This window comes from Rissa tridactyla, chromosome 2 (genome assembly GCF_028500815.1).
Source record: "Rissa tridactyla isolate bRisTri1 chromosome 2, bRisTri1.patW.cur.20221130, whole genome shotgun sequence".
NCBI classification, from domain to species: domain Eukaryota; kingdom Metazoa; phylum Chordata; class Aves; order Charadriiformes; family Laridae; genus Rissa; species Rissa tridactyla.
The window spans coordinates 112,299,385-112,828,489 of NC_071467.1; the positions used below are offsets into that span (position 1 = coordinate 112,299,385).

At 39.6% G+C, this 529,105-nt stretch overlaps 2 protein-coding genes across 8 annotated transcripts; one reads left to right on the forward strand and one right to left on the reverse strand.

The window, feature by feature from the left end:
* Window positions 1-42,936: 42,936 nt before the first annotated feature.
* POU6F2 (POU class 6 homeobox 2) lies at window positions 42,937-355,862 on the reverse strand. Its single transcript, XM_054191841.1, has 10 exons — window positions 355,758-355,862; window positions 295,016-295,187; window positions 222,020-222,111; window positions 220,851-221,079; window positions 138,641-138,972; window positions 98,422-98,568; window positions 68,397-68,603; window positions 56,355-56,523; window positions 46,792-46,960; window positions 42,937-43,441 (listed from the first exon to the last, which is right to left on the reverse strand). Exons 1-10 carry the CDS (start codon window positions 355,860-355,862, stop codon window positions 42,937-42,939), a joined length of 2,127 nt encoding a protein of 708 aa, XP_054047816.1.
* Window positions 355,863-392,573: 36,711 nt separating this feature from the next.
* Window positions 392,574-504,722, forward strand: VPS41 (VPS41 subunit of HOPS complex). Of its 7 annotated transcripts, XM_054189923.1 has the most exons (31): window positions 392,606-392,622; window positions 394,228-394,299; window positions 396,398-396,436; window positions 406,427-406,504; window positions 415,249-415,356; window positions 418,082-418,159; window positions 435,910-435,984; window positions 441,564-441,626; window positions 442,788-442,853; window positions 452,384-452,503; window positions 455,668-455,814; window positions 457,018-457,084; window positions 464,699-464,796; window positions 467,200-467,329; window positions 469,057-469,172; window positions 470,761-470,817; window positions 473,108-473,169; window positions 473,922-474,003; window positions 478,200-478,292; window positions 478,796-478,923; window positions 479,836-479,980; window positions 484,348-484,389; window positions 484,516-484,566; window positions 485,829-485,966; window positions 488,891-488,945; window positions 490,530-490,670; window positions 492,196-492,332; window positions 500,307-500,406; window positions 501,219-501,263; window positions 502,690-502,769; window positions 504,365-504,722. In XM_054189923.1, the coding sequence occupies exons 5-31, from the start codon at window positions 415,339-415,341 to the stop codon at window positions 504,443-504,445; spliced, it is 2,415 nt and encodes an 804-aa protein (XP_054045898.1). In that variant the 5' UTR covers window positions 392,606-392,622; window positions 394,228-394,299; window positions 396,398-396,436; window positions 406,427-406,504; window positions 415,249-415,338; the 3' UTR covers window positions 504,446-504,722. The 7 variants fall into 7 exon arrangements, with proteins under 7 accessions (XP_054045894.1, XP_054045899.1, XP_054045895.1 ...); XM_054189924.1 differs by lacking the exon at window positions 394,228-394,299 and having other exon boundaries at window positions 392,599-392,622; XM_054189920.1 differs by lacking the exon at window positions 406,427-406,504 and having other exon boundaries at window positions 392,605-392,622.
* The last annotated feature ends 24,383 nt before the right edge of the window (window positions 504,723-529,105 follow it).

The window sequence follows — 529,105 nt, forward strand, 5'->3', positions numbered from 1 at the left end:
ACAAAGCTTCCACGGAAACAGCAGCATGCTATGGTGCTGGGGACTGGTTTGGTTCAGCCCTTCCAATCCTTCTTATTAAGGAAAAATGTCACTTCTCTCATGTTAGGAGAGCAGAAAAAAGGAAGGAAGATCATTATTAAAGGAGAAGTTTCCTGCAATAGTCTTTGATTATAGTGTGTCTCTGAGAACTCTTGGGATAGCAAAAATGTTCTAACTGAGCATGAAAGAGGTCGATCTTAGCAGTAAGTGACTGAATAATGTTTGCTATAACACTTTTTTTTTACCTGTAGGGTTATATCAGCAAAAGAGTCCCTGCTGCACCACAAAGGATGAGGAAGCACTGTGTGATAGAGAGACTCTAGGGGGCACATTTGTCCCCACCTGCGTCCCACAGTGCATCTGCTAGCGTGGTGTAACTCCACATTCAGGCAATACCTCCAGGACAAAGATTAGCTTCTCCAGATGTGGTAGAAGCACTTGCACCTCCGTTGGTATAGCAGCGACAATCAGGAGTACTGCAGATCATCTGTCTTCTTTATTACAGCTGCTCTCTCCAGCTGACCTATGCGGCTGTAATCTCCTGAATCTGTCTGTCTATATCTGACAGCTTCCTAATAAAGTTCTGTTGCTTTAGGTGCAAAAGGACACGCCTGTTTTAAGTGTGGTGGTGTAGGGCTCTGCTGTTCCTGCTGGTTTATTGAAGTTCAAAGCAACAGCGCACTAGGTGAAATTCATGAAGAGAAAAGGAGTACCGTGTGTTATTTGGATCTGGGGGTTGGGTTGGACCCATTACTGCTGAAAGGAGAGAAGATTCCTGATGTGAAAACATCGGTGAGCCACGTGTGCGTGCTGCATACATACTTGCAGAGTGGAAGAGAGCTGTATGAATGTGAAATTGCGTCCTGTACTGCTGGGGATCAGGTGCTGAATTGTATAAAGACAAATGCTGTATTAAGAATGGGGAAATGACTGACGAGTGATTCTCTGTAGAGAATGATTTTCAGTGGAGGAGGAGAATTGTGCCTCTTTTTTGTCCTCTTATGGGCACAGATGGAAGGACAGAATCAAAAGTCTTCTGCTGTCATTTAGGAAACAAAGATCATCTTAATGACTTACAAAACAACAATAGGCACATGCAAACATGCTGAGGAGCCTGTGAAGCTGCAAGAAATGAAATGTGCTTTTATGGTTCAGGTAAAATTTCATGCAAATGGACTTGGATTAATATTGAAGTAATGTCTGCCCTCTGGTTGCAGGTCATGAAAATGGCAGGAGTTTCCCCACCCCACAGGTTCTAAATGGGGCTCATCTGTGTAGCCTAGAGGGGCCTCCAACTCTGCAGCTTTACATTGCCCAGGGCACTGGCCTCAGGGGGCTATCCCTGGCCCATCAGCTATGCAGAGGAGAGTGGCCTGAATCCATGCTGCTCAAGGGGCTAATCCCATTTTGCAGCAGAACAGCCACAATATATAGTGTTTGACCTAAGCCTCAATATAGTGGCGATAAGACAATTAAAAAGAAAAAAAAAAAAAAAAAGAAGGGTTTTCCTTTTTTCCCCACCCCTTCAAAAGTACCTGAAGTAATGACAGCACTGTGTTGTAAAAACCTAATGCGAGTCCACCAAGGATAATCAAGAAACAAGAACTCTAGTCTAGTGGTCTAGTGGGTGGTGTCCCTGCTCATGGCAGGGGGGTTGGAACTAGAAGGTCTTTAAGGTCCCTTCCAACTCTAACCATTCTATGATTCTATAAAAACTCAGGACAATGACAGAGAGCTAAGCTATTTGACAATGCAAGTGTACTGTACAAGACCCTAGAGACCCAAGAGACCCAAGAAAAGATTTGCACAACTGTATTTGGGTGGTTGTGACTGAAGTATTAAGGTGATAATTTAAGGGGTCAGCAAAAAAAAAAAACAACAATAGGATCTGGTAAGCTGGCCTTGAGAAAAAGCAATATGAGGAAGCTTTTCAGGTGAATCCCCTTTGACTAAAGAAGCCATGACTAAAGAAATAGTTTTGTTCGATTCCTTCAGCGTTTAGGGAAGCAGAACACTGCTTTGGGAATACACAAGATTGACAAGGTAATGAAGATGCTTGATTCTATCATTGGTTTCTCTTCTTTCTACTAGCACCCCACAGGGGCCTGACATTTTGTTGCTTAGGTCAACTGTGCCTTGGTCCCACCTCCTCAAATCCATAATGCAGCATATTGCTCTGCCACCTTTTACCTGACCTTCGTCATGGTCGTAGCATGAAAGTATGCAGTATATTGACTGTGACCTCACAGTTTCTTTCTTACATAAAGAACTTTCCAGCAGCTTTTACTGCAGTTAAAGGTGAGACTGCTGACTTCATAAGGAAATGGATCACATCATTACTTTACTTCTGTACAAAATATTTAGTGTCCAAGGGCATTGACTCTAGAGTACTGACATCAGGTAGCACCTACAGACTGAAAACATTAAGATTTTTTAACCACTAGTTGGTGGCATAACAGCATCAGAAAATGCAAAGACTCTTATTTTCTTTATATAAAACACTGAGCAGGGGATACTAATGGGAAGATCTCATTGACGTTATGCCATGAAGAAATGGAAGATAATGAAATAGAACTGTTCATATAACATAGTGCAAAGAAAGCATTTGTAAGCAGAAAAATAACATTTCTTATTTGTCTAAATCTATCCTGCATTTCTCTTTTAAAACCAGAAAATTTGCTGGAGTACATACATGAATTCATTACATTATAAGAACCGTTGCATTTAATGTTTTTCACAGAATCTCTGTAGGGACATACAACTGTGTTCATTAGGTCAGATCTTTCTCACTCATCTTGTGGGTTTATTGTCCTTGACTGCCACTGAACATAATGAGGTCTGAATCCTTTCCTGTGTCTCAGGTATAGGGAGGGCTCTCTGCAGTGACAAAGCTGAAATGTGTCCGAATGTGTATAGATTCTTCTATCAAAGGCAGGTAGATTTCTCCAGAAACTGGCTACCTGAGCGTCTCACTCTTTTTGACATATATTCTCATATCTTCCAGAGAGTTAGTGAAGGACCAATACATAACTGCATTATTCTTAGCAAAATAGGAACATGTTGGTCATGTCTTACAGGTAGGGAAACTGGGGAACCAGGCAGTGCTCAAAATTAACCAGCTGGTGAATGACAGAGCTAGAAACCGCAAATCTTCCACGTCCTAGCCCAGTGCAACATCCATTGGGCACTGTCTCGTTTGCATTTCACAGAGGAGGGAATTAAGGCAAAAAGAAACAAAGATTTTTGTCTAGGGGGACAGTCAGCCACAGCAAGTAGAACCTGCCTCAGGACTTTCCTTAGGCTGGCGCTTGTCCCACTGAATACTTCTTTATGGACAGAAAGATCCCAGAATGAACTTACCTCGCAATAGCATGATGGAGGAGGAAGAAAGCTGAGCAGGTGCTACAGTTCCTTGAGCTCGGAGGAGAAGAATTTCTGTCTACACAGTGCTTTATCCTTCCCAAAGCGATGGCTGGAAGCCTGGCCTAGGGAACAAACGTGTGTGTTATCACAAGCATGATACTTTCTGCGCTCCAGCCACCCAGTAATGCAGGCTCCTATTCATACAGGTCTCGGGTATGGACTTTTTTCCCCCCTACCTAAGCAGAATTTATTTTTTTAATTCACATATTTTTCACTAGTTTCTGTAGATAGATTTAAAAATGAACGAAAATCACAGCAGTGAACAGCAGGTGGTGCTAGAAGACTTGGGATTAAGCACTCTTCTGACCAGCTCTCTACAGTTGCCACTGAAGAGTGAGGAAAACTGGCTGAGCTTTTCCTCTCATCCGTGTAAGAGAATTTATAATTAGAGATAATGCAGATACCATGACTAAGACGATTGCACTCAGAAACAACAGGAAATATTAAGCCCTTTTATACCGGTAATTTATGTGGCTACTTAATATCCTAGAAAAGGATGGTCGGGGTCAAGCCAATTGAGAGAAGCCCCTTTGTTCCCTGCTTTTGGGCTTCTGTTAAAACTTCATCTGGGAGATATTCTAGGGCTGGTAGAACCTCAGTTTCAGGGTGAAATTTTGCCTGCCAAAAAAAAAAAAAAAATATGGAAAAATCACTGATCCCTACTTAGGAAATGGAAATATAAATAAGTGGACAAGAAGGAAAGGATTCTCGCCTTGAACTCCAGTGGAAAATAAATGGGAATTTTGATTTCCACCTCCCTTGCCCTAAATCTTACATTCTCTTTCTGTTTATATCCATGGTAGACAGGAGAATACCAAATCCATCATAAAAAAATTTTTCAGTTTCATCACTATTAGCACAGTGCTTATTTGTTGTCTCTTCAGGCACCTGATCCCCAGTGTAATACAAAATGGAGTTTTACACTCCACTCAGTTTCACAAAGCAACGAAAAAGTTTGATTTTTTTAATTTGTGCTACCACATTAAAAATCAAGTTTTAACTAGCTCCTCAGAGGAACATCTGTCAAGCTCCTCACTAAGTTCCCATGGAATGAAGCTGACCCTCAGCCTTTACACCAGGTGGAATAATGTGTCACACTTTAAGAGGCTTGTGCCTTTTGCATAGATTGTATCTGTGATAATAAATTAAAGTCAATTTAGTTTTTCTGTGTTGGGTTATTAGTACCAAACAGATCATATAGCAAATTTGACACAGGAAGAGACAAGGAAAGGTATGAAAACTTGGGTTTAAAAGTTTAATAACTTACAAGTATTCACGCATTCATTTAGTTCAACAGTTATACTGCTTCATCTTCCATTTATTTTCCTATAGGAGCAGAACAATAACACAAAGACTCAATGTTAATAGATAACAGTTATTTTAATATCTGTGGACTTCAGGAAAAGTAATTCATAGGGATTGGGGTTTTTTTGTTGTTCTTAGACTTTTTTGGCACAGAAGTACAGTGACATTTTTGCTGGTTTGCTCAAGGACAGAACTGTTTAGAATTCTGTTCTTAAATAAAATCACTCAAGAAATTTAAACATCTATTTTAGAAAATCAGAATTAAAAATTTCTTCCAGAAGAGAATTAATTTAGAGAGGAAACAGAGCAGTTTGAACTTAATACACTTCTTTAATTTGAGAACAGATACACAGGGAAATCCCAAAAATAAAAACTACCAATATCACTCTTTCCTCACAAGTTTTATCACGTATGATGAAAGGCTGAATCAACGAATGCTTTGGAGAAATACTAACAAGCTTTATCATCAGATGGAAATTCCTGTGTCCTATTTTGATGCAACGATATTACAGGAAATCAGTCACATGCATTCCTATATTAGAAAAACTGGAAAATCTTTATGAATTTCTTTGGCATTCATTGAAGTGTTTCACATGGCTTCAGAGTAAACCTCATGTAAAAATTTCTTAGCTGGAATAGCAGCCTATCTGGCTGACTGCCTTTAATTACATGTCAGAGGAAACTTACTTGTAGGCTCCTATTAGCAGAAAATTATGTGTTTAAATACAGGATTCCACTGCTACTATGTGTGCTGTTATTTTTGGTAGCTCTGTAACGAAATGTTCAGAGGTAATATTTGAAATAAGAAGTATGATTTTCTTCCTGTCTCGGATGGCTGTTTAACTGCTTGTGACTTCTCCCTGCTGGGCAAACACCCATCCCAGCAGGAGCCTCATTTAGGACTCTATTATATGTGAAGTCTGTATACTGCAACATCATTCCCAACTACATTCAGAAAAACCTGTTGCGTATTATGTGTCTTTCCTCTCAGCTAGTCTCAGTTGTTAGTATGGCTTCTCCAGATGCTGTTACATTAAGGACAGCGGCTTGCTTTCTTCCTTTCTGCGTTTGTGGAGTGAGATTTGACAGTCTTCCCTAGGGACTGCACACTGAAGTTTTGCATTTGAGAAAGTTGTCACAGAACTTCTCCTGCCTTCCCGATTCCCTCGGCTATGCCCTCTGCTAGTTTTAATCTTGTTGTATCTCAGCTCAACACATGTCAGCTGAGAAGTGCTTGAGCTGAACACATTTAGGCCATATTCCCCTCTGATACAAGGGTGGGAAGGTACAGATCAGTCAATCTGTCTCTCGGTCATCTAACGTGGCAAGTATAAATCTTTTTGTTGAAAAGGCACAGATAAAAATTTGTATTTTATGCCCCCCTGCATAGATCCAGGGTAAGTAAAGGCCACATAACAGGAGATCAAACTCCTTGCATTACTTACCTGTACTTACGTCTGTCTTTTATCAGGGGCTGCCATGGTATAAGGTTGCTCTTCTCCACATGGAGAGAAGAGGCTATTGCTGTCAGGGAGCAGCATGAGCAGGGCTACACCAAGCCAGGAGCCACAGGTGACTCCAGAGCAGGCCAGCCCCTCACTGACGGGCCAGAATTCCACAAGGACCAAGCTGTGTGAGCAGAGCTGGAGGTTGGAAACAGGGTCCATCATCAGTCTCTGACATGGTGAGCAAATAAGCCACGTCCAGCATCTGGCCAGAGACAGGGCTGGAAAAAAAACCTACACTGTGGGTCCCAGGTCCATCCAGGAGGCAGGGCTGGAGACCAGCTACCTACAACACACACCCCATCCAGAAAACAAGGCCAGACTCAGAGGTGAGTCAGCCTAAGCAAGAAGTGGGTGTGCTGGGCTGAGCTGAAATAGGGCTCCTGGGCCAATGGGCAGAGGGTGGGGGGAGGCTCCAGGTGAAACTGGTCCGGGCTATTAGAGCACACAGGGCCCTGACAGTAGCAGCTGGATTCCTGGTTCTTTTGTGGTTGACAAGAGCACGAGCTGCAAAGCACATGTTCTTCAGCTAAGAAATGAGCTCATGTAAATGAAACAATAGGCGCCAAAGGCTGTATGCTTTATTGATTTAAGAGCATGTGTCAGAACCAGGGGCTGATCACCTACACTCTCCATCACCCCCCGGGAGCTGCCATTCCCTACTTGCTTGTTTTCAGAGCTCCCCGTGACTTTTGTCACCTCTTCCTTCATGCCAGCCATTGTGCCTTCCTTCCTGGCATATGGCAAGAGTCCTTGCTGCTTTGCTCCCTCTGACTGTGCACAAAGCAGCTGGCAAAAACAATCAAATAAAGTAGAACTCCAGTGGGAATGGTAAGCTCTGAGTGATTGCTGATCACCTCCTGGTCTTTGTAAAATGGAACGAGAAAAGAGCTGGAGTGAAAGAATGGAGCAACTAAAAGCTCCATTGGAGCCAAAACTCTCTGGAGATTTGGAAAACTCACAGGAAGTTTTAAATAGCACGTCACGCTGTGCTTACAAGCATCTGTATTAGGCTGCCAGCAACAGAGGAAATAAGTTAGAAGGTTGCCCTATTTCTATAATAGGTGTCTTTAAACAGCTTTATGTGCCTAATAATTTCCATATAACTCAGACAGAAGGAAAGTGATGTTACAACTGTTATAAAGAAATTTCAGGAGTATGGCACCACACAACTACAAACAGTGAAAAATACCAACTGAAGGTGAAACCAGAGAGCAGTCTGTGACAGAACTGAGGCTGAAGAGCAATTTTTAAGGGCTAGATATGTTCCCAGTAGGAGATGAGTCTCTGAGCAGAATCAAAAAATTCTGGGGGCTACTACAGAAAAAATCAGAATTAACCCCTCATGAAACATTTTGAGTTCACCAGGCAAAGAAAATCAACCAGTCCACAGTAATACTATGGAGGATGGTCAGCGCTCTGAACTTGAAGACATCAGAAAATCCAAACCACTATGAGCCACCTGAGGCAGAAAGTCATGCAGAGCTCAAAGTTTCAGTCTGGCAAAAACAGCAAGTGGAACTGGCATGTATTCAGCTCCCAGGGTGTTTTATGGGGAAATTCATCAATATTTTGATGGGATGGAAGGCATGAAGGTTTAATGGAACGATGTTTTGATCTGGGAAAAAACACTAGCTGAGCATGGCTGGAGGCACAGAGCAACTATGGAGAGAACCAGAACTAAACTGATGAAAACTTAAATCTGTATGATGGAAGTAACATACCTGGAAGATATATACATGTAGATCACAATAAATCTGAAGGTATCACTAACATAGCTCTGATAGATAAATAAGAAGGTACAAAGATTCCTTGAAATGCTGAATTATGGAGGGAGAATTGCCTCTAATTTGCAAGGTGCTCATAGAGCCTTAATAAGGGGTTGGAAAAATGAAGTCAGCAGCAGCTCAGAAATAGATCCTGCAAGATGAGATTATGACTTTCAGAGCAACCATGTGAGTGCATTCCCAGCCCATCTTGCTAATCAGGGAAGAGCTCTCAGTCTACTTGTGTGAGCATCTGCAGTCAACATCTAGACTCTCTAATACAGCTCTGACATCTTTTTGACAATTGTCATCATGTTGGGGGCAGACTAAAGCACATTTAAGATGTATATTGCTATCATGTAACTTTATAAACGGAAACAGTAGAGGAGAAAGGGTAGAAAAATGGCTAGGGACCAGCTCCAGGATGTTTTTTTTCAAGCTGACAAATAGTCTCTGCTTGCATGGTGGCTTGCCTGCTACGTTCATCACATAATAATTTCCTTTGCTCAGCTGGGAGAAGACTGATCTGGAAAAAACATTGGTATTATTTTAGTTTCTGATTGTCTTTGGGTCCAAATCTCTGAAGACAGTCAGTATTGCTTAAGGTACTACAACGTTCAATTGTGGGAATGGCAAGAGATCTCAAAGAATTCAGTAATAAGAGTAAATATTTTTTGAAAAGGGTTTCAATGGGCATGCTTTCAAACCCTCTTTCATCTGGCAGCCTGACAGAAAGATTGGAGAATCTGGAAAGCCATGGCACCTCTATATACATGTTTCATTCCTAGCTCAATACAGAAATTCTTCATGATCTTTCAGTAGCTCCTAACAGGCTACTAGGGAGGGAGAAATTGCCAGGGTATAGACAGTGTTCTGATATGTCTTCTCTCTTGACATGGTAAAAACTGTAAAGCCATTGAGTTGGAAAGTCTTACATGTATGGAGAAATTATCAGGCATGGCCAAGGATAAGTCAGCTTTTGTTTTCTTCATCCGTTTTCTTTGTACTAAAAGAACATTGTGTCGGAAGGAACTGGAATCTGTCAAGGCCTTTCATGGCTACCAGATGAGCAATCAGAAATCCAGCTCTGCCTTACTCGTGATAAGAACTTGGTAGGAAAATTTGCATAACACAGCTGTATGTCTTGGTAGACATGATGAGAATTTACCTGTTATGCTGTACATTCATTTCAATATCAAATTTAAAAGGAAAACAAAGGTATTCCTGTATTGTTTTACTGTTCTGAATTCTACCTTTGATTGCCATTTTTCTGCCCATGTTGCTTTATTGATGCATTTTCAAACAACTCTGCTGTATCTACAACAAATTTAGACTTCTTCATGAAGCTCCTAGAACAACCTTCTTTGCCCTCCAGCTTTGAGTTTTAGAACATTTACATGGTAGCTGAACTTGCTGATTGTCTAAAGAAATTAAAAAGTGAAAGTGCGAAGTTTTGTGATGTGGCCAGGAAACACTGCTAAGTGAGAATTCTACTAACGCTCTTCTACATTTTCGCAGACTTTGTACTGAAACAAGGTGAGACTTATCCTGGAAATATCTGTACTGATGTCATTGTAGTTACACCACAAATGGACGTAGCCCTCCAACTGCACTAGAGTTACATTATACATGAATCAATTTTTATATATATTGATCACCATTAAGTCATGATCTTTCCATGAATATACACTCAAGAACTCAAGGATAGAGTTGAAGTATAGAATCAGCCAAGAGTATAATTATGACAATTTTACCTCACATTGGCAGTGGTAGTGTTTTAGTTCAAAAGGATATCTGCAGTATAGTTTTATTTTTCTTTTTTTTTTCACAAAAAATTCAACACATCTTGTGGGAAGGGTACAAATAATGTTCATTAATAATATCTAGGTTCATGTCAGGTACATTAGTCTGTTCACCTTCTATTCCAATGAGGTGAGAGGTGAAAAGGGAAATTTTTTTGTGAGAGGTGAAAAGGGAAATTTTTAGTTGTAGCCTACTGAGATAGCCTATGTTTACATGAATGAGAAGAGGTGTAAATATCCATTTATATGCAGTGATAGCAGCCCAACTTTAACTATAGATGACAAGGCATTGAAAGTAGCAAGCATAGACCCTTCTACCCTACATCTTACACCTATAACAATGACCCTTACAAATTTCCCCATCAACGGATTCTGCAAAGAGCAAGTATTGATTGAACAGGTGCCACTTTCAAATACTCTAAAGCCTAGGCAGAAGAAACCCTACCTGATGCTATCTAGTGTATTGCTTATTGCTGCTTAATCTGCCCAAATACACGGTATGATAATTCAGTCGAGGTCATGTCGATACTCTTGTCATACTGGATATCAGTGGATGGCAAAACTGACAGTGAGACCCTCTAATTGGGACATTACCAGCCATTTTCCTTTTTTTGCATGAGCCAGTAATGCATTATTCTACACAGAGAACTGCAGAAATTCCATGGGCAGTAGGTGATTTTGAAACCAGAATTGCCTAAGTCCACTGAGGTCTTTGTGTGGACTAGAACAGCTAGGGCATTACTTAATCCTGAGTTGTTTAAATTCTCCCCTGGTAATCACAGTCCCCTCCTGTTATAATGCAGGTGTACTGCTGTGACTCTATTAGTTGCTGTCCCTGGAATTTCATTACAAGTGATTATTGGAACAAGGAGCATCGGTGGGTGTGGGGGCAAAGATTTATATTGTCACAAGATGATGTACTCTCTATGGCTTCTAAAGCTACTAGTGTCTGCTTGAAAATTAGGTGTGTTATTTCTCCTTTTTAAGGCCAAACGCAAATTAAGCTGTTATATTCATGCCAGCTCATTTGCAAAATATATGATACAGTGCATGCTCTACATATGTGTTTTACACGATCCTCAGAAGTTTTTTGTTCCCTTGCCATTTAACATCTGCCTTAACTAGTGGTTGCTATTCAGTTCCGGTCCTGCTAGCTATACTTTCACTGAGCCATAGAAGCTAGAGCAGGAAAATAAGACAGCTAGCAGCTCTGGGCTAGCAACTATCTCACAAATGCATGTTTTTACCTCCCTAAGTACATACAATGCTTTTGCGAGCCTTGTTCAGACAACCCTTCCTCTTTAGCCAGTCACTTAACTCCTTGATACTTTTCCTGCTTTCCATCTGATCTCTCTCTTTTTAATTGTGAACCCAGCACTCTATAGAAGTTTGCTCTTGCTGAAGGTCACCCAGGTCTTCCTCCTGGGCAAATCCCAGAACTTCCTGTCTAGTTTTTCCTCTTTAGTCTTCTGACTGCTTTTGGCACTACTGGTCTCTCCCCTCTCGTAATCTGTTTCCTTTCCGACCTCTCTTGATTTTCCTCTAGCTATTTTTACCATATTTGTAAGGTCTCCCTCATAGTCTGCTACCTCCCTCTCTTATTGGTCACAAGTGTCCCTAAAGGCTTTGCAACTGGTGTCATCTCTCCCTGGATCTATCCCCAAGAAGAACTTATGAGATCTTCCAGCCTTCTGTTCTGAAATAACTTCATTGCAGTTAACAGGGGACATGCTTATATTCCCAAAATGTTAGAGACTTAATTTTTCTAACTTGTTTATTTTCATTTTTGGGGGATGAGAGAATGAATGTGGTGAGGGAAACAAGGAGTGACAATATAGTCAATACAGTTGGACCCACAGCTCATGCACTGTAACAGCTGAAACCACCACTCATTCAGTTATTCAGGAAATCTTGGGACAGAGAAAGTCAGAGAAATATAAACAAAACTAGATGTGGTTATGATATTGAAAATATGTGCTAGAATCATAGAAGTGTCATTTCACAGTTACCTTAATGAAAACAGCCTTAGACTTTCCTTTTCGACTTTATTCTTTTTTTACTACTGAAGACAGGAGGATCGAGACAAAAAGAGTACGAGACTGTAATAATAAATTACAGGCAAAAAATGATTCCTCCAAATAGATGTACTTTTAAAAATTTCACCAACCATCTGCAGACTTTGCTTCTTACCGTTTGAAGCTGTCCCTGCTTTGAGGGTGTGCAGGATGGCTGAACCAGATGACATCCTTCCAAAGTTATGCTATTGTTCTAGAAAGCCAAAAAAGAAACCTATTTTTAAAGAATCATCTTTTCGCTGGCATTTTCATTTAAAGCCCTTTAAAGGGTTTTACTAGCTTCTTAAATGATTTATTTCACTGAGACAATTGTTATTTAGCACATGCTTTACTTCCTCGTACTTGCCTCCCAAGCAAGGCCTCCTCGCAGATCCACTGCTTCCCAGATTGACAGTGATCTGTCACTTGTGATTTCCACCAGTTATAAGAGAGGAAATTTACACCTCAGCTGGATCTGTCCTGTGAAAACTTCTCTAAAGCAGACATAAAAATGACTATGGTTTAATGTCTTCACTTTAACTTCCTTTAGCAAGTTTCATGCATATATGTAAAAGTCAGATCTATATGCTACCCATGTTTCTTTCCTACAGGAAACGCATCTAAGGGAATCGTTATAGTTATTTCTGTTTTTAAACTTACTGGGTTCTCAGTTGTTATAGTGAATAAGACAAATATTGCCTATGTCTTTGTCTGAGATAGGTAGTTTGGTCACAGGCAGCTGTATAATACAGCAGATACTTTTTGCAATGACTAAGACCAAGTATTTTGTTTATCTGTGATGTTTTCTTTAAGAACAGTCATACTGGAATCATTCATTCTCAGCTTTTGTCCAGCTTTTTTGTTGCTAAAGGTGGGTGCATAGCATATGTAGATGACAAGGGCAAATTTCTGTTGTTAATGTGGATGAATTTTCTCATGGATTCAACTCTAACTGCTCAAATCAGGCCATTGCCTGAGATTATTAGAAGTGTATTTTGCCTTTAAAAAGAAAGCTTATTTCTTATCTTTGGAACAAAGAAGTCTGTAAGTGTGAAAGGTAATACCTCCCCCCTCCAGGAGGATCTCATAAAACCCTACAAATTCACTACTTTGAAACTCCCATTTTCATATCTTTTCTTTTTTTCCCCTAGAACCCACATTGGCAAAACAAAGAAAACCAAACACCCCCCCAACGTCATCCGCCCCCCCCCCCCCCCCAACCCCAATTTCAAATCAAATTGGATACCCTATTGTAACCACAGGATTTTTCACAGATCTACATCACGGATGGCACTTGAACCATTACATGAAAACATGCCTTATTAATAAGGTTGAGACTTTTTTATTTTTTTAAAAAAGCATTAAAAGCAGATGAAAAATTACTTCTGACTCTGCTTATTTCTAAATCTTAGTAATACCTCTGTCTACTTTCTGAAAGTGTTTTATGATAATGAGTTGCTATTAGTCATCTACTAAAGCTGAACTCTGCTGTGACAAATGTTAGCAGTTTTATTAGCCTATTTGAAAAACACAAAGAAATACTGTCTCTGTCCTATCCCTGTGAACCTGTACAATCACTACAAATTTTCTTTCTCCAGCCTACAAGGTAGAGACTGCAATGTCTTACTGAAACACAGACACTCAGTTCCTCCAAGATACCAGCCAGGGGTGGAATGTAAGAAAGCTCTGGGAATTGCCGTCTCAGAGGCGCCCTGCCGGCTTTCAATGCCTCCACCAATCTGCTGCAAATTCTCAATTTTCATCTTAAAATAATGCTTTTATATTTTTGCAGTGGGCAATTACAGGCATCACAGATCACAGGAAAAACAGATGTGCTGCTGACCAGTTAACTTAGTCTTGCAGAAAACTGTCTACAGCCAAACAGCAGCAGATGGCAACTTACCCCTGTTCCACTTCATTACCTCAGTAAGGTGTGAATGGCAAGGCTTGTAATTTGTACCACTTAGATACTAACGTTTTTAAGCACAGGGAATTTCTTTCTTCTTAAAAAAAAACCAAAGTAACAGCTAACACACACCTTCACTTTTGTGGCAATTGGTCAGAACAGCTAAAGCCATGAACAGCAGAAATACAAGTATCCAAGCTTTCAACAACAGAGCCTCATAGGTTACATGGGTTTCATACAGCATTAGGGCAGGACTCTGATCTCTGTGGCACGGGTAGAAAAGTAATTTCATTACTGTGGAATTAAAATCAACTGCATCACACTGGAAAAAAAAAAAAAATCTGGTGAACCTGAGGGCAGGAAGGAGCTGGATTCTTGCTCTTTTCCTCTTTCTCTCATCCCCTGAGCAATTCTCTGAATTCCCTATTAGTGTCTCTGCAGAGTAGATAACCAGCTGTTTTCAGAGATTTCTTAGAAATAATTACTAGGACAAATAATGTACAAACCCAAAATCCTCAAAGGCACCTGGGTACCAAATTTTAGGGAGCAAGTTGCCTAAAGGACCTTGCTAAAGCTAAAGACTTCAAGATGTCATTAATCTGTCATCTACTGACCAGCTACTGGTAAAACAGGTTCTTTGACCAGGAAAAACAATGATTCTACATGTGTAAAACAAAGTGAAACAGAAGATATGGAACGATGAGAATGAAAATGAATAATCTGCAAGTGAATAGTTCGGTTACAGTTCATAATTATTTGTTCCAGGAGCCCATATGGTAAATACTTCATCAACCTCTGTTCCCCTAAAGAAAAATTATCGAGATCTTGGTTAACGTGCTCGTAGGATCTACTCTGGTTCTATTCCTAGAGGTCTTTGCAAAAATAAGTGAGGGCAAAATATCAAACATTCTTCCAACATAAAATCCAAGCCTCCTACTGCTGAGCAATTCTACCTAGCTCATCTACACAAGTATTTTCACTGAACTGCCTAGAAAAACCTTCGGTGCAAGTGGACAGTGGCATACAAATCTCCTGGCTCTGCTCGCTTGGAATGCATAGTCACCCAAAATAATCCTCAAGCAAAGGAGGTGATTATCCCTCAGATGCATTGGTGCAGGGAAGTATCAGAAGCAGGGACATAGCTGAATTCAGCTAAATGTTGTATTTTTCCTTCCTGAAAGAAGAATCCCACGTGTACCGCTGTCACTTCATCATCAGACATCAGTTCTCAATGGAATTCCTCCTCTGGTTTTGTGAGAATGTGTAACTTACATTTCCACATTACAGGTGTTTTTAATGCATTTTTGATATCAGCATTTCAGCTTCTTTGTCTGAGAAGGCAACTGCATGAACTATGGGCATGATTTTCTTACACAGATTTTTAAGGGTATCGTTTGCTGCATTATTTAAAACTGTCTTTTTCAAGCTGCTTGTAAAACTGTATTTCTATTTCTTTTAAATTGTTGACATTTCTCCTTGATATTCTAACTTTTGCAATATCTTTATAGAAATAGGCATGCAATCGTAATAAATTATGATATGGAGCCTGAAAGTGTATACCCCTGCCTATGTGAACTCTTCCCCTCATATATCTAACTTTTCATGAACCCTCTGCATGATTCCACCTCGATTTTTCTGAGACAAGGTGGTTAGTTATTGAAAATGAGAAGGTTGAAGTATCAAGCTGTACAGTTTCCTATGCTGGTAAGAATTGGCATGAAAATAATTTTAAAATATAATCACTACTGCAAGGAAAAGTTTTAAAAACTGTCAGCTAATAGTATGTTCCTCAAGGCATCCCTAGAATTAAGTATTTTTGTCAATTATTTAGTAAGTGCCTAATTTGCTACTAGTGGGGAAGAAAATTACATGGTTGCTTCTAAATTATTAAACAATATTTTGATGGCATTGACAGAGCAAATAGCAAGATATTGACCACAGTCATCATGCTATAGACAAATTCTCGCAGTTTTCCTTTTTATCTTTTTATGTGAAATTGAAGAGAAGAAAAATGTCATTAACTGTTATGAACTATATGTGCAAACTGTGATTGGAAGCTATGCCAAGAGTTCACCCTCCTTTAGATTTTCCTTTAGAGTCACTAATTTATAGGGATTTTTCTAAGAAAGCATTTATAACTTCACAAAGAAACTTGATTGTACCGTACAGTCAATTTTCTGGCTGTAGAGGATTTTTGCTCATCTGCTAATCACTGGCTCCAAGGTCTATTTTCAGTCTTTTGAAAGAAATGTCTGCATCTTTAATAGCATTTTAATAAAATGATACCTAGATTTCAGGCTCACTCCAAGTTTACCTCCTTATTTTAGGCACATTCATCAGGAAAGTTTAATTTTTTATTTTTTTTTCCTAAATTTCAAATGTCCAGCAGATCTTTGTAAACGTCACATATTCAGACGCAGATGCCCGTTGAGCTCAAGGGTTCATAACCAGGCACTAGTGAGATACATAGCCTGCAGTTATGGGTGGAGGAAGAAGGAAGGGCTGCTTGTGGTGCCTAGTGGAGATGAATTTGGATTCTGGACTGAATGTAAGCAGTTACTGAATCTGTGACACCGACAGGAGTTATCCTAGGGGAAGGTTATTCCTGTGTTACAGAAGAGATGAGGGATCCAGATGAGAATAGGAAGAAAAGATGTTCACATTGGAAGCACTGCAGTGTTTCTTTGAACGGTACATCACAAAATGTGGGTTGCTGACCACACTTGTGAGTATAGAGCTGTTGCAATGCATAGGAATGACAGAACGATGGGCCAGAAACCTTCACCAATATTTAGGGTGTACAGGAAAATGAGGTAGTGCAGAGTTCTTCAGAGTACGTACTTCAATATTTTAGGTCTAGGAGACCTCCGTGGTCAAGGACTTTATTTACAGAATTTGCTATATTAATTAAATAATCAATCAAGGCCATTTTAGACTCATCATTTTAACATATTTTTCAATGCTCTTGGGTGCAATTTTTTTTTTTTTTGTTTTTTGAAGGACAAGCTCCAACACTCTTAGAATAATTTGTCAATTTATCTTAGGCTCTATATCCATTAAGGTGAAGCTTGGCTAACAACTATTGAAAATGGCAGGAGCTGCTCTACTGGCATATCACCACAGGAGATGTACACAAGCGTACACAGGACTGCCTATGCCAGTCTTTTTTTCCCCTTTTATATCTATACAACCTAGTCATGGTGTCCCTCTCATAAAAAAACCCAACATATAAATCTTAGCTCATTAGTTTCAAATTTATTTTTTTTTCCACTGATAAATAGTTCAACAGAACTTGAAAATTTTTAGGCAAAGCCCTTCATTCCTGCAACCTTTTATTCACATAACAGTTCATGAAGACTAGTTGGTTATCAGCCTGTAGCAGTGGTCCTTAGAGTTGAGACTAGATGCCCAAACAGTCCAAAATACAAAATGGGAGAGAAGCTCAGAAATATAGATGAGCAAACTGAGAGATGGAAATGAGTGAGAAAGAAGAAATGGCTTTAGAGTAAAGGAAAGCAGAGTAATTGAAAGCCTGGAGTATGAATTCAATGATAAGCAGATGTCTGGAAATGTGCACCCACAATGTAGTTGCAGCCCAAAAGTTTTTATACCTTCATAACATCTGAGATCTTGTGCTACTGAAACTTGGAAACCCCTCACACACCTTCCATGCCTGCACATTTTCCACCATGGTAAATTTCTAGATTAACCCCTGCAGAAATGAAGGCGAGAACATCAAAACTGCTACAGAACGATAAAAATTAAGTTCCTGTTTCAAAACAGAGTAATATACATTTAAATAATTCCTGATTGCTTCGGTAGGCTCCTAAGCACAGCTGTCCACCTGCTTTGTGCTGAGAAAGTTTTTTTCCCTTAACATCTAGTCTGACCTGTTTTGCTGCTGGTTAAGCCTGTTGCTTCTCTTTCTAACAAAATCAAATTGCCTCCAAGGGATTTTTAACCTGCATCACATTTAGCATCTACTGAGCTCAAAATGCTTCATGGGTTGCTCCTGTTTCCACTGAAATCAGTGAGAGTTTTGCCACTGAGAACAGCACACTGGCTTTAATTAGGGAACCCTCTTGGTACTTCTGCGAGATGTTCATTTTTATATTTCTTCTGCAGATGTGTGGATGTGGGCATGAAGAATGGGATTAATTTTATCTAATGTTAGCACTTAGGCATCCAGTTCAAGTTAATCTTGTAAGATCCCTCTTGAAGTTAATAGGAAGAGGAAGGGAACTTTGGAGGACAGTTCACCCTTCCTGTCTTGGCGTGGGATGACTCCCTCTCTGTGAGGTTTCCATCTCTCCAGGACAAGGAAACTTGACATCCTGATTTTAGATGAGAAAAGGGCAGAAGAGACAAATTCTATTCACAGTGATTATTTCTTCAAATGAAGCAGTGACTGCACTGACTTTTGGATTAAAGATAAGGCTCTGCTAGTGTGGTTGGGATATGGACTCTGAGGGGAACAACTGGTCCTACTCTGTAATACTAACGCAGGACATTACTCTGTTTTGATGGTTTTACATCTCCAGGGTTCCCATCAAGTAGAAATAACTATTAATTCTGTGTAACCTGCCCGACAGGATCCTCTATGTTTGACCAAAAAGGTTACAATATTAGTCTGGTGCACATTTATAATAGAAATGCTGCAGTGGGTTGTCAGTGAGGATCATTGTAATCTGGGGAGAGAAATGTCTCCTGCTGAATTTAAGCTCAGTGTTGTAATTCTAAATGGTTTTCTTGGAAGACACTTAGTCCGTGGAACCATCAGAGAAACAAAGATTAGTTGGGCACTCCAGTGTCACCATCACAAGCCACTCCTGTGGTATTGCTAGGAAACAGTTTTTCCCCCCCCCTTAGGTATCGATGGCCATGTTGAAAAGCTTAGCTTTACCTCATGTAGAAGAATTAATCCACCAACACACTAACACTCCAACCTGGGTAATCACACATGGATCATCGCCTTCAATGCCTTACTCTTTACACAATATGTTACTTTCAAAATTTGAAAGAATCATCAGAAATGGGCATAAAAATTACAACTTTTTGTAAGTGCAGCCTTTATTGTGGGATCTTTATGAGAAAGCCAACGCATACTGTATCACAATTAAAATGGAAGATAATAACTGCAGAATTTCGAGTCCAAAATTCTCCAAAGTTACTTTAGAGCTATTTTTGGAGGAGGTTTACAGCCAAAGGAGGGTCCAATTTTTAGCGAATCAGTCCCCTGATATGTCAGTACTTAGTAATTTGATGGATTAGGCTGCTGTTGAGTATTCAGTCAGCGCCAACATACCTTTTGGTGATGTTGTTTGTTGCTTCCATTCTACTTGTCCACACATTTTTCTCTCAATAAATGTTTTTCCAGGAGTTTTCTAAGCAAAGCTCCAGATCGCTTGACTCCTAGTATAGTGTACCCGCTGGCAGTGTTCTTCAGAGAGGTTACAAAAAGAAAACTCTGGTGGTGACTTCTTTCTGAAAGAGGTACGTCTACATAGCAACTTTGCATTCATCAACATATTTGGGAGCAACCTCTCCCACCTCAGTGCACTCCAGTCAGGTCAGTGTGAGTGACGCAGAGCCTCCCCACTTTTCAGATAGAAGGTCTAATGCTGCCACCCGTAACTTCTTCCTCTACTGGAAAAGTCCATCTACCAAGAGGTTACATTCACCTTGGCAATTCCACACCAGATAAATAAATACAAACATCTCATGTCACGACCTTTCCGTTCCACATATTCAGCATGTTTCAACAGTATAAGCAGACATAGTTCAGGCACAGAATATATAAACGCAAAGATTGAAATGCCCTTTTGTCCTAGAGTTTGGCACCTTGCAAGGCAGGGAAGCACAGCGCTAGGAAGCCAGCCCAGAGGCCGCTTGCACAGCTCGTGGCTGGCCACTGTGACTGCCACAGGGACAGGGACTGTGGCCTAAACACAGACCAGCCAGAGCAGCTCAAGCCCCGGGTTTGTCTCCTGAAAGTTTTTGTGGAAGAAACTGGTGAGCAAAGAGGGTGGGGGTGGGGGGGTGGAATGTTACTTTATATACAGCAAACAAATTACATTGTCATTAATATTGCAAGCCTTTTTTGCAGAAGGGAAAAAAAAAATCCCTGCTTTATTTTAAGATTTTTAGTATGGTTTATTCTGAGATTTAGAAAACACAAGAGAGTCAGGCCTTCCAGACAAATGCATTTACCTTGACGGAATGCATTTGCAATAGCTTTACAACAATGGCCTAGAGAATACTTGCAATTCACATTGGACTTTTTTTTTCCCTTTTTTTTTTTTCCTCCTGCTTGGAAAATGGACCTGGTTCGTGGGCCTAATTCACAGCTACCACACCTACTCTCTCTGCCCAGAGAGCGAAGAGAATGAATAGGTCAATCACCTGACATATTTCCATCCAATTTCAAGGGTAGAATGTGTTCATTTTCTGACTAATGGCATGTCATTTTGCAGAAGCCTTTGGTCGCGAATTAATCCTGGAATCAAAACAGATTTTCCGGGGAGCAATCTTCCATCAAGTATTGATTTTTTTACACTCATGGAGTCTGTACTCCCTAATTTAACCTGACAATGATTCTGCACAATGGGCTGGGAGCACCTTGGCAACTCACAGAAGGAACTTTTAGTGTCTTTTCTTTCTGCAAAGTAGTGTGGGGGGGTGGCGAGTGGGGGGAAGAAAAGACTCAAACAACACAGCTAGTCACTGGGGGAGCGTTTACTGTCTGATGTTTTATTTCTGATTATTTGGAATGGAGAAATAATGCTAACTTTAGAAGTAATGTAAGCTGGAGATGTCTCTGAAAGACCCATGACTCTGTGAAATCCTGTTTATGGCAACAGTCCCCTGCTGCTCCTGCACCTTTTCCTCACCCCCCAGCACTCTTGGATGCTAATAATACAAACCCTGTAATAGCATCTCTGGTTGCAGCTGATGCTTTTATGAGATGACATTTTACACTACAATAAATAAATAAATAAATAAATGATTGCACACATAGAAGCATAAAAACGCATCCTTTCCCCAAAAGGTGGTTTTTGACTCTGGCCTCAGAAGTCTGACTACCGAGAGCTATGCTTTGGTTTTGGATTCTCCTACAAGACAAACTCCTTTTTATTGGCTTCTCTGCGTACTCTGTACTAAACATCTGTTCTAGCTGGTTCTTCTAGTTATTTGACTACTTACACCAATAAGGAGAGATGGAAAATGTATCATTATGACACAATAAAACAGAAGAGAATGAAAAGCTAGAAATCATTTAGAAGTAGAAGGAGGGATGGGACAAAGTGTATAGAAGAAGCCATCAGAAGCTGCTTTTTAATCGAAAACTAAGATGGGGCATTTTTGGTTTTGAAGGTACCACTGCAGAAGCAACATAATGCAGTGTAATCATCATTCCCAGGTTAAAACTCCTTTCTTAGAGATGAGAAGCAATATATATATTGAAGAGATAGTGGGTAAGGTGCCCTTCCTTTTGCCTTATTCTGAAACTGAAATGGAAGAGGTTTTAAGCATCTTGCACAAAGGTCTGCAGAAAAATAACAACATCTCTGCTGATGATTTCTCCATTAGAAACGCCACATTACTGGAAACATTGCTATATGACCTGAAGAATAATACATTTTTTCCTCTGCCATTTTAAAGACACTCACAATTTGAGAGGTATTTTGTTGGAAATAATTTTTTTTCCCCTCAATAAAATAGCCTTTCAGCTACTCTTGGAATACAAGAAACACAAAACCCTTTCTTGGCCTAACAGGAAAAGGTTTGGAGAAAAACACACCAGTCCTTCCTTCAGCTCAGCCACCACAAACCTAATAGTTAATGTTTTTAGGCATATCATACCAAATAGTTATGGGTTGTAGATCTGACTGTGCAAATTTCTGAGTGATGGAACTCTGTCGTTGTTAGTACTAAATTCAAGAGAGGACAAGAAGAAATGTAGAAGAGGAAAACGGCTTCAGAAAAGACTTAAACTCATCCTATGCCTGGCTGAATCAGGATCTAAATTCCTGAAAACTGCAATTCCAGAGTGTAAGACAGGAAATATTTGCTGAAAATAAATAAACTGAGATACACAGAAGTAAGAGGTCCACATACAGTTTCAATAATGATATTAAGTAATAAATCAGTAATAGTTACTCCAGAACACTAACAATACCATATTATTTTTCCATTGTACTATTTTAGGAATACCTTGGAAACCGCAAGATAAGTGTTTTCTGGCCTCATCAAAAAGGTTAGGGTGAAGAGCCCTTGTGTGAAAAGTTTTGAGTGATAGAATATGTTTAAATTGTTACAAATGTTTATAAAAGTGCTTCTAGGCATAAAGATGATGACTGAAATCATACATGGGAACAGTTGAAGACAGCTCTCTTACTGTTAAAGAACTCTTTTCTCACAAGTTTTTTTTCTACTTTCATCTCATTTTCCACAGACAGTTTGAAAGAGGACTGCTTCTTTTCTTCCTTGTTTTATGAAAGTGCCTTTGTACATTAGCAAAGTGCTTTAATAACACGCACTTTGTAAAAGTCAAAAGTGCTCTATTACCCGTAAGTATAGAAGTAAATAGCACTTGTTTTAATTGAAAACATCAAACTTTTGTAGCTCTAAACACATCAAAGACACATCCATTTGTGCATCTGTTCCAAAAGGTGAATTCCACTGCTTTTAGGCAGACTGCAAAAGAATCAAGCTTATTAGAGCTATGAGAAATTTTCAAATTGAAATGCCTTTAAACCTTCAAGTGGTTAAAATATGGAAATGGTTAATGCACTTAGCATGTGAAGCCACTTTGAAATAGTGAGTGGTTTAACTGATTATCCCCTGAGATATCAGGGGATACGTGCCAACTGACCACAGAGACTGTCTTAGGTCAGCCTGACTTCAAGGTAACACGTAGTGGCTTACATTTTAATGAAACAGATGAATCTGTAGGTTAACTAGCAAAGGGAGATTTAAGCTGTTGTGTTTTACTTTACAGGAGCATGCACTCAGCCTGTTGCTGTGGCTTGATTGAAGGACAATATGATTTTGAACCACTGTAACTTGACATTTCCTCAAGTGTACTTAAACTTTATATACACAGAAAAGTGTAGTGATTTACTTAGTGTCAGTGTAACAAAACTACTTCTAAACTCATTTATCTTCCAGCCTTCAAGGCAAAACTTAAATGGCTTAAGGAGCATCTTACATTTAGTTGGTCAGTTATTAACTTAACCTGAAATAAGATAATGTCTCACAGTAGGGGTAAAGAAGTGGCCGGAGTGATTTCTGAGCCAAATTGAGTTACAATAATAAAGCTTTTGAGAACAGATGAGGGCTACTAGCTCTGGCACGGGGTATGGGCAAACGATGAACCCAATCACACAACCACGGCTTAACAAGTTACCATCTGTCAGCAGACCGTGATTAGATTTCATTTTGATTAAAAAGCTAATGGAAAGGGGCCAAATAAAAGCAAAAATCAATCACATCCCTAACCATCAAAATACTAATAGGATTTTAAATATTTGTACAGGACTTGACCTCCTGATTTGTACAGGCTTCTTGTCCCTAAAAGGGTGAGCCTTCATTTTCAGAAGTCGCCTGTCCACTATTATTTATCTGTATTTCCATTTGCCTAGAGGCTTGTGTCAGGACCGCAGCCACGTGGTACCAGCACACACAAGTTATTGTCTTTCTCTGCCTGACAAGGGCGGCAATAGTGCTTGGAGTCCCCACAGGACAGCGTGTTGTATAGGAGCCCCTGATATAACAACTTCCACACTAGGGCTGTACTACAGCCTTAATGGTGTACGATGCTTCCATGTGGATGAAATCTCCTTCGCATACGCTCAGGAGCTTCATCAGTCTCTGGAAGCTACTGTACAAGACTATACATTCCTGAAAGAGAAGGGATGCTGCAACCACAGGCAGAGCCCATAACAGAATCGAAGTCCTCTGATTCTCAGGGTGATAATAATTCCTTGTCATACATCCTATCGATAGCTTAAAAAGTCATAACAAAATTTTCACTCACTCTTTAAAGTCAAACTTAAGAGGAAAAATATATTTCTTTTTCAACAGAATCACTAGCTCTGTAAATTCCTTAGCCTCCCTGCTGCTGCACTTCGCAGTGTGGGCAGGAGGAGGTATTACGCAAAGATTTCTTACCCATTTTTCAAATCTAAAAGTAGAAATGTATCCGTGCAGAGTATAGACATTTTGGACAAAATTCTGACACCTCAGAGTCAGTAGTAAAATTTTCCATGACTTCAAGCAGGCGCGTGTTTATTCAAGGTGTTGCCCACAGCACCTAGAATATTCAGCTGGCACCAATCTTTATGATAAGGGGAGCAAGATGTTAAAAAAAAGTTAAATCACATTTAGGACCCCTACTTTCAACTGATTTTAAAAGCATGTTGAGTCCCCACCAGCTCCTTTTGAAGAGAATAGTGAAGGAGCAAGTGTGTTCCACTTTCCGAAAGACGCCACAGTTAGAGGTCTGCCTTTTGACTTCAGATGTTCTCTTTGATAAAATATATTATTAATTTACTATCAGTCACCCCTACACATAAAGCATAAGATATACCATATGGCATATCCAGTCAGGGATAAGAATAGATCAAAAAGATAGCGTATGCTTTTTTGTACGTATCCTTTCAATTTTTTTCTTGCTTTGTATCACACCAAAGGTGATTTGTTTAATTAGAGGAATATCTGCTTAATCAGGTTAGGTCGGGACTAGCTACTTGGAACTAAGAGGCGGTCTGAACTGCACTGTGGTGTTCCAGCATTGCTGAATAAGCGTCGTAGGAGCACATACCTAGAAAGAAATAGTCTCAATGGAAGAATTGGTGACTTACTTAATATACACAAAGCAAATATGTGTGGAAAGGTGAAGTAGTCATGACCAGTCAGGTAAATGCGTGGCCTGGCAAATATCTGCAATTGCTTTGCAATTTACCCTACTCAGACAGGTGCTACTAATTCAAGGTATCTTATTAGTATCTCTGGTTGCTAGTTATCATTACTAACCTGTAAGTCCTCACATTGTAAGCAAACCAGTTTCGAAAAATGGCTGCCAAATGGTTGAAATGTTTACTTTCCCTTCCCCTTCTCCCCCCTCCCTGGGCTATTCTCTTTGTACTTCACATGTAATTCTTTTACTTACCAAGCCTCTGTTTTGAGGACTCCTGTCTGCAGAGCAAGAACTAAGTTTCTGATGACTGAATACACCACAGCCACGGCCTCAGGAACGCAGGTACCAAGTCTTGTATATCATCAGCACCGCTGACTTGGGCTGGTGTTTAGTTGGTAGCAAAGGTGGAATAAAACAGACTAGCTTCGTCCTAGCATGATCAGAAGGTCAGAGCACACCAAACTCTGGTGAAGCTAATTGGGACATTTTAATAGTTGATTGCCCCAAGCTGCCTGTTTTCCTCCTCCTATGTTGGAGGTCAACACACACGAAAAATATGAACTTACACCTCAGTTGTGTCAGTGGTAGGTCTGGCACCTTATGTGTAGTTAGACAATATACTGAAGCTCATCTAGCAGTTTGGGCCTATTCTTCCTGTGTTTTGTCTTGGCTATGATGCTTCTCTGGTAGCATGGTAAGCCAAATTCAAGTTACTAATTCAGTGGAAAACTAACTCAGGTAGCCTGTGACCCATTGTGTTTTTTCCTGGATTGAAGAGCTGGGTCAATTTACCTTGCAGTTAGATGAGCGTCAGAGCTGGTAGAATCACAGAATGGTTTGGGTTAGAAGGAATCTTAAGGATCATCTAGTTCCAAGCCCCCTGCCATGGGCAGGGACACCTCCCACTAGACCAGGCTGCTCAAAGCCTCATCCAGCCTGGCCTTGAACACTTCCAGAAGAGAGAGTGAAGGACTGAACAGCCAGGAAAAAGTACCAAAGGTAGTAGAGATGGGGGCAGGAGTGAGCCCCTTTTGAAACCTGCAGGCTCTCAGAGGTGCTCAGCTGTGTTGCCTTACCATACACTTAAACCCACAGTCATGGGCTATTTGAAACTAGCCTGGTCATTTTTTTTTTTTTTTTTTTGGTGAGGAGGGAATGCAACTCAAAAGGGAAAGCAAGTAAGAAGGTGGTATCAATCAGCTCTTGGGCAATCAAGATCTTAAGCTGCCACAGCTGTTTCTGCTGCGGGTCTGCCCATGACCTCAGCAGCAGAGGGCTGTGCTAACGAGTTTGACTTCATGTTTGCAATAGACTGGGAATATGCACTCCAAGGTTACCGCTCTGCCAGTGCGCAGTGCCTCATTAAGTGTTCTTGCTCAGTGCTGTCTCTGGGTCTAACGATACATCTATTTCTGATATAGACAGTCAAGACAAGCCTGGGGAAGCAAAGGTTTCTTGGTCTAACTGTAGAACAAGCACCTCTGAGTGTTCGGGTGGCTCCAGCCTCCAAGATGATCCAGGTGAAACATTTACTACTCCTCTCCAAGGCAGCCGTTCTCCCAAAGCTACTTTGGATAGTACCCGTCAGGGGACAGCCAGAGCAGCAGCTCCTTAAGGGACTGGAAGGAGGATGATCAAGCCACCAGGATGTGTTGGCTGGGAAACTGGTCCCACCATCCCTGAGAGAGGTGAGCAGGGCAGGCTTAGGGAGGGTGGGAAGCTGGGCTCAGCTCAGGTTGTCAGGCAAGTTCGTGGTGATGAGGCTGATTTGAGGCTATGCTAGTACATTAGCCAGCAGGTCAGGCTGGCTTGGTGGGGTGAAGTGCCAGGGCAGGGCTGTGGGGAGCTGGAGGTCAGCATTCCTGTGGCAGGGACCGATGGCCCTCGGGTGGTCTGACACAGTGTCCTGAGCTGTGGGCAGTGGTGGAGGGAGCCCTGGGGAGGGGCTGGGCAGGAACGGTAAGGTCTGTTGATGCCCTTGGTGCCCTGACAGCACCAGGCTTTGCACAAGTTCATCTTCTTGAGAAAATAAACACTAAATCAAACTGGCAAAGCCTGAAAATGCAGCCAGAATTTTTGCCCCTTGAAGAGAAAAGGGCCAGCAACTCCCAGAGTCCATCTGCCATCTCGCCAGCCCTATAGATCTTCTCCAGGATGGTCCATGCTTGCTCCACTTCTGCCTTCTGAGACAGCTACTGGTTTTCAAAACTCCCTCTTTTGCTATTCTGTGGGTCTGCCCATGTGCCTTTGAAGTTGCCTCTTCAATTTTCTGTGCACACATACACGTCACCTACCAAGACAAATGCTGAATGCTAGAAACCAGAATAATTGTCAGCAGTGTGGAACTTTATTTTCAGATATGCAGACATCTCTGTTTGTTGCTAGTATTAGAGTTGGCGTGCTTTAAATGTCAACACCATTTTAACATCCATAGAAGCCTGCAGAATTAATGATGAGGGAGATTCTTACTGTAAATGTATTGGAAATGGCAGCGTTCAGTTACCTGTAAATGTTAAAACATTGTCTACTAAGAGCTGACAAAGACAATCACTAGATGCGTGCTTTAGTTTGTCAGACGTTCAGCCCCTGAAGACCTGTTCCAGCTCACTTTGTGTTCATCTGAACGTTGCGTACATGGTGCCAAGAGAAGCGCCAAGATTATAGTGACTTCTGACCTTGGGAAAGAGAGGGGGAAACCATAAACTCCTCGAGATGATCTGAGGGAGCTGCGGTCATGGGTGCTCTGGGTGGTGGTTGCTGTGCGAGTGCTGCAGCAGTGTACCCTGTACTCGCCTGTGCAGAGAGGCACCAAGGAAGCTCCTCTAAAGGCTTTTGGAGAAAGATAACAGGGCAGTCTGCCTTGCTGGGAAGCAAAGGGGGAGCGGAGTCCATAGGGCTCTTCTCCAGGGATGCCCCACCAAAACACCAACACAAAGAGTTTTAACATTTTGGAGGCTGTGGATACATCTGTGCAACCTTCCAAGTGGTTTTCGGATGGAAAATGTCAGTGTTCCCAGAGCTAAATAAAGTGATTTATGTACTTTCGTGTAAATAGCTCTGTTACTTTAGATTGTACCGGATAGTGGAAAATAACTAACAGCCCGTATCATTCAACACCACTTCAGATTGCTGAGAGTAATTTCCAGTAGTGACAGTCTATCTTGACAGGATAATTTATGTTTGAATTTCATCCATTTCATGACACAACTTGCCGTTCACCACCAAACTGGACTCTTCCACCACATCTGAGAGGAAACCAGACCGTTCCTGAATTTGAATTCAGAGTATGCAGCTGGCTTCTTTTACACCCCGGAAAAATGCTTCCGCTAATTATCTTATTTGTGCTTTATGTAACATCCCTCAGAGTGGCTAGTGAAGACAGTGCATCTGCCTCTTGAAACTTAGTGTAAGTGGTTATTTGAGTTTTAGACTTGGACAATAAAGATGGCACTGCAGCTCAAACCCCCAAATGTCTTCAGAAAGCAAACACAGAGAGGTCACTAATCAAAGTTCACTAACGAGTTTCAACACAGGCGCAGAGAAGTACTTTTTTTCCAGTTTTCATTCAAGTCTCATTTATTGTTTATTACCATTGACACCTCTTATTATAGTCTAATCTCATGGAATCCAGATTCTCTCCCGCTTACTCCCTTCCTTGCAGCTGCTCATAAGAAGTTTTATTATTTTAAAGCTGTTCTGAATCTAGGCATGTGTATATATATCCTAGCCTCCCTCCTCTTGCAACATCTCCCACACCCTCAACAACAAACCTCTGTGAATTTTCTTCCAGGAGGATGTGTAAGAAAACACTTTGAAAAAAGTTGTTAGACTTTTATATGGTTATTTTATGTGTGCATTTCACTTTGCTGCAGGCAATGGCAGAAGAAAAAAAACTAAAAATCAATCCATATTTGTGCGGAATGAAAAGATGAAAAGAAAAAAAGCCTTCCAAAATAATTAGCTGTGTGGTGCAAGGAATGAAATCATCAAAAATACTTGACCTGTTCCCCTGCTGCTGCTGCTGCGCTCTTAAAATACACAAACACATTAAGGAAAATTGTTAGGAAGGTTTATTTCAGGGAACAGGCTGCTCTTGTTCTGGAGACTAGTGAATGCTAGCCTTTTTCTGAAACCTGGAACCTCCCCAGTTCTAGTTTAGGGGCGAGTGCTTTAAAACGCAACTGAAGCCAAAAATAATACAGCAAGGCATTTCTTTAGAAAAAGATTAAGTGGGTCAACCATTTGTTCAGCAATGGATTCAAATGTGGCTACAATGGCAACAACTGAAAAGCTTTATGTATCTATATCTGCATCCATGGCATGTTTGTGTGTGTATATATAAAAATACAGAAATACCTATATTCACATAAACATGTATATGCTCATTTGCATTTGTGTGAATATATATTCACATATACGTACACGGTAAATGTGGTTAATCTTGCATCCCTTCCGAAAGGCTGAATGCTCCGGTTAAGTCTCCAGAAGACGAAGAAAGGATATGTAGATGCAATTGGTATGGTTGAAAGGCACTTGAAAAACAGTTTATTTAAAATGGAAGGACTTCTGAATGGCTTAAACATACAGCCTTACCATGACAGTGCATTAACAGTGGCCAACTCCAGCAGGAAAGATTAATACTACTTATAAAAATTCTGGTGTAGAATGTTTGTTGTACTGCCAACAACACTGTATAGGAGGTGATTTTTTGGTCCCTGGCAATGATTTTTGCACAACGTACTGAGTAATTGTTGTCTACAATGCACTTTTTTCCACCATAAAACCTGCAGAAGGAATAATACGGCCCTCATTTTTCCTCTAGCTTCTAAGGAGAACTCTAAAATATATACCTCGTGCCAGTAGTCCATAAACTCCAGTTGTGCTCAGGCACTATGCAACCTGAGGCTACCAAGATCAATAAAATTATCGAACCCACAAATATTTCTACAGCTAGACTTTTGTGGAAAATTTAGAGAAGCATATATATCTGTATGTAAGAAAAATAGACAGAGAGGCCATTGCTGGTAGGAGGAGCAAAGTCTGCTGGATTTAGACTGCGGACAGTGAACATCAGAAGTGGGATGTTCATGGTTTGATGCCAGAGCAGTATAAATTCAAGAGAGGCAACGCATTCAGGAAATGGATTTAAGGAGGATGGATGACTGGCTCTGGCAATTGCTAATAAGACGCAGAATGTTTCCTGCCAAGGTCACTGGTTTTACTCCATTTCATTATCAATTATTAAATATCTCTTCCTCTTATTTATTAGTTTACAAGTTGTTTTCACATGAGGGACACCATTTGGTGTCCTATGTGAGGTGAATTGTTGATGACAAACCAGGCTCAAAGCAGAGCGTTATCCGTAACGGGAAAACTGTTGTTACACTGGTAGTATCTTGCAGTCTGTCAGGAGTCTCAAGTGGAAGGACAAGGTCTATGTTGGCATATAAAGCTTGATTGTGTTTTTTTTTTTTCTCTCTTGCTGTACGTGCTACACTACATCAATGAGAAAGACAGGTCTTGATTTTTCTACCTGACTGGTACTTCACGTGTGCGATAAAGTTCCTCCCAGCATGGTAGCAGGGAGTGCAGGGTGGTCAACAACTGGCTTTTTACTCAGACATGCTCACGTCTGGGACGACCTTACCCTATGAAATAAAAATAACAAATTTTAATTTTTCTTCTTCACCAGAATGGCTGCTTAAATTAGGATTCATGTGATTGAAAGGTAAAGAAAGGATTTGGTCATGTCGTAACGGTAAAATATTAATAAAGAAAAAGGGCAAACTGCTTCAATATTGATAAGAAAAAAAAGAGCACATTTCAATTACTTTTTCTCACAGAATTCCTTGTTTAAAGGAAACAGTCTCTGAGGTTCATTAACAAAAATACAGCTATTTCTGGCAAGCCAGTCCTCAAACAAATAATTCTCCTTCTTCAGAATAGATATGGCATATTCTTCACGTTGCCAAAGGAAAACAAAAAGATTAAATATTACTGAGAGGATGTAAGAAAGCAGAAAGTTCAAAGCACAATCATAGGTGGTGTGAATCTTCCTAAGGGGCGTGCTGAAACTCTGAGGCAGTGAGTAGTTACCTGCTTTTTGGGAGGGTCGAGTGGGGTGAGGTTTTGGATCCAGCTGTGCTCATGGATGACATTTCTGTGCTCAGTCTTTTCCTCTGTCCTTTCTTTTTGCACCTTTGCCGTTGGAGCGGTTTGTGTGATTGCTCTTCAACCTGTTTCAGTCATACAGAAGTGGGTTAGCTAGAAAATTGGAATACTAAGTGTTTGTTGAGGTTGTCCCAACAGAAATGAGCTGGTGAATGAGAAGAAGAGAGTATCTGCTGGAAGATCTGAAGAGTCAGTCACCTTTGGCAGCTGGGGACAGGGATGAGAAAGGCGCATGGCAGCCAATTTTACTGTTGCAGATGTTTGCAGAGCACATTTGCCCACGCCAAGAAAAAATTATGGATCATCATCTTCTGAAAGTCGTTGCCTAGTTGATCTGGATGTCAGGGTGTTGGGGAAGACTGTAAATTGCATCTGCCAGCTACATTCATAGTCTTTGACTCTGTTCAGGTTGCGCTGTAAACATCGAGGGCAAAAGAAAGCGATGGCTGAAACACTGAAAAGTCTGAAGGAAAATCACTAGGACTGACCAAGCAAAGGGGAAAAAACGCATGTTGGTTATCTGGACCATACTTAAAAATTACCTTACCGTCTCATGAAAGAAAAGTTCTCCAGGACTGTATTTTAACCCAATTAGCTGTATGCCTTAGCTAAACCCACTATTTCATCAGATTTTCCCATTTTGGAGACTGGAAGGTCAGTTCCAGAGTGCTTTCCAGCTCCTCGGTGTCTGTGCATGTGCAATGGATTTGCTTCCTTATTCACATCTCCCATTCTGGCACGCTGAAGTGTCCTTACGCTTCAGGAGCTAGGCACCATGTGCTCTGGCTGTCTGCGTTGAGGGGGTTTCTCTTCCAGCCACAGGGTTTATTACCTGACAGCTTGTGAAGATGCACCCCCGGTGCAGAGAGCTGCCTGTAAGGTTGGTGTGGGCTTCATTTAGCCTTGCAGTACATTTGTCTTGCCACAATGCTCTGTGGTAGGACGTGTGTTTTCCTCTTTGGATGCGTGGGTTCGGGAGAGAGCAATAAGGCTCTCTGCCAAACACGATCAACCTTTATTCTGATAAACTGAACTGGATTTAGACTTTGCTGGCCTCCTCTAACCCATTTTACTGCACGGGTGCTGAAGGCAGTGAGTCCCAGAGCTTCTTTGAAAGTAGATGAGCTTTAGAAGAAGAGGAAAGCATTGAAAAGAAACGTCCAAATCCCGTCCAGTTCTGGAACCAACACTCAATCAGCTAAGCAACAAAGCTACTTAAGGTAAACCTATAATCTTGTACTCTTGAACATCTCCCCCCAGTTTACATAGGCTGCTTCCAGTGTGCAAAATCTTGCTGACAGTAGCGAACAAAAATGGCCTCAAACCTGCTGCAGATTTTGTTAAATTAATGAATGAAAAGTTGTGTTTATTTCTCTCCTGTGTTCACAGGTAACCTATTTTTCCGATTTAAACCCCGAGCCAGAAAAATAGACTTTCTAATACAATACCTCATAAACAATTTCTACTGGGAGGCTATTTTCCTCTCCCCCTTCCTTTTAATCACCTTCCCAGTGCAATAGGAACGGAATGCTTTTTTTCAGCTAGAGATTTTTTTCATCCTAAATTACAATATAACTGCTGTATTGGAAATGGAAGTGACAGACTACTTTCTTTTAAAGACAGTGCCTCTCCACAGTAGGGAACAGTTTTAAAGGAAGCCAAGGCCAACCTACCTGTTGTGCTGGGAAAAGAGTTGTGCTCATTTATTGTAATTTGAATGTACCCCTGCAAGATTTACTCCTCTGAAGAAGTTAGCAGTGGGCTATGTGAGACCAGGCAGCCCACTGGTCCTTGCTGGTATGCCTGTTCTGAGGCGTCAGTGGCCAGGCTTGTAAATCACGTGAAAAATACGAAGAAGTGGGAGCACCAGGACTAATGAAATCTGGTTTCCTATGACGCGCATCTCCTGGTGGCTCGTGAACTCAGCGTGATATTTTGTCCTGCAGCTGGGGATTTTAGAAGGACTTTCTTTCTCCTTCTCCCATGTTGATTCTCTGGTGTTGAGTAAGGGCTGAGCTTACTGCAGCCTTTTTCTCACCTGGGTCTCTAATCTGCCTCTATCTTCTCTTGGCTATTTTCATTAAACCTGTGAGGTTTCTTCCCTTCTGTCAGGTGAGTTTGAAACTGGCAAGTGTTTTAAAGCATTGAGGTTAAAATTGTATGAATTCTAGGTAGATAAAGAGATCAAGCATGCAATGGGTTGTTTCTTTACAATACCAAGCTAACGTGTCTATGAAAACGTTTAAATACTCGCAGAGCAGATTGCTTACCTGAGGCGTGATTGGAATAGGCTGGAGATGCTGGCTTTGCACATAGACACATTCACTTTGAAATATTACAGAATTACAGTATGTTGATAAAACTAAAATAGAAAAAATCTAGCTGAGCAGAATAAAAAAATAACTAACCATGCCACATGACTCTGAAAATGGATATTACCTTCCTGCCCTCAAAAAATCATGAATGATTACATATCAAAGAGGATTTATATTAGTTTTAGGAAAATTATTTCTTTTACTCCACTAAAATAGTCGTAGGCTCAGGATTTATCTTTTAAAAATGTTAACTTGTTTAGAGCGGTCAGGTTTCAATTTTAGTGTGAAATTCAAGCCATTTCCAGACATAAATGTAACTTGTCATATTCTCATCTTCACTTGATGTCTGGGGCCACAGGACCTGCTTTTGATATCACACCTTTAACCACAGCAGAAGAATGTTATAAATAATACAGGCTCCTCACAAGCTTGATGTACAGTGAGTGTATGCTCAGCTGATACCAAGCGATTGATAGGCTTTTATTACCATGTACAGCTGTTCTAACACATTTTAGGAAGAGACATAATCTGTCAGTTGTGCCTTTTTCCTTTTTTTTTTTTTTCCTAACAAATGACTGCAAGTTTTTTTCTTTTTCTTTCTTACATGTGGTCTTTAGTACTTATTACCTGTTCAGTAATTTCTTTGAAGACCTGTAAAATGCATCTGCCAGTGTGGATTTTTGATCCCTGCTCTTTGTGTTCCTCCCTCTGGATGTATAGACCACCTGGTGAGTTTTCCTCCCCAGATTAGCTGATAAATCTTAGAGTCAGGTTGCTGATGGACGTGCTTGGGATTAAGTACATCACAGGCACAAAATGGCGCTGCTTTAAGATCTCCTTATTAGTGGTCAGTATGTGAATTTCTTAGCGCACCTTGAGAAGGATCTTAAATGCAGTGGAACAATAGAGAGTCATTAAAAAATATTTAATGGCTCATGCTCTTGCATTTATCCCGTTTCCCTCAATGTTTCCTCCCCCCCGATTATCTTCAGCAGCAAGTGTTTTTGGCAGCCGTCTGCCGAGCCAGAAACAATAGCTGTATTGACTTTAGAAGGAATATGCACGTACCTTTTGTTGAGATACAGTCCCCTCTGAGTTGTTTGTGTTTCAAAAATAATAAAGGACATATCAAGATTTACTGATGGATGAGCTAGAAAAAGTGATAAATATGAGTATCGATTTACAAATGCCTGAGGCAGGTCCAATCCTGTGAAGACTTACACATGTCACTAAATGTATCTATGAAGGTAGCACCAAAACATCAATAACACTAGTTGGGCAAATAAAGTTATCTACATTATGCACTTGCAAGATCAGTCCCTTTAGTTTACACAACTAGTAACTGAAAATAGCTGTTGCTGGTCAAGAAATAACTGCTTCTCTTCAGATGTCTTAACGTGGAGGAACTGAGGGGTAATTTTGGGGATAGTTTCATGTTCCTCTGTTTAAGAATACATAATTGAACTGAAAATGTCAAAAGAACAGAGGCAAGATACTAAAAACCACCAGAGTGCCTTCTTTGCAGAAAAGAAATTAAAGAATCTTCATAGCTTTGTCTTCATTTCAGTTGATAGTTAAAAGACAAGTTTATATGTTTTAGAGAAAAGGTATCAACAGTTCATAAGAATATGAGAATAGCATTAAAAACTAGCAGGAATGACTGAATGTCAGCACAAGTTCTTCAATTAATGGAAAAAAAGGGGTAGGTGTGCAGAGCTTGCACACTGCAGCCAGGGAACCCATGGCTGCTGGGGCAACCCTGGCTCCTCCGGGATCAATTGCAAATTGCCACGCAATTCAAATGTGTGCAGGGTCCCCACCTTACCTCACTGTCCTCTAAGACCTTCAGCATCCTGGGACCATTTGAGGGACTATTTTGGGACCGCCACTGAGAGAAAATGTGCAAGGTGGGAGATCTTCCTGTTGATGGTATTGATGGATCGGCTGGATGGGGCATGGATTTTTGTTAACTGAAAGCCAGGAGCTCATTAGTTGAACACGAGCAGTATATGGTGTCCAAAAAGAAGGAAGTGAGCCCAGACCGGACAAGCTTGTTGATGCTGTGCTGGTGGAGGCCATGGCACGATTTCAAGCTGCTGCAGCTCCACAAAACCAGAATCTCTCATATTCTTTTAGGACTGGCCCCCTCAGGTAGTCCCTATCACAGTTTTAGTACTGCCAAAGACATTTTTTGCTGCCCCTTGAGCTTATGTGTGTATGTTTGTGGCCTAAACCAAGACCTACCCACGCTGAGCGTGCATGTGATCACGCATGCAGGTCATGGGCTGAGAAGTCAACTGGTGTTTTGACATGAGGCCAGTGATCATGCAATGATACAAGAAGTTCAGTGTCCTTATGAACACAATAAAATGAAAGAATCATTATTGCATGAGCCCACATGCCTTCCCTGCAGCCGCTTTGGTGGATTAGACAAGGCTGCTGCTGGCATTTCAGAAGAAATCAGGGCAGTTGGGGTCTGGATTAAAAACCACATTCACTGCTGGTGACTCTCTGCTCAGTCCTGACCGCTATTGTCCATAATGTAGGAAAACGCAACAGTAAAAGACTGTGAATGAGGAAAAAAACCCAAACCTCCAGGTCTGTAGAGCAGAGGGAGAGAGAAAGAAAAAACACTTTCAAATCTTTAATTCTCAATTATTTTCAAGAACATCACGATCTCATATGGGAGTGATTCATATTAAATCTGAATTCTTAGATTAAAAAACAAACCCCAAGAGAGCCTTCCCTCATGATAAGTCTGTTTTGCTTCCTGAGTGCTTGTTTAATTGAAGTTTAAGTCAGCAGAAGAGAATCTTTGCTTACCAAAGCCCTGCTAATACTGGAGTTTTTCTCCCAGATACAGATTTCGACTGTGACTGGTTGTAAACGAGCTGCACAGGGGCCATATAGGCCATATAAAAACATGTCTTCCCTGTGTAGTTCTCTGATCTTAGTGCCAGCTTCACTTCCATCACATCTGTCCCAAGGGAAGGGCAGGGCACAGAGTTTATAATTTCTCAGGAATATTGCAAATATGTTCTTTTTTGCAAGAAGTACAAAAGAGAGGCCATGGAAAGAACTGTGCTTCTAAAGCTCTTTGTCCTTAACGTTGCACTGAGGGACCTCTGAAGTAATGCCATACCCAAGCTCTAGGGAGTTGATTTTTAAGCAGTCAGTGAGGGGTGCGAAGTCTTACGGTCAGCTTTCAGTGGCGTGAAGGTAGGATCCATTTTGAGCTTTCAGTGATCAATGGGAACATAATTGATTCAATTTGCAAAGCCACCATTGCGACAAAAGAGATCCATGTTATTTAAGTAACAGCTAGGTCAGGTCATGTGACTATGAGGCAGCTAAAAGACCCATCGTACGATCCAAACAGAAACATTTGCATTTTTGAATAGGGTAGGGGGAAAAAAGCCTCTAAGCAATGTTTGCTTGTTGCTTTATCGCTATTGACCGGCAAGATACACGTTCAGATTTTAGCAGCTGATACGAAAGCCCAAAGGGTCGTTCTCCACATCCACATCATACAAGCGGATCAGTCACGTGGGCGTGAAGTATGGCTGTTAGGCCATGCTGTGGAGAGGGGATGCCTAGAAGAGCTGGTGTAATTTTGGTACCCCCATGTGTCTGTAGTACGCTAGGTTATCCTTATCCACACCGTAAGAGGTACGCTGCAGAGCAGGTGTTCACCAGTGGGTAAAGACTACTCAGTCCCAAGGCATCCCTCTTGGGGATTAATGGCGTTGGCTCTCCCTGTGTGCAGGCGGTGTGTGGAAACCCGCAGGCACTGCTTTTGCAACGCAGCAGGCACGTGATGGTTTAGCCCAGGATGCAAAGGAATTGCAAGGGCAGGTAGTACCAAGATACAGCTTCAAATCGTCGTGGTACCCCAGCGTCCTCTTTCTCTTTGTTCTCAGATTCTGTTTACCTTTGGAGTCAGCTGCTTTTGTTTCAGACCAAAGGAGGATTTGGGCACTTAAAAGCTTATCTACTTTTTGCACATATACTAGCTGGTCTAACAAAAGGCTATAACTCTATCATCTTTACCCTGCTTATGGTGCTTGGATTGTCACATCTGCAAGAAAGTTACCTTTTTCCTTTATATTTCTTATGTATCCCATAAAATGCAGTAAAAAATGCATGGGAAAGTCCAATCGGATATAGGAATAGGAAGTTCCGTTCAAATACACGGAAAAACTTCTTTACAGTGAGGGTGACAGAGCACTGGAACAGGCTGCCCAGGGAGGTTGTGGAGTCCCCTTCTCTAGAGATTTTCAAGACCCGCCTGGATGCAGCCCTGAGGGATGTGCTTTAGGCAATCCTGCCCTAGCAGGGGAGTTGGACTAGATGATCTCTAGAGGTCCCTTCCAACTCTGAAGATTCCGTGATTCCGTAATCCGCAAAAATTCAGGATAAATAAATATGCCAGGTACTCCCTGCATATACACTCCCTATAAATATATATTCTATGCAAATAAATATTCTGGTTTCATTTTTGATTATTTAAGACATGGTATTGGAAATGTAAAACAATATTTAACAGAAACAAAGGAAAAGGATTTTGCAAAAGTTTTGTTCCCAAGTCTCAAACACAATGTTCTAATATTGTCAGAGCTTTTTTTCTAGGCTGCTTTCTTCTAAAACAGCTTCCTAATACATCTAATTCATTTCTCAAAACGTGCTGATTTTTCAGAATCATGTATTTAGACAGAATTCAATATGACTCAATGCAGGTGGCCTGAAAAAAAAGGCATTCCTGCTACCTAATATCATAATCACAGAAAGAAATGAGGAACGAAGCTCATGAGCTCTGCAAAAATGCAAGAGAAATAATCTGAAAGGTTGACAGAAGCTCGCTACCACACTCACCTTCCATCACTTACCGGGGCTTTGTTCTGGGAGCTGTGGAAGCAGCGGGACATTCACCATTTCTGGCCTTCGTGTGCATCTGTGCTTTGCTCCGCTTGGCCTGGGGGATAATACACACTCACCTGAGTGATCCCACGATATTCCTGAGGCAGATCCTCTGCTCTGCGTATCTGTAGAGAAAATAAGACATCACCAATGTAGATGCCCACTCTGGGTACAGAAACAGCGTTTCGTTCTGCAGATAAAGTGATGCTCCACAGTGCAAACGGATTTTTGTTTCTTCCTTTCTTTCGAGCATTTAACTGTTTTTGTATTGAACGGATGTGAAATTACGTGAGCTCTGATCATGTGAATAATGCATGAGGATTTAAGACAAACACATGAAAGGAGCTTATTTTTCATGTCAAACAATTCTTTATTTTTTATGGTACAAATTAAAAGTGACAGATCTGAAGCTGTTAAGAAATACACAAAGTGCAGCTTTACTGACCATACAGATATTGCTCTAGATTAAGTACAGTTTTTGTCAGTTTTTTTTATTTTTTATTTTTTTTTTCATGTTAAGCAACCTGTGCAGATAAGTCAGCTTTGGTTTCAAAGTCAGAGTAGTAAGGAGCTTTTAAATATCCAGTTTGGTTTCTTGGTCACAAGTCCACCACATCAACTCCTTTTGTAATTATTCGTATTTTTTAACAACACAATACAGTCCATTTTGTACTGCCATCTTTCCCGCTGCATGCTCCATGCATGGAAAAACAGATCTCTCTGCAGTGCTTCATAAGTGACCCTGGTGACCATTCTGTAGATTATAGCACATAGGACAAAAATAATAATAATAGTAATAATAATAATTAATAATAATAATATCACCTTTTAACAATAAATAAACAAATGTGCCCCACATAATCTCAAGTTGGAAACAAGCAAACCACATGACAAAAAGCTCATTACAAAATGTTTTCCAAACAGATTTTACAGTCAAACATTGACATGGAAATCAATTTCCTCTCTTATCTTCTTATTTGAATGTTGGTCAATAACTGGGTACAAGTAGAGTGCTGAGGTAAAACACTGATGAACAGTTTTATTTTTGTATTTCTTTTTTTTTTTTTTAAATAGTAACAGTTTAGTATTGCGAGATTGTCAGCAACATTTAGCCATATCTATACAATGTGCATATACCTACATACATTGAGCTTTGGTCCAGCATTGAGAAGACGAGCAAAGGCATTTTACATATTTCTTTTTGGTTATAGCTTGAGTTCTTTGATACGCCTCTACTTGTTCCTTCCTAGCTCCTTTTTGCTTTCTTGTTCTCTCTTGTTTCTTTTTTTTTCTTTTTTTTTTTTTTTTTTCGGTAATAACATAAAGAAACTGGAACCATTTGAATCCATTTGATTTCTTCAACTGTCCAAAATAGCTTTTTAGTGAAAAACATAAAAAGACAAAATCAGAACAGTAAGTGAACCCTTGGTTCATTATTCAAATAATAATTTTATATATATATATATTTTAAAAAATTCAATGATCAATTAATTGGAAAACCATTAAACCTTCACATATGACTGAAGAGACTTTTATTTCATTTGCTGGTAGCAATCTATCTTTTAGTCACATGCAAAATTAAAAGGTATTCAAATGTAATCAATGCATGAAAACTGTTTACAAATGGAAACCAGAAATGTTTCCAATAACAAAATAAAACAAAGTATTTATGGCCCCCCAAAGATGTATGACTCACGTGTAATTTATCTTCCTAAGAATCTGTTCAGGCACCATTTATGCCTCATAGCAAAAATTTGTTTATAAAAAAATTAATATAAGAAGCATTACAACACTTTATAAATAATTTACAAAATTAGAAAACTGTAAAAAAAATCACTGCACATGAATGGTTTTAAGACTGTGGGATGAACATCATTTTTTCTTCCAAGCTGGCGATTTTTATTTATTTTACATTTTCACTGTCCTAGTTATATCCTTCCGATATGTACTTTGGAACAGAAAAGAGCTTATATAACTGCTGCCAGCATACTTTTAAACATTTAGTATCTTTCATACACTGCTTAGTTAACTTTTCTTCTTGGGGGATTTTTCTTCACAAAATTTAGAGCAGTCCCTGGGAGAACTGGAAATTTAGTTTTTAGGCAAGGAATCGTTGATGGTTTTGTTCCCAGGCTGTTGATGATGGGGGTAGAGGAGGGGGGGGGCGCGTACGGTCTCAAGGGTAGCTGAACAGGTAATTGTGTATGCAGCACTAATGACTGGACCATTAGCAGTGTAGTGGAGACACAGGTAGGACTTCAGGAGTGTCTGCTTCCAAATATGATCTCTTCTTCCCTGTTGGCTTCTGGGTTTTCTCCTGATTGTCATGTAAATTGAATCGTGGCCACAAATTTAGGGCTGTTTGGTATAGGTAACATAGATGTATCTATGGACAGAGAGGGAAGAAGAAAACCCAGAGGGGCAGATGTTGCTGTGAGACTCTTTACTTCACGTGCTCAGCTTAGGTAAAGCATCTTTTTTGTCCCTCACAATTTGCCTGTGGTTACTGAGGTGTTTTTTCCCCTGGCAGATATTTATATATCAACAGTCGGAAAAGAGTCAATAACAATTCTCGCTCTCCTCCTCATAAAAGCAATGCTGAAAATATCCTTAAACATACCCTGCTGAAGCTTAAAGCCTAAAATGCATTTGCTGGATGTGAGCCCAGCCCGGAGTACTGGATCCTCAGTGCTCTCCAACCCTGACCTTTGAGAGTGCTCACATTTAGAGGCAGTTTCTGGCGCAGATGATGGTCTCTGAAGCCTTAAAACTCTACCATCCATGCAGCAAATACTCCGTTCTACAAGGCAAATCCCATTAATAAAATAGCGAGGGCCAGATTCAAAACCCAGTGAAATCAATGGAAGTCCCTTTCTTTCACTAAGTTTTGGGGAGTTCTTGAAAACTCTGTAAGAGAAGCGTTATTTGAAGACTCCAGCACTTGGGGAACCTCCTCCAATATCCTGGGTAGACCAGCAAAAATCCAGCGCAACCATCCTGAGGTCGGTGAATGCAATCAGGAGTTATACCAGCACGATTTTACTCTACCAGCTCTACAGTGAGCTGAACCAAATCCCCAGCATCATCTTTTGGAAAGTCCTGATCAAGATGCAGCTTCTGCCCTCACAGTGGGCTGAACCCCAAGGGCTGGAGCAGAACTCGGCAGCAGATGAAAATCGCAGGTGACCTTCACCTGCCCATACCCCATCGAGAACCTCCAATACCTTTCTCTCCCTCTGAGCCTTGGTATACTCGTAGGTCCAACGACCACAGTATTTTAGAAGATGCTTGTCCAATCAGAAAGGAAGCCACAGAGATAAGTTGTCTTTAAAGGAAAATCAATTCAGCTGAACTATATTGCAGGTGACCCACCTTACTATTCCCAAAGGATATTCAATGGGTTTCCCTATATCCTGATTGCTTAGTCTAGCCAGCGGTCACAGCAAACACCTGCAGAAACACATGCTCCTACTGAAGAGGTCAACAGGGCAAGCATCAATATCGCGATGACACAAAAAAAAAGGCAGAAGGAACAAAGCACTCTACCACTGAAACAGCCCATAGTGACGTAACGGTCAGAGCATCCTCATCACTTCTCGGCCTGTCTGTTTGTTTTCAATAGAATCTCAAGAAATTTCTTTGGCTAGCAGACTTTGGAGAGAAATTGCTTCAAACAGAACCATAATATAGATGCAGTACTGAACCAAGTGTGCAGTTTATATTTATATTACAAAATGAGTTTTGGTAACCTCTCCAGGTTCATGGCCAAAGGACAGAGAAATCCCAAGCTACACATTCGACAATAATCACAACGTTCAGTGTGGGCTGACAGTTCATCAGACATAATCCTAATCCTTCTTTGTCCTCTATGGCATTTCAGCATATCAATATAAAAGTGTTCAGAATTCACTTTTCTTTTTAAAAATCTTCAAACAGTCCTGGGTTATATGGTTTTGGGGAAGGGGTGGAGAATGAGCTGGAAGGGGGGAGGCAGCAAAAAGAACCAGAAGAAAAAAGAAAGAATGGAAAGCAAGACATACACCCTTAGAAGAGAAATACTAAACCCCGCAAATCACAATAAAAATAAATTATTTTTGGCACCCAAACACTCGGAGATTGCAAAACCATTGACTAAAAGGAAAGAAAAGGAGGTGACCACTATGGAATGGCTTTAACACCTGTTTGTACACACCTGCAGGGGGTGCGAACAAGGATGAGAGAAATAAATCCTGTTTTCCTCTTTGCAAAATACAAATGTAAAAATTAGTAACACAATTTTACACTCATAAAAGAGTAGACTAACAATCTAGTTTGCAATGCCATGTTTCTGACTTTGGTTAATAGTTTTCATAGTGAATCAGCACTTGATACCTGAAAGGCTACAATCACTCCTCCAGGTGGCAGGCTTGTATTCTCTTTTAAACAGATAAAGTTTTTTTTTTCTTTTTTTTCTTTTTTTTTTCTTTTTTGTTGTTGTTTTGTTTTTCCTTAAAATGTGTTCACATTTTCATAATATACAGAAAAAAAGTAAGCAGTTATTTGGTTTACTTTAAGTCCATTTAAAAAAACTGGCTTTTTCTTTTTTTTTTGGGAACTAATTCTACGACACACACACACACTAAGTGTTGTGTATTTTTTTGTTTTGTTTTTTAAATAGGAAAACCCACGGACATTTATAAACTGTTCTGTCCTTCTTGTAGTTTTCTCAGTCTTTTACTTACAAGGGTGATGAACAGGTATTTTCACAGAGTTCGAATGGTTACGTTACTGTTGGTGCAGGATTTTTGTGTGTGGTTTTGTTTTGTTTCGGTTTTAGGAGTTTTCTTCCAGAGAGTCTGTTAAAGGCTCCATAGGAACTGCTGTCGCAGGCTCGTGTTGTTTCAAACGTTTAATTGTGTTCTTCAGTGCTTGCCTCTTATTGCAGAACCAAACTCTAACTACTTCCCGGTCATAGTTCAGTTTCTCTGCAATCTCTGTCATTTCTTGCCCAGAGGGGTGCGTGTTCTTCTCAAAGTGGGCATTCAAGATCTCAAGGGCTTGTGGCGTGAATGAGGTACGCCTCTTGCGCTTTTTGGATGGTTCGCTTCCGATAAACTCGGTAAGGTTCTGCATACCTGCTCGATGGCGGGCCTCAGCCTCAGCCATCCACCGCTCAAGCACCGGCTTTATCTTCTGGGCACTTTTAGGGGTGATGTCCAGCTTTTCAAACCTGGCAGGATACAAAAGGCCAGGGTTCAGTTTGGCTGTCAGACTGCTAGCTATAGTGTTCTCTTGGGCTTCCTGTGGTAGGAAAAAGTGGCTTCTCAGGATGGTGTGTCTGAGGGAAAATTGAGAAAGAAGAGTCTTACACTGATGCTCTGCCAGGGTGGGACTTCCTGCCTGCCTGATTAATTGACTGGCAGAGGTAATTTACAACGGATTACGAAAACTATCAGATAGGTATATCTATAAATATATATATATATATTTAGCTAGATATTTAAGCTAACACAAAACGAGCACTACAACAAATTCTAAGTACACTAAATAATACAGGTTATGAGCCGCGTTTTCATATTTCTGACGATCTTCAAAATCCTTAAGGCTAAGTCGAATTACAGGAAATGACATCAAAGGCAATTGCTCTTTATCATCTCGTCTTTGTGATTAATCCTTTTGTTTCCCCTCCCATCCCATGTTGTCCGAACACCACAGCTTTAATAATACAAACCAATGGCAGCTACCAGCCTCTGAATATCAGGTTTCCTTTCCTTTCATTTTTCAGCAATTTTCACTGTTTGCAAGTTAACGCTATATCCCTTTTCTGGGTCGGAAAAAGACTCCCATAGCTACGGTGGTGTTCAGCTGAAACAGCTGGACACTTTGCAATTATCTTGACTGCCCCCACAATGTGCAAAGACAGACTCATGTTTTCCAGATGAAACCCAGCATAATAGTCTACTAATATGCTGTGGCACCAAGCTGGGTTTATTGTGGGATTTCTGCAAACTGTACCAGAATGATATCATTTCCTGTAAATGAGGTCTTCTATATATCATTTTGCCATCAAAAGTCTTTTGCCAAACCAGATTTTACAAGTATTATAAAACATCTGGAAAAGCAGCCACACAAAGCTTTAATCCTTTCAAAAAAAAAAAAAAGCAGAAGAGCTGAGTTCACAATTCAAGTCTTATATTATAAGTACTTGTTTCTTTCATTTACCGACTTCATCCTCTCTTGCTACGCATTAAAAAAAGTCTTAACCCATCTCCTCTGATGCCACCCGTTCGTATTTCCCCGCTTCACCTATGTCCGCCTCGCGCATTGCGGTATTTAACGTTGTGGAAAGGCAACAATTACTGCGCGGCGCTGCTGCACTCCAGCCCGCCCCGTGCTAAAGCACCGCAGCCGCCGCTAATCACGACGTGCTCTGGAGATGAGACCCACCAAATCAATGCCTTTGTGCAAAGCAACTGGGTGACTGGAGTTGGCAATCTTTAGTGTCTATTCAGCACATGGCGGCTGCAGAAAAAATATTCCAGCAAGAAACAAAGCATTTCTCACAAACAAAGAATAAGGCAAGTAATAATTTCAGATAATAACACTCCAAAGAATTTGCAACTGGTGCCTGGGATCCTAGTGTGGTATTGACTGGAAGGTGTCCTTCCTTGGTGTCCAGTGATATTTCAGGCTGAAGTGTATCTTTTAGAACGCATTGTCTCAAGCTAAGAAAACGCCATTGTTTGCACGCAGAACATATCAGCAAGGTCGCATATTGCTGATATGACCTGGACAGGCCACCAAGAGACTCTACTTGTGTCTCTGAGTTGGTCGTTCAACTTGCTTAACTTACTGCTCTTTCCATTACCTTGGAGTTCATACTGAAACTCCTTTGTTACCATTAAAAGAAAAGTTAAACCTGTGATTTCCAAGGAACGGAATACTGCCACTGAAGCAGCTTGTCTTGGTGCTTAACAAGAAATGCACAGTCATAACAGGTCATTGCACCCCAAAGTGATATCCATCTCGGGGCAGGGTCAAAGGAAATAAAAAAAAACTATAACCTTGCAAGTATTTGGGACCAGCTTCTGCACCCAGTCCTTGTGTTCTGAGCAATATGCCCCTATAAGGAGTCCTCTGTAAAAGGTCTCCACATTATGGCTTTTGTTAGCCATGTCTCTGCTCCAACTTCATCTTTATTGGGGTTTTCATGATAATCGATTAGGGGGGAACCCTTTCTCTGAGTAAAATTCAAACTGTCCCCAGTGGTTTTCTCAGGTGTGAGGTAGACGGAGGAAATGAGAAGACAGCAAACTAGACAAAACCAAAGGAAACTGCAGTTTATCACTTTAAAGTATAGTATGTTAAACAGAAACTTAAGGCTACAACAAATTGGCAATTGCTAAAAGCTCCACCCGTTTTAGGCATTCTTTACCAATCAACCAGGGGAAAGAAAAAAAAATAATAAAATTAATCCTTAGCAACAGGGAGCAATAGCATTCATATCATTGGCATTGCTTGTTAGTGTTGATACTGCAGTATGTGTTGTTTGGTATAACGATATACAAGTCTTGAAACAAATTTCCCAGCAGTAGTATCCTTGTATAGACTGAATAAAGGTTATTTTCTACAGGGAGGTATCTTATAAGAAAAAACAGTAGGGGAGACCATAGAAGTGAGAGGATCCTATGGAGCTTTTTGTATTTAACAACAATCAATGGGTTTTATGGAAAATCATTGAGCAAAATGTGAGCTGCAAGCTCACTACCCCATACTGATGTTATTTATAACCTTAGTCTTAAACTGCAGGAAAAGTACACTTCCGTTCTATGGGGAATACATTAAAAGTATAAAGAGCAGATAAAAAGACAGAGCATTTCATGGATCACCAAGAACAAAATCCACTTAAATGAGCTTAGAGTTGGTTTCTTGGCTTTCACTGATGGAGAAGGACTATAAGGCATTGCCCAAGAGGAAAAAGCTGTTACCTAAGTGTGTTTGTTACCTCATGCATAAACATGGGATTACTGTAACACACATACATGCATATACGGTATTTGCTTCTAACTACTTTAACTCTGTCAAGACTGTATTATCATTTCTTATGATTAGGGCAGATTTCTACTTTTGTTTTGCATACATGGGTTGTCTATTTGTTTCTTTAGTAAATATTTGGGTGAAAAAAGATGAATAGCTGCTGGTTTGCAAGATAGCAAGAAGGATCATTTTTTCCCTTCTGCGTTGCCTAGGTAAATCATCATTAACATCCTATATGTGAAGTGCTAACCACAGTAATACAGGTTTTAACTTAGCAGGGATGCAGCCATGAAATATTTGTTCAGTAACCCTATCTGTAGAAAATGGCACAGTATGAAGAGGGTCAGCTGGTGCTTATCCAGCATCAGCAGGGTCTCCAGCTCGTCTACTGAATTAAGTCTCAATGCCAGGCACATTGTTTCTCACTTGCTTAAAAAAGGAGGAGGGAAAAAAAAGACTGAAGTTACTTTACGGGTACACAATAAAAACATTTTAGCTGCCAGATACCAACTTTATTGGCTAATTTAAGTCCCAGATTAAATAATACATTCTAAAGACATGAGACTCAAATACAAGCATGCTCCTCACAATAAGCTAAGTAATTATTAAGAACAAAGAAAGGAGAGGAGAGTTTATGATATAACTTGTTACCTGCAGATGGCAGACTGGCTATAGGCTGGGCCTTCCGTGGCGCTTAGGGCTTGGCCAACTTGAGTCTGTGTCAGGCCAAGGGACAGGCGCCGGATTTTAAAAGCTTTGGCAAATTCGCGGATTTCTTCCAGATTGACCCCATCCACCTCTCCAGTGGCTGTTTGAGGATCTGTTGAAATATTTTTTTTAATCATGTCAGTTCTTCACGTCACACTAGCTTTCATTGTCAAGATGTCCATGTTCATTTTTTAAAAGAGTTATCCCTTTCTCGTCTTCCCCAAACAGAAACAGGTTTGCCTTGTCAGGTGTGTTACGAAGCGTGTTCAGATTGCTAAAATGCTAACTGGGCTGCAGTGTTTCCAGGGGCTTGTGAAAGATTTTCAAAGACAGACTTTGTTGCTGAACTCCAGAAAACGGCCAACTCACCTCTGAGTGAGGCTGTGCCTGGGCTCCTCACTGTCATTTGTGCCTTGCAAAATGTCCCCCAGGTTGACAAGTCCCATTCCCTGTTTCCCCTTTTTATCACATACATAAGGAAGGCTGGTGTTAATATATTTATTTGCAGTCTGTGCGGAGGGCTAAATATATGCAGGAACTGCTTGGGTTTTTGATTTGAAATCACGACTTTCTGCTTTACCTAAAACTAATGCCAAATAAGGAGATTCACAAACCTTCCTTCCCTTTTGCACAATACCCAACCCAAACCACCAGCCAAACGTCCCAAATAACCCAGCAAATGAACAGGCCTAAACAAAATGCTGCCTTTAAAAGGTCCTTAATTTAAAAATCATCTTTTCAAATATGCCCCTTCTGAGAAGCAGCCTTTCAAGCTTTTCATTCCGCCTCCCATCAGGTTGATAATCAAGAAGCAGCAACACCAGCCATTAGGTTTTGGATGGTAATGCTGCACAATTTTTTACTTTTACATTAGCCCCTCAGAAGATAATGCTTATGATGCTGTGAAAATAAATCTGTCCTTCCTCTCCATAGCAGTTTACTGACACAGAAGCCTTTGTCCCTGAAAGGGCACATAATAAAGCATGTCTACCACAGGAAGGCTCCTTTGGTGCTGGATAACTCGGTCAATTTAGGACTTATCAAGGGAAATGACACAACAGCTGGAGAATGGAACTTTTTTTTCCCCCCAAGCTACTGATCCCTGGCTAAATGAAAGCGTTTGCCAAGTCGGAGACAGCATGGGACTGGGATGGTGGAAGATTTCAAAGTGTTGTGCAATCCTGCGTGTAGTGAGGCCATTCTCTCAGTGAGACATCTCTATTGTTCTCCACCTCATTCCTCAGACTTCTTAGGTGAAAAGTTTGCAGCACAATAACCCATCAATTTCTGTAAATGCAAGCAGTTGTCCAAGGACGGTACTAGACTACATTACTATTCTGAACCCTGTATGAGAGTGGCTACTGCTATAGCTAACAGCTTGTCAGCATTACAGTATCAAAGCTTTTATTTTCAGGGGTTTATAAACCTGATGTAAAATTCCCTTATGATGGAAACGTCCTATAAAAAAATATTCTAGTCCAATAGTAGACAGAGGGAAGAGGTTTTTCTGCTATATAAATTTAACCTATATCAATTCACAACTTGAGCGTAAGAAGCACACATACCAATATTGTTTTAAAAATACTCGTCTATGCAACAAGGGACCACATGAACTATGCATACAGGCAAACATGCACATAGGCTGAATCCAGTTTTGACAATGCTCCACACTCAGAATCATCCCTCCTGCTGTCGGTGCTGTGCTTGAGCTCCCCTGTGCACACATGCACGCACTCATTCAGTTTAAAGCTAGGGCAGGTATTATTCGGCTTGAAGTAGTTGGCTCTATGACAGGGGCCACTCAGGTTTGTAAAGTAATTGCCTTTAGAGGTGTGAAATTTTCCTACTTACCCCATAGACAGTCTATCTAGCATACCAGCTCTGATTTTCAGAGACACAGAATGGAGCTGGATGCTTATCTGCCCTTTGGGTCTCTGAAGAGCAACTGATAAATGCACAAACTATCATAAATGATAATGGCCTCAGAGATTCCCTTAAGTAAAGTGCACTAAGATAGTGACCTTCCTCACCTCTTTCCTTCCGTCACTTTAAGGCTTCTGACTAAGGCTATTAGGGATGTGACAAAGGACAATTCAGGTGTTCCCAGAGAACTTTCAAAGTAGCAAATGCTATGGCAACTGGCACCTGTAAACCTCCCCAACTCCTGTTAGGAATAAAAAGGGAGGTAGGAAAGCTAAGGGGGGGGTTATTTGCTTGCACATGATTATAGAGAAATTCTACCAAGTTCTGCTGTATCCTTCTGGTATGGCACTGTTGCAACAGTGAATATCATGGAAAGTCCTTTCCTCCTCGGGGGGCTTGGACAAAGGAACAATCAGGCTCGGCTGTCCTTGAGATAAGAAAAAAACCTGTGATGCACATCAGGAATATGGGAGTAGACTGTAATATATGGCGGAGTATGTGTTGAGAAAGAGGCTTCATTCTTACATAGCGTCTTTGGGAGGAGGAAAGTACTAACAGAGGTCGACCAAAACTACTGAACTGTAGGGAAAATAGCCCTTGTATGAAATCAGAATCACTTCTGCTTCAGGTGTGATTCAAAGCCCTTTGAAATCCATAGAAGCAGCCCCTTGATTTTTGTCAGCTCCGTAAAACTCAAATAGTACTGTGAAGACCACTCTATTGACATCATCATATAACAGCACTGGTCTGTTTTACTCTATTGCCATTAAAATGCCATAAATACATAATCTTGGACTCTCTGGACTAATACATACACATACATAAATATATATTAATAGATAATGGACTTTGTTTTAATAAATTCTGAGCTCTCAGAACAGTTAAGTGTATAGCGCATGTCACATTTTAGGAAGAGTAGACTGGAGACTGGAAATAAACCAGTGCTTTTTAAATTAAGTGGATATCCTAGAGAAGGCAGCACAGTACCAACAGGAAAAAAAAAGAATACCAATCTCCTTGAGGAGCTGGTATCTACAGTAACAGCATTTAAAGATTCCAAATGTACATTATGGCCTGATAAACAATGGCTGTTGTGTCTATGAAACTACTAGGTGCTAGAGAAAGGTGGGGGTTGTCTGGGACCATTTTAGGGGATAAGTGTACATATCCCCTAATAAAAAGGAAGCTAACTAAAATTCCCCTACATGTCCTGGTGGATGGTGAAGGTGGGTGAGCAGAGTGGAAGAAACAAAATCCATAGGCTGTCCTGCATTGAACCCCCTTTTTTTCTACTGAAGAGAATACTATTCCACTTTTGAATTCTTCTGAAAATCCTGCATTAGTTTGTTGGTGAGTGCAAATTTGCTGTGATTTTAATATTTAGGGGAAAGTGTTGCTTAAAGAAAGCAGTGCACCCTGAAGGAGGAAGCAAATTTCTCTTGTGCAGAGTTCTACCATGGGAGGGATTACAGGGGATGATTTCCCCAGTCAGACAGCAGGAGAAATAGTTGGCAGAGGAAGTCCAATGGAAAGTAAATTGGATAAGAGAGGCAGGACAAAACATTGTTAATGGAAAATGGACTGGTGCTCAGGGGAAAGAAAGAAGAAAAATTTGTTTGTGGGAGGCATTTTAATTTTGTAGTAACAGATGACAGTAAAATGAATTTGGATGGAAGAAAGGATCTTCATGGAGACACAAGTCTCAGAGCATGAGGGCAAAACAGTGATTTCCTCAAAAAGAACATAGGGTGGAAAAGTTAAAGAAATGAGAAGAGGGATGCATCTGAGAAGAGGAAAATGAAATGGAAAACAGGATGAATAATACTGTAGAATTGAATGAAGAGAAAGCAAAGAACCAGAAAAAGAACAGATACAAGATGAGACAATATGAAGAAATCATACAGAAGGGACAGGAAGGGTAGATATGAGTCTTGCAGTCCTTGCTCTGGCAGAGCTTCTTTTAAAATGTCCTTTCTTTGGAAACAATGATAACTTTTTGTCTTTAGAAGAACTAGCGCTTGTTGCTGGTGAGGGATGAAGTGGTGAGGATGAGATAAAAGGTAGAAGCTATTAAGAACACAACAATCCTGGGGGGGCGGGGGAGGGAAGGACAGGAAATAAAAAAATAAATGGAAATTTTAAAAAAGGAAGAAAATGCACCTTTTGTAAAATTAGGAAACATGTTAAAGAAAAAAGGCAAAATCACAAAGAAAATTTTATTGGAATTAAAAGGAATAAAAACAAGGAACATGGAACACTAAAGTTATTAAAGCCCAATTCTGACCCCTTTCTCATAGTACTTTAGTTATTTCACTGATGTGAGGTGGCCTCTTGTAAAGACAGTTACTCTGTTTACAGTAAATGTGCAGAACCCTGCCCCAAATATTTATTTATTTACTGAAGTTCTGTTGCTCTAAGCAATTAGATTGACATTATAAGGTAGCTGAATACACCTAGTTTTGCATGAACTTTACTATATGTGGCAACAGTTTCTGGAATATGGCAAATCTCTACCGAGGTACTCGACTCTAGGACCTCTGCTGGAGGACTAGACTGCAGCTTTGGAACGAATGAGGAAAAGGAAACAACAATATTGTGCCTCAGGAGGGGTAAAGCAAAAAAGAGATGTTCAGGATGCTACGAGTTGTTTCTTGCTGCCCTCACGCCTATGGATTTGTTTCAGGACCACCCACCCATTGCAGGCCTCACCCCACTAAAAGAACTTTGAATGGGCTTTGGCAGACACTAGATTTCAATTGTAGGCCTGTTATACAAAGCTCTGCTAGCCAGTGTGGGAGCTGGGACACTAAGAAGGCTTTGTTCAATTATGGGCCATAGGCTTGAAAAAGTGGTGATCCTGCCCTTCAGGGGCCTGCACCAAGAAACTGAACAGATTCTGCAAAGGAGCAAAATAGGGGTGACTTTCTGTCTATTTATTTCCCTGTGTGTGGGCACAGTTGTATGTAAATGGGTTTTTAGTCACATGAAATAATTTTCAAATTCATAAAGATCAATTAAGACTATTTGTCTAAAAGGGTGGTATTATCAAGGACAACGAAACGATCCTGTCTGCCTTTTCATGTTTCATTACACAGGTGTTTTGATCTTTCCCCACTGAACTGACTATTTTCTTCCTTCTTGTAGGCTCTTTCTACATTACTAGAAACAGCAGGTAGCTCTCTTGTGGCCTGGAACATTGTCACTTATGTGCCAGCTCAAGCAGGCTTACGCATGCAGTGTTAGCTCCAGTTTGTGGTTGGCTAGATGCTCTCAAGAATATGCTGGACAGCCATCAAGGATCATTACGATCACTGTTATACTTCTCACTGTGTGCTAATGCTATGTAAATGGCAGATATGAGTTGATCCGTCCCTCACCCTATTCAGTCTGTTGGTCTTGAGTAGCTAGAGACTCGATGAAGACTGAAACATAAACTTAGAACAACTCAAGAACTCTTTATTCATGTTTAATTATCGTCATGCTTTTTTTATAGGAGATTCCTATAAATACCATCTCCCTTTGGAATGCTCCTAAGATCTGAGTCCCAGTGAATTAATTCCCAAGCACAACACCTTCCTCAGTCTGGTTGTATGAAAAGTACTTTCTTTACCCTGAAATCCTCACCTGTTGATTTAATCCAGTTTTCTTCTGTTTTGAGCAAGGGAGAAGCACTCCAACTGTATTCTCTGTGCCATTCATTATCATAGGTAGGGTATTGACTATGGCTAACTTTGACTGGCATTTGCCATTATAAGACAAATTTCAGGTCAATCACTTCTGAGAATGAGGCTAATAAAACATGTTGTTCTGCCCAGGATAAAAGAATTGTAATAACCTCCTTTCTCTAAGAAGCTTCAGCTTCCCTAAAACTTGAAGCATGGCCTTTATAGGTGTCAGGGAGATTGTGGTTATGTCGCAGTTATGTCAGTAACGGCCATCCCAAAAAATCCCAAGTCAAAATCTGTCTCAAACAAGCCCAAGCATGTGAGCTTCCAAAGTTGCATATCTATTCAGTAGAGATTTGCTAGACCTCTGTGTGGAGTTTTCTTTAAGATTTTCTCTGTACTGAGGATGCTTCAGCCTAAGACTGCAGTAGATTGAGAAGAACCTCCCCTCCTATGGGCCAGGACAGCAGTAAAGACAGAGATACTGACTCGCCTCTCTTCTTGGTGATCATTTTCCACACTGCTCTGATGGTTTCCAGGGAGGGTGGGAGTGGCATCTACATGATATGGAAGCAGAGGGGGCAGAAACTAACATTGAATCTGAAGAAAAAGAAATGATGGAAGGGAAAAAACATCTGAAGACTACTAAGGAGCTAGGATTTGAGTTGGAAGTGGAGGAAGAGAGGGCCTGTCTATGCAGAGTAGTAATCACTGTGGTAGAGGAAAGAAAATAGGGAAAAAGAGGCGGCACTAGTGATAAAACAGGTAGAGGAGGACAGAAACTACCTAATAAAAAGTCTGGTAAAAGGGACACAAATATAGCCTGGGGACAGAGACTGACTGGGAGCTGGAGGGGAACTGAAATGAGGACTTCACAGAATGATCACAGAATGGTAGGAGTTGGAAGGGCCCTCTGGAGATCATCTAGTCCAACCCCCCTGCCAGAGCAGGGTCACCTGGAGCAGGCTGCACAGGAACGCGTCCAGGCAGGTGTCCCTGAATGTCCCCGGAGATGGAGACTCCACCAGCTCTCTGGGCAGCCTGTTCCAGTGCTCTGCCACCCTCAAAGTTCCTCCTCATGTTGAGATGGAACTTCCTATGTTCAAGTTTGAGCCCATTCAAGTTCAAGTATGTTCAGGTTGAGGAATGATGGTCTGCGGTGAAAGGACTGCAGGGAGAAGGCAAGAGGAAGAAAAAGCATGGAGGCAAAGGGAGCGCAGATTGTGTGGAGAATGGTGTGAGGAAGTAATGGGACTAGAACGGGACAAGTGGTGGAAGAAGACAGGAACAAGTAGAAAGTCTATGTTCATTAGTGTATCTCTCCCTCTTCCCCAAATTGATATTCCTGTGCTTCATGCTCCCCTGCGCTCAGCCAAATCCATGAGCACAGCACATGCCTTACTCCTTTTAGAGCAGGACCAAGAAGATGATAACATAAGCTATCAATCTCTCCATCCATTCCACTGACAGAAGATCTCATATTTCCATCTACGAATATAAGCATTATCTTACCATATGACTGACTTACTTTACTATTCTGCTTTTGTAACAACCTTAGAATTTATCCAAGCAAAAAATAAAGCTAAAAGAACATCCTTAGAGTTGCACAAATAAACATTCAGAAGCTACAAATGCTGGAGTTATAGTAGCCCACGACACAGTGTAGCGTAGTCTTTGAGCCCCGAATTATCAGCTCTTTTTCCCCAGACCCCTGCCTCATTCAGTGCACAGGACAAATTGTGCTTCATTACAGAGGAACTGATTGATGTATTGCCTTTTTACTTGTTCAGTGTGGCCCCAGACCTCTATTAAAGCTCTTCACCAAAGACGCAGTTATTCATTTCCTCTTGAGCTGTTCTGGTTTTTTTAAATCTTAATTTATTTTCTTGTGTTTCTACAAGATATGGGTCTTCCCCTTCTCATTCACGGAGAAATGAACAGATATTAAGGGAAAAAGCATTTTTGGGTACCCAGTCTAGGTCAAGTAGGAGATGATTTTTTAGACTGTGTCTTTAAATGGTTCTTTATACAGCTCCACAGTGAAAGTGCACTTAAAATTGTGAGTACTGTGAGGTTTTTCCGTAAATTAAAGTCCAGAGTCTCAAGCTGGATATTGAGGGAACACTTGTGAAAAACCTGTTTTAAGTGACTTGCCTGCCATTGCACTGGAATTACATGGCAGACAGAAAGTTTCAGCTCCTCATCCCTCTACTGCCCGAAGCAAGACCATCCTTCACCCTTCTACAGCTCCCTACCTCAAATGTTACGCAAACTGGGGAACAGTTTAGTGAATCAGGTAGGGAACAAATCCTGGGACAACAGCCCACCTGTTGCATTAGTAATTCTGTTGCATCCCTGAACAATTCCATTGGGAACGCACTGAAGCAAGGATGAGAAAAGAATCACGATTGCGTGATTTTAATCACAACGTATATCGTTATCATAAAAGACATGTTCTAAGAGGAATCACATACTGTGGCACAAGAAACTACTTTTCTAACATCTCCTAACTTTTGACGGATTTATCGTGTAAACTTAGCAGGGCTCCCTCCATGTTGCTTTTATGGTGTAGTGCACTTAACCACGTGGGGAAATTGACTGGAATAACTATTGTGGGGTAGACTCCCCCCTCAATAGTTATTCTAGAATAATTTTTTAATAAGAATGTCCACAAGGGAGGCTATTCCGGACTAGCCATTGAAAAGTAACTTATTCTGCACTAGCTATTTTAGTCATTTTTCCCACACAGACTAGGGGTAACTTTATGTATTTTTAACATGAAGTCTCTTATTTGTCTTCTTCCTACAAGCTTGTCTACATGAGAAAATTTACTGACAGAACAATAGCAGTATATTTATATCACTATAATTATATCTATATATTTTATGTACTTACAGCTACCAATGTGGATATTTTTATTCCAGAATAAAAGTATTCACACTGGGAGTTATACGAGCATAATTTTACCACTATAGCTCTGCTATTGATTTCCCCATGTAAACAATCTCTGAAATAATCTAACCAAGATTTTTTCACATCTTCCTTTGCATGACAGTTTCTCCAAGCCTTTCATAAGCTTCTATCACTCATGTATTTTACATTACCAACATGGCGTGAGCTAAAGTGTTTGTTTACTTGAAATATGTACATGGAGTATCTTTGAACAAGGTCATCCAATACACTCGGATTTTTGCAGATGTGCAAAAACTGTTAATGCTTCTTATCTATACTTTTTAACCTGTTGTTTTTGCTATGTAAAGACCAAAGTTAATGCTGGTAAGGTAACAGTGAAGACTTTGAACTGTGTGATCTGGAAGAAAGGGCCGTTCAGGAGGTCAGCTGTTACAATCCTAACACCGAAACTCACTTATTTCACCGCAGCACACTTCTCCCTCCTCTCCCACATATTAGTTTGTTCTTGTTTAAATTGTGCAAGCTTTTCCTGGCAAGAGAGGTCTCTCGCTCTAGATCTGTGTTAGTGCTGTGGTTCGTAAAATGGTTTGCGATACTAACTAAGCAAACAAACAGTAACGAACAAGCAGCCTAACCAAAAGTAGGAGGATCTGTCTGCCCATGGAACTCTGAGCAATATAATTAATGATATTGACTGATTCAAAAGCTTCTAATTTCCAAAGAACATAGACTACATTTTAGTTAAAAGAATTGCCCTCGTAAGTCAACTAACGGCTGCTACCGTTTTTATGGTCATTTTTAGCATCGATTATAATTTTTCAAGGCATGTTTACCTTAAGCCCCATTCATGACAGCACTTAGCAGTTCTTACTGGTAAGAGTCACTCTACTTAGCAATATACAATCTACTATATGGAAAAAAAAGAGGGAAAGCAGATCAGGAAACTCAGCAGTGAGGAGGACAAACAGAGGGGAGAATTAAGGAGAGCCAGGGAGCAATACTTACTGCTGACTAACTGGCCAACACTCAAAGCTGAAGAGGAGGAGGATGAGGAGGAAGAAGAGGAAGCCTGACGCACTGGGCTTTGAGACATAGATGCTTGACTGTGAGCCAAATGCAGGAGATTGGGTTGTGAGGCTGCTTGTCCCACTTGCGTCTGGGAGGGCTGATGGAGCTATATGTTAAAATGTAAAAATAGGTATTTAGAAAATGAAGCAGTAATAGGAAACTTTCAATGCACCATCTCACCCATCTACTTCTGGGGAACCAACCCCATAGGAACATTAAATACCATGGACTTAGTTCAGGCGACAGCGTTACAGCAGGAGCAATCTGAGCTCCTTTGAATTCTGACTTTCCATTTTTTCTCAGTTTAATCAGATACTGAATCTAATTAGAAGCTAAATACTTGTTTGAAATGGGTGATAAAAGACCTATGACATTCCCAGCAGCATTCTGCTTTAATAAGCACATATCCTTACCTGTTTTCTGACTCATGAAATCAAACTTTTATTCCCTAGATGGATTCCCACATAAATCAGCATTGTTTCAGAGAGGTCCTTTCGTGCTGCAGGACCAGGGACAAGAAGAGTGGGAATGGGGAACATTAAATTCCGGGAAAATCCCTTTCCTATGGAAAGGAATAATTTGTTTCATGAAATTAGACCTAGCAAACAAATCAAAATGTTGAGACCTTATTTCTCAATGGATAAATTGTCCTGCCTAAAACGCAGTGAAACTTCTGAGCCCCATTCACATCAGGACTGTATCAAGTAAGACATACCTAAAATTTTTAGTGAGTACGGTGGATGCAAATGATACACTGTGATATGTGACTTTGGCTTTACAAATTTTTTTTTACAAATTTTAGAACAGTGTAGTCTTTGGTGGTTCTCGAGGGGAAAGGAAAGAACCATTAATCCCTTCTGCCTATAATAAGCTTTCATGTGGGACTGAAGAACAGGAACATTGTCTGGTAACTGATTTTTACATAAAACTCCCAGCAAATTCAAAGCACAGTCTCTCTACAGAATGAAGGTACACAATGGACCTTACAGTTTTGAATTGGCTTCTAGTAGTTCTGTACAGCCCCTTCAGGGCCTAAAAATACGGAGATATAGTCCTCATACGCTCAGGTGACTGCTGCTTATTATACCTTTATTTTATGTTGATTCTTGATCAAAATAAGCCTGCAAAAAATGTATTAAAAGGCTTAACTTTTAAGTGATAGCTTTTATCTGCATTCTCAGAGAGGGGGAAAGATAAAGGCCTATTTGGCCTTGCTTGAAGTCCGTAATTTAAATCTATTTCTTGAATTCTAAGGAGTATGAGTTTTTCTCTTTTGATATTTAACTGAACAAACGACTTCAGAAAAGAAGCTGAATTCATTAGTAATACTCAAATTATATATAATATGCTCCCAGAACACAAAGAAATGACTGATGCTAAGTAGTCAACAAATTGTACGGCATAGTAGATAAATGTATCTGATCACATTCAAGATGACACTTTTCTGTGGAATACATATGAACAATTTTAATGACATTATTCCTGTTATGGGTCTGTTTAAGAATAGAAAAAATTACAACTCCTTTTTCTACCTTCCACATGGAACGACATAACACAAAATGAAGCAAGAAACCGAGCTACCTTTTAATAATAATGAAAATTATTTATCTGACCAGTTTTAGCCTATTCTGACTTCCCTAGGGATCAATAAACAAAAACATTTTATTATTTCGAGGAGTTTTTTTGGATCAAGCACATTTAAAAAAAAACAAACCTGGCACCGTATCAAAGGGATAATAGTTGAGAAGCTGACTGAAAGGCTTCCAGATTTCAGACTCGTGCAAGCACTGGTCATCCTTAAAAACAACTTCACCAAGGGCTGGATTTTATCTATAGAGAGCTCCCAACCCAGAACATCTACTTTTATAATATCTTCTCCTAGGGAAGCAGTCCACCAGGAGGGCTGGCCTCCTCTGCACGCTGCAGAAATGGACTGCCCCGCCATTATGCCCACATCCCTCCAGACTGCAGCTTTTAGAAACAGGCGGGAGTTTGGGCTCTGTGTCTGTTGTCCGAGGGAATCTCTGGGAAAACTAAAGATTTCAGCCTAGGCGAAGGAAGAAAAGTATTGTATTTAGAGGAGTTAGATGCTTTCGCACTCTCTGGAACAGTCTTAAAGACATTAGTGCTTGCCTGCGAGGATGGAGGAGCAAATGTAGTAGCTATCTTTAAAAAGAAAGATCTGCAAAATTATAGCCCAGTCAACTAACCTTCAACCCATGGAAAAGTACTGAAGAAAATAATCAAACAATTTGTAAGCACCCGCAAGAAAACAAGGTAGCAACAGACAACATGGATTGTTAGGAACAAACTGTGTCAAACCAATCTGATCTCCCTCTAAGACAGGGTAATTGGCCTTGCGGACAGGGAAGAAGCAGTAGGGGGTTTGACTTTACAAGTCTCTCGACACTCCCTCGTGTGACATTCTTTATAACCTATGGAAACACAGTTTAGATGAAACTGATGCGGAATGAATGCAAAAGTAGTTAGAAAACAAAACTGAGAGGATAAATATCTATCTGTGGAAGCAGAAGTGTGGGTGGACAGTACTTCACAGAAGTCTGTCCTTGTTCTGCACTACTCAATATTTTCCTAATGACCTGGATGATGGAGAAGAGAATATACTTATTAAATTTACATGCCAATGACATGCTGGGAGGGACCTTTGATAGGTTAGAATGCAGGATTAGTATTCAAAACGATCCTGTCTGTTTGAACATGCCACCAGCAATGCTGGGGTGTTGCAAAAGTGAAGAAAAGGCAACTCCCATACCGAGCTGTGTGAGTGGGAGCGATGCCTGCAGTGCATCTTTTCTACTAAGCACTGGAAAGACCCCTGCAGGGGGGGCACTGTGTCCACAGCCAGATGCCACGCTTCAGAAAAAATCTGGACCAACTGGAGGAGAATAATTAGGGTGACTGAAGGCCTGGGAGTTACCTGAGGCTTATGAAGACACCTGGAACGGACTGGTCATGTTTAATGTAAAGAACGGAAGACTGAGTGGGATATGATGCCTGCCTCAAATACAGGCAGAGCTAATGAAAAGAGGAGAGAATGAGTCTGTCTTACATTTTATAGTGGAGAGAATGAGGCACAATAACCTGGAAGATTCAAATTAGATGCTGGGAAAAGCTGTCTAACGAGACACTGAAGCACTGGCATAAATTGCTGGGGGAAGCTGTGGAGTTCCTGTAAGAGTGCTTCGGAGCAAGTTAAACAAATACTGGAATAGCTACTCTGCCTGAGAACAGCAGAGTGGCCTGGATAACCTCTTGAACCTTGACCTTCCAGCCTTAACTTTTTACGATTCTATGCGATTTCCCATCAGTATTTCTAAGGGAGAAATACATGATCATGTAAGACGCAGATGGCAAATCCAACGTTTTCCATCCATGCTACACATACAGTCCCTGAACAGTTCAACTGCTGAGCACGTACACAATAAACGTGAAGCTTCCAGGAAGCACCAGAATGAGAGGGCATTCTGCATTCTCCAGTTGTGCATGCAAAGCGTGCACACAGCCACAGCCACCACATAGCACACACGCAGTATGCTGGTTAAGTTTAGGAAATGTTTGATTCTCTGCATATGTATTGCTCGATGCATTTGCAAATGTATTTTTGAAATAACTGGGATACACAGAAGCTTGGCAGTTTTCTTGTCAGACGTCCAGAAGTCTTGCACAAATGTAAGAAATTCTCAAAATTTGGCTGGGCAGAAAGCGATACGCCTAGTGAAGTCTGGATGCACAGTGACCTTAGGTGTAAGAGCAATATAAAAGGGCTCTTTAAAGGTTGTTGGTTTCTAACTCACTGCTTGTGAGTGAAAAGGGAGCAACGGGGTTGGAGAGGCTGAAGAGTCGCTTTAAGGCCTGACCAGGGACTGAGGGAGGATTCCATCTTTAACTCCCTACATAATTTTCAACACCCCCTGTTTTACAGAAGTGACGGTTAAGCTGTAAATGTCCTGCTTAAAGAACAATGATAGTTATCTATGTCATGAAATTACATTAAAATACTCTCTCTCTTTTCATCCACTATAATTTCCACTCCAGAAATAGCCTTAAGGAGAGGCGACGATTAGATTATGAATTCGATTCTAGATGACAGAATCAATTCTAACTTGCAATAGCTGACTTTTCCCAATTTTAGACACGTACATATGATATGAATTATATTTATGACTGTTGTGCATTTTCCATCCAAAGACAGAAGGAGGCACAGAAATTACAGAAGCAGTTGCTGTAAGTGCCATTCTGTGTAGGTGGATATAGTAGACACGCCGAGAATGATGACTGTATGCAACACCGATCAGTATCTGGCAGGAATATATGTGCGCACACTACAGCTAGAGGAATAAGACGAATATGAGAAGCATAAAGTGCAGCATAATACTTTATAATAAACTGAAAAATGCAAAGGGCCTGATTCTTATTTCTTTTACATCAGTTTTACATGCTGCTCTCAACAGTGAAGGTAGTATTGACTGATAACTGCAGAGGAAGATAATGAATTAAGTCTGTAAGACTAAATTTTGTTCTTAATTTATGTATGTAGTATATTCCTATACCTGGGATGGTTGACTGGAATCCTGTATTAAGGTCTTCTTATGACATCAGGGATGTTGTTCCCTGCATCCAAAAAGTTACATGACAGTGACAGAGTAACAAGGTATTTTGCAAAAACTAAGGAAAGAGAAAGAAACTAAGCGTAAATAAAGTACAAACTTTTCAGACAATATTGCCCTGTATCGTAACAGAACTGCTACTGGTTTTACAGAGAGTCTGGACATACGGCAAGGGCAAAATATGGCCCTAATGGAAGGGAGAAGAAAGTAATGGGTTTAAATTGCAGTAAGGGAGGCTAGGACCAGGCATCAGGAAGACTTTTTTAATGCTAAGGAGAGTGGCCTAGGCTGCCTAGGGATGTCAGGGAACCTCCATCACTGAAGGTTTTTAAGAACAGGTTAGACAAACATCTGTCAAGAATGATATAGGGACAGTTGATCCTGCCTAGGGGGAGGGGGTGGACAGCATGACCTCTTCAGGTCCTTTCCAGTCCTATTTTTCTATGATTCAGTGAAAAGGAAATCTGAGAGACGAGAAAATACTACAGATTAGAGGAGACAGAGGTGAAAAAGACAAGTATAACAAAAAGGGCAGAAGAGATGAAACTAAGAGGAGTGGCACAAAGAGTAAGAAGTACATTTTAAACAATCCCCTTTATGATAAAAATGAAGATTTTCGATTTTTTCTGATGTCAGCTATTTTTTCCTCGGAAATATGGATATTAGCTCTAGTAAAGTCCATGGAAGGTGCTGAAAAATAAATACCTTGATATAAAAAGACATTCCCAAACACTTTGAAATGCCACCATAATGCCGTGCAGAAGTTGTAGTTTAAGTGTTTCATGCTTCCATTTTTCCTTTGAAAGGAATTCTGTGCTCTGGCTACATTTCCTAAAACATGTCATACGTTTGTTTTTGAGAAAGAATGGTGGTGTGCTGTGACCACTGCATGATTTGAGAGCACCATGGCAGAGGAAGTCTGTCTTCAAACCCACTCATACTCCATGACCAGGCACGGGCTTCAAAAACATTTTCTAGCAAATGGCGAGAGTAAGTTATTCACGCGTATCCACACGCTTCACGCCAGCTCACTTTCACAGTCAGCTCTGCCAGAACATTTCCACTGTGGCCCAAATACTGTACCCCATCACTGTAATTTAGCTTACTCAACTAAATTCAAGTATGTGAATATATAAATATAAACACAAAAGCTATCTGATGCTTAACAAGTATCTTCTCTCTCAGTATAGTATAGTATACTATAGTATAGTATAGCATAGCATAGCATCGTATAGTACAGTACAAAGGGCCTGTATACACAGCGCTTAGGCTGACAGAATAGGTACATTTGTGTTCGTGCAGGCTGTGCACATACTCAGCTCAAAATGAAGACTACAGCAAAGAAGTGCTGGTGGGCTGTGGACAGAACAGGGGGTAGAACTTTTGACAGCATCTGCTGAAGTTCTTTCAAAGCCTTTCTGCGGAGTCAGAACTACGTTCAAAGTATATGCTGTAATCGAAGGTCTCTGGGCTCACTAAATGAGGTTGAGGACACAGCTGGGCTTCTGTAGAAGATATAATTTTTATACGCAAATAAGGTGCATCGTTCATCTTTCTGGCGCCCATAAGAAATTATATAAAGTCAATATTACAGTAACAGACTTACATGTGTAGGTAAGTGCATAATTCAAAGGTAACAGTAAAAGTGAACAGTGCTTTGCTCTCTCTGTGCCTCATTTCCTTAGAATGACACAGGTAGTGTAGTGATATCTTCCTATTCCCAATGGTGTGGTGCAGTTATATTGACTTTTTTGAGATATTGTATTCCTACAAGTGCAGACGCCACAAAGAAAACTGGTCAGGAAGAAACGTAAATTACAAGTCAAGCGTCCGTGCTGTGGCGAGGAAAACCTGGTATAGTCACTTGTACTAGTAAATAGTCTGGTAATCTTGACTTTCAAAAATCTAGTAATTTTATCCATGGATGAAATAGAATTATGCAATGCTGATGGTAAAGGAAAAGAGAAAGAAGTGAGAAAAATTGTCACCCTCATCACAGAAAGTCATATAAAAAGCAAAAGAAAAATAAAGTTGGATTGAGACAACACAGTTTAGTGGCTATTCAAACACAGAGAAAGAAGAGTGCATTTCTCATAAAACGAGACAGCATCAAAGCAATAAGAGCATCACAGGGAGAAAATGATTGAGAGCTGGTTAGATTTTAATGGAAGAAGAAAACAAGGGATTGCACAGAGTTGTGACAATGAGATGGTAGGGTGTATGTGGCAGACTGAGACTGCAGAAAGAAAACATCTGGCATGAAATTCGGAAAGCAGATGCACAAGAATGACCACAGACCTATCTGAGAGTTGTCTATGTCTTTTCAGCAGTTTATCTGGAGCGTGATAGCCAATGTCGATGAAGATGGGGAACTGACTACGTAAGAAAATGCTGCCTAGTAGCTCATTTTATTGTATTAGAGTTGGCAGAAGCCCAAAGCTGGTAGGGCTATAAGACACAATGAAATATGAAAAATTCTGGCAGGCAGTGTAGATAAAACAAAACTGAGGACAACTGGGACTACAGGCCTGATTTAATAAATCTAGTATGTAGAAGGAAAGAGCCAGACAACAGCAAGAGGGGAACCTAGGTACACTGGAGAACAATATAATGTGTAGAAGTTGCTTCTACGTGCTGTGGGCAAGCAAATAGTTACAAAAGGAAAGCTGTTTAAGGAATTCATAACCAAGAATGTGTTTTAAACCCCAGTGATCACTGGCAGCTGGATTCTTCTTACCTAATTGCTCTGTGACTAAGTTACGCAAGGTGAATCCTTTCCTAAATTTCATAAGACTCCAATTCACAGTTCCAGTTCTTCTGTCAGTTGTGTTGGTATTAACAAGCGTTGTTAAGATACAGAAGAACACCTTAAAACAAGGTTTTAAAATCTGATAGCAAATGACAATGTTAACAAGTTCTTACAACAAGCTCATCTATTCCTGAAAAAAAAAAAAAAGTGCATTTAGCCATACAACCTGTATTTTGACAAAATCCCACCTGAGAGGCATGGAGGAAGTGCAGAAGTTAAGGTACTCTTCTACTATGAGATACAAACAGCTTTAAAAAGCAAGAAATATAAAATAAGGGAATAAACTGCCATTTTTCAAGAAAGGAGACTGCAAGTAGGTATTAAAGGATTTATACCCAATTTTTTTGAATGGTTTTAGCAAGCAGCAAGCAAAGATGGTGAACAACGGTTGAATCAGCAGGAGGAACATGTGAATTTCTTAAGTTAGTACAGAATACCATGAACAATTTGCAGATGCTGTTTACAGCATGCCAGGGGAGCGTTATGACAGACGAAATACAGAGTAGATAGGTGCAAAATCATTCACATTAAAAGGAACCATTTTAGTGACTCACATGGTAACAATCAGGGAAGCAAAGATGTATCATGGAGGATACACCTGCTTATTGAAAAACCTGCTCCATGAGCAGAGATAGTTAGAAAAAAGCGGATGTTAGGCTGTATTGAGATAAAGACAGAAAATAGTGATGAAAATATTATAATGTTATTATGTAAAACAGTGGTGCATCCTCACTGTGATCATGGCATTCAGTTCTGATCACAAAATCTTGAAGAGATTAGTGTGGAAATTGAAATGGTTGGGAGATGGGCAGTAAAAAATTATTAAAGGCAAAGAAAAACTTGTTTATGAACAGAGATAAAGAGGACACAGACTACAAGAGGAGTGCAAACGGCTGCCTGCCTTAGAAAGCCATTACAATATCTAGGAGAATTCTCGGTGTGTGCACAGATGCTGATGCTTAGATTAGCAAAATCTTGGAAAACGGTGAAGACATTGAAGCTTTAACTACTCGGTGAAATTTAAAGAGGAACAATCCCTACTGTGGGTAGTTTAAAGAATATAAATCAGAAACATCTATTTATTCTTAAAAACAAGCGGAATAGGATTACAATGGAATTGCTCGTGTACATTAAAAAGCAACCTATTTACAACACAGAAGAAGCAGCAGTGCTTTACACTACACATAAGTAGTCTGTGAACTCATTTCCATGAGGAGACACTGAGGTTTTAGTCTGTCAAGTTTGAAAAAGTTGTATGAATTAATAACGCGTGTAGTCTACCTAAGTAAAGCTGACTAAAAACAGTATCTAAGGCATTTAAGTCTTCAGGCAAAAAGTAAGCACTAGCATGCATTACTTAGCAACTGAAACAGCCTACACAGGTTCAATTATTGTGACTCAGCTAACAAGCAGCAGCTTACTATCACCACTTGCCATCACCTCTCCTTCTCCTGCAGCACTTAGTTGCCAAGGAAGTGAGAAGCTGAAAGTTAAACTAGGATCATCTGCAACTGGACCATTTTACTACGCTTTTTTATTTCCTCATTTATTTCTCCATGACATTCTCAAAACTTTTCCCAGACTTGTCTTGTACTCTTCTTTCCCCCCTCTGAAGCTTCCTTCAGCAAGTTACAAGACACCAAATGTTGTGTGACACCATTTTCAAAAATATTTTGAATTCCTGCTGAGCTCTCTGGGTTTGAGCACTCAGTCCTTCTGAAAACAAGGTTTTAAACTTATGACTAAATATGCTATCATTAGCCGATCACTACAGGTTGGCTAAGCCTTTTCCCAAGCAATAAGATAAATTCAGGATCTCCTTATATTTTGTGTAATTCTAGTTACTTTTCAAACAATATGGCAGTTTGTATAGTACTAGCTCAATTGCTTTTGACTGTCCATCAGCATTATTCCTACGAGGAATCTGGCGCTCATACCTCTTTTCTGCTCCCACGGAAATCGATGGCAAAATTTCTTGTGATTTCCTTCAGTAGAAAGCAGAAGAGCCAGTAGAGGGAGCACAAATACATAGAAATAATTTTCTGTGGTTCCTATAAAAATGATAATCTGTACTATTTTTTCATATAGTATTTGCACTACTTTTTCCACCCCGTCAAAAATACTGTCTTGATCAGGCTCCAAGAGATGTAGGTAAGGAGGTCCTGTGTTGCTTGGTGACCCTTTCTGCAATCCCTGAGACCTCAGGAGTCTGTGGCATAGGCTGGACCCTGCAAAACCGATCTTGGTGAAATAATGTTTTCTACCTATGTAGCACTGCTGGGCAGACCAGCACAATATGGGTCACATCTTTGGCTCTTGGACCAGAGCTCTGCTGACTGATGGTCTCTACATGAGCACACAGGCTGGGTGAACGATATGGCTAAACAGTGACTTTCTAGCCTCAACCCCTGCTCATTCAGCAAGCTGCAGCCTTCAGCAGCAGTTCGTCCGTTTATGTGAGCCCAGTGCCACTGGCTGTGCAGAGGAAGATCACATCAAATAGTGTGACCAGCAGAAGTAGGGAGGTGATTGTCCCCCTCTACGCAGCGCTGGTGAGGCCACACCTTGAGTATCGTGTCCAGTTCTGGGCACCTCAAGACGAGAGAGATATCGAGGTGCTGGAGCGAGTGCAGAGGAGGGCAACGAAGCTGGTGAAGGACCTGAGAATAAATCTTATGAGGAGCGATTGAAGGAGCTGGGACTGTTTAGTTTGAGGAAGAGGAGGCTGAGGGGAGACCTTGTCAAGCTCTACAACTACTTGAAAGGACATTGTAGGGAGGTTGGTGCTGGTCTCTTCTCACAGGTAAGTAGCGCTAGAACAAGAGGGAATGGCTTCAAGCTGCAGCAGGGTAGGTTTAGACTGGACATTAGGAAAAAATTCTTCACAGAAAGAGTGGTCAGACACTGGAATAGGCTGCCCAGGGAGGTGGTGGAGTCACCATCCCTGAATGTGTTCAAGAGTCATTTAGATGTGGTGTTAGGGGATATGGTGTAGGGGAGAACTTTGTAGAGTGGAGTTGATGGTTGGACTCGATGATCCCAAGGGTCTTTTCCAACCTAAATGATTCTATGATTCTATGATCTCTGCCCCCTCTCTGCCCACTGATGCTACTGGCGGACGTTGCCTGGAAGAGGCTGCTTTGCTGCAGGACTCTGAAGGTATGTTGCTCTGCAGGTGAGGAGGTCTCAGGGAGCAATACAGGACCCCTATCCTCCTCTTTACTTCTAAATTTCATGAGTTTCAAACAGGATCTCAGGATTGCTATGCTTTCTAAGAGCTTCTCCCATAAAGGAGGGAAAGATCTAATCTCTTCAGGCGACTGACTCAAAAAGAAACACCCCACCCCACACACAAACGCAAACTGCTGATTTTTTATTCCATTGTCAGGCTTTCCTGTGCTGGAGAACACAGAGCTCGCCCTCCCATCCATCCCGCTTTGTTTGAAACCGCGTACATGCAACAATTGCAAAAGCACTTGCTGGTAGTATAAGTCTGCTTCCATTAAAGAAAATACAGTTAGATAAATGACAAGCGCTTTGGAAAACGCCTCTGCTAGACACCACAGAGGACAGGATGGAAAAAAGGGTATGTAACCACTTGGATGTGAAACATTTTCAAAACAAACAAAAGTCACCTTAGAGATCAATTGGCTCTCTACTTCTAAATTTGAATAAATGAATTAATAAAAAAATTAAAAAATCATTAATTTGGAGTTCAGGGGTCCCTCGGTTTCTCAGAAACATACAAAAGGCTGCTACCTGCAACTGGAGGTGCAGGCAGGACGAGCAAAGAAGCATTACCAGCGATAGGAATGCTAAGCTGAACATTTAAGTGAGTGACACTTTTATAAGTACCTTTTTGGTAATCACATTTGATGTCTTTTCCATCCTCAATTTCCTGTCTTTCAGAGAAAAAAGGTGGCACTACAATTCTCTGCTCCACAGCTGTAGACAAAACTAATGAATTTGACTTTAGAGTACTGTAAAAAGAACTACAGAAATCTTTTCGGACCTCAGTGGAATTGCTGCACCCATCCTGAAGTGCCTTACACTGAATGATAATTTCCCTAGAAATACTTTCTGTCTATGCAAATATGCACAATCGTATCTGATTTTCAGGGAAGAAGACTAATAAGTTTTTGTATTTTTCTGTGTTTCCTCTGCGCATTCCAAAACATTTCAAAGCCCAGTCTACTAGGTGAGCACTAACAAAGGAACTGAACTGTATAGACCAGATGGGCCTCTCCTGTTTCATATTCCTACTGTGCTTTCACTGAAGAAGATTTCTTGGTTGCCCCTATCTTGACTTTTTTTTTTTTAAAAGAACAGAATAACCCTTGAAAGTACAAATGAATTATATACTATGACATTATAACTACATATATAGTATGCACTAACATACTACATATGATGGAATTAATTTCTTATTATTAAAAATTATGAAGAAGTGGGAGTTTTTTGAAAGGCCATGAGAGAGTCCGTGAGGCGCAGAGGATTTCTGCGCATCTGTTTTGATAATCACTCAGGCTATAGATACTTTACCTGCTGGCCTGGTTTGAGCGGTGATAGTGTTATTCCCTGGGTATTGATCACTGGGAGTATCTGGTTGCCGATGACAGTAGCGATGATCTGGCCCTGGGCGTTGGTCAATAACTGTGGAGTTATCGGCTGCACCTGAAGTCCCTGAGCTCCACCTGCCGCCTGGCTGGAGGGGACTGGATTAGGCATCAGTGGGATTGTTCCAATAATCTGAAGAAAACGACACAGAAAGGGAAAATGCACACATGCTGCATATACTTGCCACACATAATTACTTGTTTTACGCCCGTTAAATCAAACTTCAGTGAAATAAGCACAGACAGATAGATATGACAGGCTGAGGGTGGGAAACAACTGTTCCTTTACTGAGTTGATGAGGACTTTCGAACTCATTTGTCACATCACATATCACCTGTACGTTTTACCACTGTCCCCTGTCTCCCCAGCAAATCTGCTGTGGCTGAGAGTGCATGAAACAAATGTTGGGTCACGTTCTAGCCCCTGGATGATGCTTTGTTCCCGCCTCTTATTTGAACGGAATGAAATAGATGCAAATATCAGTCCTGTTTGTCTTGCTTTCTACAATTCATACGAACAATGTTATTAACCCTGAACCGAGGTGCTTGTGTAATTTTCCTTGATTTACTGATACCTAGTACTCTAGATGACCACCTATTGCTCCCATGAGATCTCAGGGAGGAACAAAGAGATATCGGTGCCTTTCAGGACATGGCTTATTGAGATATGTTCATAAAAATGCAGATGCTTTTGGATGACAACTAAGTAGTACAACACAACGGAGGGCTGCTGTTAGATAAAACATTTTAGCTAACATTTCTGGGGCAAGTACTTGCAGAAGGAGACACTTGTGACATCTCAGATTTTGTAAAATGCGAACGTGCCTGTAAAACTAATATTAGGATGAGATGTCAAACAGATACTGTAAGAAAGCTTGTCAGTCAATAAGCTGCGAGGTTGAAGAAAGTTACTCTGTTAGAAGACTTTTTTTCAAAAGTATTAGAGCATCTGAAACAAACTTCTGATTAAACTTGAGAATAAAACCAACCTTTTTTCTTTCCTGCAAACGACAAATGAAGCTAGAGTCATTGGATTATTGCAAAAGGAAAAGTAAAAAAAAAAAAAGGCAAAACACATCTCTCTCCTTCACCACGTCTCCTCTGACTTTCTCTATCACAGCCCCCCAGAAAGCATCTATCCCATGATAAAGCTTCCAGTCTTCTTCCCTCTCCAGAAGCCTTGCTTCCTCCTCTTTATCCTCGATATCCACCACACTGCATGTCCCTGTGGTCCCCACCAGTATAATCCTGCTTGCCCTGTGTCCCTTATCACATACATTGACTAGTATAGACCTACTTGGGCTGCTGAGAAACAGGGCAGATTACGGCCAAGTTCTTCCTCTTTTTCCTCAGTGGGGATAGCAACAGGGTAGCTTTCCTCAGTCTATCTGCTGATTCTCATTCCATTTAGAAGCTTAATCATCTCTTTATTTCTGATAAATTTTGTTGAAATTGTTCAGCTCTTTCAAAGCCATTAGGTAGGTATGGAGAGATGGATGGATGGAAAGAGGGAGAGAAGGGTAGACTACACTAGCCACAAGACTAGTTTCCTTCATGAAAACAGGCTAAATTGTTTCTAATAAAACTTGAAGGCAAATTTGTCTCCTAACCAAACATATAAAATTCCTACTGATTTCAACAATTAATTTATATTATATCAATGGGAACTGTACAATGTAGTGTAAAATGAGCTCTAAAATAACTGTTTATCAAAAACATCAGTGGCTTTGTAGGCAGACCACTAAGTTACTTTCTGAGAGCACAAAACTAGAGGAACAACTCTGAATCTCTTGCTAAAGATAAAAAAGGATGCATGTATGAACTGTGCTGTGAAGAACCGCGGGGATCTGTGAAGACCTCTGCATATTTAAATCACCAGAGGTGATGCACAACAATCCCAGAAAATCCATCCTCAAGAAAGCATCATGCAATGATCTCCAACTAACTCAGGCATAGCTGGAGGGCCATGAGGCTCTCGTCAGAGGATCACACTCTTCCTTCCACTATTAGGCTTAGATACGAGTCAATCAAGTGACAGCGTCCTGAGTGACTACTTCTTCAGCGGTCACAGCCCAATGGTGTGCCTCTAGGTAAGTTCAACTGTGAAGTAAAATGTGACAATTTAAACCAAATCCTTGAGTGAAAGGAGTGCACTTGGTTAGCTACGGCAACTCAGCTAAAAAGCGCTAGGCGCTGAAGTCACCACCAATTTACCAAACTTGCCCAGTTAGAAGAAGTTTGGATGGGAAGATCAGAGAACCATAAAGAAAAGCAGGACAGCTCTCCTGTGGGAGGACCTGGTAAAATGGCAAGCCCACCTACTAAGCTGTATTGTAAGAGCTGCATATATCAAAACTGTTCAAAACACTGTAAAGATATCATTTAAATTCTCCTTAATGCATTCCTAAAAGGTACACAGATCAATAAAGATTACTACCCCCATTTTACTGAGCATGAAAGTGAAGCACAATGGAGCATATTCAGACAGAGGTTGTGATTTGGAGAGTTAGCCTTCTAAGCTGGAATTGCCTGCGAGTTTCTCTCTGCAGATCACAGTATTTTTATATTTTTTTAAGGTGTCCCTAGCTGAACTGCAGCTGCTTTAGATGGCTGTTCACTGAGGAGGGAGGCATTTATTTACATCATTATCAGATTTCAGAATATTTTCTACAATCTGACTTTCAGCATGAATTAAATACAACTTTCACACGGTGCAACATGTAAAATTCTCCCCGTTTTTGGTGACCTAAAATATTTATGGGTCACGAATACATTCTTTCTCTTTTAAAATATCTCACCAAACACAAGGAATAATCCTTCTTAATTTTATCAGCAGAAACTTAGCAAAGGCCTCTCCTTCCTTTGCCATGTCAGTAAAGGACGCGACCTTGGAGTGTCATTACTCCAATGTAACTTTAACTATCAAGGTCCTAATCCCAGCAAAGCAAAAAATGCTGTGCTGGTGTTATCAGTAATAGAAATGTTTGCATTCACATTTAAAATGCATTTCTTGGACTGCAGTTGGACATTTTATAGAATGACAGTGCTGAAGTGGACAGTTTGTAAGGTCAGAAGCAGAAGGCTATCTATATGTATTAATGTGTGTCACACACCATTCTGTACATGGCGTGCTGCACATGCACACAGCCAGAAACGGAGCAGGGAAAACACAGCTGGGAGAGGTGTTCCAGAAGGACAAACGAACAAATGCCCTCAGGGGTGTCACCGTAGGAGCCAAGGGTAAATCCGAATGGGAAACAGTTTTCCCACTTTCTGAAACTTATGGATATTTCAAGATTTTTTTTCCATTTCATACAAAAGTAAAGTAAAATCTTGCCTGGTTAAAAACAAATTAATAAACAATGCCACCTGTCAAACACATTCTTGAGAAAACAAACACATCCCTAAAAGTCATCATGCTACGAAAATATAATTTAAAAAGTTTTGGGTTTTTTTTTTTTTTTTTGTTTGTTTGTTTGTTTTTTACACCATGCACATGACTCTCACGATTCTCTTTTTCTATGTCATGCAACTGAAAACAAGCACTAAGTGTCTAGAGCGGATTTGCAAAACAGGTGTCGCATGCAAAACAACATGCAGTTTTGAAAGTCCAAGGGTTAATTCAAGGGACCCCTTGCCAATGCTCCATAACCTCTAAGGGAGTCTGGCACAGTAATCTGCAGAGCACTGTTGATTAAAATAAATCATACCTGTTTTTATCTGTCTGAAGTACAGGTTCCAGATATAGGCTCAAAATGCAGTGCAGATGTGACACTGGAAATTGTACGGAGATATCTAATGTAAATTCAGACATCAGCTTTTTTTTGCAGAGACAGAGCTTTGGTCCACGGCTAAATAAAACACCAGCACTGTAAATCTGGCCCTGTTCAAGTGACAGAGTGTTGCAAGAAGCCTTGGTGGAGTCAGACTTTCACTTCAAGTATTCAGTAAGATTCTTTCCTTTTTGTTTATGGATTAATAGATACATCAATTGTATCTTGAGGTGCTTAGAGAGCCGTTTTTACAGATGTTAATTTAGTTTTTTATGCTTCCCAATGTTAACTAAATTTTAAAAAGCAATGATTTGTTTCTAACTTCAAAGGAAATTCAGGGTGATTTTTAACAGCATCTGAATATTTTCCATTGATTAATCTGTTAGTGTCATTTTAGCATCCTAGGATTTCAAAACATCTCAAGTCTTAAAACTTGAATCTGCCATTGCCAAGACAACTTCCACGATTAAGTGTTACTTATATGAAATAAAGTTGTAAGACTTGGCTTGCACGTGAAGTTAATTTGTCGATCTGCTCCATCTATGGGCTCAGTGGTCTTTGCCTACATAGTCCTGCAAACTGTAGTATCTGCAGTGAAACAATAAGCACATCATTAAAGCAAAGGTAAAATCCCAAGGAATGGAGCTGACCATGGAGGGGAAAAATCCCAAACCCTCAGCATATCAACTGATGATACCAACTGGTGAGGGTTACCCCCAATGGCAGGGTAATGTCCTAGCACTGACTGACTGAAGTGCTAGTCACTACTGTACCATTAAACAGATTTTGGTCCTTTGCCTTGCTCAGTAAAGGTTTCTTCTTAGAAACGAAATAAAAACACCTGATTGCTTAAAAATGATCCCTTAAACAACTGATACTTAAGAAATAATAACATAAGAAAATAATCCATTCTTATCCTTTATTGATTCACAAAACATCTTCATATTTAATTGCCTTGTGGATTACTTCGCTGTAACTCACAGGGCAGGAGCTGAGCGACCGCTCAGAACTTTTGGGGATAAAAGTCTAATTGTAGCCCCATTTGCACTGGAGATACAAAACTAGATTTTGCATAACTGTATGAAGGACTAATTACTGATTTCCCAGCAGCGAGTCTTTTCTTGTGGCTCCTAACAAACCAGTTGTGTTTTGACATTAGGTGAAGTTACTATGATACTCTAAAATGAAGCGTACGACTATTTTTTATTAAGTTCTTCCCTCTCTTGCCCCATCAGATACAGGGATGCTGCCTTGCTTCATTGTTCTCCTAGCACAACCAAAGGATTATCACAAACTGTAGCCAAATGGATGGTTCAACAACTATCTTTGTTCCTCCTGTGAAAAGGCTAAGTAAAATCAAAGACTGACTACACTAGGTTGTTTCTACTGTCAGCCAGGGCTGACGTAAAGCAAATAGTGACATTTCATCTGAAAAAAACTCTTTTAACTATGAGAAGGAAATGTGAAGTTTTTTCAGTAGTATCATGAAAATGAAAGTCTCTCTGATTTTATCAGTGTTACAGCCCTTTAAATATTGAAGGTTAATTATTCAGTTTTGAACAGCAGAAGAACAACATAAAAATAAAATAGAAAAACAGAAAAAAATAAAGGGAGCAATAGAAAAATTGTTTGGTAAAACCAGTCAAACCACCATATACACATAAGCTAATTTAACATCTCAAACTGTAAACAGAATGTATGCAAATCTTACTTTTACATAGTGAGCCAAAAAAAAAAATCACTATTTGAGTGAATGTTTGCTGATATAAATATGCTTCACTTATGTTCATTTTCTAGTCCTCAGAATATGATCTGAAATGAAAGCTCACTTTGGCTTCTGTTGTATGATGCTGGTACATTTAAACTAATTTTTTCTGGTTTTACAGGGCCAAAAGCTAATTTAACCCCAGCAGTCATACCACCTACAGTACGTAGGACAGTGTTTATGGTTTGGTTCATTTTCTACAGTTTTGTGAATTTCCTTCAGAAGCCGCTTCTGTTCACAGATATGTTCCTCCTTGTAGGGTCACTGTATCAGCATGAGTTACTTTAAGGAGATAATCTAAGAAGAAAATGACTGAGGAAAGGACAGAGTAATGAGAATCTGCACAGGATTCTTTAGCCTCTGTGCAGCTGCCCATTTCTTAATCACACACATATATATACTACCTATATAAACTATAAACACACAGCCATATATTTTGATTTTTTTTTATATATATATATATGATTTATTATCTACGAATATCACTAAACCCAGCTATTTAGATACACTATAGTATATATGCTACCAATTGACACACTGAAAAACTGGAAGCATGAATACAAGCTCCATTTGCAGACTATTTCTGAAAGAAATGCTACTCTGTCTTGTCCTTTGGAGTAACCACAATATGATTCTTGACCCTCAAGACAGGATGAGGCTAAGGCTGCCTGTGTCTTTCGAAGTAAAAACAGTATTAAACTATGCAAAATTTGCAGATGACCTTTGCTGCATTATATTTCCCGATGAGAGCTCAAAAAAACGGCACAACAAAATGCTATTTTGAGAACAAGGCATCACACAGCGATACTAGAAACAGGTACCTATGAAACAGTACTTCTGAGTCACCATTTCATGTAAGGAAGTATAATTTTCAAGGTTAAGTATTGTTCATACATCATACAAAATACTGGATGGTATATTGTTTGTAAGCATCACAATGGAACATTGAGTCTGACATTCTGCCTTTCTCAGTGCTTTATTTTTTAGAAAATAATGTTTGTACACTAACAGCAAACTATACAGGACTTTATTTGTCATCACTGTAGGAATTATGTGGTGAAATTTTTCTCAAGCAAATACTGTTGTGTTCCGTTAGCCGGGGCACGTATACACTCATAAAAAGAATGTCTCTCTTATCAAACGTCCTAAATAACACAACATAACATTTTCTCATTACAGAAATCTAAAGATATATAATTACCAAATTAAAGATGAAAAATTACATCGAACGTCTGCCGAATTGTTCTTTGTAAGCTATCTACTTATTAGAGTTAGCTTCCTTTTAAAATCAAGAATTAAGTCAGGCATAAGAAACCTTAGAGGCCACAGTTCCCTGAATTAAGTAAAGCACCTGTTGATTTTAATTAGATTTACAGGTCCCAAGCATTTCTGAATATCAGCTAGCTAGATTCTTATGAAAGCGTTCATTATTTAAAATTGGTGGATGACTTGTAGAAAACATTTTTAGCATCATTTTTCTTTGTTATGACAAAAGATCCATGATATTATGTTATGACAAAACAACCAATACTGTCATAACAGAATTGTTATGACAAAACAGCCATAATTTCTAATAACGTTTGATGATCACAAAAAGAAGTCACAACTTACTGCTTTTAGTATTCGACTGCTTGTCTCCCAAACCAGAGCTTTGCTGATTGCTGTGCAGATCCTTGTAGCGTGTATACAAGCAAATACACTTTTGTATGTGTGGTTTTGGTATCTTATTTTTTTTTTTCCGTAAATACTCGTGAGAACAAAAAGTAATGGCATTCATTTTCTCAGGAAGTAAATATAAAGCGACTGAGTTACCAGCATGAATTTTAGATTTGATTACAATGAATATTTTGTGGTAAATATTCATTCCCCCTACTTTCTCTTCATGAAGTCTGAGTTTTTCATAGTTGCCTACAGAAGTATCACTGCTACTTTGGCTTCTCTGAAGATTTCAATCTCAACTAAGTATTAAGCATCTCAGAGACAAGAAATCTCTGGTCTGAAATAAAATGTCTCAACCTTTGAAATCTTTGTATATGAGCTGCATCTGCAAACCCTACCATTACTTCGTGTCTTTAGATTGCAAACCATTTAGAAAAAGGACTGTCTCTTTTGAGCATTAACATAATATAAATATTTACTGCTACTTCTCCCTCATACCATAGTGGACTTGCTTTCAGCCATATCAGAATGCAACATACTAGACATAAAGCAGAAGAAAATGTAGGCATCCTCACGCTTTGCAATACGTGCCATGCTGAGCCATTCAAGGCTAGCTTGGGAAACAAATTGGCGTTTCTCAGCAAGCCTAATGAGGCCAAGCACGACGCGTGCCAATGTGATTAGGTTGCTTCCATGCTATGGCAACATTATCGGCTTGTTTGGAACTAGCTTTGCTACTTGGTGTTGTATTGCAGTGTACCGGCCTACTACAGAGATGCTATCTAGAGGTCGGGAGCCAGAATGAGGCAGGGTGTAGTAATTGCTCTTTGATCCTGTGGTTTTTAAGTAAGAGCTGCTATTGAGACATAATCTTGCGTAGATATGAACAAGATAATGTTCTCTACTGCCACAACAGTTCTCACTGAAATAGTGCTGTTTTAATTTTTTAAGTTGTAACATTCCATTTCTAAAAAAGGGGTGTTTCATGCTACTGTTAATGTCTGCGTCTGGGTGAGCAGGAGAATTTTTGGTGCTCTATTTTTATTTCTTTCTCTTTGTTACTCCTTTTGACTTGTTTTGCATAGACAAGAAGTTCAGTTAAGGAGATGGCATGCTCTTAACTGCCTTCAGTAGGCAGTCATTGCTGTCACTGCTTTATTTTGTGATGCCATTCCTGAAAAAGTTATTCCACCGGAAGTATTAAGGTCTTGCAAATACATGTTAAATTTGGAATCCTCAAAGAGTTATTTTTCTTTTTAATTTTCATTGATGAATTTGCCTGAGGAAACATAATTGTATTCTGGACAAATGACTTTGAAGGCTTAATGATCTTTTATTCTAGCCTTGACTTGTCTGTTTAGAATACCAACTTATATTTTCTTGGATGCTTCTCCATGATAAAGTGGGCTGAAATCATTAACCATCAAATAATCTTCAGATGCAATCTTTAGGACCACAGTTCTTTAATTAGATTACAGGTCAAAGAATTTCTAAGCCATCAATATGTTCTTGAATAATCTACTCTGATCTTCTCACTATCAAATTACATACACTGTATCAAATATTTATCAGAGATCACCAGATTTCTCAGTCTGTAACTCTTAAAGGTGAAATTAGTTAGGCATGCTGATTCATTCAATCATTTCAGATTTAGCCAAAATTCACTACAAGGAGGCTAATAGATATTGCAATCAATATGTAGCAATAATACTCAACATTGTTGTTATACTATCGCATTTCTCCAAATATTGTTACAAGTCCTGAGCTCGATGCAATGACTATGGATGACACAGAAGTTGTCTGTCAACCATCACTTCAGCATTGCACCTGTGCAACAAGACATTCTTTTAAATACAAAGTCATGCCCTACTTCAGCCGACATCTGTATGATTTTAGGTGATCTGGACTTTAGTTAAACAAAAGACAAAACTGTTTGTCTAATTAAGTAAGAGTTGTAACTTTTAACATGACAGTCTACAAAAGCTCAAGGCAAGGCTGAGGAGAATGACTGTGCAAACCTTCGCACCTGGCCAGACAAATATACTACTGAAACACTTTTAAATTTTACAGTGCATGCATTTCTTCAACAAGTGATTTTCAGACTACTGAGAATGAACCACAACGCTAATCACCAGTATGACTATAGTGGAACAAACCATTCTGGATTACCTCTTTACTGTGTATCATCACTATGGAAACCAATATTCCAGGCTATAAAGTGGAATTTCATTGTAATGCAGCACAATTACATGAACGTTCAGGACAAGAAGGAAAAATTCATTTCACTGAAAGGAGGTGGGAAAATTCAGATGGGTCATATGCAAGTTCTTGGATGCAAAATGGCCATGACTCCAAGTTTCTCTCTCTGAATCTCTATGGAAAAAATCCTTCCTGAGATCAAATATAACATCCCTTTGTTATACAATCATCAGAAAGACAGATGATTGTTCATTTCAGTACCAATGCCTCCTTGAAAATTTGCCAACCAGATATAAGCCAGACTAAGTCTTTCTTATCTTGTGAAAGGTAAGAAAGGTCCTTCTTACCTTGTGAAATTTGGTATGGCTGCTGGTTCAACGTGCTTCTCTGTCAATCAGTTCACCTTTGGAAAGTCACTAAAATTCCAGTCCTCCATTCAATCATCTGTAATATGTTTGTATAAATACTATTTATCTCCCTGACAGTACTCCTATGAGCCTTAAATAATTTTTGTAAGGCTACCTTAGAGTTGTCAAGAAAAGATACCATATAAAGGTAGGGGGTTTTCATGTCAAAGGTGGCTATCTCACTGAAAATATCCTCAGCTGGTTCTTTTCTTGAATGTTAGTAGTAGGAGCGTATGCTTCACTGCTTGAAAGCGCAATGGCTAAAGTATCTCACATTATCAAATGCATCATTAATCCATTTCACCTCAGCTGACAGAAGGGAAAGAAAGGTGTTCTGCTCACATCTAAACAGCTTGACTTAAATTTCCACTCTAGCCACCACCTGATACAAATCATGGTTATAATAATAAGTTCTGTAATACAGATACTTAGTATATGTGATGTTATCTACCACAAGTGACTGGTCCTAACATCTCTCTCAGGACAAAACATTCTCCTGATGCAATGGCACTTAACTCAGGAGGTAGCTGTGTGTGGATTTGGAGATGAATATCCAGCATTCAGTCACTGCTTCATTTCCATTGGCCAAAATACATTTGTTTGCGGGAGTTTATATACAGATTTGAGTCCCTCCCAGGGCTATCAATTTATTTTCATACATTCAAGACGTTCCTAACTAAACAAACGCTCCAAAACTGACAGTTAAATATAACTAAATTATTCTCCAATTTGGGGAAGACATACCAAGGGACTGCATTTTATGAATGTGTGAGGAGAACGTGCAGCTGAAATACCGGTTTCATTCATAGAATCATAGAATTGTTGAGGTTGGAAGGGACCTTTAAGATCATCGAGTCCAACCTTTAGCCTACCCTGACAAGAGCCACTTCTAAACCATGTCCCTAAGTGCCCCATCTACCCTTTTTTTAAACACCTCCAGGGATGGTGAATCCACCACCTCCCTGGGCAGCCTATTCCAATGTTTAATAACCCTTTCAGTGAAAAAATGTTTCCTAATATCTAATCTAAACCTCCCCTGACGTAACTTGAACCCGTTTCCCCTCGTCCTATCACTTGTCACCAGGGAGAAGAGGTCAGCCCCCATCTCTCTACAACCTCCTTTCAGGTAGTTGTAGAGGGTGATAAGGTCTCCCCTCAGCCTCCTCTTCTCCAGGCTAAACAACCCCAGCTCCCTCAGTCATTCTTCATAAGGTTTGTCCTCCAGACCCCTCACCAGCTTTGTAGCCCTTCTCTGGACACGCTCCAACACCTCAATGTCCCTCTTGTAGCGAGGGACCCAAAACTGAACGCAGTACTCGAGGTGGGGCCTCACCAGTGCCGAGTACAGGGGGATGATCACTTCCCTAGTCCGGCTCACCACACTATTCCTGATACAGGCTAGGATGCTGTTGGCCTTCTTGGCCACCTGGGCACACTGCTGGCTCATATTCAGCCGGCTATCAACCAACACTCCCAAGTCCTTTTCTGTCGGGCTGCTTTCGAGCCACTCTGCCCCAATCCTGTAGCGCTGCATGGGGTTGTTGTGACCCAACTGCAGGACCCGGCATTTGGCCTTGTTGAACCTCATACCATTGGTCTCAGCCCATCGGTCCAGCCTGTCCAGATCCCTCTGCAGAGCCAACCTACCCTCAAGCTGATCAACACGCCCGCCCAGTTTAGTGTCATCTGCAAACTTACTGAGGGTGCATTCGATCGCTTCATCCAGATCATTGATAAAGATATTAAAGAGAACCGGCCCCAGCACCGAGCCCTGGGGGACACCACTTGTGACTGGACGCCAACTGGATTTAACTCCATTTACCACCACTCTCTGGGCACGGCCATCCAGCCAGTTTTTTACCCAGCGAAGAGTACACCTGTCCAGGCCATGAGCAGCCAGTTTCTCCAGGAGAATGCTGTGGGAAACAGTGTCAAAAGCTTTGCAAAAATCCAAGTAGATAACATCCACATAACATTTAGGGTTGGTCTGTAAGTTTGCTTAAGGAAGAGTTAAATAACTATGATTTTCTTAATTAAAGGCAGATTACCTCAGTGAGCCTGAGGTAATCCCATCTCCAGCACCTACATTGCTACTGTAGTGAAGCAACATGCTCCTGATACAGACAGGTATACCGAAATTTCTCTATGTATTTTGATATGAATTCAAACTACCTAATCTTTCTCTTCTGCTGGCAGCAGAGTCCATACCCTTGAGGCCAGTTCTGTGGAAGGTGGAGGTTCACAGACACTTTGTACATTTTCTGTCCTTGCATGTTGTCTCTGTATCAGTCCTAAAACGATCTCCTTGTCTTTTCAACTGTGATCTGCAGAGGACCAAAGGTGAGAGGCTCCTATACTTTCTTGACTCTAGAGGAGGGGGAGGACAGGGGCACAGATCAGCTGTTTCCAGGATCCCGTCTCCGTCTGTGTATTTGTCACTTGTCTTACACTTACATTTTAAGTTATTTCGGGCAGGCCATCGGGTTTTTTCTATGTAAGAACCAAGCCTTAGCACAGCATTCCAGTCATGATTATGGTGGTGCTGTAAACAATAAATAGCACCAATCCTATTTGTCATTAAAAAAAAAGCTATATTATGTAATATTCTTATACTTCCTCTTAGTTAAGATAACTGAAGACTGTGATGCACTCTATCAAGACTTGCAAGTGGGATAATACTGCTGCACTTTCTCGTAAAATGTACTGGGATTACAGGTTCCTGAAGGAAGAACTAAGGGAGTGCTACTTTACCTTTATCAGCCCTGAAACATTTCCAATAGAAAAGGAAAATACGTTAAGGTCATTTTTACACACTATGGAGAGTGTTTAAGAACATGACTACAAGCTGGGGAAAAAAAATGCAACGATAATGCTAGAAGCGACTCTTATGCTTACAATTTATTTTAAATATTTCCCTAGATCTATTGTTTTGCACAACTTACTCCTCAACTGTGGCAGCTGGGGTGTCAGTGGAGCTCAATGAATTGCACTGAATAAACAGATCCATCCCAAGCTCAGAGGACATCATTCACAGTTCCAGCTACAGCCTTTCCCTTCTCTTGTTGCCCTAGATGTTCCTCCTCAGGAACATCCAGAGCACTTCCACAACTCAGCTTTGCCAGTCCACACTCAGAATCATAGAATCATTTAGGTCAGAAAAAAACTGTAATATCATCAAGTCCAACCATGAACCTAACACTGCCAAGTCCACCAGATTCATGCCTTAATGTGGAAATGATCCACATGAAGCAAGCAGGCTCCTTATGAAGTGATGGACTATACTCACTGTCTGAAAGAACCAGAGAACCTAACCACAGATATCTTTAGTATATGTAAATTTAAAAGTATAAGCAAGAACCATCAGATGTTGGTTCCTTCATTCAGGCTTTGCCTTACTTTGAGTAGTCTCCCTGATACTAATCCGTGGAGCAAGGTATTAGTTAATAAGACAAAAAATTCTATAAGGAGAACAAAGCTGATATGAAAGGGGGAAATAGCAACTGCAAAAGGAAATTTAATTTTAAGTATTGTCAAAATGCATATTGTACTTACAAATGTCTTTGTAACACATTTTTTAAAAAACAATGAAGTCTCAATAATATGAACCTTCCGTAAAGCACTTATTAAATCTTGGGGCAGGAGTGGAAAAGATTCCCTGGTGTATGTGAACTACAGCAGAAGAGGATGAGTGAAGTGCAAATGCCACAGTATAATTCCTGTATGGAACATTTTAATTGTGGGTAATGGCAGATTTTCAATTTTATAAGTCAAGGAATTGTGCTCATTTCTGAGACAGAACTGAATATATTAACTGCCCTTGAAACAGTATCAATATTTCTTCCTGCACAGAGCACAGCACAGTAAAATGCATTAAAAGATGAAAGCTCTTTGATCCTTTTGAATGCTTAAAGATACCAGAACAGTGCCAATAAGTTTTGAGGAAGAGGATAGACAGAAAAGAAATATTATTAATTGCCAAGATAGCACAAGATCCCAAAATAGTGATACTGAGTGTACTAAAGACTATAAAAATATTTATTGTCCATAGTTCTACCCCACTGAGTCTCTCAGGCCACAATGGGTTCCTTTTTCCCCCCTCTTCATTCAGGTGAAGTCATTAGTACGCAAACATATTTGATCTTGACATACACAATAGCTCTATCTTTTTAGCCCCCAATATTAGGGAAAGAAAACTGCCTGGGTTTATATCACGGTGTAGATCTTACGAGTCAGGAGCAGACTGAATAACCGGAATCCCAGAAGTCATTTACAAGAGCCATTGAGCTTCACTCAATGGTCCGCTGGTTCTGCTGCACTCAATGGTCTGCTGTGGTTCTGCTGCCAATTGCCAGTTAATATTTTCTAGGAAGATTTCATCTCTTGGCTTCTCATTCATTGATAATAATGCCAATTATCTCCGGACTCCATTTCAGTTTGGAGTTATGCTTGCATAATATTACCAAGCTTCTCTCTGACTTGGCTTCTACTAATAAAAATCAGAATTAAATCTACTGACCTGAATGCAATGGCCCCTGTGACTTGAACATGGCACAGGCTGATGTTTGGGTCTAGCTGCAGCCCATAGTTCTTTTTAAATTACGAATGGTCTCAGGCTAAAGTGTACCCTACTCAGCCTAGGTCTGGTTTTGACTGGTTATCTCAGGCTTTGATTTCAGCTGAAGCTAGGAAAATGTAGGTATTCTCTTTTTCCCTGTTCATACAGAACCCATTCTGCCAAATGGAGTAGCCCCATGCAAACCAAGTGGATGACTCATGAGTAGTTCTGGAAAGAAAGTGAGAAATTGTGTTATTTCATTTTTGTTTTCACTTCAAAATGGAACTTAAGCTAAATTTAAAATTAAATATAAATCTGAAAAAAACTGTTTGGGATAGATTGAGCCATTCTGATCGAAACTGAAATATTTCATATCCCTTTTAACCTTTCTAAACTTCAAAAAAAACCCACTAAATTTTCAAACAGAACATGTAAAAATGAGACACTTAAATCTTATCCAGACACTGTACTTTAAATTTTTTACTGAACAAAATTTGTCAAAATGACACATCTTATATTTAGATTAAATGCCATTCTTCCATCAGAAGTCAGCAATGAAAAAAAGTCATTCAGCTCTGCTCACAATGGTGCAGGAATTTATACTAAAAGATCGATAAATGAGGTAGTAAAATGTAATTATACCTCACTCTTTAACATAGATTCAAATGCAACACTAGAATCCTGATGGATGCTTCTGGATACATAATAGATTTCTTTCTCTAGAGCCCACTGCATTCATTGCTGCTAAGGTCTCCACGAGCACTTGCACTAGGACAGGCTCCAAGAGCTCAACCAAGGACTAGAAGCTGGATGTGCTGGGTACCAGAGAAAGGAAGGGTTGAGGTAGTCCCTATTTTGAAAAGGGCGAGGAAGCCCTCGTGCTGTCAGGACAGGTAGTACGCTGGCATGCTCCAGTGGCGCAGAATAAAGTCCTTCTGCTTCCCCAGTGAATCGGCGCCTGAATCTGTGCGCTCCCCTCTTTACCTCTTTCCTCCAAAGCTATATGCATTTCTTGGGAGCCTAAAACTTCCATTTACTCTGTAGCTTTTAACAGGGAGTCTTTTTTTGACCTCTTAGGACACGGACAACCGGGCCCCTCGTTTGAGAGTTGCTGGTCAGTGGAGGAAAATGTAAAAGACGGTGCTCTGTCTGCAGTGATTCTTCCTACAGCCCCATGCTCTGAAAATACTTGCACGGATTTCCAGCCATCACCTGATCCTGAATGATGCTCAGAAAGCTCAGTGATGTCTAACATGACAGTTAAGAGAGTCTGTGCACCTACCAGCCTCTCCTCCCTTTCCTCACCTTCCCCCTCGACCCTCCCCCAAAAGAAAAGGAACCCATTCCTCAGATTAAAAAGAAAGTTCATCCAGGCTCAAGGTGCGTAAGATTTGTCACCCAGGCTGCTTCGTTCAGAAATGAAAACTAAAAGATGTGTAAACAACAAATAACCTCAAAAAAGAAATGAGCATCTCAAAAAAAAAAAAAAAAAGAAGAAAGTTATCAAATATGCATTTGTTTATCACAGTCAAGTTTTATGATTCCAACCTGATTCATATATATTTTATGAAGAGAATATCCATTGTGGTGGCAAAATTAAATGTATTTTGAAACTTGTATGTGACATTTATCTATCTGCTCTATCAGAAAAAAGTTGTCATATTCATTCAGAGATATATTACTTTTTCAATTTCCTGTCAGTAATGTTTTTTTAATGTTCTTTAGGGTGAGACCACTGGATTTCTCATTTCTCACAACAAAGACCATAACTCATTAGAATTATGTTGATGAGTTTATACCTAAAAAAGTTGTATCACTTCATTTTTGCACAATTTGCACTCTTATCCATGACAATCATGGCTTTTTTCTTTTTCTTTTCTTTTTTTTTTTTAAATGATAGGGAGTCGGGTGGAGAACCGTTGGCTCCTTTTTTTTGTTCTTTAACAGATGTTCATCATATAAAACACAAACTTATGGTGCAATTTTATGATGATTCAGGTTCTATTGTGAGCCACAAGAGATAACAAAGATAGCCCAAGTATTGAAACTCCTTATCACATATCTTCCCTTCCAAAGGGATGATTTTGGTAGATAGTTTATATAAACCCAGTGCTTAAGAATAAACAGTGCTGTGCAGCAGGTAAGGCCAAAGGGTCATAGTTAGAGAAGAAACAGAAACCAATTAAAGTGAGTTAATTGACAAGAGGCTACAGCTCCCATGCAGAAGACTGGCTGGGGAGGTGTGAAGTGGAGATGCCAACTTCTTTCTTTGAGCTGCTATTAAAGTGACAGTGCAATAAAAACCTTATCTCGTGTCCCATACGCTCAGTGCAAGTCCCGAGAAGGATGTTGAAGTGCAGTGGGTCAAGCCCTGGCTAGAAAGGCCGTTTGATTCCTAAGGTTTGGGGTTTTTTTATAGGCTAGTAATGACACCATCCACAATACAGAATAATACACGCTCTTTGTTAGTAAAAAATGAGAATTCCATAAGCAACATTTGAGTTTCATTTCTGAACAAAAGCAGAATATTTGAAATCAAATTAGAGGATGTGCCTCCCCTTCTAAGCATACATAATATTTGGGAATAAATACAAATTTAAATAATATTTGGTAAAGCTGGCAGTAATTATGATGGCCCAGTTTCAAAAGGCTGTTGATCAGTTTGGCTTAGATATGTACCCGAGATTATTTGAACATCAGCAACTTAGGCTATTTTTTAGGACCAGAATTCTGATGTGATAAGACTCTGTCATGACATTTGTGCTATCTGGTCGTTGGAGCTGTGCTGGAAATTCTTTTAAGCTGGCCTGTGGTCTGAGGATTTAGTGCATTCCTTTTCTGTCCTAACCAAACCAGCAGGGTAAATACTCAGAGAAATATAAAAAGTAATCTGTCAAAAGGAGAGATTTCTTCCTCACTACTACAGGCTTCAAGTTTGTTTTTTTTTTTAAACCACAAGAACCTCAGAGATGCAATGTCTTCATTTATGCACAACTGATTTTTAAATAACAACATCCTACAGATGGAATACTTAATCTAACTTGAAAGAAAAGATACCCAACACAAACACCCTCCCTTCACATTGCTATCCATCATTTAGTTAAAGTATGAGTAAAGTTAAGTATATTTTAAATAATTCAAACAGATACCATTACCTTGGTCCCTGGGATGCTACTTCTCTATTTATTCGGGAAACACAAAGAAGCAAGCAAGCAAAACAGGAGTACAGTTTTCACAAAAAAATTGAAGAGTGCCTCTAGACGCATCTCAAAAATACGGCAGGTCAGCCAGTGCCAAGTTCTGTGCGGCCATCATCAGCTGCTATCAGGATCTGGGTTAAAACTCCTGTAACTGCCGTGTGGAGCTCTTAAGGATAACATTATCAAAAGGACCCAAGTCCCCTTAAAAATAACTGATGTGTGGATTCTAAGGATGGAATTAATGTAATTTAATGTTAGCCACCTAACATTAAAGGTCCAGTTGTAGATGGCCACTCAGGCTCTCTCTAGTCAATGCAGAGAGTGAGATCATTCATCTCAGCCTAAAACGCATGCGTGAGATCCCTGAGATGTTTTGTTCTTCAAGAGTGCCTATTTCTTTCAGTGATGACAGAGAACACTAAAAAACTAGCTTAGATTTGGTGCAGCCTAAACTAATTTCAATGTGGTGAAAATTAGGGAAAACAAATTCAAAGCCAGAAGTCTAAAGAGATGTAGGACTCTGCTGAGGACCAGTCAATTCTAATATTGACCTACGGCCTCTCAGTCATTTGGAAAACAGTTGCCTTTTTATTGACCATCTGAATATCTCAGCTGTACAAAAAAAGAGGATAAAATAATTTTCAAAAAACCTAAAAAATAAAAAAAAAAAATCACAGAGGCTTTTTCCAGGGAAAAGGCTCAACCTTTCTTTTTTTTTTTTCCTTTGTGAGTTAGTATTGAAATAAGACAAGACTTTGAGAAAACCTCACTGGTTGAAAAGCTGTTCAACACATGCACAAAGTGAAACCTGTTTGACCATCTCTGTCTACCACAAACACAAACATGGCGACAGAGATGATGCACTTAAATGACTTCAACTTGACTGGTAATATCTTGACACATGTCACTGGGGAGGGTATAACTTACTCAGCTCTTAAAAAGCAAGTTTAAAAAAAGGACACAGCAATGACTGTGGACCGAAGATTTACTAGAAAGATTCCCTAACCATCTCTTGGAAGTCAAATTTCCATGTTCTGTGCAAACTCAGTGAGAAATTGCCTTCTTGACATGATGCTCATTTATCTCCCCTCACTCTGTGTTCTTTGAGGGCTCCTTTTGCATCATTTGCTGGGTAGTATGAGGCCGATTTAAACATTTCTACTTTTGTGCTGTTGCCAGAGACCATAGTGATTTAGTGAATCAGGCATGCATCATTCATGTTTGTTCCCTCTTTTCACTGCATATGATTTTAAGGAGGAATAAAAGGCAAGAGGGAGCCAAGGGTACAACTTGCCTCAGTAAATGCTTTTTAGGAGGGGCCCTTTCCATTGATGGATCAGGTTATGAGAATTTGAGCTCAACTCAGTAATATTTAACATATATATTTTTATCTGCATACAGAAAAAAAAGGCTTTTTTTGTAGCATACTTACTTGTGACATTTATTCTCAGCATACAGGATGTAATACCTCTTTTCCTGTTGTCAGGAAGTGAAAATGGTAGAGATAGGGGAAGCAGAACAGGAATGAGGGAATTGGATACTCTGGGATGTCTGGGGATCTGTCACCAACACTGGCACCAGGTATCTGTTCATCTATACTCTTGTTTCCACAAGGTTTTATGCTTCCACTTATGGAAGGAACCAAAAGAACAAAACCAGGAGAGGTGACAAGAAGCTAAGGCTAATAAAAAAAATTGAGAAGGAAAGAAGAGGGAAAGTTTAGCATGGCAAATGGTGTTGATTCCCCCTCACAGCTAGTGCACTGCATGAGCCTGATACAATCTTTTCACTTTGAGGCTGTCTGTCTATCTGTGCTATCAAATAAGACATATCTCAGCTTAATGCACAGCCTGCAATGAAGGGAGTGGATTAGGCCTCTGGAGATGATGACTAACAAGTTAAATTTAAACTTTTTTTCAGTTGGGCTGCAATGACCTATTTATACAATTTCTTTCTTGCTAGCTAGCTTTTTTTTTAACATTACAAGATGTACCTGGCCTCTCTCATCTCTCTCTAAACTGTCTCCCTGATGTCCTGATCACTCTCTGATCTATTTCTCTATCTGCTGGGTGGATGCTAATATGACATATCCAACCTCTAAAACAAACCATTTATTTTGAAACTTGGCTATGTCAGAGTACTTGATGCGTCAAACATTAAAATGAATGTATATTTGGATATTGGGTACATCATGTCTTGATATTAAATTATCTCCTGAAAGGTGGATTGATTTTTAAACTGGCAGGATATGTGTATTGCTTCCTTGAATCTCTAGCATGAAGCTAGATGTAAGGGTAGACTAGGAAAGGTTCTCTACGAAGCAGAGACAGAATTGCTCAAGGGCTATGAGTGTTTTCTTTATACTAATAAATTCTTTTTTTGTGCTTAAAGAAAGAGATTCTGTCATTCTCTTCCATTATTATGTGACAATAATACATTAATCTTCTATGAGAGATACTTATCCTAGAGATAATATTTAATTAATGTGCAAAGAAGGAAGTTTAAGTGAAAAAGGTACTTTAAGAATCATATATATTTAATAACATTGGCATAGATATTTCAAAGTCCTTTTTTTCTTTTTGATATCTGGGCCATTTGCATACATACACGCTGAAGCCTAACACTGTCAGCATCTGAAGAAAAATGACAAACTGAGATACAGTTTTAGAAAGATAGATTGAGTGTCCATTCATGGTTAGGACTGTGATTTTTTCTGCTTGAACTTTCCCTGCCACTGTTCACAGATGCAACACATAGGAAAAGACACCACACAATTCTTCGCAATACTCTAGATTCAAACCAGAAGACACAGAATCCTTCCTTTTACAGGACAACTCCTATTCAGTGTGCTACTTGAAAGCTTGTGGGTCTGCATGTAGCAGCCTGTGGGTCTGCATCTGGCTGGTTATGGCTATGAACGCTACATAAATACAACTCAGTTGTTGGCTTACTATCAAATGAGACAATCAAATACTTTTGCAATTTTCTCCCTTTCAGGTGAAGACTGCTTGGGGAAGACATAGTTTTTCATTTTCAAAATCTTCACAAGATATTGCTAAAACATCTGGACTTCTCATCCTTTCAATTTTTGAAATAAATCCTCACTGAATTGCAAATATGGCATCCCCAAATTTCCCCTCCTCACCTGTATCTCTGAGGCATTGACATACAGATGTCAAGGCTGCAGCCCAAGAAGAAAGCCAATGGCCTTCATTTGCGCATGAAGACTTATACGGCTTCTAAGAAATTTCAAACCTTCCCAAAACAGCAGCAGTGCTTTACCAGTGAGTCAAGGACCTTAAATATCTATCATTTTACATTAACTTCCACTTTTGACAGAGTAATCTGGCTTTTTTTCCCCTTTGCCCAAATAGCCCTTCTTGGTTTTCTTTTCTGGTATCAGGGACAGTTGAGCAGGAAGTAAAATTCTGTCATTGGAAAAAAACCCCAACATTTGATATATACAGGATAAATTAGATACGATCTAAATAAAACTAAGCACCATGTTACACAAAGAACTATAATCTGTTCTTTGCAGAAATGATGAGGCACATCTGAAAAGATAACGCAAACTCTCAGATTTGGTCCACTATCCTCTGCTTAACTACAGCCTTCCTATACCTTAACGTGCAGAGCATTCCCTCATAAGCAGCTTTGGATAGTCTCAAGGAGCAATCCCAAATTAAGAATAGTCTTGTATTCCACTCTAATGTGAATTTCTCATACAGCAGGATTTTCATCATCTCTGGTTGGATGATGAATTGGCCTCAAATTGTTCTCAGCTTTGTCAACTCCTGAAAGCATGCAGTGATGCAGTATTCCCGAGCATGACGCTTAACTGCCTGGGAAACATCAGCAATATAGAAAGCACATTTCTTGGCACCATCTACATGCATCACCTCTGTCTACCGCTTTGTTTACATCATCTTAAAGAATTTTCCATGAACTTAGAAAAACTTCTGCCTTTACCTTCAAGTTCTGTGGTCTGGTTCACAGGAGTCTAAGCAGACACCTAATGCTCCTGGAATAAAAACTAAAACTGCCAAATTCAATCTTCCAGGACAATAACGGTGAAACCTTCTCTGTGTACAGCAGAGTTTGTTTTCAGGGGAAGGTCAAGGACTTGGAGTGAATTCCAACAGTACCTGAGGAATACTCCTGGGTTTATCACCTTTGGCTTCACCACATTCTGCGGCAAAAGCTAAGTACATTTCTGTTATCTGCCTTTCTCTAATGCAAATATAAGCAACATGCACCTCTAAGAAACCCCTTCATAAAGAATTTTAAATCCAGGTGAAAAAAAAAAAGTGAAACAAACAAAAAAATTCCTGACAGACAAAACAATGCCCGTATCAAACACACGAGACTATTCTACAAGCTTCTCCTGGCAGGAAGACCAATTTGTGACAGTCACTAGTCATGTTTCTTAATGCATTACTGGAAGTGATATGATGATAAGGAGAGCAATGTAGGAACCTGCACAGAGCAGAAAGATTTCATTGACTGTGATGGGTGTCACTGGTGATAACCATGAAAATTTGCCATGCTTATACCCACGTCACGATGCTAAAATGAACAGATTATAGGAGTGGTAGGTGCTTCTTTTAGTTACTAGTTAGCTTTCATGAAAATGGTAAGTAAGCTGAACTAGTAGTTAGTTTGGTTTTCTCCTCTGTTCAAAAGTAATTAAGAAGGCAATGACAAAAGGACAGGTATGTCCTGTATTTCTGACTTGAAATAATTAATTAATCTAAATTGAAGTGAATAACATTTTCAAAAGTATGTAAATGCTTCAGGCTTTTAAGACTCTCCTCAAAGTATATTTACTCCACATAATACAGCGTGCTACCAAGACCCCAGAGCTAGTAACTAATGAGCTAGATCCTATGTCACCTTCTTGAGAAGCAGAATTAATTAGTAGAGCCCTAACACCATACTGCCAAGGTTTTTGGCTTCTGGGATCTGTGCTAGTATGGCACTGTCTGAGACATAAACGTACTGTCTCTTGGAGTTTGCTTGCAATGCTCCATTACAGTGCATAGACATGCCTTCGAGCACTAAGACTTGTAACACTGACTGAAGGAACTTCAGGCTCTTACAGGTACGTAAATTGCTTTTGAAAGTACGACTCAGGCACCTCTGAAAGAGTCTACGTCAGAGATACAGTACCTTGGCAGAGATCCAGGCAAGAGGCTACAAATCTGAAAGTGTGAAGCTCAAAGTAAGGTTCGTTGTAAGCTAGACGAAATAAATTTTGGTGGCCTTTCTGGATAGCTGCTGATCGTTTTCAATACGCAATTATCCTTTCCTTGGTATCTGATTGGAGACTTCAGTTGTGATCCAGAATGGCTCCAGTATGTGTTTTGCTGTAAAGAGAAGTTCCATGCTTCTCTTAAATAACAGTGTTCCACTTGCAGTTCCTATTTGGAACAAATATTATTTAACATATCCGCTCTTGTCTTGTTAGTTTTTTTGGGAATATTAGAGTCTCCTGTACTAGAGGTTTGACTTCAGCTCAAACCTAGTCTTGAACTACTCCTTCCTACTACTCATTTTCCTGGAGCTTTGGAGGAAAGTGGTAGCGCCTCTACTTTAAAGCCAGCCTCTTTGTCTGAGCAGGTTGTGAGTTGGTCATACTGCGTTTTTGCAGCATTTTGGCAATGATTGGTTCATTGGATAATTAATTATCTTTTTTACCCTGCCCTTTTTTTATCCTGTGGGAAAGTTAGATTCCCTCCATTAAATATGGTGGCACCAGGGTTGTTCTGACCTTCTTGTTATATCACTTTTCCATCTTGCAGATGGTAACTGTTCTAAATTTCACCACTGTTTAAAAAAATGTGGATATGGATTTCAAAATTGTTCACAATTATGGATATCCAAAATTTATCAGTGATCACTGCCTAAAACAGACAAAACAGACTAGCCAGCTCTTGTTTTGGAATAATTAGCCTCACTCTCTGCCCCCGTCCATTTCAACGAAACTACCAATTTGCATGACCTGAGTTTGGTCCATACATTTTTACATTTATGCCACTATGGCTAAAATTGAGGTTAGATAAATAGTACAGTAAAATAAAAACACAGTCAGCAAAAGTATGTTAAAGCAATTATTTGTCTTTTGATTCAAATTCACATGGGAGGTAATTAAACAAACGGCCTCCTCAATGTTTAGCTGTGGGGAGAGGAAACCGACGGAAAAAAATAATCTTCCCTTGCAACTGACCTTTTCTCATAATATGTGCCCTTTTCTTCCTGCAAACAGCAGAACTACATGTATTCAGCCCAGTGAAACTTTGAGGGGGCAAACACAGAGTCAGACTCCACCCAGAAGAAATTCAATATATTCATACGAAGGTCTGTCAAAACAGATTCTCCTGGCAAAGGGTTTTTCAAGGAATGTTCGTAAATGCTAGTATTATTTGAGCGTTACAATCCCTCTCTCTAGCCTCTCCCTTAAAATATTCCTCTTTTATTATGTCAATCTTGCAATGAAATTTCCTTAATATATACCATTCTGATACCACCAACTCAGATTTCTGTCAGTCTTAGCCCTGGGAAGACATTGTTTGCAGTCACTATTTAAACAATCATTGTTTAGATTTTTGTGAATGTTGTTAGGTGCTGTGAGGGCTAAACCACTAGTGGTTAGCACGTATTAGAGCTGCATAGCTGAAACAGATGTAGCAATGGTAACAATTGTTAAAGAGAAAAGGCTAATGGACATCACACACCTAGAGAACAGTTTGAACTGCAGATATTCAGAAGGACTTTGAGGAGTCTTACATACTACATGCCTTTGAGCCTCCTAGAACTTCTGGGAGAGTTAAACAAAAAAAAAAAGGCAACAAATGACCAACATCCTCCTTTTAAGTCTCATGAGGAGGTCCACCTTGCATTCCCATTGATAGCTGCCAATTTTATTGGTTAGTGTAAAACAAAAACTAGGCCACATGCCAGTCTCTACATAACTTCTTGGAGGTGACTACTAATTTGACAATGCAAAGACTGAATAGCTCTTTATATTGACCTGTAGCTGTCAAGGGATTCTTGCGTCTATGGTTCAAGAGAACTGAAAGTTTTATAAGCAACTTTCCTTATACATGCTCATTTGCTCATCGTAGCCAACTCTACCAGCAAGAAAAAGGAAGAACTACTATAGAGTTGAACAAGAAGGTAAAACAAAGTAATGTATTAGTCCCTTTGGTTGTATCTATACACAAAATTATACTATTGTCATCTAATATGTACTTCACTGATTTAACAGAAAAGGTGTAAATCCCTGTAAAGGTATACATTTCAGTATTAGAGGATCTTACTTCTATTTATGTGAAACCTGCTCATAATCAGCTAAAATGAAACTGAAACAAAAAGTAAAAAAAGAGAAAAATATTGGGCTCTCCACTCATTTTTTTCCTCATCTGTTTAACTAAACTGCATTAAAATCTACCTTAGATATTAAAAGTGTATTTTCTTTTTGAGGGGAGATAGCCCCAACTGAACCTCATCAGAATAGAAAGAAAATGCTAAAATCAGCTTTTTCCACACCATTTTGTAATTAGCTCACCCTCCAAAAGAAGACAATGGCCTTGTCTATGGGAACGGAGCAGTCCTAGCACTGTAGCCTATCATACATTTTCCAGATTGTGGCCTTGGCCACTTTAACTAAGACAAGACAGCTGCTAGCTTTAGAATTATAAACACAGTTTGCAAGTAATTCTTACCACTTCAGAAAAAAGTAGTTCCAGAAAATGGTGAAAATAATAGTAAATACATGTACACATGTAATAACTGGGAAGATGGAGAATTCCTTCGGAATGAAAAATACTTTAGTGCTTTCCAAGCCAGTCCACAATGAGGACAATGCTATTTTTTAAAATCCTATTCCCTGTTTTTATTGCACATGACATATTACATTGTACTTGTACACTATGTGGTGGCGAGAATTTCCCTGCTTATTTAATTGTGATCCTTCAACGAATTTGAAAGGGAGCGCTTTATTTCCATTTCTTTAATTTACTAGTTCTTTAGCTGATGATTTTATTAACCCTTGTATTTGAGAACTGATGCTTAACAAAAAGAGAAGAAGAAAAAAAAGGCCCTTGGCAGTATTGTGAAGGCCTGGAACTGAATAATGCACTTTAATAATGAGGGATAGAGCTACGGCTTTTGCTGATGGCTGTGACCGGCTCTGTGACCTGATTATGTCGCAGAGTGTCAGCAGCTGAGACACTACAGAAGGGAGCGCATCCCATCAAATCTATCTCCATTGTAATCACTCGCACTGCTGAGAGGCTTGTTAGGAGCAGGGAATCCATCAGGCCTCATTAGCACCATTTACCATCAAGAAGCTCAAAGAGTAAACGTGTACCCTCTCATCAGAATAATGAGAACCAAAGTACTCCTATTATCTAATTGGATCAACAATGCCTCTCTCTCTGTTTAGTCCCCTGAGCTACTTGTGGACTACAACTCTCAAAAATTAGTTATTTTTTGTTAATTGCCAGGGTGGAGCTGTGCTCAAGGTTTTTCATATACAGAAGGTTTTCACATCTAAAGGGCAAGGCATGGGCACAATGAAGCCCCAGTTCCTCCAAGGGCATTCTTAGATTATACTGATGCCATCCCAACTAAATTCACTGTTCAATTAGAGTAGGTACTGTACAATTACCCCATACTTACTTACGTTTTCCTATTAACCTACCAGCAAATAGAACGCATTACCCTCTTTAACCACAAGACAGTTCATAATGCCAACTCTTATCATGCTGCTTTTTTACTCTTTATGGTAAAATGCTATTTTGCAATTGCTGAATTAGGATGTATTTTTCTCCTATTGGACAACACTCATCTTTCCAAAAAAGATACTAAACGTACTCAGCACCTCCACTTATAATGTATTAGATCCTGTTGAAGTCAAGGAACTTAAATGCAACCGATGACAATTAAGCACTATGTTTTCGGCAAGCAGGAAGCTGGCCTGGAGGTAGCACTTATGGAAACCAGAAGCATGAACCTTGCTTCCATATTTCTGTGGTTCACCTCCTTACAAGATTAAGAAAACAGCCAAAATACACATTTCATGTACTTAATAGATATAGTAAAACCCACTTGAAACTCCTAAGATATTCTTTCATTTGCAACAACAAAGTGAAAAAGAGAAATGTCTGGTTGTTACATCCCTGAAGAATTCAAATGCAGCAAGAGCACTAGGATCCTACTATAAGGGCAGGCTGAAGCCAAGTGGGAAGACAGCTTCTCTTTGAAATCAGTGTATCTACTGACAGGGTGGAATCTAGCAATTCTGCTACCCTGGCCTTTACATTTAAGATATGAAAGCCCAGTCCTGCAAACGCTTTCTGGAAAGTGCTGAGGGCAAACAGAACGTAAGCACTGTTGCACGGGACAACAGCTCTTCATAATACACCTCTGAAAGTGAAAATTTGATTTAGAGTCCTCTACCTGTACTATAGCAAATTAATCAGGTGATCTAATCATATTATTCCAATGGATCGGATCTCTTTGCTACAGTGGTCTTGGGGAGCTCTGGTATTACCGTTCATATTGCCATCCAAAGCAAAAAAACCTAATAAATATTATCATGCTATAATTGCGAATGCAATAATTAATAACAAATATGTTATATAAGTGATTATTTTTATATATGTATATTATTTTTTTTTACTGTGGTTCTAAGAAATCCTGGACTACTCGGAATTAACGCCATGCCATATGTCATTTAAAAGATCATTTCCCTAAATTTGCCATAGGATCTTGGATTTGACCTACAGCTTAGTGTCTCCAGGGATTACTGATCACCATATATTTAGCTAGACAGATGGACATTTACAAGCCCTGAATTTCTATAACAGAAGCAGCGTATAATTACAAAGACAGTCTGGTACGTCACCCAGCCTTATATTTGCAGGAGTGAAATTTGGGTGTCACACTTGTGATTCTTTGAAAGGGGCAATTTTCAAAGGGCAGATTCTTAACATATAATGGGAATTTCATTCCTATAAATCCAAGCACATCATTCAGAAATGGAGCATCCCAAATTACCATTCACTTATGCTCCTAATTTTGAAGAAACATACCTTTCAGTTCTTGTTTAGTTGCTATAATTTTATTAATTTGCAGGGAATGTAATTTAATTTCTGGTACATAGTTTAATTACACTGAACAGTCCTGTTTTGTAGATGGATAGCTTCAGAAGTGTGCTCTAAGCAATATGGTTTATGCTGAATATTATAAAAATGGGTGTTACATTACACCCTTATCATTAATACTTATTTGTATTGTGGCAAGGTCTGCAGTACTGATTATAAACCAAGGAACATTTGTAAAAACAATAATAAAAAGACAGCCCTTATTTAAAAGAGCTAGGCAAACAGATAGATTCTGTAATTACACCCAACAACTGGGAAGATTCTTCCTTTCTCTTCTCTTTCTCTGCAACCTGTGGAATTATTGGACTTTATGTTATGTATGGAATAAACAAGCCTCAGCCTGAGGGAATCTATAGTTTCATTCAGTGATATCTTCACAGTAGGGTTTTTTTTTTAAAAAAAACATATGATGAATGGCCACACTTTGCTTATGTTTTCTGTGGAGAACACGTAAAGGGAAAACTATGGAAAAACTAGTCTGGGTTTTAGATCTTCAGCTCTTACAACGAACACCTTTGGTGCCAGGTGCCTCATGTGAGTGGCGATTGTGAACCATTTCTGGAGTACGGACAGAAACATGCAGGCTTCTATGTTGGAGCTGATCTGACTATGAGTTATAGGTATTATAACCAACTTTTCTTCCAAACCAATACTCCATCCCTCCAGAAATCTTAATAGGCTTTTGAGAGCCTCCATTTAAAGCTGGCTGCATAAAATGATCCTTTGATGAAAAGGGATTGAAACAAGGGTTAAAGTAGACATTGAAAGGTTATTGTAGAGGGCACATTGTTCATACAATCCTCCTTTAATATGTGTGGTGTGCACCTGCGATAAGATGATTCATTAGATAAGGCCTCACTTTGACAAGCTCCATCGTTCAACCCTCGGGGTAGTGATGGAACAATTCTGCACCCACCCAGTAAATATAACAAGGTCAGCATTTTTTTTCCCGGGACTTGGATGGCGATAGCAAAGCTCAGGATGCATCTTTGTTTATGTGTTATGTTGGCAAAAAAACCAGGGGCTCCTATAAAGCGTTGTCTTTTATTTTTTAATGGGCCAAAATAAAAAAATGTCACCCCTGTTCCAATTAAATAACATGGTGATAGAAAATTACCAGGAAACAACCTGCTCTTCATGTTTGTTTTTTTCCCTGTAGTAAACAGTAAGAGTAGAAACTAAACTTTAGATTCACGTATCATCCAAGCTGCATCATTTCAATAAATGTTTACCAGGGCCTAACATCCACGTAAGCACTGTGTATATCACCATACGCCCAATTTGTAGCATTTAGAATAATGACATTCAAATTACTCACTTACCAGGTCCAGTCTTAAGTTACATTGACAGATTTGTTGCAGTGACTTTATGTGAAACAAGTAGTTGTGTTAATTTTAGTCATACTAAATACAATAAAGAATGACGGCGTCCACAATCCAAAAGCTACTTAAGCACGCTGCATCAATGGAATTATTTATACATTTATGGATTCAGATGTATACCTTTCTGCATCATATTAAGACTGAAACTGAAATAGGTTGCAACAAATACACAGCTCCCAAATGCAGATAATGGACAATCTCTCTCTTAGACACACCATAAACATGGTTCAATTTTCTGTTTGGAAAATTTTCTTTAAAGCAAAAGTTTCTCCCAAATTTGCATTAAAGACTGGCAGATTCATTGCAAATTGCTTAACTTAGTTAATCAGCAAACGAGTAAGCCCTCCAGTTAAATCCATCCCAGATACTTCATTACAATGCAAGTTGTGTTCCTTCACTGAAAACATTTAATACCTTTTTAGAAATAAAGTAATACAGAAATGCTACAATTTGCAAAGAAGTGTAGTCTTAATAGTACAGCAGCACTTTAATATAGTTGTCAGTTGCATAGATAAGTGGAAGAAGACAGACAGTATGTTTGTTAAGAATCACAGGGTTGCTGGACTTTTAAAATACTGTATTATTGCCCTATTATGATCTTTTCAAAAGGCTGAATTGAAATAAAACAAATCCTAAGCCTTTTCTGGCTTAGAAACACTTTCTAGCAGTTCCTAACTTCCTCCCAGCTCTTAGACTTTCCATTTCTTACCTTGTCTGGCAAATCAATATTTATTTATCTTCAATATGTGCACTTTTAAATTGCTGTCATACAAGCGGAACTCATTTTTGTCCCAAGATCAGCCTGCCATCAGAATTCACTGTTTGCTCCATCTTCTACTCACCTGTCCTTGTGCATTAGTGACGAGTTGACCTGTGACCCCCTGAAGACTGGAGAGGGCATTGCCAAAAGCCTGGGAGCTTGCTATTGAGCCCATGGCTGCTGCTGCAGCAGCCGCTGCTGCTTGACTCGCTAGCGGATTATTAACCAGCTGAAAAAAAGAAAGAAAAGATCATGGTAAAACCCCCGACAAACACAGAAACACAGAGTGCGAACTGGATAACACAAAAGTGATTGTGCCAACGTGGGTAAAAAACTGGCTACTTCAAGAGCTTGCGTAGTTTTGAGAGGTTCTTATCTCTGAGGCTTTGGTGTCTTTGACAATTAATGTTTTTCAAAAATGCAGAGAAAATTCCATGTTAATATTGAAGAATAAAACTCTCTTTTTTTACCCTTTATTGTCCTTTTTTTTTTTCAGTTATGCTTGATGTGTTTCTTTAGGTTCAACATGCTAATGCTGCAGGTGTAGCAGATAATCCTGCTGTAAACAGCAATCAGTAAAAGATTAGCATTTGATTTGAATGGGAGTGGGATACTTACCTGGGGATACTCAGAACAGACACTGTTTTACTAATGAACCCAGAAATAAGAAAAACCTGCGGATCCTTTTAATTTATATCATTAAAAAATTGGTCACAACATCTAGATAAATCACAGCAGAGACTCAACCCTGTGATTAAGTTCAGTAGAAATCGACTAAAAATTCAAAATTAATTTGCAAAATATGATACTAAGCAACTTACTGCTTCTCAACTGCAAATGATTAATTGCAGGACTCATAAATTTTCAGGAAGTGAGTTGTACTGCCCACTTCAGTCAGCTCTACCTGGGTGATCCATATAAAGCATAGACCACACTCACAGCTTTCACCTGAGGAGACTATGGGAATCCCACAGAGGAATGCTCCTATCAACACTTGGGCTTATCACACATACAAAATGTGTGTTCCTCTGTCAGAATCAAATTTCCCTCTGGGAGGTGGCTTGTTCACTGGATTATTGTGAAGTTTATATTTTCTCATCCTTTTCTGAGAATGGACAAACTTTGAACCAAGCACACGGGGATAACAGTAAAAAAAAAATTACAAAAAAATGCTATGAATCATCATCACTGGGACAGCTGTTGTGAGAACAATCAAACAAACAGGTAAACAGGCTGAAAATGTATTTTAGACTGGGTTTGCCCCCTACGAATCATTGCGTTTTAGCAGAGCTTGCAAAATGTACATTAGCAGGGCAAAGTAGCCAGAAGTTTGAGGGAGAAAAAAGTCTAGGGACAGCAAAGCCATTTTTTTGTTAGGCTGAGGTGAAAATGCTGAAGCTAACTCAGAAATACTTAATGCTTTAGCTGAAATTGGTAGGAGTTCTACATCCTTAGATGACGAGTAAATTATCAATCTTATAGAAATGGAGAGTCACAGACACCTGTAAGGGATGTACTCCACAGACAGGCTCTGCTTCAAAATAGGTTATAAAAAATTAAACAGTGATTAGTAGATGTTTTAAGCATGTTACAGATATGAGTAGTGTGTATGTTATAGATGTTTAGAAGCCCATCAGTAGAAGATGTCAGATATGGTTATAATCTATGCTTATAAGAAACCTACTTGTCTCTTGGATGTTGCAAAATCTACAACCAATGATTGGTCATACATTAAAACATCTATTAATCATTCATTAGCCCTTCATGAAGTATTTATAAATGGTACCTTGATATAAAGTGTTGCCTAAAGGGCGCCTTGGGCACATCCAATCCCTCTAGAAATTGTAAAGTAAATAACTAAATAAAGATTAGTAGCGATGCTGGACAGAAAAGATGACATTGTTGGACGAAATATTTTGATTTGGAAAAAATTGTTATATGGATCTCCAAAACCAGTCTGCAGCATCCCATGTCAAGAAAATCAGGCAGGAATAAAACACGAAGGCGGAAACCGCAATGACTGCTTGATTAGCAGTCCTGATGAGCTGTGAAGAGAGCAGAGAGGGGCACAATGACCAAGGCAAAGCTCGGCCCCTGAACGCAGAGTTCAAGCAATTCCACTGACTGCACAAAGCGTGAGCCCAAATGCAGTCGCGTGCACTCCTCAGGCACTTGGGTGCTGGTGCCTGAGCACGGCAGTATAAAGCCAGATAACAGTATAGATAAACTCGTCAGTTTTCTGCTCAAAACAGTGACATTTCTTTATTGTCCAGATCAGAAGCTGGTAAAACCTGCCTTTCCTCACCGCACTTCATGGGCAGCACTGGGACTTTGAGTAATCCCCTTGTAGCTGTAAATACTTGGAGAAGGAAGAGGCAGCAGCAAGAGCATAAGACTTTCAGAAAAGCCCTTCTGTTGTCTTATTAGGCGCTGACAAATTACTGCACCTATGATCCTACAGCATCTGACTGTAGGTATAAACGATAATCTTTGCCTGGTTACCTGATACCAGCTAATAAACTACACCAGCTGCCATAGTTTACGGCTTCAGGTGTGTACAGGAACAGTTACTAGGGGAGCACGAGTTAGTTTGTGAATCTGGAAACTGCAAAGGGTTAAAACCTCCTAAAAATCAGTCTATCATCTCCTAGAATCTCCTTTCCGTTTTTCTTGCTCCAGTTTTCAGAAACTGTACATTTTCAAATACAACAATAAAATTTAATTACAACAAACCCTGGAGACACTCAGGATTGCTTTTAGTTGCACCACAGAGATAAGCCACTTATTAAAAAAGATGGCAGAGGCTATGATATGCACAGGTACCCTGGGTAGTACCACGTTCCAGGAAAAATCACACTGAGTGGGCCAACTCACAGGGTAAGAGACTTCCAAGTGCGTACAAAAATATCCCTATCTATTCATAAGTCTGATTAAAAAAGAGAAGATGCATTTTTCTTTGGGTGCTTTGGGAAACTGTTGACTGCAAGTTACACTCTGCTAAATTGACCCCTTTTACATCATGTGCAAATTGGGAATGGAGAAATACACCTCATTTCACTATATCTGGACACCAAGGTAACTTCTGACATATTATATCCTGCTTTTATTTTAAAAATAAAATCTCTGACTTGAGAGGTTTATGCCATTTCTCAGTGCAGGCGGGATCCCCGAGAACACTTATTGGAAGTATTAGAAATACATTGTAAAAGTTCCCACAAAAGGCTCTTCCCATTTTGTTTCTGTATTTAAATAATGATTTAATTTGGAAGGCTGAGGCCTTTGGAGCTGTCAATTCCAGTGCCCAAATTTCTGCTCCCACTCAAAATACCAGCCACAACAGCAGGTAATAGCGATCTTAGTTTAAAGTGACAGGCCAGCCATCGCAAGGATGCCTCCGCTAATGACGTGATTATTTGGAGAAGCAATCTTTATGAGGAAGAATCTTGTAATAACTGAGTAGCTTCAGTACCTTTTTCTGACTTTCCAAAGCTGAATTTTTAAAGGAAAAGCATACGAAATCTGTTCTGCTCTAACTCAGTGTAAAGCAGGAGCCATTCCACTGCAGCAAACAGAACTCACACAAATAAAACTAACCTGTAAAATGACGGAGGATGAAAGGGGCACTACTTTCAAGATCCTAAAATTGTGACATGTGAAGTTAGAGTTTCTAGGCTTAAGAAATAGTCTTCAAAAAGCACAATTTCAAGGAAAGTGTGGTAGAGTCAATGTTGCAAGCAGCTTTCTTTAGAGCCACAAATACTTTTTTCTTCTGGAAGAATAACCTTTTCCTCTCTTTTCCAAAGCTAACTTTGTATCTATCTAACTTGCTGGGAGAAACTGATCAGGCATTCATGTATTGTTGAAACGAGATCTGATTTGATAGCCTACACAGTAATTTTACTTTCCTCTATGAAGGGTGTATCCTACTGAATTTTCATTCCCCTAGCCTGGAAAACAAAGAACCAGTTTTACTCATTACAATATCACTCATTCAACAAATATAAAGAAAAAAAACCAACCAAACTGTTTGACTGATGATATGAAAAGCCAAGACATTTCAGGATGCCAGAGCATCGTATGAAAAAATGGGTATGTAACCTGAAAGGTAAGGTCACTCTATGTCGTGCCAGTATCAGAATAAAGTTAGATCTTGTGTGTTTTCTAAAGGACTTGTGGGAGAGGCTAAGAGTGAAGATACGCTATCTGAACGGAGCAAAGAGAATGGAGGGACGTATTGTGGCGTAAGAGCAGGCATAACCTCATTTTACAGAAAAGTATCGGTGTTTTTCAGGAAGGTTGTTAAAAAAATCAGATTTCTGGATATCTCCTAGAGATTAAATTAGTGTAGAAAAGCAGTATATTTGATTAGGGACCAACAGATCCTCAGTATTTCATGTTCTCGGACAATCCTTCCTGTAGGGAACATCACACTACTAGATCAGCTACTGATTAGCTACTGAGAGTTTTTGCCTACACCAATGTTTTTCAAGTGAAAACAGAAAAATCCTTTGATTTAATAACTCTGAAAGTTGAGAATAATTCAGCAATGTCTCTCAATCAGAAACACATGTCATTTTTCTATCCAGACTATGTGAAAAAATGAACATAGAAATTAAATTTTTGTTAGCATGGCGTTTGCTTTCGTAGGAATTTTTAACTGACAATCTACGTGAATTTTATCTTTGTTGAGATTACGAGCGAATTACACGTCAAAATCTAGTGGGTTTTACTCCCATTTTTTCACATTGGATTGTGAGACAGATTCTGGGTAGTAGTCACTTGGACTTAAGGGAAAAAAACCTGTTTCAAACTGAGCACAGGCTTCTGAGGATATTCTGGTACCACCTTCATTACTGCGACCAGCATTATCATCTGTATTGGGTGCAGATGGGAAGGTTTTGGTAGCAGGGACCTGCAGAGGAGGAGGGAGGGAAAGAAGAGTGAACGCAACAGAAGGAACACCAAGGGCAGAGAAAGGAGGAAGTGCTCCACAGCAGAGCAGGTATCTACACGGTAGCCCTCGAGAACCCCACACTGGAGCAGGGGTGAGAGCACATGAGAACTGTGATCTGTGGAGAGCCCACGCAAGAGCAGGGGCAAAGTATGAAGAGGAAGGAGCAGCAGAGAGGAACTCTTCTGGACTGACCACAGCCCTCCACGCCCCCTGCACCGCAGGGGTTGGGTAGAGGAGTGAGGAGTGAAGGAGTGAAGTTCAGTCTGGGAGAGGCGGGAGGAAAGATGTAGTTTTAATGTTTGTCTTTTTATTTCTCACTGCCTGAATCTATTTTAATTGGCAATAAATTAAAGTTAATTATCCCCAAGTTGAGTCTGTTTTGCCCGTGACAGTGGCTGGTAAGCAGTCTCTCTATCTTGATCCTTGAGCTTTCTCACCCTATTTTCTCCCCCATCCCACCGAGGCAGTGAGTGAGCAGCTGGGTGGGCACTTGGCTGTTAGCCAAAGCCAACCCACCACACCATCCCATTCCAATAACTGTAGACTATATCTAACAACAATATAAAAGTGTCTTCAAGAACCTGAAGACATAGAAGCAGAGCATTCTAACCTTGGTTTCTAAACCTGAACTGACTGATGCAGAAGTACAGTTACTCTGGAAGTCCCTAGTTGCTCTTCTGGCAATTTCTTTGCATAGTATTAATTCTTATATTCCTAATTGTCTTCAATATGCACATGTACCTTGTACCAGTTGATAGCTCCCTGGACCTACATTAAATCTCAAAATCCCTGAAGGACTTTTTAAAAAGACACTGGAAAGACTGCTTCAACTTAATCCTGGGAAAGCACCTAGATACCACAGTGATGACTGCCAAATAAATGTTTGTAATAACCAACAAGAAGAAGACCACTTAGCATTTATATAGAATTTTGCAGCCAAATTTTTCAACTATGGGTGCCTGAGCTCTGCCGGTCTAATTTATTTTCAGGTCTTAAGCAAAAATAAGTCAAATTTTCAAGAAACCTGTGTACATGCACATACGAAGAAAGCCAAGAGAGAATACATAGGTAAAATAAACCAAAAAAAATTAATTTTATCCAAAAAGATACTATGATCAAACATTTTGGGAACCCTGTATGTTTTAGATATCAGTTAGGGACTTTTTTTTAAAGTTTGACCCTCCCCTCCCTTCTTTTTAGTTTATGTAATAGGATAATTACAACATTTAACTTTTATAAATGAACAACAGGATAAAATGTCTAGTAAAATGGCTGTCATGGAGCCTAATCATGCATAACTCTGAAAACATGCCCCGGCAGGCAAACGTTTGAAGCAAATCCCAAATTATGAAAAAAATAATCTGTCAACATTTGTTACTTGTACAGTGCTGGGATATGATCAACCTATAAGCTGTACAATGTAGTTGCAATATCCAGACCTGTCCAATAATGATGCCTGGATATTTGAAAACTGCATAAGTCTATATTTGCAAATAGTTGTAGATGGTAAGAGTTCCAAATAGGCTGCCTAGACAGACATTTTAGTATATGCACATATATCAGATATTTATGTGCAGAATACAGTGTAGAGACAAGGATACTGGAATATCTGAAAGCACCAACTTGCCAGGGACACTTAAAATATCTGGTTCTCACAGATACTTAATCTGCTCATTATATACATTTATTGTGGCTGAGCTATTTGCTGTCTAAATCTATGCTGAATTTTCTATCAGGAATAAGTACTGGTAGTGGCATCACTGATGCGACATGACTTGATTCAATGCAAAGCGACGCGACCTGAGGTGATGGGAAGCACGCAGTGCTCACGTACGCCTTGATATGACATGGATAGAGGAGGATCCACAAAATTTCTCACAATCTTCGTAAACAAGGTGCTGCTGGTCAAATTGGAACCAGTCTAAAAAACTACTATAACAATTTACAAAATAAAAAAGGCGTATTTTTAATAGAGCCCTGGCAAAGCGAATGCAGAGCAGACATCATTCCCAGATCTCTAGGACCAAACTACTGGAGACATGAATAATGAAGAACACATTAGGGCACAGGCAGGACCGAGCGGGAACCACTCTAGCCATTTTCATTTCTGCTCTATTAGTGACAGATAAAAAAGAGAGGAAAGGAAAGTAGAGGAAAGGGAGGGATACTCTTTGGGTCTCATTCTACAAGATAAGCTAAATGGAAGGTGTCAGCATGTCTGAGGCTGGGTCTTATATGTTTAGCAAAAAGAAGAGCGAATATATTTAAATATATTTCATATCTTTAAATACAAATAACTACGAAGAGTAGCTGACTGGTTCCTTTAGCAGCAGGTCAGTACTTATAGACTACCCACAGACTCTAGTCCTGGGGGTTCCTGGCTGTCCACGTTTATAACTTACAAGTACGAAACGTTTCAGATCCTTATAAGCTGGCACACATTGTTCCAGATTTTAATTAAACAGAGCCATCTTGGTTTAGTCTGGTTAGTTACCTTTATGTTTATGCAGTCTTTAAAATATCTACAACTGTTTATTTTATGCATGATGTAAACATACTGTAAACAAACTACCTCATCTGACTCCATGAAATTTTGCATCGCTACTACTCGTAAATTGTATTGGTGCTCATAAAAGAGGAAAGAGTACTGGAAAAATTATCTGAATTCTCTAATTTTCTGAAGTAGTTTCCATGTGTGGCAAGAATGAAAGCAAAGAGCCTCTCCTAAACTTTCTGAAAGGGGCTGCAACTCAACTCATTTCAGGTTGATTAGTTCCTCGGTTCATGTGTTTGTCTATTTTAGAATGATTTATCTGGCTTCTGAAAGATGCTTTCCCCACAAGAAAAATGGTTACTTCAGGGCTCCCTTGCTGTTAAAAAAATGAACTCTTATCAAAAGGAAATTGCCATCTGTCTTCTCGGATAAGAGCCCAGCACTTGGGTCTCAGTGATCTAGCCTCTGCAGAAAGTGTGTCAACCGTGAGACACACCAAATTAATCTCCTTAATCTAAAACATTTATTTGCCTTTAATTTGAATGTGTGAATGGCACATGCACATGTAAATACAGCCATTTGCATATATAAATGTTAAAAATGCAATGTGAGGTCACTTCATGATAATATGACGCTTCATGTTGGGTATTCAAGAAAATATTTCTGAAACAGTCTTGTTTTACAGTACAATATGCAATCGTAGTATACATGCCTGGAACTGTTTATTCAAATATTCATATTAAAAATCAGACTTTTAGGTACAGACCTTCTCTTTTGCCCTTTGAAGAATAAATCCTACTTAATACTTAGGGACATATTGCTTACTAAAGCCATACATAAGGCTTCTTGAAAAATTCTATGCCAGCTGCTCTGCAAAGATCCTCATTTTTGAAGCTGGAAATACATCTGGATACTTTAATTTATTTGTAATGCAACAGCATCACTAAATAGGTCTGCTTCCATGTAAGCTAAGTGCTTACACTGAAGTCACGCTGACTTGAATGTGAACAAGATCAGATCTAAAACTGGAACTATGTGGAATATTTTTCTTTTCACGGCTTTCAGCTCCAAATTTGGCCTTACTAGATGCACTGATCTGATACAAAGTTGAGGAATGATACAGATGATTCCTGAGTGCAGCAGAAAGATTGCTGGCAAAGATACATGTCAGTCCAAAATCCAAATCTGGTTCTGAATCTAGGTATCTAGAAAGCTGGAAGGATTTCATTCTCTGCAGTTACATCAGTTTGCCTCAAAATCAAAATGACATAAACACCGTAATCGATACCATGTGTTTGAGAAGTTCTCTATTTTCCAGGTTTCGTAGAGAATATATGAGATATCAAATCAGTTGAGATTTTTAATTAGACATTTTGAGTTTTGCTGAAACCTCAGTATACAAAGTGAGATTTGAGAAGCATTAGCAAAGTTGAAGGAAGCATTTAGTTTGAAAAACTTGAAGTCAAAATCACATTTCTAATAAAATAAATATAAGGGGTGAGCGATAGCCACTAAAACAAGGAACCTGGGTCAAAGTTTGTGTGAAGGGAGAGGGCAACCAAAAAAGGATGCTGAAGGTCCCTAAGCAGGGTACTGTTAACATTTTCCTTGGGGCACTATTTTATTACTTTAGTACAGTTCTGAGTTCCCAGTGATGGACTGGGAATGTGACTTTGTTCAACTGTTGGCTGTCCGTGTGTCAATGGGGAGGTTCCTGCTGCTACTCCTTTTCTAAAGATAGAGCAATGAACACTTATGAGCCTGCGCTCCCCGTCCTTGCACCAGCACTGCGTGAGCATATTGCATCTCAGATGGGAGCAACCTCCTGCCACATCCACAAATGGAAGGCTTAATTTGACTGTAAACATACAAGGAGCCACTAGCTAACACAGGACTGACTCCAGCAGTTTAAGGCCACTGTTCATACATACATATGTCCACTATTCTCTTTTTCACCAGCAGTCCTGCTCTGTACATAAAGCTAGATATAAACTGGTAACAATTGCGTATTTAACATGCCAAGAATTGTGCCCTCAATGCAGCTCCTACAGAAGAGGAAAGGCAGAAGGGTTAATAGTGTAACACAGCCACACATGTAACGTTTCCACAGAGAACCCTCTCTCCTCCCAGGCACTTCCATCTCATTTGATGTCAGCAAGAAACCTCCTCCCAAAAATGAGCTGCAAGTCCTGCCCCAGAAGCAGCACTGCCGGCGCATGGTTATGCATGCTGCGTGGGGCCGGGCTGTTCAGCATCAACCAGCTGATTCCAGGTTGAATTTTGTTAACGATCTTCTGAGAGGTCTACAGAACATTTACCAGTTATTTTAAATTTACCTTGAAATTTAAATTGCCTTGAAAGCTTTTTTTTTAGTTTTTAGTTTTTATTTATTTTTTTCATAATTCAGCCATGTCCCACCTTTCCTGTGACTCCTCCCTGGGTTTTCGGGGGGGGTGTGGGGGGGTGGTGTATAATTTTTTTTGCCATGATAGACTCTCCTTCTGCTTTTACCTATTTGATTCCTATTCTCTGACCTTTTATCTCCAGTCTCAGCCACTTTGCTCATGTCACTCTGGATCTGGCCACAATAGGTTTTCCATATGGGAGTTCACACAGAGCTGCAAAAGCAGTAGTAAATCTACTGTGTCTGTAATGCTGCCATATTAATTCCTAATCAATTTCAAAGCTGTATTTGAAACTCATATATTTCACCTCAGCAAAATCAAAATAACGTCAAGTTGCCAACAGCAAATGAAACTTGGAAATATAATTAAAAACATATAGGCTAGAAATGTATTGTTTCTGAGGTCTTTGCAATTGCCACTGTGCTAGGCACTATAAATTGATGGCAAGAGGGTATATGAAACTGAGATCCTCTTATAACAAAAGCATAGCTCCATATTGCTTGAGGTAACAGAAGAACTGCTGTTAGCTGAATGTGAGTGATGACTGCAAGTATAAACTGAAGAATTTTTTTTTTGCTGCAAGGATCAATTCCAAATTGGTTAAAATCTCAGGCTGAGATCCTGCAAAAACGGCTTGAAGTTGGCCTGCATGCAAGTCCTAATGCAGTCCTGGGTAAACTCAAGAGAGTTTGTGTTAGTGTCTTCTTGTGACTGATTTTTTTACTTCACAGATAAAGATGGGGTGTGACTTATACTCCACATCATACATGTAATTACATATAATCACATGTAAATATTAATTTACCCCATGCTCATTCGTTTTACTGTATTTTAAACAAAAGACACAGCAAGGTTTAGCTTCTACCCTCTTTTTTTGTGTGTGGGGGCAGAGTGTCAGAAATAATGCCTATGTTATTACTCAGTATCTGCTACTGGCTGCATGTGTAGCCTGGGGAAAGTCTAATTATCATTTACAATAAATAATTTCCTCCATATTTATTATCAATGGAAATCTACTCACAGACATTCAGCCAAGGAATTCTGCTATATGGGCAAAAATATGTACTATCTTTTTCAACAGCAGCTCAGCTTACAACCTGAATGTCTGTAGCTTTTTCATTAAATTCATTATTGCCTTATTGTACCTAGACTCTTGTTCTTCCATAAGGCACTGTCAATAGACAGACAGATGAATTTCTTCATGTTCTAAGTATTTTCTACTTTTATCTGTTGACCAGATTCACAAAATATTTATGGGCCCTGTAGCAATTCTTGTGCTTTACAAAACAAGGGATTTTTTTTGTGCTAAAAATAATGTAAGTTCCAACTTCTTGGTCTGATTCTGATTTCTCTCCACCAGGATATAAATCTGGTTTAGTTTTAATGAGGTCAGCAGAGTCACAATTGGTTAAAACAGAGGTAACTACTTTCAGAATATGCCCTTTCAATTTCTTACAGGCTTTAAATCTGCAATAAAGGGGGAATGATGCTCTTATTTGAAATACAAGAATTAGCTAATTACACTGATATTTCATTTAAGTCAAACTGTCTCACCAAAGGCATGATTTTTTTTTTTATTGATGCCACTGTAAACTAGAGAAGCTATCCACTGAAGTCAGAAGTCAAAACATTAACACCTACAGCTGTGAAACTAATGGATTTTTCTGTTTGCAGACTGAAAAATTCCCTCGAAGCACCCTACTCACCCCCTCACCCCCCCCATCCCCCCCGCCAAACAATAACAAAACACAATTCAGGCAGACCCGGAGTGAAAAAAATGGAAAAGAAATAAATTTTAGGTCACATGAAACATTTAGTTCAGACCAAAATGATTTCTTGAAAGGGAATGTAAAATGGATCACCCTCACAGATGGGTGTTTTATAAATTGAGTGGAAATACTTCATTTCAAAGAAATCATTCTTACGTGCCTTTTCCTAATCTCACCCATTTTGGGGTGGGAGGAACATATATGTGTTCCTAACTGTTTGCAAAAATATACCTTTGGAAGGGGTACAGTCTGCAGACCTCTTTGCAGCCACTGGTACTGGTGGGTGCTACTGGTAATTCTGTCAGTAAAAAGGGTAAGCCAAGGGTCAAAAATGTTTTTGCAGGCAAATCAGTCAGACAATGCTGTTGTTCTAATCCACCTCCAACAAGGAAGAAACTGTGAAGAATCCAGCCTGAGTGCAATTAAGGCAGGACTCTTTCATAACATCTATCACATTCAAGTTACTTGTACATGCAATAAAACAAATACTCCCTATAAAATATGAGGTTATCCACTGTTTGCTTTCCAAACTTAAAGCTGATTATGTCCCCTTGAAACGAGAAATTTCACAGAGGCCACCCGTATAGTTTCCTACCATGCCGGGAGAAAACAGACAAACAGAAAAGGGACAGCCTAGTTTTAAGTACGTATTAACTGAACACAAAACGAGGGTGCAGGCATTCTTCATTGAATTGTTTCTTCATTCAACAGCGGCAATCAGCAGGCAGGTAGTTTCATCTCAAAGAGACATCTCAAGGACTCTGACTTGCAGAAGACCTGGTGAACTTCAGCCAGGTAGAAGTGTCAAAAAAGATCATCAGCCTAAACTAAACCAGAAGTTGTTACTTTTGCGTGGGTCCAGGAGACAGTTTTTTGGCTGTAGCTGCAAGAGAGCAATGGGAGCTTGCTGAGAGGGAATGGCCTTTCTCTCTCCTGAAGACCATGAGCCGGCTGAGCATTGCAGGCTGCTAAGGTATCTAAACCAAGATCTACAGGGAGCGAGGGACAAGGGTCCATTTGGCACGTTCACTAGAACTCAAGGGTTCCCTGACATTTCCACTGGTGAATCCCACACTGGGGGATATCAGAAGGCTGCTTCTCCCCACTGGTCTGACAAAGACCCAATTAAAAGTAGATTTACCTGATACACTGTTAGAACTCCAAAATATTTCCTGTGATATCAAGAAAACTACGCTGCTTATTTAAATCAATGTCAGTGAAATCAGACTTCTCTCTTTGTTCCTAACTAATATTAATCCAAAACCAGCGTGCCTCTTAAGACCCATCAATGTAACAGGTGGAGTCCCATGGAGGTCAGCATAATTGCAGCAGCTTAGAGCAAGGCAGAATTTAGCGCATTGATGCTGGCTTGTGAAAAATAAATCAGAAACTTTATGGATATTAAAAACAGTGTTAAAACAGGGTGTTTTATACAGTAATTATAAGGTTATTTCTCAGTAATTCAATCTACCGAGGGTGAAAATATCTTTTTTATTGTTGCCTATGATGGTAATAATTCTTTCTGGCATCTGTAAAAGCAACAATAGCTTTTCATTGATTTTGCTTAAAAGGAAAGTTCAGGGTTAGAAAATTAGTATTTCATGTGGAAACATGAAAAACTTTCCAAAGTATATGCGATGGAAATAGTAATAATTATGTCTGAAGAGGAAGGAAGTCTTGTGATAAGGGTCCCTGGGTAGAGATCTAGAAATCTCACTAGAGGTCCAATTCTTCCATATATTTTAATTTCTTTAATTTCCTGTCTGAAAAATGAGAATAATAAAACTCCCTTTCTTTCATCCTGTTTGTTTGTTTTCTCTTTAGATACTACTTGAAAGTCTATTAGGATTGGATTACATATGCACATGTACCAAAGGAAGGCAAGACCCAGATTAAAACCAATTTTCCTATTTCAGGGTAAATCTGTGTGTGGAATAGTTCTTCCTGTTTGCTGCAAAGTACCTAGTAATTTATGTATTTACCTGGTATTTATGTAAGTTGGGCACTTAAGCCACTGCCATAATATATACATGGGTAATATTAATAGGGGCAAAAAAAAATGCCTCTGAGGTACAGAAATTAATGAACATCTAAGTGACTAGCAAAGCTGTTCACAACATGCAGGTCTCTAACTAAGAAGCACATAAATGGCAAAAATAACTACAAGGGGATATTTCAAAGTGAAAGCTGACTTTGCATGAGGAAATGGTAGATCCAGGAGAGCACAGTACATATGTCTGAGTCTGCTGCTGTTCATAAATTAACTGGTTCAACTTCGCTGACTTACATTATCAGAATACCCTGCATAAATGAAAGCCTTGTTTTCTCTCTGAAGTTGTGATCTGACAACATATTTATCCTTTAGAAAACACTAATTTTACCATTAATGCTCTGGACACTTTTCATAAGAGAAATCAACTGCTCAACGTGCAACTGCAGTGGTTGGGAAATCCCCGATGCATCCTCCCATTCCTTCTGGCTTTTTGTTTATTCACATGTAGTCTTGTAGTAAATGTCACATATGATACCTTGTTTTTATCAAGTCCTATTTTAAAATGAATTACAGTAACTCATATAACGCTTAACTTGAGCTCTAGACCTATCACTCTATCTTATTATACAGAAAAGATGACTCACTTGTATAAATGTCTCTCATCATACAGCTGTTAAAGATAATAAAATTGGGGGAAGAATTGTATGTCAAGCCACAAGAGCTATACTATAGAGTACTACTGGCCCTTCATTTATGATTGGCACTAAGTGGCCTCCAGGATGGTGGGCAGAGATGAGTAGCCACGGATGCAAGGCCTCATCCACTCATCCGTACAAGCAGCTGTTGTGGAAAAGGAGGGTTGATGATAAGGTGGGCAGCTCTAGGGAGCTCTTGTTCTGCCCTTCATCTGTCACTGCTGGGACAGGGATTGTTTTGCCTCCAGATGGAGCTGCCCTAGTTGCAGCCAGCTCCCCACATCACTGGCAGTGTCTTGGGGACAGCTGCTGTCCCAGGAAGGACAGCTTTAATTGGCCTAATTTTTTTTCTTGTTTGGGGGGAGTTTTTGGTGTGACTGCTGAGCAGATATTTTTTCAAATGTTAGCAATCCTACCCCCCTTCAGGTTATTCTTACTACCCAAGATCTACTTTTGCTTCCTTGCCACTACCTCTTCTTTGCTTGGGGAAAGAAGTTGGAGTCAGTAGAGACCAGATGCTACTGCATGCTATCCCATGGAGCAGTCTGAGTACAGGGTGCCTTTGAATCTTCAAAACACATAATTAGCTAAAACTGAAACTCGAGGTGGTGCTTTACTCAGAAGAGATCAACAGATGACGTTGTACGAGCATCTCAGTGAAGATTTATGTCTGGTGCTTACTACTTATTCTCTATAAATATCCTTGATTCTGTATGTAGTAATAAAGGCAGTGGGAAAAAGGTGTGTAATCAAATTATTCTCGAGCTACCCTTTACCTCCAAAAGGGGTAAAAGTTTGGAAAAAATGAGTACAGCTGGAGGCCTGCTCTCTGCTTACACCAATGTAAGGTAAGAGTCAAGTCCTAACACTATAAATCCAAAAACTTAGAAATAAAAATAGATGGACAAATAATCAAATTACAGTATTAGAGAACAAACATGCAGCAATAAAAAGAAAGAAACTCCACAGCAATGTTGTACATGGAACATATTTGCCAAACCTGTATTAAAAATGTCCTTGAAGCCAAATTAGAAAAGACAAAAGGCATAAAAAGAAAACTGAGAAAAAAGAATATAAGAAAGAAACAAAAAAGCAATCACAGTTGAATTGGTTGCTTTTAGGACTGAGCCCTGGAAATCTATGACTCTGAGTGTGCGTGCATGTGTGTTTGTGTATAAGAAACATGCAAGAGAAAATAGACGAAATGCAGGATTGCTCCTTAAACTGTAATGAACAAGTAACAGCCTAATGTAGGCTACCATCTAATATAGGTGATATGCTATATCACAGAAAAACCAAGAAATATGTCATATATACATTTCAGAATGTTCCCATTACCCAAGCAGAACACAAGTAAAAAAAATTATATAGAGATTAATCTCACTAAGGGTAAAGAAAATTACAGATCTTGAATTATATTTACAGAAGCAAAGCACTGCTGAGCTAATAAAAGAAATAACTAATTCAAACATCCACACAAGAGTGCTGAAACATAAAAAAAAGTGTCTTCACAAGAATGACTATGGAAATAATTATTTTAAATCAGACACACGACATACAACACATCATAAAACCACTAAATCCTAGATTAGGAATAGAAGAGAGAAGACTATAGGTAAATCAAAAGACTTATGTATTTCTGTCAACTTTCTGCGCCTCATGAAGCCTATACACCAGTCCTGCTGTGCAGAAAATCTAGGAGAAGAGATGATAGGCATACATAAGTCATTGCATAAGAGATGAGCCTTTAATCTACATGTGATCATCTTGGAAACATGCAGTCTCTTTGACTAGTGTTCTTTTTAGTTTTACAAAATAGTGTCACAACTATTCTGATATACCTTACATTAGTACAGGAGAGAAAAACTCGCAATAATGCTCCTCTCGAACCCCTGTTCTGTCACAAAGCTATAAAAATGGCCTGTGTGGGAACACAGCCCATGCTGCAGTCACACTTTTGTCTTCTCTCTATCTGTTTGGGGAACGCCCCCAACACCTACTTTCAGACACTAAAGTTACAAAGCTGGTGACCCTTCATTGTCTCTATAGTTGGCAAAGGGAAACAGATGCTCTAGGAGGTAATTCAGAGCTTACAAGACAAGGCCTTTTTCTGAGCTGTCTTACGGAGAGGACTCTTTTTCCATTGACCATGGGGGCAACCGAGCATGTGTTTAAGTGGCTCAGTTGGATGGCATGTACCAAAGGCACATACCAAAGGTTTGCATCTCGTACCAGGACCCATTGCAAATGGAGTTCTGCAGTTTTCCCAGGTTTTGGCCACACTGCACACCAAGCCCCGCTGCCTGACTTTGGGTATGTCTATGTGTCACGTAGCAATTTAAATTTGACCAGAGAGAGGTAAGAATCCACATTAAGGGCCTGCCTCTGAGCCCTAACTACGTAGGACTCTGTAGTCTAGCTCCCAAATGACATGTTTAAGTCAAATCATCATTAAGTTAAATGACAGCGTGACTATCACTGCATCTAAAGCAGAATGACAGATTCAGGGCCTTGCAGGTCTTATCTTTGGGAACCTGTGACCAGTCTCTGAGCATATACACTGACTTCTTACAATGAAAGCAAACTGTAAAGAGCAGCAATGCAGAAATGCTTGCCCAGGCTACAAAGTGCTAAGGTGGCAGTCCCCTTCTCCCTGCTTTTCATTCAGCCTGGTTATCCCGGTTACAGCATTAATGCAGACAGACCTCTGCACCAGATTCAGCGCCTCCACACGGCTCTGTGTTGCACAGGGCAAGCCCAAGAGCCTTAGGTACAGAAAATCTGCTGTTGTGCTTAAATTATGTTTCCCTTTAACCATATGCTCATTTCCCAAAGACAATAAGGTGCGATCCCGAAAGTACTCCACGCTTTAAGGAAAACGTTAGTCATTTTGCTCTTGTTTTCAACAAATGAGTACATAAACCTCTGACAAAATAATTAAAAATTAATCCTCAGATTATTCCTTAGTGATTGTTCTTCACCAAGTGTGCCTGTTTGGTTGTGATCCTGTTTCCTGCAGCTGTTGTACGCTGCCATATTGCACGGGAAGGGAACTCACAGAAAATCCTGACACAAACACACCCCCACCCCCCATATCTTTGCTTTTAAGCTCTACTTATGCCTATAAAAAAATAAAGAAAATATTTCATGTCCTAAAAAGAACAGCTGAATTTATGCCCATTATGGTCATTATTACCAACAATAGGACTACTATTGGTATATCCTCTCATCACAAACTTTTTAAGCAGGGGTCAATAATCTCTCTGGGAGTTCATAAAATGCTCAAAAGCAAAACAACAAAATTACTCCGTATAAATCAGCCTGATGCAGATGAAATCACATTCCATTTCAGAGAGAACACAAACCAATCCTACAATCTTCTGAATGTTGCTTTAATGTAGACTTCTTTCAAGAACTTTAGAAACTAGCATTCGAACAGTAATAGCCCATAGAACATCGTAAACAGCTTATTTTAGATAGAAATCACATCACTTCTAAAATAGGGTTCATGTACTGACCGGCAATCAACTAGGGTGAACCAACTGAGTAACACTGTGGAAGTTTTCCCCTCTGGTTTCAGCTTTTCTTAGAGGATTAAGGTCTGGAAACTCAATTTGTTCTACTATTACATTATCTATAAAGGGTGGTCTCTTGCTAGTTGGCTCACCATCGTGCCAAATCCTAGCACTTTAAAATACATCTATTCGATATCTGGAAGTTATCGGCCAAAAAAAAAGAGAAAACAAAATCTACCTGAAATTAATCAGAAGTTTTTTTTCCCCATCATTACTTTCTGAAAAAAAAAATAAAAAATTCAAATACTTTATATTATAAAAGGAACTTGCTTTATTGTTGTGTTGTGAAGAATCCATTAATCAAACTGAAAGGTAAAGAAATTGCATTTTTACTTTTGTAACGTTTTAATACGAGATTCTTTTATTAAGAAACATCGCTTAGGACACTATTTCTTAGAGATTGATCCCTCCTTAGGAACTCCGAAAATCTAGGTCCTAGTTCGGTGCCTGCCAGGCTCCCTGAGTGACCTTGGACAAGCTAGTTAATCTCTTACTAACTCGTTTCTCCATCTGTAAAGTGGAGATAATCGTAATTCCTTTGTCTCGCTTGTCTGCTAAGACAGGAACGTCTTTGGGAGCAGGAAATGTTACAGACTACATGCTCGCACTTCATACAGCCCAGTGGCCTGTGATCTTAGCCTGTTCCTCTAGATCCTTTCCTAACACCCACTCCTACTCCACGTCTTCTTTATCAATAGCGTCTTTGTTTTGCAGGAGCAGATGGAGCTGTGAACTGCTCTAAGATGGCAAAAGCCAACAGCCAGTATGACTGCTGATCATGGTGACTGGGTTCTGACACTCCAGTAAGGCACAGTGTGATGGGGGGTAGGAAAAATTACTGTGCTAAAATACAGACTGACTGAGACATAAAAAAAGTCTGGATGAGTAAACATATTTGAAAAATAAGAGTTTTTTAAGCTGTCTTTTCCTTAGTTTTTGGGGTTTTTTTGCAGTAATATTTTAAATACTTAGTAGAGTTGGGGCAATAATTCATATTAAATAGAATTATTTAATGTATTTTTACTTTCAGTGTTGTCTAGATTGGCAAAAAGGAACAACCTGTATATTAAAAATGCTACTTTAATGACAGAATGGAAAAGCCAGCAAATGATAATGCCTCCTAGCCAGCTGAAAGTGAAGTATGTGCTAACAGCATCATTACAGCTTCAGAAATCTCTGAATGCTGCAACAAGAAGAACGTGGGGGTGAGAGCAAGCCCGGCTGTTGATGAACAGAAGCGGGTAATGCTACCCCATGCTTCACGCATCACTCTTTTCTGCCCAACCTAAGGATCCTATAATCCTCCATTTCACCTGACTGATAGCCTGCTGTTTTCTGGGAAGACTCTCCTGTTGCTGCCCAGGCCTGGTGGCTGCACGCTCCCAGGCTCTCTGGAAGGAATTCAACAAAGGAAAACCAAGGAGAATTATTGGTGTGGCAGCAAGGCCCAGTATGAGAGTCCAGTGGGTATGTGTTGGGGTGGAAGAAATAGGCTGAGAAGGGGAGCATCTTAACAAAAAGATGAGGAGTAGGGTTTAGCTTAAGGGCACTCTGCTTGGGAAATTATGGCAGGGTGAGGTGCAAGCTGGCGCTGTACATTTATAGCGCACATTCCTGGACATTTCTATGCAGCGCTTCCTTGTTCTGCTGCTGTGCCATTAATTCTGGCTGGCAGTAGGAGGGAGAGAAAAACCTTAAAATAATTGCTATGAACATCATTTGCATTTAGGAGATCACACACTAAAGGTTATGCTGAGGTTTCCTGTAGAGATGCCGAGCAGAGAGCAGTAGTGTCCTGGCTCTCCACAGTTTTCAGCAGCACTCCACCACTTCCTGCAGGCTAGAGCCAGGAATGAACACTGTTTCCAATATTTATACACTGCTTTTATTTCTCCTATATTTAGATACTGTTTTTATTTTTCCTGGCTGCTCCTGCAGCCTCTGAAATTTTTAGGAATTTGGGTGAATTCCTAACAGTCACAGGAAGGGTGAGGACTCAACCTGTGGGGCCCGACGGGATGCAGGATACCATACTCCTCATCCTCAGTTCAGCAGCCTGGTGAGATTCAGCTTCTGCCACTTGCCAATGGCAGACAGGACAGCCACAGCCCCTTTGTGCCATTCGTGTATTTGGGACCCTAAATACACACATCTTATGTTCCTTCTCATTACAGCAGCCCACCCATAAGCTTGTCTCAATTTGAAGAAGATGGCTCTGAGTTGGACGTGACATCGATACCTAACATGCAGCTGCAGGTGACTTCTCCACACATCTTAGACACTTTTGCCCCTTTCTTAATAAGCGTAATTAAATCTTAGCCCACTGCTTTGAGACGTTTTCACACGTTTAGCTTGTTACACACAGAAGTGACAATGTGCCTTCGTAACACAGAGCACACCAGGGAGAGAGAACAGGAGGTAGAACACCTTTCATTCCTACTTGGGTATGTTCTTAACCCAGTGATTTGTCACTGCTACCTAGGAGAGAAAAACAAACACAAAACTGCCAAGTGTATAATCCAAGTCCCAAAGCACTTGATGTGGAGACATTGCTGTTATTTTTAAAGTTGGAGTATATCTTGTCTTGCATGCCAAATTTAATACAGTGTACGCTTTCCCTCGCTAGTCAAATAAAAAATGCTTGAGGGAGTGCCTCTCTCACTAAGGGCTGCCACTACCAGACGCTGATTTACCAGTCCTGGAACCAGTGTAATGCTTTTGTGTTTCCAGGATCAGATCCTGCCTTACTGCATGGACTTCTTAACATCGCCAGGCAGGGAAGGCTCTGAACCTGGTGCTGTGCTGAGAGCTCTACCGATGTTTCTCACGTGCAGAGCTTTTAAGAGAGCCTCAAGGATGAAGACAAGTCACAGTCATAAAGTTTTAGTTGTGCTATGAAGACAAATTTCCCAAAATCCACAGTCACTAAGATCAGTCTTGCTTACACTGCTTTTGTGCTGATGTATCCCACTTGACCTTCTACAGAGTTGGTCTTGATTTACACTGGCATGAAACGAATTTAGACTTAGAGTTTGATTCAGGACTAGGCAAAAAATCTGACCAATGCTGTCAATAGAAAAAGGAAGGTCACATGTTTGCAACTGCTTTGCAATGAATATTGATCAATATTGAACATCTTTGAATTAATGTGCTGTCCTTTTACGAAGTCTTAATAAAAGTTAGCTATAGATGGAAGTATGAATCAAACATCAGGACACTGCAAATGGTGAACAAAGCAGGGCATTGCTAATTATAATAAAAAGAAAGAAGTGTTTCAGATTATCAATCTATTTTCTGTAACTAGTTTAGGCAAAGGCATTATCTGACCTCTGTTTTATCAAGCATTGTTTGTGATTGCTGCTTTTCTCTATCACAACACTATCTAACCTCATTCTCCTATATTAAAACTTTCCCAGGACCTGACAGATTTGGCCAGTCCTGTATGAAGAACAAGAATGAAAACATTAGACCCAAGTGTGAGGGCACTCTTCACTCTTCTTTGCTCCTTCCTCTTCTGTGTTCTCCTTTCCTAGAAGGGAAGATCCAGCAGATCTGTCTTGATCCACTGAGATTTTGCTTTAGTTTATTTCTGTTCATTTTAGTGGCCACACAAATCCAATCTTTCTTACTCCTGATAATCACGTATGGAGTAAAGGGAATACAAAGAGAAAGCAGCACTGGCTAAGAAATAGGCTGTTGAGGGCTTCAAGAAACATCTGCCTTAAAAGTCCAGAAGAGAAAGGCAAGGATGAGTACCAAATAGTTTAACATAAAATTAGAAAAATGGCATCTAAATTAAGTCTTCTTGTAATGCTCTGTAACAATACAAAGGAAATGTTCCCTGCAATTTCAAGCATTTTTCCCCCCTGTTGACCTTGTTCATAATCGATGAGCTGCAGACATACAGATACTTCTGAGTGAAGGAGCAGATCAGAAAAAAAGTCACCTGTTAGTATTATAGCACGTCAATAATGTTGTAGGCTTAAAAAAAATTAAAGTTAAAGCTCCAGTGGGCCCACTAATTGCAGTTAATGAGATATTGCACTCTAGGTGTTACAGCATGATCACAGAATTTAATAATCCTTGACTTTGCTCCCCATATTGTGGGCTATTAACATGGAATTAAAGCAATGTCCTAACATCATGGCTACAACACGGAAAGAATAACTAAGAAAATGTAACTCCAACTTAATGGAATATGTTCACCACTTCATGACTTTCAGATACAGTAAAAGTAGAGCAGTACAGTCAAACAGTTGAAAGTTTACACGATATTATGCAACCTTCTTCTAGAAATGGCATGAGACCTTTTATTCCTCCATGGTGAAAAAAGGTGAGAAACTGCCTCCTCCATGGTATTTTGACATTTCCATAGGCTGCCCTAGGTAAAACAAAGCAAAAATTAAAGGAAAACACTTGAAACTTATGAATTCCCTGAAACCACCACTCAGCTTTCATATTTGAGTGGTTTGCAGCCAGAGATTTGATCCAATTTGTCTTGTAATTGAAATGTTTTCACCTGTGCCCACTTCCAGGAACTTCTGGGTATTTTAGTAGAACGGATGCCAACTGACAGGCAGGTCTACACTGTAATCAGGAGCAGGTGGAGTCTCACCCGAGCCCATCTAGTTCATGACAATGCCACAATGAAGATGCATCAGTATGGACTTCAGCATAGGTGGTGTAAGTGTGCCTGGGATCCTGCATGTTTGCTTGGATGGCTTGTTGCATTAAAATGTCACAGTGCTTTCAATCTTCCTGGCACCAAATCTTGCTTCACGAAACTCAGCTTGGGTACGTCAATGCCTCTGCAATGCTACCTCTGCATTTGCAGGGCAGACCTAGCCTGGAGCACCATGGTAGAGGCCTCAGATTTCACAGGGGAAGAGGTTTACTCTGAAACGCCTGGAAAGAACAAGGAATCAACTCAAATTTCTAGCCAGATGTGCTGCTGTTAAAGACTCTTCAGAGAGAGCACTTATTTGTTTTGCACATAAATGCAGAATTTTCTTCTCCCATCCCTAAGAGATGATCAGCATTGTAGTACTATACCGCCAGGCTCACAAGGAACACTCTGCAGATGTATGTCCATCCTGAGGCTCCCCCATCTGCCCGACCTGTAATGAATCTTAAATTTTCTCAAGATCATTGCCCATCACCTGAACAAGTACTGAAGAGTAAATGAAAATAGCCATCCCATAAAAAAAATAAAATCATTTAATGGCTGAAACAAAATGCCATCATTGCTGTGATAACAAAAGGTTTCAAAGTGCATTACGGTTGCTTCTCTATACACTTGAGGGCTGGCTATTGGGTCAGATGGTGCAACAGTCCATGTAATCTCCTGAATGGAAAAAAATTAGGCTCAAAGTGCCAAATAGACGCCCACAACATAATATCAGGTAAAACAAACACATTCCTCCTAACCCTCCTCCCCAAATGTTACAGAAATAGAGAGAAATTCCAGTCATTTCTCATTACTGTGAAGGTCAGCCTAGCTGGGAAAATTGTTTCTGCTTTACAATTCCCCAAACTGTAGAAAGCAGTTAGAGTTCTGGACAAAAACTAATGTTGCATTCAAAGGGAAAAGAGGCTGATATGGCATTGCTGCAGTAATAAGAGAATTTTTTACTCTTTCCACTTCCCTGTGAACCTAATCAACTGTGACATGAGAAAATATACTGGGCTCACCCAGCCAGAATCTGACTGCCACCTGAAAATGTCCTCAATATTCCACTGTTTGGGACTTTACAATGATCCTTCCGACATCAATTTTGTACATGTACATCAAAATGCCATTAGAAATGCTTACAAACACCTCCTGCTCACAGGCCTGCACTCAGACTCCAATCGAAGCCAGGCTGTAAAGACTCCCCAGTGGTTGACTAAAGGTTTCTTTCGATTACTCATATGAAAGCATTTGGTTATGGAAAGGCATCTTGGGGGAGCCTGGGGGATCTAAAGATCTCCCCCCTGACCTCCCTTGTAAGCGCACTTGAATGTCATTAGGAGCAGTATATATTGAAGGTACTTGGAAACCTGCCTTTAACATTTAATTAATATCTGTTGACTTATTAAGTTTCCTCATTCTTTTTGAGATTCAACAAATAAGCCATACCTTTCCAGGGCTGCAAGTACGTGGCAGGGAGTGGGAAGGTGTACTGAAAGGAAAGAATGAGAACACATGGTACATATATCCTATCACACTCAGTTACATGGATGGGTATGTTCCTGCCTTGATGTACATGAACACATACACCACATATATGATGCAGTTGCGTTGTTGTAAATTAATTTAGCCATGATAAATGCTTGGCATGTTTAATGCATTTTTCACTGACACTTTTATTATTTTTCAGTGATGAGAAGTTGAATAAATCTAATGCAACTGAACACAATGATATTATCACCCTTTTCTTTTGTTCTAATATTTACAGGAAATATTACAAGTGTTTGACATATAAATTGAGCATTTGACTGACTTTAATAACCATGTGATCAATAAGAAGTGATATTTTTACAGTCTAAGTTCAATATTTAAAGGGCCAAGGGTCACGAATCTTTATCAAAGCACTAAGGCTAAAACTTTATTTTCAGAACCTGTAATTCCTCTTTTTTTTTAAGTCTGTATTGACCCAGTATCATTAAAAGTAAAATTTTGCTCATAAAGTCTCAATCCTCTTGGAGCTAGCATTTAGATATTTAGGGATTTATTTTAACTGTACTTTCTAGTAGCATTTCAACACTCCCATATATTAAAATTAGTGTTGAGTGATAGGAAGTCACTCAGTACCTACATTAAAGATTATTCTTCATCCTCCAAAGATACCAATTATTTTTTTAAAAAAATTGATCTACCCTCATCATACATATGCTTCCTATGTATCTTGCACTCATCTTTCCGTATCAATCATCTTGTAAAATTTTCCCCCTTGAAGTAGCTTAGGAAACTTCCTTTCATTTGCCTGATTGCAAAATGAAAATCAGCCAGACACAATCCAAATACCAGGCAGCCCTCCCAGGAAAAGCCGTGCTCATACTACGCTAAAGTGGCAGCTCTCCCATCCAAACAACTGATAGAGTATCATGTAACCTATACATTCAGACCCTCTTCTCCCCAGAGAGAACAAAGCCAAACCAGTCTTAGCTTACATCTGGAAGATGTACAGAGCTCCTTGTGGGCTTGTCTAGCACTTATTGAAATTGTCCATTAAAATTTCCAGCAGACCATTCTCAAACAGAAAAGACATACATACTTATACATAGGAAGTTACAGGCTCATGACCTTTCTCTGCTGTTATTTAGAATTGTTTCCTTTGTAAAAGTTATCATGTGCACTGGGACAAGCAGGAGGATAAGTTCTCTTTCTGGCCTGATGGAGAGTGAACTATTTATATTCCAAGATTGAAAAGTAAAAGCCCTCAAGCATTCATTATTCTGCCAAATTAGGGCACTCACCAGGATGTGGAGACCCTGGTTGAAGCCTCACGTCTGACTCAGGTGCAGTGAAAGGCTTCAACCTGAGGCTAAGATACTGTTTCATGAGACGATTTCACCAGATGCCATGAATAGATTTGCTTTTCAGTGAATCTACAGTTTTTGACAAAAACTAACGAAGTCTTGAGTTGTCCAGCTGTTTAAAGGAAGGTTGCTATGCATTTTGCAAAGGAACATGTTGTAGGAAAATGAGGGAGGTTATCGCCCTCATGATTACAAACCTCAGTTCTTGAGGTAAATCTCCTTTACTCACTGATGGACCCTTTCACTGGCATGGCTGCCTTTATTTCATAGGGGAAACTCTGGTCTGTCAGCTGTCAGAAGTGGTAAGTGTACTGATCTTTTCTTTCTACTTTGTGAGGAGTCTCCTTCTCAGATCATTACCCCTGTTGCCTTGATGCACTGAATCACCCCTTGGGAAATTTAAAAACAGCACCCTAATGTGAAGATTACATTCAACAGTGTGCAGCTTTGCAGTTTACTGGAAAAATGTCAGATTCAGCTTTTCTAAGCACCATGTGGTATGTCTGAAGTCCATGGTCATTTCCAGGATAAGGATTAAAGTATTTTGTAACAATTTTTTTTTTTTTGCAAATAGTTTTTAAAAATTTTGATGGAAAAAATTATTGCACTGTTATTATTTCCATTGGAATTGAAACTTTGAAAAGTGGTGGGCATTTTGATTGCGTTTAGGAAGCCTCTCCCTCCATAAGCTTCCAAAGAAAGTGTTTTGGTAGTACTGAAATTTCATTTCTGGGCTCTTCATTTTTAATCCAGTTTCTCAAATGGCATAGGGGTGCATGTGCCTATGGTAAAGTAAAACAGATGAAATCAGACCTCGCAGTTTTATTTCAGACATGTAAAACTTTGGCAACTACCCTGTTTTTCTGTTTTCTTTTTCTGGTTTGGAGTCAAATATTTGTTGAGATCACGGAATATCCTTGGGTCTGATTTTTGCCTAATCCTAGTAGTAAGACTTTCTCCTATGAAGAAATTACAAAAGCAAATACAGCACGTCCAGGAAAAATCCATAAGTTTCAATATCTGCTGCTCAGATGAGGGGCAAGTCTTATCTGAAAATAAGGAAACTTTTTTGGACAGTCCTGTAAAACAGAGCAGCATCTGCCTGAACTTCAGACTTCCGAGTGAGGCTATAGCCGGGACTGTGATCTTACTTTTTATGATTTGGAGTAAAGGGTATTGTTAACCTCGAGAATCAGATTAAGATTTTCAAAACCACACACTGAAGATGAGGCTTGCATGTCCTTATTGATTCACAAAGGTAAATGGAGATGATGTATACAAGTGTTGAGCATTTTTAAGGTCCTGTTTAGGTTGATGATTGTCAAAGGCTATAAAGCCAGAGAGCTGGGAGGCGTTTTCACATTTCACTAGGTGGTTTGAGGTTCCTTTGTAGGTTTCCATTATAAATGAATGCTATGCAAGCCATGGTTACCATGAAATAGGTACTTGGTATCTAGTGCAAAATGGCAGTAATGACTTTTTTCATAAGTAATGGCCCCACCAAAGGCATCTCAGATGTATATGCTGACACTTCTAACCGCTATCCTCATTTTTATTTTGTGAATAATTGCTCTTTCTGTATCTGACTGCTTCTTTTTCTGCTGACTCCATTCCCCTTTTGACCTGCAGACCCTCAGATAAATATCCCAGGGATATCCTCTTTGTGTTCCAAGACATAGGGTAGTTTAATGACTTGTGAAAGTCTCTGTTTCAACCTTTAAATAATTTACATGTTACCATGTTTTCCTCAGTAAACTGTGGTAATCTCCATTCTAGAACTAATAGGTAAACCCTTCTTGTAACTTACACTTTATACAATACTAGTTAGAAAACACAGAAAGGAATTATCATCTGCTTGACAGGATCAGTAATCTTTGGGAGGCACAGCCACCTCTACAGAAAAAAGAATTAGGGTCCTTTGCTAACAGGCAACCTCAAACTTATTACCATACTTCACTCAGGTATGTGTGAAAAACAAACAAACAAATATCAAAAGGCAGACTTCTCACCTGCCCACCTCTCTTAGGTAATTGGGCTGCTCTGCGGACTCACGAGCAACAGCACATCCCAGGGCAAAGCACGTGTGCAGATGCCTTCAAAAGCCTTCTCTTTTTCTTTTATTTGCTCACTTGGGGTCGGGATAGAAACTTCCTATGGGTCAGACCTAGCTCACAGTTGCATAGCTTTGATCTAAACGTGCTCTACTGGCTCTTCTGGTTTCCTTCTTCCTGGACCACTGACTTGATGGTCTACACACAAGGTTTTGTACTTTTCCTACTATTTTCCTCAGTATGTTTTACCAATGTAATCCTTAGTATCATTAAACTAGTGTAAATATAAATTGCTTAAGAGGATTTATAAAGTACTTACTATAAAGTTTCTTAATGATGGTATATTAATATGCCTATCTGTGAAGTGATACGTTTAAGAGCTCAGTAACTCAGACAAACAGAGGATATTGTGCGAACCTGGCTGGCTTGGTCTGAATTTTGGCATTTGCAAATCGTCAATTTCCTGTGATGTAACCTATAGAAAAGAGCAAGATTTTTTTAACAAAACCAGGGTCTGCAATCCGTATTTTTGCTCCTTCGAGGGCTAAGTAATAATTTCTACAGTTCATATCAATGGGAGTGACTCAACCCTTCTGAAAATTAGATCAATGCCGATTCAAGAGACTAGCATTAGACTTTTGTACAGTATTATTTAATTTTAACTTGTCTACACTCCCTTTGTCCAAAGGCTAATAGAATATAATTACTCTAGGCTAGGAAAAATTTGATAATGTTGTACGCAGCCTTACATTCAAAAATCCCTATTGTCACTTTCCCCCGATAACTCCGTCACTGACATACTATTGTATCTCTCAGTCATAATCAAGTGAGATGAAAATTATTCTGAAAAGTAAATACATGAGGAAACAACAGGAGGTATACATCAACACAAAGGATGCGATGGCCCACAGCGCATGTACTAAAGCAAAGGTCTTCATTGCCTTACATCGGGTTTAAGCCTCTTTTCACAGATGTCAAAGGACATTTTAAATTAGCTTCAACTATTGCATGACCAGGCTTGATGAAGAGATGGTTTCTGCTAGACCTCAGCATGCTGAGTAGTGCCAACTGTGGGAACAGTGTAATGGAAAGAAAATGGATGGGAATGGGAACACATTTGGTACTTCATTTCTAGCGTTTCCTCATTCTCCTCAACTCTTGATGTAGCCAAATATCTTTATATCCACTCCTGAAGAAGATTTAGGCTACTATAACATAACATAAAGGTATATGATGAACACATTTAACTGTCACAATACTTTTACACAAATATAAAAGCACTGGCCCAAGCAGATACAAACCTTTAACTAAATCAGTCCTCCACAACAAAACGGTTGTTAAAATTGGGATAATTTCTCTATATACACAAGCCTTCCATAAATGCTTTACTACACATGTGTTTCACAGCGCGGATTTAAGTTTGAGAAGGTTCCCTCTCTTTTTGAAAAATTAATGTGAACATTTTGGGAAAAAGAACAAGAAAAGAAAACACACATAAAGACCATTAAAATTCTGACTCTCCAGCCCCAGGAGTTGATCTTATGCATTTGTAGTTAAGTATGTTAGCAACTCTCAGCTATTTTCCTTTGCCTACAGATTACTGACATTGCTACAGGTTAAGACTGAGTTCTAAAGCTGTTTCTCTTACTAGTGAGTGCTTGCTTTTCAACATTTTAAAGTGAAGATGTGAACAAACCTTTGAAAAGTGACTGAATATTTCAATGCCAATATATTTTGCATGTAAAATGTAAAAATCTCTGTGTGTTGCATTTGAAATCTGATAAATATTTATTATCAATGCTGTTTGCTTTTAATCTGTTCAGGATATCATTCCTCCAGCTCTTTAGTACTTAAACAAAAATGGCATTTACATTACAATATTGCTTGCCAACAATCTCATTTTCTGGTTTAGTCAGCAGCCTTCATGCTTGATTAGTCTTTAATTATACAAATACCTACATATTAAAAAAGTTTTCTTTTTTCCATACTTTGAGCATGTAATTATTTTCTCCTGCATGCAATAACCTTTAATTTTAGGATTAAGCAACTGATTCTCTTTAGTATGGATGGATTTTTTCAAGTGTTAAAGCAAATTTGGTTATTGTATTACGAGTAGGAAAATTAACTTTAGGAAAACCTTTCATTAGTGCATTTGACAGCACACTGAACAGCTGACAGAAACTTCAAAATATTCAATATACTTGAAAACAAAATGGATACCAATTCTGTGTCCTCTGAAGTCAACAGCGATACTGAATTTAGCAAGAGAGTGAATGGGGCTATGCAATTCTTCTTTTGAGTATTTGTAGTATTAGTGTTACAACAGTACCTAGAAGCCCAATGCAAGATCAAGGCCTCACTGCATTATACCAAAAAAAACGTAAAACTTTGCAGTTTAAAGAGATCAAACAACGGTGGGAGAATCAACAAAAAAAGAGAAAGATGAAGTCACATGCCAGACAGTGACAGAGCTGGGACTACAGTCTGGTGCTCCTGACTCCAACAACCCATTTACTAGAGCACTTTGCTTCCTGATGCAAATTATTTTTCAAAAGTGATTTCAGTAAGCAAAGGCGTAAATTGATAATGAGATTAGAGCTAAATATGCAGATTGTAGGTGACGGTAAAAGAACTCCCTCTCCTCCTTTCCCTGCAGTTTTCACTCACAAGAGCATGGACTGCCAAGTTTGGGTCTACAGGACTGACGCATGTTATCTCTATACCTGCTTGTACATTTGAAGTACCAGTGATTTCCCCCTAGACATACTCTTTGAATGTCTATGGGGAAAACATCAAGGATTTTTAGAATGGCTTGGTTTTCTCAAGTTTTGTTTATTTTTATATTTGTTTTACATGAACTGAAAATTCTGTCAGACACGTTTTGATTGCGTGGAGAACATGTTTCATAGTCAGAAGACAGTTAAAAAAAATAGGAAGCTGTAATTCTATAAAGTTGGGGAGGGAGAAGAGGGGGAAACCTTCCTAATGGCATATTGAGCTCACTCCTGTCTAATTTGAGAGCTATGAGAAACCTCCTGCCAACTTCCCTACTAGTAGTGTTAGGTCTCGTTATAAAGTGAAAAGTTGCAGACAGAGGTAAGATGGAAATGCACAAAACATCTTATTCCAGAGTGGTGATCAGCAATACAATTTCAGCCTTTCACAATGCCAATCCTTCTGTTTTTTTGTGTCTCTCTCCCAGCGGAAAAGGTCAGTAGGAATAAAGGCACTGAGAATAAAAAAGACATTGTTTTTCTTCCCTCTCCTCCTCCCAACACTTTCCTTTTCTTCCCTAAAATCAGGCCCTGTCCCTGAGGAATTCTACACTAATGGAAGCTGAACCCCCAGATGAATCCTGGGAATGAGACTAACTTCTCCTTACTTGCCCCTTCCTGGACCTTGATCCCAGTACAGCCCTAGTCTTCATCATCTTCCCCATAGCCCATGGAGCACCCACTTTGGCAGCTCTGCTTGGCACTCTGCAAGGTGTCCCCCAACCCCTGGGGAAAGGTCAAGAGGAGATCAGCCCTCTACCACCTCCTGTCCTGTTCCAGCTGGAGCCACCAGTCCACAAGGATAGCACTGCCCAAACTGGGAGGAGAGCAAGAAGAGACAGAGACAGCACTCCTGCTGGGTTTGACTACCCAGCAGGTTGAAAACGGGATTATAAGGTTACTACAGTGAAAATCATAAAACCATTAGCAACTTACAATTTTTGTATCACTTGTTATCACATTCATTCAGAATCATCTTCTGGTATCAATTTATTGGCCACCACTACTACAGAGTATCGCTCTGTACTGTGACTGGGCTCATATTTTAGGGTTTTCTTTACAGCACCTCTATTTTTACTAAGAGCCTAGGATCCTCCCAGGTCTCCTAGGTCTGACTGCTTCCCTGATGCTTTTTACAAGCATGTAAGTATTTTTTAACAGGTATACAAAGACATTGCAGCAGTTATTGCTGCTTTAAAGAATCTCAGCTCCTTTAAACGCCAAAATGCACCATCATCATTGCTTTAGTAAAAAGATAATACTAGCAATATATGATGTGCTATTTTCATACGTCAGTTTTTCTCTTCTTGAAATTCAGCTTTGTCTTCCAATCTCTTTCACAAACATAACCTAGCTTGGTTCTCCAACTGGAATCCTCACAGGATATTTGGTCATGTTTCAGCTATCAGAAATAAGTCAAGTTCCTGTCCTGCAGGAAATTCTCCTAATTTAAGATGTAATTTCTAATGCAAAGGCAGATGAAAGATGGAATATTGAAATAAAAAAACCCCTTGCATTTGAAAATGATGAAGTATTTCAGAAGATTTTAAATCCTCACCATGAATTAAAATGCTTACAATTTCTTTTGTTAAATCACTATTTTTTAGGCAATTCAATGTAATAAATTGTTTATATACAACTTAAGCTGATTTTAGACAAAAGCTATCTTCAGTTCTTTCCATTTCCCAGGCCTAAAATAGAAAATCAAAATGAAATTTTGGGCAGGGAAGAAACCAACTTTGGGAAATTACATCTTCGTTGGAAAAGAAAAATCACTTAGGAAATTCCTAATCAATTTAAGATACTACAGTACCAAAATAAAAACTGGGTATATTTCAAAGGTAAGACAATTTATTTTTTTTTCTGAGACTCACAGTTCTCATCTGCTTTCTTGTTCTCTTTCCTTTAGTTCATTTCCTTGCTTAGCTGGTGGCAAATACCTTAATTTCTTGACTGTCCTGGATCAGCAGCGAAAAATACAGTGGTGCTACAAGACAGGTTGTCCTAAAAATCTTTCAAACCTTGCTGGTGGAACAAATACTAGGAAACTTGCAGAAGACTTCTCTTCCAGATGAAAATTTTATGTTGGGGCCCCTTAAGACCCACAACCTATCTCCTGAATCTCTGGATTCAACCAGTGATTTGTACTTTTTTTTTTTTTCTTTTAAAAAAAAAAAGGTTATAGTAGAATCTAACATATTACAAGTACATATTTTAAAAATAGATTTTAGGATTATCACGTCTATAAAATACCACATCTGACTGTTGATTTCGTACTTGCTAGCATATGCCTTCTCATGTGCTGCGATATATCCATTTACTTAAATGATCCTAATGTCCTCATATCCTAACCCACTAGGAGGTCTCAGAAATACACATTTTCTGACTTGTGCCTGAGGTAGCAACCTCTGACCTTTTAATTTTCCAGTTTCCACATAATTAATTGTTGGATACTTCAAACAAAAGGAGAAGGCTGGTGGAGAAAGGGGAGAAATGAAACAAGGAGGATTTGGAAAGCTCATGTTTCCAGTGCGACCCCTTGGAAAAAATTATATTCTTTTTCCTTTGCCTAATTTGTTTCTAGTTGCAGCACTAAGGTCAGAATAAGCCAAGAGAATGAATGGAATAAACGTCCTGATGGGCTGCCCGAAGCTGCCTGGTGTTACGGATCAGCGTAAAACCAGCTCTCTTTCCTCTGCCTGGGCCGATGTAACTCACTGGAGTGGCAAATTACATCAGACCTACAGCTGTAACCCGACATTATGATTAATTTGATCAGTAATTTCTCCTGTTTTTCATTTTAATCGGTGTGACTATTCTGCTGTGGCAGGTCTTTCAGATCTAATTAAGATAAATTTCAGAGTAAAAGACTTGGCAGAATTTTCGAGTCAAATCCAAGCGTCAAGTGTGAAGACCTGCAGCACCAGTCAATCAATTTCCAGTAAAGACGGCAGGCTGTAACTCAGCAATCAACCCATTAACACTTAAGCAAATTTCATAATCTCCAGGCCTGTGCTTAGTCACTCTCTCAAAACATTCTGGCTACCAATAAAAAAGAGAAAGTATTATTATTTTTTTAAACACCTGCCCTAAACTGCATCTGCTAAAACTCCCAACACAATCCACAAGTGAACACTGATACTTGATATTGCTGAAAAAGGCTTCATTTTAAACTTTAAAACACAGTCTGGAGTAGCCTTTTTTTTCTTTTTTTCTGCCCCCCCTCCCCCCTTTTATTTTATTTTATTTTATTTTATTTTTATTCTCAGGCAGTAACTAGAAGCTGCACAACCTCTTTTAGGTGCTTATTTGTATAAGGTGCCTTGAATGATATAACACCAGGGCTACACCACTTCCAGAATATTGCTCCTCAATCAGATTCAACAAGCCCACTAGGTTCCCTCTGTTCACTTGGTCCACTTGAAGAATTTTGTTTCTCACAGAAACCTGTGATGACTTGCAATTTTTTTTTCTTTATTACAAAGAGATGAGGGGTATGAAAAATAGGGGAAAATAAAGTAATGCTTTCCGATGTTCTCCACTTCCCTGAAAATTTTTGGAAATATGAGTGAAAAGAGAAATTAAGAGAAATGAATGATAACAAAACAGATCCGCTGGATTTAAAAGAGTACATGAGCTGCTGTGTCAATTTTTTTCTGTCCCTAAGATCCCCAAGGGTCCTCCTCTCTGCCTACAGAGGCTTTGGAAATAGAAGACTTTATGGGATATGGATCCTTTCCCAAATTTGTCCTGGAAAGATATTATTTATTTATTTCCCCATTTATTAAATATTTCAGTTGCTTTAGGGAGTTTATTAAATGCTCCCATTTCAGAAGCCAGAGCTTGCCCGGCAAACAGCACCACTTTCCTCTCCTTCAGAGAATTCTCCAGCAAATGGTTTCCTATATTAGCCTCAGCTTCTGCCCCTTGGGTGCTAATAATGCCAGTTGTTTTGCTCCAAGATTAATTTCCTTTGCTTTAAATGTGAGTCAGACACCAGTACTCCTTGTGCTTCTGAAAATAGCAACACCTGCAGAGTATATTTGGATGGACCAGGCAGCCAGTGCTCAACTGAGAGAAGGTTTCCTCAGGGAATGAAGAGACTTGCTTATAAAGTCTCTTTGAGAACCCTTAAACATGTCTTTGCTCTGTTTAAATGCAGTATTCAGCAGCTTTAGAGTGTGGAGTCCTAATGCCTCAAAGACCCCAAAAAGCAGTGAGCTTCTGGGAGAAGGAAGACAGTTGAGGAGATCTGAAACCCTACTCAGTCCTGTGGATGGATGCAGTCCATAACTGAAACCAGTCTTTCTGTGGAAATAATGCCCATGCATGTCCTGGTAGACACGAAGAGTAGCATCCCTCACAGAAGCTAGCTGTGTCAGGAAACCAGCTTGCATGTCTCTGCACTGTGCATCGGGGACAGAGAGCATGGGACAGCACAGTACAAAGACAACTTAGAGTCCAGCTAGGACAAACTGCCGTTTTGCCATGTGGGAGTGGCCTAGCCGGTGGCAGACCCAGAAGAGATGAGGAGGATCATGGAGGTGCCCAGAAGAGGTGAGAGGAGAAGAAGAAAGGAGGCCCTGGATGCACTGAAACTCAATTTCTCAAGTAAGGTTCAAGTTTGTGAACAGTAACGCCTGTGTGGTCCACAGAATTACTGCAGCGGCAAAAGGAAAAGCATAAAAATTAAAGGAGGGGACCTGAATCACAACTGCATTTGTGTGTGTGTAGTACATCAGTATGACCATGACTTTCTAGCTAGCGGAAATTTTTACACAACTACTTGCCTCTTCCACTCATGAAATCACCTTTATTAACCCACAAAAATCATTAAAATACTGTAAGAATACTCAGAAATCCAAAGCTATCAGTAGAAAAAGATGTTAACATCTTTCTGGACCTGTTTGAAATGAGCAGGGGATGAAATATGCAAAATAGTCTCAACAGTTCACCAAGCTCAACTCAATTTAGCCGACTGCACAGGAGTTTCCATGCTATTAGTTTAGAGCTGAGACCTGAGTCTTGCCAGCACCTCCTGGAAATCCACCTAAGGTCAGCACTTCAACACGTTCACTCTAAGCAGGTGATGGGCATGAACATCCCTGAAAAAACATCCACTGTACATGTTTATATCACCTGTTGCCTTGTGATGTGCTATATCTCACTCCCTATTGATACTAAAAATTAGGAAATTTTGGAAAATGGATTCAATGTATTCATACCATTTATAAAATATTTGTCAAACTGATTACCAAGTAACTTGGGAACAGATTCAGTCGGTCATACACTGCACAGTATCATATGCAGGAAGAAGGCTAGATAATTTTAGCAAAACAAAAAAAAACCTCAGTGGGATTACTGTTGTCATAATCTTGATCAAGTTTTCTTGATCGCAGTATTCAATAAGCATGAGAAAAATACAGCAGGTCTTGGATGTCAACAAAGACATAAAGACAGACCACGACTACAGTCCTTGCAAAAATCCCAGCTGCCTTCCTCAAACCAAGAGACTTGGTTGTTTCTTCTCTATTTTAAAAATATGTAAATTTATCAAAGCATCAGTAAACAATACAATTTCTTGAAAGTAGATTTTTCCCTAATGAGCAGCTAACCAGAGAATGAGGTTGCGGGGGGGGGAAGGGAAGGGATTGGGGGTTTTGTGTGACTGTTGGAGCCTCGGGCATCTGTGTACACATTCTCCCTCATTTACAGCTGAGTGTTTCAGCCTTTCTGCTTTTCTTTTCTCCTTTGTTATAAAAGTGTTGAGGTTCGAAATACATTATTTAAGATTAGTATGAAAATTTAATCTGAAGGAGGTTCTGGTTTTGCTATCCTAGAGTTTGCTATTACTTGGAAGATTTTTCTGCTGTTGTCATCTCCTCACTTCCCTTCTTCCCTCCTTTTATTATTATTTTTTTTCTCACTCATCATCTTCCATCGGCTCCAGTTATTGTAGGTAGGCTTCTATGACAAAAAGGTGCTTTAGGAAAGAGTTCTGAAAACAGTCAGAATAATTTTACAGTGGGGCAATCCCTGGGGGATTTCCTGTTTGTCTCTTCCTATTCACACATGAACAGAGCAGCAGAAATCATTGGGAATTCTTCTATTCCTCTAGTGCAGCTCTCCCTTTGTAGATCTGGCGGTGGGTACATTCCTCTTATCCATACTGCTAAAACATATAGTGAGTGTCACCACCAGAAGCTAACCCCCATTTGGAGCCAGTTAAATATATGTTGCTGATACAAAGTGCCTTATTCTGGTAGTCAAGCAGAATAATTGGCTACTTAGTCCTTGGCTCATCTGATTTTATACAGCATATAATCAAGATCTTATGGCTTCAGAAAATTAATTGAATGGAAACTCTGTAAAAGGTGCTAACTATGCTTTGAAGTTGCAACACGCTGACCATTCATGAACCAGTATAGTTTGCCATGTAATAACATCAAACATTCACAGGAGAAGCACATTTGGAGAAGGGTATTTTCCCAGAAGTAAAGGTTTCTAAATCCCCAGTTTATTCACTTCCAGATCCCTTTGTCTCAACTGACCCAATGAAAGTAAAAATCAGACTATGATTTATCTATATGAGGAATTTCACCATTTTAAAATGAAAGGATGAAAGTCTTCCGTCATCCACCTGACCCACCACGTCCAGAAATAGAGCTCTGCTTCAGAAAATTCTCCTCTGGTTTGTTGTCTTTTGCAAATCAGCAATGACCCTGGTTCTGCAGTGTTTTGCTTTTACCAGTGTAAATCTGGAGCATCCATCACTAATGTCAGCTCAGAATCCAGGCTCTGAAACCTAAAGTGAGGTTTTTCATCTTTCTACACAATCATTAAAAGACTTCCTAAAAATAATAGTTTTGTAACTACAATCCAGCCCACCGAACTGAGTAAAGAATGGTGATAAAATTAGAGCAGGGTATTACAGAACAATCTGACAAGAATCATTCTGAGACTTTTAGCTGGTGTATGCTGCACCGGTATTATTAATTTCTGATCAGCTAGCAAAAGTACCTCACCCAGGTATACCTAAGCAAGTCACTTTCATTTAATTTGCCTTCTGAAGGACATGACAGCATCTGTACATTTTGAGATGTAATTGCTGTTATCCTTCAGAGTTTTTTGAAACAAACACAATCATCCTCCTGAATTACTGACTTTCCATGACAATTTTTTGAGGTTACATTGTTCTAAACTAATATCTTTCAGACAGATCCTGAATAATGTAAGAGGATAAAGCCCACATGAAAAAATCAAGAATTCAGAAATGAAATTTAAGCTGTCAAACTTTAACTTAGTTGATCTTTATTCCCTTAATATTCTTCAAACAAAACCCATTTCATTCTAGTTCATAAAGAACATTACCTTAGAGGCCATAATATCTCTGAATTTTGTTCTAGGTTGATCTTTAAGTTAAAGCATTAGACATTAAAAAAATCCACATTCTAAGCAGCTATTATGAACTGGATTGCCAAATGCGTGGTCCCTCCTTTTTTTCTTGTTTTTTTTTGGCTTTTTTATGTTTCTGCAGAAGAAAACAATGTCAGATCCAGTCCTCTGGATGTACGGGGGTAAAAGCTTTTCTCTGCAGGATTTAGAATGGAAAGATAAATTTCATGGAGGAGATCTTACCACTGCTCTGCTTTAGAAAAGTAGCTGAACACACCCTCCAACCATATATAAAGTGCAACAGCAGTTTCTCTGGAAATATTTCTGAGCATCACTTAAAGTCTCACCATTCTCAGCAATATGACAGAACATGTTTCAAGCTCTTTAGTATTTCTTAGGGAAGCTTGAGAAGTATTGGGCTTGCTGTAGAAATTGCTAGAAGGCCAAACTAATGGCCCTAGCCACATCGCTATGGTGAGTCCTGAAGCACTGTGCTGAATTCTGGCTTCTCTTCTGGTTGTCAGCACACAGCATATTTGTATTTGTGAACAAACTTCAGGTTTTCATGGCTATTTAAATGGTGAGGATCAGAGAGGAAAGAACATTAAAAATACTTATCCCACAATTCATTAGTAACTCTCTCATGCTGAGCCAGAGCTGACAGCTAATGACTTCTAATTCCTTGACTGTTGTTCCGAAAGTGTCCCAGTCATGCAGCTGGCTTTGTGGTACTGGCTGAGCTCAGCCCAGTGGGAATGCCAGACCTCTCACGCTGGTGTCTTTCATTAACTCTAATCCCAGTTCCTAAACGGTTTAGGGGAAAGCGTTTGAACTAAAACCACCTCAGAGTATTTGGTTCCCTCCTTCCACTTCTGTTGAGCCTGCCAGTTGAGACTTCCCTCAGAAGGGTAGTTGTGAGGATACGCATGCTAAAGAGAGCGATGTGCCAAAGTATCTACATGAAAACATTGACGTTGGCACCTCCCATGCAAGGAATTGTTGGTTTTACTTACTTTTATTGTACATATGCAAGGGAGATGTGACCCTGGAGAGCTAACAGTAGAAAGTGCTTCTTCTGGCCTGTACCTGTAGGTCACAGATGAGACTGGAAGTACTCAGATTCAGCTGAGATTTAGATTGGGACCAGAGGCTACATGAGTGCTAAGACTTCAGATTCAGTGTCAGTACAACCCTCTTGAGGTTCACTGAGATAATCCCTCTTCCTCCCTACCCCAACTCTAATTTATGTATGCATTTGCTTTGTTTGCAAAACTGAATGCCTTTTGAAGCAAAATATTTAGCAGGCAGTTTTAGCAACATACAGCGTATACAGTTAGTGTGCACACATTACAGCTGCACCAAGACAATAAAATGTAACAGAAGCTCCTCTGGAAACATTCCTGTCTTTGTATGTCAATAATCTGCATACTAAAGAGTCCCAAAGCACTCACTAGCATGATAGACTGGGCATTAAGTGGTGCCTAAGCAGCTCTTAAGACAATACACAGAAGAAGCTCCAAAAACATTAGGCTCTACTATAAGAAAAAGCTAAGGAAGCAAGGACACATCTCTTGTGGACTTTTAAGTCTATTATCTAAACCATTAAAAAATCAGATTTGGTGCAATTTAGTTGAAGCTCAGGTTAATGCAGGTTTAACTGGCCACACTGCAAACACAGCTTCTTGTAAACCAATTCCCCTAATTGTTTGAAAAAGGATTTTTTTAATTATTAAGCTAATGCAGTTTAATTTCTGCAGGAAATGGAGCCGAATCCATCAGCGTGGATAAAACCTTTAAAGTGGGGTCTCAGAATTTACAGAATAAAGCTAATAGAGACTTTGCTGGTTTCTAAGTGCAGTCCCACTGCCCAGTGAAAGAGACTCTCCTCACTTCACAGACTATCCTGGTGTTTATTCAGAATCATACTTGTGGGTACAGCCAAAGCTGTTCTTGCAGGACGTGAATATAGCATGACACATGTAGTGTGAGAACACAAAAGTTCAAGAAATTAGGATCATTAGATCAGAGTTCTCCTGTTTCTGCCCAGGAACTCCAAGATGGGCAGAGCCCAGCATCAGTGTAGGTGCCATAGGTGTTGGTCTATCAAAAACCATCCTGATCATTGGAGTGAACATCTAGGAAAGGCATTAACTGGCATTCTTAGCTTTGGAGTCTATATGGAGACTCTTAACAGAAGTAGGACTAATGTTAGGACTGTGATTTCAAGAGGAAGGACAACCCATCCATCCCTTGCACACATCCACCAGCAGAAGCTCTATTTCTTTCAGGGACAGTTATTATCATCTGCTAATGAATAGCTAACTTTGCTGTCCTCTTAAGTTACCATAAAGGGTGACTGCTTCACAAAAGCCATTTGCGAAGGTCACATGCTGAATCCCTGGAAAAAATTAGATAGTTTTCTATGGGTTTTACGATACGGACTTTAAGAGCAAAAGATGTTTACTCTTCAGAAAGGAGCAGATTAGGACCATCATTAGTAACGTTTTTCTGGTTTATTAGGCCTCTTAGCTGTTCTGAGCTGCATACCTGTAACTAATACGAGGTGGAATTTCACAGTCTGTATGGACAGAAGGTGTAACCTTCACTTGATTTCCCCTTGCAGTGGGAGAGCATTTTCTGTTGTTAGAGCATTAGAGATTTGTATGCAGTCCTACCTGCAATGGATTTGGTGAAGTAAGAGGAGATGGAAGGCCATGCCCTGGTGACTGGCTGGGTTTCTGAGGGGAGCTGGAGGACTGTGGGGCCGGAGGTGGTTGGCTCTGGCTCTGGGACTGTGTTTGGTTCTGCTGCGGTGGCGCTGACGGCTGTGGCTGCTGGGTCTGCTGGGGTGGCTGTGGAGTCTGTGCCTGCTGACCTTGCTGCTGCTGCTGGCTTTGCTGCTGCTGTTGCTGCTGCTGACCTTGCTGCTGCTGCTGCTGCTGCTGTTGATGCTGGAGCTGCTGAAGATGCTGAAGCTGTTGAAGCTGGGAGTTCAGGGATGAGGTAGCTGTGAATTGATGAGAGGGAAGGGAGTTATGTAGGTTTCAGAAATACCTACTGCGTTAAAGATATTCTGGATTAAATTCTGGTTCTGTTACATTGTGGGGCACATTGCCCACTGTCAACTGGACTCCGACTTCAGGTTGTGGCAGGAAACATGTTTCTATAATAGCCTGTGGTTCTGCCAGTGCAGTTCTGTGGTAAGAGTCAGACTTCACTGGAGGCAATGAAAGCAAACCTTTGGAAGAGCTATAGCTCTGCCCACAGGATGGGTGTCAGAGCTGGCCGGCAGTCTTTGCTCAGACAAGCTCACCAGTGAAGCTAATGGGAATTTTGCCTGCCTAGAGAAGAGGCAAACAGGATGTCACTGTACACAGCAGAGCAAGAATTCATAACATGAACTGGTGCTGTTATATAAAGGATGCTCTGAAAAGAGCTTTGTCATGTCTTTATACAGCCGGAAAGAAAACATTCAGCTGTGAAATTTCTTGTGCAATGCATTGGTAGCAAAAATACCCAATAAAATGTGTGTCTCTGTGAAATTAGAACTGCCCCTCATCATTCACATCTAAAACCTATAAAGTTCCTCTTGTGAAATAGGGTAGGTATTCTGTGCGCTTGCACTGCTCACTTACTCCTCGTAGTAAAGGTCTGTTGTGTTTTGCTAGCGTGTGCTCCAAATGTGAGGCTTGGAAACTGGTGGCTCACACCAACCTACTGGCACAGCGGAGCAAACTTTATCTCCCAGAGACACTTACAAATTGACTAGGGCATTCATTAAATTCAGGACAGCAAGAAGTGTGCCACAGGGATGTCACTAAGGAAGAACAGCTTTAAGCAGCAGCCAGAACATCACAGGAGCCTGATGCTTTCTGCCCTGAATAAGTCACCTGGGTCTCTGGCCTTACCCACTTTAATCAACATCTTAGGGCTTGTATTAGATGCCTATAAGATTCCAAGAGGAACAGTTTACAAGGTCATTGAGCTATTTTGCACTCTGTATACTGTTTTGTCAACACTACTCTGTATTTTAATTTCCATCAGGAGAAGCCAAAGTAAACTGGGAATGAATGAGATTTGTTATTTCTAAAATGGCATTCAGATTTCATGGCCAGAAACTCTGTTCACCAAGTTATTTGTGAATTGGCAGATAAAGCCAAGTCATCTCCACTTTCTTTTCATGCCGACATCCCTATTTCAGCTTTCCAGATGTCTATGCCCTGGGGATGAACTTGAGGTCTTGGTACGACTTATGAAATCAACGAGCCATGAACTGGAATAAGCAAAAGAAAAAAGAAAAGAAAAGGGAGAAAGATTAGGCAGAATGGGTTAGCCAGAAAAGGCTGTACAAAGGAAAAGTAAAAGGCTTGGTAGGAAGAACTGTTGGTCATCCATTCCTATATTCGTTGCTGCTCTAAATTTTCTTTCATCAGAGGCGGGAATCAATCTACAGATATGCCTTTACAAGAATTAAAGTCATATGTATGTGACTTCAACGAAGAACCTGAATGATGCAGAGAAGGAGGACCGGTAACACCCACATATTACCATCAGAAAAGTTACTGTTGGAAGTTTTGTGTTTCAATATAAAACAGAGTGACCATCAGATTAAAAACGCACATGGTATCTCATGCAAAAGAAATCAGCCTGCAGAAGTAAGGGTACACTCCCATCAATTCCATGATCAGAACTCGTACCTAAATGCTCCAAAACCAAGTGGAAATATAATTTAAGGCACATGAGAACAAAGAATGGGGAACGTGTGCATACGAGAAAGCAACTGCATAGACAAATATTAACCATAGCATGAAGCACCTCAGATGGCAAGGAACACTATTCACCAATTCCATCTATAGGTACACACACAGAGGCAGTAGGACCCTTCCCATTCCCGTGAGGAAAAAACTAATCTAGACCAGCTCTTTATCTTGTGCAGGCCATTTCCTCATCTGTGATAGCTTAGCAGTCTGGACAAATCATTGATAACCAGAACCAAGTCTTCAAACACAACAGGCCCTTACTGCTTCCACAGAATCCAATATAGAAATGAATGCAATGATGCCCCACAGAAGCAAAACTCCTCACAGAGAGGAACAAGGGGACATTTTATATCCTGTGTGCACGACTGGACAGGATGAGACAAAACTTCCTCTATAGCAAACTAGGTAAGTGGGGGTTTACTGTACTTGCAATGGTCTCCAAACCCTTTTTCTCCCACAGGGTGCTCTAACAAACCATGGCCTGGAAGAACGGATTTGTCAGAATGCTCTATGTTATATGTAGGGCACCAGGTGAGGTAGCAGGTGACAGGTAAAAGCATTCGAAGTGGAGGGAAAGCCATCTACTGAAACATTTTTGGAGCACAGAACGTGTTCAGCTCCTTGAAGTACACCTTTCAGCTAGATTTTGGAAAATATGGCGAATAATTAAAAGAATGCTGGAAGTATCAATCTGAGGTAACATGAGGTAACATAGGATAGAGGGATCATTGTGATTCCAGTAACACAAAAGTGCAAAAACAGGGCAGCAGCAAATTTTTGTCAATGCTTTTATGATTGAACTTACGGTATCCAAAAAAAATCTGTTGATACAATATTAAAGATAAAAGGATCGCTGCCTGGACTTCTTAAAATGGTGACATACAGACACCAGGAGACATGAGGAGAGCAGTAAAGAAGCCCAAAGTGTAAAATAAATGAATTTTCTTGACAAATTAAAACAAATGAAGGGGTGGTTAAATTACAATTCAAGAAGTTGACTATTTTCTGTGTTTGCATGTAGCTCAGAGTAATCAGAAGACTAATACTTAATAATTATTAGTTTTAGTGTTCACCACAGAGCTTACAATGTTCTTTCAGGATGCTTTCATTGAAACGTTGCTAAACAGGGATGTAAGTAGCCTTGCAAAATTACAGTCTAAAGCACAGATAAGGATATACAGAAATAGTACTGATCTGTTTGTTTACCATTGGACAAAAATCCACACTTATTGAAACGTGGTTTTACGAAATGTATGAATCTGCTTAAGAAAGAAAGATTATATTGTTGCACATGTTGGGATTTACTTGCTAGAATAGTCATCCTAATGGTGTAGGCCTCAGTTTCATTAACAAGTCATGCCTTTGATTAGCTGTTGAATTACATTCTTAACAATTAAATCTTCATTAAACTTCAATTCTCTACAAGACCAATACTCCGCTTAATGGGACATTTTGATTTTCACATTCTTTCTTCCACCAATGCATATAGCAAGGGTCAGAACCCAGAAGGAATAAAAAGGGATAAAAATGCATTAAACACTTTTTTTCTTTTTAACCTAAAATTTTGCAGGTTCAGGTCCTGCTGAGCTGCTAATGTGACAGATGTCGAATGGCCATCACCAACATACTTCTGTGCATTGACAATGTGAGCAAGTGCAATCGCTCAGTCAACCTGATTTGCCCAATGAATGAAGAGGGTCTGAAGCTGACTTGGAAATCATCACGTTTTTAAGTTCTGTGGGCATGCCCAGCATTCTCAGATGATAGCTTGATATGGAGATTTTTTCATTCCCCATCTAGAAGTAGAAGAGCTTTGCATTCAGTAATGCTCAATACTTGAATTTTGGCCGACGCAGGAATATCAGTATCTCTACCACCCACTTATGTTCTGGAAGTGCACTCATTCTTGCTGGGGTGGAAGGTGGTCCCTTGAGGAAAACTTTGTTGATGGAGAAAAGTTATTTCATGGAAAAGTTTCCAAGTTCATTGCCAGCAACTGCACAAAATCATTCAAATAACTTCTTGTCTTTTCCTATAATTCATTTAAAAAAGCCTCTCCAAAGCCTGCTATTATGTTGAGTTATAAATTGCACTGAAGTGTGCTAAACAAACATAGGGAATTGGAAGAAGGACTGTTAGATCAGACAAGGCTTTCCCAAAGCCACACAGTGGGTGTACTGCAAAGGTGGATTTAGGGCTCCGGATCATGCCTGCAGTCCGGTGTTCATGCTGCCTGATTGCACTGCCTCTCACAATGTGTGTACTACCCACAGCAGGGGTTGTGTCACATTATTGTTTGTAATCAAATCCAATCCAACTCCCAGAGCTTGCTTGCATACCTCATCCATTATAAATCGTATACCTGTCTAGCATTTGTCACTTTCTGCAGAGCTTGGAGCCTGATGGAATTTCAGGTGGTACAACAATGCTATGTCTGCATGTATAAAAGATAACATGCACTGCCTACCTCACAGGAATCTTTTTATGACTTACTGGCTAACCGCTGGGTAAAACTTTGACATACTTAAGTGAGAAGTGCCTACTTTCTTCCAGAATTACATTCAAGAATTAAAAACACTTGCAAAAAAATTGCAAACAAGTTCTTTCTGCAGTTAAAAAAGACAACATAAGGTACATCCCTTTAAAAGGGAGATAATTAAAAATTGCATGCAAGCTATGAAAAACTGTGAGGAAAATCCACAAACTGTGTGTGACATTTCAACTTTCCTCAACAAAAATACATGTTGAATATATACCAGGTACCCAAGAAGCTGGTAAGAACAACTTATATATATATAAGGAAACAATGGCATGAGGCATTTTCAAGCTTAAGTTTTAACTATAATTTCTTGGTTGCTGCAGTGTCGTGGCAGACTTCCCGAGGGATCGCCCCATGATTTACGATCCTACTTTAAGCGGATTATGCTTAGCCACAGTATCAAAGCATTTATATTAGAATAAGAGATATGGAGTTAAGTGGTGCAAATGGATGGTCAAGAGGCAACTAGAGCAAACTTTCTGAGCTCCCAGGTCACCTGCTTCTATACTTGTCACAGACCTTAGACTACCTTAAGGTTTTAGAGAAAATTATGATCTAAGGAACACGCTCCTTGAATTTCTTTGGGAATACCTTAGGCACCGTGCTGCTATGCATCTACAATATTTACATAAAATGTTGTATTTTCATGTTTTCCTTGCGTCTTCTGTTCCTCTGCTGGTTACCTACACAGGAAACTGAAATGAAACTAAAACGCCCCTCTGTGAAGTAGAGTGGTGCAACGGGAAGAACTTCCCTCTGATGCAAGCCTGCTGAAAGCAGCAGGCTGACCCATCACAGGGAGAATGGGTGAGTCATTTTCTTAGTAGGAAAACTGAAAAGGCTCTGTCTTCAAATCCCAATCCTGGTTGTATTCACTGAAAGTAGTATCAACTGCCTGCTGCCTCTGGCTAAGATATTATTGCATGAGTACAGGAATGGCTCTGGTTGTATTTTAAATTAAAATATACATTTGAAAGTTTAATCACATTTATTTAAAAAGCAAGGAATGTGCGTACGCCCACAAATGTTTACATAATGAAAACAATGTAAATATTATAACTATTTTTTCACCTCTCATTCACAATGTAAGCTCAGATTCTTCAGACCTCTACAAAGCTTGGCAGAAGATCAAATTAATGTTCAGGGATTCAATTTGTATCTAGAATCTGCTCCTGTGGATAAGCTTCACCATGTCTGATTTATTTTATTAATGTTTTGTGCATGTTTGTTTCTGTGTAAAGAGGAAGAAGGAGCAGGAGGAATAAGACACAATTTTAGCCTACAAACTATTGTGCTGCTCTATCCTCTAGTCTCTTATTTACATAATTGCATAGATGTTCCTCAGTGACTTGATACAATGTACAACGGACTAAAAAGGAGAAAATCATACATTAAACCTTTTCCTATTTGACTGAGCGCAGAACTTGGCTCTTCTCATTCCAAGGGCCTAATGCCTTTTTCCACTTCCCCAGTAATGGAGAAGGGATTTGCATTGCCTTAAACCGAAAAGTGTAACTAACTCAAGCATCTGGGCCTGCGTTTGAACTGATGTGGCCTGCTTTTTTTTCCACCCTGTTGTTTCTCTTCTAATGAGGTATATGCCTTTCTTTCCTTTGAAACAGATTTCTAAAGATTGAATGCACACGCTGAATAGTCTAATGCAAGCCTGTGTTTACGCTCTCTCCCTCCTGGGTAATGAGGGGTAGGTTAGCCAAATACCCAACGTGTTTTTGCATACGCTTGAATTTTCTTTTTAAGAGCAAAATGTGAGTTGTTTTAAATATGTTAGCATCCTCTTTGTGGAAAAAAAAAAAAAAAAAAAGGAGGGTTGGACTTGTGGCCGAAGAGATTAGTAATGGGATACAGAGCATATTATTTCTAAATCACTGGTTCAAATCTAGTCTAGGTCAATACAGGGAACAAAAGTCATTGCACATTAATGGTGCTTTTGAGTGCTTTCTACCTTACGAAGATGTATTAGATGCATAGAAGATGTATTCACACATAGATACCCACAGAGAACCTGCAGTGGAGGCAGTCTGCCACACAGTCAAGGTAATAAATTGATGGTCTCCCAATACCTATTACGAAGATCATAAAGACTATGGCCTTGGATGGCATCAATTGACACCTTTATTTGCACTTTCAGCAGAGAGGCAAAGGATAGAAAGAGTAGGGAGACCAAGTCATCTGCTCCTTCCTAAAGGTGATCCCTCAAGGTTACAGCTGCAAAACGCAAATGGGGATACAGGGAGAAACTTGCGTTGCCAATGGTCCTCTGTACCAATTCTGCAGATAAACAGAAGGCTTCACTTTCTACTGTTGTCATATCCAGCATCTTTCATGAGCACTAAATTCAGTTTAAAGAATATAGGCAATAAAAGGGAAGTATTAAGAAGAAAACCATCATAATTTATATGGTGCCTGTGGTGTCTCCACATTTTGATGAATACTGGAACTTCCCTGAAAAATGATCCACTGCATTAAATAAATCTGACTTTTTTTTTCCTTACCAAACCTTAAAATGTACAATAATCCACTAAAATTTTAAGAAAAAAAAAAAAGAAGAAAAACTTGTTGTTCTAGGTAGAGAGCTTGACTGAGTGTCAGGGCAAGTATATTTGGAACACCTCCCATTTTGAGATAATCTAGGGCCTATTTTCCTCTAGTTTATGACAACACTCTGTGAGTAAAGTTCCCTGAGTGTATTGTAAAAATTGCATTAACCTATTTAAAATGCCCAAAGGCAAGAACAAGCCGGAGAAATTAGACTTTAATAAGCCATTTGCTTCCTCAGCTCAAATGGGACCTTAGGCCTCATATTGTACAGATGGCTGAAACATTAACTGGAGTCAGGGTATCATCAAGACACAGGGGATCAATCAGGGAGTCGTCTTGGGACTCTCATGCAAAGACAGCCAATTAAAAACCCACCATAACATAGTCTGAGGGCAATGTTACGTGTTTGAATGCCAAAGGCTGGGTGTCAGGCAAGCAATATCTAGATCTGGTAAACTCCTAATTTTACCAGCCTGATTTTTTTTGATTATTTTTTTTTTGTGAAAACATGACTCTCTCAGAGATCAGGGCGCAGGAGTTTCACATCAAGTCCTTATGCCAGATAAAAGCAGTTCTCTAGTTATAGAGAGCAGGAATGGTCCCAGATTGTCTAAGAAGAGAATAGTGTTGGAATGGAAAATCAAATTGAGTGCATGGTGTTCCTACAGAGTGGATTTCCAGACCATATTGAGCCTACAAGAACATTCCTATGGACCAGAATTTAAGACAACCTCACATTTCTTTGGAAAAATTCTGCAGGACTCCTTTGAAAAAAACTAATTGACAGAGAAAAAATGATCATCTAAAGGCCAACAGAGCCCAATATAAGATTTCACAGCCGAAGGGATGTGACAGGGAACAGATGAATGACACAAAGAAATTAAGTTTGAAACAACAGTCTGCTGACTCAGAGAACAATGACCATGACTCATAATGGACATCAGACAAAGGCTGGGCACTCTCTGCACACATAACCTTTAATAACAGGAACTGCAGTTCATTTTTTTCCCTCCTTGTCTCTTTTAAATGCTCTAATATTGATGGGAACCACAATTTCCATGGCACTTGTGCAGACTATGTGTTTGATGTACCTCAAAGTAGCAATGCTTGTAGAAAAAGCGGCGCCATGACATACGGCCCCAGGAGCTTTGGAAGAGGTTATGCAGAATCCTGACCTGCACTTCAGAGAACCATAGGTCCCCAGTCCACCAGGTGGCCTGCCACTTCTTCTGCAAGGTGGCTATGTGAGGCTTTAGGGCGAAGTCTTGTCAAGAGGAACCCTTTGAACTGCCTGATGGCTTCAAAGGGCAATTTTGCATTCTTTCAGATAATAGATCTGCAGTTGAGTTTTCTATAATTGTATATGGCAAATGGCTCTTCCGACAAAGAAATATTTATCCAGGTATAGCTTCAGCAATGGTTCTCTGAAGATCAGGAATTATCAGAAGTCTCTTCAAAGAGTCTTTGAAGCGAGTCATGTTTCCTTAACTAAAAGTGAAATTACTGTAAGTGAAATGTACCGCTTTTCTTTCCACATGTGTGTTTGGTTTTTTTTTAAACAATACAATCAAATAGTGGATCAAAGTGTTTGTGGTTTAAAAGGTTGGCCTTGATGCCAAGCTTGTGGAACTGTCCCGAGAATGACAAAGGACAATGTCACTTTCCCCCAGCCTCAGCTGAGGGAAGTACCAGAGGGTACCATGCCCACCAGGTGACTTGGTATGAGTAGTTGCTTTCATCTCTTGGACTTTCATTATATCTGTGTTTCTATCATTTTCCACTTCCAGTCATTTCTGAAAGCTGGTAGACCTGATACAACTCTCTTTTCTATTAAGAACTCCAAGATTCAAGCAGCTGCAAATTCTGTTCCCAGCGTGCACATTCCGGCGAGGGAAGTTAGCTGAACAGCACTGAGAACGGGTCATGGAATGACTTAGAAAACAGCAATGTGCATGCTAAAAGGATAAAGGTAAAAAATGCAGCCCAGCCCAGTCAATAAAATTACAACAGCAAGTATGAGAACCAGCTGCAAAAGCTGCAATTCTACCTTGCTGCAAGGCTGTGCACACAAATGCTCTGCTGGAGCAGTGACTTAGGCTTCAACCTTGTTAACTACAGGCCCTATTATTCGCAGTATCGCCTTGAACTTCTCTTGGTTTTACCAAGCCAAGAAAAATTAAAAATGGTAGCAACGGCTTGAAAAAGGTGGGGAAGAGAACAAAACAAAACATGTGGCCTGATTCTGCAAAGGCCGTAATTCTCTCAGTCCCTATGCAGCTCCCAGGGACCGAAGGCCATTCTTCATCAGCTGCAACACATGCACAGTACCATGTTGACTATGGCATTCTTCATCGGTCACTGAAGAATAAAAATGGACTGAAAAAATGTTCTCTAAGTGACACAAGATATTGCTTAGCAGCTGTGGTACAGGAGCAATCTCGAGGATAGGTCACTGGGTTGGTGAGGAGGTGCTGTGCTGGGTGCTGTAACCTCAATATACAAGCATAAGATGGAAGTGTTCTTTCTTTGGGTAAGGGATCAATGCAGAGAGATTACGCACCTCTCCCCACATGAGAAATTGTAGAAGAGCTTGGAAGTGAACTCTAATTTGGTAATCTGTCACACCACAAGCCATTCCTGAACGTATGTACCACTAGCAAGGTACATTATATTTGCCTGCTGTTGACTCACAGTAGCTTGGATTTTGCTGTATTTAAGAACCTTCCATGATTTTTATTATCTGCTGTGCATAGATAAGAATGGCTGTATTCAGTTGTGTACATTTCAAAACATACTACAGTGTCAGTAGCTGGTTTATTTTTGTAAACTTTAAGCTAGGTACAGGTCAGTTTAAGGCAATCTGCCTATATCCCTCTTTCCAGTTTGTTTGTTTTACTTGCAGAGAGATTAAAACCAAAGTTAAACAGCAGGTGAGCAGCAGCTGTGAACTCTTCAGATGGCCATCAGCGGGTGGACTGACTGCTCATTTTTAATTTCCAGTAAAATGAGGAAGGCTGAATACCAGATTTCTCTCCTGTCCCTATAGCTCATTGGCCAAACATGTTGCTGCTTCAGGTGCTAATCCTAGCTTGGCCGTGCTTGGCGTCTATCACCTTTGCACAGCAACAGTGAATTAGCTGCTCTTTGAGTGCTCACGTGCTTCCACCTACCTACGTTTCCTGCTCACCGTTGAAATAAACAACCTCGTTATCCACATAGATAAACTGTTCATCAGTAGAAAATCTGGGTGGAAGACTTGGGGAGAAGATCTTATAGGCACTCCTCATTCATGGGCTGTAAAGTCAGTGACGCTTCTGTGTTGGGATGAAGGTCCATCCACAGCTGAACAGAAGGGTTGGGGAGTCCAGAAAAGCCGATGCATTGCTTTGCCCAGTCAATGCACTATCCACTTCATGGCTTTCAAAAGCACATCATGAACCCCCATGCTGTTTGATATTCCATACAGTTTTGTACACTGCAAAATAGCAGGCCTTTGAACAAACTGCATATAGATTTTACTTTCACTATTAAGCTGTTTCTTCAAGGTTAATTATTTTTAATTTGAAAGGGATACACAGCAATTAATAAAAGAACTTCCACTTAAACTTACATGGAGCAGGAGAGACCAGCTATAGAACGGGAACAAAATCCAAAGGAAGAATTTACAATTGGCTAAAAATCTACATAAAAATCATTCACTATTTCTGTCCACATATTCAGTCAGAACAGAACATTGTTGCCTTTTTGATGCAGTAACTAGTACCTTATTACTCTTATCAATGGAAATACTTGCTTTTCCAAGTATTTTTTCCAAGAAAAGATAATGGAAGAAAAGCTGAATTTGGTTGCTAACCGGTAATTCTCCAAAAAGCTCACAGGAAACTAGTCTTTGCCTTCCTTAAGGCAGCACTGCCTTAATTTTCATATTCAGGATAATGAAATATCATTTTAAATAAGGGTTTAGATTTCATCAGCTGCACGTGTTTAGCTCTACCAACCCTGAACGAAGCTACAAAACATTCTTCTCATTGTTTGTCATCTCCAGGTTCCTCAGTCTTTTAAACAAACTCAACAATGTGTTAACGCACAAAAAAATAAGTGTTTACCAATGCACTAAGGCTGTTATAAATATTAGATACACCTGCTGTTAATGTTATCCTTTTGAGAATTATAATAGAATCCTGCAGAACTTGCTCTAAATGTACAGAAAATTCACGAGAGAATGTATCCTAATAGGTATATTTTATTCATCCTATAGAAATATACTGGCAGTGATGTAACTAGGTTGTGTGAAGTTTCCATAAAACAATTATAATTTTCTCTTAAATTTTTCTTCTCTTATACATAACCTTTTCATAAAATAATGCAAAAGGTAACTTTTAACTGTAGAGAATTAAGAAAATTTTGATGATCATGAAAACGTTGGTCATCTTGTGAAACTGACTGCTAATGTATAGCCATAGATAATGATGTTTGGCTTGGGGGGGAGGACAAGGGGAAAGAATTTAGTCTTCAGAATTTCCCTGCTTGTGAAATTAGTGGATTTCTCATCCTCCTGAGGAAGCCCACCGAGAGGTGTAGGTGAAAATACTACGTAAGAAGTGGGCAAACACCATTACTAGATTTACTGCAGTAACTCCAATGTCAATTAAATGGAGATGAGCTTGTTCCAAAATACTGTATTTAAATGAAATGCCCGGACCATTCAACAGTACAAAATAAAGAAACACATGTCAGTGCTGATACAAGATCTAGCTTTCTGCTTAAATTGACTTCTGATTAAAAAAGAGGAAAAAATGCTTCTCAAGTGGGATGAACTATCTATCATGGCAACCCTGAGAACAAAAGTTGGCACAGTCAGTGCACACGGAAATATGAAACCACTACTTTAGATTCGTTTTGCCAAGTTTTAACTAAGTAGATGCAAAAAACTGTTCCTTTCATTTTCAGTGCCAGGTATTTTGTCTTTACTCTGTTGATTTTAATAGCTCGCTCAGAAGCTTGTAAATGAATGTTTCTTCCATCATCAATTTAGAACTTTTCCATTTGCCAACTATGGATGTTTTTTCTACTGTGTGTTTTCAATGAAGCTGAAATTAATATGGTTCCCTTTGATTTTCCATCCAAGTGCTAGGGAGCATGGGACACGCTCTGCTTTCATCTCCGTCCTTGAGATAGAGCCAGGTCCAGCAGCACGGGACCACAACAACGCTCCTTTCTTTCCCTCTCTGCCACAAACTTCCAAAGTGTCAATTTTTGGATTCATGTTTGTGTAGAGACTACCTGGAAAGACCAGCTCTTCAGGGGCCCTCCAGCCTTCTACTGGGGAGGGCGATTCCTATGGTCGTCATCTCCAGCAGTCCAACTGCTGTTCTTCTCATAGAGCCCCCGCTTTGAGCAGATATGGCCCCAACAGCCTCTTTTTCCTACCAGCTGTAGACATTTACTTCTTTATAGCTTATGGAACTATGATGGCACTCCAGCAATGCTCGCCTTTGAACAGGGGACTGAAGCAAATGCAAATTTGCCTAAACATTATTGTCAGAGAGTCTTATTCATGGGATTCTGGGCAAAAGCAGTTCTGTAAATTTCTGCCTTTATTTTTTCAGGAATGTTTAGGGATCTGTTTTTGACAATAGCTACCCAATCATTAGAGCTGATGACAACTGCATCAGAAAAACATCTACAAAGCTAAGACCAGTAAGTGAAGGCAAGTATTCTTTAAGCAATCATTCAGTGCAATACATTTCCTTAAGAGGTTTGCAGCATACACTGCTGACCATTTTATGTATTTGGATTATGGATCACATGGATTTACAATTCATAAAGAAACTAATGCCAGGAAAGCATCTTACACTTTGATGTTTTGCACTGGGAAATTAAAAGGAGAAGCCAAGAACATAAGACCTCTGGTGTCTGTAAATCAACACTGGGGACTAGTACAGACAAAACCAGAAGCCATTTCCATATTTATTTTTTTTTAAGCAGCAATATTCTTAAATAGATTAATTCTAATAGCCCTTAATTATCTTGTACAGTGAAATGACGTCTGACTTCTTGCAATCATAGTGCTAGAAGCATTGTTATTTAACTGATGCTGCAATGTTTTTCAGATTTGATCAGAGTATATCCACAAAATAGATAAGCTTTAGATGCCTGCACAGTTCTGTCACTTCTTTCAGCTGCGACTGGGAGAGGCCTTTTTGTCAGGTACTGTCTGACGGGTGCCTTACAGACCTGCATCTCACTTGGCTGAGAGAGCTTGGTTTGCCCCCTTGCCGTAAGAGAACTCTAAAGAAATAGCCCCAAGAAGACCATGGGGAAAACATGCGAGCCACCGCCTGCACGTCGTGCCAGCGTAGGTATGAATACAGAGCACACGCCGCAGAGCAGCTCTTTCTGCTGAGATTCAGAAGAGTGCCTTTGGCTTACGTACTGATCTGAAACTTTAATCTCCCCATGGAACACTTTAATCAGAAACCATTTTCATAATTTGCAAACACTGCCAAATGTTTGATTTCAGGCTGTTTAAGTGATCAAACCTTCTGGTGGAAAATAAAATAAATAACAACCAAACCATCAGACAAAGAAAATTGTTATAAATAATTAAATATGCTGTACTAACAAATACTATTCCCACCCGGATGCTGTGCTTCCAAGATGCAAAGCATAGTTTTCCTAATTAGAGAAAAAAATATAAAATTATCCTGTATGACAGAAAAAGTCAGATCAGGAACAGGGAGTTAGGACTGATTGTCTTATGGATGAAGATCAGTGCCTGGGAATCCACTTCCTATTCCTGAACCTACCATACCTGCATCACCTTGGGCACAGCAGTTAATCTCCCTGCCTCACTTTCCTGTTCTATAAAAGAAAAGAAGGGATGATAAACTTCACTTCCCTCACCACAGGAAGCTAGATTAGTGAAGTACAGCAATGTGCGCTAAGATCCTCAAAACGAAGGGGGTCAAAGATACACAAAGTTTTATTTCCACGTGGAAAAGATTGTTATAGAGCTACCTCCTACATTGTGTTAATGAGAGAGAGATGGTTTAAAAGCACCCATTTATATTCTTTTTTCCTACCTTTTGATAATGACTGGGTAATGCTTTTATTCCCAGCAGCTCATAAGACTTTTTGAGATCTCCAATAATAGGGATGTCTTTTAAGAAGAACTCTCAGCTCAGGCACATTTTAAGCACTTGTCTCACACCAGGTTTAAAGGATACCTTGGAATGAAAAACAATCCCAGATTTCCTGGAAGACTAGTACTTAGAGTTCATTGCACACGACTGTGATCACCTCTGTCATCAGAGGCACACTGATGGAGCAAGCTAAAGCAAACTAGCTAATGATAATAGCAATAAAAAAATCCACAAGAAAATTTCACCAAGACGACATCACAGGTAATAAAGTGGTTCCTCCAGTGCAGTAAGGTAGGCCAAAGAAACAGCAGGATGACAAAAGAAAATGAAGAAAGGAAAACAAATTCAAGGGCGATAACTATAGGACCCCGGTGGGCTTGTTATGTGAATAGACTGCAGGTAGCCGCATCCTGCTGCTGTGATGCTTCATAAATTCTGTCATCTTGTTAAGACTGACCTCACTTCCTCTGCTAAGAAGACTGCGCTGTTTTGTGCCCAGACTTTTATTATGCTTATCAAATTCGAACCATTGTGTGAACCTTCTTCCTTCCTGCACCAATGATTACTGCCTCCCAAATTACAGAAGAACAAACGGGAAATGGAAACTCCTCTCCCTCTCTTGCTCTACAGCCCCTTCTTTCCCTCTTCCTAACCCCTTGCAAAATAATTCTCAGGCTCTCAGGACCAGTGATGCTATCGCTTGCTTGGTTTTGTTTTTGAATATATTACAAGTAGTAATAGTAATAAACCAAGAAATCTGAGATTTTACAATGTTCACATATAGGTTTGACATTTATATATGCAAGAAAGGCCTTCATGCGTTATAAAGCCTGTGCGGGCAACATTCAGACATTTTGTCCACTGAGAACACATAGCAAGAGTCAGAGAGCTGAAGAAAGAGCAGTTACATGAGGTGTTTTGGAGGTACTCTCCAAGCACAAAGACTACGCCGGCTCTATACTCAACAGCTCGCCTTACTGCAGCTCAAAATAGGAGAAAAAAGTTACTCCTTTTAGTACTTACTTCTGAAGAGCAAAATATGCAATGGCAGCCGAGACCAGGTCCAAGCCCAGCTGGCTATGGACACTTCTGGTCATGAAAATTCAAGAGAAAGGCAGGCCTGTGACTTGTCCTGTCCATGTTTTGTACCCTTTTCTTCCCAATCTAAAAACTCACACAATGAATCAAGGCAGAGTCATCCCTTCCTTACACATGATGGGAAAAAATGTGTTCACACCATAAAAACCAAAGATGGCTTGTCCATCAGCTGCTACAGTGTTGAGTGTTCACTCATGGAACTGTGTACCAAGGATGTCCCTTTACAATTTTACAATATTCAACCTAAAAAAATGACCAATCATTATTTCCTTTGTCTATGAGACAAGTAATCACTGCCACTTCAAACAACAACAACAACAAAAAAATCCCTCATAGACCCCTCCTTTTTCCCCTGACAACCTCTTGTCCTTAATAGCTAAAAACTTTCCAATGGTCACCTCTTGCAGCTAAAGATGCACTTGCTGACTAGCCTTACCTTTAGTATCCCAAAGAAAAATGCTGCAAATAAAAATATACAAATCAACATGGCTGATGAGGACAGTAGGACAAACTCTTCTCTGAGTTTCATGGAGCAATGAGGGCAACGTCAGTGAATTTACACTGCTGAAATGAAGAGGAAAATGCAGCCTTTACTTCCTTAGTGGAGCTTTCTGTCTTGTGGATCTGATTTTCTCTTCGCTCCAGTTGTGCCACTAACACTGTGCTCTGTACTTGCTTTGCCACCCTTAATAGATAACACAGGAGACATCTGCTGTCTAGACTTACTGTCCTTTCCAACAATGAGGGTATGCAAACTCTTAACAGTGTACACAGCAATAAAACTTGAAATAAAACAGTAAAAAACCAAAACAAAATACCATAAAAGGTCCAAAACCCCTAGGTTCTTGCTAGCTTTCTCATAGCTCCTGCATGGGATCATATTTCACCTTTACTGTGTTGTCACTCTTACTAAGCAAAGGTAGCTTATATTCCATTATTTTCTTTTCTACATTACATAAGACCACATTAGGAGCCCGCTGTGTGGTTTTGCGCAGATGCCATCTGTTCTACTTTGCAGAGTCCAGGCATTACCTTCCAAAATGGCCCTAACGAGCCTTAGGCACCACCAGCAGCTGCTCCGTGTGCCTCTTTGTGCCAGGGACACTGTGCTGTGCACAGGGCACTTAAGAGGAGGATGCCAAGCTGCTGTTTATTTATGTCACTCTCCAAAGCCCCAAAGATATCCCAGGCATTTATGAATTGCATGTATAAGCTGTTTTATCCCCGTATTTCTTTTAACCCCACCCTGCTCTGATTGTCCGTTTCCTCAATCCTTTTTCTCAGCTACCTTCTGTTCTGTGTGGTCTTGCATGCAACACCCCTGTTTCTTCTTCTTGGACTATGTATTTGAAAAAAGGAGGGAAGGAAAGAGGGAGGGAAGGAGAGAGGGGAAGGAGAGAGGGGAAGGAGAGAGGGGAGGGAGGGAGGGAAGGGAGGAAGGGAGGGAGGAAGGGAGGGAGGGAGGGAGGGAGGGAGGAAGGGAGGAAGGGAGGAAGGAAGGAAGGAAGGAAGGAAGGAAGGAAGGAAGGAAGGAAGGAGGGAAGGAAGGAAGGAAGGAGGGAAGGAAGGAAGGAAGGAGGGAAGGAAGGAAGGAGGGAAGGAAGGAAGGAGGGAAGGAAGGAGGGAAGGAAGGGAGGAAGGGAGGGAGGAAGAGGAAGGAAGAGGAAGGAAGGAAGGAGAGGAGAGGAAGAAAGAGAGGAATAAAGAGAGAGAGAGAGAAAGAAAGAAAGAAAGAAAGAAAGAAAGAAAGAGGAAGTATTGGAGAACAGTAAAAAACCAGAGTCAAATGTGAGTGGCACTGCTATAATTCTTTATGAAGCAGCAGGTAAGATTGATTGTCAAGGGTCAAAAGGCTAGGTCAAACTCTGCTCATTCGTCAGCTGAATGTCATTTTTGTTTTCCCTGTCACCAGATAGCTTTAAAAAAAATTGCAACTCCTTCCTCATTATCTGGGACTTGGCTCCTTTCCTGACATCCAGTATTAATGAAACTGTGCTTCAAGCCTGGCCTTCATCTTTGAGGTTCTTCTTCATGTACTTCTTCCCTTTCTTAAGTACTACAGAGCGAGGACAATTTTAAAGATCGTTTTCTCGCACAGAGAAGTTGGAAAATTGTCGCTACAGTGAGAATGATTTGAAAACATACATGCAGTATAAACGTCTGAATGAACAAAAATGTAATTAAATCATAGCAGGTCCAAAGCCCACACAGCGATGTAATTGAATCATGGTTAAATCCGTGCATCTCACATGGAATCCTTAAAAAAACAGCACGATGCAATATTTTGAAACCATTTATGAGGAAAAAAAACCCCTTTTTGTCATAATTACAAGCTGTGCACGACTGGAATAATGCTAATACTGAAATTATCCATCGATTTACTGTGAGTGTGATTTATATATGCCTGATTCAGATAAAAACATAGCCAATAATTCCCTTAAAAAGAATTAAACATCTAAATTAATTGAAGTTAAATTACACCTATGTAGTGAAGTTTCAGCTGGTCTGAAATGGGGTGCCATTTCAAGCCAGCAGTTGGTGATCGAAGGGATGCTTCCTCAAATACAACCATTTTGTGTCAAAGGTAAGTGTACGTGCAATTATCTTCTTGCGCATTTATATAAAGGCAATACTCTTGTGTTTATTGAGTGCTTTTCACAAAGGGATCTCAGGGTAAATTACACAAATAATTAAACTTCATTTAAAGCCCACTGCCTCGGTACCAGGGAAGGTCATGGAGCAGATCATCTTGAGTACCATTACAAGTCATATAATAGACAAGCAGGGGATCAGGCCTAGTCAGCATGGGTTTAGGAAAGGCAGGTCCTGGCTGACAAACCTGATCTCCTTCTATGACAAGATGACCCAATTATTGGATGAGGGAAAGGCTGTGGGTATTATCTTCCTAGACTTTCGAAATGCATTTGACACTGTCCCCCATAGAATTCTCATTGAAAAACTAGCGGCTCATGGCCTGGATGAGCATATGATCTGCTGGATCAAGCACTGGCTGGACGGGCGGTCCCAAAGAGTGGTGGTCAATGGAGTTAAATCCAGCTGGCGGCCGGTCACACGTGGTGTCCCTCAGGGCTCACTGTTGGGACCATTTCTGTTTAACATCTTTATTGATGATCTTGATAAGGACATAGAGTGTATCATCAGCAAGTTTGCAGATGACACCAAGTTAAGCGGGAGTGTTGATCTGCATGAGGATAGGGAGGCTCTACAGAGAGACTTGGATAGATTGGACTGATGGGCCAATGCTAATGGAATGAGCTTCAACAAGGCCAAGTGCTGAGTCCTGCACTTGGGCCACAACAACCCCATGCATCGCTACAGGCTTGGGGAAGTGTAGCTGGAGAGCTGTCTGGCAGAAAAGGACCTGGGGGTTCTAATTGACAAGCAGCTGAACATGAGCCAGCAGCGTGCCCAGGTGGCCAAGAGGGCCAATGGCATCCTGGCTTGTATTAGAAATAGTGTGACCAGCAGAAGGAGGGAGGTGATCGTCCCCCTCTACGCAGCACTGGTGAGGCCACACCTTGAGTATTGTGTCCTGTTTTGGGCACCTCAAGACGAGAAAGATATCGAGGTGCTGGAGCGAGTGCAGAGGAGGGCAACGAAGCTGGTGAAGGGCCTGGAGAATAAATCTTATGAGGAGCGATTGAAGGAGCTGGGACTGTTTAGTTTGAGGAAGAGGAGGCTGAGGGGAGACCTCGTCACTCTCTACAACTACATGAAAGGACATTGTAGGGAGGTTGGTGCTGGTCTCTTCTCACAGGTAAGTAGCGCTAGAACAAGAGGGAATGGCTTCAAGCTGCAGCAGGGTAGGTTTAGACTGGACATTAGGAAAAAATTCTTCACAGAAAGAGTGGTCAGACACTGGAATAGGCTGCCCAGGGAGGTGGTGGAGTCACCATCCCTGAATGTGTTCAAGAGTCATTTAGATGTGGTGTTAGGGGATATGGTGTAAGGGAGAACTTTGTAGAGTGGAGTTGATGGTTGGACTCGATGATCCCAAGGGTCTTTGCCAACCTAAATGATTCTATGATTCTGTGATTCTATCCATATGAGGACTGCCTCTGGGTTTAGAGGAACAGAATCAGGAGCCCTTCAGGAACAGAATGAGAGGATTTACTAAATTAATTTTCATTAAACACATTGCTGCACAGGGTGATTTAAGTATGTTGACTAATTGACATAATACTTCCTTTTAGCAAGAAAACTGACCTTTTAAAATATTTATAATCACTCTTGAGCAAAAATATCCTGAAATTCTGTGCTAAATCTGTATGGAACAACACTTCACACTAGTCTAAGTTCCCTGCACAAGCAAATGTGGTGACTTCAGTGAAACTATCTACATGAACAGCATCTCAGACAGGAAATTCAAAATGTTTTGCGAAAACAAATGTTTCAACTGTGAAGAGAAGATCAAAATAAACGACAAATCAGAACAAAAAGAAAACATTCTGATTTAAAAATACTTAGTGGACTATCCTCTTAGAACTTGGGAGAGCTATTTCGAGGCCTGGCTGCTGCAGGAACACAAACTAGTATCTGTTTGCTTTCAACTATAGCTGGAAGATAATACCCATTAAAAATGTACAGAATTCAGCTCACAAAATAGTGGATTGCAGAATTATTTAGAATAGAGACAAGAGGTTCAGAAGTTGACAGTAATTAGTTAATAAAAAACTTAAGAGTACTTGGCTCTCCTGTGATATTAGACAGCAATGGCAGAGTCTAGAATGGATCAATTTGGGGAACTACTGATATTTTTTGACCTGAGTGGGTTATCAGGTCTTACAAAATATGATGTGTTTCCAAAATGTTATCCAAAACAACTCAGTTTTGAGTAACTCTCAAAGAAGATAAAATTAGGGAAATTTCAAAAGAGGAAAGAAGCAAAGTGAAGGGAAGAGAAAAAACATTCTTATTGCAAAATTAAGCTTTCCTTCAGGATGCTTTTCTTTACTTCAAATCTCCAGCGGCAACAAAATTTGAATTTTCAACTTGGAGATGGGATGAGGATGGCACTGATTGAAATTTTAATAGAGAGCTTGTCATTAAAATTACTTTGCTTGTAGCCCTGTGTTTGACTGTACACCGCTTTTCTAGCCATATTACAGTGTGAAAATCCTTCTGCACATGTGCTGCAGTGACGCTACATCACTAATGTGGGAAGAAGTGCTGCAGGATCAGGCCAAGTGCATGGATAAAAGTAACTGGAAAACAGAGCTGGGCACTAAGAGAGCCTCTTTTCATTATGTAAAATGACTGATTATGAGATCCCAGCTGGGTTTTGCATGGGGCCTTGTTCACTGAAATATTAATAGATGACATTTAACTAAACAGTACGACAGAACTATGATACTGTGCTGAGAACTGCCACCATAAACACATTTTACTTCCTTGAATGAATTCATAGCAGGCTATCGCCAAACTGACACGCTTTCTCCTGACAAGCTACAGCCTTCCCTACTACCCAGAGCTCTTAGAAATTACACAGCTCATTTTGTTGGTCACATCTAGCACAGAAGTTAGCTGAGAAGGCAGTGAGTCCTTCTCTGTCACTCAGGTGGGAGCAGGGAGCACGGAAAAGCTCCTGTGGATGTAACACAGTCAGCTGCTTTCTTCGATAGTCTGGAAGTTTCTAATAGTCAAGCACTATTCCCAGGTACGATGAAACCCAAAGTTTTGGTTCCATAAGTGCCACTCAGCATTGCTCTCCTCAATCAGCTGAGGAACAGAACATTTATTAATTATGTGAAACACAATAAAGCTAAATATTTAGTGAAGGAGAGAAGACGGTACATGAGCCTTCATACCTGCTGAAAGTCAGTTACTTCACCTCTAATATACTTTCTTCTTACTCTGAACTGGGCCCTTTGCTCCCCCCTTTCTCAAAAAATTACCTTTTTCATTTCCTTTTTGTTTGTATTTTTTCCCTCTGTTTCCTTTCATTCTGTGGATTCCTGTATGGATTCACTGTATACCATTAGACAGCATCTTTACAACTCTAACTGCATGAAACTGAGCCGTGTGAATGAAAAGCAGTTGAATTCCTCTCAATTTTGGCAACAACAGTTTGAAAGCTGCTGAGATGAATTTTTGAAAAACTTCTACGCTATTTTCCATGTTATTGAGGGCTTTAGTTTTACAGGGAGACAAGAAGCTAAATTTTACTCTCATCTGCCTGAGGACTGTTCCATGTATTTTGGCCTTTCAATTGTTGTACAATTAATACAGAAGAAGAAAACCACAGTAATCTGCTCTATCCTTGAATAGGATATTAATAGCACTTTGTTCTCACCATTGCTTTAATCAGGCACTGGTTACATTTCTACCGCAGGCTCACCCTACCTGCCTGGTTCTTCCATGTTATTTTTAACACTGATGCTCATATAACTTAAAACCGCTTCTAAGCAGACTTTTTTCTCACAGAATGTTGCACTCTCACCTTCACTTTCTTTCTTTTGCTGTTTTCTGCAGTATTATGATCAGTTGCGAACAGCCTTGTTATTGCAACATGAACAATTCTCTGATTGACTTCATTCTTCTACTTAGCTGTGTGCCACCTCTACGCATCCCTTTTCCCTGTCATCAGAGCCTTATGCTGAGCCTGTTTTCCTAAGTGGTGGAGTACCTTTTCACTCCATCTGCATATGGCATCCCATCTCATCTCCAACTCCCCTCTTCCCACCTCACATCTGATGTGGTTTTCTGCTTTCAGAATTTTGGGGGGGTTTTGAACCTTAATGCACTGATATTTCTATTCTTTCCTGATGCTGTATTCAGTTCTTTAAGGTTTACATTTTCTTCATGAAATTTACATAAACCTGTCACTCCAGCATTTTTTACAGCTCTCTCCAGTCATTACTTGGGTCTGGTACTATCTTTATGTTCTGTCTCATCTCCCATGATGAACCCCAGGTTTACGGCAGAACAGCACAAAATGACATATATGTTCTGATCATGCTGATTTATCTCTTTCAATACCTCACTTCCTTCTGTGGCTGTGCTTTAGGAGTCCTCAAATCCAGAATTGAATTTTTCTAAAAAAATCATGGAACCAAGAAGCACGGACTTTACAAGACAGAAGGCCAGGCTCTAGAAAGCTATAGTAAAAGCCATTAAAATAAAACTGCGGTGTGAGCAGGTGAGGGCTACTGTTTGTTCAGCATCAAAAGAGGCCAGAAGTATGCAAACGCAACTAAATGAGCTTTGATAGAAATACTGTCCCTGAAAATGAGGGGTTCAACAGCCTCCCTTTAAGCTTGGCTTTGGCACAAGCTGTGTGCATGTAGCCAACAGCTGGCAAACTCAGAGCTCGTCCCCCAGCCTCACAGAAAAAAACAGTATACAAAAATTAACAGATCGAAAAGGCAACCAGGGATTTTTCCCACTTCAACTTATTGCTGCTCCTAAGGTTTTCCTGTCAGAAAGTGACTTCTACATAATGTTTGAGAGAAAATGAAGCTCTCTTGCAGCTGCAGGATGTGGGGAAGTGAACAATAGGGCAGAGGACTATAGATATCGCTTCATCGCATCATAACATCATTTTATGGCATTGAATTGAAAGATCTCTAAATACTCAAACCGTGAGCTAGATGATGCAATTATCACTTGAGCATAATTCCTATTCACTGAAGGAAATTTGCCTGAGTAAGAACTGTAAGAACTTATAAGCTTCCCTTGTTACAAGATTATTCTTTATGCCTCACATGTATCGTGAGTAGCTGGGGCAGACAACTACATAAAAAATCATTTAGAGAAAGATCATGGACAGAAATGATTTCTTAGAATTGGGTGTAAGGCTTTATAAGAACTTTAATGCAGAAAGCTGTGAACTGTATGAATTTGTCGCTTTCATTTTAACATTAAATGGAGATTTAATATGACTACTTTCATTTGTCACAAATGCTTATAAGCAAGGCTGAAGGACTAATACGCAGAGACCTGAAATAGGTTTCTTCAACAGGAAGCTTCGCATTTCTGCAGGCGTAGCAATACCACTATTTTAAGAAATGAGGATCAAATTAAATGTTTGCTGCTGTAACACATTGTTGCCAACAGTGTCAGTAAATTTATGAGCAGTTTATAATTTTAACTGTCTTCCAGACAGTGGGTCATATGTGCATTAAAGTAGTCATAATAACCTGTCAGTAAAAATTTCCTGTAGCACATTCATAGCAAAAAATGTTTGCAAGTTGAGCAGCTCGCTTATACACTGGCAGAACAGTTTCTCCTATGAAGCGGTACGACTAACCTCTGAAAAGTAATTTCAGTTTGATTTCATGTGCTAACTGGGATTTTGATTTTTTTTTATGTTTTGGTTTTTTTTTTAATTTCCAGAATTCCTTTTCAGAATTCACCAAATAGCACTTTTAACACACAGGCATTGACTAGAAAATTGCTTGCTCTTGCCCCTAGTTCTGGCCCCTAGAGAAATAAACAGCTGAGTTCTAATTCGACTTATGAGTTATTATTTACTATCAATACCGGGTGGTGTGAAGAAAGTGAGAAAGGCGATTCAAACACTTTGGGAGGCGGCATTCGACATCCTGAAACCTGCCAGACGGTGTGTTGTCATTGCAGCTACAACTTCCTCAGGATTCGTACGCCCTCATGTTTTCTTCCCCTGTTCGGAGATCCTTTCACTTCCCCTGCAGTAAACTCCTCTCGGTGGGATCAGGCCCACCGCGATGCTCTCGCTGTTCAATCTCAGCAAGCAGAATGCTTTCCGGGGCCTGCATCCTCCCATGATGTCACCTAGCAGAGTACTGAAATCTCAAATATTATCCATCAGTCATTCCTAGTGCCACTTGTCCCTCCTGGGGGGGTCACGGCACCAGCAAGGTCAGCAGCAATCTAAAGTGCAATGCTCACTCACTAAAACGGAGCCAGGAAAACATCTTGCTTCCCCTCTCGCTAGCTTAAGAAACACAGAAAATGGGAGTGAAAGCATTCAGCTTTGAACCTTTCTGCAGCAAGGTGTCACTTGCTGGGATATTAGGAGAGAACACTTCTCTCACACACACGCACATTGGCTAACATGTGAGATTTGTGTGTACCTTTGAGAGGAAGAATTGCCTCAGTTTACTCAGACCATTATACTAAGTGGATTAAAATAGTCACACCATGGGTCTGCACTTCAGAAGGCAGCACTCACGCTGTGGTCAAGGGGAGCCCAAAGAAGACGGCCCCAGTATCCCTGCTAACGAGCATCCCCTCTCATACTAACAAACTAAAGGTTATGTGCTTCCATTTCAACAAAAATGAGGTTTTCCTGTGCGGTGACCCTCTGCAAGAGACAGTCAACATGTAAAGCATTTAAATTGAGCACTCAGAAGTTACAGGCTGAGTGCCTTCCTTTCTATGCCTTGCTTTAAAAATCCCAAACAAATCCAACCTGAAATAGCCGCTGATAGACAGTTAGAAAACCAGCTAAATGCGCGTGGACAATTAGATGAAGTCACGTTAAGGTGAGGGCATTTCTCTCTAACTCCAAATGGAAGTTTATTATGTTGGGAAGAAATGACTGTCCTTGATTCCAGTCCTGTTGCTATGCCTCCAGGATTCAGACCGGTGTTTGCTCAGGACACCAGAAATTCCATCTACATAGCCAAGTACAAATTTGGTAACTTTGCCTCTAATTTACCAAACTTATTGGTAAGTTATTAAGCAGATATCCTGGAGATAAGAACATACAAACAAAACACATCTTCACTGAGTTTAAACAAACTATTTCTAAATTTATATACGTGTTTAAGTAACCTTCTGGATGGATGCTTGAGGACTCCAATTATAAAAAAAGGTGGCCTTTGTTTCTACTGAAGCCAAGCTTCATTCTCAACTTGTTATATATAAACTCCTACTCCTTTTGTTAAATGGCATTTCTTTCATTCCAATGTTGCTTGCACTGTGCATTAAGTACGTATTCTTTAAGCTTCCTGGAGTGATTTCTAAACATTTTCATGTTACATTTAATTTAGAATATTTTATCCTTTGTATGCAGTTTAGAGTTTTATACCTTAAGTTTATTGTCTTGTATTTAACTATATTGAATATTATTCTCTGGTGTACTGCCCAGTTATACAGTTCTGGTAGCAGGGATGGGGCAAAGAGGAGGAAAAATAACCCCTTGGAACAACGACCTGCTATGAGTGCATTCTAAATGCAATGCTCTGAAATGTAACTGTTATTATCACTTCCAGAATTATGTAAATGTAAACTTCGTAGCATATTCAGCAAGAGACAGAAGAAAAGCACTTGATTAAAAATTGCAAAAAAATGGCAAGTTTAAATACAATGGTCCACACAACTTTCAATATTCAAGTTTAGATTCAGTCTGTTCTTTGGAGAACTGAACTAATTCAATATAAAACTTTTCATTAACGGTGTTCTCCAACTGGGTATTGTTGGCACACAGATTTCTGTACAGCGTGTACCTGTTGATCAGAACGATACCCATATGCAGCAAGATAGTTATCAGAACAATAATGGACAGGCCATGGCAACAGACAGTGGAATAAAATGTTTCCATAATTAAAAAAGAAGTATCAATAGTTCCTGTATATTCAGGACAAAGTTGGGGAACAGGACCATGTTAATAATTATTCTGTGAGGCTACAGGACACTTGGTATTGATGAGCTTTCTGGTCTTTTCATGTTACACTATTCACTGTATTGCGTATCTCATGTACTATCCAAACTATAAACTCATTTACCCTGCTCCTGCTACTCTAGATAGAATGGCAGGCATCAGGCCTTCATAAAACAATTGTTTCCTATTGTTTTTTAGTATTTTGTTCTTCTTGGAGCAGCCACTGGGACAGATTAAATGGAAAGTCGACATATCAAAACTTAATGAAAAGGACTGTCCTTTCCTGTGGCAGTTGGTGCTGGGAAGAGAGTTACAGTCTACAAAACAGTTCAAACAGATGTTGCAAGTTTCTGCAAAGCAGCTGATGCTTCTATTCAAACACCAACCTAGGGCCAACCTGCAGGATCTGATATTGCTGTCTGCACATGGAAGCAACAGACTTGTGTATCTCAGCTGTTTATTTTTTGCCTCCCTTCTGTTCTCCCTATTTACAGCACTTACTAATTCCGGTGATTTTTCCTTCTTGGTCTCTTCTCTGTACCCTCGTGTGAGCAGCCAGGTCTGCTATGAAACCTATCCCTGATTCTGCCCCAGCACTGTTCCTCCCTTGTTGCATGCTTCGGGTTGTAGATGTACGTCAGAAACACTAATAAAACACTAATAAAGATACATCTTTAAGTAAAACCTGTCCACTCATGACAATGAAACATTCTTGAGCAGCTCCACTCTTCTTCTCCATTACATCCATCTGCACCACTTCATCCATTTGTACATCCTGTGTTTAGGGCCTTATCCTGCAGTCAATTCTTACATGAAAAATTTATCAGTGAGATTACTGCCAGACATCATTTTCTGAAGGAGGTCAATGCTGGAGACTGGACATTAAGGTAGATGGATTCCTGGCCCAATGCAGTATGGCAATTTCTGTATCCTTAGACTCACAAAATGACCCACTTTTCAGCTGAAATGGTGCTTTACTGCTACGGCAGTCTGCCAGGCTGAAGTTATGGAAGTTGTCTTATTGCATGTGACTGAAAATGCTATAGTACACTACATACCTAACACTCTTTGGTATGCACTTAACAGGAGAACTATGGTAGATCTGGTCCCTGCCTCATCAGCCCTTGGTTGCTGATATAGAGTACAGCCAGGAAGCTGTCCCAGATGTCCTTCTTTCTCTTTCCCACGAGAATTCACCCTATGGCTCTGACTATTCAAATAATAGCAATTATAGAGATCATATCTAGGCACAGTTGTTATGGTACATTGACTTGGTCAGCTGCATAACAATTGGATGGCTTCATGACTGCCTTTTCACGTATCGAACAACTTCAGGTTAAGGCGTAATCAGTCTAGTTATCCTCTTTCAGCTTAAAAGTAACAACAATACATTCCTAGCATATTGGAGAACAGTTATATTCCAAGAAAAGCCCAATAATGCACAGTGAGTAAATACCTGAATCCCTTCCTTACATTATTACCGAAAATTATTCCCTGGGAAAATTATTCCCAATGTGAATACTTCCCAGTGCAGTATTGTTCTCTCTGAGAACATGGATATTGTATCAACAGGAATGCTGTGAGAGGCTTCTCCAGCAAGAATAAGGGAAGAGCACAGCGATCTTGCAGCTGTGATAATTCAGAGTCACCTATGGAGCTGCACCTGCAGCATCCCCTTTGCTGGCAGAATATTAAGAACCAGTGCTTTTCATATAAATTTGTGGCTATGAAATCATTCCCTGGATATACGAAAACATTCACGGCGCCAGCTGAACACAAAGCAAATGATCCTTGCTCTTCAATCCAAGCGGGTGAATTCCCTCCGATCTGTCTGTACAGACTAGCACAAATGATACATCACCCAGCTGGTGCTGAGACACATTAGGTGCTTGGCAGGTGGAAGATGGCATGTTGTTTTGCATGGCGCATTGGAATTGACCCTTCAAAGCCTGAAACTATTTGTTCTTTCGTTTACAACCCAACCTAGGAATGAAGTAGCGACTCGTGGTAGCACTTGCTACATTAATCATATTTTTGTGGGGTAACAGCAGACACTGGATGCCTGATTGCTCCTGTATCACAGCTCAGGATGGTATTAAAGCAAAAACTCGGGGATTTTGATCTAATGCACCTGCTTGACATAGCCGATCATTTTCTCTTTTTCCACACAACATTCCTTGGCTTTCCATCACTTTCTGTTTCCAGTTTCCTTCCTAGGGCAGAAATCAGTGTGGTGGTTGGGGATTGATGTTAATTACCCAGATGGAAAAGACTGCCAACATATTCTTGCATTGTGGCACAGATGTATCACCTTAATTACTTGCTGCTTTCCATACATGCTCATTGTTTTTCTTTCTTGGTCCTAACAATTTTTCATGTTTTTTACCCAGACCTTTTGGGTTGTTTGCATTCACTGTTACACCTTCAGCTATAGTTGATAAGCTTGTGATTCCCGAAGGGAGTTCTGCCCCCGCCCCCCGCCACTGTCACTTTCCATTCAATCTGTCCTATCTTCCCTCTTTTTGGGAGCCTGTTTGCTATTACAGGCTTATTATCTGCAGAACATATGATTGATTCAGAGTCATAAACATGCATGATGTTGTGCAGAGAAATAAAAAAGACAGATTCCTGCCATGAGGAATTTACATTGTAAAAATGACTTTATTCTCTTCCCTAATTCTCCTCTTTTTCTATCAAGACTGACAACATCACCACAACTCCTTCTCCTCGGGCCTCCAACGTAATCCCAAATTGTTCTTTTGCCCTGGCAAGAAGATTTTGTTTATGACTGACCTTCATAATTTGCTTTTATCCTCATTGGGCAAAAGCACCTTTCTCATTTCTTTGCCTTTCCAACTACTCATAACTATTTGCTGGTCTGCTTCATCCTGTTTCTTTTCCCTGAATTTGAGAAAGATGCTCCAAAATCACCTAACTCCTGCTCTCCCCTGTCATGAATCATCTCACTTCACTTCCCTACTTCCACACCAAGTTCATGCCTCTCCTCATTACTTTCAAATCTCTCCTTGTGCTTGACTATAATGTTAAACTTATTTTTCTCCAATATCCTCCATTCAGCTCTTGCCATCTAGCAATCTTTTCTTTTTAGCCTTTTCCCCCTCCTAATTCTGGCTTCTCACCTTCTAGTCACCTACCCTGGTATTGGATCCGTTACCTAGTGATTGTTGTCCACTAAGTTTCCTGCTCTCAATCTGGAAACTCCTAAATACTCCCCACTCCGTGAAGCTACAAATGAGATGGTCCATAACTCAGTCCAAGTCCTTCCTTCTTTAATCCTCCACAAAGGTCAACCACTTACTGTAACTACCATATGAACTGTACTGTACACATCTGTGGGTTTTTTCTGGAGCTGCTAAAGTTACTATGGTTTCAAAACAGTTAGGATGCCTCTTCCTTTAAATTTATGGAATTTCAATCCCTGCTCTTTGTTTGGTGCAGTGCAAAGGTTATAAAGTGCTTTACAAAACAATGCAGTGTAACACAAATAACTAATAATGACAAGCAAAAAAAAAAAGCAATAGAGAGTATACTTGCACTTGGGCAAAACACACTGTGGAAGCTTTGTATTTAACTAGTATTCATAGTCGTGATGTCATTAGAGAAACACATAATTAAATACACAGTTAAGTGATGCTGGAGCCTGAATCGCAATCAAACATCAGCACATGCTGAATTACTTCAAATGATGTAACATAAACAGTAAAATGCTTCAGAAAGTGCTTAACTTCAGCTACAATTTCCTTGTACCTTTAATTTCCATGCAATGTCGATCATTTGCTCATTACGAAAGCCCTGGTAGGAGTCTATTATAAACTACCCAGTTATGTCAGGATGCTTGTCAGATGTATTTGCATTTAATATAAGAAGGGAGGGAGGGAGGGGACAGACGGAAGAAGTGACAAGTTATGGGATAAATTTCTACAGTTACTCAGTGGGGAAAAAAAAATCCCAAACCAATAAACAATCACAGTTTCTAAAACATGCAGACAACTCTTTGAAACAAAATATATTTCACCTAAAAAGCAGTAACCTCAATTTGGACCTCTTAATGACTGGTGAAGATGAATTAACATCTGGACATCATGCTGGTGAGTGATGAGGGACCAGAGATCATAACCAGATTAGGTTCATCAGGTTCCTAATGTCATATAGCGGACTGAACACTTACTAACATTTCCAGCTGAGGATTCAAAAGAGAAATTACTGAAAGCTGAAAGAATTTCAACAAAACCTGAGTAAAAGATAAAAGCATATAGTAAAAATATGATGAAAATCACCATTTGATAGCAAACAGGCACAATTAAGAACAGAGGATAGTTTTGACTAAAATTGTGTCCCTGTTTAGTAGAAAATCAGAGAGAGGAATAATTAAAAACCCAAACATCTATCAAATAGGAAAAAATAAAAGGAAGCAATTGATCTAAAATAAAAGCTTATTTTGTAAAGAGTTAGTGTGTGACAAGTGGAAAAAAAAAAAAAACAAACCAAAAAAAACCCAAGAAAAAATAAGACTGGGCTAAAGGCAGCAACAATAACATGATTTCAAAGGTATAGTAGGAGTAAAAAAAAGTCCAGTAATGTGCCAGGCCCATTATTATACAAAGGTAGTTAAAATTGTTAAAATTAAGCAGAGAAACCAGAACTGTTCTGTAAATCAGAACTGTTCCATAAATAAGACCTCTTCTGTAAATAAGTCTGCTAATCTGATTTCAGTCCCAAGAAAAATAATGAAAAAGATGGTACTGCATTCTCTTAATTAAGAAACAGGAATATAAATAGTGCCAATCAATGTGGCTTTATGAAAAACAGGCTTAGTTGGACAAGTCTGACTACACTCTTCAAGAGAACTACAAGTCTGTTGGACAAAGAAATCGCGATGACATGAACTCCTTAGAATTCCTTTTTAGAAAATCAGGCGTATACCATAACAATATAGTACATGTCAAACGGATTAAGAACTAGCTAACTGACAGTTTGACACTCGGGCACAATTCTCTGAAAGGGGTATTTTTAACAGTCTCTGCAGGGATCAAAAGTAGATACAGAAGAATACGACTGCTGCAACGCCCAAATGTCTCATAACACTTAATATTTTCATCCAACAGGTAAATGTATAATCACTATAACAAAATGGCAAATATTGAGAGGAACTGGGCAGTCATAAAAATTAACCTGACGCACCTGCTAAGCTGGGTCCAAATCCATTTTAACACAGTACAAAACGTATAATGATATACCAACGGACAAGGTAAGAGGACATATCTCCAAATGGACAACTGCCTCTTGCAGGCTAAAGCTTCTTTAATGCATTTCAGAGCTTCCAGCGTACAGCTGCATGCCCAAGAACCTCTGGAATCAGAAACATCATGTTCAAGAGGTCAAGAGTAACATTATTGCTGTTTTGAAGCCACTGGTGAGAAAGGTATTGGAGCACTATATTAAGTTCCAGTAACCAATGAAAAAAGTTCTTTAAAAGTTCTTGAAAAATAGAAGAGGTGTGGAAAAGACCTGCTAAAATTGTTAGAGAAAGTTCACTACCGTGACAGACTGAAAAAGCTTGACTTTAATTCACCTGAAACAAAACCAAGCAACTAGTGAGCAAGGTCATTTGATTTCACTAAAAGATTCTTCGAGGTAGGCATAAAGAAGCTGAATTCTAGGTATATACAAACAAGAAATAAAGAAGCTTGTAAGTCATGAAGGCCACTGCAAAAAGGATCTCTCGAAAACAGTAGATTTTTTCATTGTTCTGAATTCAAATTCATGATTTGATGCCTTTCTGGCAGAAATATGATAGCTTAACTCCAGTGTCTGCTGGACGAAAAATAAGAATATTTTGGACAAACAAATGACTCTTTTAGTTCTAAACACCTGAAATTATAAAAGAAACTGGAATGTAAAGTATATTTTCTGGATAGACAGTAGATGTTATGTGCGCTCAATGACAAAATGCAATACAAGCAACATTTTAGAGCAAAAAAACAAGTCTCAAAAATCTAATATTGGCGATTTTCTATTTGCTATATAGATTTTGTGGAAGAACTCAAATACAGAGGGAAGAATACTGACATCAGTCTTTGGAAATCAGGGTGTTGAGGCTGTTTTGCAGTTCTTGCTGAATCACTGTATTCACTTCACAGGAACGAAGTTTTTCCATTGACTTCAGAGTAACCATCATGCTATCATGTGCCTAATTCGCCAAGCTTATAAAGTGCTTTGAAAATTGCTGAAACCTCGCACATCACTTCTTTTTCTCTAAACTCCTTCTGGAGCTTCAGTTATGGGATGAGGCAGACAGGACTGGGTGACTTGCCAGATCCTGAATGTGAAGATATATCATCTACTTAATTGCGTGTATTGCTGCTTCTTATTCCTACTACAAATGCTGTTTAACAGTTCAGGAGCTGATTAGCACCTTCTTTTCTTAGTGAATGTATCCTCTTCACTATAGGTCCCTGCTAATTATCTGTTGCCTAGCCCTCCTTGCTCTCCTGCTTGACAGCCCCCCCATTACTCTCCTAATGTACTGTAAAGTTGAATGCATGGCAGGATTTTACTCTTACAGTTTTATAGGGAAAAAACAGGAACTGAATATAAAAGCAAGCAGCATACTCTTTAAAGCATGGAGACAGAATGAATTAATCTGCAGCAGCCAGTTGCCATTACAGGCTGCTAACGTGGTTTGTAGGCTGACGGCATACCTTTATGCTGCCTGGTGCAAATATTTGTGTATTTCTGCAAAGAAAGATGTCTCTTTCCAGTTTTTACATGTCTGCTCAGCCTCTGTAGAGAAACCTAAGAGAAGTTTGCCATGGGGTTGGATTCCAGGGGATATCCCGTATTAGCGTGCCCTGGCCAACCCTGGTGATACTTTGGGTTGGTCTGCTTCTCACAAAGGATGCTGAATTTACAGCACTACAAAATGACGTGTTTGCTGCACTGAGGGGGGGAGATAAGAAGAGAAAGTTCAAGAAGGAGTTTGTCTCTGAGAAGATGGAAGTTTAGATCAATGCCCATATACACTTCTTCTGAGGTGGCCAATTACAATCAGTTATGACTTCAATTTTTTGTTATCCTGGATATCTCTTTTCTCAGAACTGGATCCATTCATTTCAAATAGACCAGTGTGCCTTCCTGGCCTCATAACTGCATCAGCCTTGCTTTAAGCCAATGGTTGTATCTTCTTATTTTGCTAATTAATTCAGCAATCACACCTTCTTTGACACTGTAAGATCAAATAAAATTGTCTAGAGAATAACAGTAGTAGTAGTAGTAATAACAATAATAACAACAACAACAATAATAATAATATGTACAAAAATTCAGAGGGACCCTAGTGGTTGAATCTTCTATGTTTATCCAAAATGGGAACCTATCACCCCCGTGGTTTCTATATTAGCATGTAGAGAAAATGCCATATAGTGAGTTTGTTATAATTTTAGCATGATATTAGTATTAACATTTTATATAAATTCCTCAATTAAACGAAGAGCTGAAAGCAATAAAAAATTACTTAGCCCTGTTTTCTTAATTGAAAATTGAAATTTGCAGTAAAATTCAGCACCATCACTTCTCATAGTGGTTGCATGACACCTGAGAAATACGAGGCTGCCTCACTCTATTGTCTTACCAGCAATTATTTAAAAATGACTTGTAGAAAATCTCTATTTGGTACCTGAAGAGTTAATCAAACCTTAGCTGATCTGGGGGAGTTCTTCCCTGCAGGTCCTCAGAGACAGTTGTAATTAATTTGATCTTCTCCAGTCATTAACTCAGATTCATAGTGAGCTCTCCACACACTGTTCTATTAATTCACTGGAGATCAGTTCTCAGGATTCATTTAGTTAAGCGGCACTGCTGGATTACATTTTAAAACCCTTTAAACTGGTTGTAATTGATGTCTGTTTATAGAAGCTTACTTTAATGGAGTCAACGTGAGATGAAAATCTACCATACTAGTCTAAGATAGTGCCTTGCTGTTTAAAGCATGTCTCCAGAGGCATCCAGTTAAATAAGAGACAGTGCAAAATAAAATAAATTCCTCATTAATCACCAACCTACTCTTGGCATTTTTAAAATAGTTTTTCGTCCTTCTGACTGCTGGTACCTTGGAAACGAATCTAAAGTAGATCTTCACTGTGCAATAACATACACATTTGTGTGGTATTAAGACTTGATCCTGAACCCAGCCAACAGAGCTCCTGTTGGTTTCAATGTAAAGTCAACAAGGGTGAATGTAAAGAGCAACACTGTCTTCCATTAAAATCTCAATGCAGCCAGCACAATGGCTGTACTTCTCATTCTCAGATAGCCACGTACTTGCAAGAAGCTCTTCCCAAAGTCCTGGAGCAACAAGACAGGGACACCAGCACCCTGAAGACTGCATTCTGCTGTTGCTATTCAGCAATTAAAGCATGGGTCGGATAATAGTGTTACTGCTGCCTAAATAGCCTGACTTTAATTTCTGTCTTCCGTGTAGCAGCAGATAGTTACGGTAATGGCATTTAAAACAGAAAGTCTGAATATAGAGTCTGGTCAAAAATATACAGCTTGGAGACACCTTTGAAGCAATATAAGAGGAAGAGTGCTATTTATTATATTTCAGGCAGAAGACTGGAAATTCAACCGATCCTCTGCGGGCCATTAGCTTTATGCATTCTGCTTCCACACTTGGACTATCTCATACCTGGCCATCTCAAAGCAGATAGAGGAGCTTGGGTCTATCTGTATCTATGTGACTAGACATAACCTGTGTAACACGAGACAAAATACCTCAGGTAACGTTTTCTGAAGTAGCTCATTGACCACAGAGTCCCTGTTTACGGGAAACTAATTTGAGATCACATACCCTTGATTTTCTTTCTAAGCACTCAGAATCTTTAGCTGAAATGAAGAACAATTTCAGGTGTTCATTTTCTCTGAAAAGAAACCCAAGCTCTCTTAGTTTGCCATCCAAAAACCGCAAGCATCACGAACTAATATTCATCCAGAAAATAAAACAGGGCTTTGTGTTGGTCTCTGTGACCACAGATGAAAGATAAACCTATTATTAAGTTATCTACTATTACATCTACTGTTATCTACTGTTCATTTGTAACTTGTTTACAGGGCTGTTGTGAAGCTAAATTAATAGCTTTAAAAACTTGCAAGATCTGGGGTGGAAGATGTTATTTAAATGCAAAATCAAACCGTTGCATGACATGGAGAAGAGATTCCTATCTTGCAGCACCCTTTTCTAGAATAATGTGTTTCAGACATCCCTGCTTTGTGCACAAAATGCAAAGAAAAGTGAGAGTTTTAGTAGGTTAGTTTAGTAATGACAGCCTTAATATTCCCAGGGCCAGATTCTCTTTTGTTTTACAGGCAGAAGTTTTGTGCTGCTCTGCAGGTAAACCAGTACAGAGAACGGCCCTCAATATGATAAATTTTTCCAGGCTATTTTATCTGCTAAGTTTTGTGTGTACAGGGGAAAGATCACGTATACCTTTTATACAGGAATGGTAAAGGGATGGAAAATACTGAATACACTTTTTTCCTCAAGCCCTAATTGCAGCAACATATTTACTCAGCATTCTTTAGGTCCACTCAATCACTCATACTTAGAAGTATGGCTTGAGTGCATAGGGACAGTATGTGCTTTCACAACAAGATGAGACAAATTGCAACAATCTTCTTTAATGTGATCTCATACCAGATGAGCTGAACAATACTAGAGGAAGCCAATGGCAAACTTGACTGTTTTCTGCCAAATAAAAGTGAGGTGGAAATGGAGGTCGGTGATTTTCTTGGTGATAGTGTTCTTCTTGTCAGAAGTGAAAAGGAACTGGGGTGCTGTTCACAGCAAATGCAGTGGGTAATTTTGATAAGTGTATGTTATTCACTGCAGCTTATAATATACAAAAAACCCCCAACAATGTTGTTTGATCCTCCAAGCCAGGAAAGAATCTACAAATAAGGCACAAGCAAGAAGCTGTAAAATATATGAAGGAGGTGGCTTGCACTTTTCTGTATATTTTTGCTTTTTATTTTGGAGGAGAACAAGAGGAGTTATGGACTGCAAGAGAGTTTCCCTTTTCAGAAGATGTAATGCAGTGTTATACTGAAGTGAATATATCTTTCAAGTTTCGAATGCGCAAAGCAGTGCCATTTACTGCCCACAAGCCGTAGAGCTCAATGCGTAATAACAAATAGTTCTGTCTTCATCAATCCATACTGTTCTCAACAATCCTGCCCAAAGCTGCTTCTGGGTGATCATCAGAGTTTGATAAAGTGATTACTAGATAATGCTATCAAATAACTATCATGATTAAACAAGTTACATGAGTCTTGGAGCACTTTACTTGAGGAATGAGTTTCTCCTTCAAACTGCATAATAAAAATATCTTAAACAAAATGGGTTTTGAACAGCATGTTGGAATCAGGTCAAGAAAAATTAAGTTAGCATTTTCTCAATAGCTACAAAGACTACAAACTACTGTCCTACGAATAATGCAATTACTTTAAGTAGCAGAATTGTTTTCAAGTTCCCTTTCTTTCGTATGTTGTTTCACTCTGCATGTGAAATCTGTGGCAAGGTTGTTACACCTGTCACTGTGGCTTTCTGCACACCTGGGCTATTTTATGACATTACAGATTTCCTCTTCTCTGCCCAAAGTACAGACACACAAATCAGCCAGAAAACAATTTGCAGGTATTCGTGATTTTTACATCCAAAATGTCAAAAGCTGTTAAACATAATTTGAGCTCAGAGCCCCCATGTAATCCTGAGGCTGAGATGAAAGAATTAACAATCAGTCAGACTGTTACTGATTCAGATTACATGGGAAATCAGATCTACCTGTGATATGAAATATTTCCGGCAGCTGAAATGACCACCAAATAAATTGATGGTGGTGTTTATTATGTACAATGCATAAATAGAAGGCAAAAGATTTACTACAGTACAAGCATGATTATCCTGAAGACAGGAAGGACTTGGAATAAAGTCAGGCAACAGAGATTCTAGAGATTCAATGAAATCATTAATATAAACATTTGATGGATATCCCCCCCTGCAACTGTCCTCTTGATGCCATTCATATACAGGCTGTTTAAGATCTTTTGGCTACAACTTCCTCTGTGAAACAGACTAAAGATTGTTAATCTTCTAGCAGGAGGAGAGAGGCTTGCTCTTGCCTCCTCCTCTCTGCTGAATTTAGTAATTTGTGGTTCTCACGCTTGTCTCAAGTTTAAGCAACACCTCCTTCACTCCCATGATCTGTATAACTGTGCCCCAGACCGCAATTCACATCTTAACTTCTTATCAAGCGTGCCTATCACCCTGTGGCACTCTGTGTCCCTTCTGTGCCCTCTTCTGACTTCTGCTCCCTAGCTTCCCACGTCTTGTCCCTGACATGTCAACTGTTGTTCAAGCCCTGGTTACCTCCTCTGCATCCCAGCCCGTTCCCCAGACCCATGCTCTTGGACTCAAGCATCAACCTATTCCTGAAACAATAATGCATTATTTCTGAAAAAACAACCAGTACTGTACACCCAAGCTATTACTCCTCTCTGCCTTCCACGCAGTAAGTCCTACAGGGCACGGACTCCCTTTATATTTATGTCTTGTACAGCCCCAAGCACACTGTAAGCATTTAATGCATAAAATAAATAACAAGAGACATGCAGCTCTGCTGGAGACAAGAGGGAGCATTGAAGAAGCCAGATTCAGCCAATCAAACTTGTATAGTGTGAGGTGGGGCTTCCACTTACAAAATAGTCAGAAAAGATAACTGGGGCAGGGAGGAGGAGACAGACAACTCTTAATATTGACCCAGCAAAGATTCTGGCATGTCTTTAATTTGAAGACCTTAAAAAACCCTTCTGAACACAAAGGCACTACCCACACGTACACGACACGTATTCTGATACTCATCTGAGCAGCACAACTTCCACTTGCATGAGATAATCTTTTGGGTATCAGAGTATCGTTTTAAAGACTTCAAGGACAGAAATTTACCACAATCCTGATTATTCAATAGTTAATTACCACAGCTTTTATCAAAATGCATCTTTTCACCACATAACTTCAGCTTCCTGTCATTCAAAGCTATAGCTCTGTTTGATTTATTGTTAGTCTTTTACTGTAAGCACAAAAGCTTCCCTCATTCAGGCACCTGTAGGCTGTGATTAATTTTCTCTTTTTACGGCTAGAGACATCAGACTTTTTAAGTTCTCAGATGTAAAGCAAACTTTCCAGCCCTCCATCCATTTTTCAACCTCTTCCCTAGTTCTTTGCCAATGCAACTATTTCCGACGGTTGTCTATCAAAGTGTGCAACTGTTTTCGTGAGGATTCTAGTAGTGTTATAAACAGTGATACAAACTCCCTTCTCTTGTCTGCGCATCGAAATAGCTCCACTCACCAGTTTCAAGGCAGTTAAAATAATTTACATTGATTTAGTACTTCCCAATAAGCTTTTACTTCCCATTTCACCATTCAGTGTGACGTATGTTCAGCCCTGATCTTGGGTAGTATTAATCACTTAATAATATTGCATGATGCAAAATTAAATGCCTCAACACAGATGTGAGACTGTGGTTTTATTTTTGCTCTTTGTGTGTGTACTTTTTGTTTGTTTGCTTGTTTTACTGTTAGAGCATTAATATGCATTAGCTACTGCATCTTTGTGCAGACATGGGAAGACAGCCTTTACTGTGCTGATGGCAAGTCAAACCAGTACTCCACAATCAGGTATGACCTGGTTTATGAAGGTGACATGACGTACAGAGTCTGGTGTCCACCAGGACTTTACAGAGCCACAGCCACTGCATCTTTGTGGTGTTACTGAAGAAAACACACCTTTTTCAGCAGGGCATCAAAACCACACTTATCCTATTGACAAATTCTTTCTGTTAACTAAAGTTCATCAAAATACCAGAGATACATCTTCTACAAAAACCGGCACCAGTTAGGAAAAGTTTAATTCCCATACTTCAGTAGTTTACAGTATTAGCTTTCTATTATTTTATCCAAGATTCCAAGTACAGTAAGCAGCCCCAGGCTCTGAAGTTGTTCCAAACACATAGATTATTATGTCTTAAAATCCAAACATATAAAAAACCCAAAACAAACAAAACAAACCTCCAACCAAATGCTTCTGTTTATTCAGGTGTGCATCTTATTTTCCACAAAGTTACCATGAACGCAAATAAGAGGTATGGGGGTTATTAATCAAAAAGTCCCTGCTTGGATCCATTTCGACACCTTCACCCATTTGAGTGATGTGGCTCAGCATTTTTTAATTATTACTATTTATACATCACCACAGGTGAACCTGATGCTTTACAGAGAAACAGAACGACAAGACCCTGCCCTGAGGTGCTTACAGTCTAAATTAGATGTACACAGTGAAAGATGACAACAAACAGCAAACAGAGGTGTGGATTAAGAGTGTTACAACAGGAAAAGAACAATATCTGCTGCCTCACATTTCTAATACATATTAGTGTGCCTGTTTTCTTCAGTTCTTTGATTTATATTTCAGATTATTATATAAAGCAAATACACTTAATGACCAGGAATCACAGGAGATATGGGGGTCAGTCTCTTTTCCCAAGTAACAGGCGACAGGACAAGAGGAAATGGCCTCAAGTTGCCCCAGGGGAGGTTTAGACTGGATATTAGGAAAAATTTTTACACTGAAAGGGTTATTAAGCACTGGAACAGGCTGCCCAGGGAAGTGGTTGAGGCACCATCCCTGGAGGTATTTAAAAGACAGGCAGACATAGTGCTTAGAGAGATAGTTTAGTGATGGTTTTTGTCAGTGTTGGGTTGATGGTTGGACTCGATGATCTGAAAGGTCCCTTCCAACCTAGGCGATTCTATGATTCTATGTCTGAAACAGGATAGGGAAAAAAATATGACTTATGAAGGCCTAACACAATAAGGGAAGTCTTCTTGCCCATCCTGTGTTCTGTGCCAGGTCCTACTAACTGAATTATGATGGAAAGAGAGTTAAAGGAGGGAAAACACAGTAACTTGTCCACAGAAAGGTGGACTGACAACACTACAGCACATGTAAGGCCTGTTTAGTTTGTACCCTCTAACAGACAGATGGAACCATTTGGGGAACCATTTACACTTTGGGAGAAATACCGTCATTTCAGAACCAGAAACAAACTATTTTTTCCTATGAAATTTAAACTAGAAGAAAAATAAAAAAAAAAAACCAACACATGAAAAAGATGGGGTCCTCAAAACATTGCACTTGAATAGATTTGTAATTTCTTTTCAGGGCAAGGAACATCTCTTACTAAGTGTTTTCACAATGTCCTTATTCTTGAGTGGGATCTCTGGATGCTATAGTAAATCGTAACAGCAGGGAGGAAAATCACATAGCTATATCTTAGAAATCCACCTGAGACATAATGTGCAAAGGCACATATTTATATCACTATTGCTGATACAAATTACGCTACGGTGTGACACAGGATCTGGGTCCCTTGGGATATTCCTATAAGGAATAAACCACGTGTGGATGGCTGTCAGGGAAAAGGAGTCAGGGTCTTTGTTTCACAAAAGACTGAGTTTTACTGTATGACGTCAGATCTATTTAATGTGGTACACAGTGTCCGACTATGGCCGTTGGGCCATGTTTGAGGGCACTGTTAAGAGTGATCCTTCCCTTGGCGCTTTATCCCAGGATCCAGAAATGAGCAGTCAAGGGACTTCCTCAGCCTGAGGTCACATCTAAACCATTGAATTTAATTACTATGAAAAACCACCAAGCCAATACTTCATTAATGTATCTAGTCCCGTTCTGAACTCATTTATACTTTTTGCTTCCACAGCTCCCTGTGGCTACAAGTTCCACAATTAGATTACACACTGTGAGAAAAAGTATGTCCTTTCGCTTGCTTTGAAGCTATTCTCTGACAATTTCAAGGGGCAGCCCATGCTTAATAACTATTTCCTATTTAGTCACTCCATGCAATTCATGACCTGCAAACTTCTATACCCTACTCTCTATTTTCTCTTTTAAGAGTGAAGATGACTAGTCTATTTAGTTTACTCTTGCCTAAAGCCTGGCATTCACTTCTGAACATCTTGGTCACCCTAGTCTGAGTCTTCCTAGTTCTATTATGTCCTGTGTTTGGGGTCAGTAACCCAAACTGGGTGAGATACCCAGTATGCGGGCAAACTTTGTATCTGAAAAGTAGCATCATGATGTTTTTTGCTTTTGCTCTCTCCATTTCTTTCTAATAATTGCTAGCATTTTAACAGTCCTGCCTAATAATCTGATTCTGATATCCCACCTCACTGCAAAACTCATCACAGCCCTCACAAATCTTTTCTACTTATTTAATTTCCACATAGTGTGGGATAAGTGAGATGGAGGACTAGTTGAGCCATCAAGGTAATTTGGGGTGTCTCTGCTATTACGTTTAGAGGCATCTCCACAAATGTTAGTATCAGTCAAACAGGGCTCTTACTCAAGGCTGAAAATTACAAATCCCTTTTCCAAGATTTCTTCTTGCTCCTCACGTGATAGTGGCTTCATGTCAGAGAACTAAAGTTGCAAAGCAGGGAAACAATAAACTGAGGATTGTGTTTGCAGCTGGTTTGCTCTTGTTTATCTGTTAGTCCTACAGCAGCATAATATGATTTCCTTTTTTTTTTATCAACAAAGGTGAGTCACATCATGACACCAGATCCAGATTTAGAACCAAACACGAAGTGTTCTTCAGTTCTAAATGCCGTCCTAATCTGATGAGCTGAATCTTTATTGTCACACACATAGATGGGGAATTCAGAGTTGTATTCAAGTAGTAAATTTCTCCAAAGCTTACTTTCAATAGATTAAATTTTGTCATGATTACTAAGGTTATGTAGTTGTTTATCCTGAAAATACTCCATTGATTGCAATGAGAATATTTCAGGAAGGAATTTTGCGAAATAGGTAGCTAGAAACAAACTTTGAGTCTTTAAATTGAAGTGTTTCCACTTTACAACTGGATCATTCTCCCTGAGAATTTTCTCAATTTTAAAACTTGAATTAAAAAGAATTAAACACCCACTTTTTTGAGAACGAAGGTGTAAGAACTGTTTAGCAAGCCCACACACATTCAATTATTTTAATCTTCAGTCATAAGTCAATACTTGCAGCACTTTAATCATTTTTGATTCTCTTCCTTGAACTCCCTTCAATTTATCAATGCCTTTTTAAATACAGATTCTGTAAGATGCAGTGGAGTCATTTTTTATGAAGAAATGAGTGGTCATTAGCAACCTGCTCAAGTGAAAATAAATGTTAAAGATGAAATATACTTTTGAATAAAGAGTAACTATTATTTCATGTTGTTGAAAATCAGCTTTCCCCCTTTCCTGAAAACAAAATAAATCTTTCATTAGAATTGCATTCACTGGACTTTTTGAGGCATTCATACGGATGTGAGATCGGGCTTTTGTTCATATGTATGTGATGGGTGTATTTTAATCTCAGAGAGCTGGTTAGCGTTAACATGAAACTCATGGAGTCCTCACAATACTCAGTGTCAATGACAAGTCAGAGGGAACAGGCCAAAATACTCATGATCAGCGGATATCTAAGCTTGGTCAGATCTAAATTACACTCCAACTCTGCCGAAGAGTCAAACAAATCCTAGTTGCAACAGGCTTTAGGATTCTGTACCATTTTCTGCACTATCTACAGGCTGGCTAGTGATCAAATCGAGTTTGGGAAATTAAAAAAGTGGAAGCAGTCAAGGAAATCAGTATGTCCTACTTGTGCACGCTGGTCTACGCACATTAAGGCAGTTCTTTATCGTTCATTCCCTGCTTAGGGATATCTTGTTTCTGCAGGGTGTGAAACTATTAACTTGTTCCTCTCAAACAAGACACATTGGACAAAGTTAACTCATGGAAACTGCTGTGAAGCAGCAGGTGGATGAGGTAAGCAGGAGACAAAAGTCAGTATCAACAAACACAACCAAACAACTCTGCATCATCTTCCAACGTGACACTGATGGAAACCAAGCCTTACTTAAGATCTGTGAAGGCAGCTCACTGCCTTTGCTAACTACACATGGGTTCAGCATATGTGGTGGTAGAGGACCAAATACAACAACCTCTGATTCCTTTAAAAATCAGACCACAGCGGTGAAATTTCTCCAACCACATTACTGCTTATGGGATGACTATTCTATAGGACTTTGAAGCACTCAGAATGATATATCTGGAAATACACACATACTTTACTTGCATACTCCTCCCTGCTGCTTACTTAAAACAACAGAAAAATAACCCACTGGAAGAAGCACCAGCGATTCCAGATTAGAGCACAGAATTTGGATGCAAAGTTATACTCTCAACTTAGTTACAAGTACATCTATGACCACAGGTATTTCAGACATACTTGTAACTTCAGGCATATCTCAGGCTGGTCACCTAAAAACTGAGGCATTTGGAGCCTGTGGCTTTCACTTCACCGTCCTTATTTTCCTATACCCAAAGAGCTCTGAGAGTTTTGGGAGGAAAACCTTTGCTTGAAAGGAATGGCTACCTTTGTACGCAGTAAAAATATTTCTAAAAGATAAGTTGACACTTGAGGCCAAATTCACGCATCTAAAATCTGTGCACCTCACTTTATCTTAGATGCTGCTGGTAGCCAGTGGAAAATTAGAAGCACTTCTTGCAAGTGACTCACACCTCGGTCATCTTATTCGGTTTCTGCGGGTGCCTCTCTGTGTGCATTAACTCCAGATGGCACTTAGGGGGTTCACATTCCCAAAATACATGCCCCAGGTAAAGTTAGGTGGAAAGAACCGAGGCATCTGTACCCTGTAAACTGACTTGGAAATTTCAGCTCTCTTTAAACACACAATTCAAGGTTGCTAGACTTTTCAACCCAGGAAATGGCTGCAGCGACACCACCTTTGGGATGACGAGCCTTTCTGGAGGAGCCATCTCCAGACATCCTGAGTCGAGGTTTTACTAGAGGCTACATGTGACGCTCACCTCCCATTTCAGTTCTGGCACTCCCCTGTCCTTCTCAGCGCTCCTAACGAAAAACACCTCGAGAATTCACTCCTGCACCTCAGTCAGGTATTCCCTCTAATGTGAGGTGGGAAGATGAATTTTAAACCTGGCACAATGGAAAGAGATTCTGTCTAAGCATATATCTGCTCACCCAGATATTGCTAAAGCCACTCAGGCTTCCTGGAAAAGACTTATTTCTTTGAAGGTGGACTATGCTGATCTTAAATTGGACACGTCTATATTACTTCCTGCAAAACTGCGTATCCTTTCTGAGGGACATAAATTTCTTTTTTATGACTATGACGATGCAAAGCAATTTTAAATGCCCGGAGGAGAGAACTAGGAAAGACGAATGAAAAGGAATTGAATGATTCATTAGACTCTGAAGAAGATTTGATGAGGAATTCTGTAATTCTGGACTTTTAATTTAATTGTGTCTCTCTTTATTACTTTTCCCCCTTCTTTACCTTCATGGAGCTTCATAAAAATATAATTTTTAAGACCTCCTTATCTTGCAGCACATAGTAAGAAATATAACACTGTTTATTCTGTTTGGACAGTACATTTGGGTTTTGAGGTTGGTGATTTATCAGTCTTCTCAGGTACTAACTATACCTGTATACCTGGAATGTCCTGATTCCTGTTTCAGTAAAATTATGCCTTTGACATAAATTTCTTACTATTTTTGAACTTTATAGCATTTTCTATAGGTAGGAGATGAGTGCTATGACCTCTCTGCTTATTTGCTCAGGTATTGGCTAAAACCTCTCCTTGCTCACATCGCTCCAAGGCACAGGAGTGCTGCTGCTGAAATCAATGGAGCTGTTTTGGATTTACACTGACTTGTGAGCACAATATCGCCAGTGTCTCTATCTAACTATTCTTGAGGATATTGTTACAGTTTGAATCAAACTATGAGCTTCATCATATAATAATTAATCTATATTTTGGAGGACTGAGATTTTTCTTGCTACTGCAACTCTGCATACCAGGCTCTCAGTTGTTACAAAGAAAATTCTACTAATTTATACAAGATGAGTTTCTAGCCTCCTAATTACAAAACTCATTTAATTCCTCTTCATTTTAATAGGCTTTGGTTCAGTCTTACAGCATTCCTTTAACCTATTTTCTGAAACCTGTTCCCTTTACTCTTGCTTCAAAGATTTGGTGGTTTTCTGTGTTCACCACTATTCTAGGCTAAGGATCACCTGCAAACCAGCTACTCAAACAGAAGTAGCCAAATGCTAAACGAGACTTTCTTAACATTGGACAAAAGTAACAGAACATAAATTAAGTATCTTAATTTCGTGTTTATAAACTGTGAACGAACAGTTGAGCAGAAGTATGAATTATTCCCATGTGCAGACATTATATGCATAAATTACCCCAAAGGACTCTGCCAGATCTGCCAGCACCTCAGAGGAGCAAGATGGGAAAGAACTTTCTTTCCCAAGAGAAATACAGAACAAGAAAAAGGTATATAGGTGCACTTCCCCTTGAATTACCTTCTTTAAAGTACTTTTGCTATGCCATGCTGAGTTTCTACAACAGGTAACAACCATCTTTTCTCTTCTCCTCATTGCTTTCTCACCCTTGTAAAATTTTCCTGCATTTTCCAAGCAGCTTTTCATTTCATACAGAAATTCATACACTTGTCCTTCCTTCTCAGCCGAACAATTTTACACTTTTTTTTTTCCATTTTACAAGTAGTATGACCAACATTTGATTTCAAAGAATCATCTTCGTTGACGGCTGCATTATACTTCCACTACACCAAAACGCAAAGTTTATGGAAATGAATAGTAGCAACACACTGCACAGCTAAAGTTCACATAAATTCATTAATAATTTCAAATCAGCTAGGAGAAAACAAGGAACAAATAGTTACAATACTTTAACAGTGACTCTTTGTTTCTGAAACAGTTCAACAATAGGCTTGTTTTATCTTGACTATTTTAACGTCAAACACTGAAATTTAACTCTCCACCCCCCATTACTACTTAACTGTACTTGGGTAATTCAGAAAACCACTAACTTGGCAATTTAATCCCAGACTCTATAAATATGTTTTCTCAGCATGACTCAATAGAACTGCCTCTCTCCTTAATATTAGATACTTAGATAAGTGTTTGCATGATTAGGAGTGAGTATATCTATATAGAGAGATACACCTCTCTAGGTACAGGTATAGGAACAGGTATGGCTAGAGATATTGTTAAATCAATCAAATATTTGTGCAAAAGGAACCCAGGATGTAGCTCTGGGACTTATCTCTTTTAACCAGTGATTAACGTCACAAATTTAAAAATGTGTATGCAGTTGTTTCCTATTTTGCAACAGATAAACTACTGCTCCTATATGCTTCCCAAACACCAATAAATCTGAGAGAAACCTCTACTGGTATAAAGAATAACACCAGATTCCTGAAAGTCACCTTTCACTCAGTCAACCAAGAGGCAATTTAATAATTAGACTACTTAAAGTTCACTTAAATCATTGAAAAGTTCCTCTCTGCCAGCAATCACCATTATTCTGCAACACAGTGAAAAAGCTCATCTCTGTCTAAATAGGGGCAGAGAAAGGGAAATGCCACAACATACAGAGGCAAAATATATGGTTATCTAAACAGGATCATAGGAAGTAGCCACCTGGATCCTAGGATTTCAGCTGGATTCGGAGAGGATGCAAATCTCATCTTGTATTTGATAATGTATCCATATTTCCTCTGTTTTCACCTGAACCGTGGTCGCTGGTACAAGGGCCACAGCGTGCAAGCGATTCACCTGGTGTCATGGTTTTGGCCGGATTAGCCAATCAGAACGACAGATGGCACTCCCCCCCCTCAGAGAGGAGAGGAAGAGATAAGGAGATTTACAAGTTTAGAAAAAGAACTAAACTACTTTAATGAAAATAATAATAAATAATAAAATAGTAAATAATAATAGAATAATAAAAATTAAAGAAAAAAAGTATACAATATATACAAAACCGTATCCAGCTCCCAGGATGACGATCGTGTCACCAGCAGACACAGGGGAAGTCCCAGACTGGAGTCAGCGATGGACAGGAGCTGAATTCCGGAACTAGAGTCAAGAGTGCTCGGATCGGGATCAAAGGCAGACGAACAGACCGGGTCCTCAGACGTCGGCCATTGAAGAAAAAACGAGCCAGAGCACCCTTGCCCCTTTGATCCCTCAGCTTTTATACTGAGCGTGATGCATATGGGATGGAATACCCCGTTGGTCAGTTTTGGGTCACCTGTCCCGTCTGCTCCTCCCTGCGGGTGGGACCCCTCTACGCTTCTCTGCTTCTGACCCTCCAATGGGACAAATAACGAAGTTTGCTGACCTTGGTTGTTATAGCAATAAGTATAAGCAAGAGCCTCTGGGCATACCATTCCTTGGTATAATCAGGTCTTATCACTCCGAGAGTGAACAGATTCTGAACAATATGCTGTTAATTTCAGACTTCAGTTAGTTAGAAGAGGCCCAGCTAAAAAGTAAAATTACAGATCAGAAAATTGGTTCTGTTTTACCGCAAACCAGGACACCTGGTCATACACCTTAATGATTTAAAAACAACAACAGCGTCCCCACACACCTCCTCTGCTTCTGCCTCTACCAGTCTCACAAAGAGCCAGCCTATGGACATTCATAACCCAGAGCCCTTTCTCCCTCCAGGAGCAGCAGTGAACTGCAACATGCAGGAAGGCTGCATTTTGCTCTTGTAAATCCAGTGTTCGTGAAAGGACACAGATTTCCACTCTTCAGAACTGAAGCTGGATAGACTTATGACATTATGGAGGGTCACAGTGTTCAGACAGTAACCTGCTGGGGTAGTATAACTAAAGTGCATTTTAAAGGATAGTTAACCTTTCTGAACATGCCACCAAAAGCTTCTCCAATAATGGGACCTGTTGCCTACACTGAATTTAGGCTGGTAGTTTATGTGGGAGAAGATACAAAACTCAGCCCACACCTGCAGAGCTAGGCAGATAGTCTTTATCTTCAAATTTTCTCTTTTATGCTACTTAGTTTTTTACACAGCAAACTCAGGGACAGAACCTAACTCTTTTTACCTTTTTGCTTAGCCAATCAGCCAAGATTCTTAAAAAATGCCCCCTCCTCTTTCTCTTTTATATATATACATACACATATATACATACATATGTATGTATATATATATATATATATAAAAAAAAAATCTGTATATTTGTGTTTAAAAGCCAGCCTTCAAAAATGCTCAGAGCCATGGCTTCCACCACGGAAATACAAATATCTTTCTTTAGGGCCCTTTTAAAAACTGCCCATGAATCCAGATGCCTAAAATTTATTTAAAAGCCAAACATTAGTCACATTTGAGAACTATTTCTATCTCTATTGTTATCCTGCAATTCTCTGTTAAAACTGGCAGGCTGTGTTCTTTCAGTACAACTTTAATGCTTTTCTCATCTACCCAGATTTTTGCAGGGTGAACTATAGTGTATAGATATATTTGTATCTGAGGGGACTTGTGAACCTGCCTCTGACTCCTAGGACTACTCAAAACTCCAAACACACTCTTGTCCTAGACCTGTATTTCTTGTATTCCGAGTCTCACAAGCATCTGTAGTGAGGCTCATGTATGCAAAGTGTCATTATGCTCCTTGTCCTTCTGGAAAAAAAGCTCATTTCAGAGAAAACAATTCACTGTAATGGTGTAATTCCTTTGGTTAAAAATGAAAACAGCACAAAAGCGACACCCACTCTCATCTTCTGAGATATGCTCAACTTGAAATAAATGCAATAATCATTTCACAACTCTACCTATTAGGGAAAGGTAATGTACACAGTCACTGTATTAAGATCAGGATGTTATTGTAACCTCAAGAGAAGAAACAGGGGGAGCTGGGTGAGGAGGAATAAAACAAATCTAAAATACCCCGCCTAACCAAAGAGGTCAAAGCTTTTTTTCCCCCTGCAGAGCATTTTCAAATGAAAAAAATACGACTCCCTTTTTTTAATGCACTGAAGACCAATCTGCCTCTACTACAGACTAACTCCTACTATTTAAACATTAAACATTTATCTGGATTCTGCATAAATAGAAACAGAAGCAGTGCTTCTAACATCTGTCATTGCTGGAATAATCATGTTGCTGTGCAATGATTATGTTGGGATCCTTTTACAAAATGAAAACAGCGTTCATTCGCAATTATTCATTGCAGTAGGGCCCGCTCTCCTCCTGTGATTGTTATTTAAGATGAAACAACTCTCTCTCTCATTTTCACTGACTAAAACTGGCTTATCAGTGAGCTTTTTGCTTACAGATACATTTTCCTCTGGGTCAATTCAACTTAATTTTAAGAGGTTGTGTTGCATTATATTATAAATTAATTACATCAACTGCCTGCAGTTTAATGCACTTTAACAAATAGATAATGCACTGCTGCAGTTCTTAGTGAGAAATTACTCCTCATACTGTTGTATCAGACTCATGCTGGTTAGGATTACTCCTCTGTCTCATTCCATTGACATGATCCCATAACAGGATGAACGTATTTTGCACTAAACATTTAAACAATAAAGGGGGGGTGGGGGGGTGGAGGGAGGGAGAGAGAGGGAGAGAGAGGGAGAAAGAGTTACTGTGGGAATATTAATGAGCAGGGGAACTTCAACAGGGCAGCAATGAGATGAAAGCAACGTTGCTATTAAGGAATGTTTTCACTCCTGCCTGTCTATCAGAAGGCCGAATCTTTAGATAAGGGTTTTTCAGCATGATACAAGATGTTATCAAACACTGTTGTACAATATTTAGTCTCAAGGGCTGACTTAAAAGAAATGGCTTCAACTATAAAACAAAACAACACACCACCACCAAAGAAAAGTGGAAGGCAAGTACAGCAAAGGGTTCAAGTTTGATGCACAGTTATTATCACAGCTTTGCTTTTCCATAGAGCTGATTTTTATCTGGACTGGATATCAGCGATAAGTATACTTTATGTCTGTACGTGTTTGTGTGTGCGCGCGTGTGCATTTCCTCTCTAAAAGGGGAACGTGAAAGTGTGTGGGGGGAGAGAGAGAGTATAAAATTGAATGCAGGCTGCCAAGATGGAAATGATATTTGTTTTCTATCACACCAGAGATGCACCATTCCAGCTTTTGTCCTTCAAAGCTGTGAGAGACCACGCTTTAATGCCTGCAGGTTGACCATGCATTGTTATTATACAGTCTTCATGTTCACATCATGTGTCATCTGACCAAAGGAGAGTCTACAAAGTGAAAGCCTCATGCAAAATTTATGCTTATATGGCTGTTTCAGTCAGTGGAAAAATCAATACTGCAGGCTTGATGCACAGAAATGACTGAGTGCTCTCTGACTGACACTAAAAGCACTGGGAGATTGAGGGGCTGCATTTGCTGTTCAAGGAATTGAGTGTATTAGAGCTCTTATAATAGTCTGCTCACCTTATATTAGCCTTTCCTTGGGATTATTTTTTGATAACAATTATGATTGTGGGGTTTAAGGCAATTACACTATTACAAAGAAAAAGCTGCTTTTTATGTCCTGTAAAGCTGTCATATATTTCACACCACAACTGCCTTCCAATTATTTTGCTACAATGCACTTTGGAAGCAAAATGTCCTAACTGATATATATTAGTCCTTTATGTTTTATAAATAAAAATCAAAGCTGTAATGTAATCCTTCAAAAGAAGCTTCTCGGTTTCCCAGATGTTATTTTAAAAAGAGTAAACTGCAGTGTGTGTTGTAAGTCTTAAAAAAGACATACACAGTATCTGTTTTTCTATGGGAGGACAACACAAACCAGGGATGTTGCACAGATCGTGCAGGCTGTTGTAGCTCAAAACACTAATACCGATCATTAAACATGGACAGATGTGGTCCAAAAGATGGAGTTCAACACACAAAAAAGAGGGAGAGCGAGAAATAGAACACCAACTAGACAAAACTTAACTCCTATAAGGCTTTTTAGAAAACAGGTTTCAAGATGTAGTTTAATGTTGGGGTGAACATCCTGCAAGAATTTTGAAACACTCAATGAGTACTTTGTTAGACATAGAGGAGGGTGCCAGAAAATGGACATGGAAAATTAATGTCTGAAATAAGAAACAAACTCTGGTAATCTACTTTAGGAAAATTACATATATTCCCTCCATCAGAAAATACCTCTGGTCAGAACAGGCATGCATTTGCACTGCATTTTTGTCACTGTAAATACACAAAAATATTTTATTAGATGGTATTACAAGCTTTTCATCCATGTCTTCTAGTAATGAGTAAAATGACTAATACAGATTTTAAGAAAGGATTAATAAATGCATTGCTAGTTGGTTTAGAAATTCCTGAATTCCATAGCAACTGTCATTGTATTATTACAAAATATACTTCACTGCCATATTCAGGTTTTTGACATCTATCCACATACTTAGCTGCGGCTCGCTCTTTTAAAACATTCAGTAATGCTGATTAATTACAACAGGTCAAGTGGGTGGCTTTATTTCAAATCCAAACCATCAAACGTGAGGCAGGTAAAAAGTATGTCCCTTTCTAGCCATAAACCAAATAAAAATTGATGAAAATGAAACACACAAATTACCTTACAAAACACTAGTGTTTGGATGCTATAGAAATACAATGAATACTACCTAGCTGAATTCTCACAAATTAAAAGTGACTACCCTCTGGAGCTCCTGCACCGGAGCCACAGCCAACTGCAAGCAGCCGAGCACAGTGTTTTTCCCCCAAAAAGTTGCACAAAGGATTTGTGTCTAATCGTTGCGTCTAACCATCTAATAAAGGAGCTGTGTCTAAGAGAACATGCATTCAAGTATCCTGATTACACTATTTTAACTCTTCTCTAAAACAAAAACTTCTGTGAATAGGTTTTGTGGATTTAGACTAAATCTACAATCAAGTTTCTGTATTTTTGTGTGTATGTAGTGGGGAGTGTATGAGCATTTTGAACCCAGAACCATCAAGACGCAGCTGCCATCCACAGAAGCTGGACTGGCACAGCTATAAACCAGCTCTGAAGCCTGATTCGATACACTTCATTCAGGTGCCACTTCCAAGAGATAAGAGCATCTGCTTGCAACGGCTTCATTAAAAATGCTGGAGTGGCCAACCTTCCTCAGATCAAGGTTCTGCATTCTGTTTTCTTGTTATATTAATCCTCTGGCATAAAAGTTTGTCTGTGGAATGACTGCACCCGTTCAGGCCCTCCTGGGGCACAGAAGGGATCACCACAGGGACCGCGACGATCATGTAACTGCATGAAGCCTACACGGGTGGTGGGAAGGAGATTCAATGAATTCTTTTTGGAGACAGGCTGAATTTTTATCTGCTTGTTGTGAGGAAGGAAGAGGGAAGGCACCTGCTGACTCAGAGGGTAGATAGCTGATTGATGCCTGATAGGAACTAGTCAATGTACAGTCACATTGTAGCTCTATGGGAGGTGTCTGTCAAGCCTTGACTACAGTGTCTCTGAACGAATGCTGAAACCGACTTTCTCCTGCTGATTGGAAAAAAAACCCAACAACAGGGAACACAGACACTGGCAATACGCCTTAGACTATGGGTGCTGCCACATAAATCCCTAGCTTGTCTGTTTTTTCCACCACCACGGGGAGAGGTTATACAGACATCTGGCAGGGCAGAGGAGTATGTGGGACAATGCACATTTCTACCTATGGAAGTTGTAACCAACAGCACAGAAAGAGGCCTCAAAGAGTTTGAGAGTCTCTTTTGGTAAACTAGGTTTCTGTGTTTTAAAACTCTTCCCTCTCCGCCCCGCCCCCCCCCCCCCCCGTGTAGTGATGCACCTCTCTAGTAGACTATTGAAAAGAAGAAAAAAGAAGAAGGATCACAGACAGTTTACATGATAAAATATACCGATTCTTTTGGTATCTCTTTTCTCTTAGCCTAAATGATTAACAGGGTGAATAGGTAATCTTCATTTGAAATAAAACAGCACAACAGCGGTGAAAACAGCCAGTTTCTAGTGCTGAGTGGAGGCACATGAGGACTAAGAAAGACAACTGACTTCAGGGTCACAGATGACTGTTGCTGGAAGGAATCAACACCAACCTATTTACAAACCGGTGTATTCATCTTTGTTAGCTTTCATGCCTCATCAGGCATGCCAAATTAAAGAACAAAGTCTGTGTAACAGAACATTCCCATAAGTTGAAAGTGTCCCACCATCAGATAAATGACCTGAAGACCAACAGCTCTGTTCTCAACCCCTTCCTACAGCAACTACTCCTCTAACTGCAGTGGGTTCCTCACCAACTTGTAAGATTTGGCTTAAGGAAGATGACAAAACCGGACTGGCAAAAAGTCCCCCTGATGCAAGTCCAGATTTCTGGGTGCATGGTAACTGAGGAGAAGACACAGCTGGCTGTTTCTACAGTGTGGTCATTTTTCCCTTTGTCCCATATCGAAAACCCATTCGCTATGACCATGAAAGAAATAGCTATGATTTTCTCCACTCAAAACGAGAACCTCTCTCTCTGTTAGTCCTTCTGTCCCCCCCAAAAAAATGGACTAATAAAAATGTCACATTAGACCCTCATTAGAAGCAATGTTTTAACACTTAAACACTGAAAAGTAACAGCAACCAAGGTGAAGGTTACTTGCTGAGCACTAATGTATTCAATACTATACAAGATACACAGGTTTTGCTTCAAGGACGTTATAGTTTAGTGAGAAAGTATCTTCTCACCCACAGACATGGAAGAACTGCATTGAAGTACCCACAAAACTACTCCATTGTCCCCACATTTATAAAGCTTTACTAGCAAACTTTGGCCAGGTAGATGGTGAGCTGAGAACGTGGCTTAATACGCAGCAGCTCGCTTTTCTTCCATTGTGTGCTGCTCTCATGCAGCGTTACCTGATCATAGCTGAAACTGGGAGCTGCCCAAGACAAGAATAATTGCGTTAATGTGCATCCGTGAAGTTTCTAGCACATGAGGTCTTTTATCAGTGTTTCTAAGTACTATTGGAGTACAAATAAACCCTAATGCTACCAGCTCTACTCAAACAGCTAAATGTTACCTAATGTGAAAGGTACTACAAAAATAGAAAGAAAAAAATAAAGCGTTTAAATTGTGAAAGGGCAGAACTATTGCAGGAAGAAAGGATAGAAGGAAAACAGGAAATTGCAAATATGGTGTACGTCAGCCTGTTACATGAAAATCCTGAAAACTTTTTGAAAATATATAAACGCATGCATATACACACAGTGAAATTTAAAGGTAGCTGAGGTTAATCTGCGTCCCTGCCACTATGAATAATCATTGCTAATACGTCCCTAGAATGGAAATGAGTAAGTAGCTGCCCTGAGAATAAAGGCAAGAATAACACATCCACGCACATGTGACAGCTAATTTGGCAAAAGATGCTCAATACTTCTTACAAAGGTATTTTTAGTCTACATGAACAGATTGACCAAAAGAAGGGAGGAAATGTGAGTAACATTATTGGGAATGAGCAGAACATTAATGACACAGACCACAAATATTGACAACAAACTGGTAGCAGTGCAAGGCTTCCCAAGAAATCAGACTGAAAAATTCAGATCCTAGTGTCTAAGCTTGGAAAGGACATGGCTTAACAGGGTTTATTAGGAAAGGGAGAGGGGAAAAGATCAAAATAAGAAAGAAAATGAAAAAAAGTTTTGATAATGGTAGAGAGCAACTATTAGAACTATTTGGAAACATCAGAATAGCAAGTTGTGGGGAAGGCTTGGATATGCAAGGGAGGAAATAGGGAAGTCAAAGACAGATCAAATGACAGACTAATGGAGGGGATGTTGTCACAAATGACAGACAGTCATGAAAGTTGAGGCATCTCTGGAAAAACAAAATATCAGAGAGACAAACCAAGGCAGGTTTAGGGAAGTCAGGAGCAGATGGATACACCCATATGTCACCACTGAGAAGATTCTAGGTGAAGACACGTTGAGGGATGACAAATCAGCATAGCTTTCAATTAAATCCAATAAAAATCTGTAATTTAATAATTAAGAAGTATTTTGTGTTATCTGTGCAAGAACAATAGTTTCACTACCTCAAAGCAGCATAATTTGTGTGTTGACTTCTTTCCATTAACAATGTAGTATATTTATTATTTAAAACATTAGGTTTGAAGGAAATTCGATGAGAAACAGTTAAACAGGTTTTATCACTACTAGTACAAATATATTTTGCACAGTTACAAATAGCACGGTGACTAGTCAGAGATGTGAAAGAGGGCTCCTCTAACTTTCTCGGCTAGTTACCTTCTTCCTGTCCTACAATTCTGTTTTTAGTGAGTGAATGTAACCCCTTCATTATTCTGCATGAGCTTAATCATTGGTTTACTTTGTCTTGTTCTCCTGCTTAAGAACTTAATTGAAAAAATGTTTACTTGCCAATAACCACTGACAAAGTACTCAGCTGGAAAACACATCTTTCAGTTTGGTTCCCTCATGAAAATTTGTTTTCTGGAGTCCTATTAGACTATTGTTTAGCTTTTTCAGCTTTTTCATGGTAACATCTTAAATTAAATGTATTTTCTTTCAAACAAAGAAAGTACACATTGGAGAACAAACGACGTGAAACTGCCAACCTTAATTATGCTGACCAGCACCACATAGGAATCAGCATAATAATAATATTGTACATTAAAGTACAATTCAACATAGTAAAGGCAATGTATTCTAGAACAGCAACACTCAACAGATGGCATAAAACACCTCCCCCACCTCCTTAACACCCATGAAATTAACATATACTTTACAATATAATCTGTTACAAGATTAACCAAGAAAGAATGGGAAAAGCATACTGTTGTAAAAGCAAGAATCTTGCAGCTGGAGGACAAGCTGGATTACACCCCTAGTCTTCGGTCATCATTTTCTCAATGATGCACCCGTGCTTCTGAACTCATAGCTGGATGTACGCCAAACTGACAGCATTTTTTATATCAAATACGTAACTCTAAAACGTAATACACCTATCCACAGGGGTGTATGTTTGTTGATCTAATGGACTGAACAAGTTGAAAAAAGGTTGTATGGATAGGTGGCTATACAATAAAATGCACAGATAATTAGTTGACTCAAGAAGTCAACAGATGTAGAAAGTCATTATCCACTTCACTTCCACTGCTCTTCTAGTTGGAAAGGGACAGTGACAGCAGAGATGAGCTGCTATGACACTCCTGAAAAGCCATTTGCTTCTGAAAATCAATATATTTCAAAAAGTTTGAAAGTGGTTGCTCCCAAAGATAAGTTACAAATAAAAGGAAGGCAGCAAAAAACTGAAGCTATTAATTGTTTTTTTCCGATTTGCATTCAACAGTTGAGAAATTTGTTAATTTAATGCTGAGCATTTCTTCAGAGGCAGAATTTTAAGTACTAATTTTCAGGGAGAAAATGAAAGTGATTACATTACTCTCTTTGCCTTCCTGTCCTTAACCATTTCTGGAATATACGGTGCATTTCTGAGGTGATGAGAAGAATTTGTGATTTGTTGGCAGTTGGGTGCTACTGCTCTATTGCTGCTTTAAGAACTATCCTGTGTGGAAGCAGCCTCTCCTATCCCAGCACTGCCTGACCCAAATTAGCTTGTAAGCAGAATAAGATGCGTCTCCCATTCTGTGGTTTCTACCTGTAATCACAGCATTGTTCTTTTCCTTGCGCTTTTCCTTTCAATGACCCTGCAGCTAATTCTTCTCTCCTTTCTACTGTATCGTTGATGTCTCACACTGACCCAAATGCTTCTTCATGAGAAAACCAGCAGCTTCCTCTTCATATTCTGCTTTCTTCACTCCTCTTTCTGCATAGTACTGCTCTGATGTCTTCCAAAGGGAAGCTAACAAAATACAATGCATTTACAACTTTTTTTTTTTCTCTCTCTCTCCAACCATCAGTTTCTGACTGGTAGTGCCACTAGTACCACTAACTGGGTCCTCTCTCTTCACTGGAGATACCCTCATTGCCTTTTGTTCATCACACTTCATGCCCTGACAGCTCTCCCTTTTCAAAATACTAATTTGCTTTAGTTTTAGAAAAATAAATAGAAATATAAAAATATCACACTTAACCTCATCTTTGACCTCATCTGACACTACAACTACTGCTCCAGGTGCTTTCTTCAGTTAATTCATAATTAAACATACTCACAGTCACAGCCTGAAGTTGTTTATTAACTTCACCATATACCTCTGCAACCTGTCTCCCATCATTTGCACTCAACTAAACCTTTTGAGATTCAGTGCTCCATCCCAGAGCACTTCACATCTCACATTTCTAATTGCTTCATTGGCATGCCTTACAGAAGATCCTTCTAATCCTTCATTCCAGCTTTCTTAACAGTTTCTTTAGATCCTGGTCCTGGTCTTCCTACTACTTTATCCAAGTAATCTCAAAGACACAAATTCAATTCCATCTATATGCTGACAGCAAACAAATCTGCCTGTCAACTCCTAAATCGTACAGATTCTTTACACATAGCCTATTTTAAGGTTCTCCCTATCTACTTGCACAACCAAAACTCTTGTCCAAACTCTTATGACAACATCCTTTTTTTTCCTCACAAGAAAATAAATTGTTCTCCTTTTACCCATTCAGAGTGCTATTGGTTCTCCAAGGCTACTATTTGAGATATCTCTTCACATCATTTAGTTAGCTTACCCTTCTTTTCATCACATTAAATACAATCTGCTTGCCTTCATTTTCAAGGATCTGTATTGCACACCTCTGCCCTTCCTCCTCCCCTATTATCTCTCATTTACTCTTCAAGGACAGAGAGTGTATATTAAGACCGTACTGACTGCTACTGCTTTACTGTTTCTTTGTATTCCCCATCTGACCATATTAACCTGTGGTCTCCTGTCTTACATGCAGCTTTGTGAGCCCTTCTAGTTCTGCATTTAAGTGCACGGCATGATGGGATCCCAGTCTGTTCCTTAGGCACCAATATAAAACAAATTATAAACAAGCCACCAAACAAAAATTGTCATAATTTTTTGCAGAGATACCTGTACCTGGGAAATCTACTTAGAGCAAGTAGAACTTGAAGGCAAGCTCTGCCCCAGTGCTCTATGGAAACAGACTAATAAAGAGATGTTGCCATCCGTTGGGTATTTAATAGCTACCTTCAGGATTCAAAGGAAAATCTTGTACCCTAAACCAAAACCAACAACCTTGAGAAAAACTGCCATCAAGTGTACTGAACCATATGAAGTTAGGACTCTTGTTGGACCATGTTTCTCTCCCTCTGTCTCCTCAGCCCCCCAGGAAAGCAGAAGGGAGGGTAAGTGGAGGTAAGTAACCACCTCTAATTGAGGGTAGTTCTCCCCCTGAATACTTCTGTTAGGACTGCATCCTATTGCCCAGCTTTTGCCAAGGAGCTCTGCAGTAAGAGCCTAACAGAACCCTTTCTGCCCTCTTCCTTGTTCAGAACTCTTTTCTGAACTTGAAGTACGGCAAATCTAGGCCATCAACACAGAAAGTTGTCTACAGAAACAGAATTCAAGGGGACAGCAACTAAAATCAAGGTGTTGCTGTGAAACGCATAGCAGGGAATGAGAGATCTAAGTCTTCTTCAACGGAGGCTTCTTTTTCTAAAAGAAACAACTCTTGATCATGGAGTCTCCGTTCCTTCCAGGGATACTTCCTTTCTGTAGGTGTTTATTAGACTCTGAGCATGGAAAGGAAGAAAATACTATGTAGACAGGAACAGGATTACTACGTAGGAAAAGGTTTGGAGGCACATCTTGGGTTCTATTGCTCCCTGACTTCTCAGCATCTTAATTCCCTCAGCAATAAAATAGATATAACATTACTTAACAGAGATCTTAATTAATGGTTGTACGGCACGTTTAGATGGCAAAATGATACAAATCATGGTCATGTAAACCATGATTTCTACACAATAAAGCTGTAGTTGCCAGCCTTTTTTTTTTTTTTTTCCTTTTTAATGTAGCTATGCACAGGTTTTCTTCAAAGGCTATCTTTAAATCTACAAACCCACCACAATAAAATCAACTGTTCTACTAACCAGCCTTGGATATCTTTCAGGAAAACAAGTGAGAACATCATTGACTAAAGTATCTCAACAATCTTTCCTCCATAACACATAGGAGTTTTTTCCTGTCTTCTATACTCATATTAAATACACCGTGTTTTATCAGCAGCTTGAAAAAAGAAAAGTGAATGAGCATCTTTTACCACTTTAACAGCATATGAAAGCAGCTGGTAAGGCAAGGAAGGGGAGGCATGTTCAACATCAGAAGGAATTACTGTATAAAATAGATTCCACCTCCAAATGCCATAATTAAAGCAGTAGAGAAGTACATCAAATATAGAATGACCCATATATTCAGTAATTTTTTCATCCATGAGCTGAAGGAACAAAGTGTGATCATAAACACCAGCTACCGTAGTAGATGTAATCTCCTGCTTATAGAGATAAGCATAAACTACTCAAACCTAAAAGGAGCCCTTGATTTCAGCAACTCTGTTGAAGCTCAACAAGTCATCCAGTTCTATACCAGAAACTTCTGAGTGTCCGCCCCTTCAGTCTCCTGGCAACTGTAAATGAATCTACATTTAAAATTCAGAGAGGAATGTGCAAGTCCTGAACCTGACTTGAGTTTCAACCTCTTTATCACCAAGCTTTAAATGGGAAAAAATACTGTTATGTTTTTAAATAAACCTTGCAAATGTCTTTCTCTAATAAGCCAATCACAGCTATTAGTTTCAAATTTAGAGCTGACAGGTCATACTGAAATTGTGACCTCTTTGTTCCTGTGAAGAGATACAGGTGTGAATGATGGTACAAATCTCTTTGACGTGAAGTTTTAAACTAGATACCCTGGTTTTGTACAACCCCAATCCTACTTCCTTTCCCATCCATTGGTTATGATATGCGGTGACTGCATGAGGAAGTTACCTTCATATCTTTTCATGCTCTTCATCTAGGCAAATTTTGACTGCAACTCAATAACAGTTTTCATAGTCACATAACTTACATATCAGCATTTTGTATTTCATGATCAGTTCTGATGGGGACTCTGGTGGAAAACCTCTCAGCTGAAGCAAACCTGTTTTGGAGATTCTGTTCTGCCAACCTTGGCTGGCATCTTTTCTAAGGCCAATGTTTTCAAAAAGTACAAAAAAACCCCACCCTGTATGCAGGTTCCTTCCTCCTCCCCGATAAGATGCATGACACCTGGGCTAGTTTTGCTTTTTCATTTCTCTTCTGTCCCTCTTTCCCCTATTCTACCCAGACATATCTCTATCAGTTCTGATAACCTAGTCAAATTACAGCTCAGGTAATTAAACTCTGTTTAACAAATCCTTCTTCAATTCTAGTTTGAAGCTAGAATGCAATGTCACTGCGAGCCATTAAAAGCTTCTGCTCCTCCCTAGAAATGGATATATATGAGAGGCAGTTGAAGTGACTCTTTTATGTGCAGTTTTTAAAGGATGCAGGATGAAGGGTGCTATATAAATGTAAGAGATACTTTTTCACCGTCCAATATTTTAGTGAAAGGTTGCAATTAGTGTAAGCACTGCTTAACATAAACCAGAGCTTTGCATTCAACGTTTCAAATTAACATCTTGACAAGATGTAGATTATTTTATGTTGGACATAAAAAGCAGCCTGTAGTAAAATATCGTAATGATGGTCTGAAGAAGCTTTGAAATCGATAGATGACAAGTTACTGAAATTAGGGAGGCCTGACCTGCTCTGCTAGGAACAGCTAGTATGTCAGACAGACTTGTTTTTATTTGACCTTAAATTTCTTGCAATGGTTTTCTTTCTGGTGAGTTCTAAATTCCTTAAACGTTAAAACATTTTGTTGGTGTTGCTGTTCTGGTTGCTTTTTGAATCTAATTTTGTTTTGTACAAGATACGGTGAATGTTTAAACCAGAGAGAAATGCTAGGAGAGCAGAATGTTCTTAGCACTGCTGGATATTTCAAGCCTGTGATTTATTTGCGATGTAATTCAATTATTAAAAATAGACAGTATTTTTATATCTTTCAATTCAACTATACACCAAATCACAAAAGCCAGATATTTTCTATTAGTGTTTGATAGCATATGGTTACTGAGGCCATAAAAAAAAATAAAGGGCACTTACAGTTTCAGTATAAACTATGATTAATTTTTATTAGGATGATGCATTTATATATTATAAACTGACAATTTATTTGTAGATCTTTTTTCCTGTAAGTTTAGTAGTTTCCCTTGGTGCAGAATGCAGAATTGTATATGAGATATTTGAGTGTCTAAAACGATGTATGATAAATGAAGTAGCATGCTACTTATACGCTTATCATGTTTCCTGACTAGCAACAGGTTCAGCAAAGGGCACAGCCAGTAAATGAAATTTTCCACCAGGACAATATATCATCACAAGAAATGTATGCGTTGGAAACTTACAAGCTTGCTCGAGATGCGGACAAGGTGTGAAATGGTAAAAAATGAAAAGCAGAAACAGCATATAGTAAATTTCAAATTCAGCTGTATTTCCATATTGGCTGAGCCTGGTGCTTTAACTGTTTGAAGTCATGTAGTTTAGAAAATAACAAACACATACACACAAATGTAACTCGGTTTTAATGCTAAGATAAACTTCCTTCATTAGATATCCTTTAACTTCTTTTGAGAAAAGAAACTGTAAAGCATCCACTAAGAATATTTTTTTTAAATCCCCTTCAGAGTCAAAATATAAAGCAACATCTTTAAATGCATATTTCTTCCTTGGAGTTGCACATTGAAAATCTGCTCCAGGAAACGTTTATCATAACTTTCAACACTCTGTGGAGAGCACTAATTAAAAATAATAATAAAAAACCCAGAAAAAAAAAAAGGAATGGTATCTGTATATTTCCCAGTGGAACTTAGTTTGTTTACAAAAACATTTCATAATAAAAATTTCTGACATATAACCATGGAATCCTAACACACTATAAATACTCCTGTTTTCTTGCAAAAAGGTACAACAAATGCCAAGGAGAAACTTCTTGGCATTTTGGCGTTAGGTGGAATCATGGCTAAAAATACATTGAGAGTGTCTGTTTTTATGGCTACCAGCTGTACAGCCTCACTGAAAAGAGATGAGCATTGGAAAAGCTGGTCAAATTCTGGAATTCTGTCTGAAAGACGCTTCTGAAACTTCTTGAAATTTAACTGCTACACTGCAAGAAATCTAGCATAATGACATTGGCTCGTATCTATGTATTATGGTACTGACTGTATTTAAATGCTTGAACAATTTTATAAACTGAATAGCAAATCCTACTCTTTTCTTACATTGTTACTGGATAAAATATATCTCTGGAAAGATTTGGCTGATTTCATTTTACTGTGCACAGTAATTTTAAAACCAGCAGAACACACTTTGGGCCATAATGTCTTTCTATTGCTCTTTTTTTTTTTTTTTTCCAGAAAAGTCTCCCTCTGGTATTTTTCTCCATCTTCTAACTAGCAACCCTTCTCCTACATCCCACTCAAAGCAGAAGTAAAATACGTTTACAGTCACACTCAAATTTTTATTTCATAAATGTTCTATTCCCTGCCAACATATGTTGTGATGGACATCTGGTTTCCATGGGCTGAATTATTGTCACCCAGTTCTAAAGATGTTAGTGACAAAGAGCCATGTGCGAAGGAGTAAAATTTCTTTAACGAACCAGAAGTAGCCCTCTTCTGGGTGTAGACTTGCCCTGATTTGTCTCTAAGCTGTATGGCCTTTCCTAATGGTGGTGCTCATGCAATTTAGCCAAGCATTTTGACTGAAGAACAAGAAAGACCCTCTGATACACCAAGCCTCCAGAGAGAATTTGTCTCACATTCTCAGGCTGGTTCTCCCAAGTGCTTCTTTTTTCATCGTATGTTTTTAGGCTTCCTGTTTTCACCCCACAATGGCAAAATCTTGACCTGACTGAAATGCAGGGAAATTCTGCTGTTGCATCGAATGGGGACAGGACTTTTCATGTTTTTGCTTAATTCCAGGCTTTCCTGATTTATGTTCTTTGGCTTTATGCTTAACATTTTTGTTCCTCACCGTCTATTTGGATTTACTGTTTCTCTGTCCATCTCAAATCCAGATTTAATTTTTGTTTTGTGATTTTCTCTAACCTTTTACCCTTAGAATACTGATTCAGAACCACACTTTTCCTGCTTAGGCAGACTGTTATCTTTTGAAGCTCAGTAAATCAAAGTCAAAAAACAAACAAAAAAAGATAATGAGAGCTCTTTGGGGTTTAAATGGGCAGAATTCTATAAAGACCGTGTTCTCTCTAGAACAGGAGGCTAGACCCTGTCTAGTCATATTCCTCTGGAAATTTATCTCCGAATTCCCAGTTTCAGCAACAGCAGTCTAAGAACTAACTCTCTAAGGGAAATTAATTATTTTTGTGAGCTGCAAGCCTCCAATTTGTGTCCTTTGCTCTCTCACACAAGTCTCATGATCTTTGCTATGTCTGGAACAAAAGACCTAATCTGCTTGGTTGATGTCCAATGTCGTGGGTTTATGCACTGTCTGGTTAACTTTGTCACTGAGCAATGACTGTTGTCTTCCAGGGGCGGGCTCACTCTCAGCACCGACGTGAGGAGACCCCTTGGGCTCTGCTAACATTTTCAGAGTGTTGGTATCTCCTACACCAGCCCTTTGTGCCGTTGTCTGAGTCCAAATACTCAGGCACTTCTCTGTAGTTCTAAAAGCCAAGTCCTCTTATTCATTCACAAAGCAGTTCCTGTAGTACTATTTCTCTATTCCTTTCTTGCTGTATATCATATCCACCTTTTTGGACAATTGGTATATTTTCAGTTTCATCCTGCCTTGTTGGATGGCTTGTAACTTCCACGAACACTATCTTCCACTCAGTTTCTGTTCTTTCCCCCAAAGTCTTCTGTTACTCAGGATTGTTTTCTTGTTCCATAATATTTTGAAATTCTTTTGTTTAACTTACCAAACTGATATTAGCATCCTTGAAACAGTCTGTACAACTACAACAAAATATAGATCTTATTCAGTTTCTTCTTCTTTTACAAAGGATAAACAGACCTGCAGTTAACTCTGATATAATCTTTTTATTTGCCACCCTTCTCAAGGGTGTGAATGAATATAAAGACAATTGAGCTTCATCACTACTGCCATGGCATAATGCAACATGCAACGTTTACAATTTTTTAACATATCGTGTGAGAGAAAATCTTTTGGAAGGACTGTAAGAACTAATGATTTTAATTGGCAAAGGAACGTGTTTCTTTAAATGTTTTGTACCTTTTTGCTCTGCTACTTCAATACCTTTCTAATAGCTTGTTCCTTCTGAGACAAATAATATACTTACCATTACAAAACATACTATTCCATAAATTGTCATGCGGGGAATCACAGAATCTTAATTAAGGGAGATAGCAAAGATTTAACTTTCATATCTGGTTTGAAAAGCCTGGGGACATTTTCCTCTCAGCCTACGTGACACTGTGGTCTCCAAAGGAGCCATTTAGTACCTACGTGGCTCCTAAAATTCATTCTGCTTTCTTCCTTAAAAACTTCAGCATTCTTATCTTACTTTAGCACTAATAACACTTGCCTTTATGCACATAATTAGTAAACAAAACAAATCAAAGAAAAAAATACCACAAGCCTATGAGAAATAAGTGACGTAAAAAGAAAAAGTTTACAAAATAAATTCTCTATTGCAGACTGTAGAAAACAAATGAGCTGCCCATACAAGTGCCATGTTTATTCTTGCTTTAAAGTGCTGTACAGACACTAGGTTTATACTCTAGGTTCTAAGTTCAAAGCTACAGATTTTTTTTCAATTCTTTGAAACTTCCATAGATTTTTCTACAAGGAGTTCTCCTTTTTCTAACTAAAGATGGCTAGGACCTTTGTGAACCAGCAGCTTTACAGCTCAGACCAGGACAACTCACACTGGCCTTAAGGAGTTCTCTTGTCCATTTGGAGGGCCATGGGAAACCATCAGATGCAGTAAATGCAGTTAAGAGAAGATCTGTCTTTATGATCTCTTCTAACTCTCTGAAGACAATATGAGGAATCACCAACTAGTAGTGTAGTAGTGTAAGTAACCTGTACTTACGATTTTACAATATTACTTTGTTGTTTGTTTATACAAAAAAGGCTCCAACATGGGCCAGCACTCATTTTTTTATCGTTCCATCTGATCAAAGTTTATGGACTAATATTCCAAAGTATATTAATAATCCTTTCCCTCACAGATTGCAAGACCAAGAGAAATACACTTCTCCTTACATTTTCCTTTGTGCTTGATGAACATAAGCTTAATTTTACTGGAATTATTCTTTTGCTATTTTGACACCAGTAAACTATTGATTTTAATGATACAAGATTATCCCTGATATTCACCCTTAGAAGACAATTAGATTATATGCCCTGAATTTATGGATACTACAGATTCATATACTTGTTTATTGGGGGGTAGAGGAATGAAAGAGAGACAGAACAGAACAATCAAAAGAATCAGACCCACTCTGCTATGTAAAATAAACTTCCCAGTTTTTAAAAGCCTACAAAAATGAAATGATGTCAATAAAGATTTGGTAGCGTTTTAAATTAACTCCAGTAGAAATAGAGTCCACTTAACTAGGGTCAGAAGGAAAGACAATAGAAAAAATTGGCTTTTGTGGTTCATTTAAAGCACAGCCTCAAAAGTAAAACCTGCTGATTGCAAGTGCTATGTGTCTGAGGTTACATGAACTTAATATTAACTTTACAAACCAGGAACTTTATGATGAAATGGATCTCTTCATTATAAAATCCCTAAATACTTTGTGGTCTGTGGAGACGTTATCTGATCGTTCAGTGATGTACTTGTGGTTTGTAAAAATGGGGACCCTAAAGATCATCAGAGACAAAGTCTCTTCCCTGGGGCCTTTTTACTCTGCTGACACTTAGTGAAAATCTACCAGCAATACACTCTCCAGAGCAGCAATCATTAACTCATTCAAAGTCACAGGCGCAAGGGTCTGGGGTTAGCAACTATTAATTAGTGTAATTATTCCCAGGATGACAATTACCAGCTGCAGGATCCACTTAACATCTATTCTCAAATCTTGTCTTTCTGCAATGCTAATGTTTCTAATAGGTTCATTTACCACCATTTACTGATTACATTCACTATGGTATATTGTTTCAGATGGACAGGACGGAAAGCCAATACCTAATATTGACCTTTACAGTATCCTGTGATTAGAAAGGCTGCTCCTACCATCATTAGCCACATCATTCTATTGAAAAACATATATACTCTTTGTGATAGATCTGTGATATTTCTCCTCTTTCAAGTATGCTTACAAAACTAATTTCCTGGAGAAATAACATGGTGCGTTTCAAACTATATTCTTCAATAACGCACCCATTCAAACTAATACATGGCATACATCAGTTATACAATTTGAGGTTTAAGACTATTTTAGCTAACGATGATATGCACATGGTATAATTTCAAACCTGATTCTCCAGCCTTCATTAGGAAAAGATAACAATGAGAAAAGGTACAAGTCTACAGCCTGTGTTTGCTCGACAGTGTCCGAACCCTTCATGGTGCTGAGCCATGTTGAAACCCTGCACAGTTCAAATAAACTAGAATGCTTGGCATACATTTAGATCAGACCTATATATTCCTAAAGGAACACAGGAGAAGAAACAGCGTAAATGTAGTTTCACCCACTTATGGAATCTAAGGCACCTCTCCTGTGAACAGGGAGATAAGACGTCCACAACAAACAAGACTTCGATAGGATGTAGAGCTAATTCATTTAATAACAGAAGGAAGCAAGCCTTTGATGGGAAGACTCTTCTCTAGATTTTGAAAATTGGAGGTATTTTAAATCCACAATGGGACTAATTTCGCCAAATGCTTTAATAGATCCTACTGATTCCAAGAATATTCATCTTCTGCCAAATCAGAGCCCCACATTTCAAAGTGCGTAAACTATGACAAATCAGAAGTTGCCATACATGGAGACTACAGAAGGAGGAAGATTATCTGTTAGAAGACAGTACAGGAGTTCCTCTTTCCAATACCAGTAAAGCCTAGCTTATTGCAACAGGAGAAAGATTTTTTAGTACAAAAGCAGAAGAGTGCAGGGAGTGGGGCATCGTGTTATTCTGACACGTTTCTCTTTCCTCATTCTCCAAGAAGCTGACAGCAAGAGCAATCAGGGATGTCATACACTGAATATCAGAGTTCAAAAGGGACTGAGGAATACAAGCATGGCGGTATGTTTTCTGTAGAAGCTTTAATTCTTCAGTCGTACTATGCTGATGAGTCACAAATCAAAACAGAACATATTTTTTAAACTGTGTTAATGAACTGTGTTTCAGAGTGGTAACATGCTATTTTAGCATATATTTTAAAGGGTCTCCTGGACAGTGCCTCAACTATGCAGCAGTAAGTGGAAGCAGCAGTGTTGCTTTTAAATGTGCTGCTAGATTGTATTTGTGAGCATTTGATGTTCTTCTTTAATAACCTCAAGTAAAAGGCTGAATGAATTCAACAACAGTAGCTGAAAAAAGTGCAATGAGTCATATTATAGGAAAATGGAGAAAAGGATACAGGACTCTCCACTGAACACAATCCTATATTGTAGGCAATCTGTGATAACACCCTTTTCATTTCAGTTCAGTCCCATAAAATTACCACTAACATTACAACTCATGCAGAACACAGATAAATGTAAAAATGTCACAGAATTCTTCCAGATGGGACTTTTAGTTCCACTAGATCACCATCTACTTTTTTACTTGTCTAATATTTCATTACAACCTTCCATAAGTTAATTTTCTTTCCACTGACCATGTAAATCACAAATCAATTTTCATTTAAAATGCCTGACTACAGATTGCTCCTGAAAGCTCAAAGCATATGCTTCAGTGAGCTCTCCAACATTCTTAATGCACATTAGAAAAATGTTGTGGTTTTTTAAAAATCTTTTTAAAGGAATTAATTTTACATTAAAGTCTGGCATGAGACCCAAGTAGTAGTACTCTTCCCTTTCCTCTCCTCCCCCCACCTCTAAAAAGCAGGTACATTTTTGAAATGTAACCATATGTAGAGCTAAAAGTCTTTCATGACAATGACATTTGTTCCTAACCCAAAAATTCAGGCAGAAATATAAACTGCTTTAGATTTGCAGAAAGCAGACATGATTACTTAATCCCAAACCCCTTCTGCAATCATGTACCTCTCTAGGGGAAAGAAGACAGAAAAGGAAGAAAAGGAGGAAAACCATTCACAGTTCAGCCATTGGCTGTGCTTTATTTGAACCATTCTTTTTCTCATAGTGTAGCAGAACCTTTGTTTGGGCTAAAATATATGACTGAATATTGCTATCTGTACTTAGGGAAGCAACCACCCTAAAACCAATGGGATATGCCTGTGAGCCAAGCAGGATTCAGCCTTTAAAATCATCTATGAAAAATGTTTTATAGGAATGCCCAGAAAATATCCTGAAATAGTATTCTCTGCAATGTTCTTTTCTTACGTTAATTTAAACATAACACTCTCCCCCTACAAATTTGTAAACATGTATTTGGCAGACTGTACTTGGGAAACATGGTTTCTATGTCTGGTCTTGCTATTGTCCTGCTGAGAAACACAGGGCAGTCATTTCACTACTCTGTGCCTTAGTTTCCCCACTAGTAAACACTGGATCATTAAAATGACCCTTTTTCATATAAACAGGACCACTTAAATACCACTAAATAAGCATTTGCTGAAGCAGTAAGGGGCAGGAGTGATCATGTTGTCATTTAACTCTTTTTATAGGCAGACTACATTTCCTCAAACCAGGAATTTCCTTGCTATTTAATGTCAGATTGGTTTCATGTGTTTTTGGTAATTGAGAACCTCAGCACCAAACCTCGAAGGACAAATACTCCCACAGAGCAACCTGGTGTGGTGGGAGAAGGAAGAGTTGTATCTTCTTTTGGAACACAAAGGAATTGTTACCCTTTCTAATGGCATGACCCCAGATCACCGAAGTATAATGAACTGATTAAGTGCAAGGGAAGAGAGACGCGTGGGTCCTCCAAGCCTCTTTCCTGATCTGAATCCACATGCAGGCCTTGCCTTCGCTCTGTTTTCCTCTGCTTACCCGGCATATCCATATTCACCGTGTCTCCCTCCACCTTTGGGATTGTCCTTCCATCTCTGAAGTTCACTTCCGTGCTGTTTTGCACCACACTATCACAGCTCTTAGCAAGACAGTACAGCTTTGAATCCCAAGTTCTTGAAGCACTCTGACATTGGGATTCTAGCTTGGGGGTGATGGAGAGGGTGTCAGTTTAAATAAGGCTGAGTGCTCATGACAATTGAAAGGAGTTCTGCGTTAAGTGGGGCTCTTTCTCATAATGCAATGTGTCAGTGCTGACCACTGAAATGGGGGAAGGGAAAGGCTCTTGAACAGTCTCTGTAAATAGGGTCTTGCCAAACCATTTGCAGGTTATAGTCAGCCAAACCTTGAGGGTCTTCACATAGGATTTTTTAAAACCCAAACTCCCAAATGTCAACAGGGCCTCAAGCATCACATCTAACGTGAATCTGCCTCACTAAAACTGAGAGTTGAGGGCCTCCAGATTTGGCTCTGTGCTGGCATATCACAATCACCACTTAGAGCTAACCACTTATAACAGTGATGGAGAATGACTTCAGATATGAAGAGGTGTGGGGAAAAATGTTTTCTTTGCTTCCTCATTTAGAGAAAACCCATCATCTAAGAAGAAAGCTATTCACAACAGTGAAGTCTCCAAAAACACGTCTATTAATAGTCACCAGAATCTTTATTGTAGGGATTGCTGTGAAGACAACCTGTCTGGTCCTCTAACAAGATTTTAAAGCTAACTACTTTGTCTTTAGCTAAATAAAGAAGTAATTGGTTGAGTTATCTGACCAATCTGTAAAGGCCCACAAAAATACTCAATGTGGAAGATCCCTATGAGTTGGTTCAACTGGATAACTAGCTTACTTTTTGTCTCTTTTCCATTTGCTTAGCCATCTAAGGGCCAGAAGGCTGTGCTTTTTGGGTTTTACCTCACTTGTCTTTCCATTTTTCCTTTCATATTTTGTTCAGTCAGCAACACGTTGGCAAATGCCTCTAACAATCAAGAGGTGAGGAACCAAAGAGGAATCCCAATTATGGTGGCCAGAAAGCACAGTAGGCACTTGAGTGTCCCTCCATTAACTGGATCCTCTATCTCTTTATATTGACTTTGTGAAATTCTTCTCAGGAGGAGTTTCTATTCCACAGCCTACTGGCTAAAGGCTCCTGGATGAGGGTCTAGCTGAAGCTCAAAAGAGGCAGTAAAAGTACATGTAAATGCTCATAGGTACTAGTAGGGATGTAAAAAAGAAAATATCTGAAGGCATATTGGAAAGAAAAGAAAAGCAAAAACTTCTCATGAAAACTATGCACTCCCCTGAGAGTCTTTTCAACCACCCATGTTTTCACGAATTCTGAGTACTTCTTGATAAGGAGACTGTACTTCTTGTACAGAAAACATAATGCTTGGAAAGCCTGTGTTTCCACTCTGAATTAGACACTAGCAAATACATATCAGAACTTCAGATTTAGATGTCTACATGCCCATTTCAGTGCCTATCAATAGATTTATATAGACACAACATTCACGCATTTCATTTTCAGCATTTTGACGACAATTACTAAACAGATCATTATAGCTGCTGGTGGCTAAAAGCAAAGCTGCCAAGTTAAATTTAATTCTGCAGGTACTGATGGCAAAGACTTATTTATTACATAAGCCGCACAACCCTGCAACCTGGGCACTTGGTGCTCTAACAGAAACATCTACCTCAATAACATTGCTTTGAATTAACAAGCAACGTAGGATCTGTTTTCATTGCATGTACACCAGTCACCAGACACATCTTCCTGAAGCAGAAAATACAGGTTTAAGGCCATATTAACATTAGCAATGATCTGCTGCAGTATGAGAGGATCATAGTTGGCTCCGAGTCCTTTTCTTTTCCTCTACTTGCTGTTCAGGGGTTTTACTTTGGACTGTAATTACTCTGGTTTCTTGCACTGAACGTATGGGTCTTGAAGCTGTCCAAAGGGCCAACCATTGGTTTGGGCCTTTGTGTCTCCACTTGGCTCTGGAATGTTTGCACCTGGAGTGGAGCTTCTAGTTTAGTTTCCTCCAAAAGAAACCTGGTCTACTCACATCAAACTAACATGAGACAAATGGTGAAACCAGAGGGATTCATTTCAAGTTTGCTCTACTTCTCTGAACCAAAATACTTCAGTAGATGCAGCCTGCTACACAGTAAGATTTATTTCATGAACAATGGCTCACCTCCTGGCCTTCCTACACCACTCCAACGAAAACTTTTCCTTAAATAACACAAGTAAGTTTAGGTTTCTCAGCCCTGGTTTCTAATCACCACACCATTTATGAAATGATCCGATCAGGAGACAAAGAGAATGCAAGTGCAATGTTACTGTATATGTTGCGCTGTATTGGAAATCTCATCCCATTCTGTTATTTATTTTTCTCCAAGATAGATAATTATATTTGTATAGGTATAGGTATAGATATAGATTACATGTTACACTACAAAGCCACAAGGGTTCCTGATCTTGTTAACATGATGGTTGTCATAGTTTGTTTTGTTTTGCATGAGCAAGAGCTCATTACTGAGAACCCTTGTCATGTACATCGACTTGTGTCTTCTTAATGGAGCATTTCTGAAATGAATGGAGGGACATATACATTTCAATTCAAACCATACCGTGGAGTCTTGCTCCACTAAGTCAATGGGGCTGCAGGACAAAGGAAGCTTTATAGCTTGTGTTTTCACAGGCACGCCCCTCTTCTCTTGGTTTTTTTTGTGCTTTTAAGAAAGACCAATAGTGATTTTCAAATCCTTTTGCTTTTAGGCATTATTTCAGCTGGTCTATTTGGGCGCCTTCTGTACTAGGTTACTTGCGCATTTACACTCTCCTAGGCTCAAAAGATGCTATAGTTCTTTGTATTCCTTGCAGTGCAGTAGGATGCCATGATGCAAACACACAAGCCTTACCCTGTGTCTCAGTTAGCCAGAATGGGTATAGTTTGCTGTGCAGAAGAGGTGAACTAAAACCAAGTCTCACTGCTGGGGAGGGTAATAGCAGCACTGCTTTTGCATCAATCCCCTGCCAGGCAATCCATAGACTGACACTGATGGTTGCTCTGGAGGGAGTCACTTACCCTCCAAGCTAGAGGTAAGATGCCAGATAAGCAGTAGCCTGTAAAAAGGGATTAAAAGAAGAGAGAAAACCAGGGGGAAAGATTAAGATAATTTACCCTTGTATATTGTATCCATCATAAATCCCATTGTCAGTATCTATTGTTCAAGTACCTGACAAACTTCTGTTTCTAACCCCTCCATAAAAAGCCTCCATCATATGGAAAGTTGCGTACCTTTCACGATTTTATAATAAACTGGAAGTGAGTAACAGTGCGATATCAAAGGAAATAAAACTCCAGTTGCTATTGCTGCTGGGGTTGCCTTCTGAATGTGGCTTATACAATATTTCATCTGTGCTGACACCTTTCACTCTCAATTATTTGGCTGCTGTCAAAACAAATCAATCATATTATAGCACTGTGTCTTCATGTTACCATTCCACTGCAAGTTAGCTGCATTAGCTTTGAAATATATGGAAGTATAAAATTTATCTCTATTATTTATTTAATACAACTTTCTCCCTTGTGAGTTATCTCACAAACATAGCAAACTCAAATTATCTGATGTCAAACGTTGAATATATATAAACACCACTAAGAAATTTTAAAATAATGGCACTCATGGGAACATAAATGCATAAAGATACACTTGATAAGTCTTACACTTACAACCAATGATATTCTTCTGACAAATGGAAGAAATAGTATATGTTTTTAATTTTGGTTGCAACTGGCCGAGGTGCTTGTATTAGATAAATGTCATTTCCTAAGATGTAACTTTGAACAACCACTTCTGCTAAAGCAGAGAAAACCAAAGATTTAAAGAACTGATTTTGTTACTAGTAAAATGAATGGGGGGAAAAAAAGCTGGGATAGAATATTTTTTTAAAGATGCTACAGTGCTGGGAAGGGAACAGGGTCTTCCTTTACAGTTCACAAGCACTAATTTGGGAAAGGAAAAGCTAAAATCTCAAAGAGAGAATCTGAAAGTGATTGCTCTGTTCAGATTGCTAGACTTACTGTTTTCAGAGAACATGAACAAAATTTGTTCTCGAGAGGTTTTATCCTTTTACAAAGAAACAAAATAAAAGAAACAACTTTCAGGTTGCCAATAAGTGAATTTCCTGAAAATGTACTACTATAATTTCCTTGCTTTTTAGACAGGATTCATGTCCTGTTCCAACTGCATCTTCTAAATTACAGAGGCCCAATGTACTTGGAAAATTACAACAGGTTTATCACCTCCAGACGTTTACCTCTGCTTCATTTATTATTGCTGATGTAATGGGAAATCAGCTTCACAGTACAAAATACATTCAGGAATATTTGGATTGTTAATAACTTTTAAAAAAACAAGCTGAAATTAAAGGATGGGCAGAAAAAACAGTACTGGATGAGTAAAGGGACAAGAGACTGAAATGGGATCTGAGAAACAGAAAGCGAGAGATACCCAAGGACCAGATTACGTGAATCCAAAGCATCAGAATTGACTTGAATAGAATTAATCATGGAAATTAGATGAGAAACTTGTCTCTATGCTGAAGATTTCTTTTTAACATTGCATAGTTTATCATAACAAAACATAACCAGGTCAGAGAATAGTCTGTAAGATACGTCAAATCTACAGTTGATTAAGTTTAAAAGCAATATTCATGTTAAAATAAATAAGCAAAAAATCCTATAGTAGGCTATAGTCTAAGAATCCATATTGGGATGGATCTTCCTAACCTTGGTGGAAACTTCCAATCATTCTATGGGCTGGAAAAGGTCACCGTAGGTCCCAAATAACGAAAATACACCTTATTATTTCAGCTACCGAAAAAGAGACTAGCCTCTTTTAGGTCTATGAGCCAGGAGAAAACTTAAGAATTTAGGACATTTAGCAAAGATCTAGCTGTGTCTGAGGAGCTCAAGGCATCTAACAGTGGTGATTTAAGCCACTTTGGAGAGAATCATAGCACCAACAATCTGCACATTCATTCACAGGTGGGAAGAGATCCCATGGGCCATCTGGGGTGGAGCGCAGAGCACAACAAAGGTCCCACAACTGTGCTGTCTGTAACATCTGTCAGAGCAACAGCCTTGTGAAGACAAAACGTTCAAGAAATGAAAGCAGCTTCAGGGATTGGTAGCAAAATGAGACCGAAGCTCGAAGATCTCCATGAGTGCAGAATTCTACCCAAAGGACACAAAATCGCATAAAGGTCTGGGAATGAGAAAACTCAAGGAGTTTCACTTTCATCCTTGCTGATATCACCAGACAGGTCCTGTTCCCATTTCTAGAGCAATCTCAGTGGCAGACTGATCTTTTTTCTCATAAAAAGGGAAAAAAAATGCTGTAAAATGTTTCAAGATGCGTAAACCTCAACATTTTAGTAAGAAAGTCATAAGATATCTTCAGAACTTTCCATGACATCAAAAAAAGAATAAAAAGTCTACAAAAAAAGAGGATGTGTGTGCTTCTGTGGTACAGAACCACAAAGACTTTAAAGAAATTCATCACAAAAAATTGGCTCCCAGATGGTTAACTTGTATGTTCCATACATTCCAAATTCACACTAGTAAAAATGCCCATAAACCCAGTTGGTCAATAAAGACTTTGTTGTTTTTATGAGTCCCTAAATATATATGTGCTTGATTAGAATCTCACTGGTCTATCAGGAACACAAGTTTGTGTCCAGGGAGTTTTTAAAATATGAATCATTGGGATTTTATTAATACAAACACCATGGAAAAACAAAGGAAATTAAACCACAAAGACTATAAACGTCTGACTTAAATCCACTAAGGCAAGGAAATTAAGAGTGAAGACTGCAAATCCATCCTGGTAAACCCTCTATAGCTCACTCTATTGCAGTAAGGAGTCTTGGATCAGCATATGAGTCATATATGCATATACCATATAGATGTACCTATCTATTTGCATGTGATCTACCAGTGCATGTAGCATGTATGCTACAATGCAGAGGTGAGGAACAGAGTGACAAACACTAGCTAGGATTTTCACTTGCATTTGAAATTTCTTGGCTTTTGTAAGATTACAGTAAGTTAAGTGCTTAACATTATTGGAATGAGTTTTCTCTACATTAATTTAAATTGTCACGGTCTAAATTCAAGAAGAAGATTAAAGGCTCCTGGAAACAGGTACAAAGATATACTTTAAAAGCAGCATTAAAATGCATCCATGTTCTGGTTGACAGAAATTTCATTTATAATCCTGCCACAGAATATTCCTGCCAGGAGCAGTATCAGTCTGAGTCAGGGCTGAATAAAGGGGTACATTCTCAGAAATGCCCAGGTCTTGCATACCAGTCACGCCACAGCTCCTAGCCTAGTCGTCATGTCTGCTAGAGAGTAGTTAACCAATATGGTTTTGGAGGAAACTTTTGAGAGGAGCAGACTACTTCTGTCTTTTCCATCTGCTCCTTGGTATACGAGTCTGGAAACTTAGACTCCGCCAAAATTTGGCCCACAAAGTTTAAGTAGGTGTGAACACTTTGATTTCAGAATTAATTTGATCTACATCACATCATTACTCCTCACTGATGTCGTTCCATAACCATCAGTAGTGAAAAAATAGGCATGTCTGGGGTCTATTTTGGGTGGAAGTCAACAGCAGAGCACACAAGCATTAAGACTATTGCATTTTAATGTCTCTGACAGTAGGCCTTTAACTTATGGGGCAGAAAATCCAAACAACAAATAGCTAACACACTGGGAGTGATCAATAAACAACTAGTAACTAATAAAGCCCTGAACCTTTCACATTCTCTCTGTGAAGGTGGCAATTTGCCACTGAACAAGATGAGCAATTAACACGGGGCCGCAGCATTCCCACAGGAGAAGGCATGCATAGTGGGGAAAAAGCAAACAAAAACAAACAAGCAAACAAAAAAACAGCCTAAAAAGAACCTTCTACCTTCAGAAAAGCAGTTTTTGCCCTTTCTTCCAAACGCAAATGTTAGGCCTCCCAAACAGTACGCTTCCTGGGAGACCAGATGGAGACACGAAACCTTCTACCTACTCTATCTTTAGGGATCTCTGCCTATTACTTCAGTTCCCCTACAACACTGTTTGGATGGGATACAGCTGTTAGCCTGAGGAGACCTGCTCTAGTGGCTGCTAATCCATAGACACTCCATGCACAGCACAGTGTGCTTAAGGATGCACAAATTTCTCCTATTTCTTTCCATGTACTAAGGTAGGGAGGTAAATCTTAGGGGGTGGCAACCCCCTTCTTCATGTAAGTGAGCCCTTCACGACGACTGCATTATGTGCACCATTTATACAGTGACAGAGGAGGTATATTTGGTTTGAGGGCTTCACAGAAATTGCTAGCGAGTGCAGCTCCTTTTCTTGGTTCTTGTCATTCTTGTTCTGGTTATGTTAGTACACTGCAGAAGTACCTGGGAATAAACTATTCCTCTAAGTGAAACATCATTTTGATTATTACTGACATTGGTGCTCATTAAAATACATAAGTGAAACACTGCCTTTCTGTAGACTCTGAAAGCTATTTCATGTTACTTGAAGGGGAATACAAATGAATAGGGACTGCATCACTTTAGTTAAAAGGGGAAAATGTTCTAAAAAACTGGAATTTGGACTCTAGATCAGTAAGCAATCGAGGTTTGTAGTTTACTTCTTTTCTGTCTCTTTTTTGTTTTTCATCTCGCTCTGATTTCTGATTTTTAAGGTGTGTGTACATGGGGGAATGCAGACAGAGCATGTTTACTTTATCTGTTGCCCAATTAATGATACAAATCTATGTTCAGATGAAACAAGATCTAATAAATGTAAACAATACTTTTTTCCTTTTTTGCTACCATTGTCTTTACCCAACATTCATTTTGACTGATCTACACATCAAAAAAAAACCTTTTTAAATTTTTTTTACCCTCATCTATGTCTATTGTTAACCATATCAGTGCATTTTAATGGCTGTCTCCTAGCTCAAGGTGTTTAATACATTTCCCCTTCCATTGTATTGCAGCTAAAATACGACCTGCTGCTGTTTAAATAATGTAATTTAATGATTTCACATTTTCAGCCATGCAAGGATTCCTTTCAGCACTGAAGCCTTTCACTAATGATTTGGGGAGATGGTTTGTTCTCATTTCTTTCAGAACTCAGGACCGCGAAACTCTGGCTTGGAAATAAATTATTGACATCCACTTTAGGAACAGTGCGATGTGTAGTGGAAATATAATGCATAAAGTTTCAGTGCCATGAGGCTAGAATCTCCAACTTGTTGATTTTTTTCAAGGTTCAAGTGTCATTCAAGCTCCATATTGGTGGAGATATGTAAAACACTGTTGTGCCATTGCTATGTGATGTTATATATTTGGGCCAACCCTTTGCAGAGAGACTACCAAATTGTTATCCATGGTGCGCGAGTGGCCAGCAGTGAGATGTCTCGCAGTGAGACACCGCGATAGTTTCTTCTCATTTTGAACATGTGTACTACACTAAACAGATAGCTAAAGTGCATTAAATTTTATCTAAAACTGCTTTGGCTGTCATGGAAAAGTGAACAAAATGAGAGAACAGCCCTTAGTGACACTCTAGCATTGGAATACTTTCCCATTTCTCAGTGACTTTAACATGAAATCAACATGGCTAAAAATATATATTAAGAAAACAAGAAAGAACAAACTCAGCCCCCCAAAAAGTTCTCTTTCTGGTCAGATATACAAAAATATTACATTGAGACATAAAAATCAGATGGGCTTAAGAAGAAAATGTCTTTCCATGCGTATCAGCTCCCAGGCATTGCTGAATACTCTGAGATTAAGCAATACTAGTCCCTTGGAGAGTCTCTTGAGAAGAATAACTAATATTAAAAAAAAAAAGCACACACACCCCAAAACGTAGAGAAATCTGACCTGGCAAAGGAGATGCAGAAACTGAATCTGTTCAGCCAGAGAAAAGTTTCCCAAAGACGGAAAGCGGAATATTGATGAACACCAGTTTGGATGATAACAGGAAAGCTGGCAGAGTGTTTTCTGCATTAAGTGAATAAGGACAGGCCAAGAAGCAATGGACTAGAAGTAACAGACAGGCAACACGTTGCCTTGTAGGGTACCTGCCTCACTTTTTGCCTTCTCACAACCTCCACCTTGCAATCGTGACACCTGTAAAATTTTTGTTGGTTAGGAAAACACAGCTGTGTTCCAGCTGTAATTCTAAGAAAATGTGAGGGGAAAACAGGTGCGTAAATTTCTTGAGACAACAGCTTTTTTGAACGGTTTTTAAACTCATCTTCAGTGCTTTTAGTAGATTACAGTAAAAACCTATGGTTGATTTTATTGTTTTCTTCAAAGAACTGTTGGTGGAAAGCCAAAGTTCCATAGGTGAATCTGTGTTATGCTCAGGGATTTCTGTCTACTCTGAAGCAGATGGCTCTATTCTGCCACCAGCCCTCTGGCATCTCAGTAAATTGTATTCTTTGCATATTACTTGCGCATATGACATTTGCTTAACAGGAGCCAGGGAAAATATATTTCTGTAAGTTTCACAGCAAGAATTTACACATTCACCTTCCTTCCTTCTGTTCACACACATTGGACTTATTTGCTGAGGGAACAGATATGGTATAGCGGTGTGTATGGCAAATGACAGTGTAACGAACAGAAAGTAATCAAGTATGTACCAGGAAAAGTAGTTTTGAAAGTGGCTTAGTCTAAACCTCTTTTCTCTTACAGCAACAAAATTCCTATTGACTTAGTGGTGGATCAGGACCGTATAGCAACTGAACAATTTAACACAAATACATTTGAAAAAAAAACCAACTTATTTATAAGTAACTGACAACTGAAGAACAGGCAATTTCACTGAATAAGGTATACTGCATGAGTAATTTCCATATCATTAATCGCTCCATTTTACCAACGTCTTGAATTTTTAAAGAAACTCTTGTTTCTCATTTTAAATACTTAACATATGTCCTCTATGATTCCTATCACTGAATGCTCTTTTCTCTTTCCACAAGCAAGGGTTTTCATTATTTTATCCAGTCATGCTGAGGTCTCATCGCCCTGACTCAGCCCTGAAAGTCCCTGAGAAGAAAATCAGTTAAATGTATATGTGGATCACATAAAACATGGGGGGATTACTCCCTTGATCAGCATTTAGTATGAATTCAAGTACTCGGTTAAATCAGAACTTTTCTGAATTCATACATTATTCAAAAAGTCTTCAGGGTGTCTTCTGATTTACCTAGCTGGGTAGTTTGTCATGAAGAGGTTTTGAAGTTTACTAATAAGAAAAGAAAAAGAAGACAGGAAAAGACCCAGCTCAGAGGAGCTGTGGACATCTGTGCTTGACTGCACTGGAAATTCAAGGACAGCAGACATGACAACAACAGAGGTAATAAGACAGGTTAGAAAAATAGCATCAAAACATGTCTCCTGGTCATCTAGGTTGACCATGCCATAGTGAGGTTTTAAGAGAGATGGAAGTTGATGAATATGGTCTGATTTCACCCAAAGGGCAGAAATTACCAAAACTGCATTGAGGCATGGGCTTCTATGAGTATACCTATAGAAGTGCTGGATACAAAACAAAACACACATTCTATGATTATCTTTCAAATAACCACAAAAAACAGGAACCAGAAGTTGACAAGGTTCAATGGAACTGATGATACCACACAGCTAAAGATGTTCTCCAGAAACACAGCACTCTTACCTGACTTCTACCTCCATTCACGCGTGCATTGGGGAGTGGGCTATATAGGAAGGAACAGAAGCATACAACTGTGATTCAGGGCTTTTAAGAGCTATCTTGACCAAGTCACTTAATTTCCTTGTGTATCAGTTCCACTTCCAAATAATGAGGGCAGTGGCACTTGCCTAGGGGATCGGGAGGGAAGGCTAAAGGAAACGAGAAACAGTACTGCAACTAAGTGAACTCGTGGGTTCTGCTCCTTTCAGTTATTTTATGGAAGGTGTGACTGCGTCCATAGACAGGGAACTGCACCTGATGCTCCAGCAAGTCCCTATTTGATCCCATGCTTCTGTCTACCAGTAAAGATTATTGAGGAAACCTTTTCATCTGGTAAGGTCATTGCTTGCAAAATTTATTTGGCAGCAGAGTTACACCTTTTAGCTAGCAATTAGACACCCATGGCTACACTAAAGAGCAAAGGTTGTCTGGCTTAATCTCTACCTTCCAGCTTTGCAACACGGGGTGAATAAATGACGTAAGAACTGCATGAGTTTATGTTTATTTATAATACTACATACCCAACAACTATAACCTAGAGCACCTGGAGGTGCATTTTTATAATGCCTGTTTCTTCATTAAGATTTCATCATCCACCTACGCTAAAAAGCCACTTCCCCTTCACTTTGTTTTATCTGCTTTTACCCACTCCTGTTCCTGCATTATTTTTTTAATCTCCAGTTCCCTACTTTACATGCACTCTCAAATTTTAAACAAGCAAAATTTGTGCATTAGTGTGTCCTTTTCATCTATGATTTATGAATGACAGGTTCTTCGGTGCAGCTTAATGGTATGAGAGAGACATTATTTTAAACATTAAAGTGAAAACCATTTACAACTATGATAAGAGAGGTCTGTTGACATTAAACTTTAAAACATGCACAAGGTAAAGGCAAGTAGCTGCTCCAACAGGTGAGAGTACTATGCATGTGGTTTGTAAGGGAGTTTGTTCAACACATGCGCTGTCTCTTCCTTTTCTCTGTTTCCCAACCTGTAGGATTTGGTGCTTCAAACTATTCATCTGGTAATCAGCAACCACCAGAGTTTAGTAACTAAAAAATACTTAGGGTGCAGTGCAGAGCATTCATTTAAAAAAAATACCAGTCTGTTTGAGGAAAACTTTTCCTACGATTTACATCAGAAATAAATAAATGAACAAACAAACAAATAGAAAGAGCTAAAGCTTTACTTTGCTCACACCTTTATCACTTCCACAGTGGACAACCACTTCCATACCATTCTCTTCCATTAAAGCTGTACAATTCTGTTGTAAGATACTGACTAATACTTCTCTTGCTATACTTGCTTCAGTTCTGTTCAGCAGCAACTGCTTTCTGAGAAGCAATCAACATAACTAGGAGTAGTAAATAAATACATCTGTATTTTATATCTTAAGTGTTTAGATTGAGCACTGTTTCTAACAGCCTTAGACACATTGATTGAACAGCAGAGAATACTAAGGAAGAAGGGGGTCTTATAGAACTACTTTTCAGTCTGATTTTAGACGACAGGGAGAACGCAGCAGATATCTTAGGGTAGATGTTGCAGTTGTGGTACTACTCAGACAATGGGGAGGATGCACACAGAGGTGAACTTTTTGCTTGTGACTTTGGAGTCATGTAACTCCCTCAACAGCTTGGATGAGGATGGCTGAGGATGGCAAACTTTATTGATAAAGCAGACCTCGCACAGCAAGAACAAGAACACATATCTGGGACACTGACGGCAGCTGAGAAAACTCTGATTTATAGTAAGAGGGGTTTTTTAAGTGATTTTCATGCAATACTGTGCATTTAGTTGCCCCTATTTGTTCGGCTACCCTAATCAGCAGTGGTGAAACAGAATACTTGTCTTCATGCTGCCATTTGAAATTTTGAAGTGAAGGGTTAGTCGGGAACATTGATCACTGATGACAGAAAAGCCTAATGACTCATTCAAGTACTTTACATTACTGACCCACAGAATCTAAGACCCAACCTCCAATCTGTTTTATAAAAATGCAAATATCCCTTAAGTATCTCTCAAGTATTCAAAAGCAATCCAAGTATTAACTTTCAATACACATCAACATTTCACTGGAAAAAGAGACCACTTGGTTTAAAAGAGAGAGATAAAAGTGAAACAAACAGGCAAAAGAACGTATTAGAAAAACGCTAAACATGACTCACCTTGTAGATTTTGCAATGGCAAAGTCATGATGCCTCCTGCTGCAGCTGCTGCTACCAGTCCTTGGATGTTGGTGAGATTCGCTGTAGGTAGAGTTAGGACGAGTCCTTGTTGGCCCCCCAGCTGCCCAGCCATGTTGAAAGGAATAAGGATCGGCTGATTCAGAGCTGGAGTGCCTCCTGGCATTACCCCCGCTACTGCCGAGGCTAACTGTTGGGCTGTCAGTAATGGCTGTAACAAAACACAGGCAGCGAGCCTATTTTACTGTGCATAGCTCAGTATTACACACTTAAAACTCCTTTCGTCTTCCATTATAGACATGCACTGCTTCCAATCTCTTAAAGCATACGTTTTCACCAACACAGAAACTTTTGACAAACTTGACAGGCTGAAGCTGTAAGCCTTACAGTCATGTAGCATGGTAGCAATCCCAGTTGAATCTAGACTGGAAAATTCATTACACATGCATCGAAGATAATTTATAAACACAAGAAGGCCTAACTCAAGTCAGCCTACAAGTACCTAAATGCCAACCTTTTCCAAATTTTCACAGTTGTATACTGATTGGTGAAAGCAAAAAACACTACAGTAAGAATTACCAGAAGCTATGTGGACCAAGACTGTCCTGGGAAGTGGAAGAACATTGAATGTCTTCTAAGAGTATTGCTGGACTTGGATAAAATTGTGAAGTGATACGGGAAATCTTTTAAAATGTTATACAGTGCCATATTATTATGCCTACGTTTTGCTCTAAAGAAAATAAATACCTGGCATAAAAGATAATGAAATGCCTTTACTAATGCAGGAGCTGCGTGTGACAGGCAGAACTGTCAGAGCCAGTAAGGTTGCATTAAAATTGCACAAGCTTTTTAATATTAAATTATGACATGTATTTAAAAAATAATTTATATAAGAAATTCAAATAATTTAACCTCCTAAATATGCAAAACTGTTCAGATTTTATTTTAGAAAAACATACAAAAAGGTAATCCCTTCCAAACAAATAACTTTTAAAACATACGCATCATATATACATGCTCCCTTTTTGTAACACTAAATGCAGTCAAAAGAATCACATTTTCTACATTACACAGATCAAAGATGATCAATTGCAGTTATTTACTTTTCATCAAATTGCACGTCTCGATTAGTTGAAAGGAAAGATACTGACCTGAGGCCCAACAGGGAATGCAGGATGCGACTGACTGGGTTGGTGCGGGTCTGGTGGGCTTGCGTCAGGCAGCACTGTGTTTCCTCTGGCCTCTGAAATCCAAAGAGCAGATTGACTTTACTATCAAGCCTGGGGACCGCCACATTACCTTCTACTCTGATGTCACATAACATCAAGCTGAAAATGATATGTTAAAGTGCTTTATCAATAACTCAAGCACTCAAATCACTTATCAGCTGCATAAATTATGCTAACATTCATTCAGACCAGCCAGCTCATTCAAAGAGCTACAAAAATCTGACAGCAGTGAAACTGAAGCTATCATCAACCCAGCTAATGTGGGTTGCATTATACATCAATTTACATACAGTACATGAGCACTCTGCGTGTGTGGGAACTGCATTTTTTACGCTTAGGTGAGCATCAGCCATTCTAATTTCTGAAAGCAAAAATTATCTGAAAAACAATCAAGTCACATGTACTTTGCATCTTAATAAAGTATTTTCTTTTGTCAGTTACTGAGGCAGCAAAGGCTGTACTGTGTGCAATAAAAAGGCACTATGAAAACTGGAAACAGGTATGCTTCCAAATGACAGCTTGTTTTCTAAATTGCATGTGGGGGGCAAGCAAAATTCTGTGAAACCAAGGATTTCCAGCATTTATTGAGATGATCAATATCCAACAATCGAACTATAAGCTGGGCACTAATGACTTGCTAAGTACAGAACACAGTCCAGCCCTACTGAATTTCGCTGAAGTCGCAATACCAATTTGAAAAGGAAGAAGAGAAAGAAAAATGTCCTATCAGTTGTAAGAAAGTACCAAGATGTTTTCAAAACCCCGTCCCAATCCTCCATTTCCTCTGGGTGAAGGACTCACGTTGATTCACAAAGTTTTTCAGCGCTGATGGCATGATCAGGCCCACATTTATCTTTGAAGCTGAAAGAATGACAGCAAATATCAAAAGTAGCTGCAAGAGTACTGTGGTATCTTAAAAAGAAAACCCTGGCAACGGCGTCACGTTTCCTGGTTGTTACGATAGCTCCTGTTCTGTTGTTTTTTTCTGATGAGTGGTTGAAATTCTGTTCTAAGTAAACCTTAACGAGATGCTCTTTTCCAATGTTTGTCCTATGAATAGCAAGTGCAAGATAATTCAGAACCGGTTTACTGGCACACCCCGGCGCAGTAAGGAAAAAAAGTACGATTCTGTCATACTTATAAATTTTAAAGAGGGTATTATCAGCTCATTTAAAACAAATTCTTCTATATATTCTCCAAGGGGACAGACTTATAAATAATGGAAATGTGGAAAAAAAAATACTTCAGCACATTAAGGTACAAATAAAATTGACTGCTACATATTATTCAATTGACTTCTATCTCTACAGCAAGGTGTCAATCATAACAGCATTTTAGAATAGGATTAAACAATAAATGTGCAGAGTTATTATGCAGAAATCTGAAAATCTGATTAATTTGCAGTATTTTTGTGTGGTCTCAAAAAGTCAGAAATTGACATTGATTTGGGAATACTTACAAATGGTCTATTGAAAAATCTGATTTGGAACTAATAAAAACATACAGACTTGCTGACATTTAATGAAGTGAGTTCTATAAAAATATGTGTGGCATTTTAATGACCACTGTCATGTAATAATGAGAATAAGCTGACCCAATATAATCAGTGAGGACTCCAACAACTGCCTAATAACATGCAAAAAGAGACCCAGTCACTGAATTTTTTATGTGCAATTTACTCATCTGAGTTACTTGAAAAGAAAGAAATGTAACTAGATACGCGAGACAGTGAAAACTGTTTCTTTCAGATTCATTACAATCCTAATGTTGCTGCCATCCCTAAAACCAAAGATAGGTTTTCTTCAGTATGGGTTCCTCCGATACAAAACAAAGTGTGATGTCACTAAACACAATTTTACCTTTGGTAATTTCCACATATTGTTATGGGTGGGTTTTTTTTAATCTTCTCATCACAGATGTATGTATAAAGTGATATTAGATCAAAGGCTCAACACCAATGAATATATCACTCCCCGTTAAGATCAAATCTTATAAATCAATTTTGTTTATGTAATTTTAAGGGCTGAGAATTTTGTCTTTGTGTGTGATTTAATTAATATTAAAACAAGTTCCTAATAATCTGTCATGCCATTAAATTTTCCTATGAAAGCTTTGGGAGAAAAATAAAACTGAAGTCAGATATTCACTAGAATTAGATTTTATTGCAATTACTACAGCTTGAGCTCTCAGAGAATAAATAAGAAGTTCGGAGAAATACGCCTGTGCATTAGTATTTTTTTCCATGGTGCAGCTATCCTAAGAACCATTTTTTTCTGTTATCTGTACCCTAAGGATTTTGCAGTATTTCATCTCACAAGCTGTATGTAGTACAAGTGGGTTATACAGGACCATAAAGGCAAAATTAATTACCCTCCTTTCCTTTTGCATTGTACTAATTGGAACCACTTAGGATTACATTCCTTTCATACGGTCACTCATCGCAGGTGATGTATGTTTTTATTTTAGTGCTCGAATGCTCTGCCTGCTGCTTCTAGCTCACTTTCGATATGATGCAGGCATGTCAGCAAAACAGAACACACTTTCACATGCATGAACATGGTTTTCCATGGCACTGTATATGAAATTATGCATGCCATATTCTCAGACCGAAATTCTCACATTTTCTCTCGTGCCCCTTCTAATCTACCTGCTATAACAGCCACTCAAGAGCCAAGATTTTTTCTAAAGGCACAGGAAAATCTGCCTGCTGGGCTGGCAGTAAATACAGTAAAGCAAGGATTTCAGGGTTAAGTTCTGTTGCCTCACACACAGTGACAGCATTTGTTCCTTGCTGTACACTATCTTCAGTGAGACGCATAGGTCAAAGCTCCCAGGAAGGTGAAGTAGAGCACAAAACACTGGTAGAAGGCTACTTTTCCTTTTCTGCCTTATGATGTTGACCGGGTGGATTCCTCTGATTTCAGAGGATCTGAGGAGTTGGGAGAGCTCTGTGTCACAGCTACTATTTCCGATTCACAGACTCATTTCTACTGATTTGGAAAAATACCTTCAATAAGACTATTGCCCTAAAATGGCAGTGCACAATCCCCTTCACTGTTTTCCCCCTCTGTTTTACCACCTTTATTTGGGAGATCATTAGTTCCAGATGCTGGAATGACCTCTGCAGGTAGATTATTCCCCTGTCCAAATTCCAGTCCTCACTAATAAAAATGGCCTGTCAAAATCTAGCCTAGATTTTCCACTTGTCCAGATCCAGGCCATTACCTCCTGTTAGGCTATCCTCCAGCGCTGCTCAGCTTTCTGTCAGCAAGGGGTATGGCAGCAAGGAATCAGGACTCATAGCAGTCCCCGTGGAGCTGGGGAACTACCAGCAGCATCTTCTCTGTTCTCAGCTATGCTTTGCAGAGATTGTACTTTCATTACACCTCTGATTGCTGGTGCACATGGGGCAGGGAGAAGGCAGTAACAGGGCACCTACTCTGGAAAGAAAAGTAATTCTCCTTAACACCATTTGTTTAGGCAGGGAGCTAAGACTTCTCTTATAACTGAACGCTGCCATCCCAGGATAAGTCCATGAGTTTGCTCAGTAGAACCTTATGAACAGATAGGAGTGCTACTGCCATGGTACAGCCATGACTGTAGACAAGGCTTTAATATTTAATAAGCAGTATTCATCATATGTGATTCATCATAAATTAATTATAAATTATATAATACACACACTCACCTCTCATCCCACCAAGGGGCTGGAAGGGCATGACACAATAAAAAATTGAAGTGCACTGTAAACATTGTAAAATAACCCTCTTAAAATAAAATATTATTTAAAATAAAGCTAAGTAAAGCAAAGGCAACCCTCTTCTTCCCTTATCAAAAAGGAAAAAAAAATAAAATCCCCAAAACCAAGCAAAAAACCTTGTTGAACAATACCTGGTTTTAAAATGAGAAAACCACAAGAGAAACATCATAAGGAAAAAAAATTCCACATCCCAAGGCCTCCGAGCCTCATACAAAATTATAACTGTAAACACACCAGTTATAAACAGGCTTTCCACAGTTTGCTTCCTTTTTGTTTCTTACACATCTTCAGCAACACAACAGGTAATTCAGTTCTAAATGTCATTATGTCCCAGTGGCCCACGAAGGAGGGAATGTTCTAATCCCCCACTTTACAAATGAGCAACTGATGGACAGAGGGACTCGGATCCGCATTCTCAAATCAGCACCATTTAGGTACCTAGATCTCCTCAGCTGTAGTTACACGGTTTAAGAAAGCATAGGTAAAACTGCTCTGTGACTCCTTGGCAGCTCCAGGGCTACCAGCAGCTCTGGCAAAGTGAGCCTGCCCGTGCTCCCCAGCACCCTGCACAAGGACCCACTGCCTGTCCCAGCAGCCCTTGTCTCACATCATGTCTGATGCTCGCAGAGAACCTGCAGCTGACTGGCACACTTGACTATACCAAAGAGCATTACAGGACATATGATGGAGTACATTAAACATGTACATCCAGCTCTGTCCTGGACCTCCTGGTTCATCTGCAGATGTGTGCTTGTGCCTGCTCAAAGGCATGATGCACACCAGTGTCTCCTCTCCACACCGAAGCTCACCAAAAGCCAATGCTCAAACCGCAGCAGAGGACTAGCCTCAGCAGATGATCTGGACATAAATAACTTCCTCACGGTTCTCAAGAACAAATTCAATGTGCCCCACATTTGTATTTGAGATGCTGGGCCTCCTCTCTTTAGTACTCAATGCTTTGAAAATCAAGCGGGATCAAATTTAATAATACTAGTTTTTCAGTAATCAAAAGAACACATACATCCTTCTGAGATACCCATTTAAGCAAATATTTTAAATGAATCAACATTAATAAAAGAATACAGCATTTCAAGCAAGAGTTCATATTAAAATCCTTAGATAGTTCCACAATGTGACATTAAATTACTTGTATTTATCTCTCAGTAACTGTAACAATAAGAAATCAAAAGTAGACTTTTTTCTTACTCATTGTGCCAACTCACATTAAAGATACAGCTTTAAGAATGAAATCATTAAATTGAAAATACTGCCTGTGAGAAAAAAACAGTCTTACATTTTTAAAACTAATAAACTCACAGTCTGAGCATGTAATATAGCTGCATTTAGATCATAAGCCATATTATCAGGAGAAAAAAATATAACTTTTTAAAAGAAATTAAACAGACCGACTGATAATATTAAAATTATTGGGTATGGCGTGTGAAAGTCCATCATCTCTGATTAAAGTAACTCAGCTCTTCATTAAATGAACCCTTAATTGTCAGCAATTATAAAAGAAGCAATCTTGCTGAACAAAATTTCATAGCTGAAAGAAAAAGATGTAGCTAATAATGAAAAAACATAACATTTCCTTCAAACAATCCTCATTGTGCCACGAAGCACCGTATTGTGGCTCTTAATTTCACTATTTTCATTTTCCTGCTGCCTCAGAGGTTGGACGTGTAGCTGGAAAGCCTTTCCAAATCACCTCATCGTAAAACCTTAGTAATCAGATTGCTACACGGAATTTCACAAACATATCTAAATTTTACAATACTTGCAGGAGAGAAAATTGAGATTTTATGCTGAATCCATTTAACATCAGTATTATCCTATGGTTATCAGGGGAGATACTCCTATTACCTCAGCAAAGAAAATCAAGCTCAGAAAGTAAGTAAGAATAATGACACACCCACTGAAAGGTATGAATTTAAGCTTGGACTTCTCATATTTAATTCAAGCAGTTAGAGAGTTGTCTTCTTCCAGTCTATGACCAAGATGCAGCATACAATTCACTCATCTGGACTGCATAGAATTTCTCTAAGTATCAGGTTATTCCACAGATTATTAATTCTCCTTTTCCTGATGACCTCTGCTTCAGATTCTAAGCTTTTATTATTAGGCAGCGATTTCAGCCTCACAAAGAATGCCAAACAAGTAGAGATCTGGGTGCATGCAGAATTACCACCAGTCCCTGTTAACCCTGAAACCTAACAATGACAATATAACTATTTTACTGTTCAATCATTTTAGCACACTACACAAGTATTGTGCTTATCTTCCACAATGTCAGACTGTCTCAATTTACATAACTTAACTCTCACTCTTAATTTTCCCCTACCTATGTGCAAAAGCCTTCTAGTTTACCTTTGAAAATGTTTGCAGTGTGATAAGGAAATGCCATATTGATCTACTGTATTGACACATATGTCAATGCAATATCCTGTACAGAAAAGCTAAAAATCCTGCATACAAAATGGACGGAATTAGACAGCGGAATGAATAGAGCAGATTTGCTTTACTGACTGTATCATTCAGTACTTAAGTAAGTAAAACCCCACAGTCTTATACTTATCTGAAACTGCCACGCAGTTGCTACTGCAAAGCTACCAATATCACCGCGGAGCTCAAAATCACTCTGCCAGCAGAGCACAAAATCTCGCCTCTGCCTGGTCCCTGGGGATATTTTCTCCTAAAGGATCTTCTCCCACAAGACATATAAGGTAGCCGAAATCACTGTGCGCATTGCCCATATGCATAGAACTTGGCTTGTATTTACACACCTGAATCTTTCTAGATTGGGATTGGTAACATTAAAACTCCATGCCTGTTTATAATGAAAATCAAGCTATTAAAGTGATTCATGTTACAGAGAACTTCTCCTGGGCAACCACCAGCAATATTTACCACGAAATAAAAAACCTACTGTACCAAGGCACAAAAATCACAGATAACGCAAAAAACCAGCTCTCCCAACTGCCTTAAATTTTTTTCTTTCCCATCCTTACTTTTGCTCCTCCTTCATTGTCTTACCTTTTTTCTTTCTCTTTTTCCCAAGTGAATTTTTTTTCTTATTGGTGCCTATATGAATATGCTTCCACTTCAGATATTTCATGTGAGAAAAGAAGTGTCGCTACCACAGAAAAGGTGAAGGGATATAATTGCAAAAGTATGTTCTTTATTCAAAATAGACTCATTCTACTTTTCTTCACCCCCTAAGTACGGTGCATAAAAATCCCTTGTTAACGGTACATGCATTTTTAATGAATTGGACCCTTCATAGTGAGAGTTCTAGTTTCTTTTATACTGTATGCATTAGCACAAATATAATCACATTAAGGTCACAAAGACCCTATCAGTTTTCCCTGAATTCATACAACATTTCCTACTCACTGTTTGCTGTTAGTGCTGGTGAATGCAATGATGATAAAGGTTACTTACCAGAAGATGGACAGTTGAATGCATTATTATTTCATGTTGGGCAACTGATCCCTAGCTAAGAAGGGCATGAGGCTTCTCTAAATTAAACTTTCCTTTCTTTCCACCCCTGGAAACTTACTAAATGCCAAAGAGTGAGCACATTAAAGAACATCTATTTTGGAACAACTGCTACAGTTTGCCATCTTTACAGCTAACTAAGATTACTGTATGATTTTCACAGCATTTATCTACGCATGTGTTTTTATTCCTAACAGGGCAGAAGGCAAGCTTTCCACCAAAAGCCCAACTTCCTGAAACTCACCCTCCCCATCTGACTCCTGTGCCCTCCCCGAAATAAGGTAGACTATGATGATATCTTATAATGATATACATTGCTGTTTCCCTGTGGAACCTTGCACAATTTATGTATTATGGGCTCGGCTGCTGGCACTACAGGCTACTGAAAGCCTGGTACTACACGTGGACAGCCTCTGGTGCGCAGTAATTCAGGCTTCTGGATGGAAAAAAAAGGAGAGCATGACTGACATCTTTTGCTTTTTACAAGTTATGTTGATAGACTTATTTACAAAGGATAGGGCACAGGTAGGTGGCTGATGACAGAAATTTAACTCACAGCTTCGACACCTTCCAGGGACTGGGAAGTAAAAACTTCCCAGGGGAGGGGATGAACCTAGTGTCCTACCAGTCCTATGAAAGCCTGTTTAGAAATTCAAATCATCTGGTTCAGTGAGTGGGGAATACGCAGTTAAGGGAGGAAGCGTTCAATTAAACCCAGTAAAAGCACCTGACACTTAGATCTTCAGCAGAGCAAGCATTCAGCAAAACGCACCCCACAATATATGTAAACTCCTACCAAAGCATCCTGACCAGCAAGTATGGTCAAGCAACAGCGCTTTATCACTCTTGCTACTGAGTTCACCGTCTGGTTTCATCCCTGTGGTGTCTTTAACAATTTCACACTCTCTGCTGTGGTCTTTACACAGCCCTGTGGGGCAGCTCCATCAAGTGTCTCATTACAGGTTGTTCAGCTGTTCAGGCTTTATTGAGAATCTTGAAAGAGCCGTCCCACAGAGCAGCGTACTGTAGGAGTCCAGTTGAGATCCAGGAGGAAACCTTAACAGTGGCAGCAACTCTGTATGCAGGAGACCACGCTCCTAGATCAGACTAAATCACAGAACTGGTAAGTCTACATTATAAACCTATTTAGCTACACATGTACCTTCAGAAATTCCTAGCTACAAAAATTCAACAGCCCTCCCCCTTCAAAAGCAGCCTGTGCTGTTTGATATGTGCTGCAAGTTCTCATGATGTGGCTCAGCAGGGTGAGCCATTATTTCAAATGAAAGTATTTGGCTGGGAGCTGCAGAAACTCATGGTATGCATGCATGCCTCCAAATCTTGTAAATCCTGAACTGAATTAACTTCTGTCTCTTTATTATTGCCTGAAATCACTTGTAGTGACTATTTACAAGGAGCTTTTGCCAAGAGTTCCCAAACACTTTATATTTATCTGTTTTTAAAGAGCATTCAGTCTGCCGGCCAGGTCTTGAAAGCTATGTCAAGCTTGACCATCACTAAACCAAGTTTAAAACACACAGCAAGGGCTTTTGGTTCACGCACACACACACGTCTATTCCCTTCCTCCTCTGTAGACCAAAAGCTAAAAATACAAAAAAGATCTAAAAACCTAGTAGTCCGCATTATCATCCTGTCTGCCTCCTGAATTTAAGCAGCTATTTACGAGACAATGATACTGAAACACTAAGATGTTCTTTCACACACTAAAAATACCCTAAAATAGATCTGCAGGAAAATAAAGAACCAAGTGGTTTACAAACATTTGGATGCTGTTCCTGTAATATGTTGATCTTGCCTTTATGTCAGTCGAACTCCCACCGAATTTCACATGTGTTGGATTAGTTCTCTAGGAAGGGTTTAAGAATACAGTACAGGTTAAAAAAGCTTTACACGTAATAGGCATATATCCCAGGACAGTCATATTACATGAAAGATCTCCTGGTTAGTAATACCTTGTCATGGCAAGACCTCTTTGTAACAACATGCTGTGCAGGAAGGAAAAAAAGCAAAAAGAAGCCACGTGACCTAGCTTTGCCAAAATACCAAGTGGCAGGCAACTTGCTTCAAAGAGTGAGAAAGGGCACTGCAATACATCCTAACAGGATTAAATTATACGGAATATACAAACTCTTCCTACTCCATGAGAACGCCTGTGTTCATATATATATGTACGCCTCTCTATATATAGACACATATTTTTAAACAAATTAGTTTCCTACATCCCTTTCATTTTTATATTATTACTGTGTTTATTTTTTCAGCATTACAGTAATTGAAAAATATATACTGGTAAAAGATGCTATTAATTTAAGTGCATTCATAGTGTGTTATGTCACTAATAGACTTAGGTAACATTATTCTTTTATCCTTTTTACAAAGCATTATTTTATTGTCCTCTCATTTCTAAGATTTTACTTCCACTTAAAGTCAAGTAGAGTGAGGGCTTTGCAGAATTCTATTATATTATTGTCCTGTCATTATTCTAACTCCATTACACAACAACACAAAACCAGCATCAGCTTCCATTTGTTATATTATTTATTTTGAGGATTATGTCAGATCTCAGACTATGTGTACGTGCCTACTAAACATAATTTGGAGTTGGGCAAAAAGTAATCACTGATTCCTTCTAAAAATGCTTTTAAAGAAAAGATTTTTTTAACTATCCTATATTTCTGCAAGAGCTGTGTCATCTGATTTTGACCTGTACAATCCGTTAGAAGAATCTACCTATATTTGCAAAAAATAAGTCAATGTCTAGAGGTACACACAGACAAACACACATCTGAACTTCTTTGTCCATACTCTCAGCTGAGCTGACATAAGCCAGCCCTGATGTGGAAGCCACACAGCTGTGTTCACGTGGTGCTCTGTAAATACAAGCCGTGCATCACTAACACAGCCATGTTGCTTCTAGGCAGAAGCTAGCTTGTGTCTGGCCACAGTGGACCTGGAGCAAAGAGGACCTTGGGCCCACCTTTCCTATAAGCCAGATCCCACAGCAGCCAACAAATGGCTCAGCACACCTGATGTGCTTTCCAGAAGTGGATCACTGTTGCCTTCTCAATAGCTTCTTTTAGCATCCCTGGCTTTGAGGATATGCAGAAGACAGTCAGGGTTGGTTTGAAATAGCCAACACTTCCACTGGCCGTTCCTTATGGCTAACATAAAGGAAAGAAAGACCGGGAGCTAATCCAGCAAAAGCAAGATTTAGGCTCAATGCCCAACCATCACAGAATTCCCACGAGACCTTCACTAGCTCCTTTCATCTTACACGTGGAGAATGTTGTTAGGCCCTCAGAGCTTAGAGAAGTCTTGGACCAAAGGAGCATGTCAATTAGAGTGGTCGTATCGGCAGGTATTGCCAGTATGCAGCTTCCTCCAGCCACAGCCTTCTTATCATCTGACGCTACCCAGGGCAAACACCTATGTTAGACATGGTGCAACATCTGCACAATTGGGCTCTAGAGTTACGTTTCCTTCACATTGAAGGAATCTGCACTCAGGTCTCCAGGATAACTTGACGTTGGCTTTGAGACAAAGCCACTGCATGCCTGCCTTGGATCCTCATATGAGCACAGAAAGCTCCTACTCTCTTCACCTTCCCTCTCCTTAACCCACTCCACGTGCTGGCTACTGAAGGATTGCTGGAGGAAATATGATTTGCTCACTACCAACTATATAGTCCCAGCTGAGATTCTAGTCACAATCAGTCATTCCATTAACCACCACCCAGATCGCTCCCCTTGTTATTCTGTAGGACCTGTTGATTAAATAGACAACAACGCACTAAGATTTAACTCAGCAAGGGATGTCTGGGTTCAAAACTCAATCTAGATTAAAACCACACTAAAATAAAACAAAACCTCCTCATATCCATACTTACTGTCCTCTCAGTTAAAAACGTATTTAAAGATCTTCCAGGGAAAATACATCTCTCTACAATAATATGTACGACTGACATTCATGACAGTAGTATACAAAAAACAGGATGCAGCAGGATTTGTATCAGTCATTGTGAAGCACACCACTTTTATGTGTTAGTGTACTCACATGTGCATTGTTATTATAGCATTATTTTCACTTAATATTATTCTAATGAATTTCCTCTGAAGAGCATTTGTGGACACCACAACTCCCTAAATGGTAACAATGGATAAACATCAGCTTGAGAAATGCAGGTCTGTATTATTTATGAAGCTGCAATTCTCCTGTAAATAAGCCAGTTGTTAAAATGATATGTATCTATGTAATTGAGTCTTCTGTATACAAATAAATAAGGCTTTATTGCAATGTCAGAAGTTAACAGACCAGTCAATAAAATCAATAACTCACTTTTTCTTGCTTATATATCTAACTTTTCTCCACCTTTCCTATGTCCTCTGTTTGTTCTGGTTACGTATTAACACTACGAAGGATATATAGCTCTTATGATAGCGTTTAGTAAATGGTGGTCTGAAGAAAAGTCTCAAGAAACACCGCCTCAGCAATTTAATACTCTACCTATTTATTGTGTACTTTAACATATATCTGTTTGGTATAAAACAGGGAGAAAGAAACTGTCTTGATCTATACATCAGAGCACTAGAAATTTTTAATGTGAATGGCTCATGAAGGTCTAAGTAAATTAGGTTCATAATGATACATTTAGCTAAAAGTGCTCCAGGCCTGGACTGCATTATCATATAACCACTATCAAAACAGCACTGCCAGATTATAACACTGTGCTGCTTATGCCTCTATGGTTAAGGTTGTGTCAGCATTTCCATTATGCTCCCCGTTTTTCAAATATTTATAACTTGGCTGTAAAATTTGCTTTGGCCTGAAACTTGGTGAACCAGAAGCCAGATCCTACAAATCTCTACTCAAGAAACTTGACCATTTTATTTCAGTGGGAGTGTTTCCATTAGCTGGGTTCTGCCAGTTTACAATCCAAGGTCAAAGTTTATGAGCCTAGCTGTTTTATTTTCTTAATGAAAAGAGAATTGGGTCCCTTTAAAAATGTTCTTTAACAAAAAAAAAAAAAAGATATGGAAGCACTGGAAAATAATACTTGATTTTGTGATGTGATTAGGTTCCTAACTTGATAATCTCTTGTTTTCAGTACTTCGACAAAGAAGAAGAAAAATTAACAGCAAAGTTGCTGCAATGTAAAAACTAGCCGTGGGGCATATGCACTAAATTTTGTTCCACTAATTACATTTTCTTGTGGGTTTTCATCTGGGATCTAGCACACCTCCTAAACAGCGTAAAATTGGTATGGCTCCAAATGAGCCATTCTCATCTATCAGGAATACAAACATGCTCACAAAAGCTATCTTATTATGTATGCTCCATACAGGCTCTTCATTCAAAAATATTTTAACAGATGTCATGCTGGATAAATATAATGGCTCATCTGAGGCTTAGAAACACTTTACTTACAGTAGAAACAAATTTGGGCAGCATTTTTCAAATTGAGTTAAGTCTTTAATACACACCCACAGGCTTACTTAGACTTATAGATACAATATCTTTTCCTTTTGTCCTCCTTAGCTAGCTGAACTCGTGATCTGTTATCGATGAAAATTTTCCTGTTCTGATGCTGCTTTCTTGGTTCACTGCTGAAATATGCTTCAACTCTGTATTTGGCTTTTGGATAAGATTACTGTGGAGCACTGGTCAGGGGACAAATGCAAGCCCCTTCTGCACAGCTCCAGCAGCCTATGGGTTATCCGCAGAGAAGCACAGGAGGTGCATGCTGTACAACAGCATCCTCTGAATCCTTTCTTTTCAAAAACTGACCACAGACAGGGTTGCCCAAAACAGTGGAGGGTAGTGATACATTCCTACACTTTGTTAACCAAAGCCAAAAAAAACCCAACAGGAAATGTTTTTAAAATAGATACAGAGTATAAATCCAGTTGATGAAGTCCATCCTGGACTTGTGCAAAGCATTTTACACTGTCCCATGCATCCCACATGTCCAACAACATCCTGGTCTCTAAACTGGAGAGACACGGATTTGACGGATGGACCACTCAGTGAATAAGGAATTGGCTGGATGGCTGCACTCAAAGAGTTGGGGCCAATAGCTCAACATCTAAATGGAAACCAGTGACGAGTGGTGCTCCTCAGGGGTCAATACTGGGACCGGTGCTGTTTAACATCTTTGTCAGTGACATGGACAGTGAGATTGAGTGCACTCTCTGCAAGTTTGCTGATGACACCAAGCTTTGTGGTGCAGCCAACACGCTGGAGGGAAGGGCTGCCATCCAGAGGGACCTGGACAGGCTTGAGAGGTGGGCCCATGCAAACCTCATGAAGTTCAACCAGGCCAAGTGCAAGGTCGGGGAAAGCCCAAGCACAAATACAGGCTGGGCAGAGAATGGCTTGAGAGCAGCCCTGAGGAGAAGGACTTGGGGGTGTTGATGGATGAGAAGCTCAACATGACCCAGCAATGTGCGCTCGCAGCCCAGAAAGCCAACCACATCCTGGGCTGCATCAAAAGAAGCGTGGCCAGCAGGTTGAGGGAGGTTGTTCTGCCCCTCTACTCTGCTCTGCTGAGACCCCACCTGGAGTACTGCGTCCAGCTCTGGGGCCCCCAACATAAGAAGGACAGGGACCTGCTGGAGTGAGTCCAGAGGAGGGCCATGAAGATGATCAGAAGGCTGCAGCACCTTTCCTATCAAGACAGGCTGAGAGAGTTGGGGTTATTCAGCCTGGAGAAGAGAAGGCTCCAGGGAGACCTTATAGTGTCCTTCCAGTACCTAAAGGGGGCCTACAGGAAAGATGGGGAGGGACTCTTTATCAGGGAGTGTAGCGATAGGACGAGGGATAACAGTTTCAAACGGAAAGAGGGTAGATTTAGATTAGACATCAAGAAGAAATTCTTTATTGTGAGGGTGGTGAGACACTGGAACAGGTTGCCCAGAGAAGCTGTGGATGCCCCATCCCTGGAAGTGTTCAAGCCCTGGTTGGATGGGGCTTTGAGTAACCTGGTCTAGTGGAAGGTGTCCTTGCCTATGGCATGGGGGTTGGAAATAAATGATCTTTAAGGTCCTTTCCAACTCTAACCATTCTATGATTCTATGAGAACAGAAGACTGCAGTTCGGGATTCCTTTTTGGAGTTTAATTTGAAGGAGACTTGCACTTCTACTTTCACCATCCCTGGTGCAGTAGAGTGTGTTGCAGTAAGCAAAGGTCTCAGCGCACAAATTCACTATTGTGAGCAAACTCACTGAAATAACACAAGTATGAGGCACCAGTGATGCTTCTTTATGCCCCTGGGGTAAGACCCCCCTGTGCACAGAGTGAGTGTGTGGCACTACCCTCAGGTCTTAAAGAGGCTGCAAGGCTTTGCAAGGCTTCTTAAGAATTTAAATATTTTCTTTTCATTCACACAATTTTGTTTGGCATTGAAGAACCAGGCTCTGGCAGCTGAGCAGATGCAAGTACAGAATTAATACAGAGTGATATCTATTGTGAACAGCATGAAAATTCCTTGCACAGAAGTTACTTTCTTCCCCATAAGTTTCATTTCATGTAACGTAGTAACACCGAGACAAATTGTGGCAGTAAGCTACAGGCTTGCTGGTTTCTTTAAAGTACCTCTGACTTTTGCAAAGTTTGAGATCTTAAACATAGAGTTATATGACAGTGCATGCACCTGACGTAACAACTTACAGGATGGCGTGATGGCTGTTTTGTGTCATGTGGTGGGGCTGGAAGTTATCACAGCAAGCAGGGATGCCGTGCTTTCTCAGGGGAGCCTGCACTGTAGTTGGGGTCTCTAAGTACAGTCCTTACCTGCAGCGTTTCCATGCTGGGATCTCTCAGCAGCAGTCTTGGCAGCCCATCTGCTCTGAAATACCAGTGGGCTACTTGATACTAAGCACGAGTATCAGTTCTCCTAAGCCACGGGTGGCAGATTTAGGCACTGATGTGGAGCAACACAGTGGAAGGGAGTTCATCTAGCAGTGTTTCTGCCAGTGCTTGCTGGTTTTAGTAGGGGTTGATTTTTCTGCAACAGCCTTTCTAGGGATAGCTCCCCGAAATATTAGGCCAGCATTCATCAAGTAAGGCAGAGCCAATGCAAAGACTTGCTCAGCGGTTTGAGCATCGTGTACCTCAGGAGCAGAGCCTGTCCTTCAGGGAGTGAAGGCATGGCAGCATCTGTCTACATACAGCATGGGGCAGTATGCTGAGCATGCCTTGCGCTTGAGCTCTGGGCATTGAAATAATTTCATACCAGAACTTCAGGCTGACCCGTTACAGGCAACACAGTTCATGGAATAGAAAAAAAGTGGTTTAGTCACTGCAAAGAATAGTGACAACATTTATGTCTCATATCTAGGTAAAATGGGTGCTGGTAGGGTAAGGTAAAACCTTCTTTCATTTCCCTTTGAAGCACACGGTTCTAAAAGGGGTAGCAAGAACACGCACCCTTTATTTATTTACAATAAAATGTCCACAGGACTATAAAAATAAGGTTAAGGTGTGCAAATCTATAATTCTGAGCTCTTTTTTTCCCCACTCTGATGATCTGTGACAAACGTCACAGCAAATCACACCACCCCTTCTTATACAGGAAAACCTTGGTAGTCAATGGTTTCTTAATCATCTAATCTCACAGATACCCTGCAATCCTTACAAAAATCCTGCAGATATCGGGGGACAAAGGCACTCCTACAGTCATCCCTACAGTTTTCTCCAGGGCTCTTCACTGGGGCTGCACTCTTGTAACATAAATGCACTTAAAGTCTGACACCTGACATACCTCTTCTAAGAAAGAATCGGTTTCAGACTATAGTTGCTTTCCTTGGCTCCCCTTTCCTGCTCAGCTTCCCCTTTTTCCATACCATCTTCCTCTTCTTTTATGAGGGTTCTTTAACAAAAACCCTGAAACAGTGACTTCGAGAATATTAAAAATATGTGGTGTTAATTGTTTATGTTTTTAAAGGTGGGGTGGCTCTTTTAAAAAAACCAGCAAACTCAAATGCAGTATATAAGGCAACTTTTAAACCCACTACTTTCTGAGAATAATTTTGTATTTGGGATGAAAAAATATTTTGCATTAAAATGGGAACAGTGGAGGAAGTCAAAGTAGATGGGTGACAGATCTTGCCACTAACACAAGGGTTTAAAACATATCAGGGCATCCTTGAGGCTGGAGGCCCCACACACTTCACTCTCTCATGATGGAACAGAAAACAGAATTTCCCCGTTAGGAGCAGCTCATCTTCCAAGGATACTTTCCTCCTCCACAAAGACAAACATTTTCAAACACTGTATCATATTCACACTCTTCTTCCGTACTTACCAAAGACATAAATATCTTAATATTTCAAAACTATAATATAATGCAATAAGGTTCAGCATAATAACATCCATCAGAAAGGACAACTTAAAAGAAAAGCATTGCATTTTCTGTATGAAACGATACATAATGACCATTGCCTAGAAATGGATCAATCTGGCTCCAGTGGAGCAGCTGCATAAGCATTCAAAACAGCAATAACTACATGCTCTGGTGCGGTACTTTTTTTCCCAATGTCATCTCATTTTATCCCCCCTGAGCCAGGCTGAAAGTCATGCTGAAAAAAAACCCAAAGACAGCTTTCTCTCCCTGCCCTCCTTCCTGAAATTCTAGATTTTATTAATAATTCTCAATTGTCTAGCATTTGTCAGTTGTAACACATTGTACTGAGTCCAATTACAACCACCACAAATCCTATTTTTTATAGGTTTATGGTGTTTGGGGGGTAAAAAACACTCGAGGATAGTCTAACACATACAGAATTTGTACTTTTAAAAAAAAGGTTTTGTTTTAAAATGTTTTTGACATTTAAATTTTATTACAATTGGTGGCAATAATGCAGGTAATTAAAAGTGACATCATTATCATTCTTCTCTTTTAGTACACTTTTAAATAATTTCAATAGAACAGAAGAACCAAGACTGAGTTTTCATATTTGTAGGCCAGATCTCACTGAATTGTGCTCCACAGAGAAACAAAATACAGTTTTCCACTGCGCTTCTACCCTACACTTTGACAGACAATTTGATTCCAAACGAACATTTGAATTTAAATAACCCTTAGCGTTTCTAATATGCATCACCTTGTTGTTATTCTCAAGGGGTATGCTTGAAAGTTGCAAATGGTCCAAGACAAATGCCAGAGCCATGCTTAGTCATCTCTCAGTCCCCTTGTACCACGGAGTTTCAGTTTCCGAAGCCTCAAACCTTTTCCAGAGCAGTTATGGAGCCATTCATACAATCTCAATCTAAATACAATAGCTTCCTACCTGCTCTAAGAAATGCACAGGTTCTGGGTCCATTCATTTTCCAGAACTCATTTGATAGCTTTTACAGCACAAAACTAGAGGGCATTCCTACTGTAATGGCAGTCAATATAATGTAATTATCACTTGCTTTTAATAAATGACAAGAAACATTAATGATGCGGTAATGGCAGTTGACAGCATTATTAACATGAAATTTCTTCTGCTCAGTTTACCTTGAGGGACAATTTCCTGGAGCTAACAGAGGCCAGGAGGAGTAAATTCACATTCCAAACTAAGCAGTCAAATGCAACCCACAGTCAGGAGTTTTGAAACGGACTCACTGATCCAATAGACGTGTATAGTCTTCTCTTCTCCATTTGCTATGAAGCAAACACCTGGGAACACATTGGAAGTGACAGCCCTCATCTTTCCAATTAACAAGGACTGTTTTAAACAGCTGAACTCCAGAGTCAATTTTGTATCAAACTCCCATTCCCTATGGATCAGATGACAACAGCGAACACTGAACAGGAGGATGCACCAAAGCAACCCTTCTGGTGAGGATTTTCCATAGTCTGCTGCCTCATGCAGAAGGATTGCACCAACGCTCCGGAAATGCTTAGGCACCACTACCATCCTCTAGGCTCAAAAGTTTTCACAACTACTTTGCATCCAAATTCCCCCAAGTCTATTTCTTTGGCGTTCCCTACTATTTATATAGACTCACAATTATTCCACCTAGTCCCACTGTGTCACCAGGTAACCATCTGCTTTCACATGAAAGATCATCGCTCTGTCAAATTGTTAGGGCCCATTCACACAAAAGACACAAGACGATCTGCGTGAGAAAAAGCCAAGTCCAGGAGTGGTACAGTTTTTCCCTAATTTACATCCAGATGGCCAAATTCTGCTCTCTGACATTCACGCAGTTCAGCTGAATATATGAGAGATCCAATGGATCACTCAAACAGATGAACCCTGTGAAGGTCTGACTGTCCTCCAGCTCTGCTGGGAGTTTATAGATCCGGTCCTGACATGTGTAAGATTAGGCAGGCATACGTCATCATCTTTTACTGTTCAATTTTAAGCCTACACATTTATGTTTAATTTCAGTATAACTAGTCACATGCCGACACGTACGGCCATGGTGATTAAGTGACAGCTAAACAAAACCCCTTCTGCATGCATATTTTTATGCTTAAACATCATGTCCTCTGCAAAGAACCCCAAGGTGCAACGGAATACATTTCTGCACCTAATCCATGTGTTTATGCATCCACTACAACATGATGTGCTGGCATCCCTTTTCATGCACCTGTGTCGTGACCCAGCTGGGGGAAATGATATATTGGCTGGATTGGGGAGAACACAAGAAAAATATTCTTTTCAGCAGGATGGGCTCCCTGATGTGGTTCAACACATGGGTTCAGCGCAGAGGGCAGAGCAGGGTCAAAGTTGAGTGAGGAAGCTTAAACAGCAGAACAACTGAAGGTGTTAATGGCTACTTCTGCAGAAAGGATTCATCTTTGGGCATCTACTGATGTGAATGGTTCAAACACATACAGGGACTTACACTGACAGTATATTGGACTGGTCATTTATATGATCCTGACTACAAAACACAATCCTGTGAGATTCTGCTCTGGCAGACAGAACTGGGAATGCCTTCAAGCAACAAACCAGACTGAAGACCTTTGCTTTCAAAATTTCAGACAGGCACATTGTAATACAGTTGAAATACCTTTGTACAATACTCTATCTGCTTTTGATTCTCATATGTTCACTCCAGAGGGTAGGAAAGCTTGACAAGTTTTATTCAAAAATTCCTCTCCTCATGGGACCCCAAATAGCACAGCAGAGGGGTGCAGAGGGGTTGTCTGCCTTCTCACAAAGAGGACAGCATGCATTTCACCAACAGCAAGCAGAGTCGCTATGTCCAGACTCACAAAGGCATAGATTGCTCAGGCTGGCAGCGTGAAACATTGAACTTGGAAATGAACCTGGCAGCAGGCCAGAAGATAAGATCCAGAGTAGCTCTTTGTATTCTAATACCCATGTCTGAATCAATGTTCAAACAAGTAGACTCCCAATGGGTTTACAGTCTTCCCTGACACTCTGTTTATTGACGTGTTGCTCAACTCCATGTTGGCCAACACATACACTGCTCTCATGGTGCGTTCCCAGAGAACTTGTCCTGGTTCTGAATGCTCAACAGTTTTTAGACTTTTCAAGCTCTCATCTGCTGATTTAAAAAAACTCAACCAACCAGCCAAAAAAACCCCAACAACAAAAAACAAGACGATCTAGTTGATTTAAACACATGCCTGCTTGGTCAAATTGCAGTTTTGACCCTGAATTAAATGCATCTGCTCTGCAAAGGAAACTTCTGCTAAGATATTTGCTGCATCCTGGTGGCAGGGATGCTCTGCATGGGCAGTGAACTTACTTTTGCAGGGCATGACGCAAACTTAACTCATTTCAACACAAAAGACATTTATTGACTTTCATAAATTTGAGTCAGCATGTTAACATCAAGCCATCTTCTGATAAAGACCAGGAGGAGCACATGCTAACAGTGCTCTTTGCCAAGGTCCCAGCAAGTGCTGAACCACTTCCTTTGTGCCCCACATTCCACCCACTTCTGACATAAACATTTCTTTAGACATACTCTCATCAGCCCCAGAATCTGGCAATTCCCTCTTATCATAAATTTATCATGTACTTAAAAGTGCTTTGGTTTTCAGATCTACAGCAGACACCAGCAGACAATTCAAATGAGACTGAGAAACTACCACTGTTTAAAATCCGCCTAACATGAAGACACCGTCATATTTCCCCCACCACTGTTAGCACTCAGCAAAGCAACTCATGTGACTGGCATTACCAAGCTGTGTACAGATTCCTTTGGCACCCTGCTGTATCTACAACACCATTGTGCACCATTCTGTTTGGAAATTTTGTTGTTATTTCTGTTCCATGGCTGAGCTGGTAGGAATTAGTCTCCATGTCCTCTGAAGGTGACAATCCATGGCTGACTTTTTACCCCTCTGTGTCTTCTTCTCCAAGTCTCCCTCAATTATCTCCCTGTTTTGCTAACAGGAGGATGAATTAATTGTTTGTGAAGTTTTCAGGGACGCTTCATCATGCAAACCTAGTTAATCACTGAAAACCCATTTCCTGAATGTTAAAATTCCTGTTGGATAGTATTGGCCCAAATTCTAACCATGCTCAGGGATAGAAAAGGACACAAAAGCTTATTTCTCTTTGGCTAGACAAGATCTGTGGAAATTCTCCATAGATCTCCATTGGCCCTCAGATTAAGACTCATCCATTTGTCTCATTCCCAAGAACAGCCAGGCAAAGCTTGAACGGGAAAAAAATAAGCACGTATAGTATAACTATTTCCTCTCTTTATTATGTTTCTCCCCCCTGTAATCTGCATAGAAAAAAAACCAAACAACAACAAAAAAAAAAAAAAAAGAAGAGTTCGTTTTGGAAGTCTAGAAGCTCTGCAGTCAGCCACAGTAAGATACGGTTCACATCCACCCTATTCTCTGAGGGCTTAGCTCTAGCAACCCGAAAAAACAGAATAGTTTAGCTCTCTCCTGCACCCATTTGTTTAGACCAGTAAAAAAGAGAAGAAATTAGATGTCCCCCACCTATTTCATTGATGGGGAAACTTAGGCACAGGGAGTAGATTGACCGTGATCTTGCCCAAGATTGACCTGTCCGAGATAATGCAACAAATCCATGTCAGAATTGGAACTGACCTTTCCTCTGGAGCTGTTTTGTGCCTAGACCTAAGCTCAAATAAGAGCAAAAATAAACCACAAAACAACGATAAATGTTATTGGCAGCTGTAAAAGTAGAAAACTTACTCATGGGGACAAAAAGTTGCACATGAGATAAATGCAAGCATTCTTCCCAAGAAACCTAAAGAAAGTCGAGCCATAGAAGCTCAAAACATTCCATACAAATTGATGAGAAACAGCAAACCAGATATTTTTTGGTTTTTCACAATAGGTGATAATAGACGCTGTCTCCCAAAAGGGCCAAGTGTAGCCTGTAAGAAGATACAGCAATCTTTTTTAAGTTTTTGGATTCTCTGTGTTTTGCCCCTGCTTTTCCCTTCAGAAGATGTGAGATGCCTCTCTTCTTGCCACATGAGATGCCATAGAGCATTGACAGGATTCAAACTCTTTCCAGTTCATCCTCTCTCTCTTATGCGGTGAAGTGCACGCAGCACTCTGATCAGTGGACAAGATCACTCTGTAGTCATCCAAGGTATTTGTCAAGGGGCTGTATTTAAATATGCATTGTTTGCAACAAAGGAATAAAGCTATGAAAGGTTATTAGAAAATTAAATGCAGCTATAAATTAATTTCTGTAATCACTATTCATTAATATTTAATATATTTATATAAAGGATAAATCTCCTCAATTCCCTAGGCATGCTGCATTTAATAATGTGGAAACAGCTTATCTCCTTCCTGTTGCTGAGACTGGATTTGTAATAACTAGCAATGTTAAATGTATTTTTTTAAAATCAATAATAAATAAATACATAAACACTTCCCCCCAGAACGCTCCTGATGTTATTTACAAAATTAAAAAAAACAACTACAGAATGCCAGGGGACTTCATAACCATTTCATTACTACCTTCCTAATTGTATGTGGTGGAACTGCATAATCAGTTTATTGAAATTGAAATCTTTGGAACTGATTCTCCCTACAGACATTAACAATAAGCATCCTGTGCAATAACACAGTACTTAATGTAATATAAACATTATATGCACCAAGCTTTAAACATCCCTTGGCTTTGCCTGCTGGAATTGGACATTTTTAACACTCTTGTGTTCTGCCACTGCATTGAATCAAATATCTAATTTACAGACTGCAAAATACAATATTCCCATATTACAATAAATAAAGGAAGATACATTCAGAAAAAACACACACACACAATCGGTATGAGGATAAGCAAGACTATATTTAATAAAGTGGAAATAAAGCAGACTCTTCTAGGAAATCTGAATGGATTTTGATGCACAATATGAAAGAAATTGCTTCTGCTTCCCACTGTGTCCCTGCAAATAACTAGGCTGATACTACAGTCTGGATCAAACTTACTTCTACTTAGGAAGGGGACTTTACTCTTGTGAGTAGCTCCATTCATACAAGCCAAAGTATTTTTACCCAAGTGTATACCCAGATATCAATAGGGTTGCTCTCTAAAGAGGTTCATATTTCAGTTTGCAGGATTTAACATGGTAGCAAGCAACGATAAGACTAAGAAACATTCACCTGCACATTCTCAAGTCAACACAAAGAACACAAACCCCCTCAAAATGTTGTGCCTTTATCTGCTTTCATTTTCACAAGCAAATAAAGAAAAGCTGAGATTTTTTAATAATTTTATTACTATTGCAAAGTTTTTTGCCATTTTTTAACATCTGGAAAAGTTTTTTTGGGGGGAAAACTGATTGATGGATTTTGATAACATTTTTTTCAGGTGATTCAAACAGTATAGTTAGAAAAGTTGTTACCAAACAAGAGTTCAATACTTCAATTAAAAAGGACTAGCTGGTTCCACTAATATTTCCAACAATTCAAAAAAAAAAAAAGTAGAAACAGAAAAAAGTCCTAAAATAACTTTTAACATCACAAAAGCAATGGAGAAAATTGTTTCTTCTTCTCTATAGCTCTGTCGTCGTGTGCCAGCAATGACATGTGCACCTCCTAAAATGTAGGTCTGAGTCTCTTGTAGCCTTCCCCTAGATTCAACACTGGCGGTGTATGATAATGTGTGTCACAACCAGTATGTGACTTCACAACCAGAACCAGCCAGCAGAAGTACCAGCTCTGCTTCTGGACACGGGACTTCAGAGTTGAGCACAGCATTTTGCAACATTATTTTACATTTTTTAAGAATATAAGGGTTTTGCAAAGCTGTGCAAGGCACCAAACAGAGCATTTGGAGCCAGCTCCATGTTCGAGCAAAGCCTTCACAACAGATTGGCTCCTACCACAAGGCTGGACATCACATCGTGGGCAAAGACGAAGGCTGGTTAGTACCCTAAGAACTACAATGACAAAATAATTGAAGATAATTTTAAACACAGAGGGTCCAATCCAGTATCACTCAGTGCTTTCTGCTGCCAACACAAGCCGTGAGACACAGCACTGTCCTTTTGGGAGGAATGGGAGGAAGCATTCTTCCACAGACTTGACAAGAGTGTAAATGACTGCAGGGGGGGTGAAATGACACAACGCCTTGCCCTTAGTGTGCTACTTTGATTACTTAAACCTCAGTCTGGCAAAGCACTTGGAACACATAAGCCTCCCCACAACAGAAGGGCTTGGCAAGGCCAGTGGAAAGACTCCCATTGATTTGAAAGGTGACTGTTGGATAAGGACCATTTGGCTATATGCGAAGTACTGGTTTATAACAGAAAGATTTGCCTGCCGCCTTTAAAACACTAGCATGCTAAAAAAGAATTAGAAATGGAAAGAGATGGGGAAATGCAGCTAACCAAATTTAACTACACTTCCTCCTTAATTGGTCAGTTAAAACATCAAACAGTGGGGAAGCACTGTACACTCGCGCCAGCTAAAAGCTCACTGGAAACAATCTAAGAAAGAAGCAGACCAAAATGGATGTGACAATCAAAACATTACAAGCAAAACAACAACATTAATGCAAGCTTAATGCAAAAGGGATGCATTTTATTTTGTTGCTCATACCGGCTTTTCTGAATATGGCACAAACCATTGGAAGTAGGCTGGGTGCTTTTAACAAGTTTTATTTATTCACTAAGTTTTGGAAATAACCTGTTTGTCATAATACACATGTGTGTATATATATCTTCCCCCTCCCTCTCCCTTTTTTGAGTAAAGGGGATCTGTCCTCAGATCAACTCATACACAGAAATGTAAGCAGGCTGACTCCTATACAAGTACAAATACAATTTCCCTCCTTCCTCCCTTAGTGTTATTCTATCCTTCAGCATCATTCTGAAGGATAAAGAATTACAGTAGAAACATTCCTTTAAAAGTCAGTCCCCTCCACTGCATCATCTTTAAGCAAAATCTTTCATCTGCTGTTTGCCATAGTTACATGTACCTAGTTGTAAAGGTGAATTAAAGTACTCAAACTACACCAGTAGTTTGTTTTTAAACACCTATTTACATTCTGTAAATCATTCACCTCAAGAACCTGAAGCATTTGCAGGGGTCAAAGCAGATTCAAGAAATTAACTGAATGGGGAGTTACAGTTTTATGACTTGAATTTTTTTTCTGCCATCTAAGAAATAAGGAAAAGGCACAAGTTGCAACACTCTCTCCTTTTATTCTGGTATATCCAGCATTTTCCACCCCATCTCTTAAAACCTAATGCTAAAATAGATCTGTAGCTGGGATGGGAAGAGAAAAGATTTTCAGAATTGCACCACAAATCAATGCATTTTCAATATACGTGTTCTGGATGGATGAGATGCAGGGGAAGAGTAGGATCAGGAGGATCACATCTATCACTGGCATAAAAAGGTGAAATGCACGTGGGTTAATTTTGCCATGGCGTGGAAAGCCTGTAAAGAAACTAAATTCCTATCAAAGAGCACTACGTTCTTCACTGAACTGTTGTCATTGAAAAATTAGCATTTAGTATTACACACGGCTTTTGGGAGAGCATCTGCAATGTCTTTCTGCACGTAACCAATCCACCCTGCTAGCGAACATCGACTAACTGAGCTGGGTGAGGGGGCTAACAAGAGACAGCTAGCCCTGGATTAGGGGCATGATGAATCACGCATTCAGCTGCAGACTGGAAATGCACAAACCTGAGCCTGAAAAGGCAGGCCTTTGGCCTATTTGCTACGAAACCAAAGGGAAACTGGTCCAAGACTGTAAGACAGCTCCCGTTGAGGAGCGCCCGCTTGTCATGAAGGCAGCCACTGGGGTAAGTCACCCCCAAAGGAGTATCTGATCTCCTGATGGGAGCAAATCAGATCAGTACCTGATACAGAAAGGCAAAAGTGCTTCTCCTCTTTGGCTCCTCTACCAGGAGCACACTGAGGCAGGCAGAAATACTTCCTGACTCACAACAAATTCAGGAAAGGGGACTCCCAAGGGAATCTTGAACTAGATTGGGGCTTGGCAGCACATCTGCTAAACAGAAACAGCAGCGTGCTTTAAATAAAAGCAGTGGTGTGTTAAAAATCCCTGTGCAAAGCCTGTTTACCTGTCTGATTTCTTCATGTTTGTTTCTCTCTCACTTCCCCCTCATCTCCAAATAAAAAAAATAAAAGTAGATTTGAAGGTAGAAGACAAACCTGAGATTCTGCCAGACTCCAAAAGCTCATAAAATATGCAAGAGTTCAGCAGATACTAGTTTGGACTGTGATACGGTAACTTTCTAACAGGGCTTGGCCAAACGACCTGCTAGCACAGAGCTGGGTTTTTAGTAATGGATTTGTACCTGAAAATGGTAACTAGGGAGGAAAGCAGGTTGTTTTTAGAGTATTCATAAGACCCTAAGAAGATTTTTAAGTGCGAATATAAAAGCGAGCAGGTCCTTCCCATTACTCCTATGCTTGAACTCATTGCCAGTAAGGCCAATGAGAAGCTCCAAGGAACATCAATAGGAACCATATCAAACCCCATGTCTTATAAACTTGTAAGCATGCTTTACTTCAGAAGCACTTTCTTGACACAAACGTAGTCAGGAGATGACATGGAAAACTATGACTTTTTAAAGCTGTAAAGCAAAAATTTCTTTAGGTACGGTACACTCCCTATTTCCTTCGTACCAGCTCAGTTCTCCTTTCTATCCGTCTTAGTCAGCATGCCCAAATTGTCAGGGAGAATGGCAGCACTTCCAACAGGAAAGGCCACTAAAGCTGCTTACTATTATCTGTTGTCATGATATGCAGCTACGTGACCTGTTTTTCCTACTTTCCCTCTCTCCTACAAAAAACACAGGGGAGGAGGGAGGAAACTCAGACCAGGACTTGATACTTGGGAAAACTCTATTTTCCTAAGGAACTTATTCCTTTTATTATTATTAACATTACTGTCTTCAATAAGATAGCTCACTATTGGACACTCTCACATCCCCGAGATGCAGATACACACTGCAAGCTCTGGAGGGGAAGGCACACTCTCTGGCAGAGAGATGGAGGACACGAGGCTGCCTCTGCCAGGAGGAGTCATAAGGCCTCCAGCGATGGTGGTGGGGATGGTGGAGGGAGCTACGTGCAAGCAGTGGCACCTAGCCCCGATCTGCAGAGCAGGCAATGGTTCCAGAAACACGGGCACTGTCTCTTACAACACGCTTACGCAGTGTGTGACACAACTCTTAGCTTGGGCCTCTGGCTGACAGAACAATACAAATACTACAAAGCAAAAAAAAAAAATGCAAACAGTGTAAAATGGACACTTAGGGACCAGAATAACAGGCAGCAACTTTTCTGCACATACATTTTAAAATCACTTAAATTGTCCAGTAGATACTTAACATCAGATGTGTAAGACAGACAAGTATGAAGTACCTCTCTGGTCACAATAACCAGTAGGGAAAGCAAGAAAAGAAAGTCAGGAGTGTTTTGTCCAACAAAGGAGTCGGGATTTCTTGACTACCAGTCCCCATGCTCCAATCACTAATCCTTGCATCCAATAGCTAAGGAAGCTCCATGCATGTAACACTAATCTTATCTTGATGCTGGAAGAAAAATAGATCAATACAGTATTCATAAGCTGATGTATGACTAAAGTATTGATGCAATTTTTCTCATGTGTATCAAGACCTTTCTATTTCCACTTTGTTTGCTTTTCTATGTATGCAAAATACATGCTGCGTATCTAGCTGTTGTATGCCCCGCTCTTTTCCATTCTGTAAGAACAAATATAATGAAGAAAAGGCTTTAACAAAACTCCTGCTCATCAGTATCATGGTTGCTTCGGCATTATAGGGTTCAGTCCCACCAGACACTGAGCCATACCATGGTTTATGAAAACTGGGAACATTTTAGCACATCTTGGAATTAATTACTGCCTAGCAGAAACAGAGCCCAAAATTCTTTACCTTTCATTTCCACTGTCTAATGCAATATTCCCAGCATCATTACGTTTTCCTTATTTTTCAAAAATGTTGTAACTTCTGGGGATAGCTCCATCTTTTTGTCCTGTATTTATACAGCACCTAGTGCCACGAAATCCCTTGTACAAAGAGTGGGATTACAAAGAGCTAATACAATAGTCAACCTTCCTGAATTTGACCAAAAGGAGTGGGCTAAAAATATACAAACATTTTCATATTAAAAACAAAAAAGTATAATTCTCTTATGTCATTTAATTCCCAATGCTCTATAAATTATTTAAAAACACATTTCCAAATTAATTGTTTTTTAAGACACCAAAATTTTGCAAATTTGATTTTCCCTGCTTGGTGATAAGGACTGCTATAAAGCCTATGTCTCTGACATGGGATTAATTTGACCTGTAGACCCAGGTAGAAGACTTCTGATTCTATGTTATTTTATTTCTATTGGAAAATGCCAAAGCAGCTAAAACCAGTTAACTGAATTTCACCAAAGCTCTATTTTCAGAAGAGGAAGGGTACACTCAATGTATAGCAGAACATTCATTTCTGACATCCAGAATGAAATTTCAGACCGAAACCAGAACCAAAGGGGGAAAGAGACAGACCAGTCTTCCTAAGAACAGCCAGCGCCCCAGCAGTTTCTGCACGTGGCTGAGTCTGGGAGCACGAAGATCTGATTCAGGGCAAAACTGAGTCTCTGCCTTCCCAAGCTAATACCTCACGACACCATACCCTCACATTCTCTAAGATGCACATTCCCCTCCATCTTCTTTTACTGAAATAGCTACATTTCTTTTCCACAACAGCAAGAAATCTGGGCACAAACTCTTGGTGTTTTTGTGAAGCGGGACTCGTGTCTGGGTCAGCCCCAGCAGTCTTTGGCCCTCCTGGAGCCCAGCTCTGGCACCTACAGAATTACCCTACGTGTGCTTTGGCATCTTGAACACAGCATCAGTGCACAACTCGCGCAGTGCAGAACTCAAGAGATTCAGGCCCAGCTACCACCTACTGTGGAAAGAAGCTGCTTGCAATAGTCCTGGTCTCACATGAGGCTAGACATGGTTCACATGCAAACGAAACAAAAGGACCAGGATCACCCCTGCTGTATTGTTCCTATTAAAAAAACTCCACCCGAGTCAACCAAAAAATCGCACCTAATTGTGAAAATTAACTGGTGTTAATTTTACTCAGAATTGCAAGAATTTGAGAAGCGTTCAAGTTTTCATGCTGGTAATACCATCAAATAACTACATGCTAGTCCTTCAAAAACTACCAATCTCACACCATGCGCAAAAATAAAAAAAAAATATGAGTAGGTATAGATGTATTTTTAAGAAATATTAATTTTACATAATAAAATTTCTTTCATCATCAGTTACCTATTCCTGTGTGTCATGGTTTCAGCTGGGATGGAGTTAACTTTTTTTGCTAGCAGCTGATGTAATGCTGTGTTTTGGATTTGGGATTTGATAGCGCACTGGTGTTTTTAATTGCTAAGCTCTCAAGCCCTTTTCTGCTCCTCACACCACCCCACTAATGGGCAAGCTGGGGGGCGGCACAAGAAGTTGGGAGGAAACACAGCTGGGACAGCTGACCCCAACTGACCAAAGGAATGTTCCATGCCATATCACGTCATGCTCAGTACATAAAGCTGGGGGAAGAAGAAGGGGAGGATGTTTGGAGTAATGGCATTTGTCTTTCCAAGTTACCATTACGCGTGATGGAGCCCTGCTTTCCTGCAGATGGCTGAACACCTGCCCATCAATGGGAAGCAGTGAATGAATTCCTTGTTTTGCTTCGTTTGTATGCGCGGCTTTTGGTCTACCTATTACCTGTCTTTATCTGAACCCACAACTTTTTCCTCACTTTTACTCTTCCCCACTGCAACTGGGGGAGAGTGAGCGAGCAGCTGCATGGTTCTAGCTGCTGCCTGAGGTTAAACCATGACACTCTGAAATGTTTATTCCAATAAAGAGATCTTTTCCAAACCCTAGATTTTTTTTCCACTGCCTCCCAAGCTCTGCAGAGATGACCGCGCAGGGTACCTGCAGGGATAACTCATCATGTGAGATGCTGCATGCCCTCTTGGACTGATCCAGTTCATTATCCCTGTTCTTAAAACTGTACTTCAATGCCTCACTGGGTCACAGCCAGGGGACACCGTATTATGCAGGGTTGTGAACATCTTTCTGGAGGAACAGCATACTGTGGTTACCCATTTGGTTAAACCTTGCAACTTTAGCAACAGTTCCTCTGTATGTCAGCAACATCAATAATCTGACGCTGAAGCTACTGATTGCCTTCCCCTCCAGAGGGGTTTCAAACAAAGGGGAAGAATAGCACTAATATTAATCATTGGGCAGACTGGCTCCTGGGCATACACCAAAATATCTTTATGCAGGACATGAATTCTGTCTCTAATGCTGGATGTACAGACATAGCTGCTGCCGTTCCTATATGAATGTCACGCATGTCCTATGGATATATCATACAATACACAACATACCATTTGCCAACAGACATTTCTCTAAGTTTGCTTCCATTGTTCTTTACTTGTATTTATTATCATCATGATACGTATTTTCTTCACTTTACTGACCAGCTTTCCCATGTTTATAAACACACTGTAAAATAATATGAAATCCTTCCCACGTTTTTGGAAACACTGCAATACAAATAATATAGAACTATAAAATCAGGTGGATGCTTTATCCATGATATTGCAAGGCATGACATACATCTGTCATTCAGATCTTGCCGTGTCACATACCAACATTTCATTAGTGCATCTCACATGGATTTTTTTCTTTTAACCTTTAATCCACTCATTAGCTGACTGACTCAATGGGTAATTATTTGATCCCAGTCTACCTGCCACAGCAACATGTTCTCCTTTGTCACTCTCCAAAAACATTAAACTTCTATCAGAAGTTAAATTAGCTCAGGATATAGGAATAGAGTATCTTGCTCTAACGGTTGATTTAAGGTAGAAGCCTTTCACAACACTCTTACAGAAAAAATTAAGAAAGTTGCTCTAAAAGGGAGAGTCTTGGCTTCCCGAAGCAACACATTTTCTACACTGGAAAGTCTCCACTGAAAACACTTCAATGTCATTACAATTTTATGTAGAGAAAAGATATTTTAAGCTTTTTTTTTCCCAGAAGATTTTATGGATCCCTCTGAGCCTTGTTCAGTTCAGCTCGATCCAAATACACTAGAGAATCAAAAAACAACTGCAGTAAAATGAACGCTGAGTAGCAACCAGCTCTGATCCTGCAGGCACGTTTGCATGTGTTTTCTTTTACCCTAGAACTGATACAATGGATAGAGACATTGCAGGGTGGTGAAGGGGCGGGAGCCCCCATTAAGTATTGCTCCCACCTCTCATGACACAAGTGGCAGCAAATACTGTCTTTTCCCTGCTCGCTCTGCACCTGCGTTATCATGAACCGGGGCGGGGGGGGCGGATTTCTGCTCCCATTGGTGGAATTACTCACATCAGTAAGGTTATGGACAGACGGCAATATTTATGAAACCAAGAACCTACAGTATTCACTGCAAGAGAAGTGTGGCACACAGACAATTAAAAGTTCACTTATCCTATTGGCCCATCCATATTTCACCATGTCAATAGACTTAAAGATCCATTGGAGGAAGAACAATACCAGTGAGAAATATAGCTGAGGCCATTAAGCACAAAATTTCTAAAACAGTCTTGGCAGATCATCATGGCTTTATCTTATACACTCTGTCATGCCAAGTTTCTCAGGCTTTCACTTGAAGGATTAAGACTTTCTCCTGAGACGTGTCAAGCCAGGCTCCCATGAATTCCAATTGCAATGCTAGGGACTGCATGGGACTTGGGATAATTTATTATGAAGCTGGCTTCACAGGTCTTTGATAATTTATTACAGATCTCTCAACCCTGCTTAAAGAGCTGCCCTTGATCAGCCAATTGTCTAAGTTAAGGGAAAAAAAAATTCAATCCTAGGCTGCATAAGTAAGCGGTAATAAGAACTAAACACTTCATGGACACAAAGAGATTAAGACAGCACAGAAACCTCACTCAGCCGGCTGCACTGTTTAAAATGTCTCCAGTGACCACAATGCATCACTGCAAGTCTATCGAGGATATTTAATTTTAATTCTCTGATAGAGCGTCACACAATAATGAAAGTGATGAAATAACGTTAATGTGAAGGTTACATGTAGTTATTTAGCTAGCTTCTCATCTAAATTAAGTACCAGTATTCTAGCAAACAGAAACAAATTCAGGGCAGAGTTTGTCACTGCTGCTGCATCCCATGAAGTCTAGAAAAAGTTAATTGACAAATTTTTAGCAGCTGTTAGACAGAACTGCTATTTGCCAATGATTAAAAAATTCAACAGGAAGCACTGCAAACATCCGATGATTAAAAAATTCAAAGAGAAGCACTGCAAACATAGACTTGCAGTTCTAAGTGCTAGATTTGGGGATTTTTGTCAAAAATCTCTGGTGCTTTGGAACTTAGAAGCTAAAAGGTAATGAAGTCCTTAACCTTTATCTTCTAAAAGATAAAGGTGCATCAAGTAAACATGAAGAGCTTTTTAATTTTTAATCCATTTTATTTGCAATGAGTGATGAAATAAGATAGCATTTCTGAGTTTTCTCTAATAACGCGTCATGAAAATGATACTGACATATATCCGTGTAGTCTGGTCACCTTAAATTGAGCTGTCTTTTAATTTCTTTTGGTGAGAAAATGCCATTACATCTAAGGCCTCTTACTGAAAAAAATGCAACTTTATGTCTTATAAAAACACCTTGAATTCTCCACTGCAAGTGAAAGCAGACTCTCTAAAACTACAGGCACTATTCAGATGTGGATCCGGTCTGAAACGTCTGAAATTCATTTCACATCATTTATTCTTGCTTCAACAGGTTTCGCAGGTGCTATAAGCATCCAAACCACCCCAGCACAATTGCTGAAGAAGTTTTATGAAAGTTACTCCAACTGCTGCATAGAAAGATGAGAAGAAGAAAGTCTTGTGTGCGCATTCTCTTTCTGTTGCCATCATACTGCAGTATGATGTTTGGCACCCATGTGCTGTTTACACTCTTCATCAGGGCATTTCATGAAACCATCAGCAAGTTGTAGGACTTTTAGATCACTTTAGGAAAAGAGAAGGGGTACAACTGAAAGAGGAGGGGTAAAGACAACATTTGTGTGAAAGAAGGCCACATCACATTGCTGCCTTCTCGGTGGGGTGATCTTTCCTGATAGAGTTCAAAGGCCTGGCCTTAGCTATTTCTTTGAAGATGCAGGAGCTGTGTCCTATTCTTTTCCCAAGCTGTACAGGTTACCACTTCTGTTGTGCAATTATGTCTCCCTCCTGACATCCCATCTGTCAGTAGGGTTCTTTAACCCCTGGAATGAGCTTTTAGTGTTCACACTGAGACTTCAGATGTACGAGTCTACCGGGAGTTGTCATGATGGGCAATTAGCTTTCGACTTCGGCATACAGTAATATTTTCCAAGCGTTTCACATTTCCAGTTCAGATGCCTATACCATCGATGAACTGGTGCTTCCTGACAAAGATGTGGAGAAGGTGGATTAACACCATCACCGTGTCCCACAGAGCTTCAGCCTGCGAGAATGCAATTACTGTGCACAGGTATCTTTGCTCCTTTCCTACTGGGGGACTGTCTTTCTACTAATAATCTTGGAAAAACTCATATTCCACTCAGAAGAAACCTGTCTGCTTCTGTAATGTTGCCAGAAGTGCAAGTAAGCAGCATAAGTCTTTTCTGACTCTCTCCCCCCTGCGACTAGGTTACTGTGTACATTAAAGTTTTTTCTCTCTCCCTCCCTACTCTTCGCAAGGCTTGTGAATTAAAGGAAGGAGCCGTGGAGGTGTGATAACTTGCCTCAGAGTCCCTAGGCTGCATACAGCACAGCAAATCTTGCCACTGTGGCTGCCACAGGCAACAACAATCCACCAGCAATATCTACACTGAACTTGGGCAGAAAGCTTTTATTATACAACTGTAACATCGGAAAAAAAGTAAACAAAAACCCTGCAAACACAGCTCCTCCTTGCGCTCCCCCCAAACTGAGCTGTGCGGCAGCCTTTTGCTGCTGATCACCCTGGGGTGCTCAGGCTGCCCGGAGCACCACATGCCGTGTCGGCACGTGCAGAAGCACGGCTGCTGGCACCATCGCCAGCGATGCCTGCGCTCGGCAGCCAGCGGATAAACAAAGCAGCAACACCCACTAGCAAAGTGTCAAATATCTATAACCTCTAACACAACATAAAGATTACAGCAAACAAAATAGACGTCTAAGAGGCAAAGAGCTGTAGGAGCGGAGAAGTGATTGTGAGCGCAGAGCAGGTGAGAATGCCTTCCCTGACACTGCGAATGGTGCAGAAACGCAGGGCTGACATGTTGTGACTACAAGTTACCAGTAAGATATGCTTTTTACAAACCCAGGCTCCTTCCTCTTATGGTACTTTAGAAAACATTATCAGGTTTGCAATCAGCCTAAAAGCAAAGCGTGACTCGTAGGTCAGATTGGAGAACTCAGCGGCATTAAGAACAAGTCTCCCCTGCAAATGCTCTGGAGCAATTTGCTCAGATATTTCAGGCGCTCATTAGGTGTTTGTTTTCCAGCATGTATGGCAATTATTCCAGTTAGATGAAGATTTCATAATGTAAAATCTTTTGGATTCTGACACACCAACAAAAGGCCAACAGCTAAACTACAGATGCAAAGCTGGAGCTCAATAAAAGCGATTCCTGAAATGCAGACTATTTTCAAGTGATATTAGCAGAGAACCTCTTAATTGCTGTCTTTATCGGTATTTTTACCCTCTGAACCATAGCCGCAACATGACAACAGGCTACACCCTGCACGAGCCAGATATGGTGCGCACCAGAGGGTATGGGCCTAATTCTGCTTTCCTGATATATTCCCCATTTCAAAGTCAGTAACTCCCTGTACGCCACCGTTTGGGTTTGCCTGCTGGCAAAACTGCCTGCAGCTGCTCCGGATGACCACATCCCTGTGCTGACCAGCCTCCCTCCGCTCCCAGCCCAGCGGAGCTTCCCAGTACTTTTGTAAGCCTTCCACCGTGCACGCACGGGGAGAGACACAATACCCTGAACCAAGAGAGAATTTGCACGGCGGGGGAGCTGCTGCGCACTCGCAGGTATCTGACAATGAAGAGGTTAAAGTTCTGCAAGTGTTTTCCAGAGTGAGGAGTATTGTCAGCAAAAATAAAAAAAATTATGTTAGAAGCAGATGAAGCGAATAATTTCCCAAGCTTTGCTACATAAACACAGAGTCTAAAGGCTTCGGGCGACTTTTACCCTGGACTCTGTTTTTGTCAGATCAATGACAAGTCACGTTAACAGCGGTGTTTAATTCTATCAATATGTGACCAATTGTGTTAGATTGTTTGGCCATTGATTTCACTTAGTGCTACAGTTGAGCTCTGAAAGGAACTGCTTTCGCCTGCATTACCACACATGGTGACAAATGCCCAGCGCTGACTTTCCGTCCGGCATGCACAGATGCTCCACTTTAAAAAAAGCCAGACCGCTTACAGGCTGGGGGAATACAGCATGACACTCATATACGTGTTTTTCTTTATTTATTTTCTGAATCGCCAGGCCATCCCATGCAATCCTATTGAGGTTTGAAAGAGGACGTTCACAGAAACAGCTGAGCAGATAATAAGACAGACAACAATTTGGCTGCTTGAAAATGATAAGGCAGACCTGGGAAAATTCACAGCAGAGGAAAACAAAACTGAAAGGGCTAATTCCTTTCATATTTACTGTGAATGGGCCACATCCTGAAGCCGCCTCAGTTTCTAGCACCACTTGCTAAGGCAAACTCACCTTTGTGCACAAGACTTTTAACCAGCAGTGACTTAACGGCAGTAGTCTTTAGTGTATCATATTTGCCATGGAAACCCCCTGCACCAAATTCCTCATAGGGATTTATACAGGGCTCATGCATCTGCCACGATATATACAGCTCTCAGCCTGAGGCTTAAATATGAAATTCAGGCTTTGGTTATCCTTTCTCCTGTACAATGAAGAAGTTTTTTTATAAAGTACTTACTAATCTGAGTTTATTTGCAGAAAATAGTAAAGCCACTGAAAATCATGTAAATACCATTTTTTTAAGCAATATTCTTCCTCTTGGAATTCTCTGAAACTAGAGAGAGTCTAAATGATGCAAAATAGCCCAGAAATCCTCAGGTTCTCAATCTCTATGCACATGATAAGGCAAATTTTAACTTAAGCTACTTTTGACAAACCCCTATTATTTAAATCAAATGACATAATAGAAAGATAATTTTTCACATGATTAAGGGTTTATGCTTCTTAAAAAAATACTGCACCTTTTAAGAAAAAGGACTTTGCCTCCAGGCACCAGGCTTATAATTTCATGGCAACCTAGCCAAACCTGCTCCCACAGTCAGCATACTTCTTAGGGGGAGCTGTGTTACAGAAAGCCTGGCTCTTCATAGGACCTTAGTGACAATGTCTAATTTTAAATAATACCATATGCATCTCTGTCCTGAGTCATCTTAGTGAACAATAAAACTGCCTTGATCTCTTAAACCCTAACGCATGCATTTTTATTTAACCACCTTCTGATAGTTTTTCTTTTTCATGTAGAGATTAAAAAACTTAAACAGCTCTTGGAGCTTCCATGTGCCCAGTCACCATCTCCAGAGATGTTCCTGGGGCACAAGTGATGGGACAATGCCAAGGCTCCGTGGAGAGCTCACAGGGCTTTGCATCCTTGGCCAGCGACTGTTTCCCCCTGGCTGGATGTGCAGCTGCTACGTAACTCCACTGCTAACACTGTCTTGATGGGCGTTCCGCATGCCACCGGCTTGGTGCAAGTGACCAGTTCTTTTCTTTTTTGGATCAGTTAGACACTGGTTTTTGGCATATCTCCCCAGAAGCAGAAATATATTTTAATGTTCCTTATGAGATTTTTCCATGAATCTAAGAAGTGTTCCTACGTAGCAAAACCCAAAAGAAAGCAAATCCCAGATAAGATTTGCAATAATACGACTCTTATTTAACTTTAATTCTTTCCTCTTGCTCTGCCCAAAACCATGCTTCGGAAGATTTCTATGGCATTTACTCGCCACCTTGAAGAAGTAGTATTTGCCTGGATGACAGTAACATTGGACCAGAAAAACAAACATGACAGAGATTCTCTGGACCTCTCATCCACAGCCTTTATGTTGCCTCAATCAATACCTGACTTTTTGAGTCGGAAAACCATTATAGGAAACAACTAAGATGATGAAATACAATGAGTTTTACCTGTCTTCCTAAAGGAAGGAGGCTTATTTATTCTCTCTTGCTGAATTGTCAAGGAAGGATCTGCCGAAGAACCCATGTTGGAAGGAACTAAGTATAAGTATCAGCCTTGGCAGCAAGGAAAGCTTCGGTGGAACCTGTCATTTGAACGGTCTTATATTTTGGCAAATAAGTTATTCTGGTTTACTTTATACAGTATCCTTACAAGGGCATTATAAAATTTTTGTTGATTCACCTGTGATAAGCTTATTCTTTAAATTATTTAGCTATACTTACCAAAAGTAGAACAAAAAAAGAGGAAAATAAACATGTACTGCTAGCTGATTTAAAAATAAAGAACAAACTGAAAATATTTAAAAAAAACAACCAAACAAAAAAAACCCAACCACAACCCAAAGAAACCCTGATGAAAGCTACAAATCACTATTTGGTGCAATCCTGCTCCAAATAAGATAGATGCCAAACACTCTAAAAGCTTAAGTCAAAGAAAGAGGGGATTTATAAACCACAAAAGTCTCCTAGGGAGGTTTTCCACTTATCTCAGAAGTCCAGGATCAACCCCAAAGCAAAGGCATGCATTTGAAACACAGTGCAGCTGCCTTAATTGAAAAAAATATACAAATATATACATTCCCAAAAGGACTCAACTCTGCTCTCTCATTGACCTGCATGCCATTATTAAAGGTAGGGAAAACGGCTCTCCAACCTGCATCCAGCTCCACTGAGTTGGCAGGGAAAATTTCCATTGATTTCAACCTTGTCTAACAAGTTTCCGATCTAACAGTGTTCGTTTCTAAATCTAAAAGGGAAAGCGCACTTATTCACATCCGTTGTACCACTGCCGTGAGACAGATAGAGCAGAGAGTTTAATTTGAGTGTATTTCCCATCCTCTCCCTCCTCCTGAGCCATGCTCTGTTTAAGGAGGCTGGAGGACAGAACCCACAGGCCACTCTTAATTAAGATGGTCAGAAGGTGTGCACGTATTAAAACAGCACAGTCAGTGGGCTGTTGTGTGCAGCTTCCTAAAGCCTTTAGCCCTTGTGCGCCTTTACAGCACTCAGCTTATCAATTTACTTGCAAATGGCTCCCTGAAGTATTAACCCAGGTTAATTATTCGTCAAATATGATTATGCAGTGGTAATGTAAAAAATCGGAAATGCGGGATGGAATTTTTCACTCCAGCGGTTTGGCAATTGTGGCAGCTGGTGGAGAAGCTGGAGTAATTACCAGCCCATTCCAGCTGGTGGATCAGCACTCTGGTTCAGGGCGGGTGGGGGGAAGAAAAAGCAATAAAGAACCAGAGGAGCGGGAATATGAGCCGTGCCAATCGACGTGGGGAAAATTTCACAGCTGCTGGTGGTGATAAATGAGAGACGGTGGCCCTACTTCTAATCAATACATGTAAATGCTACTCATTACAGCTTTTATACACACTTCTCAATTAGCCTTTCCTCCCACTGGTAACAAGGAATGTCATGCTTTCTGGACTGTGAAAGTGGTTCGGCAGTAAGTTCACCTGCATCGGTGAGACGCGGGAACAACCCTCGCAGCTCAGCCTGGCAGCAGGTGGTAGCAGTGGAAGTCTAAATTCCTCTTGTAATGTGAACTAAATGAAATCCCAAGTGTTGTCATTTAATTAAATGTTTTTTTAAATACCATTTCCTCTTTCTCGCAGCTAGAATAACCCAGTCCCAGACACACTCCTTCGCCTGCTCCCAAGTCCTTCAAATGGCGGGGGGTGGGGGGGGAAGTGGGAACAACCAGCTAAGTTCACCCTGTGAAAAACAGACGCATAAAAAGAGACTAAACCTTAGTCCTGCACCCGAATAAAGAAATTATCTTTTTTTCAGAGTTAAAAGTTTCCTCATTTCATTTCCTCTTTGTCATAAAGGTTATTTGCCCCCGTTTTCCCCCCTCCCCTGGCACATGGTATTTGAAAGGGGAAAGCAAGTGGGATAACCCCTTGCATCGGGACTTCCTTTCTTTGCAGAGGGAAAAATCGTCACCAACCGCTCTTTTCTGAGAGTTCAGCCCATCAGACGCACAGGCACTGCACAGGCTCACCATGGCCATCCTCCTGCAGTTCCTGGTGCCAGGGTAAGCAGCTCCCCAAAGCTCACCTTGCATCTGTAGTAGCTGTCTCTTCACACAGGCCAGCAGAGAACTGAACTCTAAACGGAAATACATCACTATGTCCCATCCCAGGATACATCTTTCATCACAAGACTTACAGTTTTGGAACAGACATAAAGTCTGTTTACTTCTTTATTAATCATAGAAGCTATAGCCCCAATAAAAAAAAAAAAGGAATCAACACATCTGCTAATTTTCACATGGTCCTCAATCTAGTGACCACATGTAGCCTTTACAGTCACCCTGCTTCACTGAGACTTACGGTATTTAGTGCTTTTCTAAAGGTCCGGTTGTAGAAATCAAATGAATACAGAAGATGAATTTTCTCTCTTCCCCCTCCCTCCCACTACCAAAAAAAGAAAAAATAATTTCAGCTTTGCATGCTTTTAGAGAATAGAAACGTGAATATAAGAACCGTGGAACCTCAAAACCCAAGAAGCAAGAAATTACTATTTAAAAACCCCCCAAACCCTATGATTTTTATATTAATGATTCTGGGCACATCCTGCTCACGTGAACCAATACAGAGTACTTAGTTTAGCAACTTTTTCTTAAGGGTACACAGTCACTATATATTTCTGAAAATGTGGCCCACGTGTTCTCCTTTCACTTAAAGAGTAAAATACCCCAATTTCACCACCTAAGGCCTGATTCATCTATCATCATTCAAATGGACTCTTCATGCACATCCAAGAGCAGCATGTGACCCTGCAGTTTAACTCACACTTGCAACCTTTCCACTTGAAAAACTACCATTGCACTTTGGGGGAACAACGTGCAAAAAAGGCCACAGGACAGGATCTTCAATAGCTCCTTAGTAGTTAGCAAATTTTTTCATCTTACAGAGAAGTCAGAGGTGAAAATAAAATTTTCTAAGCACCGCCGAGTACTATTAATCCATAATTTTATTAAATTTTGAGACATCTGCTCTGTAGACTTCTTACAAGTGTCACAGACAACATAACATGCTGTTTAGAGCTTCACTACTCAGGCTGCTTACGCTTTCAGCCAGAGATGTAAGACACATGGCTGGGTGCTTTCTTGCCTTACTCTAGAGCACACTGTATTGTAGAAACACCGTGCAGTTGTGTAAAACTAAATTTTTTCCAAACAAACAGAGAAAAATTATGATTGGGAGGTATATCATCAGGCACAGTGCTCGTCTCCTACTACTAGAGATTGAACCAACATGTGATACTTTGGGACTATAGATGTTACTAACCGTATTTAAAAAGTCTGTCTGCTTACAAATGTAATTCCAATTTCTTTAATAATAACTTAACCAGCTTATTTAAATTTAGTTTAAATTTTGCTCTTTAGCTGATAGTTGAATATGGCCAAATAAGGATGAATAATCACCACACAAAGGGTTAATTTGCCCCTTTGCAGTAGTTTAGCTACAGAGACTTTTGAAAGCCGCGCCAGAAGTCAGACATGCACAATCCCACACTCAGACAAGCCCTGAGGCACCCTGTGATTAGGAGGCAGCAGGTCCTTGGCAAGAGGTTAGAGCCTGCAATAAGGAACTTCCTCAAAGCAGGGAGTCCCACCAAGCCATCGGTGACAAGTTGTCATCTAGAGAAGATGCTGGCTACTCCAGAGCTCCGTAAATCAGCTGCCTCAGCTAATGCTGATCCACTTTCCTATTCCTCTTGTCACTGTTGTCGGAGAGATCTTTATGATTGGTACAATCATTTTTGTAAGCCCAAAATATTAATTCTTTGTGACAAAACAATCTATGTGCTTGCACTAGCAGCACCTGTAGGAACACAAGCTTTTACTAGGATTCAGCCCCTCAAAGTGTTTGGACTAATGAGGATCCACTATACCTTCTGTCCATTGCATGCATCAATATTTACTTACTACTTTTATGTCTTAACCCAACATATTTCTGATACGCACATTTAATGCAGTTTTAAAAACTCTCTGCTACTGATACTTTATATACAGCCAACAACCAGCTTTTCTGTGCACATTGTGAACATATTCATAATTATACATAATCTTATTTGTTTCCCTAAGCATATTATCATGGACCTATATCTAATCTTGTTTCAGAAACTGAGCTGTGCTTCCACTATTTATAAAATGTGTTTGTGTGTATTCTTTTTACATGTTGACATGTTTCACACTGATAGAAAAAATGACTGAGGAACGAGAAGTGTCAAAGGAACGCTGCAGATAGAAGCAACAGATTATGAGCTATAGCAAGGCATTTTACATATTTTTCAATGTGGTTTTACTTGTAAAAATACATTGTTGATATTGACAATATACCTGTTCTTTTTATTGGACACTAAACTGTACATTTGCCACCTGAATAGGTGACTCCTCACACTCTAGTACTTCCTCAGTGACCCCATTCTGTACTGCCCTAAAAACACAAGATTCTGGGTTTGTCTCTCTCCCTGCTACAAGTCCTGTAGGATATTAGAGAGCATCACTATGCCTTGTCACTACAAGTCACCTTGCTCCATGCTGCTAACTTGTCAATGGCATTGTTTCAACTCATCTACTTTACAGGCCTAGGATTTGCATTTTTCTCATCTTCTGCGTTAAAAAGAGAAAAAAAGAACTAAAAAATTCTTCAAAATGGAAGTTTAGCCTTAAAATAATCATGCCACATCTTACAGCTTTTCATTAACTTACGCATATAGACTAAAAAATCTAAATGTAACTACATCACAGCTTTTCTCATTATGTTACCCATATCTGATGCTATTTATTTAATGCACTAATCCAAACTTCTCATGGCAATTAGGCTCAACCCCTCTCCTCACGAACAGTCAGAAACAAGACTAGGGCAAGAACTTAAATGAAACTACTTGCAACTTGTCTGCCTTTACTCAGCGCGGCACATCCCAAGCTTCATCTCTCATGTTTTTTATCTTTCAGAATCAGAACTTTACGCTTAAGGGTGACTTGTTTCCTATTGGACTTTCCAAACATCTCATTCTGCGACTGTAAATGCCACCTTCAGCGAACGCCCACAGAATATTTTTTACTCTCAGTTCTGAATCCAGCTCTTCATTATAACCACCGAAGATGCTTAATACCTTCAGTTTCACTGAGCTGAAGAAGGGTTGATAAAAACCTGTACCATTAAAAACTACTCAGCAATGCCTTCTGAATCTACTGTAACTGTATACTTTTGCTCCAGACTTTGAACCTACTCTAATATGCTCCAATGCTGCTTTGGAAACATTAAGATATGTTCCCACAAACTCATAAGAGGGCAAACATCAACATTGCTTCTGATTTGGGACACTCTTCCAGAGTTCCTCAATTCTGTTAGAATTACCAGACCACACGCTGGACAGTTCTTGCCCCTCTCTCAAGGGGCTGAAGGACGAGAAACACCAGGATGCTCTGGACCTATTCTACTATTTTCCTATTCAACACAAATGGTCCTAGTGAAAATGGAAAATCCAGGCTTTGCTTTTCTTGCTTTCATTGGATTTGCTTTTCTAACAAAAATTATTTATAAAATAAACAAAAGAAAGTTCCCTCCAGGACTGCTAACCCAGCCACAATTTCCCCTATATACACATATGCTAGAAAAATACACACTCCTGTATATATTAAAGCAAGAGTTTTCCACTGATTTTGAAGATACCTGAGCTGGCTACAATTTCCTAGTGCTTACAAAAATACACAAAACCAACCTAACACAACAAAAGTTATTCTACTTTTGTTGCCCATACTTGACAGACATAACTATGTCCTGTTATTCCATGTGCCTTAGAGAATTTTAGAACTTTCCCTTAATTTTCCAATTATTTTCTTGAATTCTCTCCTTTTCCCTCTTCCCCTGTCAACTATCCTGACATTTCCTAAATTTCCTGGAAAGCTTTCTTTGTTATGTGCTCCCTGCTCTTCGATACGTTACTGCTGGTCTTTCACCAAGCAAATAAATCCCTGAGTTTTCTCAAGTTATTCTGAAGTAGGGGCATGAATCGTTCTGCCCCAAGATAAGTTTAAATACACTGTCTGTTTTCCCCAGGTATCTAAGACACTGCATTTATTATGCCTGCAACTATGTTATTTTATAACTTATCCAAAGGCTGAATTCTAGCTTGCATGAACACAGATCACGGGAATATAGCATATGTGAAGACATGGTGCATGCCGGCTTTTGCAAAAGCTGTTAATGAGCTGGACTGAAATGGTAGCTGTCACTTTGCATTGGATCAGAGCAATCTGTACAATGTAAGGAAATTAAAAGCTCCCAGTGGCAATGGATCCTGTTTCAGTCATTAGCTGCTAGGGAGTGACAGAGACCATTCAGAGGACCAGCCCCCTGTGAGGTTCTTTGGTCCTCGGGGGATTCACTGCTAATGCTGTTTTATGCCCCACTTCTTTGTGATGCAGAGTGAGCACAAATGAATTGCTATTTAATTTATTTATTTAGGTGCAGCTAACATTGCAGGGGAAACAAAAAAACATTGGTGGGAGGAAAAAACACCACAAAACACAGATGCATTAATCTAACAATCAAGATGGCCACACAAGCCCTTTGGTGAATACCTATAAAATACCTACGTGGATTCGTGTGCGGTAGATACATTATAATGCAACGAATACCAAATATATATTTCCCAGCCCTTTACTATTTTCCTTTGAAGTAGGTCCACTGAGACTGAATTAGAAAAGCAAAACCTCCATTAAGTCTTATTTCAGTGTAAGACATATGGGAGAAATATCTATCTATCTATATTTTAACAGAGAGTCTGAGAATATTTGCTTCAATCTTTGTGTTTCAAAAGAGAACGAATCAGGCAGAAGGACAGAAGGTTACAGATTAGTCCTGGTCATTGCTCAAAGAGTGTGGGTTATAAATAATAAAGGAGAAAAGGGTGAAGGACACTAAAATATAACTTGGGGCCCACAATGGAATAATCAAAGCAATGAATCTAATTTCAGCTTAAAAATACCAAGCAACTTTGGATTGCATGTCTCTGTGCTGCTCTCTTCTGAAATACAGGAACTGATGCACTAACACACATTTTTAACAAGTTCCAGAAGGAGAACAAACTAAAATGTCTTGCTTTTTAATGCACTGTAGGTGACAGGAATATATGTGTGCGTGCATGTGTATGTATGTATACGTGTATATTTATAGTACATATACATTCTTTAAAAGGTCCATACTAAGCAGAAAACAGTAAATTGTTTGCTAACGTACAATAGATGACAATAAATCTATACATACCTTGTGTGTGTATGCTTATATGCAGATATTACATATACACGCTTACACGTGCAATTTTTTTTGTCATTGTTAAGAGAACTGTTTTTAAAGGGCAATAGGTGGGGCTAATCCTGCAAACCTGCTGTCTGACAATTACAGATCTGACATACTTGCAAGACGAGGCACATTAGGTGCAATGCTGCAAGGTGCTGAGAGGCAAATATCTTCAATACACAACCCCTCTCCCTTGTGGTGAGAGGGCTCTGCGCTGCTAAAGAAGCAGTCGCCCTCTGGCAGGATCAGCTTCGAAAGGATCTTTTGCAAGATTGGTTTTTAGCCAGATAACTCAGTGTCAAAATGAGGTAAGGAAGAAGTGAATCACTCAGTAAGCACCCTTTAAAATTATGAAAGGGTCTGAAAGATAATTTTCTCCAGCCTCTTGGTTCAGAAGCTTCTAGGCCTGACCCCTGTATCTATTGCTGTAATGGAAAATACCACTATTCCAGCAGGATCAGGCCATCTGTTTACCCAAAAGTATAAGCTTTCCTAAAGATGACCACTGACTACAGGAGATGAAATTTACAGACAATCCTGGGACTATGACTATTTTCCTCCTTCGTACATCTCATGAAAGTATCCTTAGTGTTTCATTTGCTCAAGGAAAAGTGAAGAGCCACATCCTTACTCAGGTCACTAGGTCAAAAGAAAAATGAGAAGTACTAATATATTAAGTTTATCTGGGCCTTATGAGTGCCATCTCATAACCTTGAAGTGATCAACGGTGGGATTTTAATGTCCTAACACATAAATGCAAATGAGGCAGTGGAGGTGGGATCACACAGCACAGCCCCTGGCTCCGTAAAGGGCCCACAGTGGGACTGGGACTTCTTGCCTCCACATGCAGGTAAAGTGAGAAGGCAGCAGGGATGCTCTGGGCAGCCCAGTCACTACCATGTGCGTAAGGTGCATTTTTCTAGAGGATTTTGAAATTATCTATTCCCCAGAGTAGTTTCTGAACTGTAGGAAGAAGTAATTTTCTTCAGTTGCTATTGGCTGGCCTCTTCTGTTCCCATTTTCCCTGTTTTTATCTCCTGCAACCTATCCCTCACCAAATCTGCTCTCTAGACAGCGCTAGAGAGCTAGCCAGAGCCACCACAGAATCACGGACGAGCAATGGCAGTCATTCTGCTCAGTTTCTGTACACCTGAGATGACTCTCGCTGGTGGATGCAAGCTAGACTCCTCCAGTAATTTAGCTGCCAGTGACTAACAAGGCTGAGTGTGAAAAAGGTGATTTCTCAATAATGATAGAAGAGCCAAATTTGGGGAGATTCTAAAGGAAGAGCTGACAGGACATCACCCTGCCAAATTTTGTTCCAGTATATGAAAGACGAACCATATATAAATTAATAATACTAGGCAATACATACTTCTCTGCTGTTAGTTCAGGAAATGGCTGAATCATCACTGTTGCAGGCAAAAGGTACCCTCAGGGAATCATATGATATAGAAAATTTTAGTTTGAAGTTTAAAAACTTAAGACTATGGCTTAATAAAGTCATAAATTTCTGAAACCATGCTCTTATAGTGGAAAATACATTAGGCAAGCATTGCTATATGAGTTTCTTCCAGTTCTTATGGCATAAAAAAAGTTTCAGAACCATTCTTAGCTAAATTTGCTACTCAGATCAAACACGTGTGTACCCGTACACCCATTACTATTACAAGAGTGATTCTTGTACCCTTGCTGCAAGTTCTAATTGCATGCCATAGGAGTTAACAGAAGCCTAATCTCATACAGGCACACACACAATTTAAAACAAAGTCTGAAAGAGGAAATTGCCAGATTTCTGTCTTTGACAAACGTGAAATTGTACAAATGTCAGTACATGTAACTGTAAATAAAATAGAGAAGAAAAAAACTCAAAACAAAGGTCAGTGAAAGCTGAAATTCTTCCTCCTAGACATAATACAGTATATGAAGTTATTACCAGGCCTTCCAGGCCTTGCGCAACTTTGCCCCTTTCTACATCTCATCTCTAGTTGCTCATGACCTCTGCTTTGCCAGTTCAACTTACCTTTCCACTATCTAAGGTGTTTATATAGCCCCCATTAGTGTAGTACTGGAAAAAAATCTCACAATCTTTTAATGTTTTTATCACTGTGAGACAGGGACAAGCTACTTTACACAGAGCAAGGATAAGGCACATTTTTTAAGTGCTCAGACTCTAGCATTAAGCTAAAGCACTTGGAAACTCCTATGAGAAAGTCCACATAGACACATCAAACTGCCTTAATTTATGTCCCTTCACTTCCTTCTTTTATTTGATCCTCCTAACTATTTTTTGAGAGTCCCCCATTCCATAGTTACATTTAAAAGTGACTACTACAGACACTGCCTAAAACTCAATGAAAATGAATGGAAGTTAACCTCTTAAAATCTCATGGACCAGCTTTTTAAAGTTGTTTAAATACCCATCTCTCACACTTGAATAATCTGGACCTAAGTCACTCCTAAAAAAAAAGAGATGAGATTTTGCCATGTCGACAAGGAATACCTGTAAAATTTGGGCTGTGCCCACTGGTATCATAAGAAGTGTGGAAATCGTGAAGAAGCTGTGACTTGAACCCTGGATTCTTGAATCCTTCAGGAAGACCTTCTTTGAGGCACCATCTTTGTTATCTGTCACCGAAGCAACTGCCCAAATCTGGGAGCTCGCTCATTTGTTCCTCTGCCAAAGCCCCTCTTTATGTTGATTTCCAGCTAGCCAACTGCTACTGACTACCTCTGAAACTCTACTTCTAATTCAAGTGAAATAATGTCATTTTACACATTTTAAAATTAGAGGATGCATGCTAAATACTAGATTGTATCTTGTCTATATAAAGAGCTTCCAGTTTTGCCATAGATAACACAGCTTCCTCCCTGGCTGAGCCTGCCTGGTCCAAGCTCTGTAGCAGGCGTCTGAACTCTGCTGTACTTCCAGAGTGTGAGTAGTGCCAGAAGTGCCAGAAATCTTCAAGCAGTTCAGCTCAATTTTAAAAATAGCTGAATGAAATATGAACATAAATAATAAATCCCCCCCCCTTTAATTCATTTTAAGCTTCCTCTAAATTTTTACCAGTGTACAACATATTATTTTTTCTTCCTCTGACATGGATCAGTGCCACAAGTTTTGACTGAGCAACACTGTGGCTTTATCTACAGGGCACAGAACAAGAGGAACATATTTGGTGAGCAAGAAGGTATCTTCAGAGTGTGACAAAAAACCCCCAAAAATATATTTGCTTCCTCTGTTGAAAGAATTGGTAATAGAAAAAAAAAAAAAAGGTCATTTCCAGTATCATCATTAAGATTCAAAGATTCATCTTCATCTCGAAGTGAGCCAATTCCACATCCCCTAGCTGAGGCTAGGCAGATTCACAGACCTCAGGTAGATGTCAGTGCATTGCTTCACACTGTTCAGATTAGAGGTTTGCTTTATGGCTAGGAAAGGTTAAGAGTTTTAACTTTTTAGCATTTTATAGAAACTGAGACCTGGTATTCTCTATGAGAAAAACAGTAATAAGAGGCCAAAGCCTCCTAAAGACATGGCAGTTCTACTAGTAAGTGTTAACAGGCAACAAAACACCCTAAGCTCTTCCTCAGTGCTTACCACAATATTTTCAAATGCAAAAACTCAGAATTTTACCATGAAGTATTTCCATTAGTTTCTTAACATAGGGAAGAAAAGATACTTTTCTTTCTAATGACAGAGCAAGGAAATGTGATAAGCAAAGGTCACCCCGCTATGTACACTGTCAACTAAGATCCCCTTCCACTTTTAACTAAATACGATGTTCTTCAGTCCCTGTCCTGAACTACTTTCTAAAATTATAACTTACTGAGCATAGTGAGTGTTGCAGATGCAAATCAGGCAAGACGAGCGTACAGCCTACACGAAAATTTATAACAATTGTACTCTGTATTAAAAAACATTCAATGGCTGTAAAATACAACTGACACATTTTCCTTGGAAATGCTAAATTAAGATCTCACTTTATGCTTGCACAGCTTGCAAGTTTCAAGGTAAACCATTCTGTACGCAAATCATGAATTAATGAAAATTAGGATTAAATGAGAAGGCAACAACAAAAAGAATAAAAAACTGGTTGCCTTTAAGATGAACACTCCTAGAACACCGTCTCAAAACAATAATCAAAGTGCCTTCCTGTTAGCCTGTTATGGATATCTCCTTCCCCCCAAAAGGGTTTAAATTAAATATTTCCATTAATCTACTCTCTACAAAAGTCCACATCATCCCCAGCTTGTGGGGATGTTATGTCTGAAACACAGCTTATTAGGAAATGTAGCCTGCTATTCAGTTTATTTTTTCAAAAAGAAACATGAAATACTAGTACAGTATGTTGTGTGTAAAGAGGCTTTATTAGAATAATCTCTCCCTAAAGATGCTTTAAGGCTAACCCATCCACTGACCCATGAAGGGTAAATGCTAAATTCTTACAGTCAAATATTCATTGTAACTCTTTGAAAAAGATGGATGAGCTGTGGCTCCTCTTTAAATTACTGTGAGATGGATAAGTAGGTACTATCATCTGGAAGGTGATCACCATCACTAGAAGCATCACCTCCCAGCTGTTAAAGATGACTGAATTCTGACAAAGGAGGTTTGTTTACATAGCCATAAAACTGCTGTAGTATCTCACTCTCTCTCTCTCTCACTGTACGTATTTATAACACCGCTCTCATGAGAAGGTAAATTTCAGATGTTGTGAAGGCAGCTAGAGAGTAGACTTTTATTAAACCATCTGTTGTTTTATAAAGCAACATAAGCTAATAATTAATTTACAAACTGCCAAACCTTTAATCTTAAATCAGGAAAGAATTTATTAAAACAGTAACCATGCATGCTTTGCAGGATGAGGCATTTTGAAGACTGCTGAAGGCTAAACACAGTGAGTCTCCTTAAGCTGAGCCAGTGACAACAGTTTTGTAGCGTACAGTGTCAGGGCTTGGCCCCAGGAGCACATGGCTGAATAAGTAGGTATCAGGGAAGACCGGTGGGAATTTTGGTCTCTGGATACAGTCCAGGGACTTGAACTCCATAAACTGAGAGTCCTCAAAACACTGGGAGTTTCATTTGAACCTGATGGAGCTCAGAGACTAACCCTTAGCATATTGTAACTTTGCCGTAGGGGTCATCAGTGTATAGGGTACAGAACCCACCAGAACAGGGAACCACAGGGTCCAGTTTTACTGCATTCATGCTGAGTGGGGAGCTGGGAGCCAAAAGCTACTACCTCTCAGAGGCACAGGATCTTGGGCAAAATTAAATGTTAGCTTTTGGCTCCCTCTACCAGCTGAGCTCTGGGCAGAGGCCAGATGCTGCCACTGAATTTGCCTAGAACCAAGGACCACGTATCAGTATGGTCTCCCCTACTCTGAAAAAATAAAAATACAAAGAAACTCACCACCTCCCCACCACCGCCACTGTCTTGTACGAAGCTCAGAATAGCGCAGAGCTACTTGATGGATTTTTACCAAGTTTGTGGGTTACAGCTCATGAGCTGTGCTGGTGTGGCCGATCGCTGCATTCAGTTTTTGAGGCGGAGAACTGCAGATGCTACCCAGACAGATGACAACACTAGCACAAAGGACTCTTCCATAGACACGGGAGAAGTATCCCCCACAAAGCACATCTAAACAAAACCTACGCTCAGTCCTGAAGCTGGTCTAAGTCTGTCATTTCAGTAGGACTGGCACTGTGGAGTGCACTATTCATACAATTCTCCCCCTCTTGCTGCCTTGAATACTAGGTAGCTTTCAGAGGTCAACAACCCCAGATTCCTAACTCCTATTACCACTGCTTCAACAGGCTGTCCTGATGCCATTGACCACATTTGCCTAGTGAGGTATCTTGCATACTGGAAAACCTGAAAACAACGCTGGTTTTGATTTGGAGGGGAGTGTGGGGTGTGTTTTTTATTTTGTTTTGGGGTTTTTGTTTGGTTGGGTTTTTTAATGTTTTGAGACAGATTTAAACCATACAACTACAGTACTTAAGCCTCAGAATTCCAAGTTGATACCTTATTCGAAATACAGGTCAAATCATGTTTCTACTGCAGTACACAAAGCACTATCAACTACCTTAATGATAGAGAATCGCCTTTAAATGATGAGCGCATGTGGTCATGAGTGCTAGCACCAGAATGAAAGCCATGGCTGTTTGATAAAACCACGACTGTTCCTGGTACATATCCCCAAAGCACCAAGTTCATTAACAGCATCAAAAAATAAGTAATGATAATCTACTGAGTCTGAGCAGACAACTCCCAGACACATCATTCTCAACCCCTGCCAGCTCTCTGGGATGCTTGCAGTATCTCCCAGAGTCACCCAAAGTGGTTTAACTCTAGTTTAATTAGAGAGCCCTCATGTAATGCACTAGGGGAATTGTTTGTAAAGTATCATATGGATAATAAGGGTAATGAAATCTGATGTTAATTTAACATACACAAGCAACAGGTGAAAACTGTTTCCTGATTTTCTTGGTCTTCAAGGCCTATGTATCTAACTATATAAAATAAAATGATACTCAATGGTGTTCTGAAGATTTTTTTTTTTAAGAAATCTTCAAGATTTAGAAAAAGAATGTGCTATAAATGGGAAAAGGATCAGATTATCAAAATCTAAAATACTGGTGTAAGTCCAGAGTGACTTGGAATGAGCCTAGTACCAACTAAGCGCAGACAAAATTCAAGAAGAATAAATTAACTGTTTTAAAATTGTGAACACTTGTATTTCATAGCATAACTTCAGCTAGGAAGTTTACAGCTGCATTTTCAACCATAAGTCTGCTTTCCCTGTTATTATCTTCTGAGTACCTGGATTTGACCTCCAAGATGTGTAACGCGCTTTTTTTTTTTTTTTTTTTAAAAACATAAGAAACCTAGAGTACACTAAGTGCTTTACCCTTACCATCTCATTTTGTTCTCTCTTCCATATGACCCTTGGGTGTATAGGTTATAATAACTCTGTTTCAACTCCTATTACAGTTAGTGCAGCTGTGGGAATCCAACAGTCAACATCTGCAATATCAATAACTACTGCATTCTTAATCAGGAGGAACAAGCCAAACGAGATAAGTAGCTGAAGAGATTAGAAGACTTAACTGTCTCCATCTTAATAAATAAAGGCAACTTTTCTCTCTCATCAGAAAGTCTGAGGAGCAATGTAAACGCATGCAGTCTTCTTTAAAACAGAAGCATTTGAGTTTAAAGCTGGCTTTTGGGCATGTCCTTTGAGATTAAATTTAACTTCACACCAGGAAAATGTAAAGATTTCCCTTACTCTTCTGTAAATATTGCATGATAGTTACAGTTTAATAAGTTTCACTCATCAGTTTATACTACAGATCTTACTCATTCACAATTGATTAAAATGAGAGGTTTTTCACAAATAGTAAAAGAGAAACAACTCCTAAAGATATATCATTGCTTTAGTTTACATTTCCCACAGCACAGCTCACCAGGTCTATAATGTATTTTTCACTCTCTAGTGTTTGCTCAAAGACTCTCAAACACAATATAAATTCCTCTGTCAAACTACACAATTATTTTTACTAATCCATTGAGAATGGCAGAAGCTGAAGTGTTTGAACTGAGGCAGCCCGCTACAATAATCTAACAGTTCATTCAAGCAGGTGCAGGAAGCGTTATGTAAATTTCAACTAACTTCTTTTTTTATGCATGAGCACCTCACATTAGTATTCCTCAGGCATAAAATTCATTCCTTTGACAGTCACCACTAACTCGCCATAGCCAGTTATCACCACAGTGGTATCAACCCGTATGTGCTACAAATGGAACATGTTTTCTTAACTACTTTAGTTAAAAGGACAGTACCCATAAAAGATGTCCTGGGTTTAACACGCAGAAGAAAAAATCAGAAGTAGCAGCGCAGTGTTCCACAGCTTCTACCAGCAGAGATCCTTGTAGAGTTGGTCATGCATTTGAAAGCTGGATATTAAAAAAATTCTTCTGAGATAAGCCTGAAGGGTCTTCCACAACAACTCCAAAGGCCAGGAGAACTCAAAGAATATGAAGACCATCATTAAATTTTGGGAGTGAAAGCGTTTTTCCTATCCACAGTTCATTCTAATTTTAACTGAAAAAAAAAAGCATTAGAAAGTTTTGCCAGGGTAAAAACCTGTTAATTACAGAGGCTAGGAAGTCTTCACTTACACCTGTAAGACCTATTTGTTATACAAGGTCCTAACACAGACAGTGCAATTAGTTTTCACAGGCTCATAAGGCTGAGAAGGGAGGATTTGAGAAGGTGACTTTTGCAACTGCTTGAGGTTTTTGGGGAAAAAATCCCTTTCATACATCAAACTCCACAGAATCAACCAGCATGGAGAAATCCCCAGAGCACCTTCCCTTAAAGCTGAGCCACTCAGGTTGTGAAAGTAGCATCTTCTCCTGGCTGGAATAACCTTCCTATCCACCCCTGCTGAGCACCACTGGTCTGAGTAGAGCAACAGAACCTGCCCCACTGGTGTCTTACCTGCCTGTACCAGATCAGTTTCATTACAGTATGGGCTCTTGTGAAGTTACTTATTGCAGAGTTACAAAGACACTTCAAAATTCAGCTCTAGCTGCCAGTGAGAAAACAGTGGTGTGAGGGCCATGGGTGCACCAACAGGCCTCAACGTCCCAACTGGCACGACCTGCCCCTGCTCACGGGCTGAGCATTCAACCCTTGCTTAAGTTGCATTTTAGTTATACCAGCCTACAGCCCTGTCTCTGGCCCCACCTCCTGAATGAGCTTTGGGTCTACACTGTAGTATCTTGTCTCCTAAGCCAAACTCTTGTACACATTGTTGTAGCTTGTCTTTAGTCCTGTCTTTGGCCCCATTTCCATTTGTTCCTATCTGAACTCCCTGGGTAGGCCTTGGACCTAGTTTCAGACTCCACTGGACCTCCCCATCAGTGGGTGTCACCCTCCACTTCTGGGTCACCTTCTCTTAGGGGAGAGACAGCCTCACTGCTCCCTGACAGGAGAAGAGACACTGAGGACAGTCACAAGTCCTCCCAAATCATTCTTACTACCCTGTCTGCAGCAGACAACTCCAACGGGAAGCCTAAAACTCATCTCAATACTGTATTATCAGCTGTACCCCACCGTTGTACTCCAGCCCACCTTCCCACCACCATAGCCATCCCATGCCATTAGTCCTTTACAAACGCTTCCCTTCACCAACGCAGCACCAAGCAGGAGACCATTCATCCACAGTAGAGGCTCTTCTCATCCAACAGACAACCAACAAGTTGGTGGAGAGAACCTTTCATTGATACCTGCACTGGACTGACCATCATCAGCAGAGTCACACCACTGTCTGGGCTAACCAAAGGACTCACAATGCCCACGAAGTCTAACATCTAGGGCCTAAATTGCCACCTTACTCTCCAAAGACAACAAACAAGTACAATAACTGCCATCTACTGCACTCAGTACTTCCCCAAGAAGCCTCCACCACCCTAGACTCCAATGCAGCTCCTAAAGGCCAAGCTACTGTTGCAACGTATGCTTTTTAGCTCTTTGTTATGGGGAAGTGCAACTGGCACTGCCTGAAGCACACAAGTTAAATCCAAAGTCAGAAATATGTGCTTTAAAAGGGGACATTGAAGATGAATAAGAGAAAGTGCCCTGTGTTGAGTAGGATGTAACATAAAAGTATATTTGTGAACAAATATCAAAGTGTTTATTGTTAAGACATTTTAAACATATTTTAATTATCTAAACCACAATTTTTATTTCAGCTGTGAATGTAATGTACTGTATTAAACTTAACAGTAGCAAGAGCAAAGGTTTATTAGCTAGTTTACAAAATCTCACAAAACGGGTCAATAAAGAGTGGGGAATGTCAGCTAAAACTGTGACTTACAGCAATACATGATTATAAAAAATAAATGGGTTTATGGGTTTTATATTGCTGTGCTGCATTTGAGATAAAAACATAATCCCAAAGTAGAAAAGTCTTTCCTGCATTGCACCATGGGTAGATCTGTGTTAAGTAGGCATAACACATTCCCATCCTGCCGAGATAGCATTTTACACGCACTGAGTTTGAGTGTAAATGACCCTAATGAGGTTAGGTAGAAATTAGCTCTTGTGTCATAGGAATACAGGCCAGATACACACAATCTTTATTAAATTAATATAAATAAATATTCCTTCTAGCAATAGGAGCTAATTCTATCCTATACAGGTAGATAAGTGAACAAGGGAGAGGAGTATCACCCCACAGGTTTTCAACTGGAATCCTCCCCTGCCCCAATCCTCCCCAAAGAGAAAAGAATAGCATCCCAAAGAACAGGATGGCTTTAAAGATTGTAAATACTTCTTCGGCTGTAGAGGCACTGTGCTTTACTTGACACACAGTCTCCAAATATGCCAAATTCTTGTGTGGGTTTCATTCAGCTACCTTGCACCTCTTGCTCTCTCATCCCAGCATATGAAAGTGCTGCTTGGTGCCCAGATCAGGGCCTGGTAGGATGATCACAGCACTTCTCCTGCAGTTATTACTTATTGCCACTGCCCTAGGCAAGCCTCCCTTAACTTCCCTTGACGGTTCATCATATCCTTACAGCAAAACTCCTCTCTATAAACCTACAGGCCACGTGTCCCTGTCACACATCCTGGAGTAGGAGTTTCTATGAATTCCAGCTAAGCAAACTGAGAGGTGAGTGTTTCAGCATTTCATGTTATTGAGTTTTATTTTATTGCTTAACATCTTATGTAAAATTTTTAAGCAATGCAGCATAGTATTGCTGTGACAATTACGTTAAGATTTTTTGATGGTATTTTTTGGTCTCTGCTTTGTCTAAAATGCATGAATATTATTTCAACTACAATTACATTATAGAAAAATAAAGCATAGTAAACAAGCACAGTTCATGTAAACCACCATGCTTCCTGCAGCTAAAACATGCAACACTGGCAGCAGCTAGTGTGCATCAGAGAAGTCGCCTCTGTGGGCAGCAGCAGTCCAGCAAAATGACCTACAAAAAATCATTCCTAAATGACTATTGATTGTTTTAGAAGCACTACATTTATAAGTTGCATTTTCCATCAGGAAGACACATTTATATACATTCTATCTGAGTCCACTGTCATTTGTCACCACTCATTAAACAAGCAGATTTGTCTCTTATCTGCACTTACATGACAATTCTCTCTAAGAAAAGGCAGGTTGGACTGGAAAGATTGGAGAGTTGTTTCAGAACCAGTATCACAGCATGTGAATAAGAAAGGCCACTGAGCATGTTCCCAGTGTCCCAACAGATCTCCCCATATGTATTTTATGACATGCTAAGTAGTTAAACCAAATTGTCTTTCTGGAAGACTGACAAATAGCCAGTCTTTGCTGCTCCTGCCTCTATACACAGTCCTTTGCAATTAAAGGAATAAAACAGAACAGTACTAAAAACCCCTCCTCCTACAGCTGACTTGAGAAATACCTACATTCAAAATGCTACAAATTCGATTATCCCACTATTTTACACCAGCGCCTGAGCTTCACTGAAGGTCAGACGTAGCCAGTAGTCCCTAGGCATTCACGTGTCTCCCTCTAATTCACAACGGAAGCAAAACGACCCTCTAATCAAAAAAGCAATCAAAGAAATAGTTGTTAACTATATCGAAGAGGTTTCGTTTTGTCTGACCAATTCTAGCTGCTACCTCTTAAGCCTTTACTTCCTATAGACTGACTTTTTAAAGCTGCACCCAGCGTCACTTGTTTTTACTGAATCTTAACTGAATTTAATTGTACCATATTTTGAATCATTTAAGGGGAGGGTACTTTCTGAAGTCACTCCTGTGTTGGATGACACACTTGAAACTTGGAGACTCCACCACATCAAACACATTCAACGTGGGCAGGCCACCTCCAAAAAAGCACCTTTCCCATGTACTAGAAATTGTGGTATGTCTTCCCACACGCGCACAAAAAACCCCTATAGCAGAAATGTAATATTGTCAAGTAATTCCAGAATTCACTGAAATTATTCACAATTTGCGAAGTACAAATGAGAGAATAACCTTCAGTGCCTGCTACTGTACCTGACTAATATCAGCACATGGTTTTTCCTGCGTTCAGAGCTGTTAAGCTTCCTCAGCAAAACTGAACAGTTCTGTACCTGTGTTTTTCAGGGATGTATGGCTTAAATTCTGGTGTCGGAGGCTGGCTTTTAGGCACCAAAGGAGGCACTCACAGAGCGATTTGCAAAAAAAATTGCTTTTTTACAGTTTGCTACTGTGTGTTCTTCCTGCCTCTGAGGGAAGAGCTGGTGAAAATCTTTTCAGGGGAGAGAGCGAGATATACTTAAAAAATATGGTAATGACTTTAAAAATGCAAAAAAATTTATTTCGCAGACACAGGTTTCATTATTTATTTAGTGGCTAGTTCAATAATTCTACTAGGCCTGAACAACAGCTCCACTTCAAAAGAAAACCCACAAAAGCATTCACAAAACTGGGTAAGTGCAACTTCTTGTGTATGTGCATGTGCTTGTCAGGGACTAATACCTTGTGTTATTCAGTGTTTGCTTAGCAGAATCTTACCAATGATTTAATGAGCTCTTTGTTGGGCAAGAATTTTCTAAGAGGAGATGCCACAGTCAGAGACAGAGTTTAAAAAGAAAAATAGCTGAATGGTAACACAAAAAGGTTGAATTGTATCTTCAGAAACACATGTATGCATGCTTATTCACTTCCACTTATCCATGAAAACAACGCACAGTCAACTCATGTAAACACTAACCCAGAAACATGCAGAATTACTGGAAGTGTCATTGTGCAAGAGCTTAAATAGGCACTTCCTTTACATAAGTGCATGCTCCTCCCAGCCTCTTTGCATATTAGTGCAGGCTTCCGGGGAAAGATGCCTTTGTGTATATTGAAAATGCACAACTAATGTCAAATTTGCCACTCCAGCTTTTTCAGGTTGATTTTTAAAGTAACATAACTGTTTAGTTTTTAATATTTATGCTTTACAAACACTATACTTGTGCACACCAAGTGCAGTTCTCCTCCTCACAAGTTTACATGTGAACTGTCTGTCACATGATGCTCTCTCTAAAGCACCAGGTAATTCTTGCCAGAACGGTTTAGAGAGTGGTTCAGAAAGCAGCTGGGTGCGCAGCACAGAGTAAATCAATATAATTACTTTAGCAAAAGCTACTACCTTTCCCTGTTACTTGAGGGAGGATAGGTAGAAAGATAAAATACATCCATAATGCCTTAAACATAGTGGCTCCTCTATCTTAATTTATGGGAATTCATTTTCATTTCCTGGATCCTACTGTGAATGCTTCCAATGGACTGCACAATAGCTACAGTTTAAATATTTTTTAAACCGAGACTTATTGCTTAATGTGGGGATGCTTGGTTTGCTTGCTGGCACTGAGCATCTGCATTAGCCTCCCTGCATGTATCCCCACAACTTCCACAGTTTAGGGTCTGAAAGCAGATGGAAAACAATTTACAGACCTTTAACAGTACTTGTTACTAGTGTTTGTTTTTTGCACATGCATGCTTGAGAAGAGGGCTGCCAGGGCAACATCCCCAGGCACAGGGGATGCTCCTAGAGCACCAAGGAAGGGACTGAGTAAGGAAGATATACAAATAAGCTAGGACAGATTCAAGCATAGCTAAATTAATACTGAGGGCCCTGTAACTTTGCAGTCACTCTTTTCTCTCCTCCCCATGTGCTACAGCATTTCAGGATCTGATCTTTAATGAATATAAATACCAGGGAGCAACATCACCAAGATAGTGATCCGCATGTAACAGCCAGAGTCAATATGAGTCCATATGCTTCTACTGGAAGAGATGATAACGAAACAGGCCTGAGACAGTCCACAAACTTTGTCAAAGCTTAACAAGTAAATCCTGTCTATTAGAAAACAAATTCTGTTCAGAATACAAGCCTTTTCCAGAGACCACTTGCAGTCTCTGGTGGTACTATGGATCCTGCACAACTACATTCATGCTGCCTTTTGGTCATATTTGCCCTTCAACCTTTGCCACTCCTTAATGTTTTGACAAGAGCATCCCGCAAAGGAAGCATCTCCCTGTCTCAGTTTCAGAGGATGCTGGTCTTCCAGTGGACAGCGTGGAGCAGAGCAGAAGTGGATGCACAGAGAATCACACTGAGGTGGAAACAGCCATAATTTCTCCACCAGAATAATTCACCAGAAAGGAGCCAAATTTCTGAATATAGACAGGCCTTATGAATAAAGCAGGCAAGCCTTTTCAGTGAGAGAAAAAAAATGCTGTTTATTCTGGACATAACAGTCTGGCAGCTTAAACATCTGCAGCTGTTTAAATGCACACTCACTTCTCTCTATAAGTTCCCTAGAAATACTGCACACTACATTGATATATTATATACACAAAGGCATTTACATGTGTAGGAGAGCAAATTCCTTTGAGAAGTCACTCTGCACTGCAGCATAAATACCGTACCACTGAGGTGGAAGTTGTTAGCGTATCTTACCAGTAGGTCAGTCAGCAATTCCATCTGTCTTTTTGACAATTTGTTCACAGCTTCCCAGTTCCCTTGCGGTTTCTTGTCTGGTGAAAACCCTTGGAACGCACCATGATTGCAGGTTACCTTTCTTCAGTGTTGTGCAAAGGCAAGCCATAGAGCAGAGGTGTTTTTTTTTTTTTCCACAAGGCCAAATACACGTTCCTTCACAGTTCCTTCCTATCAGAGCTGATAAATTCCTGATTCAAAATTCAGAGCAGCTCCAGCCGAGTCCCTCAACAGTGGCTCCTTTCTAAGAGGGGTTAAACAGCTTCACATCCTATTGGTTTCAATGGGAGATGAAGACGCCTGGCCCCCCCGTGTTACGTGGTCCATGTGCAGTTTGTGTACTGGAGCCTCTTTCAGGCACAAGATACATCGATAGCACAATCCAGTCTTTTTATTTTTGTTGCTTAAATCAAAGAAGTCAGAAATAAGGAAAACAGTTTTTCCTCCATCCCAGCTTTCTATGCCTCTCCCTGTCAGCTCCTCATGTCCCTTGTTAGCAAAAAGAGCTATGTAATGCCAAGACAAGAGGTGGCAAGATCCAGATGACATGAAAATAATATGTACCACAAAAGAAATCCTCAGAAAAGTTTCGCTCATGACATCCAATAGAGATGCCAAAAAAAAGCTTGCTAAAGCACCAGTCTTATTTTCTTTCCTGAAAAGCTAGGAGCCTGTACAAGCAAAGCGACTGCACATTTTAAACAGGCTCAATATCCTTCTCAGGACTCCACTTAACTTAGGCAGTTGAAATTACAAAGAGCTACGTTCTGCCCTCACTCATCTTTGGGGGACCCACAGTGAATTCAGTAAGACAGCAGATACGAAAATAAATACAGCTTTTGGCCCACCCATTTCAGTGAGGATTTTGAGCACAGCACGCCTAGACAGACAGGCAGTTTACTTATTTTCATTGCAGTTCTTAGTCCTCTACAGCAGTGCTCTCCAACGTGGGGTGTGCACACCCCAAAAGGCTGTGCAAGACAGTCCATTGGGGTACAGGAAGGTATTTTTTTTGTATCCCAGTAAAATTTGAAGATATTTTTTAAATCGTGTTTATTTCATCTTTATCTCATCCTTTTTTAAAATCTATTTTTGTGTACACTTTATGATGTACATATTACTACAATAGTATGTATATGTAATTTATAAATAAACATACATACATTGGGTGTGCATACTCAAAAGCTTGTTACTGGTAGGAATTTACAATCAAAAAAGTTTGGTGACCGCTGCTCTACAGGTGTTATAGTATACTTGAGAAGACTGACACACCAAATTTTTTTGCTAGGATTAATAAAATTGCTCTTCAAATGCTGTCTCTAGAAACAAGTACTTTCATCATTAACCAAAGCCCTATAAAAACAACAAACAAAATAACTGCTTCTGTGGAAACGTCCTCTTCCTTCCTTTATGAATCTCCAAAACACAGAACAACTGCCCCTCAATTCACTGAAAAAGTTATCATGAATAGCATATATAATGCCAGATTACAAGTCTGCAGAATGAAAAGGGGAAGGAAGAGACTGGAAATACATCCTCAGACAGCACACATTACCACAACTCTGGTTTCCAGAAGAGTGTGGTCCATATCAGCTGCCCACATAAAATTGAACAGGATACAAAATAGGGCACAAAAGACCCATGTGTCAAATGAAAGACATCATGTGATATAATTTAAATATCATCTCTAGGTAACCCTACTGGTGTTGTACTGTTTTAGTCTATACTTAGGTATGCCTGCATAAGCTGTTAAAATGATTCCCTTTATATTGATATTATGCTGAATTCAGCCTTCTAAATCCTTACCCAAACAAAACTTCCAAGGATGAAATCACCAGTGAGAGAAATCCTAACGAGTCCGACTGGGCCAAGATTTCGCCCCTGGAGCTCTTGAACATTCCACTCTCAAAGGAGAAAGGGGAAGTGAATGCATTTTAAGGTTATATTAAAACAATGCCATTTAGCATAGCTCACTGTTCAAAATATTTGCTAAATAGCAGCATGTGTTGTTTTAAGCAAACTTCCTTTTTTCTTTAAAAAAATGATTTTTAATGCTTTAGCAGTGTATTACTAAATAAAGTGACAAAACATCTCAGAACTAACATAAACGTGCAATTTTAATGCCTTCTAATCACACAAATCATCACAAGATTTTTGTACTTGTGCATGACCTTCTTCAAATTATCCCTCCATTTTGGCTGAATCAGAATGAGTGTGGGCTATTTGATAAAAAACACTAAGTGTGTGAAATGAGGGGCCCTCATCGCTTCTGCCAGACTCCTCTTGACAGAATGATGATAGAAGCATCACATCCCTGGGAGAGTAAATGCAAACTGACAAGAGATGAGCCTTTAGATGTTGAATATAATCTTGAATTGTGCTTGAAGTGTCTTATTATCTTGTCTTTTGATGTCTGAAGGGGTGGCTCATTGTTAGAAAAAGGAAAGCCCTTGCACATCTTTGCCATCTTTAAAAATTGTTTGGCCTTTAACAACTGCTTTTCCAACTAATGTCCATTTCTCCTGACAATAAATATGGCAGGTCGTCAGCAAGTGACAAACAATTTACTTTACATGCCAAGCTTTTATGGTTTTTGAGAGCTCATGTGGAAGCATATTTTAAAAAGCAGTAGGAAATTAGCACCATTACAAATATTAAGATGGCTGCGCATGTGTAGTTCACTGTGTAGTTATTCATTACTGCTACGTTTCTGTTTTAAAGTCCTGTCTTTCCTGTATTCAGACTGCTGTTGAAGTTCTTTATTTATCATTGACTAAAAATAGTCAATGAAAAATAAAGAGCAAGAAGCAATTTTCTTCTGCTCTAAAAAAAGCACTATTATAGATACAGTACATGGGTAATGCATAAAATCATATTTATTAATCATAAAAAAATCAATATCAGTAGTGGTATGGTACAGTTTACCTGTACTGCAGACCCTCACAATCACATCACTGTTTCTTCCACCTTCAACCAGCTCTTTTTTTTTTCCAAACTTAAAAGTTTAATGACGAATCAGATCAATATGATTCCTTAGCAACTAAATCACAGGCGCACTAGTTTTTCCTGTCACAGCACCAGTTTTGCGAAAGCAGTCAAGTTCTTTTTTCAGGTCTCCGTCACTCTGAGAATCCATAAGAATTCTCAAATGGATCATAAACTGTTACAGGGTTCAGGTTATTGTATCATTATAAAAACGTATTGATACAGTACAGATGACAAGACATGCAGCTCTTGTGCTAGTCTACTGCAACCATCTGAATACCATAAGAAATATCAGATATAAACAAAATAAAACAGTCAGCAGTAAGCTGTCTTATAGGGAACGCTTTTTTTTTTTTATTAACTGTTTTTAACCTGGTTTGAAATACGGCAGTTATATGAACCCACAGTAAAGAGAATACAAAACCAGAAGAATGGATTATTAAAAATAAATAACCAAAAACATGACGAGAGCCTATAGATTTATTTTTTTTTTAAATCACTGCAAGAAGGGTCCTGAATCTGCTCCTTCTGATAAGCATGAATGTTTTGTTTCTGAGTTTTCACACAGGATATAAAACAAAACCCTCCCTCTTCCCCTCCATCTCCCTTCCACTACAGCCCCAGGGAGCCCCACTGCCACTGCTAGGAGGATGCACGCCAAAAGCACACCAGCCTTTACACCAGACGGGGGTCTGCCGCCACATGCAAGCTTGAAATATGTAAAGTGGTATTCAAAGTACACCAGCCATCATTTTACACAAATGAGATAACAGCGATGTCAGAAAGGCTCAGCCCCCAAAACTCAATCCCTTTGAGGTCCAGGGTCACAAGCTGGAGTCCTGCAAATCCAAAGTTGCTCATTGACTAGGACATCTCATCTGAGTAAACCTTTGCATCATCTGGTCCCTCTTTTATTCATTGCCTCATAAAAGCAAAGAGGTGTGGGGGTTGGGGGAGAGTGAGCAGGACCAGCTGATTGAAAGATTTTTTTTTTTTTTTTTTTGGTCAGCAACTGTTACGAGAAGGTTCACTGTGCTGTATCCATGCAGTTAAAATAAGCAGACTCTGAAAGCAATGCATCAAATCCCAGCAACAGAGCTACACAAGAGTTTCCTTCACACTCTTCATGCCAGGGAAAAAAACCATAACAATTTAAATGACTTATGCAGATGCTTTTCTTGTTGGATATTATAATTTAATTTACTATGCTTATGAGAGTATATTCAATTAGTAGAAAAAATATTTTAAAAATTTTTTCATTTTCTGTTTTCTTCCAGTTGCAATTTTCATTTTCCCTTCAGAGAGATTTGTGACTTGCAGTCCCAAATATTTATGATTTCGGGCAAGGAAGCATAAGAAAGGAGGAGAAATATCAAGCCTGTACATTTACAATCACCTTTGAGCTCATATATATCTGTCCAATTCCCCATCTTAATCACTGCTGATTTTTCTAGTCGTGTTTTTGTTTCAGTAATAACTACCATTTTGGGTCCTTAATTATTTTTGAATGCCTAATTATGGTAATCCGCCTTACCTGTCCCATAAACATCCCCTAAAACTTCACCTTTATGGAAGCTTTACATAGGTTCTGACACTGACACACCACCTCTGCCCTGCAGCAGGTTAGATGCCGTTCCTGCCACAGCTCCTGCCTGTTTCCCCACGGCAAAACAGCAGAGGTGGAGTCGCGGAGCCTTTGCAATACATACGCATACCTGCACAGCGTAACAGAAACCCACGGTAACCCTGGGACTGGTTCAATAATTCATATTTTGTTAAATATGAACGCAGCATAATTATAGAGCGGTTGCTCCTTCCTGTCAGCATGTTTGCTTAGCTGATTTTAGCTCCAGAACATGGGAAGCTGTAAGAGCAGTGACCACATTAGAGAGGTGGAGGCCACGGACTGGCATACAAGTATTGATAGGATGAATACCCTGTTGAAATCTATGGTCTTCCTGCCTACGGGATGGATGGTCACCTGAGATCTGTCAGAATTTGGCCTCATGTTTGTTCAAATCACTGAGCAAACATGACACCTCTACACCATGTGGATAAATCCTAATTGTATGCAAAAGAAAATACAAAAACTGCCCCATATTTTATTTGCTCAAGAGATTAGACCGAATTCAAATGATCTTTCTTCTTTTCCAGTTAATACTGTGCTATCTCAAGAAGTAATTACACATACTTAATAGTACAGTATATTAAAGTAAGCCTTAAGGTATATTTACTGAAAAGCAATTCTGGCTTCTTGATTAAACACAGGTTTTAGATCATCCTCTTCAAGGAACAAACCCCTCCAAACGTTAAGCTTCAAACAAAGCACGGAAAACTAAAGCAGACCTCGACGGCACGGAGGCAAAATACACTCAAGTAGATCTGAGCAACAACTGCCCATGCACAGCTGTATACGCTTCCAGCTGTGCACACACACCAAACGAGCAGAAGAGAGGGGAATGCCTCCAAACCTGGCTGTACTGAAGGGGAGGGGCAGAAAGGAGAGGTGGCACTGATGTTCTTACTGACCCTCTACTTTTCAAGCCTTGACATCTGTGGTGAGAATAACAGCCTAGGCTGCGTGTCCAGTGCAGTCTGGGAGAGGACTTCCTTTATCTTCTGCTGGAAGGCAACTGACTGCTAATAATTCTGTATTCAACAACTATGACTACGTCAGGTAGGAGACTGAGCTAGAAAATGAAAAGGACTTACTAGAATCTCTAACGGTCACCAAACCATACACCACCATCTGAACTGAAAAGCACAAAGATGTTTTTAAAAGCTAGTATTAATGTGTTTCTATAAACTCCATGCTAGCTTTCAAAAAAGTAACCTAATGATAGTTTGCTATAGTGAATACTGTTCTTAATGTAGGAAAAATCTTTATTTCTTATTTTGTGAAACATTCAAACCTTCAGAGTAACATGGAATTGTTTTAGGACTCTGATTTTTTTAATTGCATTAGAATAATTTATATTACATTCCAGTCACACTGGCTGATAATTTTTTTACACATATATTAAAAATATATATATTTAACTTCTGTGATCACTTTCAAGTGGCATGATTGCTCTGTTTTCTGAAACATAGTAATTTCCTTAAGACAACTTCAAGCTGTTCATGATCACCTTTCTAAAAAGAAAGGACATCCAATAAGAAAAACAAAACTGCCACTCTCCCAACAACTTTTCTTGTATATTCTGAAATAAAAACAGACATTCAAACTACTTTTACGAATAGACAAGCAGTATTTTAGTGTTAAACAAACACATTTTAGAGTGGTAGAGGCGTGGGCTGGGCATTGATTTGGCAAATGTAGATATCCCTGGAATATCTAGAGAACAAACCCAATTTCAGACTCTCTGAAAACAGCAGGTTTTATTTAGCCAGGCGGGATGAGGTACTGTTCTTCTCTAGATGACCTCTGCTTTCAAAGTAAAAGGGCTTAGTCCTGCTTCCGAGAGCATCAAAGCAGTATCACAACGTAAAGCAGAACATGTCACAATACAAATCTTCCTTTGTTTCATATTGATTTTGATTTTTATATGGTGGAAAAAGATAAAAATGAGACTTTAACAAATATCAAACCATTTCCATAAGAAAATAATATTCCTGTTGAAAATCACGAATTAGGACACATTTAATTTTATTCTGCTCTTGCCCCTGGTCAGCATTAATTTTTTCATTTAGTTGTCATTTAATGTAACTTCTACCACTGGACTCATCAGAAATTATTTTGTAACTATCAAAATAATGTTATTGTGATAGTACTAGTGTCAGTCATATAAAAAGTCAGAAAATAAACCATTAATCGAAGAAACATTAAGATACTCAATATGCAGTTAAATCAAAGTATAAAAGGCACAAAGCTGATCCTCCCATCCTCTGACCATCTCTCCCCAAAGAAAGGGACCACAGGTGATGGATGCAACAGAAGAAACAGCTTAGCAAGAAATAAGAATTAAAACAAAGAAGAACCCACAAATGTCAGAAAGAACAAAACCTAGGAAGACAACACAACAAGGAAAACCAAGCACTACATAGGATATTAAAGAGAAAAATGATCCACAGGAGAATGGCAACTGTTACTATGAGCTTCCTACAACTACCTCTGCCTTTGGATATTTTTAAAAAATTTATTAACCTGACAGCAGGAAACTTTATACAGATTGCCCCCTGACAGGGTGCCAGCTTGGTATAAGCACTTGCTATCTCTTTGTTTAGCATAAGGAAATCAAGAGAGGTGTTAAGTGGTGCCATGTGCACATTTGGGCAAATCTAACTTCGCCTCTGTCTGCCTCACCTGCACATTTCCATGGAGAACTTGCTTAATCATGTAAAGTCCAATAGAAACATCCAGTTCTCCTTCCTTCTCTTTTCTACGTTTGTTTCCTTTTTAATGTGCAAGTGTCTGATCTATTATTAATCTCAAAACACAAACCGGCAAGGATCTCAATCAAAGAAAGTAACAGTTCTTTCACAAATTACCTGTTTACTGTCTAGTAGCCAGCAACTCCTCTTTGAAAACAGCCAGCCATTTATGTTGCTTTTAAACAAGTTTGTTTGTTGTTATTTTTATAACTTCAAAGACAGGGAGAAGAAAGATTAACTAATTAAAAATGAACTATTTGTCATTCAGTCATACCAATTACATACTAGGATTTCATTTTTTTTTCCTTCCATCTCTAAGGTTAGTTATTTTGTATATAAATACAGAAAATCAGACTGCAAGCCTCATTTAAGAAACACATAACATACACTTAGCTCAAAAAAATTTAGCAAAGAAGTAATTAGAAATTCATGAGAACAAACAGAATTGTCTTTAAAAAAAAACCACAATTATCTTCCACCATACTCAGAATAGCTTTTGTTGTTTGTTTGATTTTTTTAAATAAGCTCTCTCTGTCAGAATGCAGGCACAACAATAAGAGACTGATTTATTTCCATATAACCAAGGGAATTTATAAGCGGGGCTGCATCACCCCAATATTGCTTTCTTTGAAGGTTAAAGGAGTACGATTTCAGTCTCCTTAGAGTTGGAATATATGTGCTAGCATCAGTACCACCACTGCCCAAGCTACCTGCGATACCTAGGCATAGCAGGAACACTGAGCTGAGGATGGATTTTCTATCTTACCATTGCATCGTGCTTTGTGTTTAAATAGTCATAACATCTTTTTAGGCTTTAATGGGCATTTACTCCCTATTCACAAGTGCATCCCCCACTGACTTCAGTAAGAACTCTGCCAAGGAATCAGACAATAACATTATTCAGAGTAGTTATTCAAGTCCCTAACTGTTTGCAAACACCTATTTTAAAGTGCTCATGTCAAATGTATCCTTCAGAAAAAAAACAATCACATAGCCGGATCTTCAGATTCTTTGAAAACTTATTCGTTAATTGAGCAAGACTACATTTTAGAAAATGGATTTACAAGCCTGTATAATGACCCAGTTCTGTAAACCTCCCACCCATTAACGTTCCTCATTGACACAGTCTTTGTAATGAAACTGTGCTCCTAATCCACAGATTACTTGCTTTAATAAAAGTATCACACATTCAAGCACTAGCAGGATCGGTCCTCTGGCCCTTACGGATGGCATGGAAAAACGACAGTGTCTCAGAACAAAGCAATCCACAACGTGGAAATTACTGAATAAAATTACATGAAGAGACAAGAATCTTTATGTGCAGATTAAACATATTTCAAATGTTTGCTGCATCTAAAAGGTGGCTCTGATTTTAATATTGAGACCATTTGGGCCATGTACTTCCCTATCAGAGCAGAAACATTCACTAGAACTTTAAAATGCAGCAAGAGTGACAAACACACACTGCTTTCTTTCACTGAAATTACCAAACCTTATCAAAGTGTTCCTGACGGGCAGATCTTACAGGCCTTTAAAATTTGAAGATATAACCAAAACACTGAGAATCATCCTTAAATACACTGATAAAAGAAAAGCTCTTAGTCTGAGGGCCTTTTTTCCCCCCACAGGCTAGATACGCTGTTAATGACGATAATGTGAGCTTCCTCACAGCAACCTGGCAATGACCTCTGCTCTGACCTGCAGAGACCACCGTCTCAAGAGGTAAAAGACAATTTAGTCCTTTATCCTTTGTAACTGAAATGACACCAGTGCCATAAATTCTAATCAAGACAACTCTGATTTTAAAAAAAATAAAAATAAAATTGGATAATGTATGTTTCCTTAAAGAGCAATACAAGGGATCTACTATCAAAACACAATCAGTTAGAAACAACTCTACCCCGTTCTGCTACAGCATATACGCGTATGCTTATATAGAAAGATGCGTGCAGTTCTGAAACATGGGGAACAATACGGGAAAAGAAAACAAAATCCCAAAACCAATGCAGGGGTTTGAAAATAAACCCTTGTTTATGGAAATGCGTGCAGATTCATTTAATACGCATATCCCTGCTCTATATTTCAAGCATACACAGCATTATGAAAAAAGCAAAAAATGGTAGTGAACCAAATGAAACCACAGTCTTTAGATCCAGTACAGGAAAACTAAGATTTAATTTCACTGGAACAAAACCTTGCCAGCAAAAAAAAAAAAACCAAGTTAGCAGTCAATTTTTTGCTGTCCTGCAATTATTAAATAGGAAACACTTGTGCTCCACAATTACAGGCTCAGTCTTGCACTCACTATATACTTACAGCTTTATTTATTTCAATAAGTTTGATGCTTAGAACTGCAGGCTCGATCTCAAAAAGCAACTTTTTATAATACAGCAAAATTACCTCAACATGCAAGTGCATTCCCAGCTTTCTTTTTACCATCATCTAATTATGTCACAAATTACCTTCAATTAAGGATGAATTATGGACTGAATCTAACTCCAGGAAAGCCAGCCTCAGTCCACTGGGGGTTTTGGTGCTTGGACTAGCCATTTCTTTCCTCAGATTTTTACTGTACAAAGAATTTTATGCACAGTATATCCCTGATGTCTATACCAACTTTTGAATCTCAACAGTTATAACACTACACAGCTAAACATGAAGCAGTTTTTTTCTTACTAATTTTTTTTTCAGACCAATACTTCATAACTTATTCTAAATTGGCTTAAAGATACTGTATAAAATGGCAACTAGGATTAATTAATTTAGGATCAAATCCTGATGTGTTTATTCAAGTGAAGCTACTACTTAGCATTAACGAAAGCTTTCTCTAGTAAGAGCCGTGGCATTTGGCCTGAATTACTATTTTCAAGCATATTGCGTGGGTAAGACAAGTTGATCTGAAAATGACACTGCGAGGAACGTCAGCCGACAGACTCTGTTTCTTAACGATATCATATGATTAAAGTAGGAGGTACTGCTTCACAAATATTTTAAAGAGTAAATAATACACCACAGGATCTCTTGCAAAGCAACTTCGTCTCACACTGCTCCGCAAAACTGCGATTTCTGTAACTGAAGCACTGTACCTGTGCTAACTCTACACTTCAAAACTGTACTTCTGAGCTAATATGTTTCAGGACAGAGTCCTTTACCAACATTTTGTGCTTCAGAAAGTAGTTTTCACCGTGTTTTTTACTTCCTTCTTATTTCACATGATTTCAGTATCAAAAGTCTTTTGCACACAGGTATGCAGATTCCCAAGAGTCCACTGGTATAGGCACACAAACGGAGGATTGCAGATGCAAACTCCCCAGCCTACAGGATAGCCTTTTCTTTAAAACCAAAACAAAACAAAACCAAACCACAAACAAAAAAACCCAAACAGAAAGCCGCAACAAAAACACACCAAAAAACAACTACCACCACCAAGAGAAAGCAAGCAGGCAAACAAGAATCAAGCACAACCCCTCTAATCACAGCTGCTCCTGCCATCACTCACAGGTAACAACGGCACCACAGTGACAAAGTGCATCTTCCCAGACACCTGTGCACCAGTTTCAGGTGGGAGCTATTTCACATCGTCAGAAACTTATCCCAGCTCCTGCTGGTATTTCTGAGACTCAAAGACCTGCAGCATTCACCTGCTTTGTCACTGATAGCAAAGCACCCATAAGAGAAACAAAAGTTTACTGCATATCTTCCTAAGTCAAAAATTAGCATAATTAATTGTACTCCTGCACTTTCCTCACCTGCAGCAGGCACTGTTGTTGAAGAAGTGCTGTTTTTATAATTAATTGTGCTATCTGCTACCAAACCAAAAAGCAAATACACACTGTTTCTATGGTATGCAGTGAAATACCGAAACAAGGAAGTTTGAGAAAAAGGAGGTGGATTTTAGGAAAAGGTACAGGTGAGCAATGCAAGTCCTTGCAGAAATAAACCCATCCATCACAAGAAACTAAGCAGAATGCATCCGGTGAGAAAGAAGAAAGCTCTCCCATCTAATCATTCAACTCTGTTCATCTATATGAAAATAAGACTTGTGAAACATTGCTAAAGTCAACAAGACACTCAAATGCTGGTCATTCATTCCAGCTAAATCGGTATGTCGTTTTCACAAATTTTTCAAAACAACGTGAAAGCAGCAGCGTGGAAAAACTTTGTTCTTTATGGACCTGTCTCCTCCCCTTGACTTTCTAAAATGCTCCTCCCTCTCCTGCTTAACAGATTTGGGGCAAATTTTCACACAGCGTGTATTAAATGTAATATTGTAAAAAGAAAATTATTATCTCTGATCACATGAAAGAAAGTTGGAGGAGAAAATTGTCAATTTCTGTGCCATCACATATCAGTAAGTCCAACAATAATTTAATTGCAGAGACTGTAAAGAAAGGCCCAAACATACATTCTTAACATGCTATTCATAACATTAAACAAAGAGAAACAGCAAGAGAATAATGCTCCGCATTTATGTATAAAAGCTTTAAGCAAAACTACACTTAATTATTTTAAATGTTTACTGTAAATCTGTCTTAAGGGATGCATCTGTGACATAAAGGCTAATCATCTTTATTTAAAATTTGCTCAGTTTGATCCTCATATGTATCAAAATAGCCCCATTGTCCTTCCTTTTATGTTCCCAAAGTTACTAAAATTAACTGACAAGGGCTGCTGCTAAAAAATCTGTAGCATCTGTCACAATTGTAACAGAACTCGATAAACGGTACGTAAGTTCCTACTGAGGCAGTTGAACTATTTCACCTACTTTTGTTTACTTGGGAACATCTTCTTAGCACTATAAGAATCAGGCTAGCAAACATCTTACACTCACCAACAGAAACAGCACAATATATTAATTTGTAGCTTTTTCATTAGTGTTTTTAGGGACATAAATTATATTTGCAGTTCAGAAGACAACAAGATATTGTTGCACATCATTTCTATATCCCACACGGCAACTCTAATGAAAGTGTGTGTGTATTTCACTATCACCGTAGAGCATCCAAGTGACAATGGCTCAAAAAATATCCTGCCTTTTATTACAAGACTTGCCTGATCTAAAACCAAACAGACAGAGGTTTCACTAACCTCAAAAGTCTGTTTTTTGTTTTGTATATGCCTTGCTATATTTAATAGATGCACCCTAAACATTTCAGCAAAAAAAATACATAGACACAGATGAAGATATTTATACTTCTCTAGACAACTAATAGCCCTCTGAATTTTAGACATTACAATTCTTTCCTGGATGAAATGGACTAAAACAATTATTATATGCTTTTTGAACATTCAAACTACTAATGGAAAATATGCTTTCCATGGAAACAAAGATTACTAAGAGGGTGCTTAAAAATGGATGTGATATTCAGTCATGGTCATTACTGTAATCCAGAAATTAAATTTTAGGATTTTTAAATTATTATTATTTTCCCATCTCTGTATGAAGTTCTTTAGTAAAACATTTTGTCCTATATCTTTTAGTAAGAGGTAAAGATTTTTTAAAAAGAAAATTGCATGTATTCTTTTGTTTTAAAAAATCTTGCAGCTCTTACTATAGCTGGAATACTGAAATCTGAACACTGCTACAGATTTCCTTACAGATTATGAAATCAAAACTTGAATCTTAGAAAATGGGCTCTCACTCTCTCTCCCTTAAAGCTGCATTGCCTTTAAACAAGATATTTTTCTCTTCAACTTCCACCTATAGGATCATGTAAAATAAGGAAATGCTCCATTTCTATTAAGGTTTGTCTAACGTCACAAATGGAAATAATTAAAAGGAACTCCCAGTCCCTCTAAACCCAAAATGTCGCTATGTACCATATAGTGCTGCTCCAGCTCAGACATCTATCAACATCTATCACTCAAGCACGCGCCTCAACAACTCTGCTCCCTTTTCTGATTAGAGATCAGAGTTGCTTGAGTTGGCTTACAGGGTGTCATCCATTTGAATGACAGATGTCTGTGCTGGAGTGCCACTCTTGCTGCTATTGTTTTGATTGTGAAAGGTTACACTTATCTGGCATAATTTAGACTACTTAAAAATAAATAAAAATTCAAAAGGTAATTTCTCTTTGCACAGGCTTTAGAAGAGATATTTCATTTCTAATTTAAATTCCAAAACATCAGCTCCATGTGCAGTACTCTTGGTAGCCTTTGTTTATTCACTACAGAGTGTTTTCTATGGGAATGTTTCAGCTCTCTTCAGCCAGCTTTACCTTTACCATATAAAATGATAACTTTTCAGTTTAATCCATCCTTAGAAAAAACTGGTAGCATATGAGACACATCAGCACCTAACGCAATAAATGTTAACGAACTACTTCAAGAAAATGATCCCCCCTCTATTTTTATTTATTTTTTTTTTACATTTGAGACCATGGCTCAAAAGAAAACATAAAATATCTGCAACTTGCATAAAATAAGTTCATTGTTGACAAAAGTTTTCAGGACTGACGCTGTCATTCTGGTAACCAGTTGCAATGGGAGCAGAAGCCTGTATGCCTGCACGCTCCAAGCTACTCCTTCATACTTACAAGAAAATTGAGCGAACAAAAAAAAAAAAGAAAAAAGAAAAAAAAAAAAAGAACGGAGGGAGATTGCTCTTCCGGACAACATGGTAGCAGTGAAATGAAATACCTAGACAGACTTACCGAAGAGCTTGCTGGGAGTGTCCTCGCTGTCATTTGATTCCACAGGCGCAAGCAGGGGCTCATTCAGCTCGTTGTCTGAAGTAGCTGCCTTGTCCTCACCTCTCAACTCTGCATTCATTTCACTCCGCAGTGACAGCAAGGGCTTACTGACTTGTCCAGCTATCATTGGATCCTAGGATGGGGGGGGGGGGGGAGAAAAAAAAAAAAAAAAAAAAAGAGTGAGGGGGGAAAAAAAGTGGCAGCTTTGGTGTGCGTATACTCTCTCTTCCACTCCCTCTCTCTCTCACACACACACATACACACTCTCTCTCTCTCTCTCTCTTATCTCTGGCTGCTCCTGCTGTTATTGCTGGCTGCAGTCAAGTGAAGAGCTATTACAGATCCAATGAGTTTTCCATTACTCCCCACCCTATTAAAGCTCAACTAGCATGTGAGAGATTCAGGATGCTTTGGAGAAAAACTTCTATGAAAGCAACATAACCAACACAGCTTTAATTGTGGGATGTGCTTTTGTGTGTGTGTGTATGTTTTTACACCTCACCCTGTCCTTAACGTAGTAAGAAAAGAAATTCCTGTATGCTCTAACGCCACGGAAGAAGAGCACCCTGTGAGCGCTCCGTAGTGATTTAAAGAGGCATCCCCAGCTGTACAACATTAACAAAATCACAGTTTCTATCATTCCAGCATTTCTATGAAAATGCACAGCAGCAAATAGCTTTTTCATTACATACATTCAAAAGAGATACAGATTTCTTCTAACTATCCCTGTCTTTGGGATACTATGCTCCAAAAGTCCATAAACACACATCAAAGCACACATTTTTCTTTTGAAAATAAAAAACATAGGAACCATTTTTTTAAAAGATAAAATTAGGGAAGATACTTACACAAACAGTTTGCAATTATTCTTGTGTTTGCAACATTATATCCCCCGTAAAACATTACGCATATATACACATTTAGATTTTTCTCTTGATGATTTGGATCTGTTTTATCTTCTGCTCACTGAGGACATTTGGGGGTCAGGCATTATTTCCAAGCACACTCTGTTATTCCGTTTGCAAACTAATAGGCATAATATCACGACAGCACGGAAACCAGAGGGGGGAAAAAAAAAAAAAACTAAAAAAAGGAAAGGAACAAGTGACCTTGTTGCGCTCTCTGGCCGCTATTTATTGCAAAGTTCATGCCTAAATGGTTCTTATGCAGAGAACAGGTGACCAGCGAGCAAGTAGGTTGGTTAGCATGTTCCCTCTGTCCCGTCCTCACATTGGTCGATGTTTGCCTATGGGTTTTTTAATGTATTCATGTCTGAAAAGTGAATTTGATATGACACATGATAATCTATGAAAATGTTAATCAATACAAATAGTTTAAGCTGTCATCAAATGCACTTCTTTAGTCAATACTCATATCGCTGAAAACAATGTCACTGTCACCAGGGCTTAATTTGCACAGCACTTAAATATTGGACTCTGTGCATCAATGCACTCCTCTTCAAATACTGTAGGTAAACACATTTTCTCCCTATTTAAGGCTGAAGCACTCAGCACGCATTTAGCTGAGCTGAATCCTCCCTTTTGAATACCTTGATAGGTCCACTGGAGGGCAAAATTAATACTTAATTGAATCTCACAGTCATCAAAATAATCAATACTTTTTTATTATTTATTCTTTACAGTCTGTTGACTGTTTCAAACCTCTGAGGGAACGGTGGAAAGGATTCATGGCTTTGAAACACTGTCATTTAACAAGGTAATTTTCAGTGGGGCATTAGGGGTTGTGAAACATATAATAAAACAAAAATGGTGGCTTATAATAGGAAGAAAGAAAAGAATTATATTTCTGCCATCTAACAAAACAGGATAAATAAAAAAGCAAGTGCGAAAGGGAGAGGGAGAAAGGAGGGGGGAGAGGGATAGAAAGACTGGCTTTTGAAGGGTTTTATCATATCAAGAGCAGAGCTGAGCTTTCATAATGCTGACATTTCTCATCCTGACAATCCTAAACAAGTGGAAAGGATGAGATCGCAGATATCATCTTTCATCACATTCCCCAGCTTAAGAACCAACATGACAGCTTCTCTCCCCTTTACACTGTTAATTACTAAATAAAATACTGCTCTCTGTCAGCATTAGATTATTGCAGATAGCAACCACAAACATTACTCCATTGTTTTGGTTTGCCTTTTTTTTTTTTTTTTTTAAACCAGTGATACCTACCTTGAACTCTTCAGAAAATAAATTAGGCTTGTGTCTACATATTGTAAATATATGAAACATAATCAATTTAATCAATGTGGTCAATTCATGTTATTGTCAGGCTAAATTGCTGGTGATTTATTAACATTTCATTTACTGTATTTATTAGCCAGCAACAATCTGAACATTTCTTAGGTGTTTCTGTGGAGGAAACGGAAGTTAGCAGATTTCTTTTGCAGATGCTGTAAAAAACTCTGATTTGATTTGCCTCATATTCATATTACATTATGGACAGTCATTTATTAAAGCAAAAATTTTGTTTGTTTGCTTTCGTATAGTAAATAATGTATTTTAGCAGATTTTGCAGCTAAAGGTCACTGTGAACACAAACAGCATTGTTTCAAAGTCTGGGCTGCTGCCCTCAGTTTCAGCTGTTCAAAACTAACATCAAGGTTTGTTCCATAACGAATTTAAATCAGGACAAATTTGACCCTTTTCATCAAAGTATTTTGGGGAGGAAACTAATCCTGCCCACAGAGTTACACTGCTAATCTGAGGACTAACAGCAATTTAATGGAGGATGCTGAATCAGTAGGATTCTAGATTAAAGTCTCAGCTGCCAAATTTTGAAGTTGAATATATGAAAAATGGGAGGAAGAATAATGCAGGAAATGTGACAGCACTAGGAGAAACCTCAGTCCTTAGATGTTAGTGAATTCCCAGCAACTTCAACAGGGCCAGGCTTTCACCTGTTATGTACATCAATAATTCGGCCTCATCTGGAGTACTTTGTTCATTTCTGGTTAGCCCATCTAAGAAAGATACATCAGAGAGATGTGTGGTAAGAATAATAAAGAGATTGAAAGGATTGGGAATGTTTATAGGAAAAGTGAATAAGAACAAGCATGATCAAAGTATACAAAATAATAAATGGCATGGAGAAAAAGTAGATCAGGAACTATTCACCCTATCTCAGCTGAGGAGAAAAGGGGCCTCCACTGAAATGGAAGATTCATAAATCTAATAATAATAAAACACATTTTTCCAAACAGCAATTGGCGAAAACCTGTGGAACTCATTGCTGCAAGATATCACTGAGAGCTGCACCACAGTAAGCATCAACATAGTTGCTCACGTGTCTGGGCAGACTCCTAGCAGCGACTTTAAAACAGCTTTGCAAAGACAGAGCCAATGACTATAAAAATTGAAATAATACAAACTGCTGCCCCTTCCCTCAGACGGTACCAGAACCTGTAGTTAACCCCCAGGGTAGCGCTCTCTGTCAGGCTGTGAATGAATGACAACTTTCTCTACAAGCAGATGGATTACATACTGTCTAAAATTCTGGTCTAGATGAAGACTAAATAAATCACTCAAATGATGGGTTGAGGGAAGGTTTATTTCCTTCAAAAACATACTTTTAAAAAATGGACATTTTTTAACTTCAGATTGTCTCTAGACTTTCAATTGCTTTCCATACTTTAGAATATGTCTCTTCTGCAGTGTATTATGTGTGATTAAAAACTATTATTTTTACAAAAAACATAATAAATTCTAATTCCAGTGTGCAGCAAGTGGCCTAGTCTGCAAAATCCCTTGGGGACCGGAGGGGTTGTTCCTGTATTTCCTAGTGGTCTCCCTAAAAAGACCTCTGGAGTAGTTGCCATGCCAGCTGCAGGACCAGCAGCCTTCTCCTCCTCCTCTGCCCACCTACAAAGTCCAGCCCAGAGAGGACCCATGGCATTGGAGAGGATGCATCGAGGCAAGGAATTGAGTGCACATCTTTTGCGGATAGTCCCATCAGGATCTGTTCTCCTCTCTGCTCTAGGTGTCTGTGGGCTTGACACTCAGCATTTGCTTTTTGGGAAGGTGTTAAAGTTCAGGTTACACTTCGCAGGGTAACACAGGATCTTCCACTGACCGACAGCCACACAGAAGTTTTAGCTTTTCATATACAAAATTGACAAGTCTAAGAATGCATAAAAAAAGGCAAGATGAACTTTGTAAAAAGGGTTTATGTGCTTTACCTAAGAGGCAAGGGGTACATACAAGGGATATAATGCTTCAGAATTTCACATGGCATTATAACCATTAGTTATGTGAGAACTAAGGAATTACAATCCCCTTATTCAAAATATAACCGTACATACCACACATGTAGTGACAAATTTTACACACATCTCTTGCAGATACTCATAGAACTTGTCATCTATTTCTTGTCCAACTAGCGCTAGTATTTCCAGACTTGCCTGTTTTCTATGAGATTTCACTGACGGTTTTGTGCAGCGAGTGGTCCTCCCTGCTGTGTGTCTCCCTTAAGGGTGGCTTATAGCTCCTGTAATTCAGCTGCAATACTTGCTACACCTCTGTTCAGCTGTACCACTCCCTGATGACTTAAACAAACTGTTGGGCTTAATTTAACAGTAAAAATCATGTGGATTTGCAAATGCAAATTACAGTTCTGGTTACACACCCTCTTTTAAAAGCCAAGACCTTTACCTTCTTAACTGCAGCACTGCACGAAGTACAGGAGAACATTTATCAATGTGTTAAAAGCTTTGCCTCTGCACTTTAAGGGAAAAGGTGCAGTTTCTAAGCAAAACTATTTAGTAATCAAAGACAGCTTTTAAAGGAAACTATGTGGGTTTTGTGTGAAACATGCCCTAGGCAGAAGTCTAAAAATGGGAGAACAAACTCCTTTTATCCTTAATGCAGGACTTGGATGATGATAGGGCTTCATAAAGGCTTCATGCACTGGTTTAGCCACTGGTCTAGATTTTGTACTTACCGCACCATAAACATTGTTTGTCTGAATTTAACTACTTTAATTAAGAGAAAGAGTAAGATCCTTTGCTTTGCTTTTTATTTTGTCCTTAGTTTGAAATTACTTTGTACAGACTTTATTTCTCTGGTTTAGAAGCACTTTAAATTAGTTTTCTGATTTTTTTTTTTTTAAATACGAAATAAATCGTGCCTTCCCTCTAGGATTCTGATCTTGCAAAGACTTCTGTTTGGGAAATACACAGTGCATATGTTCGAGCAAACAGTCCAATTATACTACATTACTCTACATTCATATATACAATATACACATTACTCTAATGACTACACCAGCTTTTTGAAATTTTTAATCAAGATGGAGCACCATCATAAACTTGGATAAAGCTATTCTAAGATGTAACTTAGCTTATACTTTTGGAGTGAGGAATACATTAGAAAGATTCTACTGCAGGAAAAGGATTTGATTCATTTTGTGTCAAGTACAGTGAAATTTAGGATTACCTTCCTCTTAGGAACTAGTCCTTCTTCCTTCATCTTATTGCTTCTAGAGGTATTCAGTTTTTTTCCCCATAAATAACAATTTCTCATGGACAACCTTCTTTGATTCTTTCTTCTTTAAACATTGTTTCATCTCCTGTCACTAATGTGCTGATATTTCCACCCTAATCTATCTATAATCTAGTTAATGCAAACTACCTTGAATCAACCTTTTTCCCAACAGACTCTGACCATTGCTACCTGCTGGCTGCCACTTTTCCAAAAAAAGTTACAGAGAAAAATCTTCTCATTTTCTTCACAGATGCCTGTACCACCATCCTTAGATGGATGTTTCTATAAGCAAAATAAACAAGACTGCTGATACCTGATCATTAATCTCCCTTCACTACTTTGATCTTTTACTTCTATTTACTGCATTACATACTTAAATATGAGTAATATAGGTAATATAAGTAACTTACTAAAATCTTCAGTATTGCCTCTCCTTCCTCTTACAGCAAAAAGCAGATATATCCCCCAGCTCTTCTCACTCAATATGAATATTATCACCCAAAACAGTCTCCACTTTTCTTCAGCTAGAATGGTATTTATTCTCCTCATGAAAAACTCAGTAGCAGAAAAGATAGATATTTTCTTCTCCCTTTTCTCAATACTAGTGTGACTTTGGACATTGCAGTTTTCCAGCCATATTCACATTCACATCTAATGTCCACGTTGCAGTTAAAAAGGAGCATCTTCTAGTTAAAAATAACATAGATAACTAACCAGTGCCTAATTATACTTATGTTATTAATAGTAATGAACTTTAATTAACAATTTAATTTGGAAAATTAGAGAGACTGTCACTGCCCATGGTGCTTTCTTTCATTTAAATATTCTTCTCAGGTTAGGCAGTAATGCTAGGATGGTGTCCTTCATTTATTTACCTAATTTTAAGTGCTCTGGAAATTGAAATGGTTAGTGCTGGTTAGTATAACTTAGCTTCTGACAGAAAAAGGGGTTTTCAGAAACTCATGGAGATTTTCATTATAGCTTTAGGAATCTTAAAGTTGAGTGAAAGTTTTTTTAAACTAAGTTTTTATGTGGCAATGTCCCTTGAGTTGCTGCATCTTGAGACTGAGATATTACAACATGTTTCCAAATCATACCAAAAAAACCAAACCCTCACTAAACATATTACCCCCCCTACGGAACTATTTTTGCTAATGAAAGTGTTTCACGTATTTCTTACGCCTATTGAGAGCAAGCTGAAAGGTTCACAAGAGAAGTTCCAATCAATTTGCTAGTCAGGTTTGTTCTGCAACATGCTGACTAGAGGCTGCAGGATGGGAATACACACACAGAAGCCGCACAGTAGTAAGTAGCTAGATCACTATTCATCTTATAATCAACTTGTCTGTATTGCTCTAAACGTACCTCAGCAGTCATGCTGCATACTTCAAATAGGAAAGAAAAGCAAAGGATGTTGGTTTCACCATAGAAAAAGGGAGGAACAACTATATCATTGTAGGACACTGCCTCATCTCTGGTCCAGAAAAGCCATTTCTGGAACTGGCTGGGAAAGGCAGACTCACATGCATGAATCCAGACTTTGTGTTTTTCCTGACCCACATGGCACTTAGGAATCCCTAATGCCAGAGTACACACAGCACAGAAGCTTTACTCTAAATGTTGCTTTCAACTCCTGGAGTTGACCTTAATGCTTCTGATCCAATTATTAATCTGATTTAAGAATTATTCTGCTCTTCTTGTTGTAAACCATTTAATCTCTAGAGTTGAAGCTATATAAAACTTTCCTCTGTTGTAATTTGGGATTTGGCCCAATTATAATGATTACCCATATAATTGACATTTTGGCTTACTGCAAAGGAGCTTGTTCATCCGTGGACACATAGCAGAAGTTTGTATGCATACAGAGGTCAAGAGTCAGAGAAGCTACTATTCTGGGAAGCTACCATGCTCCTCAAAACACCTAACAGATAACAGCAGGCAGCCACCAGGAGAAATAACAAGTCTTGAGAGTGGCAAGAGAAAGCAGACTTCTCTTAGTTAAAGTTTCTTGCAGCCACACACAACAGCAAACCCCATTTTTGAGAAACTAGAAGATTGGGCCCTACAGATTGCGACAGGACAAAGGCGGAGCAGGCAGGAATAGTTTTGACTGCTGCCAACATGGTGAAATAAGCCTTCAAGAGCCTTTCCCACTTATTTCATAGAATCATTTAGGTTGGAAAAGATCTTTAAGATCATTGAATCAAGAGATTCCCTACTCTTCTGCCATCTGGTCACCTGAAAGAAGGAGATGACATAGGAGAGCAATTAAATATGAAATTAGAAGATGGTTCTATCAGGAGTAAGACTTTGACACATTTTCTTCATAGGAGTAGTGGATGATTCCCACTGCTCTGTCAGTTTTATTCTGCAGGGAGCCACATCAAACGTAAGAAACCATCCAACAAAATTATAAGCCTGGAAGAGTAACTAGGATTTTCTAACTCTTGTATACTGTGGGGCCAATTTATGAGAAGACTTGAAAAAAATTTCCATTATGAAAAGGAAGACATTGTCCTCAATTAAAAAAAAAAATAAATTAAACATCATTGCTCTTCAGGGAAAAAAACCCAAAACATTCTACCCTAATGTAATAAACACATATTGTAGCTGTCTTCGCTCTCAAAACAAAAAATTTTCATTCACCCTGAAAATGATTTCACATGGGGTTGTTTTAGTCTCCACATTGACCACCTAAAGGAGACATGATCCTATTTACCAAATCATTGCACTATCTTCACAAGAGTGCTCTTTCATGAGCCTCCCAGTTCCCTAACTTGCCCTTTTATATATATACATACACACATATATTTGCTCAATTTCTATTTTGAAGGGGCCTTAAGCACAAAGCTTCTCTTTCCAGATGATCTTGCTACATATGTTAAAAGATCCTTCTAAAACATATAGCATCCCCTTATCAACATAATCCTGCTCTCCATGAGGAAGACCAGGCCATAAATGGCCTCTTTGAACTAAGAAATGCAACAAAAGGCTCCATAGGATACTCTGAATTAGTCTTTCTTAGGTGAAAGATTGCTAATCAGGATTTCCACCACAAAGCGTTCAAATGATATTAATTTGGCCTAATCAGAATTTAGATATGATATTATATACAGTTTCTATATGTTTCCATTTGTCAGGCTTTGTCTACCATATACACACTGGAAACAACTTTGGGGGTAGAAATGTCAAAGCCAGAATGCAGTTAAAATTCCTTTCTTTTGGAAATCAGCTCATCTAGAACCACACCAAAACCAAACTTACTATAACTTTTGAGCGTTGATCATGTATGAGAGAGAAACTTCACGAGGCAGCATAGAAGGGACTCACAGCAATTGAAAGAGACTTCTTCCCTTGGTTAAACAAAAACTCGATTTTACATAACATGTCAGGATTTGCAAGTTGTAAAAGAAAGAAACCATTAACTTGAATTTCTGAAAATCAGAGCATGGGTTAAACAGTAACCTAGCTTGGCAGTTAATTCAATTACTTGCATTTGATCTAGGAAAACCCAAATCAAGATCTGTCTGTAGCTGGCCATAGACTTGGCCATATCAGGAAAGTCACTTTCTGTTTCAGGATGGATCTTCCCTGGCTTTCACCACAAATTTCAAAGACACACAAAGTAACCCTTCAAAAGAAAATTTGCTGAAATGGGGACATATGAGTTTTAGTGCAATGAAGCAACCTTTTCAAGTAAAATCTTTCTTTGCTGAAGATTTTTAAAGTAGTTCTAATCTAATTCCAGTTTCATCCAGCTCTTGGTTTGAACGCCACTTTTAAAAACAGTTACAATCTATAATAAAATATACAGTCACAACCTAGACCAGGTTTGGAAATTGGGTATATATTTTTTGTGAACCTTTCAAAATCCTTTATCAATAAGACTTTAATACTTAAACAAAATCATACCAAGCAAGTCAGGACTTCACCAGAATATCACAATCCAAAATTGCTTGAAAATCTTCATTTCGATATCAAATTGTTCTTTGTCAACTTGAAGCAAGTGAGAAGGTCTGCCTTGAGTTCTTCTTCAGCCTTCTGAATGCTTCCAAATCTGAATCTAAACTTAGAATAGCTCAGCCTTGATTTTATATATTATGTGATTAACAACGTAGTCAACTCTCATGGGTCCTTTTCATGGCACTTGCCTTAATACAGCATACTTGAATTCTAGTGACAAGTATGGGAAATTACTTATCTCACAGCATTTTTACTGATACCATACCTTCTGGGGTGGACCCTCAGGTTTCATTTTATCTACTCCGTACATAGAATAAAATCGCAGTAATGCCTTTCTATTGAAGAAACTGAAAGCTTCACCTGCGCTGAGCCTCACAGACTAAAATGTTCTTTTCTTTTTACAGATACTAGAAGATGCAATACCATAAAATATGCAACTCCCAGGTTAAGAGTAAGAATCTCAAATAATTTTGAGCTCATCTGACAACAAAACCTGCTGTTATATTATAACTGCTAAACATACTTAATAATGCCACAAATACTGCTGATCAATAATGTTATGCTTTTTCATTTTCCAAGGCTTTCCCATTGATAAATGAGTGCAAATTTTTTTTTTATCATTAAAGAGGCTCTTCAGGGTTACTTTTCTTCATAGCAGGTCTTCATCAACACCTGGGTACCACATCTTTCTTTTCACATTGTAGATCACAACATCCTAATTTCTAATTAAATGTATTCCAAATTCAACATGCCTTTAACTGTCACACAGCTCACACTTCTAATACAATTAGCATAAGGACTTGGTTTTCTTTAAGAACTTGAAGCCCAAATGATGCTTTGCCTTTTTGCCGATGGCCTTAATTTGCTGGAAGCGGCAGGTATACTTACAAACTCCCAGTGTTTCATTCATAATGGGTAGGATATGTCACACAGCACAAACAGTAACAGTATTACATGTTGGACACATAGGAGGATCACTTCAATTCTGAGCAGCGTAACAGCAGCTTTTCTGTTTAATGCCTTACAATAGGAAAACAGCATAACACTTACTGATCATTTTAGCAGCAATTACAGTAACTGGATTATCAATAAACAATGAATGAAGCATTTCTCAGATGTGCTAGCATTTTCCTACAAGGACAATTCTATTCTTTATTAGATACTGTTTGGTTTGGGTTTGTGTTTTGACTTGTGGGGTTTTTTGGTTTTGTTTGTTGTTTTTTTTTCTTTTTTTTTAACAAAAAAGTTGCCATGCAATGATTTGCCATCAGCTCCCTATTGTTTTTTAAGGAAACTCTTTCTAAACAAACCACATTTTAAGGCAGAAAACCTGATCAGAGAGTAAAAAACACCCACGCAACTACAGCAACGCTTTGTTGCTTGTACCTGTTATTTGCAAACTGGCCAAGAGCACTGGGCTGCTCAGCTTCACCCTTAAAGAGTAACTATCACCGCTCTGGTTAGAGAGCACAGTCACAAGTCACAGTCAGAAGTGCCATTGATTCCCTTTTGCTTCAACAGCAGAAAGTCTTTCCTAAAATCCTGCTATTGTTTATCACATACGTATATAATGCCTGTACATATATACGTGTATATATTACATATATAAAAAAATTTTTAGGAGTCCTGATTCTCTTCCCAATGAAACTGTTGGATTGCTGCCATCTACTTCAACAGGGACAAACACATATTCAATTCTCTGCACGAAAAATCACTGAGATCTATTCATGGGCCCTGATCTTCTTGTCACTGAAATCGATAACAAAACTTCAATAGGAAACACTAAACATGGTTTACTTGTTTCAAAAAAGCGTAGGTCAACCTAAACAATCTCTTAATATTATTGGTCTCAAATTACTTTTCAACTACAAACTTTATATTATTTAAAAAAAAAAACAAATAATAAATGTAGGTTTTGAACATAAGAGTTTCTTTCAAATTATTAGTATTATTTAGAGATACCGCATAATTTGCAGGGGTTTTTTTTTGCAATAGGTAGGATTACACAAAGCATGCACAACCCCCACACAAACATGCATACCATTACAAAATCTGTTTTTGGAAACATTAGCATAACAAAAATGAATATAAAAATAGCCATTAATAACTTGGGTGATAAAAAAATTTACAAAAATAAAGCAATAAAATGCCGAATATAAGAGATTTGATCACAATCTCACATTATTTGCTCATTATAAGTTCTTTTCATGTGTCATTCTAAATGGAAATTAATATTGCATGTTTGGCATATATGTATTTGAAAATACCATCTTCACATTTTACTTTTAAGAAAAAGCTAATTCCTAGGTCCATATTTATAATTAGTTTTCTGAACCTAGAAGCTACATATATTTACAGTTTATATATACGAAGGCAAAGAGCCTCTTGGGTTTCCTGCAGCAAGCTTGAGTATACTAGTACAGCTGCGAGAGCATAACAGTATTCAAACCACCTTTGCCCTCCCTGTTAGTCCTCTTTTAATGAAAAATAGCCTTTTCTTTGTAGGAGAGGAAGCTTGCCACCAGGTGGTTAGAATAGGAGGGTTGGCACCTTGGAAGCTCAATTTTCCCACCGAACCTCTATGCATTGCTGGCCAAATCACCTATACTCTATAGTCTGTTTAACCAATTTACAAAAGAGAGAGCAGGGCAAAAGCGTCTATTTTGACTTCTAAGCATTCCTGTGAAAATGTGCAAAGTAATCTACCCTATTCCCACCGAGCCTCTACTGAACTCTTTCTTGCTTTCCTAGGATTTAATAGTATCTAACTTAAAGTTTCATAAAAACCCACTTTCCTCAAACAATACTTACCAAATTGTAATGATATTTACTGTTAGGACACTTTACACTCTATTTAAATGTCCCATTCTTAATTTTATCCCGTTACTTCCATTTATTCCTTTTCTTAACCTATTCCTTTGACCACTTACCTGCCTCCAATATCCACAGATATCCGTTCATGTGTTGAGCAAATAATCAAGCTATGCATACTTAACCAATTTAATCCTTACCTAACAAAAATCCATCTCTCCCATTTCTTAACCTGGTGGCACTTCTGATCCATTTCACTACTCTTAAAAAAAATAAATAAAAAATAGAGTAGGATGGATCAAGCAGCATAAAAAAACCCCCAGAACACAGAGCTGCCGCAGGTCTTGGTCTTGCCCGGGCAACCCAACCGTGGGGCAACTTTAAAGGGGCTTCTAGGAGCAAAAGATGCTTTTTCATTGCTTTCTTGCTACTCACTGGCACAACGTGTACCCTCCATCCTCCCAGCCTGAAGATCCCAAGAAGAATTAGGAAAGCAGATCTTCATTACAGAGAAGGAAAACGGGAAAGTAAAGGCCTGTAAACCAGTTTATTTGCAAACTGGCAAATAAATTAAACCTGTGAACTCATCTCTGCTGCTATCAGGCTCTATTCTTGTTCCTTTTCCTTTTCTTCCATAGCTGGAGATAGCACTGCTGTTTCCTCAGTAATATTCCCTTTCCAAGCAGTTATTAATGTGACATTCAAAACAACTCTCCTTAAAATCCAAGTAGATGGTTCTTAGTCCTTAACCTACTGAGATTTTCTTCCAGCACATTTATTCCTAGTTTAAGTGGTTACAGCAGTTGCTCCCTCCTGAAGATTTGCACTGTTGTGGTGAGTTGACCCCAGCCAGCAGTCAAGCACCCACACAGCTGCTTGCTTACTCCCCCCTCTCCCACAGGACAGGGAGAAAACAGAAGGAAGGAGACAAGACTTCTGGATCAATATAAAAACAGTTTGATAGGGAAAGAATAAGATGCATGTGCAAGCAAAAGAAAATAAGGAATTTTTTCTACTACTTCACATTGGCAGGCAGATGTCCAGCCAATTCCAGTGCAGGAGGGCCTCAGTACGCATAACAGCAACATGGGAAGACAAACACCACAACCTTCTTTCCCCCAGCTTTTAATGCTGAACACTACATCATGGTATGGAATATCCCTTTGGTCAGCTGTCCCAGCTGCATCCTCTCCCAACTTCTTACCCACCTCTAGCACAGACACTGTGCAAGAACTGCTCTACCATAGCCAAAACACTGGTGTGTAATCAGCACAATTTTAGTCACAAATCCAAGACGCAGCATCATATGGGCTGCTATGAAGCAAGTTACCTCCAGCCAGCCAGCCCAGTACAATGATTCAGATCTACAATTTAGGAAATTGAGTGGAGCACCAACACATCTGTGACATTCCTTGAGCTCCCTTTTTGCACAGCCAGGCATCTCTGCTCAGCTCGCAGGCCTGACAGCGCCAGCTCGTGTGCTTCCTCTGGACCCAAACATGGGCTCCTTTCTATCACCTGACTCCAATCTAACACACCAGCCTGTAGAGAGCTGAACAGAAATCTTGGCATAATAAAGCACAAGCAAAGAGATTTAGACACATACCAAATACGTAAAACTGGCTACATTTGGGGTGAGTAAAACCGGTGACTTAATCATGCCCTTTTTTGCTTGTTTGCATTTTAGACCAAATTATTATTCATAGATTTAAATCAACTTTCTCATTTACTCTTACCTACATTTACTTCATCCATTTATTTCTTGGGTTATTTAAGTATTTCTCAGCACTATAGTATCTGAATGCTTAATTGCATCCTTTGATCTCTGTGTTTCCATGTAGGCTACAGAGTCCTCAGAATTTGTATGGATATTAAAATGTTCTCTTTGGCCATGAAATCAAGTTGGTGGGCAATTACTTCGATGTGACACCTTATATAAGCTCACCATCATGCCTTCACTTTAAACATTGTAAGTCAATGAAATTATATTGTAGCCATTGACAACACATACAATTTTGCCTGTTTGATATCCCATTACTGCAATAGCAGCCACAATGGTTTTGGAAAAAGCTCTTTTTCCATAAGAACGTGCTACCATTTTTTCTGCTCACAAGTAGGGCATATTTCTAGGGAGCACAATAACGCCACTTAAGTGACTATCACAAAGTATTTGCTTGTTTCCAAGAGAATGTAAAGTAATACACCCACATGCCTATATATAGTATTAGTAAAAGATGACCAACAGCTCCTACACAGAATCAAATCACTCGCACAAACAATTGATTCACCTGTACAGTCAAAATAGCAAAAGCATTAAATATTCTTGGAGCAGATACTAAGCTAGGACACGGTATCAGTTCTGTAGCACCAGTATATGCCCAGAGATCTTCCCTATAAAGTATGCAAAACAGTAGTAGGAAAGAGAAACTGTAACCTCTACATAAGTAATACTATTTGTACAGTTCTACAAGCAGTTCCCGAACTTTCCTCTTCTGCTTATCCTTCCAATCCAATCCTAACATACACAACAAAATTTCTGTTGGGCTCAAAACTACCTCTTCACTTGGTAAGCCTAGAAACTGACAAGCCTTGAACTCTGAAGGGAATATACTTCAAGGAAAAAAAAATAAAAATAAAAGAGTAATGCCAGTTTTAGAGGACTACGAGGATTAAGCACAGACTATCACTTTCATTATAGTCTAAGGCCAAGTGTTGTATGGAACGAAAGTTAATAAAATAAGGAGAAAATCTAAATCCACAATGATCAAAAAAAAAAGCTGGACTGCTTTTCAGTTTTCTAGGATCATATATTAAATGAGAAGAAACACTGAATTCTGATCCATGTATCAGTTAAAGAAAAACTACCGAGGGGCTATGCTATAACCCACTTAGATTAATCAGCAGCTCACCAGGGATCGGGGTGCATTAACATGAATTGCATGCTTAAATACCAATTCCCTGGACTTTATCACATAAAAATCTGCCTTATCTAGTAGTTTAAAGCCTTTGTGATCTTAGAAGTCTTACATGGTCACATGCACAGTCCTTTACTCAGACAACCGTTCCCCAACTCTACAGCCAGATTGCAGCACAGCAACTTAGAATAAGTAGTAATAGGAGGAGAGGGACAGACAATCTAACAGTACAGTTGATCATATTACTGGGCTTGTTTTCTGAAGAAGACTTCTAGCTTCCAGACTTCTGCTGTTTTTTATTCTGTTTTTACAGACATCAGGAAAGAAGAAAAAGTGAAGGAACGTGCACTATTGATGAGAAATTGTTAAATGAAAATTCTTTAATTTCCACCTCTATCCTTCACAACAACTAACACAGGTAAGGTAATGCTTTCAAAAGTACCTAGACACACATGATATCAAAGTGATTTGGAAGACCACAAACAAAGAAGATGCATGACACTGAGAAGTGACAACACAAATGAACGCTTATATTGTGTTTCAAAAACCAGTTTTTAGGGGTCTTGTCATGTTACATCCCTGTGCAGCCACTCCACCTACAATATTTCTTTCTCGTTGATGACCTAGTGTCTCTACACAGCTTTAAGGGTCTTTAACGAAAAGATGACAACATACCGAAAAGCAGTACGAGAAGCCCAACCAGTTATGTTAAATTTATTGTGACAGAGGAACTGAACTCCTATGCTGAAAACAAAGCCATGTTTATGCTGTGGTGAAATTACGGCTTTAACATATGATAGCCATTTATCTGTATCTGAAGGGTATAAACTGGTCCTTCAAGCATGTGACCCTGCACTAAGTATACATACTGGAATCAATGGGACCACTTATATGATCAGATTTTGTGAGGCTTGGGCACAGCAGTGGGGGAAATCGCTCAAAGGTAACCACAGAGCTAAGTAGGAGGAAAAGGATGAAAATGACATCAAAATGCATATAATGGGCATTATGACTTTGGGGGGGTGGGTGGGGGGGTGTGTTTTCAAACCAAAAAACCAATGACCAAAAAAAAAAAACAACCTAGAAAAGCAAGTGCTTAGACTACAACCTTCACCTGAAAAGACAAGTAGAAAAAGCTATTCTGTTTGTGATATTTGAAGTTCTACAGGATAGAGAAATGCATAACACAGGAATGCACAATCATGCACAGTTACGGTGTCTTCTAAGCTAGATCACCAAAGGTCTTTCACCTCAAACTTGCTGAAAGTCAAATAAATACTTTTTGCAGTATTATACAGTGAAAAAAATTAAAACACTGCACTGACAATGAAAGTGAAAATGAGAAAATGTATCATTTTGTGTTTATTTTCTCTCCAGAAGTCTTTCCCAAGTTTACTGGGTTTCCCTGTAAATGCTGTCTCTACAGACTCAGCCTAGGGCCGCACTATCAAAGTGGGTTCCCCCCGCCTTGTATACCATATTAACATCATTAATAAGTTATGACCTTGGTGACACCTATTCTAATCCTATTGCCTTCACTAGGGTTCTGTGAGTGTAATTTAGCACTTCATTTAAGGCAATGAGATTGCAAAGGCAGTCTAGAAAGTAAACTACAGTTTATAACATTGCTGATGACATTACACAGCAGAGTCCCTTTTCATCTCCCAGTTAGTGTCACAGATACAACAGTAGTAAAATCTGACTTTGCTTAGCATGCCTGCTCTGCATACATGGTACTTTTGTACTGATATGATACTTTTAACAAAGAACTGTAATGTGCATAGATATTATTTAGAAAACAATCTCATTTTAACTACAAACATAACTACAAACATGACAATTCCATAATTTCACAGCAAAGTCCTATTTTTGCCTCCCTGTACTGCTTCAAATCCCATTGCTTTAGCTTGCAACATTTATTTGCAAGAAAAAAAAAAAGCCAGATACATTCTGAAGATGAAAGCGGAAAAACTTGCACTAAACTTGGGGAACATTTGTCAGACAATTCCTGTTTGCAACTCATAGAGGGAGGGGGGAAAAGTATATGCTCTGAAATTTTTCACTTATGACTAGTGTGCCTCCTCATAGTAATGTTTCCTTGTAGCTCAAAAAAAACTTACTACCAACCCTAAATATCTTTATATAGTGTGAAAACATTTAAAATGTTAGAGCTTAAGTCTACTGAAATAATTAAGCTGTGAGCAAATCACATTATAACTGAGTACAGCTACTCTGTGTGACAGAAGTTCCTACTTCTCAAAAACTTTTGGAGAGCATTCAGATCAGGTACTCAAGAGCAAGCAAAGTCTTCTTGCATTGGCACAGAGCAAAGACCTCCCTTCAGCCCATAAAGCAGACTCGAGTTTTCAGTGAGCCATACAACTGATGGGGCAGTTTACACAGAATCACAGAATGGTTCGGGTTGGAAGGGACCTTAAAGATCATCTAGTTCCAACCCCCCTGCCATGGGCAGGGACACCTCCCACTAGACCAGGCTGTTCAAAGCCTCATCCAGCCTGGCCTTGAACACTTCCAGGGATGGGGCATCCACAACTTCCCTGGGCAACCTGTTCCAGTGCCTCGCTACCCTTACAGTAAAGAATTTCTTCCTGATATCCAGTCTAAATCTGCCCTCTCTCAACTTGAGGCCGTTACCCTGTGTCCTATCATAACACTCCTTAGTAAGAGTCCCTCCCCATCCTTCCTGTAGGCCCCCTTTAGGTACTGGAAGGCTGCTATAAGGTCTCCCCGGAGCCTTCTCTTCTCCAGGCTGAACAACCTCAACTCTCTCAGCCTGTCTGCCAGGGCATAAGGTTTATCTGCTGTTCTGCTTGAAGGCTATTCTGCAGCAGATCCATGCTTGGCAATGGCTGTTTTTTTCTAGTTTAGCTTGTCAGAAGAGGTGATTAAGTCTGTACCAGCAGTCTCATTTTTCAGGACAGGTAAATGCATGCACACAAAGCTTTGTGGAAGCAAAGTATTTTTGGTCTAAAAAATCAATCAACCAACCAACAGCATGGGAATAAGCGAGCGGTGGGGAGCAGCTTTCCTAAAAATCTTCAGGACAGCCTGAGATTTATTTTTGAACAGTAACCTGGAGAGACATGGAGGTCTTACTGAGTCTAACCTAGAGAAGTAGTTGATGGAGAACTCCCTATTCTCTTCTCTAAGGAAGTAGTACAGACATTCATACATTTCCTTTCCAGGCTTCTGTGGTGAACATTGCAGTTTACAAAGGGAAAGCAGAAGGTGGAGTAGACCTTCATTCAGCAAGTAGAAGAAACTCGGAGATAAAGTGTGAGAGATCATTTAGAGCATAGGAAGAGGCAGGAATAAGGCAGGATAAGGAAAAGTGAGCTGCTCATCAGTTGGTGACTGTGATCCAAAACCTGACCTGTAAAATACATTCTGTGGTTGCTCCTGGCACCAGTAAGTGAGGGGTGGCTAAGTAGCTTATTTATCTAAATAAATACAAGTGCATTCTTACCTCTCGACCTAGACTGAGAATAAACTGTCACTGCAATAAACACTTAGTGTTGAAATATGCAGCAGGGTATCTTACAGTTTAATATTAAAGATCAAAAAAATGCAAAGTTATTTAAGTATTTTCCTACCTTCTTAATATGGACTTTTGCATGCTTGAAATTCTTAAAATTCAAACACTGATTTTAGGTTTAATTTACAAGGTAAAAGGGGAGGAAGATTTGTCTGATGAAACAAACAGCACAAGTCACAAAAGACATTCCTGCTGTATGCAGTGCATTAAGTTGTAGTCTTCTGAAGAACGGAGGCTTGACGTAAGGTATCTATACTACTACCAATAGTTTATAGACTCTTAGCATAAGAGGTGTATCAAATTGCTCAGACAGACATAGCAAAGGGCACTGAAATAACTACCTGGAATTCAAACACTACTATACACATATACAATTACATCCTTTCCTCGGAAAGGAATCTTTTGTCTCCACGCTATCCGCAGCCAATGCCACTAAAGACTCTGGAGAGATGGAGAAAGAACTCACCCTGGATGAGGACAATCAATCAAAATTTTCTCTGGAACTAGAACTGCTGTTATAACAGATCAATAAAAGCTACCTGTTGATCTACAACAGAAGAATCATGAAGGCATCTATTCAAAATGATGCATATATATGTATTAACCTCTACACGTGTGTATGTGTTTATTTAAATACTAATTCTAAATAAACTTTAGAGATTTGTTTCTATTAATGCACATACATAAGCTGACATCGACCAAGATCCTCTTACTGCTCTATCAGCCTGAAATTCTGTAAGAGGAAGAAGCAGAGAAGTCAAATATTAATGGAAAGTGGGATTTTCCTTGCAATAGCCTCAATAAATATGTCGGTCGGGGGAAAAAAAAGGTCAAAAATAGAAAGCTTATATCTCCGATATCAAAGAAAAGAATGTTTGTGTCAAATCTATTGGAGAAATTGCCATGAATGGTTCATCTGTGTGAAAATATGATCCCTGTAATGCTGCTAAGATCAGTGAGACCTAGGATGATATGTTGAATAAGAGCTGGTTGCAGAAGTTAAAAATCTCCATGGGAAGCTTTAATTTACATGCCTATTTTCCCAGTATTTTAAAATGGGGAGGAGAGGAAGGTGTAAAACATTGCTTTTCAGGATTCATTAATTAGTTTAAAATGACAGTATATTAAGTGTGAATATTGTGAAGTCCTTATAAATGACATTAAACATTTTCCCAGCATGCAAAATTTTTCATTTGAACTCATCTGTTTTCTCAGTTTTGGATCATTTGTATGTCTTTTCCCTGTGGCCCATGCGCTCCTGCTGTTGTATACGTAGTTCATCTTCCACCCTTTCCTAAAACACTCAGAAAGATAAAATACAATGAAATATACAGCACCTTTAAACAAGAGAATCAGAAAAACACCTTTTTATTAGCCTCTATGAGAGGTCTGCTCAGGGAAGTGCACACTAATTCAGCACCTAATTCTGCAGCAATCATCACACAGAAACCCAGTTGCCTGTGCTCTGGATTCTGCAAGCAGATATTTCACCATAAATCTCAAAAAACTTTTTCATGATCGGAGATCTGGGAACTTGACCCTAATGGGGTTGGCTGTAACAGCCAGCAGATCTCTCTGGGGAGGCCAAAAGAGGCCGCATATGCTTAACTCAAAGAATGCACCTTAAAGGGCAGCAGTCGTTGCATCTACAACAAAACACATAATTTAACTCTCAGTGAGTCTTCAGTGAGAAACATGCCAGGCCTGCTGCCCCCAAAAGACAGACGCCACCACGCTGGCTTAAAAAAAAAAAAAAGTTAGTTGTGCTACAAATTGACAACAACAGAATTTGTATGTGCCATGGTTTATCACCTTCCTATGTTTGCAGCCAAAGAAAAGGAAATACTGATAAGCAAGGTGTGTCCAGAGAAAAGTGTTACAGATGTTGCAGTATTCCCCCCCCATCCCCCCTTTTCTGTATCACCTCCTGATTTAGTGTAGGTTTCACAGAGAATCTGGTGGCTCATTGTGTTATTGTTCAAGTTTTATATCATCTACCTGCAATTGCTTACTCTTTCCATTATCTGCTGGAGACCTGTTTTACAATGGAATGTAGTTACTGCAATGGGCTTTTATTGCCAATATCTTTGTATACAAAATTCAACTAATACATTTCCTTCTATGCTTTATCAAAAAGGCTTAGTTGGAAAATGTTTAACACATCCTAAGAATCCAACACTAAGGACCATTAAGAGATGATGTTGAGGTGGAGGATGTTTTTCTTTCTTCTTTTTAATGAGAATAATATAAACTGAAGGGTTCTTACTCAGGGCATACATGAAAACACAAATAAATCATTTCAGGTGAGCGTAAGTTCTGCTTGAATTGCAAATGACCCTGCTAACAGAAATTAGATTGAGGCAGAAGTTTAAGTTCTCTTCTGTACACCTGCTCTTCTTTGGGGCATTTTTCAGATTCTGGCAAACAAATATAGACTTGAGCTGTAGAAAATCTATGATTTCTAATGCTCTTCTCACAAGTCTTCAATTACTCTATTTTTAAGATGTTTAAATGAAAATGATTGTCAAGGCCTTGGCTTGTTTCTTTGTTTTGGGATTGTTTTGTACCAATATTGAGGGAATATTTTTATTTTATTTACTGTCATCAAAAAGACCATTTTTAATAACAGATTGAAAAATACGGGGGGCTGGGTTTGCTGCTTCCCCTTTTCCTCCCTCATAGCCTCTGGTGGACATTTACTTATGCAGCGATGTAGGATAAACAGTCCTTCAGACTGAATACTTAAATTTGTGAAATGGAAGCTCAGAAAACACAGGATGCAATCTACTGAAAGAGGATTGTTGGGGGGGGAGGGGGGCAGAGTGTTTGCTGTTTTCTTTTTACTTTTTAAAAACAACCAAGCAGATCATTTAAATCGCAGATTTAAGTGGCTTTCTCATTCACAAAGTACAGTCCAACAGCTGACTTGCTTTGAAATTAAAAACAGTGTCAGGACCTATGCCTGTTAGGGCAGTGTAAATTTGGAACAACTCCATCGACTGCAAAGCAGTTAAAAATCATATATATCGGTGATTAGAAATTGGCCTATAACACGCTTTAATTTCTTAACCATTTCACAACAGAGATAAATCTCCTCCATATCAGTCAATTATTTGCTGTTGCCAGTGTTACAGCTTTGTCAGACTCACTGATCACATTCTTCCTGATTGCTTCCCTCATCCTAGAGAGGTAACTGTACACAATTAAAGGCAAAACAATATATGATCTTTCAGCTGCCTGAAAACTTCAAGGAGAAAATTATCAAAGCAATGCTGTCCAAAGTATCCACTTGCTACTCAAAAGAATGTAGCTTCTTAACCAAAAGCACGTAAGAATTTGTTTTAATCTGTGAAAATGTGAATCATTTCCAAAGAAATTAAGAAATTGGCTATAATGAGTATCGAGGACTAAGAAATTAATAGTAGAAAGTATATTTTATAGAACAGCTAAATCCCACACGATTTTTAACCAAATGATTCAGTAGTTCTCTAACCATATTTTAAGGGTTATCTAAATGCCAGGCAATTACAACTCTACAGAAACAGAATAAAAACTCAGTGTCATTAACATTCAAAAAAGCTGCTAATTTGTCCATTTATTTGCAGTTCACGCAACTTCATAATAGTTTGCCAGACTAACCTGTTCAGATATACACTCCTTGTGCCAGCAGAGTTATTAAAACAAACAATACATTTACAGTGCATCTTTCTCTCAATCTGCTAAAGCTGAGCAAAACCACATTTGAAGCTCCGAGACTCGCACCCAGCAGTGTCCACTTTAAATAGAAAAATCTCATTGATTGCATGAAACTCAGGTCTCATTTTTGTCCATCGATTCCCCTGGTGACCTTCTGCAGCATCAAAGCCCAGAGCGAACCCAATCTGACCCCGACTTTATGTGCATTATTATATTGAGAGACAGGAGCTACTTACAGTCCATGCCATTGTCTCCGTAGATATGTAATAAAGTATTCTAGAACTGCTCCTGCAGAGAACACTTCATGCACTCGGCATTTCCTTTTCTCTGTCTCTGTCTGTCTCTCTCTCCCCCCTCCAATCTTAAAATTCTTCTCTTTGCTGTGCCGAATGCTTTTTTTTTTCCCCCTACAGTGGACAGCTCAAATGAGCAACTTCAGACTTTGACTAATACTCACATAACTCTCAGTAAACAACATCCTTCACGCAGATCTATAACTAATAATAATGCTCTTTATTAAGCTCTCCTGTGAAACAATATGTCTAATAAAAGCTGCTCTCCATGCCGTTTTAATTATAATAAATCACCTTCATTATGATGCATACTTCAATATAACATGCCTAATGCTTAGCTACCTAGGATACTACAATAATGAGGACAGAGAGTAGACACATCTTGAAGAAAGTTATTTACACACACTGAAAAATTCTACAGTACCCTACTGCTTTGCAACATGAATTTCAACAACTTTTATCTTACCTTACTGTTCATAACATCACAGCTGAGAAGAAAAAACCCCCCTGAAAAATGCTGTTTACACAAATAACAGGACCCTGAATACATCCACTAGCATGGAAAAATAAGTCCTTGCAGTGCAATCATTTCTCTATAAATGTATAAAAGTATTTTACCACCCTGTGCAACAAATCAGTGATGAGACTATAGGCTGTTGTGCGCCGGTACCTAGGGATTTCATGTCAAAGTCAACTTCCTTGGCAATCCCTAGGGAACTGCGCTGTGCACATTCTCATGAAAGGTGTGAAAATCTGATTTTCTAAAATGGATCAGTAATTCTCTATGAAGGGGAAAAGGATCGATAAATCTTTGCTAAGTAGATTGTAAAGGAAAAATTATTCTTTCAGTGACAGTACATTAGGATCCTCCAAACAATCTCAATAAACTAAAGACATAGCATTTCTCCACCAGCTACTTTTGACTTCTGATATATTTTTGTAATCTCAGATCATTCTGCAATGCACATACATTTATATTTGCTAAGCAATGTTCCATGTTGATGTTGATTTATGAGTATATGCCATTATAATGCTTGGCTGTGAGTAGAAAAAGAAAATTATTAGCTCCTTGTAACCTGATAGATGTGATATGAGAAAATGTCATTACACCCATGCACACATATATGTTTGTTACTATATCACTCTCTCTGTACCTACACAAATATTCTGTACACTCTCTCTCTCTCTAGATATACACACACACACAAATATTTACTACACTGTGTGTATTTATATGATTATTTCTGTACGTGCACATATATAGCTACATTTTCAGGCACTGAGAGTTAATTATAACATATATAGCAATTGTAACTCTACTAGGTGCTTCACAGACTTGAAAGGTGTTCAGCCAGTTACTGAAGCAGCACACGCCATCTGGCATTTACCCTTTCAAATCAGATAGCCACGTTGTACTTAAGTATGTGATTTTTACATACAAGCAAAAGCAGCATCTGCCTGAAGACAGCAGGATAATACGGCCTACAGCGAGCAGTCCAGCTGTATTGCCAAGTCAGAAGTGGGCTACGCACGCAAGCAGAGGAATTCATTTGTCCTTTTTACACAATCTCTTTCTCCTGCTGCAGAGAGTAAGAGGATCCTGCCAGAAACGTCTGTAGTGTTGTTTCTGTGGCGGTGGTAATATGCGCAGTGTGGGCACTTAAATGTCCATTCCAATTCTAAATGCCAGTGCTGGTATGAAAGTTAACATGCTGGGTTGCATTTCTATTCTGGGCGCTCCCAGCACAGAAGTATTCTGGGTGGTAATCTTTGAGGGGATGCATGCTGAGGAGAGGAAAAGAGAGCTTTGTCCCTCTCCCTAATGCTGAGAAATCAGAGAGGAGAGGAGGCAGCCTCCACTGCCCAGAGAAATCTACAGTCTGGAGACCAGGCTCTCTCTTGCAAGTAGGTTTTGGAACAAACACAGAAAATTAAGTCTAAGGAAGCCCAGAATAACATGAGAAAACAAATATGACAGGAAGGCACAGGCAGCCAAAATTTTGAGTTCAGCACCCTGAAACTACTTCATGTTTGACTGTGTCCCCATCAAAAGGCATGGGGTTTGAACCCAATGGTGCAGTTCTGAACATTTTAAGATGCAGAACTCTAATGGAACTAGTGACATCGTGAAACCCAAACTGTGTACCTGAATAAGTTTCTCTGGCATTTTCCAGATGGTGGAATGATGGTGGAAGCCATCATTACTTATACTCAGAAGATCCAATACCTCATATGCTTCCACAGTACAAGGATCCTGCTTGCACAGTTTCCTTATTCCTTTCAGCTTGTCTTTTGTGGGTTGGCATGGGGAGTTTTGTTTGTTTGTTTTGTTTTTGTAAACAGAGCAGTACTAACAAGAGTGCTCGAGAACAGATGCTGCCCTAGGTCCTTGTTGAGCAGAGGGTGTCAGAATGTACCCGAACAAGCTGGGCCACTGCACTGTTTCATGCTTGAGGGAGCATATAGTTAAAATTATCCCTTTTTTCCCCTATTATCTCTACCATCCCCATGTCCACCAGAACAAATGAGATGAGAGTAAGTCACTTGTGTGATTTTGTAGCCCTGTGTATTTTGACTCCTTTCAGTGGAGCTTCTCAAAGCACTTAATACGTTTCAGATAATGACGCTTCACACCACCTCCTCAAGGTATGGCAGGGAACAGAAATAAGGCCCACATGCACATATACATGTGCACATACACTGAGGGTACCAAAAGGAGGCAGGGCCAACATTTAAAAGCTGGGTGCTTAATCTATTCTAGTCTGAAATTTTGAGCTGGGTGACTAGGTGAAAACCACACAGGAAACCAATGCCAGACTAGTCCCTCCCTCTTACCCTGAACACATGGAAACACACTTGAGAGTCAGAAAGACATAGCTAGTCAGTGGCAGCCCACAGCCAGTACTCAAAGGGGAGCTCTGGCCCATACAGATGCAATAATATACAGACACACACAATAACATACATGCTCACACCTACACAGATACCCCAAACATTTGGATATCCCAGAAAAATATGAAGTTATCTTCATTTACCATAGATTTTGGAACAGGGTATCTTCATTGAAACCAAACAACGGAAGCATCCAATCTCCCTGCAGCATCACAAATCAGAATCAAAAAATGGAAAGGGCCTAATACTACTTGCAAAGAAGCACTCTGGTGCCTCACCTGTTAAAGAAGAACATGCCTTGCTAAGGTAGGAGTTCACGATCCACCACACCAGCAGGGTATAACAGTTGTATTTCAGACTCTATGTCATACTGAATAAATCCCATTCTCTCTCGTATCAGCATGTATCTCGCACTACAATTATGAGGACAGCCACCTCCTGAAGCCACAGTTCAGACCCATGTCCAGTATTCCAGCTGTGACTGACTGACCCAGTAGCATGAATCACCTATTTTAGTCTGCAAGCATTTATTCAGACTGTTCTCTAACATGCACAGCCAGCACCTCTAGGTGTTTGCTTTCCTCTGTTGTTCACAGAAAGGTTGTGGTTTTTTGTTGTGTTCAGTGACATGATTTTCTGGAATGCAGGTAATATCATTTGCTTAGAAAAAAGCCACAACTTTTTATTCTTTCTTCTTTTTTTCTAATATCACAGACTAGGAGAACAGTGAATGTAAGGTTAAATACTTCTCCCCTATATCTGAAATTTGGTAATAGCCTCCTCACAGAGGGAACAATATGGCTTCCTGTCTGCCTACCCAAGATGGGCCTGTTGCTACTGGACAAGAGATATTTGGGTCAGGAAAGGCATGAACAATTTTTTTTATTTTCATCTCCTTTAGTTTTCTCATTCAAACTTTACATAAATTTGGAATTAACACTACTAACTGTTCAGTACTGTTTTAACACAATTTTTTTTATTTAGCCATTTTTGCTTTTGATACCGTGCCCTTTCACAAACCATGCAATGGAAGTGGCTTCAGAATCCCTGTGGGGTTCCCTCCAGGAATAATAGGCAGTAGAGGCCAATCCCAACTGTAGAGTGCTGCCTAGCAGGAAGCACTTGTGTGATTACAGCAAAGACAAATCATGGTTGTCTATACTCACCCCTTCGAGATCACCTACCTACTCCTCATCTGCACTAAGAAAATCAGACATTAAATAGTATGGATCTCTGTTTAGAGATAATGGCTAAAATGCCTAAACACCAAAGGACACATACATCTTCAAATGTTTGTAACTTACACAAAGGAACAAATCCTGCACCCACCAAAATACAAAATTCCCGTTGACTTCAAAGAGGGGAGGCTCCATTCCAGGAAATCCAGATGGATGTTCATCAAGGAAACCCATGGAAACATTGCATCTGAGGACCAGGCTCTTTTTATGCTATCAAATGCCCACAACAAATTACACCAGTGGTGCAACACAACAAAATTAACCTTACACTAGGCTCCTTAACATGTGTTTTTCAGAATACTGAAAAGTTTCTTCCAACTACATTTTAAAGCAATATTTTTGACTCATTGCCCCAAACAAATTATGTTAAGGAGATTCGCTAACTGAATATATTCTCTGAACCCTTACGTGAATGTTATACAGGATAGCACATATACACATGTACAAAATTCCAGGATATATTTTTATAATAAACTCCTAGAAAGTTTCAGAAAGGAGCTCTTCTATGTCATGAGCTAAAAATTGCATTTGTATTCAAAGGCATGTTACACTCATGCTAATACAACTAGACAATGTGAATTTTCAAATTCAATTATGGAGCAACCCCGTAGAAAAGGCTGAAACTTAGTTCCTGTCTTAATGCCATAAAATTTCACCTGATTTCTCAAAGAAACACAACTTAAAAATTTGTGGACTGTAGCTCATCACAGAGTAAAGCTTTTTCTGAGAAGTTTAAAAAACATAAGAGGAGGATTTGGGCTTTTTCATTTTCATGAACCTATTCTAACCTGTCTTATCTGCCCTGTAGAAGAACAATTATAAGAGGAACCTTGACAGTCTGGAGAAATGGGCTGACAGGGACCCTCATTAAGTTCAACAAAGAGAAGTGCAAAGTCCTGCACCTGGGGAGTAACAACCCTGTGCACCAGTACATGCTGGTGGCCAATCAGCTGGAAAGTAGCTTGTCAGAAAAGGACCTGGGGTTCTGGTGGACACCAAGTTGAACCTGAACCAGCAATGTGCCCTTGCAGCAAAGAAGGTCAGTGATATCCTGGGCTGCATTAGATGAAGTATTGCTAGCAGGTTGAGGGAGGTGATCGTTCCCCTCTACTCTGCACTGGTGAGGCCACACCTGTAGTACTGTGCTGCCCAGTTCTGGGATCCCCAGTACAAGAGAGAAATGGGCATAATGGAAAGAGTCCAACAAAGGACTAAGATGGATAAGGGACTGGAGAACCTCAGGTGTGAAGAAGGGTTGAAGGCGCTGGGACTGTGCAGCCTGGAGAAGAGAAGGCTTAGGGGAATCTCATCAGTGTATATAAATACCTGAGAGTGCAAAGAAGACAGAGCCAGGCTCTTTTCAGTGGTGGCCAGTGACAGGGCAAAGGGCACACACAGAAACACAGGAGGTCCCCTCTAAATATTAGGAAACACTTTTTCACTGTGAGGGTGACCAAGTACTAGCACAGGTTTCCCAAAGAGGTTGCAGGGTGTCCTTCCTTGGAGATATTCAAGGGCCATCTGCACATGGTCCTGGGCGACCAGCTCTAGGTAGCCAGGCTTGAGGAGAAGCTACGGACTAGATGAGCTCCAGACGTCCCTTCCAACCTCAACCACTCTGATTCTGTGAATTTTTAATATTTTTCTTCCCCATTGGACAGAAGCAAGTGAAGGAAAGAACATTAAAAAGAATCACCTTTAACTATGTAAAGACTAATAAAGAATATTTACCTTGTTTTCTTGGGCTTCAGGTTTTTCTATGTCTTATCTAACAGAAGAGGGAACTAAAAAGGGAGACAGATGAGGAAAATAAGCCCCACATATAGTGGCTGAGCTTGGGAGGGCACAAGAGGAACAGTAGAGGAAAATAGAGGACCTGGAATGACATCCTGCCTTGAAGTGAACTAATTTCAGCCATGATCACAATGAAGCAGAGTAAGGAATGGAGGAATGTAATTTCCATTTTCTTCCATTATCCATTTTGCAAATGGACTTGGAATCTGCATGACAAAGTCTACTTCGAATGGCCTAGTAAGCCTTTCACTCTTTCATTCATAGTAAAGAAAAAAAATCAGAATTACCAAAGCAGTTGAGTTCAAACACCTTTTCAGTGCAGAGCTGTCACCCTGAAACACTGCAGTAATTTCTGTAAATTTTTAAAGAACGACTTTAAGGTCAAGAGTCTGGGAAGGAGACTTAAGGGTTTCCATCAGTTTCTGGCAATTCTGCACTGTTAACTGCTACTATCGCTTGTACATCCACCTTCTGTAGTCACCCTCAGGTTTCGCTAACTAACCATTAACATGGTAACTCAGTAAACATACCAAGAACATGTACTAATTACTGAAGCCCACATATGTGTTCAGAACTGTATACCTAGGCCACTTTTAAGTTGACCCATCTCTCAGTTGCTTACACAGGTGATCTGGTTTAGAAATGCCAGAAATTAAAAGATTTAAGAAATCGCATAGCAGACAGGTCCTTTGGAAAAACACATTTTAAAAATCCCTGGGAACTACAGATTACAGAGCAGGCCACACCTCTGTAAAGGACACGCACTACTGTAGACTTCTGCATGAACAGGCTTAGATCTGTTCAGGACTGATTAATGCAGATGAACATCTAGGACATGATCCAGGTCACAGGCATCACTAGAAGCTGTTTTACTGTACACCGTATGCAGAGTTGGGCAGCATTCCTAGAATTTTCACAAGTAATAACATTATTATTTTAATAAAAACACTGTCAGAACTTCCACAATACTTCGCGACGAGCAAACTCACTAGCCACATTTGTGAAAGGCTTAGATGATGGTAAATGAATGCCATATTCATAAGCATTTGAGAGTGGAAGTAACCATCTTTGTCTCATTCAGTCAATTGTCAAAATTATCTTCAAAACACGGGATTTACCTGTGTCCTTCTTTCCACATCTCCATTCGTTTCTTCCCTAACCCTCTAGCATTATAACCAAAAAGTTCAATAAGTGTTTGCAATTATGTCACCAGCTCTACCCTCCCTGCTGAAAAGCTACCTAAGACCTCTTTCACGGGCACAAGCAGTCGTTCTCAGGTAAAGATGAAGAATTTCAAGAGCCATGACCGTGGAAGAGCAGGAGGTTGGGCAGAGAAAGCCTTTCTTTCTGGGAAGATAAAGAAAGCAGCTTTGCAGCTGACTCTGTAAGCAGAAAGTTCTGCCCTACTGAGGTCCTCCATGACAATTTGGTAGCCCTATTGAGCTGCAGCCCTAGTTCTAACAAAATAAGCAGGGTGTGCATTTGAAATACGGATGGGACTGGTGGTGAACTTTTTTTTTGGTAACATAAATCATTTAAGTTTCCTTAGGTACCTAGCATACCATCACTGCATAACAGAGAGGTACAACATGAGAACAAGCAGAGAATCAAAGTAGGTAGAGTATGAAAGATTAGGCATTTTGTTCAAGCACCAGAAAGAATGTAAAGGCCACTGGAAATGGCTTCTCTGTTAAGCTTTCTCTCTCCTCCTCTTCCGCTATAGAGTAGCGGCATGACCAAATCAGAAAACAAGACTTGTTTATAAACCAGACTGAAACAGCTTAAGTATTTTTTATTGACCAAGCAAAGCAGGCAGAAGCACAAAACAGGAACGGTATGTTTTTAAATACTTTTACAAGGGGAAAAAGTTAAGTAATGCTGTTGCTAGCAGCCATGCAGTTCATGCAAGAAGTGACTTTAAAAGGCAGGGGATGCATAAGGAGAATGGCCTCTGCAGAGCAAAGCAGCATCACAACACGCCTCCAGATTACTTCATGCACAGGATTGACAAGTCTTTTAAATATTAAGGGCTGTGTTCTACTCTAATTCCACACATGGGACTCCCATTAATGTCAGTGGGTGTTTCACATAAAGCACAAGAATAGAAAACAGCCCTTGGCATCTTTTAGTATTAAAGAAAAAAGATTTCAATAAGTTTACTTAATCCATCAAACTGGCAGACTCTAGCATTAGCTCCTGTGATAGTGCTGTCAATGCTTGGTCAAGCCTAAAAAACCTTCAAGCTTAAGCAAGTCTTGACGCAGCAGAGAAGCAGAAGCTCAAGATGGCCAACTGTAGGAAGTAAATAAACTTTTAAAAGCAAAGAGAATAAAGGATTAAAGGATAAAGAAAATTATTTTTCCCCTTTATATCAACTTTTTCCAGAGAAGTAGTATATGTTTCTGAAAAAGAAACCATGAGCTTGGCAGGCTGGGTGAAAAAAGAAAAGCAGAGACAAGTTTGCGGGGAAGCGGGGAGTGTAGCTGCTAATCCTGCTAAGGGAGTTTTGCATTGACTTTAGTGTATTGGGGGCATACGGACTTTTTGACCTAGTTCCCTTGATAGCTAGAGTTAAAGGTCTCAAGTATATATTTTAAGCCCATGGGAGGAGTTGATTTGTGCTTGAGAGAGTATTTTGCTGTCAGATGCCTAAGTCAAAGCTTTATCAAATGCTGTCGGCAAGGGGGGCAAGCATAGGACAACTCTGCTAATGCCTTCCCCCCATTGCTGTCCTACCCTCACATTCCCAATACGAGCAGTCTCTTGACCACTGGTCCCTGTTGCATTTTTCATTTTAATTTTTTGTTTAGAGATCATAGAAGGCCCATGCACTTTTTAGCCTAGTTTTTTGTTGGCTTAGTGGATACCATTTTGAGTGGAGCGTGCTTGGCTCTGGGGTACTATCAAGTGACCTGGTTACTTTGAAAGATAGCGGAGCCAAATCTGAACTATTAGGTCCCATCTCATTGCCATATTTAGTATCCATCTGGTTCAATTATCACTCAGGGCTGCACTGTGGGATTTCTGTAGCAGAGAAACTGCCATAGGTATATGGCCTGACTGACAATTTAGCTAGACAAGCCTGTGGAAATTGTGTAAGACTTGCAGGATACATGGCATTAGTAGCATGACCTTGGTACATAAAAGATTTGAGGCAATTTAAACTGTATTACCGTCACGCAAAGGAGACAATTTGAAGAAAGCAACAGGGTAGAGATACAGGTAGTTGTTGGACAGTGTTATGCAAGCCTTTTCTCTCCCCCTGGATATACTGTTATACTTTATTTATAGCAGTAAAAGCATCTGAGCACAAACAGCATTTGAAGACAAAGTTAAAAATATTACAGAATGACGAGCCCTACAGCCAACTGTATCCAACAAGTCTGTTCTCCCTTTATTTCTTTCTTCTAATTCAGTATATGGCTGGCTTATTTGCACCCATCCGTTTAGCACATGAGCAGTAACAAAGCATAGCAGTCATCGTGTTCTACTCCCTCCTTGTTCAGTTGTTCTTTGGGATGAGCTCCCTCTTACTCATCACTGTCTTTCTTCCCTGTGTAGTTACATCAATCTCTCCTTGGATTGCTATTGAGGAAAAGCAATTGTCCAGAAGTAGAAGTTACATGTAGCTCTGAATGGGGCAGCTTCCCAGTGTTCATTATAATCAATGGAATCTCTTTCATTGACTTCTGTAAGAGATGGATCAAAGCAAGACCCTTTCTTTAAGGTCCTTCTGAACAAATTTCACCTGAAAATGCCAAGATGCTTCCTGCCAGGAAATCTACAGAGAATTCAGGCAGAACTCTGTTTTCAGTTTCACAACAAACTCCGATAAAGTGAATTGCCTTCTGTGGTTTTCCAGTGTCGATTCCAATTATGGCTAATGCTGTGTAAACCCTAGGCTTAAAAAACTACATCAAGAAAAGTAGGGTGAAGGTCAGCATGCACATGGGAAGCACCATGATTTTGGTTTGAATTCCTTTTGGGGTAATGATTCTCAAACCTACTTTGTTTACAAGTCAAGGAAGGTGGAAAGGTTACACTGGAAGTGGTTTGAAGAAGTCCTTGCAAGAGGCAGAGGCACAGCAGAATACATAAAATCATTCTAATGATATGCACAGAAAATAAAGTCACCCTTAACTACTTCCTCAGTAATCCTCCAAAAAGACTAATACAAGCACATGCTGATTCACATCCCCTGAATTCAATGGAGGAACTGAGCACTTCAGCATGAAAAGTCTTTGCTTGAACAGGCCTTATATTTGCAAACAGACACTGTTACGAATTCTTAACCAGTTCCAATGCTATGGGAACCACTGCAACTTAAAAATATAAATCTACTCTAGTAGAAGGAAACTCATTTGGACCACTGAGGACTCATTACTAAAACTATCCTCCTTCCCTTCCCTGCTTTAACATATACAGTCTTGTTGAATCCAATGGGGCAATTCCCATGAGGAGAGCCTATTTTTGGAAAGAAAGTTTTCATCATTGCTCAACAGCCATACTAGATCATGGCAGAAGAGTTTGATCTAGTTAAATTCCTGCCAGGCATAAGCTTCTTAAACAACGTCAAAGTTTCTCCTTCTCTAGACTCTACCTGCTGCTCTGGGGAAAAAAAAATATTCAAGTATCTAAGTAAACCATCAGCTTGAGTATATAAATTAAGTATATACATTCTTCATAAACAGGACTCCTAATAGTACATTTAAATTATAACTTGCACTTTTGCAGCATCCCCATGGAGTTAATTTTAAAAATGAATGAATGAAATAATGCCACTAAATTACAGAATTTCTTACACACCCCCCTACACTGGCTTATCTGGTTTTAATGTCTAGGACTTACACAGTTGCAAACTACAGCTGTTTAAATGACAACTATTGTTCACTGCATGATATTTGGTGAAAAAAGTGCTGAAGTATGAAATCCATTAGTGCCGCATATACCATACACTGCATTTGCAAAGGCTTACTTCAGGGGGGAGGGAAATTCCTCTCCACAGATAAATACAGCTTTTAAAGTTTTTATTATTATTATTATTTTCTTCCAATATCTATTTTTTTGGGAACATCTCTATCTGCTGGTATCCTGAAACTCAATGAAATACCTCAAGGCAAGTATTTGTTTGCTATTTCCTGTTGGAACAGTGCAAGAATGTTCTTTGTGTTATTTGAAGTAAGCAGCAAAGATGGCAACAACACAGGCGTGACTTCACTTCCTTGGTGAAAGAGAAATTCCAACATATATTTAATACATATTTATCCGCTGTATAATTAAAAAGGCAGCCTAAATAGAACAGGCACTGATAAGTACTTGTTATTGAAAAGGGCACATGAAACAAGAGGAGCATGCACCAAAGTGCAGTGGAGCAGAATCAGAGGTGAGGTCCTACCCATCAGCTCCCATAGAGACCACTGAACAGCCAGCTCCAAACTAGGACAGCAGTCCCGTGGTTTTTGCCCAGTTTAGATTCCTATAGACTCTAGTGTCTGCAGAACATGTGCAAACCAAACCAAACAGTAAGAGAAACTATAGCAAATTCTGTTTCTCTGTGGTCCTTTCCAAGCGGTTCGGAAACCAATTGTGCGACCACCTGCCATAGAAAAATGTTGTTCTGGGTTCCTGCCACTCCTGGAAACTGAATAAATGCTAATTTGGATGAGGATAGCTTCCTTTTGCAATGCTTAATTTGCTCTGTGATCCCAAGCTGAGAGAGAATCAGGCCAATTATATCGAGTGCAAACATTACAAAGAAGCATCATGCGCTTTAAATAAAATATTCTTTATGTATTTATGAATGATCTAGCCTGCTTTTGAATGAAAATTCAAATACAGGGAAGAAAAGGAGTTTAAGTAAAGCTATACTCTCATTCACACTCAGTAAAACTGTGATTACCTCTTTTTCTCTTCATGAAATAAACTACTACTCCTCTAAAGTCAATTTACAAGAGCCTCAGCTTATAAAAAAAACCCTCCTCCTCACACAAAAACATTCAAAACAAACCTATCTAGACAAAAGGCCCAGTTTCCCTATTGCTTTGTGCTAGGGTGGAAAAAAACAGTTGTCTGCTACATTAGTGAGAAATAACAACTTCAGAGAGTCAGACACATGCTGAAATGTTTCAGTTGAAATCAAACTCTGAGAAATTTTTTAAATGTTTTCAACACATCAGCATGAAGCATCGACCTAGTTGGAATCACTTAGATCTAAAGCAAATGCACTGATTGTTTTCACAGCATGCTTTTCTTCTTCAAGCTGCAACAGGCAGACTGGCAACTGCTGTTCGGAAAGGTTTTCAGCCCCCTGCCTTGGTCTACTGTAGCCTATGACACGATCAATACCAGGGTTAGAAGGCAGAGGAAGCTAAGGAAAGATTATGAAGATGAGGTGAGTGACAGAATTGCCTTAGAGGATTTGTTCTCTCTCTCTCTCACCTTGAGTCTTTTCTGCTGCAAACAAAGATGGAGAACCATCCCAATTCTTTCTCTGAAAGTGGACAGAGATGGCAGGGAGACCATGTGGCGTGAGTGCAGATAGCTCTCAGTGCACTTAGGAACATTCTGCTCAACTGACAGAACAAGAAAGAAGATCCTGACGGCAGATGTCTTTTTCTTTGTCAGGGTGGGATAGAGATACTGCTAAAGAAAGCTTTTCTCTCATTAATCAGTATAATTAATATGCATGGTGAGAAAAAGTTTACAGCAAAATAAAACTTGAGCATTCTCCTTTAATCATTTCACCTCAACCCAGCCTGTGCTATCTGCAGGTATCTCTGCTCCAGACCCATCCGATAGGGACCATCATCTTTCAAACAATCCCCCTCCCTTTGCACTGGTGCATAATGAGAGCGCGATTCAGACACCAGTCTTGCTTAATATGCCACTGCAAACGATGCTTTTGCTGCCACGTTGTAAAGATCTTAACAGCTTTCAGTTGTTCAGGTACCACATTATTAAAGAATTTTTATAGTAACCCTAACAACTTTAATACAGTGCAGCTCTTGTTAGAGTCTTCATGACTGAAAATGTGATTTTAAGCCCCTTGCTGGAGATATCATGCTGTTCTGCTGCTCTATCCCACCACCGGTTTGCAGAGATAGATGACTTAGCTTGAACTTAGTGCAGTAGTGTGAGAATGGATGGAAAGAAACAGTTCAAGGGGAATTAGAGAGAAAGAAGGCCCCGTTTATGCCACTATCTGTTTGTTCTTTTCAGTTCAGCATAGAAGAATCCCAGAAGAAAAGCATATTTGGACATTAACAGCATGCAGCAGACAGAATATTGTTGAGATTCAGTCAATCCACATTTATATATTAATATGATAGAAGATAGGAAACGGAACAGAGAAATCCAGCTTTTTTTCTCCCTTTAGTGACATGACTTTTATATTGTTATTTAAGTGATCTTCAGCACAAGAAAACTATTTACTGTAGGTTAGATAGACTCAAGTTCAGTACATCAACCAGGATAGGGTTTCCTAGACCCATGGCACAGGCTTGTGAAAGCATCGCTCCAATAGAGGTAATGGAAGTAACCCCACTGCAGACCTTTTGTTTGTAAATGGTTACAGCACCGTTATTTATGCTATGCCTATGACTGTGTAATGCTTCACACCCAAACAGACAGAAAACTCTCTCAGTCCAGGTACAGAAGAAAACACAAGCTAGCAGTCAATAAAGGATGAGCCCTCCAATATGCATCACTATGTTTTAGTCCAGCTCCATCATCTTGAACGTGGTATTAGCAGGAGCTACAAAAGTTAGACACTTTGCTCTCCTCAAGAGCAGCACAGTGGAAGCAAACAGCAGAATAGGTTGAGGAGGGCTTTTATTATTTGTTTAAAACATTTTAATAAAGCAAGAACAGGAGAGATGACAGGTGGAACAGTAAGGGGTGCAGCATGGGGCCCACCCGCACAGGGAGGCACAGCCCCAGGATGAGCACCCTGCCAGCACCAGTGCTGTCTGGGCCAGGCACTGAGGGTGAGCACACGCCAGCCTGGCACTACACAGGGCCTCCTGCAGCAGCCACACAACCACAGCAAGGGCTGGTGTGCCTCCCCATCCTGCATCGCTCACTCCTATCCCTCCTTTTCTTCTGCAGTAACCCAGCAAACATACTTTCACCTCCCCCAACAGTACCTCTTGGATTCACTTCCCCATAGGTTTGCTTAACAAAAGACACCCAAGTGACCCCCTTCCCACGCTTGGCCACCATCCCTATGTCTGCTCCCACACTCTGGGCCCCAACTGCCCCAGACCATGGGGCTGACTCAGGGCATCACCCCAGGGCCCCACTACATGGTACTCTCACAGAATTGTAGGGGTTGGAAGGGACCTTCAAAGATCATCTAGTCCAACCCCCTTGCCACAGCAGGGTCACCTAGAGCAGGCTGCACAGGAACACATCCAGGCGGGTTTTGAATGTCTCCAGAGAAGGAGACTCCACCACCTCTCTGGGCAGCCTGTTCCAGTGCTCTGTTACCCTCAAAGTAAAGAAGTTTTTCCTCATGTTGAGATGGAATTTCCTGTGTTCCAGCTTGTGCCCATTGCCCCTTGTCCTGTCACCAGGCACCACTGAGAAGAGTCTGACCCCATCCTCTTGACACCTGCCCTTTAGATATTTGTAAGCATTGATAAGATCCCCTCTCAGTCCTCTCCTCTCCAGGCTAAACAGACCCAGGTCTCTCAGCCTTTCCTCCTAAGAGAAGTACTCCTATCCCTTGATCATCTTTATAGCTCTGCTCTCCAGTAGTTGCGTGTCCTTCTTGAACTGGGGGGCTCAGAACTGGACGCACTACTCCAGATGTGGCCTCACCAGGGCAGAGTAGAGGGGGAGGATGATCTTCATTGACCTGCTGGCCATGCTCTTTTTAATGCGCCCCAGGAGACCATTGGTCTTCTTGGCCACAAGAGCATATTGCTGCCTCATGGTCAACTTGTTGTCCACCAGGACTCCCAGGTTTCTCTCTACAGAACTGCTTTCCAGCAAGTCAGCCCCTAACATGTACCAGTGTATGGTGTTATTCCTATGTAGGTTGTCAGTTCACAAAATCAGTTAGGGGAAAAAAAAACATCCAAAGCTTGCTTTGTTTTTTATAAATATGAGACAGAAAGCATCATCTGGCTGCAAGAGGTGCGTTGTCAAGCTGCCATCCACACTTCAAGAAGTTCCTGACATGAGACTGGAGACAAAGAAATACATTTATTCATCCCCATGAAGTTGAAGGCTTTTCTTTTGGGGAGGGAGTTCCCCACAGATGAGTGTCTCTTGATAGTATCATTTGTGATCAGGCAATATATTTAGTAATTGTGTCATACTGACATCTGAGGTTTCAATTAATCCAGGCTCAGAGCAAGAGAGAAGTTTCACATGTCAGAGCACTTCCTCTCTTACATTGCAGTGAGGTGCTTGGGCTTTGGGCAGAGGGGTCTGTCTTAGTTTTTTGTGCTCATCTTTACAGCAACCATCTTTTAAACCTATAATGTAACATGCAGGTGATAGACTTGAACTGAACCTCTTGGCCGAATGGATTTTTGCCAAGGCTTGAAGATCTTTGGAAACCAATATACAGGGTCAATACTGTAAAAAAAAAAAAATCACTGAGAACTTGTAATCACTGTAATTTGACAATTAAACATGTGTGTATTTATTTCAACTTTATCTCGCTAAGTACCAGACTCAAAACACATCCCCCACTAAAAGGCATGGTATTTAACTCTGTCTCATGTGAAGAATGACTACAAAGTCCACGTGGACTCCCACTTAGCCCCTCAAAGTGACACATACAGATACTTAATTAATGTAAAGGCTCTTCTGCACAGAAACTAATTTCAAGCTCAAAAACTAAACCCACCATTTTTCAGCTGCTTCCTACCAAATGCAAGCTGGATACTAACTTTTGCTTGAAGTTACACAATCAGAAACAACATGGCAAAGCAGCAGATCTGTAACAGACATGTTGTTTGTTGAAAACTCCCATTACATCCTGAGGAGGAAGACAGCATAGGCCTACACCAAAAAGTAGCACCAGTGTGAGTAGCATTGGGGGGATTGAATGAAGGGAGAAGGAAGATGGCAAAGCATCTTGCTCCACACAGCAGAAATACCGCCTACTCCTTTGGAACCTGGGTCAGAGGCATCCTTCCACATGGGGTCACTTACACAGGCACAACTTGAACATGTATCTCATGGTGACAGTGGGACGACTGCTCAGAACCTCAGCTGGACACACCTTGGGTTTCCTAAGAGCTTTCATCTTCAACTCCTCTGGCATAGTACCAGCACCACCACTGGTTCCCTTTGGCACTCACAGCTTCTCTAGAGATTTCATGCGTGGCACTGGACAGACAGAGGAGAGCAAGGAGGCTACCTTTAAGTGATTAGGGCTGCCTACAAGCATATAAGCACTTCCAGGCCTTCATTTCCCCAGTAAATTTGCCTGGACAGTATCTGGAAGCATAAAGAACAACAAATGAAGAACCTAAACTTTTTACTGTGAAGAAATTTAGCAAACCAACTATTGCCTACGAAAAGCTGTTTAAGGTTGTTCATTTTTACCTTAGACAACCTTTTTTTTTTTTACATTTGGTATTTGTTATTACTACATCATTACACACCCTAGCAAGCCAAGCATCAGAAAGATCAACACCTTCAATTTCTCACTATAACTTTGCTTAAAAGAATAGTAAAACAACAGCCATTGCTGACAGCTGATTAAAAAAAAAAAACAAACAAGCAAGCCTACTCCATATATCACTATGCATATATATTAAAGAACTATTTGCTGCTACACAACCAGAACTTCAGACACACCAATAATTCTTAATTCATGAGCACCCAGTTCCAGGTTCTACAAAGTGATGCGAGTTTTGGACATGGGGCACTTGGCAAGTTCTGAAAACAATGGTCGAAAGGAGGTTGAGATGACATGGCTAAACCAGAGGCCTCAATTCACTAATAATTTCTTTGCATTGTTCAGCATTAATCACTATGAAGTGATTATGTATTATTATGAAATAATACTCGAGGGGACAAACTCTTTATAAAAGTGGAACTTTTTTTGCAAGATGCATTTCCCTTCCCAACTACTACTCAACTCACATAAAAATTTCGTGACAGTCAGTACTTGTTCTGTGAAAAAGTTTAGTATAATGGTATTTTAAAAAACTTTTTTGTAGGGAAACATATATCCTCACATACCGGATGATTCAGAAAAAAATAAATCAAGATAATACTTCATATAAGGAAAAAAACCTCTTTGGACTATTTAATAGTATACTGCACTATTAACATGTCTCCTCCTCTGAAGGAGGAAAGCTGGAGCATTTCCAACCCTCAACTTTGGTACTTTGCTTAGGACACTCAGGCTTTGGAAATTCATTTGCGAGAATTAACCTGCCAGCTAGAATTTCAAAAGTAGCTTTTCAAACAATTATTTGTTTATAACTGCTATATAATCAAAGGCACAGTTCATACGTCCTAATGTAAGAGTTACTTACAAGAGTTCAAGAAGACTTTCCAGTGTAGCTCACAGTCCTTGCCTTCCTTTATAGTACTTAGAAAACAGGCTTTAGAGTGACTAGCTCAGACTTTGACATATGATTTTTAAAATGCCTAAGTCAGAGCAGATGAATGCCATATGAGAAGTTAACAATCAGAAGACAGACACACATTTAAGAAGTCTAACCATAATTATAGGTTGGAGGAGGAAACTTACTGACTGACAATTATAAGATTTGTAAAACATGCAAGTACATCTGGAAAATTGAAAATTCTTTAAAAGTTTCCCCAAATTATGTAGATGGAGGTATGCCAGGCAATTCTTCCATTAAAATATATAATTGTACAAAGTGCAACATCCCTCCAGGTACCAGAAACATGCTGCAGTTTTATGTTGGTCTCCAAATCTAAGAATTTAAAAATGAATTAAGCCTCTCATTTATGAGATACTTGTAATGATTTAAATTTAGGAAATAATTGTAACAATTTAAAATCCTTTCAGGTAATATTAACTCTACACTAATTCCTAAAAATTGGGCTAAGTGCTAATTCCCGTTTGCACAGCAACAATCTTTTTATCAGATGAAAATGACAAACTTCTGAACGGAAAGAAAGAAATACCAAAACGTGTTTAAATCTGATCTTGAAAAGAAGTATCTTTCCCTTCAGAGGAACTGAATCAACATGTAATGGTCAATTATGCTATACTTAGGCAAGGACTGTAAGCATACTGAAGTCTGTATGTCTGTCTGGAGGCTTATATACAGCCAGCATCTTATATGAATACATGTCTTTAAAATTTAATAGGTTGTATAACAGAAACAAACAGAAGTAAAACAGATGTTCTGTAGAAGTGAATGCATCACTTGTGCATATCCCTATACAATATTTCTGTTGAAGCTAATCAGATGACATTTGGACAACTCAACATTGATCCCAAAGGTAGATTCAAGTTGGTAAGGGTGATTACATACCTATAGCCCAGGTAGCAGGAAGAGAAGACTACTGCATGAAGCCTTCTGTGAAGATCCCCACACTGACTTCATTTGCCCATTCAGAGGTTAGGCCCTAATCCAGCAAAGGACTGCAACATGCCCTGAACTTTAAGGGTATGAGGAATATCACTGACTTCAGCAGGGCTCAAAAATACTGAGACTAGAACAACATTATTGAAGAAAATCCATTTGAGCCTGACAGCAAATCATTTGAAGTTCACTGCCATAGTAACTTTTAAGTATCACATGGTCCTAATGTACACATTCCAGGAAAACAGGTGTATTAATACTAAAATATTACATAAAACATTAAAATGCTGTATTGAATATTCTTATAAATGGAATATTTAATTAACAGGGATCTTGTGTCAAATATTCTTGTTGCTTCTGAAGCAGTGAATGATTACAGTAAAACACAGGTACTGCCACAGAGCAAGTGGGAGCAGTAAAAGAAAACCACAAGCCTCATCCTTGGAAGATGGGGGTTCTTTCGACCATTAAGAATGAACATACCCTCAGGTTTTTCAGCAGTTATTTTTGAACTTCCTTCATGGTACTTTGGTTATTAGTCAACACATAGCTTTTGGAAGGTAGGAATTTATCCATAACCTCAGTTCATCAAGATCCTTCAGAGCAGATTTGAAATTATTTTGTCCCCAGCACAGGATTTCTGTACCCATAACTACCACAAATTCTCCAGGTGATATCAGTTACTGAATAAGTCCCTGTTGACTTCACTAAAGCCAGAATTTTCACCCTTTTTCCACAGGCTTTTTTTAAATAAGCTTAATAGATTTTGTAGCTTGACAATAAAGTAAAGTTGAATAAGTGCCCTGTGTTTTATTTACACAAGTTTCCATTATGGCATTCTTTATGCAGCAAGATAGTGTTATCTGCTGGTGATTATCTACCATCAGTTCATACTTGTTAAGGGCTTGCACATTATTCCTACCAAGGTAAAAACAGGAGAGCTTTGGAACATGGGAGGACTAAGGTAAACAAAATAATCCCTTGGTAGCAAGGTAATTTTCTTAACTGCAGAGGCAGAACCCAGCTAGAGTAGTGATTAATTCTTTACACTGTCCAAAGCACACTGAATCTTGCCACAAACTTCAATGGATTTTTGGATTAGGCCCTAATTAGTGTTTACACTTGGTCTGACTGTGCTCATGATAAAGGTGTGTTTAGCAATATTGATACCGGCATGTTTAGCAACAGTACCAGAACCACGTCCATGTGTACAGCCTGTGTCTTGAACAAGGTTCTGTATTAAAGTCAAAGGGAGTAAATTTGCCTGCCATTTTATATTCTAGCTCTGTCTCCTTTGGTACAGGAATGGAGTGGGCTATTTTATCAGGTTTTGCTAGGAACCAGCAGATACAAAATGAATGAATGCTTATTGTGAACTATAGAAAGATGGGATATGAAGTGTGCACAATACACCTGAGTTCCATCTACTAATGCCGTTACACAAAGTGGAGTTGCAGTACTGGGAAAGCACTCGAGGGAAGACCATCTCCTAGATCGGGATCGGAAAGAGCGCCTGGTAGAAACACAGAAGTCAGGAGGAGAATAGATGTTTCAAGAGCCAAAGACCACCCCACGTTTCTAAGCACACATTAACATCTGATCTGGTATCTAAATAAGAAACGTGCCAAAAAAAGCAGCCCATACAAGTGCCCCCCCCCCCCCCCTTTTTGGCCTATCAGAGGGCAATGGAAATCTGCCCCAGAGCACTGTTGATACCCTGCCCAAGATCCACATTGGAATGGGTGCATTCCTTTAAACTCCACTGGTAACGCGTTCTCTACTTCCATATACACACTGCCATGTAAAAATTGCTAGGCTCAACTACATATTTTTCCATTTCATCTTACAGGTGGCTGAAGGGCTCAGAAGCAGGGGAACGCTGCATTTGTAAAACACTTCGGAATATATAAGTACACTAAAGAGAGATTCTTTAAGAAAGATACAGACACACTGACATAATATTATCCAAGAATAAAACCCTTTGATGTAGAAGTCCTCTACAAGTAGAGAGCAAAAAAGCAGTCATAGTGAATGCTAATTGTATAAATGCAACACACTTTCTGGTGAGAAGAAAGCTTGTTAGCAATACTGTAATGCAATGCTTGATACAGCACAGCAAAGGACAGATTCTCAAAATAATTCAATTTTTTGCCTGACTGTGATTCTGTTTAGCCTAATAGGAATTTTGCAAGAGGTAGTATCAAAGTTGAGGTATGAGGATGCATCTGTAAGCCTTGGCTTTCTCATGTTTGCTTCTGAAGTGTCAAAAACCTTCATCAGGCTGTTGCGAAGAAGAACCCAATATTACAAAAAAAGAAAAAAGATGAAACCCATACTCTTGCATGCACTGGCAGAATAATTATTTTTTTGTTCCTCCTTTTAAAAACAGCTTTCAGAGATCTCCATTAATGTTCTACTTTTTCATTTGTGATACATCTTTCCTCTTTGATAAGATTTCCACCTATCAGAAAAGTCAGTCTTGAAACTTTTTCTTTTTCAGCCTTCAAACAGTAATCCATGGGAAAGTCAGACACTACCAAAACAAAGAAAAATAACCCAAACACTCTTCCCAAAATTGAACTACATGCTGGAGAACATGCTACATCTTTATCATGGATCTCTGATCTGTATTTTATGACTGATTTAGGACATCAGTCAGAAAGAAGTTACAGTCTTTTAACAATGATTGCCAAAATATTTCCTGACCAACAACTTTTTGCAACAGTCCGCAGCTGATCATAGATTGCCTACATTCCACATGCAATTAGGTTCCCCCAGCGTAACACAGATAGATGAATTCAACTACCACATTTTCTCCAGCATTCCCCACACATCTAGCACAGAGAACCTTACCTACAAAATTAAAGCTCAGCAATGCTGCGATCATGCTTAATCCACTTTTACTGCCTTTCAACTTTGAAGAAAATTGCAAAGAATTCCAATCATGTTACCTCACATTTGAGATCAATGAAAAGGTTCATTGATCACTCGTTGCAGCTAGCAAACAAATACACCAAACTGAGTACAGCACATCAAAAAATTACTATTAATTTTTGTACAGACTGACCAAAAAACTTTTCTCCCTAATTTCTTGTTGTTATCTGTAACTTCATGGGACATTCTCTAGGTAAGTGGGTCCCTGCACCTACCCGAGTCTATTCCTGCACTGCTTTAAAACCTGTGCCTCAGCATAGGGTCAGTTATGACAAGATAGAAACTCTTGTCTGAAACTCAGCAGCACCCCGTCAGTTGCTCTTACCCAGTTTTTTCACAATTACAACATGAGATTTCAGATTAATATATAGTGCAAACTCAACCCCGTTGCAATCAACAGGATCTTTGCTGGTTATTTCATCCATGCTAGGAGACACCCCACAATCCAACAATATTAGCGTTAACCCAGAGAAACATAAACAGCACCTGTCACCACAGCTACAATAATACTTACCTGAACTGGGAAGTGCCAGGAGCAGCAGGAGTCTGGAGCATCCTCAAGACATGGCATTAAAAATGAGACTGTGTTTGCAGACCTGTAGATGCCATCAGCCACACGGCCAGCAGCCTCAGTGCCCTCTTAGTTGGGCCTGGCACCACCTCACGGGCCTGGCACCAGTCACCCAGTAGCACCAGAAGGACAAGGACTGGAGACCATGTTTGGCCCCTCCTGAGGGCACCCACATGTAGAGGACATTTATGCACCTCCTCCACTCCCTCAGCCTGCGTGCCTTCACACAGACTTTCCCCCTCAGGGAAAAAAAAAAAAAATAATAAAAAAAAATCTTAAATCTAGCCTCAATATGAATGAGAATTTAAAAGGCAGAGAAGCACCACATCATACAGCAAACCCTACACTCAGCCCACCCAACTCTTTCTTTACAGAGCAGCACCACAGCTCCAAGAACAGCTTATTGTCTGGCTGCTCGCAGCTTCAGCCTACGGAAATACCAGGCCTGAACTGCCCTGATCAGCCACACCTGGGTCCTCCCCCGCCCAGCCCACGGCCCCATGTAGCCCAGCAATGCCACAGCTGTGCTGGCCCCCAGCTCCCCACAGCCCTGCCACGGGCCCGGTATGGCCTCTTACCTGATGGCTGCCTTGCATGGTGGCCTGAACTCAGCCATCCCCAGCTGCCATGCCGGGCCTGCACTGCTCAGGTACTGTGGGGACAGGCCCCGCTTCCCAAACCTTATGGAGCAGCAGCTCCCTCACACCTGCCTGTGTAGAGGTGCTGCTTGATTGCCACCACAGCTGATGTAAATATATGTTCTTGTGTAATTAGGATCCAGCCGGTGTTGTCCTCTATAACTTTTCTATCTTCTATGTAAATTTAAAAGGGTTCTCACATGGGACTAAGCTTACTCGTGACCAAGAAGCTGTAGTGGAAGTGCCACAGTTAAAACTGCGGGCCTAAAATTTTACAGTGTAAGAGACCTTATAGCAGCTTTCCAGTTATCTGAAGTATCTACAAGAAAGTTAGAGAGGGACTTTTTACAAGGGCATGTGGTGATATGATGGGGGGTAATGGCTTCAGACAGGAAGAGGGTAGGTTTACATTCTATACCGGGAAGAAATTTGTCACTATGAGGGTGGTGAGGCACTGGAACAGGTTGCCCAGAGAAGATGTAGATGCCCCATGCCTGGAAGTGTTCAAGGCCAGGCTGGATGGGGCTTTGAGCAACCTGGTCTGGTGGGAAGTGTCCCTGCCCATGGCAGGGGGTTGGTACTAGATGATTTTTAAAGTCCTTTCCAACCTAAACTATTCTATGATAATTAAAGAAGCTGATGTCACCGCACAGACTGTCAAAACTGGAAGTTATGGAAAAAAATAACCTTCACTAGAAAATTTGCTGTATATTTCATGGCTCATTCCCCGCCATATCGGATGATACTATTGCAATTATATGTCTTATGTATGCCACCTTTGAGCTGAAGAACCAAATTTTGAGTCTCCTTCCTGGGCATTTGCTGCCGGTGACGCCCATAGTGGCTGTCCCTGAGCACAGGGGCACCGATGGGGGACTACAACATGAAGTGGTTCCATGGTACAAATACACCCCCCAGATACCACTGTGAGCTTACATATGAAACCCATTCTTACCAGATCATTTGTGAAGGGGAAAAAAAAAGTATTATTTTAGTAAAACTTAATCAAATAATAGTTCTATTTCTCTAGCCTGGTGGGGAGACGTTTACCAGATGAAAGCATGAAATGGGAGCTCAAATACATACTGTAGCCTCCTACCCTCGCTTATGCTGGAGACGGCTGCAGATGCAGTGAGTGTCCAAGGTGGCATTTGCCAAGCAGATCCCGATCCAAAGCAAAAGGATACTGACCAAAAAACAAAGTGTCTTTTAGAAAAGCAATTTCAAAAGAATCATTAAATCACATTGAGCGCGGGGATCGGTACCACAGCCAGCAACGCCTCTGCTACAGAACAGCTCAGGATGTAAGTCACTTTTAAGGACAGCTTAAAAGGTTTTCTAACCTTTATCTGAAACATTGTAGGCCCCAATTTGCCACCAGACAATTCCTATGCCAATCTACCTTCCGTTAAGGCATAAAAATGGAATTTAAGACATTAACATTAATGGTGGAAAGAGCTAAAAGTTTTGCAAAGTATTGATAAACAACAGGAAGGTGACGGGACGAGCCCTGGTTTTACGCTTGTCTCGGTTGTTACTGCACCACTACCACAAGCGTGCTTTGCTGACGCTTGGTAAGATGCGTCCCTGAACTTGCACCTGAGCAAATGCTGAATGGATAAAGGTGAAGAGAGAGGATATAACATAGATGTAGTTTTATTATCCTCAGTCTTCCTGTACACAACTGTTTCACACAGCTCTCTGCCACCGCCTAATCCTGGCTACTAGTTCTAATCTTTCAACCTTTGTGAGTCCTTATTACCAGTAGTTCAATATATAAAACTGTAACAAACCTATTAAAAAATAACTCTGAGATTTTCAGCCTTACCAAAACACCTTTTCTCTATCTGCCATGCCCTCCTTCCACCCTGCATCGCCCCCTTTCTTTTAATCCTGTCTCTTTTACACCCCCATGTTGGCAATTACTCCTCTCCCTTTGCATGTCACTCTGCCCCACATAGAGTGCTTTGTACTAGCTACCTATTCCCAGTTCTCCTTCAGTATGATGGCATGCTCTTACTAAATCATACATTAGATTATAGTCGCAATTGTAAATAATGCTGAAGAAAAACTAAATAAGTTTCAGAAAATCATCCCCTCCCATCAGAGATAAAATTGGCGTAGTATAGGAATTAAAGTGACTTCAAGCTGCTGAAAGTAGCAATTATATCTGTTTAAATGATAATCCAATGTTGCTTCTCCTTAGTAACCTGAAGCTTTTACTTTGCAGTAAAGGAACTGTATTAGACACTTGAAGTGAAAAAGCACTTGGCTTCGCAATGCTCCTATTTTTAACATTGTAAATAACTAATTGAGGCTGTGGAGAATTAAGAGCCAAGTATCACCTATTATAGGGGTATCATGTGTCTACTTTGTACAAAGACCAGTGTCTATACATATCAAAAAAATCTAGTTGTCAGTCACCGTTCTAGCAAAAATACAGGATAAGTTGATAGCTTTTGACTGTTTGAAAGAGTAATGGAAGATCTCTGCGAAATTTTTCATTCAAAACGAAAATTCAGCTATGTTAGAATCTTTAATCCTACCATTCATAGGAAAAAGAGAGAAAAAAAGTCCATATGTTTTGATTTGGCGCTTTGTAAGCAGAAGAGTGCTTAATTCAAAGTTACTTTTACTTTAAAAATTATCTTTTTTTAATCTTGAAAAATTATGCAAATCCAACATCGCCAACATTTAAAATCAAATCAGACTTTTATGGAATTTGGCCCAGAATATATATATACACACACACACGTGTGTGTATATATATATGTGAATATATATGTGTGTATATGTATAAATGCATACATAAACTTTCTGCAGTTTCTAGGAAGCAAAAAAACATTATATATCAAATACAATATGCAGAAAGAAGTATAACAAAATACTATCTATACTGTCAAATACTATTATGGAAACATAAGTGGAGGTGTGGAAGTACAGAGGTCACACTAAAGGAACCTAATCTGCGCAGGATATGTAGTTGTTTACATAACTCAAGGTTTATTATTATACATATTTACAATGAAAACAAATTATGACTGTACAAATACTTCATTCAAATTATGCGGCTTAACAATACAAATAACGTTTTTCACATCTTGCATGTGTAGCTTCATATTTTATAAAGGAAAGCTGAGATACTTTGCCAGTGGGATTTGCCAGCAGAAATTTCTGAGCAGCAAGGAAACCTGCCCCACAGTTTTCTGCTTCTGTCTTTATCCCTAGCCAGGTCCAGTCCTCTCTCCATAGCTCTTTTCATCTCAGCTTGCCCATCACTGGGCCAAGTCTTCTTCCCTACTCTCCCTCACAGTTTGCAACCCCTCTTGGATGCACTCTTCCCTCAGGCTCCTACTTTTCCTCTCCATCCCTCACCACTCTTTATTCCTGATTGACTACTGTGCACTCATCGTTTCAATCTACACCTGTGTCTTCCCTGGCTCTTGTCCTGTCTTCATTTGAATCACGCCTCTTCCTCCTCCATCTCCCCCAGAGGGTAGACACTGAATACACAGAACAGCAAGGGGTGAGGGTCCCTGGTGCCACCTCTGCCATTTCCCAAGACAGGCCAAGTTAGAAGCTAGACTTCCAAGGGGGAAAAAAATAATCTGAAATCCCTAAAAGAGGGAAGAAGAGATAGGCTTAAACTGGAGCAAGAAAGATTCTTTTTTGCCGCAAGGAAAACTTAATAACAGTGCATGCTAAGGCAGGGATAGTTAAACTCAACGAATAGCACATGAATACTGTGGAATTGGTGCTGCTGGAGTTTTACAGGAAGCTCTTAGACAAATACCAGTCAGATGTGACTCAGATAAGCTGATCCTGTCTGTGTGCAGATGACTTTCTGAAGTTCCTTTCACACCTTTATTTTCTGTGAATCTTTAGGGGATGTAAGCTGTTTAAAGTTGCCAAGTAAACATGTGCCAACTACATTTCTCAAAGGCTTGGAACATAATCAAACATGGGTGGATTGTCACAGGATACCAAAAGAGATATCTCAGGCTCAAGACTCCTACTCCTCCCCAAATTCAGAATTCTGCTCTTAAATATGGGGTGTCTTTAAAATGGACAAAACTGTCCCCTATTCCCCTGTCCTCTGTGGGAACCGCTGAAGTATTTTAGCTGAAATTGTCTTCAAAAATATTCAGGAAGAGGCAGCCAACCAGGTGGAAACACTAACAGCAGCAGCAGCACTTAAGATAGGAAATACTGGGCTACTTCAATTATAGAAGATTCTACAAGCCCTGCCAATATTTTTCCCTTGGGCTCTCACAAAATGGGGTAGCAAAGAGAGAAATATCTCACAACCTTCACAGAATCCCTTAAAACTCCTATGTGCCTGTTTAAAAGGGATTATGAAATAAAGTAGAGTTAGGAAGCTTCTCAAAATTTCAAAGAAAACTCGTGGATGAACCACAAAATTGCTATTTTAATTTTTTTTCCTGTGTCTGGCTAAATTTTAAGATGTTTTCCATTAGCATAACTGTCATTATTTGTTTTGCTTCTACTGTCTTCGTTTGCTGTTTTTATTCACCCTTTGACTTGGAGTTGAAGAATTCATCTGACAATATAAACTATAGAAAGAGGGAATTTAACTGACATTAATTCCTATGAATTTCATTTGTTTTCTTTTTCACTAATCCAGGTGTACTAACTGAATAATGCTCTGGAAACATAGATCTTTTGTCAAATGTCACAGCGAGCAACACTGCAGACCATGGGGTAATAAAAAAAAAAAAAAAAAAAGAAAGAAAAAAAGAAAAAGAGAGAGAGAGAATTTTAAAACCATAGTGCATTTGATTGATTCAGAAAGCAGCCTTTATTTTGTTTTGGTTGTGGCGTGAGGTACTGACTACTATGGTTTGACTGGTGCTCACTTCCCTCCATTCCATGTTTTCATTACTGCCAGTAAAGGTATGGATGGTGACCAGTGAAACAGGATTCGGCCCTTTCACCTTGTCTGTTTTTCAATTCCGAATGGATGTTAATGAATGCCAATTTGTTGCTAAATAAGGCTTGATCCTTCCTCTCTTCCCCCAGTCTGATTTCTGCATATCCCTTTTTCATTTCCATGTGAAAAATTGGAAATTCCAGTCCATCTATTTGGGCCTTATTCCCATTGGCACTATGGTGGTTTTCTACCATTCTGGAAATATAGAAGAGCTTTGATATACACATAAATAAACTACTCTTACACCCACTTTACAGCTGGTTTGTAATACCAGATGGTATAAAGAAGTCTCAGTATAAAGTAGAATCAGGCTACTATCTCCAGGGGCTGAGCTTCTCAAAAAAGAAAAATAACCAAACACGAGCATTAAAAAAATGAAACGATAATAGCTATTTTTAATACGATTTCTCTTTTCAGGTGCCAATTTCAGTCTTGGTTTCTCCAGAATTAAGGGAAATTACATGAGAACTTTTACAGTTTGGCTTGCAGGACTGATCGGAAAAAAAAAAGAGACCAGTTTGTATACAGTATAATTAATATCAGTCAGAAAGGAGCACACTGGGTTCAATTTTAGTGTCCTTCTCTTTTGCTTTCTGTGCCTTCTCACTGGTTAGCTTGGGAGTCACATCACACAGTTCATAATTAATCAAGCATTGAAGACTACACTGGTAAATTTGTTCATGTAAGGGGTTCCGAATCTGATGGAACACGCTTAAAAGCTGCTGGTGATCATGTTTACCCAAATGTAACTCTGTTTAGCTCCAGAGAGTGACTTGTGATGAACCCCAGTAAACACCAGATCAAAAAGAAATCCCAAGAAGACATCCTGAACGTAGTCATTTTTAACATCTGTTCGAGGTTTAGTGTGCTTTTATTTTCTTGGGGAAATATGAGGCTATTTTGCAGGGTTTTTTTTTAATTTAGAGCATAACTGAAATTCACCTGCATACACCAATAAATGTCTGTTGTATCAGAAATGAACGACATCACCATACCAATGAGGTAAAAAAAATAAATCTCAACACACTGTCCAGATTAAAAGCACAGATCCTTGTGCAGTTCTTAATTCAATAAAATGCTGTGGTGCTTCATGGTCAGAAGGAAATACTCCTTTGGCAGCAAGTGTTTGTACTGTGTCCTTCATGAAAGAGTCAAAGGGTACTTTACAATCCAATCCAATGCTGGATATAACCTTTTAAATAAATAAACCGTGGTTTAAGGATTTAGAAAGCACTAGATCAAAGAATGTAATCTTTGAGATCTAATAACTACGGTGATGGGACCAGCATAAGGACATGAGCAGAATAGAACAAAGGTTTGCTGAATATCCACAGTGCCTCTTGGGTTAAAATTCATTACGGAGTCACTCTAAATCCCTAGTTAGGGGGCAACCCTCAATTTCTCCTCTTGCTAAGAATCCAGCATGAATTTAAAAAAATAAACAGAAACCAATATATTCAGGGGAAGAAACTCCAGTCTTCAGCCTCTTTTTTTGTTGCTGTTTGACTATTCGAAATCCAGGTCTTATTTTCTGAACATCTGCCAATGAGTCCATTGCTTGCTCCTCCAAGATTTCAGATGCAGCCTCCAGGTTTTTGCCTACATCACCACTACCCGCCCCCTGCCACCCCCCAAGATTCCTACTCTCCAGGATTAACTGAGTGGAGTCAGAGAACTGGCTTTTTTTTATTTCAGCTGTACGTGTCTCTATCCCATTGAAGCCAGGTGAGATCCAAGCCGTTAGTGTCACATAGTCTAACGCACAGCATGGTCCTCATGTGAGCTTTCTTGCTAAGTCTGTGGGGATACTTGTGGATGTGCTTGTGTGAGAAGCTGGAGCAGGTGGTGACTACTGCATCCAAATTCCTGGAAAAAAAATCTTCTTATCTTTCTTTATTTCCCACCATGGGCATTACAACGCACAAACCATCACTTCTGCCTACTGTTCAACCAGCATCTTGTCAAATCTGGCCGCAAGATTAAGCTTCCCCAATTCTGAATTCAATATTACAACCCTAAGGATATAAGAACCAAGCTGGAACATTCTGGTTTTTGGGGCTGTTTTTTTCGTCTTAATGGACAAAATTGTTTCAGCTCTGAGATCACAGTTTGCCCTGACTATAATGATAAATCATCATGAATGACACTAAGTGAAATGAGTTTGATGTTCTCCGCTTTATTCTTCCACATTAGAAGCCACTTTTACATTTGCCACAACTTTCAACCTTTCCTCCAAAAGAACTGGGAGCTTCTTGTTTGCAGATATTATTTCTGCTTTGTATAATCCATTTGAAGAATGTGAAGCACGTTTTGTACACAGAAAGGGATGAGCACCGTGAAGGGAAGGGAAGACTACAGCCAGGAGTCTTGCAATAGCTGTTTATTTCTTAGAGCAGCATAATTCTCCTTTATTCCAAGTTATTTTATTTAACTTTAAACAGAACAATTTTCACAGGAAACCTCACAATTTTCCCTTCATTAAAAATGTCTGAGCTGGGGGGGGGGTCAGGGATCAAATGAAAAATTTCCCCTTGTGTGATTCAGGGCCTGATTCTGCCTTCAAAGACTGAAAAAAACATTCAGTCCTTGCTGGAACAGAGTCCTGCCTAACAAAGCCAGTGGGAAGTTCACGACACTGTAAGCATTTAGCACTTGGCAGCGTCTTGTTCCAGTACCAACAGCTATAGCCATCGCAACAGCATCTCAGAACTGCCAGACTTAAAGAGTATCAGAGTTATTTGATGCATCTTTAGTCCATTTTTATTTTTAAAGTTGGATTTGGTAACAATCAGACACAGTTCTCTATTGTTATAAACTGAAAAAAACAACAATCACAGCATTTAGTGTGTTGATGCTAGTTTGCCATTGATGGAAGACAATGTGATTTTAAGTCACAAGCTCGAGATAAGGATATGAATGTTTTGGTCATTAATATTGTTGCTTCAGTCTTAGTTGATGCTGCAAATTTATTCCTCCTCTCCCCCCAAGAAAAAAAGAAGATATGACTTCCAGAAATGGGCTAAAGCCGCCAGCTTGTAAAAATCAGACCTTTTATTCTGCTAAAAATCCTCCATACTTCATTGCACATGAAACATGAGCAAAGCTCAAGTAAAAGCCAAGTTAGAGCTTCGCAAGTTGGCTCAGTAAGTGGAAAAGCAGTTACAGTTTAGTGAAAAGGACAACATTCTGATACAGAATTATCTCTTATAGTATGTCTAACAGCAGCTGTTCTGTAATAGTATTAACATGACTTTCACTAATCTGCTCGTAAAAACCTCATGCTCTGTTATTTTCTATTGCTTGAAAGTCTTGTTTCCATAGCAGGGGGTGACTAAAAAGCCACTTTTGTCTTTTACTGGTGCCCTTGTAATATTTCCTTTTTGGAAGTGCCATTACACAGCTGGATTGTGTCTTCTAAACACACATGAGTCCAAGGTCCTTGAAAATGCTAGAAGCTTGTAAAATAAAATTTACGTGGTGGAATCAGTGACTGAAGTAGCATTAAGTTCCTTTCTAACATTTCTTTTTCTTTTGCTTAAGGACATGTTTCTCTTTACAATGTCCTCCCCTATCTGTGGGTTCAGAGCCCCATCCTGGAAAGAGTTACCTATGGGAATAGATCATATTTAGCAAATAGCTTAGGTAACACTCACTGGAAATACCACAGGATCAAAAATTACTCTCTCAAGTCAGATTTTGCAGCAGTGCTTATCAAATTATTGGATTTCTTTTACAGTAAGGTGTTACAGGAAAGCCCATCAAGACAAGTCCCGTCTGTTTTGACAAAGAACAGCTAACAGCATCCTACCCTGTAAACCCTCATTCACATGAGCAAAGGGCATAGGACAGCTGTGCAACTACATCACAGAGCAAAATCCATTTCCTCAACTTTAAGTATATGCACCCATGTTAATGACATCCATTTCTAGTACTCATGCCAGTAAAAGGAAGACTACACATAAAAGTTTGTTGGACCTAGTTTTGCTATAATATAGAATGGCATATACAAATTGTACCGCTCTGGGATAGAAAATACAGGCTTATTAGTAACCACAAAACATATTCTAAATAGCTGAAGAAAATTTAATTTATATCATTCACCATGGCTTGGACTAAAGATTTTTTGGGTCATGTCCTCCCCTCCCCCTTTAGTGTTTTTTTTGTTTTGTTTTTTTTTTTTTTAATACATTTTCTCCCACTTTTAAAAATGGCTAGAAATTTAGAACAGTCTCTTGATCTTCAAATTTTTCTTTTGATCTAACAGTTAGATAAAGCTCTCCTATGGAACAGCACTACCAGTCAAGAGAGAATCAGCAGCAAATATCAACAACTAATCTTTCTCTTTTGAAGAAATAGTCCTACATATCACAGAGGTTTCAAAGCCAACGATAAAACAAAAAGCCCGAAGCTATAGTCCATTTACCTGTAGCCCTGACATCCTCAAAAAATAAAAGTGTTCAAGAGCCTAGAGTTACTGTCTTTAATCCTAATAGTCAGTTCTAATTATAAACGACTTTGCATTGCAATTATTCAGCTAGTATTTAAACCAGACTGTGTTGTATTTATTAGCAATGACAGTTACTCAATAGGCAAGTTGGACCAGATCCTGCAAAGTGTTATTTACATGAGGAGTCCCACTGTGTTCAGTATTGTACTGTGCACCTGAAGATTTAGCAGCTGCAGACTTCTTATACGGGCTTAAGTGATTTCCTGAGCAACTTTTACGTACACATTTGAGTCCCGTTAACTGTAATGAGAGAATGGCACATATTCAGAACTGGCTGATCTGAGGTTCTTCCTGCCACTTTTACAATTTCAGAGTAAGAAGCAGCATTACAAGCAAATGTCACCAAGAGATGTAAATCACAGGAGGAAAAAAAAAAAAAAAGTATTTTGCTATGTCCTCATCTAATGTTGAAAATGCTATCTACAGTTTGTCTTCGATTGTCCTTTTATTTTCTTCCATTTGAATTGCAGTTCAGATCAGAAAAGAAAAATAAAAGTCTTGTTACAGCTACAGGTCAGCGTAAGATAAGAGGCTCAGCACAGTCACTTCTATGTACTGTACATACAAAAGTGTCCCAGACTGGTATTTAGTTTATCGGTCTGCAATCTAGGAAACACAGCACAGGTACTTGAATGTAAATGCATTGCCAAAAGATAAAAATCTACATCGCTGGATGAGTGTCACTTGTCCAGCAATTTAAAGGTCATCTGACTCATCTGACATACTTCATTTTTCTCTTAGAATAATAGTGAATATACACAGAGTGTAAATCACAGCTTTTTAAAGATTTGACCTCTTAATTGGCCTGACCCACAAACTAACATGAGACAGCAAAGTAGCGCAGAAAAGAATAAAGAAATTTAATATGAAAAAATGAGTAAAGATGTTTTTAGAGGGCTGATTTCAATTAAAACACGATTTTGGTGTGAAAACAAAAAAAATCTTTTTAAGCATGAATGAAAATGATAAAAATCCATATTTTTTTTGCTGTAAAAACAAAAGTCAACAGAGAAACGCATTCTTTTGCTGGAATCCAGGCCTAGGACCAAAGAATTTACATATATTAAATTAACAAGATCCAAACTCCTCTACAACAAATATTTATACTGTAAAATATTACAGCCACATTCCTGCATCTCCTTACAATAATAATTCTTAAGGACACAGTATACTAGAGAGGGTATAAAACAGTGCGTTTCTGCGGAGATGGAATGCTTCATTATCAGAGTACCAGCTTGTTCATAAATATTAAAAAACATGTTTTTGAAGTTTTTCAAACGTGATTCTGATTGTTTACATTGTCTCTCTACTACTGAAAACAACAGTCAGTGTGTACGTGTCCATAAATCTCTCTCTCACAGTCTCAAACTGCAGAAAACAACTGCTGGTGACTGTAAAGGACAACAGTGTCTGTGCTGGACAAACACTAAGCAGACAAGGGGACAAGTAGTCTGACCTTACTTATGCAAGTAGTCATGCTTACAGTGATAGGTCTAATTCTTGCTAGAGAGAGCAGTGTTTGTCCCAAACCGTAGACAAGAGGGCATAATTCCTTGCTGTATTATAAAAGTGGGTCTTAAATTTATGCGTAAGATGGTTCTGTTCTGTTTGTATACATTCTAGGCACTTCTGTATATTAGATTAGAGATGGAAATGGGTATTCCAAAAGAAAAAGACCTCCCCTACTACTACAAGAAGAATCACTTAAAGATTACTCAAGAAAAACTAACATTATAGATCTGATCTTCATTCGGTAAAAATTAACCTCCTGGATGTGTGTTGATCTGCATTACAAAACAACACTGCAACAGATCAAACTTCTGAAAAGTGACCCGTGAGTTACAGGAATGAACGGCTTCTCCAAAACATTTACCTCCCCTGCTCTCTTGTTGTTAATTGTGGGGAAAAAACAAACAAACAAACAAAAAAACCCCAACAAGCTAAAATACAGAACAGGAAGACCCACCTTGGCTGCAGCAATGTACCAGTCTCATAAATTGGGCTTCAGAGCAGAACTTTATGGGAAAAGCATGCATGTTTACCCTTGCATAAATAGCATAAATAGCTTTCACTAGATGATGAGATCACATGGAGGATACCATTGAAATATAGAAAATAAACACGGTTAACATGTAGTAAGAGAACTCAAACATAGCAATAATAACAGCAAACGCCTGCTTATTTGAAGAAGGTTACCTAATTTACTTCCTCTCATCTTACAGAGATCTAATTTAAGCTGCCGCCCCCCCACACCCACCCCCTCCCCTTCCCGTTTTAGTATATTTGCAGGAACCAGTGAACACAGAAATGTGCAGCCAGCCCGGGCCCTCAGGCCGGTGGATCAAGATGGCAGGCTGGCCTGGGCTCCCCCGGGGATAGCAGAGCCAGAAGGGTGATTGGACACAGTGACCTGTCTGCATGAGATGAGACAAAAACAGGAGGGCTGTAATGCTGATGAACTAACCTGTCACTCACAAGCTCAGGTCTGAAAAAAAAAAAAAAAAAAAAAAAAAAAAGAAAAAAAAGAAAAAAAAAAGATGGGGAAAAAAAGAGAAAAAAAAGTGCAGTACAGATTTTAGAAAGCATACAAGGTAGAGAAAATACAGCATAATTGGAATAATTAGATGATGCATTTAATTACCTGTTCATTTAGATGGGCTCAGGATATATATAAGGAATATGGCATAAAAATCCAGCTAATAGTTTCTATAAGAGCAAAACACATTTTCAAGAAATAACGGGTATTATGGTTCAGCGTGCAAGGGAGGATGCTACAGACTACTGCTGACAGGGATCGGGGTTTCATTCCAAACACACCAGTTATGAATCAAAATCACAATGAGCAATGAGCTTCTAGATCTTGACACGCTAGGCAAGGAGGTTGTTCTTCAGAGTACTTGCCTGTTTAATTGCTTGCTTGGGGGAGGAAAAATCCAGAGGGAAGGTATACAAGCAATTCCGCACCTTGGAGCCAGTATACCCAGGTGCTAGGTAATGGTCAGGATTGTAGCACTCTGCCTACCATTGCCATCACCAGTGGGAGCCACTGTGGACGCTGGTGCTCAGAGACAGAGGAAATCAAGAATATAAAAAAAAAAAAGTGGAAAATACATTTAATGATGAACAAGTACTTGGTGTTGAAAATGCCTTTAAATCAGCATGCTCCTGCTATTACTTTCGTGTCATACACAGACTAGTGTTTGAACTACAAATAACTGTTAGTGTTTCTGATCTCCATTGGAGCAGAGATATACATGTATAGTTCGAATTTTTAATTAGGCAAGTTCACACTCCATTAGCAGCAAACAAGACTGAATTTAAAGCTACATCTGCTGGATTAGTCAAAACAAAATTTAGTTCTCGCAGCTGGAGAAAAATACAATTCTGAAATAAAAAGGCCAAATGATAAACATTTATTTAAAGTTTCTGCTTTTGGAGGTTTGAAAGTTAACAAGGACTCTTAAGAACTTTTTCTAAAACAATAGTGTCGGGAAAGAAATGTATCTTCTAAAAATATACACATACTGAATATACAAATATTTATTATTTATCAATACTAAATATAGACTTACGGTGTGGAAAGATTTTATGGCATAGGGTTTATCTTTTGATAGTTATTTTCTCTTGTCAGCTGAGTATGAGAGTCCATAGAGAAAGTCTATTTCTATTTCCAGCAATGTATGGTAATTACACTGATTGCTCTGTGCTTCCCAAGTTTTAAGTAACTCTTTTATTATACTATTAGAAAATACATCATTTTTACCTGGGGGGAAAAAAAAAAAAACCCACACCATTTTGTTCTGTCTTGCCACGTAGCTAATAACCAAACACTGGACAATTAATCAAAAGCAAAACATTCCTGGATATTTTGTGGATTTATGAACACATTTGGATGTGCACACTTACACATACAATATGTAAATATGCACACATACGGATCTAAAAAAATGTTTGAAACACCTAACATAATAAGTTGCACAATAATAGTATCCATAAATTCTGACACAAAAAGCCCAAAGAAGTTAGTCACCTAAAATAGTGAAATGTATTTTTCTTTGAAGTGCATGCCCTTGTCATTGATTTTTAGGAAATTAAATACACTAACACACAATATAAACATTTTTCCAGACATTCACTGAACTTTTTTTTAATTGACGAAATATGGAATGCTACACAGAGAAAAACATGCTCCTACCCTTTCCAGCCTCAAAACCACTTTCCGAGAGCTAGCGAGCTTTAAACATAAAATAGCTAACTTACACTTTCTTACATGCCAAAGCAAAAGTTACATTAAAGAGATATTACAAGCTTTGAGATTTCTCAAGGTTTCAGGGTATATTTTCTGTCAGGTGTACTTGCTCAAACCCTTGCCATTTTATCTGCCTTAGAATTACTAAATATATTTCTTTAAGACTGACCAAGTTTCCACAAAAAGGTAATTAACCCGCTCTAAAATACATATTTTCACACAATGTAATACTGGCAAACATGCCCCACTTTTTAGGTATAAGCCAGCCTAATATAAAGCTGTTAATGTTTAGGGGATTTTTAATAAAAAATGTATCTTTTATTTTTAAAATATTTAAAGCAATAAAAGTCTGTGGTAAACATGGTATTACATATTTGACATTTTCCGCCCAGAAATGCATTACTGTGTACGATGGTATTAATAAACCATGTGCTTTGAGGGACTTCTGTGCTTTGCCATAATTTAGTTGAAAACAGTGCGTAGGATGCATTTTTTTCCACCATTGTATCAACATATAGGAAACACAAATACTATGTCATCACCTCAGCAGCATGCGTTCACTACACTGGAAACATATGCAAAAAACCACAAACTTTTGAGAGTTCAAAAAATACCCTTTGCCAGAGACTGATTTACAAGTCAGTAGTTAATGAGAAAGTGCTGAGCACAAAATTTTGTTAGAAAAACAGACACCTTCATCCGACTCCGGCTGCATTCATAGGAAAACAGCCCTCCCTGTACTACAGGAGAAAATAATTTAATTTCTTTCCCCACTTCAGGTTATTATTTGAAGCAAATGAAAAGACAATGATTCTTCTCTCTTCTGGCTACAGCTAGAAACAGCACGGTTAAAACACACGCATAAAAACTACAGACTTATCAGAAATCACAAAACAGAAAGAGAAGGACTCACTGACCCATTTGGAAGACAAAGACGACAAAACGGAAAAGCTCTAAAAATCAGCTTGTGAGGCCTTTGAGAGATATTCTTCTGGCATTTCATCACAGCAGCCCCAGACCAGTTCACTTCCCTGGATACAGGGAGGGAGAACTAAATAGAGCTGTTTATTAAAGCTGTTGTGCTGGATTGCATTAGGAAGCACGAGCAGACCACCTGGACCTTTCAGATTGTGGCAGTGTTTAATTTGCAGGCTGCCCCTCTGCAGCAGCAAAGACTACTACATTTACCAAGCTCAATCACACATTATCTGGGTTAGGAGTAAAAGAAGAAAAAAAGAAAAAGAAAAAAAAATAAAAAATCCACAGCCTATAGTACAAGAATACAGTCAATATAGAAATAATGAACAGCATTAGAAATAGAAAGCAACTCCCCAGCAAACATAACACTTCCACTCCTCAGCTCTTCTACTTCAGCACATTTAAACAAAATACAACGGTAAATTAATAAATAGATTGATTTGGCAAAGCTCAGACTAAATTATAAACCGGGTTTATTAGAAGAAAAGCATGGTATTTTAGGTTTAACTAGTGATTCCCTGGCCAGATTATTGTGGTTCTTTTGCCTTTCTCACTTTCAGTACTACACTCACTGGTAGCTGAAGATACAGATAGAAAGATGGTACTGTAAATATGAATTATGTGAATCATATGGTTAGACCCTTGTGGAAAAAAAAAAAAATAAAAGGGGAGTTGAGAAATGGCTGACTCCATACCTGACCAATTACAGCTTGCATGGTCCCTGTGTCCTGCTGAGCTGAAAGATCGCAATCCATCATATGTAGTCTTTGAAAAGGAGAATGGGGGTTTCTGGCATGCATCTGTCAATCAACTTCTGCACTCACAACCATCACCAAAAGCCAGGGAAAAAAAGTCAAGCTGCTCCACCAAATAGGATGAAACAGTCATGTGACCTTCAGCACACTCACACACATACATACTTCCATACAACGTATGAATTTTCTGCAGATATGAAATGACATTGACAAATACCCAATACCAAGTAAATAAAGTGAGACAAACAGCTACTCACCAAAGACAAAACACTTGCTGTAATCTTCAGCCTAAAGATTTAATAAACCTAAAAGGTATTTTTAACCGAGGCTTTTCTTTTGAGCCTAAACTTTTCAGATAAGGTGATATAATTTTATATATGCAGACAGTGGTCAGAACTTTAACCCCTCGCGTGCTCTCACAGCCTCTATTTTTTATTTTCCCCTTTGTACTTTTTACTTTATGGCTGTTTGAGTTCCTGATTATTATCTTTTTTCTTTAAGTTCCTTTTGTGAAGAGGCTTGCATTGCCTTCTTTGGACACGCACAAATTATGAGAACTTGATAGAAGAAAATTGTTAACAGGAGAAAAAGGAGCAGGGGCTGCGAAACCCGTGTCTGTACTCACAAGCCAAAACGTGTCTCACTGCTTTACTCCTCCAGAAGTCAAATGTTTTCTTTATTGGAAATATATATTTAAGTATTAGTTTATGCGAGCTGTGATGAGCACTCAAAATATAAAATATTCAGACTATGTAAATCCTACTTACGGAATCCTTTCCATTTTGAAGGTTAGCAGAGTTTTGGTTCATTCACTGCTCCACTGAACTGACATAAAATGTTGTTACTTATGAAGGCAAACATTACCATTTTTTCTAATGGAAGCAGTTTGTTTCATATATCTTCCCCTCTTAAGATTTGCAAGAATTTCCGAGACTATTTTTTCTTCTTGTCAAAATATATCAGCCACTTGTCTCCAAAAACTGAGTGTCGTGAACAACACGCTGCAGCATTGATTGCTGATATGTTATTGGCCAGTGATTGCTGAAGGGTGACATTAATGTAACCCGGTAGCACTTTAACCCTTCGAAGATCAATACCGTCCTCTGGCAATACAGTAGAATAACAGCCCATATCATTTTTTGCTGTATTATGGCTTCATATAAATATTAGTGCATCTTTCTGCCCTCTTAAAATCGCATTTCTGTTACTAGTGCAAACAACCTGCTTTTCAAAGACTGTCGGAAGCAAAAATGCAGAAACAAGCAGTCTAGTCTCTAAGCTTAATATAATGCACGCTTTCCATTTGCAGCACATTTCTGGCAATATTTTGAAGTTATTATCTCATTTTTAACGGTATTGACATTATTGATCTTAGCATGTGATAGCCAAAGAAATGTGAGAATATCAACAATATTCCAATTGTAGGCACAGCACTTGCCAGTCTAATATTTTCTACAATGTAATTTTAAGATCCAACATCCAGGAGTGTTTGGAATGTGATGGAGTGCCTGTGTATGTATATGTGTATGTGTATATGTATATGTATGTATATATGCATGCATGTATAGTAGAGAGAGAATTTAGATTGAGGGGAGTGAGATGGGCAGGGAATATCAAGTTTAGCTTGCATTCTTCGAGGTTTTATAATACAACGTTTTCTTTAATTACTAAGAAAAAAGTTAAGAAAGGAACTTTTGGTACGTATTTCAAAAATCCTAAACAGGAAAAGAATTCACACACAGATGCACAGGGACCCAGAAGTGATCCTAGGCCAACGAGATATTTTATCTTAAAAAGTTTTTCAAATCAAGCATTTTTAGAGAGAGATACAATATTAACACTGAAACGCTGCCTCTAGGATGAGGAAAGAGCACTTGAAATGGTGCTTCCAACATCTGCTCTGCATTTCACTTATAAACATAATTAAAATGTACCATTTATGCTGAAATCTTATCTGCTTCTTACTCATGAAAGAAAATACACTGAACTAATACCTTGGGCTGCCTTTTGGTCAGCTGAGAATTTGCTGCGGTCTCATCCCTCGGGATGATTCCATGGATAAACCAGGCAGTGTTGTGAAGGCCATAATCAACATCCATATCATCGCAAGCAATCCAAAACACAACTGGTAAATGGGGGAGTGAGTAGAGGAGATTGCCTCAGCTGCCTCCAGGAAAGCAGACACACTGAAGGCAAATACTGTATATGAATTTGAAAGGAAAGTTAAGGATGTTTATTTTATAGTTTTTCTTCAGGAGGAGCCTTTTCACAGTGGATGTGCACAAACTACCTTTCAAATTCCCTTAGCTTATCTAAGCAACTAAGCCTGACAATTACGACTGTGGGGTTTTTATTGTCAAAGTCACTGACCTAGACACACGTTGCAGCACACAAATAAGCACAGCGCTGATGCACACAAAGCTGCTGCACCCTTACGCAGCAACAAACCAACCAGACGCTCGCGCATACTCAGGCAAGAGCTGCAAGAGCCCCTTCTTCCCAAAGTGAGATATATGCTGCCTCTCTTTTTACCATGATTAACCTACTCTTCCAGGAAATGCCAGTCTACTCTGTAAAATGTAAAACAACATCCCTGCAGTTAATACCTTTGCGTAAGTCACAGCATCACTGTTAAACTGAACAGCTGTACAAGCCTCCTTTGCTACCCCTGGAGCTGCTCTGACCTCTGTGGAGCTGGAGACCTTTTCCAAATCTACCTGGTCCTGTAGAGGCTGCACAGTTGGTACCTGGGCACCGTCCCAACTTCACTGCTCATCCTTTGGGTGCCAGCCTAGTATTTCTTTTTACTTACTCTGAGGAATTGTCTCCCTACCCTTCCCACTGCCCAAACACCTCCTTGCTTTGCTGTTTGAAAGGTGATTTAGCTCTCCCATCAGCAGTCAAAAAAGTGAGGGAACAAGGTAGCTCCTAACCTGCCACAAGGCAGACTCAGGTGGAGAGCAGGGTGGAAAGGGGAACTCGGCAGGCCAGGTTCCCTCTAGCGCTGCCAACTGGAGGAAAATTGTTGAAGGACAGAACGACAAATATTGCTTCCCAACCAGCTGTGCTGTATCCCTAGCAGAGACCTTCTGGTCTCCTTTGAAACTTTTTATCCATGGCTGTCCCTCAGCATAGCCAAGAGGAAAATGGTTATGGTGCCACCGCAATATACGGCAGCTATGCCTTCCTATATGCCACTATGGCACTGGGCATAGTTTTGCATTGTTGTACCTAAAATTCTTGAGAGGGGGGCAGTGATCAAGGCTTACACATGGAGGAGGCACAAATTTCAAGTGGTACAAAGCCTGTATTTTGAGCGGCACACTGCATCTCTGGCATCCAGGAGAAGTGGTAGTCCCCAGAGGCACTGAATACTTTCTCCCTTTCAGACTCTACTTTTTTCTCTGATCAGTTATCTGCAGTATACTTCCCCTCTTTAATTGAAACAATAAAAAATTAAAGTGGTACTTTTGACTAGAATAATGCGCTTGAATTTACCTCTCAGCTTCAAAGCTAAGAACTTGTGAAAACATTATTACTGTATATAATGCTTTCTCTTCTTTCTTCCAGGAGAATATATATTTCCTGGGTGAGAAACATAAGATTTAAAATTATACAGCAATGCAAAACCCAATTACTGCATAGTTAAAATGTCTTAAAACACACATTTATTTTTTATTGCCCATTATTTATGATTCTTTATGGTTCCTTGCCTCAAAAACTACAAGCCTTGTGATCAGCAGAGCCCAGGGTTTTACTACAATACCTTTACTCAGTTGCTCACATGCCGTAGCAGAACTTGCAGCAGATTTAGTGAATCGAGCGAGAGATCCTCCGGCTTCTTACAGCATTGGTACACTAGGGGGACTATTTTTCCTCTTTTCTGGAGTGATGGATGCACGGCACTGTCAGAGCACGCTGTCGTACCTCACGCTACGGGCCCTTTACTCACCGGTGCTGAACAGGTTAAACACGCAAGGCTGGGTCTTGCACTCTTCGAAGATAAACAAGCCTAATTCTAAACTGTCAATGGCTCTTCCTCCCTCTCTCCCTCTCACTATCCATCTCTGCCAACCAGACACTATATTGCATTTTGCATCTTGATTTTCATGGATATGTGAGTGGGTTTTCTGTATGAGTGAAATTCTGCTCTCATTTATGCTAATTCCAAAAGACTTGTTTTGTATTAAGAGTCACTAATGGATTACAGTCTTTCTCTGTGCAAGTCCATCCTGGTCGATCACTTTTGCTTTTCAAAGGGAATTTTGCTATTAAAAAACCCAACCCTGCTGCTTCTAATTTCTGCTCCTTCAGATGTTATTAATGCATGATTTCTGGGTCCCTGCCACTCCCCCAGAGCTCCACTTTTCAAAAACCGAACTACTAGGACATGCTCGCTCACTTCAAGGACTGCACTTCCTTTCCTTCATAAGCGCTTGGCTATGTCATAGAGAGGAAATTCAGGGAGAAAAAAAAGATGATTCTGTGACTAAATTGCTGGAACGAGGCCTAAGCATAATCTACATTTTAGTCATTCCTGAGCAGCCACTGGGATGGCTCCCTTTCCCACAGCACTGTCTAAAGAAAAATTCTGAAAAAGAACTTTCTTTCTCTTTGTTATTTTAGAGAAAAGAGGCTTGCTGTCATGCTTTGTATCTTTGGGAAGGTGGGAATAAACTCTCCCCCTTTCCTGCTAGATCTAACAAGCTGGTTTGGTTAAAAACTTATATCTGTGTCTTAGGGAGGACAATTGTTCAATAGGTCTTCCAGGTTCCCAATTAAACTAGAATTTATATAAAATGGAGGGCACTCCCTAAAAAAAAACCCAGGAAATGGGACTGTGGTTCCTCCTACCTACATAGTGAAGAGACAGCACCTTCCTCTTGTACTCTCATGTAAAGTGATGGGAGGTGATTGCAGCAATGATGCTGGAACCTAGTTAGTCAGATGACAAGCTAATGTCACACCTCTCCCAGGTGAAACGGAATTGTGGAGGAAAAACATGCCAAGAGGCAAGATAGATTAGCAAGAAAGTGTGATATCGACTGGGTAAGGTTTAAGAATATACTTTGCAGATGTCTTACTAACTACAGCAGTCTAATAAAACCACATTCCTCTTGTCTCGTGGTTTCTTCTGCAGTATCTGGCACAACGGGCTTTTTAAGTCATCTCCTTACTTGATATAGCATGGACAATAATGGAGATTTACATTATGTGAAGAAAAGACTATATTTGAGTGAACTAGCATCATTCAAGCAAGGCAGCCAAGAAATATGAATGAGCAAAAAGATGATTCTTACAGTGAAGGGAACTGACTTTTTCCAAACTTTCTGTGAAATCTTTGGTAGGATTTAGAGCATGTCATTGACATGACAAGGACAGCAGAAACATCAAAAAATGAGGCATATTTTTCTGTTAATTGAACAATAGGAATTTATTAATGAGTCACAACATTAGCTGTACAACTCTTTAGAGCAGTTATGCTCTTACCACACCAATAGGGAAAAGCAGGTAGTTTCACAGTGTGTGTGATGATGATTCATGTCTTGTTCACTGATATCTTTGCTTTCATTTTTTTGAGCTGTAAACGGCTCATCTTGCATAGCCGCTACTCCCACTTCAACGCAACACAATGGAGTGGCAGCAACATCGGAGACAAAAAAAAGAGTAGATGTGGATGTGGTAGGAGCAGTGTGTAGTGCCAGTGAAAGTACACATTTCCTACACACTACATATCCCTTAGATTCCCAATTCCTAAGTAGATGCCTCTTTGCCATGAAGAAAAAAAAAAAGCCCAAGTAAAATTATGTACCCATATACCTGTTCTTCTCTTGCTCCAAGCACTTCAGATGATGTTTGAATATTTTATGTGTCAAACAAAGGTGTGCTATATACGGAGAGGTACTTCCTGGCATTACATTAGGACATCTTGCAGGGAGAAATGTTTGATCTTCTGATAGTCAGTTCACATCGTTTGGTTATACACTTTATATCCTGCTGTGTATTGCACAGGATCAGGAGTGAAAACGTGATAGGTTTGAGCTACTGAAAGAGCTGCCATGTACTAATTGTTCCTGTGTTTGTTTCATCTATCAGTAAACTGATAATTGCTTATGCATATGGGAAGGTCATTAAATGATGACAATTACGATAAATGCAGTTAATAGCAAAACCTATATTTAAGTTTGTCTAATATTTCCTTGCTTTATCTTTCTTTCTTTCTTTGCCAGCCTTTAATGCTCAGACAGCTGCTGAAGATCAGTTTTATGTCTACGGTTTGACCATACACAAGCCAGAAGCTTACAAGGTGAGGCAGGATAGGTTCATGGAAGGCAATCCACTGATGGGTCACTGAATACTTTGACATCCTCTGGCTTAGGAAGTGCCTGAGCTGCAAAATGTTGGAGGATGAGGCTATGCAAGGAGGTTGTCAGAGGGCAGCAAGGGCTGGCTGCTCTCTGAAGGCAGGCGAGCCAGGAGCTGCTGGCTGCCTGGGCACAGGCCGTGCTCTCACCAACGAGGCACCATCCTGCAGGCTCTGGCCCAGATGGGCAGAGCCAGTGGCTGGTAACCCACTCCACCAACAGCTCCTGGCACAGTGAGGGGATGAGACAGGCCCAGGGTCCAGCCAGGGGATCTCGCTGTGAGTAGCAAGAGATGTAGTTGGAAACAGGCTTGGAGACAGGGCTGCATCATGGGTCCCAGGTCCATTCAGGAGGCAGGACTGGAGACAAGCTATGACCTAGGTCTGAGGGGTATATCAAGGAGAGCAGGTCTCTACAGCTATGTCAAGATTTTGAGATTCTTTAAATAAACAGACATAGCCTGGCAGCTTTCTGCACTCAGTGCACCAGTTTTGCAAACTAATTACCATGTGTGTGCTAGAAGATTGCTTTTCCTTACTTAAAGAAAAAAACCAAAGTTCCTTTGTATCTGAATGATGTCATCAGTAATCTTCAAGAAAAGCTTCTACAGGTACCAGTGATAAAAGGAAGACTATGGAAAATGTGGGCCCTCTCTGGAAGGAAACAGGAGACCTGGTTACCCAGTGTCATGGTTTAACCCCAGCCAGCAGCTAGGACCACGCAGCCATTTGGTCACTCCCTGCGGTTGCAACGGGGGAGAGAATTGGAAGAGTAAGAGCGAGGAAAAACTCCTGGGTTCAGATAAAGACAGTTTAATAGGTAGAGCAAAAGCCGTGCACACAAGCAAAGCAAAACAAGAAATTCATTCACTGCTGCCCATCGGCGGGCAGGTGTTCAACGATCTCCAGGAAAGCAGGGCTCCGTCACGCATAACAGTTACTTGGGAAGACAAATGCCGTCACTCCAAATGTTACCTGATTCCTTCTTCTTCCCCTAGCTTTATATACTGAGCATGATATCTCATGGCATGGAATAATCCTTTGATCAGTTGGGTCAGCTGTCCTGCCTGTGTTTCCTCCCAGCTTTTTGTGCACTCCCAAACCATGCGCTGGTGGGGCAGTGTGAGGAGCAAAAAAGGCCTTGAGTGCCTAGCAACAACCAACACCATTAACGTGCTATCAACAGCATTTCTCTTCCCAAATCCAAAACAGCACTAGACCAGCTGCTAGCGAGAAAGTTAACTCCATCCCAGCTGAAACCACTCAGCATGGTACTCAATGACTTTTTTGCCTCAATCTTCACTGGCAAGGGCTCTAGCCACACCGCCCAGGTTGCAGAAGGCAAAGGCAGGGACCAGGAGAATGAAGAACTGCTCACTATAGAAGAAGACCATCTAAGGAACCTGAAGGTGCACGGGTCCACGGGACCTGATGAGTTCATCCGCAGGTCCTGAGGGAGCTGGTGGATGAAGTTGCTAAGCCACTATCCATCATATTTGAGAAGTTGTGACAGTCCGATAAGGTTCACACTGACTGGAAAAGGGGAAAAATAACCCCCATTTTTAAAAAGGGAAAAGACGAAGACCTGGGGAACTGCAGGCCAGTCATTCTCACCTCTGTGCCTGGCAAGATCATGGAGCAGATCCTCCTGGAAACTCTGCAAAGGCACGTGGAAAATAAGGAGGTGCTTGGTGACAGCCAACATAGATTCACTAAGAGCAAATCAGGCCTGACAAATTTGATGGCTTTCTATGACGGGTTTACAGTATTGGTGGATAAGGGAAGAACAACTGACATCATCTACCTGGACTTGTGCAAAGCATTTGACACTGGCCCACATGACATCCTGGTCTCTAAATGGGAGAGACATGGATTTGACCGATGGACCACTCGGTCGATAAGGAACTGGCTGGATGGCTGTACTCAAAGGATTGCAGTCAACAGCTTGATGTTCAAGTGGCAGCCAGTGACGAGTGGCATTCCTCAGAGATCGGCACTGGGACTGGTGGTGCTGTTTAACATCTTTGTTGGTGACATGGACAGTGGGAGTGAATGCACCCTCAGCAAGTCTGCTGATGACACCAAGCTGTGTGGTGCGATGGACACGCTGGAGGGAAGGGGTGCCATCCAGAGGGACCTTGGCAGGCTTGAGAGGTGGGCCCATGCAAACCTCATGAGGTTCACCCAGGCCAAGTGCATGTGGATCAGGGCAATCTCAAGCACAAATACAGGCTGGGTGGAGAATGGATTGAGGGCTGTAGCACCTCTCTTATGAAGACAGGCTGAGAGAGTTGGGGTTGGTCAGCCTGGAGAAGAGAAGGCTCTGCGGAGACCTTATAGCAGCCTTCCAGTACCTAAAGGGGGCCTACAGGAAAGATGCAGAAGGACTCTTTATCAGTGAGTATAGTGATAGGATGAAAAGTAATGGTTTTAAACTGAAAGAGGATAAATTTAGATTAGATATTAAGACAAAATTCTTTACTGTGAGGGTGGTGAGGCACTGGAACAGGTTGCCCAGAGAAGCTGTGGATGCCCTGTCTCTGGAAGTGTTCAAGGCCAGGCTGGATGGGGCTTTGAGCAACCTGGTATAGTGGGAGGTGTCCCTCCCCATGGCAAGGGGGTTGGAACTAGATGATCTTTAAGGTCCCTTCCAACCATTCTATGATTCTATGTTCTTGCTTGTGCAAAGCAGCCTGTGCTTGGAAGGTCTCTGGGCTTGCTGACACTTTTCAGCTCTGCCTGCATGCAATACCAGCACAGGGCAGGCACAAGAGTTCTTTTCAGGCATCACTGGCCAAGAAGCACAGCAATGGAGCAAGTTTTTGAATGCAGAAAGTATGCTTGTCATTGATGCATGTCATATGGTACCACACACCTCTTCGTCTTCTTTTGTATGTGGTCAGTCCTGATTCTCATGCTTCACATTCTCACTCTTCGGGAAACAGGGATTGCTTGCCCTGTATTCCTGCTGCAACTTCCTGTAGCTCTCTAACTTGCTTTTGCCAGACTGCAAAGGATGTTTTTTCAAGCTAACCTGAAGAACACATCAGCCTGCTCCTGGCTACACATGCGCATTGTGTTAGTGCTTGTGAGCAGCAGCTCTGAAACAAGATTCAGAAAAATAAAATAAAATCCTGTTTCCACTTGTAACCTTTGTGTTTTGTGTCCTTGAAAGTGTTTTTGGAGCTGAAAAACCCCTGGCATTTCAGGAAAATAACAGTCTTATCATTGTTTGACTCATTTAAAGATCCATTAAAAAAAGTTTAAATGAGATACGCTATGAGCTAAATAAAATTTCTGAAGATAGATCCAACTAATAGGACATTATCACAGCTGCCTCAGTCAGTTTAATTTGGGTGAATGTCTTTCTGTTTTTCCACTGTTTCTTTAAATAGTGAGCAATTTGGATCAGAAGTTGTGTCTCAGAAGTTGTCTTATAATAAAGTAAGTGATATAATGTTCATTTCCCCGTGGATTTTGTTTTTCTCCTTGTACTCATTTTTAGAAATGCTGAATCTGTTTCCCTTAAAAACACGCTGAAACAAAAGAGCCTGACCAACAGTACTCCATCAGAGACAAGGTCCATCTGGCCCAATACTCTGTCTCCAAAGTGGCCAACCGTCAAAGTCCACAGGAGAGCATATGAGCAGCGCACAGGGCGAGACTTGGGAGAGAGTAGAGCAATAAAGTTGTGTTTCTGCTGTAGAGGTCTCCCATGGAGGACTGACCCTGAACTGTCACAAACCTGAGGAGTGAGCGGCAGGTGAATGACAGGGCCCCTATGGAGGAAAGCCCTTGGGAGTCTTTGTCCCAAGGAAGCTATTCCTAGTTTTGAAATTCCAGAACTGTTATCTGCAATGACAACTATTTTTAATTGATTATGACATGCTCAAAGCACACTTAATAGGATGTGAATAATCAGGACAGCTGCTTTGGTGACACAAAATGCAGAGAAACCATTTTGATCCTCTTTCACAGAATGTGTTTTGTGTCACTTACATGACATGATCGCAGCTACCCAGGCTGTTTTCTTGGGATATCTTTGGGTTTTAATTACCCTGTCAATTAGAGTTAGAGGTATTAATGTGGCAGTGAAATGATACAGATTGCTCACGGGTTCTGTTCTCTACTTGTTTGCGTTCATCAGTCTTGAAAGAGGACTTTACACGTTGTCTTGACATGGATGCTAATAAGCCTACAATGAGAGAGACGCTGCATCAAATAAATAGGTGCCAGCAGCCATGAAGAGAACAAGCTGAGATAATGGCACAATGCAGTCCAGTAATGAAGAGGTGGAGACTCCTGGCTAGGGCAGAACACTCTGTTCTTTTTCAAGGATGAATGGATCTAGCCAGTGAACGCGTAAAAGCATTTAAGAGGGGACTGATGACAAAACTGGCCACATCTGCAGACAATGGAGCAGGACAAAAGTTCATTGTATCAGCATATGCTCTATGAAGCTATAGAAATAATTTAAAACTGAGTATTGAGTAAATGGAAGTAATTTCCAACTGAATTCTGCACTGGGGTAAATCAGAGAAGCATTCTTGAAGTATATGAAGCTATGTTGACTTACATCTCCTGAGAATACAAAGAACGACACTAAGCTCCATGTTCATGTGCAAAGCATTTTGGATCAACTTTTTTAGTTTTAAATGATCTGGATTAAGTTGGACAGAGTGTAAAAATGAGAACTATTATTAATATTGCATGCCACAGGCTATATCAACTTGTATCTAATGTACTGGGTTTTCTGTAGGCCAGTCCTTGCTTAGTGCTTTCAGCATCTTTAGTGGAGCAAATGCCTATGGTGTCCCTGGGTGTTTAAACCACATTGATTTTGAAGGTAAAGTAAAAAGTCTGTACACTTCTAGATTATTTCTTTGTGTGACTCGTAGAAGTCATATCATGCTGTGATTTTAATGAGTTCTATCTTCACATGTCCTTACTCCTGGAAGACCTTTATGGCCTTGCCCTGTAAACTTATTCCCTGAAGCAGTTTTATACACTAAATATTTCTGAGAAATGGGGTTCTAAGATCTCAATGGATATATTTGGGTGGAGACAAAAAAGCATAAGCAGTTGATGTTGCTAGCCACATCAATAATAAAATGGAGAGAATCCTGAAATTCAGAGTACTTCTCATTCTTTTTGCTTTCAGTTTATAAACTATGATTTTTCAGATTGGACGAAAAAATACACTACTCTCTCATTTTCAGTCAGTTTCTTGTGCCAATTTTAATGCACAATGTTTCAGTACTTGGACTGAAAACACTGAAAGGAGAATTGTAAGAATTCACACCATGGAATTACCATTACATAAAATCATTAGGGTTTATAATCACTGTAAAAAATACATTCATTCCCTCTCCAAAAGTTTAGGACCTAAACTACCTCCCAGCAGTCCCTTTAAGAATTGCAATTTTCCTTATGGCCCATAATACCAGTACAAGTTCCCTCGCAGATCAAGGGCAGCAGATCAGTTTAAGAGCATAGATTCTCTGAGCTAAGGTTAACGGCCCTCTGTGTTTATTTCAGGAAGACCTTCCTGATTGTTAGAGATGCTTCTCTGGGCCATGGTAAAAACGTTATAAGCCTTCAGAGGGAAGGCCATTTGGGACAGTTACAAACACTGACTGAATACGTATTAAGCTAGCATTTATTGCATATGCAACAACTTGAGTCTAAGACTAGATTTTTACACCCTCCTAGTTAAAATTGTACAAACTGATTTATTGAAATTCCTTGCAGATTGCTTCTTGGATGTCTTTTCTCCACTCCTCTTCCTCTCCACACATTAGAATTATCTAGTGTAGCATCCTAGCTTCCCTAGTTTCTGCTGGAAGACTCTCTGGAGAGCTGGAAAGAGAGGCCACGAGCTCCAGCCTCCAGGAATCTCTGTAGACGGGATAAAGCATTCTGCTCTCCAGTTGCACAAAGCCATCTCATGTGCCACAATTCTGCATAGTGAGACTGCCATCTTACTCATTTACAGGGCTGGTCCCTTAGCAGGACCCCTTGCTAAGGACCCAGAGCCTTGCTCTTCACCAGCACCTGCCCTCCCTAAGCTCCTTCCTGTACATCTTATATAGCCCAAGCATCAAAAAGCCTGATAGAACAAAAAAAAAAAAAAAAAGAGGGATTTACCTTGGTATCTTTCCAGTTCCTGCAGTGGACAACAGCAAAAGACAGTCTGCTTGTTTAGAATAAGATCTGGAAAAATCAAGTCCCATCATTAAAAGTATTGTACTCTGCTCTTTTACTGATCTGCTGGGCTATTATTATTCTCTGTTTTGTGCATTCTAGAAGAAGCAGCTGGAAAGAATCTAGAAATTCATGATCTATTAGGATTCATAACTACCAGCCTCTGTGCCACCAGTGTGCTAGCCTTTGGGCTACTACATGTTTCTGCATCTAGCCATATCCAACTAGCAATGATCAGTATCATTAGCCTGATTCACAATAATCAATAAGAAAACACAGAACCACCAGATGTTGTGATGGGCAACAGGTTGACGGGAGCTGGGAGACTGTGATGGGACTTCTCTGTTTTCCCTCATAGTCTCCTGCCTCCAGCTAATCTCACCTTGTCAGAGAATAAGAACTTTTCCATTTCAGACAGCACTTCATGAAGGAGCTGCATGACAGGGTGACATTAAAGGCCTTTGTGCTGTCCGCCCCATCTGTTTAAGGCTACGGCTTTTACCCAACACAGTCGCTCTCTTTCAGGTACTTACCCAAGGTATTCCACTTTGTGAATGAAACTGTCTCTTCCTACCTTTACTCATGTAAGCAAAAGGACCTCTCTGCTTCTCAAAGCTACTCCTTTCTGGGACTCACAGATCTTCTTTGCTCTCGCATACGTAGCAACTCTGCTGTGCTCCAAGTTATTTTGTGGTTTTTTAACCATAATGGAAAAGATGCAGGTGGTAGGAAGAGGAACATGGTCTGCTGCTAGGTCCTCTCCTTTCCTCTTGCTAAAATGGAAAAACCCTTCTATTAGCATCATCCCTGCTCTAGGGAGGGGAAGGAGGTAGCCTGGACCCAGATGAAGGCCACAACTCTGACGGGCAGCACAGAAAGGGGCCCAGGTGCCAAAGCAAGCGTAGAGCATGTCCGTTTGATCTAGCATACATTTTGAATCTAGATACTTCCCTGGTATTGGAATATCACTCTTGTCTAATCTTCTGTCTATTCCCAAAGCCTCACCCACCCACCTGCATGTGCCTTTATTTCTGTTTTACCCCAGTTCAATAAGCACCTGCTATTGAGACATCAAAGAAAACAATAGCAACTGAATAATGTTAGCATTTGATGTTACAGAAATAAAATAAAATATCTGAAGCAGAATAAAGCCACAAGATAAATGCCTTCAGAGTCAGAAAAAAGAATGTCATGGCTTTAACCTGTTTATATGAAAGTATTTTCTCTGGTGGGATAATCAAAGTTTCAAAGATCTTGTCCTATATAATATCAAATCCTATTACTATTCAGCAAGGGAAAAGCTATTCCCTCAAAATCAAGGTCCTCCTTAAGAGCTTCCAGCAGGAACAAGCTTGTATTGTGTGCACAAGCACACACAGAAGGCATCTCAAAGGGAAATGTTAGCCTCAAATTAATTTCTGTCAGATTTGATTGAAAAACTCACACATATCTGTCCATTGGAGGTTTGTGACCTGACTCTGCCTGACTGGGATTTGGTAATCAAATAGAGACTCCTACAATACATTTATCAGTTTTGCTGTAGTCAAGAAATATAGCTGTAAAAAGTGCATAACAATAGTAAAATTAGAACAAGGGGATTTTTAAAATTATTGCTGTGCAGCTCCACTTGTTCATTGACTAAAAGAGTGCCCATAATTAGAAAAAAGCAAAATACAAATAAAAATAATTTTTAAATGTTATGCTAATATTATTGCACCACGTCTGAACCAAGTTGTATTGTTATAGTAAAATGGATTGACTTGAATGGATTTTTCCTACCAAGCCAAGGTCAGATCATTAATTTCTTGTGCACTTGTTGCTGGCCACTATTGCAGCTACTCTAAAAATAGGCAAGACCTCGATCCCTTCTCGTGTGGCAAATTCTAAAAAACTGTACTATTAACCCTTCACTCAAATTCTCAAACAACTGCTCAACTTTCTCTTATTTTCTCTCCATTTCTTACTTCTAGAAATTTAACATCTAAAAAAGATAGAATAAAAAAATAAAGTAAATACCATGAGAAAAGGTTCATTTTTTCAACCACATCTAATAAAAATGAGGTACTTGAATGTAAAGGCAGCAGTTACAGATGTGTAATTGCATTGCCACATAGCTGACGTTACAGTGGATCCACCAAACCCTAGTTGTACTGCAAGCGCCACACACAACTGCAGAAGCATAGTTCTTCTGACACAATAAAACCATACAGAATCCACATCTGCTGTCAGCCATTACAAACAAGAATCTTGACTTTTATGGTCATGTATATCAGGACTTCGCACTATTTTGAACTTTAGCCTCATTATATCACTTACTTTATCATAAGACAACTTCTGATCCAAATTGCTCACTATTTAAAGAAAGTGGAAAAAAGGAAAGACATTCACCCAAATTAAACTGACTGAGGCAGCTGTGACAATGTCCTATTAGTGGGATCTATCTGCAGAAATGTTATTTAGTTTATATCGTATCTCATTTAAACTTTTTTAGATGGATCTTTACATGAAAGAGTTTGGGAAGGAAGGCAAGTGAGGAATAGGAAACTGAGGGGTGGGAGAAGGACAAATGAAATAGAAACTTTGGCAGAATGGAACGTAAGAAGCAAGAATGCAAAGAAATGGGACATGGGCAACTGAATGATTGAGGGAATGGGAATTGGACAGGAAGAAAAAGGGCAACAGCAGTCATTGGCAACAGAAGGTGAAAGACTGGAGGCTGAGAGAGAATGTGGAGTCCAGGTTTCTGAGATAAGATTATGACAATCATCTCAAGAAGATTCCCTGGTTTCTTCCGGAGCTTCTGAGTAGAGGAAAACGTGCCTGTGTAGGTCCAGCTGGGACAAGAGGATCAGTGAAGAAGGAAAAGGCCTGACAGTTGAATGGTAGTGTGGTGCATTGACCCTGGCTGGATGCCAGGTGCCCACCAAAGCCACTCTATCACTCCCCTCCTCAACTGGGCAGGGTAGAGAAAATATAACAAAAGGCTCATGGGTCGAGATAAGGGCAGGGAGAGATCACTCACCAATTACCATCACGGGCAAAACAGACTCGACTTGGGAAAATTAATTTTTTACCAAATCAGAATAGAATAATTAGAAATAAAAACTAATAAAAACTAAACTAACTAAATCTTAAAACACCTTCCCCCGACCCCTCCCTTCTTCCTGAGCTTATCTTTACTCCCACTTTTCTCTACCTGTCCCCCTGCAGCAGTGCAGGGGGACAGGGAATGGGGGTTGCGGTCAGTTCATCACACATTGCCTCTGCCGCTCCTTCCTCCTCAGAGGGAGGACTCCTCAGACTTTTCCCCTGCTCCAGCGTGTGGTCCCTCCCATGGCAGACAGTCGTCCATGAACATCTCCAACATGAGTCCTTCCCACCAGCTACGGTCCTTCACAAACTGCTCCAGCGTGGGTCCCTTCCACAGGAGGCAGTCCTTCAGAAACAGACTGCTCCAGCGTGGGTCCCCCACAGGGATCACAAGCCCTGCCAGCAAACCTGCTCTGCATGGGCTCCACTCTCCATGGGTTCACAGGTCCTGCCAGGAGACTGCTCCAGGGCCAGCTTCCCGCAGGGTCACAGCAGCTTCCTTTGGGCATCCACCTGCTCCAATGTGGGGTCCTCCACAGGCTGCAGGTGGATATCTGCTCCACTGCTAACCTCCATGGGCTGCAAGGGGACAGCCTGCCTCACTGTGGTCTTCACCACGGGCTGCATGGGAATCTCTGCTCCGGCAGAGATTAAGCGTTAGCAGAACTAAGTGCTTCTTTCCTCTATTTTTATATGATTTTCTCAGTCTAACAAAGGAGGTGAATGAGGGGAAGAACGCCATTATAAGTCCACTTCTACACTGAATGAAAACAGAAAAAAACTGCAAGAACTGAGGCAGTAGCACTGTGACCAAACATCCAAGTCTCTAGCTGCTCGGGGCTTGCTGATAATGTTGGGTTTCATTTCCTATTGCCTCAGTTCATGTGTATTTATTAACTCTGAGGCATCGTAGAATGTCACCATTTTGATTTGTTGTAACATTTTCCATTGTACATTCCTCTTTTATCTTCTTTATCTACCAACCAGGTAACAGTGTATTTTTAACAGGCATCTGCATTAGGGTATTGACTAAGTGGCTCCCAAGTCCCTGTGTCACAAGTCACTGAAACAACGAGATAGGTAAAGTAGTTATTGATGTTTTCTACTGCCTTCGTAGCTGACACTATTGCCAACTATTTTTGGAGGAGGAGAAAAAGAGGGAGTATAAAAATAACAGAATAGGGTCACTTCAGAATCTGTCTGCAGTCAATTGCAGCCACTTTCCAGTCCCAAAAAGTTACTGTGGTGCATAAATGTAGTTTCCTGGCTATCATACCTTCACAACTCATCACATTCAAGGGATTGAAGTTGCAGTGCCTGTGCCTTTGGGATGAATGATTTTTGAGGAATTACGGTAGATAAAACTGAGTGCCAGTAAACATTAATGCTTTAATGGAGTGAGGTCTCTTAAGGACCAGAGTCCAGAGGTATGAGTTAAAGCAGGAGTTAGGTCAGCCAAGATTAAGAAGGGATAGAATAGGAGAAGGGAAGATCACACATAAAGGGGACAACTTGAACACAGAGTGGTTGGTCACTGTTGCTTACCAGAGCTCAAGAAAAGCAAGTGGTGCGATCAAATAACATAGTTCGAACACACAGAGCTACTGTAAAAAAGAGCATGTAATTAAGTTATGTAACTCACTACCACAGGATTTTATGAAAGACAAAGGTACAAGATAGTGGGTTGCAAACCCTAACCAAGCTCTTCATTGTAGGAAGTCAGAAGGATCACTTTATATGTACGTACCCTATTTTTATACTGTTTTGCTAAACACCTAGGAGCAACCACTGTTGAAAACACCTGTGGTGTGAACTAATATGGCACTTATTATGTTCTTTAGGAGGGCAAAATGGCCCGCAGACAAATGTAATTGCTAAGTCTTGTAATCATTTGTTTTCCTTAAAATTCTAGTTGCAGGAGTCTTTATTGGGGAATTCATGTGAATCTCAGATTTTGTCTAAAAACTTAAACTTCTAATACCGGTATGTGTAGAGAAGGCTTGAAAATATGACCTCACTGTGCTATATGGCTTGAAAAAAATAAGAGAAAATAATCATATGCACATTTCACTTCTGTAAATTAAGTCAGTCTTATGGTTCTAATTCATGATTTTGGAACACTATGGGAACTTGCCATTTTGTTCATGCTACAAATTTATTAGTACAGTAAATGTATTGGGCAGAACACTATCAGAAAAAAATATAAAATATATTTCCAGCAACTGGTTATATAAAATAGTGCATTTTTTTCTTTCAGAACTTCAAGTAAGTGCTGTCGAATTCACTGAGCGCTCACAGCTTCTGTGAAAGTCTGGTCTAGGATCCCTTCACGAAGAGCCTTGTGTATAACCACCCTCAGTTTTACTGTGTATCTTGAATACCAACAATCTTTTAACAGGGCAAGAAACACATAGATATTCAGGGTTTGAGCTGAAGCACAGAACTGTTCATTTAGAACTTGCAATGGTCTGGTGGACTCACGGGCAGGCTGAGGGGCAGGGAGAGGAACTCAGCCCTTGTTTCCTTAACAGGATCTGTAACCTGTGTTGACAGCACTACTAATATTAGTCGTCTGAGAGATGGGCTGCTAATGACTGATTTTCAAACACTGCACCTTCGTAAGTCTACTGGAGTAGAAATGAACTCTGCTCAGAAAAAATGCTGAAGGGGGTAAGCTGGGAGTTTTTTTGTTTGTGTAATTTAATGCTTTGGAAGTCAAAGAAGAAGACAGCATTGGCATCACTTAAGCAACAACTAGCTGTGGCTCACCTTCATGTCCCTGCCCATGGCAGGGGGGTAGGAACCAGATGATCTTTAAGGTCCCTTCCAACTCCAACCATTCTATGATTCATTCTATGATTCTAAATGTTTTACAGGTGATTTGAAATATATCCCAACATTTGATACTGTAGTAAATAAAGAAGGAGACTGCACAGATGATAATTTCTAAAATTTCTGCTCCAGTACTGTCCTCAGCAAAGGGTTAAAAGAAATTGCAGCTATGCAGTCTAGTTACTGTCCAAGACACCTGAACTGAAGGGTGGTATTTGTGATCACGGTCAGTGTTGAGCCAGTTAAAAGCTTTGAATCTAATCATGTCAGTTTCTTGGGAAAGATTTCACTAATACAAAAGCACAACAGAACAAGGACAGTAAAATAATATGTCTCTTGACTTTATATTGCTGCCTTGTCTGCAGTATTTAAGCACTAGCACAAACTCAGCTAAAGTAACAATTCAAAACCCAAAAGCATTACTGAAATTAAAATCACAAAAGTCGTACAGTGAAAACATGAGGATTTTTGTTTTCTAATTCTTACCAGCATTAGTGAAATATATTCACTTTCAATTGCAGGACTGTAACTTCACTGAGTGTTTTAATTTGTTCATTTGTTTGTACATTTTTTTTTTACTTTTCAGTGACTACTTTTTTCATGATCTTTGAGTGAACAAGTTTCTATGCTTGCAAGATAAAGTAATTATTTTTATCACGGAAAGACGTAAATGGCAGAAGAAAAATTTAAATACTCTCTCTGTAAAGGCAGAACAACTATCTCATATAATTGCTTGTTATCTCTGTAACAGCTTAACAGCAAGATTCAGAATTATTTTCTTTTTTTTCACATTCTAGAATTTGGTTAGAGGTTGCAGAAAACACCATTATCGGCACTGCACCGGTTCTGCTTTTACTACAGAGTATACCAAGGAAAAAGAGGATTATAAAATGAGTGTCTGAAGTCAAATTGCAAATGGTTAGAAAGTTTCTATTGCCACTTAAGAAAAAGAATCATGATCTTTTCTGTCCTGTGGACAATACCCAATTTCTAGCTCTAAAAGAATCTTAGTTTTAGTGACTACCCAGGCTGCTTCCATTACATAATAGTGAATTTCATTTTGTCACTTTCATTTTCAGAATCAGAATTTTGGCCTTTCTGCTCTTGCTCCTGTGTTTGTTTAGCACATACAAACTACAGTGTCATCAGTGACATCCTGCAATAAAGCTGGGTTTACAGATATAGAGGCGTAAGACCTTCCCTTGTTTCAAACGTGGCCTTTGTTTCTCACAGTAGTGCAAGTCCAGAGATCTTGTACCTGGCACCAGGCTACTAAAGCTAATCTGTCACCATTTTTCACAGATTTTGAGTGTATCAAAAGTGTATCATGTAAGGATCTAGACAGATATAGCCTGAAGCTGAAGTCAGTGGAAGTTCAACATCTCATGGTAGTTCAGATCGATGCGCACAGTTAGCCACCCAACCCACCAGTGTAAACTTTTCACTCAGACATGGTGTCTTCACTCCTGTGTTTCATGAAGCTTGCTAAGTAATGATCAGGGAAAGAATATGGGTCTTCTGCCCTTCTGAAAAGGAGAGAAAGCATTTATCTGGTTTATGGGAAGAATACTTTCCGCAAAGGCCTTCTGCTTCTTGAGCAGTACGGTAAGGGCTTATGCTCCTGCAAAGCATACTTTATTCAACATATGATACCACCGGCTCACCTGCTGACAAAAGCCAGCAGAATTGGCTTGATGTAGAGCACAACAGATGGAGCACAGACTGCTGCCTACAGTTGCCAGGACTGTGTTCCCATTTCGTTGCAACTGAAAGGCAAAATAGAGTCCTCAGTTTAAAAATCTATCTATAAATTGCTGAGATCTATGGCTAAAGAGTTCTGTAGAAATGCCTCTAGATTAATAATGGCGTTATTTTTAATTCAGCTGCCATTAGCCACCATCTGTTTTCATAATTCATCTGCACTGCAGTGTTACTCTAGTGAGACTCTCTGCTAGCCAGTATTGCTGCAGAGCTGTTCCTTCTCTCCAATCTAAAATATCAGAGGGACAAAGTGACATGGCAACAGAAAAGGTATTTAAAATAAATTAACAAATGAGGCATGCATTTATAAGTGTCTTTCTCTAAATTGTAGCACTTCTATACATGAAAGCGTAAATTGCATTTTGTAATGGTGGAGAAAAGAATGCAATTAAAAAAATTAATTCTCGAAATCTACCTCACTCATCCCATTGCATTAGGAATTACTGAATGGGAGAAGAGCAGAAGGGAGTCAAACAAATGTAGACATTTAATGCATAATTTAATTGTTTTGGGGGGTTGTTTTACTTATGTTAAAACCTAATGAGTTAAAACATTAGTCAGAGTGGAACTGGATAGGAGTTATTTCTGTTGCCTTCAATGGGCTTTAGATCAGACCCAAAGAAGAGACCCATCTTGCTAGTCTTACTTGACTAATGAGTAGAAAAAGGAATACTACAGCATGGTATAGAAGTAGGGCAGAGATTCTTGTCCTTGATCAGCAAAAGCACAAACCTTCCCAGATTTTCACGTCTGACCTTCTCTATGCTCAAGCATATGCATCTGGATTATGTTACTCTGGAACATAGTCATCCCTGCACTTATCAGACCCTGGTTGGAAGCTGGTGGAGGGATGGGGTCCAAAGTGTCAGAAGAAGCTCAGCACTCAGATGGGAAGGATGCAGACTGAATACTCCAGAAAGCCAGCAGTGGTGGGGGAGGGGAGGCAGTTTAGCCTTCAGCCCTGAGCAAGGCAAAGAGAAATACTTCTGGAAGCTTTACCAACCTGTGGATTTGTCTACTTTTTCTGTGTACGTTTAAACCAGAACATAAATACCGAAAGACATTTGGCTATAGCACGAAGCTTTTTTTGGGCTAGAGAGCTCCCCCATCCCCTCTCCTCAACCTCCTATGCATAGACAATTTTCTTTGGGGAAAAAAAAAGATATTGATATAGAGCTTTTTAGAATAGCTATTCCATAACATCTGTTTCAGAAAATATCTAAGTTTAGAAAAGCCGTAGGGATGTCTTCCTCTGAGGCCCAACTCTGTGAGGTGCCAGCGTCCCTTAACTGCTCAACATGTCAGAAGGAGGCTCTTCATATGCATCTGCATTGCTCAGTCTCTGTTTAATGTACCACCAAGACACAGAAACAGCCTATAATTCCTGAGAAGCTGAAACAACAGAAGCTTCCTGTGGTCCTGTATTAACGCTTCAGAGGGAAAAGCTGCAGGTGGACGCTCACTCATTGCAGATTCTCATTCTCCAGCATGTGCCTGTATCAGTTATCCTACACACCTCTGTCGGCTGGAGATTTCCTGCTACTGAACTTGACCTTGGACGGTACTTTGCACATTGTTTTGTTTGGAAGAAAGGTCTTAGAAGAAAACATAGATGCTAATCTCAGTAAGCTTGTATCTTAGGTATTCATTCACTAGCAGACATGATTTCTTCTTCTAAAGGAAACTTTCAAAGGATAATAGTGGTGTTTATTACACTTTGTTGTGATCAGTTTGATACTAGAGGTAGTACTCTACGTGAGCAGAAATAAAGCAAGCAGGATTCAGCAAGAAAATGGGGGGAAAAAGATAATCATTAGGTTTCTGTTAATCATTATGACTATGACTATAATGGGACCTGTGGTCACCTGGCTAACATAACCATGTGTTTGCAGCAGATGCAGTACAAATGGAAGGGTAAGAAAAACAACAGGGCTTGCTAGGGTAGTGCTGCACAGTGCCCTGGGAGCCTTAACCTTCATAATGCTAAGGGCTTTCCGTTTGCAGTTCGTGAGCCATGTTTGTTACAAGATCAGAAACTGAATTTCTGAGCCATTAACCATGATGTACATATAATTTATTTTGTCAGTATTGCAGAGAAGTGAATCTGGCATGTGACACAGAAAGCATGGTAACAAGGATTCTGGAATTATCTGTTTTTTGTAAATTTTAGGAGCATGAGGTTTGCTAAGATATCTGTTGATGTGTATCCAAAATGCTTTCTCATCCATTTACTTGCCTGGGAGAACCTATTCCACTACAGATTTAATTATATATTTAGAAAACAAGATCTGTCATTACCAGTTTTCCTTTGCTCAATCCAATGATGTGTTCAACACACCATGAACAAGAATGATACTGAACATTTTGCTAACGAAGCTATTCTGCCCCTGACATTAACATTAGAGATACTTTCTTCCTCCCTGATGATTTATTCAAGTTCTAAAAAATTAAGTAACCTTAAGGACCTGTAGAGTGACAAATGAATCCATTCAGTATTTTATTATCTTTTTTTCTGCTGTAGCATCAGTTGAAACTGATAGGCGTGTTTATAGTACTTTTAACTGTTTTGGATCTTGTTCTTAAACATAAGAAAAAGTGCCAAAATCTTACATACAAACAATTCTGAAACAAGAATTTGAAGTAGAGAGGGTTGGCCCCTAGTCTGAACAGCCTCAACTTGTAGAAGAGTTTGGATATAAAGTTGGAATGTCACATTCTTCCCTGCAGTGCCAGGGACTTCCCACTGTACTTCTGTCAGCTCAGATCTCACAAAAAGAAATGTACCCTTATATCATTGATGTGTATATTTTAAAGCAAGATTATTCACTTTGGAAAAGTCCCCAAACTCATAAAATAAAAATAAATTAAAAAGAAGAAAAAGAAGAAAACCTCATGTTTACATAGCGGATACGCTAGAAAGGATGTTTAGGATCAAGTCCAGTCTCATGATATCACATACTACTATATCATGTATTCCCACTTATATATTCATCTTTATCCTACTGCAATCAGTTTTCTGGACTTAGCTTGATTAGTATTTAAAAGTGGGTCCACTGCAGTTAAGGACGTGACTCTAATTTTAAAAGTGTTTATGAGTGAGGTGAGAACTGGGCTTCTATCTACTTTAACACAAGTGATCAAGCTTGTGATATAGGCTGAATTAAAATTGTGCACCCAAACTCATGTGGGATAGAGAGCGTAACTTGTAAGAAGATCGAGAGGCGGGGGAAGTCTGCACAGAGAACTTTGATAACGTGGGAGCAGGATGAGAGATAACACTAAAATTTTACAAGCATACTGGAATTGAGCCCAATAATCAGGCGATAGTTGACCAAGTTTCTCCAAATAAGATAGGTGACAGACACAGAAAAGAAAGTGATCAGGATTTGCCATTTATTATAAAATCTTGCTTTCAGCTTGATAATCAAGTACAAAAGATAGCAAGAGATATTTTATTGCTAGGGTTTTTCAATAGCATCAGCAGTTTCAAACACAGTGTTCATCATCCTGTTCTGGCCAGAGCTCAAGAAATAATAAAACATCTAAGGCTCTATTTTGATGTACGGTCTACATCTGGTTAGAGGGTATACATTCAAACCCGTTGACTAGTATTAGATCTGGAAGGAGGACTCTAAAAGAAATAGCATTGGGCTAATTCCAACAGTTCTCGAACAGTCAAAGTCCTGATAGAAGAAAACTGGAGTTTTGTGCTCCTGAGAATTTAAGCTGTTTTGCGATGCAAAATAATGACCTGTAAGGAGAAGAGGAAAGGCTTCTGGAGAATGACTAGCTGGCATAATGGTGTTTAGATGTAAATCACTTCTTGTACTTTTTGCATATTTTGTATTCTAAAAGTGAAGAAAAATAAGAAAATTGAAGAGTTACTTTATTTTTTGTCACAGGAAGTTTGATAAAAATGTAAAAGTTCCATTAATCACCAGGCTTCTGAAGTGGTCAAAAAAAATATATAAATGTCCCTATGGTATTAATCCCATTTAAGAGATACCTGAGCTGAGCAGAAAAAAGCTAAGTGGCATATACAAGATGCAGGGAATATGTGGCACAGCAAGAACAGAATGTGTTTTTCCTGGATCTTTGACTTTAACCAGCGTGTGGATATTTCTGCTTTGCCAACAGCTAATTCTTTCCGCTCCCAATTATATATATACACACACACATACATCCCAAGAACGTGATACATTACAGAAAAATGTGCTGAAGACAAGTAATGCCCTATCACAGTTAATAACCTTTGAAAGCTTTAATGCGAACAATAGCATGTGTCTGTTCTGCAGATTTTTCATTAAAGTACATAGACCAATCTTGAGGAAAAAAATTAAAAAGAGATTTGAGGAAGTAATAACCCAGAGGTTAAAAAAATATTGATTAGGAAAAATATTTTCTTCATGAAGATAATATTTCTCTTTTAGCAAAAAGAAGCTGCTTAGTCTCCAGAAAAAGAAAACAAAGTATGTTCTGAAGGCACCCATTTCATTTGTTGTGAGCTTTGTTGAATAATGAGCAAAACTGTCATTCGTCTTACAACCTTCTCTCACCTTACCTATCACACTGAAAGATTTAAAATTCTTCTGGAAAATCTGTGCCACTTCATTTATTATATTGAAAAGAATTAAACACCAACTTTTAAATACTTTTAGCAGGGTTTTTTTTGCAATTGAACTACCCGCCCTTTGGTGCCTAATATCTTCTTAGAAGATATGACCTGGTAAATTTAGTATGGATTACCACAGACTGCATTTACTTCTAATGAGACATAGTTTCTCCTGATCTTTTTCATCTATCTTCAGAGAAGAAAGATAAAAAAAAAAGCTTGTTTCTGTCAGAGTTCGTTCTTTGGTGTCAGGGAAACATGCTGGGTTTTTTCCTTCTCCATCTTCTAAGTTTTCACCTTGATCTTGTAAAATATTACAAATAATCCAAATGCATATATTGCACTGCTCTTTTGTAAATTCAAACTGAATAGTCAAATAGTCAAAGATAATGATAATGATTACTTGAAAATATATTTTTCCACCTTCAGAAAAGCATTGGATGGTACATTTCCAAATTTCGGGAGACTGGTGGCTGACTTGCAGACTAAGGCAAATGCAAATTAAGATAGCTGAATCAAGGGCCTTCTGAGGACTTCAAAGGGCTTTGGATCGAGCCTCAAGTTCTTAGGACTTTTCATCTCTAGATATCAAAATACTTCACAACAATCAGTACATTTCATTACTTCTATTTCGTTGATGGGGAAACTGAGGTATAGAAAAGTGAAACAATTCTCCCCCCTATCATTTAGTGAGTCTGTGGCACATCATAGGATAGCAGTCAGCTCCCGTGACTCCCTTTCTGCCATCTCAATCAACTTTTCTCACAAAGATTGCCTTAGGAAATAATAGTTAGGCTTGTTACTCCAGTAATTTTGCCCCCCTTCTGACTAAACTCCGAAGTAACCTGTTATGTATTACTTGACAGGGGAGATCTGTGTACTGATCCCTCAGTACTAGTGCTAGATGTATTAGTAAACCTCCAAAATCCCAGTGTGCTCTGCCTGCCACCACCAACTCTCATCATGGCAGTTCACTTGCATCTTTTCCTATCACCCTTTGATCCTCCCCATCTCTTACTAATCCCAGCTACTTCAAGGGATTAGACGGAATTCAAATGAGATCCTGTGTTGATTTAGAAGTCTGTTCTTTCAGACAGAAATTGTATCCTCTCATCTATGTCAAAAATAAGTTGCATGCTATCGTCACCACCACAATATAAATGGCTAGTTATAATAAGGAGCCGGATGCTCATAAAATAAATAACAAGATCTTTTGAGTTCCCCTGTCCTGTTTCTTCTAAATCGCATCATCTGTTTTGTATGTTGGGGGCTGGACTGTCTGCATGATGTTAAATAGTTAAAGGGAAAGCCTGGCACCTCGTCACAGAGGAGCATTCTTAATAGCTGCTGTCTAACACATACCATGGGAAAAAAAGGTTGTGAGTGCCCATTGGAGGAGCAACAGCAGTTAACTAATAAATACTATTCCCGAGTGATTCACAAACAATGAAGTAACCAAAAAGAGCCACGTTAATTTCTATTCTGTTTTCAAGCAGGAGAACAAAATCAATATTTGCGTAATGGAAAAAGGCAATACTTGAGGCAGGCCATCAAGGGCGGAAGGGCTGTCCTGTAGGCATAGCATAAGGCTGGGAATCCAGGAGACGGAGAATTTCCTTTTGAATTGCTTAACATGAGTTAGTATTGCTCTTTGCCTCACTTTCCCCACTTGAAAAATGGGATGCTGCTCCTCGTGGATGCTGCGTGAAGCAAACAGATGATAACAGTTTTCAAGCAGTATGGGTATTTTCTGGCCTGGCAGCAAACTCTGTGGAGAAGTGTTGCTGGTGACCTGTCACTATCACTGCTGACAGTAATCCAGGCACAGATAAAACTGAGGCTGCTTCTTAGCACTGTACTAAAAATCTACTTAAATGAAGTGGGAAGGTGAGGACCGACATTCTGCTGCTGCTATGCACACTTAGCATGCCAAGGGTAGAGCCCTTCAATATCCGACCCAACAGCTCATAAAAGTGTTATTATCCACAAAATACCTTCTCGGGGGCCAAAAAATGGGAAGAATGGGAAGAATTTATTTCAAATTCAAAAAATGGCTTTTGGGGAGGATATCGTCCTATTATTGCCACGTGGCAGCTGTATTTATCCATATCCACTGTTGAGAGCAATCATCTCATTAACGTTTTTATACTATAACCATATGCTGTCGGAATGCTGTGTAGGAATGCTATGTATAAAAGCTGTGCAGCCCTTTTTCCTATGAAATACTCATACCTTTTTAAACGTGTGGAGGCGAATCACTTCCTTAGTAGGGACCATTGACTTCAGCAGGACTGTTAACGTTTCATTAGTTTTGTTTCCATGTCAGAGGTTGGTGGATTGTAGAGCATTTCTTAAATCCGCAGCCTTTGGATAACATAATTTCAACAGCCTTACATTTGAATTTGATGAAATCTGCTGATACATTACCAGAGCTAGGTATGTTTGCTACATCAAAATAAAACTCACTGAGAATGTATTTGACTAAAAAGGTATTCCACGCTGAGGTGGAGGGAGGTAAGAGGAGACACTTAAATAGTCTGTGTATTACCTCAGGCTCCATTCGCAGGCACTATCCTGCACCCCAGGGACCTGGATTTTGACTCTGACATTGCTACATAATCAAGGTTTGTCCCAGGGTGAACTGTCAGACTTCAGCTATGTGGTCTAGGGTCAGATCCTGAGGGGGTGTAAGAGGGTGGGAAGAGATGGCAAGGAAAATATAGCTGTGCAAAGAGGCGGGTTGATACACACAGCTAAAGATGTAATGAAAGAAAGAACTGGTTTTAAGAGTTTTTTTCTTAGCTAGGTTATGATTAGAGCATCAGAAAACAGAACACACAGTGAGGATTGTGCTTTCAGTAAACGAAGAGGTTGTCTTGTAGGTACAGGAATTTGTGATTAAAAGGCCCAATGGCAATAAACTGATGTCCTGATCCTCAGCTACACTGAGGCTTTTTTTAAAAAAAAGTTTTCTGTGAGTGTAAAAAGGGTCTGAAATGCAAGTGATTATTTGCGTGAATGTCATACAGAACTGGAAAGAAAGGGGAGTTCATTCAGACAATCAAGGGTTTATTCTGCTGGCCAGGACCCGTTCTGCACCCCTACACAAACAGTGCAGCACCTTGGTATGGTGGTAGCACCAGTTAGAGGGCTGTACAGGCTTGTGACACGTTTAATTTAATGTTTTGGGCTGCAGGAAAGTTAATTGGACTTCTCTCATGAAAGAAATAGCAGGATCTGTACCCAAATTAAGATAGTTCAGTTATGCTGTAATAACTGAGAATGAAAGCAACCTTACATCATGAGAAAATACATGGACTTTTTTTTCTTTCTGTTGTAACTAGCTATGTGCCTCTAATTTCATGTGTTCATACCTATTGAATGTTTCAATCCCCAGGTTAACACAGAATATGGAATATTTGGGTGAAGTCGTAACTCCTTTTTGATGAACAGCAAAGCCCTTATTCAATTTAGTGGAACCAGAATTTTATGTCACATCTGTCAAATGGCAGTATCAGTATCTATCTGCTTGGTAGGAGTCTAATCGTGGCTTAATTTATTTTGTTGCTTCTCCTCCCTTTTCATGTTTTTAGTTCTTTCCTTCCTTCCACTCTCCGGATCTCACTTAAGCAGTGTTACAAAACATACATACGAAGATGGCAAAGTTGAAAATTCCCTTCAGAATGTGAGCGTAATATGCTTTATGGTTATAACCAGAATATTATGCATGGAAAGCATATACTATTCCTGAGGTAGGAACTCTGATAACCTCATCAATCATTTCCTGTACGTTATGTACACTATTTAAGTAAGTGGAAAGCTAAGTATTTTTCCTTGAGGTTAAGTGTATGTCAAGAAGAAGAAGAAGAAGAAAAGTGTTTTTCACTGTAAATACAAAATAGATTTTCCAATGATCTATTTAATATTGACTCCATTAAAAACCCTCAGTAACAGAGCAGATCAGAAGTAGTGAGGGAAAATAATTATCAGAAATAACACTTGTGAAGAAAAGGAACAGGAGAGAGCTTTACTAGGCTTTGGTGATTTGACTCCTGAGAGTCAATGCAAGATACAACACAGCTGTAAAGAAAATGTAATTTTCTGTATCTATATGCCAATATTTTAAATGTTTATTTTTTATATATTAATTATTTGAAGAATAATGTTTCAAAAGCATAAAATGTTGGTCTAAATCTTTCCCTACTGAAATCAATAATAGAACTCCTATCAACTTCACCGGCAGTAGGGCTAAGCAGCTGCTTCTGAAAATATTACTTTATAGAGGCTTTTTTTTTGGCATGTGGAGGGAGAGGGTTATTTTGAAAGTATGTGTAATCTATAGTTTTTTCACCTTGAAATCATACAAAATATGACAAGTTCAAAAAGAATACCACTTTTGTTTCAGGTGGAAAAGACTTCCAAAAGAACTCCAAATCTTAACAGTGAGAAGATGTGGCATAAACAAACTGATTTACTGTGTCTTCACAACACAGCAAGTGAGGCAGCCCAAGCCAAATACAGAGAAGCTTCATAATCCAGTGATAACTCATCTATCCACTATATATATAAATATACCATATTACAATTTCTTCAGAATTTTGTTTTATGAAAATGTCACTATTTAGGTAGTAACCCGTTCCTTCACTGTTTTTGCAAAATTCTTCTCTAAGGTTCTTCAGAAGATGTTGCTACTGTTGACCCTTTTAATTTACACTCCTTAACTAACAATGGAAAAACCTCCATCAGGCATGAAATTTAAGATTAAAAGAATAATGGCTTATGTTCTATTTATTTTTGCTATTGTATCCTGAACCCTCCTTTTACTTTAGTTTAAAATACAAACAGACCAATTATATCCAAGGTATGTCTGTGTATCACTATAATATAGTTTATATAGAACAATGTCCTTAAGATTTGGAAAAGAGAGATTTTTGTGCTGTGTCAGTTCAGGTAAGCCTTTTGGAAAGATGCTTTTCAAATAGGTGGTCTTCTTTAAAAGGAAACGCACACCACACAGAGCTGTTGGGAAACTTACTTCATCTTCTGGTTACCCATGATCAATATCTGGAAGCAGCTGTGGTAGGTATGAGTGAAAGCAGCAGTGTATTACTGAGATCCATGCAAATTTGTAACAGCCTAAGGAAAATAATAGCAAAATACCTTCGTAATATCACCTGTATATAGAAAGACCACAGGAGCACAAAATTATTCTGTGTATGGGTCCATACTGCCAGCTTGACTTGCTCGTTACCTCCAGTGCCCTGTTGCCCTGATCACCAAAACTGTGCATGTGCGTGTTCATACCTGGGCTCCTCTCTGTAGAGAGGGAGCTAGTGCCCTCTATGACACTTGGCTCCAGCGTCTGCTATAGACTGATAATACCATGGCAGACCCCCATCAAGTGTGGCTCCTTCTTGTTGAGACAGTCCTCCAGTGCAACCCCAGAAGGCTTTGTGCCTTTGCATCTCTTTCCTGGACATGAAAAACCTCAGCCTCATGCAAGACACTGACCTGACAGATAAAAAAACTATTTTCACATCATTTCAGGTACTTAAAATTGGCAACTCACAAGAAAGCAATGCTTCAAGACAGTCTGCACCAATCATCTTGGGAACCAGGATTCTCTTGCTCGTGCAACCTATAACAAGAATATAGACAGAAGTGTCTCGATAATTCAGTAATGACAAGGACTTCATTACGCCAGTAACATACATGATAAACAGTTGATCATAATGAACATGATAAACAGTTCTGTTAAAGTCACATTGTAAGACAGATAATTTGTAAAAATTATCTTAACCTAGACTGAAGTTTTAGAAATTGGGATTCTGGATTTTCAATTTCAAATTCCAGAAATGTTAATAAAACTATAAAATCCTAGAGTCAAGATTTGGTGTCCTACCTAAATACATATTTTCTTTTAAGAATTGGTCTCTCTTATGAATATAGACAGCAGTTCTTGATACATAGGAAGCACGTCCAATTGCTAAAAGCTAACAAAACCTAAAGATGAACATAGGTATTAAATTTAATCTTGTTCTTGAGACTCTTGGACCAAACAGTATCTTAAGACTGTTCTAACCATTATGCATTATTTTTGAATTAGATCAAATATGAGTACTTTCTTTGATGAAAATGCTCATTACTTAAATTACATTTATGTATGACAATGCAGCATGGCTCTTACTAGAAACAAACACCAATGCTGCTTTAAAAAGATGAAACTAATGAATAAACAGCTAGGAGAAACACATAAATGGGAAGTGGGAACTCTTAAAAGGATAGAGAGGACTCTACAAGACCACAAAACACAAAGTATCCTTGAGGAAGACATGAAAGCATCCATTATAAGTTTATATCTGTAGACTTCCATTTTTATATTTTGTTTCAAAGAGAAAAAAATCAGTGGCAGTAACTGTAAATTAAAACTTAAGAATCATAAAAACACACATTATAGGAAACAGGAAAAAAGGAAGTCAATATTAGAAAAATTAAAGACAAGGAGTGTTTTAATTCTGTTAGGAAGGAGTAAGAATCCTAAAAATGGAATGACAGCTGGAAATGTGATTCACAATAATAAAATAAATGCAAGAGGGGTGAGTATCTTGCATTAGTTTAACATTAATAGAGTCATGTTCCACTAGGCACAAATTAAGAAAGATGGTAACACCTTGGAGGTATAGCAGACAACAGTCACAAAAATTATTTGTAGAATGTAAAACATGTTTTGTGAAAGAATCAGTGGCATCTTTCTATTTAACTTAGCAAATAACTAAACTAAGAAGTGATTTCATGTAAGGCTACGAGTATTCACATGGGGAACAGAGATCTTTTAATATAGAACTTTCAAAAGTTGCTGACAGACAATGCCATAGTGGACATAATGGAATGGCTCAAAACTAAATTTAAATTTGCCATAGGGGTAAGGAAAAACCATTACATACAAAGTCCTGAAATAGTAGAACTAAAGGGTGCTTCTCAGAACTGTAGGAGACCCATAGCAGAGCAGTTTAAAACAGGGGAAAAAATAACTTCTTTAAGTAGCAGGGAGAGAACTTGTGGGCTTCATTGTCTCAAGAGACTGCAGAGGCAAGCAGTATCAGCAGGTCCAAAACAGATAAATTCATCAACAGCATGTTTGTTAACAGATACTAGAAGAAGCAGTCAGGGATGTGCTTTCTAACGTCCCTAATTCCATGCCAGTAGATGTTGGGGTAAGACAACGGGAGTGGAGCTCAGAGGTATGTGCTCTCCCTAAATAGCATCTCCTACTGCCACTGTTGGGGACCAAGCGCTGGGCTAGATGGACCACTGTTCTGATCTGGTAAGACATTTCTTTTGCGTTCTTTGTTTTTCTAGCAGTGAGTGTAACTGCCCTTGAAATGACTTATCAGAAGTGCAAGGAGTTCTGTGTAATTGGAAATGTTATGTCAAGGTATGTTTTCTTTTAAAAAAAAGGCACAAACTGGAATTAATTCAGGTAAATCTCATGACCCATGTTAGGGAGGAGTTCAGATTAAGTCACAGTGCTATTCCTGTCTGGCTTCATAATCCATAGATCTATGAAATTTTCTCACAGTACAATAATTTTTCAGTTTCAGACTTGCTCCTTCTTTACCAGGTCCTTATTATTTTTAAATACAAGATTTTTAAGAGGGTCCCTTACTACCTCTCCATTTATATATAGCCCTTGTTTATCTTTAATAAATGGATAATTGTACTGGCTTTATGTTGTTTACTGTTCTTCGCGTTTTTTCATCTTCGCTGTGTGCTCTACCTAGCACAAGAAGGTATATTTCAATAAAGACTGCCTGAGAGTGAAGATGAAGACATAGAGGAGAAGAAACTCAGACAAGGAGTGAGGGTCAGAGGAAGAAAGACAAGACGAAGGGAAATGTTATTCCTGAAGGATTTGAAAATAATTCACTATAATTTTGAAAAGCCTTTAAATGTCAGGGAACACAGATCAACTATTTTAAAGAAATTGTAATAATCTTTCTGATATTATTACCACTGTCATTTTTATAAAAATAGGTGATAATTTCAATTTAATTTAATATATGCTGCAGCGATGGGATAGTGGTAATCTTACTTCCACTTCTTACCTTGTCTTTTTGGTGATATGGCAAATTACACAGCAGTAATCTTTAGCTCAAATTAAAAAAGGCAGTAACTATGACACTCATATAGTACTACTATGTTTAACAAAAAGTTATTTATCTATCCTTGTTAATGATTATCTTTTGAAGATCTGCGTATGATCTTAGCTTTATGAGCACTGTTTATCTAGCTTCAAGTCATTAAAGTGTATTTATTTGATTTTTTTTGTAATTTATAATTGAAATGTTTTTATAGTCATTGTTGTGATACTTATTTCAGGAAGAAATTGATAAATAAATTTTAGCGGTGGATTAAGAAGAAAAAAGTAAACAACAGCAAAACAATATAATGCTAGCAGGTGAAATAGGATCTTTTTAAAGTTCCTGAACATATTCAAGATTATATATTTATGGAAGCCATGGTACGAATTGAAAGTATCTTCAGATAAATAATTCTTTGATAGCAAGCAGAAAAAAAAAGAAAAGCCTTTGCAAGTTTCTTTCTACAAACAAACAAACAGAAAGAGGAAAGCCTTTGAACTTCTATTGTTCTGACAACAATATTAGCTGTGTTTTATCCAACATACTGTTTTTAAATGCTATTAACTTACAGACAACACCACTTTTTTTTTTTTTTTTTTTTTTTACTGAATAAGTGGTGGTGAGAGTGGCGAGAGATTACCCAGCTGAATATTTTGTTGGATGAATCAGTCCTACTTGAAAGCCACTGAGAGCTCTTGGAGACTGAAATACGATAATCTCTACCAAATGGCATGGATACTTGCTACTTGTTATGTTTCACAGTAGTCAGGGAGAAAGTGTGTTAAAGCAAGAGATAAAAATTCTAGCAGTATTTGGAATCAGACCGTTGGTCAAGGTCCAAGTTTCAATGATAATTCTAGTTTCTGTGCAAAGGATAAATCAGAAACTCCTGACAGACTTGGATTTTAGAAAGCTGGATGGGGGTGTCAGCATCCTGTCAAAAGTCCTGTCAGCTCAAAACTCTGCATTAAAGTAGGCACTATGAACATTAAAAGCATGATGGTATGGCCAAAATCTTTATTGAAAAAGACTTACAAAGAGTGCTATTTTTGGTGAAACAAGTTAAAACTAAATGATAAGGTAGAGCCAGCCTATCACTTGAGATGGATCTGAGCCAAAACGCTCTACCTAAACTTCAAAGCCTTCATAATCTCACCAGGGGTCCCAAACCTCTCCCTCTTGTACAACTGACTTAACCCAAACTTCAGATCTACGTGCTGGTAGGCAGTGAGAGTGAGTAGTTTTTAAGGTTAGGACAGAACATTTACTTCCTTTAGGCAGTGCTGTATTTTCCACTTACGCTGAACTACACTTAAGCTTTTTATCTCCAAAGGTTGACTGGGATGTTCTCAGGCCCAAGTCTTGAGGATGCTGAGTGCTTTGCAGGAGGTGCTGAAAGATTTTAAAATCCATTGACGTCATTGCGTCTTGATGGCTTTCAGCACCTTCGGAGGGTGGGTGTGGGACGGGTGACAGAATCAGATGCCAATGTATTAAGTTTTCCTGACACAATAAAAACCTATAATCATGGCAAATTTAATTCATACCTTAAGTCTAAACAAGAAGAAAATTAGTTTTGTGCATTTCTGCCAGAAATAAGTAGCACACTGTAAGTAAATCACATTCTTTATACCACTTATTCTATGTGCAATGAAAACAAGAACAGCTGTTCCTTGACCGCTCTGCTTGTAACAAATGTGCACTGTTAGCTGTTAGAATAGCAAAGTTTACAAGACCTGCCATCCTTTCCCTTACACTCTGTTTTTCTTGGCATTTATAAAGTCGGTTGTTAATGTTCATTCCAGTTTAAAAAGTGCCACAAAATGTCTCTGTTAAGGACAAAAAAAAAACCCCAAAAACCAAAACCACCCAATGCTGAAACCCAAAACGCCTAGACAGTTTGTTTTCCCCTGAAAGTGGGAAAAAGCCCATATCAGGCAAAGTTTCCTTTCACGAGACATACACAGTATTCAAGTACCAGATAAGATAGCTTGTGCATTACATATTGCAGGACAAATCCTGGCTCCATTGACAGCAATGATATTTTTTTTCATTGATTTGAACAGGACTAAGATTCAAGAAGGCCAGAATGGGACCGGAATGAGTTCTTTGGGTAAGCAACAAAGCTGTCAGCAAACATCTCTTGCAGTCTCTTATATAAGTTTATTAAGTCTCATCTTGAAATTGGTTAAATTTCTTGCCAGCAAGATTCTTTGGAGGACCACACACTTATCTACCTCGGTCACATGGGAATCTACTTCTCATTTCCAGCCTAAACATGCTTAAATTAGCTGATACCTATTTGATCTCATACCTTTAATAGCTGTTCTTCCTCTTTAGCTCTTTTTTATTTCTAGACTGAAGAAGCCAAGCCCTTCTTTTTTTTTTTTCCAATAGAGCAGACCCTAAATTTCTGTAATCCTTTTAGTGGTCCTTTGCCCCCCTCCAGTTTGAGTTAATCTTTTTTTGCAACAGAGGTGATTTGAAATTTACCGTTATATCCAGGTGAGGTCTCAACAATATTTTGTATAATGGCAGCCAAACATCTCCATCTCTGTAGACATCCCTCGGTTTATATGGCCAGGATGACATTTACATGTTCCTTCACCATGATACCCTGATAGTCCACAGACATCTGGTAACAGAATAAAAAAGGGACGCTTTCTTATATTATGTCATTTGCAAATGAAATATATTCATGACAGTTATATTTGTATGTTCTTGTACCGACACCGTTAACTTTGATAGCACACTCTTACCCCAGTGTCAACCTCTCAGTGTGATTACAAAAGAGAGTTCTATCTCTTCTCAGTTGAAATTCTGGCAATTGGTTTCTAAAGGTATGGCAATGATATACATGATTTTCATATCCAAGGTAATACTCTCTGCAATTAACTTTAATTGTATGGCCTTATGATCTTCCAGTATAATATTTTAAGAATTCTCTTTTATTGTTAAAATTGACCTGAACTTTTTTAAATTCTTGGGTTTGATCCCGAAGGTAGAGACTAGGTACATTAACACTGGAGCTCCACCTTAGACTCTGAATAGCTCCAATGGCAAAACCCAAGCAATAAAAAGTACTGCCTATTGCATTTTAGCTTTGGTTATGTTTTTAACATACAAAGAAAGTAATTTGGGTGCAAGTAAGGAGTTCAAGTCTTGTTTTAACGTTTTAAAAGAGAAAATGCGGCAGCTCCTAGAACTGTAGGAAAATATTTAGGCTTTCTAAAATCCTTCTCCTGACACTATTTTGTGTGTGGGCCATTTCAATACTGACAAATTAAATAAAAAGTACAGAGAGGACAAAGGCTGCTACAGGTCTCAACAGAGGATCTAATGGAAATTGGAGGTGGAAACAAAGTGCTGCTCAGGTGGGCGCCAATAAATGGGCCTTGTCCTGGAGAACTGGCAGTCCAGTGCGCAACATGGTGGTGGGCATGGAAAATGCTGCTTCAACTACACCCAAACCCCCAATAACCAGAGGGACTTGAAGGAATTCTGTGTAAAAAAAGTGCCGTCTTGCTTGCAGCTATGGAGGGCAGAAGGAAAACCTGACCGGGACGTGGTGTCCCTGTTGGGCCCAGCCTTGCCCAAAGCCACCCCATCCCCCAAAACAACCAACCACAACAACAACAACAAAAAAGAAGAAGGAAAAAGAAAAAAAAAAGGGGGACACCCTCCCACCCACCCACACACCCGCTCTGAAACTACATTTCCCAGCATGCCTCCGCCCTCCCAGGCTTCCTGCCCCTCACATGACGGCTCCCCGGCCGCGCCATGGCGGAAGCTGAGGAGAAGGTAGAGGCCGTGAGGGCACTGCCCCGCCGGAGGGGGCGAGGAGCGCGGCGGGGAGCCGGGGCGACCCTCGGGAGCAGAGGGGCGAAGGGCCAGGGCCTGTGTGAAGGGGGGACAGAGGGTGTCGGCCAGCCCCGCGGCGGGAGTGCGAGGGCCGGCGGCGGGGTGGCAGGGGCGCTTGGAGCCTCGCCGGGGCGGAGGAGGTGGAGGCGGCGGTGCCGGGCCTCGGCTCCCCCGCCGCGCACCGGGGAACGGGGCTGCCCGAGGTTTTGTCTCAAAAAAACCCCAGATAGATGGCCTAGGGAGGCGGCGCAAGCTGTGAGGGCTCTGCTTTTTAGGTAACACCCGATGGAGGAACCTGAGGGAGGGAGGGGTTTGGAAATGCGTCTGGCACCGCTGTGGAGCCGGAATTGAAAAGTTGAAGGGTCGGTCTGAAATGGTTAAGCAGCTGTGCTTTACCAGCTGGCGCAGGAGCAACTGCATCTCAGCAGGGGAGTTTGCTCCTGAGACAAAACGAGGAGTTTGGTGCTTGTGGCCCGTGGTTCTCTAAAGCGTGTGTCTTCCTAAAGCTTCCCCCTGCCCAGACCCTTCCTTCCCGAGAAAAAAAAATAAAGTGAAAGCAAGAAGTGAAGTTCCCCGTCCTTTCAGATATTTTCTCAATATTTCTTTGCTGGGCCAGGACTTTGACACACGTGCTTGTCTTGACACAGACTTGTCTGTCTTGATTGCCTAATGGTAGGAGAGTCTCAGAATTACCTCCAGGGAGTTTGCCTTAATTGGAGATTAGCATCTTGTTTCCACTGTCCCTGCTGTCAGGGGTTTTGTTGGGAGGGGCTGGCCTCTTTGGAGGAGGCTCCACCCCCTGGCTTGGTGAGGTTTTTGACCATGGCAGCATTTGGAAGGGTTCTCAGGATAAAACCAACTCCTGACAAGTCTTTTCATCTTCTCTAATAATATAAGAGATTAAAACAGCCTGTGTTTTGCTCTCATTGGACTATGGTGGGAAAGTTAACCTATTTGTTTGTGTTTATTTCCTGTGGGGAACGTGCACACCCCTAGTGAAAGGCATGTGTGTGTTGTGTCTGTATTTTTCTTTGAAACACAAATTTCCTGATTTTTCCCCTCCCAGCTGCTTTAAGTTATGGGCCTAAACATATAATGGATAGCATCTGATGTTTGTAAAGGCAAGGAAGGGAAAACCCTATATCTATCATATTGGAAAGCCAGTTTAAGAATTTATTGAGAAGTTATGTTGGATCTGCTAAGTGAGAGATTATAATGGTGAGAGATTACTTCACATTTCTGTGGTTTCCTGCTCCTTGTTCCCTTTCTCCATTCTTAGGCTACTTGAACAACAGCATGTGCCGTCTGGCTGAAGCGTACAGCTGGTTTTCCCCTAGAGTCTCAGATGAACCAATGACAGCTATTCCTACATGATTTGGGATTCTGGTCATCTACAAATCCCTGTTGAGGGATTTCCTTTTCACAGTTACGAGGCTACTAAAAAGTAGAAGTGGGGGGTAATCCCCTTGGCTAATGCATTTGGAGGGAGGGGAGAGGAAACTAACAAAACCCCAGGGCAGTCATAATTGCAGTTTGCTCTTCCAGTTTGCCTATGTGAGTGAGAGAACTCGAGCAAAGAGCTTTTCATAGTAAGTTGCCAGCAAAGTAAGTTAGTAGGTAAGTGTCAATTCTAAGCAACTTCAGCTAAGTTCTTGTCAAGGAATAAATACAATTTCTGCATTTCTTTTCTAAGCCAAAGCGCGCGCTGAATTTTCGCATGTTTTTTTTCTGCAGTAAAGCATGAAGGCCATGAAGCATTTGCCTGAATTTGTATGCTGTTTATGAAATTTAGTAGCTGCAGTTGCAGTGTCTTGTGAATACAGTAGGGATAGCAGGCTACATGTCCCAAATCAAAACAGATTTTCATCACTGGCTCTTCCTGTGTTTGTGTTCTGCTGAACAGCCAAAGCAATTAGAATCAGGGGAGGGGAGGAAAAAAAATGTAAATGGTGTAGCTGCACTAGAAAGACTCCGGTGTACCAGCAAAAATGTCACTTGCTGTAACTGCTTATTTTGTTTGGGAGAACAGATTTTTTTTTTTTTTTTTTTTAAAACAAATTCTCCTGTTGATACAAACTATGTGAGTTGTATCAAAATGGTAGTGGTAATAGTTTTGACTTGTAAAGGAGTTAAATAGGTGACTCTTGGTATTCAGGAGAGAAAGGCAGGTTTTTTATTAGGAATCTGGTGATATTTTGCATTGGACTTCCTGTGTTACTCTACCTTGTCCAGTAAGCTGACAATGTTACACCACAATATTTAAGTTCTGTCCTCATTTGATTACTGTTAAGTAGAATTTTAGATGCACAAAGATTATATGTAACAAAATTGTCATCTCCTGTAAGGTAACTGCATCTTAGTGAGTAGAGCGCTTGAGACTGATGGACAAACAGTTGTACTTGCAAAGTCAAACCTAAGCTTGAAAGGATGCCAGGATTTTACTCCCTCTTCATCTTCCCTTGACTCCCATGTTATTTCTACTTGCAGTTTCCTAACTCATGTCATGAATATAGATGACAGATAACCCTTCTATGGGATGCGTGTTCTAGAGGTGGACTTGGCTGTAGGAAGTAAAATGGAGGAAACAAATGGCAATAATCATGGTAACACATTGCACTGAGTTTCAAGTAGCAAGCAGGAATGCTGCTTTTCTTCTCCCCCATCCCTAGTCTGTTGTGATGGTCACTATGGTCACTACAGGTGAACCTCCGCTAATCCAAAGGAGGCATATGCTTTTTGCCTAGAGGTCACAATCAGTGCATTTTATAAACAGGGAAAATAAATACAAGTGACAAACTGAAAATGATGCTGGTTGTCAGTGCATTAAATTTTCTTCCCTTTCCATTTCTCTTTAAATTGTTGGTAACTGTCTCTTATTTTTTTGCCTTCTCTGGTGAAATTCTGTACCTATTTATCTTACTGTCCAAATACTACTTCATGAGATCTGAAATGCTGCCTTCTCTCTTGCTCGTTCTTTGTTTATCTCATATTTTGTTGTTAAAATGGTTACATTCACTGTCAGTGTATTAGTTGTAACCTTTTATTGCTATTGATAACGATAAATACGTTAAGTAAATCTTCATTTTGCTGACCTCTTTGAGGAGGCATTGCATCAGCAGATTTTCTCGGTGGACAGGTGAGAGATTAGCAGGAGTTGACTTAAAATTTTTTTTTTTGTAGGACAGTAAGAATCATTGCCTTGCCAGAGAGAGATGTTTTAAAGGTACAGTTGCTTCAAAGGCAAGAGAAAGCCACATGGCTTGCATTGGCATGGGATGTAAAGGAGAAAGTCGCTAAATGCTGGATTTCTATGGAAAATGGTCTGGAAGTTTAAAATAAGCCTATTAACAGCCGAATAGTTGAATAGCAAACCTAGCTTATGGATAACTTGAGAATGCTGTTCTGCCATGCAAGTCAAGACATGGGCAGTTGCAAAACTTGCTACCGCTTCTGGAAGGAGGGAAGCTTTCACAGGGACAGATTCTCAGATGATCCACTCATTCTCTTTTAAGGTAACTGGCAATAGTGTCACAGTCAACTGGTGCCACTGAGTGTCAGTGTGGCACTAGATTGCAAGTGCAAGCGCAAGTTGGGTGTGAACGGAAAGGATGGAAACTCTGAACTTTGGGTTGCTTCCACTTTGTCGTCTACTTGTTAATAAAGGTTTTAAAAGTATTTGTACTAATTTCCCCTCTGTTCTTTGTGTGATTTTCAGGAAACCAGGTCTAATGAGGAATCAACAGATGAATCTGAGGTAAGCCTGCTTGAAATGCTTCACACTTGAATCTGTGTCAGTGCTAATTCTTTGTCAGTACGGAGGGAAAAATACGACCTCATTGGTTGTTTTTGTAAGTTTTGCTGGTACTATGTAGCAAGGAATGTTAATCTGGACTTAAATTATTAAAAAGGAGCTGTGATTTGCTATTAGAAGCTCCTTTATGTTTAAAAAAAACCACAATCGCCCCATTAGAGTAAAATGAATTAGGTTGAGAGACAAATTCAAGTGCGTGCACTTCTCTTTTGATCAAATGAAAATTTAATTGTCAGTATAATTATATATGCAGTAATACTACATTCAGGTAATTACTGTGTTATTTTAATAGCTTCATGGTCTAGATCTAATCACGTTCTGTAGAATCTCTGTTCTTGAAATGACATTTTGTCAAAAACTGTTTCATGTTTTGGAGAGGTCTGCCTACCCTGCTGTAGGTGCTGGAAAAAGTGGGCTGGGGGTGGGGAGAGGAAGGGAGCTACAGAGGGTTCAAGAATTTGTCCTCAAACATCAGTGTACTAACTCCAAACCCGCCATCATCGAAGGAACCCTGAGAGATCTGGAAAGAGATACTTGACTTCAGTGTGGTCTAGGATGGCTACAGGAAGGAAGAAGAAGGACAGATGACACAGAGCAGGGTATTACCTTGGTTGAGTGTTTTCACTCGTTAAGTGTCTGAGTGAAAGGGGCTCCTAGACTTCCAAAACTTTAATGGACTTGCTGTTAGGAAGATTTTCTATTCTTTACCTAGGGACAAATCATCATGCTTGGGATGTGGGTTTAAGCGCTAAGTAGGTAGAAATCCTAATTTCCAAGACAGTGGGTACTGCAGAGACTGCAGTGGTGGATTCTGAGAACGTCTTTTTGTAGAGGATGGTGGCTTTATTTCTTGTGGGATAATTTATTCCTCACTGCCTTTCATGAGTGGCTGTCTGCAGTGGCACGGTAGGGCATTCCTGGTGAGAAGCAGAGATTTCTTTGGCCCTTTAATGTTGCCATATGGAATAGCCTTGTGGACCAGACTTTTTTTGCCCAGTGTGGTATAGTTTAATTCCGGATGTTCCTTTGTGATGTGAAGCGTGCATAGACCATGACTGAGCAACAACTCAGTGTTTAGTAGAATGGTAATCCTCTCAAGAGTTGACATTCACAAGATAGTGAACACAAATACTTACCTCCTGAGGTGTTTGGGTTTTTTTTAAAGGTTGTTGCAAGTGAGAACTTGTTTTAGTGGCTTTTTAAATGGCCTTTCAACATTTCAGCCCATAGTAAATAAGTATTTACAGCAGAATTAATCATAAATGGGTTGCCAGGGTTTTGTTTTTACCTGAAGTAAAAATAGGCATCATGCAACTTTCACAAAATTGGTAGTAACAAAATTTCAACGAGACCTTTATTGAAGTTGACGTCTATTTTTAATGTTAATTTCACACGCGTAGAGAAGCGAAAAAGAAATTTTTATATTGAGAATGTAGATGTTGGATCTGAAGAAAAATCCAATCGTTATTCTAACGCTTGTGAAAACGCTTATCATGAGTTGTCTTTGAATAGTAAGTCCAGTCTGTAGTGTCTTGACACTATGCAGGTAGCTGATGAAATGAAACTTTGAAAACATGTTTAGAAAGTACTTATAGGAAGTAGTGAGCAATTTTCACAATCTTCCTATTTACTCATTAAACTATTTCTAATGATCATTCAAATAGAAACCAAAAATAGTTGTAGAATCACAAAGTCTAAATGTTGTCAGTGCTTGCTTATATTATTTGAAGTGTAGTCAGAGAGAAGATTGAGCTGATGGCTTCACTCTTAGCTCTTGTGATTATAAAATTGTATGATTTCTTTTGGGTGGCTCATAGTTTGAAAAATCAGGGATGCATTTTGTGGTGTCATTGCTAGAACCTGAGACTCTAATTCTTGCAGCCTGTGTCCTGTTTTACCCATTAAAAAGTATAATATTTACGGTGTGGACTTTGTAGACATCATTATAGCAATAAAGATTTTTGCATATACAATTGCTCTTTCACTTAATTTAAATTCTTCCTGTAAAATCGAAAATTATTGCTGTTGGTTTCAGCAGGCATGTGACACATATCCAAGTTGTACTATAGAAGTCTTTTCTATTATGGAGGAAGATAGTTTCATGGTTTTGAGTAAATGATTTGCACTTTATGTGAGAGAGCATTTGGAATGCATCGAGCTCTCACTAGGGGCGGATGACGAGAGCGTTGAGATCTTATGGGTAAGGATTAAGGGGCAAGCAAATATGAGGGACACTGTTGTGGGTGTTTATTCCAGGGCAGCTGATCAGGATGGGGAAGCTGATGAGGCTTTCTACAGACAGCTGAAGGTAGCCTTGCAATCGCAGGCCTTGGTTCTAATGGGGGACTTCAATCACCCTGATATCTGCTGGGAAGACCACACAGCCAGGCATGCACAGTCCAGGAGGCTCGTCCAGTGCGTTGATGATAACTTCTTGACACAGGTGGTGCAGGAGCCAACAAGGAGAGGAGCACTTCTGGACCTAGTACTGACAAACACAGAGGGACTGGTGGAGGACATTAAGGTTGGGGGCACCCTAGGTTGTAGTGGTCATGAAATGATAGAGTTCAGGATCGTGGGTACCACGCACAAAACATCAAGAAGTAAAATTACAACCTTGGATTTCAGGAGGGCTAACTTCGACCTCTTCAAGAAACTGCTTGGAGAGATCGGGTGGGCTAGGGCTCTAGAAGGCAAAGGGGCTCAAGAGAGCTGGTCGATATTCAAAGACCACTTCCTCCAAGCTCAGGATTGGTGCATCCCTAGGAGAAAGAAATCGGCCAAAGGACGCAGGAGACCTGCATGGTTGAGCAAGGAGCTTCTGAAAAAGCTCAAGTCATAGAAGGAAGTCTACAATAAGTGGAAGAAGGGACTGACCCCTTGGGAGGATTACAAAAATGCTGCCAGAGTGTGCAGGGATGAAACAAGGAAAGCCAAGGCCACCCTGGAATTAAATCTGGCCAGGGATGTCAAGCTCAACAGGAAGGGCTTCTAAAAGGAAGCAAAAGGAAGACCAGAGAAGTTGTGGGCCCACTATGGAATGAAACAGGAGCCATGGTGGCGGAGGTACTGAATGCCTTCCTTGCTTTGGTCTTTACTGCTCGGCCCAGCCCTCAGGAGTCTCAGGCATTGGGGGAAGTAATGGGGAAAGAAGACGACCTCCCCTGGGTTGAGGAGGATCGAGTGAGGGATCAGTTAGATCAATTAGATATTCACAAGTCCATGGGACCCAATGGGATGCACCTGAGAGTGCTGAGGGAGCTGGCAGAAGTCATTGCTGGGCCAATCTCCATCATCTTTGAAAGGTCCTGGAGAACAGGCGAGGTGCCTGAGGACTGGAGGAAAGTCAATGTCGCTCCAGTCTTCAAAAAAGGCAAGAAGGAGGAGCTGGAGAACTACAGGCCGGTCAGCCTCACCTCCGTCCCTGGAAAGATGATGGAACAGCTCGTTCTGGGCGTCATCTCAAGGCATGTGGAGGAAAAGAAAGCTATCAGAAGTACTCAACATGGATTCACCAAGGGGAAATCATGTCTGACTAATCTGATAGCCTTCCATGATGGCATGACTGGATGGATAGATGAGGGGAGGGCGGTAGATGTGGTCTACCTTGACTTAAGCAAGGCGTTCGACGCGGTCTCCCACAGCATCTTCATAGGGAAGCTTAGGAAGAGTGGGCTTGATGAATGGACAGTAGGGTGGATAGATAACTGGTTGAAAGACAGAGCTCAGAGGGTCGTGATTAGGGGCACAGAGTCTAGTTGGAGGTCAGTGACGAGTGGTGTTCCCCAGAGGTCAGTACTGGGTCCAGGCCTGTTCAATATATTCATCAATGGCCTGGATGAAGGGATAGAGTGCACCCTCAGCAAGTTTGCTGATGACACAAAGCTGGGGGTGGTGGCTGACATACCACACAGAGAGACCTGGACAGGCTGGAGAGTTGGGCAGAGAGGAACCTTATGAAATTCAACAAGGGCAAGTGTAGGGTGCTGCATCTGGGGAGGAATAACCCCGTGCACCAGTACAGGTTGGGGGCTGACCTGCTGGAGAGCAGCTCAGCCGAAAGAGACCTGGGAGTCCTGGTGGACAACAGGATGCCCATGAGCCAGCAATGTGCCCTTGTGGCCAAGAAGGCCAATGGCATCCTGGGGTGCATCAAGAAGAATGTGGCCAGCAGGTCGAGGGAGGTCATCCTCCCCCTCTACTCTGCCCTGGTGAAGCCACACCTGGAGTACTGTGTCCAGTTCTGGGCTCCCTGGGTCAAGAGGGACAGGGAACTGCTGGAGAGGGTGCAGCAGAGAGCTACCAAGATGGTTAGGGGACTGGAACACCTCTCTTATGAAGAAAGGCTGAGGGATTTGTGTCTGTTCAGTCTGGAAAAAAGACGGCTGAGGGGGGATCTTATTAACACTTATAAATACTTAAAAGGGTGGGTGTCAGGAGGATGGGGCCAGGCTCTTTTCAGTGGTGCCCGGGGACAGGACAAGAGGTAATGGGCACAAACTTGAGCATAGGAAGTTCCACCTAAACATGAGGAGGAACTTCTTTACTTTGCGGGTGGCAGAGCACTGGAACAGGCTGCCCAGAGAGGTGGTGGAGTCTCCGTCTCTGGAGACATTCAAAACCCGCCTGGACGTGTTCCTGTGCAACCTGCTCTAGGTGACCCTGCTCTGGCAGGGGGGTTGGACTAGACTATCTCCAGAGGTCCCTTCCAACCCTATGATTCTATGTCCCTGTCTGAACTGGATGTGTAAGGAAAAAAAAAAAAAATACGGATTTTATTTTTTTCTGTATATTTTGCACTGCTGTGCTATTATCTTAGTAAAGAATCAAACATACAGTGATTCTCTTTTACGCAGCAACTCTTTTAGTATCATTCCTTTAGTAGCTCCTAGTAAATACGATGCTAATTCTAACTTGCTACCTGCTTGGTTTGTTTTGAATGACGGGCTCTTTAACAAATGCCAGGATGCTTATTTGCCCAGACTTGGTGGTAGAGCTTTATAATAGGGCTCAAATGTGGTAGTCTGTAAAAATTGTCTTGAATGTACGTCAGCTAAGAGCCCTTCATTCTAAGTTTTGTTCCAACTCCTGCTTCCCAGGAAGTTGAGTTCCTAAGGCTGTTAAAGCGTTTAATACTTTTCAGCTATTTGAGTCAGAATATGTAAAATTCAAAGGTGTTAATTAGCAGAGATGGTGCATATGTTCAGATGTTAAGCAGAACTTTCAGCATGGAGGTAGTGGTAGTTACTTGTGTCAGCACTTGTAGAAATTTAATAGATCTTTCCTGGTAACTACAGTACAACTTACACTTTTATTTTGTACCCTTATATATGAAAACGGGTATTATGAGCTTTTTCTTTTCCTATAGACATCCCATGATATGATAAGAAAGCACTGTATCTAACACAGTCTTTTGATTCTCAAGAGAACAACCTACTTGGTTTGCTAAGTAATTCTACTGCACTTTTGAAGGACAGTTGTTTTCTTTTTGTATCTTCTGGTTTTGTTTTTGTTTTTTTTTAATTGTGCTTGTGAAGTATATTTGTTTTACTTCTCCCAGCCCTGTCTAATCATCAAATATGCTGCATTTGGGGCTGAGCCTGAGCAGGTTGGTTTGGCTGAAAAGTCCTAATACAGTGTGGTTTCATTGGCTTACTTAATTTTATTTTACAGCACCTGGAGCTACATGTCACATTTGACAAGATCTTAAAAATAGACAACAAAGTAATCTGACTTTTCACTGTTTGTAAAATGTGGAGGAAGAAAGTCTGCATAAATTGTGTACAGCTTGAATATAAATTTCTGTTTTCAAACTAATTTTTTTCCTTGCAATGTGTCTGTTTCTGTAAAATCTTACTTTTCTCAGTTGAGCTGTTTTCTGTCAGGCAGATACTTAGATTTTGCCAGCTAATTAACAAAAGATGATGGTAAGAAATGCACAGTAAATAGTTAAGCTTTCTTCAGTAGAAGTGCAATGTGGCGGTAAGGTGAGATGCACAGTGGTATTTTTCTTGCATTTAAGTTGCTGCTGCTGCTGAGCTTCTAATTTTGTCTTTGAAAGTTTTGCTTTTAATGAGGGAATCCTGTCATATTACATAATGGACTGTTGTGGAGTGATTATACAAATTTTTATTTTAATTTAAAACAAGTGAAAACAAGACTTAATTTGTACTGATAAAAGCATATATTGCACCCTGAAAAATTGCTGGTCTGCATAAATTAGTTCAGGTAACTTGCATGTAGCAGAAAAATGTTTTGGACCATGCCTCGGAGTCCCAGGACCTACAGCTTCTGTCTCAACCTTGGACTTCACATACAGGTTTCTCGCCTGTGTGCCCCCCCCCCCCCCCCATCTCTCCTTATATAATGGAGCAATAGTTTCCTACCTCTGAGAAGTAAACAAAGGGTTTCAAACCCCATTTGTTGAGTGTGAGGTACTGATGAAATTAAAGTCATGATGTATCAAAAACCAGAACGCTCCTACTTGATGAGAGAATCAAAGCTAAGTTATCATCCTGGAATTTGGTTAGTTAGTTATTAAAGTTTTCTCTTCCTTTCTAATTTACTGCTGGGGCTATGAGCAGGTTGCAATGGTCCAGTACACATTTTCTTTACAGGGAGCACCTTTTCAAGAACAAGTGTCACTGGAATAGTAACATGAGTGCTATGTCCCATGAAATGATCCTGTGATTATGTAAGGAGTTTCACTGATTTATTTGTGGGGTTTTTTTTCTGTGTTTGTTTGGTTTTGTAGGTACTGCACTGCAGGGTAGACTTTGGTTTTGTATTGTTGGACCGTTAAAGGAAATCAACGAAAAAAGGCATGCAGGTGCACATGTTGATTTTTCTGCATAAAGTCACTAAAAATAATATTTTTCTTTAAAGTTGCATTAATATGTGCTGTTTTTTATACTTACGTGTGTTAGTCATCAGTCTTGCACATGCCTCCATTCCACTTCCATTTTTATATCTCCTGGTCTTAATTTTTTTTGGCCTGTTTTCTGATCTTTGATCACTGGTACCCTGTGAAAGGGGTATGTTTGTTCATTTGGTTTATTCTTTTAGTTATTTAAAGACTATATTAATAAATTTTATGAGAGTTTGTACAGAGGAAAGTATTGTAGAAATTCTTGCTTAACCCAGTGCTCAAACAATTTATTGTGTGGAGTGGTTGTGGTTTAGAGGTTTAGAAATATCCCTCACTGATACACTTTTACCACTGAAATTGATAGTGGTTTTTTCTTTAAGGTTTTGAAAACTGATCAGAGCAGGAACACAGTTAGGAAACATTTAAGCCTTAAAAACAGGCAACTAAAAAGCCTTGATGTTTTCTTTTCCTTTTCAGTGCACTCCAGATCGTAGTCTTGTAGGTTGGGTCTGGATTAGGTCAAAGCAATTAAATCATTTCAAGTAAATAAAGCATCTGGTAAAGAAGGCTTCTTGTCATACTCTGTTTCCATCAAAATGTTCTCTTAACATGGAGCGTGGAGCATTGGGCTGGAAGAGGTGAGCTCTTCTGTGGCTAGTAGCTTTTGACGGGGCATCACCATTGCAAAAAAAAAAAGGATGGTTGGAAAGTAGATTTGGCTACTGTACCTCAGTCCAACTTGCCTTTTTTTTTTGTCTCCTGTCTAACCTTTGGCAGACTACTACTTCTCATCATGCCTCTCTTCCTTATGATTGAATAGCTGTGCACTAGGTTCCCATTTTTCTCTTCCAGTTGTTTTAAAAATATAAAATGGGAGAAAAATGCTCAAAAAGCATATTCTGTTTCACATACCTGAACAATCTGAAGAGAGATTGCTTCCCCCTGCATGGCTTTAAGTGAAATTGGCCTTTTAAATGGGGAGAATGGAAGGAAAAGATATATAATTCCAAATAGAAAGTTCTCCTCCTTATTAATGAGAAAATGTATCATGCAAATAATTTATCAATTTGAGTCAGTAGGATGAGCGTAGTAAATTATTTATTGAAGTTTAAATGGAATCTTTTCATACATTAATTTGAAAAACAAGTTTGCAATGACTAGTAACTAACATAATATACATCGTTAGAGGATTGACTTGCAGGAAAAATGGATTATTGCTATATTCTTTTAATATCTTCTGGTTTTGAGTGAAAATTAGATACTTCATTTAATGAGCTATTAATATTAACTAGAAGTGCCTGTTCTGTCGGTGTGTTGTGGAATACATAAAAAGTAAAAATACTACTGTGCGTGCTACATAAATTAAATGGAATTGCAAAGCTGGTGTGTTAACAGAGTATGCAGATGTGTTTTTTCCAGAATACTAAATGTATTCATCTGGGTGGAATAACACTGTGGGCTGGAAAAAGGAAAGTAGCAGGGAAATTAATCTATTTACCATCTAGCTCTTTCACTGTGGTGAGTGGGTGAACATTAAAAACTACTGTTCCCAAAACTGCACTGTAGGGTTTTCATATGCAGTACATCACAAGGTGGCAACTGGGCTGCTTGAGTAGCGTTCACAGGAGAAACAAATGTTTGCCCAAGTTCCTTACTCAGCAAAAGGAAAATACAAGTAGAAATGTGTAGTTTCATTGAGATTTGAACTGTATTTGGATTTTTCAGTGTTGGAATTGGATTTGGACATGGAAGACAAACCAGCCTATTCTGTGCTGCTTGTGTATGGTGCACTTGATGTGGATGGACTTATCCCGTGCTTTTGAACACAAGTGGATTTGAAAGTTTTCAGGCGTTCTTTGCCATGCACAAAACTACCAGTGAAATAAAACAAATTGATGGGAGTTGAAGTGAAACCAAATTGTACTATGTGGACTTTTTACTACTTTTTTTTTTTTAACATGCCATTTATGATGATTGCTCATGTGCAGTTATGTCATCTGTGTGTTACTTCTGCTTTGCAATTTGGCTGGTGCCCAGCTTCTTCAAACCTGTAGGAGTGAATATTCAGTTGGTGTTCGCAAATATAGTGTGACATTCTGTACACCACAACAGTTTTGCAAAGAAATAAAATGCTCTCTGCTTTGCCTTTCATTTGTGTGTCATTTCATACTGTGAATGCAGCCCATTTTGATACATATTCACAGGCGGCCATATCATCTTAATTCCTTGCTCCTGGTGTATATCTGCATTTTCCCAAACAGGTCAAGGTATTAAATAAATCCCTGCAGAAAATGCATGGGGAGAATAGAAGACTGCAGTGTGAAATTTTACCATGCTAATCCATATTTGCCAATTTTACAGCCAGATACTGGGAAAGTATTGGTGATTTGCCTTATGAAGAATCATAAAGGAAGTGGATGGGAGGTTATTCACTTCACTTCCTTCACTGAGCTAACATTACTGTATTTTCAGCATAGAACTAGGGGAAAATAGTTTTAGCAGCATAAGTCACAAATGTATTTTCATGGTTTAGAAATGTCAGTCTTCATGCCTTTTGTTGTCTTATATAGCAATAGTTACAGAATAGAAACTAATTCTCTTACAGGTTGGAAATGCTCATAGGTTTTTAATATTTATTCCAAATGATTATAACATTTATTCCAAACTATATTAATTCCCACAAAACCTTACGTTTATATAGGGTTCAAAATACAGCAACTTGTGTTCTTTTGCACTGTCCTGCGAGTGTTCTACAAAACTTGAGTAAATAATCCAGATCTCTTACAAAGATAATGTATTTTGCATATTTGTTGAAGTTACTACCAAGGTTGTCACTTGCGATCAGTAATTTTATAATATGCCCCTCTTTTTGCAGGAAATGGTTTGTGGCTTTTTTTTTTTTCCTTTTTTCCCAAATTTTGGCTAAGCAGGCTAATAAACAAGATGGGTAGCTTTTATTGCTCGACCTTCTTTTGAACCAGTGACTTCAAGATGAAATGCTCATTTCTCTTCTCGCTCTTAAACCAACTAATTTATTTTTTCTGCTTTGCTAAATTTCCTTGTAGGAACAAACTTTTTGATATGAGAGTAACAGAGGAAAAGAGGTTTATGTTCTCTCAGTAATTTAGTCTCTGGAAAGTCTGGTAAATTGCTCAATATTTAAATTCAGCACAGTGACTAAAACAAGAACTTGCAATAAAATTGTGTTCCAGTTTGTGCACTACCTAGCAAACTGGGCTTTTGAAGCTTAAAGGCCTTAGTCTGAAGTTATCCTGGCATCCCTTTAGTGTTAGAGATTTGATTGCATTGGGAGAAATTAAGTCAGGATCCTAATCCTGAAAATAGCATAGGTGGTCCCTTTATCATTGAGATGGGAACACAAGTCTAGCAACCGTATGCTAGTGATGGAGAAACGGTAATGATGAAGCCACACTTTGCAATAGTTGTGTATACTTGTACTATAATTCTTCTTGTTTGCTCTGTGTCACTTGTTTCTTCAGCACAGGTGGATATGTCTGCCAAAACTGCAGAGGATGGAGTGCTTTCTTCTGGTTTGCTTTTTGCTTTTTATTTTATTTTTTTTTTAAAGAAGGCAGGGTAAGACCTAGAAATGGGCAGCAGGGAAGGTGTGATGTTTGCATCATTTTAGAGCACAGGAATCTTTCTAAAAAGCAAATATGTCCAGATCTACTTGAAGATCTTTAGTACATGACTTTGAGGTGTTACCTTTTTAAGTATTGAATGAACTTTTAAATCACACTTTATGTGTTTCTTGATTATACAAAGTAACAATCCACTACAGGTTTTTCAACAATGAAAGATAAATTTTGGCAAATCTTTGTGTTGTGAATTTCCAGCTATTTTTATCAGAAATAATGATTCTTTAATTTATTTTTCAAAACCAGTGTTTAGGTTCCAATTGTTGTAAGAAGAAACCTGAATTGGGCTAGGGGTTTTTCTGACTCCCATGTCAGAATGGTGGGCAGTAGGTTGTCCTGTGGGTGGCTTCCTTCAAAAATGGCAGCATCGGGGGCAAACACTGAGGAAGTCAGATGTTACAATGGAAGAAATTTCAGTAAATAACTATGTCTTTGGCAAAGCCTGCTTTGGTATACCTGCTTCAGTAATTTGCATCTTTTGACAAATTTGACTTCTAAAACTTTCCAAAGGCACACCTCCCTTCTCCCACCACTTCTGACCAGAACTGGTCATCATCTTCAAGTGAGGTGAGCTTTCCAAATGGTGCTGAGGAAGAGTAAGATGCTGCTGGCATGCATGTTCACTGCAGCCAGTGTTAATAGCTGGTCAGGTTCTCGAAGTTGCTGTAAGGAAACAAAAACCATATTTGCTTTTGGGGTAGAGGGAAGTGGACAAATGTCCGAAAATATTCTTGGATCCCTTCTTACATCAAATAGATGATACACCAATTCCAAGTTAATATATGGTGTTCAAAGCTTTTACCTCATATCTTTGAAGTACAAGTCATAATCTGATGCCTACAATCGTACGGCAAGAGTGGGATTTATGAAGACTGAGTGTTTTGTAACTATTAAGTGGGAATATAACAAGGAAGAAGCAGAGAAGGTCAATTTACCCATCACAGGTATAATCAAGGTGTTATCATACTTAAAATTATGAGCATGATAAGCTATTAAGTAGATAAAGATTAGGAATTTTTCTTCGTTTTCATATTCTCAAAAAACAAAGCAAAAAACCTATTCAGTGTTATTACCAAATAACAGAGGGACTTTCAGACATGATCTGGGGTGGAAGTTGAAGGGATCTCCAAACTGTGTTGTAACATCATCAGCAGACATTAGCAATTTGTTATAACTTGCCTTTTAGTATTTTCTAAAACTGCTTTAAGAATATTAATCCACCTGCATGTGTTCTGTCATGTGTTGCTCCCATGTGATGTTTTCACTTGTAGCAGATTTTTTTCTTAATTTTTTACTTTACTAGACATACTTCCATGTACTGCAAATGGGCAGAGTGTTCACTTGCATATGCATACCCTGAGTTAGTGAAATAAAATTCCTTTTTCCTTCCATGTATTTAAAGAACATCTATGCTGTTAAGGCATGGAAAGAGAACATGGAAATACACGTAATTGTCTGCATTTCCAAATCCTCTTGCTCAGTGGTCAGTCTTGATCTCTGTCCCCCTGAGCATCTGTAGATTGGCATGGGTGTGCTGCTGGGATGGGAGCTGCGCTCTGCTTTTCCTTTGATTCAAATTTAGTGTATTTGCTGAGCTGTTCATGCTGGGTTTTGGTGTCTTGTGAACAGCTGCTTCATGCTCAGACTGTAAGCAGTCATTTAAAATTCGGTATAGGCTGCTCTGCCATGGGGGTTGCCTGGCTGGAACTGAGCTTCCAACTAAGCACGTGGTGGCTTTGAAGAGTAAGAAAATGGGAGTCCTGGTAGGCACTCTGGAAGGTGTTGAAATTGAGGTGGGAGTCCAGGCGGGGAGGGTTTGGTGAAGTGTTTGAGGGGAGTTGGGGTATCAGGAGAGGCCCATCTGAGGGTTGCCAGGGGACAAAGCAGAGCAGGTTTGGAAGGAGGGGAGGCTTGGGGAGGGCTAGGTTGTATTTCCTCTTGCTCTTGAGGGTTCAGGACTCTGCAGTCTTTAAAGTGGAGATGAAGTGTTACGCTGTGAGCCAGCACCCTTAACCTGTTGGCTGTGCACAGTTGGATTACTGGTGCTTTGAAGGCAGGCCACCCCCTTCAGCCTCCATCTGATGTGCCGTTGTGGTGGGCAGTTACTTGCCTTTTCCATTGCCTTTTCTGCTGGCATCCCCAAATCCAGAGCAGCCCAGCCAGCAGACGCAGCCCTGCAGAGCTGCTGTGAAGAATTGCTGTGCCTGCGTCTTGCCTTGCCCTCCAGACCAAGCTGAAGAAACCGCTCCTTGTCCTAACTGCAAGGGTGTCTACGCTGAAGCATTATTTCCAGAGTGGAGAAACAGGACGAATTATTGCCTTTAGGTTAAAAAAAAATAAATACATGAAATCTCAGTGTTTTAGCATACAGCTACTAGAAAAAGTATCTTTGTGTGAAATATGTTAAAGCAAGAAGTGAAAAATGATGCATACAGATATTCCTGCGGTGGTACTGGGAATTTGGAGATTTGTGTCTGGTCATCTGGATTACCAGATTATCTGGGCCACATTTAGTCTAAATATAGTCTGGGTAGAGAGAACTAGCGATGACAGATTAATGGAACAGTGAACCTGCTTGTCTGAGGGACTTAGGTGAGTATTTTCTCTGAAGAACTTGGGGAATGACGTTTAGCAAATCTAAAGTCAGGTTCATTTGTAAATCAGTGCTTCATTATCTCTTGACCCTGAATGAAGGGAGATAGGCCCTAACAAAGGTCTGGCGTCTGAACTGGAGAGGATAAAGACTGAGAATAATCATAATTTCTTTACCAGGCCAAAGGAGGCATTGCAACCCACGTGGTACAATTCCCAAGTGTGGTAATGAGGTTAAATAAAACAATTTAGCTGGATCTTTTGTTGAGTAGTGCTTTCTTCCTCGTGGAAGTCTTGTAACAGTTGTCCTAAAGTTCGTAAGGTCCTTGTTGGGCTCCTTGTCCAAACTGAGGTTTGTACAGCTTCCCTGGTGTGGTCCTGCCCTCCCAGGAAATGCTGGTGATAGGGAGGCTTTGCAGATGCTCTGGGGGCTGGGGGGTGGTGTAAATCCCCACTGATCTTTTGTATCAGTGTGGTTAGAAATCATCTGTTCTGCTGCTCGGTGGGATACCAGCCACTTGGATAAGTGTTCGTTGCTTCCATGTCAATTAGGGGATTTGTAGAGGAAAAGATCCCTCCCAGCCCACTGTCCCACAGGCCCTCAAAACAAAAACCGAGACAAGCAGCCCGCCCCCCTGATTAAGGCATTATTTCCATAAAAAAATTAACAGTTGGAGATGGTTATGCTTTGGATCAAGTCAAGATGTCAAGACTGAAAAGGTAATATGTGATCTTGGCAACTAAGTTCTGCTGGGTATTTTGCTGCACTTTGTGCTTCTGTACAAAAAGAAGAGAAGTAAGTAATTCTCCCTGGAGACTGCATTCTGGGGCTTGAGGTCTGTTTTCTTGTTGTTCAATATTTGTTGTTGAATTTCTGTAATAAGTGAAGCTGCCCTCAGCAGAGCACCAGGGATGTGTTTATTCATCTTTGCATAAAGGAGCGTGTTCTGTGAACCTTTATTTTTACCTCAAAAGTAAATGGACTTGATTTCCTTGGTTCTACTGGAGATTTTCACATAGATTGTAAATTCTGGAGCTCTAACTTGTTAGTTTAATTTTTTCTTGTGTGTGGTAGTGATGACTGTTAAAATAAATAAAAATAGTGATTTCTTAGTAGGTTCTACATGGGTTTCCAAAGATCTGGCCCATATTAAATGTCAAGAAAAGTTACTCTCAGAAATTGCTAGGTAGCCTCTTACCACTTTTTAGCAGTAAAGTTGGGTTTGCACTTTGGCATCAGAGCGCGTTTTTTTTGTTGTTGTTTTTTTAATGGGATTTTAGAATGTGTCCTAAACATTAACTATTCAGATACACAGAGGCAGAGCACTTTTAGTGGTCTTCGAGCTAGGAGGAAATGAGTCATTTTAACATTTTTCTTATAATCTCTGAAATCTATGCGAACTTGAAAGAAAGCATGGGGGAAAAAAAAAAGGAAATGAGCTGTGGTGGTGATTTTTGTTTGTTTTGTCTTTTCTTTCAAGATGTGGCCTTTTAGAAAGGCCTGTGACACCGGGGCTTTCTCACAGTAGTGTGTGAGTGTAGCTCCTTTGAAATTGATTGAGTGATGGACCTCAGGTATTTGAGTTTAAATGCTTTGCAGGGTCACAACTTGCAGGCGTAAACAGGGCTGGAATGGCCAGCTGTAGTAATTGGAATTCTAGCTGGGACTGGACGGAAGATGTGCAGCAAAGAGGAAGGGCACTTGCCTTATAATGTATGCACCGTTTATTTCCATAAAGGCTTTGAAAAACTTTGAGGGCAAATCGTGCGGGAAGGATGACACTTTGCTGTCAGTGCCCGTAACATAATTAGAGTATCCGCAATCAGTAGAGCATGTAGTTCATGTGACAGACTGTCCTGTGGGCAGATCCTCTGCTGCAGGAGCAAATGTGGGCTAATGGAATAACTCTGGGAACTGCCCACAGGTTCCTTCTGGAAATTTTCTTTGCCAGGACCGATTTCAGATATTTTTTTTTCTACTCGCAATTCTACCGCAGTTGTTCCTGTAGGCAAAGCTAGGAAAGAAGGGGCAGAATATCTGAAGAAGGTTGCAAACCTGTGTTCAGAAAGGCAGCTGAGCATCCTCCCTCGCAGTGGCACTGGTCTTTTGAGAGCCTACTGAACATTTGCAGCTCTCCTCAGTTTTGTAAATCTGCTCCAGAAGAAGAGTTGGTAGCAAGTTTCAGACCTACTAGGTGTTAGGTGTGGGAAGAGGAATTTGTTTTCCATTCAGGAGTTCAACAGTGACAAATGGAAGAGCTCTTAGTAGGAAGGGATTTGTGTTAGTCTTACTGGTTAATTTAGAGTATTTCATTCAATTGGAAATGTGCTTTCAATGGGAAATGTTTATGGATATGTGTTCTTTACAGCGTATTTTTAGCAATTTGACTCCTAGCTTCAGCAGTAAAAGGCAAGTAACAAACTAAATGGAATATGAGTTTCAAATTATCATTGCAGTGGTTGAAAAGGAGTCATTATTTTACACCACCACAGGGGTGGCTTCCTCCTGTCGGCTCTGTGGGTCTCCATCCCTTTCAGAATTTAGGGCTGCCACGTGTGGGGAGCTTTACACATTTTGTGCAGTATATATTTCTTTTTCTCTAAAGACATTTGACAAGAATTTCAAAATTCAGTGGTGTTGGCCTTGTTTTGCTTGGAGTTTTTTTTAGGCAGAAAATATAGAAGTGGTGTTAAGCGATGGTACAAGCAGTGCTATAAAATTTCTTTTCAAATGTTTAGAATCCTCTAGGATGGTTTAAAGGACTTCTCTTTAATTAAAAGTGCCATACACTTAGTAAAAACCCATGTTAGTTGAGAAATTGATTTTATTTTTTTTTCCCTCTTAAAAAAGGAAAGCTGTGAGTTTTCTTGTATGGGGTAAATGTCACTCTGTTTATATCTTAGCTTTGCTGCAAGTCAGGACTTGTACTATTCCTCTAGGTTGTCATAGAAACGCAGCTAACTGTCGTCTCAACTCAGGTTGCTGATGGTTTTATTTGTAGGTTTTCAGGATTATTAAAATTTAACAAAAATTATTGATTTGCTTTTTATTAACACTGGTTTGTGTTTACTTTAGAAGTTCAGACTGCATAAAAGCTTTTCCTGATAGAAAAATGCCGTTAGAATGATTAAACTGTGATACTCTGACTAAGAGATCATCAAATGCATTTAACATATGAGGTAGAGTCTGAAGCAGCAGAGAAATCTTGCATTTCTCCAAATTACATTTTTCATTTTGTTTTGTTTGCAGCAAGGTTCCCCCCACCCCATTTCAGTTCACCTTTTAGCTTGACTTTTACTTAACATAAAAGGAGCCTGTCAAGAAAGCATGAAATGGGTACATCATTTTGCCTAATATTTGAAGTTTTCATTTTATTTACTTTTTTGGAAGCCTGGCAGAATGTTTCGGTGCACTGACTTTTGAAAGTATATATTTTTTGTATATGCATGTGCAGGAAAAATTACTTAGTTTTCACTCATAAATAGGACAGGCAAAACTTATTTACAGTAACTTTATCTAATGGCCCATGGATGAATGCTTTTATGCAAACTACTCAAGAGACTAGAATTAACTTTTCACGTTGGTTGCACATTTGATGTCCAGACTCCAGCAACATGTGGGATCTTATAGAAACTAGATGACTGGAGTTCAATTGTTACTTTTATGAATTTATTCAATGATTACCCATGCATTTCAAGTGTAATCTTTGTAAGCAATGTATAAAAAGGTGTAATGTATTAATTGCTGTAAAATGGACTCCTACTTCCTTACACCCTCCTTCCATGACATGTACGCTTTTTTCTTTGACTTTTCCTCCTCCCTCTACCCTGTAGTCATTTATTAAGGATCTGTAGGCACAAGGAATTTGGCTGATTTATATACAGCCCTGTAATTTGACAGTGTCATTCTGTCTAGTAACAACTTTGTTCGGTGTTAGATTTACTGAATAAAATTGTTTCTTGGTGGACATTTTGACACCTCACTTCAAACTGCTACGTCATGGACTGCTGACATCCCTATATTAATCTCATTTGTATTCTGTCATAAAACTCTCAAATAACATTTTAAAAGGGCCTCTCTTTGCAGCATATTTATGTAAGCATGGGGCTAAATATTGAGTGTTTCTATGTGTCCGTATGGCTTTTATGTGTTTTGTATGAGGGTATGTACATATTACTGTGTGCTGGTAACACACATGGTAAATGGCCATAATATTTAACTTGGGAAACATTCCAAAAGCAGTTTAAACAAAGTATATTTTATTAACAAGTTAGCATGTCTCTTTTCCAAATTTATTTTCCACATTATTAGCTACAAGAAAAGGTTGCACAAATATAGTTATTCTGCCACAGACTGACACTGCATTTTTATTTTCTGTTCTAGGGATTGCAGAGCAGCGGTTGGTGGGAAGTAAAGGTGCTCCTTTACTAGAGCACTGCACTGGTATATTCTGATTGATGAGGAAGGAAAGATGTGTTTCATGTGGGAAACACACCCAATGTTGATGTGTTCATTAGGGCTAATAGTGAGTGTAGGAGACTATTCTTGCAGGTGTACTATTTCCCAGTGAGGACCAAGGGATATATATGGGTTTGTGTCTGTCTGTGCATGTATAGTATTATCTGAGGCTTACTGAAGCTTATGAAATATCTCTCTGGCATTGTACTTCAGTAGACCATCTGTTACAGATAGATGCCTATGACCAGAGAGCTATTTTGCCCCTTGGATTTTCATTTCCTAAGAGATAAACGTGTTGGGTGTTCTTTGAATGTAGCTTAGTTTCCGTTCTCTTCATTCTGTGCCACTTGATGCATCATCTTTCTTTGTATCTAAGTAGTGATTGGGTGGTAATGCCTAATGTGCTTGAAAAGAAAAAGAGAGGAAAGATTTGGTATTTACCAGAAGAAGTTCCTAGCATGCATGATAGAGATGATCCATAGGAACATGCAGTGTCTGGATCCTTTTTCCAGGCAGTTCTGCAACAATGTATTTATACTCTTTTTTTTTTTTCCTTTTTTTTTTTTTTTAACATAAACCCATTGGTGCGTTTTATACAATTAACTTATTCCTAGTGGATTCTTTTTATTTTTGTTCACAGCATTTTGCCTCTATCCTTCCTACAGAGGTGCAGCATCCTGTAAAGGTCTTGAAGTTTCTTGTAACCTGCATGCTTCAGCTTAGAGTCAATTGTGGCTACAGTGGCACACTTTATTTTGTCATCATCCATTTTTCCATAACCATCCCTTTTATATTTTTCTTCTAAATTGGGAATGACTAAATTTATGTAACAAAGTACACATGTACATTTTTTCCTGCTTTTTAGATACCAACTAAGTGCCTCTTACAGCTGAGTCGGTATGCTGCTATACAGTCTTTGTTTGCACCTAGAACTTTGGAATAAAAAGAGAAATCAATAACAAAAAAGCACAACCCAAGCCCCCTCCAGTGATAAAAATATGGAAGTTTGGCTTTTGATTGTTATGGCTGTTGTTAAGAGATAATAGTAATCCATCTTCGCCTGTTGCTGTGTGCTAGTTTTGGGGTGTCTTTTAATTGTTTTTTATTTAAAATAAATTTCTAAATGTTTATTTGTTTTTTCTCTTGCTCCCTTTTCCTTACACCCTTAAAAATTCAGGAAGATGAGAGTGAAGAAGAACCTAAGCTGAAGTATGAACGGCTTTCTAATGGAGTGACTGAAATTCTCCAGAAGGATGCAGCCAGCTGCATGACAGTGCATGAAAAGGTATTACATGACTTTGTGGCAAAGCTAGAACTTCTGTATGGTTTTATGTATGTATCTGTACTTATAATGCATCAGTATATTTCTGTGTAGAAGTGCTGCCAAATCTAGAGGTGCAGTGCAAGCCAACACTAATACAAACAACATTCATGGTGAGCTTGTATTGAGCAGTGTACACTTTCTCAGTAAGAAAATGAGGTGAGAACTCAAGGTGCAGTGATTTGTTACATGGGATGTTTACATAAGCTACTGGGAGAATGCTCACTTGATTTTAATTATGGACAGTATCGTGAACTAGAACTGGGATACAGTCCCAACTTTCCTTTATTCAGAAAGGAAATTGGCATATACTGTGCTTATTCGTACAACCTGAATCACTGAACACAGTCTTGATCATGCTAGGGGTCAGCTTAGCACATATTCAGCTGTGGAAGACAGACGAGTTTCTGTTAATACGGTGTAGAAGAAAGTAATTACAATTTTCCTCTTTTCTTTGGCTGTTTTTTTTTTGGGGAGTGTCATACTAACACTTCTCTATTCCCCTTCCCTTATTCAATATGTTAAAAATAAGGAGAGGAATGCACATGCAAGTATGAGTTAATGATTTGTCAAGTAACTCTTAGTATGTAAAACATAATAGCTGTTTTCTGAATGTATAATTTTTCACAGGCAGTAATAGCTCCTTAACAGTTATTGTTGAGGGATCTATCTCTATTATTTGGCTATATTTTTAGATTGACTTGTGCTGTGTTTCTTTTACTCAAAGGACTGTTGCCATGGCTCAAGAGGCTCTTAAGATGAAGCTTGTATTTTAACTGTGCGAATGAAAACAATAAGTCTTTTTAAAATGTTTTTGACAACTTAGAATTACACAGATACGTGCAAAATTGGCAAGCATTTCCTCCTGGTCTTGTGGCCTGTTTGTGTTACCTTTTTTTCCTGAGTCTTAGGTAAATTTTGAAAGCCGAGAGATGAACAGGATTTTTCTACAAGGATGCGCTCAGAGACAGCTTTAACTATAGCGTCACACAGAGTGACAATACAGGAAAGCCGTTTAAGTATCCCAGCACTTTTAGTTTTCCAGAAAAATAGATACACTATTTATGAGACGGATCAATATTGTTAGAAGCCAGGTACTGGAGTCTTTTAGGAATAGGTCTCATACAACAGAGAGCTTAAAAATGAAGCTGGGTTATAGGTTTTGTGAAGGTGTTTTCTGTTTTGTTCTGTTGTTTGTTTGGTTTTTTTTTTTCCTGCAAGAGCAGGAAAATCGCTGCTAAAGAGTAATACAGGCCTATGTAAAATAAGCCTCTGATTAAAGCAGTTTAACTTTGCTGGGAATCCTGAAAATCTGGCTTCTGTATTCAGACTAATTTCCCCCCAGAATTATTTTTTTTCTTTTCACTGCTAAAGCATCATATTTTCACCAGGCTTGCTGTCTGCACTGGATGACTAATCGTCATGGCACCTGGTGCATTCAAGCAGGCCTGTGCAGTGGAATAGTCATACCTAGTTATGTCTGCACACCTGATGTTTTATTAACCAGTATTGATTTTTTTACCCGGGGGACTTTTTTCTTCCTGAAAAAAGGCAACCTTGCAGGAGTGAAAGGCATTGCAGGGGATGAATTTCTAATGAACCCCTTCTTTCCCTTTTTTGACTCCTTTTAATGTAGCTTCATATTTTAAGTGCCTGAACTGAAATTTCATTTTAAGCAATTCCATTTTGATAAATCCTTTTAAACCTTGACTTTCTGTAAGGTTATTTTTTAAAGATTGTGCTGCCTGACTGACACGCTTAGCAGTGCCTGTAAATTTGAGCATTTCATTATAGGTTGCAATGAAGCATGCTCACATGCAGTGAAATACAGAGAATTGAGGAGCCTAGACTATTTGAGTAATGCTGAAAGGAGGGGGGAATAAAAGAAACCCCTGTCATAAATCAAGTAGTACCGAAGTTCTTCCTTTTCTGTTTAGGTGTAGTTCACATGGTTCAATTAACAGCAGATCTCTCAGAATCGATTCCCTTCTTGTTTGTATCAAAATAAGTTTGTGATAGCATGCATTTTTGTGGAGATTTCTTTATCTTGCTACTGGTTTTTAGAATGAAACTCCTGAGATTTCCGAGGAAAAGTGTATTTGTCTTGACCATGTTCATCGTAGGAGCGTTACTATGTGAAGGAACGCAAACCCAGTGGTTATATGTGTGCTTAAATGCACTGTCAGAGACCTTCCATAATTCAGCAGTATTTTACCAGTGGGTTACTGGTGGCCTTCTACTGTGTTTGAATGTTTTGGTTCTATATGAATGATGAAGGGGAGTTAAAAATAAAGCTCAAAGGAAATGATTGAAACAAAGCTGCAGAAAGGATCTAGGAACTATTTCAGATCTGTGTTGGTCCTTGCTTTCACGCTGCATTTTTAATTTGCTGCCACAGTCCATCAGGCAGTGTGTACGGACTGCAGACACACCATTAGTTGTCAGTGGATGAGGGTCCTCATGACTCATTCTGACAGCTAACTTGCACTATCACAGTAATACGGGCTTGAAGCCCTGTTTTATTCTTTAGGTGCAGTTAAAATAAGCTTTGTCTATAGAAAGTGGTAGTTTCTTTTTCCCCGGTGCCGCTAATCATTAATCTGCTGAACATCCCAGAGTCCATTTAGCATTGCTATAGTTTTGGTTGTGGTGTCTTTAAGTTTATGTAATCAGTCTCTTTCTTTTCCAGTTTTTGGCACTGGGAACACATTATGGCAAAGTTTATTTGCTTGATGTCCAGGGGAACATCACACAGAAGTTTGATGTTGTAAGTATGGCATTATTCAGAACACGTCTACTGGGATGTAAAAATGCTTCCATGTACTAAATAATAAATAAGTTGTTTGTGGCTTTTTAAAATAAACTTTAAAATTTATTTATTGAATTTTGCTACACCTGAAATTTTACTAATGCGTTTCCTGAACTTCCTCCCCATAACATAAGAGACAGAGTATGGTCCCTGCAAAAAGAAGTTACTCTGGATGGTTTTGTGTGAGCACATCTCAGTTTACATATAATAAACTTTCTTCGTGAAGACAAAAGAGGAAATACGTATTTATGATTGTAAATGGCTATTATTAATTATGTAACCCAGGGGCTCGTGACTTCCATAAGACATGAGCCTGCTCATTAGGTGACTATTGTCAGTTAGTGTGTGCACTATCATCTTATCTAGTTGCCACAAGTAATTGAAAATTGATTGATTGCCTTGCTTGTTCAGTTTCTCTGCTGCAAATATATAACACTAATATTTTATGTGAATGTTTTGAAGCTTGGACTCTTAAGGGATTGTACTGATTGAAGGACAAGCAGGAGACTTTTTCCTTATTGTCATTCCTGATATTAGAGGATGAATTAAATGCTAAATTTAAAGCTCTCTTCTAGAGTACTAAATGTTCCTTTTAATTGTGACTATTCGTTGATTCTTTTTTTGTTTTGTTTTTTAATATCTCGTTTTCAGGTTTTCCACAGGAGGTGGAAGGAAGAGAATTAGCAATTATTTTTTCTCTTGACATTGTCACAAAATCTAGTGGCCAAGCATTGGTTTTTCGTAGCAGCATCAGCACTTGTCAGAGTATCCATCACAAGATGTTGGCATGTTTGCAAAGAGAACGTATGTTCTAAAGCTGACACAGCTAGCCTCATGGGAGGGGTGAAAGGTTTCGTTTATATTTTTGAAAAATCTAATTATGCAATTGTGCAAGGGGCAGTGGGAAGTCTCAGCCAAAACCTAGACTGCTAGGCACAACCTTTGGAGGAAATTTTATATATAGCATTGGTCATATTGACAATGTCCTTACTGGGTATTAATGAAAGTCAAGCTAATTATGTTCTTCTATTTCATTTAACTTTCTGTGTTCGTCAGCCCCACAGAGGAGATGCTGAGTGCATTTCAAAAGAGGAAAAGTTTTTGGTGTCTCCCTTACAGTTCTGATTACTTTACACATACGCTACTTGCTAAAGATACAGTTTCCTCCTCTCTGAAGTAATCTGTTTGGGGCAGGCTGGATTAAAGTGTACCTGAATTCTTCTCTTCCATCTCTGCAGTAAAAGACTGACTCAAAGACTCACTCAAATGAAGTGGAGATTTTCTATTGAGTCAGGCATTAAATGTCTTAGACTTGTATTCGTTCCACTCTGTGTCAGGTACTTGGGAGAGTTCATTTGTAGAACTGCCACTTGTTTTCCAAAGTGCATCACGAACACCCTGTTCTCCGGCACTGGTTCCAAAAGGTGAAATCCTCCTCCTTCTGTAAAGACTTAGGGCATTGCCTTGGTGTAGAGCAAGGAACAAGGGGACCCGTTGTCTACTAAAGGCTATAAAACAAAATACCTGCATCCTCTTTATACTCACCCACCCAAATCTGCTGCTTTTCTTTGTTTTTCGTTATGAAAAAGTCCTACTAGTGCCTTTTGGGAGGGTGGTTTGTTAAGATAATTCTAAGGTATGGGCTATATAAACCACTTTCTGCTCTACAGTGCTTACTTGGTTATTCCTTTTCCAAACTTGACTTGCTTCAGGATGAAGATTTTTATGCCTTGTCTTCTTATAGAGATGGCAATGATTTCTTTTTAAAGTATTGTTTGAGATGGAAAATAGGAAAAAGAAATGTTTCTTGCATTCTATTCTTAATGTTTCTGTCTCTTTTTGTAACGTATGTGTCTCCAGTGCAACAAATAAGTCATATCAAGGATCAGGTGGAAAGGGTGCTTCTTTTTTTTCTTTTTTTATAGTTTGAAGAAAAATGATTTTGATATAGGACCACTTGTCTTAAAAAAAAAAAAAAAAAAGTTTTCCAAGGGACTACTAAGTGTTGTAGAACAGAATGGGCTGCCTATGTGAGAAACAAAGCAGCTCTGTGATATTGTTGGCTGCTTAAACAGAGAAGTTTTCTGAATGAATGTTGTCAGCCGTTGAACCCATAGACAGTTTATTCTGAACTGGCTGCTGTATGTCAGAATATTTTCCTTCTAACCTGAGCTTTTCAAGATCTTGGAATGCAGACTAGAGGCCTCACTATCAAAATGTTTGGTGAGGTCTTCCTTCTGTTCTCTCCTACCGATGCCTGTTTACTGTCTCTCCTCCTGGGGGATTTACATTGGAGCATTGCCATGTGGTAAATCCCAAATAAAACCTAACCCTTTTGTGAGAAGGAAGTGAGTCACTTCCTGAAGTCCTATAGATTCCTTGTAAATGCACTGGGGCAAAGAGTATTTTCTCTCGAGGTGTTTTCTCTGGTTCTTTGTTGGGTCCAAAATGAACAAAGTCCTTCAGAGCAGCGTTTTCACTAGTGGAATGGCAGATATGCTTTTACCTTGGAGTTGTAAATAGGAGAATTATCTGTTGCTACTAATTTCTGGAAATTAGTAGTATACAAAAATTGTTCCGAGTAAATAAAATAGTCTCTCATTAAAGAGCAAGCAATATTACCACTGAAATGTCATAATTGTTTGCAGTAAACAGTGTACTTGGGGGAGTGACTTTTACATATTTTTCTTCTTGAGAGAATCTTTTCAGCAGATGTTTTCTGTCTTATGAGATGGCAGAAGTGAATAGTAAGGATAACAACGTGAAGCCCTTTGTTTGGAAGAAATCAGTTATGTAATTCAAGGAATTGTTCTGCAATTGAGTCTTTATCTGTGTTTTTCAGGGGGTTGGGGTTTTTTTAAAGCCAAGTTGAGGAATAAAAAAATTACTTTTCTATATGTCTAAGTCTGTTAAATGTGTAAAAACTTTAAAGTCACTAGATCGGAAACAGTGTTAGTATGTGAAACTAAACTCCCTCTTTCCATTCTGGTTTTATTTTAACCTTTTTAAAAATTTATTTTAATGGCAAGTTCATATTAAGTATATGTAGAAAATACCGTTGCTGCTGCTGCAGTCCTCTTGATTTCCGTTTTTCTTTCTTAATCTCAGGTAACCATGTTCAATAATATAAATGGGCTTGAAAATTGAAGAAATAAGAATTTCATTTTTATAATATATCATTTATTTTCCTTATTGGCTCACATCTGGATTTGAGCCAAATTGTAAAACAGAAATAGAGACTGATCTCAGAGGGTTTGCAGCATAATTACTTTATCATGTCTCCAGCTCCTGTGAACTTTGAGGGAGAACGCTCACAGGTATCTTGCATAATCTCCAAAATGGCCAATTTTTGAATGATGGGCCTCCTGATGAAGGCTGAATGCATTTAGCGTTTTAAATTAGCTGTAAAAAATTTAAATAGCTGTAAGAAATGCTAAAATGTAAAGCCTGGCATTGCTAGAAGTTCTGCTGTTGTAACATGCTTTCTTGTTTGTTTATTGTTTAAACTAACGTTTTGGGACTTCACTCTGTGATGTCCATAGCAGCAAAACAATGTAAGTATCCTGAATTGCAAATACTGGCTCTAGTGCTGCAAAAACTTAATCATGTGCTCTGCTTTGACCCATAAATATTCACAGAGGCTTCTGTGAAACTAACATAGACAACTAAAAAGTTTTTTCAGAACGGAGTCTCGCTCTCATCTGGCTGGTAAAATACCTGATGCTGGGTCCTGTGCCAGGTAGACGATTAATGTTTTCAGATTTGCAGCTCCTCTTGTCAACAGCAGTGGAAATGTGTGCTTTGAACCGGGTGCGGGAGGCTTTTGGTTTGGGGAGAATTCAGAGACAGGAATTTGTGGGCTTTGCCCTTGCGTGGTGCTGGTATCTCAGCAGCCATGCTTCTGCTCTCACAAGATCTCCCTTTCCTCCTTGCCTAGCATGTTTTTAGCTCTTACCAGTGCAGCTGTCTTTGACAATGTCAGCCGCCTAAGATTAACTGATATGCATCCTCAAATAATGTATGTTTGACAAACTGGTGTTCTCTTGTATTAGGGTTCAGTGCATTGAGTGAGATGAAATGTGTCAAATGCACTGAAAATTATTACTAAAAGGCAACAAGAAGGGAGGAAAAAAAGCCTGCTAATGCCACTGACAGAGGATGATGCAGGACTGATTCACAGCATGTTAATTCCAAATGCCTCTCCATCTTTCTTTTCTTCTTAGACTGTCTACAATTTATTAATATAATTATTGCCTCAACTGACATCTTGTGGATTAAGGACTTGTAGATATGAAGAAAGCTGTACAAACATGTTTAGTTAAGTAACAAATCAAAAACCTTTCAAAGGACAAGAAAACCTGCCCCCATTCTGGTCTTCTAATAAACATCAAGCTTAAAGCAAAAATGGTAAGAAGTCTTGGCTGGTGGCAGTGATATTCTGTGAGAAGGGGAAACATCACCTATTTTACAAGTACAGGGGTTTAAATGTTTAATGCATTGTAGGTGCTGCAGGCGTGATGCATGAGCCTAGAAAACAATGTAAATAATGTTTTAAAGCTTTTGTTAGTGCAAAGAAATTGAAGTTAGTATGCAACATTTGTGAGCTACTCCAGACTGCTGGAATTTCGGAAAGAATGAAACTTTAAGTAGAGGCCCCTTCTCACAGCATTTCTTTTTACCATGTATTTCTTCCCTGTCCTCACCATTTTTTTCCTAATTGTCTCGCATTGTGTAGCACTAAGCATTTCTTTATGTTTTTTTAATCGGAGTGGGAGAAATCTAAAATCACTGGGTCATCTCTGCTACCTTGAAAAATTAAAGGGGAGTTCCTTCTGTGGTGGTATTGTCGCCCTTGGGTGTATTAAAGTTGCAGCACTCGCCAGCCTCTGGAATAAGTGCATTGGTCAGTTGGTGGCCTGTTGGTTTTGCTGATACCTCAGCAGGTTGCAAACAAAATGTCAGAGGTTTCTGTTGACTTGGTGTGCTTTTGAGAGAGTTTAATTGCTAACAAGTAAAGCATAATTGTAATGAAGAAACAGCTGTTAAGCGCTAAATGCTGTTGCTGGAAATGATGCGGAGCCCACTAACTGCTGTGAGAGATAATGCAGCATCTTTCAATGGGGAAGGTAAACTTTAGCATTTGATTGTATAATGAAGAAGTTACTTTGAATGGAACTTTACATGAGAGTTTAAGACTAAGATGATATAAATGTCACTTATTTTGACAGGCTACTTAAAATTCCCTGTTTATTACTTTAACTACATCATTTTAGTTGTCGCTGTCAGACTATAAAAGAAGACTTAGTTGGAAAATGAAATGAAGCAACAGAATTTAGAGTAAAGATCTGGGTAGATGTGTGTTAGTATTTGCAGGGTGTCACTGTGCTTGTTAAATTTGAAGCTGAAATTCTGTGTTTTGTACAAAACCAAGCGGGCTGCTATAAATGTAGACTCCAAACACCAAAATCAAAATTAAGGTTTTGATAGGAGCGAGTGTCTATGCAGGGGACAGGTTTCCTTCCCCTCTGTGGGACCTCTCACCCAAATGGGTGATGCAGTCCTACAGCTTAAATGCTTTAAGTTAACCTCTAGCTTAGCCCAATGGAAAAAATGGAGAGAAGTGACATCCTCTGGGATTTTACTCTTAAGACTTGTATGTCTACACCCAATTTAATAGCCCTTCTTCTGCTTCTATCTACCTGTCTTTTCATTTTAACTGCGGATGATTTGGAAATACAGAGATTTTTACAGTAGTCGTGGGAGTAACTCAGATGGCCTTTTGAGTCTGGCTTTTTGGATGTTATAAAGGCTTGGAACGTATGTCTTAACGGTGTTCTGGTACTGTGCATATTAGGTTGTTTGTGGCCTGGAGTGTTTCCAATGGGAACTGTGAAGCTATTGAAGATTAGGACCTTTCCTTGGCAGGATTCGTGGTGTACCAGGATCTCTCTGTCACTAGATGAGCAAAATGGCAGTGTCAGGGCTAGGTCTAGAAAAGTTTCATTCCATAGGTCTGGAAAAGTTTCTTGTCGAACATGCTGAAACCAAAAAACCATCTCATAGATGTTCTGCACATCATCTTTGTATCTACTGTAACTTTCCTTTGGGAGGGAGTATTACTTACATTTTTACTTAAAGAGATCAGATGCATGTGGAAGGCATTCATTATTACTAGAAATACTGCTTGGCCTATGGTGAAATATGGGAGTTTTTAACAATTGTAGTATATCACATGTGATTAATTTTCATAAGCTCAAAACTGAGGAAAGCACGACCATTTCATCCAGTTACTCTTTCAAGCTTGTAACTTGCAATAACTCTGTAGCTTAGTGCAGACTAACATAAAAAGTTTAGTTGGAAGTATGGCTTCAGCTACACAAGGTCTTGTATGATCCAGCCATTTATTTCTTCTTGTTACCTCATACAAGTTCAACGCGTGCTTGTGCAGTCACAAAGAGTAACGTGTATGCTGTAGAGTAAATACATTTCAATTACAGTATAAAGCCTATGTACTTAATCAGATGTTTCTGGGACTGCAATTGTTTTTTCCTTCTCTTTTCAGCTTTTCACTAGCAGCTGTGTTGCCCGTGTATCTTCTTTTAAGAAGCGTGTCAGCCCATGCTTAGACTGAATGATCTTTCTAAAACTTCATGACTCTCCAAATGCATATTGTTTGTCCTCTATTTTTTGACATAGAGGCATAGGAAGAAGTTTCCTTTTTGTTCTCCAATAGCAATCACTTTTCTACTGAGTGACTATCCTGTTGCCTGTCAGTTGCATTTCATGATCAGCTCTAAAAGTATTTCGTTTAAGATACCTTAACCAGCCCTCTTTAATATGACTGATTTCAGTAAGAGTTTGTTAATGTCACCTCTTAATGAGGTAAAGGGCTGTGACTGAATACTGTTCTGTCACAATCATCTAGACATAGCAAATAGTTCACTTTCTCTTGACTTTGTAGGATCCTATCATATTCTGTGTGTTTTCTCAAAAAAAAATTGAAATCTGGAAAATTCTGGGGGAGAAATTGTCTCGTTATGGGAGAATGCTAAGCACAAAGAACATTACTCCAATAGTATTTAATACAGCATTGTTGGTCAGTGAAAGGGCAAAGTTTCCAGTGGTTTTTTTTGTGTTTTGTTTGTTTTGGTTTTTGTTTCTTTTTTTCCATCAGACCTTGTAGGAACTCTGAATCTATTTTTGTGAAAGATCAAGTAGAGGACCTTACTGTAATTCTGCTAAGGGAATGTACACGTGGCATTTTCAAACATGTTTGAACAACATTATTTGTGACATTATGCAGAAACATCAAAATCATTAAAACAATTTTTTTTTCTTTTCTTCTAACTCTTTCACCATCCAGGTTTGGTAACATTTGATGTTTGAATGTATCTTGTGTTTATTTAGAAAATGTAATTTGTGTTTGCAACTATTACTGACCTTTTGTCTAAAAAATTGCCCTATGCAGCATAATTTGACAACAGTATTAAGCAATGAAGTTTATTTGCTTTTAAGAAAAACACTGAAACATAGTTTCTAATTTCAAAGACATACTCAACAACCATGCACAATAATATTTTTTTTTCATCTCTGATTTAAGCAAAAGACTACTTTTCTAGAGTGTAATTGACTCTTAAAAGAAAGCCTCAAAAGACTCCTGACAAATTTCAAACAACTGTTAAATAAGGAACATACTTTTCTGTGCCTTCCAAAGGCTTAGGCCCTCACGGGGAAGACTAGATGCTGTTAGCTTATTCTGTCTTTTACTACTTGTTGGTATTCGAAGAACCACAGATTCTCACCATCAGGGATGTCCCTGCCCTACTGGGAATTTTCTGGTTTGATCAGGTGATGCTGACTGTCACGAGGCATACGTTCAGTGATTCACTGCCTCCTTTTTCCAGCCATCTCAGAAGCATATTGTGCCACATCTGTCTCATATCTTCCCTAAATGCTCTTTGGTGGTACACAGCTGGACCACTGGGCCAAGTTGCTCTAGAGTTTTTATTAGCAGCAATGAAACCGCTAGTTTCAGGTAGCACTGATGAAGTCTTTTCATAAAAGACTGATAACACAGATGTGCATTTTCTAAACACTAACAACCTTTAAAAACGTAGGGAGGATTTGGAAAGGTTTGGTTCCTAAGAAGCTAGTATACTGCTGATTCCTAGAGCTGTTTTCCTTTCAAATGGCATATTATACCTGGATGGCATTTTCCTCTATACAGAAGGCAGGCACTTGCGTGCACATATACAAAATAATAGCAGTTTGCTTGTCAGAATTATTCAGAGTTCTGGCATTAATAAAATATTATTTGCATTAGAAAATGTTTTCCTAGTTAGAAACTCCAAAGCAACTGAGTTCTGTAGGACAATGGTTTTTATACAAGTTGACATTAATGATAGAGCTACAGCCCTTTGTTTCCATTAATAAAAATGCAGCACTATTAAAAACACAGAATGACATAACAGGGGCATAATATGATGAACAAAACATGAAGGCAAAACTAAGATTTCTTTTCCCATAGGGGGTAAGATATTATTGATAATGAACTTTGTAAATCTAATAAAGGTTCCTTTCTGAAGGATGAGCCTTATTTGTTTTAAAAGGCAGGACAGTGTGTATAGCAGTTGTTTATTGCAGTCATGATGGAATGCTAAGCGTGGCCAGTCCAGATTTGACCAGTCTTGGGTGTTAATATCGTCAGAGTGGCTGCTGACAGAAGTAGCTACTTTCAGGCTGGCCATTTCCGCTCAGTGTCCTGTGACACACATAAATAAAATTACAAGAAATTTCAGAAATCAGTATTTTGGGTTTGGAAGGTTCACCACTGTAACCTTAGACTGGCTGCTAACTGAAGTCTGTAGATGCTGCAGGTCTTGTCAGTTTTGAAGATAAGAGCTGTGAAATGTGAGCAGTGTAAAGATGGAAGAACGAATGAATCTGTTTGCCTTTTTTGATCTAATAAATAAAGCTTATTATAAGCAATGACGTCTACACTTCACTGGTATTGAAATAGAGCCTCGTTGTATGTAAATGGATTGGGGAAGTTGCACAGGATCAGTTCATCTTCGCATTTAGCTTTCCCTGTCTTATTTTCACAGTGAGGATATGGCTTACAATCTGCCGCTTACAGTAAGTTACAGTGCACTTCGTGATCCATAGTTTCTACTTGTGTGAATACTCTCCTCCCTCACCTCCCATCTTTTTGATTTGCAGATGTTTTTAGGATCCTGTCAAGAATCAGATACCCAGTGTTGATCATTGTTGAGTATCTCTGATGGGTTTGCGAGACTTTCCCAGATGCTATAATTGCAAAGAAAGGAAGTTCCAGAGTTGGTGTCCAAAGAGAATGCAGTGCTTTCAGTAAGCAGGAAATGTATGTATTATTGCATATAGCTCAGACTTATGCCAATCTATACCACTGTTGATAATTGAACGTTAAAGAGGAAAATGGCACTTTAGCTCTAGCTATTGGCTGAACTTCGGCATTGATCACCCAGTGTAATATTTAACTATGACAGGAATATGACTAGTTATGTCATTTTCAGACAGGAAGGAGAATTCCTTCCCTTATAAATTTCTCCTTCTGCCTGCTTCCATCTGTGGGAGATCTTTTCACTGATTTTAGTACCCATTGGGTTGGGATCATCATCTGTAGTGGAATGGTTGACAGGCTAAAATAAATGGAAAAAATACTTAGTGCAGTTTTTCACTGCATGATCTCATAGAAGGAAGAAAACTATGTAGTTGTGGAGAAAATAATGGCTACATAACGGAATGTATGGAGAAGCAGAGATGCTATGCTCCATGTTGGTTTTGTCCCCTATCCTGTGTTAGGTCAGGGAGGGGGATGAGCGTCATGGCTGTTGTGAAAACCTTCCCGGAAATACTGTTGGCACAACAATGCATGACCCCTGAGAAGAACAGTGAAGAGCCTCTTTGCTTCTTTAAAAGTTGCTTGGTCAAAGCACCAATAAAATAATCTCTCAAAACAAAAACCTGTCCTGACAAAAACTTGCACTGTATGACCTGTTTGGCCTCTCTCATCAGTCACGTCTCTGAAATGTGGCTTATCAAGAAATGGAGAAAAATCTTATACTTTCTACTTCAGGGGGCAGAATTCTACAAAATCTTGTTAAATACATTAACGACAGTGATGGTGTATTCTGTTAGAAACAAGCTGTGAAAGTGCTCCAGTAAGTTTCATCCTCAGAGGTTTAGAAACATTTTTTTGGATTGTTCTTCAAAGCCCAATTTATAATTCAGTAGCCTCTGTGGAAAGGTAGTACTCAATGATGAATTCTCCAAGTTCATTGTGCTTGGGGAGCTGTTCTAAAAACAAAGCAGTTAGAGAAATCAGTGAGGTGAACCTCCAGATTGCCTGGGATAGTCTTCTCCCATGCTGTGTTGGGTTATCTGAGGAAGGTGCATATAGTCATTGCCTGCAGCCCTTTCTCAGTCCCCCACCTGTACTTCAGCCCTCCCCGTGGGTGTGTGATGGGGAATATGGCTTCATATTCTCGGATGGCTTTAATACACAGATAGCAACCGAGAAGTAGAGGCAGGCTTAGGACATACCATCGTGGAAGCCCTACAGTTATACAGCAGATGGCAAAAGGGAACTGGGGAGAGGAGGAAAGAGGAGTAATTTGTTTACTTTGGCACAGAGCTCCCAGGAGGATATTTCCTTACACACCCGTGTTTTAATAGAAAAGAGATTCTACTTTGGATCCGTCAGGAATTAGCTAACGGTTAAGCTCTGCTAGGAAGCAGTGTAGGCTTTCAATATAGATTTGTTTTCAGTAATAGTTCCATCATTCCTAGACAAGCATTCTGATTATCTAGCAGCTACTACAGATTTAGGGAGATCCCTTGTTACTTTTTTTTTCCTTGGTTGTTTTTTTTCTTTTTTCTTAGTCCCTGTAGTTGACAAACAAGATTAAGGGATTCGCTGATGTGGAAAATATTGAAATCACTGTAGGCTTTTTGGTCTTTCTCACTTGCTCAGACTGTATATGAGAGATTCCTTGTCCTCATATTCCCTTAGTTTTAGACATGCTTTTGAGCTCTTTATTTTTTGTAGGCAAGGTCTGCCTTCCTGCAGACAAAATAAAAGTTAATGTTGTTATTGTTCTGTGTCCCAGACCTTGTCACTCTCCCCAGCTTTCCCCCCTCCCTTTTCTTCTACCCAATATAATCTCCCATTTTTCATTTGAAGAATGACAGATTCAAGAGTGTTATAGGAAAAGCACTGGAGCAGGAATCCTCGCTTACTTATCAGAATTTGGCTGCCAGTATTGTTGAACAAAACCTCTTTGCTGTGGATATTAGTAAATTTTCATCAAATGAAAATTTAAGTGTTGTAAATTCAGAGTATACTACTTCTATTGCAGGCAGTGGTGAATAGCTTATTCTGTAACTTCTAAAGCTGCCTTTTCAATTTAAACCTTTGTGTTACTTCATGGTGTTTCTCAGTTGTGTATAAACACATAGGTATGTGTCTACTTTCACCTTGTTATAGTTAAACCATGATACAGCACCAGAATTTGCTTTCCAGAGTTGCTTTTCCCTCTATTGTATCAGTAAAACTCTACAAATATGCAAAATACACAAGAAAAGTGGATGAGCTCAATTTCTTCTTTTTAAATGTACAGTTTAAATGTACAGTACAAGAGATCTCTGTGCATCAGTGTTCCGAAGTCAAAACGGATGGGACAAAACAACATGTAATACACTTGTGCTTAGCTGTTGCACACCTTCCTTCCTTTTTTGTTTTTAATAGTTGAAGACTCTCTCATTATCTGGTTTATTTGCTGTCACCTCCTTTCACTTCCTAAAATGAAAAGGCCCTGAAAAGTAGAACTCCCTTTTCTAACAAGTTAGGTAAATTGGGCTTTTTTCTAGGTGGGCTGAGGGTATCATTTTGGATTGGAGAGGCACCCTTGGAGAAAGAGAATATTTGGTACTTGCCTAGTTTGTTGTTTGGGTTTTTTCCTCAATAGTCTTAAAGGCATTGTTTCTCATAATTCATTGATGTCAATGCATATAGGATGTCAGATTTATAGATGTAAAAGTGGAAGAGTTGGAGCTCTATTCAAATCAAGTTCCTCATCCTACTTAGAGCAAGGCTTGCATTTTGAGAGGATCTTAGCTTAGTTATGACAATAACTGAGGACTTTCTGTTTACAAATCAATATTTTTCACTTGGATACCTCCACCATGGTGAAAATAATACAAACATAAAAATGGTAGTCCTTACTGCAGTGGGCTAACATTTTAAGCAGTGGGTTGATTGGTCATATTGCTGTTCATTGGAATTTTACGTGCTTGTTTATGTGAATGTCAAGCAGATGGAAACATATGAATAAATGAAAAATAGGCACTTGTAGGAGAGAAATTATTTTAATTCTTTGTATTACAATTCAAACTCTGCGTACATACAATTTGCCTTAGTATGGAGAGCAGCTACACAGTGGTTCTGTAGATCCAGATTGATATTAATGTAGCAGAAAAGACCTATGGGTGTCTGTGGTCTTCCTTGGATATATGTCTGTGTGTATAGATAGGTAAGTAAAAATGTTTGGGTAATTTAGGAAAAGTTTCTGAAAATTCTTCTTAAAGAATGGATGAAAGCGCTGCTTAAGGGGGTTATATTAGCAATGGGAACCTCTTGAAGTAAAATGAGCTTTTCTGTAAGTATGATCGAACATTGCTTTGCTTTTCACACTCCTAATGTGTGTGTTGCTTGCCTGCTAACTGTGGCTAAAAGGCATGAAGTCACAGGCAGCTATTAAAACGTTTAGATTCCTAGCCTGTAAATATTGCATTTCTCACAGAATTGAAGTGAAATCCAGTCTTATGTTTCTTGTTCATCCACTTCATATCCATTGGGATGCAGCATTTGTGAAAGAATCAATTATCCATTTGTTAGTCAGAGGAGCTTTACAAATTATACATTAGCAGATTGATTTCTCAGGTTCACCATTGGGGGACTGATGGTATAAGGTGGGTTGATGATGAGTGTCAAGGGAGAAGGAGTTGCCACAAAGAACACAATTAAAAGAAGCTTTCTGAGAGGCCGTGAATTTACTCCTAATTGAAGAGCTGACATAATCCATACTAAGTGCGTTTATTTCAAGCATTTTACATTAGGTAATTGATTATCACATGAGGTATATTTGTTGGATGATACTGGATTTTCCTTTCCTTTAAATTTAGGATTTCGCAGAAGCCTGCCTTTAGATCTTTATGTGCAAGGTGCCTGCTAGCTTTTTCTCCCTCTCCCTAAACTTTTCTTTCTTCTATTAAGGTAACATTTTTTTGTTCTATAGTGTCAGCTTGACATTATTGATTTTGAACAGTCAAACTTACTTATGTTGTCCAGAATTCCAAACATGTCTCCATCAGAAAGAAAACTGCAGCTAATGGAAATTCAGCTGAAGGCGTTTCTTCCTTCTTTGCCAGAACTTCCACACTGTATGAAATTCTGAAGCTGTTCCCAGGTTAATCATTTCAGTGTATTTCCTTATTGCCAGATTTGAATTATGTTGCTTTAGAAATACTATGTGTATTACTGTTACTTACATAGTACTGGAAGTATCGTTGTGACCTCAAAGAAGTTGTGTGTTTTTACTTGTTTTCCCTAAAGCTAGGGGCCCTGATTAGGTTAAGAAATGATTACCTAATGTAGTGATAATTAAATAATTACTAGTAATTTCCTCAACATTTTATATGCAGCTGCCTGTGGTTTTATGGCATGGGGTTTAAGATTAGATCATCTCTTAATTGAGTAACACTTACATGGATTGTATGTTCCTAATTTTTAGATTGACACTTTGACCTCGGATTGCTGTTGTAATTCTTAATTTTTGGGTTTTTTTGGTTTTTTTTTTAAATATTATGCCTGTAAATTTGGGCAGTTTTATTCCCCACCCATCTAAAATACCTTTAAAACAGTCAGCTGGCCAAACACCAAAGCATGTCGTGGTTCCAGCTGTATCCAATGATCAGTCCTCTGTACTGTGATGAGTTAGTGACTACCTGTGTTCTCTCTAACCTTGAATGATTCTTCATCTTTTGTCGGCCTGTAAAGGTGGGTGTTGCAGAAAGGGCATTTATTGTCTGTACTGTAAAAAACAAAACCTGTTTTCTTTCACCAGGCAAATTAAACTCCTTGGTGGGTTAGCTGGAATAAGGTTTAAAAAAGCCACAAGGGAAAGACAGTTGTAACTCCGTGTCTGAGTTGATAACTTTTAATAAAAATAAAAAATAAAAGCAGAAAGAGGTGAGGGAGGGTAACCCACAAAATTACCTGTGCTTCTCTTTTCTGAAATATCAAAATTATCCACAGGATGTTGACAGAGTATAAATGCAACTGAATTTGAAATGGTAAGTAACTTTGCTGACTGGCACAGCAGTGTATTTATAAAAATAATTGATAGGAAAAGATGAATTGGAGCTGATTGTAGAAAAAACACTTTGGTTTAGATAACACATGTACGAATTTTATCTGTGGTCTTTTATTTCTGATTTCCTGGATAGTTTTAGATACAAATCTTAAACAGCTTTCCAGTGGAATGTAGTTCTGGAAACGGTAGGCTTGACTCTTACTCAGCTCTGAACAAGAAGATCCTGGCATTAGCTACTCTCGCTGGAACTTTATTTTAAAATGCATTGAACTGTCTTTAAGTTCATGGTCTATCGTCACTTTCTGAGCTCCATGGCAAGTTCTGACTGGTAAAGTCAGTGAACACGCTAATAGCTAGTAGTGCCAATTCAGCTCTGTGGGTTTTCTGCCTCTTGTACATCATCTGGAATAGCGTCTCCTGCTGGAACTTAGATGGAGGTTTCTGTGAGTGAGCAGGTCGGCTTTTAGTTGAATTCTTTTGTCTTTCCAGATTGTCATCTGTCTATGGTGCAGACAACAGGAAAAAAAGAATCGGAGAAAGGAGAAGTTAAAAGCAACTGATAAGAGGTGTTGGGCATGCAGAAGGCTTGTAACAAGTTGCCAGTTATATACAGTGTATAGTTTTGTATAGTTTCTAATGTGGGAAAAATGCAAATACTGCACTGTTTGGTTACCTGAGTGCAATGACACATTTAATCTCCAAAGTGTGCCATATGGCTTTCAAACCACAGTGTGACAGGTAAATTCCATCATCCTGCTCCTCGTCTTTAACTTTTAGGTGAAGATGACTTGCAAAGTCTACCTTGCCATACTTCCTGCACTTTATTTTTTGAGTGTCAAACTTTATCAAAGCCATTTGGCAGCAAAATGTGAACAGTGTGGACTGTAAAATTGAGCTGTAAACTCTTCTGTTGTGTCCTCTTTTGTTTCTTTTTGTCCTGGGCTTTGTTGCAGTAGAGTGTCTCCAAGAAGGCCCATCACACAGGAGTGCTGCTAGATCTGCTGTTGCTGTCATGTCAGCCCTGATGGCCAATGTAGGTGCTGGAGAGACAAGAATAACATGGCCAATTGAACACTGTACCTTAGTGTATGACCCTGTGTCAAGGTGGGGTTATTCAAGATGGACTTTTTGCGTTTCCAATTAAAGAGTAATAAAAGTAGAGAAGAACCTTTGTGAGAAAGTTGTGGCAATGGCAACTTAGAGGCAGCCCAGAACAAAAACATATTCCTCTTCCAAGATGAACTCAGTTGAACTTCCAGTGCTTGTCCTTTCAGGGGGCCAGAATTGTTTCTCATAAAGGGAACGGTGGAGATGTGCTGGCATTTTTTGTTTCATTTTTCTTCCCCTAGACAATGACAAAATTTTCTCTTGCACCTTGATGAGCGCACCAGTAGTTTAGAAAGGCATTTTCAAGGTAAGGCAGGAATAAAAGCGTGTGCTGGCAATTTTTGTGAAGCTTCTAGAAAGCGAGACTGACAACTGACATATCTTCCCTTACTCAGCATCCTCCAGTCCAATCAGCCAACTGGGTGTGTAGCATCTGAGAATCATAGTTTTCACAAGGATGTTGACCGCACAAGCAGGCTGATGGGCTTGAGCTGTGCTCCTCAGTTGACGCCGCCCAAATATGTCAGGAGGAACGCAGCAGGGGAACGTGTACCAGCTGCTTGCACTGCCAGTGATGCACTCACTTCTGGTTTTGAAAGGCAGCAAGTCAGCGTAAATGCTCTGTGGCAAATGAAAATACTCTTGGAGTGCGTAAGTCAAGGAAAATTTGAAGGAAAACTCTTTGGTAAACAGTGCACAGCGGAAAGACCACTTTGTGATAGGCAGTGATTGCGGTATTTCCAGGTAGCATTCCGTGGTGACACAAAGTGAGGCCAAGAGTGGTGCCTCCTGCACGCAAGGAAGCAGGAAAGCAAAAAAGCTGGCACCATCCTTTTCATAACTCATCAGACAACTGTTGCAGTGCAGGGCTCAGTTGTTCAACCTTGATTAGAAAGAAGCTTGTGGAAAATGAAATGTGATTTGGGCATATATTCTTTTCAAGGTGGAAGAGAGGAAAACTTCATTTCCCCGAGTTGGAATTTTTTTGTGCATGAAAGATTATGGGGAAAAGCTTTCCAAAGGCTGTGAGAAGACCTCAGTTTATCTCCTGTAGATAGTCCATCTGGACAGTGTGTTTTTATATAACTTTTTATTGTGCACTTTTAATGTAATTCCAACTGCCATAGCGTATATAAGGACCTGTGATATTTTAGACACAGTTGTGTAACATCTAATGTGACCCCGTGACTCCAGCGCCGTTCCAGTGACGCTTTCTTTTGACACAAACATACGATGGATTTCTCTTTTATCATGCTCAGAACAACAGAAGTGATCTGTTTTGTGGTTCAATCCATTCAAAATTTTATGAGAGTAAGAAAAGTTGTTCTTAAATGTGTAAGTGAGACTTACTTGTGTGAAGATCGTTCAATGATGCTTGAAATGATGAGGTATTTGTTACAGAGGGTGAAATCAGGATCATGCTACATAAGAAGGTTCTTGGTACTTGAATATAATTGGATGGGGTTTTGTATGCGAGAGGATATGCATTGCGTTACCCAAATGATGTTATAAGTTAGTCCTTGGTACTTAAGGTAGGATAGATGTTTAACCTAAAGTAAACAGTAATAGATGCTGTATGACCTTGTAGATTAGAAAGAAAAGTATATCTGGATAGGGAAAAGAAAATTTATTACATTAGTGCAGTCTTCAGGCTTTTGTCAGTATTTGTCTAAGAGTGAGTATACCTATATTGCACTTCAGTACCTTCTAATACTCGCTTCTGAGAACATTATTGGAGGCAAAAATGAAAGCAAGAGAAGGGATTTGAAGGAAGAAATAATTACCAGTATAACTATCAGACCAAACCAGAAGAATTTTTAGTTGGCTTGATGCTTGTGTGGTCAGCGTGTTTTATGCTGCGTTTTGATAGCGGGAGAGGTTCTTGACGAACAGCTGTGGTGCGCAGGAGGAGGACTGAGAGCCTGGCAGCTCCAGGGCCTCGAGGTGCGTAACTGAAAAAAATATCAAGTTTTTGGGTTAGGCAAAAGGCTGGAAAGAAAGCTGTCTTTTGGCATTGTCGTAGAAATACCTATTCTGTGGGATTTTTTTGGTTCACGCGATTAAACATTACACATCTGTTAACACGTGAATTTCAGGAAGTGTGGGGGGCATTAAAGCGTGTGATTGGTGATGCAACGTTAAAGTCAATTTTAAAAGTCTTTTTTTCTTTCTTTTCTTTTCTTTCTCTAGAGCCCAGTGAAGATAAATCAGATCAGCCTGGATGAAAGCGGAGAACACATGGGTGTTTGCTCAGAAGATGGCAAGGTACAACAAACCCTTTATATATTTAATGAGGTAGCAGGTAGTCCTCAGTATTACACTGGAGATAATCGTGATACCTGTGGAGTTAATTCTTGCATTTAGCACCAACGCTTTGACCATCCATTTTGAGAACTGAGCTAAACTTTGAATACTCAAAATTAAAGTCAAATATATTTTGCACAAATGTGCCGTAGGAAAAGTAATTACAAGAATGTCAATAATGTAACTGGTATTAAGCTGATTAACAGCTGTGGCAGGAGGACATGTCACCTTAATCATTACTGCTGTGCCAGTTATACTTCAGTGACTACTCTGCTGTTCCTGCAAGACAGTAGTTTAATGCCTTTCTGCTATAAATCCACAAAATTGGATTTTGTGGGCATGATTTCTGTGGGCTGGTGGTTTTCATTTTCACACACGTTATGAATGTTTCTCTTGAATTATAGAATCTTTTGATAAGCAATCATAGTTTATCAGAAGAATAAAGTGTCTTACAACAGCCACATTAAATAAATGTAAAATCAATATATGTACAGTTTCCTAAAAAACTGGCACCTACTTCCTTGACTGAGGACATATATCATTTGTGCAGTGTATAACTAACAATTATCAGTGCTTCTCTGGAATGTTGAGCTGTGACATTTAGTGGTTTTGGTGATTGATTTTCCACTTATAAGAATGTCTTTTTTGTTTTTAAGTCGATGGCAGTCTCTTCTAATGTTGGTTTGCAATGATAAAATTCTAATGCACAGGGTGTATTTAAGGTTCTTTTTTAATATAATGCTCATATACAAATGCAGTGCATTAAAAATCATTTAAATCATTTCTCAATATCCATCTGACTTACTGAGGAGAACATTTCTTACAGGGTAGACTTGGGGGGGAGGAGGAATGTCGGTGATCCTAATGGATGCATCCATTGCGTGGATGCAGTAGAAGTTCTATAAATTAAAAACAAAAGTGGATTTTGCAGTAGGCAAAATGTGGAAACAGTCCCTTTAGAATGTACGCGCTTGTGTTTTTTCCTTCCAAATATGTGGGTTTTTTTCCTCAGCAGGCAGGCAGCTAGTTTTTGTATCCATGCCTTTTGTTTCTCAGAGATATCTTGATGTCCGTATCTTGACACAGTAATTGGGATACTAGTGCCTATCAAAGTGGGTTGTAGAATTTTACAGCTTGTGAGAAACACAGCAAGAGTGTCCTAATTGTCTAAGTAAGATAAGGGCAGGGTCAGTAATTGTGCAAGGTAATAAAAATGTTGAGCTAGCATCGTTGGTTTGGGTGTTTTGAATGGTGGGGAGCAGCAAGCGCTTGCTGTAAGGGCTCCTCAGATGTGACTGTGGATTACTGACTCAAAATATGTATGCTGCAGCGAGACTACAAGTCACGCACATTTTTCATATATTAAACGCATATTAAAAATACATATTTGTTTTCAGAAATGTTCAAAAATCCGTAATCCCTACTCTGATGTGGCTGTACTTGAAAAGACTCCATGCTTTAAATGGTGAATCTCTCTTCATTTAGTGAAATAGGTATCGTGGATCCAGTAGGTGACATTACGTGCTATACAAGGCATTCTAAACTATGGTCCCCAAGCCAGGGCTAATTCTGGTAATGTTTTTGACACAGGGCTGGAATATCGCAAGTCCAATATCCATCATATTTGCGTTCATAGAGTCCAGGGACATTGATGCTTCACCATATTCTACACTGAAAAGCTCATCTGGAGATTTGAAAGATCTGGGTGTTTTAGAAGTTAGACTTTCCACTTGACCCAGAAAGGTGTGTCTTGATGAAAGAATCCACCTCTAAAAGGGGTGAAAACGCATGCTTGTATGTTGTGCTCCTGTATAAGAAAATGGCAGAAATTCCATGCCCAATAATGTAGCACTTCTCTAGTGCTGGGTCATAACAAAAGTGTAACTTTACACTCCTTATAGCTTTTTCCTTACTACAGTGGGAAGTTAAACACTTGTACAAGTTGTTGCAAAGATGTCATTAACGCAGATAAATAAGTAAAAATAGTGAAATCCTTTTGTTTTGAAAAAGTTAAAATAACTTAGTTTTCTTGAATCGGTTTTAAACAAAAAAGGGTATAATAAAAAGACCTGTGAATTTTGAGCCATTTGGGTTGATGCAAGTATTTTCTACCAATTAATGGTCCTCTGGAGCACTGCAAAAGATTTTTGAAATATGCAGGGAGTGCATTTTCCCATATCAAAGTGGATCCAGTATGAGGGAGATGGAAACCCGTTTGTCTTCTTGAAGGAAGGCCTTATGAGAACCCCCTCCTTGTATCTGTTCTGCTGTCTGATGTATTTTATTGTACTACTTTTTTCTTACTTCACCCACTCTCAGACTAGATTTGGACTACCCATGTTGACTGGAAGGGGGGCATAGCAGCATGTTGCAATTCCGTAACCATCTTCTTGTTGGGCGACATCCAGACCTAATGTCAAAACCTGGCACCTGTATGTCGTATATGGCCAACAAGTGCTTTGGGAGCCAGTTGCAGCTGTCCTGTACTGCATGTTTGGTTCTTTGAACCAATGGACTCAACAGCAGCTGGTCACCGCCGGCATGGGAAGGAACAGAAATCAAAGCCACATCCACCGCTCTAGTCTGGCCACTGGCTGGGGAAAATGGCTGGGTGTTGAAATGTTAGGGTATAAGAGGAGAATTTTGGTGCTGCAATAAATGCAAGGGGAAGCAGGCTTGCAGCTTCAGAATTGTGGAGGTTGTTTTGGTTAGTTTTTTGCCTACTTGTATGCTGTCTTGAAAAACTTGCATCTTCATATACAAAGAAATATAAATTATATTGAAAACCCATGTGTTTACATGTTTTAGTGTCATGTTTAGTGCCTGTAACAACATCTACGTTAAGAATATCCTTGAAGTATTACATTGATCATTTTTCAAGAAATGTGGCTTGTAGATAAAACGTGTTTGTTTTCCTGCCTTTTGGTCGCTGAAGGTTGGCTGCTTCTTCCACACGTAGAAGCAACTAAAGAGCTAAGTCTGGATGCACTGGAGTGGTGGGTTCTGGATATTTAAAATTGAACATGACTGGTAAAATGTAGTGGACTCTCATCAAATCCTTTTTCTAGCTACCCAAAACCATCTTGAGCTGAGTGGGGATAGAACGTAGAAATAGATAAATCCAATATAGGTTTGTAATATGAAAAGAATCACTTTCTCTCTGAAGAATAAAAGACATTAAGAAGTAATAAACTGTTATATGGTGTCCCTAGAGTAAACATGATAGTATGTATTTTATGCTGAGTTGTTTTTTCCTCTTTAGTTAACTGGCTCCATTTTGTTTTCAGACTCTTAAAGGAATATCATATTGCCGTGTTCAATGCAGTATTATGAAAATGTTGAAGGCACTGTTGCTAATGTTAATTTTAAATAATTAGTTTTAATTTGAGAGGGATGTTTTGTCATTTTTGAGGATTCTGCTCCCATGGAACTTGCAGTGTTGTGTTTTAACTCCCATCTATTCTTTTTCTTCCTCCTTTCTTCTCTCTGTCTTATTTTCTCTTTCCTCCATTTCTTATCTGGTTTAGTCTGTTGCATTGGTTATGCTGTGCCAACAGATGAAAACAGAAACCCAGAAAACAAAATCCCCTAGACATCAGCCCGAAGGTTTTCTAGGCTTACAGCCAGGCCCAACTCAAACGCAACCCTTTGGTTGCCGTACATAATCACAGCTTTGCGATACATCTCACTGTCTCCAAATATTGATTTTTCCAATCCTTTGGAGCAGTAGCTCAGCCCTGCACAGTGCATGCAGCAGTATTTTTAAAGCGTGTTGTTAGAGGCAGTATATTCGCTAATGAGTAATGGACAGAGCTGATAATGCTGCTTAGGAGATGTATCCAGGAGACAAGCTTGAAAGGGAGATGAGGTGGTTTGAGATGTTTTTAACTTCACTGAGACTGCTGAACTTTGAGCCACTCTGAGGATGGCTTAGTTCCTCGCTGATGGCTTAGTTCCTCTTGTAGTTTACCTGAAGTCTAATTTTTTTACTGTCTCCTTGACTGTCTGCAGGAATTTGGGGGGTTCTTGTCCTCTGAACTGATCTTTTTAGAGCCATTAAGCCTCACTTTTTGTGGCCTATTACTGGTATTTAGTGGCTTTCTGCAGATCTTTGTCAAGTGGGGTTTTTTTTTATTTTTTGTTACTATTATTTTTTGGTTTCCCCCCTGAAAGAATCAAAATGGAGATGGGAAGAAAGGAAAAAAATAAATTTAAAAGATCTCTTAAATCCTTGAGTCCAACTTGTTGAACATGCAAAGCAGACTTACTTAAGGGATTACCTTTTCCAGAAAATAAGGATGAATGACTAAATCTGTCTGAGAACATTCTAAAGTGGATTTGCTGTCAGATACGGTTTTTCGATGATTGCTCCATGGGTGTCCATCCATGCTGAGCTGATGTTGTTCTAACAGCTTCTGGTAGTGGGTGGAAACCTCTTAAAGTCATAATGAAAAAGCAAACCAGTTATTATTCTTTGTGGAAATCATAATTATTAAATCAATTGCTAATTCCTGGCCGTAAGTCTTCACCCCCATTTTACTCCTAAGTTCTGCAGGAACTGAGTTCTCAACTGTCTCATCTGGGAATTGGGGAAGGGAACGTTGCATGTTGGATGAAGAGACATGAGCCCAAAGGGCTGTACTTACAAAAAGCTTGAGAGACCCTATTCCATACTCATAGCATCTAAGTCTAATAATATTTCTTAACACTTGAAACCTCTGTACCTGTTCTATAAGTAAAAGGAAGAAAATATTTAAAAATCTGTTAATTCTCTTGACAGTAGAAACATACTTTTGGGGTTTGGATTTTGGTTTTTGGTTGGTTTTTTTTTGATGTTGAGGCTTCTTCAGATGGATTAATTCTGATAGATATTCTGATGACCTATAGTTACAACTTCAGTGCTAACTATTAAATGCACTGAGGCATCAACATAGATGAGAAGGGAGGAATCTTCAGAGAAAGACATTTCCAGTGGCGATAGACTAAAACAAAATAGCACTGAATGCACTTGGGAGGAGGAAAGGATGCCAAGAAACATATGGGACTTGGTTTTCAGGCTGGTTTTGCTTTATTGGCACAAATTTCTTTTTTCTTGTGTAAGCCCTGTATTGCTTGGAGGGGAAAAATCCTACAGTTCTTTCTCAGAAAGGAAGAGATTTTAATTTATCTTCCCCTGAATGTTATTATGTTGCTTTTACCTTACTTAGATCAGTATCTGTTAAACAGATTTGATCACCCTAAAGCAAAAGGAACTTGTAGGTTTTTGCTTTGTTTGTAACAAAAAACAAAAAAAAAAGAAAGAAAAAGATTCAAATAAGTACTTTTGCACTGCTGCAAGTATTTAGAGATATGCCATAATAGAAGCCCAAGATGTCCCAATTAATTATGAATTTTTAAATATTACTTTTTTTTTCTTTAGGAAAAAAGATGTAACTGTTAGCATTCAAATTAATCTTCTAGTTGTTAGTGATTTACATTCACCTTTAATTGTCAAGTGGTTATTAGGTAAATATTTTTGGTTTTATTATATACTTCTTTAGGTACAGGTGTTTGGATTGTATTCGGCGGAAGAGTTTCATGAAACGTTTGACTGCCCTATTAAAGTAAGTGCTTGTTTTAATCTTTAGCAATTGTGGTGGTGTTGTCTTTAATACCAGAAAGGTCACATTGAATCTAAATGAGAGAGAGGAATACCGCTTCCTTGTAATATTATTCGAGTCACTAGACAATAGTTATCTATCTCAATATAAAAGCTTTTGATCTGGTTAGGCAGGAAGAAAGCCGATTTTGGTTTTGTAAGAAGTATTAGTGAGTTTTCAAATACAAAAGGCAACGCGAAAGAGAAATTGTCCTGTTTCAGCTGTTACCTGTCTCAATGCATTTCTTTCTTTGTAGATCGTGTGATACAAATTCTGAGGGTTCTGCTGACTGTGAGATCAATATTTTGCAACCAATTCATATCCGTTAAACCTACCTCGGCATAAGGCAATGGGTGGTGGTGCTGATGTACCCTGTCTGAAGGGAAAACTTCAGTTATACTCTGCTTGAGACCCATGTGGCTGCCTGGCCTTTGATAAACCGCCTCTACTAGGCGTATGGGAAGATCTAGGGTATTTTAACAAGAAATGTTTCTTGCAGCAGGAAAGGTGGTGCGGGCAAATAATTGCATTTTGCTGCTTGGGGTTTTCCATGTCGCAGCTGCTCTTGGGGGCGAAAAAAGGAATGAGGTCGTTAAGTTTTCGCACACATTGGATGCGACTCACTTGCCTCTTAGGGCCTTACTGCTCTTACAGCTGGATCTCCCACACTTGACTTGTAACACATAGGGCAAAGAGGCTGTTTAAGGTACATTGATGCTACACGAGGTTTTCCTGTGACGGGGCTGAGGTGTGCGTGCCCTCTAGGCAGGGCCCAAACAAGACTTAAGTGGGGTAACCCTTTCTCACAGCAGTCCTATGCTGCACAGTCCTAATTCTGCTGCCTGCTGTGCAAAAAAAGTAGTCGTTCGATGTAACGTGGGCCTCAGTGTCAGGTGGGTGACTTGTCACATGCCATATAATATGGAGAATTTTTTCTAGGAAAAACAGAGATGTCTGAAACAACTAAGCTGTACTTCAGAGAAAGAACCTGGCTGTAATACTTGATATTTGGCAAACGGTTATCTAGTTTAAAAAGTGATGTGGTGCTCCTTGTAAACTCTTATTTAAGCCACAATTGTGTCTCTTTTTTCTTTTTCTTTTTCCCTTCTCTCCCCTCCCCTTCAGATTGTTGCTGTTCATCCTCATTTTGTAAGATCCCACTTCAAGCAATTTGTAACAGGAGGGAAAAAGGTAAGTAATCATAGTGCAATGAACTTAGGCTATCTTTAAACAGCTTTTAAAAATAGCTCAGAAGGCTGTGAATGTGATTTTTAACACCTAGAGAAAAAAAGCTGCTTTTTCCTTCTCTTTATGCATTGTATTGCAAAACATTCTTTCTTAATTAAGACTGATTCCAGGGGGAGAAGTGCACTTTTAATGTTAGAAATGTGTTGCAACAAGTTGAGTTTCAGAGTCGAAATACTTTTCTCTATGTAGTCATTTGAATTTCGTAAGCCACATATTCTCTATTCATTTTAATTTGTTGAAGTGGGAGCAGACGTTAGACCTTAATACTGATCTTTTACAATGCGTGTTCATCTTGGTCTTTGAGATTTTTCTTTTGATTTACTTGTGGGTGATTTTTTTGTTTCATTTTTTTCGTTTTCTTTTTAAAGTAAACAAACACAGGTATCTTCATCAGTTATTGTTCGTTGTGTGGGGTTTTTGGGGTTTTTTTTTCTTTGTTTTGAAAGTAATTCAGGGGAGCTCTTGGTAGAGTAGAGCTCCCACTTTTTTAAGTATTTGTATCTGTGTGAAGTCTTCTACTTGGGGCAGTTGTTATCTTAAATGTGCATTAGGTGTCTTATTGGTGTAGGGTGCAATTCCGCCTTCCAGATTACAGCTGTTTCCAGGTCCTACGTGTATCTTCTATCACATTGCATATTTTCAGTCAAAACAGGAAAAGTTTGATTTTTAACAGTTTCTTGAATTCATGGAATTTTCCTGTTGACTTCTCTTATGACTTAAGGATGAACCATCCTCACTTATAGATGCATCAAACCGAATACTACGGCTCTCCCTTACCAACATGTAAGAAATACAGACTTCTAGTGCTGAATACAACTTAATTTTCATTAACAGTTCAATATGTTTCAAAGCATAGCGGTGTTTTATTTCGCTTTTTAAGTGGCGTGTAGGCTTGACAGCTTTTGCTGGCTGGTCGGAGTTGGTGTTGTCCTTAAAATAATGCACAGTCAGTGTATGTCTTTGTCAGCCACCAGTTTGTGAAGCTTTTTAGTGCTGATAAAAGGGGTATGGAAAGAGTGAAGCAGGGAATTAATAGAACAGAGTACCGTCAGGTGGTAAAAGAGCTTGCATTCACCTGATGCCGAACAGAAAAAAACATCAGGGAGTTAACACATTCTCTTTGGTTATCTTTGATTACTTGACAGGTTGTTTTATATTCTGTCCTCTGGGGAATGGTATACTCGTTCTTAATGCATTCATTTTTTGCTGAGGAACTTTTCTCTTCAGGAAAACTTTAATTGACATCTTAACATAAGGTATTTAGCATTGAAATAAATGTCCCTCGACACCTGTAATTTGATTTTATTGATACATAAAACCAACAAATAAAACCTCTTATCCTTGTGGTAGAAGCCCTTCCCCTTTTCTTCTCTCCTCCAAAAGGAGCTTGTGTGCTCATATGAAGGCAACAATAAAATGCTCTGTGAAAATTCAGAAAGTTAAATTCCGCCTACTTATTTAGCAAAGAATATTTTTGTTCTTTTTCTGAAAAGAAAAGGGCCTTGAAAAACATCCCTGCTTTTTATTAACACCTCTCCTTAAGTGTAAAGTCGGAGGGCTGTATGGGGGCAGCAGGCAACGGGGAGTTGGTCCACAAGAGTGAGGAGAAGCAAGCTGAAGCATCGGACCTCGCATCTCTCTCCCTGTGTCTGGAGGTTGCTCCAGGAGCTCTGGGTGAGCTCCTTCGGGGAGTGGGACGGGACCTCCTGTAGCTCCTGAGCTCTCTGCGCTTCTAGCTTTTGCAGGGACAACAGCGACCTCATAGCTGATAGCTGGCAGTGGTGGGGAGGCATGCTGCCTGTCTTCCCCAACCACACCAAGGCAGGGACAGCAATAAGGATGGAGGTAAGGCTGTCCTCATTTTGGATTAAGTTTAAGAGAAAAGCTTTGCTTATGGCCCTCAGGCTATGCTCCTTGCCTAAGCTGCATTCAAAAACATAGTGTGAAGTGTGTGAACTCTTTGCCCAAAGGGTTTTGGGGTCTGCCTTTGTTTTTTGTTGTTCTGGGAGGTGGTGACATAATGTACATTAGCATTTTAAATGTTTGGGTTTCTTTTAATTGTTCATTAAGGTAACAGACAAAAGGACCCAGAAAGAAATCCGGGTCGCTTCTTCAAACCCCTTTAGTTGCATTGTGAACATTGTTGTCTCAGAATATGAGAAGATGTTCTTGATTTCCCACCTGCATTTCATGCTGATTTTGGTTTACAGTGAACAAAATAAAAAAGCCAAGCCACACATGCACACAGGAAGCAATAACTTGCCCTCCTGACCTCAACACTCTGTTTTGTCTCATCTCAAAAAACCAATTTAAGATCGGCTTAAATTTATTAATTTTATACCCAAGCATCTGCCTCAGTATGATCCTTAATGAATGGGGTAGGGGGGCTATAACTGTAAATTACCAGCTCCTTAATTTTTTTGAGAATATGCAGTTCTTCAGAACAATATAAAATGTATAAAAAATATACTTTTCTATTCGAAGATCCACTGCAGAGCATTCTGCAAATGTTCTAGGTGAGCAACAATCTCTTTTAAAAAAAACAATGTAGAGAGTGGGGAAAAAGCTAAGTGATGTGTTTCAGGGATGTGCTGTGCAGATCCTCGGTTCCTAACACAGGTGGATGTTTGGAACTTGGGTGAATAGTTTTGTGATGCTGAGATTTGCCATGTCTTAGAAGCTCAGCCTAACCTAAAGCTGACTTAAGAGCAGTGCTCCCTGGGGTAACTGTTTAAACCACTGAAGATTGTTGGAAGCTTAACTTTACCATGCATATGTTTATACAGTTGCTTAACTAGGCATGTACTAGAGGCTTTTATGAGTGTTTTTTCTCTAAGTTGTATTATGAACTAATTAGCCGATTAAAATTCTTTGCTTACTGAAGTACTAGTTTTTAAAAGTAAAGAACTTTCATTAAGCTTGGGGATAATAGCATTGCCTTTTATTTTGGTATGGAAAAGCTTTTTTGCATCCCCTTTTTTTCAATGAATGAATGTTATGTGTGCCTAGAAATAAGGCGGGTACTGTGGAAACATTGACACAATCACAGCGAGAAGCAATAGGTGCCATGCTAAATAGAGGTGCTTCCCTGCTCCCCTCTCCCTTATCTCAGCAATTAACTACAGCACCATTGTGATGACTTGGCAGATGATGGTCACCCTGAAATAATAATACCGTATATTGTAAATAACAGGGCATTCCTCCAGAGCAGACAGTAGAGCTTGAAAGCAAGGCAAAAGACAAATACTGTGCTATTGAAGGCCGTAACCTTCTACCTTTTAAAACAGGGTCTAATCTTAAAAAATAACAGGGTAAAAGCCAACTAAATGAGGGTGGTAAAGCTGAAAACAAGGTGTTCTTTATTTAACTGTTAGAGTGCTGGTCTTTCCCAACACATCAGCTAAATGAACATTATTACAAAGTCTAAGTGTCCATTATATCCAGAGGGTTAAAGAAGCAGAACTGACAAAGGGAGAAGACTGAAGGATATTTCAGTTCCAAAGTCAAGTTATCAGCTGCTCCATCTTATGTAAAGATAACTTAGGAGAGAGCAGGACAACTTGAGGTTTCTTTCTTGGCAGAAGCATTGATGAGACTCCTTATTTCATGTTTTGACTAACATCAATAACAAGTCATAAAGGTTTTTGTGGTAAAATTCCTAGGAGAGTGAATCCTCTGGAGTCACTCTGATGAATGTGTACCAATGAAGTTTTTTGGAGGTGTTCTGTACCCAGCATGGTAGTGGGGACCCAGCACAATTAACCAAATTAAGTCTGAAGCCAGTATGGAAGAGAATATTCAGTATCTTAAAGGATCTGGCCTTCTCGTTTTCCTAGGATATGCATTTTGTATAATAAGTGTTATTTGAGTATCCAATCTGAACCATTTTAGGGGCTAGGGAACCAAGATAAAACTGAAAATTTACCCTGTGACTGTCAGCAGTCACATCTTTATATCTGTCTGGGTCCATATCTATGTAATATATTTATATAATATATATATGGTGGAAATAGATATGAAAACATATTTTTGATGGGGTCTGTATTTCTTTTGCTGGAGAAGATATGCTATAAGAACTAGTTTTCAAATGTAGATGTGTCTGAACATATTTGACCCGTTTATCCTCCCAGAATTAGCATCTGAGCATATCAATGCCCATGCTTAAACATTACTCTCTTTTCTTCATCTGTTATAAAAGCAGAAAGGATTTAGTGTTACTTGGGGCAAATTTTTCACTATTAAAAAAAAAAGAAAGATTTAAAATACTATTTCAATGTTAGAATCCTGGACTGGACCCCCAGTGTCTACTGCCTGAGACGTGAAACAAGACGATCTAAATTCCTTTCCACTCCGGGTGGAACAATGTCATATACAGAGAAAGGCTAGCGATTGCAAACAATGCACAAGCGGGAAGAGAAATAGCGTGCTTGGGGATCTGCAGCTCCTGTTACAAGCAGTGGAATTTGTATGTTAAAGTCAAGCCTGCCAGGGAATGTCACAGATTTTTATTTTTTTTTAATTGTCTGCTTTTTAGTGTCAGCAGATGCACTTTCCTTTGTGAGTAAGTAGATGACCTTTACCTCTGAACCCTATGATATGTACTTCATAATAACTGGTTGGACTACTTTGACAAATTATTAAATTGTCAGGATGCTGTTTGCAGCACAGTCCATTTTTAGAAAGCAGATAGTCAGCTGTTTGGCATTATGTTGGGTAGAAGAGCACCAGACAAGAAAGGCAGATTGCTTTGTAAGCTATATAACGTCAGTCAGTAAATACTCAAAGGTCTGGTTTAAGTGAGGAAAGAGTAAATACTATGGCAATTTCTGTCCATGCATTGGATAATTTACCATAAGCAGGAAACAAACTATAGCAGCAAGGAAGCCACAATGATACGGGTCTGTGATTCGCATGCCGCGATGTATAATGCCCAGATGTATCCCGTATTATTGAGCAGATGAGACTTTGATATCTAGTGATGTGCTCCTTGCTTAATAGGAAGATTATTTGGCTTACATTTCTTTTTTTTTATCATTATTTGGATGTGCATTTCTTCTTTATTGTGAAAACCAAAAAATTCTCCTTGTGCTGTAACAAACAAATTTGTTTTGTGTAAAGAAAGAATGGACCATAGTCCTGTGTGCGTGTAATCTATAGTCGTGTGTTTTGCAAACGTCTGCGTAGAAAACTTTTTTCATTGCCTGAGGTGGCAAGCAAAGAGGATCTAAATATATGAAATGTGTGAGAGCTTGTGTCTCTGCCTGCAAGGCTGCAGGACTGGCTTTCCAAGGTGTTAATTCTGTAGCTCTTTGTGAACAGCTGGAATCTAGCAGTTGAGTTATTAAAAAATACAGCCTAATAAAAGTCCTATGGCATTTGTTTGTATTAAGTGTCTCAAAATTTCTAACTTCTCTGTCCATGAACAGGAGCAGCAGCTCCTGTTCTGTGTCTCACCGTTGCCATCGCTTCCCTCCCAATGCTGCTGTTGTCTGCCACTGCCTCTTTGCTTGATTTCCCTCGACTGCACCTCCTGCCCTCCCCTCCATCCACACCCCAGCTCCTTAGACAACCGCGTTTTGTGGCGATATTTTGAAGACTCATCTTCAGTTGAAAACTTGAGGCTTACATTATTCTCTGCCTCGTTTGAGCTCATCCAGTCCATCGCTGTTCCAAACAGAAGTGATAATTTTTTATTGTTGCTATATATTTTCCTAGGGATGCACGATTAAACAGTAAGTCTTCATGTGGCATGCTGTTCTGTGTTACTCTCGGATATCTGTTAATCTTGGCTGTGCCTGTAAGTGTTGGTTTTATGCTGAAAACAATAAATATCTATAGTGATCCCTTGAAAGTGTGGCAGTAGCATTTTAGGTTTTTGTGATCTTGCCTGGCTGAGGGGAGAGCTGGTGACATAGGTGCAAAAAAACAGAACCAATGCCACAGGTAGGCACATCTTCACACTCAGGTAAACAAAGAACAGCACAAGGAAAATACAGGGAGTGTTTTCTTAATTCTTATTTTGTGAAATAAAAGCTAATCAACAGTCCTGCAATAGGGAAGGGAAGGGTGGCTTTTCAGTTATGAATTGAAGTTTCAGCCTTTTCCTTCTGTGAAACTCCTCCAGACCTTTACAGAGAAGGTGTTGTGTTCAAACAAAGTAATGATGCTGTGCATAGTGCTTCAGTAAAAGTGTGTTTCCTCTGAATCTTTTCACTGTGTGAGAACAGACATCTTTTATTTCAGTGTTTTGAAGGTGGTATTTGGTACTGGGATTAAATTGAATTGAATTACTTCCCCATGTTGATACCACCAAAGCTGCAATCATTGGCCTCTTTTTTCAGAGGATTGAGAATTCCTGTACATAGTTTAAAGACTGGGATTACATGTAATTAGTGTTAATGCTAATTGCATGAGAGGCTCCATTAAATCCAAGTACTAGTCTACTCTCTTTTGCAAATGCACTCTAAAGTAGAATTTTGAGCTCTTTTTGGAGGTGGTTAATCTCTTCTTAGTGAAATATACAGAATGATGTATTCACTAATCAGAGAGAATTATATGCACTTGTTTTTAAAACCAAAAAAGTGTCCTGCATCATCCTCTTGTTTCATGCATTTCAGTGTGTCATTTTTTCTTAATGATCCAGTGGACAAGCATAAGCAGTTAAGAAGACTTGCAAATAGTAAGTAGTGAACTATCAGAAGATTGCCATGAAGGAGTGTAGGTGGGGATCCTTGAAGTCAAAGTTTATTTTATTTTATTTTATTTTATTTTATTTTATTTTATTTTACCTATATTATCATGGTGCGGTACATGCAAGAGATGCTGGAAGCGTGTTCTAAGCACTACTGTATTGTAACAAAGGACTAGAAAGATTTACCAGAGCAAATCAAAAAAGGGGAAAATATAAACTGTATTGCAGAGAATGCAAGAAAGTGGTTTTTGTGGCTGATGTTGAAATATAAGTACTGTGAATGCTGACTGCCAAAATATGGGATTTATGGGAAATAAAGTCCTAAAATATTTTTCCCCTACCAAAAAGAGAAGGAGGTGGTAGCAGGAACCCCTCCAGAAACGGTGGATTTTTGTTATGTGTCTGCCTTCCCTTGAAGTTTTAAATGGCTTTCTGGTGCAATAAACATTTCAATGTGAAGATAGAAAGGAAGACTAAGAAATAAATTAGGCTGCTTATTTTGAGAGCGATGCATTCAGTGGATAGCAGTTACAAAACACATAGCAAACTTCTGGGTTCAGTAACTGGTTCCAGGTGTCATGTTGCTGGAAGAAAGAATAATCACATTATGTATATCAATAAAAGGCAGGTAATTGCATTGTAGATGAATTAGTAAAGCACGTTTTGAGATTAAATATTTTTTTTGAAGCCACAGTGTTGAGTGTCCTTTGGCTTCAGCGTTGGACCTATTGCACTTGCTGATATGAAACAGGGAATTCTGGGTGCTGCAGTGATTCAGATTCACTTTCCATCTTTATTACAGGCAATATCAGACTATTGTCTTCTACTGCCTTAGTCTGAGAATTTAATTAAGCATGTGCTTAGAATTGAGCATAGACTGAAGGAGGATTTTTTTTATTTTCTTTTCTCCTCACCAGTTCTTTCTCAGGTCATTTATTTTATTTGCAGTTTCTTATTCGGAGAGTCATGAAAAAGCATGATGTTTACAAACCATGAATAGTAACAAAATAGCTGCAAAGTGTTATTCCAAGCTCACTCTGGATCTTGTGTGTTTAATAAACTTCAATCACAATTCAGTCACAAGCAGAAAAGATTCAAAGTTCAGTTAATACAATTGACATCAGCCAGTTTTAACCTTTCACATCATCCCCATCAGTTTTCACAGCCTTGTCTAGTACGTCCAGATGAAAATACTATGTATTTTGCTGCTGTCTTTATTGGACAGTACTGAAAGAAGCATCCTAGTGACAGTTCTTTCGCCGTTAAGCTTCTCCTTAGGAGTTTGTGAACTTGGAAAACGGTAATTTTCAAGTCTGGATCAGCACAGCACTTGGTTTTTAGTGCCATCCTCAGCTTCTGAGTAGAGCAAATTAGTTTGAGCTGAGGGCTGCTCCTCTGTTTCACATCCACTAGAATTTCCTCTGTATGGCACTGTCTTATGAGCATAGATGTTAGCCCTGCTTTTAGTGTCTTGCCTCTGTTGCTGTGAAACAGCATATTCTGTAAGAGTTTTATTGAGTAGCCTTTTCGTAGGTGGAAAAAAAACCCAACTAGATTGTCTAAAAGGCGTCCCTTCATGTGAGCTGTGTGAAGGACACAGAGTCATTTTGGGTGGGATTAAAGTGGCAAGATATGCTTCAGCGAGAAGTTTGATGTCTGCAGCACACCTCATGCAAAAGTTTCTGATGGGCTGCCCTAGATAGTGACTGCTTTAAACTTTTGGAGAAAATACTTGTCTTCTGGTGCCATCTTGTGGCTTTAGGAGAGAGAGGCAGTCTGTGTAATTGGCGTTAAAAATCCCTTATTTTGTTAAAAGATGTTATTTTAAACAAGTAGTGTCTTATCATTTGACAGATTTATGCAAATGTGGGTGGTGGGAAACGGTGTATAAAAAAGCATGTACAGCCGTATCTTAGATAGGAAATATTAGCAACATTGGTATTTGGTTTAAGTTTTAGCATGGTAAAAGTCCTTGCAGGTGGCAATTTTACACCTCTTAATGGTCATTGTGCACATTATGCATTAAACCATACAGGAACCCATAAAAGAGCTGGACTGTCTGCATGTAGCTAGGTTTTCTTCATTGATTCAAAGCAGTTGTGACATCTCTTACGCACATTTAGGTATTTTAAAATACCTTCCTTACTTGCAAAGCCTGGGATTGCCCATCACAGAATTTTTGCGATCAACACCGCTTGTACAGTGCAGTTTGCACGTGTGGGACTAACACACAGCATCTCTAGAGCCCTATTGAAGGCTGTGTAGTTCCAGATGGGGCCAAGCAAAAGGCCAAAGACTTGGGCATCTTCGATAACTTTCTTTGACTACACCAGGTCTATGGGACACTTTTCCTATCTCCTGTTTTTTGGAGGGAAGAAGGAGCCTATCACCAGATCATTGGATAAGTGCGAGGCGGCCTGGTTTCTTTATTAGCTTTCTGAAGTGTTGTCAGTAGTGCTGTAGGCTTAGGTTCTCAAATGCCTTAATTTCTTTATCCTTAAAATGGAAATAATTATACTTACCGTTCTTTGGAGAAACTTGTTCAAAGGCCTGCTTTATTAGTATTATTATTAGAGTAACTTGAATTTGGTAGTATACAAGATTCTCAATGTGTATCTACTATATGAAAATATTTGATCATATTTGCTTTTGTTTTGTAATTGGTGTGTATTTTTCATTGCCCTTGAATTCAAGCGGAGTAAGGGATAATGAAGCAAAAAAAATACTTCCCGTGTTTACATACAAACTGTGTCACAGAAATACTTCTTTTTGCACTTGATAGTTGCTGTTATATGAAAGAGGCTGGATGAATAGATGGAAGCCTTCAGTTTTACACGAAGGGGAAGGAAATATAAGAAATGTAAAGTGGAGAGGACACTTAATTGCTTGGGCCAATAATATGGTAAGTATTTGTCACCTCTGTTAAATGAACAAAAATACTGCTGTGTTACACTGGTATTTGAAATGTTTCGGTGTTAATTGCATTAATTATTGCATTAATTAAAATATTCCATTGAAAAATGGTACATTTGAAGAATGGAGTATAAAGGGCATTGAAGGATAGTGTTTTAGATCCCGTTTCTTCATAGACATTTCTTCTGGTGTTTCCTGCTGGCTAGTCAGTGTTCTCCATATGATTGCCACTTCTGAAGAAACTAAGAAAAGTAGCTCTTCATGCCGCTGTTGGGGGTGGTCACTACTGTACACTATTGTATGGCAGAGATTTGACCAGTGCAATTTATTGAAGCAGACTGTCTAAGGAAGGAATACCAATGTAACTCTTCTTTATATAAAGATAGAACATCACCACCCCCTGCCACCTCACCCCTCCAAAACCCCCAAACCTGTCTGGATTTTGTAATTTGTACTGACGTGGCATTATCGTATGCACTTCTAACGTTGCAGATTATAAAAAAATGATAGTAATAATTTCTTATTTTGGAGGGCACTAGAAAAGGCAAGACTTAGGAGAAAATAGGCCCATTTTGCTCTAAGTGTAATTCATATTTTAAAGGGAACCATTGTGTTCATGCTGAGTGTTGCATTTCACCTATCACTGTGTATCTAATTGATGGGTCAAGGTCTGTGTTTTAAAGCTCAGCAGTGAAGGATATGTTTTTAAGTGTGTATCATGTCTAAATTCCAAAGTCTTATTTTAAAATGTGGTGAAAGTACTTCTGAAACACTAGGTCTTCTCCTTGTATTGTTTTTCCCTCCTGAAGGGAAGCATTTATTAAAATATTTTAAAGCCATTGTTCTTTTATTCCTTTCAAAACCAGTTTGATATGAAATTGTTAGAGGCGGACTTTTGTTTATTTGCTCCCCTTTAATAACTGCATTAGAATTGAAACTTCAATGAGTGCTTGATCGTCATAACATTAGCTCTTTTGAAGGTTTTGTTCTTTTCAGAGCCATACAATTAAAATATATATTCTAGGTGAATCTGCTGGGAATAGATAGGACAGTTGAGGAGAGCTATCCCTAGAGATGATGTGCCACATCAGAACACAGAATACTAATAAAATGTTGAGAGCCATCTGTCAGAGACAAAAAGCCATGGTCAGAGCCTATCTTTCAATGAAAAATGAAATGACATTTGCCCTCCAAAAGATTAATATATTTGGTTATTGGCCTTTCCCTTCCCCCTTTACCTTTTTAAAAATTTCTCCATCCTCTAGCAAGGTTTTGTGTCCCTTTTCTTTTTTTCTTTCAAAGTCAGAGAAAATCTTTTATAGCCTTGCTTCTTACAGTTTCTGCATGGCCACCTAGTTTTTATTTTCTTGTGCCCCCCTCCCCCCCTTTTTTTTTTTTTGGCACACTGTGTGTGAGCTTGTTAGACGTTGGATGTTCTGATATGGGCTCCAGGTTATTCAGGCAAGGTTTAATTCTGCTTGTCAGATGCTCGGGTAACCTGTGTTTGCTGCTATGCCCTCTTCTCCTTCCTCTGTGGGACAGAGTGTAAATTTTACAAGCTGAGACACCTGAGGACTGAATCCTTAGAGGCGTTAGGCTGCCTGACTCCCATTTGAGCAGGTTTTAGGCTCTTTCATGATAGGAAGTTGACTGTGGAAGTTCCTGTCGGTTCATGATGCAAATGGCATACTTTTAATTATAGAGGATCCTATGCTATTCGTTTGAAAGGAACTTTAAACTTAAGCAGTCTGTCCCATATAGGATTTGCTGCTTTGTAGAAAAACAGAAGGTGTGATATGGGTCACTTTTATCTGAAAATCATCCTGGAAGACAAAGTGGTAAGATTAATAAAAGACAACTTTATTAAAATGCAGTTCAAGCAAGATGGCAAATTTTATCAGATGAGCTTAGAAAACACAAAGCATAAGCTCCCTGTTTACGTTACCCAGAAATCTGGGCTCTGTAAGTCACAGATGCTGTGCTTTTTCTGAAACCCTGATGACTGTTAACCTAAGAGATGCCAATAGGAATGTGTTCCACACTCACAGTTCTTCAGTGACAAAGATCATTGAAAAAAAACCCGGCCCAGCCCCATACCACTTACTGATCCTTGTGATTTAAAAAAAAAAAAAAAAAAAAAAGGGAAAACCTGGCTTTGACTTACAAACAGTTGACTATGTACAGCTGGGGACATAGAAACTTGCAGTGGGGGGGAACAGAAACAGGCAGGGGAATCTTTTAAATCAGTTTTGTCACTAGAAAAATCCTAACATGGAATGGCATCCTGGACGCTGACCTTTCAAGGTCCCTTCCATCCCCTTTTCTGTGATCATGAGAGTTGTTTTTTCTGCTCACTGAGCTTAAAGATATTATCTCCTAAAATGCTTTGTTTTATTTTGGGGGCTTTTGTTTTTAAATCAGTAAGAACAAGTCATTACTTAACATGAAATTAATCTCCATTTTGCTATTGGAAAGGTTATAGCTCACCTTTTCTAAATGGCATGGAAAAATCTGATTAATGGCCCTTTTGGTTTTTTTTTTTTCTCTCTTTCAAATGACTTTAATCTTCCTTTCTTTAAACTTTTTGTTCTGTTAGTTTAGGAGATTTCCTGAGAAGGCAGTGAGAAATTTCAGCATACAGAACCAAGCATCATTTAAATATGCTTGCTTTTCTGTTTTAATGTAAGAACTGAAGTGCGTTTCTGGAGAAGTACAGAGTGGCCTCATTTATCTTAATGAGCTGTTGCTTCACATCTTTTCTTTTTCCAAGGTGGAAATTTCAGTTTCTCTACAGAGGCTGTTGTGGAAGAGCTGTGATTTTTTTCATTTCTCCAGTAGTAGCATCAGCCCAAAAAGCTGAACTGGCTCATGATTACAGTTGCTAGTCTGTCACTCATTCACTTATTGTAACTTTTCATTTGGCATGTGAATTTAAAATACCTAACTTACTCCAGTCCCTTCGGTCTTTCTGACACCTCCTGGGTTAGATGGATCTTTGTATCAACAACTTTTTCTGTCAGCACGCTCTGCCCTACCTACCCTGAAACTTATGCCATAAGCCGCTATGACTGCCTTAGTGTACAAAATAATACAGGATGTGGTGCGTAGGAGTTTGTCATACTGAATAAAGTTCTTTTATATTTAAACTTCCAGGGTGTGAAGATACTTGACATGATCTCCAAGCAAAGAATTACCAATGTGCCTCGAGATGACATAAGCCTTCGCCCAGATATGTATCCCTGCAGCCTTTGCTGGAAGGATAATTTAACGCTGATTATTGGCTGGGGAAATTCAGTAAAGGTGCAATTACCTGTCTTTGTAATAAATGCTTGCTGTTATCACAGACAAACAGAGGATTATTTCTGAAAAGCAAAGACAATCGAAAAAAATAGAATTTGGTTTGACTACAGTGTGCAGAACTCCTGCTGCCATAGAAATGTCATTGGACTGACCCTCATGAGGAGGAGGAGTGATAGACACCCAGCGGTCAGATAGATCTCTGTGTGGGAGCACACAGCGAATGTAATCCTCAGGGACACTTCTCCTCTGTGCCTTGGAGAGATTTCCTCTTTTGAAAGCTTTTAGTGGGCTGTTGAATACATTTCTTTTGATTAGCATTAAGGAAGAACAACTTACCATGAGGTAGTTTTGGAGGGGATTTTTTGGGGGGGCTGAGGAGGTTGTGACTGCTGAAACAGCCACAAAATTTTGGTCAACCATGGGAAGGAAAAAAAAAGGAATGGAGTGGGGGACAAGATGCCTGCAGTTTTGTTCTGCTTTCAGCAGGGAACCTGCATTTCAGACTCGTGCACTGCAGACTGACTATGATTTGCTCAGACCAGCACCTGACATGAGTTTGTTACAAGCCTGTTAGCTGTTTTCTAATAACAGACTGCTACATCACTGCACAGTGGGAAATTAAAAGTGTTCGGTAGGAGTAGATGGAAAGGGAGGGTAAAGTGAGGTAGGTGAAGCGTAAAAAGCTTTTGGAGCATTAAACTTAGAGTTTTACAAATGAGGAGGTTCGTTATAAGTTTGGCATCTGTCTTCCCCCTTGTATTGTGCGTGCTTCGCAACATTTGGGTATTTGCGTTTCTTTATCTATACATACTCTTCTCTTGTTATTGGGAGTTGGCAATAGCATATTCTTACTGAAATTGTAAAGTAATGAGATGCAAAGTGTGAGAAGATACCAAAACCAAACTCACGTATATGCTACTGGGAAGAAATCATAGTGGGCAGATGTTTTCAGATTTCTCTCGTGTGGTCCATCTTACTACTTCTCTCCCAGTGTATTTATAAGGCTGTGGACTACAGCTACAACTTTCCTGTCTGGTTTTCTTCTTCAGTGATGCATCGTCGCTGTTTTACAGCCTTTGTTTTTCAAAATACAGAAATCCATGTCCGAGAATGCCTCACTAAGAAAAGGAGTTTCTGGGAAAAGTTAGTAGCATTTCAGGAATTAGTTTGTTCATCATAATGATCCAACTCTCTGTTTCCTAGATTTGCTCAGTAAAAGAACGGCATGCCAGTGAAATGCGTGACCTTCCAAACCGCTATGTGGAAATAGGTATGATTGTACAAATGCGCTCTCTTTCAAAATCATATAAGCTTTAAAGGTCTGTTTTCACATTCTAGCCTGAAAAAGCTGTTACATTTCAGAGGCAACATGTAGTTGTAACATAAACGTCTCCTCATTTGTTGTTGATGAGGTTGTCCTAACGTCCTCCTGCATAGTTTTTTTTTGTATTCGTAGAGAGTCTTAAGTTCTGTGATCATCTAAATTCAGAGATCCTTGTGTGAACGGTGGATGTCTTAACTTTCCCTTCACGCAATTCCTCCAGACAACTTGGGTTTTTATCTTAGTTAAATTATGATCAGTGTAGTAGTAAGGAGGAAAATAAATGCTACTTTATTCCATTATGTGGTATTTGACTACACTGCTCATAACTTTTTTTTTAAGCATCTCTTCAGGATAGTCCTAGAAAATTGATTTGAATTTCTTTTTGTTGCTTTTTTTGCTTCTGCGTTTTATGTTCTCCTTTGCTTTCTTATTTGTCTAGTTTAGGTGATGTGAATAAATTTCATTATTGCTGATTAATGGAAAAGGTCTTGATAAAACATAGGTATTAAGTAAAGTGGAATTCAAAGGAAATTTGGAGGGGAAGAGGGCATGTAAACGAAAGTCACAACTGTCCCCAGAAGCCTCTTCTGGGGAGAGGAAGTATCTACGAAGAGATAGTACTGGGAAGATGAACAGGCAGGACTCTGCAGGCCGGAGTGGACAACAGTTTGTAACCTTTGGTGCTTTCCGGTCTTGACTGTAATGACACAAGATTGTAGAAAAGAGCGTTCAAGCAAGATCGTCAATCATGTCAGATTAGAATGGTACATGGCATAGGTGTATACTCCGCTTTCTGATTTCAGGAAAGAACATTTTAAAATCGTTTCTGAAAATCAACTAAGAGACTTGTTAAACTCTGTAGGAACTCTGGATACTTAGAGACAGTGGCATGCCTGACAGTTAACTGAGACCTGAGAGCTATTTGTTATTTAAGATTACATGATCCCAACAGAATAATTAACTGTGAAATTCTGGGATATTTAACAGAATTATGTCAAGGAGAAGTTTGGTCTTGAGTTTTAGCCTCAGATATTTTATATAATCTTTTCTGTACCTGTAAGTAGCTTTTAGAAAATAATTAAATGGGGTTGTTTACATAGTGACAAGTGAAATGAGGCAACTTCTACTTCAGCTATAACGTGTCTACATGGAGGGAGATAGTCTTCTGTGACTGTATTGGAACTTCATTTAAAAAAAAAAAACTGTCATCAAACTACTTAGGTGCAGACCTGAAAATCAGAGATATTTGGGGAAGTAACGTTTTCATCTTACAGTTTTTAGCCTGAAGTCTCTGTATGCTTGAGGACTAGCGTTTTATCTCACTTAACCTGTTAACGTGCTTGAGACTTTTTTTTCTGGTTTCAGGTCAAAGCACTGAAAGAGCTCTGCCAAATGCTGTCAGCAGCACTCATTGAAACGTGGGTATTAGATTTGGAGGGAAAGGAGAGAGAGAGAGATTATTTGTTCAAGTCTCAATATAAATTACAATAACTTTTGATGTAGTCACATAGAAGATCTTCTTGAGAGCTGTGTGTCATGCCACGGCATCTATTTCAATTTTATTTCAACTTTACTTTTCAAAGGCATAACTGGAAGGCCTGATGTTATTAGTGGGTAGACCAGCAACCAGTATAGTTTTATGCAGGACCGTTAATATCCTAAGTGGATGCATAAGCTGATATGCTTTCATAATGTAAGGAATTAATACAAGGCAAGCATATCCTTCAGTGGCAGGATAGCTGAATATCCTTCAGAAGTTTTGACTCATAACATCTTGGCAATATACTTATGGAATATTAAACCTATAACACAGTATACCTGTTGTCGTATTTAGCGGTGTGGGGTTTTTTATTTATTTTTTTTCTGCTCCTGCTTTTAAATTTTGCACCTGCAGTGAAAACCAGAAGTGGAGTAGGAGACTTCATACTTGCTTCTCTGCTCATCAGGGTAATAGATATGAAGTCTATGATAATACAGTGCTTTCTCATGCCTGAACAGTTTCAAATTTATGCTCTTTTAGAGCCATTCTGAGGGCCTCAAAGTTCCACAACAGTATCATAGTAAACTGTGATGGCATTAGTAGATCATAAATGTTTCTTCAGTGGTTTGCAGGACAGTGAATAGGAGAAAGAGCATTTCCTGCATTGTAAGTTAGCTACTTAGGATCCTGTGTAACAAGGTCCTCCTCATCTTTTGACACATAGCTATACTTACTCTGAGGCAGGAAATAAATACGATGCTAAACCAGATGGCCCACAATGCGGGAAAGTAACACCAATGAACTGTTCTGGCTGTTTTATTTCAAAGAAAATAATGCCATGATTAGCTGTAAGAGAAATTAGATGAATTACACAGGTGTTATGTGCTGAGATCTGCGTGGCATTGCTAATTTTATTTATGTGTTTCAGTATATTAATGGTGCTTTTCTTCAGTAATCTTTTCCATTGTCTCTGGTTGTATGTTACAGTTCATTGCCTCTGTGGGTCTTCATTCAGTGTCGAAGATAAACTCCAGTGAAATGTTTCTATTTAGGTTTAAATGTATGTTAGCTGAGCAGATCCTATCAGTTTAGCTCTGTCAGCTACCGCTGTGAAGTAGTGTATTGATTAGAAAGTATTGGTATTGAATTACAGGCTTAACATGGACTAAATGCTGTTGTGATCCTTCTTAAAGAGCGCTTGACCTCTGCGCTGGCTCCTGATGTGTGTAGAGAAGCTGTAATGCTGGACAACTTCTGGTCTGAACAGGGAACCCTTCCTCAACTGGAGCCCGCAAGAAGGCGGGTTGCTGAAGAACTAATTAGCACTTTGCAGTTAATACGATGCCTTTTCAAAGTGAAACGGGGCATCTAGTCTTCAGTGGCCTCGTCAAGTAGCTCAGGAGTTTATATACTTTTACGGAGTATATCTCCGACTGAGTTATTCAGGTTGTTGATGATAGTGGAAAATAGAGATTAAGACAGGAAATCAGTAAAAGACTCGAAGTCAATTAGAAAATTCCTATCAATTTATTTTAGCCCAAATTTTATCTAAGGAATCTTACCTTAATTCCAGGTGCCAATCAGACAGCAGTGTTTCTTGAGCATTTGTCTGCCCTCTGCATTCCCCCAAATTCCCCACAAAGTGGAATTCTAGTTTAAAAATTACATGTTTTATGGATATGTTTTTAACAACGCATCTGTGTGCCTTCTGAGGGGAATCACATCTGTGTGTTTTGTGAAGGAATAGTTGTATAACTGTGTGGCAAGTTACCACCAAGGACTGAGATGGTACATTTTTATCCAAAAAAAACCACATGAGAATATTTGGTTTTCGGTTTGTAAAGTGAGATACTGGGATATACCATTCTGACATTTTTCTCTCTATATAGATGGAACTTAAAGTTTAATTCATGAATGTGATGGGCAGGAAATTAACTGTGACTAAATGTCTTCAACTTTATATGCTGATTTATGCAAACATTTAATTGGAGCAAGTCCGCTACACTCTGAGAAGCAATTTGCCAAAAAACAAAGAGGAAGAAAAACCAACCCCTTTACATAGCTGATTCCGCTTAGACTTTTGCACATCCTGTTTTGCCACAAGCCAAACGGATCATTTATAAATTTCTTGATAAAATTAATCAAGACTATCAGACTCCTGAATGTTTTCCCTGTCGGTTGACAGAGTTTTCTTGGTTCAATATGTAATGGAAAAAAGAGTTTTTCAGAAAATCAACTTTGAAGCTTTGAAACTTAAGCTCCTGATTTTTCCAGTTGTCATCAAGGATTCAACAGGATTTTCTTAAAGGTTGTGTGTGTTTGTAGGTAGAGTGTTGTACAGGCAACTGCCATATTTCTAAAGGTGATTTTTATTGCTGTGTGAGATGGAATAGGGGTAAGATGATGGAATAGGGGTAAGATGGTAGCACTTCTATTACAAACAACCTGACGGCTGCAGGTAGAACAGCAAATTGTAACACTGCTTACAGTAGACAAAACATTTTTCTAATTTAATTGAAAAGAATAGACCTCACCAGATGGATGATTACTGGCATAATGATGTAGTGAATGTTTTTCCTGATTTTTCTGATTAGTGTGATAGCATAATTGAGAAAAATTGTTTTGTTTTAACAGCAAAATTCTTGGTCATTTCTATTCTGTACCGGTAGCAAGTAGTAAGGCAACAGCTTTCAGTGACAGAGGCTTTACAGAGTTTTGATTTTAACATTCATATTTTTCTCTGAAAATCTTCACACATTAAGATTTTCAGAGAAAAATATGAATGTTAAAAAAAAGAGATTTGTGTTTTCTTCAAGGATTATGTTGGATAGTACACCTAAAAGTAAGAATATTCTTTTATTTCATTAAAAATATACCATTCGTATATATTTATGCTTTATGATTTGCTTCTATCCATCTAAAGACAGCTTAAGTGATACTTATGTGGGACCTTTTCTGGTCCTCTAGCTGCAACTGAATGCACATACTGTGGAAAACAGAAAAAAAATAGTCTTTTTATATTTTATATCAAATGCAAGCTCATGCAGATGACTATAACTAATCAAAACATGCCATTTTGTATTTTTTTTTATTTTTTTGCATAAATTACCTAGCTCAGTAAAAGCACTGATGGTGGAGATACCATCTTGAAGACACTTAAGGGTATGCTGTACTATGGCCTACAGCAAAGACTGCAAATTTTGCAAATGCGCCTGAAGTAGCTGGTTAAAAGGTGATTTGGGAATGTGTAGTGGCATCACCCCAGCAGCTAACAGTGCACTAGAGTTCTAGCTAAGCTGGGCCAGTTCATGGTGCTTTGTGGCTCTGATGCTGTTGATGGGCTAGCTAAAAATTAGCTTGTGTTGCCTTTTCCATTTTCTTTCCTACAACATATCAAATTAACAAAAAAAACCCCAACAAAATCCTTTTTTTTCTCCACACATTAATTTCTCCACACATTTTAATTCTTTGCGTGCTAGTTTAGGTTCCTTCTTACTTTCCCAATGTTGAAACCTTGGCTCCTTTGAAATCAGTGGCAAAAACCTCTGTCTGTAACCAGAATTTCACTCTATAAATCTGCAGTGGAAAAGCAGGGGCTGCTTTTTGAGATTTGATTAAATGAAATAGATTTCTTTTAGTTTCAGTCCACTGCATGTGCGTGGATCTTCAAAATTCCAGAAGAAATTGCTTTATGGCATTTGGGTAAATAATGTAGCACATATTGTTTTATTTCTGTAGTGTGGGGTACTTCATACATTTCATTTAATGAACAGCAAAAAAAAAAAAGATTTCCGTGTTTCTTCTTTTTGCTTCCTGGTAATTTGTTTGACAGCTGCACATAGATGCTGAACATAGAGTAGATCCACTGTCAGCATATCTTCCATCTTCTCTTATGACAGGCATAAACATGTGTGACACATGGCCGTACCTCGGTCATTCCCATTTACTTCAATACTACGTTTGCTTTAATTGTTTTGGGTCCTTTTCAAATTAACAGCATTTCTGCAATACCTCTATGTTGGATATTTTTTTTTCCACTTGATCAAAACAAAGCGTCCAGAGAGTAAGTCAAATTAACCTATTAGTGTTCTCTGCAGCTATAACTTCCATAATTTTTTTTCAGTAAGACTTTTTTGATTAGCGGCATCAAAGATTTTTATCAGGTCAAGAAGCACTGTCTATTCCAGCTATTCTTTGTTCAAGGCTGTTGCAGCAGAGCTAGAGCATTGTGTTTCAACAAGGCCTCTTGAGGAGGATGAGCTGAGAGAAAGCTGAAAGTGAAACCAGGGAAACTAAACCCTATTTAAAAAACCAAACTTGAAGTGATGTTTTTTATTTGTTTATTTATTTTTGTCTCGGAGAACAGTACTACTGCTTGATCGTAAATACATCATCGCATCACGTGGACGTTACCAACATTTTCACTGGCAAAGGAACTAAAGTTCCAGTGAAGGTCAAAGAAACACACCTGTTTTTTTATAAGCATCCCCATAATCTTTACAAATGTACGATTCACCACGCTGTTTTCCTCTCCAAATTCAAACCACGGTATTTTATATGCCTTTGAGAGACTTCTCTTGTCACTTTTTAGAGCTTGTTTGTCCTTCTAGCCAGCATTATGGATTTGACTTTGTTTTTTCTTGTCCATGTTTTTCCTCCTGCCTTCCATATTCCTTTAAAATGCCAAATACTAAATTGTAAACTGGGAATAAGATGTATTATGTTGATGTTTCTGACGTGGTTTGTTTAAAATCATCACTCAGAGCAACATGCGACACAGTCGAAGTAATCTCATCAGTCTTGCCCGCTAGAAGAAAATAACTATGTACAGGATTACAAATGTGAACCTATTCTCTCCTAGAATAGATTGAGTATTCTGCCCTCGTGCCCTGCTTTGTCCCCCAGTGGTGTCAAAGTGTCAGCAGTCATTAAGAGAAAAATAGTATTTGCTTATTCATTGAGAGACAGGTGTCAAATCTGTACTTTACTTGATGGTATTTTTTTCTCCTTTAGCAGGAGGATGATTATTTCTCCTGTTCCTTCTTATTACCTTAGCTAAAGTAAATTTGCTTTATTTTTAGTGTTGTTATGCTGCATTTTCTGTTTGCTTTGCTAAAAGAATTAGTAACTTCTACTAAACAGTAGGTATTAGTAATGTAGCGAGCTAAGCAGTAAGAAAGGAAACTTTTTTTTTTCCTACTTAATGCTTAGGTTCTCCTAAAACCATGTTTTGGGAGAAAATGATGATGCGTCTGACATTTTTGTAAAAGCTTATAGGTGTAAGTTTTTCTAATATAAGCACTTGGATGATTCCTGTTCTGGACCCCATGAGAAAGGACCAGACAAAAAGGGCTTCCCAGAAGTTGAATGCCTGCACTGCAAATCCAGTAGAATGAAACAAAATAGCTATTTCTGTGTCAGAGGTCTGCTTTAGTGAGCCTTTTTGTAAATACAGTTCAGCTCTCTTTTTCTTTCTCAAAATAGTCATCACGTAACTGTCTCGATTTCAAGACCAATCTTAGGAAATTACATTTCCAGTTTTATGAACAAGAAAAGGCACTATTTAACCATATATTTTCTTTGTAATGAGGGTATCTGTAATCTTCCGATGATGTTTAAAGTGATGATAAATAAATAATGATCTTTGTGTTTTCATATATCATACCAATAGGTGTAGCAGGTGTGATTCTCTTATGGCCACATGACTTGCTGTGAATATGCAAACCAATGAAGATGTCCTAGTTATTGCCTGTTTTATTGAGTTTGGTTTTGGGTTTGCTTCCTTTTTTTCAAGATGATTACTGAAAATCAGGCTGAGCATTCATTTCAAATGTCCCGTCTCTAGCATGTCCTGGAGCACAAACATTTCTTCTTGCAAGCTTTAATGGAATTTAATATGTTAAATGTAATATTTCATCTTGCTGATCAGCTGGGAAGTCCGTAGGTTTGTTATATGTGTTGAATCTGAAGTGCTACTATGTGCCGTTGATTGCCACTGAAAATCAGCTGTGTCTTTTTCTTAGGGAGTAGTTCATACACATTCATTTACTTAACAATCTGTTGTCTTTCCTGTATTTCAGTTTTCCAGTTCGACACTGAATTCTATATCAGTGGACTTGCGCCTCTCTGCGACCAGCTTGTCATACTTTCATATGTAAAGGAGATTTCCGAAAAAACGGTAATGGTTTTTATGTTACAGTTTCTTCACAGCACTAAGCTGCCTTGTGAGCTGGGCCTTAAACTAGTCACATGGATCTGATTGTCTGTGAAAAAAAATTGTAGTCTGCTGGTAGTGAACAGTGCTTGAAACTTCTCTGACCTATAAAATAAGGTCAGTGGAGGTGATGTTGAAGACTAATGTACTTACTTTCAGAAGTCCTGTCTGGATTCCTTTATTGCTTGCAGGAGCCAGAGAAGGTCTCTAGATAGTCCTTCTCTCTCCTTTTTCCTTCCTTTTTTCCCCCTCTCTCTTTTTCACTCCTTTTCTCTCTTTCTTTCTGCTATTTCTGCACCAGAAGAAATGAAGAATCTTTTTTAGCCAGAAGAGAGGCTTGCTGACACTGCGTCTTAGGAGACATGAGAGTAGTGAAGTTGATCAACTCAAGCAATAAGAGTCACTGTGGCGGGGGTGGGATGCATGATTGTGAGCAAGTGGCATCATTGTCTCCCTTGCTTCCAAGACCTGTGGTTGTGTACACCCAGATACGTGTGTAGATAGGTAGAAATTAGAATTCATGTCAGCTGCTTTTACTGCGTGCGGGCGAGTGCCGTGTCTGTCTCCGACATTTATTTCATATTGCCAAATAAAAGGTGAGGCAGTGGAAGAAAGCCTTGAAGTTGCGGTGTGAGAATGGCAGATGCTCTTGATCATCTCTTTGATAGTACGTCTGCATTAGACAACCATCACCATAGTAACCTTAAGCAACTGGGTGCACAAGTTGCTAGGCAATGAAATGCTGTAGGTTCAAACAAATGCTCGAGCCTGCTGAAATCAATAGGGTTAGCTTCTAGCTTTGCTGTGGGATGTCAGATTATTATTTCTTTATTTATATTAAGGAGAAAAATAGTGTCACAGCAGTGCTTCCCAAGAGAGTCAGTACAGTAGTCCTCTAGTGCATCAGAGTCGGAGAAAGGAAAAAAAGGCAAACAAATGGGATAAGGAAGGGGGAGGAAAAGGTGGGTTGAAATGCTAGGGAGCAAGGAAATTGGGAAGCCGCTGTTAATGAAGTAGCAGCATGGGAAAGGAGCTAGCATAAAGGAGGTAGTGACTGATAAAGGTTAAAGTCATTCTAACTGCTTCAGAAAAGAAAGATGAAAAGAGAATTCCAGGTGATATAATGGTAATAGAACACAGGAAAGAGATTTTTTTTCGTGCATTTGCTTCTAATTAGTCTTTTAAACAAACTCTGAATGCTGGACTTCGATAAATTCTCAGTCCTCTAGGAAACTCTAGGAAGGAAACAAAAGTACTCCCCTCTCTGACACCATGTCTGTGCCTTGGTGTGGTGGGAACCCCTCCGTTAGTGTCTTGGCCCGAGCTGCCTGAGCTTGCAGCAGAAGCACTGCTCACTACGGTTGGGTTGTGAGGAACGCAGTTCTTCCTACACTTGGTTTCACGGCTTTCAAATGACAGCTTCCTACTTGTTACAAATTGGATCAGAATTGAACACGTGGCTTACTTTGGCTTTGATACTTTTCCTTTTCTTTTTTTTTTTTTTTTTTTAATACTTGCACTGGAACAGCTAAATTGAGAAAAGGCCTGAGAGTTGGGTAGGCTAGAGCTGTGGCGTAAATCCACTTTGTATGTCTCCTCGTTCTTTCATTCTATATTTTGTTATAATTCACAGCCAGGAGTAGAAAATAAGCGATTGTTTTGACCTTGACTTAATTAAAAATATAGCTACCTGAAGACAGCAATTTCCCTTGGATAGAAGATGAAAATCCGTGATGTCATCTTACCATAACCACATACAATGCACTTGAAAGTTCGTGGTACTCTTAAGATCATAAGCACAGCAAGGGTTTTAGATTATTCTCAGATTAATTTTTCTCTACTGCTCCCGGATGCTTAAAAGTGCGAACTTAAGCACCAGCTAAAAACAATGCAAGTTCGTCTTTGTACCAGACTATCATTGATTCATAGAGCTCTGTCCTTTGGGGCCCTAAGCCCAGCTGAGAACATGTCTTAAATTGTTCTGTTGCTTGTTGAATGCAATGGTTGATGGTCATCTGTGAAAGCACTGAAAATTTCTGTGACCAATAGCAGAAAAATGGTGAGCAAACACAGGGGAAGGGTTAGACCTGGGTCCTGTCTAACCCTCCTTCACTGCACTGATCCATTCACCGGAAGCAAGCCAAGAGGAGGAATAACTTCCCTCTGTGTTTCAGATGCGATTACAGCTACTCTGTGAATTACAACTTTGCAACTTGTATGGTTCGCAACGGAGTACCCAGTGCAAAGTACTGGACCTTTGGGAGTGTTTGCATCTGCTGAGTTTCAGCCTTGTTTGTAGATGACTGTCAGTTGGCATTGCTAGGGTAAATTGTGTAGGATGCAACTAAGATGTTTGTGTTTTTCTAGGAAGTGGAGTGTTGTGCAAGGCCTCGACTGGATATTGTACAACCCCTACCTGAGTCCTGTGAAGAGATCTCTTCTGATGCACTAACAGTACGAGGATTCCAGGAAAATGAATGCAGAGATTATCATTTAGGTAGGTGTTCTTAGTATTGTTTTGTTTTATTTTAATAACTTGGTTAAAAAAACTTGATTTGGGAGGACTTAGCCTCCATTTTCATTTCTATGTCATCTCCTTGAGTAACTGTCTATAACTGCTTATGACACTGAAATGTAAAGTAGAAATCCGCAAGAGCCAGTCACATGAAAGAAAGCAAATGTGCATATTTAAGCGTCATGATTTGTAATGCCATCTATTAAATCAGACACACTGGGGAAAGCAGAAATACAGGTCTTGTGTAACGTCCAGTACTGTGGACGGCGGTATCTTTGCTGGAGATGTATTCAACATGTGATCCGTAGGAGCTCTTGTGTCTCTTCGGGCACAACGGGCGTCAGGAATAGTGAACTAAGTGATACGATGTCTGGAAAAGCTGCTTTAGAGACAAAGATGGAGTAAATGTCATTTCAACACTAAGATGCACCTGGATCCACTTCAAAGGGGCACGCTGCTATTTAGCTTCCCTGTACTGACAAAGCTGTGGGCGTATAATAGACCCCAGAATGGTAAAATGTAATGAATGGAAACTGGAATTTGGCAAGTTCAGCCTAGAAAATAGGTTTAATTATGTAACAGGCAGGGAGACTAAGCCCTGGCACAATACATACAAGTCTTTTAAATAAGATGGGATGGTTTTCTGATATATGTGTTGTCATTCAGAAAGATGCATGGCAAAGCTGATGCAGAATTCCTTGGTGAAGATTATACAGCCTGTGTTATACAGAAACATTCCTTCTGGCTTTTAAAATCCGTTACTCTGATTTTTAAGCATCTTCTCTGGCAGCATGCTTCAAATCATAGGCTTGGCAGGCCTCTTTGTGTACATCAATGCCCTTAAGCCACTAGAAATATAGTATATCTGCTCCTGATCTCCAAAACATCTCTGCTGCTATCAGTAGAATTGGGATTTCTTTATACATGTCCCTAAGCAGAACATTGATGCCCACAGTTGTACTTCTACGCTTAATGAATATTCCAGTTAATCTGACAAGTCTAAATTTTTTTGGATGGCTTTAAAACAAGCATTATTTTGTGAATTGCTCGTCAGTTCAGGAGTGTATTTGTATGCGTGTATAGATACAGATAACGGATGGGGAATGGTTTTCTTTCCCGTACCTACAAAATATTGATGGTGTTTCTTCATGGGTTCTGTGGAAATAATAACTATTCTGAACAGTCATCTTTTGTGTTTGATTTTACCTTTAAGTACGTTTTTACTTTGAGCTTACTCAAAAATAAAGGCTTATGGTATAAGCAAATGCATTATACATATAACCTTAACTTATAGCATTGCAAATGCATTGCCGTAATGATGTGCTGTGTCCCCAGGGGTTATGGCATCTATCATTTATGCTTTTGATGGCCTTGACCTTGATGGGGAGGATAAGTTTATTGCAGGCTATGTAGTGTAATAGTCCTCTAAAAGTATAATAATGTGTTCTAAACCATCATAAAGTTTACACATAGTGGATGAATCAGAATTTGCAATAAGCTGTAGTGAATTTTTTTTTGAAAGCTATTTTGCCATTTAAACCAGTTTTAATTTATTGGAGAATACAGCTTCCCAAACATGCATGTTCTGCAGGCGTAGCCTTGCTGTCTTCCTTGTGTCTTCTCTTTAAATTCCCCTCAAGGGTGTACTAAAAAGCAAGGCTTTACTTAAGGAAAATATAATAATAATGAAACTGTGTATGCATTTGCAGAGTATTCGGAAGGTGAATCACTTTTTTATATCATCAGCCCAAGAGATGTGGTTGTGGCTAAAGAGCGGGACCAAGATGACCACATTGACTGGCTCCTTGAAAAGAAGAAATACGAAGTAATTTTTACAACATTCTTTCCTTCAGGCTTTCCTGGTTTGGAAATTGGGGTGGGATGACGAACTTTGCTAGGTCATTTGGATTGGATAGTTTCTGTTCCTACAGTCATTGACTAAATGCTTGTGAAGGGTAAGAGTTGACCGTACATCTCTCCATCTCTCTGGAGAATTAGTCTTCCTACTGAAACAACTCATCTGAATTGCACCCAAGTGAGGTAGCTGAATTAGATGCTGCAAATGCTGCTCTCAGCATCAGATATGAAATGTGTTAGCTGTCACTGAAAATTACTAAAGCTGGGGTTTGGCTTTAAAGCAGGAGAACAGTTAACTAATGAGCTACGTGGATGTTTTTCTAGATCTATCCCAACTAAAGAGGGAAGGGAAATGGACTTGGTGGGCAGTATTAGATTTTTCTCATTCTATATCACTTCCACTGTAGAACGAGAAGGTTGTGTTAGGGTACTGTGCGTTGCTCCGCGTTACTTGCCTTTGGTGTTGAAGCTTTTAGAAGTAAAATCATGTGGGCTCAAACTGTGTTGGTGTTGGGAGTAGTGTTACTCACAAAAAAAGCAGAGGCAATACTAAAAAGCAAGGGTATACAGATCCCTTGGAAAAAAGCAGCTCGGTATTTGGTTGCATAAATATTGGTATGTTTAAGCATGTATATCTAAACACCTAAAACAATAACAATAAATTCTTATAGACAATATCAGCATGCACCCAGTGTTTTAGATTCTGATGTCCTGCCGTTAGTGACTTGCAACACTTGTTACGATGCATAAAGTAACTTGCAAATTCTTATTTATGTGTTATTTGTTGGATGCCCATTATAACCAAAAAAAAAAAAGGCGAGAAAGCCATTCAGCACGTATTCCTTTTGTTAATGCAGTCATGATATTCCTCATGCAGATTTGTTTAAATCCTTGTGGATGCTTTTGCATCTGAATAGCAAACTCATATGATGAGTGCAGTTTTGCAGTTTATGTAAATCACAGCATTTGGTCCCTGAAGACTCCAGTAATTTGCAAGTGACAGCTGTGTGTGTGCCTTTGTGCAAGCCATTCAAGGTAGTAGATAGCTTGTGTGTTGTGCTGTATGTTAAAGGTTTCATTTTGTTTGTAAAAGTGCCAGCTTTGTTTCCCTACGTTTGAAAGAGGTAGAAGAACCGCAAATTGCACTTACATACAAATCAGTCTGACTGGAGTAGACTTTTGGGCTGGGGAAGTAAAAGGTAGCTTCCCCCCACCCCCTTTCCTGAAAATTTTTTTCACAGGTGTTGGTAGTGAAGGGTTCTCATTTGAAAATGATCCAATGCGATTGCATTGTCTGTTTCGTTGTAATCTTGCGATTTGATCCTAATATACTAATGTGGAGTGAACCCAGATGGAAACAAAAGTAGTTTTCTCTTTGGTTAACTGCTTTGGTTTGAGTATGAATTCAAAGTTGTTCATCCAACCATGGCATTAAAAATTCTAGTGCTTCAAACACCCTGCTCTGAAAAATAGTTGATTTATGCAGTTCTAGAGCTTTCTGTATTGAAAGTTTGTATATTTTGGTAGTATCTCTGCTTTCTACTTTTTGAATATAGGAAGCTTTGATGGCAGCCGAGATCAGTCAGAAAACCATAAAAAAGCACAAGATTTTGGTAAGTCTCTAAACTTCTATTCAAAGCAAAGTATCTGATTTCTTTTAGAATGCTGTGAGATGCTACAAATACATTCCCTGTTCTGTATTGCACCAGACAATAGCTGTTAGGCATACTCCAACTAGCATTCAATTTCTTGGTTTCAGCTGCAGAACAGGAATGTTAGTGTGTGAAACACAAAAGGATCTGGGTTTTATGAAGGTGCTATTGACATTAAAAAGAAGAGAATTACACTTCTCTGATGATAGGGGTTTTGTTTGCTTTTTGTTTTGTATTAAATTTACTGTTGTTTCAAGTAACACACAGTATTACAATATTAGAGATTGGGTGGGGGTGACACATTTCTCTAACTTCTACCTTGTACATGTGACAGGGTTTTGGCAGGAGTTTAAAAGGTGCTATTGGAAGACCTTTTAAATGCTGTTGAAATTCAGTTGCAGTTTCACCATCTAGCGCACTCATGTTGCTTTGCAATTCTCATTATTTTACATAGTTAAGCTCCTTTTCTCCTTTATAGTTATTTCCTATGTTTATAGTCCCTTCACAGAGCAACAAAGGGTATCAAGTTTAAGACAAAAGGGGGAAAATGTAATAGCCATAAAAGCATCGCTAATTTTAGCTGTTTTTGTTGTTGTTGTTTAAATTGACCTTGATGTGAACACATTGGTGTTTCATTAATACTGCTGCTTCTTTAAATGGAAGTCTGTTTATAATTACAGTGTGTTAGAAGATGTATTTATTTTTTAGCCAGATTACTGCTATAATATGCACACTGTGTATCAGTATGTCTTAAAAATTCTTTTTTTCTTGTGTAGTCTAGAAGTTGAATCAAGACCTAATGGCATGCCATCACCTATCGCAGAGTTTGTATGATTTAGCTGCTCTGTGACCCTTGCAAAAGATGTAAAGAATTCTTAAAGGAGGTCCTGGCAATACACTAGGAGAAAAACAAACAAACAAACAAAAGCTTTTCACTTGGTCAGCAGATATTTGCTCCACTAGGATGAAATTCAGTGTGGGTATATACAAGCAGAGTTGTTGAGTGTTTGTTGTCTAACGCAAAAGCCATGGAATGTGTTGAGGGGAAAAGCCTCATCAAGCCCTAAGTGAAGGATTAGTGGTACACGGATTTAAAACAACTCATGCTCTCACTGCCCAGCAGCGATCAGACCAGTGACACCACACTCACACCACCTGACAAGTCTGGTGGTCTTGAAGATTTTTTAGGTTGCAGTAGTGATCACTGCCCCTTTGCGCCTCTTGAGCAAACTGCAAGGGTCCTAAACAACCACAGGCCTAAACCTCCTTTCCTTATGCTGTCTTCTCTGCTCACCGGGGAGCTGGCCCACCAGAGAAAGAGGCTGCCAGAAATCTTCATTATTGACAATGGCAAGGTTGAAAATACAAAGGTAGTTCCTATAGTGGAATGAAATCCTAAAATCTGGTGTATGTGCATGATTTCTTTTTTTTTTTTTTTTTTTTTAAAAACTTGGTAGTAGATTGAAGTTGTTGGATATCTCTGTTGATATTCTGCTCTGCTCAGTACTGTCCTTGATATTGATCAAAACATTTATGTTGTGCCTGAGAAGACCCAAGTGTTTATTTTTGTAGGAAACAATGACTTATTTTTCATTGCACAGCCTTGTTTCCCTAAAAAAAAATAAATAAAATGTGCTTTTAATTGATATGATTCTTAAGTTCTGTGCTCGGTACACTGGGCTGTGTTGACCGTGACACCAGTGTTGAGATTACAGCAGAGGTGTGGCTGTTTTGCTAAAATTTAATATATTAAACACCTACCAGAACAATTTTACAGCAGACCTGCGTGATAAACTCTTGAAAAGGGCAATTTTGTATATAATAAAATATAATAATCTTGCTAAATTCTTGGTAATTCCTGCAGTAGGATTCATATTCTCAACCAACATTTTTCCCCCCTGCAAACTTCGTGTTGACAAAGAACGTGTCTCGTACAATGGCTGGTGGGTTTCTTTTTGAGATAACAAATGCAAGCACTGAATGATCAGCTATGTGTTTTGAACAATATGTAGACGTAGCACAGTCTTCTCAGCGTCAATCAGGTTATGAGAATTATTTAAAAGAGCATCATAATTTGAAGCCAAGAGTGGTGTAGGCAGGTATTTTGTGTTGACTGTTCTGTCAGCACGTTGTCTAACTCAGGGTCTCCATTTAGGGCCCTGTGCATACAGCTGGAATGATAGTTACTGTGGCAGTCAAGCAGTTGACTTCCAAATTTTTATAACTAATTCTTTATTTTTATTCCCTTTAGGACATTGGCTTAGCTTATATAAATCACCTAGTGGAGAAAGGAGAGTATGACCTGGCTGCCCGGTAACTTACTATTAAAGATTTTCTTTGCGTCTGTGGGGGAAAAGCAAAAGCAAATTACTGATTTTGAAGTATTTTGTCATGTTGATTTTCTGTGTGTTATGGAGTTTCTGAAGTTTCAAAACATACAGATGTATTACTGTGCCCTGTATTTTCTCGCCTGTAGTGACAAAAAAGTTACTGTAAACTTTCTAAAGTTTAACTAGAATTGAGACATATATCTTTTTGAAAGTCAGCCTTGATTTTTCAAAGTCACACTAGATTTTCAAAACTGAGGGTTTTCTTGGATGTTGATAATCTAAGTTTTTTAGTGTATCATTACATGTAAGACCATCAGAAAATAATTTGTGGTTACGTGGCTGTAAACAAGAATATCAAATACAGATATCTAAAGTAAGGATCAGAAATTACCTAAGATTTGTGTTTTTATGTATGTGTAAGTATATCTTTCTAAGTGCTTAAGTTTTCCTCAGATGGGATTTAAAAACTTCACTCATAAAGCTCTTATGGCCCTAATCAATAAGGTTGAACGCATAGTAAGCAGTTAAGTCCTCCTGGATGCAACAAAACTGTAAGATCTGAAAGGAAGAGTACTCGGCATACTCTGCTTGAAGCAGTGGTTGCCAAAATAAGTCACGTTTGAAGGTGTCCTGTTAGGGAGAAGAAAGAAGAGAGAAATCCTTGCAGTAATGCTGTCACATTTGTATTATTCTATGTACCCACTTTTGTTCTCTCCCCTTTCATCTTCCTTCCAGAAAGTGCCAGAAAATTCTTGGCAAAAACACAGAACTCTGGGAATTTGAAGTTTACAAGTTTAAAGAAATAGGTCAGCTTAAGGTAAGTTAATTTCTGTCTTTGCACTCAAGTAATTGGCACACTGTATTTCCCGCATGTTTTGACCGAGTACCTAAAGGGTTGCATTTAATGTCCCTAGTGTGGTAGCGGGATACAATGCTGCCCTTGAATTTTCTGCCCCAGATCTCTAGTTGTACAGTTGTCTTTCAGATTGATGTGTATATGTTAACAAGCCTCAAAACAGGGTTGGAGACATAGCTCATCCAGATACTCAGCAACCTGTTTTTAACTTGTTGACAGGCCCCAGGTAAAAGACCCACCCCCAAGGCCTTTACTTGCAAAGATGCTCACAGTTAAATTAAAGACATCTTTCCCATTTACTTTTTACTCCCCTCCAGTACATCCTGAAAAATCCTACCCCGACTCTTAAGGAAAATAGCCTCGGTGGGTGCCAATCTTTCCTGAAAATCCAAGTCCCTTGCAACAGAGCCACAGCTTTGAGTGTCAAACAACAGTTAAATTGCAAAGCAACAGGGAGCACCTCTGCTGCGTGCTAGAAATGGTGGGAAGAGAGAGGAGCAGTCTGCACTGTCTTGTATTTTCCCTGGTCGCAAACCAGCTACCTTAATGGTACACATTTAATGTGAGATTCTCAGTTAATAAATTGCCCAGGATGTAAGACTATAGCGCTGTCAGTGCCAAACCAGTAGAAAACATTATGCACACTCCCTTTGGTAACGCGTTTACGTTTATTTCTGAATTTTATGTCTTCCTATTCAAACTCAATGAGCCAAAAAGGACATATTATTAAGATCTCACAGCATGCAGTCCCTTGCTGGTTTTGAACTGTTTAATTCTGCTCAAAGAGCGAAAGTGTTTCAGCATTACGGTTTTCAGCAATGTCTGGCTTTTGGTTTAGAGCCACACCAGTGCGAGAACAGCGTTGCCTTTTGTATGAGTTTTTAGTGGTTCAGTGCACTCTTTGCCACCTTGGAAGATGAAATCTCATGTTTCTGTCTCTTTATTTCAATGCAATAAAGGCCGTGAGTGCAGCTACAAGTGAAATTTTGATACAGTGCTTCTCAGTCCTTATGGCTTATTTTGGTTTTTTAGATGCAAGTGTCTGGAATGGATGTTTTTCTTGTCTCCACTTATGTCATCCAGCAGACTGTAAAATATAAAAATATTTGCAGGTTTGCTGCAAAAACATCTCTGCTAAATTACTGCCTTTCTAAACAGTTGGTTGTTTTCAGCCCCTTCAAAGTGGACTTAGAAAAACATAAGATGCAGTCTGTTACATTATTCAGCTTCAAGCTGCAGTTCTAGAAGATGCCTTTTTTATTTTACTATTGCAGTTGCCGGCAACTTTTCCCGTGTTCCTAAAGATACCGGCATATCATAAAGGATTAACCTAATGAAGCCAGATCTAAATGAAGAGGTTCTTGAGATGCTTGGGGTCATCTGCATGCTATTTGGAATTTTTATCCCTTTACCCAACCAGTAGGTGTTAAACACAATAGCGTAACTGGGCTATAACGACCTTAAGCCCTGATGAGGAGACTGTGTTTGAGATTTGGAGACAAAGTGTATTTCAAAAGGGAATTTTCTTAAGGAATTTGCACCGCATAGAAGCAGTTGCCTGAAATCTGATGTTTCCAATATAACGTGATTTGCCAATAACTGAGGTGGCAGTGTAAAGGTTTAAATGTCCCTTCCTGCAGAGGGACTAATTAGTAATACCCCAACGTTAAAGCCTGTGGGATGAGTGTGGTGTTTGTTTGCTTGTGGGGTTAGGGGTTTTTTGAGTGTTCTGTACTAGAAGGTCCTGCCTGGTTACCAGAGGCTGCATTTTGTTCTTGATGTCTCTCCTGTTCTTCGGTGAATGTCCTCTAGCAAACCTTGTTATGGCATTTTCAAGATTTTAGAGCTTTGCAATGATCTGCTCCTCTCCTCCTCCAGCAGCAGTGGCTTGATGGAGTTACATGCTTGTGCTTGAGTTACTTCAGTGTAAAATCCGATGTCTCAGTTCAAACAGCTGAGGAAGGTGGGTTTGGAGGAAGATGCCAAACTCTGTGAGTGCTGGCCCTTGTGGCATGAGGGATGTGCTCCATTCTGTTGACTCTGCTGTGATAGCATTAACTTTCAGCAGGGGGGCATGATGATCAGCTAGCAGCAGCAATCTTTAATGACCGAACGTTGGCTAGAGGACACGTGAAAGATTTCACCTGACTGTGGTGGGCATAGCATAGAGCAGTATTATCCAGACAGCCTTTTTTCATCTCATAAGTATCCGCTGAGGAATAAATAATTGTGGCTTGGGCTTATTGGTGAGATGTTTTATGCTATTTCACGTCAACTTTTATATGGACTTTCTTGTGTATACCCTGCCTTTATACCTATTGATCAAAAGTCTGAAAGCAGGTCGTAAGAAGAAAATATTTTTGTTTATAGTATCCTCTTTTTATTTAAAGTCACTTTCACCATGTGGTTCAGGAACTGACACAAAGGCATCCTGATTCTGGAGCTTTTTGTCTGACATCACTCCTTAGCTACTGCTTGAAAATAAAACAGGAAGGGTTTGTAACCTCCAGTGCAGGTCTTAGTTCACCTTTGTGCCTAGGCTTAAAAATAACTTGGATGCTTCTTAGCCTTTGCTAAGTGCAGGGGCCAAACTGCAGGAGGTGGTTGTGCTTTTCCTTCAAAGCAATGGGAATTGGGGCAGGAGAGGTTTCCTTCCCGAGGCAGCCTGGCCTCCACACAAGGAGGCAGCTGCGCTGCTCCGCAGCTCACCGTGAGGCCGAACCGCAGCCAAGAGCTGCAGCAAAGCCTGTTGGCCAAGGCTGTGTGTTGAGGAGGTGGCGGGAAGGTAGAAGGTGGGCATGAAAACAGCCTTTGGAGAACATCCTCTGCCTTTGAGTCTCTGCCTGATGTCCAGCTTGCTTTCTTTATGGCCAGAAGAGGCTTTTTTTTATGAGGGGGTCAGGAATGTGATTCCCCAGGGCAGCTGGCAAGACCGTGTCCTGAGTTAGCTATTAAATTCTGTGACAGACGGTGGGAGCTGATGTTGGCAGCACGCTACATTTCAATGACTGGCCAAGCTCAAACTGCGTGGGGAGAGAAGAGGTCTCCTGTGAGCAATGAACTTTTAATTTTTGCAAAGTCATTAACAATGCTTTTTTTACTGGTCTTTTATTTTTACCTCCTTTTTCACCTACAGATGGGAGACTTTCATGAAATACGTAACTTAGGCAATTGTTTTGATTTACATACTAGGAGACTTTGTTGTGAATAGTCACTGCTGTCTGTTAAAACTGCAAAAAAAAAGATGTAGTGAGGTTTTTTTTTTTTCTCCTGTTTTGTTCATGCAACTTTAGTAACAAAATGCTAGTGCACCATGTGCCATTAGCGGGCAACAGGCAACATCTCTGAGTGTTTGGAGAGATTTCATCAGTATTGGGCCTTCAGCTACAAACCCCAAAGTCCCAGCACAGCTGGCAGTGATAGGGTTTATTTTGGCAGGCGGTAATAACCTTGGCCTCTAGTTGCATGGAATAATAGTGCTAATAAGATGCTCTGCTGAAATTCCGGGGTATGAGCTGATTCATTCTGGCAGGTTTTCATCTCCTGCCTGCCAGAATGCAGTTCCTTAACACCTCCTGTAGAGCAACAGATCACACGCCTTCACCCTTTCCGTGGAGAGATGTATTCTCAAATTAATTTTAATTTGGATATGTAAAAATAGCTGGCAAAACAGAACTCTTCATAAGATTTAGTGACCTCAGCAAGTCATAAATCAAAAGTACACATTTTTCAGCTGATGAATGCTTATACCTTTTTTACAAGATGTAAGAGCAAGACTGGACAAAACAGATTTTGAAAACTACCTTCTTCTGAGGGGTCTTTTGTGGTTTTATTTTCTAAATGACTAGCAGTAAATATTCAGACTTCTCTAAGTGCAATGGCTGATACTCCCATTCTATCTAGTATCTTACCACTATCTTTCTAATGAAAAATCTTCCAGATAAGTAATGCAATTCCAATGTGTGCAATCTTGAAGTAAATAACTTCAGGATACTGCTTACAAATATGAATGTACAGCGCTTCCAGTGTTTACCAGGAGCTATGTTTTGCATGTAGCTTTGGTTTTTTGTTTCACAATAATTCTTTTTGTATCATCAGCGTACCAGGATGTTGCATGTCATTCCCCTTCTGATGCTTTGTCCTCTTTGTTCCTATAGGCAATTAGTCGTTACTTGCCCAGACGGGATCCAGTTTTGAAACCTCTGATCTATGAAATGGTCCTGCATGAGTTTTTGGAGAGTGACTACGAGGTACTGCAGCCTGACATGTCCACGTGTAATATCTATTGCCAGCAAAACACCCTCAGCAATGTGGAATTCTGATAGCAATTCCCTGTTGTATTCCAAGAGATTTTCAGTGGACAATTCAACGATAATGAAAAGGTTTAAAAGATGACTTTTGGTTTAGATTTTTAAAAGAATAGGTAGGATGTTCTTCAGAGCACACAAATGCTGTGAGATTGGTTACTTTTTATTAATACTATTATTTTTAGTTTGTTTACTGTAGCACAAGCGGTTGAGGTGCTGCACAAAGCATACAGCACCTGAAAGAGACCCAGCTTCATGAATCTTAATAACATTGCCCTCAGAAGGAAAATCTGTGTTCTGCACTGTGCATGTCTGTGGGCACGTAAAAGTGGCTTAGAGGTGAAGCACAGCAGGTATCATCTCAGAGGCTTAGCTGAAGCTTTGATGTTTTGAAATGTTCCTTGGGCAGTTCTTTCTGTTTCTGTTACAATCTTTTATACTTTTAGGGGTTTGCAACCCTGATAAAAGAGTGGCCTGGAGATCTCTACAACAACACAATCATAGTTCAAGCTGTAGTGGATCACCTGAAGAAAGATCCCCAGAACAGGACTTTGCTACGAACACTTGCAGAATTGTGAGTACAATTTTAAACTCCTGTTACAAAAAGTAAGCTTGAAATAGTATACTATATAATTTATAAATATCTGCCTAAATCTCTTATAAATATCTGCTTTGCGGCAGTCTGCAGAGTATCAGCTTTCTCTGCTCTCCACTCTGCTGATTGCACAGCTTAGCAATTCTTTTCTCTTCCTTATAAAGTGTATACTCAAGTATGAAAGCAAAGAGTAGAGTATAAGATTGGATTTGCTACTCCTCTTTCCAAAGCAAATAGCTAGCATTCCTCTTTTATGCTGTCAGAGGAAGTGTCCTTTGTGAAGTGTGCATTTGAGAATTACCCACAGGAAAATAAAATGTTTTTTCCCCACTATTTCAAAAGTGGTATATTTATGTTTACTGGATGGTTGGAAGTATGTGGCTGGAAAACGTGCCAAAACCGATCTGGTTCTAGGCTACGTCGTACAAGCATAAAGCTCTTTGGTTTTCTCAGACTGATTCCCATGTCAAGTTCTTTTCATACTGCTTTTTTGACGAAAGCGAAGCTACTGTCTATTGCTGTGTTACAGTCTACCCCAAAGTTTTAAGACAACAAAGTTTTTTACCTCTGAAGAGAGTTCCAGTTAGTTTCCAAAAATAGAAAAGCTAGCATTTTGTGTGGCTTCCCTTGTGGCTTGAAAATGGGAAAATGAAAATGCAGGTCAGAACACAAATGCAGTGGATGATATCAACAGAGATAAAATTAGTGTTGCCCAGTGGTTTATTTCCTTTTAAGAAAAGCAAATCACAGCAACTATTTAGATATTCATCAAATCAACCAGCATCCTAACAAGCTTTACATCATAGAATACATTTATATATTCTCTCATAGGTAATTTTCCTACCCTTAGATATGTAAGATCACGTGTATTACAATACGGTTTTTTATCAGGTATACCTACGACCAGCGCTATGGCAGAGCCCTAGAAATTTACCTAACTCTGAGGCATAAAGACGTCTTCCAGTTGATCCACAAGCACAATCTTTTCAGTTCTATCAGAGACAAAATTGTTCTGCTCATGGATTTTGATTCAGAGGTATGGTGATCTTAATGATTTTATATTCACTTTCAACTAGAGATATTTTAACAGATTAAAAATAAATGAGCTAAAGATAGTTTTGAGGCAGAGAGTGTTTGCTGTGTCTCACTCACAGTGAGAAGTGTACCAGATCCAAGATCATTGCTGTGATTCTCAAGTAGACTTTCATGATTATATTCTTTCTGCATTTCTAATCAAATAATGCTATTAATAAGCCATGGAAAGGAGGCAGTGAATTTATTCTAAGGCACATGTTAAATGTACTTGCCACTTTTCTTTCACTGCAGTCAATTAATAGAATAGAATAGACAATTTCAGTTGGAAGGGACCTGCAACAACCATCTAGTCCCACTGCTTGACCCCTTCAGGGCTGACCAAGTTAAAGCATGTTGTTAAGGGCATTGTCCAAATGCCTTTTAAACACTGACAGGCGTGGGACATCAATCACCTCTCCAGGAAGCCTGTTCCAGTGTTTGACCACCCTCTTGGTAAAGAAATGTTTTCTCACATCAAGGCTGAGCCTCACCTGATGGATGCAGCTTTGAGCCATTCACACATGTCCTGGCACTGGGTACCAGGGAGAAGAGACCAGCACCTTCCTCTCCACTTTCCCTCCTCAGGAAGCTCCAGAGACCAGTGAGGTCACTGCTTAGCCTCCTGCTTTCCAAACTAGAGAAGCCCAAAGTCCGTAGCCGCTCCTCAGAGGGCATGCCCTCCAGCCCCTTCACCAGCTTTGGTGCCCTCCTCGGGATGCATTCAAGGACCTTAACATCCTTTTTTAATGGTGGGGCCCAGAACCACACATAATACTCAAGGTGAGGCAGCACCAGCTCTAAATACAGCAGGGTAATCACCTTTTGGGACTGGCTGGTTATGCTGTGCTTGATGCACCCCAGGATGGGGTTTGCCCTCTTGGTTGCTAGGGCACACTGCTGACTGTTGAGCCTCCTGTCAACCAGCACCTCCAGACACCTTTCTGCAGGGCTCCAGCCACTTGACTCCTAATTTATACTTGTGCCTGGCATTACACCATCCGATGTGAGGAATCCGGCATTTTGATTTGTTAAATTTCATCCCATTAATCATAGCCCAATGCTCCAGTCTATCCAGATCCCCTGCAAGGCCTCTTGTCCCTTGAGAGAGTCAACAGCACCTCCCAGTTTAGTATCATCAGCAAACTTGCCCAGGGTGCATTCAACTCCTGCATCCAGATCATTGATAAAAGGATTCAACAGAACTGGCCCTAGAATTGAGCCTTGAGGAACATTGCTGGTGACTGGTCATCAGCCAGATGTAGCCCCATTCACTGCAACCCTTCAAGCTGTGCCGTTCAGCCAGTTCTTTGCCCAGCACACTGTGAACCCACTCATCTCACAGCTGGACAACTTGTCCAGAAGGATGCTGTGAGGGACAGTATCAAAACCTTACTAAAATCCAGAAAAAATAGATCCACCACCTTCCCTTCATCCACTAGGCAGGTGAACTTGTTGTAGAAGGATATCAAATTGGTTAAACAGAACTTTCCCTTTGTGAACCCATGTTGACTGTGCCTGATGATTGCATTATTCTTTAAATGTCTTTCTATAGCACCCAGTATGATCTTCTCCATAATTTTTCCAGGATCTGAGGTTAGACTAACAGGTTTATAGTTTCCTCAGTCTTCTCTCATGCCCTTCTTGTAGATCTGACTGACATTGGCTAGCTTCCAGTCAGCCGGGACCTTCCCAGCGTCCCAAGACTGTTTGTAGATGATTGAAAGGGGTCCTGCCATAGCATCTGCTACCTACTTCATTACTCTGGGATGAATCCTATCAGACTCCCTGGAGTTATGAACATTCAACTGATACAGCTGGTCTCTTAAAATTTCAGCGTCCACAAATGGAAAGTCACTGTTCCGACAGTTATGGTCTTCTGACTCAGGGTACCAGGCAGCCCAAGGTCTATAAGTATTATTAAAGACTGAGGCAAAAAAAAACATTGAATGTCTCCGCTTTAGTTTCCTCCCTATTTGTCAGGTGACCATCTTCAACAAATATTGGTCCAATGTTGTCTTTAGACCTCCTCTTGCTGTTAACATAGTTTTAAAAACCGTTCTTATTATCTGAAACAACATGGACAGTTTCAACTCTAATTGAGCTGGTCTTTCATGTCTTCTCCCTGCGTATAAGAGCAATAGCTCTGTACTCTTCCTGTGAAGCCTGACCTCGCTTCCAGAGATCATACAATTTCTTTTTCCTCCTGACTTCCAAGCAGAATTCCCTGTTCATGCAAGCTGGTCTTCTGCCCTGCTTGCTTGACTTAGGACACAATGGGATTGCCTGCTCATGGGCTTTTAAAAGGTGGTTCTTCAGAACTGACCATCACTCATGGACCCCTAAGCCCTCAAAAGCAGATTCCTAGGGGACACTGCTAAGTAGCTCCTTGAGTAGCTTAAAGTTTGCTCTCCTGAAATCCAGGGTAGCAACTCTGCTGTTCTTTTTTCTTATTGCACTGAAAATTTTAAACTCAACCATTTGGTGATCACTCACTGTGGCCAAGACATCCACCTACCATCACATCCCCAATGAGTCCTTCTTTAGTCACAAAGGAGGGCATCTTTCCTAGTTGGCCCACTGAGTACTTGGGACAAGAAATTATCTCCTACAAAATTCAGGCATTTCCAAGACCTGCTTCTCACAGCAGTATGATAATTCCCAGATGATGTCTAGGAAATTGAAATTTCTCATAAGGCTGCTGGTCCAGAAATTCCTCCTAATTGCCTATAGAATAACTCATCAGTCCTTACATCCTGGTTGGGCAATCGGTAGTAGACACCCACTTAACATCTCCTTTGTTTTCCATCCCCCTGATCCTCACCCAGAGGCTCTCAACCGCATCATCGCTAACTCTAAGGGTGGTACAATCAAACCTCCCTTACATACACTGCAACACTTCCACCTTGCCTGCCCTGCCTATCTCTTCTGAACAACCAGTAGCCTTCCATCCCAGCACTTCAACTGTGGGACTCATTCCACCAATCTCACCAGTGATACTGTAGCTCTGGGAACTAATCAACGCTTCCAGCTCATCCTCTTTCTTTCTCATACTGTGTGCATTGGTGTACGAGCATTTCAGATATGCTCCTGAGCCCCCCATGCTCCCTGGAGCAGTGTAAATGTTCCCGCTAGCCTTGCCACCCTCAGGTGATGCCATGCCAACCCTTGACTTGCCTACTGCCGTGATACCTGTTGGTATCCCCTTCCCCCGTTGATTCTAGTTTAAAGCTCTTTCAATCAGTCCCACCAGCTTACGCCCAAAGGTGCCTTTTCCTCATCGGGACAGGTGGATCCCATCAGGCTTCAGCATACTTTGTCTCTAGAAGGCTCTTCCGTGGTTTCAAAACCCAAAGTTTTGGCGGAGGCACCAGTCCTTGAGCCAGGTATTGACATCCTGGGCTTGCTTGTTTCTTCTGCAGTCTCCTTCCATTACTGGGAGGATTGAGGAAAACACTACCTGTGCCCACAAATACTTTTTTTCTTATAGCTTCTGAAAGTTTGCAAGGTTATTAACCTAATTCCAAAAACAAGTAGTACATGTTTTTTAATTAATTCAATCTTCTTTCTTCCCAGCTGCCTATAAAACCTCAGCAAATGAGTTTTGGTATGATCCTTGGGAAGAAACCAAGTAGATCTGCACTTTCAGTGCAGTGATGGTTTAAGCACTGGAGCTAAAATACGCAGCCATCTGTACCAAAGATGACAATCTTTGGTGTACCCATTCTAAACTACATGGGGAAAAAAGAGTATAATTCTTTTTTATTAAATAGAGTAAATCATATCAGGAATCTACGGTTTTGTATTATTTGAATGTGAAGCAAAGTTTGCTCTTCTAAGAGGAAGCAGAATCCCAGTGGCCATTCTGCTTACGTGGTCTTGTCTGCTTGTGTTACGGTATCGGTGTGCAGATAGATTGGAGGGTTACAGTTGTAAGGCAAGTTGAGTCGTATGTTTCCTATACAGCCATCACCCTGCAGTTCCCTTTTGCAATGGGACAAATAGTATTTCTACATCATTTGACAGTGGTGTTCAGTGACCCACGATTTGATAGGCGTACTTCACCTGGAATACAAGCGCGCAACACTGATTGTTATTAGTGTGGAAACTTAGGAGAAGTATTCTGGAAGAATACATGATGTGTTCTCCTGTAATGCTGTGCTGTCGGGGAACGCTGATGTTATGCAAACTGTTCCCTGAATTACTATTGCTGAAAAGAGTATGTCTGCAATATTCATCTGATACCCATCAGTGAACAAACATAATACTATATGGAGTGTGAGGAAAGCGTGTGTACCTGTTTCTTAACTGGGTTCTCTTTCTTTACTTTAGAAAGCAGTAGACATGCTTTTGGATAATGAAGATAAAATTTCCGTGAGTATAATAAGTTTATGGCATGGCAGTCCAATGCTTGCTTGTATTACTCATCCTTTCAGACCTGTAAATGTGATGTTCATCACAAGTTTGCTGATCTGTTAAGTCTTATTTATTTTCTTTCAGATTGACAGAGTTGTTGAAGAATTAGAGAACAGGCCTGAGCTACAGCATGTGGTAAGTATTTCCATATTCTGTTGGTTTCAAGTTGAGCTGAATAAACTCTTCTCTGGGCATATCTTTTACAGATGAGGTTGTCCTGTCAAAGTGCACATGACACAAAAATGTCATAAATCATCAGTGAGCCAAAGTGGCTACTTTTGCTAATCCATTTTTTAACATGGCCATAGCATTTTTACAATAGTAAAATAAATTTTAAATGTGCATGTGTGAGAACTTGATAACATACCGTTTACTTGTTAACATACCCTGAGGTACTCCTTGTGGCATTGCAGACGCTTGTCTTCTCTGGTCAATTACTTCTTGCTTGTATCCCTTCTTTTTCCCTACACAAAAATGGGACTGGATGTTGGGTGCAACTCCGAAGCAATGTTTTGCTGATCCATAGAGAGTGAACTGCTTGTCTTTCTAGAGCTGCGACTCCCATACACTGCAGGATTCTTCTTGTTTGTGCAGAATTACAATATCACTGTAAGGCTGTGGTTCCACATTGCTATTCCAAAAGCACCTCTTTGGTTTGAACATGCTGTCAGTGGAATACGTAACGTGTAACCGTGGGCTTGGGCTGTATTAGAGAGGGAAGTTTAACTTGCTGCTGTGCACAAGCCGGGCTCAGGGCATCGACCTGGTGGAGAGCGGGTTTATTTGTTAGAGATCTGATTATAGGAAGCAGCTCTGTGAAGTGTGCAGCCCACGGCCCAAGAGCTTTGCAAAGACGACTGAATGACCGTCAGCTTATGGAAGGGATGCATCAGTTTCACAGTGTGAAGCCTGCTTCCCTTTGCATAGAAGTGAGTCTCCAAATGATTCTCAAGGCTTTTCTGTGCTCATCGATAGAGAAGGAGCTTTGCCCCAGTATCTGTACTTTTAGGTGCTTTGGTTAAAACATTTCATGTGGTAAAAATTTGATCTGTAGTTATCTGTTAATGGTCAAGCATATCTAGATAACCAAAATACTTCATTTCACACATTTGTCCAAAGTTTTCTGTAAAACTCAAAATCGAGTAGTTTCGTTGAAGGTTCAAGGACAGTTTCTTAACTGTTGCTGAAAACCTGTTTTATAGAGCTGGTTTTGGAGATTGCTGTGATGAGGGTACTTCAGAAAAATGTAAAATCAGTCTTTTGAATCAGGATTTAATCTCTGTGCCTTTTGGTGTATGTTATCACATTCCTGAGAAAATCAGGAGGTTTTTGTTAGCAGGGAACAAATCATATTACCTAAGTGGGTTTGAGTTCTGATTGTCTCGTTTGATTCCTAGTATTTGCACAAGCTTTTCAAGAGAGACCACCATAAAGGCCAGCGATATCATGAGAAACAGATCAGCCTGTATGCTGAATACGATCGTCCAAATTTACTACCATTTCTCAGAGACAGCACGCACTGTCCACTAGAGAAGGTAAGCCCCCAAAATCTAAACACAGGTCCTCGATTTTCATGCCTATAGCTTGTAGTGTTGTGAATTTGTAACTGTGTCTGGTGCTGCCCTCTGCTGCCAAAAGGAGGGATCCTTTGAGTTTGTGACCATCCCCTGCAGAAGTTTGGTTTGCAGAGCTAGCCAACAGCTGAGACGTTCCTCTCTCAGCTCGCAGGGCAGGAATCGGTGGGGAATTTCAATGCAGAATTTCTGAATTTGCACTTGATGCATATCTACAGCATATCTATGCATCAGTGCCTGGCCTGACTGCACAGCGGATTTTGGTTGCAAGAAATCGACGATCATTTTGACAAATCTAGGACTAGTCAGTCTTAGATCTTGAAAAATTAGTAGCTCTAACTGGAGATTTTCTAGCTTTGTGTTCTAAGGTCCTAACTTACTTTCCAATAATGTACACAATATAACAAGTCACTGAACTAGCAGAACTCAAAGTATTTTCTCTTTGTGCTTCCACTGGTAGACTTGGGGTTTTTCAGAGTACTGTGTTTCCACCTTCTTTGACATTTTTACGTTTTCTTTCCTTGCTTGCTCTTGTCAAATTAAAAAATAAAGGCAGTCTTGGTTTTTTTCTGTTGTTTGAATTAAAGTGAATCAAATGGAAATTTAAATTTTCCTCTTTCATTCAGTCGGTTTTTTATTATTTGTATTTGTTGCTGTTAATGGCCGAGCAGAGCAGACTTTGTGAAAGGTTGCCTCTCTGTATGCAACTGTAGTGATGACACCAGTGGAGTAGTTTTAAATGTAATATTGTATTTTGCATGGTTGACATTCTAAAGAGATCTAGTACTGTTCCTGACACCTCTCCTGTTTTGCATGTTTTTGTCAACTTTACTGTGCAACAGTAGGAAACACTGGAAAATACTTTGTTAGGATTGCAGGGTTGGTCTTTGTTGAAACCATTGCACAAAACTAGGTTGTCTCACTGGTCTTTTCAGTCAATGAGCCTGAGAGATTTCCGTCCAGAGACTTTTGTCTACAATGTTGGACTATTTGTTTTTAACTCTCTAATTCTCTCTTAGTTTTTGCTTTATGTATTATTTACATGATCATGGGTTTACGTATAAAACCTTACCTGCAATTCTTTTTCTCTTTTGGTGCAAACTAGTTTTAATTACTGCAGATCTAGCCACCTGTCTTCAGTCATGGGTGGTGCAGAGAAGTGCAGTGTGTAAATGATGCAAGCGCATTTCATTGCTGGCACTGCTTCGCTGAAGTTACGGGCTGTGAGCAACAATATGTCAGAGACCCGTGAACCTTTGGAAGGTGTGGTGCCATGATCACCGAAGAAAGAGAAAAGGGTGTTAGAAAAAGTGTCATTCTAACCTTAAATTAAAATGTTAATATGTTTCAGTAAGAAGCTAAAGAAGAGAGAAAAGGTACCAACACTGTATAAAACTTAGTTGAATTTACTGTCACTGCTAATTCTGTAATTATACCTCTTACCACACGTATCATATAGTAACACTTTTTGTCAAATGCAAATCTTTGTTCTAAAGAAATAAAACGGTCATCAAGAATTTCCCAGTTACCAATATTTTCAGACCCTGTTAAGCAGATTCCAGTGCAGCGTATAAATTGCAAAAACTGATGATATTTGAACAAATTGTTGTTTTAAAGAAATTACAAACTTGGCAGGGAGAAATAATTCCTGTTTTTTAAAGGTAAGCCACTTTTATTCAAGTGCAGTTTAGCAAATGTTTTATAAAATGAACTGAAAAAGAAGTATCAATGTTCCCAGTTTTCCTCTAGAGGGAGCATGACAGTCAATAAACGTGCAGCATCCAGAAATACTGAATACCCAGGACTTTGTAGTTTAACTTCGAAGTGGAGAGAAAAAAATCTGTCAGCTGTGTTTATAACTTATTAATATTATTCATACCTTCATTCCCCTGAAGCATCTTGTTGGTAATTCACTTACCTCTACCCTGGAATCCATTGTCTGTATCTCCAGTCTTCATAGTAGCTCATCTGAAATAATTTGAGAATGGAAGGAAAAGTTAATTCCTGCCTACATCTTTAGCTGTAGCTGTATCTTATGCATTTACGGTTTTGATTTCCAAGTATGAAAGCCTGTATTGGTAAACAGTTGTCTTCACAGGAATGCTATGAATCTTGAGTTTGCTTTCTGCTTCGAAATTGGAAGCAGGCATGGCATCGTTTATGGTTTACCAGCCCTGACAATTTTCTGTAACTAAAAACTTATTGGTAATCAGTTTGGTAGTTTTGGTAATTGTGCTAAAGTGTTTTTCAACTACACACAGATTCTGTAACTGCTTGTGGTATTTAGCCCTCAGGTCTTTACACCAAAGTTACAAGAAATGCTTCCTTCTTATTCTTTCATATTTGCACTAGATTATTTTTGTATTGTCTTCTTGGAGGTCACTGGTGCAAAATTTGGAGGGCACTCTCTACCTCCCAAAACCATTGTGATTATCCTGAGGAGATGTATAGTCTTGTGTTATGAATGAATGTCAAGCAGACCTCCATCACTAGAGATCTCCTAAGTCTACCCACAGGAAGCAAGTCCTGACAGCAGATAACTTGAATGCTTTTGGATTAACCAACTTTTGGAAGCTGGAGAAAGAAGTTGCCAGTAGATTTAATAGATTTAAAGGTAGAGATCTGCATAATACAGACCGAAATACCTGTCCTGTCCCCGTATTTATTTAATCTTGGAAGGGGGGGAACCGCCATGAAGTTTCTCCTCTTAATTAATGCCAGAGTACCTGACAGTGCATATTAAGGGAGCTGTATTCCTGTCAAAATGAGTAATGCAACTTCATGGGAAAATATCTTTAAGCCTCTTGCAGCATTTGTGATCAATAAAATATCATGTTACATGGTTCCCTGTATTCTCTTTCCCTCCTCCCTTCCCTGAAATTCAGGCTCTTGAGATCTGCCAACAGAGGAACTTTGTAGAAGAGACAGTCTATCTTCTGAGTAAGTAATGCTTATGCTGATAAATTACAATATGCTTTTAATCTTGTTATAAAGTTTATGTTGCAAAGATATATGATGTATTGTCTAATATCGTTTAACACACTTTCCCAAAGACAAAGTTGGTACGCAGTCAGTAGAAGCAAATAACATGATTTAGAAAATAAAACAAAGCACAGATTATTCATATGATGTCTTAACTCCATATATTGTGTTACCGTGTTTCTGATTTGGTGTTTTTCTGGGGCTTTGGAGGTGTTGGGGTGCGATGGGGAGCAGGTTGGGGGTCAGTATTTTCGAGACAATCTCCGAGAAGAATAATACTGTCAGTTTGAAGAGAGGAGAGAAATAAAACAAATATTTTATTCTTAATACATCTCAGAAGCTTAGTATTACAGTATTATATTTTGCTCAAGTGGAAGATTGGCTAATGTTTCCTTTTTTCTTTTCTTTTTTTAATAAAATTAATTGTAAATTAACTCCCCCAGCAGGCCAGGGAATCTGCCTTTGAATGGGAGGCAATGTAAGACTAAGATTTTTATGTATGTTTCCATATTAGTCATGAATCAAATGGAAAGTGTTTTTTTTCATCAATCTTTGTTTTACTAAGAAGAATGTTTTGTGGGCCATTTGAGAGCAGAGTTGGATTTGCTCATGGATTTATTTAAAGAATAGTTCAGCCTTTCCGCTATTTCTTCCTTTTCCTTCCTCTCGTTTTCCATGGGTGTATCACAGAATCACAGAATGGTAGGGGTTGGAAGGGACCTCTGGAGATTGTCTAGTCCAACCCCCCTGCCACAGCAGGGTCACCTAGACCAGGTTGCACAGGAACGTGTCCAGGCAGGTTTTGAATCTCTCCAGAGACAGAGACCTCACCAGCTCTCTGGGCAGCCTGTTCCAGTGCTCTGCCACCCTCAAAGGAAAGAAGTTCCTCCTCATGTTGAGATGGAACTTCCTATGTTCAAGTTTGTGCCCATTACCTCTTGTCCTGTCCCCGGGCACCACTGAAAAGAGCCTGGCCCCATCCTCCTGACACCTACCCTTTAAGTATTTATAAGCATTGATAAGATCCCCCCTCCGTCGTCTTTTTTTCCAGACTGAAGAGACCCAAATTCTTCAGCCTTTCTTCATAAGAGAGGTGTTCCAGTCCCCTCATCATCGTGGTAGCCCTTTGCTGTACCCTCTCCAGCAGTTCCCTGTCCTTCTTGAACCATGTGAAGCTTCACTGTATTTACTGGAAATTATGAGTGTCCATGAGGGCGCTTTATTTCATTTCACGGTTTACATGCACATGCTCCCCCTTATTTTAGATGTTGCTGCAGTTCAGGACCCCTAATGTGATCCAGTACATTCTTAAGAAAGGCTCCAGGTCCTAGTCCAGTGAAGTGCTCCAAGCGCATGTTTGGGTTATACTGATTGCTCTGGGATTTGCATTCCTACATCAGATTAGATTAGATTTGATCTTGGTTGAGTTCGACTGAGGCAACTTCACAGTTATAAAATTCATATTGAAAGAGCTTCTTAAAGCCCTGAGCATCGATAAGCATTTAGGATTTATAATCTCTTTACATATTCTTTTCCTTCTAGGCAGAATGGGTAATAGCCGCAGTGCCTTGAAGATGATAATGGAAGAGTTGCAAGATGTAGATAAAGCTATTGAATTTGCTAAGGAACAAGATGATGGAGAACTTTGGGAAGACCTCATTTTATATTCTATCGACAAACCACGTAAGTGGGATGGTTTCTCAGGAGACTTGTATGTGTATTTTTTTGTAGAATGCTATTGCAATTAAAGGATTGAATTATCCACTTGCATGTTAGTGATGGTGTTTATGGACAGCCAGGGAGGTGTTCTGGTTTGTGGAGCACGACATAGCTGTCCTACTGTGCAGAAAAACTTCCAGTAAGGCAGCATGTGGGCATGCTGCAGAATGAGTACTTAGGGTTTTAGCATTTGGCTAAGCTCTGCATAGTTATGTCCTTAATGACAAATTAAGGGGAGAATGGTGCTTTCAATTTGGCAGAATGAGGCTTTATTTTTTAGACAGCTTCAAAACACAGTCTGCAGACTTGATGAGGATGTTGTGTAGCATGTTTATTGCAGCTCCTTCCCTTTGAAATTCTGAAAATTTAAGAACCTACACCTTTCTACCCCTCAGTAGAATAACTAATTTGTTTTGTTTTGCTGGTACAAAGGTAAGATCTGTAATGATCACTGCATTTTGCCCCTCATCCATGGTATGATTAGCTACTCAAGTTTAAAGTTTAGATGGAATCAGAAACTGACAGAATCTCATAAGCAACATTGGTTTTGTTCAGGAGGCAGATTCAGAAGAGTTAATATGACTGAGAAATAGAGAACTATTTTAACTATCTACTCCATTAGGTTTGCAGCTTTAAATCAAGGCTTTAAAGTCTCTCTTGGGATCTCTTTTCCGAAGGATTGAATGTCTTGTAGAATTAGTGTCAGAATACGTATCTTTTCATCCCTTGGCCGCTAATTCTGACAGGAAGAAGCAACCAAAATTTCTGTTACTCCTTCAGGAGTTCTCAAGTTGCCCATACTTAGATGCAGTCCATCACTAAAAGTGATGCTGCAATTAATGACATCTTTAGAGCAAAAGGGATTCAAAGCATATAAAATTCTCTCATACGCAGAGCATCTGCCCATATGGAGGGCAACTCCAGTCATATATTTCTCAGTTTTGGGAGCTGAAGAAAAAACACAGCCTTGAGTTCCTTCTCAAGGAAGCCAAATCCTTCTAGTATTTTGTTTATCCAGATGCACTTCAAAAATCAAAAGACTTCTTTTGTGCCACTCTCACCAATGTTTACAAACACTTTGGAGTTAGTGAAGTGCTGAAAGTTTGTTTTTAAACCCTGGAACTGGGAATGGAATAGTCACATGATGTAGTTAATTTTCTGGCTCTATTTGCTCGAATGCCCATTTTATTGAATTGAAATGCATTATTTGCTTGTGGGTTTGTGCTGGATACTGTTTCCCCTTTTTGGACTACCCTAGAAGTTCTATGAATTGCCAAACTGTAGCTTCCTTTCTTACCCAAAGGCCTGTATCCGAGTAAATACAGCTGCAAAAAACATATGAAGGCTATATAAAAGAGGCTTGGTGTTGTCTCTTAGTAGAGAACTGACATAGAATCATCCAGAGCCTGTAGCTTGTCACCAAAGCATCCTTTAATCATGTATTTTGCTGGACTTTTTTCTTAATTTCTTTGCCTCTTGGTTTTAACAGCTTTTATTACTGGTTTGTTGAACAATATTGGAACCCATGTTGATCCCATTCTTTTGATCCACCGCATTAAGGAAGGCATGGAGATTCCTAATTTGAGAGACTCACTAGTGAAAATTCTTCAGGACTACAACTTGCAGGTAAATGTTGCATTCTTCCTGCGATAGTAATTTTCAGAGAGACAGCAAAACCGATTTGCCACTGAGCAGCACGAGAAATGGCTTTCACGAAGGTTTGTTCATTTTGTTCAGACATCTGTCATTGACACTGTGGGTTGGCAGAAAATTATAACAAAAAGGGTAGAAATTTGTCAAGACAAATAGCGTCTTCCCTTGATGTCTTCTAGCACTTCTAAATCTCTCCCATGCTGTCATAAGCCTGATGGATAAGTAGAACTGGAAAGATCTTGGGTGATTCACACTATTTCATACTGCCTGACTGCCCAATATTGGAAAGTCTCATGAGCAGTACTTTTCATTCTGTTCCATATATGAGGAGGCAGAACACAACATACACTCCCTAAAACATTCACCAGGTATTACAGGCATATGTTAAGTGTCATACTAACTAAAGGAAGATGAACTTTTAAAATCAAATTCATGTCTGTTGTGCTGAATGTGTTGACGTCTGTGCATTTTTAAAAAAAAAAAAAAAAAGACTACTCATTGGATTATGGGAGTTCTTATCCCAGCATAATTATACAGACTAGTTTCGCTGTGCGTTTGAAGGAATTAGAAGAAGCGTACCTTTAAATGTTCCTAAAAGTAACAACAGAGAGAGTTGCATTGCATACTTTAAATCTCCCTGTTACCAAAGGAGGCCCAGACTTGAGTTCTCTGTGACACTGCTCTGCACCCTTCTACTGAGAGATGTAAGGATATAGCGCAGTTTGAATGCTCCAGGTGTGACGGTGTGGAGTCCAAGAAAACATAGCTCAATAAGAAGCTGAAACTCCAATTTTCTGAACCTCATAAACATTTGTTTCCAATCTGCTATTAGTCTTTGGACATCTCTTGCAAGTAGATAGGCTTGATGGTCTTCAGTAAAGGTCGCAGCTGGTCTTTTACAAATCAAGACTGTACCTGCTGGAGCCTTCACTGATGTCAGAAGTACTTTTAAAAAGCCAAGCCCGAAGCCTTTCCAAAGCTTGCTCTTTATTTTGTTATCATATGTGCTTTAGGTTATGACTTTCAGTATTTCAAAAAAGCATTTTAAGTGTCTTGTTCTCCTGTGCACCCATTATCTGCAAGGAGCTACCCCAGATAAACAGACACATGTTTGCATATAATGTATGTTGTAGTATCACTTCCAGTTTTTTAATTGACTTCCTTAGAATCCTTCCAAAATGATGCTAGATAAATAGCAGGCTGCATTTAAACAGTTGCATGTTAATGTTGCCGCTGTCAGTACCCTGCTGCTTTCACTGCTGTGATCCTCCTGTTCCTGCATTCTCTTGAAATCGAAATGGAATTTTTGGTGTGTCTGCAGGCAGGCCGAGGAGGTGCCGTGTGCGTAGCTGCAGCTTTACACGTATGCAAAGTATATTGTGTGGCCTCAGACAAAGCTGGTGACATCATTAGGTCATGTTTTGGGAAGGGAAGAATCATTTTGTCTTCAAATACCTTTTAACAAAATTACTTTGGGATTAAAAGGATGTATTTAACCTTCAGAATTATATCTAAAATTATTTGCTGCTAGCATGGAAATGCTTCGTGGATTTGAAATTAATTCATTTTGAAGTAGATTTGGATAGCTCTAAAATTTAGATCTCGTAGGAATAATAGAAATTAGGGAAGTTTAATGTATTTTGTGCTTGGCTTGCTTGTACAATAGCAAAACAATATAGCCAAAAAAGAGGGACTGTTTTTCTTTAGAGAAATGTAAGCTACAGTTTAAAATAAGACTGTTCCTGAAGTGTTACAGGCAACATAAAGTGCACCATTTATGAACAGATGGTGTGTCTACACTGAAATTTAGAGATGTGATCACAGCTCTTGCACACTTACCTAAGTAGCTTTAGATTGACAGGCTCAGTTTTTTATAGCAGGACTGCTTCCGTGATCAGTGTGTGCTTCAGGACATGGCTGGGACTTCAAGTAAATGTCTCGGTGGCCTCTCATTGCTGAGGGCAATTCTGCCCTAGCTTCATCGTTACTGCTGCCTCATTAGCTATATTAAAGCTAGCCTTTGGTGTGTTTGTATGATGTGAGGGTAGTGAGGCACTGGAACAGGTTGCCCAGGGAAGTTGTGGATGCCCCATCCTTGGAAGTGTTCAAGGCCAGGCTGGATGGGGCTTTGAGCAGCCTGGTCTAGTGGGAGGTGTCCCTGCCCATGGCAGGGGGTTGGAACTAGATGATCCTTAAGGATCCTTCTAACCCAAACCATTCTATGATGCTATGATGCCAGGTCACACCTTCGCATCATGTCGTGTAGGTTCATGGTGAGAAGTCCATGTCCTCTATTCTGGCCTGGCACAACTCCTTGGATTTTGGTTAAAACTTCCTGATCTCTGTCACCTAATGTATAAGACATTTTGAATTTGTACAGCAATCCAAATTTCATTGGACTAGGACTTTCTGTAATTTCATCTCTTCAGATCTCGAGCTCTCTATGCACATAAATTTTATTGTTCACATTTTCAAAGGCAAAAAAGAAAATATCATGCCAAGATACACCAAGGAGGTGTGCAGGTGAAGTTAGAACCTGTTGGTTGGCTTGCAAATCACTGCCTAAAACAAAAACTGCGCTGATCTTTGCATAACATTGACTCCCCAAAATATATTACAGTTATGCTGTTATATTATTTAATTGTGGCCTCCTTTTGCAAGCCCCCATAAGATTGTTTTATGCTTGTGTAAGTGTGCGGATGCAAATTTCCTATTATGCTCTTACATTTCCTTAGCAGTAAACTTAACATTAGGTGTGATTTGAAATATGGGTATGAACTAAAAGCAGTGCCTTTGACAGACTTTGCCTTTTTGAAAACAATTCTTTACATCCCAGCAGAACCAAAGTAATCAAATTGAGTGGCTGACAAAGCATGCCATATGTGGCTTACAGTGTGCATGAGAGAATCCAACAAGGAAGTCTACTAATGCAACAAAATTTGTTGTAATTTTTTTTTAATCTGGGATCTTCCCCAAATAATTTAAATTTTTATTAATGTTGGCACAGTGCAGACTGATAGTTCCACTTTAATGAATTACCACCTATTAGATGAACCGTTGCAACTGTTGTATGTGCTACTCTAAGATCACCTCAGTTTTGAAGTAATGTGGTTAAGTTATACCTTTGAAAAGGAGTTAATATCTGTTTGCTACCAACCAACCAATCATGGCACTAAAATAGGATTAGGTATTCTATTGGGTAAAAATAAAATGTAGATCACATGAGACTTTGTTCTTAGGCTACAACTTAAATTAAGTACTTCTAATTTACTTTTGCTGTGGTGTTACAGCTGTGCTTTGCAAGTAGGGATCTATTAAAATGCCTTATTATTCTTCAAGAACACCCATTTTTATTTTCCAACTTAAGAAAATGCAGTTTTTCCGTGATCTTAAAGCTGCTAACACACTTAAGTATTTTCCTAAACAGGAAAAGATTTAAGTACTGATTTAATTGGTTTTCAAAATTGGGATTAAAACTCCAAGTGATTATTTTTGTTCGTTTGTTTTTTCCCCTCCCCAGGATCACTTATTATAATATTTTCTCATTGTTATCATCTGAGTTAGTGTATTAAAACCATAGTAAATAATTGAGTGACACTGATTTATTGTAGTAATGAAAGTTTATTTACTGCTGAAATAATACTGATTTTAGTGTTTATATACAGTAACGTTCATAGACAACAAAGTTATGAAGACATAGGCAACAAAGTTATAGCTGTCAGAATTGTAACAGGAGTATTTATTAAGTAAAGTGTAGTCTAAAACTTTTTAATTATATTTTATATCTAACTCCTGAAATCTAGTTCCTTGGTGCCATAAATTTATAGATAAAATGGACCACAGACTACTTCCTTTGAATTTATAAATTCCTGAAGATGTGTTGTCTTAAGGAGGAACCTGCTTGTGTGTTAGAAATGACACGTTCCTAGCACATTTTTTATTTAATGACAAATAAATTGCCATTCTTCAGTCAAGATTCTCAACATAACTAAATACCATTCAAATCTTAGGCAAGCTCACCAAATTGAGCCAAGTCATATTGATATCCTGAGAAAAGTTTAATAATTTTCATCTTTACTGCTTGCGTTTTAAAGTGTTTTCAAAGACAGAATCAAAACTCAACTTTATCTCCATACAATTGAAAAGGTGTTATCTGTGTAACTTTAATTCGGTTTCCACATGTAGACATTGCTTCTCTGAGACTCATACAGAACCTTGTTTCCCATTAGGAATTTATCAGTGCAGTTATTTTTAAAAACTCCCTTAGCCAACACAATTAGGGCAGTAGTGCTCTTACTTGAAAATTGTAGCAAAATCAGCATTTACTAGTATTGCTATGGAAAATATAAATTCAAGCTATTATTTTTTTTCAGTGAAACCAGCGCTACTGATGTTGTGTTTATGCAAGTTCTTTGGACTGAAACTCATTAGTCATATAAGTTTGATCTTAATGAAGACGACCTTTCTTAAATGTGGCTTTGAACTTCGTATTTGCCTTTTATATTCAGTTCCCTGGAAATTAAATTGAAAAAGGATATGAAATGGTTCGCGCATGCTTAAGTCTCTGGTATCTGATTACACAGTGATCTTAATTTATGAATGAGGAATGCAGGAGCCTTTCTTAAAATAAGTCATATAACCGTGCTCCAGGTTTCTAAAGCATTGTATCACACATCTCGCAGAGAAAGGTGATAGAAAATTCCCCTTCTTTGTGCCCTTGTGAGTTAGTTGTAAGCCTGTGACACTTTCCAAATGTATAAAATAGGTTTCTTTTCAGCTTCGGTCTATACCCGAGTGAAATTTTGTAAATGCTTGTGGTATTGGAAGAGATTTAAAGACCTCTCTCGTTTCAGAAAGAAATGCCGCATTTCTCGCCCTTTGTATGACAATCGTTAGAAGAAAATTTCAAAAGATGCTGTTATTCCAAGACTTGCTTTCCCTAGTTTTAACATAGAAAAGCAATTTGTTTAGATGCAGCACCTCTAGATTTTGTGGATTAGCCATTTTACTCAAATGTTGACTTACTAGTTTGCACTTTGATTGAACCCGCAGTAGCTCTGATGGATAACAGAGATTTGTCATTCATAGAACTCCCATCTCTCCATTCATAGCAGAGGTTATGAACTAAGAGACCCCGACAATAATCTGATGAATGCTGCTTGTAACAGCACCTGGAAAAAGTGTTGGATTTTACTCCTGAACATGAATAAGCTGCTGTTCAGACACCTTGGAGGCACTAGGGGGCAGGTGGCAGCTTGCACAGAGGGACATCTGCCTTGTGAAGACTAAAAATAAAATGTGCTTTTTATTGCGGTTGTGGTGCTTTTTGGAAGAATTTGGTTAATTGGCCTTGAGAAATTTAGACTTGAGTGCAAAGCTGAATCAAGGCAGGAATTTATTCCTAGAGCTTTGAGTATACCCTTTCAAATTAACTGCATACTTTAGTGTTTTCCTTTAAAGATAATGTTAGGCATTTGTAAATCAGGACTTTTTAAATCCAGTAGAAGTTTTTATGGCTTCTTATTTTAATTATACAGTACCATCTTCCCTAATATAGTCAGAAAATGAATGAGGATTCTTTTTTGCAATAAATGTTTTGATTTAGTTGATCAGTTGTCATTAGTTTGGTAAAAAGCATTACATATGCCTAAAACTTTATGTAGGCGTGCCATGCTGTCCTGCTTGTGCTTACAATCACGGGCTTTTAAAGGGTAAAAAAAGTTCAGTTTCATCCTCTGAATCCTATTTCTTCTCTTCAGAAAGTGGTTTCTTTACAATTTATGCCTGATGTCAGTTTTAACTGGTTTAGCCTAATCTTAGGGAGCAAAGTTATATACTTCTCCCTCCTTTTAATGTAAAGAAGTTAATTCAAGCATTCTTTCTCCCTCTGTCTTACCTCCAAATTCCTTCTTCTGCTTCTCTAACTCTTAAATTATCCATCTCATCTTTGAGCTCTTCAGATCTGTTTCTGCAGAAGTGTTGAGATTTATTACCTTGAGATTTGACAATTTACATTCTTCATTGTGACTTTTCCTCTTATATAACAATACCTGCCTACTGTATTCCATTTCTAGCAAAATAAGGCCTGACAAACAGTCATTGAACGTGGTATGGAAAAAAATCTTAGTGGAGTTTAAATAATGGGAGAAAGAGAGTGCACGTGTCTTATAGATGTTTCTGCTTCTTCTATTTTTAAGGTGTCAAACAGTATTGAGGTTTTCCACTGACCTAATCATGTCTACTGTTTCCCTCTTTATTTTTCTTTTTTAAATGAAGCTTTCCTATTGGTGCGCTGTATTTTAAGTAGAAAATAGTAAATAATGCTCCCTTCTTCCCTTTGTATTGCTGTTCCGCCCCTCTCAGTTAACATGCTTGCTTTGCTTCTTTTACTTAAACATGGGATTTTTCATCTGCTTATACTGAGTGCAGCTAGCAAAGACTCCAGTATATAGCCAAGACGTCATCTGCTCTAAGTTATTTACCTATCTTTGGGATATAATTTACTGATTGAGAATATTTTGAATCAGGCAAGCACTCGTTCTGAAAGATAGTCTCATCCAATTGTCCTTGCAAAAAGTTTCTAGCAATTTTTTCAAGGCTAGTGACATTTTCTTATATTTAAATCAGAATTTACCATTCTCTGTTGCCCTTGGATAAAGTTGGAAAGGGAAAGACATACTCAGATAGTTCCTGAGATTATCACTGATAAAAGTGATTAATTTTCTAAGTGTTTGTCTTGTAGAGCTGCATTCGGTTTCTGGTGCTCTGAAATGTTTTATAGCTCAGTGTGTCTAATACTGGAGAATGCCATTTACCCACTGATATGCAGAGTTTGAAATGCTTAAAGTGGTATTCAATTTTAATTTTTTTTAATGTATTTCAGATTTGCAGTCTTAACTGCGTATCATTCTTGGCAGTGCGTCCTTATTACTTCACAATGTGTATGTGAGAAGTCAGGGTTTTGGACAGTGTTCGCCTGGCTGGAAAATCTATTATTATATTTCTTTTTAGGTATTTGCATTAGCTGCATCTTGGCCTATTTCAGAACGCTCAATGTCTCCTGTAATGCAAATAATCAGGAGAAAGGATTGAACATGACCTTTTTATACCACTTTTTTGGTAGGGTTGTTCAGCTTAAAATTGATAGTGAGCCTCTTTTGAAAGCAGATTTTGGAGGAACTGTTGTCTTGGAAAACGAATTTCCAAACATCAATTTGGGAAGTAGAATTCCACAAGACTTACTTGAGATTGTCATATTTTCATACTTGCTCCGTTAATTATTGTGAATTAAGACTGTATGATTTTGACACCCTTGATTCCTTTTTGTGTTCCACAACGTTGTTGGGCAATGACATGTCAACCTAATGAAAAATATTAAATAAGAAGAAAGGGGGCTGAGAGTTTTGCTGAAGAGGAGTGAACTCTGGTCCTTTAGTTACTTTTAGGAACATTTAATGCTGCTTACTAAATGACACCTCAGCAGGAGATACGTTTGAACAGAATAACTTTTGAATTGCTGTGTTTATGAAGGTTTTATGATTACCAAATGACTTTCCTAAAGAAGACAGGAAAGATAGGGATGGAGGAAGTTCTAAATGGTTTGGAAACCAACTGTGAGGAGTGCTGTAAAAATCCCTCTCCTTGTATTTTGTTAAGACAAGCTTGTAGGAAGAAGATCATAATTTATAACAATAGTATATTTATAAAGGATTTGATTTTTTTTTTAAGTGTTTGGGTGTTGGTTTTTTTTTTATATTGTTGGTTTTTCATTTAGGCAGAGGTGCTGCTAACAGGAGGTTCCTCCTTTCCCTCCTGTATAATAGCTTGAAAAGTCTTAAACGTTCTTTGCGTTCTCTTGGGCAGCAGAAACCTGGTGGAGACTTTCCAAGGTAGTTGCTATGCCCATCTATTCAACAACCGCTGTATTTTGTGTTCTTTGCACAACAGATCTTGCTGCGGGAGGGTTGCAAGAAGATACTTGTTGCCGATTCTCTTTCTTTATTGAAGAAAATGCATCGAACTCAGATGAAGGGTGTTCTAGTAGACGGTGGGTACAGAGGAAATGTGGTGACTTTCAAGGTTTTGAAGTCTTTTACTTGGTTTATAGACCCAAGCCGCATAACGGTCCATTTTGGAAGCTGCCCAAAAGCCTGAATATTGTACCGTATTTGTAGAGTGTAGTAGGATACTAGCTGCTTTCCCCTTTGTAAAGGAAGCACTTGTATCTCAAAAACTACAAGACCAGCATGCAGCTTTTCTTCTCGGACAGTTTCTCGTAGCCAGTAATGTGCTGTGTCCTGCAATTTGTCTATAAAGGTGAAAAATGCTGTTCAGTACCAACACGGATAGTCAGATAATAATGATCTGCAACCAAAGCAAAAGCTACAAGATAGTTTTCAGAAGTCACTGAAAATATTTTACAAGGTGCTAATGATGCATGTGAGCAGCACTGTAATTCACACCAGCTGAGCGTTAATATCAAGAGGCAAAAGCTGATGGAAGGACAGAGGATCAGAGCTTCTGCTACAGAAAGCTGCAGAGAAATCAGGCACCCGTCCTGTGCTCCTTTTTTTTCCATTTGCCTTGTGACTCTACAGCACCGATCCCGGACAGCTTCACTCCCGCAATCCTGCCATCATCAGAATCAGAAGATCTAAATATTTCTCATGCTGTTAAGAGAAATGCTACTTCAGTATTGCCCTTCAATTCTTAATAGACTCTGTTAGGCATCTTAAGTAAATACTTTAAGACCAAGCTTCATTTCTGTAATAGCAGTATGTTTGTGCCCGCTTTATGAAAAAGTGAACATGAATTTTGTTAACAAAGCTGTTATAAGTTTGTTTTGTTTTGTTTTTCCAGAGGAGAATATCTGTGAATCATGCCTGTCTCCAATACTTCCTTCAGGTAGGATGCTTTTCGAGAGGAGAACGAGGTTGTCTGTTTATTTTTGGAGGAACTACTGTTTGCTTTTATTCATGGAAATGTGTGGTTGTCTCCCTTGGAAATCACTGTATAAATTTCAGACTCCTGTGCAAAGCTTACTTACGAATTCTGATGCGAGAGTAGAGTCTAATTTGAACTTTTTTTATTGCAGTAAACACAAATTTTCTTTCTTATTCGTCTTTCACTTCTTTATTTTCTGTTTTGAAATACATGAAATGGAAGGCAACTTTTAATTCCTTCAATGTATGTATTCTCAGAGATCATTAGAACCACAAAACTAAGTTGTTGCCATCACATCTTCCCCAATTCTGTTGAACAACTTAGACTGAACTTGTGGATTATGAAGTTTTATGGAATATACTTTTTGTCCGAGTGGTGGAAGGCTCTTTGCTTCAGTCACTGCTGTCATATTTGAAACAACTTAGAACAGACTGTAGTTTTAAAACATTGTCTAAACTTAGTCTTGAAACTAGAAATGCAGGATATTATTTTGAAGATGTACATTTGGCAATGCAGCTGTAGTTCAGAAATACCAATATAGTTGTTGAGCATCTTAAGAAGAAATAGTTTTGCCAGGAGAATGTCTGACATGGCATCTTCAAATAAGAATATGTAAGACAAAGTATACATATGGACCTATGGTTTTTTTGCCAAGTTTACATAACCCAGTAGAGTCTCTTACAGTTTTTTATTCTGGTTTCTGCTATTTTTCACTTAAATTAAAAAATAAAAATAACTATACCATCATCACATGCAGCAGCGTACAGACCAGAGCAGTCAAATGGTGATAGAAAACCTGGCAGAGCTGAATGTGCTAGTGCCTAGAGGTATGTATGTGTGTCGAGGGAATGGGAGCCAAGGAATCGAATGTGGATGATGCTGATGAGTGAGATGGTTATTCCTTGAATATGTGGATGCAGGAATCGAAAGGCACATCGTACCCTTAGACAGCTTCTTGTCAAATTTCAAGATCATGGCGTGCAGCGTAGGCGCCAGAACTACTTAATGGTCTGGTTCTCCCCGCATTAGCACAAGAATTATTTTGCTAACTTTTCTTCAAAATGGCTGAATTATTTGGTGATATTTTACTCTTCGCCCTCCCCACATTTAGCACGTAGCACATACTGAAATGAGGAAATTTCTGTTGAGAAGGTATACGGCCACAGAATTAAATTGTCCTGTAAGTCCACCATTGGGACACATTACCTGAAACCATCACTCTGCATGGTTTGTATAAGTGAGCTAGAATAGTATGGAAATTAATTCGATGGAAATACATTACTCAATGTTTCTATGTGTATAATGGAATGCGGGCACATACTGCTGTGGTCACTGAATCCTTTGTTTCAGTGCCCTGTTGTAATGAATTTACTTTTCTCTTTCCCAGATGCATCCAAGTCCTTCAACGTGGTAGTGTTCCACTGCAGACATATGTTTCACAAAGAGTGCCTCCCAGTATCTAACACAGTAAGGAACTAGCTTAATCTCTCTGATACCTTTGCCAAAGATGAAAGGGCAAATTGTTTCCTTTTGTCAGCTGTGGAGAAGGGTATGGGTCTATCAGGAAGTATGATGTGATTAATGTAATTAGTTGTGATGATACCCATAGTAGTATGTGACTAAGGAAAGGATCTTTAGGGTAACTGCAAACAAAGCACAGCCAATTTAGAAAGAAGCTAGTGCTGTTTGAGAAGTATTTTATCACTTTCTGCAATCTGAATGTGCAGTGCAGTTTTGAGACATACAGGGAATACAACCTGTTTGATTTTTTTAGTATTCATTATTTTCCATTGCAGCTCTCACTTTAAGTGTGTTTAATTAAAGACAAGAATAAAGATACTTTCTCAAGTAAACCATATTGAATGATTCTGACCTGGAAGAAAAAAACCCACTCATTTCAGAGTGAATAATTAAATATCTTTGTAATCATCTCTATGCTCAGAATATCTTTTTCTTCATCACAGAAATCTTTCCTTTTTTTTTTTTCCCCAATGAAAACAAACCAAAAAAATAACTTACAGATATAACCAGTTTTGAATTTAGGAGTGAAAGCATCAGCACGGTAACAAAATCACAAGGAAAATGGAATTTAAGCTTTTCTGATTCTGTATCTGTCTCTGAAAATGAGCATCTAGTGAAAAAATAACTTTGGTGAATCACTTAATCTGCAAGTAACCAAGCAAAGTGCTTGTAGCCATATGGTACAGCATGTATACTTAAATATGTTATTAAAATCTTAATGAATTAGATCATTTGCAAAGGAAAGCCCAACAACTAGGAAATATTTATTCAAATTATATTTACCACAAATTTTATTATTTGAAAAATAATCTAGAAGTTATCTAGCTTTCTCAGTTTGCTGGGAGAGTGATGGGACTGGGTAACTTGTCAGGTGGGATTTTTAAATATAACACAGATATTACGTGATATATATTCGATAGTATGTATGAATGCACAGGAATCTGTATGTATCTGAGCCAAATTCTCCCCTGCTATAGTATTTCTTGGCCTCAGGTAGTCAGTTGTTTTACTGATAGTTGGTTACTGGTGACATACTGAAAGGAAAGTAATGCATGCATAAAGCATCGCACAGAGCTAGAGTAACTAGAGACGGGAGTAACAATAAACACATGCTTGCTATCAAACGGACAATATTCAGGCCGTATTTTCAGCTGTTGGAAATCTGTAGAGCACTATCCAAAGACAGAGCTGTGACTAAGACACCCAGTGGTCAATGGAGCCGACCGAGTGACTGACTTACTCTCTTCTTTATCTATGAAGACAATCAATTACATTTTTGACTCTGTATTTTTCATTTTTGTTGGGGAGGAAATTTGACCTTACTCTCCTGCAAGATGGTGGTAAAACGCTTGGAGTGAGTGGTGAGCTGTAGTGCTCTCTGACTCCAGAATAGCCTGCTTTATTGTGTTCCACTATATCGTCTTCCTACAGCTAGCCATGAATGTGTAGTGACATTGAGAAAGGCATTTTTCGTTCATCTTCCCACATTCTAACTTGGCTACACCTCTCTAAGAGATTCTTGTTTCCTTTTTAATTTCTAGGTATCTCCTGTCCAGTTCTGCAACATATGCAGTGCCAAACACCGAGGACCGGGAAGCGCAATCCTGGAGATGAAGAAATAGCAATCCCCTAGTTCTCCATGCCAGTTTGTGACACCAACTCTGTTAGGACCATGCAGAGCCACTGTAGTTTCTGTTAGTCATCATTTCTGTATATAATCCTGATTGTGATTTAGTTGCTGTAAGTTATCTCCATCTGACTGAACATTTTCAGGAAAGAGAAAATGTGAAAATCTTTCCCTAGTAAGTCTTTGTTATGCAATTCACATGTTCCTTTGCTCGGCTTGTTACCTAACTCTGGAACAGAAAAGAGAAATAAAATGGGAAGAAAAAAAACCAATTTGGAGATTTGTGCTTACTGTCGGTTAATGTGCTTTACAGTTTGGAGCCACATCAGGCTGATGGTTAGATATTATAAAGAAAGATTAATTGCTCTGAATTCAGCTCACCAAACTACTTTAGTCCTGATTTAGTCTATTAGTTTAACTTGAGACCCACAGGACTCTGACTGCTTTCGGTGGAACTGCTTCAGGACTTGAAGTTGGCTGTGTGCCGACTCATACGTTAAATTAACAGTCTTGTTAACGGTTAATTCCACACACTGGCAATTTACCTTGGTTGTATGGTTACACATGCATAGTTTGTTATAAACTGGTTGTTTTCTCAGTTCATCTTCCCAATTTTTAGGTGGGTTTTTGTCATCCAGAAACTTTATTTTTAAATGTTAGCAGTCGGTCTTTACATTTAGTTTATAAGTGTGGTTGTAGTGTATGATTTCATTTAAGTACGGGGTGGGGTGGAAATCTGACCTTTCAACGAAAAGATCTCTAGGAGTTTCTTTTGGCTTTAGCAATTTAATAGCTGAGTTAAATACGTCTGTTTGGATGTTAACAAAAAACATATTTAATTTCAACGGTGTTCTGTTTTGTTGGTTCAAAGGAGGTCATCTTTCAGAATGTCTTCACAGCAATGTAGTCTTTTATAATGTTCTCCGATTAAATTGAATACAAGCATCTTTTCCCTAAGAAAAGTAACGTTTCAGAACTCCCAAGATATTTTTCCTCTTTTTCATAACCGGAGTTTGAAAGTAAAAATACGTTGTTTTACCATCAAATTGTGAGGTTTAAAGAAATAGTTAACATCGTAAGTTCTGAAACAACAGCATAGTGATACTGCAATGTATCTGTGAAACTGGAAAACGTAACACCTCTGAGTTCTTCTGTACCTTATTCCCATGTAGGTAAACCTTAAAATAATTTATATTCTAGAAACCTGGATTTCTAGTTTATGTGAATTCATTATACTCTTTCAATATCGTCTGGGCAGTTGGCTGAGCTGGTCTAGCAATCTTAAGAGTGACTTGACTCGTAAGAATTACTGCCTGGCTCTGTGCAGTTAATTTTCAGTGGCTGGTACACATCCTCAGGTACGTTATTCATTTATCCATTCTTGACTACACTGATCAGGAAAGCTGCTTTGATTCGCAGTAAGCAAAGTGCTCCAGTGAGCTCAAGGGCTGTTTCACCGTGATATTTGAGCTACTGCATGCCTGTAGACAAGTTTAGAAACTTTTTAAAAAACCTCTTCCGCACTAGCTCTAAGTAGCTTTTCTATATTACACCCTAAGGATGTACTGTGCAATGCCATAAGCTGTCAGCTTGCAGGAGGAAAAAGTCAAATTACTCCTATACAGTTATGCCACAAAATGTTCTGTAGCTCAGAGTTATATGATAATTTAAAACAGGTATATTGTTTACTTCAGCTTGGCCATAAATTCCCTAAAGCATTTGAGCGTTCAGTGACTCAAGTTTGTTGGCCTGCCATCGCTGGCAATCATATTGCATTATACCCTGGCATATTCTCTGCATTATGCAAGTAATTTTAAATGACTGTATGAAAATCTAATCAAAATCTTCTCTAAATCCAAAGCTTCTTTCATTTGGGCTTCAGGGACTACCCTTTTCATGTTCCTGAATTCTGAAGTTGCTCATTAAGATTCAGCAAGAAATGTACGGTCCTGACTTTGATTCACTTTTCTTCCTAAGAAACCTTCACATCCTAGAAAATGTCTGAGGTTAGAGTCTAAAATATTCAGCTACCCAAGAGCTTTTCTTCTGGAGAACAGCTCTGCCTAAGAAGTAGCCTTAAAGTTGCATAACACTTCGGAAAAGTACGGAGTAGCGCTTACCTGCTTTCACCGGGGCATATTTAAGATGTCAGTCCATTTATCAAAGTGCTTGTGCTTGTAACTAAGGTAAAATTAAGGTAAATTTGACAAGGGAATTACTATTTTTTCACTGATCCATCCAGTTCTGTGTGATTTCTTCAGTAGTGACCAATAAAGCTAACTGAAAGGATACGTGACGGATCAAGTAAGAACTGTTGGTCTGCCATTTCAAAGAGACAAAGGCATTTTGGTTATAATGACTCTTTGGATGATTTTTCTTACCTATCTTTGTTCTGTTATTTTGGTAGCCACAAAGCTGTGTGACAGGCTTGGTGGCAGTGTTGGGCTACACTGAAGATTTTGGTGGGCCCAGGTGAGGAGCTAGTGGTGCTTGGTGAGCATGAGGCTATTTAGCCCTGCTGAGAGAGCTCAGGTAGAAGTGACAGCATCAGGATAAAAGCTGACTTCTGCAAAAGTGGGAGCTAATCTGTTCCTAGCAGATCTATGAGGACTGGGAGGGACCTGCCAGGAGTAAAGTGTGCCTGTTGCTCTTATAATAAATTCGTTATTTATTGGATGATCTTTTTCTCACTGAGAGACGATGTCTGAAAGGGACTAGGACAGGCTGTGTGGGTCTTTTGGGTCTCATTGAAGTTGAGAGGTGCATGACTGGCTTTTGCCATCTCCTGCTACAGCTGAATCTCGTGTGTTTACAGGCTGGTAGCTGTGTCTCAGTGGGCTTGAGGCAGCTCCTCTACCAGCTCAGTGTTGTATAGAGTCAGCTGTGTTTGCTGCGTGGGCAAGAGCCTGCCGCCCAGCATTACATGAATCAGAGGGTCAGTTAATACTTCACACAGAGTCCTTCTATATACAAGGTACGTCCTTTAGCTGTAGCTGCATCTGCCGGCTGCTCACCTCTGGGAAACCTTGAACACAGTGGGTATCGTGTGTTGGAGCAGGAGTAAGTTGTTCAGTGTCCGGCACTGGTCTTGTGTTACAGAGCCAGAGCAAAGACGAAATGAGTTGTTTGCCCATTTTCAAATCCACATCATATTGCTATTCGAAGTAAGTGTTTTCCTGGACAGCTGCTGCCACAGACTTGACCACAGGTTTGTCAAGAACCTACTGTAAAGCAAAGAACAAGAAATATCCAGTTGTCTGCTATGTTTTGTAATGTATTTTTAGCAGGAGACTATGCTGCAACATCTTTGTCTAAATTTTGGCTGATAGCTGGATAGAGGCTGTCAATATTCTGCATAGAGTGCACAGGCTGGCTTATCAAGTTTTCATCTTAGGAAATTCAATAACTTTCTGCCTTAGAATTAATGGGTTTTCAACTAGAGTCTTTTTAAGCAGGCACCAGTTTACTCTTTGCTGTTGTGTATGTTACCGCAGTGGTTTTCTGCTTGGTGAGTAGAGCTCCTGACTGCAATTCAAGGGAACAAGAATTGCAAAGAACCTCTTAAATGAAAACCTCACGTCGGATTTCCCATTTCTGAAACGTTGTGATTGAGAATTAAAGTATTGTATGTCTCGGTCACCTTGGAAAATACAGTGCAAGTTGGTTGGACCAGTTCCTGCCTGTGCCATTTGACAGCAGTTTGAAAAAATACCTGCAGGAAAATTCTTAGCTAATGCTGAACAAGGACCATTATCTGAATGAGAAAAATCTGTCTGAGAAGCCTGTTTTCCCTCTGTCCTGTTCTGTTGTACGCTTCTGACTCCATGTCCATACCGCATAACTTTTACGTGTATTTACAAATCTTAGACACAACATCAGGGTCTCTTCCTCTCTAGAAGAACTTCCCCCTCGAGCAGATCTTTGCCAAATACTAGCTCTAAATCAATTGCTGCACTCTCAAAACAATTTAAACAAAACTTGTAAGAAACGAAGTACCGCACTTAGAGAATGACTCTTTAATTATATACTTTTGGGACTGTCTTCTTACTTCGCTGTGCTATGAAAGATTAATTTTCTCTTGGCGTTGGAGAAATCCCTAGATGATGTTTTTTTCTGTTCTTCAAGACAACGTGGCTTTCTTTTACTATAATCAAATATTAAATTATGCAGAAAACAGGACATCTGAAGTGTCTGAGGCATCAAATGCACAAGAGAATAGAATGTGTGAGAAGTTCTAAGAGAAGTCAATGAGTCATGGTGGGAATGCCCTAAATTTAGTCTTAAAAGGCTTCAATAAATGGGGATCATAATAAGCCTTTGCAGTAGATCAGGTCTTAGCGGCTCTGATGTGTTCAGGCTGCGACAGTCCCCCAGGAGTCAGCAGTCTGAACGGACAAGGCTGCCGGTGGCTTCTGCTGCTGCCTTGAGCTTAGCACCAGTTGTGGTGCTGCAGCAGCAGGAGTCAGAAAGGTGCTGAGTGGAGGCTGGTACCCCTCCAGCCTGGAGGAACTGCCAGAGGTGGACGTGTAGCAGAGTAATTAAGGGCTAGAAAGTGGCAGGAGCCGCAGAGGGCAGCTGAATTGTTGGTTGGGTTTTTTTTCCCCGCCTTGCTTTTAGTCTGATCCCAGTAGGATTTAAGTCAAATTAGGTTGACAAGGTAATGGTATCTTGGTGTCTGATGGCTGTAAAATAGCATTTAGCAAGATGTCAGCTGGATGATGTGTTCCAAATAGTGTTCACATAGGATGCAGATTTCTCTGTCTCTGGTGGCAGTGAAGGACAAGAGCCACAATAAACAGTTGTGGATTTATTATTTTTTTTTAAACAAAATCAAGGGAAATGTTTTTTACAAATGAGCAACTGTCTCACATATTACCATGCCTTGCACACAATAAAGTAGCAGCACTGGAACATGCAGGTGACAATAGTATTTTTACTCTGTAGGGCCCGTTCAGTAGCAGCTATTTTTGCACATGCCGGCAAAAGAGTCATTGAAGCACTTTTCAGTGTGTCCAACACCAGCTATTAAGAGCCTTCATCTGGAATTTCTGCAAAGCAATGGAGATCTTTAGTTAAACAAAACCAAAGCTGGGAAGCATTTCCTGTGTGCAATCTGTAAAGCTGAGCCAAGAATATATTTCTGGCATAGCTCAGTTGTATGCTATGCAGATTTTCGTTCTCTCTGTAGTATCAAAAAAGAAGGGGACTGTGTTGTGTTTAGTTTGTCCCATATTCATTCTCTCCCAAAGAGAGACCTCCCCAAAGCACGCGCATTGGAGTCAGTGCCTTGGTTTGAACTGTGTGGTGATTTTCAGTCAGTATCTGCAAATACAGACGCTGTGCTGTGTAGGTGTTAAGTTGGGCAAGATCAAAAGTGTGTGCTTTCTATGTCATCAGGAAGGTAGACAGATGTTTGTTCATCCTTAGTTCCTGGGGGAGCTCATTCCCCAGTGTCAAGCCAAGGAAACATTTTCCTTCAGAGGTGAGCTTTCCAGAATAACAGCAATTTTCAGTGGTGCCAAAACAATCATTGAGGTGGGAGGGGACCTCTCAAGATCATCTGGTCCAGTCCCCCTGCTTCAACTTTGGTTGCTCCATCACCTTCCCAGGGATTGAGATGAGGCTGACCAGTCTGTGGTTCCCCAGCTCCTGTTTTTCGCCCTTCTTAAAGATGGTGATATCCCAGAGGATCAGTTAAAACGAGGACTACAGCCTTGAAGAGTAAGATTTGCTTTCTTCCAGTCTTCAGGAACCTCTTCTGCCATGGCCTTTTAAAGATAATCAAGAACGTTTTCTTTACACTGGAGGCTTTGTGCATGGGTATTTTATAAAGTTCCAGTCCAGTCCAGAGATGAAGCCACTATAAATTACTGTGGGGTTAGATGATGGTCCCCAACAAAAGGGCAGATGTTCCTAAGTGCCTGGCTTGGCATTTATTTCTCAGAGCAAGACTGCAGAAGGCTGCAGTCTGATGTCAGGAGGACCTTTGATTGCTGGTCTGTGTTGGAGCTTTGGAAACACAAGACAGGTTTTGTTCCTGCTGAAACTGATGACAAATTTGCCTTGACTTAAATGAGGGCAGTATCTGACCCTCCTTAGATAGTGGTTTGCGTTATGCATAAATACTATAAAATGAATTAGATCAGGAACTTTTCCTTCTGAGCTGGCTGTGATAGTCTGTAACAGCCTCGATGCGTGTAGTACAAAATTACTTTAATAGTGGAGCTTGGTGGTCATCCACAGGATTCACCGCCGCAGAGGTTTATGACTCTCACTTATCATTCTAGGAAACAGTGAAAACCATTTTAATTAATAATATGTACTTCCAAAACTATAGGGGCATTATAAGATATTATACTTTGTGCTGCTCCTGTGAAATATGTGCCTGTTGATGGTTGTGGTTGTTTTTAAATGCTTCTTCCCATATGCTGCATTGCAGTGTTATACTGGAGAGGCTCCTGCTGCTGGATCTGAGGAATGAAAACCTCGTGTTGCACAATGAGATTAGGTAAAGACATTACATTATCAGGATTTCTTAAACAGATTTTTCTAGATACTGAATCCTTCCTCTCTCTCCTCTTGTGCCTCATGCCAGCCTGTTCTTTTGTAACTGCAGCCAGCCTTTACGCTGGCCTGAATCAAACCATGTTACTGAATTGCCGATTCAGTTACCATCTTACAATTCATGCCGTGGCAGGTGATGAGATGATTTTGTGTATTTCGTTGGGGATGAATCCCAGCAAATGAAATCTAAAAACGGTCGCTGATTCCTGGTGTGATGTCATGTTTATCATTTGATTCTGGTCTACTGCAAATTTCTGTATATTTTTTTAGGGGGGGAGGGGGAAAACCCACAACCAACAGACAAAAACCCCTTTCCTACTTCCCTTTTTGTCCATGGTGATGGTGGCTGTATTGTCTCAAGAGTATTCATAGTAACTGATGCCGGCATATGATCATGTATGAGAAATAACCTGAAAGGGGTTAGAGATATAGAACACTTAAGTCTATTAAAATCCTCATGGTAACCCTTCTGAAATATTCCCGGTAGCTGATGCATTGAAAAGTAGAAAGGCAGAGTCACAAAATATATACTTGAGAAAATAGCGTGGTGAAAAGGGATTTAAGATTATAAGGAAGTGGGTTCCACCTAAGATGGTATGGCATTAAGTTTCTGGCACTCAAATAACTTAGAGATGTTTTAAACCAAAGACTAACAAGGAATTTTGTTAGTCTTCACCCAGAAGACTCCAAGGGTGAAGCTACAAAAATTCTGTAAAGCAAAAAGACAGATTTTTGTATATTTCAGGTAGGGAACAGTAAAAAAGAGGATCTTATAAAAAGAAACCCTAAACCCTGTAATTGGGTAACATAAAATTCATAGCAAGATGTAATGTATATCATCAGGGTAACAGAGCACTTGGAACAGGCTGCCCAGGGAGGTGGTGGAGTCTCCATCTCTGGAGACATTCAAAACCGGCCTGGACGCGTTCCTGTGCAACCTGCTCTAAGGTGACCCTGCTCTGGCAGGGGGGTTGGATTAGATGATCTCCAGAGGTCCCTTCCAACCCCTACCATCCTGTGATTCATAGAAGTGCTGTTTGGAAGGGATCTCTGGATGTCATCTAGCCCAGGCTTGAGGTTTTGCGGAGAAGGCGGCATCGCTAAGACACCGTGATGCCAATGTTCAAAATATATAGAAGTATCAGAGAGAACCTTGTGAGCAAAAGGCGGACACTGCACATTCGGGGAAATTAGAATCAAAGGAGGTAAATAAATGAATACTATCAACAGGCAATAGAGAATCAGTAACGACCTGAAATATTATGTCTGCATATAAAGCATAATAATAGTAGGGATATATTGTCAGCCACTCGGCCAGTATGGTAGCATGGAGTACAAGGAGTCAAGGACAGAAAAAGCAGGAACACTGGCAGAGTTCAGCCACACCTAAGTCACGACGAGGCGTCATGAGAAAGCTACGTTTTCAGTGCTACAAAAGACAACCCCTCGAAGCACCTCATCAGAGAGCCCAAAAGGAGAAGCAGTCCTTGATTTTTGCCCTGGGAACCGCACAGAACCTTAATGCTACAGATGAATAGCATTTAGTAAGAGAGCCCTCAGTGTGGTCAAATTCACTGTAGAAGCTAGAAAGTAATCTGTCACAGTAAAGCTTCAACCACAAAAAAGAACTATATAAAAACGAGGGAGTAAATTTAAAGCAGTTAATTAAGTGTTTACAAGTTGTGTGATAAATGCTAAATTCATGATGTGGACTTTTTGTAAAAGCATCTCCCCTTTCCAGAGCAAGCCTTGATAGACAGCAAAGTAAAGAGACTGCTTAGACATAAACAGATCTTCAAAAAATGCACATTGTGTCGAGAGAAGGAAAACGGAAAAGAACATTACGTTCTGGCAAGTTAATGTCAAGCCACAATAAAGTAGGCCAAGAGACTCGATGAGAAGCAATATGCTAAAACCGGCAAAGCTGACAATAAAAACCCCATCAGCAAGCTGTATATAAGGCCACCTGTAGAAAATGGAAGCGAAAAAGGGTTTCAGCAAAGAGAGACCCCAGCAGGAAAAACAAATTAGTTCTTTGAACTAAGTATTGAATAAGTATTTATTATGAAAGTGCTCAGGGGAAGCCCGGAGTGGAGCCCTTCTTTTTAACATAGAAACTTCTGAAGTGGAGCCCTTCTTTTTAACATAGAAACTTCTGAAGTTAAACTGTTTGTAGAAAATGTAGGAAAAAAAATCAATAAATGGTATCAAACCACGTGCATCAGTAGGTATTCACCTAAAACTCTGGTGGATCTCCAAACAGGATATTGCTGTATGATTAACTGTGATGTGTAAATTGTCTTTAAAGTAAGTCCTAATACTAGAAGAATAGAAAGTAGTAAATATGCCACTAATATTTTTTGGAAGGCTCCATGACAAATCCATAGAAATACAGACCAGTAATTCTCACTTCTTTACTAGACAAATCAATAGAAGGACTATTAAAAAAAAAAAAAAAAAAAAAAAAAAAAGACACATGGATATATCTATTTTATATCTTATATTGGGGAAAAGTGAACTTGGATTATGTTATGCCTCCCATTTATCTGACTTTCTAGGACTTGATGAACCTGCCAATAGCTGATTCAGATGGTACAGTGTTTTTACACTTGAAAAAAACCCAAAAACTCATGTTAGACTCCTTCAACAGGATTTAAAAAAAAAATAAATGGGGCCTTGAATCAAGAAGCGAAGGGTTCCTAATAGATTTAAATCTGTTTAAAATGAGACTTGATGTATGATCAGCTTTCACAAGGAAGGAGTGATTGCTGGTAAAAGGGGTCAGTGTTGAGGCTCAGACTGTTTAGCATAATCAGTAATCAACTGGAAAAGGGCTGGATGGCAAAAAACCCCACATTTGCTAACAATGGAGAAGTAGCCGGAGTCAAAACTGAAAGGTCACTAAGAACATTTGGTTTTATTAGTGATCTGGATGCAGGAGTTGAACGCAGAGTTAGTAAGTTTGCTGATCGTACAGAACTGGGAGGTGCTGTTGACTTTCTCGAGGGACAAGAGCAGGGGTGTGAGCAGGAAGCCTGTCTTTGCGCACATCTCGGGCAGGTTCTGCATGAGCGCGCTGTAGCTGGCTCCCCATCCCTCCCTTTGATGTCAGATGCTGCCCCATCTTACCGCTGTGGAAGCTCACTTAAGGGAGACGTGCCAGCCTGCGCCGTGCCTGACATCCCCTACCGCAGGCCATTTGATCTGCTTCATTTGGCACAAGCTGCGCCAGGATGCTAAACTCGCCCTGGTGAAGGAGCCAGTAAAAGCAATTTAGCGTTCCTACCCTAAGCACGAAGGAGAAGTGAAACAGGATCCCTCATTCCATTTGCTCAACGTAGAAAATTTGTATTCTTCTTTGTCTCAAGCCAGGACTTGTCCCAGGTTGTGTCTCTTTTTTACCCTGCCACTGCATCTCGCCGTAGCAGCCTTATGGCTGGCTGCTGCTTGGGTTTTGGCACGGGGAGTGGAGGTGATGTGCTAGGAGGGAGCATTACACGTCTGAGGTGGACGTCATTGCTCTGCTGTTCTAAATTTCTCTTAAAAGGGTCATCAGCATGAAAGCAAATAGAATCAATGATTTCACTCAGCCAAAATTTGTCATTGAGAATGTCACACTGCAACACTTTCAGCTCTCAGGCTCCTGGGTGGTACAACAGAAGCCCGTACCCAAGGTAGTGGTGATCCTGAGAAGGCAACAGTTCAATTCCTGCTTCGCTTCAAACGGCCGATAAATCTCACTGAATGACAGATAGTTAAGTTTCAGAAGGACAATAAATAACAAAATTCATAGCCAGTGCTATTCTGAGAACCCTGTGCACCACAATGACTTGATACATGCACAAAGGTCGAGATGACCTTGTAGATGGGAATGAGATGGCTTGCCGTTTTGGTTAAAATAAACAAATACGTGAAAAGGTGCACAAGGTCCAGCCAGAGCATAGGCTTTCTTTATGTCCTCTTCATGTGTTTTTCGCAAAGAAATGAATGTAACTCTTTGCAACTTTTTTTATATCACAGAATCATAGAATACCAGGTTGGAAGGGACCTCAAGGATCATCTGGTACAACTTTCTTGGCAAAACCACGATCCAGACAAAGGTGGCCCAGCACCCTGTCCAGCTGAATCTTAAAAGTGTCCAATGGTGGGGAATCCATTGCTTTCCTGGGGAGATTATTCCAATGGCTGATGGTTCTTATTGTGAAAAATTTATTTATGTGTTATGAATCTTTCCACCATGTGATTGAACTGTAAAAATAAAAACAGAAAACGACTAAAAGAAAAACAAAAAAGAGAAAAAAAAAAAAAAAGACAGGCAAAAATACCTAGCACAAAACCTTCCTGTGATGAAAGCGAGATCTCTGTCTCGCACTCTGACCTTGGTGCGCCCATACCAGAGTGAGGTGGGAGAAACCCATGTTCTGGAGTGATTTCTTGATACTGAAAAACAGAGAAAAGTGATCTCTGGCTATGTCGGCATCAGTGAGCAGCCGTGGTGCGAGTGGAGCAAAGCAACTAGGGCTGAGGATTCAGTATCATCTGCATTATAGATGTTTTACCTGCCTTGCCTTACAATTACTCTAGCTTGGTCCTGCGGGCTGTGCACCCGCAAGAAAATGGAGCAAACAAGATCAACTCTGGGAGCATGTTTTCTGGTTTAGCTACGTCCAAAAGGAATCCAGTCTGCACGTTGTGACTGCTCTGGGGGGCGAATCGAAGCACAGCGAGTGGGCATGGTTCGAGGATGGCCTGGACCACGAGGCCGACACAGATGGGTGACAGTCTGTGATTGTGATCTCCACCTATGAGAACAGGATAACAAAACGCAGCCAGAATTGCATGGAAACTTGGTTTGGTAGATTTTAAACGGTGTTTATGAACAAAAAGGTATGGGTAGGTTTATACTATATGTGGTAACATAGTTAATTTGGTTTTCACAGATGCCATCCCTCAGATGTATTCAATTTTATGTCTGCAATTTTTTGTTACTCTGGACTCCATTTGGATCAACTGTGTAAAGCAAGAATTGCGAAAGCAGAACTTCAGCACGGTGATAGTTAAAATCACGGCAGTAATTATAATTTTACTCAAGCACTCATCCTTCTTTTCAATACAACATTTAAGCCTAATTTAACTATGAAAAGCAACAGAAAAAAATGGTGCTATCTTATTCAACATATATTCTGGTTGGTTGTTCTCAGTTATGTATTTTAAGAAGCGAAAGGGTGGTGCGTAACCAGCTACAGAACGTCCTCTTGGTGTTGCGTTAATCTGTTTATAAGATTGCTTCTTTGTGTCTGCAATAGACTTACGCCTCAAGCTGCTGGTAAGTATTCTGTCCGAGTGCGGAAATAGCCCTGCTTTGCAAAGTAAATCGGTTTCACTGGAATATTTTAGAGACCACCTTGGAGAAAAAAAAAAAAGGCGGGGGGAATAAAAACGTTCTGATTAGACATCTTTCATAGGATATGTTTTTATTTGCACATATATCCGTTTTTCATTTAGTTGCTTTTTAACTTCATAAATAAAGCAGAAACGGGTGAGAAAAATTTCACAGTGCAGGCATGAGCTTTGTTTCCGGAGTTTTAATTTTATCCTATATGTCTCAACGCTCGGTAAAATTCAGGATGAAACCAAACGTGGAAACCTGGAGATCCTCCCTGAAATGACACATCCAACTTCTGCAGTTTTAGCTACCAGCACTGATGAATACATAACGTGCTCTTTTTAGAGCAAATGGTTTGTTCCAAAGTGGGCCTGTTCTCTCTAGCTTATCCTGTCATTAGCAGCCCCTCCTCTGTCACCCGCTGACGAGCACTACAATGCACTAAATATATTCCCATCACTAGCTCTTATCGGCACGTGCCCTGTCCCCTCATCTGCGCATTACTCAAAAAACTCACAGGATTATAGACTTTGACACGTTGCTCATACAAGACAGTTAAAGGAGTCCTATTGTCCTCGATAAACCTCAGACCAAATTCACACAATTCTGGCTAGCTAATAAAATCTTTCTGATCCATTCAACTTTTCAGTTTCTCCATAGGCAGATGATTTAGCTAAGGCTGATGAGAAGATTTTCCTAATGAAGTTAATTATGCACTTTAGAGGGATCTGTGTAGGTGTAGGGGAAAAAAACCAGTGGAGTTCTGCTTGCTGCCTTTTGTTGTCCTGTTTATTCTGAAATTATGTCAGCTCTCGAGCAGTGGTCTTTCCTTGCTCTGTGGTGAGTTATCCACAGCATCTCTTAGGATTAATAAATGTCTGTTCCTAATATGTTCCTCTCATGACAAATGTTCCAGCATGGTCATAAAGTGCATGACCTGATTTATTAAGATATTACAGTAAAATATTGGGACTGCTTCTATGAATACCTCACAAGGGCTGTACATCTGGAATTTACAGATGCAGTGGTGTAACTGTCATGTACACAACGGACCACCAGTGTAAAAATTATGGCACCAAAACGATGTTGTGATCCTGGGACGGTGAAAAATATTTCAAAAATTTTAAACTTCTGCATTGATGGTCTTGAGCAATATTTGTATGGTTTCATGTTGATGCCAGCATTACTTTTGCTTCCATTGCAATTCACCTGCCACATCTCTTTAAATATTCATCGTGGTCGTCTGCCTGAACCACGCTGGTTGAACTAGATACCACAGCATCATTTGATATATATCCCAACCTCTTCTCCTTCTCCCCTTTCCAGCCTCTGGCCTTTCAGGCACTAAGCAGCATCTACCTGGCTAGACGTTTACTTTAATCTTCCTGGTGGCTTTTCTCAGTGATGACCTCGATTCATCAGTCCAAATTTGATCCATTTAAAAAATGTTAGCTTTAAAGTTCATAGCGTGCAGGCCATAGGCAATTGCTGTCATTTGCCTTAGGAGGAGAGTGCTTCCATCCATCCGTCTAAGTAGAGCCTAATTTCTATTCAGAGGTCTAACTTGTAGAGGGCTGCAGGGAGGGGAGATGAAACCCACCCTTAACAATTACCGTACAGGCTTACAGCGGAATTTGATTTCCTCAACAATCTTAAATGCTGGCCTCCTGCTTTAATTTTGTTCCCTCTAGGATGCAATACAATTAGAGGGATTAGGTTTGGAGTTCTTCCATTTCAAAAGGAGAATGTTTTCACTTTCACCTAATGACACTGGCTCACTAAGAAAAATGTGGGCCTTGAAACCCGCGTTAGAAACAAATTAAAAGTAACAGCTGCACTGAAAATTAAGAGCAAAACCGTTCATTGTCTTTGGATGGGCAACTGCACGTTAAGGTTGGGCGGAACCAAAGCCCACATTGCAATTAAAGCTGGCTTGTGTTGCACAGAGCCAAAACACGTGGATCGATGCATCCTCTGCCTCAGAGTATGAAATCCTAAGCCAAAGCTTATTCAAGTCAAACGGAAGTTTTTATTGACTTTGACAGTAGCTGGGACAGGCCTTGAAGCCCCAGAACTTCAAAGGAGCTTTGTAGTAGTTCTCTTTGACTGTAATTAAAAATCCATGAAAAATGTAAGCAATTCCACCTGGTCCTTTACCAAGGACTGTTTCTTGATCACATCAGATTACAAAGGAGACCAACATTAATTGGGCAGCGATCTGTTTGTGGGAACCAGGCAATGGGTTTGATACTGTTATTTGTGTGGTCCTTTAATTCTCATTCCCCATAAAAGACTGACAGATTTTGTGCAAGTGGTTTTCCTCTCTTTTTGCATCCTTCTAAAACCATTTTCATAGTGTACCTAAGTTAAATGTGTTCCATCTCAGTTATAAAGATGATAATCAATATGGAAAGCAGTTTCTGTTCATTTGCATCGTGATATACTTCAAAATGTGAGCATAGACAACTCCTCCCTCTCGCTTGCCGAGTGCTGTTTACCTTTTCCAAATTTCTTTATGTAGGGGAGTTTTTCAAAGTAATGGATGCTGCAAAAGGGGATGTGAGCAGAGGGGTCTTGTGATTCCTGCTGTCGAATGATCCCATCCTACTGCCCTTCTGACATCCGCAGGCTAATTTTGGAGCCCAGGAATTGGCAGCACTGCTCTTTTGGATCAAGGTTTTGAGTTACAGCTCAAAGCATGTGGAAATGTGTCATGTAAACTCTACATGATAAGCAATATTTTGATGAGTCATGTACTATAAAGCATGACTTAAAATATCTTTTCACGTCTACACTACACCAATCTGGTTCAGCCTGCTTCTGCTCATCTTTATCACGTCCCATTGCTCCCTGCTCACCCCTGCATCTCCATATGTCGCCACCACCTTTCTTCTCCCACCTAGGTCATTGGGTCTAGATGCAAATAAAAAGCTCAGCAGCTCAGTCCTGCAAAGCCTACGCTGCATTGCAAAGCTGCGCCTAGAGGGGCTGAGAGAGTTTGCAAAGTTTCCTGAGCTCTGAGGAGTGGAAGAGGGAGAAAAGACTCGTTAACTGTGCAACCCGGACTCCCTCAGTCACTTTGTTCGGGCAACTTTTACCATGAGTGGATGGAAACTAGTAGCAGGGTTTACACGGTATATCACACATAAAATTGCAAAGCAGTCCACTATTGTCTGACAGCTAAGATAATATGCCACCACTCCAGCAAGGCACTGGATGGGTCTTGGCAGACCAGGGACTGGCCTCCATCCCTCCTTGCAACAGGGATGAACCTTCACATTGCTATTCCGAGTCCTTGTTTTTCCCTTATATTTTAATACTTCTTCAGGCCACAGTTTTTCCTGTGAAACTTCCTCCAGTCTCAACAAACTTGTCTCTGCCTGCTGTTTTCTTTTCCATGCTTTGCACGTCTTTAGCCAACGTGCTTTCTCACAGTGTCTCCTCGTGCCCCAGCCGTTGTCTCAGGATCCTGAGCCCGAGTTGTGCAGCTGGACTGTATCAAAACCAGCCCTTGGCTCACGCGCGGCCACAACCTGGGGAGGAGGATTGCAAACAGGCTCCTCAGAGCAACCCCGACTGCAGGCACACCTCTGCCAGTTGCTATGAAATGCTGAAGACAGGGATGTTTTTCTCACGTGAACGTGGGTGTAGCTAGGCGTCTTTGTGAAACCGGGACTTGGCGCCTGATGCCTCAAATCATGATTTTTCTTATTTTTCTTCTCCTTGTGGGAAGGGAAGGGTAGGAGGTGAGATTGTTACCACCCACTTGTCTAGTAATAGTCTGGCATTTTGAGCATCTACTCTGCAAAAGGGAGACATGGGTTTTGGGCCTCGCTTAAAGCCTCATTTCTCAAATCACAGAATCACAGAATGGTAGGTTTTGGAAGGGACCTTCGGAGGTCATATAGTCCAGCCCTCCTGCCAAAGCAGGTTCACCTAGAGCAGGTTGTACGGGAACGCACGTAGGTGGGCTTTGAGTGTCTCCAGAGACAGAGACTCCACCACCTCTCTGGGCAGCCTGTTCCAGTGCTCTGCCACCCTCAAAGGAAAGTTTTTCCTCATGTTCAGAGGGAATTTCCTGTGTTCCAGTTTGTGCCCATTGCCCCTTGTCCTGTCACCAGGCACCACTGAAAAGAGCCTGGCCCCATCTTCTTGACACCCGCCCTTTAGGAATTTATAAGCATTGATGAGATTCCCTGAGAGCGCTGTGAGCACCAGGCTAGAGGGCAGTTAGTCTGCGGTCGGTGGCAGCAGCCATTCCTGGCTTTGCAGCAGACGCCTGCCCACACAGGGCTGCCCCAGCAGAGCTCAGGAACGGCTCTGCAGCAGCCCAGAGCCCAGCACGGCTCTCTACGGGGCTACCACGGAGGCTACAAAGGAGTCTCCTGCCATCAGGTGGACCTTACTTCCCCATGGTCCCAGTGAAATCCTGCAAATAGACCAAAAATGTGCAGCCAGGCTCGAATCTCTTGAGTTTTACAGTTTGCCTCAGAACCCCGGGTCTGTTGGCGCCCCAGTCTTTTTGACAAGGGATCATGCGGGGGAAATCTCCATATGAGGGGTTAATAGGTCTGGTAATCATGAAGCAAACTATTATCTCTTGCCTCCCCAGGAACCCTTGAGACATCATGTCATCTCCTCTGAGTTTTTCATCCCCAGTTCCTTCCCCAGTGGTTAAACAGAAGGAGCAGAAATCACGTACCAACTCATGCTGTGGGTCTGCTCCCACAAGCACCTCCGACGCGGGTGTCCTGGCAGGGTGAGGCACGGAGCTGGGCTTCCACCTGCGAGGTGGAGCCCCAGACAAGGACAGCCTCCGCTGTCCTTGCTGCCAGCTAGGTGGGGTGAGACGAAGTCAACCTCACTCCAAGTCTGAGGTGGTGCAATGAGAAAAAAAGATTTTCCAAGAAGACTCCTCTGCTTCCGTATCTTCCATATCTTTTAATCTTGTTTTGGGGCTTTAGAAGTATTTTAGAAGATACTGGCTAACAGGAAAAAGGGTTTTTTGGCAGATGCGAAGGATCAGAAGAAACTTGTTTCACGCTTGACATACAGAAGCAGTGGAGGCTTCAAAGATTTGTTCACGGGTAGATATCAACTATACTGAAATAATTAGCTTTGTGCGTATCACTGCTCTGACCCGTGCCTTCGCACCATTTCTTAGCAGCCCCTTTGAGCTCCTTGTTAAGGTGGACGTCAGCTCTGGCATAGTGAAACTATTGATGCTTGCACTTACTCTACTAACACTCTTAAATTTATTTAATGCTCATCTGCTATTCCATTAACCTTGATCAGAAATTCTTCTCTTGACGTTGGCGGGGATATGACTAGAGCTTTTGCTTCAAAAGAAAAGTAGCAGGGTACCTGAAGATACTGGTTTTGAATGATGAGGTGAAGAGAAATCAGCACACACTGAAAAATATTCACCATCAGGTTCTACTCATGCCTTTTCTGCAAATCTTTGCCCCATCCACTGAAAATCTTTATTCCGGTACAGCATCAAGGGGCCTGAGCCTTCAGTCTGCTCCCTGACCCTGTTCCTCATTTTCCTTAGTATGACAGATTTTATTCTATCTCCCTGTTTTACAGGTGTTCAGGGAATACAGAGAAATACATGAAATACATGACCTCTCTCTACAGAGCAATGCATTCATTATTGATCGTACAAGATGTGTTCGTCTGAAGGCATTTGCAGGTTTTTAAAATTTAATTGATATGTAATAGTCAATTCATTGGTGATTAAGATTTACGAAAGGTTTTCCTTCTAAAAGTGCTGTTCTTAAGAGAAGCTAGAAGATGTCATTACCGTGGAGTTAGCTCTCTCGTCTTGCTGCGTGCCGTTTCTGAGATACAACGGGGAGAAGAGTAGCAATGTGTGAACATTTCTCAATACCATTCTGAAGAGGGGAAAGGGAAGGGAGAAGGTGTTAAAATTTAATTTGGATGATGTATAACTTTAACTTTTACCAAGGCTGCCTCTGATAAAAGATGCAAAAAGCTGCAAAAAGATGCTTCTAAAATAAGACTAGCATAACATTATTAGCTAAAGCCTTTTTTTTCCCCCCCCCCACAATGTGAGAAAAATCACTGTCTCACATGCCAAGAACTAGGAAGCCTGCAACAGTTACAGAGTTTGGTTCCTATAGTGACTGTTAGAGCAACTGTTAGCATCCAAAGTGTCTTTTCATCTAATGATTGAAATAGTTCAAAAAAATCTCCTTCCAGAGACAGTTGCTGGAGGAGTGGAGTGTTTATTATCATGCTTACATCTATAATAAGGTGATACAGATCAAAAATGGAGTCTGGGGAAGGGCCAAAGAAAGTATTGCTGGGATCTGGATGCACAGGCTGACTTGTCTTCAGTCCCTGCTGTTTGCTTATAGCTCTTTTAAATACTGCAGAGATAAGTTTCTGGAAAAAATAAATTAATAAATAAACAAACCTGGAACCCAGCTTTTCAAATATGCTGAAGAATACACTAGCCCCAGCTCAATAACAATCTCTTAAGCCAGTCAGGCCATTTACAGTTTAAATTTACATTTAATTCGCTCCAGGGGGACTGCTTCCCCCTGCATCTGTCTGGGACACCTTTGGGATGAATAGTAATGTAATTGGAGCCATTGTAAATGAGATTTTCTTCCTGCAAATAGAAATACATGTTGCAAATTTTCAGTGTGCTGCTCTTACTAATTTTGATAAGAGAAACACTGGCATTCCCAAAACTCTGATACAGATCGGTTTGGGATAGTTTGGAACAATTTACAGATTATGGCAAGAAAGTGAAAAGAAGTCAGGATCAATCTACCTCAATTGAGAACAAACCACATATTAAGAAAGAAGAGAGGAGAGATTTGCATAAGGATCCTTGATAATCAAAAGCTAGGGGTATCTTCAGAGAGTCCATAGGTTTAAAACCTGACCTTAGACTCCACAGTTTAAAGCAACAGGTGCTATAAAGTCTTGAGAGGGGGTGCCTTTTTGAAGCTTGGATTCATCCTTTGCTATGGTCTACGGTTTCCATTATTAAAGTCCCTCTCCTTTGGCCAGAGGCCACACTATTCCCTGCAGACTCTGGCTTTTTAGGACATGCCTGGTGGTCTAAGGCTAGTAGCAACAGCTGGGCAGTGCTCCTCTTGCAGGCAATCCTGGAAGCAGATCCCTGGTTGCTCTAAGTTGTTATTGCTTCCTTGAAATCAGTGATTCTTGAGACAGGATCTGCAGCAGGAGAGGAGGCTTCCAACCTCCATAGCCCAGCTCCAGGTGACTAGGAGGAAAAATCTACTAATATTTAGAAAACGCTGTGTCAGATATTGACGCAGCACAATTAGTCCACAATGGTATATGAATATCTGTCTTCTTGAAGAAAACCAAATCCAATGATCTTTGTAATAAAATAAATGTATTTATTATTTTGCATGTATATACTACCTTGCATTTCATTCCATTAGGGGCACACACAATCAGAACAGTTGTGGCTGGTCATCTTCCTCCAAATTTTAAACATTTGAGGATTAGGATTATACATCGTTCACCACCCCCCTCCTCCTAGTCCACATGAACAGCGGAGGCAACAGCGGTGTGTAAATGTGCATTAGCACTCGGAATAAAAATGGAGAGACTAGATGATGCTATATGTGCTCATAATGCCATTATCAGCCAGTTCATGAGCAAAGAATCATTTAGGGAATCAAACTGATGTCATGCAGCTGTTCCCTTTACAAGTGCCTGACTTGTGAGAGAAACTTACCACTGGTGAGGAATTCCCCAGGAAGACAAGATTGCGGTGGAATGGCTTTAAAAAAAACAAAAAAAGAACTCTATTAAATGTCACAAAATTAATTTTTATTGTTATGCAAACAAAAGGTGTGATTTTGTAGATTCTTACTGTAAATACTAGGAATATCATAAATATACTTGATGGGAAAGAGGAGGGGTATGGAAAATTGCATGTGCAGGAATACGCTATTTAAGCAAAGAGTGTATTTGGATCTCACCTTTTCTTTCAGGAGAGATCCAAAAGATGTCCTACAGAAAGCCTTTCTCTCCTTTGTTGCCAGTTAAAAGGGCAGATATTTCTGGTTCTGGCCTGTGACCTTCTGACTGAGAAGATGAAATGTGTGGAGCACTTCTATGCCCAGATTTTTCAAAAGCAATTTTCAATGACTTCTGAATGCTGACCTCAGATAGACTAAGGGAGCCCGAATTTTGACGAAGAGTGGTTAGTACTTTTCAGAAAATTTACAAGCTTCCTAAAAGTCAGTTTGGGAGCCTTCTTTTTTTTTTTATTATTGTGTTATGGGAGTTTTTCTACTTTGGTAGGAAAGCTCATATGGTGGGAAAGCTCATATGATGGGAAAGCTCATATGTTGTCAGCCAGCATGATTCTCCAAAATTCATCTTCTATGCCATTCCCTGTGATTTTAATTTAAAACCTGACACATGAGGATGAGGCCAACCAAAGCATGGGTATCCTATTCAGCATTCATTCCTAATGCTGGAATCGATACTGTATATACAGCCTATCAAGATACTGTTGCTGCCTAAATGATAGAGCTTAAAGCCAATTTCTTTGTGCAGCCCCTTTTGCAGTGGGTCCAGGTTGGCAGTTATCCTCACCAGTGGATGGAGCTGCAGAGCCCTGCAACCCTGGCCACGTAGAAACTCATTCTTGGATCTCAAGAAAGCTTGTCCTCCTCCTCACACTGTTTTTTCCCTCAAGTATGTATTTTATTGACACTTCAACTGTGTAAAAAGTAAAAATGCCTGGTATTAACCAAGTGATACTTAATTACTCAGTCCCACCCCTACCTGCTAACCCTAAAGGATTTTGGTTCTCTTGTCATGTCTTCTTATCTCCTTTCACAGCCTCAAACCTGGAAAGATTCACCCAAAGGCCGTAGTAATTCCAGGTATTGTCTCTCTAGCTTTTTTTTTTTTTTCTGCATACAGAGGTAATTTCTCTAATTCCTTCTTTTTCAGGGAAAAGGACTTGGAGGGAGTAAGGAACACACCTTCCCACTGCACGGCCATCCATGTCCCATGGGTGCTACCCAGGAGTGAGTTTCCTACAGAAGCATCACTGGTGCTCATTCTGTGAACAAGCTTTGCAGGCCCCTCGTTAGTGCCGCTTATCCCACGTAAGGCTCGTTTTGGCGGGGTTCAGAGCCTGGGGTGTTGACCCAGCTGTTCACTGATTGAAGTCAGTGGCAGGATAGACCTCCAGGGGAACTAGCTACCTGTATGTAGCTCTCTGAAGCCAGACAGGTTCAAATAATGAAGCTGAAATCAAAGGGCACCATTCAGATAAAAGTGTTTCCCAGTGATGGAACTGGTTTTCTGTGCCAGAATGTTAGTACAGGTTCAACATATCTTAGCATGTTGATGATGGAGAGAGAGGTGTTAAAGTTATGCCAGTTAAAGAAAATGTAAAAAAAAAAAAATACAATATCTATATTTGACTTTATTAAGAAGAATTTTAATTAAATACCTAAGTCTTTAAATATAGAACATGCCTATTTTTTAATTTCAGATGTTTATTAAAAATTTTCTCCAGACTACATTTTCACAGGGTGAAAACCACTAGATTTTCGCACCGCATTTATCTTCTGAAAACATTTCTTCTTTTGACGTGTATTTCCCACTGTGTTCCTTACTTTCCTTGTCTTGTGATTCTGACAGGCAGCTTTCCTCTCCCTGACCCACATCCAAAGAGCAGCGAGACCTACAGAAACTGCCTGGATAATTTAGCCAGTCTTTTACTGCCCATTATATGCTGACCTAAACTGCAAGCTGCTGTTTGTAAATGGAGATTTAAAATTCAGGTCCTGTACACCTGAAATTATTTAACTTCTAATGTTGCTCTCCCGTGATTGCTAATCTGTTTGTCTCGCCTGGCAGTGAATTTGGGTTCATACATTCTGCCTTCCCGAATCCACAATTACAGCGCGGTTTCAACTCCTGGGCTGTCCTGCAGCTTCGTTTGAATGATCTTCTTTTCCCACTCCCAATTTGTCACTGCAGTGACTATTAGAGTGGTGCGCTATGATGGGGATGTCTTTTTTCTGCCGTGTCTGGGGTGTGAGTTGTGAGCCTCCGTACGCTGCTGTTCGTAGAGCTCTGCAAGGTGCGAGTCGCTGTGTTACTCCTAAGCAGCTGATATCTATATTGGAATTATCGTTGTGATGGAGATGGCTGCAAGACACCTGCCAATTTTTTTCTCTTATCAGTATTGTAAAATGGACTCCTACGGAGCAGTGTCTTCTGATTTTATTGCTTTACGTGAGTGAAGAGTGCTCAGAAAAGCAGAAATGAGTGATGAGAAACTATGCTGTTGATGAGTCAGAAGAGATGCAGATTTCTTCTTTTTCTGACTAACATTGTGGATGAACAGGGATCATCACCCGGCAAAAGTAGTGATGCAGCAGTGTAATACCCTCCTTCTCCCTTCCCCTTAGAAATTTTACATTCAAAAATCACCACTCCATCAGGAGCATTTTTCTATGAATGACTGATCATCCCTGCTATATGGGAATGAAACTGAAGTGAAATCTCATTTTAAAATAACAACAAATAAACAATAACACAAGGAGTATAAGGAGAAAACAAGCAGGGTAAATTGTAGTAAATGATTCTTCATTTTTAAACATCATCTATTTCAGACTGAGATATCAACAACACGGAGAAAGACGTTTGCTTTAAAATACATGTTAATGGGGAAGTTTTCTCTTAAGGGAGATTAACAATAAATGTTATATGCGACAGACAGGGAGTATAGGGAGATCAGCCTGATTATTCGCTGATAATTACTTTCCAAAGTCTAGCTGATGGAGAGCAACACGCGCATTGATAAACCAGCCAGTGAAAAAGCCATTTCTGGCTGTTTTCCAAGGCCATCAAATGGGGCAAAGCCAGCGCAGGTCGACTGACTGAGGAGGAAGAGAGCGGCTGTATGACAGAGTACAGCCCACACATCTTCACGCTCCTCATCCACCAGCACGAAAAAGCATTTTCAGGCTTGGTGGTGAGGGATCTACTATCCATATATCGGACAACTGGGGACAAAAAGGCACGGGAGAGTGTCCTCCCTCCCCCTAATAGCCCAAGTGCCATAAAATACACTCTGTGCTGCTGATACGTGCTACCCTGGTTATTCTTTGGTGAAGGAAATGCACGAGTAATCAAAGTTAAGACCACATCTTTTCATGTTTTTTTGTTATTAAAGTGCTGTGATCCTTTTGGAATTGGACGCCAAACTGGCCAGAAACTCTAAAGGAGATGTGAAAAATTATTTCAAAGAATTTGGGAGCCCCATGCACGCTGGGATTTTGTTTTGATCTTTCACCAGCCTAACAGCATTATAAGAGACTGCCTGCGATCTTTTGGATAAAATATTTTTCTTGGTTGCTATGATGTGTTTTCTTTGTTTTTCTGCTTTTTTTCTTCGTTGTTTTGTGTTTTTTTTTTTTTGTTTGTTTACCTTTATAAAGGTCACAATTTCTTAATCAGCATTGTTACTGCTGCAGTTGGTGCGCTAAATCTGCTTCCTAATACTACAGGAAAACGTGTCATGCAGGTCTGGGGCTGGACAGACATCAGAAATACAAGGTCTCAGGAAACATAGATAGACTTACTGGGTGTATGATACATTTTCTTTTGGCAGGTACAAGAGCTTCTGACTTGTGTTTAGTACCAATCCGGTAAATCAATGAAAAGTATAACACACATGGAACAGCTCCCTGTAGAAGAATATCGGCGCAGGCTCACAGCCTGGAGCTTCAGTGTTTTGCTTTGCATTGCTTTGCGGTGTTTGCCGCTGGGTTTCTACTCTCCAGATCAGGGAACTCCATGCTTGGCCAAACAGCAGAAATAAACGCCAGAAGTGAATTTGGGGCCACGGTACCTGGGAAGGCTGACTTTGCTAACCTTGAGTGCTGAGCGATTCTGTATTTGAAAGATTTTAGGGTGCTTGTCTGTCGAGGGAGGACAGAGAGTTTTGTGGGCTCTGACCTCTAGTTTTGGCAGCAAGTTGTAATTTGAGGAACGAGATCAAAAACCTGAAACCAGTCTGGAGACAGTTTATTGCTGCTGGCTGCTATACCGAGACAGGAGTGAGCGATGGACAGGAGGACAATGCTGAGAGCAGTGCAGTGGCAAGTCGAGGCGCATGGCTTGCGTTCAGCGGCGTGGGCCCTGTGAGCCCGGCACGGCTGCTGGTGGCCCCAGTGATCCCTGCTTGGGCCCAGCCAGGGCTGCAGGTCCCTGGACCGCAGGGTCTGACTGCTGTGATGAAGGGCTGCAACGCTGCAGCCCTGAAACCGGAGTGAAAGGTGTCAGAGGAGCTTGGAAACGACTCTGGCCTGGTGGAAACTTCTAGGGGAATAAGAAGGTAGATTTAGATTGGATATTAGGAAGAAATTTTTCACTGTGAAGGTGGTGAGGCACTGGAACAGGTTGCCCAGGGAAGTTGTGGATGCCCCATCCCTGGAAGTGTTCAAGGCCAGGCTGGATGGGGCTTTGAGCCGCCTGGTCTAGTGGGAGGTGTCCCTGCCCATGGCAGGGGGTTGGAACTAGATGATCTTTAAGGTCCCTTGCAAAATGAACCATTCTATGATAAGTGGGTGCCTCACACTCCCTGCCTTGACAAGAGGCGGGGGCGGGGGGCGCTTATGCCGATAGCGGACATGGCCATCAGGGTGGCTTCTGGAA

What these genes read in the sequence shown, in the direction of transcription:
- POU6F2 (XM_054191841.1), bottom strand. Translation starts at nt 355,862, where the DNA reads ATGCATGCCAGAAACCCCCATTCTCCTTTTCAAAGACTACATATGATG. An exon ending in TCACTAATGCACAAGGACAG is followed by an intron (nt 68,604 to 98,421) that starts GTGAGTAGAAGA and finishes CGTTTTCTTCAG; the next exon opens with ATTATTGGAACAATCCCACT. An exon ending in CGCTCAAACCAGGCCAGCAG is followed by an intron (nt 56,524 to 68,396) that starts GTAAAGTATCTA and finishes TTTAACATATAG; the next exon opens with CTCCATCAGCCCTCCCAGAC.
- VPS41 (XM_054189918.1), top strand. Translation starts at nt 396,090, where the DNA reads ATGCAAGTCAAGACATGGGCAGTTGCAAAACTTGCTACCGCTTCTGGA. An exon ending in TTGTAACAGGAGGGAAAAAG is followed by an intron (nt 442,854 to 452,383) that starts GTAAGTAATCAT and finishes TGCACTTGATAG; the next exon opens with TTGCTGTTATATGAAAGAGG. An exon ending in TTCAGGACTACAACTTGCAG is followed by an intron (nt 492,333 to 500,306) that starts GTAAATGTTGCA and finishes TTTGCACAACAG; the next exon opens with ATCTTGCTGCGGGAGGGTTG.